The 520,976-nt window shown below is 38.2% G+C and overlaps 63 protein-coding genes and 9 long non-coding RNA genes across 112 annotated transcripts; 41 read left to right on the top strand and 31 right to left on the bottom strand.

Moving 5' to 3' along the window:
• Positions 1–1,839: 1,839 nt before the first annotated feature.
• Positions 1,840–4,253, bottom strand: LOC105833832 (odorant receptor 13a). Of its 2 annotated transcripts, XM_012675853.3 has the most exons (9): positions 4,094–4,253; positions 3,558–3,677; positions 3,300–3,417; positions 2,973–3,234; positions 2,784–2,900; positions 2,616–2,706; positions 2,342–2,478; positions 2,142–2,274; positions 1,840–2,073 (listed from the first exon to the last, which is right to left on the bottom strand). In XM_012675853.3, exons 1-9 carry the CDS (start codon positions 4,235–4,237, stop codon positions 2,023–2,025), a joined length of 1,173 nt encoding a protein of 390 aa, XP_012531307.2. In that variant the 5' UTR covers positions 4,238–4,253; the 3' UTR covers positions 1,840–2,022. The 2 variants fall into 2 exon arrangements, with proteins under 2 accessions (XP_012531307.2, XP_036149618.1); XM_036293725.1 differs by having other exon boundaries at positions 1,840–2,274.
• A 912-nt stretch (positions 4,254–5,165) lies between these two features.
• LOC105833834 (odorant receptor 13a) lies at positions 5,166–6,868 on the bottom strand. The gene is made up of 5 exons (XM_036293727.1): positions 6,704–6,868; positions 6,489–6,579; positions 6,259–6,395; positions 5,326–5,458; positions 5,166–5,250 (listed from the first exon to the last, which is right to left on the bottom strand). The coding sequence occupies exons 1-5, from the start codon at positions 6,844–6,846 to the stop codon at positions 5,197–5,199; spliced, it is 558 nt and encodes a 185-aa protein (XP_036149620.1). The 5' UTR covers positions 6,847–6,868; the 3' UTR covers positions 5,166–5,196.
• A 1,856-nt stretch (positions 6,869–8,724) lies between these two features.
• Positions 8,725–28,328, bottom strand: LOC105833835 (single-stranded DNA-binding protein 3). 4 transcript variants are annotated; one of them, XM_012675858.3, is made up of 14 exons: positions 28,108–28,328; positions 26,129–26,201; positions 25,969–26,030; positions 25,806–25,890; positions 25,606–25,647; positions 25,287–25,373; positions 22,947–23,054; positions 22,369–22,449; positions 22,116–22,164; positions 21,337–21,366; positions 19,975–20,186; positions 19,709–19,879; positions 19,233–19,433; positions 8,725–12,751 (listed from the first exon to the last, which is right to left on the bottom strand). In XM_012675858.3, exons 1-14 carry the CDS (start codon positions 28,161–28,163, stop codon positions 12,647–12,649), a joined length of 1,362 nt encoding a protein of 453 aa, XP_012531312.1. In that variant the 5' UTR covers positions 28,164–28,328; the 3' UTR covers positions 8,725–12,646. The 4 variants fall into 4 exon arrangements, with proteins under 4 accessions (XP_012531312.1, XP_012531313.1, XP_012531315.1 ...); XM_012675860.3 differs by lacking the exon at positions 8,725–12,751 and adding an exon at positions 17,522–17,757; XM_012675859.3 differs by lacking the exon at positions 21,337–21,366.
• Positions 28,329–29,518: 1,190 nt separating this feature from the next.
• On the top strand, positions 29,519–34,109 carry LOC105833836 (ubiquitin-like-conjugating enzyme ATG10). The gene is made up of 4 exons (XM_036293728.1): positions 29,519–29,605; positions 32,001–32,128; positions 32,907–33,162; positions 33,663–34,109. Exons 1-4 carry the CDS (start codon positions 29,593–29,595, stop codon positions 33,830–33,832), a joined length of 567 nt encoding a protein of 188 aa, XP_036149621.1. The 5' UTR covers positions 29,519–29,592; the 3' UTR covers positions 33,833–34,109.
• On the bottom strand, positions 32,681–32,970 carry LOC114255028. Its single transcript, XR_003626357.2, has 2 exons — positions 32,829–32,970; positions 32,681–32,754 (listed from the first exon to the last, which is right to left on the bottom strand). It is a non-coding gene; the product is annotated as an uncharacterized LOC114255028 (long non-coding RNA).
• On the bottom strand, positions 33,072–36,566 carry LOC114255027. 4 transcript variants are annotated; one of them, XR_004965006.1, is made up of 4 exons: positions 34,518–36,566; positions 34,265–34,456; positions 33,353–33,847; positions 33,072–33,212 (listed from the first exon to the last, which is right to left on the bottom strand). It is a non-coding gene; the product is annotated as an uncharacterized LOC114255027 (long non-coding RNA). The 4 variants fall into 4 exon arrangements; XR_003626356.2 differs by having other exon boundaries at positions 34,406–34,456; XR_004965005.1 differs by having other exon boundaries at positions 34,523–36,566.
• Positions 36,567–38,166: 1,600 nt separating this feature from the next.
• Positions 38,167–54,704, top strand: LOC105837468 (excitatory amino acid transporter 1). 3 transcript variants are annotated; one of them, XM_036293711.1, is made up of 8 exons: positions 38,167–38,381; positions 40,288–41,395; positions 49,469–49,866; positions 50,756–50,947; positions 51,059–51,242; positions 51,400–51,828; positions 51,925–52,059; positions 52,143–54,704. In XM_036293711.1, the coding sequence occupies exons 2-8, from the start codon at positions 41,376–41,378 to the stop codon at positions 52,291–52,293; spliced, it is 1,509 nt and encodes a 502-aa protein (XP_036149604.1). In that variant the 5' UTR covers positions 38,167–38,381; positions 40,288–41,375; the 3' UTR covers positions 52,294–54,704. The 3 variants fall into 3 exon arrangements, with proteins under 3 accessions (XP_036149604.1, XP_012537725.1, XP_012537727.1); XM_012682271.3 differs by lacking the exons at positions 38,167–38,381; positions 40,288–41,395 and adding an exon at positions 47,501–48,457; XM_012682273.3 differs by lacking the exons at positions 38,167–38,381; positions 40,288–41,395 and adding an exon at positions 49,323–49,341.
• Positions 54,705–55,587: 883 nt separating this feature from the next.
• On the top strand, positions 55,588–58,623 carry LOC105837462 (putative Dol-P-Glc:Glc(2)Man(9)GlcNAc(2)-PP-Dol alpha-1,2-glucosyltransferase). The gene is made up of 4 exons (XM_012682264.3): positions 55,588–56,702; positions 56,910–57,252; positions 57,330–57,469; positions 57,566–58,623. The coding sequence occupies exons 1-4, from the start codon at positions 56,511–56,513 to the stop codon at positions 58,301–58,303; spliced, it is 1,413 nt and encodes a 470-aa protein (XP_012537718.2). The 5' UTR covers positions 55,588–56,510; the 3' UTR covers positions 58,304–58,623.
• LOC105837463 (galactosylgalactosylxylosylprotein 3-beta-glucuronosyltransferase P) lies at positions 58,463–75,410 on the bottom strand. Its single transcript, XM_012682265.3, is given in 7 exon segments — positions 58,463–62,856; positions 62,936–63,093; positions 63,186–63,234; positions 63,236–63,589; positions 63,902–64,107; positions 64,835–64,904; positions 75,253–75,410. Coding segments are annotated over 5 exon segments (1,155 nt in total). The 5' UTR covers positions 64,097–64,107; positions 64,835–64,904; positions 75,253–75,410; the 3' UTR covers positions 58,463–62,457.
• A 2,807-nt stretch (positions 75,411–78,217) lies between these two features.
• Positions 78,218–87,687, top strand: LOC105837461 (histone-arginine methyltransferase CARMER). Of its 3 annotated transcripts, none has more exons than XM_012682261.3 (8): positions 78,218–78,536; positions 79,217–79,357; positions 79,445–79,939; positions 80,043–80,309; positions 80,393–80,615; positions 80,740–81,026; positions 82,448–82,584; positions 82,814–87,687. In XM_012682261.3, exons 1-8 carry the CDS (start codon positions 78,404–78,406, stop codon positions 82,922–82,924), a joined length of 1,794 nt encoding a protein of 597 aa, XP_012537715.1. In that variant the 5' UTR covers positions 78,218–78,403; the 3' UTR covers positions 82,925–87,687. The 3 variants fall into 3 exon arrangements, with proteins under 3 accessions (XP_012537715.1, XP_012537714.1, XP_012537717.1); XM_012682260.3 differs by having other exon boundaries at positions 82,796–87,687; XM_012682263.3 differs by lacking the exons at positions 82,448–82,584; positions 82,814–87,687 and adding an exon at positions 81,731–81,963.
• Positions 87,688–88,190: 503 nt separating this feature from the next.
• Positions 88,191–93,025, bottom strand: LOC105837465 (P protein). The gene is made up of 18 exons (XM_036293829.1): positions 92,929–93,025; positions 92,771–92,784; positions 92,395–92,660; positions 92,255–92,329; positions 92,010–92,130; positions 91,875–91,947; positions 91,550–91,737; positions 91,091–91,200; positions 90,807–90,966; positions 90,662–90,733; positions 90,439–90,570; positions 90,107–90,361; positions 89,894–90,028; positions 89,637–89,831; positions 89,316–89,549; positions 88,936–89,194; positions 88,577–88,670; positions 88,191–88,435 (listed from the first exon to the last, which is right to left on the bottom strand). Exons 1-18 carry the CDS (start codon positions 93,023–93,025, stop codon positions 88,345–88,347), a joined length of 2,571 nt encoding a protein of 856 aa, XP_036149722.1. The 3' UTR covers positions 88,191–88,344.
• A 519-nt stretch (positions 93,026–93,544) lies between these two features.
• On the bottom strand, positions 93,545–94,806 carry LOC105837466 (cytochrome c oxidase assembly protein COX20, mitochondrial). Its single transcript, XM_012682268.3, has 2 exons — positions 94,424–94,806; positions 93,545–94,302 (listed from the first exon to the last, which is right to left on the bottom strand). The coding sequence occupies exons 1-2, from the start codon at positions 94,448–94,450 to the stop codon at positions 93,946–93,948; spliced, it is 384 nt and encodes a 127-aa protein (XP_012537722.2). The 5' UTR covers positions 94,451–94,806; the 3' UTR covers positions 93,545–93,945.
• A 184-nt stretch (positions 94,807–94,990) lies between these two features.
• On the top strand, positions 94,991–122,622 carry LOC105837460. 3 transcript variants are annotated; one of them, XM_036293708.1, is made up of 14 exons: positions 94,991–95,348; positions 96,000–96,057; positions 99,382–99,513; positions 103,906–105,697; positions 105,890–106,052; positions 106,177–106,380; positions 117,018–117,135; positions 117,223–117,354; positions 117,977–118,009; positions 118,150–118,353; positions 118,504–118,623; positions 118,804–118,877; positions 119,874–119,882; positions 119,999–122,622. In XM_036293708.1, exons 3-14 carry the CDS (start codon positions 99,415–99,417, stop codon positions 120,303–120,305), a joined length of 3,255 nt encoding a protein of 1,084 aa, XP_036149601.1. In that variant the 5' UTR covers positions 94,991–95,348; positions 96,000–96,057; positions 99,382–99,414; the 3' UTR covers positions 120,306–122,622. The 3 variants fall into 3 exon arrangements, with proteins under 3 accessions (XP_036149601.1, XP_036149600.1, XP_036149602.1); XM_036293707.1 differs by lacking the exon at positions 96,000–96,057; XM_036293709.1 differs by lacking the exons at positions 94,991–95,348; positions 96,000–96,057; positions 99,382–99,513 and adding an exon at positions 102,215–102,527.
• Positions 96,584–99,481, bottom strand: LOC114255371. 2 transcript variants are annotated; one of them, XR_003626657.2, is made up of 2 exons: positions 99,351–99,481; positions 96,584–96,846 (listed from the first exon to the last, which is right to left on the bottom strand). It is a non-coding gene; the product is annotated as an uncharacterized LOC114255371 (long non-coding RNA). The 2 variants fall into 2 exon arrangements; XR_004965008.1 differs by having other exon boundaries at positions 97,014–99,375.
• A 103-nt stretch (positions 122,623–122,725) lies between the features above and the next one.
• LOC114255351 lies at positions 122,726–123,580 on the top strand. Its single transcript, XM_036293828.1, has 2 exons — positions 122,726–122,765; positions 123,049–123,580. The coding sequence occupies exons 1-2, from the start codon at positions 122,726–122,728 to the stop codon at positions 123,549–123,551; spliced, it is 543 nt and encodes a 180-aa protein (XP_036149721.1). The 3' UTR covers positions 123,552–123,580.
• A 37-nt stretch (positions 123,581–123,617) lies between these two features.
• Positions 123,618–127,558, top strand: LOC105837459 (unconventional myosin-XIX). The gene is made up of 11 exons (XM_028193887.2): positions 123,618–123,923; positions 124,023–124,287; positions 124,543–124,803; positions 124,910–125,145; positions 125,218–125,394; positions 125,594–125,790; positions 125,857–126,008; positions 126,082–126,279; positions 126,528–127,102; positions 127,230–127,313; positions 127,384–127,558. The coding sequence occupies exons 1-11, from the start codon at positions 123,705–123,707 to the stop codon at positions 127,477–127,479; spliced, it is 2,460 nt and encodes an 819-aa protein (XP_028049688.2). The 5' UTR covers positions 123,618–123,704; the 3' UTR covers positions 127,480–127,558.
• LOC105838498 lies at positions 127,349–131,720 on the bottom strand. 2 transcript variants are annotated; one of them, XM_028193883.2, is made up of 9 exons: positions 131,571–131,720; positions 131,185–131,448; positions 130,781–131,012; positions 130,548–130,645; positions 130,276–130,467; positions 128,827–128,954; positions 128,541–128,745; positions 128,197–128,465; positions 127,890–128,082 (listed from the first exon to the last, which is right to left on the bottom strand). In XM_028193883.2, exons 2-9 carry the CDS (start codon positions 131,422–131,424, stop codon positions 127,890–127,892), a joined length of 1,557 nt encoding a protein of 518 aa, XP_028049684.1. In that variant the 5' UTR covers positions 131,425–131,448; positions 131,571–131,720. The 2 variants fall into 2 exon arrangements, with proteins under 2 accessions (XP_028049685.1, XP_028049684.1); XM_028193884.2 differs by lacking the exon at positions 131,571–131,720 and having other exon boundaries at positions 127,349–128,082; positions 131,185–131,424.
• On the top strand, positions 131,644–135,836 carry LOC105838497 (ATP-dependent DNA helicase DDX11). The gene is made up of 10 exons (XM_012684094.3): positions 131,644–131,774; positions 131,854–132,067; positions 132,302–133,120; positions 133,192–133,668; positions 133,747–134,300; positions 134,417–134,640; positions 134,777–134,956; positions 135,053–135,137; positions 135,234–135,364; positions 135,454–135,836. Exons 3-10 carry the CDS (start codon positions 132,423–132,425, stop codon positions 135,697–135,699), a joined length of 2,595 nt encoding a protein of 864 aa, XP_012539548.1. The 5' UTR covers positions 131,644–131,774; positions 131,854–132,067; positions 132,302–132,422; the 3' UTR covers positions 135,700–135,836.
• On the bottom strand, positions 135,363–138,555 carry LOC105838491 (galactose mutarotase). The gene is made up of 10 exons (XM_036293722.1): positions 137,964–138,555; positions 137,665–137,889; positions 137,405–137,559; positions 137,094–137,321; positions 136,742–136,906; positions 136,540–136,640; positions 136,380–136,452; positions 136,088–136,300; positions 135,831–136,024; positions 135,363–135,673 (listed from the first exon to the last, which is right to left on the bottom strand). Exons 1-9 carry the CDS (start codon positions 138,028–138,030, stop codon positions 135,932–135,934), a joined length of 1,320 nt encoding a protein of 439 aa, XP_036149615.1. The 5' UTR covers positions 138,031–138,555; the 3' UTR covers positions 135,363–135,673; positions 135,831–135,931.
• LOC118647864 lies at positions 136,444–136,984 on the top strand. Its single transcript, XR_004965007.1, has 2 exons — positions 136,444–136,636; positions 136,755–136,984. It is a non-coding gene; the product is annotated as an uncharacterized LOC118647864 (long non-coding RNA).
• A 235-nt stretch (positions 138,556–138,790) lies between the features above and the next one.
• LOC105838493 (mitogen-activated protein kinase kinase kinase 11) lies at positions 138,791–155,327 on the bottom strand. 5 transcript variants are annotated; one of them, XM_012684085.3, is made up of 15 exons: positions 155,113–155,303; positions 154,782–155,016; positions 154,470–154,687; positions 153,986–154,326; positions 153,727–153,907; positions 153,422–153,570; positions 153,136–153,308; positions 152,884–152,904; positions 152,457–152,703; positions 152,179–152,298; positions 151,497–151,700; positions 149,752–149,781; positions 146,483–146,894; positions 145,070–145,411; positions 138,791–144,945 (listed from the first exon to the last, which is right to left on the bottom strand). In XM_012684085.3, the coding sequence occupies exons 1-15, from the start codon at positions 155,301–155,303 to the stop codon at positions 144,213–144,215; spliced, it is 3,597 nt and encodes a 1,198-aa protein (XP_012539539.1). In that variant the 3' UTR covers positions 138,791–144,212. The 5 variants fall into 5 exon arrangements, with proteins under 5 accessions (XP_012539539.1, XP_012539541.1, XP_036149599.1 ...); XM_012684087.3 differs by lacking the exon at positions 149,752–149,781; XM_036293706.1 differs by lacking the exon at positions 151,497–151,700 and having other exon boundaries at positions 138,794–144,945; positions 155,113–155,327.
• A 1,425-nt stretch (positions 155,328–156,752) lies between these two features.
• On the bottom strand, positions 156,753–159,059 carry LOC105838492 (alpha-ketoglutarate-dependent dioxygenase alkB homolog 7, mitochondrial). The gene is made up of 5 exons (XM_012684084.2): positions 158,733–159,059; positions 157,919–158,188; positions 157,656–157,829; positions 157,060–157,187; positions 156,753–156,981 (listed from the first exon to the last, which is right to left on the bottom strand). Exons 1-5 carry the CDS (start codon positions 158,733–158,735, stop codon positions 156,849–156,851), a joined length of 708 nt encoding a protein of 235 aa, XP_012539538.1. The 5' UTR covers positions 158,736–159,059; the 3' UTR covers positions 156,753–156,848.
• Positions 159,060–159,566: 507 nt separating this feature from the next.
• Positions 159,567–163,433, bottom strand: LOC105838496 (eukaryotic translation initiation factor 3 subunit J). The gene is made up of 6 exons (XM_012684093.3): positions 163,278–163,433; positions 163,049–163,131; positions 162,196–162,309; positions 161,973–162,111; positions 160,589–160,756; positions 159,567–160,491 (listed from the first exon to the last, which is right to left on the bottom strand). The coding sequence occupies exons 1-6, from the start codon at positions 163,291–163,293 to the stop codon at positions 160,307–160,309; spliced, it is 705 nt and encodes a 234-aa protein (XP_012539547.1). The 5' UTR covers positions 163,294–163,433; the 3' UTR covers positions 159,567–160,306.
• A 388-nt stretch (positions 163,434–163,821) lies between these two features.
• On the top strand, positions 163,822–167,224 carry LOC105838494 (microspherule protein 1). Its single transcript, XM_012684089.3, has 6 exons — positions 163,822–164,223; positions 164,986–165,355; positions 165,454–165,654; positions 165,796–166,215; positions 166,310–166,525; positions 166,632–167,224. Exons 1-6 carry the CDS (start codon positions 164,105–164,107, stop codon positions 166,719–166,721), a joined length of 1,416 nt encoding a protein of 471 aa, XP_012539543.1. The 5' UTR covers positions 163,822–164,104; the 3' UTR covers positions 166,722–167,224.
• Positions 167,225–167,943: 719 nt separating this feature from the next.
• LOC105830456 lies at positions 167,944–182,293 on the top strand. Of its 2 annotated transcripts, none has more exons than XM_036293697.1 (5): positions 167,944–168,189; positions 170,288–174,997; positions 175,145–181,398; positions 181,513–181,752; positions 182,037–182,293. In XM_036293697.1, the coding sequence occupies exons 2-5, from the start codon at positions 170,380–170,382 to the stop codon at positions 182,100–182,102; spliced, it is 11,178 nt and encodes a 3,725-aa protein (XP_036149590.1). In that variant the 5' UTR covers positions 167,944–168,189; positions 170,288–170,379; the 3' UTR covers positions 182,103–182,293. The 2 variants fall into 2 exon arrangements, with proteins under 2 accessions (XP_036149590.1, XP_036149591.1); XM_036293698.1 differs by having other exon boundaries at positions 167,944–168,853.
• A 5,485-nt stretch (positions 182,294–187,778) lies between these two features.
• Positions 187,779–192,215, top strand: LOC105829478. Of its 4 annotated transcripts, none has more exons than XM_012668341.3 (7): positions 187,779–187,970; positions 188,068–188,266; positions 189,080–189,265; positions 189,785–189,913; positions 189,986–190,177; positions 190,280–190,534; positions 190,671–192,215. In XM_012668341.3, the coding sequence occupies exons 3-7, from the start codon at positions 189,095–189,097 to the stop codon at positions 191,130–191,132; spliced, it is 1,209 nt and encodes a 402-aa protein (XP_012523795.1). In that variant the 5' UTR covers positions 187,779–187,970; positions 188,068–188,266; positions 189,080–189,094; the 3' UTR covers positions 191,133–192,215. The 4 variants fall into 4 exon arrangements, with proteins under 4 accessions (XP_012523795.1, XP_036149513.1, XP_012523796.1 ...); XM_012668342.3 differs by having other exon boundaries at positions 187,780–188,266; positions 190,671–190,974; positions 191,049–192,215; XM_036293620.1 differs by having other exon boundaries at positions 187,779–188,266.
• An 849-nt stretch (positions 192,216–193,064) lies between these two features.
• Positions 193,065–195,049, top strand: LOC105829480 (proteasome subunit alpha type-4). Its single transcript, XM_012668344.3, has 3 exons — positions 193,065–193,252; positions 193,712–194,339; positions 194,698–195,049. The coding sequence occupies exons 1-3, from the start codon at positions 193,250–193,252 to the stop codon at positions 194,838–194,840; spliced, it is 774 nt and encodes a 257-aa protein (XP_012523798.1). The 5' UTR covers positions 193,065–193,249; the 3' UTR covers positions 194,841–195,049.
• Positions 195,050–196,417: 1,368 nt separating this feature from the next.
• LOC105829481 (exocyst complex component 8) lies at positions 196,418–200,538 on the top strand. Its single transcript, XM_012668346.3, has 9 exons — positions 196,418–196,497; positions 196,557–196,716; positions 196,992–197,353; positions 197,906–198,208; positions 198,278–198,422; positions 198,538–199,050; positions 199,125–199,255; positions 199,374–199,787; positions 199,874–200,538. Exons 2-9 carry the CDS (start codon positions 196,659–196,661, stop codon positions 200,078–200,080), a joined length of 2,133 nt encoding a protein of 710 aa, XP_012523800.1. The 5' UTR covers positions 196,418–196,497; positions 196,557–196,658; the 3' UTR covers positions 200,081–200,538.
• On the bottom strand, positions 200,441–202,329 carry LOC105829482 (sperm-associated antigen 7 homolog). The gene is made up of 5 exons (XM_012668348.3): positions 202,082–202,329; positions 201,889–201,956; positions 201,729–201,817; positions 201,125–201,462; positions 200,441–200,643 (listed from the first exon to the last, which is right to left on the bottom strand). The coding sequence occupies exons 1-5, from the start codon at positions 202,158–202,160 to the stop codon at positions 200,516–200,518; spliced, it is 702 nt and encodes a 233-aa protein (XP_012523802.1). The 5' UTR covers positions 202,161–202,329; the 3' UTR covers positions 200,441–200,515.
• Positions 202,330–203,497: 1,168 nt separating this feature from the next.
• On the top strand, positions 203,498–209,214 carry LOC105836796 (eukaryotic peptide chain release factor GTP-binding subunit ERF3A). Its single transcript, XM_012681080.3, has 7 exons — positions 203,498–204,754; positions 205,821–206,005; positions 206,122–206,242; positions 206,369–206,831; positions 207,275–207,581; positions 207,941–208,373; positions 208,478–209,214. The coding sequence occupies exons 1-7, from the start codon at positions 204,352–204,354 to the stop codon at positions 208,519–208,521; spliced, it is 1,956 nt and encodes a 651-aa protein (XP_012536534.3). The 5' UTR covers positions 203,498–204,351; the 3' UTR covers positions 208,522–209,214.
• A 1,219-nt stretch (positions 209,215–210,433) lies between these two features.
• LOC105836797 (acyl-CoA synthetase short-chain family member 3, mitochondrial) lies at positions 210,434–226,629 on the bottom strand. Of its 3 annotated transcripts, none has more exons than XM_012681081.3 (13): positions 226,533–226,629; positions 225,457–225,684; positions 216,630–216,795; positions 215,908–216,197; positions 215,306–215,402; positions 214,882–215,090; positions 214,141–214,369; positions 213,507–213,617; positions 213,054–213,253; positions 212,745–212,890; positions 211,881–212,103; positions 211,068–211,243; positions 210,434–210,806 (listed from the first exon to the last, which is right to left on the bottom strand). In XM_012681081.3, exons 2-13 carry the CDS (start codon positions 225,563–225,565, stop codon positions 210,711–210,713), a joined length of 2,052 nt encoding a protein of 683 aa, XP_012536535.2. In that variant the 5' UTR covers positions 225,566–225,684; positions 226,533–226,629; the 3' UTR covers positions 210,434–210,710. The 3 variants fall into 3 exon arrangements, with proteins under 3 accessions (XP_012536535.2, XP_012536536.1, XP_012536537.1); XM_012681082.3 differs by lacking the exon at positions 226,533–226,629 and adding an exon at positions 217,670–217,872 and having other exon boundaries at positions 225,457–225,560; XM_012681083.3 differs by lacking the exons at positions 225,457–225,684; positions 226,533–226,629 and adding an exon at positions 216,893–217,047.
• LOC118647844 lies at positions 219,232–222,941 on the bottom strand. Its single transcript, XR_004964977.1, has 2 exons — positions 221,014–222,941; positions 219,232–220,547 (listed from the first exon to the last, which is right to left on the bottom strand). It is a non-coding gene; the product is annotated as an uncharacterized LOC118647844 (long non-coding RNA).
• A 6,281-nt stretch (positions 226,630–232,910) lies between the features above and the next one.
• On the top strand, positions 232,911–247,905 carry LOC105836520 (myosuppressin). Its single transcript, XM_012680598.3, has 3 exons — positions 232,911–233,310; positions 244,325–244,526; positions 245,328–247,905. Exons 2-3 carry the CDS (start codon positions 244,334–244,336, stop codon positions 245,414–245,416), a joined length of 282 nt encoding a protein of 93 aa, XP_012536052.1. The 5' UTR covers positions 232,911–233,310; positions 244,325–244,333; the 3' UTR covers positions 245,417–247,905.
• Positions 247,906–250,333: 2,428 nt separating this feature from the next.
• On the bottom strand, positions 250,334–260,296 carry LOC105836508 (C2 domain-containing protein 5). Its single transcript, XM_012680582.3, has 15 exons — positions 260,142–260,296; positions 259,350–259,744; positions 259,127–259,267; positions 258,710–258,926; positions 258,487–258,612; positions 255,490–257,714; positions 254,994–255,146; positions 254,622–254,790; positions 253,711–254,527; positions 253,304–253,624; positions 252,956–253,154; positions 252,626–252,801; positions 252,341–252,466; positions 252,103–252,249; positions 250,334–252,024 (listed from the first exon to the last, which is right to left on the bottom strand). The coding sequence occupies exons 2-15, from the start codon at positions 259,714–259,716 to the stop codon at positions 251,938–251,940; spliced, it is 5,271 nt and encodes a 1,756-aa protein (XP_012536036.2). The 5' UTR covers positions 259,717–259,744; positions 260,142–260,296; the 3' UTR covers positions 250,334–251,937.
• Positions 260,297–260,405: 109 nt separating this feature from the next.
• LOC105836509 (dnaJ homolog subfamily C member 11) lies at positions 260,406–264,954 on the top strand. Of its 2 annotated transcripts, none has more exons than XM_028193903.2 (8): positions 260,406–260,619; positions 261,017–261,146; positions 261,433–261,676; positions 261,831–262,141; positions 262,286–262,493; positions 262,862–263,417; positions 263,633–263,762; positions 263,841–264,954. In XM_028193903.2, exons 1-8 carry the CDS (start codon positions 260,548–260,550, stop codon positions 263,861–263,863), a joined length of 1,674 nt encoding a protein of 557 aa, XP_028049704.1. In that variant the 5' UTR covers positions 260,406–260,547; the 3' UTR covers positions 263,864–264,954. The 2 variants fall into 2 exon arrangements, with proteins under 2 accessions (XP_028049704.1, XP_012536037.1); XM_012680583.3 differs by having other exon boundaries at positions 261,828–262,141.
• LOC105836511 (uncharacterized protein C1orf50 homolog) lies at positions 264,865–266,190 on the bottom strand. Its single transcript, XM_012680585.3, has 4 exons — positions 265,855–266,190; positions 265,674–265,786; positions 265,352–265,570; positions 264,865–265,268 (listed from the first exon to the last, which is right to left on the bottom strand). The coding sequence occupies exons 1-4, from the start codon at positions 265,901–265,903 to the stop codon at positions 265,083–265,085; spliced, it is 567 nt and encodes a 188-aa protein (XP_012536039.1). The 5' UTR covers positions 265,904–266,190; the 3' UTR covers positions 264,865–265,082.
• Positions 266,191–266,256: 66 nt separating this feature from the next.
• LOC105836510 (40S ribosomal protein S7) lies at positions 266,257–267,805 on the top strand. Its single transcript, XM_012680584.3, has 5 exons — positions 266,257–266,341; positions 266,714–266,884; positions 266,957–267,138; positions 267,331–267,481; positions 267,695–267,805. The coding sequence occupies exons 2-5, from the start codon at positions 266,714–266,716 to the stop codon at positions 267,770–267,772; spliced, it is 582 nt and encodes a 193-aa protein (XP_012536038.2). The 5' UTR covers positions 266,257–266,341; the 3' UTR covers positions 267,773–267,805.
• Positions 267,806–272,662: 4,857 nt separating this feature from the next.
• Positions 272,663–282,786, top strand: LOC118647872. Its single transcript, XM_036293766.1, has 2 exons — positions 272,663–272,817; positions 280,768–282,786. Exons 1-2 carry the CDS (start codon positions 272,719–272,721, stop codon positions 280,969–280,971), a joined length of 303 nt encoding a protein of 100 aa, XP_036149659.1. The 5' UTR covers positions 272,663–272,718; the 3' UTR covers positions 280,972–282,786.
• Positions 282,787–288,548: 5,762 nt separating this feature from the next.
• LOC105836517 (cytochrome P450 6j1) lies at positions 288,549–291,492 on the bottom strand. Its single transcript, XM_012680593.3, has one exon. The coding sequence runs from the start codon at positions 291,346–291,348 to the stop codon at positions 289,846–289,848; it is 1,503 nt and encodes a 500-aa protein (XP_012536047.1). The 5' UTR covers positions 291,349–291,492; the 3' UTR covers positions 288,549–289,845.
• A 1,811-nt stretch (positions 291,493–293,303) lies between these two features.
• On the top strand, positions 293,304–294,933 carry LOC118647869 (probable cytochrome P450 6a13). Its single transcript, XM_036293763.1, has one exon. It carries the CDS (start codon positions 293,340–293,342, stop codon positions 294,846–294,848), a length of 1,509 nt encoding a protein of 502 aa, XP_036149656.1. The 5' UTR covers positions 293,304–293,339; the 3' UTR covers positions 294,849–294,933.
• Positions 294,934–295,399: 466 nt separating this feature from the next.
• Positions 295,400–297,609, top strand: LOC105836521 (probable cytochrome P450 6a13). The gene has a single exon (XM_012680599.3). It carries the CDS (start codon positions 295,943–295,945, stop codon positions 297,449–297,451), a length of 1,509 nt encoding a protein of 502 aa, XP_012536053.2. The 5' UTR covers positions 295,400–295,942; the 3' UTR covers positions 297,452–297,609.
• A 904-nt stretch (positions 297,610–298,513) lies between these two features.
• Positions 298,514–300,846, top strand: LOC105836512 (probable cytochrome P450 6a13). 2 transcript variants are annotated; one of them, XM_012680587.3, is made up of 2 exons: positions 298,514–300,094; positions 300,708–300,846. In XM_012680587.3, the coding sequence occupies exon 1, from the start codon at positions 298,520–298,522 to the stop codon at positions 300,092–300,094; it is 1,575 nt and encodes a 524-aa protein (XP_012536041.3). In that variant the 5' UTR covers positions 298,514–298,519; the 3' UTR covers positions 300,708–300,846. The 2 variants fall into 2 exon arrangements, with proteins under 2 accessions (XP_012536041.3, XP_012536040.3); XM_012680586.3 differs by lacking the exon at positions 300,708–300,846 and adding an exon at positions 300,498–300,616 and having other exon boundaries at positions 298,515–300,094.
• Positions 300,624–302,129, top strand: LOC118647896 (cytochrome P450 6a2-like). Its single transcript, XM_036293827.1, has one exon. It carries the CDS (start codon positions 300,624–300,626, stop codon positions 302,127–302,129), a length of 1,506 nt encoding a protein of 501 aa, XP_036149720.1.
• Positions 302,130–302,982: 853 nt separating this feature from the next.
• Positions 302,983–305,257, top strand: LOC118647870 (cytochrome P450 6a2-like). Its single transcript, XM_036293764.1, has one exon. The coding sequence runs from the start codon at positions 303,640–303,642 to the stop codon at positions 305,143–305,145; it is 1,506 nt and encodes a 501-aa protein (XP_036149657.1). The 5' UTR covers positions 302,983–303,639; the 3' UTR covers positions 305,146–305,257.
• Positions 305,258–305,674: 417 nt separating this feature from the next.
• LOC118647871 (cytochrome P450 6a2-like) lies at positions 305,675–307,650 on the top strand. Its single transcript, XM_036293765.1, has one exon. It carries the CDS (start codon positions 305,917–305,919, stop codon positions 307,420–307,422), a length of 1,506 nt encoding a protein of 501 aa, XP_036149658.1. The 5' UTR covers positions 305,675–305,916; the 3' UTR covers positions 307,423–307,650.
• A 1,354-nt stretch (positions 307,651–309,004) lies between these two features.
• Positions 309,005–315,138, bottom strand: LOC105836516 (cholesterol 7-desaturase). Of its 2 annotated transcripts, none has more exons than XM_028193905.2 (5): positions 313,143–315,138; positions 312,486–312,990; positions 312,194–312,360; positions 311,756–311,934; positions 309,005–311,455 (listed from the first exon to the last, which is right to left on the bottom strand). In XM_028193905.2, exons 2-5 carry the CDS (start codon positions 312,848–312,850, stop codon positions 310,757–310,759), a joined length of 1,410 nt encoding a protein of 469 aa, XP_028049706.1. In that variant the 5' UTR covers positions 312,851–312,990; positions 313,143–315,138; the 3' UTR covers positions 309,005–310,756. The 2 variants fall into 2 exon arrangements, with proteins under 2 accessions (XP_028049706.1, XP_012536044.1); XM_012680590.3 differs by having other exon boundaries at positions 312,486–312,676; positions 312,764–315,136.
• A 129-nt stretch (positions 315,139–315,267) lies between these two features.
• Positions 315,268–316,881, top strand: LOC114255377. Its single transcript, XM_028193908.2, has 2 exons — positions 315,268–316,106; positions 316,430–316,881. The coding sequence occupies exons 1-2, from the start codon at positions 315,984–315,986 to the stop codon at positions 316,646–316,648; spliced, it is 342 nt and encodes a 113-aa protein (XP_028049709.1). The 5' UTR covers positions 315,268–315,983; the 3' UTR covers positions 316,649–316,881.
• A 5,110-nt stretch (positions 316,882–321,991) lies between these two features.
• Positions 321,992–325,575, bottom strand: LOC118647851. Its single transcript, XR_004964987.1, has 2 exons — positions 322,719–325,575; positions 321,992–322,644 (listed from the first exon to the last, which is right to left on the bottom strand). It is a non-coding gene; the product is annotated as an uncharacterized LOC118647851 (long non-coding RNA).
• Positions 325,576–326,103: 528 nt separating this feature from the next.
• LOC105830537 (5'-3' exoribonuclease 1) lies at positions 326,104–334,663 on the top strand. Of its 2 annotated transcripts, none has more exons than XM_036293566.1 (18): positions 326,104–326,495; positions 326,760–327,197; positions 327,536–327,980; positions 328,051–328,304; positions 328,378–328,541; positions 328,625–329,007; positions 329,132–329,424; positions 329,497–329,783; positions 329,900–330,176; positions 330,302–330,571; positions 330,701–330,861; positions 331,191–331,573; positions 331,656–332,035; positions 332,112–332,201; positions 332,272–332,445; positions 332,529–332,765; positions 332,848–333,342; positions 333,434–334,663. In XM_036293566.1, the coding sequence occupies exons 2-18, from the start codon at positions 326,790–326,792 to the stop codon at positions 333,611–333,613; spliced, it is 4,881 nt and encodes a 1,626-aa protein (XP_036149459.1). In that variant the 5' UTR covers positions 326,104–326,495; positions 326,760–326,789; the 3' UTR covers positions 333,614–334,663. The 2 variants fall into 2 exon arrangements, with proteins under 2 accessions (XP_036149459.1, XP_012525367.1); XM_012669913.3 differs by having other exon boundaries at positions 326,105–326,463.
• A 527-nt stretch (positions 334,664–335,190) lies between these two features.
• On the bottom strand, positions 335,191–339,258 carry LOC105830538 (importin-13). Its single transcript, XM_012669914.3, has 8 exons — positions 338,863–339,258; positions 338,429–338,593; positions 338,174–338,320; positions 337,825–338,087; positions 336,947–337,706; positions 335,870–336,779; positions 335,639–335,785; positions 335,191–335,555 (listed from the first exon to the last, which is right to left on the bottom strand). Exons 1-8 carry the CDS (start codon positions 339,022–339,024, stop codon positions 335,314–335,316), a joined length of 2,796 nt encoding a protein of 931 aa, XP_012525368.1. The 5' UTR covers positions 339,025–339,258; the 3' UTR covers positions 335,191–335,313.
• Positions 339,259–339,867: 609 nt separating this feature from the next.
• LOC105830173 (N(4)-(Beta-N-acetylglucosaminyl)-L-asparaginase) lies at positions 339,868–342,501 on the bottom strand. The gene is made up of 6 exons (XM_012669346.3): positions 342,102–342,501; positions 341,694–341,895; positions 341,444–341,600; positions 341,054–341,279; positions 340,667–340,956; positions 339,868–340,240 (listed from the first exon to the last, which is right to left on the bottom strand). Exons 2-6 carry the CDS (start codon positions 341,857–341,859, stop codon positions 339,979–339,981), a joined length of 1,101 nt encoding a protein of 366 aa, XP_012524800.2. The 5' UTR covers positions 341,860–341,895; positions 342,102–342,501; the 3' UTR covers positions 339,868–339,978.
• Positions 342,502–342,641: 140 nt separating this feature from the next.
• On the top strand, positions 342,642–345,022 carry LOC105830174 (thioredoxin-related transmembrane protein 2 homolog). Its single transcript, XM_012669348.3, has 6 exons — positions 342,642–342,746; positions 342,858–343,265; positions 343,354–343,534; positions 343,901–344,087; positions 344,169–344,361; positions 344,451–345,022. Exons 2-6 carry the CDS (start codon positions 343,119–343,121, stop codon positions 344,526–344,528), a joined length of 786 nt encoding a protein of 261 aa, XP_012524802.1. The 5' UTR covers positions 342,642–342,746; positions 342,858–343,118; the 3' UTR covers positions 344,529–345,022.
• Positions 345,023–345,201: 179 nt separating this feature from the next.
• Positions 345,202–348,236, top strand: LOC105830172 (angio-associated migratory cell protein). The gene is made up of 8 exons (XM_012669344.3): positions 345,202–345,598; positions 345,662–345,872; positions 346,051–346,316; positions 346,804–346,951; positions 347,049–347,260; positions 347,428–347,592; positions 347,668–347,846; positions 348,071–348,236. The coding sequence occupies exons 1-8, from the start codon at positions 345,596–345,598 to the stop codon at positions 348,141–348,143; spliced, it is 1,257 nt and encodes a 418-aa protein (XP_012524798.2). The 5' UTR covers positions 345,202–345,595; the 3' UTR covers positions 348,144–348,236.
• On the bottom strand, positions 348,063–350,068 carry LOC105830175 (UPF0598 protein CG30010). The gene is made up of 5 exons (XM_012669349.3): positions 349,713–350,068; positions 349,401–349,615; positions 349,254–349,302; positions 348,955–349,175; positions 348,063–348,869 (listed from the first exon to the last, which is right to left on the bottom strand). The coding sequence occupies exons 2-5, from the start codon at positions 349,554–349,556 to the stop codon at positions 348,642–348,644; spliced, it is 654 nt and encodes a 217-aa protein (XP_012524803.1). The 5' UTR covers positions 349,557–349,615; positions 349,713–350,068; the 3' UTR covers positions 348,063–348,641.
• Positions 350,069–350,265: 197 nt separating this feature from the next.
• Positions 350,266–365,457, top strand: LOC105830170 (katanin p80 WD40 repeat-containing subunit B1). The gene is given in 16 exon segments (XM_012669342.3): positions 350,266–350,723; positions 351,771–351,901; positions 352,095–352,439; positions 352,613–352,672; positions 352,674–352,804; positions 352,887–353,037; positions 353,422–353,585; positions 353,669–353,790; positions 354,010–354,063; positions 354,401–354,950; positions 355,238–355,547; positions 355,667–355,846; positions 355,926–356,002; positions 356,093–356,167; positions 359,961–360,080; positions 360,490–365,457. Coding segments are annotated over 16 exon segments (2,637 nt in total). The 5' UTR covers positions 350,266–350,689; the 3' UTR covers positions 360,623–365,457.
• On the bottom strand, positions 359,074–389,414 carry LOC118647958. 2 transcript variants are annotated; one of them, XR_004965102.1, is made up of 2 exons: positions 367,495–389,414; positions 359,074–359,631 (listed from the first exon to the last, which is right to left on the bottom strand). It is a non-coding gene; the product is annotated as an uncharacterized LOC118647958 (long non-coding RNA). The 2 variants fall into 2 exon arrangements; XR_004965103.1 differs by lacking the exon at positions 367,495–389,414 and adding an exon at positions 359,912–359,998.
• Positions 389,415–389,613: 199 nt separating this feature from the next.
• Positions 389,614–399,451, top strand: LOC118647959. Its single transcript, XR_004965104.1, has 2 exons — positions 389,614–390,818; positions 392,028–399,451. It is a non-coding gene; the product is annotated as an uncharacterized LOC118647959 (long non-coding RNA).
• Positions 398,755–409,134, bottom strand: LOC105830167 (protein big brother). Its single transcript, XM_012669339.3, has 3 exons — positions 408,735–409,134; positions 407,019–407,210; positions 398,755–400,832 (listed from the first exon to the last, which is right to left on the bottom strand). The coding sequence occupies exons 1-3, from the start codon at positions 408,906–408,908 to the stop codon at positions 400,419–400,421; spliced, it is 780 nt and encodes a 259-aa protein (XP_012524793.2). The 5' UTR covers positions 408,909–409,134; the 3' UTR covers positions 398,755–400,418.
• A 115-nt stretch (positions 409,135–409,249) lies between these two features.
• On the top strand, positions 409,250–413,447 carry LOC105830177 (uncharacterized protein CFAP97D2). Its single transcript, XM_012669351.3, has 2 exons — positions 409,250–412,587; positions 413,001–413,447. Exons 1-2 carry the CDS (start codon positions 412,510–412,512, stop codon positions 413,226–413,228), a joined length of 306 nt encoding a protein of 101 aa, XP_012524805.1. The 5' UTR covers positions 409,250–412,509; the 3' UTR covers positions 413,229–413,447.
• Positions 413,448–413,632: 185 nt separating this feature from the next.
• Positions 413,633–415,938, top strand: LOC105830168 (leucine-rich repeat-containing protein 23). Its single transcript, XM_028194035.2, is given in 2 exon segments — positions 413,633–414,757; positions 415,160–415,938. Coding segments are annotated over 2 exon segments (1,104 nt in total). The 5' UTR covers positions 413,633–414,099; the 3' UTR covers positions 415,606–415,938.
• Positions 415,939–417,058: 1,120 nt separating this feature from the next.
• LOC105830176 (adenosylhomocysteinase) lies at positions 417,059–420,624 on the top strand. Its single transcript, XM_012669350.3, has 6 exons — positions 417,059–417,226; positions 417,981–418,171; positions 418,789–419,130; positions 419,542–419,757; positions 419,914–420,137; positions 420,229–420,624. The coding sequence occupies exons 1-6, from the start codon at positions 417,199–417,201 to the stop codon at positions 420,524–420,526; spliced, it is 1,299 nt and encodes a 432-aa protein (XP_012524804.1). The 5' UTR covers positions 417,059–417,198; the 3' UTR covers positions 420,527–420,624.
• A 163-nt stretch (positions 420,625–420,787) lies between these two features.
• Positions 420,788–427,422, bottom strand: LOC105830169 (GATOR complex protein WDR59). Of its 3 annotated transcripts, none has more exons than XM_036294089.1 (20): positions 426,698–427,422; positions 426,546–426,595; positions 426,156–426,291; positions 425,805–426,018; positions 425,595–425,728; positions 425,375–425,524; positions 425,123–425,282; positions 424,962–425,041; positions 424,809–424,875; positions 424,501–424,709; positions 424,167–424,430; positions 423,936–424,086; positions 423,684–423,877; positions 423,454–423,593; positions 423,160–423,378; positions 422,789–422,915; positions 422,229–422,258; positions 421,564–421,724; positions 421,162–421,415; positions 420,788–421,063 (listed from the first exon to the last, which is right to left on the bottom strand). In XM_036294089.1, the coding sequence occupies exons 1-20, from the start codon at positions 426,746–426,748 to the stop codon at positions 420,924–420,926; spliced, it is 2,931 nt and encodes a 976-aa protein (XP_036149982.1). In that variant the 5' UTR covers positions 426,749–427,422; the 3' UTR covers positions 420,788–420,923. The 3 variants fall into 3 exon arrangements, with proteins under 3 accessions (XP_036149982.1, XP_036149983.1, XP_036149984.1); XM_036294090.1 differs by having other exon boundaries at positions 423,454–423,590; positions 426,698–427,419; XM_036294091.1 differs by lacking the exon at positions 422,229–422,258.
• A 202-nt stretch (positions 427,423–427,624) lies between these two features.
• LOC105828419 (repressor of RNA polymerase III transcription MAF1 homolog) lies at positions 427,625–430,728 on the top strand. Its single transcript, XM_012666735.3, has 5 exons — positions 427,625–429,005; positions 429,080–429,229; positions 429,393–429,674; positions 429,819–429,938; positions 430,030–430,728. The coding sequence occupies exons 1-5, from the start codon at positions 428,923–428,925 to the stop codon at positions 430,100–430,102; spliced, it is 708 nt and encodes a 235-aa protein (XP_012522189.1). The 5' UTR covers positions 427,625–428,922; the 3' UTR covers positions 430,103–430,728.
• Positions 430,729–433,254: 2,526 nt separating this feature from the next.
• Positions 433,255–434,125, top strand: LOC105828984 (short transmembrane mitochondrial protein 1). Its single transcript, XM_012667591.3, has 3 exons — positions 433,255–433,464; positions 433,526–433,579; positions 433,821–434,125. The coding sequence occupies exons 1-3, from the start codon at positions 433,366–433,368 to the stop codon at positions 433,896–433,898; spliced, it is 231 nt and encodes a 76-aa protein (XP_012523045.1). The 5' UTR covers positions 433,255–433,365; the 3' UTR covers positions 433,899–434,125.
• Positions 434,079–435,284, bottom strand: LOC105828983 (ER membrane protein complex subunit 4). Its single transcript, XM_012667590.3, has 3 exons — positions 435,063–435,284; positions 434,526–434,797; positions 434,079–434,439 (listed from the first exon to the last, which is right to left on the bottom strand). The coding sequence occupies exons 1-3, from the start codon at positions 435,131–435,133 to the stop codon at positions 434,243–434,245; spliced, it is 540 nt and encodes a 179-aa protein (XP_012523044.1). The 5' UTR covers positions 435,134–435,284; the 3' UTR covers positions 434,079–434,242.
• A 147-nt stretch (positions 435,285–435,431) lies between these two features.
• On the bottom strand, positions 435,432–443,122 carry LOC105828982 (rapamycin-insensitive companion of mTOR). Its single transcript, XM_012667589.3, has 9 exons — positions 442,493–443,122; positions 442,348–442,392; positions 441,741–441,897; positions 438,371–441,628; positions 438,001–438,130; positions 437,544–437,911; positions 437,230–437,332; positions 437,044–437,151; positions 435,432–436,670 (listed from the first exon to the last, which is right to left on the bottom strand). The coding sequence occupies exons 1-9, from the start codon at positions 442,551–442,553 to the stop codon at positions 436,245–436,247; spliced, it is 4,656 nt and encodes a 1,551-aa protein (XP_012523043.2). The 5' UTR covers positions 442,554–443,122; the 3' UTR covers positions 435,432–436,244.
• A 498-nt stretch (positions 443,123–443,620) lies between these two features.
• On the top strand, positions 443,621–519,286 carry LOC105837843 (trissin receptor). Of its 3 annotated transcripts, none has more exons than XM_036293483.1 (5): positions 453,841–454,270; positions 480,452–480,455; positions 480,995–481,167; positions 512,677–513,328; positions 513,606–519,286. In XM_036293483.1, the coding sequence occupies exons 3-5, from the start codon at positions 481,014–481,016 to the stop codon at positions 513,976–513,978; spliced, it is 1,179 nt and encodes a 392-aa protein (XP_036149376.1). In that variant the 5' UTR covers positions 453,841–454,270; positions 480,452–480,455; positions 480,995–481,013; the 3' UTR covers positions 513,979–519,286. The 3 variants fall into 3 exon arrangements, with proteins under 3 accessions (XP_012538419.1, XP_036149376.1, XP_012538418.1); XM_012682964.3 differs by lacking the exons at positions 453,841–454,270; positions 480,452–480,455 and adding exons at positions 460,958–462,300; positions 463,003–464,269; XM_012682965.3 differs by lacking the exons at positions 453,841–454,270; positions 480,452–480,455 and adding an exon at positions 443,621–444,564.
• On the bottom strand, positions 444,887–452,902 carry LOC118647830 (sodium-independent sulfate anion transporter-like). Of its 7 annotated transcripts, none has more exons than XM_036293479.1 (12): positions 451,719–452,902; positions 451,518–451,585; positions 450,776–450,951; positions 450,144–450,339; positions 449,839–450,059; positions 449,613–449,757; positions 448,986–449,150; positions 448,450–448,611; positions 447,899–448,039; positions 447,162–447,307; positions 446,260–446,421; positions 444,887–445,580 (listed from the first exon to the last, which is right to left on the bottom strand). In XM_036293479.1, coding segments are annotated over exons 2-12 (1,650 nt in total). In that variant the 5' UTR covers positions 451,519–451,585; positions 451,719–452,902; the 3' UTR covers positions 444,887–445,445. The 7 variants fall into 7 exon arrangements, with proteins under 7 accessions (XP_036149372.1, XP_036149373.1, XP_036149369.1 ...); XM_036293480.1 differs by having other exon boundaries at positions 451,518–451,574; XM_036293476.1 differs by having other exon boundaries at positions 451,518–451,942; positions 452,144–452,902.
• LOC118647895 lies at positions 455,675–457,027 on the top strand. The gene has a single exon (XM_036293826.1). The coding sequence runs from the start codon at positions 455,675–455,677 to the stop codon at positions 457,025–457,027; it is 1,353 nt and encodes a 450-aa protein (XP_036149719.1).
• Positions 457,862–458,395, top strand: LOC118647894. The gene has a single exon (XM_036293825.1). It carries the CDS (start codon positions 457,862–457,864, stop codon positions 458,393–458,395), a length of 534 nt encoding a protein of 177 aa, XP_036149718.1.
• LOC118647893 lies at positions 458,426–460,918 on the top strand. Its single transcript, XM_036293824.1, has one exon. It carries the CDS (start codon positions 458,426–458,428, stop codon positions 460,916–460,918), a length of 2,493 nt encoding a protein of 830 aa, XP_036149717.1.
• Positions 488,423–505,255, top strand: LOC118647831. Its single transcript, XR_004964966.1, has 3 exons — positions 488,423–488,432; positions 498,282–498,286; positions 504,422–505,255. It is a non-coding gene; the product is annotated as an uncharacterized LOC118647831 (long non-coding RNA).
• Positions 519,287–520,976: the final 1,690 nt, after the last annotated feature.

The raw sequence follows: 520,976 nt of genomic DNA, 5'->3' as shown, positions 1-520,976 counted from the left end.
TAAGCCAGGAGTGAGCCAGGAGTGAGCGAGTGAGTGAGCGAGGAGTGAGCGAGGAGTGAGCCGGGAGTGAGCCGGGAGTGAGCCAGAAGTGAGCCAGGAGTGAGCCGGGAGTGAGCCAGGAGAGGGCCGGGAGTGAGCCGGGAGTAAGCCGGGAGTGAGCCGGGAGTGAGCGAGGAGTAAGCCAGGAGTGAGCCAGGAGTGAGCGAGTGAGTGAGCGAGGAGTGAGCGAGGAGTAAGCCAGGAGTGAGCCAGGAGTGAGCGAGTGAGTGAGCGAGGAGTGAGCCGGGAGTGAGCCGGGAGTGAGCCGGGAGTGAGCCGGGAGTGAGCCAGGAGTGAGCCAGGAGTGAGCCAGGAGTGAGCGAGTGAGTGAGCGAGAAGTGAGCGAGGAGTGAGCGAGGAGTGAGCCGGGAGTGAGCCGGGAGTGAGCCAGGAGTGAGCCGGGAGTGAGCCAGGAGAGGGCCGGGAGTGAGCCAGGAGTGAGCGAGTGAGTGAGCGAGGAGTGAGCGAGGAGTAAGCCAGGAGTGAGCCAGGAGTGAGCGAGTGAGTGAGCGAGGAGTGAGCGAGGAGTGAGCGAGGAGTGAGCCGGGAGTGAGCCGGGAGTGGGCCGGGAGTGAGCCGGGAGTGAGCCGGGAGTGAGCCAGGAGTAAGCCAGGAGTGAGCGAGTGAGTAAATGAGAGTGAGCGAGCGTAACTAGATGAATATGTAGCTAGGTAGCTCGGTAGCTAGATAGCAGTAAGTATGCAAGTAGGTATGTATGTTGGTTTGTATGTATGTATGTATGTATAATTAAACTTTACATTTTTTTATTCACAATTGCAGAAGACGTTTGATTAATGTAAACGAAAGATAGAGAAGATCAAATTGCAATTATTATTATTTTTAAAGTGAAAAGTCAAATAGCGCGCGCGCAGCGCGCGTCTGTAATGTTCTAGTATTTAATAAATAACAGTTATGATTGCGAATATTTAAATTGATGTAATTCCTTATAAAATCTTCTAAATTAGACATATTTTATAACTTTGTTTTTTTTTACTGTAAAACGTCATACCGGGATAGTTTTATATCCCAGCGCAAATTTAAATTTATTTTTAAATTTAGCAGATGATAGAATTGACTCAGGATACAGATTTAAAGTTCTTAGGAATGGCGAGGGACATTAGTTGACGTCGAAACGGCATCAGATTCTAAGCAGTACAGACGTAAAGTGGAAGTGTAAGTACGTTTATACACCAGTCTGCCGTTTGTGTATATATTTCGTTCGGATACCCTTATTTAAAACGCTATTTTTTCCATGGACATTAAGAATGAACTAATTAATCATCACGATAGACAGAGCATGCTTAGAAAGAGCAATACTAAACGGCTGCGTTTGCGCGAGCTGCAACATTCATATGTGTAAAGACCATAGGACCATACAGTGCCGCTTGGAGTAATGAAAAAATTTTAATAATTTTTATTCATTTTTTAATAATGTATTGTGTATTAAAAGATAAACATTTTTTATAATTTTATACCAAAATAAAAATGTTTGATTGTGTCTTTATTAGTTTTTTTTCCTTTTTCTTAAGCTATTCTAAACGAGGATCTGATACGTGACAATAGATAATTGAAACTTATTTCTTTTGCTATTAATTAATGTTCATGCATTATATATTCTAGATCTAAATAAATAAATTGTATTTCATTATTAAAACTTATTATTTTGCGTATTTTATTATTAAAATCTATTATTATAATATAATAAATTATATACATATAAGATTAAAATTTCTATTAACACAACAATTATCATACCTGTTTCTTCATTGTCCTCTCTTTCCATCTCTTATTTTTTGTAACGCGTAATTTTATCCATAAGAAACGATGATATTTAAAATTAAATGTAACAACGATATTTTTAATGTATAGATAATATGTTGCTAATTAATGAGTTAAGTGTAAATATTATTCACTTCAAAATTTTTATTGCTATAACATAATTGTAGTTGCACAAAGATTAAACTATTCGAATTACACCAATGATTACTGGAAGGACGAAAGTACGGTAAAGTATGACACCGAAGACTGTAAAACCTTTAAAATAAGAACACTCGTAAGAGGGATTTCGAAGAAATACATAACGTTTGTAAATAATTTTTTACCGTAGTGAAGCTCTTCAGAGAAAATACGAAAATCTTGCCGGCACTCAAAAAATTCGGTTGCATGCTCCTTTTCATCACGTACAGAAGTAATCTTTGAGATTTCGCAGGTATGTTATACCAGGAAGAGTTATATCTGCAATAATTTTGTGTCTAAGATCGTTAAGTTTTCAATTTTACAATGATTAAAATTGTCATCTTACATCTTCTCGCGAATTCGCACACTATGATCTATCAATCTCTGGCCTTGCAGACAATAGCAAAATAAGTGAGTAGTTTGAGTGCCGACAAATCCCGACATCCTCAATGCTTGCACAACTTCGTCCATTTGCAGGGCAACCTTGAAGACGATAAATACAATATCTTATTCTCCTGCCTTGACATTCATTAAGCAAACGCGAATGATAACGTGACACGGTCCATCTATCTCCAAATGTAAGTATCGTAAGTTGAATTGCAATAAAAATAGACACGTACATACAGCAGGGTAACAGTCAATGTTATGATAACTAGCATCATTTGTACAACGAAAGAAATGCAAAAGATGTCTTCAAGAAGTTCTGCAAATCTGCAGTAAACAAATTGTCTAACATATATCAACAATATTTTTTTTTTTAACGTTCTAACGCTATATTGTATATCTACCGTAAAGCTCGCCAGTGTGCGTACACGGAGACCGCAATTTTCGGGTTGTATACGCTGTGCGAACCATTATTCATCGAATTATTATGACTGTTACGTGATACAGCCTCTAAACGAAATCTGCGAATTTCGCTCCTCTAATTAGTTGTAATAAGAAGGAGTGCAAAAGAAATACGAATTTCTGTTTCTTACCCAGTCACAGCGAAGATGCTGCAGGCGTGCTCGATGTAAGTCAGAAGCAGGCAGTCGTGCGCGAGTACCGCTGGTACAAGTATCGCCAGGCTCACACCAATATGAAGAAAAATATGATAGAAATATTTTTCGCTATCCACGAAGTAGTAGGACTCATAGGGCATAATTATGGGTCGAGATTTGTTGAGGGGTAACACGACGTCCAATACTTTAGGTATAAGACTAATTGATACATAAAGAACGCTAACTGCGGAAACACATGCTGCAACAAATCGAAATAGTTGTCCGTTGTCCGTTTAAATAAAAATAATTTCGATTTATCCTTACTGGTATATGTCAAAGAAATCAGCCTTGCATTTGCGCCATGCTTTTTCATAATTTCATACTCTTCTGCATCTTCCAGATTTTTCCAATCGTTAAACAGATGTTCAGTGAGTCTTTTGATCTAGAAATATATACCAGGAAACAAAATGATAAAATTATCAGATAATCTACTAGATAGAGGATCGAAAAAAACCGCGCAAAAAATAATTGGAATAATTATTTTTTAATCAGTGTATAATATAAAATTTAATATTGATTTACTTTGTTATTGTTAATCTGGCACGTATATAACTTCACTAAAATTATAAATATTAACATTAACGCCGGTGTGACTAACATAATGCATCGCATGTCTCCATCGCATTGAATTATTTTGTTCACCTGGAAATATAATCATTAAAATTTCAGACAATTTTTAGACAAGTCCATAATTTGAGTTAAATTTTAAGTTAAAATATAATTATATTTTAATGTAATTAATATTATTATGAGTTATCATTACATTAATTATGATGATATACTTGTGTTTTTATATTTACGTGCATTTTAAATAAATTTTATGAAATTATAAATGGGATTCTATCCTAAATTTTTTTCATTATATATTGTAGGACAAATGTAAACTGTTTTGCTTTACACACACACATACACACACACACACACATACATACATACACACGCGGGCGCGGGAGACGCATATCGTATCTTGACAAAAATTTTTATATACATTATTAACCATTAAATTTAGAAACATCGCGAGAGCGTGATGAAAATGTTACGATAAACTTTTCTAGAACCTGTGGAATGATCACCGAAATAGCGGTCACAGTCAATAAGCTCAGTAGAAACAACCTCGTTCTTTCTTCTTGATAAGGCCATTGACCAATGATTGTTAACATGCCCTTTGTAAATCTGTAATAATAATTTTGCTCAGATTCCATAATTTTCAAAGCGATGTTTCGACCTCGACGGCACGAAGTAGACTAAATTTCTCGTCTCCTTTTTACTACAAGAGATGAATTAATATTTAAGCAGTTGTAATAGAGGGCAGAAAAATAATAAGTCGGGGAAACCTTTGATGTAATAATTTCGTGTGTTATACCACAAAAAAAGTGGATGCGAACGAAGGCCTGTCGATGAATGAGATGATTTTCTTTTATGTAAAGCATATCTGTCAGTATATTCCGAGAAAATAAGGAGAGTTCCTGAGTGATACCGTACATCTGTTTACTTAGCTGTAAGATAAACGCTATCCTGTCTGTCATGTTTCTTGTATATCGTTGCGCGTAGTTGTATCATTCAATTTATATTACGGCAATGTTCAATATCACTAACGATCGTCTCCGATGTGCAATACTCATACTCCAACCTCTTGTAAAAATAATCAACAGGATGGTTCTCTTTTGTAATTTTTTTCCTGTATTTCGTGTTTTTCTCTAGAAATAAAAATATAATAGAAATACAATAGAAATCTAGCAGTTAAATCTATGGAGCTGAATAATTCCGATCGGAATTCATTCCGAGCAGTTCTATAACACGTGTCCAGATTGCCGAAATAAAAACTGGCGATAATTAGACAATGTTCGTACAACAAAAGATATGATGAGTATACTCGAGAAGTTTCGCAAATCTGTGACAAACAAAATATAAAGTAAACAAAAATAGATTTTTAGTATGAATTATGAATTTTCAATATATATGCATCATTCCTGAGAGAAAGTAGAAGGAAAAGTTTCTTAGTTCCTTAACAGTTTCTTGGTTAATAAAATTTCATTGATTTTAATTAAATAATAGCAAATATATATATTTTTATTTGATACACAATTTGTAATATTATACTTATTCAAAACATTCTTTTTATAGATATTTTACTGCTGCCTTACTCGTCGATTATCGATCATTACACATCAAAGGATGATAATAATGTAAAGTATGACATCGAGCTTTGCACGACCTAAATGAAAACGGTTAAAAATTTTATGTATCTTTTCGATCTTTTAATATTATAATATCTGTAATATTGTTTTACCATTGTAAAATTTTCTAAAGAAAACACATATATTTTGCCAGCGGTCAATGCACTAGCTTCGATGCCTTTTCTCATCACAAAGAGAAGCAGCCTTTGTTCCTTCACGGGTATTTTATACCACAAACTATGATATCTATAATATTACCATTATACGTACAAAAAATATACATAATAACTCATACAGCAAAATATATCTGAGATATAATCAGATATCTCTATGCTTACAATTTTTATTCAATTTTAAGATATCTTATTGTCAAATAATCATAGAATTCTGTAGAACATTATTATTTTATATCACGTATTGTCTGTAAAAAATATCTCTGGAACTTTTCCATATAATATGATCGGTATCACAGTTAAACTTTTTTTTTATTTAAGTTTGCTTTATATTAACATATTTTAAAATATATTTTATAATCAATAAGATAATTTATATTACATATCTAAAGATAAACTTTAAACTATTTTGAATATGAGAAATAAAGATCTGATTAAAATCAAATATCACATTTGAGATAAAATTATCATGACTTTTTAGTATCTTGGAGATATCTCAGAAACATTCTTAAAATATTTCGACAGTGCTATGTAACAGATATTCTGACATATAGACATCTTCAAGATATCTCTGTAATATATTTTGATGTGTAGGAAATATGAGTTTACTCTGCCCTTATAAAAATGTAATACTAAGCAGTATTAAATTGGCCAGTAATTAATATTTATTTTAAGCATTAAAATCACTGCTGTTAGTACATTTAATATTCAAAATAAGTAATAATTATTGGCTAATTAAATACTGCTCAGTATTATATTTTTACAAGGATGGTTGTAAGAAATAATTAAATTCATATAACTTCATAGAAAACTTTTTAAATCAATATTTTCTTTCTTAATCTAATTTATTGCTAATTTAATACTGTTTCTTACATGTTATCGCAAGTTTCAAGACTATGATTTATCAATTTTTGTCCCTGGAAGCTAAAGCAGAACAGATGAAACAATTGAGCCATAAAGAAGACGAAGTATCGCATCGCTTCCGCTAAATCATGCAGATGCGTCGAAATCTTAAATGCAAGGAAGGTAAAATACTATTTTAGTTCTGCGTTATGTATGTACACAAAATTCTTATATTTATCGATTTTTTGTAAAGAACTCACTTGTACCAAAGTAATACTCAAGCAGCCTGTAACTAGAAGAAGTTGCACAGCAAACGATATTGAGAAGGTATCTTCGAGAAGTTTAACGTATCTATTAAATATAATACTGATGACGATTAAATGCATAAAGATCAGACAAAAGTATCACTTATCAAATCACTCTAATTAGCTTTGAGATTAGTGAAAAAAATGCTACGATATTATAACACACTCACTGCAAAGCCTTTCGGTGAGCGTGAATCGAAATCACAATTTTTTTGTGATAATTCGGACAATCGAGTGTACTTTTTTTCATATTACTATGTTCACATGACACATTCTCAAATCTATATCTGGAAGTTTTTATGCAACATAACATTGTTTTTAAAAATTAATTTCTGTCTCTTCCAAGTGAACGTAAGCGAGCTAAAACTATTATTACGTTATATTTATTCTTCTCGGTAGAATTTTAATTCTATAGCTATACTTATTTTCTTCTAACTATAAGAAATGTAATCTCGCTTTCGATGCAAAATAATTATTACCTAACAATGGCGAAAAGGCCGCAGATATGTTCAATATAAGTAAAAAACATGCAGTCGTGCGCGATTAACCCAGTTACACACGCAACGGCGCCAATTATCATATGGAGAAATATATAGTAGAAATATCGATTTTCGTCAACAAAATAGTACGCCGGATACGGTAGCATTACAGGACGAGAAATATTTAAAGGAAATATGACATCCAAAATGCGTGGCACGAGAGAAGTTGTTGTAAACGAAACAGTAGATATATAAACGTACGCTACAATGAGATTAGAATTCATCAAAAATGGTCAAAAATTCTGCAAGAAATGTCTCTTAGGCCGGTATTCATAGTCGGGTCTTATATTCAAGATCATCTTAAGTATTACTGTCTTAAGATGCCACCAACCAATCACAGAGTCGTATTAGCATCTTAAGACATTGCTTGAAACAATCTTAAATAAGATTTGACTATAAATACCGGCTTTAGTTTTTTAAATAAAAATTCTGCCATTAAAACCATTTCATAATTCCTTTTCTTCTTATAACTGTTTATTTTCTCCTCAAAACCTTTGCCTTCTAATTTATATTTCTTTCTCTGTGTAAAGAAAACAAATTTCTTTGATTTGCAGCTAAAGTTAAGAAATTACTTACAACTATATATCAACGCGTACCATCTGCCATTTTCGGCATACTTTCTCATAATATCGCGTTCCTTTTCAGTTTCAAGCATATCCCAGTCTACGAATAAACTATCTGTGAGTTGTTTAATCTAAAAACATTATCGATAAATTCAACAGTTTGGATGCAATAATTTTAAACGATTACAAGATTTCGCAAGAAAGTTATTCGTAAAGTTCAAAATTAGAGTGCCAATATCATTCGTATCTCAAGAACGTACTTTACGGCTGTTAAACCGATATGCAAAAATTTTCACTGGAACGATCGCTGCTAACAAGTGTGGAGGTAAAGTTTCGAAGATACACTGCATGTTATTGCATGTGAAAAAATTCGCCACCTGAAAAATGTGGCTGCATTTATATATAATATTAATTAAAAATAAATTGTTCACTCAGTGTCCTTTTTAAATAAACATTATTAATTCCATTTTTCCGTAAAAAAAAAACGTAAAGGGACTTTAACGATACCTGTGGAATGAGTACATTGGCGTCGAAAATCAGTATAAGAATGAAGAAAAACAAACTCTCTTTTGGTTTCTGGTAAGGCCACTGACCGACCAAGATCAGATACTTTTTACTGATATCGTAATAATGGTCCCTGCTAGACTCCATTTTTGATGAAAAACAGTCTTCTTGACATTAGAATGTCTGAATCCGAGGCTTCTCGCCGCGGAAGGTGTTTTTTTCCCGTAGTGTCGGTTATAAATAAATTAATATTTCAGATACTGCTTCTTCCACTACCCGAGGGTACGATCATTGCATGCGATCACATGGATGATCGTTTCTGTATGCGACAGGCCCTTACGATAAGTATAGGTTTCGTAATAATACAATGCGAGTATTAATAATAGCGCAAATGCAGCAGAACATAAAAAAGGATATATTTTTAATGAAAACTTGTACTTAAATATTTTCTCCACGTATATTGCTGCGTCACAGTTTCACTTACCTGCGAATCTTCAAGAGAAACATCGATCCCTGCTGCTGACTCGTCATTTGAATTAATTGTCCGTCGCGCGAGATTGGGAGCACGCAAAACACAAGGCTTGGTAGGATATACAGATGACATTTATTTAATTACTTTATTATTTATGCTACTGAATGCTATACTCGTAGTAGGTATTTCTATAATTATGTCAATAAATCATGCGTGAATCCGTAGAATGCGTGAGGTCTGCTGCGCAAGTTTTACAGCCCGTGTGTGTGAACGCATGTGTATAATGGTTACGCGTGTGTAAATTAATTACAAGGGGAGAAGGGAGGCCGGATGCGAGGGGTGGATGGGAGGGTGGACGCTACTCCAAATGAGGACGCGCTCCTCATCGAGTAAGTCGCCCCTCTCGACGAATCGTCGACCACGCGTCGATCAAGCTCCTGCCCGCTCCGATTTCTCCGGCTCCGGATTCGCGAAGAAACTGTGCGCGACTCGATTTATAATACCTAAGTTTCTTTCTTTTCATTATGCCCTTCGTGGTCGCAATCGATATCGGATCGGTCCCTCTCGATCGCGAATGCATAAACTAATAAACGCGGGCTCAATCACTATCTCGAATTCCGCTTTCAACTCTCTCACTGGTGGCTGGGCGCTTCTTAATTTTCAGTCACTCCCACGGGAGAAAATCGTCGCAAAAGACAAAGAAACCACGCCGCGTCTGTTTGTTGTGACCTAATAATTCACTCTTGCTTGAACTAGTGAAAGAGTTAAACGCGATTTTCCTCAAGGTAGATTTTTTTCTTTTTACACTCACCCACTCACACGCGTCGCTGTCGAAATATTCTTAAATAAGGAATACAAGAGGCACGAGATAATATGATCGAGTCCGAATACATACATTTAAGAACTTAGCAATATACATATACAAGGACGTATGTAACATAAGGCGCAACTCCCGTCTAGGGATTGCGATGAACCATTGCCACTATTTTATTCGACTTGGATCAAAAGTAACTCGACAATAAAATTATCAATATTCTCCTCCATCGCGATACATATCGATTGATTATTTAGATCTATTCTTATTAGCTGCCACTCTTATCACGCTTTTTGCACTTAAAACGAAGCAACTATATGTTTACGCTTTGGAAAGAGAAAAAAGGAAGAAGAAAAGCGCGACAAGGTGCATCTAGAAAGAACAGACTAAATAAATTAAGCGCGCAGAGAAAAGATTCGCAAAAAGAATTTCTTATGGAACTCACATATTCTATTCTTTATACAAAATATCGTGTAAGACATCCTGAATTTAACGCTAGAGAGAGAGCGATCGAGATTATTTCTTTTTCTTCTCTTATCTTTTCCGAAAATAAGAAAAAATATTAATCAGTTTTGTGTTAAATTAATCTATAATTTATCGAGGAACTACTCAGTGCGTTTTGATTTTAGAAAAGAAACGAATCTTAACAATCGTATATAATTGATTGTTGGTACAACAGTAAAATTCGACGATTTTCAGTGTTTCTGATATCTAAATCAATAGGACGTCATCAAAACAAAAACGAGTATTAAGTGAGAAACGCATCGTATATAAAATCTAATAGCAATGTCTCGCATACAATTTTAACTCGTACATATTCTCATGTACGAGTTAAAATTATATATAAAAGTGTCGCGCTCAACGTAGTAATTAAAATTGTTACAACGGAGGTTTCAATTATTTATGACCAGTCACAAAGCACAATGGCTCAGACGTGAAATCATTCTTCTAGCATATTTTCGTTAATTTAGTCATTAGATACGCGTGTTGCTCACTACATACTCGACGACTTAAGGGTCAGGCTGCCTCTATGCATCAATATTATTCAACATGAATTATTGCGCAATAATATCGTGCAAGAAGACTTTGCTTAAATAAATCGAAATTGCACTACTCGCGTGAAAGAATATCACAATAATATAATTAATAATTAGAAAATAATCTATGTCGATACATAAATCATCTTTCATCTTTTACTATCCATCAGAATAAAGATTAAACATAATAGACTGAAATTGAAATATACATTATATAAGTCACGATTAATCGCAGTGTATTAAACTTTTTTCAGGGGTATAAAGAAATTCGTGGAGAATGTCATGAAATATACATTATATAAGTCACAATTAATCGCAGTGTATTAATCTTTCTTCAGGGGTGTAAAGAAATTCGTAGAGAATGTCAATTTCCACGAATATCCAAGTACAATTTCATATTTAAAAAAAAAAAAAAAAAACGGAATTATATAAAAGTTAAACTACGCAATAGAATGAAACGGTACTGTGAAACGTCACCGACCGCCATTGATCATCGCGAAATGCAATCGTGGAAAAGTATAGATCCTAACAAAATACTCTACAACTGGCTATACAGGTAGATTGAGCACCCCTTCCTTCAACTTTAGTATAAGTTCTTACACGAATTGTTCCGGTGAGATAATCGCATACTTATTGTACAATAGAAATAAATTTGGTCCTCGATCGTGACAAAATACCAAGGATTTTCCACATTTGGGCGACGCAGCTTTCATCCTCGCGGTCGTAAATGTTCTATCGCGCAATTGTTAGCGCCTTTACGTATCCGTGACTATACAACATCCTTTTCTTTTTGTTTTTTTCTTTTTTTCCGGTCGATTAATTCCTCTTGTGATCCATGTTATGCGCAATTGCCGTTATCGAGTTTTTTGTCCTTGGGTTCTACGACTTGAACCACTTTGCACAATCTCCATCGATGTGGCGGGAATGATGTTAACTGTCGAAGATCGTTCTCTGTAGTACAGTGGAAGATAGAGGTAAATCCTCGAATTATCCAATTTCAATTACAATTTTTCGTAGTTTTATTGACTACCAGACTGATGTCTGACACTTTCCAGTAAATCATAATCGATTCCAATTATAGAGTTCATAGTTCACTTGGATGATCAAATCCAATGAATAAACCAATTCAGATGGATCGGCTGATTCAATGATTGTACGAATTTGGTTGTATAATAAGAATCTCAATTGAGATTTGTTGCACGAAACGCATGCGATGATTGCGATCAAAAACATCATTTAGAAAATTTCGCGAGCTTATCCTGGAAACAATCGTGATCCTGATCCGTAAAAATTTCAGAAGTTTAACCTTTACGCTAATATAATATTATCACACACACGCACACTTTCTTTCTCTCTTTCTCTCTCTCTCTCTCTTTTCGTCATGTACTAAGTAAGATACTGGAACAACGCTCACAGTCGCAGCCTAAGGGTAGACTTACGCTAAGCGAACGAATAACGAATGTAGAGTAAAAGCGAATTTCAGCTTTCAGTCAGTTTTCTGTTGAAGTTCAAGAAACATCTCGTAGAAAATGTAAAAAAAAAAGGAAAAATTCGTATTATTTCATTTGGTTCGACTGGTGAGAAACCAAATCATAAGAAGCAATCTTGAACGCGTTATTCGTTCGTTCAGATTGGCGTGTCCACCCCAAGGATAACAACACTATCAATGTTCGATACTGTACAACATCGCTCTGCGCGAAAATGTCGGCCGACGAGTCGCGCGAAATCGATGCTCTCTTTCTCTCTCTCTGTCTCGAAGGTTTATCTCTCTCTTTTTCTCCTCCCGTCCTGACGACATCGTGGTCCTCCTTGCAGCAGCGCGCGACAAAAAGGATGGGTCGCCAATGCGCACGGGAGAGGATCTCTCTCTCTCTCTCTTGCGCCCTTCCTCACGGAGATCGATCTACGTCGTTCGACGGCTCGGAAAGAAGAAAAGAGAGGAAGATCTTATATATGTAAGGTTGCAGGAAAGGTTTTATCTGAGAGAGAGGAATGAATAAAGGAGGGGAAACGTACTAAGGGATAGTGATCCTACGGCGGTGGATCGGGAAGAAGATGGAGAAAAGAAGAGGGTACAGGGAAAAAGAATGGAAAGTTCTCGGACTAAGGATAGAGAGGAAATCAAAATTGCGTTTATCTCTTATATTGTTAATTTGGTCTCGGGATCCAACGACTCGTGAAGAGTTATTGTATGAAATAATCGGGATGGTCTGAGTCCTTCTCAAACCTCTTCGCCTCCTCCTGCATGCTCTCCTTGATCTTCAGGATGGCCGCCGACTCGGTCTGATCCTGCGAATCAACCAACACCAGGCCGGTTACACGTAAACGATCAGGCAAGCCCATCAACCTTGCCCAAGTTTTGCCGCGCGCAGCGTCTTTCACCAGCGAGATTCGCGGGACTCTCGGTAATCGCGCGTCGGAATTTTTCGGTAAAGGAGATAAAGGTCCAGTTTTCGTAGCAGGAGCTGGAAATGTCCAGCTCCAGATATTTTCCCTCTCATTGTCGCGCGGACAAAGAAACGCGTATACCAAGAATTCGCCCACAATAATTTCTTCTCAGATAACGCGAATGCAAGAGCGGAAACGTATCCTCGCGGGTGCCCACGACGGCGGACGAAACCGAGGAGTCCCGCGAAACAAGAGTCCGTCTTCACCCCTCGTGTGCGAAAACGCTGGCCGGTGAATAAAAACGCTTTTAAAAGCGCAACGTGATGGCGGTGCGTCGTGAAGGGGCTGGGCTCGTGAAAACGAAAAACTCCGTAGAACAGGAGGACATTGAGGAAGGTGTGTCGGTCTCGTTGTCGGGAAAACCGGAAGAAAAGTTGAGGCTTGAGGTATTGCTTTGCTTAAGGGTGCTCTGACCCACAACACATGGACGTTATGTAAGATAGTGAAGCCCGTGTCGAGCCGAACATAAGATACAGCAATAAGAATAATAACAATAATAATATTAATGATGATGTGATGATGATAATAATAAAAATAATTAAACACAACGAAAAATTCATTATCGTCGCCTGCCCCCCCACGCACGCACACCTCACCGACTATAAACGACAGATAGTATAGTGAAAAAAAAAGATACTCTAGAGAAACTCGACGTGTCGTCCTTCACACACTTATATTTTTCCCCATCCCTTCTTTTTAGCGGAAGACTCTTCCGCCCCATCGGAATTTTTGTCTCCGCTTATTTTTCGTGTCTCGAAAATCTCGCAATCCATCGATACGCTTTGCGCTAACGCATCCATGTGCTACAGGTCAGTACAGGCTAGTACTATATACAGCTATCTGTTCTGCTCTAGTCCGGTTTTATGTATTTATCATATGCAGTGAATATGAGAAAAAAAGAACACTCTAGGAAACGTTCAAACGAGAGTGCAACATCGATCATGACAATGTGTTCCACAGCCGCCAGCGATAGTGGTGCACAACGTCCGACTTAGCAGTGATTAGTGTCAAAGGTTCAGCGATCTCGGCATGAAATCAGCGATTTACGTTAAAGATGGACACTGATCATGCTAATCGAACGGATGGTACAAACAAAGCGACAAGTGAAACACAAGTGATGTGTGTTGTGTGATTAGCACAAGTGCAAATACACGGAGACGGATAGTTATATATAAATACGATGATAGCCAGCACCCCTCGGATTGAAAAATCGTAAATAAAAAAGAAAAACGCAATAATCTCAGTGTAACAGGATTACATTTATTGTCTCGATCTCGCCTGGCTTATAGGCATTATATTAAGTATGTTATCATTCAGCGAATACGTTCGACTTACAACGAGGAGTAATATCAAGTAAGTTGGCATTAAGGGTACCAAACCGCGGCCCGTCCGTACCGCGAGTCTCTACCTATCGAGGATGAACGAGGAAACAACGTCACGCCAGAGCAGATCGACGTTGCTTCCGCTCGTGGAAATCAGTGTCAACAATACCGACAATTTTTACGATTTTCGACGAGTCGCGTTCGAGCTTCGTACCCTCAATGCATCGCTTTGCCGAGTTTATCCTTCACTTATTGACTCGTGTGTATTGTACGTCCTCGCATTAAAAAGAAAAGATTATGCGACTCCACGAGCGCGCGTTTACTTTCTTTTCTCCGTTTGACGTGTGGGCCATAACGGCAAGACGGCAAGTAGTGCGTTCTGCGAGACTATCCTGCAATATCTCCACGTGACAAGCGGCAAACAATTTTAATCGAAGTCACAACTGACTTTAATTACAAAACAAACCCTCCACCAATGTCGGTCCGCGGGTCACGATCAAATGATTAATATCTCGTGAATTCTATTTCCGCCATATTCGTCATGTCATTTAATACCATGTGCCGTGTACTCACGTACAATATAAATAAATATGGTGTAAGGCAAAACACCTTGTTTTCGTAATAATAAATCTGTTAAGCCACGATCCCAAACCGAAAAGCGTTAAGGAACGCTTAGGCGTTCGCAGCGAGATAGCTTTTGTAAAAAAAGCAGCTTTCACAACGAGACATTTAAAAAATCTTGCAACGTCTTGCCGTTTGGTCCCAGAGCATGCACTTGCGCATACGCACATTCACTCTTCTCTCTCTCTCTCTCTGCCTCACACACACACACACACACACACACACACACACACACACACACACACACACACACACACACACACACACACGCACGCACGCACGCACGCACGCACGCACGCACGCACGCACGCGCACGCACACACACACACACACACACACACACACACACCCTGTCATTTGCATTCTCTCCGTGTATTTTTTTTACATATAATTCCATCGATGTCTCGGCACTATAAGTTAAATTTAAACATAACTAATAGCAGCACAGTATAGTCCAGTACTGACCTATAATCAATGCGGACGGATGGATTCCGGGAAATCTCTCGCTTCTCACCCTCATCGCATTTTTATCTTCCGTTTTTCTCTATCTATACTCGCTCTCTAAGGTTCAGTACTCGCATGTCTACATATTTTATATTCGTACAAAAATATTAACGTTTGCATATAATATATACATATATATTATATATATATAGATTCTATATAATATGTATATATATAATATATATTTTCTTATATATTTCGTTCCTTCTCAAGTAGGTTTAAACTATCTGTAGTAAACCGTTCACCTCGCAATAACCGTAATCGTAATCTCGAACTGCTGAACTACCGTTCGCTAAGAGATCCATTTCTAACCGTTATACAATGTTAATCGGTTACCAGTGTCAAGGGTGAAAGCGATTAATTTACATGAATCGTTGTTACTCGAGTCGCATCGAACCTCAACGATTAGAAAGTACGTAGACTAAAAATTCTGCCTTCAAAAGAGATTCCACCTTTCGTCCTACAAGCAGTGACGCTAAAAATTGAGCAAGTGACGAGCTTTACATTTACTTTGCACGAGAGAATTGACGGCAAAACTAAGCACTAGCGAATCACGAAACGCGCGTTGACTGAGTCCGCATGAATTTAAATAGGAACGACTCTTAATTAGAGAATTTAAGTATGTTACCGCACGGGCAATATTCCTGAATCTTTAAGAGAGCTATTAGAATGCGTCACAACGCGACTCCGCTATGGATTTATTTGTTCAAAAAATTTAAACAAATAGATTTAGAACACCACGATTTAAAAAGTACGAATTGGCTATCGGAGATTCTACAACAACCTCCCTCGTAAAAATCACTGTTAATCCGTTGTAATCGTTTCTATATTTGTGTCGATTTCGCTTTGCGAGCAAGAAACGGTAATCCGCATGTATCTCGTGACTGAAACGTACGTACAATATATAATATCAATTTCCAATGCTAAAGACGGCTGTAAGAAGGACAGAACGTCTGCTCTCAGTATTGAGAACAGACTGTGAGCAAATAATTGGAGGAATCCGGTCCGAGTTTGCCTAAACTGAATTCACCTTGTTACAGAGTCTCATGATCGTTATTGCAAGATGTGCGAAAGTTGAGACTGCTAGAAATTCACGGGTGTAATAAGAGACCGCGCGGGATACCTCCCTCTCAGAAGAGGAATCCTCATCTGCTGTAAAATCGTTTATAGTTTGCACCGCTAACTTTATAATGTAATTAAAAACAGGTCAAACTTCAGTACAACTCAGAGTAGTGCATTCGAGAAAAACGAGATTAAAAAGAAATAAAGAGTATAAAATAATTATGCGATCAGTAATCACAGTAGCAAACAGTTATATACGTATATCCTATCGTGTTTGTGTGTATGAGTATGTATATATGTGTATATACGTGTTTTATGTAACAATCTTCACGTGATTTTTTCAGGCACCTTTACTTACGACTTATATATAATTGTCAAATAAATATAAATAATAGAAAATAATCTGACAAATCTTACGTAAATATCAACTAACTTTCGTAGTAAAATATAGGTATAATCCAGGGACTGAAATTTAAAATAATTTTACCAATAATTATTCCATGTATACACTTATTCTTTACAAATCTTATAAAATGATAAATATTTTTAAGTATATCATTTTATGTCAAAAATTTACAACCAAAACAGCGAATTTTTGCGTTATAAAAGACAAAAGTATCAATTTAATATTTAAATAATAACATTTTAAATAATAGTAATAATATCGTTATAATACCAAAAAAGTTATGTATAACAATATTATTTTTATACTAATTAATTCTTATATTTTATTATATAATGTATATTTTACATATTTCAATTTCAATCACATAATTCAAATATCAATCATAATTAAAATATATAATTAAAATAGCAAAATACGTGAAATTTTTAATATTGTTTTCAATCCCTGGTTTAATCATAATAAAATAAAAAAAATAATTATGAATATACCTAATCTTGCAACCTTTTGAGTATTTAGAGAAAGCATATACATAACTTATTCCGATACACGGTTAGGCGTACGCGTAAGAATAATCGTTGTTCAAGTATCTGCGCCATTTAGAGACAGTAGTTCAATTAATGAGCGCTTAAGTGCTAATTCTAATCGAGCAGAAGCAATCGATAATGACCGCATCTTACGCTACACGAGTATTATTACTTTTCTTTTTTTTTCGCTCTGGCTTGCTACGAGCTTGAACCATCTGGTGAAACTATATGTGCCGGACTATAGCGAAACTAGCCGGAACACACCATGGAACACGTGAATACGCAGCGAATCCGCGTACGATGTTTTTCCGCATTACATGTATATAACCGGCACACCACGTCTAGCGGAGTCTACGGCATCTACGAATCTCGGGGCTGGCTCCAAGGCGACTTGATTTTTTAAAAAAACTGTCGAGAATACAGAGAAGGTGCACGTACGTGATTACTGATAACTCTTTTCGCAAGACTCGCAAGGAACGTCTGCGATGCCGTCACTTTTAGGATTATGATAAAACTTTACGAATTATAACAAGATAATTGAAGATTAAAAATGTATCTTTATTACTTAGAGAAACCTTCGTTAAAAAAATAAAATCACATAATAAAAGTAATATAAAAAATTTTTTTTAATTAAAATATATATATATATAGAAAATCAAATTAAATTAAAATAGCACTAAAAATTACATGTATAAAATTTGATATATAATATATATACATACATACACATACATATATACATACATAAACACTATCTAAATAATTTATTTAAAAAATGTTTAAATAAATAACAAATATTATTTTAGACATAGACACCAAGCTTATTCCAGTTTTATGTAAATGTAAATTTAAAAAAAACCCTTGTCGATTATTTTCAATTATCAGTCAAATCGTCAAAGTTTCAATAAAATTAAAGACGAAAGCATCGTGACTGTTCCTTGTCATATCCTATTGATATTCTCATATATCATATATAAGATTAACATGTTCGCGTTTGAATCAAAAGTCGATTACTTTATCGTACAAAAGTAATTTGATATTTCACCTTATAAAGCACGCAGAAAGAATTTGGGATATATTTATATAAGTATAAATATAAATATGAATATATACATATTATTTTTCATAAAATCAATATAAGTAGCAAAATTCAAAAACAAAATTTTTCTGTGTAACTTATGTGTGTAATTAAAGATAATATTATGTTAAACGGGAATACGTATGTGTGTGCGTTTTACACAATAATATAATTTTTAAGGATAATTTGATGATTATTCGAATCTATAAATAAAATGTTGCAATTATTAAAATTATATTGATATTGATCAATATTAAACATCTCTCTTTCTGCCCGCTTTATAAATGTATCGTTAGACGTATTGTTAGTGTGATAGTAGTTAGACAATTTCAGCGAATACAGTTATGACAAATATTAGACCAATGACGCTGATTAAATTTACCAAAATACCATGTAACGCGTGATTAAACAAAACACCTTCCGAAAAACTTATAGGGACAAATGATACTCTGTAGAAAGCATTAACAAGCCTGTTGGAGCGAGGCTGAGGATAAATCCCTTTAACGAGACTGAACCCATATTATTTTAGCAAAATACGTGAATATCCGCCGTATTGATAGAAGCGCTTGTGGCTGTTAATTGAGATGATTAGAAGGGCTATAAGTTGTAACATGGATCCGTATGTCACAAAAGTGTAGTAATAATTAAAAAAGATAATAATTAAAATAAATTTTTAAAAGCTTAATTATTAATATATAAAGGCGATAAATAAGAGATTTCCCGGGTAAAACAATGACATACAAATCCACGACAACACGTCGAGTAACCATTAGAAAGAGTTGTTAAACAACCTGTGCATACTTACATTCTCTCCAGGAGCTCCGAATCCACCTAGATTATAATCACCCATTCCGCTGCCGCTATCTTCCCGTGGTGTTCCAGGACCACCATTCGCTGGACTGTTTTTCATTCCATCGAGACCGTCACCGTTTAGAACCGGACCCATTGTATTAGGACCCATAGGACCCATTGGACCGCCTTCAGGTCCACCGCTCATTGGAAAATCCTAAAATGTGTGTATGCATGATGCATTTGTGTGTGTGTGTGTGTGTGTGTGTGTGTTGTGTGTACACATACATGTCCAACATATTTACGTATAAAGAGATCGTGTGTGTGTGTGTGTGTGTGTGTGTGTGTGTGTGTGTGTGTGTGTGTGTGTGTGTGTGTGTGTGTGTGTGCGCGCGCGCGTGTGTGCGTGTGTGAGATCTCGTTTATACGTAAATATGTTGGACATTAATCATTTATCGATTTATCTAATCATTATTATATTTTATCACTTACACCCGGCATATTTCCGCCAGGTACAGGCTTCATCATGGTATACATGTTTTCTCCTCCGCTATTGCTACTATCCTGTGGGCTAGGCATAATAGGTGTCCCAGGTCCTGGTGGCCCTGTTGATCCAGGCGGTCCTCCGTAATTGCCCGGCGATGAAGACGAATAATTCATTGGCTGCACCATAAATAGACGTCAGGTATTTATATTCGTTAAAATAGAATTAAATATTAAAAATGAATCTAGAAATAAAAATTAATATCTGTTCATACCGTAGATGTGTTAGGTTGCCATTGTTGTCTACCACCCGGAGCAGCCATACTCATTGGTGGCATTCCAGGACCTCCTGGTCCTCCTGGACCCAAAGTACTATTGGGCGGTGGACCTCTCATGCCTGGACCATAACTTCCAGGGCCCATCGGTCCCATTCCTGGTCCTCGTGGAGGATTCATTCTCGGATTCATTGGATTCATTCCCGGTGGGCCTGTGATAGAAAGTAGAATTTGGTAAATTCAATCGTTAAATACAAAACTGTTAACTGCTAGTTTGTTCTAGTACTATGTTAATGCTAACTGCTAATTACGATTTTGTGAACTAAACGATAAAAATCGTGGATTTGTAAAACTCTAAGAATAAAATAATTTGTGTATAAAATTGCGCTCCGTGTGATGTAACATTAAGTGCGGGCTCAAAGTGCCAAAAATCGAGAGTCATGCTTTGCCAAAGTCGAGCTTAAGGTAAAGCCGGTGGATGACATGCTGGTCAAGCAACTGTCACCACACAAATTAACATAGTGAAAAGCTCATGCTAAAGATAGAAACAGCATGGTACTAAATTGCAAATATGTATTTAAATTATATAATCAAATGTGATTTTTATTAACTGTATTATTAAAAATTCTTAAATAAAAGATGTAATTCCAGATAAAAGCGACTTCCTGGTTTATGCGATAGCGTATATTGTGTAACATTCATAAATTGTAATTAAATTTTATTTCGCAAGGACATAATGTAACATGATAATTAATGTTCTAAAATGTCTTTGTTAAACACAAACATGATCAGCCTATCTTTTCCATCTGCATGTAGCATGATCTCAAAAGGCAAAAATTTTTTATGATTATTAGATATATAAGCTTGTTATGATACATTAATACAAATATCATTTTTTGTTAATTTTTGTTAATTTTAAAATATCCACTTTTACAAAAAAAATTGTGCATAAAAAATGATGTATTTACATGTACAATGAATTTAAGTACACATATGTGTATATGAATATTTTTAATTCCAATATTTTACACCATATATATTTGCAAAGATCTTTTTTAAATGTAAACCAAAAATTATAGTTATTCTATATTGTGCCAAACAAATTTCTTGTAAACTATATAAAAATATAAAAAAATTGTTATATATATATATATACACATAACTAAGTGTACACATCTAATATACTTAATTGCGATTGTCATGCTGGATGCTAGTTCGGATGAGCAAATCATTTTGCAAAAGAGCAAAGCCGGGGTGCAATTATCTTTATATGAAAATGAAAATAAAAAAATTAAAGGCAAGGAGGAGAAAAAAAGTTAGGCTTGACTAAGTCATGTGAGTGTGATTTGGGTTGCTTCCTACCTTGCCACCCTACAAATTCTCCAGCTTCGCCTGAGGAACACAAGAGCACACATTAGTACGGCAGGTAGGTAAGATCGGGTTCATGGTGGTAAAGTCTAGTTATTTTGCAGTGGTATAGTAAATAAAATTATTTTTGAATTTAATATACAGCTACTCAACATTTATTAAAAATTATTTAAAAATTATTCTTAAACATTATCATAAATATTGACAGCTATATGTTTAAACTGCATCATACAAATGTATATACAAGTGTATGAGAGCCAAGCCATTTGTCTGTTACATAAAAATTTATAATACTTTTATACTTGAGAATATTCAATGATTTGATTAATACTTTAAGAACAAAATATTTTTCCTGCATTTTTTTCGAATCTGAAAGACAATAGAACATCCTGAAAAAAATACGTATCATATGTATACATAAATTACTTGTAAAAAAAATTATATAAAAGCATATCAAATAAAATATTTAATTATATTTTATCAAATAAAATATATATAGAACCACTTAAATACATATTTACATACTAAGTACACAAGACTGAATATATCTAACAGTAACAATCGAACGCAAACTACACCACTGCTTGTAACTAGACAATTCAAAAACCAATCCACTTCACATCACAGCAATCCAATCCAATTTAAAATATTACTTATTCGTTTATTGCTGTGTGGTTTTTGGTACGCATGCGTCTATGCCATTCTTCTTTCGCAACTCTCGTCAATGCCAGAAAAAAGTAATGTAACACTGGCACATATAAATGATCTCTTACCTTGCCTGGTAGGATCCATACTATTTGGCATCATTGGCTGTCCTGGTGGCTGCGGAAAAAATAACAAAAGTTTATAATTTTGTATATAATTACTTATATGTAGATATTTAAATATATAAATATATAAATATTTAAGAATTGCAATAATGAATAAAGACATAAGCGTATGGAGCACATACATATTACTTGTTTAATTTTCAAATATTAATAGAAATCTATCAAAGAGAGAATTTAACTACATTTTCATACTTACTCCATTAAAGTCATTTCCCATTTGCGGCATACGTACTCCACCAGGTCGTGGACCTGCTGGATATCTAGGACCCATAGGAAACTGCAACAGAAAACATTCATCAAAATAATCATGTAACAAAATTTATTAATCTCAATCATTATTGGAATGTGTAAATCAAGTATCCATAAAGTGTCAATCATGATTACTATACACAGAATTGACTAGATATAGTATAAATATCAGGCAGCCACAATAAGCAATCCGTGAGATGATAAGGCCATAAAATATGCATTTCAAGTTCATCGCAGCACATTAGTTGGTTATATCATTACACAACATTCTTAAGCGCAAACTGCAGATGAGAGATTTATTTATCGTATAATGTAAATATATAATATTCTAAACTATCATATAACTTTTTTGCTTTGAAACCCTGTGTAATTTACTTTTATATAAAATCAAGCTTACATGAAAGAAATAATTATAGCCATTGTAACGATAGCTATGAATATCGGTTATACCATGATATGGTGCGATGACACAGCGGAACAAGTGATTCTTCATGAGTGAGAGTGTATGTGTTGAATGATGCTTACCTGAGTGGACATCATCTGCGAGTGTGGGGGCGGGGGTGGCTGGGGGTGCTGGGGGGATGGCTGTGATGAGGGGTGTGTGGGCGGAGATGGTCGCATTGTCGAGTTGTTCTGCAACAAGCAACGCAAACGACAGACATGTAGCAACACTGCGATCCAGGCAACAGCTAGACTAGAAGGCTTTGGGGATGATTGTGTTAATTCTATGATCGATCTCAGCATCTTAAGTTATCCGAAGAAAAGTTGTAATTAAGAAAATATCGTTCTAATGACATTTCATTGTCTGTCGTTGTGCACCCTCTTTTCATAATTACAACCTGTATTGCTTTTAACATTAAACTGTGGAGACATACAAGAGTATGAAAAAATGCCAATCAATAAAATGTACAGTGTTATAGAAACGTAAAACGACGTAAAACGTCTTTGTTAAAAAGATATGACTCTTAAGTATTAGAGGATACCTATATATAGAGATCTAGAAACAAACTATCGTTCACATATTGTGTAGCACATTATCTTTGTCTAATCTAGTAGGGGACGACTACTTTGACAAGCAATAAATGCATGATTTTTTAAAAATCGTTTTTCCACATATATTCTATTTTTATATTTTTTATATATGTATATAAGTGTATGTATATAAGAAGAAGATAAATAGTTAACACAAATATTATCACTAAGACAATGATTTCAACAAAGGATCGAAAAGTTCTATTTTCGTAATTGCAATCTTTGATAAATGTATGACTGTTAAATCATAAAATTATGGAATTTATATACATATTTACATAGCATGTCTCATTAATTTTAAGATTATAAATGTTTTAAACTTTTTCATAAATTAAATATAATTAATCACGTTATACATAATTAATATCTATAAAATTAACTTTTTAAATAATAAATTTTTTAAATAGTAAAAAAGTCGTAAATCACTTGTGAAAAAAAACTAGACTACATTCTAAGCAGGCTTCCATGTTAGTTGTCCCATACATTCTAAAGAGTATAACTTTGGCTGGCTATGTAATTCAAGAAAGTATTACAGTTTGTATTTTGCAAAAAAGTTTGCATAACGTGAAAGAATTACGTCTGTAGCATTCTCATATACTACTGTAACATCACCAGCACAAAGTAACATACTCCTCAAGATATGATTACTGTATTACAATATTGTGCTCTAAATGTTTTCTAACATCTATATAATCCTGTTCTTCATAGAGTTTCCAGATTTGCTTTATGCGCCAAGAAGATGAAACAGTGAAAATGATACAAGAACGCACATACAAGTATTAGATAGAGAGCAGAGAGAAAGTAAGTACATATATACAGTATAGACAAGCATGACATAAGAACGTCTTTTGAATGTACACTTGCTTCAAAACAAGTTGATCATGACTACAGGTAATAAACATGTGTGTGTATTTATTAATAATATAGGGATATATAAATATGCTTGATTAAGTAATTATATATATCATGAAAAATTGTATGACATATAGGCTGGGTTCGGGGAGACGCTATTAGCGCTAAAAGTATCATTCTATCCTTGTTGCTCAGTGAATGTCGAAAAAAGATAGAGCACGCTCATAGCGCCAAAAGCGTGCTCTCCGAACCCAACCATAATGTCTTGTTTCTCATGATAAACAAAAGAAAAACATTTGTAAAGATCGGTTGTCACTTATTCACACATAACTCATTTAAAAATTGTCTTATTTTTGTCTATTAAATGTACTTTTAAACAATAAGCTAAATATTAACCAAGTATTTATTTGGTATTATATTTCTTTTAAGTTATTTTTAAAATTATTACTAAATTTTGAAATCTATTGCTAAATTTAATTATCATTTTTATTTTAAAATAGTTTAATTGTATTATGCTTTGAATCAAGTGTAATTTTTTAATAAGGACTATACATAACAATAATACACACGACTATGTGTGTGTAACACACACACATACACATATATTTAGTGTAGAAATATACGGATTTTAGATTAATATAAAAAATTATCTTAAATTTAGTTTTAAACGTATCTCCTTTCTAAAATATCTAATAATTTTTTTACAAAACCTATTTGAGAGAAATTATTTTAGAAAAGATGCAAGCATTAAAATAAATTAAACTATGATAAACTATGATATTATAGTGAAATAAATCTTTTAATTCACCGAGTTTATCAAAGTATTATTTTAGCAAATGTATTTTAATAACTGCAATTAAAATATAATTATGTGACGACCGATTTAATTAAAGAATATTTTTCACTTTACGTATTCTGTAAGTAAAGATCAAAACAAATAATATTAAGACATTTTTATGTTACGTTTAAATAAAAACTCACTGAGAAGAAAGCAGGAGGCATGGGACCACCAGGCATTCCATCATTTGGTGGCATTTGACCAATTGGAGATGGGGCTGGTCCAGCATTCTGTAAAAATTGTTTGATTTTAGTCCTTGACAACTTTTGCTCGTTTCTTTGCAAAAGAATTTAAATTTAGTTCTAAGAAAATGTGAAAAGTTTAATTAAAAAAAAATAAATTTATAAAATTACAATAATTTTCTATAACTCTTAACACAAACATGTTAAAATAAAAAGTTTAAATATGTACTTTTAACGACATGGATATTAATATATTTGACCTAAAATTTTTCCAACTTACGTGTGCAATTCCGTTGACGTTGTAAGCACTATTCACAAATCCCTGGTAACAGAACACATGTCATATAAGTAATATACAAATATTACAAACATGGCATCTACTATATAATTTCAATATTAAGACAATTGCTTCGATATTAAGCAGTCAGTAATAATTATACGTAAACTATAAAAGAGTATTACAGCCATTGATATAATTACATAATCATGAAACGCTTTGGCCTCACTGCTGTGTTCACAAGAGTCTCTTCTCTCAGGCGCTGCACAATACAAATCCCAAAAGACGCTGAAAGAAAACATCACGAATTATTTTCACACATCCCAACAGCATTTTTCTTGAATAATGTAAACATGGAATACTTACCACCACCAAGAGTGCAAAAACCCGGGCGGCTCTCCTAGTGTAATATTTTTCTCCCATCGGATCTAGACAGGCGGAACAAATCGATTGTATCTTAAAACCGTAGTTCACGATAATAGAAAAGTGTAAAGGATTCATAAAAACCAGAAAAAAATCATCATACCTCGGACAGGAAAGTTTGTGCTGCTTTTTGTGCTCCTACATGTAACAAGTATTCATATACATAAAGCGCCAATCTGAAAATATAATTAGTCATTAGTTTTTAATAAATTAAAGAGACAATTTCGAACGGCAGAACAAAAAAAAAAACGAATTTGGAGATAGTGCCGCGGAGCGCAAAAGGCGAATTACGCAAACGAGGGAGATCGGTATCCGTCAATGGTTTCTCTCTTTTTTTTTTTTTTTTAGAAAGCCCGTACTTAAGTCGAAGCCGCCTCTCGACAATAACATTTCATCACAAGTCCGTTCGTTAAACGTGAAGTTAAACGCGGACTTTCCCCGCGCAAGGTAGTAAACCGCTAAAGTGCAACAACGCGCGCGCGCACCGAGCGCCGGTGATACAAACATGGCGCAGAAATCGTGGGAGGGAGAGGGGAGGGAGAGAGGGAGAACCGCCGATCGGCGAATCGGAACGGAGCAGCGCGCGTACGCGGCGTACTGACAGCACGCGCGGATCAATCGCCCCTCGCGCGAGAAAGCGGGTTACGCGCGCGAATCCCGGTCCGGACGACCAGGGTCGGGTCTATTTCGTTTTTTCCAGCTTTCACGATTTTTCGGCCACGGCGCTCGGTCATCCGTCTATCCGTCGTCCTCTTCCGCGCTCTTCCGCGGAGTTTCTCTCTCCGATCGATCGATCGAATCACGCAATTCGTGATCCGCGTTGCAATTAGGGCCAGGGATTCGAGGCACCTCTCTCGCAAGTCGGAGTTAATTGCCACTGTTACGGCAATCAGTCGTATCGGCGGTTTATGACCGGCTAATTCCAATTAACGACTTCACCCTCCCCCCTCCTCCGACCCCATTCCGCGTCTGGTCCTTTCATTCAAGTTTCGCGCTCCTCAAACGTAGAGACATTCGGTGCAGGAAGATGCGCGAGAAATCTTGCGAGTTTAAAAGGTCGAACTGCTCGCGCGACAACAACTCGAGATATCGGGATATTTTCGATCGACCGTAGAATTGAAAAAACTCGCCGGGAAATGAAAGAAATCGATACATCGACTTCGCGCGATTCGATTTGGAACAATTTCGAATTGACGCGAGCGACACCGATCGGAGTCGCTCGCCGGTTGTTAATTGTAACCTGACTTTCTCGTCCAGCGCGATTTAACCACCACCCCCCCCCTTCCTGCCGATTTCAATATCGCTCGGCGGCTGTTTCGCGCGATTGATATCCCAATATTCAATCGGGAATCCAAATGATTCTCGCTCGAGCGAGATGGAGACTATAAGGTTTGCAAATTCCCCGCGAATTTTCACCGCGCGAGATTTTCTCCTGGCGATGGCGCGTGTCGACGATCGAGCCTCTCGCACGTCGAGTCTGGGAATCGATCTCGCGGGGAGGAAGGGGAAACGAACAGCGGTGGCAGCGCACGGTGACGGACGGAAAGGGGGAGGGGGGAGGAGAGGAAAAGGGAAACATCATCGCTCGAACGTGCACGTTCGAATGAGAAACGTACAAAGAGGAAAGAAGCGAGAGAGAAGAGAGAAGAAGAGAAACGAACGACGGCTCATCGGCCGTCGGTAGATAAACTGGATTAACCCGACGAACCGGGTTCTCCGGTCGCGATATACGCTCGCGATGCACGCTCCGAGCAAAAAGAACCGGCGACGGCGGAGGGTTGGTGGGGGAGCGCAGAGGAAACGGGTGAAAGAGGGAGGGGAGAGGGAGAGCCCGCGCGGATGAGCGAAGAGCGGGGGGAAAGAGCTCTTTCTCTCTCTCTCTCCCTCTCTCTCTCGCTGGGTGTTCGCGGGGCGCGGGAGGGAGTCAGGAGGATGCCCGAGAAAAATGGAGTTATACCGAACGATCAATGGCCGGTCGGAATTTTCAGGACGGAACGCCAATCATCTTTATTTTTTTCTCCTCGCCTCCCCCCCTCGCTCTCTTTCTCTTTACATTTCTACCTGGCTAGCGGAGATACATACTTTTCTCTTGCCTGAGAATCCGAGGGCACCGACGACCCTTTTCCCTTCGCGTACATGGTCGCCGTGGTGGCCGGTCAATGCTTCAAGCGTAAACACACAAGTGCGCCGCCTGTTCCTTCGGTGCGAGGCCGCCGCGCTGGACGGCCTGGTGAAAAGAACGGGAGATCGGGGACTCTCTCGCGCGCGCGCGCGCGCGCACGCTTACGCGCGTTTTCCCGTGTACGGGAACGGCGGCGGCGGCGGCGGAGGCAACGGCGTCTGTCTCGCTCACCCGAGCGAACGGCGAACGGTAATCGCTCGGCGCGCTTACGTCGCCGACGTGCGACGTCGTGTCAAACGACTCGCGAGGAAGAGATGCACGAACACACACATACACAAACGCACACAGAACACACGCACACACTTGGGCACGCTACTAACGCACGCTCTTTCAGTCTACGTCCGTCTCTTTCTCGTTATCCCTCTGTCTCTGTCTCGCCGCACACAGAAAAGAATTGCCGGAGGTGTTTCCGTTTCTCTCTTTCTCTCTCTCTCTCTCTCTCTCTCTCTTCTTCACTTCACCGTCTTGCTCCGGCTCGCTCACTCGCGCGCCAACAAGAAGATCCTCTCTGTTCCGCTTTCGTCGCGTCACGTCACGAACACGTCGCGTCACAACTAGAGCGAAGTGCCTGCTGCTGCTGCGCGAAGGTGCTGGAGGGACACGGGGCGACGCATCACGTCGTCGTCGTCGTCGTAATCAGCGATTCAGGTGCGTCGCTGGGGGCGCCTCGTCGTCGTTGTCGTCGTTGTCGTCGTCGCCACCGCTGTCGCCGACCGAGTCCTCATCATCATTCTTCCGCAATCTTGCGCGCGTCCTATTGTCTTCGATCGCGATCACGACCTCGTCGCTCTCGCACCTCACTTCACCTCACTCCCGTACGTAGTAACGCCCGCTCGCTAGCCACTGCCGTCGGCCTCGACTCGCCGCTGGCGCATCGCAAACCCGGACGATCGTCGTGGTCGTGGTCGTGGTCGTCGTTGTCGTCGTTACTGCCGCCGAGCGCGGCCCTCGTCTTCCTCGGCGAATCTCTCGGCTTTGTCGCGCGCGCTCAGACCGAAAGCGTCTCGCGGCACGGGAACGGTGTATCACTGCGGACACACGATGTACATAACGCATACGTGCTACGTGCGCGCGCGCACACGCACATACACATGCACAGGCGCGCCGCGACACATAAACTTCACGCACCAGGCAAGTACGCGTACGCACGGCGACGACGTAGGCGCGCACACGCACGCGTAGACGCACACGAGCGTACAGAGCCCCACGCTCCCGACGGAGACACTGGGCCACGCGAGAGAGAGAGAGAGAGAGGCGCGACGATTCGGGAGCGAGGGACGGAGAGAGAGTGGGAGAGCGGGACTGAACTTACTCGTCGTGTAAACACGAGCAAGTTCAGAAGTGTGACTCGTTGGATTTCGCACGCGCTGTACGACTACACGTAGATGAGTCGGCGAGGTATACCGGAGTCTCCCCCCTCGCCTCTTTCCCTCATCCTCGCCCCGCACCGTCCCCTCGATCGCCGCTACCCGCCCTCGTTACGCTCCATCTCGCTCGCTCTCTCGGTCGCTCGCTCGCGTCTCTCCTCTCTCGCTTCATCTCCCGCCGTGTCGATGGCGCTGTCCTCGTCCGATGCAAAGGCGGCCGGGAACGGTGTGTATGCGCGCGCATCGCCGTTTGTTATGCCAATGCCGTACGAACGACGCGAGAAACACGGGGACGAACGCGAAGCCTCACCTCGGTGACGACGACGACGACGATGCTGATTTTCTTCGTGCTGTCGATACGGTCGATACGAACGAATATAGTCCGCGAATGTTACGTCGCGAAATTACGTCGGAAGGATTGTTTGGTTAAGATCGCTTTGACAGCCATGTCGATTCCCCTTCGTGCAGAGTATTTCCTCGATATGCGCGATCGTGCGCTGGTTCTTACCGCTGGTTGGTTTCGTCGCATGGAGAGATTTAGCGGAAATAACGCGCTCCGGAATCAATGCCAGAGCCTTGAGACGTCGACAAGAAAATACTAGCTGCGCTCTTAGGTCTATGTTGGTTAGGATTTTGAACCTAACGGAAGGTCAACTGCCTCGTCACAATTAGAAAACTGGCCTAAGGCCGGTATTCATAGTCAAATCTTATTTCAAGATCGTCTCAAGCAATGTCTTAAGATGCTAATACGGCTCTGTGATTGGTTGATGGCATCTTAAGACAGTACTTAAGATGATCTTAAATATAAGATCCGACTATGAATACCGGCCTAAGAAACCGGAAATTTTGTCTTCAATGGTTAGTCTAAGGTTTATTGGATGGCATGGATTCTTTGTCCAAAACCTGGAGAGAAAGTTTCCAGGAATTACATACGTATGTCTGCCTACGTAAACCGATTTGAGAATTGTTACCTGAACGGCAACGGAACAAAAAAAAAATGGACGTACATTGGTTAGTCGAACACTTTTTCAGTGATTTCAAATTTTTGGAAAGAGCAGACTTGTTGACTAGTTGCTCTATCCAACTTCATTTATATATTCCTTGACTCGTGATACACATGCTACTTTTGTATATATAACTTTTTACTATTATTTTTTATCGCGTCGCGGAATATAATATATGTACAATGCTTTTAACAAATTGCAGTATTTTATCTGTCGGGCTTACGGTATATTAATCTAAGCCTCGCGCGTTATTAATAACGGTAACGGATCGGCATGCCAAGGCAAAGCGTACTACGCGTAATCTCGCCGAGCGGAGCTGTCAAGCGGATTGGAGCGCGCGTTTTCCGCGCGCCGCGGATATCCTCGCGAAAGCATCTGTGCGAATCATCTCCGTCGCCGTCATCGTTGTCGATGAAGCGACCGCGGCGTATCGCCGCGCGGCTTGTGTCGTACGGAATAACGCTGTTGTTAAAAATGCGCTACGCGATATTGGGATAGGTCGATACTTCGAATTTGCGATAAAGGCGCAGGCGTAAAACAAGCGAGAAATTCTGCCGCGCGCGGCGACACGCCGCGACGGCACGTTGTCGAATAAAGGACGAGGCTGTCCCAAAAAGGACTCTCAGGCGAAGGGCGGCGAAGAGAGGGGGGAGATGGAAGAAGGGCGAAACCCGCGCCTTTGCGCCCGCTCGCAGTACAGCACTGGCTGCACCTCCTCGTCCGATTGGACCGCGACCAATGAACGCACACAGTGCCATAATACACCGGTGTACGCGCACCGTCGAGTACTATCGGCGTGCGTCGACAGCGCTCGAAGCAAGATGAAGGGCGAAGGGAGGAGAGAGTGCAACGCGGGTGCGCTACGAGGGTAGCGAGGTGCGGGGCCCCGATTACGCCCGAACGTTGGCGGACATGTCCGACGCGAAATAGTCGACAATTGACGCGATAGAGAGTTTGGCGAGAAGGTAGCGGCAAGCGGGATGGGGAGGGAACGAGAGGAGGCACGCTGTTCTCTCGGGTGAACCGCTTCCCCTTTTTCAATTTTATCATACGATCGTCGTCGCAACTCGGATTCGTCGCTACGCGAAATTAGACAAAATCTCTTGTAATTCTGTTATGCCCCCTCCCCCCCCTCTCTCTCTCTCTCTCTCTCTCTCTCTCTCTCTCTCTCTCTCTCTCTCTCTCTTTCTCTCTCTCTTCCTTCCTCCACTCTCCTTCGAGCTTCAGAAGAAAATAAATCGCGCGAGACGACGTAAACCGACGGGAATTGTAGAAAATTAATTATCAAGGTGCCGTCTCGAAGCTCGATGACCGAAAATGCGCGAAAATCGTTGAGCGCAATAATTGCGAAAGATTCTTTGCAGCCTTCGTGCGTTGCATACAAATGATAGATCTGATAAAGTAAAATTTCTCAATGTTTAGATCTCGTCTATCTGTTACCCATGGACGGCCCAGGCACGATTACATGGGAGGAATTCCTCGAGGATGCAGAAAAGTTCCTCGTTGTTTCAGACAAGATATCTGATAGATGGAAACTTCACGGGGATAAGGTATCGAGTCACTTGTTCGCGAATAACGCGAACCGGACGGAAGCATGAAATATAATAATTGAATCGTTCCACTGGCATTGTTAATAAAATTCACAATTACCCAAGTTTTGCGCTGTTTATCGTATAAGCGAAACATAAAGGTCGCAAAAATTTCTAAAATTTTAACAAATTGTAGTAGTGATTTAAATTTTGCATTTGAGTTGCAAAAATGTAGTAGCACATAGAAAATGTATTATTATTTACGGCCTCTTCAAGGACAAGTCAAAATTACGACTTTAACGCAGAACAACGATTGAGAAATACATTTCTACACTGAAAAAAAAGTAATATATTCAATAAAATATGTTATTGCGGGCTGCCAATTATAGATATACTCAATACAATAATATATGCTATTGCAGTATCAACATTGTACTTGCATTAATAGCAAATATTATTGTATTGAGTATTTTATGTAGTTGGCAGCCCGCAATCATATGTTATTGGCTATATTACTTTTTTTTTCTGTGTAGTAAGCAAGGAACATTGAAGAGAGAGATTAACATCTGCATGTACATTTTTTACATTTTTATTGTTTCAAAAACATCATCAAGTCATGATCAAAGTTCATTTACAATTGATGTTGCCTGCAACGTTTAAATACAAGTTTGAAAACGCTACATGTTCTTAAATATTGTTGTAATAATGATTTTACACTTACTGTGAGCTCATTGCATAGCGCATGATATATTCGACATCTTTTTCACGCTTTCACGTTAACAATGGTATGCACGCTTAGGATATCCCCGGACAAGCTTATCTAGCCAGGAGAACCAAGTACTTCATACCGAGCGAGTCGAGTATCGCGAGAAAGGACGGATCGACCAGCAAGGACGACGACGACGCCGACGCCGGGGAGTTCCATGTGAATTTTCGGGAAGACCCGCACGAGGCTGCCTCCTCCGCGAGCGAAACTCCTTTCATTATCGAGCATCACATTCTGTGGTCTATTAGCTACAGCGTCCCGGTTCTCTTCTTCAACGGTTGGAAATCAGGTAATCGACGGATCACTGGCATCGAGCACCTCAAGAAAAAGATCCGTAATCTGATGGGTTGGTCATAGGAAAAAGAAACAGGTTTTATCGTTGGAAAGAATGAAAGTGTAACAAAGGCAGCTTGTTACCCGGAAGATACGACATATGTGGCGCCTTTCCGAAATTTCGAAAACTGCTCTTGGATACTTACGAAATTTGCAATTGCCGGCGCCGTGCACTCGCGTTATCCCTGCCTCGCGTGCACATCGTTTTATTGATTATAAACGCAAACGTGTCCGACAATTTCAATATTCGCGCAGATACGCCGGCGGTATTAATTAATCCCGATAACACATTTCGATGAGGCGGAAATGCATCATATCGTTTACAAGATTATTAATTGATGACACTGATCTTCTTTTTCACGTATTTATTCAGCGGGAAGCAATTGTCAGTGAGACAGAGAGAGAGAGAAACCTGGTGTGCATTTATTCTTTCAGTTTATTTTTTTTTTTTTCTAGATTTCGTCGGTGTTAACCCGGTAACCGTAGATGAGGCTCAGACAATCGATGGTTCTACATTAAATTACAAGGAATTATCGCAAGCGATTCACCCTATCGTCGGCACACCATTCCTGCAATTACATCCGTGTCTGTCGCAGGAATTGTTGCGGACTATGCCGAAGAGGTGAGGTGCGATCTTGCATCTTAAGCGACGGAAAAATTTTTTTTAATTGTTACGTGGAAAGAGTAATTTTGCTATCTAAAAATTTACCTGAATATAGATCTGAAAATAATTTTAAAATAATTGTGACGAATGTTTGAACTGCTTGAGAATCTCCAAATTTTTTGCAGCATTTCTTGGCTGTCTGCATAATTATTTTGATGTCTAATAAAATTGTTTTCAGATCTGTACCCATATAGCTAAAATTTTAAACGATGAGCAACGCCGCAAAAAATTTTAATAATCTAGCGACCAGTTTGAGAGTCCAATATAATTATTTTAATGCTGTAACAAAATTGTTTTCAGCTCTGTTTCAGCTAAATTTTTTACTATTATATTTTAGCATATATTTTAGCAAAATCATTCTTGTCGTGCACGAAAAATTTCAAAGGAATCTTACGTCTATCTTTCTGAATAATTCTCGTTTACACTTAGATTTTATGAATGTTGCAGCAAGAATAAACTCGTCAGCTGGCTGAGCTGCATGGCGCCCGTGGCGCTAAATCTCAAAATACGTCCGGAATACTTCGAACTGACTTACTAAAAGCTCGTTTGTCTCGAGCATTCCGAGGAACGATGAACATTCTGGATCCTACGACATTTCTATGTGAGCATTGGTTCCAATTGTATTAAAAGAAAGAGAAGAGCCATACTTTACTTTCACGATTCTGAGAATTGTTGTGCGGTTTAGCCACCGGTTGATTCGTTAAATTCGCCTTCTGTACCTATACATATCTGCAAACACCGGTAAACACAGGACAAGAACGTTTTGTTGAAATACCTAAAAATTTGACTGCAGAACATCTGAAAATCATTTTTTGTTAAACCATTAAAATAATAATACAGGACGCTCAAGCTGGAATGTCGAAATTTTTTGTAGCATTCCTTATCATGCTGGAGCATCCTGCATAACTATTTTGATGATTCAATCAAATTATTTTCAGCTCTCTGTATCCAACCAGGAAATTTTTAGACGCCTCAGCAAAACTCGCTTTTTCCGCGTAATCATGCATGTTTCGAGTTATCATCTCCCGCGAAGTCAGAGAGCTCTGGTCTCATCTCATCTCCGCCGTTCTACATACGCGAATAATTCCAGTCACGAATATTCGATGGCGACGACGATTCGAGTGGAAACTGTTCGCGGACAGCGACGACAGCGGCATATGGCGCGCGGGCATCTAGCATTGACCCACGACGGGCCGAATAAATTGCTCGCAATTGGGCGACGTTTCCCCGCGCGCGCGCATAAGGGGGAAGAAGCGAGAGGGGCGGAGGGCAAAAGAGGTTGGAGCGTGGAAAAGAGAGCACGCAATTAATGCGAGCGCGGACGCAGCAATTAATCCGCACAAGGACGCATTTGCGTGCGGCCCCGGGAATATTCATTCTCGCGACAAGAACGCACGTACAGTCGGCTGCGTTAATGATATCCGGTACGCAGAGCAGCGGTTAATGCATTTCTCATAATCGAATCGAATACGATTAATCGCACAAACGAAATATGATACGAAGGATCGCGAAGAGAAGTGAGAGAGAGAGAGAGAGAGAGAGAGAGAGAGAGAGAGAGAGAGAGAGGAAGAGATAGAAATAAAATTAAAAACGAGAACAAGAGAGAACGAGAGGATGTCATCCTGACACCGTTAACGCAGCTCATTGTCAGTTGTATATGCGACGCTCCCATCCTCTTCGCGTAGCGCGGCGCGGCGCGACGCAGCGCGACGCGACGCGACTTGGCTCGCGCGCTCGTACTCGCGCATTCGCGTCGCACGCGCGCCAGCGATTCTCATCCGAGATCCGTGACGGACACTCGCCGATTAATATATAATCCCGTTAGCCCTGAGCCGCCGGGTTTGGCCCGTGCGTGCGACGACCGACCGCTTCGTGAAACACGTGCCATTCTAAATTACAATATAGTAAATTACGATGTTATTTATGTGCACGACCTCCATTCCGATGGTTCTCGCACAAATATGAAGTAAAAAATGTCGAGGTTGTTATTCATTTAATCATAATATAGTGGAAAAGAGGAGAGAGGGGAAAAAGGCTGAAAGAATGTTTCTCAGAATGTTGCGAGACAATTTAAATCACTTTTGCACTCGTCAATTTTCAATTTGTTTAAATTTAAATGACGTTTGTTAATATCAGCTACTCAATTTCCATTAAAAAAAAAAAAACGATGGATATTCCCTTCTCCCTTCTCTTTTCTCCTCTACTGAACAAATGCATTAATCGATGCATGTATATTTTAATTTATGTTATTATTGGTATAATTTCTGCATTTTTTTATATGCGCATGTATACATAAATGTATATATAATTTTATATAAATATAAGTAAGTAAATATTACCTTATTATATAATATGAAAAAGGATATTTTATAATTTACTCAATTATGTAAGATCTTGTGTTCAAACACCTTTTTATTTTTATTTTTTATTAAAAATAATTTAAAAAGTCTGTAAAAAACTACTTTTAAATTTCTAGAACAAATATTTATACTTTTTTGGGCTAAAAAATATAGTATAATCTAATTACTTTTAACATTTCAAGAAACTTGGAAAAATTTCTGCAAATTTTTAAGAAAACTTTAAAAGTATTTTTTTCAACACTATTAAATTCGAAATTGTTAAGGCTGTCGTGCTTTTGCAAAATCATTACGCTTTTACTAATTCTCTCTCTCTCTCTCTTTCTCATTTTCTTATCATATCGCTTCCAGATACAAATATAACTTGAAATAGTGAAGCGAGAGTGATCCATCGGTGCAAGAAAGCGGTTGCTGGCTCCACCTACGAAGACACGATGAGTCGAGGACAGCGAGAGAGAGACAGAGAAAGAGAGAGAGTGTGTGTGTGTGTGTGAGAGAGCCGTTTCCCCGTCGCCCGCGCGCTTTTCGAACTTGAAGCGCGCGTGCGGGCATCGGCTCGAATTACCCCCCGCGCCGTCGTCGACGTCGTCGTCGGTGAAACAGGTCGCGATATCCGTGCGCGCAACAGGAGCAACGTCGCGTGATGCCCTGGTAGCAAAGTAGTCTCGCAGCTCTGCCGGATATGGCAATTTTCCTCGTGCTATAGATATCGCGCGATATCGCACCGAGTTTACTTGTCCGAGACGAAACGGGGAGTTTCCTCTCGCCGTAAAGCGAAGGCGTGTCGGAAAAAAAGGCAAAATTCTCTACCACTTTTCCCTTTCCTCCTGTTGCGCGCGCGACGCTCCGTGTCCCGAAAATCGATAAAAAAAAGGATAGGGAATGAGAGAGAGAGAAAGAGAAAGAGGAAGGGTTTACTTGAAGGGAGAGGGATAGTGCGTTTCCTCTTCGCGCGCCAAAACGCGGATGTCACGCTAAATTTCATTCAACGACTATTCTTCTTCTCGAAGACACGGAACACGTGCGTATCTCTCTCTATTTCTATCTCTCTCTGTATCTTTCTCTCTCTCTCTCTCTCTCTCTCTCTCTCTCTCTCTCTCTCTCTCTCTCTCTTCCATCAAGCCAGCGCATCGCCGAAGACGATCGCGCCCTGATTCGTCTTTCTTTCTTTTTTCTCTTCGCCGCATGTAGACGTGGCACGAGATTTAAAACGTGACAGCTCGGAAAAACGCGCGGGGGGTGGCAGGTGATGACGGTTCATCCGAATTTCGAAGGAGGAGGCGCGTTTTATCGATCTCGCGTACGCACCGCGTGGGCAGTACCTCCTGACATCCGATTCGTTGCGCGCGTCAGACGGAAATAGAGACGCCCGGATGGAATCCGGGATGACAATGAATTTGCCATGGCGACCGCCGCCGGAGTCGCGAGGTAGTGACGGTGATGGTGGTGGTCGTGGTGGTGGTGGTGGTGGTGGTGGTGGTGGTGGCGATGGAGGAGAAAGGAGTAGAGCGCGAGCGCGGGAGATAGAGGGAAACTACCCCTTTCGCCGACCACACCAATTGCCATCCGAGAGACGCGACAGCGTACAACGTTCGGCGAAAGTCATTCACTCCTGTTCACCGGTTTTCGCGGGTCCTCGCCAGACTTCCCGCCGGTTTTTACCGGATGACACCGGACGAGACGAGAGAAAAGAGAAGTGACGTAACGACAAGCGCTCCCGCGGAAACCTTGCTCAGGGGCACCGTGAAAGAGAGAGGAGAGATCTCGGGCGATCATTCGCGCGTGCGTGCGTGCGTGCGAATTCGGCACGATTTTTTGCTTCGTCGATTTATCTCTCTCGTCCTCTCTCTCTCTCTCTCTCTCTCTCTCTCTCTCTCTCTCTCTCTTCTCTCTCTCTCTCTCTCTCTCTCTCCTTCGTCCGCCAGCGCTCCCGCCCCGTCAACTCCACCCTTCTCTCGCGCGCTTTTCGAACGCGCGCGGCGTGAGCGCGTTAACACACGCGCGCGCTTCTCCGGCTCTCCTAGCGACCGCTATAAAGAAGCAACTTTACGCCGCGCCGCCACAGTCTCGCGATCGTCGCCGCGTCGCGCGCAGAACGGGATTCTCTCGTTATTCAGGAGCACGCACCACGCACGCTGCACGGCCAATCGCGACGTACGTATTTTAACAGCGCACGCATGTTCGCACGCAGTCCGCGATGACTTAGAAACGCCACACCGGCCTGGGAAAGAGAGAGGATTTTCGCGGGGTTCTCTTCAACCCTCTCAAGGGAGGGCTGTGCGCGACGTGTTTACCGCGAGCGATAAGTGCACATGTCGTCTCGATTACTTGCGACGTGCCTTGATTGATCACTCTCTCTCTCTCTCTCTTTCTCTCTTATACGCGGGTCATTCGTGTCGTTTCGCGAGGAGATCTCGTGTATCAAGTAATCGCGTCGTAAAATCAAGTTTATAATCCAAGCGGCCTCGATTCACCTCGGGTTCGAGGTTACGCGCACAGGTGTTTTCGCAGAAAAAAAGTCTCCTTCTTCCATCTCTCTCGTTTAAAGTGTTCCACATTCTAAGCAGATGCGTGTGAATGTGTGTAAGAATGTCGCCTTGCCTTCTTTCGGTTTGATCTTCCGTCCAGTTTCCTTTTGCGCGATTAAACTTTTTTATACGCGAAAATAAAAAAAATATATGTATGATAAAAAAAAGTCTACGAAGGTCGTGCGAACGTTACGTACGGCTCGGTTGGCGGATGCTCGGTTAAGCCGGGGTCCGAAGGTTATCGGAATTAATGAGGAACGCGAGACGCGGAGGGCTTAAATTTAGGGCAAGGGCGCCCCGTAAGGGACACTTAGGACCTATCCCACACATCCCGCGCTCGAGCGCGCGCCGTGAGAAAGCGCGGCGTTTGTAGGTGCCTGCACTGTCAAAATCGACGTTTGGCCCCAGCTGCTGGCCGCCGAGGTGTGAAACGCTCGTGGGCCATTCCACGCGATTAGCTTAGCGAGGTCGAGTCGAGCGCTTTTCCGTTTGCCGCAATTACGCGTTTGCCTGTCAATCCGCCCTGACCCGCCTCGTAATCGTCGCGCGTTTCCCTTCCGTTTCCACCGTCGCCGCCGATGCTAATCGAGTCGGAAGCATGCGATACGCAAACCTGATCAATAACAACGATCGCGAATAAATTGCGCACCTGGAATGTATTTATGCGTTTCACGAGCTTCTAAAGCGACAAGTATGCTAACTGTCAGTTTATAATTATTGATAGTTCTGATGTATATCGCTAACAATTCTGAAGAGACAGATAGAGTGAGAAGAGGGAGGGGGGAAAAAGACGCGGGTAGCGGATGTAGTTTTTACTACGATTTATTTATAATCTTGTCTTATACATCAGCTGTGTCTATCCTTTTACGATAAATGTAACATGTTATGTAACAGCCGCGCACGTGTTGCTTCGGTTGCGTTGACTGGAATTCATCGATCGTCTCGTTCAGAGAGAGAGAGAGAAAGAAAGAGAAAGAGAGAAAGAGAGATTTTTTTTAAAGTTGATATTAATCTGTTAAAAACGTGAGAAGGGAAATTGAAGAGAAAAAGGAAGACATTAATTTGACAAATCTGTAACTTGTCGATTTGATAGGATGACAAGTGGCGAAGCTTAATGACCGACATCTGTTGCTGGGCGCGCATGCCGAAAAGAATAAACAGTAAAACGAGATAGGATTATGTATTCGAGCGGATTTGTTTGCACGCCTTGCCAAGAGACACTTGTATCACTTGTCCCGTACTTGGCGCGCGTTATTACGTAAAAAACACGACTCTCGCGACGATTATTGTTCATTAATAATATCGTGCGTCCGATCGCGAGTCGTGTGTGCCGTCGCGCGGCGGCGGCGTTAAAAATAAATGCTGAAAAAACGTCGATAGAGAGAGAGAGAGAGAGTGCATGGCGCGCAGCACCATGGCTCCGGTTTAAAAAAAGAGGGGTTTAGGGATTATCTCGCACAGGATTCAGCGCGTATGTGTTTGTACATTAATATGCACGGCGCGCGCATTTATCGTGTAATGTTCTGTTGCAGGTAACAACAACAACAACAATAACAACAACAGCACTAAGAGCCGAGAGACCCATCGTAGTCGGTCCATCGATCGATCGACGTGGCGGTATCGTCCTGGCGAATCTCCCAGCGCCTGGGAATTTCGTTCTCTCTCTCTTTCTCTCTCGTGCGCGGATGACGGGAGGCTTTTCCGTTCGAGCGTAGCCGAAACGGAGGAGAGGAAGACTCGCTGTACCGGCGGCGGCGGCGGCGGCGACGGCGACGGCGACGGCGGCGGCGGATCGTCGTCGTAATCGAGTGGACAAACCGACGAGCCGACGAACAATAGGGACCTGGGCCGCCGGCCGCTTCCGATGGGGTCGTAGCCACCGTTCAGCGTGTTCGCGCGTATTCGTATTACCGCATATCGCGATGATAGGCTAGCCGCGGCAGGAAGAGATCGCCGTTAGGGGGAGATCGCCATAGCTAATCGTACCACCCAAGGTGGCACAGATTGAGAGCCCCATCAGCACACATCCTCTCCTGGCTAACGAGATATAGCCCAGCGTGTGTTGGTCCGTCCAGTTGGTGCGCGCCGTCGACGACGTCGTGCGTCAGCTTCCGATTGGCCGTGCCGATACGAATCCAGCACAATTACGGAGGATTCTATAAATTTGTCAATCAGGAAGGAAGAAAAGAGGAAGAGAGAGATAGAGAGAGAGAGAGAGAAAGAAAGAAGAGATCGCTATTGGAGCATCTAATCCTTCATCCCCATCGTCCTCGACCTCTTTTTCCCTTTGCATCCTCCTCCGTCGCGCCTCATCCCTCTCGGCTTAAATCGCGCGGCTTAAATCGAGCGAGCGTTACCATCTCGACGCGCCGGTTTTGCTCACAAAGAAACGGCGAGAGAAGGCTGGAAAGAGGGAGAGAGAGAGAAAGAGAGAGAGGCAGGCAAATTCGCTCTTAGTGCCCCTCGACGGTCCAGCTCTTCAGCGGCGATTCTCTTCCCCATCGCGACGCTCGACCCGCTTCCGGTTAGGAACTGGAAGTGAACGCTCTATGTAAACCGACTGCTGAGCGCGGTTGTCATTGGAAGATTGGAACCCTCAGGAACCCGCAGGAAGCGCATCATGGAAGTGGCGAGTGAACTGTAAGTACTACCTCTCCCATCGCTATTTTTACTTTTTCAACGATTTGCAAATAATTGATTAACGAACAGCTAAATCTTGAGTCTGCGTGCGTCTGTATACGCGAATGTGTCCTTCGTGGAGCAGGTTTTTTTTCCTTATTCCGCAATCGCTTGGTCACTTGTTTAGATTGACTTGTTAGATTAGTATTACATTTTATGACGACCCGTCAAACTGCTGATAATGACACATGTGCGAAATAAACTTTGCCCTCTGCCATTTAGATGGCAGATCAGCTGACCCAATTTCCCCCGGAATTTAGTGTCTGAAACTTATAAAAAAGGGGCCGCGCAATTTTCGATAAAAATTATTCGATGAACCACCGTAAACAGCAGTTTTTTGTGCGCATAACATCGCTTTACATTCGAATGTATTTTTTTAATAATTAAAATATAAGCATATGTTTGCAAATGCGTTGATATTTTTTTTTCCTCAAGAGTGAGTAATCTTTACATCGCTTTTAATTCTATTAAGCTCTAAGAATTATCACCTTTTTGCGTGGATACATTTATCATGCGGCGAAATGTAAATCGTTTATATTAGCTTATTTATGTATATTGCGTGCTCACTTTTATACACTTAATTGATAAATTTTAATTTTACTAATAAATTATACATAAATTGTACATAAAATAGGAGAAACCACCTCGATTATTTGTTTTCGTAATGATATCGCGTCTTGCCTGTCTCTCTCATAATTTTATTTTTTTATTTCCGCATTTTTTTGCTGACGCAATCGTCATATGATAAAATATATCCGAGTTACGACAATTTAAATCGCATTCGAGCTAAATTTTAAATTAGTATACCATTAACTTCCACTATGAAGGTCGTAATCTTTATTTACAAATTAGTGATTAAATCGTAAATAAAAAATAATCTAGTCGCGGTAGAAGATAATGTCGTACTAATTACATCTTACATAATTTAGCGTTCAATGCATAAACGTTTAAAGATTTGTAGTGATTCAAGTTGTCGTAACTGGACGCATATTTCATCGCGATACGATACGTCTAAGCTTTTAATCGTTTGCTGCACGGATGTCATAGCAAAGAAAAAGAAGTATCGCGACGATTAGAAAATAAATGTTACACGATAAAGAAAAAGAGGCGTGCAAGTTGGCGTTTATCTCTCGTGTTACATCGCCAGTAATTTCCCCGATATAAATAGCACATATGATTTATTGTTTTGAATTTGAAGATTGGAACGCGATATTTTACGTAATTTAATCGTCGCGAATTTATCGCGATTAAAAATAGCAAATCACATTTCCGCGCCGTTGAATGGAGTAAGTCATCCTGCGCGAGTATATGCAGTTGATCTCCATTATACACCGCCGCATCGTGCATCGCATTCAGCGGCAGTGAGATTCATTGGCACAGAATTCCATAATGGCAACAGCGGGTACTCGGGGCGGCTGCTCATTAAATCATTGTTAGGCCCGTTCTTTGTGATAAGGAACAGAGGGAGAAGACGAGACGGCTGCGCGCCCGTCCATAAGAGATAAGAAATCATCGCCAATTGTAATGAGTATATACGTGCGCAGATGCAGCTTCCGCGCGACAGCGCGATTTATTGACGAAGCATCGTCTCGTCTCGGAAAAAGAGACGTGTCTCGCGATTCTCTTAGACCCAAACACACACACATAGACTAAAAGAGACTTATTAATAATTTAAAATAATTTTTCGATTTGATTGCAATTTCTTCAGTTCAAGTATTTATGTATTTTAATTAAATATATTTAATTAAAATTCAAATATCTTATGCGTCATGATTAAATGAATACTTTTATTTATAATTTCGTGTATTGGCACGAAAGAGAAAAGATTAGTTGCAGCAAGAATCTGGGTGTGATAGTTAAATTACAGTTGTACATGCAGCTAAAATTTAGCTATCACAAACAGAGTCTTGCTGCTGCAAATAACTGCAACTAATCCTTCCTTTCAATGTGTATTTTGATACGTATGATTTACATATGCATGCGTTTTGCTTTTTCAGCTGTTCTCTACGTTACAGAGATATGAAAGAAAAATTATAAAATTACAAAAGATTGCTTTGGGTGCGAATTAACGATAGAAACTTCTTGATTACAAAAAAATAAAAAATAAAAAATGGGAGAGAAGATCTAAGAATAGGTTTAGAAAGAGGTAGAGACAATATTTGATTAACAAAATTTACAACTAAATAAAATATGTGCATTTAAGGCACGTCTGGTGAGAATACGTCAATGTATTATCGCGAATGCGAAATACGAACATTCTATGCGCGAAAATAGAAGTTGCACACATTATATCCTTACTGCTGATAAGAAAACACGTAGCTCGCCTCTATCTATCGCACTAAGCTATAACTGGGAAGTCTATCGTGTATTTCACGTGCGATTGTTGCAGTCGATAGAATTTGATTTCGCAGACTAGGCATCTTTGTTTATTTATTTTTATATCGCGATGAGCAATCTTACGGATAATTATAATTAAAGACTTCTGTAACTATATCATATGAACATGTAGTGTGTGCTTTGATATAAAATTCTCAATGTTTATTTCCAATGTAAATTAACTTTGATCTTGGTTCAATTTATTCTTTACTTGTTTCTTTACTCAATTTAATTCTTAAAATTAAAAAAAGATAACAAGTTAGTTAAACCGTGGTTAAGGTTCATTGACGGAAATGGACAAAAGCGTCATTAATAATTTAATCGCCGCGAGATTAAACGAGAAGAAAAAGTTCTTCTCTTCTACTTTTTATTAAAACCTCGTGCTTTTCGATCGTATAAAGATGTCAGTTACGAAGTACGCGTAACAAGTGTAAAACCGGTTACCATAGCTCTCGCGTGCTAATTATTCAAATACAGTAGGACAGACGGTAAAGACAGACGAGTTAAAAGGTCGGACGTTTTTACGAAGACGTTTTTATCTGTCGGCCGTATAGCATGTGAAATCAGACGTTTATTTCGCACTTAAGTTCTCTTTGTACGGCAGTTAGCAACGTAGGCGAAAAAAAAATCTTAACCGTCAAAATTCACGGCAAATATTTGCGAAACAATAAACTCTGTCATTACATATCTTTCTCTATTTCTTTTCGTCTTTTCTCTTTCTCTCTTTCTGTGAATAAAATATTAAACATTGACGAGGATTACGAACAATACAGGGACTTTTTTTAGGCTTACGTCCAATGACGTGGGCTTTTCAAAATAAACAAGAGAGGGGAAGAGAGGGAGGAAGAGAAAGAGAGAGAGAGAGAGAGAGAGAGAGAGAGAGAGAGAGAGAGAGGAGGGTGGACAGAGAGATCTACCTGCATCGTAAATCAGAGTGCAACTTCTTACGTAAGCGTATTCAACAAGTTGTTTGCCGAAGATAATTTTGGAACTTTTACTCGAGCCAACGTCGTGGCATTGAGTATTTAGCACGATGCCGTGTCATTCTGCGAATGACAGCACGAATTCAAATTAAAGTTTACTTTATTGATTGATTCATCCATCCATTCATTCATTCATTCATTCATTCATTTATTCAAAGTGCCGTTTCATATTCGAAAGGATAATTAAAAACCGGAGCGTGGCCGATTGAGATTCGTCCGTTCATTCGCGCCGCTTTACATTCGAAATAATTAAAAAAAAATTGAAGCGTGAGAGAGACGGGGCTATATTAATCCCCGTTTACAACTGCTTCCAATTCTTCCGGCCACGCAGTCGCCTCTTCTAACAAATTACAGCTGCTTGTTATTTTTACTTATAACCACTTTGCTTAATCCTTCCGCGTTAATTCATTTTAACCCGTTGCGGCTGTTTTAACAGCATATAGTTCGCGTCTCCGTAATCACACATACACATTTGCCGCGCAAGTCGGCATTTTATGCTTTCGGCGAATACATGTGGTGCCATTCGGTGCTCAAGAGCCGTAAAATTTTTACTTCCGACGTCATCTCGTTAAACCGAAAAGGTCTCAATTGACCGTTACTCGAAACGGGCGGCGTTGAAACGCGCGGCAAGGTGATACCCTTTAACGCGGTGTTCAGTGCAATTTGCGAACGCCGCGCGTTCAATTAGCGGTAATATAAAACCGTGGAAAAAAAAAAGGCCGTACAATACAAAAGTATGTGCAGCGAGGCACACTCGACCGGAAAGCCGCGCGCGCGTGCAGGCTTCTCTTGTATCGTCGTTAGGCATTAATTCTCAGGGACGATGTTTTCCCATCTGTCCGTCCGGATTATTTTTCAGCGGTCGCGCGCGAGGCCAATCGTGCCATCCAGCATCATCTGCGAATGACGTTATCGTGCCGCGCTATCGACGGATTAACTGGCGCAATTAAAGTCATCTTGGGCGGACGTCATCGCCCGTTGTCGTCCGTTTACCTCGAAAATTCCTCATTCACGTATACTCGCGGATGTACTCGCGATCGATATCCCCGGGTTGCGAAAAATTTAATGGAAAAATTCCAGATCTGTCGGCGCGCCCGAGATGCGTGGCTGTTTGGAGGAGAATTCTTGATAAGATAAAAATACCGGCCAGTGTGTCAGCGTGCGCGAGGGCGCGGAAACTGGGTCACGATCCTCCCCCGTGACATTACGTCGTATCTCGGCGCGGATCTTATTCGAACTTCGGCACGATGGAGAATGGAAATAATGGAAAACGTCTGCGAAACGGACGGTCCATGACGAACGCCCACGTCGCGCGTGCTGTCGTCTCTATCTCTCTCTCTCTCTCTCGTTTTTCGTAAGTCTGGCGAGAGACTTCGCCGCCATTCCTCCTCCGTCATCTTGTATTATTAAATGCGAGCCACGAGAGACCACGGCGAGTTCGATTTGGGCGGGCACTCGTATCTACTATAACGCAACACCCGCGAAACCCGGAAGAATCTACGCGGTGCTCCTCGGGACCAGGAGAACTTGGCAGGCGTGCAAGACGCGCCGGGTAGCCGTACGCTTAAACGCGCTCCGAATTTTGTTCTCGTTAAGCGGCGGGTAATCCGATACTCGGCAAAATAAGCGAAATCGAGATTTATCGTCGACGTTATATTAATGCCGATGACATCATCGGCGACATCATTAGCATTAGGACGCAACGCCTTCTGGCATTACAAAGATACGGACCGGCGACCTTGATCGATGACGTAATACGGGAAAAAAAATTCACGGCGTCGAAGCGAACGTATCTCTGACCGGTTTTCTCCGAGCGCGGCACGTGCGAGCGAGATGTATTTGCCATCGTCGGGGGGGTCGGTGACATTATACAATGATCCTCGCTTCCAAATCCAAGGCAAAGGGGTTTGATTGAATCCACGGCGGATCGTGCGCTCAATCGTGCGATTCTCTAATAACTCTCTTTTCAGCCCACGCGCGAAATGGACTCGCAATTCACCTCTTTTGTCTCCGGCCTGCCTTTCATACAGTTTCCTTTATACGCCGTCGCGTATAATAGCGTGGGACGAATTTCGCGTTTAAACCGCATCGTCCGGATCATAAAAAAAATTGCTAGAAACTTGAAGTTACAACAAAAGTCGCGTTACATAAACGCGAGGCGTATAATATTTGCTTATACCACATGGAAAGAACGACCGATGAATACAGTAAGGCGTGATCATTTGTAAATATAAGCAAAAATCTCCTGTGCTCCAGTTGATCAAGGTTTGTTTTTCAAAAATCTAAAGTAAAAATTAATTAATTAATTAATTAATTAAGCTCTATATTTGCAAATTAAAAAAATAGTGGTCAATGATACGAGGTAATTAAAAAGTAAAAGAGGAAAAAAATTAAAAAGATATGTAAAAATATATTCATATTCTCAAATGAATAATAAATTAATACGTTTCGATTGAGTCCTTTCTCTCTCGGCATAAACAAGAATCTTTATCAAATTAATTAATTAGCGTATCATTGGCTGTTTTACCTTATCTTTCCTTAAAGAAGATAGAAATTAACTGTGTAAAGAAACATAGTATTTACCAAATACTTATAAATATATTATTTTAAGTTAAAGTAATAATTAAAAAAAAAATTAAGAAGCGAAAGCACGTACTTTAAGTGACAAATTAATTTACTTGCAATATAATATCACCACGTATTTGCAAAGCCACACTTACGACATTGTCGAATTGAAGCAATAAGCGTGACACTAAAGCCTATCATTCGCTTGATCCATTTAATTCCGTAACGACTCCATCTCGGCAAAAGCAGCGTAATAACTTAATAAATAAAAATACATTCTTAATTGGCACAAATACATAGCGGCGTCCTCCAATGGAAGATCGACAGATCGTTATCTCGCAGTGTTAAAGGAGTTCGTGCGATGACAATTGGCAGTGTAATTTCTCGCCTCTTACCAGTTGCAACGCAACTATAACGTGCGTTGGGTGCCGTCGATACTTCCGCGTCACATATTGCGATAAAGGTGATTCGCCTTAGCAGCGACGAATATTTTTCTGCTGTTCAAACCGTTATCGAATTTCAATCGATCGCCGTGATCGTATTCCCTTTCCGATTTCAAGCGCCGGATTTATCTTGCATTTTTTCCTGTGACGCACGCGCGATTTTTTATGCAGTTCGTAACATCCCACTTCCCCATGGACGATTGCGTTATGCGCGCTTCAGAGAATTGGAGGATTGGAACTTTGTCAGCTTGAAATAGTCGATGGTTTAAAACAGTACCCGGTTAAACTGCAAAAGAGGCCGGTAGATTCTGTCTGAAGGGTGCCAGGTTCGATAAATCTCATTTTAAGAATTGTTTGTGACAACATTGTGCAAAGTGTCGCTATAAACTATAAACATTCGGAAAACGTGCAAATCAAGTGTTAATCTTAGACTTACATACCATAAAAAAGTGCCAATTATTTAAATAAACCGTATGATTGTTCGGAAATTGACAAAAGTGACAATATATATTCCGAATGTAATTTGTTTCGCTAATATATTTAGCGATGTTGTAAAATATTGGATTAGATACTTTTTCAAAATAAACTATTGTAATTATTTTACAAGTAGTTGTACATACTTCGGGTGCAAACATGATGAAAGCCGACGAAACAGGGTAAGCGAAATTTATTTACGATTTTAAATTAAGAATAAAAATTATTTTATCAAGTGATTGCAGAGTAATCACGATGAAAATAACGATAAATAAATTTTGTAAAAACTGCGTTTGTTGATTGAAATTGTTCTCCATTAAACTGTATTTTACTTTAATTTTTGCAACGTTGTATGAGATAAAAGACAACAATAACGGCAATAAAAGTTATTAAGTTTATTTAATTTTTGTTTATCACAAACAAGCATACAGTTTAAAAATAAAAATCTTATATTGTCAAATATAGGAGTATAATCCTGAGATCAAAATTGATTATAATTAACCGTGAATATCTTGGGTGATTACAAATTTTCAACGGAATGCTATTCGACCTTGTTGGTGCAATTTGAAAGAAATATGATATATATATCAAAGATCTGTTCGATCTTCTTAACAAACGATCGTAAACGGCCGTGCGCGTTTCAGTATTTTTATAGAGGATGATTTATACACACAGTTATATACTTCTTCTACGTATTGATACTTGTCAACGTACAGAAGTTTTATGTTAATTGTTTTTCAAGGAACATTTTTATCTCTATGTAGAATGCGGAAAAATTCACGTTCACTGCGGAGAATACCTCGGAGCATCTGTTGCTGTACGTTACAGTGATCGTTTTGCAGTCGGCACGTCGACATGCACAGAGTGCTTCATAAATTAAATTAAATTCGTGCGCGTATATGATATATATAATGAACAGTCGTATCTTTTCGCGTGACACTTTAAGTTCGAAACTATAAAAAAATATGTATATACATGTAATAAAAAAAAAATTTGTGCGTACGTTTAAAAGGCTTTAAAGCTCGCATCTTTCAAGAGTGACGCTTTATCATATGAGTTATTCTTAGTAATTATCCTTCGAAGCAATGTCTTATAATAAAACGCTTTTAATGAAACTGAACTTTTAAAAGGAGAAAGAGTTGCTTAATAAAGGACAAGCAAATCTAAAAAGAAACGTTATCGATGCGTTTCAGGTCGCCGCTGTCGGGGGCGGAGAATCAGGGCAAGATCGTGGAGAGGAGCTCGTATTACCCCCAAGAACCCAGCAAGAGGCCGCAGACCGCCGGGCAGAAGATGCGATCGTGTCTGAAACATAATGCGCTGACTCTCCTGACAGTCGGCGGTGTTGTCGGTGGTGTGGTGCTCGGCATAATTTTGCGAAACTCGCGTGAGAAATGGACGCCCCGCGAGATCATGTACATCGGCTACTTCGGCGATCTGTTCCTGCGGATGCTCAAGAGCTTGATCCTGCCGTTGATCGTCTCGAGTCTGGTGTCGGCCATCGGCTCGCTCGATCTGTCGCTCAGCGGCAAGATCGGCGTTCGTGCGATCGGCTACTACATGATCACGACCATCCTTGCGGTCATCTTAGGTCAGTGAGAGCGTAATTAAACAATTTTAATGCACTATGATCGATACAATTATTTTTTAGCTGCCGCGATTCGCCGAGATTATTTTATACTTTTATGCAAACAAGAACAGAGTGATAAACTGAAGAAATCAAGAATGGGAAGCTTAATTACGTATTTTCATGCGCAGCTGGATACGTTTAGCGTTTCGAATAACGTGGTCGCGAGATTAAGTGAAACGACTGCTCGCATCAACGGCGCGAATCGCGATCAAGGCATCTTGGTCGCGACGGGAATGATACATTTCTCAGAAACAGCGAATGCGATGCGACAAGTGACAGATGCAGCACTACAGCATCTGCCGCCACATTTACATATCAGGGAATGCCGACAGTCCTGAATTCTCATGACTCATTTCTCGATTTAATGTGTACAACCGACCGAGCGGAAAGAGAGAGAGAGAGTCGAGCGTGAGCGATACGTAAGACGGCGTAAATTAGCGGCAGATTACTCGACGATATTATTATCATGAAGAGTTCGCGACATTTTGCAATATTTGGCAACAAATATGATGTTTTATTGTCGCGTTAGTCCGGAGATTAAACCGGTTATAATTCGAAACACTTGATTACTCGAGTATCGCATACTCTCCCGACTTTTCCTCGAGAAATCTTTTTCCTCCTTCTCCTTTTCTTCTTCTTCTTCTTCTTCTTCTTGCAACATTATCGCGCTAGCTGAACAATTTCTATTTCTCGTCATTGTGTCATCGCGCCTTATCTCGATTTTTTATTTCGTTAAACCGCTAATGTTCTCCGTCGCTTATTTGTTTCCGCGATTAATTAAGCGAACAGAACACAATGTTGAACATCTAACTGCTGATAACGCGCAACGGTTTAATTATTTTGATCTTAGGTATAATTCTGGTCAGCTCGATCCGACCTGGCGAGGGTCGCTCCGCCGCGCAGAGCACAAGGGCGTCGCAAAACGTTTCTACCGCTGACACGTTGATGGACCTAGTCAGAAATATGTTTCCGCCGAATCTCGTGGAGGCCTGTATCTTTCAACATCGAACCGAAATGAAGAGACCTAAAGACAATCCCAACGGTAATCTATTAGCCTGTTTAGCGACGAAAGAATTTTTTTCGACTTCGGTCATTTTCTCCCGTTTGTAATACAAGTTTCACGTCTTTAAAATAATCCACCGTCTATGCCTAGCTCCCTTCGATGAATGGAAGCCGGAGGAAGTGTTGTCGCAGGGCTCCAACATCCTCGGACTCGTCGTGTTCGCGACAGTGATGGGCATCACTCTCGGCAAGATGGGATCGCAGACGAAGCCGCTGTTGAATTTCTTCGAGGCGCTATCCGGTGCTATGATGGTCATAACAAAATGGGTCATATGGTAAGAACTCCAGCAAACTCCAGTATCCTCACAAATTTCGAAACGTAACCGTCGTGATCATTTTTATCGTGTCATCTTGACTCTAATCCGCTGACGCGTTCGCTTCTCTCTCTCGTCGAATTACGGAATTGTCTTCGAATTGAGAACGTGTGTGCAGGTTGTCGCCGCTCGGCGTGCTCTCCCTGGTTGCTGCAAAGATCACGGAAATTGAATCGCTCGATCGTATAGTCAGCCAGCTCGGGATGTACTTCCTGACCGTGCTGATCGCCCTGCTCATACACGGCTTGCTGATACTACCCGGAATATACTTCCTCTTCACGAAGAAGAATCCGTATTCCTACATATCGAACATGGCGGAGGCATTGGTCACCGCCTTCGGTACGTCCTCGAGTTCAGCGACGCTGCCGCTCGCCATCGACTGTCTCGAATCGAAAAACGGCATCGATCCACACATCACCAGATTCGTCATGCCAATAGGCGCTACCGTAAATATGGACGGTACCGCCCTGTACGAAGCTGTAGCTGCCATTTTTATTGCGCAAGTGCGCAACATCTCTGTTACCTTTGGACAGCTGATAGCGATAAGGTAAGCATTCCCGCAAATTTCAAGTTTGTCTCGCGAAGAGGAATACTTTGGTTACGAATCTAATTGTCTAAATGTTAATTGAAAAAATCCGTTTAGTATCACGGCAACTGCTGCCAGTATCGGCGCGGCTGGAATTCCGCAGGCCGGCCTAGTGACTATGGTGATGGTATTGGATACGGTGCGACTTCCGGCTAATGATGTCTACTTGATCCTCGCGGTCGACTGGTTGCTGTAAGTGCAAATCTCTTTTGCTTTGCAATCGAGATTATTATTCAAGAGAACGTTTTTCAATGTGTCCTTGCTTCGTTTCACAGGGATCGATGTAGAACGACCGTGAATGTCATCGGTGACTCGCTTGGGGCGGGAATCGTTCAACATCTCAGCAGGAACGAACTCACGTCGTTGTCGCATAACACGCAGCAAGCGCAAAACGGCGCCGATTGCCATGCGACCACGTCGATATGAGCTGATGTGTTCGTTAATCATTAAAACCGCGTCTTCTCGATTGACGATTATGAAACCGCGCTTCGCGATCGAGGGATCATGGCATGGCAAACATATCGGCACACGCTTATCGCGCGGCTTATCGTTAGAATGTTGCCATAACTTCTTGAACTTGCCCGAGAGAGCCCGAGAGAATTTAAGAAATATATATACGAGAAAATAAAATTAAAGATTAGGATTAAGGGAATATGAATAAATTTTATGGACGGCAACATGATATTACTTCCCAGACAACACATAACATTCAATGGACATCCAATTTTTGTTTTTATTTTGTTCAAATGTGCATGAATGTAATACAAATGATTTAAGAGCATACATTATTGGACGGTCAAAATATCTTTATATTTGGACATTTTAAAGATGCTCATTTTACTTACGTTTGAAAAAAAATTCTTGCGTTCACGAACTTGAGCTGTATCCACCTCTCCGTTGCCTCGATAGAACGAGATAAAGAGTAAACAAAAAGGATAGATTCTTAATTTTGAATAATATAAAAATTTTGTTAAAATTATCTGACAATTTTAAAATAGAATTTCTAATTTTTATTGCACATTTTTGTGGTGGACGTTGAAACAATGATAACATGAGTTTTTCAATTGTTTATTTTATTAACATACTCATTTAACAATGAGAAATTGAAAATATGTATTGTATATTTAAGAACTAAACAGACTAAAATTGGATCTATTTCGATAATTAAAAAAAATTTTTTTTATTATTGAAATAGGTCCAATTTTGATCCATTTAGTACTTAAAAGTTTTACAGATGTCCAGAAAAGTAATACGGAATGTTTTTAAAATGTTCTAAAGATGTTTTAAGATCTGATGTTTCAAATACGTATGGAACGTCCACTACGTATATTTTTAATACGTTTTTTAAACGCTTGTGTGCTGTTTGGGTGGTTGCAGTGTGTTATATCTGAGATTTCTAATTTTTTTTATAAGTTATAAAATTTCGAGAAATATATATATATATATATACAGCGCCGTTGACGGATATTTACATTTGCAACATAGCAACGGTCGCCAATCACGAGATGCGATTCTGACAAAGTGTTCTTGCGTACTCAATAAGTGTTCCGTTTTTATCTTAGTCAAATAATTGGTTTAGTTATCAACTACCTTATACGCCAGACTACGAACGAAGGGAGCAATCAATATTGTATCATCGTATCGTATAATATGTCATATCTGCGATAAACGCACGCGGAATGCACCAATACTCTCTGTTCAATTATTCGTATGCAGGTGTATTATAAAAAGAAAAGAAACAGATTACTTTGGCGAATCCTTAAATTGACATTCATTCCGCGATGCAAAATACAAATATATGTAACAGTAGGGCAGTTAAATATCATGAGTTATCGACGCGCAGTTCGCGGTGCGAGCGACGAGCGTTCTTCAGATGATTTTTTTTGAATATAAGATATGCTTGAAACTAAATACTTCTTAACTTTAGTAATCGTAGGGGCCCCACTAAGCAAACTTGCTTGTAAAATGTATAAGTATAGAGTATACATATATAAATATATTTGTCTTCCATTTTTGTGTTTGCCGAATATTACGCTTACATACTGTAACGTGTATAGTGTAGCATCGCGTTCGAGCCGCATAATTCGCAGTCCGGTTTTTCTCTTCGCGAGTTATCTACGTTTCTTCAGAAAATTGCATTTAAGATTGCGAAACTCGTAAAAGATTTGTGAAAAACGAAACGTATTCGGCGATCTGGAAAATCGACTTTATTGTTATCTGACACGACAAAGAGTCTCAAAGAGTTTATTATTTTTTTATATATTCTATGACAATAGAAGAGCTAAATTTACATGTGTAATTTAGCTCGCGCATATTATTCCGTGGCGGTACATATTAGAAAATATCGTCGCGCAGTTGGTGCCATAGGTTATTATCATTGTATTTCGAGAATAACTTTTACATCTACTCGAAACTCAGTGAATAAAAGCAGACTTAATAAGTTCGATGTCATTAACAACAATTAACTGTGAGACTTAACCCTTAAGTATGAAGCAACGTTGATCATCTTACATCTTACATTGACTTCCCGATTGAGAAAACGGATATGCAAGTTCCATGTTTTATTTTACTGCATTTTTTACATGTTTCCTCACGCGATAGAAAAAAAATTCGATAAATCGTAATAGTGTGTAAAGTTTGTGTAATGTTTCGCCATTGAGCATATTAAATGATGTAAAGAAAAATCCGTACTTAAGGGTTGAAACGCCTTTTCTTTTTTTTTTACAATCTCTTGTTTTTTCAGCACAACAAAAATGACCATTGCTAAATCATTATGTCTTCGCGTGACATGTAAAAGAATTATGTGGAAAGAAAATAACAAAATGATTAATAAACAATTATCTGTTTTTTTCTTATGGAAGTCCTTATCTCGAAAAGAATCTTTTGTTATAATTTTTTAGATTTTACTTTTTTCAGATTTATGGTGAAAGAAACGTAATTTTTATGAAAGTAATTAACATAAAAATTTTGCATGTCGATGTGTGAGGCTAAAATAGAAAACGTTATCGTTTTACTTTACACGTCAATAAATAAAACGTATTTTTATTTTGCATGCAATGTGAATTTGTTAAACGTTATATTTTTCTAATAGCAAATAATATTTTATTTTTTAAACGGTTATAATACGATGTAATTGAAATCTATAGAACAATCGATCGACTTACATGGGATTCATTAAATCGTAAAAGAATAAAAGGTTTAAGAAATTGTTATATAGAAATCTCTTGTTTATTATGCAAATGAACTGATACGAATTTTATTGCGCCAAATATGAGAAACGCGAAGTAATAAAATTAGAAGAGTATTTAAAAATTTCAAATAAATAATATTATTTTGAAAATTAAGAGTCTCTTAAGGCTATTGCACGTACATTTCTGTAACCGTTACCGTAAGAAAATGAGCAATACGATTAGTCAATTCAGTTGGTTACGGCTTATTTGAGCGATATGATTAGTCGAAATCTTACTATTACAATTACGAAAATGTACGTATAATGCCCTTTAGTTTTGCGTTATTTCAGAAAAATAATTTCGCTTTTTTAAGAATTTAGAAGGAGTATTGACATCAACAGTAAGTATAAATTAAAATCTCTCGAACGCGAGTTACTTTTGACATTCCCAATATCGGGAGTGGCAAGAGCGCGTTTGAACACTTTGAACGTGCGCGCCGCGCGTGCCGCCATATTTGCATGACGCAGCGTCAGCATCAGTCGTTCGGTCGAACGGGAGTGGGATGGAATAGCGCGAAGTTGTGTTGCATCGTCGCGTCGTACCGCGTTTATTCGCATCTTCTTCGTCGTCCCGTACGTATTTTCAACGCGAGCGAACGTCGGGAATGCCGAAAATGAAGTGTCGTGCGAATTCGTCAAGTGCGCGAACCAGTGTGACGAGTGAAAGACGTGCGAGGATTTCGGATCGAACGGGAGTTGCGGCCAACGAACGGCTAGACGAGACGACCAGCCGCGCAGTTATGGTGAGTCAAATTGTTTGTGGATTCGTATATTTTACTGTCTACTCGCTCCTCATGGAGGAGCGAGTGTTCGCGTCTCGTCCTGTTCGCGCCCGGACAGATCGTTGAGACGAGAAGTGAGTCGATCGCGCGAAAGCATTAGGGGACAGGAACGATTTTGAAGTTGTCCCGTATACGCGTATTACGCGCGTTAGGCGGCGCTCACAGTGAACGTCGTCAGGAGTACCAACTCTCGGGTGACGAATTCCACGGAGAGTAGAAGAGTGTACTTCACATTGTGCGAATAGCAAACTTTTGTCGTATCGCCTTCCTCTTCTCTTGCTCCGTGACGAACTCCGCGAATCTAATGGTTAGATTCTAACCTCAATTCCACCGAGCGGAATTGTAAACACAAATGCGCACGTTGCGTGAATCGCGGCGTACCGGCTCTCAAAACTGGTATTTAATTTTGATATATCTTACGATGTATCTTATCGTGAGGTTAAACGTCTGTTAAATGTGCGATCACAACGGCGATACATTCTTCCGCGATTCAACAGGGCATTGAAAACTGGTTAGGTTCAGTTAACCAAGACGCGTCGCGAAGATGCGTTTGACGTGGCATCAGTTTTGTTAAAATAACGTCGATTTTTTAATTAAAATTTACCGACTCTTGTGAAAACTTTACAAAAGTCATGGGCTTCGTGTCTCACTTCGGTCACACGAGACCGAGCTACAAGATATTCCTGGTTTCCACGTTGATTATATTCTTTTCGAGTACCGTATCGCTTTTTCTGTACCTGAATCGCATTCAGTCGGATTATTTCATCGACGAGGCTTTCCACATACCTCAGACGTTGCGATACTGTGCGGGAAACTTTACGCAGGTAAACATGTTGAAGAGATTAACTTGAGATACGCGCTTCTAAGGCCTAGTTTCTCAACTAAGTTTAATCACATTCAGTAGAAGAATTTATTTTAAAATAAATTGTTAATTAAATCCCGGTTAAACTAAATTGAGAAACTGGACCTAAGCGTGTCGCGCGTTTTTACGCGTAACTTTTACACAGAAGTGAGTCGCAAATTGTTTTCAGTGGGATCCTAAAATCACCACGTTGCCAGGCTTGTACATTATCACCACCGCGATATTATCGCCCTTTCGCCTGTGTGACGTCACGTACATGAGATGTATAAATTTACTTGGGACGTGCATAAACCTCTATCTCCTTTATAAGATTAGGAAGAATTTTTGCAAGTCTAATGAGACTGATCGGTGGGACGATTGGTCGATACTCGCGTCGACGTACAATCTCACCCTCTTCCCGCCACTGTACTTTTGGTGCTTTTTTTATTACACGGACGTCGTGTCCGTGAACGTGGTGCTCTTGATGTTTTACCTGCACCAACGTGAGCGCACGATGATGACGGCCCTCGCAGGTAATTATTCTGCAAAGCTGTAAATCTCATTGCGAGGAGAGAAATAAGATGCAAGTAAAAGGTAACGAATCACACAGGTTTGCTAGCCGTCCTCGTCCGTCAGACAAACATCATTTGGCTTGGTTTCCTTACTATAGAACGCACATTAGATATATTCGATCGCAGGATGGAACAACCCGTGCCACTCGGAGTGCTTGCTACTCCGTCGCACTTTCGCGTAAGTAACATCAACATCAAGTACAAATTGCGAACAAAGAGAGAGAGTGCGTTATAAAGAAAAATTAATCTGACAAATTTGTTGAATCACTTCCAGTTAATTTGGAAGCAGGTAACGTACGAGTTGCGCCTAGGTCCGCTGCCCTTCGTCAGGTTCGTCGCGCAGGTGTGCGGCGGTCTGCTCCCCTACCTGACGGTGTGCCTCGCGTTCGTCGGGTTCGTCGCGTGGAACGGCGGCATCGTGATCGGCGACCGTTCCGCCCACGTCGCCACGATTCACCTCTGCCAGATACTCTACTTCTCCGCTTTCGCCTCTCTGTTCTCGTGGCCGTACGTGGTGCCCCATCTGCGAGCGTGTACGCGGTTCCTTCGCCGGCATTGGGCACTCGCGGGCTGCGCCGTCGCCGCGATGCTCGCGACTATACGCTTCAACACGCTCGTACATCCGTATGTCCTGGCCGACAATCGGCACTACTGGTTCTACGTGTGGAACCGATTCATGGGTCGGCATGAGGTGTTCAGGTATCTGCCACTACCGGTATACGGCGCGAGCCTGTTCGCCATGTCGCGGAACTTCACTCACCTGAGGTTCCTCACGCAGATTAATTACGTTATCTGCGTATGCCTAGTGCTGATCCCTCAACTGCTGATGGAACCGCGTTATTTTATTTTGCCGTATGTATTTTACCGTTTACACATGAAAAGGCCAAAGAGGTGGCAGGTCTACTGCGAATCGCTCACGATCCTCGCGATCAATTGCCTGCAGTTTATCATTTTTGCCAGCAAAGTGTTCTACTGGGAGGATCAGCCCTACGCCCAGCGGATTTCATGGTGACGTTTACCACGAGTACAAATGTACGAAATAAAAAGGAAATTCCATCTCCACAAAGTATTCGACGTCTTCCTGCGCATTTCCTCTTCCACGCGTGGTGATGTCGTTGTTAAGAAAAACGAGACTTTAAAAAATAGGATATTAAAAGATAGAGATATAATTATTTCGAACAATAGTTTATTTATTGTTCACAACTGAAACTTGTGGCAAATTTGCTAGATGTTTTGTACAGCAATGGCTTGTCGATTTGTAATTTCATGGTGTATATCAACGTCAGCGCACAATATATTAAACGTGTTCGATCGCTGGTTTGACTTTGAAAACTTTTCATACTTCTTATTTTTATTACGCCCCTTCGTATCATCTTGCCGTGTTATCGTTTTCTTATTGAATATAAATGTTGCGCGTAACAGTATAGTAAAAGGTACCGAGATGCAATCTGCGAATCTTCCTCACGCTTATTCTAAACTTCTTTATTTATTTATAGCGAAGAACAGTATATTGAAAAAATCAGGCCTGATACAAAAATAGTCTCAAAAGTAAATTCCATTAAAAATAAAAAACAAGAGTATTACACGCATCGGAACGATTTTAAGTCTCCGGATTTGCAAATATACTAAATTGAAAGAATAAACCATTGAACAATTTTTATATTGTAATAGTAGAAAATGGCGGGCTGGGAGGGGGGATGTGTGTGCACTCTAATTCTTACTCCATGAAAAAATGCTCTGCAATCCTGTCGAATCCTTTCGGATCTGGGTGTGACATGAATATACATGTAACAAAAGATTAGTTTGTTTAGAAATAAAGATTTTGTATGTATGTACAACTTCCGGCTTACGCGTGTACACTCAGCCTCTGGATTGCCGGAAATTTGAGCATCACTCGCGGTGGGAGGGGGCGTCTTTATCACGCGCCTACATCACGTGAAACCGATTCTATAAAACAATATAATCGTATATCACAAACGGTCTCGAATCAACGCGCTAAGTACTCTCTAGGATTTTTCAGAATTAAAACTAAGGACGTCTTACTTCCTACATATTCCAATAAAACAAGGATAAAATCGTTCACCTACCTCTCTTTCTCTTTCTCTCTCGCACTTTCGTTCGCTCATGTTCTCTCTCTCTCTCTCTCTCTCTCTCTCTCTCTCTCTCTCTCTCTCTCTCTCTCTCTCTCTCTCTCTCTCTTTCTTTCTCTTCTTTCTCTCTACAATCTAACTGCGCGAGAATCGCACATATTGCTTGTCGTAAGTTTATTGCGGACCGTATCCGTATATAAATGAATCTGAAACGTAAATAGCGTATTTTCTGTACACAAATCTTCGCACATTCCGGCAGGATATGTAATGGGAAAAATCTAATGCCATCTCGCTTTCGACATTTGATCAATTTCTAAATAGTGCGATTATCCTATAGATACATTATGCATATATGTTATAGTTGTTTTGGTGTCATAGCGACTATACCTTATAAAACGTAATAGCGATAAATTATTATCACCCACACGCTGGAATTATATATCTATCGCTATAAAGCGTCACATGCTAGATAAAAGTAGATGAAGTAGAGCACTTTTGGAAATTAGAATATCGCAAGAAATTATTGGGAAATCCTTAAGAAAATATTTTAAGAAATTAGCACCCTGATCTCTAACTCATGACACGAAATTTTTCGATATATCGATTTTATAAAGACAGAGTGTTACTGTCGAGAGTACTTCTAGATATATAACTACAAAGATGTGAAGTTTGACAAACTTTTCGTGTTATTTTTTCCACAGTCTTTCAAGCGTTCGTACAGCAGAACTCATTAATGTTCGAACTAATTAAGCTAATTGATAATGATCTACGATTAAATATTACTTTATATAATTATTATTTAATTATTATTTAAATAATAACTTTTTTAAATATATAATTTAATTAAAAGTCATTACGCCATTTTCCACTTGAACAATTTTAACAATAATTTAACAAATTTTAATGATATGGAAAATATTTGTATAAGAATAAAGTTACAAGAGATTACGTAAAATGATATATTTTAATCTAACGATTTTTTAACGAATTAGCTCGAATTTTTGTAGCGATATGTTGTAGTAATGAAAATATTTGTAATTATTCAAAGTTCCGCTGTACAATCGTATTTCGATATCTCGACTGACGATGCCGTCGACAGACAATCGAAATCATATTCTTTGGATTCCGCACTCAGTGCACACCCCTTTCTTATTTCCTAGCTTCTTTTTTAATACTACTAATTCGCGCGAAGTATATTGTGCAAGAAGAATCAAACGTATAACTTTGAATATTATATTCCTTTCTAGGAAGTACATATCTCCTACGCACACGCACGCAAGTACATTGATAACGGAAACGCTTGTCTATTTGATTATAATTCGCTATTTTGTGTATGATCTTGCGATCGGTATTGCGATGAAAAAAATGGATTACACAATTAACGACAATAAGCGTCGTGATAAGTGAGTAAACTTTCTGTTTGATTATCAATGACTGTCAGTAAAAAATGTAGGACGTAATAGCTTGTTATTAACAATTTTAATTTAAATAACTTAGTACTATAAATAAAATATCAGCGATACTGCAAACTGATGGTGGCACAAACAGAAAAATATTAGCACGATCAACTCGGCGCTTAATGTGTTAAATCGAAATGAAGCGCAACTCAAGATCTAAAAGTATTTCAGTCAAATACAAGAGAGAATGCTTGTTTCGGCGAACGTTTTAGGCATTCCTCGATATATTCAGTCATAAAATCAATTTTATATTCTCTTAAAAAATCGAAAAATTTGTTTGGGCTAAGTTATAACGCTGCATATTTGGTGTTTTTAAAACGCTAATTTATGCTGATTCATGCAGAGAGCTAAATAAGTCAAAGATATCTCAATTGTGCACTTCAATTTAATATTTCTCGGTATATTTATCGAAATTTTCATATTTTAATCGCGGAAATTTCCGCGTAAACTAATAACTTTGCATAATTGGCGACAAAGCTTAAGACTAAACTTCGATTTTTTTCGGTGCTTCGACTTTTAAACATTTATCTTCTCTTTCTCGGAATCTTTCGGAGCTACGAGGAATTCTTATTAAAGACTCGCTCTAATTATTTATCCTCGTGATTGCCTATGCTTGCTAATCGCGTAAAGAGGCGGGGCAGGATTGAACGACGATCGTTGGACATACTTTGTAATTAGATTAACGTGCAACGAGTCGGGTTCACTATTCAGAAGATCAATCAGCGTGAAATCGCCCAGCGACATTTCTACTCTTTAATCGAATCATCTTTGATCTCGCGTCGTACTAGAGACAAGTTTAGGAATGAACCTCGCTATATGGAATAGAATGGAATAGAATTGGAATATAATAGAGTATCTACTTGTAGAATTTGAGACGTGTATCCCTCGGGTAGAATAAAGTAAGTGTAAGAGCTTATTAACATTATACAGCAGGTGACTCGTTTGCTTTCTTTGGTCGTTGGATCTACATGGTGCGCGTACTCTTCTTACATGCGTTTAGAGATATTTCGAAACCGCGTGATTTTTTCGGACTAACGGACGAACGACACTATCCCACTATGTGTCGATTAGTATCAAGAAAGGAATTTGTTCACCTTTCTTTTCGCGTTTCGTGCAGCACGCCAAATGCCAAAAAGTAAAGGTGCAAATAGACGGTTTCGAACTCTACGCGTAAAAATTTTGTCACCGAACTGTCGTCGAGTCGTTGCGGTCGACTAGCGTTGCCTCAGGGATCCTACTTTAAATCCTTTCTCTCCGTTGCGGTATCCTTTCTCAGAGGCAAGGGCGGACCGCCTTTGAGGCGAGCTACTTGTTGCGAATGTGTGTGTGTATGTGTGTGTGTATGTGGATATGTGTGTAAAAACTGATAAAAAAACGATTCGTTTTATCGGCTACGCTTAAAGGTAATTAACGGTTTTTTTTCCCCCGCTCTCTCTCATCATGGGAGAGAGGGTAGATATATACTTTTAGGCACTGAATCGCACAGTTTTCCGCACCTAGGAATTCCCCTGGAGTGACACCGATGAACTAGTGCGAAGGAGGGGGGAGGTGGCGGGATCAACACACAAGATTCAGGTTCGAGCAGTTCCACAGCATCTTCGTTGTCCTCCCGGCCGACATCATACTATCTGCTGCTTGAGCTTCACCAGATTCGTCGCGCCGTAAAGCTTCATGTCCAGCGGCGCGCTCGGCTCGTTCTTCTTCGTTTGCGTGTGCCAGGCGAGCACCTTGGTGCAATTGTCCGCCAACAGCTGGGCGTCCCGCGGCTCGAACGGCGCCAGGCTCTTCAGGAAGCCGTCCTCCTCGTAGCCCGCGCGGAACGGCATCGTCGCGTTCGGCCGCTGATGCAGGAATCTCACGCTCACGGCGAACCCGGCCATGTCCACCGGGAACTTCCGACCGGCTACCCAGCCGTCGTAGAACCCGGCGAACTTGCTGTTCTTCAGGATCGGCGAGCTCAGCCCGAATTTGGTGCACAGCCCCACCGGAAACATCGACACCGTCTTCGTCTTGCGAATCTGAAAGGCACGCGTCGAGATAAAATCCTTTAGAAAGGACTCTTTAGCGAAGAATCTTGAAATACGCTTTCATAAGTACCTCGTCGAAAAGTTCGATATCGTAGGTATTGTCATCGTCGGCGAAGTAGAACACGCCTCTCGTGGCGTTCGCTCGGATCCACTGCAAGCCGCGATTTCTGTTCGACACCCCTCGCGGCTTGGCGCCCTTCTTGAGCTTGTATTTCTCCGGCATCGGGGCTGCGTAAACGTAATAATTCGACGAATTATTCATATTACATTAGTAGTAGACGATTTTACGACACGGATTTATATTTCGGAAATTAACTCACCGATTAAATGATCGAACTTTAAGCCCGTTCTCTCCAGTAACGCGGTGACTTGCGCTGGTGGCGACGGTGGCGTCTTCGATGACGAGCCAGTGTACATTTCTCACCAGCATCAAGGTATGGGCCATCCTCGTGAGTTCGGGAATCTGTTCGGGTCTACGATATGTAGGCGTGATGATGTACAGGGGTTCCTCGGACGTTTCCTCGATCGGCGACGGACGAGTTGACGTCACCGGCTTGTACACCGCCGTCTCCGGGGGTTGCGATTGCGGCGAAGACTTGAGATTACTTCTGGAGGCCACCGAGACATTTTTGTTTAACTGATTGATAAGCTCCTGCACGAGCATCGAGCTTACTTCTGGACTCAGGCCGTTTGTGATTTGTACTCGATACACGGCGTATCGAATCTGCAAGGAGAAATGACGATTCATCTGACTCAATATAGATCCCAGTAATAATTGATATAAAAAAAATAATAATATAGTATATTGTGTAACAAGTGCGATGAATCGGCTATTGCGTTCACCCGCACGTGTGGGCAATAACCGATTCGCGTTGCACGCAATATTTTTTGTTACCCGTGCGTGTGAATTGACAGGTGAGAAAGGGATCGCTTTCGGCGCACAGGTAACGAAAAATGCTTTGCCAGACAAGAGATAAGTTTCACTCTAAGGAAATACCGAGCTCGCGGTACAGCGCAATAAATATCAATCTTTTACCATTTCCTCGGCGAGCCTTGGGGTTTTGCTGTCACCCTCCTCGCCGATCGGCAAATCCCCAGCATCGTCCGCGGAGGTATCGGCATTGAAGGCCGTTACTTGATCGAAGGTAACGCCGGTGGACAGGTGATATTGATAAAAGACTACGCAGATCCCTATCAAGGCGATCACTCCCATTTTCATGGACGGCTTCATTATACTGATGCCTGGTCACACAGAAGGAGGAACGTTTGAAAACAATAGCGAAGATAGGAATTAATATATTATCAATACAACGGTTTTAACGGTGTGACGCGATAAAAAAAGGTGAGATAGTAGAAAGGGAAAATGGATGGGGTCGATTAAATTTTTTGAAAAACTCCCCTTAAACTATATATTTAATGTTTTTAATCTCGCTCGGAGAATGGGAGTGGAAGATGAATCGGGCTATAGATTAAAAATTTACCGCACCTCAACTTACTCTCTACCGACTACTTTCCTGCACGACGCGGACGCGAGCTAGGCGGGTTACTCTCTCACGTCCTATTCTCGTATCTCCTCCGGACTGAGCGAGCTTCCAATTTTAATCTGATTCACACGGTTCAATCCCAATTCTGAAGGAAAGGTTGGCCGCCCCGTTCGCCGAGCATTAGTAGCGCATATAAATGGATATCATGCGGAATTTTGTACACGTATAAAATGTAAATTTTAACGGCGCGAGTGAAACGAGAATCGACCGTGGAAAATTCACTCGGTGAATTAAAACCCCGACGCACTGCATTGAAACGCGTTTCCCGCCGTTCCATATTAAAGCGCCCGACGCGCAGATGATCCCGTTTTCGCGTGATCTCGAGCGGAAAACGCCGAGCGTTGCTATAATAGCCCCCCGCCCGCCGCGGGGGGGGGGGGGGAAGGGCAGAACAGAAGGTTTGAAACAAAGATGTGCTCACTCACCCGAATGCTACATGTGTCGGCTGTTCCGTCGTTTCCTCTGCCTCTCCTGAATCGCGAGCTGCTTCTTGCCCTGTCGTAAAAGTAATTAGTTGTCGTGATATCTCACTTCCCGCGAGGCGAGACGTTTTTACATCTAGAGAGCGATATGATATATAGCCGCTGTAATTTATCGCGCCTCTTTGCGACAGAAATTCGCGCGGGGACAAAAATTCTCGAGACACCGCTGAACAAACCTTTCGATCCGCGTACCGGTAATTACGACTAATTGCGACCGTCCACGTGAACTTGATTATTACAATTATTACCTGACGCGTCTGCCTGGCGACGGCCGAGAGTCGATACTCGATCGAACGGACGGTCCTCCCGAGGTTTAATTATTTTCGCGGGTCATGTGGCATTTCCCAAAGGTCCGGATTCGCCCGGAGGAAGACGAGAGAAAGAGAGGAAGAGGAGGAGAAGGAGGAGGAGGAGGGCGCAGGCGTAACCGACTAAGCCGATAACGCGTTCACCGGAAGAACATCCGTCAGGACCTCGCGGACTTTGGCGATAAAGCGAGCGACGTTTTAAGCGAAGGGCCCCCGTCGCTAATGAGCGACGATAACGTTCGAGATTTATCTCGGGAACGAACGAAACGAGCGAGATACGCGCATTTCGCGGCCCTCCCGCGGGATGCGGCGAAGCGTGAAGCCGGGACTCCCATGGGCTGCGTCGTAATTTTAGCCCGTCCTTTTAAACTTGATCTCCGCGGGAAAAAGCAAAAGAGAGACGGACGCAGAAAGAGAGAGAGAGAGAGAGAGAGACGCATCAATTTCTCGCGCGCGATTTCTTCTCCCCGGTATCAGGCGGTTCCGTCCATCATTAATAACCGTCATCTTCCGTCCATCCGTATATCGCCCCCTCGCGATTTTATATCCTCTTTAGCGCGCGAAGACAATAGACGTTCAACACGGCGGTATTCACGACGTATGATAACGCGATGGAAGAGAGAGAGAGAGCTAGGACGCTTTTATTTCTTACCTCTGATGCTATTGCGCGGGGGACCCTTTTTGTTAACGCGATGTCGTGAATAAAAATTTTATCTCTCTCTAGCTCCGTTTCTCCGCGAGGAGTCTGAGCCTTTCTCTCCATTCATCACTTCATTAAGCGAAGAATGCGAGTGTGCAGGTAGGCTCTTTGAAAGCCGATAATGACATTCTTTTGAGCGAAGTAGCTCGCGAAAGTAGAATCCGTTGCTATCGTAACGCGGAATTCTTACGTAAGAAGCGCATGTCATGTGCAGGATGACGACGGGGTTCGCTCTAAATTACGTGACACCGGGAATTTAACGCCGTCTCTCCTGTGTGCGTCGCGCCATCACGAACGCACGCTCCCTTACGCCCCGCCTCATCTCGCCGCGTCTCGGCGACGTCAGCGGAAAAAAAAATAAAGCCGGCGCCGATAAGAATCTACCATCTTTATCTCTTGCGCGTCGGATAGCGCGCTGGCAGGCAGGAATCGCGGAAAATGGCGGAAATTCACCGATTAAAAATTTTAAGGCGTTACCGCCAATGATGTCACATTCATCGCGCGATGAATTATCGACGCGATATCAATTTCATCCTGATTCCGTTCCCAAAAATATCGAAACGTCGTGAATATTTATTTCGCTGAAAAAGAAGAAGGATGACGTTCTCTCTCTTCTCTCTCTCTCTCTCTCTCTCTCTCTCTCTCTCTCTCTCTTTTATTGACGATAACAATGGAATTAAAAACTCCATTTCAACTTAAATGTCACTCTTTTTCCTCTTTCTCTCTCTCTCTCTGTTTTTTACTCGGAGCGCTCTCGAAAGTTATATCTGTCAATTTCGTGATAAGGTTTCTGATTTTCCGAAAATTCCGAGCATGACGAAGGCGAAACGCGTTTTTCCATCAGCGCGATAACATCTCTGCCAATGGGGGAGCGCAGGGGAGAGAAAGTGATTGCCTCTCGCGACCGACCAAATACGGTAAATCGAATCGGTAAATACTCGGCTGGAAAGAGCCGAACGGCAACGAGCGAAACATTAAATTCACCTTGATAAATTTCGGTTTCACCAAATGGCGGGATAAGCGGTGGATCTGTCGCTCGATCGATCGTAATTAAGCGCCGTGGTAAATGCGTCTAATTCTCCGACGCGGCTTTGCCTGGACAAATCGCGTAGCACCGGCGAGGTTTCTTAAACGCGCCTATTTCAAGACACACACACACACACACACACGCACACAGCATGTGTGTATGCGTTCGATCGATGCAAATCACGCACGGACGATTCAACGTGAGTACGTAATTCGCGTAATACCGCTTTAACACGGCGCTCGTTGATGTAACAAGATTTTACAACCGCGTCGATCATTTGAATATATTTCACCTGTCCGACGAGGCTGCTTATTGGCTGCGCGATTCGCTCACAATGCCCATTCAAACACGCGTGTGAAGTTTTTATGAGAAGACCTTCTATTGTAAGGTGCAAACAAGGTCTTAAGGAACGTAACAAACGCGGCACCGTGAAAGCTTATCGATTGTGCCACCCACACAGAGCCGTTAGAGGAAGCGTCGTCGCGTATTTATCCTACAGCTCCTGAATGTTTTCTGAATTAAATCGCGCGTTACGTGTTGCGTCGCGAGATTCGCGTACTTCTTCTCTCCAAAAGCGTAGTGTCGCGTACGGTTTTGAAAATAATTCAACTTCAGTTCCATCATTGATTTTAAGTAAAAATAAATTGTCGCTGGAAAATTAATTGTCCTGTTCGCGATCTTTTGCGCTGAAATGATAACGAGATTTACGAGGAAAATAATTAAATATACATCCGCGGTTGAAAATAGAACAAATAACGTGTATTTTATTCAGCTTTAACGATCTCCCTTCGCGAACATTTCCAACGTATATACACGTACGAGATAATATACAACACGGTGATCACGTCACGCGAGAATTTTCGGGATCGAACGTGCGGTCCCGCTCGAAATTGTTTTCGATTGGCCGTCGGTCTCGTCGATTAATAATTACAATACAATGGCTGTCTTGTTTGCCAGAAATTTCGCGTTGTTACGCAAGCCTTTCAAACTGGAGAGGAGGACGAGAGGCGAGGGGGAATCTAAATCACCGCCGTGATAGACGCGGGGAAGGAGGGATTCGCATAAATTACTAATTAGATTGCGGAGTGGGGGTGCGGGGGAGAAACGAGTGACCCGGCTCGGGGATTCTTCTTGCTTCCGTGCCTTGGCTGCATGAGCATTTCATGGCTGATCAGCTCGCGCTAACTAACCGTGCGCCGTCGGATAATCTAGATAGGTAGGCAGGTAGGATCGCCGGTCTCTGATCTAAATCAGTTTGCAAATCGGCGCGGCATCGATCAGCGCGAGGCAATTTACCGTCCGATTTAATCAGAGGCGCATCCACGTTGTTACTGAACGTACGCGCGCGCGGGTATGGAAAAAAGAAACAGAAAGAAAGTCGTGTACGTTTGTAGGGCAAGCACGAGTCGCGTTTTTTTCCCCTCCGAATCAGCTCGGTAATCCTCCGACTTGCGTTTCGCGCGAAGGGCCGTCGTCCTGCTTTATTACCGGCGTTAATAAGAAACTGGCGTAATTGGCAAGCAAATCCCTCGTTCGAGTCCAAGTCCACCATTGTCCGCGCGACGTTTTTTTCTTCTCCCTTTTTTTTTTTCTTTGTTACGCCATTCAAGGTGCGGGCCGACGTTGCGACGGCGAGATTGCACCCGCGTATATATCCGAATAGAAACGCCGTGTGATATCGCCAACGGTTGAAACTTTTGTACCGAGGACTTCTTCGCCGGGGCGCGCACTCCGCCTTAACTCCGATTAATTAAATCTCCTCGCTTCGGAGGAACCGTCGAGAACTCGAACCGACCGAAATTTTAACGTCAATGTCGAACGTTCGTTATCGAGTTGGTGCTTCGCGTTGAGTTGGAGGCTAATCTCGTTTGCATTAAGTCAGAAAACCAACCTTATCATTTACCCCCTTCTTCGAGCGCATATTTTAGCGTGCGCTTATCGCGCGATGTGTTTATTTATTACGTCTTTATTTGCCCGATCTTTATTCGGTATCTCTTGGGCGCAACTTGGCCCCGCGTTCTCTTACGCGCGAAAGTGTATGAATTTCAAAGATGCGAATGCGAATCGAGACCGTGCGCGCCGTCGTTCGACTTTAGAACCAATATCTAAGAGCATTCCTTATTTGTTTTCTTGGAATATTTAGCATGTATAAAACGTCTACTGTATGCGCATAATTGTCCGCGTTAGCCTTTTCCGGGGGACTTTCAATTTTAATGTAAATACGCGGTTAGTCATCATTTTTTGTTCAATCGTTTATGCATACATACATACCAATCGGCTGGAGGTTTCCCGGACGGAAACCGGAGCGCGATAAACGCGCGCCGATTAATCGCAGCTTCCGTAACCAGTGGCACTTATCACCCGTCGCGGGCTTTCGCGGCGTAGAGAGCCAGAAGAAGACCAATTAACGCACTTGTCGCGCGTTTGCCCGGCGCGAATCAATTTTTCAACCGCCGGCGCGCGCGCTCGTTGCTCTAATCGCTCGCGGCCACCGAGAGAGATGACGAGGAGCAGCGGCACTCTCGGTTTCCGGGGCCGATCTGCTCGCGGCATCAATCGGGCCGCCACCGTTCCGCTTGGTCGGTCGCACTTGACCTAGTTGATCCACGGTAGATCTCGCGGAATCGGCCGAAATCACGCGCATCTCGGCGCGCGTGTCTCACTGCTGGTGATGCGGCGTCCCATCGGAGTCGACACAACGACGATGACGACGACGAGGCCGAGGCCGCGGACACGGTGAAACACGGCGACGCAATCACGGCTGATTCGACACTGAAACGTTTCCGCCGGTTTTCTCCTACTCGCGTGGCCGCTTCTATAACGCGTGTTACCCCACCACGCCGATCGAAGGACCGTCGTCGTCGCGATCGTACGTCGCGAGACGGAGAAGGAGAGTTTGGTGTGTGTGTCTGTGTGTATGTGTGTGTGTTCCACGTGTGCGTGCTGCGCACGGTCCACGGATCAGATCACGTGGCAGAATCTATTAGCAGATTGCTGGTAATTCGGCGTTCAGTGGCGGCGCGGTGACGACGCGCTTTCAGTGAACGGCGAACGTTTTAGCCCCGTGCCGATTTTTCATTTCGTTTTATCGCGATAAACGCGAGATAAGTGAACGTCGTTTCTAATTAGACAACGAGAGAACGGGAAGGAGATGGAGATGGAGAAGGGACGCACGGAGCGCAACGTCGCGATTTTTACAGAATTCTTCCCTGTTGGGGCGATATGTCGCGTACGATATTTATATCCAGTTGCCGCGCGAAAGCATGGATGACGTATATATGTTATTCCCTGTCGATTTTTCCCGCTCACGGTATACGAACGTAGGCAGGGATATTTCTGAAACACGCCGTATTTCACAATAGAATTCAGATCGAAGCACGGACAAGTTTGGAGAACCTTACGAATAATGTATATGCGACCCGCTCGTGCGACGCTTCCGATCTCCTTCTCGACGACGGATATGCATGTACGATTAAGCCTTCCGTCGAAAATACAGCCGCCCACGCGTACGACGCTCAATATTGGAAGTATGTCGAACCGCGCGGCGGCGACGGCGGCGGTTCAATTATTTTATTCAAGAGAATTTTATTCCAGGAATTACTTCTATCGGTGTGTGTGTGTCTCTGTAAAAGTTGGATCGAAGGATACATAGTTATCCTCTCTGGGGGCACATCTGTAAAAATAGAGCTCCAAAGTATTTCAGGATCGCTCGGCGAACTTTTTATCAATTCTGTCAAACGTACATGTCTCGCGCCCTCACGTGTCGTGCCTGCCGGCAAATAAAGCAAATCGGAATAGCTCCGCTGCGTCTTCATTTTATAAGAAGCGAGCTCTATTCCGCTTGATATTCTCTTTGCGCGAGAGGCACGAAATATATTACGCGAATTGTGCGTGCGTGCGTGGAATTCTCACCTCGCCGAGGCGCGTTAATAAAAAAAAAAACGCGCTGTCAGCGGTCTCGGGCGCGCAACAGTTCCGGCGGGGACAGTAATTTTGCGGCGCGAAATACGCGATTAATCTACTGGAATCGCGCGCGCGTGGGGAAAAAATTCATGGTTTCGAGCCCCCCCCCCCCCCTCGACATTATTAAGCCTCCAATTAGCCGTATAAATGCGCGACGTGCCGCGCGGGCGGCGAATGTGAAATTCCGCCCGCGTGTTTCGCGCGCGCGACTCGCCGACGTTATCGGATAACGTTGTAACTTGCATTCGCCGTGCCTCGGAAGTTTACGCCAGCGGCGAAAATGATACGATACCCGTGCATGGTGGCACGTGCTCGCGATTACCGCCGACACGCGCACACATACACACGCACACACACACGCACACACGCGCGCGCGAAAGGCAGAAAGAGTGCGAGTACGTGCGAGGGGGAAAGAGAGGCGCACACAACGTTATACCTAGTCGTATATAATGATCAATAACGCGAAGCAGAAATGAGGCAGTGGTCGATGACGAAGGACACGGCGAGAGAGAAAACCGTTCCCGAACAGATAAGGCATCGAGTTATCGTTCGACCGGCGATCGAGCGTTTCTTTACTCGGTGTGACCCGAATAAGTAATTAGCCGGGACGCCTAAGAATCGTCCCACCCTCCGTCACCGATTTGTCGCGATCGATTGATTAAATATTTAGCGGCCCCGGCCGCGAAGGGTAACCCGACGCGGCGGTTTAATTTCATTAAAATTTCCGGTATTACCGCAGGCGCTCGAGTGAATGGCAAATACCATCTTGCTGTCGTATCAACATGTGCACCCCGTGGTATATGAGTATAGCCGGCTTTACACAGCGATCGGGCGCTAAACAAACGGGGAGTGCAATTGCTCGACCACCGCGCTCGTTCGCGTTGTGCCTGCGTCTTCGGTACGTCGTTTCGATTATACGTGCTAATTAGATAACCGCCTGAAGGAAAGTTTTGATGCCAGTCGTTGACTTTAAGCGCCGAGTATCGTCGACGTTTCCAGGGCACGTAGTTAGTACATTCTATAGCAGGTGGCTGTAGAACGAGACGTCTTCAGCTATATAAAAATCATGCGAATGAAACACGACATTTCAATACTTGCCTAAAGCAATTCTTTTTTTTTTTTTTTCGAGGAGTGTAGGGGGAGGGTAATCCCCCACTATGTAAACGCAACGATCGCGACGACGACGGCGACAACGTGGGGAAAGATACAGCGCGGAAGTTTGATCGATTCGCATTCAAGCCGAGCGGAATTTCGGGGCAGGTATTTGCGCAAGCTAACCCTCACCCTCCCTCCCCCCCTCCCGATTCCGCATTTGCTTTCCGAGCACGTCGCTGGTCCAGACGAGATTCTCGAGCGCGCAATCTCGCGAGGTCGTCGTAATTTGTAAAGCAACTTTTGGTATCGGAGGGGGAGGGAGGGGAGGGTTTCGGCAACTAATAAGAAGTTCTTTCCCGCCGACCCCCGGCGTACACCCCACATAGCCTCCTATGGCGCCCTTTGATTTCGAGGGCACATGGGCCACCCTGCTACTGGTCGATAACCGTTCGGCAGACACTATGTGATTCTCTCTCTTACTCTCTTCCCTCCTCTCTCTTTCTCTCTCTCTCTCTCTCTCTCTCTCTCTCTCTCTCTCTCTCTCTCTCTCTCTCTTTCCATTTTGATACCCCTTTAGCTTCCCTCGATACCTCTTACCTACACGCCCATGGGCGTCGGCAGAATTTTTCATGCAAACGATAAGATAACAGTAACTGATACAAATTAATAGAATACATTAGTCATATTTAATAAAAGAAGAACACGCACACACAGGAAACAACGAAACAGTATAGTTTTGTATTAAAATATAGTTTTGTATCAAAAAGCGTTTTAAATGTCAAAATTTCAGCGAAATTGTAGCTACAGATTTCAATATAATTTTTCACCTTTTTTTAAGAGAAAGAGACAGGAATTTTCTTTTTTTCTTTCTTCAGATTTCTAATTTTATTTGATCAAGATATTTAATGTAAAAATAACAAATTTCTCTCCCATTTATAAATATAAGCACATGTAATTTCTCTCTTCAATTTATAAATGTAATCATATGTAAATTACATTATGTTCGTGATTCCATTCAATTAAATCGCGAATCGTATAATCGTAGAGATACTAACGTAATAATTAAGTAGAACGTGAAATAACATGGAGTATAAGACGGCAATTCACAGAAGAAAATGAGGGTAATAGGAGGAGCGAATGTTGGCGCGTTAGGACACTTGAATGGGAGAAACTTCGGCATCCCTGAATACCAGGAACTTTGTTTAAACACATTTATGCACGTTATCGATTGGAGGACCTGTAATGGTCTGTGCCTAACGAAATAGTGGCTTTTAATGAAACTTTTCTCCATTCCTCGTTTCGAACATTAAAAAAAAAAGTGTACAAGGTGCATCCTCTTAGATTCCGTTCACGGCGCCCATGTGTCTCCCTTCCCTCCTCTCCCCTCTCTCTATCTTTTTCACTCACTACCATTCTCCATCCATTTCCGTCCATGCCACCTTCGTCGTCATATTGATCGTGACTTATAATACCAACATATGATGTATAATGTTAAATCGGGTATCTCGCCTGCCATCTCTCTCGATAGAGGCCTTCCGTGACCGATCCCGTGACGGGACGCGATGAAGATTACGAGTGGGATTATCAATAAGGAACTGTTGGCATACTGCCCAGAAACGTGTGCTCTGAATAAGCCAACTCGCGATCGATGAAGGTCGCGGTCGATTGCATCCACGTTCGATCCACGCATCGAACGTTCAACGAATCGAATGTCATCGCATGTTGGGTTTTTTTTCCCTTTCACGTTGCTATCTTTCCTGGAAGGAAAGGGAGAAAAAAAAACACCGATAACCGCGTATTGAATTGCGTCGATCGATACTTATCGAGGTGCCTTTTTTTGCGAGACGAGAGTCTGCAGATTGATAATGATAGAATGGATTGTTTACTCCGCGTACTACGCGATAGATCAGGCGTAGCGTCACGCATACTTTCGTAATTCAGCTCGTTCGATCCAATCCAATTACCCTTCCAATACCCATCGCGCCAGAATACGTGAGACCTTTCTTATGTGCTCGTAATTTCCTTAGGGAATCGCTCCTCTCCACGATCACCATGACCTATCTACTCGTCGCAAGCGAGAAACGATCAATCTCTACTTTTCGCTAATTGCGAAAGCCTGCAGAAGGAGAGATCTCTCACCTAACTCTCGCCCGTCTGTCTCTCATAAATCTTGGGTTCAAGTGAACGCAAATCGCTCACATTCGCGACGGCGACTTTTCCGTCGATTCCCTCCTTCGGGATTCAGGTTTCTGGCCGATGTCCTTGCTCTTCAGGACTTCCCCGATAAGTTAAGCCGGCTAAATACATTTCCACTTCCTTTATTGACCTTCCGGTATCAACCCACCCTCTCGGTGGCAACCCCCGCTCTCAGTAATCGGTACCACGTAAAGATAGCGCCACGGTCGCGGTCGAAGACCATTCACCGCGAACGGTAGATTTAGATGGATTTTGAGGGTATACCGGGCGCGTTGGTACCGAACGCGATCAAACACCGTCGGCTGTTCTCTATCCGGTTCTCGTCCCGGGTTCGAGTGAGCATTTCTAACTGACAGCTATCTAAGGACAGCTCGTTTCTGGGAACTGGTGGTTGAGGTTAAGCCGTCGGGTCATTAATCCAGATTAATCCCGGCAATCTGTCAGAGTACTCAACCTTGGGGAATGTGAAACGTTAACGCGCGCTTCTATCTAATGACACTCTGGATCCTCTCACGAGGCTCTCACCCACGAAGATACGAGTCTCTACCTTGAATTAAACATTGAAATCCATGTTAAACGCGATCGCTTGGTCCACGATGTAATGCGTCTCCTAAATAATTGAATCTCAAGGGTGAAAGTACACGGAACCCATTGCGAACAATGGGACCCATTGCGAACAACACGCACAGTGTCCGCGAAATTCGGCGAGACGTGAATGCCGTGCACTGTCACCGCGAATCCGCATTAATCACCAGCAGATATTTTTCAACTTGATCCCACGTTCCACGTCAATCCGCCCGCAAATGCCAGATGGTACGCGCGTGTGAAGTAAAATTACGAAATCCCCGATCGTCCGGGCGGCTGCGAATCGCGGGGAATCGTGTTTCCCGGCGAGCGGGGGAGAAGAAAAAAAAATGGAGCGTCGCGAGGGTGAAAGAGAGACGGCAACGTTCGCCAAGGAGGGGATGCTCGTCTCGACGGGGTCGCGCGCGAGGAATTTTCGCGGGACGCAGGAAACTCCGATGCAGCTTTCCCGCTGCACCGTCCGGCAGCGGCATTGCGGCATACTCACCATAGTAACGGGGGTTACTCGTCCGCCGTCCGCCTCTCACTGTGTCCGGACAGCCGTCGATCGGCAACCGCGACAGCCACCACACTGCGGATGGAAGCGCGCTGCTAGGGATACGCTACTATCGCTGCTGCTGCTAGTGCTGCTACTGCTGCTGCTGCTGCTGCTGCTGCTGCCGTCGCGGTCGCCGCTGCCGCTGGTGTTGCTGGTGCGTCAGGAAAAAGCGGGAGGGGGCAAATCCACCGTCGTTCCATGCTGCGGCACGCGAAATTCGCGCATGTACCCTGAATAGCAAGGACGCCGCTCCGCGCCGCGCAGCCGGTCAGATATATGTATTAATCGCGTGTACACACATACACGCGCGAGCGCGCGCGCGCGCGCACACGCGACGCAAGGCGTGCGCGCACGCTCGACATTTCGGCCGGCCCGTTCCGTTCGCAGTGGCTGGCTGATCGAAAGAGCTGCTCCTGACCCTTCGTCCGCTTACGAACGCTCTCTCTGCCTTAGCCCTTTAGTCCCGTGTACACATGGGAGAAGGGGGAGAGGAAAGGAAGGGGTGTTCCATTTACAAACGGAGCTCCACGGTTAATCCTCCCCCTGCATTACTTCAAATCCCGAGGCGGCGCGCGGACGCAATTAGAAAACTGTATATCTCTGCGAAAGTCCCCGATCGAGAGAGAGAGAGAAAAAAAAAATTACAGGAATTAATCGCGTGATACAAGACTACGCTTTGGGAATAGACATTGGAATCAGAACCAAGCGCCAGGATCGGTTTATTCATTACTCGTACTTTCCGCAAAGATGCAGTGGCAGTCCTCCATGTACATGTATTTGTTGCCGCTGTGTTGGTCTTCCAATAGGCACATGACCCCCCCTAAATACAATTGAGTGTATTTTGCACGTAAATCAATACGTTAGTATTGCATCGCTGGTCCATTGGTGACCATCGCCAGCGGAAGTCAGCTTTAGGCAATCTGTAATTCGCTTTGGACTCAGAGTAGAATTCGGAATAGAATTTATAGTCTTATGTATCTTGAGCATATATATTTTAATATATTCCTTATATACATATTTAGTATACTACATTTTAATATATATTCTTTTGTACATTTTTTTATTGTAAGAAATTTTTGCATATATACATTTATAGCAAAAAAAATATACATATGTATTCGCGTTCATCGTTCCAACGATTTACTACCGTACGTAGCAAACTTGTACGGTGTCTCGTCAAAATCATGATTGTAAATGTATATTTTTTTTTGCTATGTGTCTTCTTGTATTTCTTAGTCTTCTCAGAAGTATGATTACCCCTAAGCGTATTTCTGTGGTGTGCGCCTTTTACAATTTACATAGATAACACGGGACGTACAATTTTAAACATCGCAGTTTCGAAAAGCCAGGCGATTCTCATGAGTAATACTCGGTGGCTTGCTATTGCGTTCCGAGAGGTAGCGATCGAATAAAAATCACATGTTTCTAATCGAGGTCGGGTCGATTCGGACCCGGGTCTCCGGCAGACTCATAACTCACTGAGCCACAATCGCTATATAAATGTATAGTATAGATACAAACAAATATATTACAATAAATGTAAGAATATGTTTCCTTATATTTTTATTTGTTATATATTTATATATGACTTATTATTGTTTTATTACAACCTATGTACAATACATACAGCTGAGGTGCTATTTGTTCGCCAATTTTATAGCGGGTCGTGCGATTTTTTTTCTCCGAGTGTGCGAATTGTTGGACCAGGCTGGATCGGGCTGAAGACATTCGGGGAGAATACGTGGAACGATGTGCAAGGATCGTTGACGTGATCTCCCGCGCTTGTCGTCCTGTGATCGAGATGCGAGTCGGCGATCAGATTTGAACGCCTCCGCTTTGACCGGAGCCGTCCAGTCCGGCGGAGCGAGGCGGCGCGAGAAAGTCGCTTTGATCGGTCGAGCGTGCCACGTGCTCCGGCACGATTTTTCGACGCTTATCAACAACGCGTTCAAATTCATCGCGTTTTATCGGGCCGGCGCGCACGAAGGTAAACAACCGTAGTGTCACCGCACCGAATTCATCTTTCTCATTCCGCGCGAGTTATACGTACGTATGTACATTCGCCGACTATCTTTCATTATTATTGAAATATTGCAACGCAGTATAGATAACGGCGACACTAATTGCTCTGGATAAAAGATAACTCTTGTCTATGATGGGTGATTGCACGTTTTTTTTTCTCCTTCTCTAGAGATTTCAGTTCGAAATAGAGAATTTAATTCTGCGAATATTGGTCTTTTAAATTTGCAGAAATGTAAAAGGAAGAGCCGAAATTTTTATTCAGTATAATCGAGAATGTAATTTCCAAAGGGGGTCGCATGCAAATCGTATACAAATCTTCTGAGATGAGTAGGTATCGTTGAAAACAACTGTTCAGAGTGAACGTGGCGGATTATCGTTCGAACAGTCGAAATATCGTTAATAATTAGTTCATTTCGTACACTCCTGACAATCACCCCCGAGCTCAAATACGCTCCTGACTGGTGCGAAATTGGCGGGAATCTCGGGCGTTCGAACGCCAATGACGGGCGAAAATGGTGGCGGGGCGGCAATACGGCGATGGATGGAATTTGCATGCTACGTAACCGGATGAGCCCAGGATGGAGGCGGCGGTGGCGACGGCGCCGTGAATTTTCGCGGCATCCGGGGCGCGTGCGGCCGAGAATTGGCGTGATTTCGCAGCGGCGGCGCAGCGACGGCCCTGGCCGGGGGTTGGTCTCTCTCTCTCTCTCTCTCTCTCTCTCTCTCTCTCTCTCTTTCTCTCTCTTTCTCTTTTCTCTGCATTCGAGGTGTACGGTACGTGCTCGCGGCGACGACGACGACGACGACGACGACGGCGGCGGCGGCAGCACAGCGGTGGCGGCTTTTGTTTCTCACGCGAGTGTGGTGCGGCGAGCGCGAAGAGAGGAGCGGTCAGCGGCGTCGTAACGTAGAGCGTTACGGGCTACCGGCAGAAGTAGACGGGGAGAAGGAGGTGGCGGAGGAGGAGGAGGAAGAGTAGGAGAAAAGAAGAGTGAGAGAGAGTGGGACGGACGGAAAAAGCGGGGAGAGAGAAACACGGCGTCTCGCGGGGAAGCGCTGACACGCGGTGTAGCGAAAAATGGCGAAGACGTTTCGCACGGTGACGGTCTCGGCTCTGTCAAACAATGGAGTGTCCACGCCGAAGTACAACAAACCGGTCACGCTCAATATCAATTACGATCCCCAGGGCCTCAGCGTCGAGCTCATCGCAGGTACGGACGAATATTCCGCCCGTGAATACTCCACTCCCTCGCCGCCCGACCACGGCGACGACGCGGCCGACGGCGACGCGGCTGATCGATCACGCGACCGACCGATCGCGACGACCCGGACTACAATACATAACCACACTTCCCGTCGCGTCGCGACGCCGATTTCCTTTCCGACTCCTCCCGACTCCTTCGGGGAAGAAGCTCCCCGAGGAAGCTCCCGGTCGATTGCCGGTCCATGTCGCGCGTCCTTCCCTTTCCCGATTTGTGTCTTTTCTTTTCCCCCCCCCCCCTTACTCTTTGTGTGCGTGTATATGTGCGTGTGCGAATCTGTATGTGTGCGCGCGCGCTTGGAGCGAGTTTGCTTGCCAACGCCGATTTTAGCCAAATTTTATTGTTTGTACCGATACTATGGTTTTATTTTATTTTACTTTAAAATGTTACTTTATTATTGTTCATTTACATGGGTAGAGGATGACATTTGAAACATAGGAAGTTATTGATCTTAAGCACTGTTGTTTTAACCTGAGTAGCATGTATTATTTTGCGAGTCCTCGTTACTACCTTTGTATCTACGATACTTGTGCAATTAGATTTTCTACTCTTCGTACACACTCTCTCTCTCTCTTTGATATGTGTAATGAGATACGAGGAAGAAACTTGACAATTTTTCAATGTTTTAGGAGATGTTCATGGTAGGGAAAAGGTCAGTTTGTTGGAATTTCCAGTGACTCCCAGTACAGAATGCTCTCGCGTATCATCTCGAAGTTACGTTTTTACACTCGATACAGATAGCTTACTGATTACATTTGCTAATGAAATAGGTGAGCAATTGATTACCTGTATTTCAATTTTCCACAGATCTTTGCTTATTAATTCGTAGAAAATACTTTAATTAATCTCATTTACAGATTTTCGCAATTTTCACTCACATGTAGTAAAACTCAAGATGGGAAAGGGTGTGTCGGCATTCAATGAAAGAACGGAAGAATCCTCGGCGATGCAGTATTTCCAGTTTTACGGTTATCTCTCGCAGCAGCAAAACATGATGCAGGATTATATTAGGACCAGCACGTACCAGCGAGCGATTCTCGGGAATTTGTCCGATTTCAAAGATAAAGTTGTACTCGACGTAGGCGCCGGTTCTGGCATATTATCATTCTTCGCCATACAAGCCGGCGCGAAAAAAGTGTACGCCGTGGAAGCGAGCAATATGGCAAATCATGCCGAGCTTCTAGTTGCAGCTAATAATTTATCAGATAAAATAATAGTCATAGCCGGAAAAATAGAAGAGATCGATTTACCCGAAAACGTGGACTGTATAGTGAGTGAGCCTATGGGATACATGTTGTACAATGAACGAATGCTCGAAACTTATTTACATGCGAAGAAATGGTTAAATCCAGGTAAATCGATCGTCGAATATAAGTATTTAAGAGCGACTCTTACACGCTTGTCTCTCACTGTTTCTTTCTTTCTATTTTCTTAATCAAACTTTCATACACACAGGTGGAAGAATGTTTCCCTCCAGAGGTGATCTGCATATCGCACCTTTTTCTGATGAGAATCTTTACATGGAACAATTCAATAAGGCCAACTTTTGGTATCAGACATGTTTTCATGGAGTAGATCTCTCTGCCATGAGAAATAACGCCATTAAAGAATATTTTAGACAACCCATTGTCGATACTTTTGATATTAGAATATGTATGGCAAAATCTGTGAGGCACATAGTAGACTTCCAAACAGCTGATGAGACTGATTTACATAAAATAGGTATGGGATGAGAAAGAAAAATTATACTATTACAAAATCATATTCTAACACTTTCAACATTCTACAAATTGTGTCTCTTTCAGAAATAAATGTCGATTTTCATATACTAGAGAGTGGTACATGCCATGGTTTAGCTTTTTGGTTCGATGTAGCGTTTATCGGATCAACGCAACAAGTTTGGTTAAGTACTGCTCCTACAGAACCTCTGACACACTGGTATCAAGTACGCTGCCTCTTAGAAAATCCATTATTTTGTAAAAGTGGACAACTACTCTCCGGAAAAGTCATTCTTATAGCAAATAAAAGGTGAGGAAATATATATGTACTATCTATTTTTTAGTTTTATTAATCCAATTCCAATAGCGCATAATCTTATTTCTTTATGTTCTTTGTCAATGTTTGGTGTTTATTCATAATGTATTCGTTTCAGACAATCCTACGATGTAACAATAGAACTGAAGCTTGAAGGAACGAATCTGGAAAGCAGTAACAACACCTTAGACTTGAAAAATCCTTACTTCCGATACACAGGCGCAGCGGCACAACCGCCTCCCGGTTTAAATAACACTTCACCGAGTGAAGCCTACTGGACAACTCTGGATGCGCAGGGTGCACGACAAGCGGTGAATATGGTCAACGGAATGTCGGTTAATGGTCTCGGGGAAGTCTCGATGGATACAAGCGCAACAGTAAATCCAAATAATTTGCTGGCAATAGGTAAGGTTTGGTTTGACTCTTCAGTGTATCATTACATGTATTAATTGTGTCGTATGGAGTATATAATATTTGTAATCAAACGTTCTTGCCACATGCATCACGTCCTGGTGGTTTTAATTCTTCGACATCTAATTTTCATGCAAAACGTATTTATGAAAATCCTGTATCGCAAAATGTACGAAGAGTGCCCAGATGGTCGGTGAATAATCTCGGCACACATCCTATGTGTATTCGCTATATGCAATATTTAAAACATAAAAATACCTAAATATAAAACATTTTTTTCAGTAATAAGTGACTGTCTTTATAATCTGAGACATCCTAAATTCCAGTTTTGCTTAAAACAAGTGTTTTTTTTTATCTATCATTTTCTGCAAAATTATTTATTATGCATTTTACGTAATGTATAAGTATATTGTAATTCATGTTTTTGTCACAATGTTTTTATTGCTCAACGCAGCTCCTTCCATTAAAAAATATATATATTAACATAAAATATAATACTTCAAAAATTGTTTATTTACGTAGTACTGTACAAGAATGATTTGAAATTATTACATGTTCTTAGTATAGAAAATTTTTCTTTATGTATACATGTTGAAAAATTATAAAGTAAAAAATTCTTGTGGATATTAATAATAATTACAGTTATTAAAACACATTTAAATGAAAAATATTGAATATAAATTACTTTTGATTATTAGGTGCTGAAGTTATAATTACAGATCAATTGTTTATTACATAAATATTACATAAATTATCAAATTGCCGAACCTTTTTGTCGTACTGGTACTTACGGAATGTGGACACATATTTTATTAATCTACATCATGGAAGACATTTGTACAGAGAAGAAAAAGTTCCTTGTGATTGTTCTAATTTATATATATATTTTGTAGAATCATCTCATGTAAATAAACTTGTTTTTAGTAGTACGGATTTATAAATATTTAACTATACTCTCTAATACCCCTTTTTTATTATATATTTTTTTCTTCCAACATTTAGATATAAGTTTCAATTATTCCATTAATTATTGTAACATATGATAAACCAATTAAATACTAAAATAATTCATTCTTATTGTTATCCATCTGATAGTAATGAATACAACAATGTGGTTTATGTAAATATCTTTTTATTAAATAATTTACTTATAAATACATTTCTTTAATTGTTTTGCATAATGTTACAATCTTTTTATTTATTACAATTTTTTAATATAATGAGATTTCAAGTACATAACAAAATTATTTTTACTTTTAAATAATAATAGCGAAAATTGAGTAGTTATTGAATATAGAGTATTCAATATGAATAGTTCAATATTATACGGGTATATTATTTTATTTTTTAAACTATATTTTCTATCCATTTTATTCGTACATAATAAACGAGATGTACGAATTTTTATGTAACAGGAGGACAACCAAACATTCATCCGGGTTCCATCTCGAGTACAGGACGAGGTCGCGTGGGAGGTACGGCTACAAGCACACAAGCGGCACAATTGATAGGAGGTGGAATAACGCCAAATATGTTTACGTCGCCTGCCACTGTAAGTACAATTTTACTTAATATATTTTATTAAAAATAATACTCTAAAAAGAAAAAAAAACAAAATTACACAAGCATGAAATAATTGTTACTATATGCGTGTATATATATATATAATATATATACATATATATAATACGTTGTATATTTAATTTTACGTGAGAGACGGAAACTAAAGCAATACGTCTGCTTGCGTGACTTTCGCGCTACAGCTTGGTGTTACTTTCCAGCAATCGCTGGTCCTCGGCAACACTTCTCATTATCCAGTGAATCCCAGCCTGATGATCGGTGACTATGTGACTCCTGGGAACGGTATAACGCCGCAGGCGTATCGGCAATGATCCATGGCGAAATCGTTTCTCGCCGAGTATTCCCGCAAAGTAAAACAATTACAGAACGATCGTAATAGTTGTAGCAGTATTGGAGACATCGGCAACAACAGTAAGCAAGGCCGCAAACTGGTATTTAGCTCCCCAACCAGTAAGCTTCGACTCTCGTCTGCCGTAAGAATCTTAGGTACCGTCGACCTGGCCAATCTCAATTCCGACTTTAGTTACAACAACGTTGTTTATTCAAACAAAAATATAATCAGTTCTGGGTTTGCGTTTGATTGGAATCCTGTCGGAAATAAGTCTCAATGGGAGGCGCGTTGGAAAAGACTGCGAGCCGTCCTCTCGTAGTTATCATTAGTTATTGATTGTCTCGTATAATTAATTTTTATTTGGTCATCACGTAGAAAAGAAAAGATCTTCCAGATCGACGTGCATGCTTGCCAAATATATCCACGAAAATATAATATTTTTAATGACAATATACAGTCTCGTCGCTATAGCATAGGTATCACTATTTTACGAAATCTTGACATAAATCCGTGAATACGATAACTTATAATAAAGAAGAATCGGAAATGATCGCGCGTTGCGATCCGTTTGTTTTAATTCGAATTGAGATACTCCAAGTACTCGAAGACAGGCATATTTTACTAAGCTGTGTCATTGGCTTGGTTGGGTTTCGATATCAAGCGACTTACACAAGTTTTTAGAATAGGAAAAACAGCGACGTTTCGAACATTTTGAGGAAGTGCAAAGAGCAATAATATATTAGGGGCGTATGTTGTAAAGCACTCTGTGGCATTACCTGTTATTCAGATGTCTCTTGCGCTTGTTTTTAATCGACGTGTCTTTATTTCGTTAGCATGACACAACAATACGCGAAAAAGTACAACTTTTTTAATGAGTATTAGCTATCATCGCGTATATATTTCAATCCCGTGTAATCCGTATCGAGACGTTTTAATTGTTTGATGGGTGTGAGGCAATTATTCGTCGATTACGTTTCGTAGGTATAAATTGTATATATATATATTTGAATGTGTGACGCATACATAGGTCGTGGGATACTTCATCTAGAAAAAAAGGAAACGACGACTATTCATTAAAATCATCCCAAATGAACGTGACAAGTTTCATTGCCATAGTACATAAACATAATTGCAGGTTTATCACAAATGCACTACACATAAACTGGACAAGGTTTGTTCGAATGGAATCTTATAGTTTTTTTACAATATGATCTGTAATTAGCTATGCGTTACAGTTACACTTATTTTTTTAAACACATGTTTTGTAGTCGCGAGAAATGTCTATTTTGAAAAATTCTTTATAAAAGATCTATTGCGCGTATACTGTGACATTAAATTTCAGGTTACATTATTTACAAATTAAAGTAGACGTATGCCATATATTCTTCCTTTACCACACCTATAAGCATACAATTAAAAGTCATGTTTACGTTTAATTTGCGTCACGTATATATAATTTTTTGTATATTATGATATTAGTAGAATAATTAATAATGAAAAATCTTTGAAAATGAACGTTTTTTGCACTGATGATCTGTATACATAAGTGATACTTGAAAATGTGCATATTTCTTGTACTCTCATAGTAATATTTTAAAGCAAAGCAGAATTACACAGCGATAATAACTTTTCGTCATTTTTAATCATTTTTACTCATTAATATAAAATTTAGTCAATGCAGACCTTACTAAATGTATTATATTTCTCTCTAATTTATAAAAAAAAACAGCGATAATTGTATTTAATTTAATGCATATTAAAATTATATTTGAAAATATTTTCTTTGATTAATTTGGAATATTTTATTATCAGGGATTATCAACAATTTTAATACAAAGGGTTAAATTATTGTGTAAAGAAAATTGTGTTGAACATACAATCTCTTGCAAACACAGCAAATATATGTGTTGAATGTTACATCTTATATTTGATGATAATTCAAGTAAAAAATTTTTAGTTTAGTAATTAAATATGAGAGTGAGATATCGCCAATATATAAAATTACTGTACATATATATATATATTCTCGAATAATTTTTACATATTTTTTAAGAATATATCAGTCGATTTACTAGAAATAATACAATGGGTAATGTTTTTAGATTTGAAGATGCATTACATCGTTTGTATAATGTTAAGAAACAAATATGCAAGAAATTTGTTCAAAATTTTCTATTTTATTTTATTTAGTAGGAAGATAGATTTTCACCTTTTACATATTGTATTTAATACTAAAATGTAAATTTGTTTGGTTTAATTTATACGAGATATCAAATAATTAGAAACATATCTAAATTATAAATGAGCAAGGTATAATTTAGTAATATATAACAATTGTTTGTCAGGTTGAAAAAATATGATACTCCTTCAAATATCACCCCATAGAGAATTTTGGAATGTTATTTTTTTCTAAATAGTAATAAAGCTAACAATAAATTGCAAAATTCTACATTTCTAAAAAAATAAAGAAGTAAAATTAAATTTAAAAGATACATATTTCTGTGTACACAAATACAGAATATATACTATAGACGTCTTCAAATCTAAAGGAGTTATTCAAAGTGTTCTGTTTCTAGTGAACTACCGCGTGTATCGTTATCCTAGATCTCTCATTTTTAAGTCTTATTAGGTTTTAAGGATGTTACACTTTATTTGTTATCTGCATACCCATACATATACTTGCCATCTAAATGCACCTCCTAGTTACCTTATCACCAGTGAATGAATGTGATGATAATTTTTCAGCACCAGCTTGTTACTTTCACGCAATCATTTTTCGAATCGAGAGACTCGATGTGGAAGGCGAATCATAAAACTCGCGTGATGCACCAAGCGCACTTCGAATCAAAGCTAGATAATGTATTTGTACTTACTCTTTACAGGATCTTTCGTACCTTGCGTGACACGCACACTTGCGAAGGATGTACATATGCACGTCGCGCCATTTCTCGATGAAGTATTTCTGGTGAACAAAAAGTATCATACGCTTGTTAATACGCGCCTCGGCACATATACAAATCAATTTCGTGACAGGCATTCCACAAGTGCTACTAATACTGCATGGTTTGTTGTAATAATTAATATAAGGATTTGCTTCTTCCATCGTTTGTTTGGGATAGTAACATCGTCAGCAACACCTAGAGAACGTAATTCTGTCTTGTTTGCCTTTCCTTCTTGTAGATCACCATTGAAAGATAAAAAGATTTAGTGATATTAAGGACAACGTTTAATATCAACTACGTTTCTAGATGCTGCTTTCGACGCTATCTTACATTGATGTGGATGCGTGCGTTTTTTCTTTTTGTACCGTTAGAATATCGAATATATAAGACTGCTACATCGCTCGGATAAACATATACGCGATACTACATATCTCATCCCAGTTGTATCTTTCGCGATTTTTGTCGTCACAATTTCGTATCGTTCGGAGTTTTTTTTCCCCCCTAAAATTCCACGCAACTGGTGCACATGTTCCGTTGAATGAATATGTGTCGACTTTTTCAAATCTGTTATTTGTTAATCGGATCTCGAACGTTTTATTCCTATAAACTGGGATACACTTTGTTAGCTAGCTTTCGCTCGTGTATGTTTTCTGGCGGTATTACCCGAGTATTAAGTAGTCCAGCAGTGTTATATAGGAATCCATGCGTTTCAACGACTGAAAACTATATAAGATATCTCAGGTAGTTACGCGAGCTCGAGGAATGCCTTTACTGCGCTAAGTATCTGCATCTCTTTTCGGTTCTTTAAGTTAAGTTTGTTCGCGATACGGTATGACGGTAGCAATGTAGACGCAGGTTTTTATTTACGAATCACATCCATGAGTAAAAGCGTAGGCATGACTTGACAAAAAAAACTTGTATAATCGCATAAAATCACATAAAACTCATACAAATATAATCTCTAGTATAATCGTGTAGTAAAATTGACCAGTTTACGTTTAAGATAAGTTTTTCTCGAACTGATAATTTTTCCTTCGTTATATCTGTGGAACTTCATTCGCGTGACAATTTTCTTAGGACTCTTCTATGATTTTAGATGACATCCTGAGTACACAGGATAAATTATTTTAATCAAAATGTCAAACAGTTAATTTATAGATTTTATTTTGCAGATTATCGAAGCATCAGAAATTCAAGACGTACAATTTATATAGAAATACGTCGCTTCTGTCATGCACGTATGAGAATAAAATTCTACGTAAATGGAAGAGAAACAATTTGATGCATCAGAAACTGTAGTACTTACAGATAACGGGATTATAGTAAAGCAGAGACATCGGTTTTAACATGACATTTTACTAGTATGTTTATATTCATTGTAAATACGACAATATTTTTGCAGCAAACGCAATCTTTTTTACCATTTGTAAGAAATTCTTTTTTTTAACGTTGTGCACACAACTCTAGACGTTGCTTGCTGAGCGTAAACAAGTTCAAGCGAATTCTAATGTTCACGCTTATATTTAAATAAATTTCGTTAACGGAATGCATCACACGATAATTTACTATCATTTGTAAAAATATTTTTATAAGGAATAGGTTTTTGACGTTCACTTTAATTTGAGTGCGACTGTATTACATTGAATTGTGGGACATGTATAATTAGGAAGAAATAAGTATAAGTTTGCGATAAATTATTTGATTTTTATCAAAATCCGCCAGGCGGCAGTCTTTGGAATTGAGATCTTTTTCTCTTCTCCCATATAAAGAAGCTCGTTTTTAATAAAAATATTTCAACGAATTGTCTAGCATGTATGTGTATTTTATGTGATCATTAAACCTTTTTACAATTATGATCTGCCAACTGTAATCTTTTATTAATGTTTAATGTCATTTATTTTATTGTTAAAGGTAAGAGCAATTGAAAGAACCTTGAAGAAACAATATTTATTGCAAGTGAGACTCACAATTGTAATACATATTATTACACTGATTTTAAAACGACTCTTCTATTCACAGAAACAGCCGTCCGTAAATTGAGATTCTTCTTTAGTGCTTTCTCCATTGCATATTTGCCACATGACCAAGTGACCACATGCAATTTCCCTTACAAAACAAGCGAATGAAAGAAAAAACGCGTTAAATCTTTTTATTTTACACGCGTGTGTCATTAGAATAATATTTGAGAGAAGAATAGAAAAGTTTGATCATAGTACAAGGAGTTATACAAATTTCTTTTCTTTTTGCAGTTTATAAAAATTATGTGTAAAAATATTGGCGAAATGTGTAAAACAAGTTTGTTCGTATCGTTCATTATGTTCTTTATTTACGTTCGGTAATGTTGCGTTAATGAATATTCCGCTCTTAAAAAATTATGTAACAAGTATATATTTATGAGTACAAGTACCATTGTGTTTCTTGTACATTAAACAGATCCTCATGCATATGTCCTTGTTATTTATTTTCCATTCCAGGCGAAGATGACGTGGGCAATCATCAGATAGACCATAATTGTCATAGTACTCGTTAACATGATAGGAAATCCTACCCTGCAATGCAATACGAAACAGTCACATGACTGCAGCTTTTAATTATGACTTCAATGACAAGATCTTTGAAACGCGCAATGACTCATTATCCATTAATTGTGAGAGGAACGTAACAGTCCGTGACGTCGCGGTCTCACTTACCTGAAGAATTGCATGAAACTGAATCTATAGCCGTGTTGTTCCGCGACACCCATGCAAACAACGTTGGCAGTAGCTCCAATCAAAGTTCCATTTCCTTTAAACATAACTGTTCAGCTAAGCGATTGCTATTCGACCATGTGAATATCGGAAAAGCTGGCGCTCTTGTTCGTCAGCTTTGAAAGCGCCAGCTTCCGCGGCATGGCCCTTGATTATCATTGATCCAACGCGATCGAGAGAACCGAATCACGGCGACCCTCATGACAAAGCTCGAGAGATAATGTTACATTCGAGGCGAACTTTATAGCTTCGCATTAATTCGACTTTCGAGGACGACCGTTTGGATCTAAAAAGTTTCTTACCTCCCATACAAGCTCCGAACGTCAGTGCCCATATTAGAGGCTGCATAGGCAAATCGAGCTCGCGATTTTGGGCGAGATTCGTTGCGATTCTCACCATCATGGTAGCGAGCGGCACGTTGTCGACGAAACAGCTAGCTAGAGCCGACACCCAAAGCAGCAGCAATATAGCAACCGCTAATCGGGACTCCTCGTTGACCGTTAGAATGAAAGCCTCGGTTTTTTTGCCAATCCACATGATGAGACCCAAACGCGAGAGAGCCTGTGGAACATTTTTTAAAAATGTTAAACTTTCTGATGAATTTCTTAATCCAAGAAGACTTCGTTTCGTGGAGTCCGTATTAAAATTGACAGAAATTTTTCAAGAGTTTCCCTGATGCTACCTCCATGAGGATGAACAAGGACGCGAAGAATATCAGGGTGCTCCATTCGACGCGCGCCATGAGACCGTCAAAGTCCTCACTATCGGCCAATATTAGAAGCAGTAACACGCCGATCAGAGCGATCCAGCCCAGAGACAGATTTAAATGAGGCAGACTGTGTAGGAAAAAAAGCGTGATCACGAAGGCTAGCGCGCATCCCGATTTCACTAGCAACCACTTGTCCCTAATAGGATACTGGAAAGAAACATGCTTATTAAAAAAAAGAAAAAAAAATACTGCAGTTGGTATTAAAGCACAACGAAGACAGAGGATTCAGCCTGCCTTTTCTTGTAGTTCCTCGAGCGTGGTTTTGTACTTTTCTAACGCCGCGCTCCCCGTAATCAGCTTCTTCTTCAGCTGCGACAACAGACGTTGCACCTTCTTCAGCAACGTCTCTCTCACTAAATTCTCGTCCTTGCTGTAATTGGACAGACTAGCCGCCGCTCGTTGCCAAATGGCGATTGTGTGCCTCAGTTCCTGCGGATGGACGATTATGCGCGAGATCATGGTTTATACTGTAGTTTATAAAATGTGTGTACCTGTACGTCTTGTGGCTCGTCGAATCTGAGGACCGTGACGTCTCGAAAAATGTAACGAATTTGCGCGCTGACTATGATCAACACCAGTATCACGCCGATGCTCATGTGCAACGAAAACGTACCGAAATTCACTCCCTGAACAAGTTTAGCGACAGATTAGCCATTAATTATCAGATCGACTTATGAAGATTTCGATTCTTGAATTGAACTCACAGCATCTTTAACGTCTCGATTGGAAGCGATGATGACATTCGGCGGATCGCCGACCGGTGTCATGGCACCTCCGATGTTGGAATAAACCACCATGGCGGTTAAGATTGGCACCGGGTTCAGCTCCATCACTTCACACAATCTAATGGTTACCGGAGTCATCAACAGCACGGTCGTCACGTTGTCCAGCAGCGACGAAAGAAACGCGGTGAAGAAGCAGAGAGCCATTATCAGGGGCCACAATCTTCCGCTGGTTATCTAAAAAACAAATGGCGAATTGGAGGCTCTTCAGACTTGCTTTGGCTACTTTAGTTTAGGCAGTTGCCTCTTCTCACTTTGTAAGCGTAGACCGCCAACCAGTCGAACACCCCAGTCTCAGCAATGATGGCTACCAGCACCATCATGGAGAACAATAACAGCAACGTGTCTATATCTATCCAAGAGATCAGTTCGTCCATACTCGGTCGCTAAAAAAAAAGTATAAAAACACTTGTTAAATTTGCCACTTAAAAAATTTCATCGCAAACGTGAAACTCAGGAAACAATGATTGTATCTACCTCGTTTAGAGCGGCCAGTGTCGCGATGGACATTGTAGATGCCAGCATGGCAGCCAGAGCTCTGTGCACAACCTGATTCGGTACATTCTAACATTTAGAAATCGATAGGAATATAAATACACTCTAAATAGCATACGTGATTTACCTCGAAAATAATCATGACGTATAGACCGATCAAGATACCAGCAGCGTATGGTATACCGGTATCGGTGTCTATCGGCGACAGATTGTAAGCTATCGAAAACGAAAGACTTGACTCCGAATTCGTCCATAGCTTGATGAACATCACGCCGTGCGATAGGGTCCTACAAACAAAACATATTTCGCTTGCAGACGCTGCTATATCTTCCTTCTGGCATTTGCCAATAAAATGTGTAGCAATAATTATTTTCGTTAGCTTTGAGTGATGATAAAATATGAATAACGTACCGTACGTCGACGTTTAATTGGAAGGTCTTCTGGTACCTCTGATCGGGGAAGATGTTCACCAGATTTTCGGGCAGTACCGGCAATATCCACACGTCGCTTACGTTCTGCAGCTAACAATCGCAAATATAGCACGGTGTATAGCTAGTTTATGTCGTGGCATAATTACTCAGTAAGCAATTTACTAGATAAATACACGCGGTATACTAAGCAATATAATTAAGGTTACATTATTTTTGAGATGTGTGTAAAAGAATGGTCGAAAAATGTTTCAAATAACGAAAAAAAAAAAACTGATTTATTAATATGACTTCTTGACTTAATTTAACAAAAAGGAATATGATTTCTTTTCTTTTTTCTCTGTTTCAGAATCGACTGACTTCGGCCTCGTGTACTTTCGGCACGAACATAAATGAACGCGGAATGATTTTGCACAAAGCGCGCGTTTAAAGATGTAGACACCTTCGAATTCTCCAGTTCGGTAGGGGAGAGCCATGAATTGGTTTTCCCGTCCACCAGAAGCTGCAGCCACACCATTAAATATTGCGTCGATAAATTTGCAGGTAAATTTCTAATGGTTAATGGCAACAATGGCCCTTCCATCGTCACGCTGATCAGCTTGCTTGTAACGTGCTCGTTGATTCGGTAATCTGTATGTTATTAAGGAGAAGAAAGCTACCCTGACTGATTGCTGTTATAAATTATAAATATACGAAAATTTCGTATCTCATCTTGCTCAAAATAGATGAAAATTCGCAATTTGAATCTTTCTGATCAAGAAGGATACTTTTGCTGTCTCCACTGGAGACAGAAAGCTGGTGCATCATCTCGGTCTTTTCGTTCTTGAACATCAGTATCACCTGCAATACGGAGCACACGTGAGATTTGTCAATTGACGTCTGATCCGTTGACGATTACTTACTGTGAACAGTAGCCAACAGCAGGAGAGCACGATTAACTTCACGTAACGGCAAAACGGTTTCTGCTTCTCCTGCGTCTGCACGTCCTGCCCATCCTCGTCGACGTTGCTCTGATTTTGCGTGCTGCGAAGACACCACAGAATTACATATTACGTCCGCTTATCTTCCGAGAATTCGCGTATAAGGAGGTCATTAAAATTCTCCGTTAGTCACTACGATACGTAAAGATGCGGCAAGTGATTTTTACCTGGTCGGTATCACGGGCTGTGTCCCGAGAGACATGTTCACGACCAGGCAGTCTCTCTTCGTGTAGTTTGGAGATCTGAAAGAACGCATTATTCACAAAAATCCAGTTCCAAATCCGCCGATCTTCAGACTTGCGTTTACCTCATTTCCGCTATTCGATCATATTCCCTTTGAAAGACCGCCAAGCTCGGATCCAGGCGAATCGCCTCCGGCAATTGGCCCCAGGCGCGGAGCACCTCATCGGGGATCTGTCCGAATATCACGGAGCTCGAAACAGAGGAGCAGGGACTGATTGGGCTGCGAATAACTTTGAGGACACTTGTTACGGAATTATATCGCAGATTGCAATAGACCCCCAGGACTACAAACGGAATCCGCTGAAGAGATTCAGCGAAAATTTCAACTCGCTATAGCGTTCTCAAGAGTTACAAAACTTTTACTTTGTTGCATTTTAATCGTTTGCATTTTGCGATTTAACGAGCGGGTTTGAATTTTAATCTTATAATAATTATTTTACAATCGCTTGTACCTCTGACCCGAAAAGAAATCTATTGGGAAATATGGATCTTTACTGGAGCTTGGTAGAAAAATATCCGAGAGATCCCGGGTGAATGAGAAGGTATAACTTGTAGTCCTGGGACTGATACAAACAGATTCTGTTATTGTTGTGTATACCTGAATTGTGACGGCCACCCTGAGAAGTCGTCGCGCTGAGGAACACTTGTGGCGTTTGCAGGCCGGTTTCATCATCACTTATATCGTTTTGCGACATTATAACTGTTAGCCTAAACCCGACTTATTCTCCTTATTGCGTGCAGTTTTCTATATTTCGAATTGAAATGTTAGTTCTATTAAATTCACACATTTTATTTGCACCGCGCCACGTGCCGTGTTGCAGTCGTGGCTCCGAAAGCACTGTACGAATGACTTGAATCGTACTCGCGAGATTCTCAGAGGTCACTTACAGATTATTTACGTCTTAGATGTAAACACAATCACGGAGTTTGTAGAAATTTGATTTACGCAAAGTATGTTATAGAAAACTATTCATCAGACGTATAATTATTTTTATGTTCTTGCGCGATAGGAAACATGTATTTTAAGATTTATGAAAAATTGCATATCATAAAATTTAGACTTTACGTTCTATTAATAACGCAGTAGCAGAGTGTGGGAAAACATTTTACATTTGAAAAATAATTTTATTATAACACTACATAATAAAATTTTGTATATCGATATTAATAATTATTGCATCAAGAACATTGCAAAAATATTTTTTTACGTTTCTTATCAGTTAAAATATAAAACATAGTTCAATTGTGTATAATTACAACGTTATTCCACATTATTACAATATCACAACTACATAATATTAAAATCTGCGAGTTCTTTCGATATTAAAAAAATTCTACATTTTTATATACACATATACAATCGGATTAATCTCATAGATATCAAATATCCAAATATTATATACAGTTGAAAAAATGATAAACAACCCAGACATTCTTTAGGCACTTTTATAAATATAACATACGCATTTTATAAATATAACATACAATAATCTTAATTATATTATATTACAGCATATTGTGCTACGATCGTGCAACATTGTTTGCACATAAATAATGTATCTACATTGTACGTTATGATGAAAGTTCTTAACGATCTCGCGAGGGAAGAATAGTGTTATGTGTCAATCAGTTTTTTCTGATGCTCGTGACCGACTTCCTTGAGCTCGTCCACGGTGCCGGTCTCCCGAAGGACGTTTTGCAGGTCCTGCAAGGCGTACTTCTGCATCACATAATTGTACCGGCAGTAGCACCAGTAGACCACGACGATGCCCATGTAGGAGCCCATGGCCACGTTTGTTGACAGCCTCGCGCGACTCGTGAACATGAAGGTGGCCAGACCGGTCGCGACACCGCCGTAGATGCCGTTCAACATGCTCTGCTTGAAGCAAGGAATCTTCCTGATGTCTCGGCCGAACAGCATCACCGCCTTGGACTGATCGTCCTCGTCCCCTTTACCGACCTCCATCGCTTCCTATCAGTTATTCAGTAGAACTTTTTCAAAATAATATAAACGCTCGTGGAGGTTACGCAGACTCGAGCGTGACATAAAGTAAGGTTAACTTAACGAGCTCGTAATTCCCTCCCAGTTGTACCTTTTGCACTTTGCCGAGCGACATCATCTCTCCCTTCTCTCTCGCACTCGTCGAGATACGCGTATCTATTTCACGGTAAGTGTAGAAAGTGCAGCGGAAAACACAGAGACGGAACAAAGGAACAAAATTCGCGGAAATTCACGGTATTGAAGGAACGTAATAAGCAAAAAGATTAATATCGTGCAAAATTCCAAGGATCTTTCACTGAGAGGTCCTAAGAGTCGAAGTTCCGAAAAGAATTCTCGATGCTCCGAATCGCGAAGAAGTCAGTCGCGGAGTAGCAGACGCTACAGAGAGGTGCGGCAGTGCAGTTACGGGGCGGGAGGTGCAGCAGCTGATGTCGTCGGCGCCGCCGATTGGCCGCTGCGCTCAAGCTTGGTTCGTCGACGGCCGCGGGGGTACGCGGGGGGAGGGGCGCCGGGCACGTCGTCGTCGCGGCGCGCACGACGCATGTTCCGTGCTATCGAATCCGAAGTGACAGGTGGTGCGGCGCGGCGCGGCTTAGTTGGCTCTCGCGGCTCGGCTTTCTCATTCTCAAATCCCGTGCGCGCACACACACGCTCGGTACGTGATCGCGCGAGGAACGAACCCGAGGAAGAACCGCAACGCGAGCGGCGAGGATCGTGATTCGTGATATCGTGAGGCTTGACATTACGGGGAGCCGAAGAAGCGTGGCGCGCACGCCTCGTACCCCGAGGGAAGCAGCTCGTAGGAGTCGCGTTTTACTCCGGGAAAAGAGGACGCCCGTCGTCATCGTCGCCGTCGCCGTCGTCGTCCGTCCGAATTGTGCAAATCGCGGTGACATGCACGCACGATCGCTTGTGCGTCGCTGCTCGTAGGTGCTCCTCTCCTCCCCCGCGTTCAGTTCCTACGATGTGTACCACGTATCCGCGCGACTCACCCGGGAGATTCAGCTGCGGAAGAGGTAAGAGTCCCCCTTCCTCCCCCTACCACCATCACCATCGCCTACCCCCTCGTGTCGTTCCACGTCTTTCGATTGACCCCGCATCGCGAAGTTCCTTAACCTTACCCACGAAAAAAACAACGAATCGGAGAGGTGTGTAACGGGGACCCTTACGTGCGTGCGTGCGTGGGGGATTCTCGCGTGCATCGTCCGCGAGCTTTCGGGATCGACCGGCCGTGTAAATTAATCCGCGCGTCTTCGCGTAAATAAATCGCGCGCGTTACACGTATGCTCAGCGGCGCGTTACGTCACGACGTGCTCCGCGAGATCACCTTTGAGACAGTTGCTCCGGAAGGCATACAGTTGACTGACAGCGAGAGATAAGACGCGGAAGTTCGCGCCTCGTTTGTCCTGTCACTTGGAAAATGAAACGCCTACGTGGTGCGTTTTTTGCGGAGTATACTGCACGCGCGAAATTACCCTTTGGGCGCGATATTCATTTATTTTTTTTCCCTTGTCGAAACCGCGCTTTCTTCCGACCGGGATCCAGCATCCAGCGCGAACGAACGCGCGTTAAAAAAAAAGAGAAAAAAATACGCGAGAGAAAAGTGAGAAAAGACGACGAGTTTTACGACCCTCGGCATGAAGGTGGACGACTTTATTTTTTTCCAGTGTATTCGAGATTACTCTACGGCAGACCAGGCATAGAACCGCAGGGATTTTCGTTTCTGTGAGTAAGGAATGACGCGGTGACACGGTGTGATTATCATTGCCGGGATTGTCGGTTTCTAACCCGCGGGAAGGGGAGAGGTGCATGCACTGTGTACTAACCATCTTTCTCTCTGGACAGAAAAAAAATAATATTGTTGTTTTGACGATAGTTGACTTTAGTTTCAAAACTTGAAATGAGATTATATTGCGTTATAAATCAAAAGGATTTACTTGAATGAAGATTTATTTTAACATTTTATATGGTTTCACCAAGAAAATGATTCAAATAATTTTTTTTGATGGAAAGGGAAAAATGTTGGATAGAAAGTACTACTTGTTCAAATCAAAAATTATAATTTTCATAGAACAAAATTATCAAAACAATTATATTCTTAAAATAACACTTATAGTATTGAAATAAGACTATAAGATTTTGAAATTTAAGATTGTCAAATTCTTCTAAGAAGATTATATATTGTTGCTTATATTATATACGAAACAATGATCGCGTTAATTTGAATACATAAGTTTCAATTTGAGAATAATTTTTTTTCTGTGTGTCTATCTACTTTTGTTTCCTTTTCTTCTCCTTTAGTCTTGATCTCGATGGGAAGTTAGATTTCATATTCTCGGGTTCTTTTCTCCCACTTTGTTTCACTCGGAACAAGTTGAAAAATTCGAAGATCCGAGGAGAAACGAAAGGCAGGATTCTTGGCCCCTGAGAGATTCGTATGTGATAGAGAGATTCCCAAATCCAGAGTCTCATTTTTTTTTAAGGCCATCACGAGCTAAAGATTCAGCAACTGCCCTGCGCACAATGGAGAATCAGATATTAGGAATAAAAATTTAGATTCAGTTTTCTCTAAGCGCTAGAGATAAATAATAAGTTTTATTGTATCTTGAACGACACGTTTATGCCTTACATTTTATTCGTATTCATTACGTTACGTTCAAATGTTCATTGAGGAGACTTACTCTTAAGGAAATTACAATTCCTAATTGTAATATCCTTATATTAGCGCAGGACCTGCAAAGTACAATGATCCGTCGATTGTCTCGTTTGAATATCGCCGCGACTCCTTTTTTTTCCCTAGGGGAGGAACAATGTAATGCTAATGTAATGAAAATCGCGTCGCTCAAGGAGGATTACCTACACCCGTGTGCGCCCCGCGATAGGCCCGCTAACGCTAACGGTAAGCGGAGATTTCGCGCGAGAGCTGAACGCGGCGCAAGAAAGGTCAGATTCCATGCATTCGCGGTGCAGGCATCGGTCGCCCGATGCAGAGGATGCAGGGGATTGCTCGCCCGTCACTCCGCACGATAAATCAAGAGTTCGTGATCGTCGCGAATCATCGCAGAGAATCTCGCAAATATTTTGCCGAATGAAGCTGAAAACAAAATCCTTGAGATCAAAACGATAGGCATTAAAAAAAATTCTCTAATTATACAGCTGAAATTTTGAACAAAATTGCTGGAAAATCCTAGAATTGTGAAGGCACTTGATTACATATTTTGAATGAATAATAGAACCGATATTAATAAACCAATATTATGAAGCAAACTGTAATTTACATTGTTGAATAACTATAAATATATGTTGGGACTAAAAATAATTACATTATAGTGATATTATGCAACTATTTTTTTCTCTCGATAGAAACGAAGTAGTCTTTATCATATTTTTCGCGCCAGTTTTGACGTCGTTGCATATCTATTTGACGATTTTTTAACCGTTAGATTTCTTGATATCTCTACAACTTAGAAACGTTTGAATTTCAAAATGATCCCTCTTTCTTCGGTGACGTCGCGGGGACGTTGGCGCGCGGAACGCGAGCTAATGTAATCCGCAATGCTCTCTACGATAAATCGGGCCAGTGCCATTTATCGTCCTACATTTGGAGATCGTAGCACACGCTTACCGGTCACCTTTCACCATCTATGCGATGCATTTCGAGTAAAATTCCCCGGGCGCTCCTTACGATATTTTTTGGAGTCGGTAATCTCGGTGCCTCTGTTACTTGAAGGAACCGTTCGCGCGCGAAGGAAACTAAACTCAACTTTTTAGAAATATATTTTAATATATTTAACACATCTCGAATACATAATAATGAATAAATTTTTATATAATATAGAAATGCGTAGGACAAATAAAAATTAAACAATATACATATTTATGTATAAGTATATGTGTTAATATATTTATTAATATTTACGTAACGGTATTCATGATATTCATTTGACGAGAAATCGACGAACATTTAGTGAGTCATCGTTATATCACGTTCCGAGCTCGTGGGTCAATATCCATCCGCGTTCGATCCATGCCGAATTTTCGAGGAGAGCGACATTCGAGAGAATGCCAGGGGATCTTTAAAACTCGCGTCCTATTTGCCGAATTTAGCATTCACGTCCCTTGTGAAACGTGGACGCTTATCTATTCTCGGTTTCCCATTAGAGGGATGGAATGCTTTATCAGACGTCTCTCCTTCATATCAAAAATACATATCTGTACTAATTTCCTTTTAAATATTTTTACGAGAAATACTTTTTTTTAGCGCCACAGAGAAATTCGTGCATTTTACACCTCTTGAAGAGTGTCTTCTTTTTCTCGTGCGCGTTTTCTAATGTCTCCTCTTCGGGGGCATCCCGTACGTCGCAACACTGGCGCATCTAATGGGGACGCGAGTGTTCGGTTCGTGACCTGCAAGATTGAAAAACCGGTGCCTGTCCGGTAACGCGAAAGGTAACGCGTTAGATGACGACAATTGTGCCTCGCGTACTCCGGTTAAATCGCGCATTTTCTCCTTTCGACCGAGAAATGGGCTTTACGTATCGATCAGCGCGGGACTTCTCCCGGACTTACACTATATACCTCCGGTGGCGGTGTGTTACGTCTTCTACTTCTCGGTACCCTAGCTGTACATATCCCTCCGCTACCTATGTACTTTCTTTTCGCTTGTGCTAATGATTTTTGCTTCGCTCGACTACGAATCGAAGCGACGAGGAGTCTTCGCGTCGTCATCGTCGCCGGCGAAGTCAAATATTAATAAAGGTGAATGGCAGGTGTGCAACTCGGGATGAGGACTGTTACACGCAGTTACAGTTCAACTCACTCCTTCCGCTGTGTTGTCGTCGGCGATATGCGGGCGTATAATAGCACGTTAACGTAAAAACTCTCACCTATACTAATTTACTTGATCTCTCTCTCTCTCTCTCTCTCTCTCTCTCTATAACTTTGCGTGCTCTCTTTTAAACGACTATAAGCAATTAGCGTAAGCTCACACGAACGTGTTACATTTACCAAGTACTTACTCCTATTGACTCATCTACTTTCCATCAACAGTGTTCGGTGTCGAGACAAGGTTGGCGGATCTATATGGGGCAATGCGTGTCTCGTAAGGCGGGCGCCGTCGTCGCAGCATCCGGTCATCACAATTCGCCCTCGTACCGTATCATGGACAAGGCCCCGAAACAGGTGAGCTGCAATCTTTTGATATAGACGTCTGCGCGCCTGATACCATCAAAGTCGTACCATTACAAAGTCTAAAAGCGTAATATCGACGGTATCGCCGATGGACGTTGAACTTCAAGGTTCCACGTTCATCGTTGTTCGTACGATGTTGTCCCTGTTAGCTACCTCTGCCGTTATTGCGTCGTTTTTACCGCGATCCACGGTGGGAATCGTACAAACGTGTGCATACATGTGTGAATGTGTACGTGTGCACTATGGCCGAGAGTATCGAGTGTACACTACTCGGATAGCGGAAAATCCAGCTGATCGCGCGCGGGCGGCTAGGCTGAAGGCCACGTCGAGGTTCAATGCCCTTCCTCAAACGCAACGACGACTGATTCTCCACCCGCAACGGTATCGCGCTTCGACCCGCGAATAAATCATTCGCGCACGTCGCGCACGCTGCCGAATGGTAAACTCTCCGTTCCTTTCCATAGAGGAGGAAGAAGAAAAAAAAAAAAGGAACGACCATGCCGCGGCGCGGTCGGCGACGCGTGACCGAATGCGTTTTGCGTTCGACGACGACGACGACGACGACGACGTTTCGTTCCGTCGTGGAACGCGGAATGTCGAAGGCAACGCGACGCGTTGAATAACGATAATCCTCGTTATCTTTACACGGCCGGGAGCGCGCCTCCGGCACGATTGAAACGCTCGAGCGCGCGGATATTACATTCAATTATTGTCGACCTTTCCTTCGCGATTGTAAAGCCCGCGCGCTTCTGATGGACGATTCGCGCAGATAAGCGCCGCGTAATCGCTCGCACGCTCGAATGCCTCCGCGTTAATAATAAGAGAGGCTTGAACTGTCGAACACGTGTATACCTCGGTACACCACGTATCCCGCAGACGTTACGCGCCGATCTCCACTTTCGCGGCTCTCGAGTTAACTTTCTCAATCGCACGAGTCGCGACGAATTAATTATCTTCGAACGGACGTGACGAAACGCCGGTTAATCACTCTAACAGCGATTACCGTGATTGCTCTGTGCACTACTTGCACTTGCATCCCGGCGTAAATGTAAAATCTCGTACATGGAAAACGGGATCCCTCGAATGTTCGAGTTAATTCATTAAAAATAATCGGCCCGCGACAATTTCGATTCACGTCTCTTCCCGTCCCAACCCGTTAACTCGCGTGAAATTCAGTTTTGCGGTAACGTACATGAATCAATGTTTATTCATTAACGGTTGATGGTTTTCGCGAGCTGCTGCGGTTCCGTTCGATGCACGTCCTCGTGTGTGAGATTCTTACGCTCGCGCGACCAATCTGGTTTCGGCCGACGGCGACGGCGATATGCTTTCCATTGTTCGTCGTCACGCGTGCCGGTTCCGGCGAGGAGGCTGGAGAACGCCCGGAGAGAGAAGCGGCGCGTGCATGGTTCAGGTGCGAAGAAGGAGAAATCGCCGCGAGGAGAGAACTCTCGTCTTTTCTCTCCCCATTGTTATTTCGTCTTCCCGCGCGCACGATCGTGCCGATTCGCACGGCGAAATCACACGCCGGATCGAATGCCATCTCTTTCCATTGTTCCTCTCTCGTCGTCGGAGGCTCTGCCGTCTTTTTTTTTCCCCCCGACCGGAGATCTACGTCCCGAGATGTCTACGTCTGAAGAGCGGAAGCGGAGCCTCCTTTCCTTCGAGTGAAACGGTTGCACGCGCGCGTGCACACGATATGAACGAGAGCCTCGATGAGCGACGTGGATAAGGAAGTTTTGCTCGATTCATTTCGACCGCTTCAGCTACCCTGCCTTTTGCTCCCCGCGAGGTTTCCTTCCTTTTGTTCGCGTTGACGTTATCGCGACGCGAGGCGCAACGACCGCCTTATCAGTGGGAAATCGATTTTATGAAGATCTAGTTTGGAAAAAAAGAGACAATGACGAGGTAAAATCCGAGCTTGCTGGAAAAGTTGTAGCGTTATCGATTCCCCGATTGGATCTTTATTTCTTTGTAAGGCTAACATTAGTTTCTATAGAGTTCCATGTATATCCATTAGCATTACGTCATCGTCTGGTTTGTACCAATGTTAGACCTTGATCCAGAGCGATTCGCGCTAAGCTCAGCGTGACGTTCTTTCTAATGGCACCGTTAAAGCCGTTCGCGTGAAGGAAATTTCGCTTCGTTGATCTCGCGTAATCGTCTCGCGCTGCGAATTCCGAGGAATCGCTCCTCTCGATGACGATGCGCCACGATCGACGCGCACTCGGACTCGTTGAGTCATCCAAGCCGTATACAGGGTGCACCCCGAGTGAGAGAGCGATCGGTCGCTCTTCCTCGCGGGAGGACGTGAAATCGATCCGTTCCTCAGCGAAACCCCGATGGGAAGGATCCGCGGGGGAGGGGGGTTCATTTCTAGACGTTCCTGGATTCAGCCTGGCTTGTCCAGGGTGCGCCTGATCAATGAAACTTGGACGACTCGTTCCTTCGTTGATTCGTCTATGAATGATGTCAAGATTAAGATCTCCAGTTGGACGCATCGGGCACACCTCGGGCGCTTCTCGGGGAACACCCTGTATACCGGATGGAAGCCGGGCGCATCCGCAAAATCAGCCCCTGGCTGCGTCGACGTCGCGACGCCGGCGCAGACCACCGGATCGATCCTCGCGTTCGCTTTCCTTCGCAGCCCGAGCCTCGCACGACGAAGTCGTGGCGGAGGGCGACGGATCGGTGCGCTCCCTCGCCGTCGCACGCCAACCTTACGATGTGACGGATCACGAAGAGAGAACTCTCTACCATCCTCCTCCTCTCGCACGCCTCTCTCGACAAGAACGCGTCGTCCCCCGCGCCGGTTAAAAATATATATTCGGGGCATGGCGACGTGAAGCCACCGCGGCCGACAATCCCCTCGTGAGAGATCGATCAGGCGACACCGGCTGTGTGACATTGGCACCGGAGGAGGCACCTCCATCATGGAGTACCGGTGCGGCAGCACGAGGTGCGAGGACGACTCGCTGGAGAACGAGAAAGGCACGGGCGCTGCGGTAAGGATCGCCCGAGGCGGCACTTCGTCCTTCATCCTTTCGTTCCTCCTCTTCGCGAGAAGAACCTGCTCGAAGGTGCGGCGCGTTACAGGATGAGACACCGTCGTCGATAACGTCATCGGAGTGTCATTTATCGGGCTCCCCTCGAGCGCGAGTTTTTAATATCGTTTATCGAAGACGCTGTAGACACGGTATAGATAAAAACTCATTTCATCTCGCTTCTGAAATTAAAAATAATCCCCGATGCCGATTTATCCGAAAAAAGTTTCGAATACACGTCCCTTAGGCTCGGCTCAATTCGAATTTTGCCTCTGTGCTGTTTTACAGACGCGGTTACGCACGACATTTTTTTGTTACATCCCAACTTGCAGGTGTATCACATGCGCAATCATCCCGGCTGACGTTCTAGTGCTCGGCTCGATTTGCGACTGTCGCGAGATAGTCCCCCGTTGAGTGCGGCGAGGTTCGTGAGGTTTCGAGCCTCTAGCTTCGTAAACGCGTCCGCAAATGCAATCCCAGATTTGTCGGCTCGCGGTTACGCTATTTCTGGAGTTCAAACGGGGTTGCAGCTGCCGCACTCGGAGTGGCTCTCGAAGTCAGTTTCCGCGAGTCGCAGAGACGACGTGTGCTCCGTCGTTCGTTTTCGGGCATGGACAATGCGGTGTACGCGTGTACATTGTTCTTGTACGCGGCGGGATGCGTTATCGGCAACGCGCTGTTATATAATCTGCAGACGAATATCGATTGATATTGTTGCAGTCGGAAATCAGACGGAAGGTTCGTCGAACAGACTCCGAAACCCTACGAACGTGCTGCATGCTTGATCTAATGCCGCTGGAATATTCGGAAGAAATGTGAACCAAGGAAAAGGATTAAAATCGTGCTCGGATTAAGTAACTAACAATAAGATGTGTTATATACAATTGGTTGAAAGCCAAATTCACAAGCCGTCGAAATTCAATTATGTCGGGATATCGATCTTCTTCCGCGGATATAATCAGCTAATGCGTGACTAGGAACAATGCTGCTGATAATCCTAGGTCTTATATCTTGATACAAAGTACTCTTTGTTCGTGACTACTTTAGAAACGCGATAGCGATCGAGAGACAGACTGATCGAAGACTCGTCAAGAACTTTATCGATAATAAAAAAAACAATTTCTTGAATTTTTAATAAATAAATCGCATGAAAGAAGATGAAAAAATCTTTAATAAGAACGACGCGAATGTGTGTGCGAATATGTGTAATTTGCTTCCTATCTTCTACGATACGTTGCGCTCTGTCTCTTTCTCGCGCCTGTCGCGCTTTGCGTCCCTTATCACTTTTTTTTACGTGAATCTGCTATCTCGCTTTTCTAACGAAGAATCATCGTTTCAGGGCTCCTCGAGGCGCGGTACGTCACACACGCGCGGCACCGCAATGTCCTTCGGGTTCCGGCGACGACCGGCCAGCGGGATCCCGATGCCGATAGCGAACTATGGCGTCGGCAACACGATCAGCGAAAAAAATCTGCTGCATCCACGATCCAAGTCGGCTGGTCCGGAACAGGATCGCAGGCGAATGATGGACGATGATAACAACGTGATCCACAATTCGTCGTCTGGCCGGTCGACGCCTCGACTGGCGCCACCGAAGAAAGACTCGAGCGGAATCGGGGTTAGGACGAACCGCTTCGGTTACCGGCAGCCGCAAGCGAGATTCACAAACAAGGTCGGCGACATCTGCAGCAGCCACAACATCAGTCACTACAATCAGGAGAAGCTACAGCAATATCCGCAACAGCAGCAGCAACAGCAACAGCAAATGGAGAACTATTTTGTCAAGCAGCAACAGCAATATCCGCAGCAACAGCCGAACAGGGTCGTTGCGCACGTGCCGCAACACTTGTGCGGCACGACACCGCCAGCGAAGCCTCGCCTGTTGCAATCGAATAACGCGGCTTACGGAGGCAATCCAACGGTCCAACACTCAGACGCGAACAGGCGAGTTTCAAGCATTCCAGAGCCCGTCACTAGGTACACGCTGCACACCAGTCATCTACCGTTGCCGCAATACGCCGTGCGGGTGAACGATTCTAACCCTAAGATCGCCAAGACTGCAGCGAATCAGAGCAGAAAGATATCTACGTCGACGTCGAAGGGCTCGTCCAGTTCCAAGGAAGGTTCGGTAACCGAGGATTCGGGTGTCAGTAGCCAGCCGACTGGACCGGAGGACAACGATAGGTTCAGATCGATGGATTACATGGATGACGGTTCTATGAGAAGACGTGGTATCGGTAGACCGAGAAATCTGCGCATGGTAGTGACCGGCAAGAGTTTCGACGTGAGAGACGTCCGTGACGACGACAGCACGGTGACGGAGATCTCAGTGATTCCGTTGCCAAAATCTTTCGCGACCGCTGCGACTAATTTGAACACCGGATTCGTGCGAGAACGGGCCACGCAATATCAGCGAATCGTCAACAAGGATAACAGGTACACCGACTCAACTGCGTCGATGTCCACCACGTCCTCGGAGGGCTACGACGAGGGTTGTCTTAGCGAGGAGAAGGTCTACAAGGATCGATCGCGCACGGAGAAAGTCCCGTCCATGAAATCAGATTTTAGTCCACTCAGCTCGGACGATGCCGAGTACGGTCACGGCGAAGCTATGGCGGACGAGTACTCGTTGAGCTCCAGCGACGAGTACCAGCGTTCCATCGTCGCTCAGCACGCGCAGGCGATCAATGCCGCTGTGAAAAACGGCACAACATCAAAGAATGCTCTGCGCTCAGTGTTGCTCACCATCGAGGATCCGGCATTCGCCGCCGCCGCCGCTACTACGACTACATTGATAGATGACGAGACTTCACCGGTCGATAGCCTATTCGACAGTCCCACCGCCAGCATCACTCAGTCGGATGGAAAGCCCTCTAAGAGGGACGAGGAACACGCGCACGAGCGTTCAGACAACACCCTCGAGGACGACGGTCCGGGCACGCCGACGAACGCCTCCAATTCGCTCAGCTTGTCCGAAGGTAGAGAGTTCTTCGACGATGAGATCGCGGATCAGCCCGGACTGATGTTTGATGACAATAATCCGAGGGCGAAAATCGAAACGCAGTCCGCTATGAGTGGTCAAATAATTACCGAGAATAGCCACACTCTGATTGAGACGAATTCTAAGACAAGTAAGTACGAATTTGCTATTCTTGAGGTTCTTATTTCCCTCAAATATTATACCTGCTCAAAGTTAATAAAATCTTATTAAAAGTTAATAATTCTTTACTAGATAAATTAAAAACTTTTTTTTTAAACAGTTAAATATTTTTTTATTGTGATATACATTTTGTTGCTGACAATATGTGTGATTTTTATTACAGACAGTGCACACATTAAAGGCGTAGTTAACAGTCCTCGTCATGGACAGCGTTTGCATCGAACGGGAAGCGTAGACACTCTATCGCCCTGCGAGTCCATCGCCTCGGATGATTTAATGTTAGATTACGACGGCAGCGATGCCAGCTCCTACGAGGAACAACAGCGGTTAGCATTAAACGATATTATTTCTGATAAGCAAGATATCTGCTTATAGATTAGCTCGAATATAGAAAACGTATTGCCTTTTTTTCGTCGAATTAAATTATCATCGTCTCTCTTTCTCTATCAGATTAAATTCTAATCCCGCATTGCACGAGCTGGATGACGCAACTATAATTTCCGAGCTGGAAGCTCAGGGCGAGGAGGTGATGAGGCAGTGGAGTTCGTTACTAAACACCGCGCATATGGAGGATGCAAATTCCAATTCCGCCAACAACAATTCCGTCAACAGCGCGACGGGTAACAATAACAATCAAGCCGCCACCGAAACTGGGTGTGTATTCGCAATTTTTCACTATTCTTCATGCTTGCGTTACCGTCAAAACGTAAAGCTTCATGATGCATGATACTTCTTCGGATATGATTAACGAAACGTTGCCGCGATTAGATTTACAACGCGTAACGTACTTGCAAATGATATGTAGATTATGCAAAAATGTTTCTCCCCTCCGAGCGGGGCGAGATAATACGTAATACTGCTTCCTCGTCGGTGTTGCTCATATAGATAAAATTCAGTAAAGAATTATTTATTATTTTATTTTCGTTTTTGTAATGGTTTTCAGTTTTTTGTATCGCTTCTTATTGTTAGATATTCTAATTGCATAATCGTTCTATCCTTTTTTGTGTTTTGAACGAATTTGTACATTAGTAAATGCTTGCATCAATCATTTTTGTTCTTCTATTCACGTAATATCGATTATAATGGAAATTTGATTAACACTTTTGGTTAATCTCGACGCGTTTATAGAAGAGATCTCAAATAAAGACTGTAATACAGTGCAAAAACTGTAGTAAGTCTTTAATTAGAGATAAACTGCGTGAGAAGATTAGAGGAGTATCTAGTCGTAATATAGTTAGTCGATAAAGAATGCAAAGGAGGGAGACAAAGAACGTGTCATCCAACCGTTAAATTAATGTATATCCGCTGTCTGTGTCCACCGTAGTTATAAGTCATTCTTGAACTTCAATTAGTATGATCTTTCAAACTTTTTGTATACCGTGCAAAAATATTTCGCAAAAGTTAAATGTTAAATATTAAAATGCTACATATTATGAGAAATTGATGTGTGTAGGTGAGAATATATATATATTTTTTTTTATCAAATGCCGACGTTTTATCTCAGGGAAAATTCGCATATTTTTGTACTTTTTATATCTTTTGTACTTTGTGAATTTCCAATACTTTTTGAAAAATTTGATGATATTTTTTGGGTAATTCTATATCCGTGATGTTTCAATTTTTTTGTATACACACTGTGTGCAATACATTTTGAATTTGTTTCTTTACAATGTGATTATTTTTGCGCACGTTAAGTTAAATAATAATTTAACAAGTCTTAGAGAGGAAGTGTCATATACGATAATCCTTTAGAATTTTATTTCTTATCCTATACGCACCATATTGTAGATACGATATATATGCGATTTTACAATTTTAGTCTGCATCCTGAAATAATTTTAAATTACAATGAAGAAATCACTAAGCACATCGCGCGGTGAAATTGCACACGTAAAGCTCCGTCTTCTCTATCTTTTAATTGAGAGGAGCAATCTGTATTTCTGAAACGGGAGCATGAAGTATTTTAGAAGCAGCATTTCGGATCACAACGCAATAACGATACCGCGCTACCGCAAGTTTCGCGTAAGTTTTGAGCACGTCATGGCCACACGCGCATAACAGCCTACTCTCTTTCACGTCGCTGGCTCTTTTTTACTCGATAGCTTTCTACGAAAAGAAGTGTACACATTGTGAAAGATGTTACATGTTAGAGTCGTTCTCCCTAAAATTCCCGTGTTGACGTCCCATCCTCGACCTCGTCTGCTCTTAATCGACACCCTAGAAGCTTTCGTCCAGACGCGGCATCACGTACTCGTCCGTTTCGTCAGACCGTTTTCGTTCTGCTCGTCATTAACGGTGACAACGATCACCAGGACTCAATGTGTGCGGTATGGACATTAAACTAAATATTTCCTTTTGTAAATTGTATTGAATATACGTAGATCCGTGGGGGAGAAACGATCGCTTACGAGAGTACAATGTTTCAGTTGCTGACAATGAATTATGTTTTCGTATGAGGAGATTAATCTGTCAATTAACTGATTTTTCTCTTTATGAAAATGTCACGAATTCTCAGCAATGTGTAACAGCTGGACTCTCGCGTGTACGACCGTGTTTTATTCTTCCTTACGAGGCTGTACGAGATACACGTACACGCCGCGTGGCCTTTCACCCTCTTGCTTGTACAAAATTAATAAAAATAAACGTGCCCGCACACATTCGCTACAGGAGACGCCACAATTCAGCGACAGTATTCTGTGTTCTAGCGCGCTAATAAAACGGGTGAAGCAATTGCAAATCCCCGATGAGGACTCCGCGGGTGGAGACTACTACCAGCTGACGTACCCCAACTAGCGGGCGGGGTCCGCCGGTTCTCCTCCCTTGAATGTCGACTAGGCAAAACTGATAACCGCACGCAGCCGATTACCGAGACACAGTAATAACATAACGCACGGACGCAGGCTTAACGCGTGAGTGGGCGGATCTTATTAAAAAGAAAGACGAATAGAAAAGAAACGCGTTAAAGTGAGCTCGTTGCAAGAAATTTCTCTCGAGATTATTTCATCAAGATAAAGATCTTTTATTTGCTACACGCAAACCACTCACGAGTTAAAGCATTGTCAAGAATGAGAGAGAGAGAGAGAGAGAGAGAGAGAGAGAGAGAGAGAGAGAGAGAGAGAGAGAAGTCGGTGATTGAAAGAATTCGAGCGATAATAATGTATACGATGTTGCAACTGGCAAATCCAGCTGGCGGTGGACTATGATTATGATCTGTGACTTTGCTTAGGATAAATGAAAGAAAAGGGATGGCATGTCGTGAAAAATTGCTTTTATTATGAAGAGCGTTTCTAAGTTTCCATAATTAGAATAGCTCGATGAGTTAATCTTTTTTTTTTTTTTTAATTTTCGACGAGTAATGAAAGAACATTGTCTCACGCGCGCAGTCCTCCAGCCTAATGAAATTTTTTTACAGTAGCGTTAACATTTGTATATGAATTTTTCTAATCTTTTAACAAACTATTATTGTTCATTACGAAACTTGTACTGTGTTACATATCTTTCTTATTTTCGAGAGAGAGGCATTTATTTATATATCCCGAAAAAATATTAATACATATATATGTATACAACTAATAATCAATCCGCAATCACCATCCCTTCACGCCTAATTTCTTAAACCGGATGTAGATAGGAAAGATGCTACCTCAGAGATCCCCCTTCCCCTCCCGCAGATTAATTGATTAATTCAACTCCTGTTCAATTTCCTGCTTTTTGACGGAAATATGAGGTGATATCACAATGCAAGGTAACTTCTCCGAGATTACACAATTACATACGTATTCTTATTATAATCGCAAAGATTGCCGATCCTTTCAAGTATAGTCGTGAAGTAGTTGAAGCGTAGTAGTGTGCCGAACAGAGAGAGTGACCCGCCGACACGTGTAAACCGTGTTCGCCGTTTACAAGTCGTCTCGCTGCGCCCTGGTTACAATGTCGCGAAGACTCGCTTGATTGAGCGAACTAAAGCGATCCTTCGTTCGCGCGAACTCTTAGCGGCGTATCCGGCGTACTGAGCGAGCGCGTCTGGTGGCGCTGGGTGATAGAGATTATTTTTCTAATTTCGTATTTTTCCAATAACGATGGCCGAGTCCTTCCAAAATTGTCGTCCTCTCGCGATTCAGCGAGCCAGTTCCAAGTAGTTGCATTCTAGTCCTCATCCTAGTCGCCCCAACGGTCCGCGTTTTTAAACGGTAATCATTAATACTACTTAATACGTATTACATATACGTGGCGCAAGGGGTAATCGCTTTAACACCCGCTAACAAATAATTAATTAATCGTATACACGTGGCATTATAGAGAGCTTGTTAGGTGTAAACGCATAGGCTCGTAGAAGAGAGTCGATGAACGAGTATAATCGATGTTACCCTTTCCCCCCTCCCCCTTCTACCTCTACCTACTTCGAACTTTATGAAGGAGAGAACAATGCAATTTTAATGCCGTTACCTACATGCTTAACCATACGTGTGATAACGTTGCATTCCGTTAGTTTAATCAGTCAAATAATTCGGAGCGATTAATTTTCACGCTCGCCTGCGACCTTAAACCGCTTCAATCTTTCGATTCTGGTGCGTGTTCTCTTCGCAGTTCATCCTCCAAAACCGCGTCCACGAAATCTTCCTTTCCTGTCGCGTACGCGGAGATACCGCCGTCTCACATCCCCGATTTCTAATGTGAGCGAAATACGATCATGTGATCGTGATCTTGATCCTTCTTTCTAAGCGGATTCCTTTCCAAAAGTGAGACAGGCCGACAGACGTGTATATGGACACTTGTCTCAACGTAGGCGCTCTATTTAAGTTGACTGAACTGCAGAACGGGGAAGAAAAATGACGTTTACTTAGCTTTTATTTTATTTCGACGAGAGTCCCGGGGGGAAACGCATCGGAAAAGCGACGTTACGCGTCTGCTTAAGATAGTGGTACACACACCGTATACGCGGAGAATCGCGATTGCCGACGCGCAATGATGACATGTATTAACATAACGTACATACACTTAAACTTAGCATGGTACTTAGGCGAAACATATATTGCCGCTATTCTGGAGTTTGAACGGCAGCTCGTCGAAGCCGCTTCCATTCCTCCCGCCTCTTCCTGCGTTCCTCTCTCGCGCGTTTGCCCTCTATCCTCCTTAGTTTCAGCCTTCTCTTACAACTCTTGTACTTCCCGATAGTTTCCCGTTGTGGCAAAAACAAAGATCAATAGCGTTGCCCGACGACGGCGCAATCCAGTATCTAATGTATCCAGAAAGCTACTCCCCTCGACAAACTCTTATCGGTCCTCCGTAGAATTGAATTAGCGAGATTGGCCGGTGTCGTGTCAAGCTACGTTTTCACGGTCCGAGTATTTATATCCGCACACAAGCGTATACTCAAGTGTATCCGTAATTTGTAAGAATGGGCGACGCAAGAGAGAGAGAGAGAGAGATAGAGAGTGAGAGAGAAAAGAACGTGCGCGGTGTATAAAATGCCGAGCAGTTCCAGGAGACGCTAATACGCATGACTGTGTATCGTATTTTTGTCTTCCCCGTATGCGAATATCATTGTAAGCATATATATCGATCTCCTGCATTGCATTAATTAAAGCACACTTCCTCTCGTGAACTACTTGTTTTCTCTTTTTTTTTTTTTTCTTTCTCTCATTTCACCTCCATCGCGATGTACGAGATTTAGCGAGGCTTCCAGGCGTGTCCGGAGATACTACTCCGTAACTACAGGTGATTGGGATTTGGGTCAGTCGGGGGTTGTTGATCGCCGATCAGCGAGAGGAGGCGGTTCGCCCGCGCGCGAGCTGCGACCTTGGCCGTTGTGTAAAAAAAAAGGAAAGAAAAAAAAAATAAAAGAAGCTGCGGTTTAATTTGCTCGACCATGTAAACCGGTTTTTCACGCGGCCGCGTGTGTGACGGACTTGTACCCGCATAGAACGATCGCGTGATGTAACACGAGACTCGTTGTCGCCGAATAACAGAGCTTGTTGGAGGGGGATGGATTGGTGGTGCCGTTTTTCGGTTTTGCTACGTTCGACGGCGAGGAATCGAAGGTGGCCGGAAGCCGATCGCGCGGCATCAGTTGGAGACGCATCGGTCGGTGCCAAACGATGCGATTTCATAGTTAATCAGAGCGTCACTAGTTAGCCGCGAGCCGCAGGTTATTTTTCTGCTCCTCCTTCCGTCACTCGCGCAGGTCTTTCCTCTGTGCCGTGACGCGGAATTTTAGATCCGCGACGACAGTATCGATCGGTTCGCGACCGCAAAAAGCGCGCAGGTAGATCGATCAGAGTTCGCACGACTCCGGGCGTTTACGCTCTACGGAAAGAAGTTAAGGAGAAGATAATTTTGATAGGCTTCTCCTCGCGATAGTCCGATTTACTTTCTCGATCTTCTTCCTTGAAACGTCGCGTACGATAACGATATAATTCTTTTTCGAGGAGAAACAGGCGACCGTTCGCGGCAATTTTCCTTTCCAAAGGTGTTGCCTTCTCGGATATAAGTCGCGCTCGCCGTAGCGGAAACAACTTGCGCGATGTAAAACTACGGAGCTTCCTCGCGCCGGTTTACTGTGTAACGGTGAACTCTTTCGGTCTATTTATCGAAGCTCCGCTACTACGATAACTAGCGGCGGTCGACGGCAGTGGCTAATGTCGCCAATGATCCCTGAGCGTGTCACCTGAGCGTATTTGCATACCGTAAAGCTGCCTCACGCAAATGAAAGCAAATGAAAGTGCGAGGAAACGTGTCCGTCGCTTTTAAAATGAATCAGTTAATTAACGGTTAGCAGTAGACGCGTGACAAAAAAAAAACACGGACAGTAGCACCGGAGCATTCCAAGATTGGTCCCTGCTTCAGTCCCGGGTCGTTTATCACGGGACGCGAGCGGACTGCGAAACACTCGGTGAGTGCTCGGCGAAAGGGAAAGAGGAATTCCCCGAGGGTGCGGGATTCCGGTAGACTGCACTCGCGAGAGGACGAGCAAGAAGTGTGCGCCGGCGACGGCGGTGGCTACCGCGTCGGGAGGAATGGAAAATCTTCCCGGCGGAGCCTCCATAAATCTCCGGATTTGCGCCGCGCTGGTAGCCAAGTTGGCGGAAAACTCTCTCGTCGAGAGGGGCGGCGAGCACGGGGGAGACGACGCGACGGCTGTAAGCCGTGGCTTTAAGGGCCAAGGGCCGGCCAGCTGAAGGGGGAGTATTGATCGTTTACCTTGCCAGAGATGCGAGCGAATCCTTATTGTCGGGCTGATCCATAAAATTGCTTTCTCGACAAAAAAAGAAAAATAAGAAGAGAGGACCTTCTGGAACATTGAAACGATACCGGGGTCTAAACCGGGCGGAAATATCATGACAATTTAGAAACAGATCCTCTCGTTGACTGTTTATGATTTCCTCGATATCGCGTTTAATCGATAACCAGGCACTTGGGTCACAAAATTGATTTGTCATAAGAAATTGGATAAGATTCGTATATAAAATATTGCTTGACCAAATCGTATCGCATCTTCTTATATATAAATCAGAAGATACGGATCGAGCTGTGCTGGTCAGGCAATATCGATTTAGAAATCAATTCTCTATGCATTTCGGGAAGCTATTTGCTACGTCAAGTGAACCTAGTCGTTGACCCAGCTAATACATTAACTTTAGCAGATCGCGCAGCTGCCCAATTAGGATTGACAGCTGATGAATAATTCATTGCGTTGCGCCTAATTCAAGTGGATGGGAATAGCGTGAATTCGATAATTACTTCACCCCATTATATCGCGTTACGTTTCTATGCTGGTTCTTGCAGCCGGTCTATTTGTAACGAGTAAAGATCATTAGCCTCGCGATCCCGATTGAGAAAACGAAAGAATAATATTAATAAAGTGCAAAAACGGTGCATCCAGGAATAAGCGAAAAGAGGTCAGATAACGCTCCCGATCAGGAGTTTGGAGATCGAGGTGATCTTCCCCGCTGTGGAAGATCGGTATCGTTGACTCCGGAGTATCGCATAATAGTTCCCGCAGCTTTTTGCATTATCACCCCCACCGTCCTTGCGTTCGCCTCCTCCTCCTCATTCTTCTCCTCCTCCCTGCTGTCTGCAGCTGTTCCCCCTACCGTTCTTCCCTACCTACCCACCTACCTCTCTCCGACTTCTCTTTCTCCTCTCTTCTCTCGTCGTCCACCGCGACGATATCGAACCGCGGCTCGTCGCCGTAGTGCGAGGTGCGCACGCGTTCCCGCGCAGTGTGTATCCCCCTCGCGGAGGGTATCCTTCTCGTGATCCTGATTCCGTGCCTACCTGCCGGTGCGCGACCACCGTGGGTCACTCCGGCGTGGCGTCGCGGCCCCGACGTCTTCCGGAACGGTGTCGAGACTGTCGAGTCCTTCCGGGGACTTTCCTTCTCCTCGAGGACGTCGAGGCTCCTAGATGCGACGCCCGGCGGCAAGCCTAGGGTCTCCTAGGTGATCGCGAAGTGATCGTTCCGGAAAAAAAAAAAGAATCTTCTCGACGCGCTGCGCGTGTGGGAGTGTACGTGAATCGTGGGATAATTGCTCGCGGTAGGCACCGACCAGCAGTTTCCGCACCGGGAAGCGCGAATCCTTGATCCCCGGCCTGCCGCTGGGGAAATTACGCGAGGGGACGTAGCGTGACGTTGAGTTCGGTCGAGTCCAGGTGGTAAAGGTGAAGCTCACGGGGACTCTGCTCCTCCTCCTCCTCCTCCTTCTTTGTTCACGACTCGCGTTCTTGGCCCTTATCTTGGTTCTCTTTCTCTCTCTCTCTCTCTCTCTCTCTCTCTCTCTCTCTCTCTCTCTCTCTCTCTTCCCCATTTGTCACTGTCGCGTGAATCTTCCCAGTCCAATCCTCCAAGATAGTGGCGGTGATACGGCACGTCGTCGTACGCGACGAGGCCGTGGTCGTATATTTAGCTGTGGCGTTAAGATTCGCCGTTTATTAATAGTCACGTAAAATATATAAACCGAGTACGCTCTCCGAGTCTCCCCCGTGGTGTAAATCGATTAATAATCGGAAACTCGCCCGCGCGACGCGGGGATGTCAAAATTGCGCCGCGGTCGGGAAGCTTCGACTGATTCGGAGCTCGCGACAGGACTGCCCGCTTTTCCTCCGCCGGATTTAAATAATCAATTGATCGGTGAATTCGTGATCGAAGGCGCGTACCTCGTTCCGATGTCTCTCTCGTAATAAAAGACTTTCTCGTTGAAATAAGACAGTGCACCCGGGCGATCGCTCGGTTCGTTGAAACGCGCGCGTTCCGGCAGGAAAAAATTGCGGGCGCGCTACGCCTTGGCGAGATTTCGGTAGGATAACTTTCACCCGACTGAGGATGACTCAACGCTCCTTCCGGGTCTGAGACTGTCATAAAAATGAAAAGAGAGAGAAACGGGGTAGGGGAGAAGAATGAGAAGACTCGCTGACGAGTCACGTTGATAAATCGGAATGGGAGGAAACGAGGCGGCGAACGCAAAATAATGCATAAGCGAATTATCCCCGTTTTCGAGAAACTAATTAAACGGCGGTGTAATTCGCCGGCGCGAATTATTAACGACCGCGCTCGATAATCTACGCGGCGCAAATAACTCGCCTTGTCGAGAGGAAGAAGAAAAAGGAAACGCGCTCGTTAGTCAACCCGCGAAATACTGCGTTACCGCTATCTGAGTGGCGATCTCGATCGATCCTGCGTCGATTGCGTTTCGGTCGGATTTCTATCTTTTTTCCCCGCTTTTCGTCCTCCCGCGCCATGTCCCAGTCCGTCCGTAGAGTCCGCGGGGGTTCCCGTTTTAACGTTTCGTCATCTCGTTTGCAACCTCGCTTGTAAACGGCAACGGCGTGTGTCCTCCACGCATTAGCGCTCAAATTCGCGTGTAACTAGGCGAAAGGATTGCGAAAACGCGAAACGCGCGCGTAATCCCCGGGGGGAAAGTGACGGCGTGTCTGCCGAATTACTCATACACTCCGCCGCGACCTCCGCCTTCGTCGTTAACGTTCCTCGCTTCTTCGCACCCTGCCGCGCGCGTCGTCCGCGACGCATTCCGTCTTGTCCGGCTAAATATGCCCGTGCACCGTCCTCTATTTACTTTGTCTCGTTCCTCACCGGCGGACTGTCACGTTTAGACGACACGACGGTGGACGACGCACGGTCAACCGCGGCGCGTAGTCGAGAGGAAACCACCGGACGGATCCTCCTCCCCCGCGTTCTTCTGCTCGAGCCAACGTCATCGAGAAGACGAGGGTTTTCGGCGTTGAACGTGCGGCCGATGACCCGCGCGCCAGGAGGCGAGGACAACCGACGACGATCCGGTTGAGGGAGCCGGAAAGCGAGAATGGCCTCTTCCTCGACCGAGAACGCAAAGGGCGCCCGGAGGCGCATCACCGGGCTGCCGACGCGCGTCCGCGTCCCCGCGAGAACCACCCTGGAGAATGGTACCGGCGGCGGCGAGGATGGACGCGACGACTCCGGCCTCTCGTCCGAGAGCTCGACGCCCACGAACGGATCGCCGCCGCCGCGGCAACCCAGGGCGACGTCGACCCAGGGCAATCACGGCAACCAACAACAGCAGATCACTTCCACCTCGGCAAGCATCGCTACCACCGCTTCCTCCACCGCCACCGTCGCCGCGGCCTCCTCGCGAGCCAAGAATAGTTCCGGAAGGTAGTGCCTCTCACACTCTGCCGCTCCCTTCGGGAAGAGCCACCGCGGCTCCTCCTCTCTCCTCAGATATTTCCTACTTCGGGTTATAGGAGAGATGTGTGATAATGAGGAAGCGGAGGAGAAGATTAGGTGCCCGCACGGCTAATTTTCCCTTTTTTTTCTCTCTCTTTCTCTCTTTTTTCTTTTATTATTGGGATAGCGTGACTGCGATGAGAATTGTGATAGCGCGCGAATACGCCGCTTCCTGCTGGCTTCCCCGCTGGCTTACATTCGCTCGCGGAAAGCTCCCGCTACTTATTATTTATGAACGGCACGTGTAATCGCCTCGTTTCTGCATATCACTTATTCCTCTCGATGTGACATGATTAATTGTCATCCGTCGTTCCGTCAGATTGTCGCGCCGCTTTGCAATTCTATTTTAGAGAATGACATGAAATTGGCGAATTACGAGCAAATTAATTAGACACGCACGTAGTAGTCTCCACAGTAAAAAGCAGCCAATTTTTAAGATTTCGATACAGTTGTTGAAACATTGGCCCCGAAAGTTCCAGAGCTCCCTGGAGCTGCGGTTCAAGAAGAGTTCCGGCGATTATGAACTTTCCGGCATGAAAGTATCACGGATTTCGTTTTGTTCTTGTTTCAGAATCGGAAGTGACAGGATGTCAAGGCTGCTACGTAGCAGATCGGGAACGGAATCGCCGCGTTCGTTAGACAACACGCGCAACCGTCAAGTTTCTAGTCCTATGAGAACGTCGGGAAGCGTAAGTCAAGTCACTCGGTTCAAACAATCTCGACTTGTCGGAAATGAGTGTTTTGCTGACCGTTATCGCTATGCGTGTGTTCCGCAGGTGTCATCCTCGTGCGTCGATTCCGGAGACGAGGCCAGCCTCAGGATAGACCGCGGCACGTACCAGTACATGTTCCAGGACATCGTCTCCATAAAGACGATGCTCCTGAAGCTCAAGCGGGTCCTTCAGGAGGTACGGATCGATTGCATTTCACCCCATCGGAAAGTTTGCACGTCTTGCATCGCCTCTCGCGATCGTCCCCGTAAATGTGTCTCATGCGTTTTATGTTACACGCACGGTTTGTTCGACCGCAAGCGTCATCCCATTACTTTTGTATACACGGTGCGCCTTTATGTTTTTATCCATTTTATTAACACGACCTTTTTTATTTTTCATTTTTGTCATCGTCCTTCCTGATTTTGCGTCTCAAGTCAGGAGAGAACGATTTGACGAGGGTATGTTGCATTGATTTTCTTTTTACACATTTATCATTAATTTACGTCTTATTTGCATGCATGTATATGTATTTATTTATGTATTATATATATATCACACTTACATATTTAATATATATTTTTACGTCGAATCGAGTAAAAATTACTATTAGATATACTATTAAAAATTAATACATTAATAGAGTAACTAGAGTTGCAACTGCGAAAGAAAGAAGTATTGAAAAGTGAAAGTTATAATTGCTAAAAAAAGTAGGTTTAATTATCAGTAATTTTACTCGGTTCTGGTGATGAATTATGAGAATTATCTCTAACGTGAAAGATAAATCTACTAGCTGTTAATATCTGATATTGATTTTTAGACGGAAACTCTCAACCCATTCGATAATCCGAAGGTGAGTATCTATACCTTCTATTTAAACAAAAAAAACAAAATTATCTACAAAACAGATCTAAAATAACTTAAACTTTCTTTTTTATCCTGCTCAATTGAGGCTGAGTTAAATTAGAAGTGACATTGTCGATATTATTGCAGAATGGCCTCTTCTGCAACCTGAACGAGGGTGGAGGTAACACAATCGACGTGAGCACATCACCGGGCAGTGGCGGTAGTAGTATCGCAGACGAATTGGCGGATCTGAGAAGACAGGTGGTGTTCCTTCAGGGCCAGGTGGAGGACCGAGATCGTACCATACAAGTGCGTGATCGCACCATCGAAGTACTTGAGGTAAATAACGAGGTAAATCTCACTCTCGCGATTAATCGTACTGCTCTGTACCGTGCAAAGCTTGTCCCTCGACGGAGATATCTGACCGGTAATTGTTCTTAGAGAACGCTCTTTTGTTCGAAGCAAATTATTCGAAAGTGACAATCGAATATTAATTTTCAGCTCCAGATATCGAAGCTCCAAGGTCCTAAGAACGGCGACGCTCAAAGCTGTACCTTGCCGACGCGCAACAACAACGTCTCCTCCTCGGACACCTGTAACGCCGCTACGCAAACGGAGAAGGTATCGCTTTCTCACTCGATCGAGTCTTTCAATCCTTTTATTATACTTTACAAGGTCTTGATTCTATCTTTATTCGTTACGATCATAGTAATAGCTTTTATTTTGCGATTGCGTCTTGTGATTCATTAACGTTATTTTATCGTCGCGCTCTCGATTAAAAAAAATGGTTTGTTTGCGCAGACACGTCCAGTGTCGGCGGGTCCCTCGCTTCTACAGTCACTCCCACAGGATGGTGTCATGGGGCCTCTCGTTAGGTGAGAATTTTTTATTAACTCTTGTTACATTCTTAATTTCTTCAATATTTATTAAAAAATCACTCCATATATAAACAATTCTTACAATTAATACTGTCATTGATCATAGAAAATTACACTTACGTGAATTACGCTTGTATCATTGACACAATCGCGTTTTATATATGATACTTTTTCTATCATGTGCACCATAAATAATAATATTCTTTATGCTGCTCTGGTCGCGTCCTTTACTCGGGTGATTCCGCGCGATGCAGCTTCAGGATCGGGAAGGTAGAGTGCGTCAGTCTGTGTGACTTGCTATTGGGATATGTACTCCTCTCTGCATTTAACGCCTTCATATTCATGCATCTCTTTTATTTTCGTTCCACTTGTATGACAATACGTTATTAACGATTGCGTTCACATTTTGCATGGAATCAATCTGACTCCTCATTTGTTTTGCGATTCCCAGCTGATCAATCGAAGCAAATCCTGTTAGAAAAATGAATAAATTTATTCTAAGCTGCTACATTTTATCATAACGGCTTAACAAATATGATTATTTTGTAAAATGTACTAGCTTTATATGTATATACATTATTGTGTATCTCTGTATTTTATATTTTGTAACGATTGACTGAGTAAACACCACGAAATTGTATCGTTGCGATTTCCATGTTTATATTACTTTTTACGTTCAGATTTGTGTCATACCTCTAATCAGTTTTTTCTTTATTTGCGAAAGAAATTAATCCAGTAATTGTATTTTTTGAAAATGCCTAATGATTGAAAAGAACCTAATTCTTTGTAGTAAGAGTAATTTAGAAAACTAACTCTAACTATTCCAGTGTAAATTGTAGATTCTTGCTTGTCATTCACAATATAAAAGTAACGTTCCCGGCATGTTGTAATAGTCCGTTTTCGTTAATGTGATAACTATATCATGACATTCCCAATTCATTGCGATAAAATACTCGATTTATAATCCGTAATGTTTCACGCTGCCATAAATAGCCGTGTGCGGTGAGTTTTTAATTCTCTCATTCAACTAATCGAATTAGAATTTTTACTCGAATAACTTTTCCTTACGTTCTCTATTTCTTCGCGACCTTTTCACAGTGACAACTTCTTGATTGCAGTTGGAGTGACTCGTCGGATCGTCAGCGACCATCACTACTCTCCGAACTTAACTCTACCGGGAACCATCGCAAGCCAATCGAACGTTTACCTCATACGCTAAGACTCCGTCAGGAACATACTCCGACACGTCGTGTCAACGCGCACACGAGGAGACACTCGTCGGAATGCGTATCCGGCTCGCTCGCCAAGCCGAAGGACTGTGCGAAATCACCGTGCGATTTGAAAGACGCGGAGCAACATGACGCCAAGATAGAAGGAAACACGATCAAGTCCCTCATTCCGACACCGAGAAAACTACGACTTTAACGACCGGTTATATTAATTTTTTTTGCATAGCAACATTAACGTTCTAGACGTCCGCATCTTTGAAGTACAGAAAACTTTTATAACAAATTATTTATTTCATAGGAAATGTTTACGATTTTTCACTCATTGTCAGTAAAACGCCTAAATTGGAAATGGGGCAAGTTGCAATAGTTATAATACGCCAGCTAAAAAGAATTTAATATATACAATTATTATCCAATCACGTTTTTACCAAACGATCTTCGATCGATACGGACGTCCAAGATATTATAAAACGATTTCTCGTTCTGCCTGTCCATACTCGTAATTAATTCTTATCGCGGCATGATATTTCACGCATTAACGGTGTAACGGCACCATTTATACGCTCGTCTGATATAAATCGTCATCGTATTTAACGTTGTGCAGCGAACGTACGAAATTATCTATTCCTGAGCGGATATTTTGAGCGGCATATAATTTGCGCCCGCGTGTGTAACGGGAACGGATTTAAACTTATTTGTTAATATTAATGATAAATTTTATTTCTTCACTTAAATGTGATCTCAAGTGCAAAATTATAGGAATTAGCGAATTATGTACATCACTTAATCGCGATCGCGCTCTATCTGTCTATCCGGCGATCGATTTGGGACCTGTCCTTCGTACATGCGTGTGGAATCTTCCTCCGCACGATTTTATTTTGAGAGCTAGAAACAAAAGTTCTACATATGTGTTTAATTCGACTGGAACCTTAATTGCAAATATTTATCAAGTGTGAGTAACTTTTGTAATATATATAATTTATTGTAAATATAAATCCACGAAATTATTTTTAAGCGTAATGTACAATTAGAATTGAGAAAAAAATTAATCTGATGTTTCAAAAAAATGAAATTCGGACTCCTTCGCAGGATATTTCTTTTGGACGCAAACGTACGTAACGTCCCAGAATTTATATTTCTTTATGTATATAAAATTTGTTTTCTCGATTAAAAAGAAGAAATTTTTTAAATATATATTACTGTGCATTTATCGAGCAAATTCTCACTTTACAGCTAGCTCGCTGTAATCTGACAAAAATTAGACATAATAATTATTGTTAATAATGTCACAAAAAGTTCATGTTGTGATTGGTTTGTTTTCAAAGATATTCACTTTCATCAAGTACGTTTGGATTATTTTGTGAGAATTACATGGACGAGCTTCAGTTCTCGTGAATATGTCTTGCGACAAAGGGAGATACGGATTACGTAAGTCGCAATTAAAGGCAGGGTACTATGTAAATTCCATACATCGTTTTAATTTATTGTGTGCTTAGTACGCGTGTTTGGTGCTAATAAGTTCGTATTTGATAAGTAATCTCGTATATGATATTTAGATTCTCCTGTCTTTCGTGTAATTATACCGTTTGACGATGCCATTGCTCAGATGTATTTGCGAATGCAAAATAACAATCTTTTACCCGTATTAGTGTACATACATAAAATAATCTAATATATTTCCTGTAAAAATATATGTGCGTATCAGTGCATATATCTTATATACGTTAAATATATATTTTACATACACTTACATGTATATATAATATACAAATATATAAAATTATCGTACACGACCTTTATTCATAATACATCTTGCCAATAGAGTCTTTCAAAAATATCAGAACAATGTGCAAAAATCCGATTTTAAATTTAATTGAATTTATTTCAAATGACACTTTAAAATTCTAACATCTGCATTTGTGTAAATTTATCTCTTTTTCTAAGATAAATGAAAATTAGTGTACAGTTTGAATAATATCCAGAGAATAATGTCGGATGTCAAGAGAAACTAAATATCATATAATCATTGTACATTTATTTGTTCATATTTTTAATTTATATAATAATTATTCGTGAAAATAGAAGAATGGAGGGAAAATGAGAGTGAGAGTGAAGAAAAAAAAGAGAAATATAAATATATATGAAATCTCATTAATTTTTTAAGAAGTATATAATAAAATAAAATGTGGAGATTAGGAAAATCTTAGCTTTTCTGCAGCATATCTCCGCAAATTGCGATAAAGTATTTGTAGAAATGTACTGAGTAGTTCAAATCCATTTACTATTAATAAAGGAATACAAATTAATAGAAATCTGATATGAAATAAGTTTAATGGCAATTTTATTGATATTATCGACGAACAATGACCGACATTGATGTTAATCATCCGTCACGGTACTACATCTACAGAAAGCGAGCCTGCAGCTAATGCGAACATTTTCAAAAGCTGCAAAGCCAAACGCTGTCGCATCATATAAAAGTTATGGCAAATAAAGAGCATATGCAATACAGTGATTACACGTTTATTCTTTATAAACATTTGACAATTGCTACTGTTGACTAATGCATTTTTTTATTTTCACAAAGAGTTGTAACGCAAGTCGACTTGGATACCGATGAACGACGTTCTCCACAAGTTCTATGGCGGCCTTAGGTGTAAGGTGTGACATACACATCCGGTATCTTCCGTCCTAAATCTGTCACGACAACACGAAAACCTTGAGTCCGATATTGTCGATCTGATGAATGTCAACAATGAATCTCGCTTATAGTTGCTTATAGTCGCTTATAATTCTATATAAACATAAGGACTAAGTGTACGTTCATAAAAGTATGTCAATACTCGATAACATAGACTTTTGTGACTGACAACGTGTGTCGTAGGAGCGCAGTAGTTGATCCTACATTTGATCAGGTCTTACGCGATGGCGGACCTGAGTGCCGTGCCGCAGGAGAAGAGTATGCGCATTTCTTTTTATACATATATTTCTAACGCAAAACGTGCCGTTAAGAACGTTCATTGTTCAATCAGAAACGATTCTAACAGTCGTAGACTATCTTCTGGAGCGTTTGGAGCGCGGCCAGATTTACACGTGGGTTGGTTCCCTCCTCCTGGCGATCAATCCTAGCGGCGAGATCGCCACCGGGAATATTTACGATCTTCCGCGAGCTCGCGAGTACGACAGTATATGCGATGAAACCTACAAGGAAGCGTCGCCTCACATATTCGCCGTGGCTGCTCGGGCGCACTACAGGATTGTTCAGGGTCTCGGGAAACCCCGCCAGGTAAATTTCAACGATCCGGAAGATTCTCTCCGCAATCTTTTTTTGACCGCCGAATCGTCTCTCCCTGTCTTCCTTCTTCATCGGGTACGAGCCCAAGTACCAAGACTCAACCAGGTTGATTTTCTTCATTTCTCCCTGCATTCGTTAAATATATAAATAAAAGACATTTGTGAACGATGTTCCCCCGCGTTCTTCGCTAAGGTGATAATCTTGAACGGAGAAACCGGAACGGGAAAGACCTTCAACGCACGGAGAGCACTGGAATTCCTGACCGGGAGCGTATCTCCTAATGCCGGTGAGCGGCGAAACATGGCTTGTTGTTTCGTGCAAAGGATCTCGGACGCTTGCCGTTTGATATCAGCCTTCACAATCGCGCCCACCGAGAACAACCAAGTCAGCTCGAGGCATGTGCAACTCGTGTGGCTCGAATACAAGACGGATAGTATATGCGGCGCAACGATATCCTCCTATCTCTTGGAAAGGGACAGAGTCACGAAGGGCTGCAACAATTTTCAAATTTTTAATCAGGTGAAGGAGGCCTTTAGCTAATCTAATCTGCCTGTTTTTTAATTATATAAGCAAAATACATCGTAGCCTTTTGCTAAGTTTCGCGATGATGGACTTCAGATGATGACCACGATAGATCACGTAGAGTTCGCGGATACCGGGCTGTCGAAAAACACGCGATACTCCTTATTGAGCGACTGGAACAATTTAAAAACATGGGAGTTCTGCGACGGCTTTCGCGAGACCAAAAGAGCGATGGACACGCTGGGACTTACAAAGAGTCAGAAAAGGGACATCTTCCTCGTTCTCTCCATGATTATACACATGGGAAACATACGATTCGTCCAGGACGACGATTATTGCAGGATCGATACTGACGATCAACGTACGTAATTGACGACACAAAGGTCCTATGCGGAAAGAAGGGTTGTTAAAAATTTAACTGAATATATACGTAAAGAACGATTTCGTAGAAGCATCTGAAAATTTAGCTGGATATAGATCTGAAAATATTTTTGCTCGGCCGTTATTTTCGTATATGTTTATTATTGCATATAATATCTATTGCGGCAGAAAGGGAACCCTTTCTTTGTTCTTGATAAGAGAAGTGATAGCTCGATAAATATTATGCGATTTTCAGAATCTAGAGAAGCCCTGGAGAATACGTGCCGACTGGCTTGCGTCAAGAAAGAGGACCTTGCCGAGTTGCTCACGTCCACCTTGATAAATCCTCACAGCCTTTGGCGCCGGCACTCCACTTATCGACGTAATCTCAACACGAGCGATGCCTGTCGCTACCGATTGCACAGCATCATCCGTCACTTGTACGATCTTCTCTTCCAATGGCTAATTAATTACATAAACGAGATCTTGACCGCCCGTCTATACAGCGAACAATTGGGTATTAAAGATCTTTTCCTAACGCGATTCCCTGAAAAAAAAAGAGATCTTTGTTGCAAAAAAGATATGATTTTTATCAATGCTGACCGATACTTTTTGCTCTTCAGGAATATTGGATAGCTTCGGTTTCGAGTGCTTTAATTCAAACGGCATCGAGCAACTTTGCATTAATTATGTCAACGAGAGATTACAACAATACTTCGTGGAAAAGCATTTGGTGTCCTATCGAAACGAGCTGGAAAAGGAGGGCCTGATCGATAATCAGGAACTGTCAGAAATCACACGGTCATACGGAGACCGCATAAACACGATCGAGAAATATCTGTTCACTACTCTAAACGACGTAAATATCTCTTAAAGATGTTTAATAAACGATATATATCTATGTTAACAAACGTTTTCTTTTCTGTCATAGATGTGTTTATCGGCAATTCCGAGCAATTTGTCCACGTTAGTACATCAGGTGCGTGCTAAGATTTGTCCCGCGACGAAGCGATTTTTGAACGTGTCGAATGAAAATTTCATCGTGCAGCATTACAGCGGTATCGTGAAATATACCACTTATGATCTACTTTCCAAAAATACCGACAAGGTAAGCGGATAATTTTTCGACGAAAGAAGAAAAAATATTAAAGCCGATAATTTTGCTTCGATTTTAATAAGATTTTATTTTCAATAATTTGACAAGTATGTCAAATTTTCTGTATCAATCAAATACTTTGTAAATGTCCTGTCTAAGACTTTTAAATAACATCTTTAAATACATCTCTAACGTGCTAACGCGTTTACAGATTCCGGACGAAATAATTATAACGTTCAGCGTAAGTGAGAACAATTTTCTGTACTCCTTAATTAATAAAAGTAAGCCGCGTGACGATAGAAAAGCGAAGAAGCCTACGATGCTTTCGAAACTGCAATGCAACGTGGACCTGCTGATAGAGGAGTTAAACAAATGCGACGTGCATTACGTTCGCTGCATTAAGCCACAGTATAGTATTTAATGATAATAATCGAGTTTACCTTTTTGTACAATAAAATGGTTCCTTTTTTTAAGGCGACTTAATAGCCACGAGTGGGACCGAGAAGAGCTTCGCAGGCAGCTAATTAATACGGGGATTTTTGAGGCTTTGCCGTTAGCCAGAGTTAAATATCCGATCCAGTTCGTTTACAAAGATTTCTTGAAACGCTACGGTAGAAGACATATAGGTAAAGAGATAGTAAAAAAATGTTTAATATTAAATCTATACATATTTACTAATTCGTTCCTCCGAACAAATAGAAACGTACAATTTACATATCGCTTGTAAAAAAATATTAGAGTCATTCCGCCGAACATTAGATGATGACAACTCATCAGTGTATTATGGGAAACGTTTGATTTTCATAAGAGAATCCATGTTCTTGCGATTAGAGTCTGCGAGGAAGCGATATCGTGCTGAATGTGTCAAGAAGATAGAATCTTTTTGGATAAAATACAGTAAGTATTTCTTTGTACATAATTTTTACGTCCCCCCTCCCCTTGATTAAGTTTTGGAGCGAAATCTCGATTTGTCGAGAAAGATATATAGGTAATGTAAGATAAAAATACAATGCATTTACTTAATTTTATTATACAATTTACGATTTCCGGTGAAGAGATTTCAATTCCATTTCGTAAGACAAATTATCGTTGTCACAGATTATAAGAGAAAATTCAAATTGATTTATTCAATTATTCTTGCACAGGAAGTCATACGCAATATTCGGATAAAAATGTATCCAATGAGATTCATGCAATCTTTAATACTAGTGAGTCGATTGAGAAATCCGAATCGGAAACAAAGAATGTCATGTTTGCAGAAAGAACCTTAGATGCAGGAAATCATCAATTGCAAGAAAATGTAAAAAAAAATACCGTCAATGATACTCAAACGATCGTTAAACGCGAGCAGTCTCAATTCGAAAAATCCTTGTTAGAATATGAAAGCATTATACCAGTACAAGATATTCCAAGATATTTACTATCTGGAAAACATGTAGTAACAACAATAGTGAGAAAAACTGCATACATATTGAATTGGCTGGACGGTGTGAAAAGAACGGAAAATTCAGGAAATTGTACACCCTCGATATTGAAACAGTTGCGAGAAGATTACAGTGACCAGTCAGACAATATTAATTACATCAATAATTGTGGCATTCAGTCATGTGATGCGTCACGCAAGTTTTTGGTTAAGAATAATAATACTAACGATAAATACTTAAATAATAAGTTTTGTATGCGAAATAGACGTGAGAATAACCCTGGACATTATAACGAAGTAAGCAGCATTAATAATATACTTGATTATAATATGTATATCTTATATTAACAAATATAAAGTAAATAGTATTATATTTTATTAATGTTACTTATTTTGTTCACATTCACAAAAAATTTTTATTTAGAAAGAAGATATGTATATTATACAATACGACACTGTTACACTATTTTACAAAAATGGAATTTTGAGCCGATGTCATCCACCAAAGGTAAATATTACATAAATTAGAATTGTGAAAAAAAATACAAATTAAAAAATGTTTTATTAACTTCCTTTAGCTACCAATTAGAATACACACTCGTCCCACGTCCCTAAACAACTCACATTATTCGGTACACACGGAGCTACCGCAGGGTCTACAGGATTGTCTTTAGAAAAAAATTGTAGAAATATAACTCATAATTTAGAAGAATCCTCCCTGCACTGAATACATATAATTTTTTACATAATTTACAAAAAAATATTAATTTAAGATAAAAGTAAAAGTTTACATAAAAACTTTTAGGAACTTCTTTTGTCTTAAGTGACGCGGACAGCAATCGCGTCATAGAAAATAATATAAGATTGACAAGATACTATAATAAAGATTGGTATCTAGAAATCATATACAATAAAAGTAAAAGAAGTTTCGTAAAAAAGAAATACAATGACAATCTCTAAGTTTTTTAATTAATAGAAACGATTTACAGCTATAATTAATATTTAATATAAAACAAATAATCACACTCGTGTTGTACATGCTAAAAACGTTTGAATAAAGCCTATATTGGTTTTCATATATCAATTACAAACAAACATTTGCCAGATTATAAAAATTGTAGGGACCTTTCTTTTTATCTTTAATCACAAGTAATCTGCGTGATGCGACTAGAGCGAGAGTGGCGTGAAAGTCGCTCTTTAAAACTTGATAATTAGCTCTTAATCGGATACGTCTTAAATTATTGTGTGGAACTGGACGACTACCAGCGAACGCAAATCTGTAATCATGTTTGGATTATATAATAAAAATTTTAATATAATAAAAAACATAATAAAAAATGCATTCATGTAGCTGTATTAATTTTAATTAGCTTCATTATAATTGTACGTACGTTATCTCCTTCCTTGATCCTCTTAGAGTCGAATCCGGAAACGCCGTTTGTCGATCCCATAGCATTCTGTTGTTAAGCCTAACTTTAATGTACTTCATCCTCCCTTTGATAATGATAGGAAGTGTACCAATTTTTCTATCTCTCCTCTCTTTCGCATTGTCATCGTGATTAGCAGGTAAATAAGGTAATAATGAATCTCCGTAATGCTCAATCAAGGGGGCGAGATCTAAAGAAGGACTCTGCGATTTTACGAGGGCACAAACGGCTAACTGTAACCATTACAAAAAAAATTAATAGGAGCAACATATAAGTTTAAAATAATGTAAAACAATGTCAATACTAACAGCCATTCGCTGCCAAATAATCGAGCCACATGAAGCATAATAATACAAAACATTTTGTATTGAAAGTGTATGTGAGGCTTCGTGTTGGAAAAATATAAGAGGCTGAATACTCGCTAACAATTCCACTGCCATTATCCTTTTTTTGTAGAGATCCATGCTTTCTGTTTCGCTTTTTAAAAGGACATTCTGCAATGTTGGTATATACCTGTTCATAAATATTCAAAGAATAAGTTTCTCAAAAATGTTTTATAAAATAAGTACATAATTTTTTAAAAATTTATATTACTTGTCGGCAATCGACGGCCAGCGAAGCATCAATTTAAGCGCGCACTCTTTGAAAAGCACCTCTAAATTTGGATGTATGAAACTCTGGCCCAGCAACAATTCCAGCAATAATTCCGTTAGTTTATCCACCTTTAACCAAATAAAACAATTAATGACATTAGAAATTTATTACAACTAGAACATTACAGGCGCGCGCTGCGCGCGCGCTATTTGACTTTTCACTTTAAAAATAATAATTGCAATTTGATTTTCTCTATCTTTCGTTTACATTAATCAAACGTCTTCTGCAATTTTAAATAAAAAAATGTAAAGTTTAATTATACATACATACATACATACATACATACATACATACATACATACATACATACATACATACATACATACATACATACATACATACATAAATACATACATACATACATACATACATACCTACATACCTACCTACATACATACAGACCAACATACATACCTACTTGCATACTTACTGCTACCTAGCTACATATTTATCTTGTTACGCTCGCTCGTTTGCTCCCTCCCTCCCACCCTTTTTCACTCACTCACTCGCTCACTCCTCGCTCACTCCTCGCTCACTCTTTGCTCACTCACTCGCTCACTCCTCGCTCACTCCTCGCTCACTCCTCGCTCTCTCCTCGCTCACTCCTTGCTCCCTCCTCGCTCCCTCCTCGCTCCCTCCTCGCTCACTCACTCGCTCCCTCCTCGCTCCCTCCTCGCTCACTCCTCGCTCACTCCTCGCTCACTCCTCGCTCACTCACTCGCTTTCTCCTCGCTTCCTTCTCGTTCACTCCTCGCTCCCTCTTCGCTCCCTCCTCGCTCACTCTTTGCTCACTCTTAGCTCACTCCTCGCTCACTCCTCGCTCCCTCTTCGCTCCCTCCTCGCTCACTCTTTGCTCACTCTTAGCTCACTCCTCGCTCACTCCTCGCTCACTCCTCGCTCACTCCTCGCTCACTCCTCGCTCACTCACTCGCTTTCTCCTCGCTTCCTTCTCGTTCACTCCTCGCTCCCTCTTCGCTCCCTCCTCGCTCACTCTTTGCTCACTCTTAGCTCACTCCTCGCTCACTCCTTGCTCCCTCCTCGCTCACTCACTCGCTTCCTCCTCGCTCCCTCCTCGCTCACTCTTCGCTCCCTCCTCGCTCCCTTCTCGCTTCGCGCGCGCTACTTAACTTTTTATTTTTTACTTTTTAAAAATAAATTACAACAATAAATGTATAAATAATATTTATAAAAATTTGACAGCTGTCAAAATTGCAATGACAGCTACTCTTGCAACACGAAATATGCGCAGCGAGAGAACCAATCGGCATCGCGGAAAAGCGACAACAATAAACTTCGAGAAATCGACTTTACATGCCTTTTTTTAGATAAGGAAGGAAGGAAGGATAAGGATAAGGATTTACAAAATGCAATTATTCTACACTTGATTACCGAGATTAGATGATATGGATAGACAGCTTCGCTGTTACTAGCAATGGCAATTATGAGTTGACACGTCCGCGTGGAAACACGCGTATATTGTGCGTTATTCGAGATTACCATAGACCTAGCAATAGACATCAACTTGTCGATAACACCCTCATCACCTAAGTGCACATTAGTGGCACAGTCATTAAGTAAAACCTGGCAAGTAAAACACATTGCATTTAATTGATGACAATAATACAAAAAAAGATTTTATACTTATACGTATTTCTGTATACCTGAAAAGTTTTCTGTGAACCATTGAATAAAGTTTTCAATGCACGTTTGGCATAATTATGACGTGCTTCTATAAGCTTCATATCACATATCTCCGATTCTACAAAAAAAAAAGAATTTCCGTACAAATTAAAAAACTGCATCAATATTAAACATTTTCAAATTAAGATATATCACAACCATAAAATTAAAAAATTGATAAAATAAATATGCATAAACTTTTTAAAAAACTTACCTTGTAGAAACGGCACATTAGTTTGCGTCAAATTCAATGGATCATTTAACTGATTGGTGAGATTAACGACAGATTCGCTAGGCACATATACCTTCGCCTCCGTATGATACTCCGGCATAGATTCTGATGCACCAAAAACTGGATCGCCATCGCATAAGCTGGTGATTACAGTGTTTACGTCCATAGACGTCAAGCGTTTTCTCTTACTGTGTCTCAGTCTTGTAACACATTTCTAAAATTAAATAGGCAATATTATAGGGACAAGAAACATTATAAATGTTAAATCATTAACTCTTTGAGTTTTTGAGTTGATCAGTTTTTAATATAAAATTCTTAGTTTTTATTCATTAAGAAAATTTAATTGCAAAGGATTAAATATCAAGTAAGAAATCTCATATGCTTACATGTATAACTTCTCTCAAACGATAGGAAGCATCTTCGGCTAATCTTTGTAAGAGAGGATCTGGCAATGGATGCATGCCCAGCTCCTCGCCGATGGCAGAGATCCATTCAGTGCTGAACATGGCGTATCTCCTTGAGTTGTTGTCACCTGTGATACTGCTGGTACCTGCATCTTTGTTGTTATTGGTGACAAATGAACTATTGTATCCCATAGTAGGTTGATTTGTCACCAACTCTTTCATGATTGCTGTTTTTTATGTTTACGCCTGTCAAATTTGTATGAAAATTTTTGTGAGACTTAGGTCAATTATAAATATAAATTAAATACAAGTTAATACAATGTTTGCAAATTATGCATGCCACATTTATAATTTTTGAACAAAATCACCTCACAAAATGTATTGCAGCGATTTACATGCAGCGTCAACAATAATATTAAAATGTAAAAAATTTCATGCACAATATATTTTAAGTCAGTAACAACATTCTCCTGTGATGCAAAGAGAACGTTAATCTCGTGCGAAAGTTTTTTGAGGTTTGGTTCACGAGATCAAGCAACTGTAGGGACGACATCTTCCGTCAGATCCAAAAGGTACAATCAAACTCTCTTTCCCTCTTTGCTGCACTGTGTTGTACTTTTCGTATTTAAAATAAGATAGATATATAATTAGATGTTGAAGAGAAAAGGAGAAATGATAAAACAGTTCAATAGAGTTCAGGTAGAGAAAAACTCTATCCTTTTAAAATCATCAAAACAGACGAAAAGGCGGAAACTCAACAGTACGGAGTACGTTGCTGGAAGCAGCTGGAAGCTGAGAAAACTAAAATAGAATTTGCATAGTTTAATACTTATAATTTACGATTCTGTACATTCAGTAACTAAAGGTGAGAGAAAAAGAATTGATTTCAAGAATATATTAAAATTATGATTAAAATGTTTCATGTTTTTCAAATATATAATATACCATGTACAAAATATAATAATTTTGTTTTATTTTAATACTGAAAACAATTGCAGATAATTCTATTAAATATTTAATATAATATTTAATATAATTTAATAAATATTTAATATAATGTAACTGTAAACTCTTATTTCTAAAAGAAAAGTGTTTCTAGGTAATTGTTGGAGGCTCTGAACAATTATCAATCATTCACATCAAAGGAATGTTTTTATGATCTCTTGGATACTGCGACTGCATTGGTAAGTGTAATAGATTTCAAAAAGAACGCATTAGAAATGGAACCTCCGGAGGAATTTTTATTTCCCTTCCCGGCGTACGAAATCCAGAAGCGATTTATGAAAGAACTTTTTGGTTGCTTGGAGAGTGGCAAACTGGGTCTCTTTGAGAGTCCCACTGGCACTGGAAAGTCTCTGTCCCTGATTTGTGGTGCACTCAGATGGTTGATCGATCACGAGGAACGGAGAAAGCAAGAGTTGACCTCTGCAATTGCAGAGATAGATAACAAACTCAAGAGCTGTGAGAAACCATCAGATAACTGGTTTACAGTACAAACGGAGCAGATAGAACTCAATGCTAAGAAACAGCCATTGCAAGCCAAGTTGAACGCACTCCTTGAGTATGAGAGAGAAAGAGAGAAGCTTAAGAAGATAGTTGAATCAAAGAAAGCTGCCCAAACAAAAGTGGTTGGAAAAATGAGACAGCAACTTCCCAAAAAAACTCCAGAGTCCAATAAGACGGAAGTGAATTCTAATGTCTGTGATGATATCTGTGACAATATTGAGAAAGATCTTATCTTAGAAGATGTATTATCAAACTCTGAAAGCTCTGAAGAGGAGGGTATGGACGAGCCATTGTTTAAAAACACCAAGATCTTTTTCTGCTCCAGAACACATTCGCAGTTAACACAATTTGTCCATGAATTGAAAAGATCTCCATACTCTCAAGATGTTTCTGTAGTGCCACTCTCGTCAAGGTATCTCTTATTTATTTTTAATACTTAATATTGCTTAGTTTTTTTATTAATATTTTCTTATCTTATTCCAGGCAAAATTATTGCATCAACAAAAATGTCAAGAGACTGAAGCACATCAATTTGATTAATGAAACCTGCCTTCAACTGCAAAGAAAAAAGACCACTGTTAAGAAAGAAAAGGATCTAAAGAGATCAAAAACTGCGAGCAGTTGCCCCTTTATACCAGGCGATCAGAAACTGTTGATGGCCGAGGTTTTAACAAACATTCAAGATATTGAGGAAATAACGCAGAAAGGACAAGAAAGTAACACCTGTCCATATTACGGCTCGAGAAAATCTGTGCAAAATGGACAATTAATATTGGTGCCGTACAACTCAATTCTTCATAAAAACACCAGAACCAGTTTAGGGATAGACTTGAAAGGGAATATATTAATAATAGACGAAGCTCATAATTTGCTGGAGGCCATTGAAGGGATGCACAGTTCTCTAATTACCGGAAGAAATTTGCTCCACTGTTACAGTCAGCTGTCGCAGTATCAGAAAAGGTGTTGCCGCAGTGATATATTTTCTCTTATTGTTATTAGACTGTTAAATTATTCTGACTGAAAGTAATATAATTGCAGATTTGAATCTTTGTTTTCTGCTAAAAGTGTGATGTACTTAGGCCAGCTAAGTTTCTGCTTGAAGAAGCTTCTAACTCTTTTCGGAGCGACAACAAAGTCTTATCCCAATGACGAGATCGATAAAACTGTAGCGCCCAGATTGTACAAAGTAGAAGAGTTTGAAGTGCTTACAGAGATCGACACAGTGAACATATTCAAATTACTAGAATTTATCAAAACTTCGAAACTTATTCATAAGTTACAAGGATTTGTCGAGCAGTATGGGAGTAACATAAACATTACTGAACAGAAAACAAAGAAATGCGGCATAACGGAATTTTTATATTCGATTAAAAACAGTGATATACCCTCTCAAGAAACTACTAGCGTTACAGACGCGCCAAGTAACAACGAGGAACAGATAAGAAATCCATTGATGGCGATCTTGAGTTTCTTGGAGTGCTTAAAGAGCAGCTGCGCAGACGGCAGGATATGTATTTTACCTGGCACTACTGTGGGACAAGGGATTATAAAATTTCTACTGTTAAACCCAGCAGCACATTTTCATGATATCGGTGAGTGAATTGAATACTTATTTGGAATTTAATATACGCTTTCTAATTTTTTGTTATCTTTATTTTATTAAATTTTATTGAATTTTACTTTGTGAATTTGTTTACTTAAAACATAGTGAGAGATGCCAGATCTGTGGTATTAGCTGGTGGCACAATGGAACCGATGTCCGAATTCATAGATCAGTTGTTCTTAATGGCAGGTGCTATGCCAGACAGAATTATGACATTTTCGTGCGACCATGTAATACCTAAAGAGAACATTATATCTAACGTTGTGATGCGTGGTCCGACTGGAGTTGAATTCGAATTTAATTTTCATAATCGCCAAGATACGAGATTGGTAATAGAATCATTTTATTCCTTTCATTATTGTATTTTTTATATAGAAAGATATATGTAGAAGAGATTTGTCTACAAAATCTTGATATTTAAATGTTAATTGTAGGATACTCACAGTGTTTAATGCTTTATTTTAGCTGGATGAATTAGGTAGAGCTCTATTAAATTTATGTAATGTTGTACCTGCTGGAATAGTAGTGTTTTTTCCATCTTATAACTATGAAGACACAGTATTTAAGCATTTAGATAAATCTGGTGTTATAGCCAAAATTTCAGCAAAGAAACGTATCTATCGTGAACCTAAATTAGCATCACAGGTATTTTTGTTACATTTACTAATAAATTTCCAATATTATCAATTCTTTATTTATTAATTCTAAATTATATTAAATATAATGTCTATGTGTGTGCAGGTTAATGCGATATTAGATCAATATGCACACTCTGTCAGAAATCCACAATCTCTATGTAATGGAGCATTACTATTCAGTGTAGTGGGTAAGTAAATTATAGAATTATATCGCTGTTATAAGAATCCTATCTTCATATTTTGCTAATTTTTTTCAAAAATAAATTTACTTACATATTTTTTAGGTGGCAAATTAAGCGAGGGTTTAAATTTCTCTGATGATTTGGGTCGATGTGTTATAGTCGTTGGCTTACCCTATCCCAACATCAAATCACCAGAATTACAGGAAAAAATGAAATACTTAAACGAACATATTGTATGTACACTTAAATGTAGAATTCTTTATTATGGAGTTCCGAGAATATAATTTAATTTTCAATTAAAAAAAATTTTTTGTTTTTCCAGAAACCGGATGCCGGAAGCAGCTTTTACGAAAATTCTTGCATGAAAGCAGTGAATCAATGTATTGGTCGATCCGTTCGTCACATCAATGATTACTCGACAGTAGTATTGTTAGATAAACGTTTTTGTCATAAAGTCAAAGTGCTGCCTCAATGGATTCAACGCTCGGTGACGATCAACGATTCATTTGGGTCTGTAGTTGGTAACATCGCGAAATTTTTCGCTGCGAAAAGAAATAAAAAATCTTAATCTGTGATAGTACAGTGTGATACGTCGATTGATGTTGATTATAAATATTACAAAATTATTAATGGTATTAATATGTGTAACAATTTTTCAAGTATTGGATTAATTTTTATCAATTAATAAAAATATTTTACTTGGAATATATTTGTTTTTAGTTAAGCTAATAATTGTAGTATCATGATTGAATATTTTTTGTGCCTATGCAGGCTCGATGATTTCCTAATGTAGAAACGCATCACATGAAATTGGCCAATTGGATGCCAAATTTATAAATTAAATCGTGAGAATAGATCTCCCCGGGTCGTAGAATAGAACAGGGAAAGTGCGACTAAAAGAAAAATTATGAATTAATGCAATTAAGTTACGTAATCCTATTCCTTCAATTACTCACGTAATTAATGGCATTTGGATAGTTTTGCGGTTGAATACTGAAAGCACAATGCTTCGAATAGCGAGCGCCTTGCTTCCCCAAAATAAATTCCGGCGATTCGCGCTCTGATATCGTATATTGTTCTGTTTTATCAGTCACCTTTTCTTTCTCATTTTCTTCAAACACCTCTTCACTATCCGGGTTGTTGTCGTGTGCAACAGTATCATTACCAGTCTATAATATAATGTTACTATTTTTATTCTTTCGAAATAGATTACTATATATTTCGATTATATCGTCATATATTCAGTACCTCGAAAGTACCGCGTAGACGACCACCCGTGTAAAACTGTACGCCAGGTTGGTTCGAATAAACTTCTAAGGCGCTGCATATATTTATTTGTAATTCCAGGATATTACTATATATTATTACTAGTACTCGTGCTGTGAATAATAAAAATTGCGTGCCTTACCGACCGCTTTTGAGATGAACCGCTCGAGCGACGTACACGTTACCTCCGTGCCAACTCGGCGTGATGCAGAAGTTGTGATCGTATCCCTCTCCCAGAGGTACCTGTAATTCACTCAAATTTACAATAGTTTTTTTTTTATACAAATTATTGAGACACAGATTATTCATCTGCTATAATTCGCATAAATTTCAATATTCAGTACCTTCTCGATACAGTTTTCCAGAAACTTTGGTACACGCAGATCCATGATGGTTCCTCCGACTCCTCGGATGGCGCCGGTTGGTACCGGATCCGTGTATTCTGCGAAGGTCCAGCGATCGCAGTTCAACGAGATCTTGTGCTTCAACAGTTCCTTCTTACCGGCGTCCTACATTACATTCGAACAGGTAGACGTACCGTGCGATTCTTATTAACACCTTAAACCCAGAACCATATCATTTTCTAAGTTTAAAAATAGGAAGAAAAAGAAAACATTGTATTAAATTATGATTCTCTTTGCGTTTTCAGAATGGTTCCAGCTTCAGCTCTGATGATGTTGCATATATGTTAATTACGTGTCCAGCGAGATTGAACAAAGAACCGTGCGAGATGTTTACTATAGTGGAACTGGTCGTTGTCGCCCGGATACCTATTTCCAGCTTATTGTCAGGCGTCAACCTAAATCTCACTGTGCTCAATACCGCACCAGGATATCCCTCTTCGCCATCTTCGCTCATATACGTCATAACGATTGAGCAGCCGTCGATATGCGATTCCCACAATCGCCGGCCGAAGCCCCTCGTCTAAATTAAAGGAAGATCTGATATGAGACATAATATATGTCATTAGTTCTTGAATAAAATTGCGAGATGGAGGGCAGACTTACACCTCCGTGCAAATGATGTTTGCCATGTTTGCCAAGATCGTTTTTCGTTAGCTGATAAGTTTGGCCTTGAATAACAATACTGCCGTCTCTTATGCGGTTCGCGCATCTGCCCAATATGCATCCTATAAACGGATTAATTTCGGGATTCGTATAACCTGAGAAACAAATCATTTCTGTTAGCTACGAACAGAAATAATTGAGATTGACGAGATTAAATGAACAGGAAGGATAAATATGTAAATACGTCAAGAAATTCGTACTCTTCAAATCATCGAAACCGAGCACAACATCCGCGATACGTCCAAACTTATCGGGATACTTTATAGAAACAATCGTGGCACCCCAGGAAATGACCACAATCTCCAAGCGATTCTTATTTATCATTGTGTATGACTTGACTGGTATCGGCTGAAGTCCTTTATTACTTTCAGCATCCTCATAGTATTCTTCACCGTCGTAGCGGCGTATTTTGTCCTTCGCAGATTCTGCAATTAAGAATAATTTTTACGTCATTATCACCGCGACGAAAATCGAGCTCTCTTGTAAAGTAACAAAACACCGGCATAATATTCTCCAAATATTCCCTCCGTAATTGCAACATTGCAATTGCAATCGTAGGTAACCATATTTCGGTTCTTGACTTCTTGACGTCTTCCAGTTATTGTTAAGTCATTTGTGACGTACAATGAAAACGATAAATTTTGCTATTAGTCTCGTGTCTATAAATTAATTCGTGACACTACTTTTGGCATATATTTCGATAATAATGATAATAGGTTACGAAGTATATATAATTATCCAGACGATTTAAACGATTTTCATTGTTTTAATTCACACGGTCGGGCTCGCGCTGCGCGTTCACTTGGCGCGAGCCACTACCGTGTCTCTTGATTGGATAATCACATTTTTATTTTTTGATAAAATGATAATCTTAACTGTGAAAATTACTTTGCAGGCTAGGCTGTATTATTCACGACTCTCTAAATTGTTTAAGAATTATTATATTTAGGAATATGGAAAACATAAAATAGTTGCTTAAATATATAGTTATAAGACTTATTATGATGCTGTTATTTGAAATTATTTATTAATACTAAAATAATAAGATTAAAAATAAAAATAAAAGTATATATTTATAGTTCATAAAATGTTATAATAACATAATATACTAAAATAATAAAATAATAAACCTATTTTATTATTATTCTTATTATTATATCATTTTTATATACTCCAGTTATTATTTATAATTTTTATATAATTAATATTTATAATGTAATGTACAGCACTTGGAAAAATACAAGAATTTTTAGTGCAGGTCAGACACACAGACACAATTCTTCTGAATCTTGAGTTCTTTGTTAGGAGTAGAGACAACACATTAAAAAATTCGAAGACAATATATTATTAAGATATATTTTTCTGCTTTTAAACAATCTCGAGTTCTCGGGGATCCATCGTGAAATGAATATTCATTCGTCTGTTATATAATAATTATTTCTCTCCCTGCTAGATAAAAACGGTCCTGCGTGGGACCTCGCTCGTCGTGCTTGGTGATTTACGCTCGAAGCCCGGGAGATCAGTAAAAAAAAATTGATTCCCGGATACCGAAGGTGAATATTCCCGAAATCGCACGAAAAATCGCCACGTGAAGGCTATTATAATACATTGAAGAATTTCCCGTCAAAAGCTTTGGATTTTCGCGATGTTTCTCGTTTACTTTAAGGCGCGCATCAAAGCGATTCATTATTCTCTTACTTAAATACACGTGGAACACATTGCACTTAGCTTAACATACTTTTATAAAGTTACTTCATGCTTAACTAAACTGCCTGCGATAAATTGCTGTTACATTGTCCTACATTTTTTACAGCTCATGTATTGCAACGGAATTCTGATGGAAAAAACCTAATTTTGCATATATATATAAATATATATATCTCAAACTGTGATAGCCCTGCGTCGTTAAGTCGTTTTTTTTTATATTTATGAAATACATTACGTTAAACTTTCTACACACGCCAGAAGCGTACAAGTATAAGGGCTATCACAGCGCAGAATGTGTATACATCGATTAAACAATTCGTTTACAATTAATCGTCTTGGTCGTGGTCGTTATTGTACAATTTGCTAATTCGCGCAAGCAGCATGCAATCGCGATATAATCTGTTACATGATAAAGTATATATATTTACAAGTTTTAAATGCGACATTATAAGAACAGCAGTTCAGAGAGCAACGGGATCTTATGTCGTATCATATGTTCCACAAGGTTGAGTATTTCTTTTTATTTCAGTAGCTTGACCGGCGATGTCCACTCGTTAGGTCTAACGAAACTAATGAGGACTACATTGTAAACGTGAATTACATATCTTATATATGTATTACGTAAAAACAGATATCAGAGAGAATCTCGCATTTTGTCTGTAATCTATATTTGTGTGCTCTTTTTCTCCTCGTATAAGTTTCATAAATTTACCTTGTATCAAAGTGCGCGTCCTGTACGTAACAAATGGCAGAGAAAAAGGAAATAAAAGAATGAAAAGATATTTAATATTGTATATTGAATATTTTTAATATTGAAAGCATCAATCATCTAAAAGAAGATATTTATTTCTCTTATATAAATTTTAAGTCTGAAATCTAAACTAGAATTATGCGTATCGAAAAGTTGTTTAAAAGAAATTATAAATTACTGTAATTGGTGAATGTTATTAATATATGTCATACGAACGATACATGATAAATTTATTGAGTTTTCTTTACAGTAAGATATATTTATAGACTTTATATATATATATATATATATATAGACTTTAGTTGCGTTTGATATGATACAACGTAATTTATCTTATATATATATAGAATTATTCTGAACACACGTTTCTTATACACGTTCTGCCCAACGAGTCAAACATATTTCGTAAATGCTCTCTAATAAAGTATAAAATCGGATTCTTATCTTTTTAATCTCTAGCTAAGGTGTGTTTGTTATATATATAAAAAATAAATATAGCTTAGACTAGCACTGTCGGCGACGAATACGCCATTACACAATAGCTGCCGCGAACATTTCATATTCTTGTATAATTAAAAATTATTATATCATATATTTATATATGAACAATTATTTTCGAATATCAGCATTCACTAGCACTTTATCAAATTTTTTCTTTCATTCTTTCTTTTCATTCTCTCTCTCTCTCTCTCTCTCTCTCTCTCTCTCTCTCTCTCTCTCTCTCTCTCCTCTCTCTCTCTCTCTCTCGATTATCTTGGAAGCATTTTGAATTTCTATGTGTCACTTATTTAACATATTTAAGTACGTGATATTAGCACCGCAGAAATACCTTCGCACAGCGTAAAAAGATATACTCATGAAACATGTTGCGAGAAAGAGAAAATTAATAGAAGTAATAGAAAAATCGGACTGTTGTCTATATAATTAAATAGATAAAGAGTTACTACAAATACGTAGAGAAAAGTCAATTAATATTACAAGTCTTGTTATTATGCAAACGTTAATTTTTTGCTTAAGAAAGATTTGGATGCATTGTAATTCTTTTATTTATTTTTAGGTGTCTAATTTTTTTCATTCTTCTTTTTCTTGCAGTCGAAATGAATCGTTCGCGACGAAACCATCGAAGAAATTTTCTTTCCTGCAACACATTTCACGTACATCGCACAGCATACATCTACAATACTGATGATCGTCATTCGAGAAAACAATGTAAACGAGAAGCAGTTCTTACGATGAAGAAGAGATAAAAGGACTCCATGACTCCATTAAACGCTATTTGAGATTGATACAGTACAAATAAGAAAAGTTTTGATTACTTTGAATTGCGGCGCAAAAACAGTGTAAGTAACTTTGATTAGTTCACAGATTCAAACTAAATTCGACAGGCGTTCGTCTCGTAATATCAATAAATTAAAATTACGTGTGTCGCGTTCTATTTTATTACTCAGCAATCCGTATGTATTCAGGGCACATAGAGCACACAGCACGGAGTAGCACAAACGTTTTTCTAATATCTCGTATATTATATCAATCGAAGGAAGGCAGCGGAAAGATTCACTCTTCTCTTCGACACGCTCGATTTGATACCCCGTACTGAAATGCTTATACTCGTATTATTGGTGCAATGCAGCGCAAAGATATCCACGAAGCAGATCCAGTCTTCATCGTCAATATCTTTCGAAGGAGTGTCGTGAATATTGTACAACATAGCGTTTTAGCTGCATAAGGAATGTATGAGTAGTCGTTCTATTTAAACAATAATAATGATTTAGCGCTTACTTTTTTTTCTTTTATATGTACAACGATCGTTAGGGGGATCTTTGTTCCACAATAATCCTACAGCAAATGCACTAGCCGCGTCTTATGCAGTTGCATATTGTGTAATTCACCTACGACTCACGCTTTGAATACTTTCTACAGACGCGCGCGCGAATCACTCATGAAGCGACGCACTGTTTTCATAAGGTACAAAAGAAGCGTGACAACTGCGCAAGACGCGGCTATTTAATCGTGTTTGTCGTGCTACGACACATACAATTCGCGTTTTAATGTCGAAAATGCTAAATTCTGTACATGCCCTCTCATGTATTTTCGTAAACGCGCCCGTCGATCGGACACGCTTTCGTCGATTGGCATAATCGAGAGGTGGAAGTATCTTAGATGGATGTATAAATCGTGTACATCTCCAATTGTGCATTACAACAGAACGACGCAATGAACGTATCATTGAGCAGAGGCACTATTTTAATAGCGGCACAGTAACGTTTTCCTTCTTTTCAATAATACGTGAATCTTCAAAGTTACAGAGAAAAGTTACGAAAAAAAAATATCTGGAAACAGAGATGCTGAAAAAGCGAGTACATTCGTGCGCTAGAGAGTTTTCTCTAATTTAGCGCATCACGAGACGAAGGAAAATGGAATCGTATCGCTATCACAATGGTACAACTTCAAATACAATTACAATGACTAGTTACACTGATTGCGATAAAGGAGAGAGATTATGTCGGAAATACTGTTCTAATATACGTAATCGCGGGAGTTGGGCTAAATATATAATATTACAACTAATACTTCGTAGCCGTCCGTATCTTGTAAAGTACATAAAATTACAGTTTATAAATAATGATTGTTCTTTAGCTCGAATTGATTAATTATCCGTTTAAAACTTTAAAACAACCGTACATTTCCTTATTAATATACAATATATCTTCAAGCTGCCGTTGCGTATTTATAATTAACGCAAATTGCTCTCGTTCAAGTTGCACAGAGCGCACAAAAGTTTATACAATTTTTCGCGAAACTGTTGTCGCGATATTTTCTAGTAGGAAAATTAAGATAAAACCACAAGTACACTCTATTTAAACATACAAATGCTAAAAAAATCTATTCTTGTCCCAACTGGACCAATTTAAACAATACGGAATTAACATTCGCTTCATTTGCGGAATTTATCACAAATCTCTGGGAAAAGTAACTTCTTAGAAATCCAGGGTTTCTCGAAAACATATAAGCTTGCACTAATTCGAAATCCGATGAAATGTTAATTTCGTATCGTGTAGAACAGTTCCTTACGTTCCAACAAATCTCCCTGGAATGTTTTATATTGCGCCGAGAACAAATATCACTAAAGTTGTTTGTTACGAGAAATGCATCACAACGTAACTTGGTACTAAATGCAAGAAAAATTTACAACTTTCGTCGCAGATATATCATCCGAATATTTGTCAATGCGTTAATTGCCGAAGAAAAGAACGCTCCTCTTCGCTCGCTTTTTAAATCTTACTTAGTGTAATGGAATTGCATATTACGTGTATACGTATTTTGATAAATCTTGTATCGTAAGCTCGACCGCGCCCCTCGTCGTGTTTTAAATACACGTATTGTTGAGATGCTGACTATATAAATGCGATAATGTTTCTGGAATGTTTTGATAAACATAAAGAATATCAAATTGCATAGTTTCGAATGACAGCGTGCTTGTTATTCAACGATGTCGTTATACAGATTGAGACAATTACTATCTTTAATAAAAGTCTTAAAAGTCTTAAAAGTCCTTTAAAAAAAGATAAAACTAAGATTGCTTATTTCTGCAGCGGATCCTGGTGCTGAATATAATTTTTTTATTAATTTTATATTCTTAGTTTACATAAACTGCACACCGACAATTTTGTCAATCTTAAAACACAGTTACTACTTAGTATAAGCGATGCAGTTTATATAAAACTAAGAATATTAAATTAATAGAAAAATTATATTCAGCACCAAAATCAAAGACTCTGTCATTAACGGTTGAAGTTGTAAGATATACTTTGTATTCTTCAAAAAAGTATTTATATTTATTCTCGGAGTAATATGCAATTTGAACGTATACCACATTGCATCGCATTCTTCGCTCGTGATATACATGTTAGTATTTCAACACGCGACGCGTATGTCAAATACCATTACGTTATCAAATTAAAAATTCGTTCAATCACGTATTACGCTACACGTTACGTAAATTTCACTGAATTCTATGTATGTTGTATGGAATGTTGATTCCCAGACTTGTGTTAGTGTACCGCTACTATTGAAAATCGTCCGCGAGAGGCAGTGCTTCGATAACGTACAATTCTTCCGATCAACAATCGTAAGATTTCATAATCACGACTGTATAATCGGAGGCGTAAAGAGATCGGTTCTAGGATTACCGTTCGCTAAAAATCCATAAATAGATAAAATATCGACGAACCCGCTCGGTCTAGCTGGTTCTACACGAAGGAGAGCCGTGTGACCTTAAATAAGCCAGTGCTATGACAAGAATTCCCTTTCAAGCTCCGAGATACTTGGCTTCCTACTCCGATTGACTCGTCGGTTGGCCTGTAGCGGCACCGTGGCGTCCTGGCTCTGACCATGAACCGGAATATCCAGCAACGTCTCTCTATGAACGTCGCGTGCCGGCACGCCTTCACGATCGAATGTCACAGGCGAAAAGCGTACTCGACTAATCTGACTATCCTTCGCGGAGACGTAGCTCGAGTCCTCGGACGTGAGTGAGTCTGGTGGTGTCGGATTCGTCGGTGTGCCCGAGCCGGAATTATTTTTGCTCACGCTCTTACTCGGCGAGTTATACGGATTGTAACTGGATCGTTTCAGACTCGAGCGCAGACGCGTGACCACCTCTAGATTGCTCGGCCGCTCGCCGGAGTTTGAGTTGGAGTCGTGCGAGTTCTGGCGGGTCAGCAACGGCGAGCCATACTCGTGATTGAGTATGTTCGCACCGTACGTCGTTGCCAAGTTGGAAATAACATTCGAGGATCGCTGGTAATACGATATTGGCATGTATACGCTGTAATCATCTTCATCCTCCAGCCGGAACGTCGGATTAACGTTGCTTTGGCTCGACGTACTGGCGTTCGAGACATTCGATGAGGTACGGTGATGTGTGTAGGGCAGAAGCCTGGACACCGGCCTGGCCGGGCTGTTCATACTGCTTGGATTGTCGTACGCGTGTGGGAACTCGGGGCATTCGAGCATCCGGTCGCTGAAAACAATGAGACTTATTGATCAAAAACCGTTTAGGCAAGATTAATTCGTACGCCACTGAAGTTTTACTTTAGTTTTATCTAAGCTTCGATTCACGATTATTCTAATGTACTAATAATTACTGATATTCCGTAGGTATGAAGTACGTTGGTTCGGGGGGCCGATAGTACTCCGGCGGTACGACGGTGTACATCGGCGGCGCGTAATCTGGGAACGGGGCGACGTTACCCATGTATACCGTCGGCATCCTCTCCATACGATCGACGCGGGCCGCGTCGTGCGAGTACGCGTCCTCGTTGCTGGTACTGCTACTACTCTTCCTCCTTGGGCTCGGCGTCGGGGCGTTTGAGCCCGTTGTGCTGTTTGTGTAATGCTGCGGGGAATCCGTAAAGCGTAATGGCTTGTCCGGTATCGCTGCGGATGAAAGGCCAGGCGCTATGCCACCCATGTTACTCAGGAACGGCCTGCAATTCGCGCGAATATGCGTTGAGTGGAGTAAATATCACATTCGACGTCTAAAGTAAAACCTATTACGTTCTAAATTCTAAAGTGCTATTCCTTTTTTTTTAACACTACTCGAGATAAAAATTTACACAAAAGGCGTTAAAATAATTGAATTAACATTATTTTGATGTTCAAAATCTTCATAAAAAATTTAATAACAAAAACTGCTAAACATGACTTAGCACTTGGGTGAAAATTCATCCACAGTGACAATCTAGGATTAATTATTATCTACAATATCAAAATTTTTGCAGGGTCGCCAGTAATGGTTTGCAATAATTCAGGTGAAATTAACAACGACGCAACTGGCACAATTCATTAAAATTCCAAATATTTACAACGTTTCGGCCCTCACTTTGGGCCCTTCTGAAGTAACATACAAACCACTATAAATTTGTGATTCGTGTCAGCGGATCATGATTTGAGCTGCAATTACAATCACTTACAAAAATCTCTGTGGTGAGCGGAATTTATTTTTTATTTTTTACGTGTACCATGAATAACGAATCTCGCAGAGACTCGTGTGTTGTAACAGGAAAACAAAGGAACAATTAGTATCATGCCGAGTAACAGAAAAAATTAAATTGAATATAACAAAGCACATAATGCGAAAAAACATTGCACGTCTTTGCTGAAATGCGGTAACTGTCAGATTAATCAAAGCAATAAATACAAATAAGAAGAAGAGGCAGGTTACGTGTAAAGGCAAACATTTATGTATACTTAATGACGATTGTAAATCGGATTTAAATTTTCCGTATCTTTTTGTAAGTTAAGGGCGTTGTCAATCTTTTTTATTAGAAACATTTCGGCAATTTCTCGCTTGCAAGTGTGCTTCTCGCTATGTAATATGCTCGGTGTTGACCAATTAAAGTTATGGTTGTTCGAGATTCGATATAAGCTGACAACCGATTGGCAACTTCCGTGTTTTTTTATGTTATTTGAATGTTCTTTAATGCGTTTTTCCAAATGACGTTAATTATTATCCCTTTTCTTAAAAACTATTCCTTTTTGCAGATTCCAAGTTGTACCTGTAATGGTGTGCCCGTCCGTGGTAAGTGTTGTGCGGATAGCCGCTGCTCGAGCTGAACTCGTAATCGCCGAGGTAGGAGTTGCGATTCGACCCGGTGTCCGCTTGAAACCACCACCTCGACTGGCCATCTTCATCGCACTCGTTCAGCCTTGGGTATAGGCGCGGATGTATCGGAGATATGTTCGACATTCTTACGTCGTAGCCAGTAGCCACGCCGGCCAACATCGCCGCGATGTTGTACAGGACCAGCTCGACTATGCTTAGCTTTGGTTTCTTCGCCTCGCCGTTGTAGAGGGTAGGCATAGGCACAGGCATCGGCATGATGTAGGGTCCAGTCAGTCCGGGCTTCAGCGGATATTCTGACGTTACCCAGTCAGCCGACGATAGATCAGGCGGTAATGCTGTATAATCTATAAAAGATATTCAGGTTTTCTCTTGGGTGATGGCAGGTCCGATCGCGAGAGCGTAATAAGATTGTTAAAGCATAATAAGATCATTAAAGCGAATCTGTACAAGAACAATTGATAAATTAACTGTCTCATTTAAGCACAAGGTACGCCACTTTTTCTCCTCTTCTTTTTGAAACTCGTAAATGCGATCGGGAAAATGTTTTGCTTACCTTATCTGTGCAATTAATTAATTCTTTAATTAATATATTGATGCATATTATGCTCAAAACTTCGACTTAATGTTTAGTAGTGCAACAACATAAGCTTGCAATTCGCATGTTTGTTTTATTAATTGTTTATTATTATTCGTGTGCATGCAAGCGATTAAAAATGTAAGAATTAAATATTATCTTCACGCATTAGCTGTTTCTACTTGTCTGGCACTAAGAACAAATTTCATTAAATAAATAGACGCTTAAATTGTACCTGTAAGGCATGTATTAAAAATCGGCTAAGCCAACGAAGTATATAATAATCAAATACGTGTAAAACTCTTTAAGCTTCATATTTTAATATCCTTAGATATCTTGACTGCTATAACATTGGACTTAGCCAATTTTTACAAATAAAAGCAAAGTTCAACGCTTGTACGCAAAATATATGTTTCTACTGATTCTTCTACTAATTCTTGTCGTAATATATAAACTTCGTGCAATACATACTACGTTTAAAGTCGTTCAGAGATAAAGATCCGAAAGACATTGTGCTCACATCTAAAATACGAAACATTCCAAGCGCTACTTAGGATAATCTGTAATTAAATCAAAATCGGTAAATTACTATTGACATGCTGTCTCGAACTACTTCTATTTACGAGAATTCTTTTCCCCATTTCACTCTTTCAACTCATCGAGACTCAATACTAAACCAAGACTAAGAACAAAGTCACATAATAAAGCCAGATTAATTGATAGCGGAAACACTTGCCCAGACAAGTAACGTTTTTGCGATTCTTATTTTTCTCAAATTGAATAACGTAACAAAATTAATACGCAATTAATATTTTACTTCTTAGCGAGCCTAGGACCTGAGGAAGAGAAAGGAACCAAACCCAATTGGAGTTAACAGTTAGGATCCTACTGGAAGCATGCAAGGATTGTTCTTTTTTTACGCTCGGCCGTTTCTCTCGGCACATTGTATAATCCTGTTTAATTCTTAGACACGACAGTCGTAAACAGTGACGAACATATAATTATATTTTATTACGAATAAAAATGTAATTGTCTGAAATTTCTACTATCCCAATAATCAAATAGAACAAAAATTAATAAATAGTAACTACAGACCGAGCGTAAAAATTCAGCAAAACGAAAAAACAAAATTCAACGTGTCCAACTGAAAAGGTTTTATTGAAAAAAATTTTTTCTATTTCTAAATACAAGTGTGTGCGTGTGTGGCTCCATGTGTCGAATGTGATGTGTGCAAAAAAATCTTTGCTTTCTCTCTCTCTCTCTCTCTCTCTCTCTCTCTCTCTCTCTCTCTCTCTCTCTCTTTCTCTTTCAGAAACGTTGGAAGTTTAGCATAACAAATACAGAAACGAACAGTTCTCGCTGAAAGTTTGTATTTAACAATTAAATAAATTTGCAAATCGATCTAAATGCACATAAAATAACGAAATAAGAAGGAGCTACGTTAACAAATATATACTTCTCTTTCCGTCCTTTTCTCTCTCTCTCTCTCTCTCTCTCTTTCTCTTTTCGTATAACTATACAATATATGTGATGTAATTTTGATTTCATTTGATAAAATTATGACTATATGCAGACATACAACCTTGACAACGCTCCAATAAAAAAAAACAGTACCGTTGAAGTTGAACTTTGCGGTAATGGGCGAAGCGTGTGACTCTCTTTCGCGTAGTAGTAGGCTGTTAGATCTGCTTGTTAGAAATGTTATGTCTTCCAGATAAATAATCAGAAAAGAACCAACACCAGAAAGACTATGTATACATATACATATATACTATATATTCTTTTTTAATTATTCTTATTAAATTTTAGCTTACTCGGACTACGAGTATCACATCGGTGTAAATTAGGATAAATAATTCGTAAATTATACAGCGCGTGGGGGAAGAGGGAATAAAAAAAGAACTAGTCCGTGCCCTCTGCATAAACATATTTCAAGGGTTTGGTGCTTAAATATATACTTTCGATAGTTTCGTTTTTTCGAGACAACTGTATCGAGGCAAGTGCATCAGAGCTTCTTCGCGTTTCTCGTAGAGCAGGGGTAAAGGGGGGGGGGTGGGCAAGGATTAAACTTAAATTTCTAAATATGGTCCCTTACCGAATCTAATCAAAATCACCTCGCAAGTCTGAACGAGTTCAACGCTGCACACAGAAGACCAAGTCCCATTCTGATAAAGTAATCTGGGAATATACTACTATATGTAATGGACGCGAGACACATAGCGGGAGCAATGAGAGTAGCGTTCAATCAGACGTCCACGAGAAGTCTGTACAATTCATCCAGAACAAATATAAACTGCATCGTTCACAAACGAATTGATAGAGACAATGCAGGAAGGAGACACTATCGATCGGTATGTGTACACATGCATTATCACTATGTGATCAACTACTAAGCAATAGCTAATAACTACGTGATAAGGCTTCATTGCAAAAACGTTCAGTTACGAAAGTAAAAAGACATTGTCTACTTGAGATCTTTGCCTTAGCTTTACAATACGCAATCCGACAAACCGTCGTTCGGTAAAAAAAAAGTTCGGTGTGTAAAAGTCTAGATAGAAAGAAGTGAGTGAAGAGGATGATCAATGAGATACGACATATAACAACTGTTGCGTGAAGAGAAAACTTACGGGTGTGGTAGATGCTTTCCTCAGAGAGGCCTGCGATAGAATAGAAACACACGATCAGTACAAAGTCATTCAAAATACCATAGTAAGGAGAAAAGTGTGTGCAGTGGAAAAGTGGCGTGCTATCCGAAATGCGTTTTCGAGCTGCAGGCTCTACTTGCGTTCTCGTTAGATACAGGGCATTCGTAACTCGTTTGCTGCGCTTTCTTCACAATGACGAATTTGTTTTGTCCGACGCGCGTATCTTAAAATTGGAAATTCGATCCGAATTTAGAATTAAGAGAAACGCAGTGCAGCGCGCACTGAATGCCCTGTATACAAAAAAAAGTCGCAGGGAGTACATCCGTTTCGTCAAAGCCGCGCGCTCGACTACTACTTGTCACTCTTTCTCGAAAATTGCTCGCTGGCAAAATTCTTAGACACGACGTCGGTATCTTCGGAGGTCGAACGACAGAAACTGGCAGCATGATCCGGGGGAGACGCGGGCAGACTTCTCTTTGGACTGTAATTGACACGCGGACTCTGATGATCATTTTCTTCTTGGAGGCAGCCAGGTGACGACGTTTGCGCGAAACCGCTGTCGCCGTCGCAGCTGCGCAAGTATTCGTTACTTCTGGATTTGTGATGCAAAAAGGAATTCATCTCGATGCCGTGATCTAAATGATACGTGGGGATCGGGTTCACGGGCGACGCGTCCAACTCAAAGGCGATCGGCGATCTTTTATGCCTGGAACCCACGATCGTTGTCTCATGGTACGGTCCTAACGAGCTCTTCGATCTCGAGCTGTCGTTCGAGTGCTCCGAGTCGAAGTTGCACAGTTCCGACTCGAGGCTCTCGAAGTCTATCCCCTCGCGCGAGTTTGCCGCGAGAAACCTGGGCACCAAGGAGACCCCGGCGGCATTACCCGCCTGCTGCTGCTCGCCGCCTGAATCACGACGGCTCAGCTGCGGTATGGATATAACGTTCTCCAAGACACTGTATTCCACTTTAACCGCGACGGTTTTATCGTCGAGCGCGTCCCGGCTGCCCCACGTCCTCACCTTGTTCAACACTCGCAGCGGGCTCTTGGAAATGCGCGATTTGTGCTGAGACGGCTGCTGGGTCTTGCCGCCAATTGAATTCTCGGGGCTCGACTCCAGACCGTCGTAATCGTTAATTTTGATTGTTACAGAGTTCTTTCTCTCGCCGATACGTGGTGAATTTAAGGAACTCTTACGCGAGCCGGACGGCGACCGGAAGAAATCGGCTAGAGACGCCAACCGCGATTCCGAACTGTCTCTGCGTTTCGACTCCTTCGACTTACTCCTGTCGCGCTTCTTACTCTTGACTCGCTTCGCGGTGCCTACCAGAGTGGACGCTACGTTCTGCACGAAATTCGTGGAGTACGAGGGCTCCCACTCGGGCGGCCTTTGGCACTTGGGTGACGTAGCTTTCGAGACTGTGCTCCCGGCGGCTGCGATGGCCGTGCGGTGACCTACTGCTTTTGGAGGGTAATCGTCGTTGATTATCGAGGGCTCCTCCGAGAAATGGGCCTTAAGATTGTTCGGGGAATTGTTTTTGTTATGCAGGACTACGGACTCGTATATGTCGTTGTCCATAATGACAAAGTCGTTGCCAAAGTCGCACTGCCCGCTCAGTACGATACTGTCGAGCGAGTTTTGCGGTATATCGTTATAGCTACTACATCCTGGCTGATTGTCTATCAAGTTATTGGCCGAGGAGTACAATTTTCTGGTGGTAGGGTTACCTATTTCCTGCAGAAGCGGGGAGCGGTGCGCGCTCGCCAACAGGGCTGTACGCAGAGGTGTCTTTTCGAGATCTGGCGCGGAACGGGACCAGCGTTTGCCGCCAGGGGAAGCGGGGTTCGGCGGTTGGGTGATAATAGCCCCGCGCTCACGTTGATGAAGCGTCGACGGTCCCCAAGTCTTACCCTTTACTCCGTCCGCTGGTACTAAACGGGGAAAGAAAAAGAAACAAAGTGCTACTCACTACGATACTAACTACTCTTCTCGCATATCCCTCGCTTATCGCTCGGCGCGGAGGTAAAGCTTCTTTTTACGGATATACTCTTCGGTAAGCGACTGTATCAAACTGTATAATTGTGCACGCTAATTTCAGCAATTGATAGATATATAATACTATAATAATACATTAGCTCAAAATAATCGTGATTTTTGCAAAAATACAAAACAAAATTGAAGAGTATTCACGTAATAAAAACAATGATTGTGCACACCATGCCGAACAAAAAAATATATATATCGACACGAATAAGAGTACAAAGTGTCTACCACGAACAAACAGTGTTACATTCAAATTATCCGATTACAATTTCAATATGTTTGATTCGTAAATTTACTCATATTGCATAATACATTGTCATGATTACTACTGAAAGCGATGTTTCAAAGTAGAAAAAACCTACTCACATGCGATCGCTCTAAGCCTTGGAATGCTGGGTGAACCTGGCGGACTGTTCGGTCTCGATGGATTTCTTACTTTGCTTGCAGCTAAAGCCGTATCCTGAACGGTGATAGTGTGACGAAAATCTAAAATATATTCCCCAATATTAAGCATTAATTCATCTAATTTCTAATGTATGTTTTAAGTACAAAATATAATAATTATAATCGGTAAAATTCGTAAAAATTTGAAACTTGTTGATTGTAATAAAAATATAAGAAAGATATTTATTAAAAGATCTTACCCGAAGGAGCACTAATGTTGCTTCCAGGTTCCTTTTTATTTAATTTTAATCGTGACTTCTTAAACTTGCCACGTCTTTTGTTAGGCGTAGGCGTGTTTTGCTGTTGAATGATCATCACGGTGAGTTCCCTCTCCAAGATAGCTATCTCGCGCGCGGCTAATTCCTGTTCCCGCTGTCTCAAATTTTCCTCGTGCTGTCTCTGTTGCACTTGTGCCTTCGTCAGTTCTTCTTCTCTACAGCGCAGCTCCTTATAAGAGTAAAAGAAAGTATGTTAAAAAATTTTAATTTCATTTAAAACAACCTAACTGTAATTTTCAACTTTTATTGTATTTAGAATAATCTATTTTTTTTTAATTAACTAATAGTAAAAAATATAAATATAAATATAATTCTTTCTCAAACAATTTTAATCAACTTTTTGTCTTACCTCTTCTAAAGAACGGCATGCCTTTGCAAAGCATTTAACATAACGATTTGAAATATTATTCATTATATTTACATACATTTATACCACACACACACACACACACACACACACACACACACACACACACACACACACACACACACACACACAAAATTCAAAGCATGAGTTAAAAATTATAATTTATATACAGAAATATCAAGTAAAAAATTTAATATACAAATGTAAATCAATATGTAACATTATTAGTGATACCTTTTCCTTCATGCGCAATCCATGTAGAACTTGTTCGATCTCCTGCCTCCAGTCTTCCTGCATCGTATGAAAAGATTCGTGTGGCGTTGCCGCGAATGCGCTGCGCACCTCATCCAAAGCTATTAGAATATCCGTGAATCCTGGTCGAGCGTGACTGTCAGATGCCCAGCATGCTGCATAATGACCTTTTTTGTACTATATTCTTCCAAAATTCGCGCATAAAAAGAACATCTCCAGAAAAGACTTGCGATCTTATTTAAACTAATAATATTTATGGATCTTTTACCTTCCATGAGAACTCTCCATGGTTGAGGACAGGTAGATGGGATAGGTAGAGTAAGCTTATTGACGGCAACACCGTACGCTACAGCCAGAGCATCAATACCTTTGTATGGTGTTTCTCCAGTCAATAGTTCCCACAGTAGCACACCGTAGCTATCGATAAATATTTCAAATATTTTATCAGAGAACAAAGATAATCAGATAAACAATCGATAAAAATAAATTTTCTAAGATTTAAATGCCAAGTGCAATTTATATACATATTAAAATATAATTTTTGTAATAATAAGTCTGACAATTGAAACTGACCTCCATACATCACTCGCTTTGCTGAAAGTACTCTTTTTAATAACTTCTGGTGCCATCCACGCATACGTGCCTGCCGCAGACATACGAGTCGTTTTGTAAACTTCTCTCGCCAAACCAAAATCCGTGATCTTCAGAGTTTTGTATTGAAAGTCGTCATTCTCAATCGGCTCGCTTAGCAATACTGTCAATGTAAAAAAAATGTTCAAAATAAAAGTAAAGCTTTTTAATACTAAATTATCATTAAAATCAAATATCTTACCGTTAGAACTTTTTAGATCCCTGTGGATAAGACTTATGGGAGCTTTGTTGTGAAGATAATCCATGCCTCTCGCGATTTGTATCGCCCAATCAACTAATACATCAGGCCTTATCTTCCTGCCGCTGAGAACTCTGTTAAGACTGCCACCACGAGCGTACTCCATCACGAGACACATGTTGGGCATTTTCAAACACACTCCCTCTAATTGTACAATATTTTCGTGTTTCAACAACCAGAAAAGTTTCGCTTCCTGTCGTACATTCTCTAACGTTACACTAGGTTCCTCGCCAGCGTCTTGACGCGCAGCCTTCACAGCTACCTCGCGTTTATTCCAAAAACCCCTAGAAAGAATAGATTTATTAAATAAAACTTTTAAATTATATAGAAAAAACTTTTGGCAATTTAAAATAAATGTATCAAAATTTTTTCTATAAAACATCTTTAAAATGTAAATAAGCTTTCATAAATTAGTTTGCATGTATACCTGTACACTTTTCCGAATCCTCCAACTCCTATAACTTCTTCCAATTGCAACTCGTCAAAGTCGATCTCAATCGGCTGCACTTTATCGATCACCGACGAAACTCGATCAATGCTCTCTGCTTCCGCAACAAAGTTTGCTGGAAAAATTCCCACTTTCCCACGAATTTTTCCGGTCCACCATCCCTCATCACCTGAGATTTTGGCATCCTTGGATAAAACCTATTGCAGAAAATAATTGTATCTCATAATAACTTTGTATTCTCTTATAGAGAAGATATTACACTATTATACAATAGTTGAAAATAAGAGTCACCTCAACAGTTTCTCCTCTTTGCAGGGATAACTCATCTTCACCCTGAGCTGTGTAATCAAAGAGAGCTGTGAAGATAGTGGTGCTGTTATCCTGCCGTGACTGAGAGGAGGAATGTGTGCCATGAGATGGACTAGTCTGCTGAGAGACAGTTCTCGCAGTTCCACCGCTATGCGTGTCAGAAACACTGCTATCAGACATATTGTTGCTAGATGTGCGTCCATATATGGACCCGTAACTGGAAATAGAAATTATCACAAATGTAACAGGATGTCGCTGCCTAGAGATAGATGCTCCATAAAGAAGTAATGTTCTGAAAACTTGTCCTACTTACCTAGTGGTATGACTATTGGTTCTGCTGTTGTACTGATACCGAGGCGATGAGTTGGCCGTGTTAGGACTGTGAGGATGTGAGGAGCCATTCTCTGAGTAGAGTAGGAAACGCTCGCTCCGATGACGAGCATCCGGTTGTCCGTGGTCCATCAAGGTAGACAAGCCTCTCGCCGATAGCCCGGCAGGCGGCATATGGCTTAACACTTTCCTCAGTCCTCTCTTCTGTAGCGTAAATCACACACCCTTCTCCTCTTTTTGCACGTGCACGATTTCGGCTCACTCGCAATGAGGAAGATGGAAGTGCCAGGATGGTACTATTCGCTATTTTTACCTACTATTCCGTCAAACGATTACCTCGCCGCTTGTCGACCGCGCGAATACATCAGGATCATATGTTACGCGTATTATCGTCGTCGTCCCGTCGTCGGACGACACATCCTCTCGACAACGACGCGCGTTCACGTCGGCGCTCGGGATCGGCGACCGCGAATTCGGACCACAATGCGCGACCACGTCGGTGCCGCCGCGTCGCTTTCCATCGGATGGCGAGCGACCACGGGGCGAGAAGAGACGGATCTCCCGTGCCACTACCACCCCGTACACAAAAACAATTTCATCACGGGGAGGACCGGCACATTATAAAAGCGTGTGTCGTGTATGCAGTAAAGGCGGCGATGGAGGCAGAGGCGGCGGCCCCGTTCGCCCTCTACCTGGAGGACGCACGCCGTGGGATCGGTGAACTCGGGCTGGGACGGCGAAGATCGCGACGCGCTCGGGCTGACGGAATTCGGGCACTCCAGGCTGGTCTCACACTGGCCAGGGTGTGTATACCCACAAGCGCCCACTCTGTGTTGACGGGGGCCTAGTGGCCTCCTCTTTTTCGTTCTCTCTCTCTCTTTCTCTCTCTCCCTCTCTTTCTCTCTCTTTCTTGCTCACTCTCTCGCTCGCTCGTCCGCGATCAACCGCGCCTATAAACGCGGCCCCCCGAGACCCGGGTGACAACGGGGATTCACGCAGACGCCCTCGCCGGCCACGAGGACACGACGCTCCGCGTCAGACCGGAGTCCGTGCGACGATGCCGCATTTAACAATAGAAAACGGAGGCAGCACTCACAGCAATAACCTCACGGACGCCATATTTCATACGACGGCCCCTGCCATCGACGTGCGACGGCCCCGTAGACAACCGCCACGCCGATTGAATCTCTGCGCCGAGCTCGGCAGCGCCGTCTATCGGTCCGTTCGAGGTCACGTGACAGACTGAATCCATCTTGATGGGAAATTTGAATAATCAAACCGAACGCGAATTTCAATACCGCAAGTGTAAAATAAAATTTTATAACGAGCTCAAAAAATATTTGATATAAACATAAATATATATCTTTGCTAACAATAATCAAATTAAATTAAGCAGTAGAAACGTAAGTATTAATGAAGTATTAATAGAGATCATATTTATATATGTACAAGACTGATGACTAAGTAAATTTCTTTTAAGCTTGTTCTATTTAATACATGCCCTCTTATTACATGCCTTGCAAAATTGAAACGCTTATATATTAATAAAATAAAATTAATACGAATACGAATAACACGTTCCAATGTCGATTTTCCATATTGGCGTAATAATTTAAAACAATATTTTTTATTAATAATTCTTTATTGCAATTAAATTTTTAATATTTTTACTGAGGTATTGTTACAATGCAATTTCTAATTTATATGTAATTTGATAAATCAAGTGACTTGGGGATCGGCTTCACTTCTGCATATTATAGAGATGCGCCTGCCCTTCGGTACGTGTCGTCCTTCAAAATACGATTCCTCAGATTTGAGGATCTCGTGATTATACTTGTATCTTGCGACGCCGCTAAAAAGAAAGTATTTATTGTATAATTGGGCAATAATAAAAGAGCCACGATAAAAAAATAAAGCGAGCAAATCGAACCTCATGATGTATAATGATCTCCTTGGCAGCAGGAAGCATGCAACGCGTTCTTTTTCATGCCCTTCCATTGCCAATTTCATCACGCTGTCGCTCAGCAAACTCAATCCAGCGATGATGCCCCCGCAAAACTGTGAAACATTTCAAAGAAATCGTATCAAGGCGTATGAAATCGTATTAGGAGACAACTTTAATCCAATTGACAATTAATTCAACCAGTATAAATTTCCAGTTATATAATTCATTAAGCTTCTGTTCTAATTTTTTTTACAGTAAACAACAAAAAATGAATTATTTTATCCATTGATGAATAAAAAAATATAGTATAAACGACAAAGAAAGTGATGCGAGTACAAGTATTACTTAATAAATTGAAGCGAATAAATTGATTGAAAAATTTTATCAAAAACTTTAATACTCATTTCTATCATTTTAGATCAATTTAAAATTTGATTAATTTGCCTTATCTTTTTCTACTTAGAAGAATTAGAAAAAAATAAAGAGTGAGTTAAAGCAAAATTAAAATTTATCTATATTAGACGTAAGTGAAGGACTTGCACTGTGCTCTGCTTTAGAAGGTGAAAATAACGTTTCGTTACCCTGACACTGTCAATATGCGGCTTTATCCAGCCCTCAGGAGCCAAGTCTAATATATGCACGAGCGAAAGATGTATTGTTTCCGGTGGAAACGCTTTCCTGCGGACTCTGTCGAGAACTTTCGAGCTTTTCTCGCTCCATTTTTTCCATTCGGTTTCTCTGTAGCCATGTATCGCCTAAAAGAAAATCCAATACACAATATATATAATAATTCAAGAAACAAAATTCAAATATAAAAGGACAAAAATTTCGACATTTTACCAACATTGTCCCAATGTGAGTATTCATAGCGCAGTCGCTTCATGTAAGGGTCAACTTCCTGCACCATGATATCTTCCTCTTCCTCACTGATAAAATTCGGTAGGACTCTCATGGTGTTATGCAGCTCCACTTTCCAATCTTTGCTCGCGTGGACACTTGACTCTCCCGTAGCCATGGAGTTAGAATTAATAATATGCTTAGAGTGACACAATGTCTTGTTTACATTGCGAAATAGTAAACGCGCAGTTACCACCATTTTCCAAATCGAAGAACCCTTTACGAAAGACACATAAAGTTAAGAACTTAAATGTTAATCTAGAAAATAATGTTTATCTTTTGCATAGTTTCAACATTTATATCACAAAGCTATTTATCTTTCAGGCAACACAGACTGTGGGTGTAAATAAATTAAGACTTTATTTCTTTTAGAATAGAATGTATTATAGTAAAATCCAGTAATTGTATACAGTTTGATAGTTTTGATACCTTTTTATTTAAAGGGGCAAAAATAGAAAAACAAAACCAAGCATCTCAGTAGCAAGTTTCTCTTACTTTGAATTAATTTTATTATAAAATTAATTATATATTAAGTACCATTTAAAAAGAAATAAAGCGTTATTTAATTAAAAAAATTATTTTTTTGCAATGTTAAAAGTCCGTGTTTTAATATCCATATTTTTATATTAAGATATTTGGCATTCTTCAAAGCCTTGTAAGGTTATGTAATTTGCACACACTCACTAAATTAGAATAGCGAGTGCATTAGTAGAATTATCTTTCAGCTTTTATTGATAAACTTAGTATACGTATAGACTCACCATTAATTATACACAATTGCTCATTTCATGCTTTTACCATAATAATTCTTGAGAAAGCAAGGAGAAATTCGTTATGAGGTTATCTCTAATCATTCTTCTTAAATTGAATGAAAAACGGGTATCCTCTTTTATCTCACAAGATGAGATCGTATGATTTAAAACATTTAAAATTAATCAAAACTGAATCAAAATTGAACAATATATCAGAGAACACTAAAGAAATTATCAGATATGTAAAGACAAATTTTAGATATGTTAAAATATTAAATTAATAAGTATTTTTTTAAAGCACTGTTAGTGCTTTTAATATTTAAAGTGAGCACTAAATGCTTTTAAATAAATACATTTATACAGTACTAAAGTAAATTTCCTATAAAGAAGCCCTACAGTGTTGGGATTCAGCCATCTAAACTTGCGATATATATATATATAAAAAACAAAGAATTAAATAAATGATGTTTATTAAATCAATCTCAATTCCTCCGCAGCAGTAAATACCTGAGAAAGATCTCAGGAATTGCTCGCGTTAGCTCCCACTCAGTCTATAAAATAATTTACCTGATATCGAGATATTTAATGCTGCGTCATTACAAAATTTATTTATAAACGTTATATATTCGCGCTATTCTCCGGATACATATCGCTCCCGTTCTCCTTCTTAATTTAATTAATTTTTCTAGACTGAGCGATGTAGACATTTTTTTTATCAACAGCCGAACAAGGTACGAATTACATATATGTAGAAACGCAGTCAGAACAAAATACAAAAAAAAGATTTCTCTCAGAGATAAATGTACAATCAATCAGTGTAAACTGAGTAAAAATAGAGGCAGATAATTTATAATCAACCTTTATTTAGGAATATACTCTCTTCAAAACCAACTTCTAATTGATCTTCAATAAAAGTATGTGTGTGTGTGTATGTATTATGAATATATAAGCTGTGTTATATAAAATTTCCACAATATAATTACACGATTTAGTCTGCAAGTGGCGCAGCTATATAAAGTCAGGGAGAGTAGTTTCTTCCTTTTTAACAGGGTGAGATATGGTTACAATTCAAAATGACATAAATGTATCCTTTGCTGCCCCTTTGCTGTGTTAATATATGCATAATCGAAAAGTTAGAATCATAGATCTCGCAATATATCCCGCAATGTTTTCAAAGCTAAAATAGTTATTGATATCAACATCAGAATTGAAAATCTGATAACGACACAGATGCCAGATAAAAATCCGACAAAACTCAACAGTAAGTCGTAGAACTCCTAATTGTTGTAACTGCATGAATGAATGTGTGACATCATCACAAAGTTATCGGAGTGTTCTTTTTTTTAAAGTATTTCGACCGATAATTATTATACTGCTAGCTTTCGTTTTTCTTTTCTGTGTTTCTCATCTTGTTAGGTGTATGAACAATATCATGCATTACAGCAGATTAAACTGTTGTACATTTTGGTTACAATTCAATACGCAGAAAATTACAAATATAAAGTTTCTGTATAAATTCTGCAAATTAATATTTGTTCTGCGTGTATTTAGGCGACTAGAATGTATGAATGTGTGAAAAGTCGCTACATAAAATCGTCATACTCGTCATATACATAATCACCGTATTCACTTAACAAGGTGTTGTCACCTTCAATTTTGAGCTTGGCCTTCCCTTTTCCCTTACTCTTCTTCGTCTTCTCCATCTTCTGTTTCTCAATAAGTAAATTGTCAACTACAACTTTCACTTTTTTCAAGTAACTTGACGATACTGAAATAGAAACATTTTTAAACATAAAAATCCTGGCTTACAAATAAGAAATCAACGTCACATTGTTCGTTAAGATATCGTTATCAAATATACTAACAATTAAGAGCAATGGATTTTATAAGTTCTTCTGCAAATACTGGAAATTCCGCATGTTTGTTAAATTGATTAATTTTTTCTGAGAGTGCTGTGCCAAATCGTTCGAATTCCTCCTTTGTATCGGGCACCATAGTATCAAGTGATTCGCTTGGCGATTCTGATGAAACACCTGCAATGATAAAATTATCATTCTGTAATAACATATACACGTACACAAACATTAAGATTTTTCCATGAGATATTATAAATATCTTTCGAGTAATATACGTTATATCTATTAACTATAATATTTTTATGAAAACTTTCACCAAGTTGCAACATTTAATAATAATAATAATAAAGTTTATAAAACTGCAGAGATGTGTTTGTTATTTTGCAAATGGAACACTACATTCTGGACTAAATAAAATTGATATAATAAAGTTTATCATGTTTAACATATGTCCTTTATATGTTACAATATACGCATCAAAAGAATCGATTAGGAACGGAATCATACAGGAGACAGATAACAGATGAGAGATAAGGTTACAAAAACTGATGCAAACACAACAAATATTGCATAGAATAGCAACTTTTATTAAAATACAACAACATCAGTAATAAATTTAAATGTAGAGCTTGTAATAAGTTTAAATGCTTGTATATATACATATTCTCTTTCTGTCTGTCTGTCCCTGTTATGATGCACTTTCTGTTATAAACTAATTGTATAAGTTTAATGTGGCTTTAAAGATTACAATTGTGTAAAGCTATTATGCCACAATCTTAAATTAATGTTAATAAAAAAATAATAAAAAAGATATAGGTACCATACATGTTCCATGCGTATGTGTCTGTGTGTGTTGCATTTTTTAAAGATATTTCTTTTTGTATAATACTGTACAATTTAATTCAATGCATATAACGATTTGTCTTGTGTACCATCACAATCCAAATAGTTAGTTAATATTATTTTTTTTAATTTATCAAACGTCACACTTATATAAAAGTAATAGTAATTAATATCTATTATTGTGTCATAAAGCAAAAATGTTTTGCACATTTTCTCATGCGTGTTTAGAAAGATCACAATCTTCAGCTGAGTAATATTACAATGTGCGAGTAATATTACGACATATTATGACAATGTACTTCTGCAATATACAAAGTAATAAAAAGATGTCATCAAAAAATTCTTTTTTATCAGATAAAGCGTTTGGCGCTCAATGTAATTTCAAAAAAAGAAATGTCTGCTTCAGATATCTCAGATAAAACTTCCCACGTTGAAGGTAAAGAGCTATCACGTGGCATAAAAGTCAGATCACTCGTTAAAATAAAAAAAGATCATTTCTTATCTCTTTTATGTGTTTTGCGATCGCTAAAGTCTACTAGAGTCGACAAACCAAAAGTTTCCATCGCCAGCCGTAGGTCTGCCTCTTCTTGCAACCTCTGACGCCTTAATAAATCAGCTCGCCTTTCTTCTGGTGTAAGCGCCTCCTCCTTTTCTTTCGCTTTCCTTTCAGCCTCCTCCCTTGCCTTTTTCTAAATTTTTATGTATACAAATATATAAGTCAAATTTATACAAGCTACAAGTAATATTAGAGTTATAAGGAGAGTGAAACATACCTCACGTTCCTCGATTCTTTCAGCTAAGGCTTTCTTAGGTTTGGGCTTTGCTTTTGGGACCTCTGCTGGTTTCTCTACATCTTTCTTCTCTTCTTCCACATCTTCCCAGCTGTCCTGTTAGATTATTTAACATATATATATATATATATAAATAAAACAGAATGCCATATGTATACAAAACATCCATTACCATATAAATAGAATTTTAATTTAAATCAATGTATAAATATAATAAAATTTTAGTATAGTATAAAGCTAAATAATATGATTAAAGTAAATACATAATTGTCAACAAAAAAGAGAAAAAGCTGTTCTTCATAAATTATTTAATAATTTAACATATAATTATGAAACATATATTACTTAATATTGAAATCGACATGCCAATAAAGATTAAGAAACAAAGGACTTATTAATATATAAATCACATTTTCCTTTACATTTCATTCATATATACAATTGATTCTACAATATATGGAGCAAAGAAAAATCTATTTTTATTCTATACATTGTAGCAAGTGTACAAATAAGAATTTGAATAAAAACTAAGAATGATTTCTTTCAGTTTTCATCCCCTTGTCCTCTTATGTGTATGTACAGTGACACACATTTTTCATTCGTCTCTTCTCTCATTAGAACTCTTGTACGTGATACAGCATACGCGCCAGTCCAATGGAAAACGCAAACGAGAACGCGAGAAACTTTGCAAAAGAAAAATCAACGATCGACAGGTGATGAGAGGCACGACGATGTCGACGATAGGGAAACACATGTGTTCGTTATAGGTTAGGTGCGCGGAACTCGCACGCGGACTTTCGCGTGGGGCGACTTGCGCGACAAGGAATCACGTTACCTTGACTTCCTCTTCCTCGTCCTCGCCCTCCCACTTATTCGATCTCATCGCGAGGTCGAATTTCCCCTCGACGTTGTCCACATCTGTAAGAGGCGTAGAAAAACGAATGGAGGTTAAAAAGTCAATCTCCCAGTCGCAACAAATCGTCCCTATTCTCTCACGGGAACGTTCTCACGCGGGGGTCGCGATTTTCGGAACCCCGCGTGTACGCTGCGCCATTCTTACGTACCCCATTCTTCGTCCATGGTCGCGGCTGTGATTATTAGCCGTATGTTATATCCACGGGCGAACGGAGAGCCTGCCGCACAAACGTGGTAACAACGAGCGCAACCGGAATCGAGCAAGCCATACTGCACGAAGGAAGCAGCGTGTCAGCGTGATCCGATCGCTCGCGCGAGCGGGACCTGCTACGCATGCGCGCCGCCGATCGAGAGATCCACGATCTCTTCTGTTCCCGTTCCTTTTTTCAACGTTCCCAAAGTTGATGGATGACAGCTTTTTGGGGTTCTTCTTAACACGACGTTAGACTTTTTTCTTGTTCCTCTTTTTTGTTAAAGATGAAAATGCTTCTAAAAAAATTCTGTTTAAAATGTATGCATGAAACTAGCTAGGTGTTCGATAGAAACCATCGGCAATTTCCCGTCGATCCTAAAATTGCTGACGGCATCTTGTAACGTTTCTCGTGTTATCCGTTTCGATTAATTAAACGGGCAATTGATTTATTCACGCGCGAGCATCAGAAAAAAATCCTGCGAGCGTCGTTGAGAGCTGCGATTAATCGAATCGACTGATGTTACGCCATGGTCGAGAATCGATTCGCGCCACCGTCGAGTATCGTCGCACACTCACGTCCATCCGTCCATCCTTCTACGACTCGCTTCGCGTCAAAGTCGAGTGTGTGTTGATATTTTTATTTTGATCACGATTAGCTGTGCAAATTTAACGCAACACGGGCGGAATAATCGCGATTCGTTCGCAAGGAGAAACGAGATCCGTTAGGAGTAAGCGACGTGGTGTTATGGTTTGATTGCCTCCGCGTTTGTTTTCCGTCAAACGATGGATATTCCTACTCCAACTAGCCTCAATCACAGCGGGCTCACGCACGGTACGGATGGATTCTTGAACATTCCCATCGGATCGTCCGCTTTGGACGCTCTGTCGACGAAACGGAGAAGGTAAGACGTCATGTGATTCGTCAGTTTCGGAGTTGAGGCCCGTTTGCACCAATGTATATAAGTTAATTTCAATCTCAGTTTTATTTAAGGTTACTTGACGGTCCATGTTTTTCAAGGACAGTTTTCGAATTGAATGTTATGTCCCCGGGCAAAGTTTGTCCCCGGAATGTCTTCAAACTCATGTTTCTGTTAAAATTTTTTTGTAATTTTTGGATTATTGGCTATTATTGTAACTGGACACAACTTCTTCAATGAACGTCATGATCTCATGACTGATCTCATGGTTTAAAATTTAAAACAGAAAATGTTCAAGCTATATCAACCATTTTAATAAACTTTTTTAGTTGTGAGCTAACACCTATTGATAAGTGAATTGAAGTCCAAGCAAGATAAACTTAAAAAAGATTTACAACTCAAAAATATAAATTAGATCTCTTAACAAAATAAGTGTTGCAAATTTTATGCCATTGCAAATAATTTAAAGAATGGAAAAATACATAGAAACATAAGAAACATAAAATTATACTAGTTTTATGTATTGATCACTTTCTCATACATTTATTTCATAAAAAAGTGCAAATTTGTTGAAACATTTCCTGAATTTAGTAAAAAAACTTGATAACTTTAGTTTAACTTATTTTCTTTTTTTTTTTAATTCTTAAGAATTAGAAAAAGAAAAAGTAAGATTAATTGGTGCAAACAGATCTACTTACATTAGCCCAACAGAGTACTTTTATTGCTCATGTTATTTTTTTCTTTAAGCTCTTCGCGCACGATAAAACGCAAGAAGTTCGACGATGAGGTGGTGGAGACGACGTTTAACCTGCAACCGCCCACCACAAGCGCCAAGTCAACGTCGAAATCACGAACAATCTCTGTAACCACCAGTCCTATGGATGTCTTACCAACACAGACGGTACCTACTCCAATACCAATTCCGACCACCCTAGTGCAGTCAGACAGATGTAATCGCAGACCCAGTCGGCCGAGCGGTTCAAATCTCGGACGGAAGAATAAAAAGAGTAAAAATCATTCCCATTCCATCAACGCTACCAAAGACTTAGGACGATGGAAACCTGCTGACGACTTGGCGTTGATTACTGGCGTACAACAAACAAATGATTTGAGGATGGTACTTGTATAATTAATTTTCATCTTTTTGCATTTAATTTTTTTCTTTAATATTAATAACAAAATAATACATTTCTAATATTTCATTATTTGTTCAAGGTTCATCGAGGTACAAAATTTTCCTGCCGCTTCACGCTACAGGAAATACAACAAAGATGGTACGCATTGTTGTATGATAGTGCTGTCTCACGCGTAGCTGTTCAAGCCATGCGTAATTTACATCCCGAACTAATAGCCAGTGTTCAAGCAAGAACATTATATAGCAAGGCTGAAGAGGATCTGTTGGGGACTATTAAATCAGTGGGTACTAATAATTCTGGACGACAAATGCTTTTATCATACGAATAATCTATTGTATATATTAGCTATTAAGTTAACCTTTAATGTTTTCTAAATGACTGCATTATTATGAATATGTGATCTTTTACTTTATCCCATCAGACATCCCAACCAACATTGGAAGTATTTCAAGAATTGCTCGAAGCAAATGCACATACATTTTATCCAGCTAGGACTGCAAAAGCGTTACACAGTCATTGGCAGTTGATGAAACAGTATCACCTACTACCAGATCAGACAGTGCAGAGTTTACCACGTGGTGAACATGTGTTGAGTTTTTCGGACGCCGAGGATATGATCAACGATGCCGAATTAATGGAACCGAAAGACGAATTGATAGACGCTGAATTGGCAACGGCAGACAGAAAGAATAAGAGAGAAATTAAAGTATTGGAAAATGAGCTTGGCAGATGGCAGGTGCTTGTCGACAGTGTAGTAGGCGTCAATCCTCCAGAATTTGATAATCAAACTTTAGCAATTCTAAGAGGAAGACTCGTCCGATACCTCATGAGGTCTAGAGAGGTAAGAAACAAGCATAAAATAATTATTAATAATTTATATTTTAAAAAATTTATATATTTATATATATCTGACATTCTTTGGTATCTTTGTTCAGATAAGTGTGGGACGTTCTACGAAAGATCATACTGTCGACGTGGATCTTAGCTTGGAAGGACCAGCATGGAAAGTTTCGCGTCGGCAAGGTACTATCCGTTTAAGGAACAATGGAGACTTTTTTCTGTCATCCGAAGGAAAGCGGCCAATTTTTGTAGACAGCAGACCAATTTTGGCTGGCAACAAGATGAAATTAAACAATAATAGTGTAATTGAGGTATTTATTGTATAAAGCACAAAGCTAATATGTAGAGTTTTCTCTCAAATAGTAGTTTGTTTTGTAAATTAAAATTTTTAATTGCAGTTTATATATTTCTTTACAGATTGCAGGATTGAGATTTATATTTTTAATAAACCAAGAACTCATCTCTGTGATACGACAAGAAGCTGTCAAGTTAAATTTAACCCCTTGAAGGTTGTAAAAAGAAATGTGAGACAATAATCGAGTGTCATAGTTAATAATAATCAGTAAAATGCTTTTCTTACACATAATCTATTTTTTATTTGAAAATAGAAAATATGTATTTTGCGATGTATAAAGGTTTATTCACATATTAATAACTATTATAATTAACTTATATATTTCTTAATTTTTAAAGGAATTTTTTAGTAAGAAAAACTAATTATTTTTAAAGCTCATCAATCAAATTCTACAACATTGTTTATTTCATTTTAAGGATATAGTAATTTAAGCATACCCATGTATATTCTTTCTGTATGATAGATTTCGCTATTTTTGTGCAAATAATGATCTGAAGCTAGCTAATAAATTAGGTTACAAATATCTTTGTCCGATTGTAAGTTTACAAACGAGCAATAATAATGCGTTAAGTTACTGTACATAAACTTTTAATATAATTTGTAAATTATTACATATAGCGTCTGTATTCCTATAATAAACAATTGTGAAAAATTAGATTTTCCATATATTAGTAGAAAACATTTAAACATTTTGTACACACTTTCTGTAAGTTGCAAAAAATTTGCAAAATGTCACGCCGTATCTTCTGTCTCACGAATGCAAGGTAAAGGTATATTTAAAAAAAAATCGTTCAAATTTCATAAAACACTCAGAAACTGAGGTAATCTCGCTACGTACAGGAGATACAGCCATGTTATTAGTCCATATGTTAAAATAAAGTTTTCAATGGAAACTCCATGCCATTGTCGCACCTCGTAATGAAAAGTTTTCGCGGCTGCGAGAGCAGTTATTCGTAACGAGTCAACGACACTCACAGCTATATTAAGCAGGGCTTAAGGCGATTAGCGTCGTACTTTTACGACCGTTCGTCGCACGTACGCGCCGCAGCAGAGTCGTGCTAAGAATTTTCGAGGGAAAAATATTTTATTAAATTTATATTATTAATTTATGAATTGTAAGTGAAATTTTAACAAAAATTTAAATTCTATAGAAGCAATAAAAAATGTTTGCAATTTGCTTTAGGCTCCCCAGTGTTAGGCGTTTACGCGTAAAATATAAAAATAATCCACATTACATGTATGCAATGTAAACTATGTAAACGATAATGATTGTCGACGATTCACCGTTTATATTATATAATTTATTATAATTTACTTTGCTTGTAATTGTGTAAACAATACGTAACTAATCCATAATGTAATCTTGAAACTTACATCGGATGCGGTTCAGTCGTGATGCACCCCGCGCACCCTCCTTTTGCACGGCTCTGGTCTCAGGTGCGACAGGTGTAACACGCGACATACACACGCGAACGGGACACACACACACCACACACAAGCTAGTGTCGAAGTGCGCGTCTTCCGCCGCAGAGGGCGTGCGCATGTTTTTCTTGCTCTTTTTTTTCCTCGAGCAGTCGTGTCCAATATGGCGTGCGTGTTGTGAGCAATGTTAATGTGCAGGTAAGTTTCGGAGCGTGAGTCTCATGTTCGCGCGCACCACACCCGTGACTAAACTCGACCACGGGAGCCGTCGTCGTCGTTGTCGTTATTGTGTCGTCGCGACCACGCGCGCCTGACGTGAGCAACGACACGACGAGTCGTCGCGACACCCTGCGTACATGTACGTGTGCGTGTGTGTACGTCGAGCGTTTGTCAGTCGTAGTATCTTCAAGGCCCCCTCCGTGTGCGGGCAAGGTGCGCGTCTCTTTCGTCACTCGCGCGTGTTAAAATCATTGTGAATCTCTCGCGACACGGCGGACGTCGTGTCGAACGTAAACATGGACAGACGGACCGACGGGGCGCATCGCGGGCCGTGGGGGTAGGGTGGCGAACAATGGCCACAACCACGGTGAATATGGTGTCACCTGTTAGTGATCGCTCCAGCGCCGAGGCCGACGCGTCGTCAGGCGCCGTGGCCAACCTCGGGCCACCCGCGGTCTGACAGCTCGCCGCTTCGATTTTCGTGTAACAATAATTTCCTGTAATAGTACATTATTCGATGTTTATTCGCATTCCGTCGTACGATTGTGTTCGGGGTGGAGGGCGGGGGGGGGGGGGCGCATGTTGAGTATGCTGCGTCTGTGCGTGTGCGCGTGGTTTTACGTACCGAAGATGTCAAAGAGAGGTATCTAGGTCATATTACCTGCATTATAACCCCCGTATAGCGATGTGGTTATAACACCTTGTTTCCTCAAACGGCGGAATTCTGCAAGAATGACGCGTATTTATAACTTTATATTGCTGACTGTAACTTTTTGATTCTTCGCTTTCTCTTAAGTATAATAAGAATAAAAATAAGAATAGAAATGAGAATATGTAACAGATTCATTCATTGTTAACACTCTATATGCATATCGGGTCACAATTTTTCTGAATTATATATTTTTTGTTATTTTTACAAGTATAAAAGAGTTTTTAATGACTCTTACAAATATTTTTATATTTCTAGGAAGTAGGGTTGTTGTAAAACAAATTATATGTGAATTAGAAAATGCATAAGTATTAGAATTAATTGCAGTGTTCTAAAATAAGATTATCTAAGGCCTGTTCTTTGTCGCTGCACTGCTGTACTGGTGCAATAAGTTAGAATTAGAAAAAATATATTTGTCTTATTTTAACTTATCACATCAGTGCAGCAGTGTGACAAAAACAGATCTCTAGTCACAAACTGGTGAATTGATTTTTTGAAATTGAAAATGAGATATTTGATCCTCACTTGTTTATGATCAATAATTTGGACTGTAAAGAGAAATAATGTGTGCCTCGATATATTATCTCTTTAGCTAAGAGAGTTCAAATTAAAATTTACCTTTGCGCCCTGAATTCATATTTTATTTATCATTAAGCATAATTATTCTTACAACATAGATACAGTCTAAGAATTAATTATATTAAAAGTACATATTTATCTTTTGAAATAATTTTACTCGATTATTTACATACATATGAGCCAAGTATATAGTCACTGTAACCAATTGTCTGAACACAGAATATTGGAAACTTATTATATATATATATATATATGTTACAATTTTGTCAAATATTATAATTTTTTTTTTTTTAGGAAAAAGTTGATTGACAACTCGCAAGCATATTGCCAACAAAAATCTATTAATTTTCAAACTGACACAATTCACTGACCCATTGTTAATGAAATTAGTATTGCATAAAAGTATATTTACATAAAAGCACTGATTTTACTTTTATCTCTTATCTTTATCTTTTGACTTAAGTCTGAAAATGTCTGTAAAAGACAGTAAAATTATGATGCAATAATATTAAACAAGATAACTAGGATTTTATAAAAAGAATTAATATTAGGGCACATTGATTTGAGAATTTATATTGTATGCTAAATCAAAAACATACTTTTGATGAAAATATTCAGCAAGGTGTTTTCACTTTTAATTTAGTTTTCTCTTGAAAGTTATATTATTTGATGAATTTATAGTATAAAGTACTCCAATATTCTATTTCTATGCTGTCAGAAATAATAATAATTATGTGTACAGTTCTCGCATAAGTCTGTAGCGAGTAACACCCAGTTTTTTCTTCTTAGGTAACTCCCTGCTTTTAGTACTTGGACGGATCTCTGCGAATAAGTAGCGAACGATGTAATCATAGAAAAATAATAGCAGAAAACAATGTACAATGAACTACAATGGAAATATGCCAGATTGGCATCAGTATAATCCCGCGCAGTCAGGAATAAATGACGTAACATCAACCGCTCAAAATGTCAATTCCGGACACTTATCGTTCATGTCCAGTATTAGTCCGACCTGCCCGACGCAGTTGAACGGCTTAAATCTCAGCTCGGATGGACTCGAGAAGCATCCCCAGAATGACCCCAATTTCAATCCAAGGCATCACTTTCAGCCACATCTACCACCGGGGAACATCCCGCATGGCCACAATGCCGCCGACAACAATCCCTTGGCGTCGATGGTACAGATGCAGAATTGCATTGGTCACTATGGGCCTTCGAACACGCGAAATCCCATGGTGGACAATCTGAACGGTGGTCCTATGGATCCGAGGAACGCTGCGTTAGGCGGCATGAATGAGGAGCTAGGCTACAGAAACAATCAGGTGCCTTTGAATGGGCCTATCTCGCACATGAATGGACCAAATCACGTGATGAATATGAATGCGTCACACGCGTCGATGGGACCGCGAAACGCTAACGTGAACCACTCGCACGTCGCTAACAGAACGGGACCACCATCCTTCGTTCCACAATGCAAGGCACCGTGCTGCAATCCGGATCCCAATGTGAGCTATCAGCAGTACTGTTATCAGAATAATGCGTATAGGGACAACGTTCGCTCATCCACTGGATACCAAACGGATGTTCGACGTTTTGGAAGCGAATACAATTTCAGAAAAGATAATTTTGATGGCAAGGAAGTCCTGCCATCTATGGTACCACCTAACGGACCACATAACACAAAGCATCGTAAGGATCGTCTGCTCTCCCGCAACTACCCGTCGTCCTCAGGCATGCTGCAAAACTACAACCCCATGCAAAACTACAATTACCCGGGCGAGTATCAAAAATATCCCTACAACATGAAAGAGTATTCCAAGATGAGCGGCATGAACGTGCTGAATCAGGCAATGGTAAAACATCCGGAGCAGAACGCCTTTGCAATGCCCCAGCAGAAGTACAATAACAACAAGCAAGTGCCGTATCAGACCGGTGGCAACGCCGGGATGCCGCTGATGCCTACTAACATGCCGTCCACGAGTGTTCCGAACCCGAATATAATGCCGCCATCTGCGCAGAATACCTACTTTAATTCGCAGTATCCGCGGAATCTGCCGATCGATACTTCGACGCACGACTGTCAGGAGGCTGCCGACAACGCGGCATCCATGAACAGAAACATGCAGTCGTCCGCGATTATGCATACTCCTTCCCATCCGCGATACCACCAGACGTATCAGCAGAAGTTAATGATGCAGCGATACTCGATGGAGAATCATCTGAGGGAGATGGCGAAGATACCCGGGTACCAGTCGCAACCCAAGTATAAGGAATGTGTTCATAAGTATAGAGAGATATTGAAGTTACAGCAGTCCGCTACATATCAGGGACAAATGCAGCAGCAGCAGGCACCGTGTGTCGCTGCGTCGACTATCAATACCTCTGTTCCCCCTATCCCACCGATAAACTTGCAGTTTGATCAGAATGGCGTTCTAATCAATTCTAACTACATGCCCGAGGTTTTCTCCCGAATGCAGCAAACGGTGAATTCTCAGGCGCCGATCAACAGTCCGATGGACAAGCAGAGCAAGCAGGACAACGGCATCCCTAACGAAATGATGGCTCACAATGTTCAAAAACCGGAACAATTGGTCTCGCAGCATCACGACGGTCACACGGCCGCTCTGTGCGCGTCCGACGGCATGCAGAAGCAGAGCCAGTATCCCGTGCAAAAGAGTCTTGCTCAGAATCAATTGGAGATGCAGAAAGCAGGGAGCTTCGATAATTTAGCCGGAACGAATGTGACCGATGCAACCGCTATGCAGCAGAAAATGTCCAAGGAATTTGCTGACAAGCCGGAGCTTGACGTACGACAGTTTCTTGCCAACTGGGATGAGTCGGAGGAGGAGGACGGCGCGGGCGTCACTAACCTGCCGAACGGCGCCGTTCTGAGCAACTCGACGCCGGTAGTGGTCGTGGGTTACGAGAACGTAGACCTCTCATCGGCGAAGACGCTGGAGAATCTGGAGATCTCTAAGCCAGGTGAGATCACCTCAACGAGCGTAATTACGTTCGAGGCCGCGGAGAACGTCGCGGAGATTGCGAAGAACCCTGTGACGTGCAAGGATATCGCAAAAGAGGCCATCGTGCAGCCAGGCGGCCACATCATACAATGCATAAGCAATGGGCCCGACGAGGTGCCCACGATACACATAGTCGACAATCTAGAGATAGGCAGCATCTTGCAAGTCACCAACGGCCAGGTCACCACCGAGACTCTGGAGAGACAGAACGCGGTGCCGTTCTTCCAGGAGGGAACGGCGGTCGAGGCAGCCGCAATTACTCTCGAGGTCGAGAAGAAAACCAACGACAAACCGGATACAGCGACCGAGTACAACACCGAAACGCTCGAGAACCTTGGAAGTAAGAAGGAATACGTTGTCGAGTGTCCCGCTCCGCCTAAAACAGTGGAAAGTACATTGCAAACATCGCGAGTAGATAACCAAGGGACGACCGCTGTCCTGCCTGCATCCTCCACGAAGGACTCAGTCCGAGACATGAACCTGAAGAAACAGAATAGTTTCGCGAGCGAGGAGTCTCACAATCCGGACGACATAAGTTTGCCGGATCTGCCCACGTCCGAGTGCACGCCGATTTCCACTACGCTAAACACGCCAATTCATTCCGATAACGAAGAGTCGTCGGAGCGTGTCGAGGATCTTACGATTTCGACAAATCCAATCGAGGTCATGCAAAACAGCCCTGTGATTAGTTTTACGCAGACGTCACCGACGAAGGACGAGTCCTATGATCATCATATGAACAGTGAGGGAGGAACCGTCAGGAATAAACCGACCGACTCGCTGAGAGGCGATTACCGGGCGAGGAATCGCTTCAAAAACAACAGCGATGATAATAACATGCTTGGTCACGACACCATTCTCGATACATTTGAATTTTCCGATAAGAGTGAAACTACAACAAGCAGTAAGGAACGTGTAAACGGTATTTCCGTTTCGACAAACAACGGTGAAAAAGTATTTGCACTCGGCGACATGGATGATACAGAAACTGTGGAGGCCACCAGCATGCGCATGACACTGACCTCCGGCGAGTATGAATTAAAGATTGTGTCAACGGGAGCGCAGAATAAATCTATATATAATAAAAATTTAATGAACGAGCGTCGTGCTAATGAGTCCCAAACGGCAAATCCGGATGCTCATAAGAAATTAACAGAAACAAGTGCGTTACGTGTATCGTACTGCGACTCAACGAAAATCGAAAACGTGTCGCAATGTAATAATTCTGACACCGTTGACTTCGATGTCAGTCGGGATGACGTCAATCGTTCCGGAAGACGCGTCTCGACTGAAATAATTTGTCAAACGAATAGAGTAAATGTATCATCATCGACGAAGGATACTCCAAGGAATTCCAAGGTTGAAGATGTCACTAAAAATAATTCACCTACATCACACGCGAAACATTTGAGTAGCGATAAGTTAAGGAAATCCGAAGTGACGTTCGCGAAAGAGGACTTTGCCTCGGAGAACAGCGCCAACGGTAACAGATCAGCGAGGATTGATGCGAAGGACCCGAAAAGTTCTCAGCATACGAGGCTTGCGGATCGTAGTAAGTTGATCTCAAACGACCAGACGCTTTCTTACAAAAAGGAATATCTGTCAGATAAGGAGACGACGGAGAGATGCGACGAAACCATCGAACGTCACAATAAACATAGTCGAGAGGCGGCGATGAATAAGGATAAGTCTTGTACAGTTGAAAATCCTGAAGAATCCGACGGTAATTCGCATAATAAACCAAAAGTGATCGAAAATATTAGCGTCGATGGCGCAGAGAGGATGCGGCTTCTGAAGGAGTACAGAAGGATAAAATACAAATCTCTTAGCGTAGGAGAAGCCCACGATAAGAGTAAAGATACGCAGGAAGCTTTTGATTATGCAGCGAGCAAGAAACATCGTCGTTTGTCAAATCCTGACGAACGATCCGCATCGCCGTGCAGTAATCAGTTGTATCCGAGGGACGTGGCAAGGTCTAAGTCCGAGGAGCAAGAGGGAAAACACGCATCGAGCATGCTGAAGACATTTGTAACCAAGAATGTGAATAATCCTGACTTTGCCATTCAGGTCACGAACGTCAATCGAAAGCGTAAGGATGACGAGAAAGGATTGCAGCATTTAAGGGAGGAGACGAAGAGCGGCGGTGGTTCCCTCGACGGGATCAAGATCGAGATAAACGTGTCTTGTACGGAACGGAACACAACGGAGAAATTGCTACACGAGAACATTAAAAACGCTGTTGCCGAAACCATCGGCCACTTGACCAGCTCGATCTCGAACGGTGCACGGGGATCGAATTCGACGAGCATAACGGAAATTCAGTGCGACAAAACAGATCGCCGAAATTACGAGAGACGTAGTCGGTCGCCGTCCATTGTAAAGGAAGCATCCGCGTATAACGAAGCTCACGACGATCATGACGACACGGAAATGAGACTCAAATCATTGATCGCGGCTAAGGAGGATACGAACGAAGGTAAGATTCTTGTTTCGAAGAAAAGGCGGAATTTATTAGAGCAAAAAATAAACAATGATACATACGAGAATAACGATACATTTTTGAATGTTTATGGTATGGAATTATCTAGGTGCGGTATGATCTTACAAAACTATATTCTTTCAGGTAATGTTAATACGGACTCTGAACTAGCATCGAACGCCTTGAAGATTTTAAGATCGGAGCAGGCGGTAGTTAGAAGGAGAAGCATACATCAAGACACAGAAAGGAAAATTGCCGCTACTAGTTTCTGCGACGAGGAATTGAAAGCCTCTTCGGATAACTCGCCGTACGGATCGAGGAATGTGAACGTGCAGAAGAAAGATTATCAGGAAACGGCCGTTTCCGCTTCTTCTTGCAGGGGTGTAAAAAATTGCCAAGACGGCGTCACGTCCAGATTAAGCGCGGTTCCGTCGACTTCCTTGGGTACAGCGGATGAACCCTGCACGGAAGATGTTGGTTACGATAATCCCGTGCATTTCGATTATAATCACTTTGACGTTGCCCCGAACGAAACCGCAGACGCCGGCGACTGCAAGCGTATTGACAGATGGAAAAGATCAAAGAGAGACGACGATAGATTTGGTAACTTTGATCTTTATGAAAGCACCAGCGGTTACGTGAATCCGACCTTTTTTAGCGCGGATGAGTCGAAGAATCTGAATACAGTTCCTGTGTACACCACCAAAGACGGAAAGATAACTTATAGTCCTAATCCTCGGTATCACGAGCTAATTATGGAGGCTCGCGTGAAAGACAGTTACGGTAACTCCCATGAACCATATTTTCCGAAATCTCCGTCGTACGATTACTATAATTGTTCCAAGTTGCGGAAAGTATTTAAGAGAAAAGACATTAAAAAGAAGGAAGAAGAGACCGGAAAGAGAAGAGAATTCGATCTTGTCGATGCCAAGTGTGCGGCGAAATCACATGAGTACTTGTCAAGTAAGAATACTGCTTATAAAAGTGTTAACTGCGCGAAGATCCGAGGGACATCACATTTGGAGTTCTTCAACGATGACGCGGACAAGCTTTACACAAACAAGAGCGTCCAGGAAGATAACAAAGAAAGCAACAAGAAAAATATTGTCGATTTGGATGTTCTTGAAAAACAATACAAAAGTGTGCACCTGGACAGTGAACCTGCGACCAGCGTTAATCATTGTAAGTCGAAAGGGTTTGCAGCGAACAATCTTGAGTACGACAAAGAATACAACGAAAGCTCCGTGTTTGAATTTCGTGAATCGAACTTATTTTTGGAACCAAGGCCCGCGTATTGGGAGGAGACGATGGAATCGATCAAGTCGTATTCCTCTCATATCGGCAGGCGAAGCAGCGATAATGTTAAAGAGTTGAATTTCAGCGAAATCTTTACAGTGCAGAAACGACTGGATTCCTTCCCGTTTCTGCCTGCGGAGCAAGACTCTTCTGACAACGTCAATCTTAAATCAAATTGTGACGTAACGAATGATCCAACGCTGCTTCATACAACGTGTAATTATATTAATGATCTACGTCCAGTTCGAGATGACGATTTGCAATGTGGACATGAAGCTGTTTCACATAATGAACAAAAAAATGAATGCAATAATCAAAATGAAACAGATGTTAATGATAAACCAGTAAACATACTTAATGCATCATTAAATGTGCAAGATAATGATGAACATGCAAAACATGCAAAAGAATCTCAGTTTAATGGAGACAAAGAGCAAGATTGTGTGATTGAACTCGTTGAAAAGACACGATCGTGTCCCAAAATAACAAATGAAAAAATTCCCGATCCAGAAGGAGACCAATATTCTACGAATTACGTTAAAGACAAGGAGGTCTCGATGGAACATCAAGTGAAAGATGAATCACACTTTCATTGCACAGGCTCTCCAAAAGAAGATAAATTCGATGCTAAGATTGCGCACATGAAAGAAGTCTCTGAAGATTCTGCCAAAGTCGCGAGTCCATTTAAATTAAACGTCGAATCTAAGGACTCGCTCGATGAATCAAAAAATACGGAAACTGTACAAGAATTGGCGCTTACCTCAAATGAACGAGATGAAATCAATGATTCAGTGAGAGATGATGAAATCGATGATTCGACGAGAAATGACAAAATCAACGATTCGGCGAGAGATGACAAAATCAACGACTCGGCGAGAGATGACAAAATCAATGATTCGGCGAGAGATGACAAAATCAACAATTCGGCGAGAGATGATGAAATCAATGATTTGAGAAAACATAAGTCAGATTCTATGGAACAAGCATTATTAGATCAAGAAACTGTACATGAACAAGTTTTATCAACCTCGATCAATCACAAAGATAAAGAGAAAACTGCACCCGCGACGGAATCGAATGTCCTGACCGAAATTAACAACGATCAAACGAATGAACCGAACGCGTATAATAAAGATTTTGCGATATCTGAAAACGACGAACCGATTATCTCGCATAATCCGTCTAACGTCGTATTCGTGAATGAACAAACGTTTGATGAAGAAGGCAATGAGGAGCAGCAATCGGAAAAACCAGAAAACTATGAGCAGACAACTGAAGTTTCATTGAAAGATCAAGGAAATGACGAGGTTGACACTTGTTCCGCGTTAATATCTACGCCGGCCCTCACCTTGGACCTACGAAAGAAAGAGAGCGTATGCGATCTGTTTGCATGCGAGAGGCGCGAGCAAAATATATCGGAATTTACCGTTATCAAGAGCATTATTAAAGGCGATAAGCCACGAGATCAGCAACAACAACCGGAAATAAACGAGAATACCAAAGATTGCGGTAACATAATCGATTCCAAGTTACTGTGCATAGATTCTTCCGATTGCGGGATTTACACGGAGGACAGATGCGTGTTAACGCAGATGTCCGAGCACGATTTCACGGAGGAGGACAGCATGGTGCCGATGATGTGGGAGACGAGCCAAATCCAGGAGGACGCTGTTAATCGTTTGTGCAACATCGACGAGGCGACGATTGATTTCACAGGCGCGGTTAATTCGTTTCAAGATAATTCACTCTTAGGCCACCTGTCTCTCTCGAGGATGTCGACTACTAACAAGGAGCTACCTCAAATCAACGCGGAAGAATCAACCGCGATTGAGATTAAAAACAAGGCGATCGACGTGCCCATGCCAATACTCGAGTCGACGACGGCAACGGTCGAGGAAAAAGAAAAGGAGGAAAAACAAGAAGAGGAATCTAACGCGACACCGAGCAACGACAAAAACAAGGAGGAGCAGAATCAAATTTCTTCCAGTAATAACTACGAGAAGATAGCATATTTGCGTGCGACGGATTGTAACGCCAACACAAAGATGGTCCCTAAACTCGTCATTAAGAAAAGTGAATCTAGCTCGAAGTTTATTACAAAGATGGGTTCCTCTTCTATTGCACAGGATAGCGTAAATAGCAAGTCGATTTGCCATCCGAAGATACCAAAGATGATTATCAGAAATGCGAGATCTCGTCCAGGTACTCCGTCTATCGAGTCAGTTCATGAAGAGACTCCTGCTCAAGCAAATTTGATCTCTGATCGGACCTTGCTTATGAACGAGGATTTGTACGAGAGCAATTCCGAAAGTTCTATGTACGAGTCAAGTAGTTTTAGGAATAAGATTCCCAAGATGAAGATCAAACTAGATGAAAAACATTCCAATAAAATATTGAGGGCTGATGATGAAGCGGAGCTTTGCCTTAAACGCAAAAGCATCAAGAAAACCATACCAAAGGTGAAAATAAAGAGTACCTCGAGGTCTGATCTCGCGGACGATTGCAACAGTATAACTTCTCAGGATTCGAGAGATTCAGGAAAGTATGAAGAAAAGATACCTATACTAAAATTGAAAAAACAAGAAAGAAATAGGTCGTCATCTCCAGAGGTAACGCGGAAAAGACAAAGCTCTAACTATTCAGAAGCAGTACCGGTTAAGAAGTCCAAGAGACTTTCTGGTTCATTGGGACGCGACGAGATGAAACATTCCACGAAACGCAGCAGCTCCTCCGATTCAACACGAACGAATGTGTCGGAATGTGAAACGAAGAAAAATCCTTTGGCACGCATCTCCGAGAAGATTCCTAAGGTGATCATTAAGAGAGCATCGGCTAGCGCGGAGTTTAAATGTGAACTGAGCAAGAGTTGCAAGAATGTTATCGCGAAAAGCGCGAAGTGGCAGCCAGAAGTCAAGCTGGAAAGATATCACATCTTGGACAACATGGTGAAGGATTTAAAATTAACTTTGTTGCCCGATACGCTACGAGCTATTGATAAAATGTTTGCAAGTCGGAGGGATAGTCATCGCCAAGAGAAGCAGGGTGACTGCAAACTGTCCAGGTCGAACTCTACATCCGATCTGCAACCGGCCAAGTATAAGCAGAGGAGAATGTCAGATTACGACTGTAGAAAGGTCAGCGATGTGCCAGACATATATTTCAGAGATACCAAAACGCCGTGCACTACTCCGAAGAAGAATTTGCCCAGAGGTTATAAGTCAACAAACGACGAATATCCAAAGGATAATAAAAGACATAGATCAAGATCTCGCGACAATAATCCGCGATCGGAAGCGGATGTTACCTCGTTCGATAAGAAAATCAATCAGTCATCTGAAAAAGCTAATTCACAGAAAGCTACCTCTCATTACAATAAGCACAAGACTGATAGTTTTGATATCGATCGCGAACAAGCGGACGAAGATACAATCTCAAACAAGCTTAGCCAGAGAAATACTCCTACTAAGCATCCAAGCGACTCAAACTTCAAACTCGCGTTAAAGGAGCTAAAGGCAACATCGAATTTGGAAACCTGTTTCGTAAAATTGTCCGGCACGAACGAAACAACCGAAAAAATCAATTTACGAATTGACAAAGAGCAACGGAAGGACGACGACAAAGTTACGATAAACAAAGAACGACGTCTGAGTTCCAGTGACATGGACGATTGCACTCTACAGGATGATACTTATCTGCTCAAAGATGACTCCGCGAGTATGCTAGATAATTTTGAGGTGAACAACAGTGCCGTTATTAAAGTCGAGTCTTCAGATGAGAGCCAGTCGACTATAGAGATCCTGCCTGCTTCGCCGGATGATAGTAGCGAACTGGAAAGGCATATCGAAGTTGAGGATGGCGATAGAGAGCAATTGTACTCGGCGGACGCAATTCCGACTCAATTCGAGTTGGAATTAGAGATCACGGACAACAGCAACCCAGGTATACCGGATATATCCATGCCGAAACTCGATCCTATCTGTCCACGTATTACGTCCGAAGAGTCGAGTCACGTTCAAACCGCGAAATTGGAGCGTTACGATAAATTTGATTCTTCTCCTCATGGCAAGAATTCACTCGGAAAAAATAAACGCATTGCGGAGTTCGATATTAACAACGATGATGACTCTGTGTTGGAGAACAGTTCGGCTGACTCTGTCAAAAAAGTCTTATCGAAAGTTTCGTGTTGCAAGGCGGCAGGTTTCACTACAACGAGGGAAAGTTTCTGTTGCAACGACTCCTTGATTAAGGAAGTTTTAGCGGCCAAGGAGACCTTGAAGAAGTGCCTTTCAAAATCTAAATACGATATGCAGAGCAGCGCGACAGATAGTATGAGACTAAAGACAACCACGGAGAAAAAGCAGGGTTCGAGTTTCGCTATCGACCGCTCCGCAAAGGTGTCCTCGAATGACATTCCTCAAGGCGACGTCGTGCCTCCGATAAATTCCACACCTATGGCAAATAAACACAAGACTGAAAATATATCAAACATCGAGAAGTCTGATAAGAAACATTCCAAGCACAGCAAAAGTTCCTTCATGAAGAAGAAACCGAAATCACATAAGAAAAGCGAAATGGATTCCAAAAAAGCGACAAAAAATACCCCCGAATGCAATACGATATCCCTAAAGACGTTTAAACAGTCTGATCAGTCTGCATTGAACAAGAACTTGTCTTGTACTGTACACTTAAACGAGAAAAGAAAGAGTCTGAATGGCCACAGCGACGATGTTCTCCATCGAGATCCGCAGCGGAAAGAGAAAAATCGACTATCGTCCTACAAAATTCCCAAGATATCGAGATCCACCGATCAGCAAAATAACACGAGCGTCGCGAAAGAAGTCAAGCCAAAGGAGGATAACATGCCCGTACTACAGCCTGAGGTAAACGTGAATTTCGATGCAAATTCAGACAGAGAGAACTCTAGATCGCCACCAGTCATTACGATTCAGGACAACGAAGATCTCGGTATAGTGGAATCCAAATTGATGGACGATGAAATTGTAATGTCGAGTATTAAAATCGAGAGCGATACGAAGGATGTTCATAAGAAGAGCGAGATGTCCATTGTCGATTTCATAACTCAACTAGCTTATCACGAAAAGGTCAGAAAAAAAATTATCTGAATTATTAAATAAGAGGATATCTTCTTTGAGATGTTCTCTTTTTTTCTCCCATGGATTCGAGATACTCTTTACTGATACTATTTTCTTTTGCAGGCGACGATAAAGCACAGACGGTACTGCAACCTGTGCGAAAGATGGTTCCCTACGACATCGCGGCATCGACGGCACTTGGCTGGATACCAACACCGTCACATAGAATTGACACAACGTAGAAGCATTCACGCATTATTTACGCTCTTCACGGGTAAACCCTGCCCTAGGCTAGTACCGGCGAATATTGTGCGAAGTGATTGCTCCGTAGGTGAATTAACGCCTTTACAAATTGCGGTACAGGTACGTTGTGCATTCTCTTCGTTGAATCTATAAGTAATTCTTACACAAGTTCTTACATGTACTCTGTATATTACATTGTGTGTGCTTCTGTTATTATTCAATATTGATATTATTAATTATTGTACCATTATTAACAGTACAATAATTAGCCCTTAATAATAAATTAACATTTATTTAATAGATATAAATTTAATAAATATTAATTTATTAAATTTATTAATTTATTATTAATATATATTTAATACGTAAATATGATAAATGTTACATGTTACTTTCTTTCTCAGGATGTCACAAAGGGTTTCGACCACATACAGGAAAGTCCTAGAAAAGAAAACAACGTTGATAAATAATCGCGAGTAAGTTATTTGGATTATAAGCCTAGATATACCGTTACTGTGATTATAATAACGGCTTACAGTGCAATCTTTTACAAACATTATCCGCGAGATAATGAAAGATGATGCAAATATATTATATCGCAGCTGGTTCGCAAAACTAGTCCAGCTGCCACTGTTAATGGCGTCGGCATCGAAATTTTAATTGCTAGATAATGAACGGCTTTAAAAAGTTTGCTGATTTCAGCTAAGTCAACTGACGCGGGTGATCATTAACACAAATAGAGTTACCCGAAGAACACTTCTAGCTCGCAATCAGATGTTTTAGCCAAAGATTTTAACAGAACTAAATAATACCCGTTCGATTATTTACACTTTTCAAAAGAGACTCCGGTCTTTTATTTGTACAAAGTTTTACGAGTGATGTTCAACCGCTGAATATGCTCACACTGCGAATTTTTATTTATATTATGAAGAGACATTATATATATATATATATATATATATATATATATATATATACATATATATACACATATATATATATATCACGTAGATAGATATATACATACACGCGTACATATGGATATATAATTCGTCATTCTAGTTTGCAAAAGTATGTATACTGGCAACATTGTGTTAATGAGAGATGTATACGGTTAAAATTACGTTTTATGGTACAATCATGTCTTTGATTATAGGGACAATGTGCAAGGAAAAAATGAACATTCCAATATTACATGTAGATATATATAATATATGAAAAAACTTGAGCTATGGGATATTAAAATAATTTATCTTGCGTAATGAAAAATTTACTTAACAGCCGATTGTGATTTTTATATAAATTTATCGATTTGTCGATATATTCTCACTGTTGGTGTTAAATGTACTGGAAACGGCTAATCCTTTTACTTCGTTGTTTGTTTAAAAGTTATTGTTATTAAAACAATTTTATTTGTAATATTTTATCTGAATGTTATTTTATTTTATATATTTTATCGATGTGTATTTTTATCGATATGAAATCATGTATAATACGAAGACAAAAAATATGTCTTTGTAAAAAGAAAACTGTTACGACAGTGTCACCATTACTATATTTATTAAAATATGCTATGTGACAGGCCACGCAAAATAAACAATGTCTCATAGCTCATATTGTAATTAATAATGCAAAAGCTGTGGTAAGCGTTGAAGAAGATTGTAAAGAGGATCTGCATACAGCGTTACTAGATATTGATGAGAGTACCTATATTGCCATAACACAGATCTATTAAAGTAAAACTCGTGATATTAATATTAGGAGCAATTTAAAGTGAGCGAGAGTTTAAAGCCAATCTCAATATACGATATATAATTTCTCCGTAAAAACGGGCTAAATTAAACATACACGTTATATCTCATTATGTGCGCAGTGTTCACGCACTGGATAGTGATGCTCCTATACATATATATTAGCCCCAAAGTCTCTGTTAACACACAGGTTTTACATATTATACAGTGATAGTTTCATTCTCCCTTTTCACCTGTTTCGCACTGGATTTTTAAGCTTGATTTAAAATGTATTTACTACAGAAATATTGATCGATAATGAACAATGCAGAAGTGGAAAAGCGCTTCGCGTTGTATATTTTAGCTAAAAGTGTGAAAACGTGTGTCAAGGGTGAAACAATTCCTTAAAGCACTAGTTCCTGGCTTTAGACGGAGTTTTAACAATATATTAATTGTTAAGAGGCTACAATGAGAAGTTATATTAATACAGGGTTGATCGATTATATTCGGCGATCGTTTAACGCTATTTCCTAATTTATCTTATGGGAATTTAACAACACGAAGTGAAAGCGTTTTCATCGAATCTAGTTCTGGACCAATATTTAAATTAAAAATATACAATAGTTAGGTGTGTACGTTTATGAATTGTTATTAAAGTTAGAGATTTTGTTTTTCTTTATTTGTTTCAAATGTTTTTAGATTTTATTCGCACGAGTGCCTTAAGATACACCTAACAGTATTCGTTGTATCGTGTTATATATATTATATTAAAAAATTATATATGAAGATCTATACATATATATATTGTGTGTGTGTGTGTGTGTGTGTGTGTGTGTGTGTGTGTGTGTGTGTGTGTGCGTGCGTGCGTGCGTGTGCGTATGTGTGTGTGTGCGTGTGTGTATACACACACACACACACACATATACACATATAATAAGTAAATCTATAGATTTATAGATTCTTAAATCTATGGAGCATGTTTATACACGTGTACATAATTTTGCCTTAGTTATCGGAGCATACGTATTGTCGACTATATAATTTTTAAATATATATTGAGAGAGATGAGAAATATTTTTCAATTACGCCTCATCTGATTGAAAAATCAGACTTTTACAGGGACCGTATGTAATGTTCTAATGTTTATTGTTGCTGAAAAACAAGATACATATTATTGCCGCAAACACATTGTGTAATGCATGTCCAAACCAAAATTTTTGACGTTATACTGCCTCATATTATACTTGATATAAAAGCTAACAATTCTTTGCATAATCAGTACGATAACTTAATGCCACATTGGTTGTTTTATTGCACTGATGAAAATGCCTAATCACTATAGATATCAATAGATAAATCAATGATTATACGATTACAATAATATATGGGAAACTAATGATATAAACTATAATAGTGACAGAGATTGTTAATTTTTGGCAAAATCCGCAAACAATAACGAAGATTTGTTTTTAAAAGATTCATAAATAAAATGCATGTACACGTGCGAATGCATTTCAAATGATATATCAAATGAACTTAAAAACGTTGATAGAGTAATATAACGAGAGTAAATATAGAAGAGCGTCCTATATAAAGCCCTTATAAACATAATACTGAATAGTATTAAATTGATCAGTAATTAATACTTATTTTAAGTATTAGAAACACTGCTGTTAACTTTTAATACTCAAAATAAGTAATAATTACTGGTCAATTTAATACTGCCTAGTATTACATATAAGGAAGATACAATAATTATTAAAATATAAAATTTAATATAATGAATCGTTGCGAAATAACTTTGATTTTTTATATATAAGATAAGATAGTTACACGAATATATCTTTCATAATTAATTCTAAAGATGAATATTGTTACTATTTGTTATACAAAACTTATTGTCAGCTTTTAAAATAATCAGTTTTTGAATATTTCCCTAGTACAAACGTCAGATACGACAAAAAAACGTATATTAATGTTACATTTACTACATTGCAGTAAATCAAATCTATGAATATTTTTAGACTTAAAGAAATAGAATAAATATTTTATAAAGTGTTAATTACTCACAATGATATATATATATATATATATAGATATATAGATATTACGTGAATATATATATATATATATACAATAATATATACAAGTTCTGCTGCGTTATGATTTAATGGAAATCATAAAATCGCTGCTGTGTTTAGTTTGTATATTATTAATTATATTGGAAAATATATATGTACAAAAGTTATGTATATATATATAATTGTGCTCCCGTAACTAAGACTTGTTGTGTACGTATATCATTGTTGTGTGCTCAATGTGCCTAAAAAAAGTTTAAAATGTTATATGCATCACATCCACTAAACATATACATATATACATATACATGTATATATGTGTGTATATATTGGACTTTATGTACATGGGATATTTTATGAATCTATACATCACTTGTATATTGCGTAAGAAAGTTCCTTGAACTATGTACAGATATCAACATTGTACATTAAATCCGTACGTTGATACGATGAAGCATCATGTATTCCGCTTAAGGGGAAATTGACAAACCGAAGAACTCTTTTTTAAATGCCTCATTCATTAAGTTACTCATAATTGTTTTATGTCCCAACCGTTTACGAAGAAAGAGGTGTATAACGCGTCGTACCTGGGCATTACCGATTGTCTACGGGATTTCCGATTTTTGCGCATAATTATTACACGGCGAATGCGAGAATAAATTCCTGTATGAACTTACCAAATGAGAAATGTTAATCGTTTAATCGAAGATCCTAAATTTGTGCCGCGCGTTAAGAAACCGAATTTTATTACATTTACCGAATTTTAATACATTTGAAGATTCGAATGATGATAGCAGTAGATCGGATTTCTGACTTCCACTAATGTAATGTAAATCTGTATAAGCTCATGCAGGAGTGTTTCCGAATATTAATAAATCTTCGTTAGCTAATTTGTGTGATATATTTTAATTATATTGACGCAGTACAGATTGCGAATTATTTGTACTGGATTATTTCCCGAAACATGTGTATCTGTTTATTTCAGATCTATTTATTACCTTGTATTATTTATAAATGTGTGCATAACGCTTGAATGAATTAGCTTTCTGAGACACATGTTTGCTCTTTTGAAATTTATGTACATATATAATATATATCATTAAGTTATACACTCAAAGTCCAAAAATACAATGTAAATATTAAATGATTTCTTTCGTCTCGAGTTTTAAATATAAATGTTTTACTCGTTACGTACGGTTTCTTAATTTACTCTGATAGCAATTTTTTAAAGTAAACTGCATTTGTTTTTGCTATAGAAATTGATTGAGATTGATGTATGATGTATTCTTTAAAAAACAAACATGTGTGCGCATTAACACTAATCCTTAAATCTCGTGTGCAAAATGAAGACCTTTATATATCTGAAGAAATCTTATTAAATAAAATTATAGTTGTATGTGTTATATTTCTCGTTATGACATGACTTTTAATGTTATCCGATATCAAAAGCTAATTCACACTTTGGGAAAGGATTTTTATCTCACGCAGCATATCTTATTATAATTCGAGGTTCTGGGTTCATAATTATTAATTACTATTAAGTGACACGTTTTTTTATTAATCTCGACTTTCGGTGTACGAAATTGTTCTTACGATTAATTTACAAATTTATGCGTGCAATATATTGCTTTGCGCATCGTGTGAAAACTCTTACCCTTTATGATTTTAATTGGAAGGTACGCGCATATATAAACATACTCGGACAAACAGATAGATTGTTGTTCCTGTCCGAGGATGTCGACGGAACTGCATTGCGAGAATTAACAAATGCGCAATCATTCCATAAATTTATAATAGCGAAAAATCTCTGAGAATAGGGATATGAGTTTTATGATATGTTAATTTCTGTTATATTTACACGTACTTAGGCTATGAGAGATGTATAAAAAGTTCAAGTTATTATAGTCAAAGAAAAATAAAGAGTGAAATGTATGAAGAAAAATTAGCGTTGTGTTCTTTATTACATGGATTAATATAATCGATCAAGTCAGTGAATCTAAAATTGAAAGAACAGAAAAATATCAACATCTTAATATTGATAATCAATACATTATTGGTAATAAGCATCAATGTTATTTTACATGAAATTTTTATTTACTTTTTTCCTTGGTAATATATTAAATAAGAAGTGAATCGCGCGTGGGAAATTATTCTTTGATATCATTGAAAAATCAAATTGAAGTTATTATGAGGATTATTCAAGACGTTGAAATCTCGTTCAAATTTTGTGCCGTCTTTGCGTCCTGAAAATTGAAATTCGCGGGTTGCGACTTTCGTATTGTAATTCCCTAGAGTATACGAGGCCACCTAGGAACTTTTTGAAATATCATATTTCGATTTTTGCCCTAGCTTAACGAAGTTGGTGATCTGTTTTTCCATTTTCTGTTCTTCGTTTTGCAAAGAGGTTCACGCGGATTCACGAAGAAAAATAAATTGAGAATTTCTCTTGAAGAATGTTTTTCAATTTATAACTCGAAAGTTAAAGTTCAAGCGACTCGATTTTCTCCTGACCACTGAAATACAATACCATGTAATACGAGGCAATAGTGCAATATCAACAATAACGCCCTCCCCCCTCCCTCGCTATAACATTAGCCTTCATCGTGCTTCATCGCTTTTTACTTTAGCCCACGTTGTCACGTTGCCACATTTTCTTCGAATAAGATTGGGCGAAATTTGAAACCGAAAGAAAAAGAAGTGGAAGAAGAAGGAGAAGTAGAAGACTAGAAGACGAAGACAAGAAAGCCGATCGCCTTTGATCATTAAAAGATCTCTACGTTGAACGCGTGGCCGGGCGGAATTTCTTTTGTTTTGCGTAGATAGAGAGTAAGTACGATTATAATCGCAATAACGCATTTCAGGAATTTGCTTGACTAATAAACTCATGAATTAAACCTATTTAGTATATTTTTATTTGACAAAAAATGTACGATCAGTATATGTTCAACAATTTATCGACTAAAGGACAAAATTGGGCATTTGAATATCTAATTTATTCAATTATTCAGGAAATTTTATTTATTGTATGTATTGTATTTGTCCTATTGCTCAATATAGCCATTATGATTTTATTTATCAACAAAAAACTTGACCTTATTAGTACTGTAATAAAAACAAGGATATGCTTTCTTATTGTGAAATGTTTGGTCCAAGATGAATCTGTTTAGTTTTTGATCTATATTTAATGTTTCATTTGATATACATGAAATATTTTATATAAAACTCATACCATTTGAATTATAGATTTTGTAAATTTTATGATCAATATATTATATCCAACCAAGATTGGAATACTAAAGAGTTTATCTTTCTTTTTATCTATAATTTGTCAATTGTACAAGAAAGTAATGTTTTAAAAATATTTTTTAACTTATTTCTGGAATTTTTTATAATAATTTTATATTAGATATCATAACATTAAAAAATGGAAAATAGATTTTTATATAATAACTGGCATTATAATTATCAACAGGAAAGGCTTCTGGATCCCACGTACTTAAACAACATTGTGCCAACATTTCTCAAACATTACAGTTTGCATTTTAAATGTCAGCATAATGCTGTTTCATTCGGAAGTTTTTCCTGTTTTGATAATATCAATAATCATGAAAGCTTCAAAACTGATATTACAATGTACAGAATTGAATTCTAAAGATGGCAGAAGCGGACATACTAGTTTCTTGTCCCTACAATCCTGCGCATCGCATTCGCAGATACAAACTTATGACACACATGGTGAAATGTAAAAAATCTAGTAACAATGTCCAAAATAAAGTAGAGTGTCCATTGGACAAGAGTCATGTGGTGGATCGTGACTATCTTAAGGTAGGTATAAAAGCCTTGTTTGTTTTGTCTGTTCAGGGTCTACTCGGAGCAAACCCAAGCAGATCAACGCACTCTAATAGGTTGATTCCGATGACGCCAACCTGTTAGAGTGTGTTGGTCTGCTTGGGTTTGCTCTGAGTAGACCCAGAACAGACAAAACAAACAACACTAAAGATGTGTATAAACACTACATGCATATGTTTATACACGCATATATCTTTATACACATGCAAGATGTCTCAGAATTCACATTTATGGAATACACACAATATGATTCTTTGTATCAGAAGAAGGCCTTCCTTCTCGTCTGACAAAATTGCACTGATAGGTATATTCAAATTTTTATAATTGTTTCAAACTGTTTTGTTATTGTTTATTAATGTAATTGTTTTATTATTATGTGTTGAATTGTTTAAAGTTACTTACCTTAAAAGATCTTTCTGTTCTTTGTTATACTAACATCAAATTTTAGTTAATTAATTTTTGTAACAATTTTTAATCAATTTTATAATGTTATAGGAGCACATTAAATTATGTCCCAGTAAAGGAAAATTAATAGAAATAGATACTGGACTTGATGTACCAAAAATGGAAGCTGTGCCTCCTATAATGGGAAATCCATACAATTCAACTGAAAACTGGGACGAAGTATAAACTACATAATAACCGTTGACCTCTCTGTTGATCTTCTATTCTAAATCTTCCCAATTTGATTGACAGGAACCTGAAGTCCCAGCTTATAATCCGATGGACGTTTCAGCCAAAAAGCCAGTGATTCGTATGCTATCTGGATTAACAAAATCGGAGAGAAGGAAATTTAAGGAGAGCGAACGAATGCGTATAGCAAATCTCAAAGGATATCATTCTGCGAGCGCAGCTTCATCTTCTACGAGAGACACTTCTATGAGAGAAGTAAGATATATTTCACTTTTGAATTTAAACAAATAACGCTGTGATTATGCTACTTAATATAATTGTATTAATATATATTATATATTTCTTCTGTAATTGCAGACTCATGAAATACCATTACGTCCTCCTCGTGATATTTTGCCCATAACAATCTTATCCGATAACTTAAATAATGTGCAAATACATGATCATGATCGCGACGATCGTGATACAAATATGCAAGCTAGTTTTGTTCCTGAATTGCACAATAATTCATTTCACACTAATAATTCATTTCATTCAACTCTATATGATGAATTAGCTCCTGAAGACGACAACATTAACCAATCGGAACATTCTTTACGTGTCACTGAAATGGTAACATATGCTTCTTGTAAAATATATATGCTTATATAAAAACATTCATGAATTTTATTAAGCTTGCCCGTAAAGTGAGTAGTATTAAAAGTATATTGGTCTCTTTTAATCTATTGATTGATAAATTATTTTCCAGGATGCTCCGAAAATTCCCTTAAGGGAGTATTTCCAAAACACAGGTAAGGGAGAAGCGAATTATTCAATGTCTGATCAAAATCAAAAGACAAATGTTAATAAAACTGAAATAGATGCAACCTCAGAACCATTTAATGTCGCTAATACAAAGAAAGAAAAAAATGAAAATATTGCAAACACTTCGAACGTGTCTGGTGAACGAGTTACCGATAGACTTCTAGCTTTATTGAAGAATGAGTCAGGTATTAAAGAGGTACAATTTATAAAGGAGACTGTAAAGGTTGATCAAATTAATAAAGATTCAGGTGAGATGGGACAAACATGGGATGAGATCTTTGATACATTCAATAAACGATTAACTTGTCTAACAAATATTCAGAATGCAGCTGCCGAGGAGCGCGCACGCTTACTGGAACAATTAAGAGAACTTAAATTGCGTGAGGAGATTGCTTCAAAAAAATAATTCTCACCAATCATCATGTTGCATTTTCGAGAACATTATTTCTTACTGCCAACAATTGTGCTTTGACAATTCTTATGATACTAAACATTAAACAATAAAAAAAAACGCTATGGACGGTACTAAGTCGGTATTTGTAGTCTGATTTTACATTCAAGATCATGTTTAGTATGACGCTATCATTTCTTTAAGTGTGGAGGAATCTTGCTCATAATCAGGCTTAAGACAATTTTGAATTTAAGATCGGATCATGAATACCTTGAGACATTTTTGAACGTAAGATCAAACTTAATATCTTATAATCGTTTATTGATAAATAAAATCTCATGTATGCGTTATACGTACAGAAAGTATAAAGAAAAAAAAGCTTATATTAAAAAACTAATACGTAAAATAGAAAGGCGATATAAAAACGTATATGAATGTCTAAATGTGTACATCTGTATCTATACAAGATGTGTTTAACAACGGATAGGAGAAACTTTAAGATGTTATCTTAGATGATAAATTAAGACAATAAGATGAAAATCAAAAATAATTTTAGTGGAGGCTTTGTTTTTTAAATTATAGTGTTTGATAGTCATGTGCTTTAAGCACTTCATGTGAATATTTAAATTTTTGTAATTTAAAAAACAGCACTCTAAAATCAATATTCATACTCTTCTTAAAATCAGTTTCCGACTGATTTTAAGACTAATATGACTAATGCGACTGAGTAATTGATTTATGATATTTTAAGTTTTACAATAGTAAGTTAAAAACATAAGTTAAAATATAACGTAAGATTATATAAGTTAAAATAATTTCAAGTATAAGAATTAATTTTATCATTAAAGATCACTCCTTGAATTTTCTCTTATCTGTTACTGAATATGTATAGCTAGATGTGTCCTTATATACCTCAAGAATGAGAGAAAGTTGTCATCAGTTTGATTATAATGTTACAAATATATCTACGAATACACAAATACAAAACATTAAATATAAATACATATGATTTTATGTTTGATTTTGAATAATTGTCAATTTTTGTAAGCGGATATTCTGTTGATATTAAGCTCAATAAAGAAAATTCTAATAAATGAATATTTACTGTATATGGAAAATATTTAAACACATCTTTCCTTATACTATATAGAGTAGGTGAATTTTCGTTTTAAGTAAAAATTACAAGATGCAAGAAAACTAGCAAGAAAGGAAATGTAAGTAAAAAATTTGTACGTTATAAGAAAAAATTAACGCCAATGACTTCCAGCTAGATACACAGACGACACGGTGTAACACTGTGTCCACTAGTGTGAGTGAGACACACTGATACGTTCTTTCTCACACTAATGGACACAGCGTTACACTGTGTCGCTGTGTACTTACAAAAATGAACCTGAGCGCGGTCATCGCGTCATTTTAGGTGTTTTCATCTATCAGCGCCTCAAAATGTGCACATTGAGCTATGTAGTCAAATATCTATGAATCCCGTAGATAATGTGCATGACTTTTTGGGTCTCTTCTATGCTGTGTCCACGTTTATTTGGTTCTGTTTTATGCAAATATGCATAATCGTGTTCTATAAATGTGCAATATTTGATACATGATATAAATTCAAATAATTGATTTAATAAAAATTCACCGATTGCTGTCGCTGCTCCTGCTGCTGATGCTGCTGCTACTGCTACATTCCTTTTCCGGAATACCGAGTCGCTCCATTAATAAACCGCATATTAATAACGATCGCCCGATACTTTATTCGGCACTCCCGATATTATGGATAATATATCACACACGAGTAAAACGTAAATCGCGCGCGAGAATTTCACTTGGCGCGACCGTTACATTTGAAAAAATACGTGAAAGGACGGGTCGTCTGATTGGCGGCGAAAATCAACATCTAGCTGGAAAATAGCCAATGCTTTGTATCTTGTATTTTCGCGATATTTACATCGAGTTAGCAGTTCATCGATATCTCTATCGATTTTGCGACTTTTGAGTAATCGAGAATTCCATATCCAATTCTAAATCAACTTGCCAATCATTCTTCGAGCCGAATTGTCACAGTCGGACTCCTGAGCGGTATTTTCTCGAGACAACTGAAGACACTTTAATTATATAAAACTTATTGCAAAATGGTAAGTTGATGAGACTCGTTGCAATTCGATATTATGTTCACTCAGCTTTGAAGTCATTATTTTTTAAAGTATAATTCTCTTTATACTTTTGTTGATTATAGGTTATGTGGGAACTGCACTGTCATCAAGCCTAACATTTATTTTAAATTTAAAATATTAATAGATTAATAATTGCAATTATTACTATTAAGCGAATATTTAATGTGCAAGATGTTAAAATTGAGTTTATATTTATAATTTAAAATTATATGCGTTTTTGACAAAATATAAAGGAGTGCATACATTAGATACTTTTTAAAGCTTTATTCGAATGTGCTTTTAAACAGCAATATTATTTTATTCATATTCATTTGCTCGTATCTATAGTGGAATAAAAAAAATCGAAATTCTGATAAGCTGAGTGCAATTAACTTGATACCTTTTAATTAAAGCAGAACTATAACTTGTTACATTTTGCAGGCACGTAGATATGATACACGTACAACAATTTTCTCGCCAGAAGGGAGACTCTATCAGGTCGAGTATGCTATGGAGGCCATAAGTCATGCTGGCACTTGCCTTGGCATATTGGCAAACGACGGTATTCTGTTGGCAGCTGAGAAACGTAACACGAATAAGCTGTTAGATGAGGTGTTTTTCTCTGAGAAGATCTACAAGCTGAACGACGACATAGTGTGTTCTGTAGCTGGCATAACATCGGATGCGAACGTCCTGACAAACGAGTTGCGTCTAATCGCACAGAGATATCTTCTGCAATATGGTGAGGCCATACCCTGTGAGCAGCTCGTCTCCTGGCTGTGCGACGTTAAGCAGGCGTACACTCAGTATGGTGGAAAACGACCTTTTGGCGTGTCTATTTTGTACATGGGATGGGACAAGTACTATGGCTATCAGCTGTACCAGTCTGATCCCAGTGGGAACTATGGTGGTTGGAAGGCAACGTGTATTGGGAATAATTCGGCGGCAGCGGTGTCATCCTTGAAGCAGGAGTACAAAGAGGGCGAGACCACTCTGAAGGACGCAATGGCACTCGCCATCAAAGTACTCTCTAAAACATTAGACATGAATAAACTATCTGCTGAGAAAGGTAAATTTTTATTTACATCTAATTTATCGATAAAAATGGAAGGTCTTTCACTTAAAAACTAAACAAAAATTATGAAATACATATGAAATTTTGTTCTATTTTGGGGTGGAGGATTGATTAATATATAAAACAAAAACAAAAAATTAATTTTTAGTGGTTGCTTTTACCTTTTTGGGGGTAAATTTCGGGCGGCAAAAAATTGTATTTCTAAAGTTTCATAATATTTTAATTTTTGAGTTAATGTCTCTCCACCTTGTATAAGTTCAGAAATTTACGTAAACATAGTTTTCGATATCATACCATAATTTCGTTTCGCAATACAGAGTTATTGACGTACATCTATTTATTTTACTTACAGTGGAAATGGCAATATTGACACGTGAAAATGGTAAAACAAAGACGAAAATACTGCCGGCGAATGAAGTAGATGCCTTAATTGCGGAACACGACCGGTTAGAAGCACTGGCAGAGCAAGCAAAGAAGGAAAAGCAAAAATCGTAGAATTTTATATTACATAAGAGGAAGAATATAATTCGCTGTGATGATAAAGTTCATTGTATCAAGAAGAAATTAATTTACATCCAATTCAAGTGTTTGTATTACTTTAAATTATTTCCTTGCCGCAGGAGTCAATCCTTATCAATGATAGCATTATCATCTTTATTACGAAACGACGGTTATAATAAGATTAAATGTTTTTTCATAAATTATGTGTTACATGTTACGCTTTTCTTCCTCGCAATTTCCTTTGTCTTCGTCCCAACAGTATAATTGAAATGACTTTAAATAACTAATTGCTAAGGCTCTCCCATATTACGTTAATCATTTGTCTTAAAATTATAATACTTAGATTACAATTCTATTCAATTTTATATACTGTATAATAAAAAAGCCTCGTAGACATATTTTACAAAAAAAAAAAAATTATTTTAAAAAACTATAAATAGAATATATAAAGTATAATTTTATGTTTCTTTTAAAAATGTATATAAAAATATAAGTATAACATTTTATTTTAAAATACCCGACGAATTATAAATAATTTAAAATGGATTTAATTTCAATGATATAATCCATTATTTTAAGTACAAATATAATAAACATCTCTAATACTTAATTAGTTAATTCTTAATTAAGATACATTAATTTAGTATAAACACAAAACTTCATATTACTCTACAGTATTAAATTTCAATGTTATCTTTTTTAATCTCTAATTTTAATATAAATTTTTAATTTTTTAATAGAAAATGTTAATATATCGATGTACTCTTCAAAGATTAATAATAAATGATACTCGTATTTGATTCAGAAAAACGAATACGAATTCGAAATTGTATAAAACTCAAGATGTTGCCTAGCCAAGTATTTAAAAAATACATCAAAAAGTGACTTGAAAAAATCATATTCTTTACAAACGAGTACGAGGAGGCTCTGGGAATTACTGGAAAATTAAAAAAAAAAAGCAAAAAGTTATGTGTCGGATCATATCAACCAGGCTGCCAATGCGGTCCCACTCCCGGGCGCGATCCCACTACTGCCCGCCACGGAGACTTTTGGCTGCTGGGTTTCCCCTCTGGCCCGGTTCGCCTCTCCTTAGCTAACCTGGTCACCCCGGACTCCTCCAGGGTGCCCATATTGATGGCGAGCTTAGTGCGGACGCCCAGTCAACGTGAATCCCGCACCAGCAGGTGCCCCCGACCTCAGACCCTCCAACACAACTAGCCTCCGAGTAGCCGGATTACAGGAGCCGCCACACTCCCAGCTGAGAGAGTAGATGCGAATCGTCGTTATAAGGTACCGGAGATCAATCGACTTGACCTTAAAACTTGTCTTGTAATTGTCATCCTCGCGTCGACAAAAAAAAAATAAAAATGAGATGTTTCGAGTGTAAAATAAATAACGGTTTTATGTTACGAGAGAGAATTTTATTGATATAAAATTTTTTTAATGTGTTTGTCAAATAGAGACGGTGATCGCACCATCTGGCGCGATTTATTCACAATTTGAAATCGATCGCTAACAGCTCTTTGTTCATCGTGCGTCGGTAAATCCGCACGGTCGCTAAGTGGAATTTGAAAAACTCCGATGTTACCGCCTGTCTTGCTCTCGCCAGTCTCGCCCTCGGCGGCGCAGCATTGGATATGTCGTGAGCGAGGTTAGATCCGGGGCGGAGGTGTAAACGAACGACACGAAATCATGATTTATTTGTGACAGGTGACAGGCGAAGGGATTCGACGGAAGCGCGTAACATGACAGACGCACGGTATTGTTGACGACAGTGAAAATACTCCCCCCGCGGGCAACGATCCCCTCGCGATGGCCGACAATAACCTAGCGAAGGTTTTCGCAGCCGAGGACTTTAACCCGGAGAAATGTGAGTCGCTGCACGGCACGCAAAATACCACGTCGAGTAACGTAAAACGTGGACGATTTAAAAAGAAAATTATTGTCGGGATCGATCGCACTTTGTTTTCTGTCATGTGATGCTTGTGAAATTCATAACTTGTACTGTACTGTCGCTCTTTTTTTTATCTGTACAATCAGTTTATTTACTATTTAGTTATGTGTGAAATTGCAGACAAATTTAAAAATATACAATAAGAACGAGAAAGAGGAGTTGCATCTGTTATAATAGATTCTCTTTTACAGTTGTGAAGGAATTGAGTGCACAATGTGTGGGTGCAGACGAGCTGAGGCAGCAGCGCGCGAAGATCCAGGAGCTGGCGAACAACACGTCCGCTCAGTTGAAGCGAAACGTTTACCAGAACTACATGCAGTTCATTGAGACTGCCAAGGAGATCTCGCATCTGGAGAGCGAAATGTATCAGTTGTCTCAGCTGCTGAGCGAACAGCGCACCTTGCTGAGCACACTGGGCTCTACCAGGACGACGGGCGTGGTTTTCGAGGATCTGCCCGAGTCGCAGCAGGAGAACTCGGGTGACTCAATATCGAAGGAAGAGGAACAAAAGCAGAAGCTCATTCAGCTGATTGAGAATGTGGAAGGTGCAATGGTTGGTATTTAACAAGTGAAATTTGTTCAGGGTTGGGTAATCAAGTAACTACTTAAAAAGTTATAAAAGTATACTGAAGTTGAAAAACCAATAACTGTTAACTTGGATAGCTCAATTAATTTTGAATAAGTCAATTTTTAACTTCAATTTTCAAAACATACAAAATAACATTTTTTATTATTTCATGTAAACTTAATTTATAAATAAAATTTATAAATGTTAAATTTATTTGATGATTCAGATTGTAATTATTTTGTTATTCAATTTAATTTTATAACATTCTAATTTTTTAATATAAATATTTTTGTAATAAATTAATTAAAATTAATTTCTAATTTAATCTTAACGATTAACTGAATGGCTAACTTTTAACTACATTAGTTTTTTTATTATTCAACTTTTAATATAATTAACATTATTAAGACATTAACTTTAACTTAATTTAGTTTTAAAAAATATTGACTTTTTAACATGGATATATTATATGAACATCAATTTATTCATATAAAAGATTTATAAATACTTTATCTTTTTCTCTCTTTTCTTTGCCAGAGCTTAGCCGAAACTCCAGGACGCGCGTGTTTACACGAAGGTTCTTTGCTTGAGTTAGATCCACTCGATGGTACGCCACTAAAAAGAATTCATGCATACTTATTTAACGACGTCCTGATGATTGCATCTTGGCTGGCCAATGGTGGTAGACGCGGCCCACCTAGGTACAAAATGCAAGCGGTTTATAATCTAGAAAGCTTAGCGATCGTCAACGTGAGGGATCATGGTACTGTGAAGCTAGCGTTCAAACTGTTGGCGTTCTCCGACACGAGAGTGTTCCAGTGTACTACAGCGACAAGTAAAGTTAGTGTGTTCGAAAACAATAACTGCATATCACGAAGAGAGGGGTGTTATTTGAATCTTATTTTGTAGAAAGAGTGGTTGGATAAGTGCGAGCAAGCGAAGAGGGCAAAACTAGTGGAAGAGAATTCAGTCGACACGCCGGATAACGATAAGAATCCGAAGGAAGATAAAGCGGCACCATCCCGTTCGATGTCTTTGGAATCGAATACATTAGGTAATATAGAGTTCTCTCTCCTGCATTTTTTAAAGATCCTTTGATGTTTCGTACGTTTCTTATTTTCATCCTTTTTCTTGAGTTTTTATTCATCAAGTATTTTTATATTTGATAGGGATGGAGGACGATGATGACTCGGAGTACTATGAACCGCCGCCGGAGTGGGTGCTAGAAGTGGCTGAGGATCTGGACTCCTGCATAGCGCAACGTCACTTCGAGGAAGCTTACGGCCTGTTGGAGAAGGCAAAAGCCTATTTAAAGGATGCTCAATCAACACCATTACTGACGGAGATCCAGACGAAAGTGAACGAGAGAGGCCGCTCGCTGGTGAACGTGTTGACCAAGGAACTGGAATCAAGCGCGGAAGCGAAATCGTTGCAAGGTGGTGGTCTGAGGAGCGCCCGACGTGCGGTCAAACTCCTGATACAGCTGAACAGAAGCGCACAAGCGTGTCATTTGTATCTGCGATTGTGCAGCGCGGTACTAAAGGCGCGTCTGAAGAGAATCAAACAGGAAGGCACAACTGTGGCTTACGTGAAGCAGGTCAGCGCAATCGCCTTCAGCAATATAGTGGAAATAGCGAGAGAATTCCTGAAAACCTTCCCCAAGTCTACAAATTGCACTTCTGGTAATTTAGCGTTGAGAATAAGAACCAAAAGGTTTATGATTGACTGAGGGAATTAATTTAATTTGTCATTTAAGGCTTAGTTGTATGGTGCAGCCAGGAGGTGAAGCACTTAACGTCGCACTTAGCTCAACAGTTGTTTGTGCCACAAGTTACGCTAAGCATATTGGTAGAGTGCATTGTCGCTGTCCGAAGTCACTGCGATCAAGTGTGTACATATTCTAAATCTTAAAAATAGTCTTCTATTTTAAAAAGTAATAAATATATTTAAACCTTTTTATATCTGCATATTATATGCGCAAATTTTATAGTAATTCGATTTTCAGTTAACCCAGCTTGGCATGGATTTGCGTTATCAGTTAGATGGGCAGCTTAGATCTCCGTTAGCCAAAGCTATCCAAGACGCGGGTGAAAATTGTCTCGACACGGTGAAGCGTCACGTAGCGGAGGACAATTGGCGACCGACCAATCTGGAAACTAGTCAGAATCTTCAGAAATTATTGACCGAGCTCGATGATCTCGGTATTGGTATACCATCATTACAGACGAACGACTGTTGGATACCCTTGACGTACAATACACTGACTTTTTCCAAGCTTTACGTTAGTCTGTTGGAAGACTGCCTTAGTGTAGCCACACCTGAACTTTTATCCACGATAGACGGTGTGCTTGTATCCGTAATGCGCGTTGAAGTTCAACATTTGATCGTTTCGCTCACGGATCCGAAATTGAAACAAGAGGTAAAAGCGAAAGTTATTATTAAATCAAGCTACTATGTTATGAATAATTCTAATCTTATGAAATTTTATTTTCTTTTTTCTTTTAGCGAAAGTTAGTACAAAACAATGCAGCCTACGTGCGAGACGTCATTATCGTCCGGGGTCTGGAACTATACAAATCCGCGACGAACCTGAAATTCACGAAGCTGCTCACTCTGAAAGAACAGATCGTATTCGAGTCTCCGTCGCCTACGAAACCGAGACCAGCCCCGAGAACTTCGGTTCCTAAATACTCCACCACAGAATATCTATAGACTGGAATAGAGGCGCTGAGCTGCTTTTTAATTTATAGGCAAGAGAAAATATCAGAGAAATAAGAATGCTTATGCATCCGTGCATGCACGTGCACGCACGAGACGTTGTATTATATTGTAAATAGGGGACTCTAATTCTCTTTAGTAATAAATACACGGTATCAATAGCGAGATGATACGGAAGTGAGTTATTGCACTTCCAATGCAGGTAGACATTAATCGTAATGCCATCGTAGAACTTATATAGTACCTCATAGAATACTACGCGAAACTAAGGGAAACTTGACAAATCACATTATCGCGCGGCTTCCCTTAACGAGTGTGTATGCACTAATTTGTAAGAACTTGTAACATATCTAATATGTTGAATTATTTACATGTTTAATTGAATATATATATAATTTATGTATGCCTATGATTATTTATATAATAGCACTATTTTGTACTGTTGTCGCTGCAATTACTAGTCTCGTTATTCATTTCTTCCAACTTCCTCTTCTTAGCACGTATGTCGGCTAGAGTTTGTTCTATACTTCTTTGATCTTTTTTGTTTTCGCTAGGAACTGCAAGAATTTAAGGAAATTTCATTATACATGTACACATCCAAGATGAGAATGATCAAATAATTTTATGACAATAAGACTCGTTTGTACCAATATAGATTAACTTCAATTTTGATTTAACTTATAGAGTATTTGATTTGTTGACTCGATCAGACATCAAGTCAATAGTTCTTTTCAGTTGCAAGATAAACTGCAAGAAATGCAGCTCGAATACATTATTACTTTCTACTTTCTCCTAGTCCTAAGAATTAGAGAGACAGAAAGTAAGTTAAACCAAGATTAACTACATTAGCGTAAACGTGTCTAAGTTTTACAATCTTTACTACAAGTATTAATATTGCTTATTCTTATTTTTGCTTATTTTTTTAAACAGTCTCAATAATAATGTATATCATAGTTTAAAATCACATGAATAATTTTTTGTTTGCAGTAAAAATTAGTTAACTTATATGTCTATATCTTTATTTATGCTTTTACTTACCACATCCATAACTGCTGTTGGCCTCTGTTTTCCTAGCTGCTTCTAAAGCAGCTTCTTTGCCGATTAGGTGCTGATACTTATCCTTGTAAAAGCTATTAGGCACGAAATTCTCTTTTCGTTTCCTAGACTGTGCGTACTCTGTTTCTTCTTTGGCTTTCCTCTCTCTCTCCTCTTTCAGCCTTTTTGCAACCTCCTCATTCCATTCCTCACCTCTGCGCAGTGTGTTTAGCTGATCCTCTGAAGGTGGGTGTTCCCTCTTAAAGATCATAATGTACCGGTCGACGCCATCCTCGCCGAAGGAGTATGCCAAGACATTTGCCACTTCTGCCACGTCATGACTGAGACCCAGAATGGAAATTGTTATTTTAGAGAACAAGGATCTTCCATGATCAAGATAAATGTCTCTAACATAAATTCACATATTTACAGAAAAATTTATTAATCTCCAACAGTTTTTTTTATTATAACAGCAGTTAATTCTAATCTTATAGATATATCTAAAAATTACAATCAAATTTTAATATAATATAAAATTACTTAAAATTAATAATCAATTTTTGTATGAAACATTTATCTCACAATGTTTTTAAAGCAACACACTTACACGATGCTCCTGTGTATCTGATCCATGGCAGGAAATTTAAACTCCTTCGCGTTATCATTCTGTAGAAACTTGCTAATCTTCTCTTCGACCTATGTACGAAGGTAACTGCGTTATAACAAACTGATTTAAAAGGTACAAAGGATGTAGTAAGCTGTTTCACCTTTTGTCGAAAGTTCTTGAGCTTTTCTGCCTCGGCCCTTTGACGCTTCTGAAATTCCTCCTGCTGTTCTGCATAATCGGAAATAAGTTTGCATGAGCCAATGTAATTTCTTAAATCGCTCCGTGTTCGTAATTTTTTATTTTTTAAATTTATTTTTCCAAAGTGAGCAGTCTTAGGTTGGGAGTGAACTAACTTTTCATGAGGGCCTTCTGTTTCTCGTTCACCGACGGCGGCTTGTCCATGGATTTTAGGATGGATCCCAGTAAATCCATGATTTCAGTGTTTTTTTTAATCCAAGTTTCAACGTCACTAGCTACTAAGCTACAAGAAAATCGCGAAAAATTGTCTCACGACGCTGGCGAAGATTGAAGATTCGTCAAAAGCAACGCTCAGCCAGTGATGGGAACTCGCGAGATATTCCGCGCGGCAGGCGCGTTCGTGCGCATGCGTGAGGTGACGTATCAGTACTTTTTCAGTGACGGTTGTAGGTACTATATCGAGTGTCTACAAGGGTCCAAACATGCGTATAAGTGGCTATATTTTATTTTTATTATATGTTGTTTTAATGCGCCATATTTATTATGTTCAATTTTAGTGCAAAAATGCTAATAAGATTTTTACAAGTTTCTTATAATAAATGTTGATATTTATGTAATAAATCGGCTATAATTGTTACAAAAATATATATTAAATAAATAAAATTTATTATTGCTCATAAGTAGGATTTTGTTTTAATATAAAATATTAATAAAAACTTTTCTCTTTACAATATTCTTCACATTCTTTTATCGATGAATATTAGGACCTTTACAGTACCACTAAATATATACGTTAATGCGCTGCGCCGCTGTTGCTTAGATGCGCGTGCGCGAGAAATATCTCGCGAGTTCTCATCACTGCGCTCAGCTGAACACAGAAGCTATTAAAGTACTTAAAGCCCCTGTCACACTACGCATTTAAGATTGAAGACTGTGAATTGGAGATTAGAATTTAGCCAACTAGATAAATTTTATTTTATTTTATTTTATTTTGATTGGTTGAATATTAATTTCCCATTTCAGTGTTGTCAAGTTAAGGACCCCCCGCACAGACTTCTGCATAATACGAAATGCATAATGCATAAAAAAATTAATCAATCAGAGGTTTTTATTTTTATTCTGGGGAGGAAAATAGACGACTCTGATTGATTAATTCTCTTATGTGTCATGCACTATGTGTTATGCAAAAGTCTGTGCGGGGGCCCTAAATATTTCTAATTTAAATCAGAATTAGGTGTAGTCTACAATGAAGATTTAAGCTTTAAGCCCTAAAAAATTGACCAATCGCAGTTGATTTTTATAAAAATACTCAATTGTGATTAGTCAATTTCTTACAACTTAAAGCTTAAGTCTTCATTGTAGACTACACCTTAGGTAAGTTAATATTGTTAAAAAATTAAGTAAAGTTAAAGTTAATGGTTTATAAAATTAATTTAATAATGTTAAAAATTACATGAACACAAAACTAACTTTATTAAAAGTTATAAAACTAACAAAGTTAAGTTAAAAGTTATTAACTTTTTAAACTACTTTATCTTATAAAAAATGTGCCGATATAATTTAAAAAATTCTTACTTTTTATTTTCTCAATAAATGATAATAATAAAACCTAATTTATTTGGAAAAGTCTCTCTTAACTCTGCTCCAACTTGCAATTCAATTATTAGATCGATCGACTCTGATTGACTGTGTTCAGCAGAAAAAGCAGCTTTGTAATTGTGTAAAATTCTTTTATATGACTGGTTTATACGTTTAGATATAACAGAAACTAAGAGCAAGAACCAATCGTATTGAAGAATTTTACACAGAGTTGCAAAGCTGATTTTTCTGCTGAACGCAGCCAATGGCTTCGCGCTACTAATAAAATGATGACCAATCTTATCTGGCGTTTTTTCGCGTGATTGGCTAGCGTCGCTTGCACGTCTGCCATGTGGGATACCGCGAACTACATCGCGATATCTCGATTCCGGTACTTCCGGTCGAAGTGCGGCGGTAGCAGAGCAGCAGCAGCAGCAGCGCCAACAGCACTACCAGTACCAGCAGGAGCAGTAGCAGCAGCAACGAAGCAGACCACGGGGGACGCACGTACGCACGCACGCGGAGTAGCGATCGTACGCGCGTGTACGCGGTGTGTGGTGTATGCGAAAAGTGCGCTGGAAAAATAACTATTTTTTTAAGACTCGTCCCGAGCCCGATAATCCCCGGTGGTTCGTCGTGAATCGGATCGAAACGCGCGGCGGCTCGTAGCGGCGTGTACGACTCCTCGTGTCCTGATCTCCCTGTCTCTCTCTCTCTCTCTCTTTCTCTCTTTCTCTTTTTTCTCTCTCTATTTCTCCTTCTCCCACCACCCTCGCGAGAGAATCCGTATTATCCATTTAGCCTAGCGGGCCGGTCGTGTGTGTGTGTGCGCCGAAACAATATTAACATGGCGAACAGCATAGCACCAGACTCGTGGGAGCAGCAGGCGGACACGAACGGCGACATCGTCGGCCCGCCGCCTACGTCGCAGGACAAGTCCATCGAGAGCAAGTTCTCCACCCTGAATGTCAACGCTGCGGAATTCGTGCCTTCCTTCTGCATCAGCAGCTCGTCGCCGCAGAGCAACGTCGCCGCGGTCGCGACCGCGACTGCGACCACGACCGCGACCACGACGGCCGACGGCAGCCCTTGCAATGTCACCGCTGCCGCCGCCGCCGCCGCCGCCGCTGCCGCCGCTGCTGCTGTCTCTGCGGCCGCGGCCGCTGCCGCCTCCGTCTCCGCCACCGCCACCTCCGCCGTGATGAACACCGTAACCACCAACACCTCCGTGCCCGTCGAGATACATCATGGTCAGTTTTCGCCACCCTCCCTTCGGCTGATTTTTGTTCCGCTCGTCGTGTTGTGACGTACGCATGCGATCCCTCGGTCGCGACTAACCCCCCTCGACGTCCTGCCCCCTCGAGGTTCACATCTCCGCGAGGTGACGGTGAAACGCGTGGCGGAGAGTCACGCGGAACTTCCTCGCCGTATCAAGGCGTCACGTTCATAGATACCATATGGTTTCATTTATGTGCGAGAAACCCTCCGGTCTGGTTCCGCGTCAACTGCTTTTTTGCATTAACGTTACCTGCCGCGTGTACGATTCGTTTGTTACGCAATTGTTGAAATCAAATACGGACCATGTGCGATAGGAACTGTAACGTAAGAAACGAGATTCGATGGGACAGAGATTGTTGTTGTGCTTGTCGTGGTTGGGTGTACAATTGCGATAGTCTCCACTTACCTCGACGTTCCACAGTTTTGAATCTGAGCGAATATCATATGACATTCGATACACCTTGTTGACTCAAGGTCGAAGCCTTTTCATTGATCTAACCATCTTCGACAGCAATAACGTAGAAAGTTTTTTTATCTGTGAAAGTTTGGTATTGAATTTTCTTGAAGATTAATTGTAAAAATTTAAAAAGATATTTTAGGAATGTGCTGTACAACATTTATGCTAAATTGATATCTGTATTTGTGAAAAATTGCAATTTGACACTTTGATATCACACATATCATTTATATTACAATTTCTTATAATTATTTTGAAATGACTTTTGAAACAACAAAAAATGTAAATTTAGCTTTCTACATATTATGCAGGAAATTATCATAAAAATTTGATATAAAGCAAAAGATAAATATTATCTTTTCAGAATGTATAAACCAAGATTTAATGTAGACACTTACTGTAAGATAAAACATTTTCTTCTATGTTTGTATGGTGACAAGTTGATTGACACACATGTATTCATTATCTAATCAAATTCCTTCCTAATCTGTTATTTTTTTATTGAGAAACCTGTGGCCCTCTGTATTATTTTGGGTATACTATTCTGAAGATTCTGAAGTAATGTGTGTTTTTTAAAATAGGAAATTCTACTCCCGTTCTGGCAGATCCAATTGGCAGTCGAGTTGAGGAACCTCCTGCTGGGGGAGGGGCTCCACCGCCGAATGTCAATGACCAATTAAATACCAGCCCGGAGCATCAACCTGCAGATTCTTGGGAAGAAGCGGCGGTTGATGGGGATCCTTTACTTACTCCAGAAAACGAGGAAGTAAGTATAAGTTTGATTAGAAAATTTGAAACATGCTTTAATGTTCTTAAGTTATATTACATTGACTTCTATGAATTTTTTAAAACATTTATTATTATATTTTATATTATTTCTAGGCTGATAATGACGAGGACGAGGAACTGGTTGTTAAAGTACCCAAAAAGAAACCTGTTAAAGTAGCGGAAGACACTAAAAGCAAAAAGGAACACGTTAACGTTGTTTTTATAGGACATGTCGGTAAGTAATAGATTAGTAAAGAATCTAAATAAAATGTAAATGCAGTAGAAAAGCTCATAGAAAATTTATTTGATACGTCCTTGATGAAGTTATCAATTGTTAGACGTTATATCCGGTGCTTTGCAGACGCTGGAAAATCAACTATTGGAGGCCAGATCATGGCGCTCACGGGGATGGTCGACAAACGTACCTTAGAGAAATACGAACGGGAGGCGAAGGAGAGAAGTCGAGAAACATGGTACTTAAGTTGGGCGCTGGACACAAACCAGGAGGAGAGGGAAAAGGGAAAGACCGTGGAAGTGGGTAGAGCCTACTTCGAAACGGAGCGAAAGCACTTTACGATATTAGACGCACCCGGCCATAAAAGCTTCGTACCGAACATGATTGGCGGTGCGGCGCAAGCCGATTTGGCGGTCCTCGTTATCTCCGCGAGAAAAGGCGAATTCGAGACGGGCTTCGACAGAGGGGGTCAGACGAGAGAGCATGCTATGCTCGCTAAAACCGCAGGTGTCAAGCATTTGGTTGTACTAGTAAATAAGATGGACGATCCCACTGTTGAGTGGGACGAGGGCCGATACAATGAATGCAGGTACGAATTGAATAGAAGCGAGATTTAGGGCCCCTGCACAGACTTTTGCATAACGCACAACATAAATGCATAAGAAATTTGATTGGTTGAATTTCTTATGCACTTTGCTAATGGACCAATCAATTTACTTATGTATATACGTTATGCGTTATGCAAAAGTGTGTGCGGAGCCATTAGAAAATAGAATACATACATATATATATATACATATACATATATACATACATACATACGTTATATTTTATATATATATATATATATATATAGAGAGAGAGAGAGAGAGAGATTTTCTGTGAGACGTGTAGAAAGATTTCATCTGAAACATTACTTGAAAGTACAATTTAAAAATTATTAGAAGAAAACTACTAAAATTATTAAGATTATTTTACTATTCCATTAAGTAAAATATCTCTTTAATAATAAAACATTAATATATCTTTCAGGGATAAGATACTGCCATATCTTCGTAAATTAGGATTCAATCCTGCGAAAGATCTTACGTTTATGCCAGTTTCCGGTCAGCTTGGTATAGGCTTAAAGGATCCGATACCTGAACATCTCTGTAATTGGTACAGCGGCCCACCATTTATACCTTTTATCGATTCGCTACCCTCACTTAATCGTAAGAGCAATGGACCCTTTATCATGCCGATCGTCGACAAATATAAGGATATGGGGACAGTAGTCATGGGCAAGGTTGAAGCGGGAGAGGCCAAAAAAGGACAGTCATTGCTTGTTATGCCAAATAGGGTATGTATAAGGAATTAATTTATATTATTCTTTATTCAAATTATATTTTACATTGGCGCAAAATGGATGTTGTTTTTTTTTATTGAATTTTACTTTAAACAGAATTTGTAGAAACTAAAATTCCTTAAAAAAGAATGAAAATTTGTTCTAGATAAAAAGATTGTTGAAAAGTTAATACAATTGTTTTAGGACTGTAATTTATAATTTTATTTAAGAGGTACAATGTTTCTTGCGCTAACCTAATTCAGAAAAATTGTAACATTTTGTTTATCGTATAATATTTTTAATGCTTCAGATTTTGTAATATAAGTAAGATGACATGTACGCCTATGAGAATATTTCGTTGTAAATTCACATAGACGGCAGTGACGGTGGATCAGCTGTGGTCGGATGACGAGGAAGTGACGTCTGTCGGGCCTGGAGAAAACGTCAAGATCAAGCTGAAAGGCATCGAGGAGGAAGACGTCAGTCCTGGATTTGTTTTATGCGACAGCAACAATCCTATTAAGACCGGCAAGGTCTTTGACGCACAGGTGGTGATTCTGGAACACAAGAGCATCATTTGCGCGGGATACAGCGCGGTCATGCACATTCATTGCGCCGCAGAAGAGGTCACGGTGAAGGCGCTGATCTGTCTAGTGGATAAGAAAACCGGCGATAAGAGTAAGACGAGGCCGAGGTTCGTCAAACAGGATCAAGTGGCTATAATGAGAATCGAGTGCGCGGGGGTCATATGTCTTGAAAGATTCAAGTTATTCCAACAAATGGGCCGCTTCACTCTTAGGGATGAAAGTGAGTAAACGATAACATGGCGATTTTTTTTCTCTATCGCCGTCATTTTTTCTTCTGATTTGCTCTGCGCGACTGCGATAATATTCATATAAATATTATTTCAGATAAAACTATCGCAATTGGCAAGGTGCTGAAAGTTGTCGAATAAAGGAAACAAAAACTTGTTTAAGTGTTACGACAGATTAATAATAAAAAAAATGATCATTATTTCAATGTGACAAATATGTGACGATGCAAAGCGAGCACACGAGATACTAAGCAAACCAAACGGGCATGATGAAAATTCTGGTGAATTAGTAATAATGTAACATATACAACACAACTCACACACATACCTATGTACCGCAGAGCTATACAAAATAATACGTGCGTCCACATGCTACGACGCAACGGGTATAACGCGGGATAGGGGCGGGCGGGGAGGGGGGAGTTTTGGGGAGAAAGGAAAAAATATTTATAGCCTGATACAAGAGCAAATAGATTCGATTATATAGATAAGGAGACATACACAATCGAAAAAGAAGAAACTCAAGAGCGTGTGTTCCTTTTATTAGATAAGCTGAATGACGGCAATTTGCATTGGAATAATTATAAAACGGATGATGATCAAATAATTAAACCGCGTCTCCTTGATAATAAAACAAGAAAAAACACGATATTTTTATTCTTCTGAGGTGCGAACACGTGGGAAGTTGGGAGTAAGTGATTGATATCGATTGCGGAATTAACATTAAGGAAATATATGATTAATATTATAATTATTATTGAATAATTATTATTAAAGTGGTGGTAAGAGAGTTGGAAAAAGAAATTTATTGAATAAATCAACAAAATAGTGTTACACAACAATTTATAATTATAAAATTAATATTACAATTATTATTATACTGTTTCTTATTATATTGTCATTAAAAACAAATTTGCAAAAACGTGTGCCCTGATAATTTTAATAGGGACGTGGATGTATGTGTCATGTACATCCCTACGATATAATGGACATTTCCTCTAAATATATATTCTCGAGCCAAAAGCAAATGAAATAAGCTAAATATAATACACATAACATTTACAAATATTCAAGGCGCACAAATGCGTCCAGCGCCCCGCGCATCTTCATCTCGTTTACGATATTTTTCTAGTTGCAATGGTACCTAACTCCCTCTAACTTACATTTTTTTTTTTAATTCTAAGAAGTAAAGAAAGATAGGAAGCAAATAAAAAACCGAAGTTGATTATTTTAAATTACATTAATCTAATTTACTAATATAAGCTTGCAAAAGCTCGCTACAATCCTTCGCACGACACGAATAGATAGAGGAAGGAAGAAGAAATGCGCGCGATCTTTGCCCGAATCACATTTGCGTCTACGATTGTCTCTTGACAAATAGAAGGACGGCTAAATAAGAATCGCTAATCGTAATGTCCAGCAGCTGCCCTCTGATTGGTCAGGAGACAATTGTAGATTGCAAACGCAAACGCGATCGCCAAACGCTAGTGTGATTCGGCCTTTTTTTTCCTTATATAACAAAAAACATTTCTCTACATGTAACATTAAGGAATTATTTGATGCTCGTTCCTCGTTTTTTGGTACGTAGGAGACTCCTGCGAATTTAATTGCGAAGAGAGAAAGGGTTTCGTTTGCTCTCAATTTGATTCCAAGTTCACCGTTACTTCTGTACACAATGTACACAACTCTTGCTTTCTTATCGACTGCGTTCAACAGAAAAATCAGCTTTACACAGCTGTTGTAAAATTATTTTATGCGATTAGTTTATACATTTAGATCCATCAGGAACTAAGGCCAGGAACTAATCATGTTGAAGAATTTTTTACAACAGTTGCAAAGTTGCTTTTTCTGCTGAACGCAGCCATATCGTCAGAGCAATCGATTTGATCGACAGTCGAGTACGGACGACTTCAGAGCGTCGGGCGTCCGATCGCGCGACGACGTGCTGCTCCCTCTCGTGTGTAAATTTTGTTTTGATCAATCGTGCTTTGGTCCATTCGCACCTTCCGCGCGCAGATCATTCTCCTGTGGAGTGTACGCGTTTGTTTTCGTGTGTTTTTTTTTCTTAACGATAACGATGAAGGGATGTAAGTGAGGGGGAGAGAGAAAACGAATGTCCCTTTTCTCGATCGCGAGTAGGTTGGACAACCTGTACGGAGATAGATTTGGATCTCCATGTTCTGCCGCGCTCCCGCGGAATCACGACTTGCTTGCTCTCCCCCGGAAGTTGTCCGTTCTCGTGCTTTCTTTATTTCTTCTTTTCTTTTCCCTACTTTTTATCTTCTCACGTCGCGTGCGCGGAGGAGTCGCCTGTTGCTCGAATCGCGCGGTCACTGCGGATCCGGAGCCAGCTTCGCGTAGCCCAGCTTCTGGAGCACTTCCTTGATCTCGCGGAATACTGTCGGATCCTCGATCGTGCTTGGAATCTGTGGAAAGACCACGAGGGTAAAGTTGACGATGACGACGTGGAGGAGCGGCGGCGGGAGGGGTAAGTCTCTTTCGAATTTACTCGATCAAGCAATTAGCGTGATATTGACGCTACCTCGTTTCTTCGTACGCGGGCGAAGAGGGGGGGGGGGAGATATGTTAAACGGAGATTTGAGGAAACGTTTGATTTCCTTGATTTTGTTCTCGTCTCGATCGATAATCGCCGCTTCGGACGTTCGACGAGGATTTCTCGTCCCTACCTTGACTGGCTTCGACCGCGCCAGGGTGGCGATCGATTTACGAATTATCTTCCCCGAGCGCGTTTTGGGTAGCGCGGTGATGGCGGCGGCGACGCGAAAAGACGCGATCGGCCCGATCATATTGCGCACCCGCGTAACCAGCTCCTGATTAATCTCCTCCTCGTTGCTTATCGCGTCTGAAAGAAGAACATTATTTTTATTCTAAATTATTATCAGTTTCTATTAATATGGATTAAACTTAGTTTAATCGGCCAGATAATACACGATATTTAGTAAAATATTAATAATTATTTATATATTTCTTATAATATTTATTAAAGTATTTTATAAATATTTCGGACCTTAGAAAGATAAGATATTTATATAAATATTATAAATATTAGAAAAATATTTGTGAAATATGTATTATTAAAAAAAATGTATATATTACATATTCAAAGAAATAAATATTAATGATTATTCACGAATATTTATTAGAAATATCTATCAGCGTGCTGTCAGAGATTTTTTCTAGGTTTTCCGATGATATTTCTCATAAATATTCCTACATAGTTATTAATATTTATTTTTTAAATATATATATTTTTTTTCTTCAATAAACTTTTAATAAATCTGTTTCTAATTTTAAGATTATACGACACGTCTAACGTAGCAAAATTTAATATTTTTTAATAAATAAGTAATTAATATTTATCAATTTAAAGAAATTAGCACAGATATTACTCGAAAAATTAATTAAAGTTTCGTTGAAATCATCCTTTTACTGAGCGTTTAACATTTAGGGATTTGCACGATAGAAAATTTAGGACGTACCTTCTCGTCTAACATAAAGGCATAGCGGCACTTCGCCCTTCGTGTGATCGGGCACACCGACTACCGCGGCGTCCACCACGTCACTATGAGCCAAAATAATATCCTCCAATGCAGCCGTGGATATTCGGTGGCCGGCCACATTTATGATGTCATCGTCCCTCGCCGTGACGTAAACGTAGCCGAACTCATCGATGTACCCCGCGTCCATTGTATCGTAATAACCCTGCAAAAGCATCAAGATTTCTTAAGATATAGGCTGGATTTTTAATGTAGTTGTTTTTAAGTGACAGATCCTTTCGAATGCCTGGAGTTGATCTTCTTTTTTTTAGTAAGAAGATCTTTTGCCTAGTTTTAGATGATAGTTTTAGAGTTTCAAGAAAGATTTTTGTGAGTTGAGTTTCAAGAAAGATAAATGATGACTAAAAGAACACATAGATTTACGCGATATGCATATGTGGCTTGGTGAAAAATTTTCTTAAAATTCTTTGTATAATTTCTCAGAATTTCTATGTATATTTTTAATTTCTGTATGAATCTATAACTGTTTGAAAATTTCTCTGATTTTTTAATACGACGTTGAATACTTTTCAGAAATACTAAGAAAGTTTACGTCGTATTTTAGTAATTCTTTCTATCTGAAAAATTTTAAGATTTTTTTTTCTAATAATCTCTGAAGAAATGTTATAAAAATCTAAAGAATATGAAGAAATAAATTTATTTATTTTAGAAATCTTCCTAAATATAAAGTATAAAAAATTCTTAAAAATATGAGATAAGTTTTCATCCGCCAGGTTGTAAGATATGCTTGCTCCGCGTAGTTATTAGCTAGTAGCTACGATAACGTATCGCGCGTTGTTTACTTACCGGAAATGTCGAGAAGTATACTTGCTTAAACCTCTCGGATGCGCGATAAAGGGTCGACATGCATCCAGGTGGCAACGGCAATTTTATCGCGATACGTCCGAGCTCGTGCTGCTGCGCTTTGCTTCCGTCGTCGCGCAGGATGTGTACTGTCGACGATAAATTTATAAGCGATTAGAGACGAACAAAGAGATTTCATTGCGAAAGCGGAATTGTTTCAGAGGCTCGGAGAACAAACGCGGGCGCGCGTAACGTCAAAATAAACAGAACAGTCTGCGAAGCATAATCGTGAAAACGACCGAAAGGACTCACTCTCGTATCCGGGTATAGGAAGTCCCGTACTGAACTTGGGCAAATTGGCGCAGTGACCGTATCCTAGGCACAGCGCCGTGATGGGATGTCCGGTCTCCGACTGCCACCAATTGTTCAGGATGGGCACTTTGAACGCTTTCTCGGCCCAGGCTTTCGTTTCGTAATCGCAAAACTCGCCCGCCACGAATATCGTTTTTAAACTGAAAGAAGAGACATTTACGAGGAGACCGTTTGTTTTCCCGAGTATTTTTCTTGCGGGAATTTGTATAATTATCGGAAAAGAAGGTTGTATCCACGCACATTATACATATGCTATTTTGTAAATTTCGTTGAGAAAAAAGGATGTTTTTTTTTTTAGTCATTGCATGCAAATTGTATTGTATTGCAATTCAAAGTAATCGGATATTATTTGCTAGAGGGAGAATTAGTGGATTAGTGATTTGAAAAACTTACGATTTTAACATGTACTTTTTTCCCAAGAGCGTTTCCGGATCCGCTCGTTTTATAACTCGTAGAGCAGTCGGGACGCAGAATAACGCGTTTACGCTATGTTGCTCAATGATTCTGGGAAAAGGCAGAAGATTTCCCTTAAGTTAATTATCGATACTAATTATCAATATTAGAACTAATGTGACATATGAAAATGGGATAATTTATGGAAGTAGTAAAAAATAAGTTAGAAATAAGTTAGACACGTGTATTTTGTATATCTTATTTAACTTTTAGAAAATAAGTTAATAAATATTTGTATTTTTAAACTTTGTAAATATGCTGAAGTACCTAAGAATTTAATTGAATATAGATCTGAAAATAATTCTGTTGGAATTAAAATAATTACAAAGAACGTTTAAGCAACGTTACGAAAAGTTTTGACATCTTAGCAGCAAGCTCGAAGCGTTCTACATAATTATTTTGATGATCTAATTAATATAAAATTATTTTTAGATCTATATTAAATTTTTAGAAGCTTCGGCAAATGTGTGATAAAAAATTTCGGTTAAGAGAAATTTTCCATTTCTATCAGAATATTTTTTAAATACATTTCCCAAGCAATATTGCGTTAATTAGAAAAGAAGAATTTAAATACCTAAAATATTGACTAGCATTCGGTGTTCTGTCTGGCTTTCCTTCGTACATGACGCTAGTCGCGCCGTAGACGAGAGGACCATAGCAAATATAGGAATGCCCGACAACCCATCCCATGTCGGAGGCCACCCACCATACGGAGTTTTTGTTCATTCCATAAACCGTTTTCATGCTCCAGCAGAGTGTCGCCAAGTGACCGCCGATTGGCCTTATAATCCCCTTCGGTTGTCCTAATATCAAATAATCTCGTAATCGTGTAATACGATTTTGATCAAAGAGACACATAAATTATAAATTATAAATTATAAAAATAAAAAGTATTGATGACGGAGAGAGAAACTTCCGAGAATGAAAGAAGGCAGAAGGAAAGATGTTTAAAGTACAAGAAATCAAAAGAAGAGAATTATAAAAGCTAAAATCTCTTTGATCGTTTAATTTCCAGTGATTTTTTTATCAATTAGCTTTTTCTTATGTACACGCGAAGGAATGGTTTTGTCGAAGTAAAAATTTAGCTAAATACAAATTTGCGAATAATTTTGTTGGAACCCATCGATATGATTACAAGGGAAGTTCAGGCGTGACGAACAACGCTGTAAAAAATTTGGACAATTTAGTAACTATCTTGGAACATCTTATATACTTATTTTGATAGTCCAATAAAATTGTTTTTAGATCTAGCTAATTTTTAGATACTTTATTTAACAAAATAGTGCGTGTTATTCCCGTGTACTTTAAGAATTACCTGTGGTCCCCGATGTGTACAATATGTACAACGGATCGTTAGCTTCGACCATCACGCACGGATGAGGCTTCGATTGCTTCATGAGATCATCCCAGTCGATCTGCGACTCGAGTAACGGAGCTTCCCACACATTTCTTCTTTGAAATACAACGCACTTCGGCTTCGGTACAACGATCATATCCATGGCGCCGTTTAGCATAGTAGTATACCTGCATTTCGAGTTAAAGAAAGAATGCAAAAAAAAAAAAAACTGAATGCGTCAAATATCTAAAAGTTTTAAATTGGGGCGAAAGACATTCAAAGTACTAATATTTCTCTTATTACAGAGTTTTCTAGGAAATCTATTGTAAATCGCGATGTTTTTGCGAAGAATGCAAATTTGGCAAATGTATATGATTAAACTATATCGAATAAAGAAACATACTTAACAACTTTGGACGGTTCAAGGCCGCAAGTCGCGGCGATAACCACCTTCGGCTCGGCGTGGTCTATTCGAGACGCTAATTCGTTCGCTGCGAAGCCTGAAACATATATTTACAAGTATAATTGCACTGCATTGGTAATGTGATTGATAAATGTTTAATAATCAAAATCATTTTTATTATTGCGACTCAAGTTGCTGTATCGTCATTGAAACAAAAACTTGATAGTTCAAAAGAAATATATTTTTTTAAAGGCAATATGAGTCATTCCACGTCAAGCGGGACACTTTTAGACAACGTGTTCTTCAAAATTGTCATTATTATTTTTATAAATTCTATGGAACAAATAAATACATAAATAATTTTTTTAATTTTTTAACTTTAATATTTCGGAAGTTACAAGGAGTTGAAGTTTTGCAAAAACGGTTTCGCAAATCGGAAATACGTTCTCATTTAAACGTTCATATCTTCAATGTCCGTCGTCTTACAGGCTGTTTCGACTGCTCATTTTAAAGCTCTTGAAACGCACTTTATCGTGATGAAAGCAGCGAAATGAAACTTAATTCATATAACGGTCATGCGATTATCATCATCTTGTTATTACCTCCAAAGACCACCGAGTGAATCGCCCCGAGCCTGGCGGTGGCGAGAATTGCGATTATAGTCTCAGGGATCAGCGGCATGTATATAATCACCCTGTCCCCTTTGCGCACACCCAGGTCTGCCAATCCGCCCGCCAACACTGACGTCTTTTCCAGGAGCTCATTGTACGTCACTTTGCGTATTAACGATGTTTGGGGACTGTCGTGGATGAGGGCCGTCTTCTCCCCGTATCCGGCGCGCACGTGTCGATCTACCGCGTTGTAACAGGCGTTCAGTTCACCGCCGACGAACCTGCGTGAGAGAAAATCAAGCTTTCTGTACGTAGTCCTTTACGTAGCACACGCGAGCACTCCCGCGAGGCCAATTAGAGAGATTTCAGAGTCTATTAATTGTTTCCTCAAGTGAAGTTCTCTGTAGCACCTCGCGCCTAATGTTTACATCTAAACGTTTACATATAAAGTTCAATAATACGCGATCGCGGTCAAAATTCTCCAACCTAGAAGAGTCGAGAGAACTGATGTTTCTCTGAGAAAATCTCCGAGATTTTCGATGGTTGCCTAAAGCGTTTAGCGGTTGAACACAAAACAAAATAAGCTTCAGGAATGGAAAACTTATTCGTAAGCTCCTTTGTTTCTCATGAAAGCTTTATGGGATAATGGGAATGAAAAAAAGAAGAATAATGTCGAATTACGATTATGTGCATAACGATTTTATTCGTGATACCATTTCGTGAACGGTTCGTTGGAATTGTCGAGGACCTTATGCCAAGGCTTGCTCCAGTTGAGACAACCACCGATCTCGCCCCAAAATTCTTCCGGATGCTCCAATGATTTCTTATACGCTTCTTCGTACATAGGACACTCGTTCCAATGGGGGGTCATAATGTAATCTGCAACGGAGACGGAATAATTAAGACGGTAACCTTTCTCACAGGCGCGAGAACTGTTTTGACGAAAAGTTGTCTCGAAAATTATCTCGTTAATTACATTGCAGAGAAATGTGTAGGGAAACTATATTGAAAATTGTATCTTGATAAACTTCACGTGAAACATTGTTGCGAGTTGATATCGCTTCGCATTTAATACCACGTTGCACTACGCTTATCTTTGAATATTATGTTTAAAACATTAAAGTTTATCGCTGGTAAAGAAAAGAAAATTAGTTAGCTAAATTTAATAATAATTAGCCTATACATTTTTACATAATAATAATTTTTGCAACTAATATATATTGCAACTAATAATAATAATTAAGTAACATTTAGCTAGTAAATATTGCACAATATTGTTGTAGAATACTATATCATAGCATTTTTATTCTAGGATATTTTAATCATGAAGAAAAGGAGATTTTATATTAAAATATTACATGTTTTCTATCCTGTGAAAAAAAACTATTGTAATTATTCGATTTATTTTAACATTTGAATTAAGAAAATGAGAAAGAAATCTTACAAGTGTAGTTTTGATTGTATAAGTTATATATGTTATTATGTTTGAATTATGAATTATACAATAAAATTTAATCATTTGTAGATAAAATTATTGATTAGTTATTATAAATGTAGTTGATTAGATATTGTAAAAAACGTGGTTGCATATTCTTATAAAAATGTAATACTGAGCAGTATTAAATTAACCAGTAATTAATACTTATATTATAAAAAGTTAATACTTTTAATATTCAAAATAAGTAATAATTACTGGCCAATTTAATATTGACCTGCATTACATTTTTAAAAGAACATATTTTGAAATACTTACATAAAAAATTATTTTATGTATATAAACATTGAATAAGTCAATAAATACATTTAACAATTATCTCTCTTTAAAAATTGTAATTGTTAACGTTATTCAAGGGATGCTGGAGTGACGGTCACATTTGATTGGTGTCACATTGGTGTCAATAAAGTAGAATAATTCTAGCACTTTTCTTGCAAATAGCCAGCTCACGATTTACGCCTCTGAAAGCAAAATAAAAATTAGATAGTTCACACACACATGACAATCGCTTCTATATATATATATATTGAAGGCGTAAATCGTGAGCTGGCTAGTTTTTAAAAAATATCAGTGACGTAAATCGTGAGCTGGCTATTTGCAAAGAAAGTGCTAGAAGCGATTGTCATGAGTTAGCTAATTTTTATCTTGCTGTCAGAGGCGTAAATCGTGAACTGGCTAATTTTTAAAAAATGCCTAAGACGTTCATTGTGAGCTGGTTATTTGACATTTTTTAAAAATTAGCCAGCTTACGATTTACGTCTCTGGCATTTTTTAAAAACTAGCCAGCTCACGATTTACGCCTCTATATATAACACTACTACTACTACTACTACTACCACCATTACTTCAAAAAAGAAAGTAAAGAATAACAAATTTTACATTTGATGTATAATCACGTTGCAATAATCTTATATACTTATCTCTTTTTACGAATACATTTTTTAATACATTAGGATTAGGAATACCACGTGCAACTACGAAATTTACAATTAAAACAAAGTTACAGTTGCAAACAGGTCTGTCTTAACTTAGCGAGAGTCGCGAGTCGCTAGTCGCGAGCCGAATGCACTTGGCTTTTATCTCTCCACCCACCACTGCTGTTTTGATAGAGTGACGGAGAATAAACAAAAAGTATAGGCATTTCGACTATTTTTTTTGTTTTTTCTGTCTTTATTGAAACAGCGCGCGGTAGAGAGCGTAAAATTGCGTGGCTCGACGGCCGAGTCGTCGATCGCCTACATGACGCGATGTCATAGTCTAGCGGAACTAAGATTCAAAAAGGGCCGTTTTGTAGAAAAATTGATAACTTACATTAGACTTTGCGTAAAGCACAATTAATGTGCGTAGATTAAAATAGGTACGTTTACCGCTCGCAAAAAGTTGGGGGTTATCCAATTTTATATTAGACAACAATTACGCGCATTTTATGTACCTTACTTTTTGTTGTTATATATAAATTTTAATATAATTTTTATAAAAATTTAAGAGTACAAAATTTTTATTTTTTTTAATAACTTTATAAATTTAAGGTTAAGTAAATTAAAATATTATTTAAATTAACTTTAAAAAGTTAACGTTAATAGCTTCTCAAATTAAATTTTGTCAAATTAAAAATTATATGAACAAAAAATTAACCCAGTAAAAGTTAGATTAAATTAACACATATTACGAGTTAAGTTTAAAACTATTATTTATATTTGTGTTAAGTTACAAAAGTCATATTGTATGTGTTTAAAAAATTATCACCCGGGAAAAATTGTTTTATATAAAAACGTATATAATAAATATATATAAAATATGTTTATATATGTTCATACTAGTTTTTTTTCTTTTGTAAAATTTCTGTTTAGATATAAAAAATAATATAAAACAGACGACCCCAGCATTCCCTTAATGTTACTTATGTTACATTTTCAAAGACAGATAATTGTTAAAAGACTATCATTCTCGCCACATTGCGTAATATAAGTTTACAATCGAAATTGTTATTGGCTATCAAAAATGACCGACGGTCACAATTATAATTGTAAATAATATAATATCATATTCCATCTTTATAACACAATTAAAAGTATTGATTAATTACTATAATATTGATATGTTAAAATGTAAAAAGGTATATATTTTACATTAATTATACTGAGTATTCTTCATTGGATTTAATAAAATCCATATTAATTAGTTTCATGCGCGTTTGACAGCGTAATATATTGATGTAAATTTTCAACACACACTGATATTCGCCCTTATTGTTCTCTTATCATTGAGATTTCGTATCACGAGGAATTTTGCATTATTAATTTTGCCCTTTACGTATAATTTGTCTTTTTTCAATCTCTCCCCTATTAATTGCTTAGTCGACACGATCCCTTCTTTCCTCCACCGCCTCGTTTAGTCGTCGCGAGATAACAACATAACGTGGAATGTGTTTCAGAATTTCAACTTTCACGCGATGATACCGATTCGCCGACACTTTTCACTCGGCATGAATAATTCATTTCCGACGTCGTCGCGCGTATACATCGCGCTTTACACAAGAAGTTCGTAGCAATTTTCTATCCGGGACCACTTCGGTCGCGACCTCGTGGCACACGTGTTTGTTTCCGCCTATCGTGAATTACGGAGTATATGCTAGTTGCGCGACACGCCGTCTTAATACACCCCGGTGTCGGCGAGGTCGTGAATATCAGAGAGAAAACCACCAACGTACGACGACGACCACCTTTCCATCTCCTGTCTCGTCTCACTCCGATTCTTCCCACGCGTAACCACGCATCGCCGCGCATCCCATGGGGGATGCCATCACAGCTGCGATATTTATCCTTTACGAAGAAATGTAACGCGACTGGGGAACGGTGACTGGAAATGAAAACGTTCGGGGCGACAGCTTGAACCTCTACGACGCATAGATTACATTTCTTCTTCTTTTATTTATTTATTTATTTATTTAGTTTAAGTGACGATTCGGAAAAAAAACTTGTGCGGGAAAAGATCCTTCGTGTGGATGTACCAAAAAACAAAATGGTCATGTGGTGCCTCAGAGGAGAGCGCGCGTATTCTTTCATACGATACGGAATAAATGTATACTTTTATCGTCGACGTAGTGTGAAACCTCGATGTGTTCTTGAGTAGACAGCTAGAACCAATGATAAAAAATAGGTAAGGTCCATGAAATTTGTTAGTGAGCTTTAAATTAAAACGCTGTTTTGATTTAACTGAAGATATATGTATAAGAACGTTTCTAACTTATATATTTAAATTAACGTAGGGAGAAATCTCTGTGATGACAGATACAGTTTAGGTAAGCTTAAAATATTCGCCAAATTTTAAGTAGAGCATGTCATTCTCTCCGATTCGTTTACAACTCATATTTTATGCATTTCGAGACATACAAGTCGAATCTATTTAAAAAAAGAAGAATTGGCTGTCTTTCATTCAGTTTATTGAGTAATTGTGCATAAAATCTCTGCTTGTATAAATACAATTCTACAAGATTGTGAAAACCAGAATAATAATACTGTTTTATTAAGATTATTTTCTGTATGTGACCATATTTTAGAGAAAATGAATGACAAATGAAAAATTTAGAGCTTTGTACTTACATGTTTCCAAATCAGTTTTTAACTGTCAAGTTTTTAACTCTACGTATTATCGAAGTTTCTTGCGCAGTATATTCAAATAAAATACTACTCTTGCGCAGTTCTTTGATAGTTTAAGATTGATTCATCTGCATTAAATTCTTGATTTAAATTTAATAGAGATAATGCTTGAGAACTGCCTAGTTTTTGCTTCATTATCCACTAAGCTTACCATAAATTATCATAAACATTAAAATTAACACACAATCGCTGCCGCACACGAACAGGCTACATTTATGAGTTAGGTTCGACAAATTTGTCGACTGTTTCCGTAAAAATTTATTTATTAGTACATTTGATATTGAAGCAATAGTTAGAAAAGAACTTTTCTGTAGTATTGTTAAAATAAAGGGCAGAATTTAATTTTGGAAAACTAAATTTAAATAACAGCTATCTAAAATAAAGGAATTATACATACCTCAAGATAAACTCAAATTTCAAGACACAATTAAATCAGAAGAGATATTTTTATATTTGAGACTTGCATACAAAATTTACTTTTAAAATTTTATCAAGAATACGGTTTATAAAAAGAAAAAAGTTTTATGACGACAATGTATAGTATATATGAATGTATAGATGACTTTTTCCACTAGTGATTGTTATAAAATTTAATATTTATTAATTTTTTTGCAAAAAACATTACATATAGATACGTAATGGTTATAAATTCAAATAAGTACACTTTTTAATTTATGCGCATTTTTTATTTACATAATCCTATATGTATATACGCAATGATATTAAAATGGTTAATAAACAGTAAAATTTGCTATAGATTTCCTTAATTTGTGAATAAATCTTTTTTTAAATTATGTTTCTTCTACGAAAAAGCATTGATTTGCGGTCTATATTTAGTTCAATCCCTTGAGAAATTTCTTCTGCAGTTACACTCTGCTTCTATCTATTTTCTGTCTCCATTATGTAGAATAATATTTTCGTACTATATGCCACTAGATATATAGATTAATTTGCAGAAAATTTATAATTATATAATATTTATATAATAAGATTTACACAAATGGACGAAAATTATTCATATATTGGGAGAGATAAGTAGGAATTATAAATTAACAGATAGATAGAGAGAAAGAGAATTATTTTAAAATATTACATGTAAAGTTCTGGCAAGAACAAGCAACAGCGTGAATTTGCTAGTGATGAATATTTCAGCTTTATGCCTTTCTCTACAAACACATTTTCCATGGAAGTTCTTTGGGGGGTTGTAGACCGAGAAGTTCTTAGGTTGTGAAGCACCTTATTTCAGAGAAATGGAAAGTCACACTACCCGGAAGCAACTTTATTAAAGAACTCGTGAATCCTAACAATAGTGAACCGGATGGCTGTCAGCGTTCTTTCAATTCCCATTTCGTGCTATCAAATTTAGATTGCGATAATTTAATATTTGATACGCGGGAAAAATAACTGAGAACTTCCTGCGGGAATAGGAAACATATTGACAAATCCCTGTTTTATTGTTAATTACATTTACTAATTGTGCTCTTAATTCGTATCTGACCTGCGTAATTTGTGAAGAAGAAATTGCGAAGAAAACGATTTGATCCAGCAATAATGAGAAAACGGCAGATGCGCCCGATAATTTAATTTAAACAGTAGGTAGCGTCAACAGATCTCCGTTGCTGATGAAATCCGCCATGATCGGCGCTAATCGAGCAAATATCGAATAAAATCTGAATACGTGGTAAAATCATTCGTTGAGTGCACGGTGTGTTTTCAAGACTGTTAAAATAAATAACACAGTGCTGCGGAAATATAAAAAGCTTTCGCTACACTTTCATTAATTCTTAAACGAGAGTTATAGCGGTCAAATATGTTCTCTCTGTTCACATACCCTCACAGAGAGAGAGAGAGACAGAGAGAGAGAGAGAGAGAGAGAGAGAGAGAGAGAGAGAGAGAGAGAGAGAGAGAGAGAGAGAGAGAGAGAGAGAGAGAGAGAGAGAGAGAGAGAGAGAGAGGGAGAGAGAGAGAGAGAGAGAGAGAGAGAGAGTTACATGTAATATTTCCGATATTGTAAAATATTGATAAATGTTTTTACTTCGACTATTTAATTACTTTCTGAAAATAAAACGTCAGAATTGAGAAATGGTTATTGAGATATCACGAATATTTGTTATATTAGTAAATGACAAATTAAAAAGGCTTTTATATTTCGGAAATAAATGATTAAAAGTTAAAAGTAATACAGCTTATACACTAGTCACAAATCATAATTTAATATTTGCAATAAAATCGAATTTGTATTAAAATTTAATATTTGCAATTTTACAGTGAAGAAAATCACTTAACTAATCGAAAGTCAGTCTTATTTGGCTATAGCTCTTCGCTCATATTTCATGTGTAATTTTTTACATATTTTTTCCAATTTATCAAAATTACTTAATTACTAAACTCGTGAAAGGCATAAAAATTGGAAGATTGTATGATCGCTTGTCTTTTACCGTCGATAGATTTCTATCGCAGTTTATTATTTTATTATCAAGGGTTTGTGTCGAAAAATTATTATATTTCTTCATAAAAAAATTACATTTTACCTTTTCTGTTTGACACCATAACTGATAAAGAGCAGGATTATGATACAAACTACTATGTCCGATGAAGAGTTGAAATTGAATCATAACTGAACTATTAACCAATCTAGTAAGAAAGTATCATAGTAATTACATCTCGTGCTTATTTATTAGTTTTCTCTCCCGTTTCGCGAATTTAATACTATATTTAAAAAGTGTCAGAGGGGGGGGGGAGGGGGTATAGTTATAAAGTACTCTCTAAATTTGAATCAGTAAAGTCTTGCTGATGTATAGTGTACTGTAATGATTATTTATTAAAAAAAAACAGTGAATAGTTCGATTTCCGTGATATAATTATTTAAAAACAGTTTTAACAATTTGTTTAAACAAGTTATCAAAATATTTTAATACGTTAAAAATAATAACAGCAATAGATTCCACGGAAAAAGTTAACTAAAGAAATATTTATAATATTATATTTTATAACTCTGCACAAATTTCTTGTAAAATTGTTATATAGAGTTTTCTCTGCAAGATATTAGCTTTTGCCATTCATGCCAATTACGGTTCGTAATTCGGATGAAAAAAGGAAAGGGCACAATTAAAGGGCTTTAACTTTGGACATTTTTACTGAATATTATATTTATTGAATATTATATTTTACTTAGGATTCATTATTCTTAAATAGATTCAGTGATCATTGATATATCATGGATCACCTTTTGATCTCATGCAAACAAATCTACTAGTTACGAATCCACAATTTCTATTAGTATGGCCATGGATAGAAGTCGATATTTTTCTTGAGAAATATTATTTATAACATTTTTACAACAAACGCTGTAGTTAAAAAAATAATATTATATATATTTTTAGTAATTTTTTCATAGAATCTATTCGTGTTATTATTTTTAAGATATTATGACATTTTCGTAATTTGTTTAAACAATGATTATTGAAACAAATTCTTAACATTTTTTCTATACATTTAATCATTTTTTAAACGTATGCAATGAATGATCCGAAGCCTAGTTTTTCTCAGTTACTTATGGGTTAATTAGTATACATTGGCGCTTGGCAAAATTTTTTAATTTAAGACGTGAATGCACAAATTAATTTGATAGATATGTAGAGAGAGTAAACTTTTGCACACATATAGTCAATCGTAAAAAAAAATTTCTTTTGGATCAAATAATTATAGGCGGTGGGAAATAAAAATTGTTAACTACAACATTGTATGTCACCATTGCGTCAATAAGAATTGATATCTCGAAGGATTTGTTTTATCTTTATTATTCATGCTTAGATTTATTTTAAATTAATACAAAATTAAACCATTACTAATGACAGTTCAACGAGCGCGTTTACGATCTCTTCTATATTTTTATTATAATTACGTATTTATGCGAGATTATTAGTAAATTAGATCAGAATTAAGAATTTATTTATATATAAATTAGAAATGGGACTTATTTGTAAATTTCCTTTGCTTTCTTAGTACTACGTAAAGAAAAATATTTAAAGCAGGAAATAAATTACTGAATAATATAATTTCTTTCTTAATTGCTGCATGAATATAGTAGAAAACATTAACGTGCAGTCTTTGCAAATAAAATTCTAAATAAAAATATATGCGTTTGATCTACTTATCTCTGAAGCACATTGTTTTACAAACGGCTATTATGTATAATTATTTTCGATTATAATCTTTCGAAAATAATCTAAAATAATTTGTACTGGAAGTGTTATACGATACAGATATTGACACGCAGTTTAATGTATCTTTCACTTCGCGTCGTCGAGTTCATATTTCATTAATTTATGCGTGCAATTTATTTTCTTCAATGAAGTATAAGATCATATATGTATGTATTGTTACCGTCGCTTTTTCGGGATATCCTTGGACGCACGATGCACGACTCCAGGCACGTTTTTCCTGAGTTGTCGGACTTGGCGTCCAAGAAATCAGGATTCATCTGATGTAGCATTATGTGGCTGTGTCAATCCGAGCAATAATGTCCAAACACAATAAGTGCTTATTACAGTCTGTAATAACAGTAACGTCTCTGTGTCCACAGAGTGGGGTCCATCCACGGTGTGACAGGAACTGTATTAACGTTTGATATATTTACATATCATATATTCATATATAGAATTAAAGAAAAAACTAATTCAAAGAATTATTAACATTTTACGATTTGCCGATGGCGTTAATATTAATTTTATTAATTTAGAGTGTGCTAAAACCGAATGGTTAATTTTTTCGGATGTTTCAAAACATATAAATGTTATTTTATTACTTTATTGAAATTTTAAAAAGTGACATTTATTATCTCAAAGATTTAATATACTTATGTTTGATTTTTTTACAGTTAATTTTTTATTATTAATTGTCATCTTTAACTGTCTAAAAAAATAAAACCAAGTGCAAAGATTGTATATTATAAGAGGTTATTAACAAAAGAGAAAGTGTAAACTTTATATTAAGAACGAAATATTTTTATATATAATTTTAATGTAAAATAACATGCTTTCAACATAAGTTTATAATTAAAAAAAAAACGGTTTTTGTATTATAGCCATAACTTTTTTGTTGACTAATGCAATATAAACGCAAATCGCAAAATGTTAATGTGCACATACATTTATAAATACCAATGCTCTAAGGACAATAAAAAATAAAATGTAGTATAGAGACATAAAAATGATTCAGTCATAATTTGTGTTCCAAAGCATTAAATTCAGGAAATCAAATGATTATACGACAATTCAGAATGTTAATTAATAATTGACTTGCCAAATGCAACTTTTTCCATAATCTTTGATTTCTTAAATAAACTCAAAATAGAACTCAGACACACACACACATACACACACTGACACAAACACATACATATTATATATATCATTTATATTATAATATATACCATGATAATAAATATGCATAATACATACTTTAATTTTACTAGAGATGCACTTGTGGGAAGATGTGTTAGGACACGTGTTTTGCAGAAAACTAAACCCGTTCCTTCAAAGTTGAAAGCCAAATATGTAAAATTGCACATCACGTGATGCTTACGTTTCCTGAGTTGATCCATAGGTCATCGCATTAATTTTAACCTTTTTGCAGTGATGACGTATATATGCGCATCTTAAAAAACTAATTTAGTTTTTATAAAAATGGGTTTTCCGAGGTTTTTGAGGTCGCTAAATCTAAATATGATATTAGAACATCAAAATTAAAAGTGGCAGATTAAAACTTGAAAAAAATAGTTTTTATAAAAATTGTTATTGTAAAGTTTTTACGATTGTGTGTGTGTGTGTGTGTGTAAAAATCTAAGAAATCTCTTTCACATGCAGTGTTACAGGACATCTCATTTTTCGTTACACCCGCAAAGGGATTAAATTATTATGATAACAATTTAATGATTGTTGTGGACTGTTGTGGTAACTCGAGCTTTTATTTTAGTATCATATTTTGAAAAAAAATTAAAGTTGATCTCTTATTTATAGGATTTTGTTAAATTAAAACATAAATTTATGATTGACTGATTGGTAATTTAGTTAGCTACTTACTTCTGTTTCAATTTTTTAAAACTTAATTCTATGAAAATTATGTGTGATAAATTATCATAATCAGTTTTGTAGATAAGTAATGTCAAAATTCTTAAAATATAAAATTATACGAATAATAATTTTATGAAGTATTTAACAAATGTTTAGTAAATACCGCTGGTTGATTGCATATATTTCTGAAAGTCGTCGGTAAAAATATACGCATTAATATGATCAAAGGGTGCATTCAACGGACAAAAAACAGATCAGTAAGTGATTAAGCATAATTGATTCTTGTCTTTAGTTCTTAGCTGGATTTAAAAGTAGAAATCATAAAGAATTACTAAACGCTTACTGGGGTCCAGTTCTCGAACTCATACGAAAAATGTTCGTATATGAATGTGATATTGCGCATTTTTCAATTGTGTGTTATGTCTTTTAGGTCTCAAATTATATACTAATTAGTAAACGCGCAGCATCACTTTTGTATGAGAAATTTTTATGAATTCGAGAATCGAACTCTTTGCTTTATCTGTTGAATGTGCCCAATGGCACGTTCGGACGAAGCACATGCGTATTAGATGCATGTGCCGTTTTGATTATTCTTATGCTTGCTATTTTAGTTTCTAAATAGCAAATTAACATCAAATACAATTTTAATGTATTTTAATGACGCTTATAATGTCAATAAAATGCTATAAAAACTTTTGACGTTACTTTGCTGCTTGGGTTGTTTTCTATTTATATTAAAGTGAAACTGAGTTATTAAATAATGTAAATATTTTATATTTAGATAATAGTATCATTCATTGGTCAGTGATTTAAAAAATGCGCAAGTGATGATGCTCGTTTTAACAACACAGTTATCCTCACTTTTAATATGAATTAACAAGATTCAGTAAAGCGGTCTTCACGGTCTCCAGATTGTAATTAAAACTCATTTGAATCTCTTATGAAAATGAAAAAAGAAGGTGCATTCAACTGAATTAAATAACGTTGCAAATGAAAATTATTTCAATGCAGCTATATTTATGCGCGTACATTAACTTTTGTAACTTATTACATTATTAATTGTCTATATTTCCGGCAGTTTTCAGCATCTTTCTTCAGCTGACATTTTTGCTCAGATAGCAAAAGAGCTTTTGTTCAAAAGAGCACGAGCGTTACATTTCTGTGCAGGGCCTAATCGGGGTTGCCTCAAAAGAGCCTAAATAAAAATGGCGAAAGGCTATCCAGGGCCTTTACAGAACCCTTTTTAAAGTTCTGTCCTGGACGGATAATTATCTGTTCAAGTCGCGAATATCACTCTGTGACAAATGTCTTAAAACTCGAAACAAACTTTTTTGTTTTCTGATGGTGATAATAATATTACGTACGTTCTAACGAATTATATTATTCAAATAGCTATTAACCTTTAACATAGAATCATCCAAATATACCACAATGTCAGCTACTTAAGTGGCAAACAGAAATCGTGAAATGTGTGCTACAATTTTTTTTATTTTTTGAATACATTTATATATATATATATATATATATATATATATATATATTATATATATATACACTAATGATATAACATGTTAAATGGTCCACGGACACAATCTTTAAGATCTATTCGATCGAGTTATACGAAGTCTGAGATTCTCAATTTAGTTCGTGATCGTGAACGAAGAGAAACAACGAAGAGAACAAACAAAGAGTCAAAATTTGTATTTAAATTAAAAACGGTTTTGTAACTTAGCATTTTGTTATAAACACGGATGAGCGATAGCTGTTCACGAAATAAATCAATTATAAGGAGGCTGCAGCAATGAAAATATCAGGTTTCTATTCCATTTGTTTTTTTCTTTTAATGTTGCTTTTAACGGTTTGATGAGAAAAAGAGCTCAACGAAAAGAATAATTGTTTTCTCTTTTCTTTTCTTTTCTTTTCTAATGTTTTTGATGCGGCACCGAGAAATTTAAAATCATAGCACGGTGAGGCGCGTTGAAACATCCTCCTTTCTCCAGTTTTAATCTCGAATTTCATAAAGTCGGAATATTCTTACTTGTGGAAAAATACTATTGGACTCGCAATGATGTTGAAACTAATATACTAAATTCGAATTGTTTTGCAGCAAAGGTTTTTGAACCGTATTTTACAGGGTACTTAACGGTACTTTACTGCTTTTGCAGATCGAAACGATATTCCGCATATTCGTTTGCGAAGGTTTTGCAGCGTAAATGCAGATTACGGGGATTTTTATCACTCCCCGCTTTTGCTTCGGTTTTGGAAAGGGAAGGAAAAGTTACTATTTCTGCGAGGCTGTGTTATTCACAGGCGTTATAATTCCGCGCTTGCGAGTTGGCTCTGGTAACGGGGAACGTCCGCGGTCTTCTACACGTATGCACATATGAACTAGACATTGCATATTGTGTGTAAATGATATACAAATGACGGCGTAGTCTGCAGAGTTTGGCGTTTCGACGCAATATTCTCGCGCGTCGACGCTCCGTGCCACAGTTTTTCGGGGCCCAGAAGCAGCACGAATGAAACGTTCGCGAAACTCCGGCGCCGTTCCAATTCTTCCCTTTGATTCCTTCGCGTTTCGCCATGCGCGAGGTATTTCTCCTTGGATTCGCAAAAAGCACGCCGCGGCTGGTACACACGCAATTCCGCGAGCATAGGAAATGTCGCGTGTGAATTTATTTTATTTATATCCGCGGGACAACGCGACCAAAGAAAGAAGGTGGTTGTGACTATAATTGCACGGTGAAACAGTTACAATTAAGAACTCCATTTTAACACTATTAGTAAATTATGATAATTTCAAATATTTAAAAAATCTCAGGATAAAATGGTAAAAATAAAATTAACGTTTCTATACACTAAATGCATTTATAGTGAATATAACATATATTTTTTAACATATGCATTTGCTGCTATTTGTATGGTTGAAACAATTATATAGTTGGCGCTAAAAATGACTATGAATTTTGCTAAAATACCTAAAATCTTAGCTATAAATCTGAAAATAATTTTATTGGACTAAGTAATTGGTTATATATTATTAAGACATTTATTATTATTAGGACGTTCAAGCTAGTCGTCAGTAAAATTACACTTCGAAATTTGTATTCAGTAAAATCTTTTAGATATTTTAGCAAAACCGTACTCTCCGTGTGTATACATCATGACTACCTACGGCTATGAAAGTTTGCCTTCGTTCTTACGTCATTTCGCCGAAGTGGCGGGCTAGTTTCTTTCTCGTTCCGGTTAACGAAAAAGGCGGGCGGAAAAAGAAGGACATTACAAATTTCGTTATACGTAGACGTGATCGTACGTAAGTGTCACACGTAAGTGACGCAAATGTAAATCGCATAAAGTGTGCACTGTAAAATGAGTTCTCTCGCGGCGACAGAGGTGTCACGGGCGTCCTGCGCGGGATAACCGATGGAACTCGATCTTCCGTGAAATCGAATTGCAACACACGGTTTTCTCTACGTGGCCGACATGGGACGAATGTCAATGCACACGTCGCGCAGCTATTGTATTCCCGGAGCCCGCAACTTGCTTTTCGCCGCACCGAGAGAACACCCTTGTCCACCCGGGTGGAATGCGAACGAATCGCAGGCACAAAAGCCCTGTGAGACACATTTCAGATAGAGTATAAAAGATTCGGTGTGATCGGGACTCTTTCTAGGTAACCAGATTGAACGTGTCCACAGATTTGTCCTGCGGAAAGTAGCAAGATGATATCACGTGGCACAAATTTTCATCGGTTTAATCGACAACTTATTCTTATCTATGTCTGATTCACATCTTGTAATTTTTTTCAACTATTTTTATACTATTTTTCCGACGTTGTTTTGCGATCTTTTCCCATCTCGCAATTTGTTTATGTAACAGCTCAGCTGATGTCTTATCTTTTTCATGTATCACAGTTCTTCGTTTATGTTTCGTAACTCTGACTTTTTATAAACCAATCTTTGTATAATATCTGTGTATTAAAATCGTTATTCAGAGTTAGGAAGTAATGCGCGTTTCTTGTAATCTTTTTCTTATAACGATTATTAGTTTTCTTTTGTAACAGTAATAAATTCTTTATTATTAATTCACGGAAACGTACAATAAGACGCGTTATTTATACGTTCATTAACGTGACTATCTTAAATCGGTAAATTTAAAATGAAAGCTTTACGATTATATATGAAAGTGCAAGGTTCTTATTAGTGCGTTTAAGTGATACATAGCAGATGCGGTAGCGACGCGAGAAATTCCAAGTTTACGTGGGAAAATCTATCGTCTACAGTTTCGCGTAAAATTGCTAATCGCGTTGCTCAGTATCGCACCTGACGCCTCACGACGCTCCATCGAATTTCACTAAAGCGCAAATTTGAATTAGAACCGTATTAATGCAATTTCTATCACGCTTCTATTAACAGTTACTTACGTTCAACATTTATTATACTAAGCTAATGTAAATCGCGCGAAATTTATTTGCTTAGACAGATTGTCTATAAAGTCTGTTTTCATGTTTCCCCTATGTTTCGGAAACGGTTTAAAATTCTGAAAACCCGCGAAATACGTGTTTCTTTTGAGAAACTACTTTATTCTTAATCTCCTTAAAAAAGTAGTGTACACTTTTCAAGCTTGATAGGTTATTCGGGAGATATATGTAGGATATATTGTGTTTTATAACTAAATATTAATTTTCTTAAAATAAACATGCATATTATATTGTAAAAATGTTTTAACATTTATGGAATTAAAAAAAAATTATACAAAAGCACAAAAACACGTACATAATCTTTCTGCTAAGTTTAATAAAATACGAGCAGACACGTGAAAAATTATCTTAAGGAAGATTTCCGACGTCTGCGGAATGCATGAGTAGTCCCACATATGTTATGTCGCATAAATTGCATACTATTTACTACACATTTGATGCACGCATAAATCGCACACTGTTTACTTTACCATATATTCTATCAAAATTTATAGACGAGTAAATTGACATATATTGGCACGAGAGCTTGTTAATGGTGTTACTTATATGGCGAACTTTCATGTACTTTCAGCTTTCATACTTTCTATATATACGATAATTAAATAATTTTTATTTAATTTTCTGATTTTGCTAATTGTCACACATACATACAAAAAATATTGACAGAATATGTTAAAACTGTGAATATGACATAAATTATAAAAGATTGTCTTTCATATGGCCCCAATTGATAAATGCATTACAATTAATTCAATATATGATAATTAATATACGGCAACTGTATTCCGTCATTGTATATAAATTATTATTATTATTTTTGTATGGTGTATTTATCGGACTTCAGTAATAGATTATCATCTACTCCTATCATTATTTACAACATTGTCACATCGCGGAAAGTTCGGAATCGTCTCGCGATCAGTCTGTCAGGGTAGCTCATACACAATTTACACGGTTTACAATATTCCGGGAAAATCTCTCCCGCGAAAGCAACAAGTTCGGCCTCGCGTTACGTAAGTTTGTCCACTAGGATGATGAAATTTTTATTCCATGCGTATCGAATGAGAATGTGCGTCGCATCGCGATTCCGTGCTCGGGGGATGCGGCAAGGACGGCAGTGAGGAGTAGGTGGCGAGAGAGGGTAAGTTGCGCGTTCAATGTTCAGAACCGGCTTCGGGAGAGTTGTGATCCATGAAACGCGCATGGCAGTTGGAAACGGCGCGTATTTAAGGGCTGATCTCCGGCTGTTCTCGCCACTGTCACACGGTTCTCTCGCACGGGCCCTCTCGGTGGTCACCCCGCGCGACGCTCGTCCTCGTCGCAATCCTTTGTCCTCCATCGCCGAGCCATTGTCGTCTACGTCCACGTCTACGTCTACGACATCTTCTCGACGACGATCTTCCTCCACTTGGTCTATTCCCGCGCAACAACATCGCGAAACTTCCCGCGGCGTTTCGTTCTGCAAGGACATCAGAGCTTCGGAAGTCACCTCGCGGATCACCTCGGGGGTACTTCACTCCCCGTGCGAACTCGCGAACCCGTTTGGGGCAACACACCGGCTTACAGCCTATCGGCGCGATAAGGTGCGATAAAAAGGGTGAACGAGGGGCGACGAAGCCGTAGAGGTCCTCCTCCGCTTTCGCGACGCTGACCATCTCTTCTCAACGACCATCTTCTTTGCGCTAGGTTGGTACCGTCCCGTCAAACGTTTGACTCTAATTTATTTTTTAAATTTATTTATAAAGGAAGCTATTTCTAAAAAGGAAGAATTATACGATATGATCCGCGCGCGTTTATCTCGTGAAAGTCAGATTCATGTTTCTTTAAGCATCAATGCGAAATACCTTGCGGAATCTTTTCTGAAATTTGAGAATTTGATAAAATATGTCGAATATTAGATATATAAATATAATTGTATATAAATATATATAATTGCAAAGTAATCTTTAAATTTGAATCAGTAAAATCTTACTAATTTGCATTATATATAATTATGAGTATAAATGACTTTTCACCTGAGTTAAGTAAGTTAATATATTTTTAAATTAAATTAAAGTTAATGATTTATAAAATTAATTAAGTTAAAAGTTGCATGAACAAAACATTAACTCTATTAAAGTTACGTTAAGATTAAATTAACTCAAAGTAAAAATTAATTTTGAGAAGTATTATATTATTTACATTAAATCAAAAAGCTATATAATTTCTTTAAGTGTTACATTACCAACACAATGATAATGTCGATCATCAAATATATTTAATATTTTATTTATAAATTAGTTTATACAAAATAACACAAAAATATTGTTTTTATGCAGAAAGTAATTTTTCTCTTATAATTTTTTTCTGCATAAATAAAATTTTTTATTTAGGAAAAACTTTAATAAATTAAAGTTTATATGCTTCAAAAATAACTAGTTAAAGTGAAAAAATCATTTAAAATTAATTAAATTAAGTTTTAACTTAATTTAATAAACTTTTAAGTATAAGTATAACTTTTTAACTAGAATTATTATTATCTAACTCTGCTTTTTACTGTTACAATATTCACTAATCGTAAAACATAAAATTAATAAATAAAGTATCTTTGTGTGGGCTTTGACATTTGATATAATAATTAAGAATATTGGAGTTTGCGCAAAAGTACGCATCGGTGCTTAAAGATTCGAACTATCACGTCTATTCGAAAAACGTCACAAAGCAGTTTATACAAATATGTAAAGTGTACCCTACAAAACTCTTCGACAATTCCATTTTACTTTTCAGCATTCTAAACTAAAAGATGAGAAGTTTATTTAGACTTTGTATCTTGTTACCTGACGCACAGGAAGGTTCTTGTGTTTACCTAATTTAGGGATCAGGTGTATCGCTACCTACTTTTTTTCCAGGAATAACTCTCTTATACACCCACGCGCGAAGAATATAATTTCATTAGGGATTGAAACGTTAAAGCGATTTGAGCCAATCGAACCAACGTAATTCGTTTCAATGTACGTTTTTCCTATTCAACAATTGCGTTCAATCGTTCGATTTACATACTAACGTGTCTCGTTTATATTTCTCACTGGCCTATGTGCATTGGGAAGCAAATCTTCTTGTATTACAGTAGTATAAAAATAAACATAAATATACTTATTGAACTCCGAAATTGAACGTATAGAAAATTATTATTTGCGATCTGTGGAAAAATTTTCATGTTACAGTATCAATTGATTTTGCTGCTTATCTACTAGGATGGCGTTTTCCTTTGACATTCTTCTTGGAATTTCTTGTCGATTGGCAATGAATTTATTTCACGAGCAGAAGAACACGCGGGCCCGTTTGTATTTCGGGTCAAACATTTGATGTCATTATATATATATATCACGACATCTGCATATAAATCGGATTCTCCGTTTACATTATTTATTAAACGTCTATATTTTACATTAGACGAAATAATACTCTGGTCTCTGGAATTCCCAGACTTTTCAGAGGAAATTATTTCGCCAAAAAATTCCGCTCTCATTGGGTTTTGAGGTTCTCAATAATTCTTGAATCACGCGGAAACGAGGAACTATTCCGCGAATTAAATTCAAGAGGTATAAGTGTAACACTTTAACGGAACTTTTAATTACAAACTTAATTACCGTCGTACGAGATGTCGAAGTTCTGGAAGTTGTGATAGATCGCGTTCCATCGTCTGTTCTCGTTGAACAGAAAAAAAAGTTTAACCTCGAATTTCACGTGAAACGTTGTACGCACGATTTTACGATAATTTCGAGAATCTATACTTACTTATACTCGTATAACGATGACGCGGAAAGCTGGCACACAGATGCGGGGCCACACCTAATCTTTCAAAGTATCAATTCCGAAGTTTGACATCTTAAGTTCGTATTCGAATGAGGCGTTGCGATGAAATTGATGAGCGAGCGTTTTAATTTTATTTTGACTATTCACGTGATGTGAAAGAGTCTGTCTGCTGTTAAAATATCGTACTTGGAAGCTGATACCTTGAGAAATGGGATAAACCTTGGGCGCCAGTCTTTCGATATTGTTATGATAAATACGTTCAAAATGGCCTTGCAGCTCCTCTCGCGTAAATAATTAATGCTCTAATGAAGATTCAAAATGTCCATGAATTAAAGGTGAACTCATATCTCATCTGTAAATACAGTAATCGCCGTTACTCAGGAGTACACGTTAGGGTAATGAAATATTTACGCATTGATTATTACGAGAGACTTTTTCCGTCTTAATTCTATTATCGCTCGAATATCTATGAATGTATTTCACAATTCACACGTATCCGACAAAACAGTCGGGATTACGAATCGTTATGTCGGGATTGATTTAATCAATTTTTTCTCTGTATTATAATATTATTTTACATAACGAACTCGCGAACAATAATTTAGCAGCTTAGCGAAATATAAACGAGACACGTAGCGGTTACAAATATCGTTCATTAGCATTAAATTAATGCGGACCTTTAATTAATCGTATACGCGATTCCATGCACTTATCTTTTCTTTTCACTCCTTAGTCTTCAGATTTCTTTTTCCGGCGCGTTAATTGGAAAATCGCCGCAAGGACGCAATGTAATAAAAAAATATAAAAAGGAAATATCGTAAATTAGCTGTCGTTTTAACGGCGTAGAGCTTTGTAACGCTTTGTGTTGCGCATCCATAATATATATATATTTTTTTCGCGTAAGACGCGAGAATTAATTTCCTCAGAACTTCCATTATTTGCGCATCGTAAAGCGGATAAACGGATCTCGCAAATATTGCAGATATGATCTCCCTTAAATGTACATGCCCTTTTCACTTTTTTCCTTTCACAAGACGATATTGAATCGTTTCATCGTCGCTCCTTAATCGCTCGTCTGCGCGAGATGAACCTTGACCGTACATTTCGAGGGATATCTCATAAAGAGCGCGCGCGGTCCCCAGGCTTGAATTCTCATTCTCTTATTGAGGTAAATATTAAGAATCACGCTCTGTGTGAATCCTCTCCTAACGAGCTACTTAAAAGTAACGCGCAACCGGGAGATAAATCCTCCCGGAGCGACCTTATTATACCGAAATTGCTACGATATTTCGAAACCGCGAGAAGTTCGCGGCCGTAATATCGCGCATGTGAGCGGTCGAAGAGCGAAGGGAGAAAGGGCGAAGGGACAGGCAGGGCAGAGGAGTCTTGTTTAACGTGAAGTTACGAAATTTGTAACGCTAACTTTCCCCGTAGGCGAGGCGAGCGCGACGCTGAGTACACTAATCTCCTTCGGGGGTTGCGGGGGATTCATCGACGCGCACAGCGGGGCTCTAATACCGTACGGTGTCATCTCTAATACATAAACTCTCGCAAGTTTAATCGCGACAGTAATACGGAGGCGCACGAACTCGTGATTTCGCGTGCGGACATCAACACTCGTATCATCCGCGGACGATCTTCCCGTGCGTTTGGAAATGACGCAAACTCCCTCGTGCGCGCTGCATTAAATCGCGAAACTCTCTAACGAGACACGACTCTGTTCCGCCACGATCCCGTCCCCCGGAATGACGCGAGAGGGGAGTTTCAGAGAGGCTGGATGCTCGAATCGCAACCGTGAAATGATAAGATCGATGGTGACATTTCCACACTTGATTTTATCTGACATGAGGAACATTGTGCAGCTCGACGTTCGCGCTGATTGTGAGATAATAATTTCCGTTGCGCGTTGATAACTGTAAAATTCTCCTAGTCACTCATGGGGAAGCTTAGGAATTGTTGATTCCTCTCATTAAGAAAAAAGTATGTTAGAGGAGAAGTTGGATAGAATCATGGTTATTGTTGATTTACAATAAATTTGTTAATAATCAATATTTTAAATTAAAAACTTAACATTTCCATTTGCCAATGTGTTGTTTCATCGATTTTAGATTAAAAATTATAAAATGTGTAATACGTAGGATGTTATTTGTAAAGATGTGACGACGCTGCATAAAGATCAAAGAGAAACAGGGACGATAATGTGACTTCTCCATTAAAATAGATTTAAAAAATAGATTTTGTGTGAAAAATAGTGTTTTGTTATAGGATTATATATTTAGTTAAAAGAAAGAGAAACTATGCAGAAAATACATAATATGTATGTACATACACATAATTTCTTTAATATACTGACTGCCATATTAGAATCTTAAATATGTGTAATGCAAAAGCTACATTAGCAGTAAAACTATTATATATTTTATTATATATTAAGTAAAGTTTTTTTGAACTTTGTATATTTTAAGGTAATGTCAAAGAAATACTTTTTATTAAAAATAACTTACCAGAAGGAAAAGGTAAATTCATTAATTTCTTTTTTATTAGCAGAATTGACATTTCCGCATGTAATGGTTAAGCTTTTAATAGCATTTAAATTGATATTTTATTAAAAAGCTTTATTAAAATCTTAGTGAAATGAGACGTAGTGGCTCGTTAATGCTACATTTCTTCAAATTAGATTAATTAAAAGCTTTCTGCAACACCCGTTAATATATTAAATTTGCTTAAAAAGTATGCTTGAAAAGATGAAGATAGTGCTTCAGTTACAAAGAGCATTGTATGGAGTCTCCATCCTAATGGACCCAATGTGCGCAGTACTAAGAGCCCGAACTTATTTAAGTCGTATTCCTTGAAGTACAACAAACGTAATGCAAATGGAAACTCGAAATTTTATTAGATGAAAAGTGTATTAGATGAAAAGTTTTTAGAAGCGCATATTAGTGTCAGCTATCTCGGAATGCGAAATGAGGAGAAACGGCGAGTTTTTTTTCCTTGTACGTACGCCCACGCAAGTGACTTGTTGCCTACGAGGTGAATCTCCCGTCTTTTCGACGTTTTCTCTTTCTTTTTTAAAATACTTTTTCTCTCTTTCTTCTTGTCGAAATTGCTGAACTTATTGGAATTGCAACAGGATGGATAATATCTGACGTAATAGAAAAAGATGACATTTAAGCTGGCGAATGTGACGTAATGCAATTATTGTGCTTGTTGGATATAGGATACCCTATGAAGCAGGATCGACGAAGTGATAAGGATTCATGGGACAAACTGACTGTGATGTGGAAAACGTTAATAACGTCTTGACGTCGACGATCCTTTTTAATAGTTTGTCTCCTGTTGCTTCACAGCAAAAAGAAAATTATTTTCGATATCTTTCGAATAAGTAGAAGTATCGGAAATATAATTTTCTATACACTTTACACACTAGAATTTATGAATAATAAGAATATATAAATAGCGATACAAAACGATAGATGGATAAATTAAATAAAAAGAAAGTCAAAGAAAGAGATAGAGAGATTAGAAGGAAGGACTTACACTTTTGCAAGCATAAAATTAGCAATTGAGGCAGAAAAATTGGAGCAGCGATACGTGAATCCGATACATCGAACGTGGCTGTTCAGCAATTTAGACGAAAGTTTCGAGAATTTGCTCATTATTTTTTTGTGATTCAAACTTATTAAAGCCTGAATGCTTTCAAGATTATATCATAAAGGTGAATATCAATTGAAGGAAGAAATAGAATAAATAATAGAATAAAGGAAGAAAGTTAAGAATCATGAATGAATTTCAATTGCCCCTTGAAGATCTATTAATAGTCTCACTTCAGGCTTGAGCTTAATAAATTATCTGTCAAATTAAATTTGTCTCTTTCTTGTCTCCTTTTTTTTGTTTAGAAAAGCCATCAGTTTTTTTTATAAAGGAGAAAGTATGGGGAATATCTCGTTTTTTTTTTTCGATTGCACATCTGTACATTTGCTCGCGGTAACGAACGAAGGTCTCATCATCTCACCACGGATATTAATATTTCATTGCGGCTTTTCAAAGATAGGTACGCAGAGTCACTTCACGTAGTGATATGTACGCTTTGCGTGATATGTATTATTCCGCTGATATCAGAGAGAATCGAACACAGTCGTCGGTACTTTCAAGGTACGCGTATGCTCGTACACGTACGTATGCATAACATCACTCGCGTATTAATGATTCACGGGGATTTCAGGATACAATATGTGCCGATGTATTCCGTCCACAGCCCCATATCTTTCGTATACGTATATTTATTTCTTCATATTCGCAACCTTTGATTTTTGCGGCCCTTGACCTCTTTGAGAATTCTTAAATTCACGTTTATGTTATTTTTATTATCAAGTGTTTCACGTTCCTTGCGTGCTTTTATTTTACATATTTTCTAGATCTGAAAATATACAATTTTCACCCGTACATGTCAATTTTGAAGACATTCTTCGCTTATAATTTTGAGTTTATATAATAATAATAACACAATTTTGCTACAAAAAAAGAAAGAACGATCAGGATTATTTATCGCGCTATTATCTTGATACTGAAGCTTCATCCTTCTTTAATCTTTCTTACGAAAAGTTTTCAAAGTTTCATAATTACCCTTGTGTATTATTTTTTCTATTTTTTGATACAAAATCTCTCTCTCTCTCTCTCTCTCTCTCTCCCGTAAGTTTCGATCTATCCTCATCCGCGTAGCGTTATTTTTTTATCGTTGTCATGCCTGATATTTTTTTTCGTAACTGCAACTGCGTTAAGCTTAAAACGCACAAAGTACGTACAATACAGGCAATAATTACGCATCATCGGGACACACACACACACACACACACACACACACACATACACACACGTCATGTGAAACGGCATATGAAAACGCACGTTTTTAGTATTGAGTCGTATTACCTAGTCGTTGCATCGCCAATATTTACACTACGTGCACTCGCAGCTAGTGATAAGTGAATGCAAACAATAACACAATCACCTTCCTAAGCCTTTGTGTTATAATTTCGAAGTATCGCCAAAATGACTGAGCTGTTGAAAATTAATTGAATCGAATTCTCATTTACATACTGAGGCAACGTGTGATACCTAGGTTGACGACCTAAGGCTTCTTTGCTTAAGTTTATTTTTTCTCCATTGTCTATCTATTTCTAAAAAGATATTGTTCTTGTAAAAATTATTTTTGTATAACATCTTGTACAACTAGAATTCTTGTAGAACCATTTTTCACGTGACTGTAGAACTATTTTTTACGTGACGACTCTATTTTTTAGAATTATTTTTTATGTGGTCGTACAATGTTAATCTTGTTGACTCCTTTACTCTTTTTTTCTTTAGCATAGGCTTTCGTAGATGTCAAGTGATTTACGCAATTGCAATTATATAGACTGATACACACGAAGCCTTACATGATTGACTTTTTTTTAAGACATGACTAGACTAGGGTCTTTTTCAATCATCGTAAGAGTCTCTAAATATGTCAAGAAAATTTATAAAAGTTAAACAGAAATGAAAATAAGCAAAAAGTAAGGTTCGAAGTAACAAATATTTTAAAAATTATATAAAATATTATTTTTTTATTTTATTAAAAACGCCGTATTATCATTGCAATATGACATCACTTCTAAACAATAAAAATGCTGGATACAATTTTAAAATTTTATTTTTTTCTTCTGAATATCATGTTAATTGTATATCCTACCTATTTTTTCTATTCTTTATATTTTAATTATTTGGTTATTTTATTAGAATATTTCTAAATTTAGAATTGAATTTTATTTATAATTTTGATATTTAGTTTTAGATTTTAGGTAATTGAAAAAAGTAATTAAAAAACGCTGGCCTAGAAACATATACTGCAAGTCATAGCTTAAAATATACGTAAGAGAATCTACTTAGGAAATAAAGGAAATGAATTTGATATTTCAAATACATCGCCTCTCTCCGCGCAATCGCGGTCATCATTTTGGAGAATTTGTTTTGAAAAAAAGGAAACGGATCCTTGTAAAAAAATCTCAAAGTTCCTCCTGAAAGTTCGCGTGCATCTGAACCCCAAGTAACAAACTGAAATTAAAGTCTGAATCAAATATAATATATCTTAAAGACATTTTAATGGCATTTGTAATTAAACAACATTTGTAATTAAAGAACATTTGTAATTAAAGAACATTTGACGTCACCTTGCTACTTGGGATGCTTTTCTTATACGCATGTTTTTTTTTGTTGCCTCGAGACTTTGAGCCGCGTTTCTTTATTCAAACGAATTTGTTAACCTCTACAATACGCGTCTACGTGTTTTCTTATGCTCGTGGCTCGGCATACATGAAACACGATTACGGAGTTCATCAACTATGAACGAGTCAGCGGACGAATCAGCAACAGGTTGCCTGTTTGCCTTCGATCCGTGCGCTACAATCGTATGTCCGCGCTCGTCGTATGTACAACTGTACACGGTAAAATATTCCTGGCATATTCACACGGAATTTACATATATCATAAGGAACCTCGGTCCGTAGCCTCGGGATGTAGAAATGACCTGCGGTGAGCAGTTAATTTAGAGAGATTAATCTCCTCATTAGGCGGATCGCAAGGAGATATCCGCACGAGAGGCTGCCATTCGACGACATACATAAATAATATTCTCGGAATATACACCTTCTGAGACCACGCATTTCATGTTTCTTATTAATTAACTGGTAATTAAACGTTTCTCATTATTTCCTTGGCGCTGAAGCGAAGAACATTAATTCTCGCTCGTATTTATTCACGAGTAAAATTTTTTTTTCTTTTACGCGATGAATCGACAGGACGAGAAACTTCGTTCGCGTTACTTCGGGTAAGAATTTCGCGTAAAGACTTTTAATACATGCCTGCGAAATAACGCAGAAGCGCGAATGCAACATGGCTCCTTTGCACTTCTTCTACAAAGACGAGAGAATATCGAGTTTATTCGCTCTTTGTTCGCTATGGAAATTTCTCCATTTGTTCAACGCTATCTATGCGAACGAAAATAAAGGATTGTCCGAGCATGCAGGCATGTGCGTAACGCGATTCCTTATCTTTTCTCTTCGAATTCGCCCGTGAACTTTTTTCTTGTTCTTATCGATAAGTTCCATTCATCTGACGCTTTTAGATCGCCTTCTCTGTAACGCGACCTCCCCACACCTTTCTTTCTCTCGGACGGCTCTTATCACGCCTTTAACATTTCTCTCGTATACACAAACTATTCATCTTACGCGTGTTCCTCGACGGAGTACATTTACGGTATGATACATGGTCTGGGTGCAGCATGATATTGGAAATTGCGCATGTTAAAGTCACGCTTGGCACGATGTCCATGGAGTAGAGAAATATTGCTGCACCTCTTACAAAACATGTGTATGGAAATTTTTTATTCTCTAGCATTTTAAAACATGCTAGAGAGGATGTCACTTTAAAACAAAAGAAAATATGTTAAATAAACTAAAAAAGCTGAAGATTAACAATATTATATTGATTTGAACAAATGGCATCGCTGCGTAAATTGAAGTAATTCAGAGGAAATAAAAATAAAAATTTTTGCGGCTGCTGTACGTCATAGGATAGTGGATTGCTGTTGCTTTTTACAATTATAACATTAACAATGAGAACGCGTTATGTATTAAAGATATTGTAATGTACGAACGTAAGAAACACGTGGCAGTATTCAGCATACGAAATAGACATTAAGTAGGGAGGTAACGTTAAGTATGCGTGACAGTAATCGGAGGGGCGAGGCGCTTGATTAGATTTCACACGGACCAACTAATTATACCGTTACGTTATCAGTTACCGTGACTGTGCTCACTGGCACTATGTCACGACGGCTGCAGCTGAAGTTTAAGGCTAATCGTGACCGCTATGTTGTAAGAGACACGTATGTTAGGTATCGGCCGGCATTCCCCTTCCGTTTGGATTGCACAAACCTCGGCATATGTACGTGACACGTAATGCTCAATAAGCATCCGCCTATCGTTATCATATATTGAGGAAATCGTATTGCCTAGGAAGTTGCGCGGGTCAATATATGCAGACTAGCTCGCTTCTGTAATACGGCGCGCAACGTAAGCGTAAAGCGGAAAGTCGAACTGGACATCTTAAGAAATTCTTGGCTCGTGATTCACATTGTCAACGCGTTTCTCGTCAGTCGCATGGACCTCTTGCGACTTCGAATTTTTACAATTTCTGAAAGAACCTTTAATTTTTTTTATACATGTTATATATATAGAGTTCTTTTCTGTCACATTTCAGCGTGATCGAAAGGAATCGATTGATAACGATCGGAATGGATTGATAATTCGCAAACGATTCGAAAAACAATTATACAGCAAAATTACATATATTTGTTTTATATGTACAATATATTATACTGTATGCAGGAGTAAACAAGTTTTGTTGCGATAGCTAATCGTTCGATGTTGTAATAAAATCCGTTTTGCAAAAACGGAAACGAAAATGGAAAAATTTTGCTAAGTAAATTTGTCCACAGAAACGTGTTAGCTTGTGTTATTAAAACAAATAGCCGAGAAAATGCAATTTTATTTTTATAACATAATTATCGTTGATAGAATATCGGCATAAAAATAAACAAGATTGATAGATGGAAAGAGAAGGGAATGGAATAAATTTATTTGCTGGGGCAAAGCAATCTGCAGATCTATTACGATTGCAACGAATAGGATTAGTCTTCTGGTCAACAAATATCCTTTTTTCCGTATAGTATAATTAATCAAAATTGCAGTAATTAAATAATTGTCGTTTCGACTTAAGTCTTCCTGAGCGATGCGTTCCCTACGTCGTTGTTTGCAAAGCTGATCGGAAAGCCGGCGATCGGCGTTGAACGACATTCTACTCTTCCTTACAGCCCGAAAAAATGATGAGCTCGACGCTGATCGTGTCCATCCTGGTGTCCATGACGACCATGGCGGTCCTGTCCGGTGAGACTTTCGCCGCGTTGCCCCCTCAGTGCAACTCGGGTTTCCTCGAAGAGCTCCCGCCCAGACTGCGTAAAATCTGCATCGCCATCGCCAGAATATCGGATCTGAATGACTTCATCGACGACAGAGGTAAATCGTCCGTCAGTCGAATCGAACGACTCTTCAATTCCTTTGACTGTACTGTGACGCCTTTTTCCGGCGTGCCTTTCCAGTGTATGTACACACGTGGACCTGTCACGTCTGATTTATTCTCCTCGCCTTACAGTATTTAGAAAAATCTGATAAAACTTATGAAACAAAGATTTTGCAGTTACTTTGATAAACCATGTTTATTAAATATTTTGTTTTTAAATTACAATTTTTAAAACAAGTAGCGAAACTTGTCCGTCATTCTTATATTTAATTTTTTTGTACTAATAACTAAATGGGAAACGACGATTTGTTAAAATCTTGTATGGAGATGTTTTGACAAAAACAATATTGCTCATAAATAATTAGCAAAATTGTTGCTTGTAGAAATAAGTCACATACGGATTTCGTCTGACACGTCAGCATTTGATCCTTTGTAACGGCTCGGAGGCGAGTCTCTTCTGCCATTTACTTTTTTTTAGAGAGGGTCCCCCAGAAAGGCAATTTTGCCGTTCTTATAGTTACGAGCAGACGTTACTCTGTGTCAGACGTCGTAGATCCACGTATCCAAGAGGGTTAATTTATTTAATGAGAGAAAAAACACATATCCCTCCCCTTTCGCAACTGCTCTCTATGCCGCTTATGTGAATTAATTTATGTTATCGTCGCTCATGAAATCTCCAATGTGTCAATGTATGCGAATGCCTCCTGAATGTGCCACCCCCTAGTTCCCTCGGACTTGAAGAGATTGATTACGACGATGAGGGATAATTATGCGGCACGCATTTGGATTGCTTTCAGAATACCAGGAGAACCTACCGCGGTACGACAGAAACGTCAAGAGGCAAGACGTCGATCATGTTTTCTTGCGCTTCGGGAAACGACGTTAGAAACCAGGCACACATCATACATTTTTCCCGCACTTCATTCGCAAGCGATAAACGATTCGAGTTTACCCTTAAGTTCCCCTTCATTCCCCTCATTCGGTCGTCTCGTCGTCGAAAGAACTTGTAGTGCGAAAATGTAAAAAAAAAGGAGGAAAATAAGAGGCAGAAGGAGCAAGAATAAACCCACGATTACCCGCTGAAAGATGATCGACTCTAATCTCATTAACGTGATTAATGATCTATTAATTTTCGTTCTCGCTGTATCTAAACAGGGAGAATCGAATTGGTCCTTTCGAGCGCCCTGAATCGTCCCCACGTGAAAGTAAGTAAATATATCTTGTTAAATATGGTTTTTAAGCGTGTTAGCGCAATTAGTTTGCCCCCTTTGTCCGACAAAAGCGAGAAGTTTAAAGGGATTTTAATTAGCAATTAACTAAGTTATGTTATATTGCAGCATCTACTACGAACGTTCCATTCGTGTAACAAAAATTTCATGTTACGAGATAATTTTATTACAAGATAATTTTAATAATATAAATAATCTTTCTCCGAACACTTTAGCACTAATATCCCGACGTACTAAAGCACTAGCAACATAATCGTGTAACTCTCATAAAAAAAGTAATTAGATATATAGTTAAGAAAATTAAAAAAAAAAACAAATTCCGCGACATTTTCCATCCTTTTCGTTTTTGGTCTTAAACGACAAGTGTCAACTATCAAATATTAAATGCTCCTTGAAAGTTGAATCTTGTATCACTTAATTCTATGTATTGTCCTCACCACTAAATGAAGAAAAGTGTCTCGCAATGATGTACAACGTTCCGATTCTACTCCGCATCACACCGTGAATGTGCACCGAATTTACTCGTCTATTAATTGATCAATTAATTAATTATTAATATATTACTTTAACTAGATTATAGGACAGATTTACATCGCCATTTTACGAATGTAAGAACGTAGGAACGTTGCACCGTATCGATTTTCACGCCGACTACTATTTCCAATTAATAACTCTCATCTTCGTGTCGCTTGCGAAATAATGATCCTCCATGTGAAAGTATAAAAGAGTGCTGTGCAAGACATTTATTTTATAAACCTACGCGCGCCATTTGTTTTGTAAACCAAAACATTCTGCGTCTCGTAACGCGATTAAGGACACGGGCAATTAGTCTGAGCTAACAAGATTCAATTTAATTAAATGTAAATTTTATTTTATTTAAATTAATTTCTATAATATGTATTAGAAATATCTCAAGTTTAGATACTATACATTAATTCCATTCATCCAAGTAAGGTTTTTGATTATATTTCGATCTATCTTAGAATTGAAGAGGGGAGGATTCGTTACTTTGCAAAGATTCAAATAAATTTTTTCTTAACACAAAATTATCATCGACGTAAACAAAAAGGAAGTCTAACTTGAAAGCTCTGAGAGGGGTCCCGTAGTGTGGAGGATGATGCTGGATAATACTGACATACTCGCAACTTATCGAATTTCGTGGAATGTATTATCCCTGTCAACGTTAAGTATAAAAATTCTGTTAAAATAAGTTATTCTTGAACCACTAACAATTAATTCTTCCTCAACAGAAAAACATCAAGATGAACTTTTTGAATTTTGTCCCACTTAGATCTCGTTGAATATATTATCAGCGTCAGGAGATCAAAAGTTTTTATCAAAATAAATTATTCTTGAGTGATTGAGTTCTGTAAGTGACGGGAATGGATTCTTATTGGTAACTTGATATAAATCAATTCTGGGTTTGATAGAGAGACATTGTTTTCCTGTCGGTACCCCCTGGGATAGCTTATACATTCATTAAAGAGAAGGAAAGTGAAAAATTAATGAACAGCTGTTTGAATAAATAAAAATCTCTGAAATTAATACTAGAAAAACGACCGGTGCCATTTTGGCTGCACCAATAACTTCATTCTTTTTAATTTCTTTTCGTATTACACAGAACAGACTAGTTTAAAAATGAGTATAATGTAAATAACTCTAATATGATACAAATAATATTATAAATATAATATTATAAATATAATATATAATAATAATATAAAAAATAATTTAAAAATTTTTAATTAAAATTATTAGGGAAGCCAAAATGGCACGGTAGTGTTTCAGTGTTAAATACTACTACTACTAAATAAAAATTAACGAATGCTTTTCATCGTCTGTCCTGGAATATTCAAATTCAGCTTTCGTAGCCAATTGATCGCGATTGGTCGCAAGTCTGTTTGAATTATTTCCCAATTGTCTCATCACGTAGATACGCGCCAGACTATAGTCCCTGTCCTAGGAGATCGCATTACCTCCAACGTCTTTACGTCTTATGTTGTTGAAATACCTTCACAACTCGTTATTGATGTGTTATCATTCACGAACGGTCCTGTAAGATACGGCGCGTGTTAAAACGCGCGTACATTGCGAGGTAATAATATATTTATTATATATAACAAATAAATACATATATACGCATATACATATATAAAGTGATTCTCTCAGAATGCTCTGTCATTCTTATACTACGTGATTACACCATCCTCTTTCTCTTTCTCTCTCTCTCTCTCTCTCTCTTTCTTTCTTTTTCTTTGTTTAATTACGAATCCATTGTGCGTGCTAGATAAGATTCCCAGCTCCTTAATTACAGTATCAAAGCAGGCGAGATTGCAAGTGTCTCCCTCAGAAGACTGTTTGTTTGCGCGACACACCATCTTGCTTCGACCTGGATATTAGGTAGGTATATCGTGTGAATCTGCGATTTCGCTCTTGGAAGAATTTCGGCATTTCCGCGTGCAACTCGAGCGTATTTTTTTTTTATCGATGTAGCTTCGGGACGAGAAACGAAAAAATTAAGACGGGAAACCAGGAGCGGCACTCGAGAGTCTACAACGTTGCTGCTCGCGTTGAAATCGATCGCGAAGAATTTCTTTCGTCCCCTGTCTCTCTTCTTCTCTTTTTCCTTCCTTTCTTTCACCTTAATCGCCTAATATGTTTAACACGCACGCGACATGTAAGTGGTGGTCTCGACCCGTAAAGCGCGAGAAAATATTGCCGTGTTACTCTGTTCGCGCGCATTCTCCAAGGAGATACGCCGCCGTACGTAACGCTTTACTTTCCGGGTCGTATATTGTCCTGCCGCATTTTTATTTGCGGATATTTTAAATTTCCGTGGCCCGGTTCCCGTCGCGCTCTTATTTTCTCCACGGTCCGCAATTGCGCCTTGCAATTGCTTTCAGCAATTTGGCAAATGGCATTGCGCGCGACGAAGAAATTCGCTTTTCCGTCGAAGGAACATAACCCGACAATTTATTCAGTTCATTTTCTTGGACTGGCGCAATAAAAACATAATTTTGGCGTGTTACGAGAGAACAAGCGACCATAATACCTCTCTTCTTTCTCTTTCGAATGTATATTGTACTCACAAAGCGGGAATTCGAGTTTACGATAGTAAACTCGAAGACCAACTGTGTGGACCAACTGTGTATGTGGGATGAAATTTACGCGAGAATCTCGACGGAGAAAAATCGACACGAAAAATATATATTGACCGAAGAATCCGAGAAGAGGAAGGAATATGGGCGTTTATCTTAATCCACACGGGGATTAAGATAAAATATATTAAGAGAGAGAAAGCGCGAAGGAATCAAATAGAGATGGAACGGGAAGGCTGCGCCCTAATTCTGAGTGCGAATATCCGTCAAATAAATAGGAGTAGGACCGTCATATAAACACACGTGCAGCCGTCGTAACCGAAAGAATCTGCGAATTTGAGAGCCGGCTAAGCAAGCGAGCCAGCGTGGACAGAGATTGATGTCCAATCGTCCAAGCGCCGCTGTCGTCTCAGCAATTACTTGCGTGACGATATTTGTTTTCTCGTTCTCGCCACCCTCGCTTCGTTGCCACCAAAGTGGTCCTCCTGCATCCAAAGTGGTCTTTGGATCGCGAATCGATACGGTCGACGATTGTGGAATCCTGGTATCATTCCCTAATTTCGCGTACATCACCGCGGTCCGGAATTCATTCCGGTGGCGCTTAATCTACCCCGTCCACTCCGTGAAGCGCGCGTGCAAGAAACAGTCGCGATGAATTGGGGCGGACGAGCAAAGCGACACTTTACATTTAAATTTAAATGTCAAATAGACATTTAATTTTAAGTTTTCAAAAATAATATGAAATAACTTTTTTTCTAGTTTTCCTAAATCATATTTTAAGAACGACATTAATTACGACCACTGCTGTTCCCACAGAACTTATCAGAAAGCAAAGTGACACAAGCTTTATAAAGTTGAAATATAAATCTTCTCTAATTTGATATGTGGAGACACGTAGAAAGTTACAAGGCACAAAAAGTCATGAAATAATGACATAATTCAAAAAATTTAAATAAAAATTGTAATTAATTAAAATTAACAATAACGTGCGACGTGAATTTTGCCTTAGAAATACACTAATAAACTCATAATTGACACATTTCCCACTTTTTTTTTCAAGAAAAGATAAGAGAATAAAATTATTAAAAATTAATATTATTTAATCTTATATACTTAAATAATTAAAATACTTGGTTCCACTAAAGAAAACGAACTTGCAGGATACATATCCATTATGTCAATGTTTATGCCTTTCCAAGTGAGTATGTCGACCATAGATCTTTATATCAGTAAATGAATCCCAAGAGCTTGACATTGTTCTTTGTTCCTTCTTTCTTACTACCTACTATCAGTGTTTATATTTTCTTCTATTAGTTCGTTTACCAAATAAACAACGAATACTTATAACAAATATTCATTAATTATTTTAGTAAACATTATAACATAAATCCCAAATTTAATTATTAAATAACAGATTAAAAATTATTATTTTACTTAATAAGTTTTTACAGTTTGAAAAAAGATAATACAAAGACATTTATTATTTTTTATAAATAATTTAATATTAATATAACAGAGAAATAAACAATGACATTTTGACTAGAGTTTTTATCATCGGACATTTTGCTTCGCAGTTAGATGTATTATATAGTTATCGATCAAGTAAATAAGTACAACATATAAATTATGTATTTGAACAATGTTAAATATTAATAATTTTTACCTTGATACTAATTTTAAAATGACACCAGATTAGAACGCGACATTTTTTAAGTTTAATTGTATGCTATTTGAGCAAAAATGTATGATTCATTCGACTACAATTACAATAAATAATATTCATATTATTGCTTATTCGTTTACTATCAAAATTAGTAATGTTTGTCTTTAAATAATTTTTTAAACCACAAATCATTCATCTTTTGCACTAGTACTTTTTTCCCCAAGTACTAACACAACTAAAGACATTAAGGTAAACTAAATGGATTATTTTATATTAATTTTTCAAGACAATATTGTTTTTTTAAATCAATATTTTAGACTCGCAAAACTTAAATTTGAGAACCGTTGTTACACTAGATCTTTAGCTATATTCTATACAGGGAATTCTTTTTGCAGTTTTAAAGGCACCTAGTTACCAAACTATGTTGATTTGCAAAAGGATAAATTCCAATACTTTATCCTGTAACTTTTATGCCTTTGATAGAATTATATCGTTTTTAAAAAACTTAAATTTAATCTTATATTTTACTCTGAATAATTTTTAGAGAAACTTTCAAAAGAGAATTTTACATTCCATAGATTAGTATCCTATTTATGAAGTAGTCTGTCATTGTATTGTAATCAAAACAAAGAAAAATAAATTCGTATATGTTCTACATAGTTAAAATCATTAGATTGATTAAGATTTTTATGTGTAGAACCATTATCTTTCCAATTATACTATCAATAACAGAGTACTTTGAAAGTATAATTGAGTATTTAGTTAATCATTAACAAAAAATTGAAAATGTGTAACTGAGGAAATAGATGATGACATCATTGTATATAATAGACTATTTCAGGTGAGATATCCCAGGACTGCTAATCCCTAACCACTTACTGACATCGATGTCGTTAAGTGTCTTTGCGCCACGTATTTTGATATATGGAAAAATATGCGTAACCACACTTAACGACATTGATAGTTGTCGCTAAGTGATTACGTAATAACACCCTTGGATGAGATAATATATACATAATTGTGTTTAATCACTAGAAACTTCATAAATACTAAGCCATTTAAATATTTAGTCACACAGTAGATATTAAATATACAAGATATTTTAAATTTATAACAACAGGTTAACATACCTTTGTCATATTTCATTATTCTAGTGTATTAACACTTAAAGAAAATAATATTTTAAATTAAGTATTGAATCTTTCTGTACCTCCATAAAATAAATTAATAAATAACAATATTGATTGCTACGAAAAAACATTCTGAGATTGGGCATTGTGCAATGCAATAAAAGTCTCACAGAATCGATAACATATGATCTATCTATAATAGCATTGATATTGGCAAATATTTCGTCACATTAATTGCCATTGTATTAAATGGTCGTTTATGGTGGCGCCGAATGTGGAGGTTGGGGTCAGCAATTTGAAACGGCGCCATGTTTCTCATCCGCGTAATAAGATACTGTCACAACATCGCCACCCACATTAATAAGACATTGACCCTGGAAACATAACTTTTATAAAATATGCAACGATAACGTAGGTGTAGGTATTATATATAAAATAATGTTTTTACTAACTTGATTTTTGTGAGGACTGTGGAGAAGCACGCACTGCGTCATAAAGAACGCTACCATAGCGTTACCGCCTAATGCCGTAATGTGCGCGCGAACGATCGCCAAAACTTCCATCACGAAGCTGTGAGTGAAACCGCTCAATCCACCATTCTACAACAAATCATCGTCAGGATTGTTAATTGTTAAATGTCGTAACACTCCGTCGTGTGATTGTCATCGCATCAACTGTAAAAAAACTTACCTCCCGTATCGATGTACTTTCGCGAATAAAAAAGAAGTTCAAATTGCCTTGATATCTCTCTATCCTTCCACCTGGTAGATAAGATAAAGGTGTTATATCTACGCCGTATCTTCCTTTCAAAGGCACCTATAATGAGTTAAGAAAGATCCTTATATCATTAATATTTAGTATTTATATAAATTTTAAAGTATTAGAAGTATCAGGAAACGATAATGTGATTTACGACAATAAATGCAAATAATTAAATAAATAAATTACATGTAACATTTAAAGGAAAATCCTTACATGTTTACGTCTATGAGTAGTAAATGATTTTAAACGCAAAGGTGAGCGTGGTCTTGGTTTTTGTACAGGAGTACTGCTTAAAGTTGCAGGATTTCCTATGCAAGTGCGTGTCGCACTGTCGGATATATTGTTCTCTAAATGATCCTCATCTAGGCTGAATATCATATCACTGTCATCTAAGAAAATAAAAAAATTAACGTCTTTCCTTTAAAATATATATCATAAAGATGACATTAGAAATGCTTAGCTGATAAAAATATAGTATAACTATTAACGGTAATAATAATTTTCGATAAAAATATACTTTATAAGAAGAATTGCAAAAAGTACCTGGTTTTCTTACTTGATCCTTGCTCAAGGAACGGCACACAATTTTTCTTTTATATTTATTCGTATTCAAAGGTTCTCCTAAGCCCAGTGCCATACCAACGACGGTTAGTTGTATCTCATCTTGTTCGGATAATGCTACTTTAAACTGCATATCGCATAGCGCGCAAGGAACCATTCTTCTTAATTTAAAGTACAAGGACTAAAAATAAATCAAGAATTGTTTTAATGAAACGAAAAATTTATCTTTTTTTAAAATAAATTTTTAATTGCAAATCGATATACGTAAATGAATGTGTTGCAAAGTAAAGAATATTTCACGTAAAATATTTTAAAGATAAAAAATCATACCTGAAGTAATCTGGCGAAATATTTCGATGGCATCGAGGCAAATTGTACCATAGGGATTTTAGCTCTTGAGATCTGCGTGAACATTTGTAGATTCCTGACGATTTCTAAATCCTCAAGACCAGGTATCGTTTGCGTGTTAACAACATGGAAATCGTCGGGTGGCCTGTTGTCCATTAACGATGATATCCGGTCCATGTCCTCGATGTCGTCCACTTCCAAAATACACGCGTCGCGAGTACCCAATCCAAGATCAAGTTCTGGCAGATCTTCGTCCGATTCGTCCGTATCGGAAGTGCTCTGAATGCGTCCATTTTCGACTTCCTGCAATCGTGTCACGATTATAATTAACGAACAAATCCTAGAACACAATATTCTCTAAAAAGAAAACGATGTTAAGTCCCACATACGTTGACTCCGATAGGTTTCAGACGATAAAATTCTCTATTCTTCTTCACCGTTTCTACGATAGACTTTTGCATTTCCCCCAATTGCTCCTCCTTATGCCACGAATTGCCAGACGCTATTTGCGGGATGGTGGGCGGCGGTAGCGCTGTCAAGTAGATCGCGGTACCTACCGCCATACCAATTATGAACCGTTCCCCAACGGAAACCTGCAACTTGAGGCCGAAGACCGCGTTCATTCCTTTAATCTTGAGCTTATTCAACAATAAACTATGCAGCTCGTATTCTAAGAATGGCAGGCAATCTGATATTTCCTTCGCGTTCAATTCGCCCCGCAGATCCTTCTTGCTCTTACACACGGTCGCCTGAATAAAACAACCCCTTCCGGTTGTCGGTATATTCGCGGGCACCTCTATAGTGGTGAACATCACGTCCGGGACTTTGGCACGCTTGCATATGGCACACTTGGACACATTGACTCTAAATGGCACACTGCTCTCGCTGTAAGGAAGATGGCACAGGTTGCATCGCAGCTGCGACTGGCCGCAGGATGAGCTCTCGTGATCGTTACCATCGGAAGAGTGCTTGCACACCTTTCCGTTCTGTCGTTCCGAGTGAGTCACGACGGACGAAGCATCGCCGTCAACTTTCTCCGCCTTCACCGCTACGGACTTTTGCTGCTGACCTTTCTCTAAATCTACGGCAGCCGTGGGCACGCTCTGCTGAAGCTTATTCAGAATGACGCCGTCCGGATCTTGGCCGGAATTGTGAAGATTTATGACTGCCGCGGTACCGGAACCACTCAGCACGCACACGTCGTCGCTGTGGGGAAATAATTGCATGTAGATTGTCGAATACACTGGGATACCAAGGAATTAAAGAAAGAACTTAGATTAGAGAATAATGAAACTCTTACCATATACTAGTTTCTTCCTTGTAGCCTATAACAACGTTGCAACCTAACGCTCTCGCATGCGATCTAACTTCCATTCTAATTTCAGTCCACCACGAATCACGGCCCTCCGGCTCCTCCAAGTTACTTATCCTCTCGAGTAATTTCACCGACTTCGAGCTCACTAGACCACCTGTTCCCATCATGCATGAAATTCAGTTGTTGTTACATTACTTTTTTTATAAATCAAATTTATTTATTTATCTATTTATCATTAAATTTAGTATTAAAAAACTAATGTTTTTATATTTATGACAAATAAGATAAAATAACGACAAATAAATAAATCCTCATGTTGAAGATGTGATCTTGAAGATGCGTAGTAAACTCAATTACCTATATGTAGTATGAAGCCAGGTGGATAATGTTGCATAGTGATGAATGGGTACTCTAACATTTCCAACGTGTCTTGATTCATAGGTCTGACCACTGCGGTCGGTGTTCTTAAAGGACCTGTTATCGATTTTTCACTACTGCCAAGAGAGTTACCTAAAACACAATGTAACTTTTCCAATTCTTTCCCTTTAAACAAATCGTTAGAAAAACTAAATCCTAAGGGTCAATAATAGCATGTACAATCATAATTTTACATATAAATTATATATATATATAATTTATGTCTTTTATATTAAATGTATGTATTAATTAAATATATGTATTTATATTAAACTATATATATATATATATATATATATATATATATATATATATATATATTTCTCTCATGAAATAAAAATAAAAATTTAAGATTTGAAGAAACAATTATCTCTAATTATTTTAATCTCACTCACTTTAATTATTTTAATTAATAAATAATTGAGGGACATCTCACCTTTGGGAGTGACGCTCAAATCGGAGTCGCTCGATCGCCGGTGAAGCGGCACGCTAGCGAGCGTTTTGGTCGCCGGAGACTGGGACATTTTCGCAGCCATCGTAGGAACGGTCGGTAGCGGGCAGGACGGACTGATCGAGGCCTCGTCTTGCTGCCTAAGATCGGGAGAAGGACGGGACACACGCGAATTGTAAGTCATATTAGCATTGTTAGTGGGCACAGTACAATCAATATGATAATGTGATGTTTCTCCTAGATTACAAACGCCGCTGACGGATATCGCGGGTGCCGCGTCGTCGAGTTCGCCGCCACGGGTGCCCCTCGGCGAGGCCTTACCCGCGGTGTTGGACGGACCGTCGTGCGGACGACGCTGAAACGTGGCAGACGGGGAGGACGCGTTTGTCTGACCGGTTAAGCTGACGAGAGAGGAGCCACAGGAACGGGAAGTGGTGCAGAGGATCGGATGCAGCCGACCCGAGGAGAGGCACTCGGAAGTCGACCGATCGCGAGAAACGCGAAGAAGGATGTCCTTGTGCGACGCGTGTCTCCTCGTAGACGACGCGCCGTGACGGGAAGGAAATCTGTCGAACGGCGAATTCTTAGACTCTCTCGAGTCCCTGTGGGACGTCTTTTTTTCGCGCTTCCTCCTTTTGCTCCTTCGCGACGACTTAGTCCTCTTGCTGCGACGCATCGCGCGCGTAGACACCATCATCTTCGTGTCGATCAGCTTGATCAGATCGCGCATGCATCTCCGTCTCTCGGCTGTCGCTAACGCGCGGGCTTCCTCGTTCGATAGACTAGACCTAGTCGTCGCATGCGAGAAACTTGTAGGATCGTTTTTCTCCTTATCTGTATTCGTGCGATCTTCTGATCTTTCACCGGCAGACGGTGACCCGAGTCGCGTTAATTCCCCGTTTTGTCGATGAGCGGATTGTCGACTGCGCTCCCGACATAAATCTCGTTCATGTCTCGTCAGATGAATGTGATGCGCATCGGCGGAAGTCGACGATCCGGACGTAGCACTGCTGTGTCGTTTATCTTCCTTCACTTCCAAGTTCAATTTCTGACGTTGCTCGCTGTCAGAAGTGTCGGACGCCTGATGAGACGAAAGTATTGATTTTGGAGCAAGGAGATTTGTGACTCCGGGTAGACTTTCGTTATTCGATAGTCCAGGCGTGTCGATCGATGTGTCCGAGTCCGTGCTCTCTCGAGCGTCCACAGTGATTATGGGGATCGCGAGATCATTTCGTATAGTGTTTTCCGTCGTTACATCCGATTCTATTTGCAGCGTGGAATCCGTGCTGGATCCATGCGCGATGGGAATCCTTTCCTGCAGACTCGAAGAGGTCGACTCTGCTTTGTCGGAATCTCTGTCTATCTCGTATCTCGAATCGTCCAGGATGTTGTAACTGGTGGTATCCTCCGACGACTCGTCACCCGTGGAGTTATCGTCACCGAAGGAAGACGCTTCCGTTTCGTCGATCGAGGATGCGACATCAACCTGCTTCTGCCCTCCATCCTGGACATTGATCTCCACGCTCTCAGGAGGGTTTTCCTTACAGCGTGTCTCTTCCTTTACCTCCTCCTCGTCGGGTTGATCGTCGCTGCGAAAAATCGAAACAGGATCGGTACTCTCAACATTCTCCAAAGGCATATTCTGTATAGATCCGATCAATAATGCAGCCATTACCGTACCGCTGATCTTGCTTTCTCTGAGATTTCTCTCCTTCTTAGGATTCACGGCGGCAAAGTGGCTCTCTTCGCCGACAGGATCAAATTTGCCGCGTAGGTGTTTGATCTGCTTGGAAAGACGACTTCCCCTCGACTCCTTCTTCGCGTCCTCGGGCGTCAGCACGGTGCGTACGGATCTCACAGTCTCGTCGATCAAACTTCGAGCAGTTTCCGGAGACGGGGTGAGATCCGAGCCGCTAGACGCGGTTGTTATCTTCAGGTTTAACATGCTCGACGTGTCGGTTCGAAAAAACGGAATACGCCTGCCGCGTTTTCTTCGCGCGCCAGCATATCGGCCGGGAGACACGGACACGTTAGTGACGCGTTCCAGGCGCGTTAGCGATGACGAGGAGTGCGCGTGAAAGGACGCGAGATTCCTGTCTATGCGAATGGGATACGAAGCGGGAATAGATATTGGGATGAACGGCATACTATCATCGACGTAACGACGTTCCGTTCGCGCTATCGTGCGTGAGGAAAGCGTGAATGCGATCCTACGCAAACGCATGGGGGAAAAAGTAGGGGAGAAGAAGAAAAGTATCCATTAATCTTGGTATAAACTTCCTAAAAAAGTACGATATAATTAAAAAAAACAATCGTCAAACGGATGATCTGATTAAACAGTTATAAAAGATCATAATTTAGAGATTACTTGCTGAGGAGATATAGAAATAACTTTATTTTTAAAAAGGTAATATAAAATCAGATGATTGAAGAAAACCGCAAAACGTAAAGTTGATTCTGTTACGTGAAAAGGATTAAGTCAAATTCGTAGATATGAAATCAAACAAAATATCTTAGTTTCGATAATTGAGCGTCAATTCAGATATCGACGTTTTATTAACGATACTAAGCAATTTGATTCGATCTACTCGTGATATCAAAATAATAAGAATCGAAATAAAAGCTAATCGATAATCATTACCTAATTGTTCTTTGCAGATTAGATTAATTCGTCCAATAAATTCGAATCGCCTGTATCTATCAAATTATTTTCAGCACGTAGAATGAAGTACCTTACTGCCGTAAAATAGATATAGCTATAAATTCCTTGTATGAAATTCTCGAAATAACTCGTCCGGCGAGCGCCAATTTTATCCTAGATTATGTGAGTTGGCGACACGTACTTAATTGACTCGTACGATGCCAGACGCAATTGCGTGATAATTTACGTTTGTCATTTACGATCGAATTACGTGTGCAATTACGTTTGTACAACGACTGCTCGATAATCCACAACTGGATGCGTAATAAAAAGACACTTACTCTTCGATATTGACGCTGTCGCAAGGGAAACCGAGAACGTCGTGCAGTTTTACGAGCGTCACCGCCGTACCTATACCTCTGGCAACGATACCGGACTCGCCTTCCAGATCAAAGTTTTGCAAATATCTAATGAACAAAATGTATATCAAATTAAAAAAGAACAAGATTTAAATACTGAAACGTTTTAAATCAAAATTTTATACTGTAGAAGTATAAAATTTACCCAATCACAGCATTTCCACCAAGATCCAGCGCTTTTAATCCAATCTTTCTCTGGACCTCTCCGCTCAATTTAAAAAACAGCGTCTGCCGTGCCTCGTTTGAAGCTCTGGGTGTTCTTATTTTATCAATCCACTTGTATTCCGGATCATCACTGACCACAAGTTCTTCAACAAATCCATGTATCATTTGCGCGTGATATCCATATGGTATATTAGGTGCTAAAATGTACCCCGAGTTACTTATTGCAAATCTCAACATTTCTTTTATTAAATTTTGAAAGATAATATAACAGGGAAAAATAAATTATGAAGTCAGTCGCAATTACAAATAAAATGCAAAATAAAAATGTTCTATGTAAGAATTATTTCATTTTTCTCTAAAAATTTTTAGTACACCCGCAAGAATTAAATATGCTTACAGTAAAAAAATTGCACTCCACAGGACGACTGTCTGAACTTGTTAAAGTCAGAGAACAACTCCACCTTAATGATAATATTAACTTCGCCACGTATACCATGCATTGTGTCATATACAGGTATCCATCCAGTCATAACTGATCCTGCCAATAAAAAGGAAACGTTTGAAAAATATGCAACAAAATGTACAACAAATATTTTTCATACATATCATAGGTATATCACCTTGTGAACCAGCACTGGTGTTCATAGCTGCCTCTAGGGTCCAAATGTTCTTCACTGGAGGCAGCATACCAGGTAACAGCAGTGGATTTAGATTAACGTAAACTTTGCCTATCGCATCGTTGGCAGAGTACGTATCATGGTCCATTAATCTGATTTGCAATGGCTCGTCTTGCAGCTCAGCATCATCAACTTCAAACTTATACCATTCCGAGTTCCATTGCGGGTTCAAGGATTTTCGACACACGTCCGTCTTGTAAGTTATATTGCCGAACTTCAGTTCCACGTAAGCGTCCGTTGTGTCGCCGGAACGGTCCATCACTGGCAGATTGCGGCCTGCCAGTATCTTCACTTTTATCTTCCCAGGCATTGTGTCGATGTAGCGCTCACTAAGCAGTCTGCACATGAAAACAGATTGACATTTACTTATCACATTAATATAAAAAAATATATTTATAACATTTAGATAATATAATAGATTATAATTTACAGATATATAACATATATAGTATAGAAATAGATTTATAAATCAAATGTGTCTGTGTATATCTATATTAAATTAATTAAATTTTTATAAACGTTTTTATAAATGTATGTCTTTCGTGTTACTTTACGGTACGTTATATTTACATTTATTTAACGGACAACTTTTATTTTATTTTCGTTAATTTTGTTACGATTTACGTGACACCTTATAAGGCTCACAATAAATATTCGGAAAACTCTCAAAAATTGAACTAGTTAGTCAGACATCGTGGCGCTACCACGAAAGTCTCGCTGGCGACGTTTGCTTACCACGTCCCGCATTTAGCTCGGGAATGACATTTGGCGAGCGACTCGGCTTAATGAGCGGTCTGTCAACGAGTTAATCACATCTTCTCAATTTTCTCCGTTCCGACGATTTAACCTCCCGTTTTGCTCCGGAGTATCTCACATCTCACTCCGACCGACCGACCGACACCGACCGATTTCGGAACATCGCGCGTCATCTAGCGACGTCCGGACGAACTTTCTGTCCTGCCGGCCCGCTGTTTGCTCTCTTCTCTTCAGTACGTAACCTATAAACGACATCGGAGCGGAGTCGGAGGAGAGCGGAGGAGACGAACGTGCCCGAGAGGAAAGGGTTGCTCGCGCGAGAAGCCCAGCGAGACCGAGAAGACCAACCGGACGGTGCGCGTGCGAAGTCAGCGGCCTTTTAAAAATGGACGATGAGAGTGACCAAGAGACCACGATTGAGGACGACTACTACACGTTCCTGAACATCCCGAGAAACGTGAGAGCGCACACCGTCCGTTTCGCCGATGGTTCGCGCGCGCGATTTCACCCGGTTCCCCAGTAGGGGGTAGAGTTCAGGTCGCCTCCACGTGACACCCTCGTTTCGCGCACGCTGACGTAACCACGGATCTCCAGGAGATCCTCGTTTCTCCGTGATCGACTGGGGAACGTGACATCGACGCTGTCGCGCCAATCGTTCACCGCTAGCATGTTATTTATTCTGCGATAGAATCTTCCGTTGTAAAATCCGCGAATCCGTCCGCACTCCGCGTTAAATATGAATAAATGTCATTTTAAATTCATTTCTCTCGAGCGTTTCTTTCATAATAATTACTTTTTTTATTTATGATGCAATCGTGCATCCTCTGCTAATAAGTCTCTTTGATCTATTACAGGCCAGTCCCGAAGATATCAGTAATGCATACCGCAGACTCAGTAGGCTTTACCATCCAGACAAGCATGTGGAACCGACGCTTAAAAAGGAAGCGGAGATTCTTTTCAATCGCACGAAGAAGGCTTACGAAGGTATTATGATTGGTCTTATGATAATTTATATGTATTTGCATCAGAAGAATATTGATAATTGTTTTATCAACTGATATCTTTTTAATAATTATTTTCATCATTTCTTTATCACATATTTTATAATAATTTCTTTATACATATTGTTACAAATTATAAAACATTTAGTTAGCTCTGTATAATTTACTTCCACTGTGAATTTTTCCTTTCAAAGCACTTTAAAATTATATGCACGTTGTACATTGATTTATTTGTGTATGAATCTAGAAAGAAATACTTTATATCACAGTGTTGAACGATCCACACCAGAGGGCAATTTATGACTCGCTGGGAATTCGCGGATTAGAGACAGAGGGATGGGAGATTGTGCAGCGTACCAAAACGCCTCAGGAGATACGCGAAGAGTACGAGAGGCTGGCGCGGGAACGAGAGGAGAGACGACTGCAGCAGCATACCAATCCCAAGGGCACTGTAACGGTAAACATCAATGCCACCGATCTTTTCAATAAGTACGATGAGGATTACAACGACGGGTAAGATCGATCAATCTAAGTTATTATGATAAGACAATTACGTGATAAGACACCGTTATGGAAACTGCTTAACAATTAAATTGTTAAGTAGTATTGTTAAACAAATAAATCATTAATTGCGATCTCTTGATTAAGAAAATTGTGGTTTTAGCAGCGGGCTGTTCTCGTGGATCGAGGTCAGCGGGATGTCGTTCGCACAGTCGATTGAAGCGCCTCTCACCCTGAGGGACACCGTGACCATGTCCGGCCAACTCGGCACTCAAAACGGCACAGGTTCCGGGTCCATTAATATCTCAGCGAAACGGCTGATATCCTCGAAAGGTTGGGTCGAGGTCGAGGTCGGTGCTGGCAACGGCCCAACGTTCTCCTTTAAGGCATTTCGCACGCTGACAAAAAGATTATTTTGCGACGGAGCGGCGATATTGCAATTCACGCCGCATGGTGTAAAGGCTGGCTACGTTGGCAGTACGTTTACCTTTGGATTTTTGTAGTATAATTATAACTATAATTCTTAGTCCTCTTATATTATTTGGATGTTTACTTCATAGATAATAATAATAATATATATCTTGAATATGTCATGAACAAGATTGTTTTATTTATTTGCAGCTCTTGCAATGCAATTGGATAAACATACAGTGGGATACCTCACATATAGAGCTGGTATTCAGGACGCTATGAGCACAATGATCGTAAGAGACACGTCCCGGTCGTACACGGCATTTTCTTTACATTTTGGACTTATACATTCGTTCGTCAGCCTTAACTATACTTATAAGATGGAAGAGAAGCAACTCAAGCTTCGTGGTAGTGTCAAGTTAGTATCATTAACGTTTATTTTGTCTTATCGACAGATTTAATGTAGTAAATGAAATATAAATAACCTGTTTAATCGATCTCTTAAAATTTCGAGAAAGTTAAAACTTAATTATATAGGGTGTGTTCGAGGAGACGCTATTAGCGCTATCAGCGCTATTAGCGCCATCAGTTTATCCTTGTTCTACTTCTAATGAGTAATGAAAATGAACTGATGCTGGTAGCGCTAATAGCGTCTCCCCGAACGACCCATGGGATGAGAATCAGGAATCTATCAATTACAAGGCAATCATCTTCACACGGTATCATGCGTCATCTCACCGATTCAATAATTGACTTTGTATATATCTGTTGTGTATATATTTGTAGAGCCGGGACATTTGGCGCATTTCTTGAGTACGGCGCGGAAAAAAAAGTCTCCAAGCATAGCTCAGTTTCGGCGGCCGTGCGCATCGGCGTCCCAACTGGTGTCACATTGAAGCTCAGATTGAGTCGCGCCTCGCAGGCGTACACGTTCCCCATCCATCTGTGCGACGAAGTTCTTCCAGCTCCAGTCTTTTATGCCACCGTAGCACCCATAATTACTTGGACGGTCATCAAGAAGCTGGTGATCGATCCCATTGTAAAAGAACGGACGGAACGCGAGAAAGAGAAGCAGAGAGAACTTAATAAATCCAGAATGATGGAAAAGCAAAGGGAAGCAAAAGCGGCTACCGAACTCATGAAAGAAACTGTCAGCAGGATAAGAGCCGAGGAAGAATCCAAAAAAGGATTAATCATTACTAAAGCTTTGTATGGCCGATTTGTTTATCCTCAACAGGATCGATTGGAAGAAATCGGGCACAGAGACGAAATGATAGACGTAACGATTCCTCTGCAATGTTTAGTCAAAGATTCTAAACTGATTCTTCATAAAGCATCAAAGGTACACTCTTACAATCTTGTAATTCACATTTATTTTGCTTAAATTATTTATTTTTTTATATTTTTGTCTCTTCTTTGGCAATCTTACATTTTTTATACAAGTGAAATTTAATATATAATCTTTGTTAGCCTTTGTAGATTTTATGTATATATAAGGTAAAAAATAAAAATTGAAATGTTGGTTGTCAATTACATGAAATCTTATACTTATTGCAGAGTCAACTACCTGGATTTTATGATCCATGTGTAGGAGAAGATAAGCAGCTTTTGGTACAGTATCTCTTCCATAGTCAAACACATGAATGTGTTATACAAGATGATGCAGCTCTCAGGATACCAGTCTCATGTAAGAATTTGCTTGCTTATTACAAATATACTTAATGTATTTAATGATGATTTTTTAAATATTATTTATGTATTTCAGCACATAAAGTGAATCCTACTTGACATACAGATTCAACTTTGAAACCAAAAACCAGTCGTCGCAATTTTCGTCAATGATCGGCGTTATTTCGGTGTAGATTTGTTCATTTTTAGAGATTTAATTTTACATAAAGGGCAAAATAATATTGAGTGTTCGTTGATCCTTCAGCTTTGTATATTAATGCTATTTTTTATTTCTTAAATTGATATTTAATTATTTAAAAATATTTTTATCTTCCGCAGATCGATCTGGATTGTATATTTTATAGACTGGATTATTTAGCTGATTCTACTTTTCATTCGGACATGTATAACAAAAATTAACGTTTTAAGTCATATAATTATATAATTATATTTCTAAATGTTGAAAGAGTATACCAAAATTTTTACAAACTTTTTAAATCTGTAAAAATCTTTTGAAAAACAATATCAGTTTGACTAAGCAGTCAAAAACAGATTGATCCGTGGAGGATTAAATATATAAAGTTTATCGTAAAAGTTTTTCGAGAGAAGGGAATTGATCCTTTATACCTATAGATGTTCAATTGTGCTCAACTTTTCATGAGTTGCACCGAGATGTATTCATTTTGCTCATTGAAGTCCTATTCCAAGTACTTTAGAGAAAGTAAGTCAACCCGAGTGCAAATCCTATTTACTGCCTGTAGAAACTTAATAATGTTATATCACATGAAATAGATGATATGTTATAATTCCAAGGATCATATTGATCTCTTAGCAGTCATCCAAAGATCTAAGGATCATTATGAATACATAAAAGAATAACAATCAGCTTTAGATACGCAAATATGCATATTATTGCATATAGAGAAAGACATTTGTTAATTATACAACCGATTACTGGACTTGCACACCAGAGTTAAAGTATTAGTGTACAATTTATTCTTGTACAAAATAGATATGGTTTCAGACAGAAAAAAATGTAATTTATATACATAACTTTGACACATATAAATTATGTATATAATTTATAAGAACTTAAAAGATAACAATACAGTACAGTCATCTATTCTACATAAAGTATATTTATATGTACATTTACAAATAGCAATTATAAATAGTTTGATATTACAATCACAAAATAAATTTGTTGAGTTACACAACAATGCTTTATCTACTAGACAGAGAGAAAGAAGTTAGTAGCGCTGCCAAATTTTTCTCGATTAATATACCTTATTCCTAATTTGTTAAGTTTCCCTTGATTATAATAAATTTACTAATAACGTTACGTGTTGGTTAACATGACGGAGTTTAGAAAGGCGTTTGTAGTCGTGTTGGAAGGTAAGAATTTTTGGAGTAGGTTTAATTCGTCATTCTTCGCCTGTAATTGAGACAGTGGGGTCCACGAGCGATCTTGTTCCAACCTGAAGGAGCCTTTGTAGTTCTGCAATGGAGCTGAACTGCCCCATTCCTACATTGACATTGATACAACAAAAAGAGTTAATGGATAAAATTTTGTTTTAAAAAGGAAAAAAATGATATGGAGATATTTACCTCTGGGCTAAGCATGGAAAAATAAAGTTGTCCTGATTCTCGTTGATACAAGTGATAAATGTGGTTGGGATGCTTTACAAAGTTACAAGGCACATGATGCAGCTTGGCGTTCCGTTCAGCTTCCAGTAAAATTCCTTCAGCCTGCCTCTGCAGAAATTTGATCTGTTCGGCGATCACTTGTAACTTGTTACATGCATTGGCTTTTATACAATCGTCCGCCTGTATGAGAGAAAGTTTTATATATATATATCGGTATATATAAAATAAGATCGTAGATTACAATTGTAAATTATAAACATTATAAAAAGCTATCTTCTATTACTTTTTCAATTTCTGCAACCAATGCCATTAAATCCTGTTGGCTTGATTTTGTTACAGCTGCGGGATCGACCAATGGTAGACCAAGTGGCATTGTGTTTCTCTCCACTAGTGTTACTTTAATAGAACAAAATAGTTTCTTAAGTATTATAGTATCATAGTATGAAATACATCACAAATTATACCTTTATTTGACGAATAATCTGCTGCATCCATTGTGTTGCTATTATTCATTATACATATAATTTACGAGTAATTACACAATAGTGATTAAACGTACACTGAACAAAAAGTATTTAATCAATCGAATAAATGTTTAAATTGCACAAAAAACATTATACATTGCAACACTTCTCCATTCGTGTGTCTTAAAGCAACTTAGAAAAGTGTAACACGTTGAAAAACTTCACGAAATTATGTAACATTAACTTGAACGTACGAGAAAATTAAAAACATCAAAACGTCCGAGAATTGCCGAAAAAAATCATTCACGGAAAGCAACAATCGCGCGTGACACCCACACATTAATTCAGCATCAGCTGGAAACTACTGGAAACCTCTTGTTCACTGGCGCCTCCACATGTGCAAAATGTGCACTCGATCGACGCCAGCGACTCAGTTAATCTTTTTTTCCCCCCGGTCTCTTTTCCATGTGGCGATCAGGTGGACAAGGTGGGCATTTTCGAGCGTTTGGCGTTTGGCTTCGCGGCCTTTTTTTCAATTGTCACAACGATGTATGAAATTCCGCGTCGCGCGACTTCAGAGGATTTGCGATACGCGAAGCGATCGGTATCTCCCCCGGATCGCGTGTTCACGGGGTGATTATGACGGATTTCGTTAGCCCTTGCGGTCCCATGCGCCTAACCACGATGTCACGCGTCCACGTTGTCGACGATCGTTCTCGCGCCTCGGAAACGATCCCCCAAGGTTCCCGTGGAATCTACATTGGAGTTTAGCGTTGCTACGCGACATCCTGACGAACGTCTCGAGCGGACGTGCAGATGACACCCGTAAACAATGTCTTAACTTTAAAACCTCTTTCAGATGTTCACGGCTAACGCAAAGATAATTAAAAGCGGTGGCGCGGAGCCCGACCAGTTCGAGATGAACATCTCGAATGCTCTCCTGGAACTGGAGATGAACAGTGATCTTAAATCGCACTTGAGGGAACTTTATATCACCAAGGCGAAGGAAGTGGAAACAAGCAATAAGAAGGTAAACCTTCGTTTTTCACGTTTAATTTCTTGTTTAACATCATGATGAAGAACCACTTGTTTTTTTTTGCAGTCGATCATTATATACGTGCCTATGCCGAAACTTAAGGCTTTCCAAAAAATTCAAACGAGATTGGTACGTGAGCTTGAGAAGAAGTTTTCAGGCAAGCACGTAATGTTCGTCGGCGAACGTAAAATCTTACCAAAGCCAACGAGGAAAACACGTACGAAGAATAAGCAGAAACGTCCTAGAAGGTAAAAAATATTAAAATATTCGTTTTTATATAATGAACAAAATGTGATTTAATTATGTCAATATTTATTGCATTAAGTAATTTATTTACATACAACTATTGTGATATATTCTATAGAAAATATATTCAATATGTGCTTAATGCTTGTTTTGAATTCTACTGTAAGTTTTGCAATAATCAATTTTTATTTTAGCCGAACGTTAACTGCGGTATATGACGCTCTGCTGGAGGACATTGTTTACCCTGTAGAAATTGTGGGCAAACGAGTTCGTGTAAAGCTTGATGGTTCGCAAGTTATCAAAGTTCATTTGGACAAAAATGAACAAACAAATATTGAGCACAAGGTACGTTTATTATATTTTTGATTTCCTTTGCACACAAAACTTTATTTGACATTATACCTGTTCGCGTTGTTTGTACTTTTTGTGTTTTTGCTTTCTCTCTTTCTAACACTCATATATATTTATTTGAAGTTTTAAGTGCAAAATTTTTAGGGGATTTTAAGCAACGTGAACAAACATACAGTATGATATTCATTTTAATTTTCCTTTTGACAGGTCGACACCTTCGCTTCAGTATACAAACAACTGACTGGGCGGGATGTAATGTTCGAGTTTCCCGAATCTTTTGTATGATTTATTAAATATTAAAACATTTGAACCAATGTATTATTTGTTACACTAATTTTTGTATCTCATTTCTCCCTTCTCCCTATTTCTCGCTTGAAATAATTATTTGTGACTTATGAAAATTCACTGAAATAATAATAGTTTTTCGGTTTAAAAACGAATCAACATAACGGTAGTGTAATCTTAATTTTTTTATCCTGCAGTAATATTCAAAGTGTGAGCGAAAATCATGAATCTTATATTAGCCAATTGTCATCGAGATACAACGCGTCTTAAAACTATTTGTAGTTGTGTTCGTTAAATATTTTAATATAATTATCTTATTAATAGCAAAAACTAATCTCGACGGTTTATGTAAGTTGTAATTATTTAATTTATAATAAAGAATCTTTCATATTTTTTAATTATTGTACTATCAAACAAAACCAGCAATATACAAAAAAACTAATTCTTTTCACGTTGGACTGTTTTTATCATTCAATTGTCGCAAAAACAGACAACCGAAGTAAAATCCTAAAGAAAAAAAAATTGCAGATCTTTATCACTTGCATTTTTTTACAGCTGCAATTGCTAGTTTTTTTATTCATAATAGCGATTGGGCAATTAATATCTTTTATCTATTTTTATTTTTAGAAATCTTGAATTGATTTTCTTTTTCAAAAAATAAATTATTTAATTGCCGCACGTAAGTAAAAATAAATAAAAAATAATTCGTAAGATTTTATAATTCAAATAAAACATTAAAGAAAAACTGCAAATAAAAAAAGGCTGCGCTAAATATTGAATTTTTTGTCCAATAATATCTAGTAGTAGTTTTGGTTCTTGACAGTTTTTTCTTTAACAATTTATTTTAAATAAAAATAGCTTAACACTATATCTTTCTTATTTCTGAACTGCAATTTAACAATTTTTTAAATTTATCGAAATATAAGGTACTTTTGTAGGCTGTGTATGATAAAAAAACAAATTTAAAGGCTAAAAAAATTAAAATATTCGATTAAATTGATAAGTAAGTAAACGTTTACACATGTTTCCAAAATTTTCTTCAATATTCGAAATATTTATTGAAAAATTAATTGAAAAATATTCAACAAAAGAAACAACTAAAAATGTAGATTTCTTTTTCATGCGATAAAAGAAATCGATTTTTTATTTTCTGGACACCGGCTTTAACCCCTTGTATCTCGATAACAAAGCTCATCGCCGTTACTCGCCGGAGACTCTAAGCTGGAAGGAAAATAGCGTGAGAACATAAGGCAGATGTGTGTATAGAAATGTACGAAACCAAGCGACTGTGCAATAGCACCCGTAGTCGAGATCAGGGTCAGGAAGGCCCAGAGGGTCGTGAGGTCGAAGGGTTCAAGGAATAGCGAGCTCTCCCTTCGAATTTGCTATACGACAAGCAAAATAAGCTATGAATTCTTAAAAAACTCACGAATTTTTAATCTGTCTGCATTGTCATAAAGAAACCGAGAAGAGACTGATATAATTTCAAATGATTAACCCGAATAAAATAAACATTTGCAAGGAATTTTATTTAAAAGAGATTATTAGAATTTGTAAAAAAAATACCTTACAATTAAAAAATATTTTTATAATTAAAATGGAATAGAGAAATGTAAACATTACGTTATTTGATTATATATCTCTATTTTATTAAAATTATATAATCGCGTTGATTTATTTCAAATACAAAAAATGATTAAAATTTAATCTAATAATTAATTCAATCGATCAACGTTTATAGACTGTAAATATTTCTTTGCATATTAGTTCGAAAAAACTTCGAACAACGGAATTGAGATACAACTTATACTGTTAGTGCTTAAATTAATTTATAATAATACGTTATATAAACAGTTTGCTGTTACGCACTTTATTCGAAATTTTTTTTAGATAATTGCAATGAATTATTAATATATCTGCATGAGATAAATTTATACGCTCATTCGACAAGAGACAATTACCAAAGCCGTTATATCGTACTATACCCCGTGCTCATTAATAACGTTACGATCAAATCAATGAAAATGTATGAGTCGTACACGTGCGTACCTGTTTGTAAAATGATACTCTTGCACAGGTAGCCTTTCATTCGTATCGGCGCTCGCGTGAGAATGTGCAGGGGGATGCAAAAATGCCGAAGCACCATTTTCCCACCCCAGATTGGGCGGCCGCCCCTCTGGTCGCGCGCTAAGTGTTGCATAAATAACTACCCGTGCCGCATCGAGAAACTGGACTGTACTTCCGGCCATCTGCCTTATCGGAAATGACGAGTAATCGGCATTGCAGTAATCATGGATCGCAACAACCACAGAAATCAAGTAAATTACAGAAAACATAAAGAAAAAAGAAGAAAGGGCGCTAAGAGAGTTTTAAAAAATCGTTGAACTTGAAGTCACGAAAATTGTAGTCTTGAAAAAAAATTCTTATCGCAGACTCTACTGCTGTTTTAAATTCAAGTAACTTTCGTCTTAAATATATTTTTCATATTAAATTAAAAATGAGAATGTTTAGGGAAACACTTGTGTGCGTAAGATTTTTTAAATACTATGCAGGCAATACTTTGCCTTTAAATAGCAGCCCTTTAAATAGCAGATCGGATCAAGCGGAAGAAGAGATAAAGAAATATGAATATGAAATAAAAACGTAATTAAAGTAGAAAATAAAGAGGAAGGAAAGACCGAAAATCTTCTAAGCTAATATTTTAAATCTTTATATATGTATAATTTTTTGCCATTGTCTCCATTATCAATATTTTCATTTGAAATATACTTTTTAATTATCAATTAATATCATCAACTAATATCATAAACGAAAGTTACTTCGATGACAGAATTGTACCTTTCTAAATAGCATTTGTTTCTGTTGTTCATGTTCAAGGATAATTTAAAATCTCATCTCTACGCAATTTTACTGTATACCAATGTACATATGACTTCCATGATAGAACAAGCCCTGTCGCAAGGTAACTCCGGCGCGAACAGAACGTAAAAACAAATTGGTCGTCATGCTTATATCACCGTGGCGAATATGCTGAAAAAGATCAGAGTAGCGGGAGTCATTAACCAATTATCTACCCCGGTAATCTCCCCCAGTGGTTATATAGTTGTGGTACCCGCATAGTTAACGCTGCGCGCCGGCGAGAATTTATTTAACTGTTCTTGGCGAATGATTCACGTCGATTCTGCCTGAATCATCGACGAATCAATTCCCATCAGCAGCATATCCCGTGCTGCGGGTGGCGCGTGTCGATATTCTTAAAAATCAGCACCCTGATCAACAGGGTGGTCGCGCTTCAGCTTGTTGATACTTTCCCAAGGCAGCGAGATTTTTACAACTTATATATCGTTGCAGTTGGCGTACGAGAAATTAAATTACGTATATTATGTATAATTTAATTTATTATTTACATAATTAAGTTAACTTTTATTTCTTAATCAAAAATTAATTTACAACAGAGGAAAAAATTAGATATAACAATAAATGAGGAAAAAAGTGACATAAAATTAGTTTAAAAAATGTGTGATTAAATAAATAAAATAAAAATATATGACAAAAGTAAAAAAATTATTTAGGAGACAGTTAAATTATAGCAATATTTATTATATACTTACTTTCTTAACCCTATAACCTGTTTGATCAGAAAACTTTAATAACATTTGTGTTGTGAGAAAGTTTACCAAAATTATCTCACAAGCTGTGTCATCTCAAAAAGATTTTTCTCTCTTTTTGTGTACATTGTACAAGACATATGCATGTACGTACGCCTGCCGTTAGTGAAAAATTCGAGAAGGGTTGAGAGAAAGGAACATCTATGAGAAACGGTCAACGGATGAGACTCGTATAACTGGATCCGCGGCTGTTATTAAAGGGTTAAAGAAAACGTTGAGATATGTAAAAGAGAAAATCGATTTAGCTGCCGTGACACACGAACGATAAACCGGTAATGTCATCATGCAAAGGGGATGCACACGACGGTTAAAGCCTAACAGTCGCATCGAAATTGCGTCATTTTAAATAACAAAATTATATTTATCTTTCGCTTTGTATCTGTACATTTATCGGCAATTATTTAAAGGTCTGCAAATCAAGTTGGTAGAACAAAAATATGAGAACGCCTGAAACGAGATTTAACTTAGAAATTAAAAATTATTGAGTCATAATATTATGAATAAATATAGATTTGATATTTCAAGTAATGCCTCATTATTTAATTGTAGAGAATATTATTTCCTTTGTATTACTGATTCTTTACCTCTTTTTATACAAATATAGGCGATAATTTAAAGGCCAAAGATTCTGATAGTCGTTCCGTTAGAAAATTCTATTCGAGTCATAATTTTAACGAGACAAGCGAACCAAATAAATCTCACTTTCGGATAACTCCACCTGGAGAGATCTTCCACGCGCGATATTTAACGCCGCGAAGAAATGTCATTTGGCAGAAATTTCCAAAAGTTCTCGGAGTTTATCTTTCTACCGGCACCTGGACTCGTTCTTCGCCCCCTTCGGGATTTTCAAAGGGGGGCGAGATCAGCACCCCTCGGTGGAGAGGAAACCGACACGCTGAACACGTTACGTGCAGAAACAGGTAAGGAGCCAACGTATTCAGGAGCGAGGATCTTCCCGTCTCGTCCCGTGATCTCTTTTTCCCTCGACGACGGGGAAAAGATGACGAGGAAGGGGAGCGGAAGGATCTGAAAAGGAACGTTGCGCCGAGCCGTTTTCCCAGGGGCCTCCCCTGAAGGGGCCCCCATCAACCACCACGTGCAAGGAAGGAAGGAAGGAAGGGCCTACGGCGTATATAAGGGTCCGCTCGGCCTGCAATGACCTCAGAGCGTAACGGTCAACAGTGAGCAGAGGAGGCTTCTTCGGCCTCGGCTTCTTCGGCCGATCCGGCCATCCCCGGTCACGGTCGAGGAAGACCCGGAGGATTGAAGAAGAAGGGAATGGAGAGGAAGGAAGTAAACTGCAGTCAGTCTAATCGGCGATCGCCATCACTTTTCTGTCGCAGAACCGATCAGAGCGTCTACCCTCAACCCACGATGGTGAGTATAGTTTCGGGTTTTTGTCCTGGCTAGCACGTGATCTTGGTGCTTCGATAGACTACACTAAAAGTCGTCTAAAACTCTGGTTTTCGGCCCCGCGGATCTTCGACGTTCTGCCTCGCGAAGCCGGAAATTTACACTTCTCCGAATCAGCGATCGGCTGTCACACGCGCGGAAAACTGAACTTGTCGCATCTTGCTCAAAAATCAAATACGTTCGCAACTATATATCTTCAACATTTGCCCTCGAAAAGTTTAATGCGTTTGCAGGCGATTATTACAGAAAATATGTTTGCAATTACCGTCGTGTATTTTCGAAGTAGACGAACGTATCGATGTATCGAAAGTAGAATTCTAAAATTTCGAATTTTTCGACTCGCTCAGTTTCCCGCGAATGAGATTGTCGATTGTGCAGTACGATCCATCATGAAATGAGAACACCAGAAGCGATTCGATTCGCTAGCACGCTACGAAAATTTGTACCGAGAAATTTGAGTTGAATTACGAGATTCAAATTAAATTCTCCAAAACCATGACACACGTCGTAGTCGACCGCGCGATTAATTACTGCGTGTTCATTACACTTAAATGTTATTCCATTAATTTTTCATGGTGTTCTGATTTTATCAGATAGTACTTTGTACCGGTGAAAATTTTCGGGCAGGTGGAAAACGGTCAAATTGCTGAAAACGAGAAAAATTAACCGCCACGACAGAGACTCAACGTGAATTTTAATCGCGACCGACGGAGGTGTCTTGAGATAAATTTCGCGAGACAGAATAGCGTGAATCTACGATCGAAATTCCGTGTTACGCGTATTGATCATTCGGACCTACTCTATCCAGGCACTAATATCCCTCCCCAAAATGTGACTTGAAATTTGCTCGTCTTATCCATCCCCGTTTCGCCATTGTTTTTCAAAAGATCTGTCTGCTTTTGTGCCTCTCTCTCTCTTTCTCTCTTTTCATGTCTGATCAAAATTGCTCTGTGTGTAATAGTTTGATCCTTCAAAATTTGTACTCGTCTAAAAAAAAAAAAAATTTGGCGCTTCCCTCAAACTGCTTCTGTTATCACTACTCACACACGCGTCTTTACCGGTTACGTTGTGTTGCCGGTTACATAGCTGCTTGCAAGAAAACGTTTCGCGAAATCTTCACGCGGACAATTAATAAGTCGACAGTACGGCGGATTGATCCAAATTTTTTATGTATCGCTCGAGTATAATTTGCAACTCGCCGAGATACTAGTAAAATCTATTTGGATAATCTTCGTTTTGAGATTGCGAGTAGTGATATTACAGCTCTCAGCTTCTTTCTCACCTGTACCTGTAGATTTTCAAAACGTTTTCATTCAGTTGCTGTTAATCGTGCGCGTTTACGAATGGCCGAAGCGCGATCGTAAACGCGCAACCTTCATGGTCCGATCATAGTAGATCAACAGTTAGATGTACAGATCCATCAGTGTAATTAGTTTGTGTAAACTAGCAAAAAAAAAAATGCATGCGACCAACTAACACATCGTGTATGTGTGTGCGCATTAAAACTCTCGATTTCAAGCTGCTGTTTCTGTACCGACACGATCTCTGATCTACTCTTCTGTTTCACTAGCTGCTTAACAAACCTGCAATAAACCTGCATGCGTAGACACTTCTGCATCCTGTCATCAAATACATCATGTCCCGCTAGATAGTTAGAAATTCAGAACAAATTCGTATTTTGCGCAAAGTAACTACGTGTAAGCATTTACATAAAATAAAAAAATGTCGAATTTGTCGAAATTTGTGTGAGATAACCACGTAACGTAATAGCGGGAATTGAATTTCAACCAAAAAAATGTGCAGATCTAAGCAGGTGAAATTTTTTCTTTAGTCTTAGTTCCGAACGCGATACAATCGAAAATGACATTGACATTGAACATTGACACGAACATTCCAAAGCAATCCACGTAAAAATTTTTCTCATTGAAATTGTCGATTGATCGTCCAGTACAATTAACGGTTATAATTGCAGTTCAATCTGAAGCTAAGAACATTGTCGTATGCTTTGAAATTTGAAAATAGTTATAAAAATATTGCATTCGCAACAGATTTAATAAATTGATAAATTCCAATTGCTAAAATTTTAAATTGTTGTATTCAGATTTTTTGCTACCCAGGAGTTTGTAATGAATCAATGCAGTGGTATTTTAATGAAATAGAATGCAGTTCATAGATGAGAATGTATAAATATATAAATATATGACAAAAAGATAATAGTTCGCTTGATATGGTTTGGTTAACAATGATATATATCAATCTAATAAAACAGATGCGTTTGACATACAAAAATTATCTAACAATTATTAAATTTGTTCTAACAGAAAAATTTTTATATTCTCACAATATTGCTAATCGGTTGTTTATTTCGATTTTTAGAAATTATTTAAGCGGTTATGCACTTTTGATTGTCAGTGCCTCAACAGAAATGTCAAACTTCATTGATAACAATGTGATATGATATATTCATTGAGTAAACATTATTTACATGATTATATGATGACATATGACTTCTGCTGTTATCGACGTCATGCTTATTGCATAATCAATCTCAAGTATATTCAGATAATCGATATTGCATATTAAAACAAATTCAACTATTCTTATCACATTTAAAATAGACATTTTTAAATAGATAAAATATAAACAACAAAAAATAAAATTCAGAAGATGTTTAAAACGTAATGAAATAAGATTTTTCCAAAAACGACAAAATCATATTATCTGGACAAAAAAAAATTATAAAATAATAGATCACGAAAAAGCAATAATCATATTAGAATCTTCAAATTTACTTATGTATTTTGAAGAAACAGTTAATTTAGCAAAAGTTATTTGAGTTTCGAACGTTATATGTTTCGGCACAATAAACGTGTATTATAGACTTCTTGCATGAAATAGAAAATTTTTAATACAATGTAAAACTTAGACAAATACAACTCGATTTAATTAATAAATGCATCTGAATTATCAAAGTATGATAGATATTTAAATAGTTCTATATTGGGGAGAGGGGAAGGAATTCAATACATAATATAAATCTATCATATGAGCAAAATTTATAGACCAAAGCTAAAGTTTCATTTCTGACAAGCTACATAAATTTTATTACTATATTTGGCAAGTATTCTGACCAATCATTTACAATAAACCAGTAGCAAAAATCTGTTCATTTTCTGAAAGTAATAAAGTAAAACTCTTAGAATTTCTTTTTTGCAAACAGTAAGACTGACTGAAAAAATTTGTAATAAGTTATAAAAAAAACAAGACAAAATTTTTAATATTCCAAAAAACTTCTGTATTCCAAACAAAATATCTAAATCAGAGTCATTAAAAAATTATTGAAGAAAGAGATTTTACAGCATATAAAATTTACAACCATAAACACTTTATTAAATAAGCTTATATAATCTTTTAAAACAAAATTAAAAACACTACTAACAATATTTGAAATACAGAAAATTATCTTGCAAACTGAAATAAGCAAAAAATATTTTACGTTATCGATACATCGCGAAGGAAATTATGCTATTCGGGCAACTTTTCCACCTGTTCGCATATTCAATCCATGTGAAAGGAAAGAGTTTTTTGTTCTCCACGTATGCAAAACCGAAAGCAAAGAGCATGTCGATCGTATCAGCACACAAGTAACCCATATAAACACTGCATTGATTCGGTCACCGAATCCAATTGGAACCCGAGAATTGATTAAATATGTTTTCATCCAAAAGAATATATTACTAAAAATATGAATCGCACAGGGGTGTTGCGATATATAGTATCACATCTCATATTTAATCTATTTAATCTTCGCATCTATCTGGATATGCTTACAACCGATGAGAATCGAATACGACAAAAACATAGATTCATCTACATGTAATAATAAAAAATTCTGTTTTGGCTTTGAAAACATTCAGTATTTTAATAATAACACTCCCGATTGCTACACGAAAGTAACATATATGTTACTTCTTAAATTTTCGTGTTACTTTTCTGAAATCGGTTACATTATGGGAAAACGCGTATATAAAATTGGTTTCTTCAAATAGAATTGAAACATTTTTATAAAGTTATTGAATAAATCATTCAAATTTAGTTAATGTTGTCGAATCACAGCATAACAGATTTTTGGTACGTGCTATCCTGTCAAATTCTTATTGCATTATATTAACTTATATTAATAATATTCCGCTAAATATAAAATTAAGATCGCATAATAAAATAGTATACTTGAAATATGGGCTTACAAATAGAACAATGATAGCAATTTAATAAGTAAAATAATGGCTATTTGGCTCATGAATGGATTTTCTGGGTTTTTTAAATTGACTACTAATATTATATCATTTTAAAAATAAATCAAGAGGAAAAAAAAATTCATTGGCTCTTATCTTATAGCAATATAGTTTTAAAAGAAAAGATCTTTTTAAAGTTTTGAATATGACAGTATATTTTGGGATTAACTTGATTTATTCAAAGTGTACGAAGAAACTAAAAAAAAATCAACAAGACAATATAATGAAGATATAAAGATTCAAAAACATTTTCAAATTATAGTAAAGCTTAAATTAAAAATCATGTTTGTAAAAAAGAATTTTTCAAAATATCAAGAAATTATAACAATAGCTACAACAATAGAAACAAATGATTGATTTAATATTGTGCTACAACAAGAAAAAGATTCTCTCCGTTTTTCTAAATTATTTCAATAATCCAAATTCCGAAATCCAATATTACGGTACAGTAATAGTTCAAAAATAATTCTGATTGCTTCAGACGAGTACAAAGTATCTCTGGATTTTGTAAAACTTTTCCAAAAATCATAAAACGACCGGGCAAATCAGTTTCATTTCGGAAAGAAGATATATAGAGACATTAAAATTAACAATTTAATATATTCCAAATCAAAATCGAAGAAATAATCTTACGAGGCCAATCGTTGGCCGGTTCTCTCAATTGCAAAATTGCAAAATCTCGGAAGCAAATTATGAGAAAGACGTGTCAGAATTATAGAAATCGCAGTCTATCAAGAAGACATCAATTTTAAGTGAAAATAATCCTACAGAATATTCGATCATTGTTTCATTAACAGTTTCACGCGAGCCCGAATAATCCGTGAACTTGACTGTCGCAGTTGTAGTATAACACATACCGAATTATGTATATATATATATCTATATATAATTCAAAACAATTTAAGACAAACCCGCGAATCAGCGTAACAGATCGACAAAGATCAGTCGTCGAAAGCCACCCGTCAAGACCACTCTAACGATCTGAACGAACGAACCAAGCGCCAACGAACGAACACCAAAACACCACACGTTGCGATCGTTAGCGGAAGAAAAGACTCCGGACATCAAAACGCGAAGCAGGCCGGACTCGCGCAACAAAGAGCCACGGCTTCTGGGCATTGTCGCGCGGCCTTCAAGAACTTAACGAGCTACACACACACAAAAAAAAAGAGTTCCGCTCTAAGAGTCCTCCCCCTGTCCCTGTCGTATACGAATGTATGTACCCGGCCGTTCTGCATCCGTACAAAGGTATTTCGTCACATCGCTCCCCCTCGCGTTTCGTGATTCACGCGCGTTCCCAGGGAAGAGAGAGAAACAACCCTCTAAAAGAGAGGCTAACTAACTCATAATGCCTACAAGTCCCACGGTCCAGCATCTTGCGTCTCTCACAACAGGCAGTACAACAGCACGACTTCTTCTTTGTCTTCCTTCTCTTGTGGCCACGCTTCTCCTCCACGATTCACGCTTCGCCCTCTTTTTTGTGCACTCCGGTCTTTCCGGGGCCGGTTGTTCCGGTTGTACACTCACACGGGGAACCATCGAGGCCTTTGATTTCTCGCTTCTCGCTGCTCTGTTCCTCTCGGCTACACTTTCCACGCTCACGTGTCCTTTTTCCTCCTCCCCCACCCCCGCATCTTTTTTCCCTCCATCCGTCCCTCCGAAGCGCGAGTGTAATTGACATATATTGTCGACGGATCACTAACGCGAATAAACCACGCGTCTTTATATTCAAAACTATTACCGCAGGCTACTACTACCAGCTGCTCGCAATAGTGCGTACATTGTCATAAGTTTGATCGTTAATAGGCGGTGCGAGTGCCGCGATTATGGGAAACTTTGAGATTTCTACACGGGAACCGTAGCATGGCATGAGCGTCCGAAAGTCCATCCCTTCTTGCAAAATATACGTTACAATCGTAGGAAGTAAACGACTTGTGCTTTACAATGTCTCTGGAAGAAAGAAGTAGAGGAAGGAACGTGAATCTCCGGCACTTAGATAGAATTTTTCAAGATCGCTCCTCAAAATCACCTCGCTCTCTCGATTCATCGACGCGATCCGATTGATTCATTTGGGGCCACGTTACCGCAAGATATTTACCGGCAACTTCCAAATCTTCGCAGCGAGGTATCAAATCAAAGCCCCTTCCGCGACAATCGCTCGTCTCCACAATGCAGGAAGAGTGTAAAGAAGTGTAGCTGATAAGAACGGACACGTGTCGACGAGACTTTCGGTTTTCCAGATTTTTTTTTCCTCCAACTCATCAATAACATCGCGTACATATCGTGATCTTTAAATCAGCGTTCTTCGTGGCTATCTATGCAATACAAACTCTTTTTTTTTAAGAAAAGATCAGAATAAATTGCGCAAATAACGGACAGAACATCAAAACAGATCTGTTATGCCGGGATAAAAGTAACTTATTAAAAAACACTAGATTCAAAGAAGTGAAAGTGCTCGTACAATATCGTTCTTTGAGATAATCGAATTGCTTTAAAAAAAAAATCGCGTATACACGGAGATCCACGGTAAACAGACTTCCCAGGCCCCTTTCGTAGGCACGAGCAGTGCAGAAATTCAATTCGACGAGCTCAAAATCCAGAAAAGTTGTCCACGGTCTCGATACAGAATTTAAAGTTTTACGTCTAAAAGCTATTTCATCAAAGAGAAAAACGGCTTTCCTTTTCCGAAACTTGGATAACTTTATCATCATTACCAGTGACAACGAGAAAAGAAATGAACAAAATCTAAATAAAATATATAGTCAAAATATACAGTTAAATATATAGTTAAAATATATAGTCAAAATTGATTCACCGCTGATTGTTCACGAGGAAATTGAAGTTATAACTAGGACATTGCGTTACGACAGAGAGACTGAATGAAAAACTGAATCATCTAATAACGGACTGAAGTTATATCAAAAATGTATTGATATTTGCCAGATATCCGTCAAATGTTGATTCTCTTCGAGATTTCAAAGAGAAAAGCAAACTTTCCGACATACCACACGGCCGCAAAAATTTTCCACAGCAATAATCTTTTTCTTCGGCACAGCTAAATTTTCCGATATAAATTCACCGTGAAGTTAAGCGTCGCGAGGTATCTTCCGATCAAAATGCAAATCGCCTACGTGGAACCAAAAGGAAACGGATACCAGTTTAAAGTATATCATTGCGATCCATCCATCGATCCATTACGTCACTGCAATCCTCATCAGAAATACGCCCTGTACTGGTGGAAATTGAACGAAATTCCTCGTCCGAACTCTGGAAACTCTTCGGGAGACGCACGTCAGAGACGTACAAGGCGTTCGCGAGTTTTTACCAAAGCAAAAAACTTTGAGCGAAGAGAGAACGGAAGGCGCCTTCGGTGCTTCCGTTCTCGCAAAACGACGACGCTTGGCGACCACTGCACACGCACACTTCTCGAACCACCACTACTAGTACTATCCGAAATCTCAAAGGGATCTAACTTTTTTTTTTCTTAGTTTAACGTCACTAGAGAGCATTTGGTAGAAATTCGGTTGAGATTAGATTAGTCTTAACGCACGGAAAACGTGAACAACCGGCCCTTGTGTGTTGTTGTTTTTTTTCGTAGCTAACGCTCACACCCTTCCAGGTCTCACCACTCGGACAGCCCGGGAAAACGAGGCAGCAGCAGCAGCAGCAGCAATCAAGGGCAATCAGGGCATCAGTCATGGCATCAACCAGTCGACGGAACGGCGCGGGAGGATCCAAATCAGCGGGTGCAGCCGGAATCCGACGTCGGGCGGAAGCGAGCTGTCCGACGAGGAGCGTAAACGGGGAGGACCGAAACGGATAAGGAATAAGTATCCGGCGCGATCTCGTTTCCCGTACCCTCCCGATGATCGGGGGAGGTCATCGGAGATCAGGAGCGACGATCTCGCCACGATTCTTCAATCCACAACCACCACCGTCATACGGCTGTTATATTTTTGTATTTCATTGCATCCATTCGTTGGATTTTATCGCAATTATCGCGCATCATTTGTTGAAGTTTATCGGCATTTATCACGCATTTCGCACGCGCAAGAGAGGAAAAAGCAGGCTTCCACGTGTCTACCCGGGCGAGCCTGAGGATAATTATTGATCTTGAATGATTTGTCTTGCACACTCGAAACGCGCCTTCGAACGAGACGTCCTCGAGGCGCGACACACACAAAGCTCCGCGAGTTTTAAGTATCTGTATAATAACGTACACCTTCCGACCTCAAGATTCAAAGCAGCAATTTCTTTCGTTGGACCGACCACCTTCCGTCTCGACGAGACTCACTCGGCTCCAGACGGCACAATCGTCTGATCGTTCCGTCTCCGACGCGACCCTTTTCGGAAACTCGGAAATCCCTCCCGACTGGCGGAGGCTGCACCTGTCGATTCTCGCCGGACCGAAGAGCAAAAGCAAACTTCTCAAAAGCAAAACCGAAATCAAATCACTCACTTTCTCTAACACTTGGAGCATCAAAAACAGCAACACCTGGAAAAACGCACTTACTATCACTATTATTATTATTACTTCAAAAAACATAAAGCAAAGAAGAAAAAACGCCGACGTTACTCTCACCCTCGCAGCCAACTATACTAATACTAATGATAGTAACACTATCGACGAAAATTCCTCTGGAAAAATTATGGAAATATCAGCGCGTGCACCACGCGGCGCACTTCAGGCACACACAGGCCACTTTGGAACGCAGCAAAAAGCACACACATACACGCATACGTTATACACGCATGTACACGCACGCGCACGTAAGTACTCGCGTTGTTTCCGCAGCGCGAGAAATTCGCGAGAGTTTCCCCGGATCCACTGCCTCGCTCGAAAAATTGGATCGGAAAGGACGAAACGCGTCTCTCTCCTCGGAAAAAAGGCCCACGGCATGGACGGAATTTCGTTCCTCCGACCTCCAACCAGGCTCACCCCTTCGGTCTACACGCACAAGTGCAAGTCTCGCAAACCTTCAGGATTATTATAATTTCGCAGAGCACCAACAAACGCGGCCGCGGCAGGACGCGCGACCCTTTTCTTCCGTTTTACAGGATGGCATCACCGCGGGTCATCGCACCGCGAGATGAAAAAACAAGAATAACAAAAAAAGTTTTCTCGTTACACTTCCCTACGTTTTAATTTACTGCGCTGCGACATCACCAAAGAGATAAAAACGTGATTCCAAGTTCACGTACGACTTATTCGGTCATTATTTGAGCTTGTTGCCGGCAATTTTGCGTGAACCAGTTTCCGCAAGACTACTTATTCTTTTGATTATTTCAAATCGGTTCAAAACAGGAGACGATCGACGTTTCAATGACGCGCATCGCCAATCAACGGCATGCGGCGAATCAAGGCTTCGGAGCAGATCAAAAGCGCCAAATCGCAAAAAGAAAAAATCGGAAATCACGACGTAAATTACGCAAATCACGTGCAGCCAAAACAGTCCTGCACGGTATCAGAACAAAAAAGAAAATAAAGCACTTTTCCAGAGTTCAATCTGGCGAAGAATAATAACCAAAAGGCTCTCGATCGAAATTCGTCATGTTATTTCGGATCGACGAGTTAGTGCATCGTCAAACGCCTGACCCGTAATTTCTCGAACAATTAATGATCAGCAAACAAAAAAAAGAAGAGAGCGAACAGCAGCGCTCAAAACGGACGATCAATCGAACGCGCAAATTCACACAGACAAAATCCACAAACAGGGAAGTGGGCGGAAAGATCGACATTCAAAGCGGATGTCAGATCATCCCGAAATCAATCGAAATCGAATTAGTCGAACCAAATTTACATCGAGTCCCCCCCCAAAAGATCAATTGGATTATCATAGTCGAGCTAATTCATGACACGTTCGTTTGCGAATGACGCTACGCAAAACAGTACACGCGGAGTCCTTTTTGGTCCAATCTCAAGGAAACCCCTTGAAAACAGTCAGAAATTCTCAGCAAGCCTTGCTGAATGAACTTTCGCCAATCGTCAAAAGATAACGAACAAAAGTAACTTTCGCACACGCAGCCTCTGTAGCGGCGCGCAAATCAACTGTCCCATCTAAAAGTTACGTCCAACGACCTCAAAAATCGCTTGAGGAACAGGAAACCGTCACAAAATAAGACCGCCAGGGGAACAAGAATGGCGGGAAACATTTACTCGGAACAAATCCTCGAACACTAACGAACTCTACACTCGGGCACAAATTCGACACGAATCGCACGAAGATTCGAATCTGGATGTAGAATAGAATTTTCATCGAAAAGCACCGACTCGATGCAACTCTCTCAGGAACACAAAAAACAATCCGCCATCGCGGACCTTTCCGACTGTGCAAGAATCTTCGACCAAGTTAATCAGCTAGGAGCTTCTAATCGACGATTCTTTTATTATATATATTTTTTTCCTGTCAAGCATCACAAGAGCTCTCTATCAAGAAATCAAGAAGGAGCAAAGGCCTAATTATGTTTCACGGAAATTGAATTCGGAGGACAACCCTCGGAAGACAACACTTGGACACACACTTGGAAAAATCGCGAGCACCAAATCACAACGGACCAACATGGCCACTTGAGTCACAAACGCGTACGTCGTGGGACGTCGTGGGATCATCAGCAAAGGTACTATTTCTTGTTCTAATGTACAATTTAAGTTCTAGATTATACTTAAGTCACTGTCGAACATAAGTACTGTTAACTGAAAGCGAAAGCTGCTCGAAGAAATCGATCGTAACATTCTGCACTTCAATTCTTATATTTAATTATAAAATTCTCGTAGATTTAGCTTATTTATTTTGTATTTTGTATTTTTTTTATTTGTCCGTTACTTTTATTTCGTTCATTCGTTTTATTTTGGCTATTTTGTGAAATCATCATCAATACCAAAGCGCTTTTCTTACCACAGATCTCTGAAATACATTTACACACACAAATAATATATATTTCGTCTTTTTTCATCGTATATCTTACGTTAGCACAAAAGTTCGCATATTTCAACAGATACCGATTAAATTATAACACAAATTGTAACTTGAATTATAACAGAAATGGAGCAGAAAGTTTTTGTCATTTTTACGGCTAGAAAAATATCGATCAAAAAATATTTAAAATCATACAAAACTGTAAAAGCTATTTATGCCAATAATTATAAATAATAATGCTCCTGGCATAAAGTTTCTGATTGTTATATAGAATTTCAATATCAAAAACTTTCATCAAATGTTATGTTCAAGATTTATCCGAAAAATCTGATATGTAATTTTAAATTTTTATCTAACTGCGCTTTGTGCATTTTTATATCATGTTTTATCATCATATGTTACGTATTTTGTTTAACTTTTGTTGAATTCGACGCATCCTTTACTGACTGTATGAATTTACTAAATTGATTTATGTTTAGATGATTTCACAAATTAATTAGTTATTTATTGTTTTAATTTTTTTTCGTTTCTTTCATTTTTTATTTATTTTTTTACCCATAACAAAGAAATAAAAATAAAAAAAAAAGAAAAGAGAAACAAGTATGTAAATATTATAAAACATATGTTCTATGCGAAATAATATGATACATTCTACAACCGACACGCCAAAAGTGATTCAGTATGAGTATTCAAAACTAAATGCAGCATAATTCCAAAATAAAATTGAAATAACTCGTGTTTTAATGTTGCAAAAAAAATCAAGAGAGATTCAATTGTTTTGACAGCTATGCGGAGGTGTTGAAAGGATATGAAGAAGTGTTGATTTCGCAAAATCGTCTGTTAAACATTGTCGTTTTGCGAGACCAACAGGTTCCTTTCAGGATCTCCGTATTTCAATGCCGTTTCAAATTATTACACTATTCAGTTTCAATTATTCAGATAATCACGTGTATATCAAAAACAGAAAACTTGTTTATAAAATTCATCTTTTGACAATTTCAACGAAAAATGCGATATAGGACGTGGGTTACTTCGCACATATATTTAAAATGTAATGGCTGCACAATTACACAATCGTATTGTAGATACTTTGCGTTTAGATGTAATTTTTTATTTCCTTGCCGGCACACGCTCGGTTAAGACAGAGACGTGCCAGACGTATAAGTGAATAATACCCCTGTGACTAGTGATAAAGACAAGTTTCGTGAACGCTATAATGTAGGGTTGTAAGATGCCGTCTGTTAACTGTAAATTAATAATGCTAATTAAATCCTGTAAGTTAACAATAATTGCTTTGAATTATAGAGAATGCTTCCTTCCATTTCTATGAAACATTACAATTATTACATGAATTTTCTCGTGAATATATTCATCATTAAACTTTACATTATACCTGAAATTACAAGTCAAATATTATCAATTTACAGTTGATAGCTTCAGCTCGTAGATTACTTAAGAGCATTAATTTTCGTGAAAGGACTAATTAATTAGTTTAGACCTATATATTATATTAATCCGTAAGTACTTCTTCAAATATAGTAAGCAGATTAATTACGATCTTAGGAATATTATTATACATTCGAGAAATTAAGCTTAACTTAAATAGTTTAACGCTAACATTTTTGTTTATAAAATTAATATCTTTTACGATATAGTTTTAAGGTCTAGGGTAAACACATATACATGCTTTTGCAGAAACAAAATCATTTATGTTAATTACCCAGACAAAAGAAAACTCATTGAGAATTGGACTCAGTATCGATTTTCTATTAAAAATGCACAACATAGATGATTTGTACTTTGCCTGTAGTAACGATTGAATTTAAATTTTCTCCGGAATAATACAATCCGAACGAAGGCGTTCAAGGTACATATCGTGGAAAAAACGAGACGCTTTACCATCCCACGAAAGAGGAATGTTCAGATACAACGCACAAACGTATTATGCTGCTTTTGAATGCTTCTCGTATGTTGCTTATCTGAATGTTATTATTGTTTCTGTTTCTGTTTACGTTTGTATCGAATTTTACGCTTTTGGCCACCTGACATAACACTCGTCCCAGATTTTCCCGTTGTTTACTGTTGAATTTCTGTTTGGCACGTTGTTTCTGTTAATAAGTTATCGGATGTTACATTCCTATTTCCCCTGTTCAACCCTGTTACTTTATCGCATGTTCTCCGTTACCAAGTCTTCGAACAGTCTCAATTTTAGATCCAAAAGTTGTGTGTTTAACCCTGTTAATCCTTTGTTGATTGTACTGTTGATACTTTGTTCGTGTTGTAAATCATCGTCATCATGCATCCGCAAAATTGTTGTCAAGTACTCGTACCTGGCAATCTATTTCATACCTGCGAAACACCATTTGACATCCCTCTCCCTTTATTTATTATATTTTCGACAGATTTGATAAATTCTGTTATAACATTATAAAATGTATCCGCTGCATTTCAGTATTATACCAATAATTTGCATACAGTGTAAATTTATTTCAAATTTAAAATTAAAAACATATGAATACTCTTATATCAAACAAAAATTGCAGCAAAACAAATATTTCTAATCAACATGTTTCAATTTAAAAAAAAAAAAAAAGAAAATTTATATGTCATAATATATTATATCCAATTTGACAGAATTTTTTTTAATACTTTTTAAATTCATTTGAAAGAACCTTACATTCTGATTCATACGTTGCATTCTAAATCCATATAAATTCAGATGATATACATTTCGCCGTTATCATTGTTGTTGAAAATTCAAGTTAAACATGTTCTGTATTTTGTGTTAAATTTTGGTCAGTTAAGTTGAAGTTATTAGTTTTGCTTGCCTCAAACATATTATTGTATAATCGTTACTTGCACACATTTATCTCGCTCGTTATTAATGCCATTTTTGTTTACCCTATCCTAATTGTTCGATCCCTAATATGATTATTTTTTATTAATATTTGCTCTTTAGATTTTATTACAAAAACATTACATTTCCAGTTTGCTTTATTATTGTTGACAATGCGACGGCAGGGCGATTAATCAAATCGATTCCAATTGGGCAATTAATAATATTTACGCTTATATTTCCTTCCCGGCATATATGAAAATTTATATTTGTACGACTTGCTCGATCAATCGATTGTAAATACGATTCTCGCAAGCACGGTAAAAAGTATGTTCCAAAAATAGGTGTAAATTTGAACTAAAAGTGAAAAGTTTAAATATGTGAAACTTATATAACTCATCAAACTTATTTTTCTTGAAAATAATTCTTGTGTGTAAAAAAAAAGAAAAAATATATATGTTTAAAGTTTCATATCATCATCAATAGAAACAAATGACAATTATCTGAAATATTACAGCCATAGATGGAAATACCATTTTTACTTCTTTTGCATTTGTCTTAAATTGTGTAACGAGATCACAAAATTCAATTAATCAGCTAAATTCTATGACAAATATTTAATCGTCGGAAACACTTGGCCAGCCATAAATCACGACGCACGTGTAATCGTTATTGTTATCTAATCCTTGTTATATATCCTTGATTATTGTTATACATAGGCACGTTTTACTTCACGCTCGTAACACACGAGCGTCATTTGTCCTTGTTTAACATTCGATAGACAAGGATAAAATGATTCCGCGAGCGTTAAGTGAGCCGCGCCCATATGCAAAATTACGTTGTTGTTGAGTTACCGTTGTTACCTCTGAAAACCCGCATCGAAAAATTGCCTGCTATTAATACCCGTGTTCCCAGTTTTTGTTCTTAAAGGATTTGTCGTAGAGAAGCTGTTTTGTTACTGTTATATGCACCAAAAGCAAGCATAATTCGCTCTTTCTCTCCTTCTCCTCCTCTTCCCTCGCTCTTTTTCTTTCCATCATCGAATTAAGATTGAAGAATTTTGATTATAATCGGCGAAATACAAATCGATCGTCAGTTTGATGAGAATGATAGAGATTCAAGGTGTCACAGGCTGCCACGGTACGCACGTTAAGCTCTGGCATTACATCGATAGAAAAATTGTATTTCGGATTATTGATTTAATTTTAACTTGCACACTGCCTAAGAATTATCGTCTGCAAGATTATATTTTGGTTTCACCGTATAGTGCCTTATTTAATAGATTGTAATGTACGAATATGATAATGTACTCTATCAGCGTAACATAAAGTAAGAAGAACTAGTTTAATGCGGTTATATAAGAATATTTACATTCTCGTGAAAAAAGTACACAAAGTGCTGAAATACAACATATGTATATAATATATTTAATAAATAAACTCCGTATTAATATATGCATCTTTTATTATTTACAAATAGATAATTATTTACCTCCCTTCCTGACAAATTTACAAATAGACATTATAGTTTAATTATACTTAATTATTATATAATTTTTATCAAGAATTAAGAAAATATTATAATTAATAAAATTATAAAGTTATAACTAAAAACTTATTTTACAATAATATTTCCAATGCAATTATATTTTACAAAATATTTTCTAAATTACATTCTCTTATTTATGTTCTTATTCTATTATGTTATTTAAATTTAAAGATAAACATCTTTTTAAGTTAGCTGACACGACTTCTCCGAAACTACTGACATTAATGACTCCAACTTTTGTTGTATGTGAGTAAAATACATGTCCGTTTGTCGCCTAAACTAGGATTAATATTGCAAATTATTAAAATGTTACAAAGTTATAAAAATTATAAAAAACAAGTGTAGATTTTTTTACAAAATCAATTAAATTTAAAAACGTGTGTGTGATAAAAATAGTTAATTTATAAATATTGCAACAATCCTAGTTCCAGCAATCAGATCTAAAGATTAGATATGTGAATTACAAATATGCAAAAGTTGAAGTTGATAGTTTCAATAGTTTCTAAGAAATCATGTCAGCCAATCTGAAAAAAGAAGTTTGTTTTTAAATTTACATAATATAACAACTAATATAGCCGTATTGTCAAAACTTGTAGATATTTACTAAATATATATTAATAGATATGTAAAAGTATAAAAAAATATATGCAGCATTTTCTTTAAAGAAATTATCAAAAAAAATAGCAAATTTTTTTGCGTTTTAGACTAATATCATCTCAATGCACATGTATTATGCAGTGTCACATCATTTATTTCATTTCCGCAAATAAGAAAAACACTTTATTATTAAATATGCGTCATTATCTATTTATAGCCGGTTTATTACCGCAACATAGCTAAGGCCACACACAATTGATAACTTGTTGATCGCGAGATTATGTGATACGCAATAAGTATTAAATATGTTAACACGATAGTACATAACTTCAGTAACGTAGTAATAAAGAGGACAGTCCCCGACACAGCTGTCGTCTTAGCAAAGGTGCCAATTTAGCAGTACGTTACTTTTCGTTACAGGCAACTTTGGAATCGAAAATTTGTTTATAACAGAAGACAAAAAAATTATTTCGACTGTTGAAACAAAAGACAAAAAATCAATTAAAGCTAATTTCTTTTTGCCTAAAAATTAGAGATCTAATTTATACATAATTAAAAAATAAGAGCCCTATATTTCTTCGAATAAATAAATTTTTTTCAAATGTTCTAATAAATTTAACATTTTTTTTACATTTGTTATCCCTTAAAATACGATTCGTATTAAAATATCATTTAGAACCAACCCAAAAATATTATTTTAAAAGTATTAATTCTATAAAAATTAAAAGTTCAAAAATCCATAAAAATTGAGACAAAAAAATTGCTGAAGAGAGAGATTAAAAACACACGTTTTGTTAAATTAAAGTGGCCGAATTATACCCCAAAGGCCGCCCTCCACATAGGACAGGAAAGATGAACTCAATAAACGTAATGGTAAACGCGTCTTTGGAGAAAGCTCTATACTGTATTTTCTCAGGAACATAGCCAAACACGCTTTTATCTGCAACTCAGCCATTCTCATTCCTACACACATTCTCGGTCCCTCGCCAAAAGCAAGATAAGCAAATTTCTCGATGTTGTGCTTTCTGTCTCGGCTGAATCTTTCGGGATCAAACTGTTTGGGATTCTCCCAGTATCGTGGATCTTCGTGTAATCCCATAATAGATATTAAGACGGGCGTTCCAGGTTCCACGCGACAGATAAGTCCATCGGACCCTCTCAACATGATCTCCTTTGTGCAAATCTTATTCTGAGAGCCCACCGTAGGTATAATCCTCATTGATTCCTTGAAAACTTGATCCATGTACGTCATCTCTCCCAAGGCTTCGTAAGTAACACCATTGTGTTTGTTAATCACAGATACTATCTCCTCGCGTAATTTTTTCTGCACTTCTGGATGAGTGGCCAACTGATAGGCGACAAAGCTTAAAGTAGAGCTGGAGGTCTCGTAGCCGTCGAGGAAGAACGACACTGCGTGGGACGTAAGAACATCCAGGTTAATTTTATTATTATTCATGTTTTCCAGATCGACCATCACTTGGAGAAAGTCGTTTCCACGTATCCCTTCTTTCTGTCTTTTCTCTATAACATTCGCAACCATCGTTCTGAACAAACGATCAGCCTTCTTCGGTAAAATACTTGCCTTAAAGATTTTGTTAAGCCATGGCATAAAAAATGTGATGTTGAAAACAATGCTGTTCCATAAGCTCGGCTTAAGAAACTCATTGCCCACCTCGTAGAACGATTCCTTATCTTTCTCGTCGAAACACAAGCCATCCACACCGAAAGCAGCGCTAGATACCACCTGTGACGTAAATCTAGCGAATAAAGTCTTTAACTCGAGCTCCGCTTTTCCGGTTTTGCTTAGCTTTTTGTCCAAGTAGCTCTCGAACTTCTCGCACACCTGTTTGATGGTCTCGAGCAAGATTTTTAGTCGCATGGAAGAGAACGCGTAGGTCAAGCGCTTTCTCCCGGTCAACCACTCGTCACCGGTAGTAAAGAATGGATTATTAGCCAGAAGAGGATCCAATTCGGGATCGACTTCAATGCCATTCTCGGAAAAGTTCACAAAACTCGTCTGCAGCACCTTCTTCACCAACTCCGACTCGAGAATCAGTAACGACGGCGTCATCATATTATAAAATCCAATCATACTGCGATTCCGATTTTCATTGTAAAACTTGTGACAAATCTGGGAGAGACTGCTCTTCAGCATGACAACATCCCAGAAGTGGCCAAAGCCGGGCACGATTCCATCCGGACAGGGTATTCGACGTTTCTGCCAGTATTTATAATTTTTCGTTAAGTAGAAATAGAGAGCCACTAGAACTACGAAGATCAAGAGCACGAGCACAATGGCCATTTCTGCTTGTGAGGAAAACAAAACGATATTAAATGCACTAACGTCTCAGAAGCATTGGTCAAACGACTACTAGTATCGTCCAGTGTTGCGACTGCTTCGCTCAAGCGTAACAAACAGACTCAGACTCTGATACGTACTCTGATACATACATACGACTACTAGTAGCGTCAATTAATGAGCATATTAATGACGTTATGTAATGTTTGTTATGTAATCTTTGTTATGTGATATTGCATAAAAATTGTCGTGTATAAAAAACATCATTTATTTAGTGCTTATTCATCTTTAAACTGTAATCATAAAGATTAAAAATAATTTCCGTTAAACATAACTTGATATTTTTATATTACTGTTGGATATTTTATTGGCAGTTACGAGTATTTTAATTATTGAGTACGAAATTTATTAATCCAATAAACAAAAATATCATTTGAATAATCTAATGTTCGTATATATCTGTCAAAATAAAGTTTTTGAAAATTCTATGTACACGGTCTCTCCCAAAAGTCCCCGAACTGATCGCATAAAAGTGCAACCAGTAGCGCCACTTTCATGAAATTTCTGATAGTAATAGTTCTAATCTTCATTTACATATGTACGAAGCTTCATTTGACTTGTTGAATGGTCTTGACGTAGTGATCGTTCGCGTACGTCATGTTTTTGTGCGCAGTTGCAAAATGGATTTACAAACAATTAAAGAACAACGAATCGTAAGAAATTTTTTGTTAATTTTTTGTTACGTTTCTGTTGCGGTAGAATCGCAATTAACAAAAAATTTTATTACGATTCGTCGTTCTTCCGTTGTTCTTACACGTGTAAATGAAGATTAGAACTATTGCTATCAGAAATTTCATGAAAGTGGCGCCACTGGTTGCACTTTTATGCGATCAGTTTGGAGACTTTTGAGACAGACCGTGTATAAGATAAATCTGACAAATCTATTGATGCTTTCGCTAATTGTAAAATTGCTCGTACACAAGTGTGAAATAATCAAATTATTCTATTATACATTTTTACATGTTTGTATGCATTTAAAGCAACATACAATCAAAGGTAATATACTTAACGTACAAATTAAAATTACTTTAGCTAATAATTACTAATAAAACTATTTTAACATCAATATTATTAAGACTAGTATTTGACATTGAGACAATTCTACGTCGCTCTACATTAAAAGTTAGAACGAGCAATTGAGCAGCGCAATTGCTGGCTATTATTCAATAAGAAAATAGTAATACACTCACATGTTACGTTACATCAAAAGATATACGTTTATTTTCAGCTACACAATGTTTGATAAATCTAGATAAGCTATCTTTTAACGCATATATTCACAGCTATATATGTTACTTTATCTTGTAATATATACTGCAATAAAAAAATGATAATAGAGTATAACAACTTATTTTGATCGTATGAAGTCAATGTAAGGTCAATCTACTCGATAAGAAGCTGTGACGTTTCTTGGCACCACGATTATTATTGTGATAACAAAGTTACAAGTTGCAATAAAATACATGGCACTTGAACAAGCGATAATTTATACATAGCATCTTTTCCAAAAGATTCCTCTGTTATTATGTATCTTAACTTCATCATTAGAATTTTATTTCGTTTTTATGATTTAAAAATATAATGTCAAAATTTCTTAATACTATATATATTAAATTCTTAATAATATATATATTAAATACAAACTGTATTTAATATATATCTTCCTACATTTTTTATCAAATGTGAAAATTAATTAAGTCTGCACAAAAATGTAAAAAAATATTAAATAATATTATGTGATAAAATCCTTTATCGATACTGAGAATCAAAAAGTCAAAATAAATTATTACTGTTATGCAGTCTAGTTTGCTCGTATGAATAGATGCCATCATTCGACCGTTTAAATGATATTATGATTTATTGCAAATAATACATGGTCAAGGTTACATTGATTTGACTGGTCAAACCGTCAGTTATCGTCCGAGAGAAGCAACATGACCGTCATGCTCGTATCGTTGATTCTCGGGGCGCTTATAGCCCTTTACTTTTATCTGACGCGAAATTACAAGTACTGGCAAAAACGTGGAATTCCGTGCGTGGATGGAGCCTTACCGGGATTCGGTCACATGTTCTCAGTTATCTGTATGAAGACGAACCTTGCCGACTTCAGTTCTAAGATCTACAAAAATAACAAGGGACACAGCATGGTCGGAATCTACGATTTCATGTCGCCATTGTTGATGATTCGAGAGCCGGAGTTAATAAAAACGGTACTGCAAACCAATTTCTCGAATTTCTCTGAGAATACTATCTCTGTCGATCCTAAAGTGGACCCGCTCGCGGCAACTAATCCCTTCCTCCTTACCGGTGAGAAGTGGCTAAACAGCAGAAAACGCTTGAGTTACGCATTCTCCAGCATGCGACTAAAGATTCTGCTGGAAAGCGTTAAACAAGTGTGTACGACATTCGAGAATTATATCAATAAAAAGTTAAGCAATGTCGAACAGGCGGAGTTCGAATTGAAGAACCTGTTCTCTAGGTATACAGCACAAGTGGTAGCCGGCGCTGCTTTCGGGGTAGACGGATACTGCTTCGATGACAAGGAAAAAGATATATCATTCACAAAAATCGGAAAAGACATTTTCGAACCATCCTTACGAAATAAACTGATATTCGCCCTTATATTCCTCATTCCGTCGTTGAACAAAATTTTCAAGGTGGGTTTCATTCCGAAACACGTCGATCATTTCTTCAGGACATTAGTTGCGGATGTAATGGAACAAAGAAGACGGGATAAAATACCCAGGAACGATTTTCTCCATCTGATGGCTGAGTTAGAACGAACAGAGGGCGATAAATTCGACACTGAATTGATTGCAGGAAATGCATTATCGTTTTTTCTTGACGGCAATGAATCCTCAGGCAGCGTGATGAGCTTTATCGGTTTTCATTTAGCTAATCACCCGGAAGTACAGGAGAAATTACGCGAGGAGGTGATGTCTGTGCTCAGCAGATATGACGGTGAGATTACTTACGAAGGATTAAAAGAAATGACATATATGGACCAGGTCTTCAACGAGACGCTAAGGCATATTCCCGCAGCAGTTGCCATGAAAAAACGATGTACGGAAGAATTCGAACTGAAAGGATCCGATGGAATTGTCTGCCGCGTTAAACCTGGAATGGAGATTCTGATACCGGTTCAAGCTTTGCACAAAGATCCTCAATATTGGAATCATCCCGAAAAATATGATCCTGAAAGATTCAGTCCGGACAGGAAACAAAAGATCGAAAAATTCGCCTTTCTACCATTCGGCGAAGGCCCGCGAATCTGCGTAGGTATGAGAATGGCTCAGCTACAGATAAAAGCAGGTCTCACTATAATTCTGAGAAAATACAAGATTGAACTATCCTCAAGAACACAAGTACCTTTAAAGATGATTCCTGGTGCTATTTTACCAACACCGAAAGGCGGATTATGGGTCTATCTTCGGCGGCTATAAGTACAAATATCTTTCTTCAAACTCCCAGTATTGTGAATGTTTTATGTCCAAAAAAATTGCAATAAATCTTTACATAAAAATGGAACTTTCTTCGAATATTAATCATAATTACTATACCTTATACAAAAATTTTAAAAACTTGAAATGTTATAATTTGTAATTTATTTCCTTACGGAAATATTGTTATAAGTTTTTGACTTTGTGAAAAATAAGATAGAATTTTTCAATTACGTATAATTTATATCGTTTATGCAATCATAAAAATAAAAAAAAATTAAATTTTTTTAATTAAATAATTTTTGTTATGCTCTCATCTTTTACATAATTATTATGACAATTTCATATTAAGTAATAAATTTGAAATAAATTATTATTCATCATACATAACGCAATCTTATCCAGAAAATTTTCTTCTATTTTATACCTTAATTCCATTATCAGAATATTTTTAATGTTTCTTTTTTCGTTTTAATCCAAAGAAAAAATAATCCCAAACTTTCTTAATATTTTAAACATATATCTTCTTTTAATAATAAATTAATTCTTCGACCGATAAATGCTTTAAACGTGTAGATAAAATTAAAATCGCTTATTTGGTCTGTGAATCTTGGTGTTGATTATAATTTTTCTATTAATATATTATTCTCAACTTATATGAATTGCGCGCCGACAATTCAGTCTTGAAATACAGTTATTCAGCTACGCACTAATGCTCAAAAGCATCTAAAATTTCCCCTTTAATCCGCAAAAAACTATAAATAATTCATTGTGGAAAATAATACCTCAGCCAGAATATATCTTCTTTATATTCTTTTTTTGATGACTAAGGAGATCAATTTAGTCAATGTAATTGTGAGAAAATATCACTTAATATTACAGAGTAATAAGATTCACTTATCGACACTAAAAGTTGCCAGTGCGAATTTTATTAGTGTTTTGCAGTCTCACCCATTCACCCGTTAATTGGCACTATCAATGTAGGTACAGTCCTCTCAACAATTCTGCTGTATCATGACTACTATAGTAGGTGATACGATGTCAAGGCAACCTCGATTAATTCGTTCAAGCGTCAGTTATCGTCCGAGAGAAGCAACATGACCGTCGTGCTCGTATCTCTGATTCTCGGAGCGCTTATAGCCCTTTACTTTTATCTGACGCGAAATTACAAGTACTGGCAAAAACGTAGAATTCCGTGCGCAAATGGAGTCCTACCGGGATTCGGTCACATGTTCTCGGTTTTCTGTATGAAGACAGACTTTGTCAACTTTATTTGCAAAATTTATAAAGATAACAAGGGACACAGCATGGTCGGAATCTACGATTTCATGTCGCCGTTGTTGATGATTCGAGAGCCGGAGTTAGTAAAAACGGTGCTGCAAACCGATTTCTCGAGTTTTTCTGAGAACGCCATCCCTATTGATCCTGAATTGGATCCGCTCACAGCAACCAATCCCTTCGTCCTTTCCGGTGAGAAGTGGCTAAACAGCAGAAAAAGATTGAGTTACGCATTCTCCAGCATGCGACTAAAGATTCTGCTCAAAAGCGTTAATCAAGTGTGTATGGCGTTCGAGAATTATATCGATAAAAAGCTAAGCAATGTCGAAAAGGTGGAATTCGAATTAAAGAACCTGTTCTCTAAGTATACAGCACAAGTGGTAGCAGGCGCTGGTTTTGGCATAGATGGATATTGTTTCGATGACGAGAAAAAGGATATATCGTTCACAAAAATTGGAAAAGACATTTTCGAACCGACCTTGCGAAATAAACTAGCATTTACCCTTATGTTCTTCATTCCATCATTGAACAAAATCTTTAAGATTAGCATAGTTCCGAAACATATCGATCATTTCTTCAGAACGTTAGTTGCAGATTTAATGGAACAAAGAAGACGGGAAAAAATACCTAGGAACGATTTTCTCCATTTGATGGTCGAATTAGAACGAGCAGAGGGCGATAAATTTGACACTGAAACAATCGCAGGACATGCATTGTCGTTCTACGTTGACGGCACGGAATCTTCCGGCAGTACAATGAGCTTCATCTGTTTCTATTTGGCCAGCAACCGAGAAGTACAGGAGAAATTACGCGAAGAGGTGCTGTCTGTGCTTAGAAGATACAACGGTGAGATTACTTACGAAGGATTGAAGGAAATGACATATATGGATCAGGTCTTTAACGAGTCGCTAAGGCTGCTACCCACAGCAACTTTCTTAAAGAAACGATGTACAGAAGAATTCGAACTTAAAGGATCTGATGGAATTGTCTGCCGCGTTCAACCTGGAACGGAAATTCTGATACCGGTTCAAGCTTTGCACAAAGATCCTCAATACTGGGATCATCCCGAGGAATACGACCCTGAAAGATTTAACCCGGAAAGAAAACACAGCAACGAAAGATTTGCCTATCTGCCCTTCGGCGAAGGCCCGCGAATCTGCGTGGGTATGAGAATGGCACAGCTGCAGATAAAAGCAGGTCTGGCTATAATTTTGAGAAAATACAGGATGGACCTATCCCCAAGAACACAAGTACCTTTAAAGATGATTCCTAGTACTTTTTTACCAACGCCGAAAGGCGGATTATGGGTTTATTTTCGACAACTATAAGTACAAATATCTTTCTTGAAACTTCTTTAAAACTCTCGGCATTGCGAATAATGTCTTATATCAAAAAAATTGTAACACATTTTTACATAAAAATATAACTTTCTTCGAATTTAATCAATCTTAATTAATATACAAAAGTTGTAGTAATTGAAATGTAATTATTTGTTATTTATTTTCTTACTCCCCTTATCTAAAAAACTGTAAATAATGTACTGCGAAAAATAGTAGCCAAGATATATCTTCTTTATATTCTTTCTTCGATGACTAAGAGGATCAATTTAGTCAATTGTAAGAAAATATCACTTAACATTACAAGGTAAGGAAATTCAATTATCGACATTAAAAATGCCAATGCAAATTTTAGAAGATATTTAATTTTTATTTTGCAATCTTATCCGTTCACCCGTTAATCGGCGCTATCAATGTATGTACCGTCCTCACAATGATTCTGCTGTATCATGACTAGCGCCAAAAAAACAATATAAAAACACTATGTACTGATTACTTATTGATCGGTAATATAATTAAATTTTATGACAATATCATCAAAACATTATTAGATCTGAATAAAAAGAGCAAAAACGTCTCGTCATAGAACATGTTGATATATATCTTAAACAGAAACAAAATTTCACTATTCTTAGAATATTTGATATCGTATAATTTTTATTCTTAATTTTTTGTAATTGTTATAAGTATAATAGTTCTTAATTTTGTAAAAAATGTTTTTCAAATAAGCAATAATTAATACTTAACACATCATCTTTCACTTTGTCTCAACTTCATGATTAAACTATTTGAAATATTTTTCATTTTTAATGCTGCACAAATAAGCCAAAACTTCATAATATATTAAAAAAATTTTTTCGATAATTAAGCAGATTAATTTAGTCCATACAATTATAAAAAATATTACTTAATATTACAGAGTCATAAAGCTCATCGACACTACAAGTCGCCTATGCAAATTTTGATTATTTTATAGTCTCAATCATTAACCCGTTAATAAACGCTATCAACGTACACACTTCTCTCAGTGATTCCGTTGCATCACTTGACTAATCGCGAATGATACATGGTCAAGGCTACCTTGATCAATCCGCTCAAACGTCAGTTATCGTCCGAAAGAGCAAGATGACCGTCATGCTAGTGTCTCTGATTCTCGGGGCGCTTATAGCCCTTTACTATTATTTAACGCGAAATTACAAATATTGGCAAAAACGTGGAATTCCGTGTGCGGATGGAGTTCTACCAGGATTCGGTCACGTGTTGTCGATATCTATTATGAAAACACATTTTGCTGATTTCTGTGACAAAATCTACAAAAATAACAAGGGTCGGAGCATGGTCGGGATATACGACTTCACGTCGCCGTCGTTGATGATTCTTGAGCCGCAACTGGTAAAAACGGTGATGCAAACTAATTTCTCGAGTTTCTCTGAGAACACCATCACTGTCGATTTCAAATTGGATACGCTTTTAGCGCATAATCCCTTCTTTATTTCGGGTGAAAAGTGGCTAAACAACAGAAAACGCTTGATTAACGCGTTCTCCACCATGCGATTAAAGATCCTGCTCGAAAACGTTAAAAAGGTATGCGAGACATTCGATAATTATATCGATAAAAAGTTGTGCAACGTTGAGAAGGTGGAGTACGAATTGAAGTTCTTGTTCTCCAAATATACCGCACAAGTGGTAGCCAGTGCTGGTTTTGGCGTGGATGGATACTGCTTCGATGACGAGAAAAAGGATATATCTTTCCAAAAAGTCGGACAAGCCATTTTTGAACCGTCCGTGCGAAGCGCAATCGCGTTCGCTCTCATGTTCTTCGTTCCGTCGTTGAATAAAATCTTTAAAATGAGCTTTATTCCCAAACACATCGATCATTTTATCAGAACATTGATTGCAGATCTCATGGAACAAAGAAGAAAAGATAAAATACCTAGGAACGATTTTCTACACTTGATGGCTGAATTAGAGCGTTCAGAAAACGAAAAATTCGAAAATGAAATGCTCGCAGGACATGCACTGTCGTTCCTCATTGATGGTTATGAGACTTCTAGCAGCGTACTAAGCTACATCGGTTTCTATTTAGCCAGTTATCCGGAAGTACAAGAGAAATTACGTAAGGAGGTGATGTCCGTGCTCAATAAATACGACGGTGAAATAACATACGATGGTTTGAGAGAGATGACATACATGGACCAGGTCTTCAACGAATCAATGAGGATGATACCCGTATTAGGGGTCTTGAAAAAACGATGTACGGAAGAGTTCGAATTGAAAGGATCCGATGGAATTGTCTGTCGCGTTCAACCCGGAACGGAGATCCTGATACCGGTTCAATCTTTGCACAAAGATCCTCAGTATTGGGAACATCCCGAGGAGTATGATCCTGAAAGATTCAACCCGGACAGAAAACAGAACAACGAGAGATTCGCCTTTTTACCCTTTGGTGAGGGCCCGCGAATCTGCGTAGGTATGAGAATGGCTCATCTGCTGGTAAAGGGAAGTCTGGCTATGATTATGAAGAGATACAAGATGGAACCATCACCAAAAACACAAATTCCTTTAAAAATGATTCCTGGAGCTATTATACAAACACCGAAAGGCGGTCTATGGGTCTATTTTCGGAAGTTATAAGTACGCATATTTTCTTTCAAGCATTCAGCATTATGAATGATATTTATGTTCAAAAAAAATAATTGTAACAAATCTTTTCGAAACTGAAAGATCGAAATCGAAACTAGAAGTTATATTCATAAAAATATAATTCTCTTAAAGTACAATCTAATTTTGTTATTGTATTTTTACATAAAAATAAAAAGATACTTGAAATTTTATAATTGTTTACAATATATTTATTCTCATGTACGTATTATAGTAAATTCTCTTTGCATTAAAGAAGCTGATAAACATAATTAAAAAAATAATCAGTATGTTGATATAGAGAACCTTCATAAGATTATAAAACATGTTACAAAATAATAAGATTTACTTATCAGAAACAGAACTCGTCAATATAAATTTTATTACTATTTTGCAGTTTCACCCGTTAAATGGCGCTATCAGTATACGTTACGTAAATTAATCTCAACGGTTTTGCTGTATCACGATTAATCATATCAGTTATACTGATTTATTCGCTTAAGTGACAGTTCGAAAGAGTAACATGACCATCATGCTGGTCTCTTTGATTCTCGGGGCGCTTATAGCCTTTTACTTTTATTTAACGCAAAATTACAAATATTGGCAGAAACGTGGAGTTCCTTGCGTGGATGGAGCCCTGCCAGGATTCGGTCACATGCTGTCGGTGACGTCCACGAAAACGAACCTCGTCGATTTTTGTGAGAAGATCTACAAGGATTACAAAGGTCGCAGTATGGTAGGATTTTACGACTTCACGTCGCCGTCGTTGATGATTCTCGAGCCGCAGCTAGTAAAAACGGTGATGCAAACCAACTTCTCGAGTTTCTCTGAAAATGCCATCTTTTTCGATCCCAAATTAGACTCACTTATAGCACATAATCCTTTTTTTATTTCGGGTGAAAAATGGCAAAACAATAGAAAACGTTTGACTAACGCATTCTCCAGCATGCGACTAAAGATCCTGCTCGAAAGCGTTAAAAAGGTATGTGTGGAGTTCGAAAACTATATTGATAAAAAGCTAAGTAATGTCGAAAAGACAGAATTCGAATTGAAGACTTTGTTCGCTAAGTACACCGCACAGGTAGTAGCCGCCGCTGGTTTCGGCGTAAATGGATACTGCTTTGATGACGAGCAAAAGGGTATGTCTTTCACAAAAATCGGAAAAACTCTGTTTGAGCCATCCACAAAAAACACAATCATGTTCGCTCTCTTTTTCCTTATGCCATCATTGAATAAAATCTTTAAAATAAGATTTGTTCCTGAGCAAATCGATCGTTTCATCAAGACATTGGTTGCAGATCTCATTGAACAAGGAAAAAAGGATAAAATACGTAGAAACGATTTTCTCCATTTAATGTTAGAATTAGAACAATCAGCAAACAATAAATTTGATATTGACGTGCTCGCAGGACATGCATTTTCATTTCTCGTCGATGGTTATGAGACTTCTAGCAGTACTATGAGCTACATCGGTTTTCATTTAGCCAGCCACCCGGAAGTACAGGAGAAATTGCGCGAGGAGGTGATGACGGTGCTCAACAGACACGGCGGTGAAATCACTTACGACGGTTTGAGAGAGATGACATACATGGACCAGGTCTTCAACGAGTCGATGAGGATGATATCTGCAATAGTGATCATGAAGAAACGATGTACAGAAGAGTTCGAACTGAAAGGATCCGATGGAATTGTCTGCCGCGTCCAACCCGGAACGGAAATCGTGATACCGATTCAATCTCTGCATAAAGATTCTCAATATTGGGAACATCCCGAGGAGTACGATCCTGAAAGATTCAACCCAGAAAAAAAACATAGCAACGAGAAATTTACCTATCTGCCCTTCGGCGAAGGCCCACGAATGTGCGTGGGCATGAGAATGGCCCAGCTACAAATGAAGGCAGGTCTGGCTACGGTTCTAAAAAAATACAGAATGGAACTATCCCCGAAAACGCAAATTCCTTTAAAAATGATTCCTTCTTTTCTACAAATACCGAAAGGCGGCCTGTGGGTCTACCTTAGTCATATATAAATATAAATATTTTCTTTCCAACTTTTGTCGAAGTCACAACGTCGCAAATGTTTTCTATGTTCAAAGAAAGAATTTGTAATTATTATGTACATAAAAAGGAATTCTCTTCAAATCAATCTCAATTATTACATCTTTATATGTAACATAATTATAAAAATAACAAGATACTACCGCAAAAAAAACAATATAAAAACACTATGTATTAATTACTTATCAATCGATAATATAATGAAATTTTATGATAATATCATCAAAACATTATATAATCTAAATAAAAAGAGTAAAAACATCATAGAACGTGTTAATATATATCTTAAATAGAAACAAAAGATTAAAATATTTGGTATCGTACAATTTTTATTATTTTCAATTTTTTGTAATTGTTATAAGTATAATAGGTCTTAATGTTGTAAAAAATGTTTTTTAAATAAGCAATAATTAATACTTAACACATCGTCTTTCACTTTGTCTCAACTTCATGATTAAACTATTTTAACTGTTTTTCATTTTTAATGCTATACAAATAAGCCAAAACTTTCATAATATATTGAACATATATTTTTAAAAATTTTTTCGATAATTAAGAATAATTTAGAATAATTTAGTCCATACAATTGTAAAAAATATCACTTAATGTCACAGAGTAATAAAGTTCATCGATACTACAAGTCGCCAATGCAAATTGTATGACTACTTTATAATCTCACTCGTTAAGGGAGTTCCGTTGCTAAATCAAAATGAACAGATTTTCATGAAACTTTGTAAAGAAGTTCAAATTAGTGATATAAATTAACTGTCAAAATTTCAGAAACCTAAACTAGCTAGTTATTTAGATATTAAATATTTTATTAACATGGGCTCTTACGGGAATCGATAAATTTTCGGGATTTTTCAGTTTTTATGGTCGTATTAAACATAGAAGTAATGAACAGATGTTAGTGAAACTTTACAATAATACATCTTAGCTGTCCAGAAAAGTACTGTTAAATTTTTGAAATTATAATGCACTTGCTCGTTTGAGTGAAATAATTAATAAGATAAAAAAAGGTTACAATAATCGAAGTAATACAGCACGTAAGGGTGATAAATGTGTGCTAGTGATATAACATGAATTTCAAATGTTGTATTTAGTTATCTAAGAGTGGTATAATAGTGAAAAATGTTTATTCTCAATTTAAAAAAAGTTATTTCAGTAATGGAGGTAGTGCTTTATAGCCGAATTCTTTCTTATATTCACCATTATTAATTTTAGACCATGTACAGCAAAAAAAAGAAGGCAACAAAAGTCATTTGAATATTTTACTTTACTTGAACCCCTGTGCTACTTGTTGTGCCGGGCCTGAGCAGAGGAACTCCCTTAACCCGTTGATAGACGTTATCAACGTACACACTTCTCTCAATGATCCGGTTGCATCACTTGATGAGTTGCAATTGTCGCGAATGATACAATGGTCAAAGCTATATTGATGTTCGCTTGCTTAAGCGTTAGTTATCATCTGAAAGAGGCAACATGACTATCGCGTTGGTGTCTCTAATTGTCGGGGCGTTTGTAGCTCTTTACTATTATTTGACGCGAAATTACAAGTATTGGCAGAAACGTGGAGTTCCTTGCGTGGATGGAGCCCTGCCAGGATTCGGTCATATGCTGTCGGTGACGTCCACGAAAACGCACATCGCCGATTTTTGTGACAAGATCTACAAAAATTACAAAGGTCGCAGTATGATAGGATTTTACGACTTCACGTCGCCGTCGTTGATGATTCTTGAACCACAATTGGTAAAAACGGTGATGCAAACCAACTTCTCGAGTTTCTCTGAAAATGCCATTTATCTCGATCCCAAACTGGACTCACTTATAGCACATAATCCTTTCTTTCTTTCGGGTGAAAAATGGCAAAACAGTAGAAAACGTTTGACTAACGTATTCTCCAGCATGCGACTAAAGATCCTGCTCGAAAGCGTTAAAAAGGTATGTGTGGAGTTCGAAAACTATATTGATAAAAAGTTAAGCAATATCGAAAAGACAGAATTTGAATTGAAGACTTTGTTTGCTAAGTATACCGCACAGGTAGTAGCCGCTGCTGGTTTCGGCATAAATGGATACTGCTTTGATGTTGAGAAAAAGAACATGTCTTTCACAAAAATCGGAAAAACTCTGTTTAAGCCATCCACGAAAAACACAATCATGTTCGCTCTCCTTATCTTTATGCCATTATTGAATAAAATCTTTAAGATAAGATTTATTCCTGAGCACATCGATCGTTTCATCAAGACATTGGTTACAGATCTCATTGAACAAGGGAAAAAGGATAAAATACCTAAAAACAATTTTCTCCATTTAATGTTAGAATTAGAACACTCAGAAAACAATAAATTTGATATCGAAGTGCTCGCAGGACATGCATTTTCGTTTTTTCTCGATGGCTATGAGACTTCTAGCAGTACTATGAGCTACATCGGTTTTCATTTAGCCAGCCACCCGGAAGTACAGGAGAAATTGCGCGAGGAGGTGATGACGGTGCTCAACAGACACGACGGTGAAATCACTTACGACGGTTTGAGAGAGATGACATACATGGACCAGGTCTTCAACGAGTCGATGAGAATGATATCTCCATTAGTAATTATAAAGAAACGATGTACAGAAGAGTTCGAACTAAAAGGATCCGATGGAATTGTCTGCCGCGTTCAATCCGGAACGAAGATCGTGATACCGATTCAATCTCTGCACAAAGATCCTCAATATTGGAAACATCCCGAGGAGTACGATCCTGAAAGATTCAACCCGGAAAAAAAACATAGCAACGAGAGATTTACCTATCTGCCCTTCGGCGAAGGCCCACGAATGTGCGTGGGTATGAGAATGGCCCAGCTACAAATAAAGGCAGGTCTGGCTACGATTCTAAAAAAATACAGAATGGAACTATCCCCGAAAACGCAAATTCCTTTAAAAATGATTCCTTCTTTTGTACAAGTACCGAAAGGCGGCCTGTGGGTCTACCTCCGTCAGATATAAATATGAATATTTTATTTCCAACTTTTGTCAAACTCACAACGTCGTAAATGTTTTCTATGTTCAAAGAAAGAATTTGTAATTATTATGTACATAAAAAAGCATTCTCTTCAAATCAATCTCAATTATTACATCTTTATAACATAATTATAAAAATAAGATATTTAGTAGTGTCCCCCAAAAACAATATAAAAACACTACGTATTAATTACTTATTGATCGAAAATATAATAAAATTTTATATGCTCAAAATATTATATCTGAATAAAAAGAGCAAAAACGTCTCGTCATAGAACGTGTTAATATATATCTTAAACAGAAACAAAGGATTAGAATATCTGGTATCGTAAAAAATGTTTTTTAAATAAGCAATAATTAATACTTAACACATCATCTTTCACTTTGTCTTAACTTCCTGATTAAACTATTTTAACTATTTTTCATTTTTAATGTTGTACAAATAAGCCAAAATTTTCATAATATAATGAACATATATTTAAAAAAAAATTTTCAATAATTAAACAGAATAATTTAATCCATACAATTGTAAAAAATATTACTTAATATCACAGAGTAATAAAGCTCATTGATACTACAAGTAACCAATGCAAATTTTATGACTACTTTATAGTTTCACTCGTTAACCCGTTAATAGACGCTATCAATGTACACACTTCTCTCAGTGATTCCGTTGCATCACTAGTCGCGAATGATATATGGTCAAGGCTGCATTGATATCCGCTCAAGCATCAGTTACCATCCAAAAGAGGCAGCATGACTATCGCGTTGGTATCTCTGATTCTTGGGGCGCTTGTAGCTCTTTACTATTATTTGACGCGAAATTACAAATATTGGCAGAAACATGGTGTTCCGTGCGTGGATGGAGCCTTGCCAGGACTCGGTCACATGCTGCCGTTGATGTCCATGAGAACGCACCTTGCCGATTTCTATGACAAGATCTACAAGGATAACAAAGGTCGCAGCATGGTCGGAATCTACGACTTTACGTCGCCGTTGTTAATGATTCTCGAGCCGGAGCTGGTAAAAACGGTGCTACAAACCAATTTCTCGAGTTTCTCTGAAAACACCATCTCCTTCGACCCCAAAGTGGATCCGCTTGTATCACACAATCCCTTTGCCCTTTCCGGTGAGAAGTGGACAAACAGCAGAAAACGCATGACTTACGCATTTTCTAGCATGCGGCTAAAGATCTTGCTCGAAAGCGTTAAAAAAGTGTGCGTCGAGTTCGAGAATTATATCGAAGAAAAGCTGAGCGATGGGAAGACGGAATTCGAATTGAAGACCTTGTTCTCTAAGTATACCGCACAGGTAGTAGCCGCCGCTGGTTTCGGCGTGGATGGATACTGTTTCGATGACGAGAAAAAGAATACGTCTTTCATAAAAATTGGAAAAGCTGTTGTTGAGCCATCTATGCGAAGCATAATCGCGTTTACGCTTACGTTCTTGATTCCATCATTAAACAAAATCTTTAAGATGAGATTTATTCCCGAGCACATCGATCATTTCGTCAGAACATTGGTAGCGGACGTCTTGGAACAAAGACGAAAGGACAAAATACCTAGGAATGATTTTCTCCAATTGATGGTCGAATTAGAACGAGCAGAGGGCGAAAAATTCGGCACTGAAATGGTCGCAGGACATGCGTTGTCATTCATCCTCGACGGCTATGAGACTTCTAGCAGCACTATGAGCTACAGCGGCTTCTATTTGGCGAGCTACCCGAAAATACAGGAGAAATTACGCGAAGAGGTCATATCCGTACTCAGCAAATACAATGGTAAAATTACTTATGAAGGATTGAAGGAAATGAAGTACATGGACCAGGTTATTAACGAGTCAATGAGACTGATACATGCAGCAGTAGTCATGAAGAAACGGTGTACGGAAGAGTTCGAACTGAAGGGATCTGACGGAGTTGTCTGCCGCGTACAACCCGGAATGGAAATTTTGATACCAGTTCAATCTCTGCAAAAAGATCCTCAATACTGGGAAAATCCCGAGGAGTACGATCCTGAAAGATTCAGTCTAGAGAAAAAACGAAACATCGAGAAATTTGCCTTTTTACCTTTCGGAGAAGGCCCGCGTATTTGCGTGGGTATGAGAATGGCTCAGTTGCAGATGAAAGCAGGTCTAGCTACGATTCTGAAGAAATACAAGATAGAATTATCCTCGAAGACCCAAATTCCTTTAAAGATGATTCCTGGGGCTCTTTTACCATCACCGAAAGGTGGTGTGTGGACCTATTTTTGGAAGCTATAAATACAAATATTATATTTCCATCTTCTTTAGAGTTTTCAACGTCGTAATGTTTAAAGAAAAGAAGAATTTTTACATAAAAAATCTCTTCAAATTTGATCAGCTTTAATGTACTTTATACAAAAATAGAAAAGATTGAAATATTATAATTATATTATAATATCGTATTCAAATAGATATTAATATAAAACCTTGTATTATATAAATCAATAAAAAAAATTTAATTGCTTTATATCTGTATAAAAATAAGAGATTAAAATATTAAAAATTATAATACAATTCTTTTTTATATATAGCATCTTTTTCTATATAATTATTGTAACTATAATAAAAATTATAAAATATATAAAAAATTCTTATTATAACAGAATTTAACCATTAAAAAAAAATTACTGTGTGTCTTTATATAAAAATAAAAATAAAAATATTTGAAATATTGCAATTTTTAAAAAAAAATTTTTATACAAATTTGGTTATAATTCGGTTTAATTAAATTTTAATATTAATTTTCTTTAGTGTCAAAAATATATTTAACATGCAAAGAGTATATATCACTCAGGATGTATACTCAAATTTTGTAGAATTCTCTGGGAAAATTCCTAGTTTTATCAGGATTTTTTTCAAAATTTCAAGAAATATTAAAAAAGACATTATAGAATTAAATAACATATAACAATTTGTCCGCAATATTTTTCATTAAAAGTTAAATAAATAATAAAATGCGATTAAGCACATAACACTAATTTAAAGCAATATATGGCAATTGTCACTGATTTAATTGCTGATTTAATAAAAACGAGTCAGACATGAATGTGAACCCGTCAGACACGGATGCGTGCTATATTTATCAATTGTCAACATTTCTTATTATCAAAAAATTAAAAAAAAAACAAAAAATCATTTTGTCATAAAAACACAAGTAAAATTTCTAAAATTTTTCGGAATTAAAAAAATTCTTGATCAACCAGGATGCTAAATATCTGCATATTTATTTTTTAATTATACTAATTAATTAATTATATTGTGTATATCCTCCACACATCATTTCCACTCCATGTGCAACTGTTTCAGGATCAATTTTACAAGTAGAAAACAAAAAACAACTACTCACTCTTTTGCTATTCCGTCCTTGTCCAATAGCTGTCAACTTCGTCCTTCTCTTTTATCTTTTCATCTCTCGTATTCCTATCCCTGCTTTTCCTTCATGGTACTCACAAAAGAGAGATTTAAATTTACTGCTAAAAAAAAGTTACAGAATTATTCCAACGACAAATGTTGTACATGAAATAAGGCAAGAAGCAACTCTGCAAAAGTGACGCTCCGATTCATCTTGTTTTGGCAGCACGTAAAATCGTACCTTAATCACATCTCTTGCACGGAGCGCTACAAATGACGCTCATTTACGTCCCAGATGCGACTGTTCCAGAAACGATCAATTACGCGGGTAGAAAATAGCAAACAAATAAATTACTCACTCCCTGGCTATTCTGCCATCGCCCGAACAAGCCTCTCAGACTTTTTCCGTTTCTCGCTATCGCACGTTTCCTGCTGTTCCTTCTCCTTCTTGGCCATTGTTGACACTCGCTTTTTTTTTTTTTTTTTTTGAGAGCTTAATGTGCCAGATCTTCTGCAGATATACGGCACGTGTAACACTGGGCTTTCTCTCGTACTCTTTTACTGATTTTACTGCATTGAATGTTGTGTAGGTGTGTGTATGTGTATGTGTCGTATTTATGTAGATGGGTCAGTTATGGATGAGTGTATGTGTATATGTTTATGTATACGTGTTTGTCCGCATTGAATGAGCTCGGGTCCGCGTGTTGACACTCGCAATCGCGGAAAGGTTAGCATACGCTCTCGCGCCTATTAATCGCCAAAATATGATGATCGTGTGACACTTTACACGTCCGCGATTGCGATGTATCTTTTATTACGGCTAGAAGGTAACGTAAGAGAAATACAATCGCACGAAACAACGATCTATTCAAGAAATCGTACACAGGTTAACGTTCATAACAACAACTATGTAACTCGCGGCCAACTTCATGTTGATCTCGCGTGAGAAACTACGTGAGTCGATGTAATGGTTGACTAACCAAAAATATAAATGACGATTTGATATTATTGATACAATACGTTTCAAGTAACTTGCATAAATTTTTTGAAACGCGCGTGTTATCAATAAATTATCAACAAACTGTTTATTGATATGTATAAAACTATTAATCATGATCTTCCGATTTTTTTATTCATTTACAGATTCCGGAAATGGCGGGCAAATTAAATTTAAATTAGCGGAAAATTTAAAACATGAAAATGATTTGACATAAAGATATGTTAAATTTTCAGTCTTTTAATTTGCATTTTAAATACATAAATTGCTTGCATAACAATTGTCTTGATATCGTTTATGAATCAAGTAGAAATTGTTAATTAATTGAAAGATATGCGATATTTATCTCAATAAGTCATATTTTTCGACATTTATCATTATTAAAAAATATAACGGAATAAATTTGTACACGCGTCAGACAAATAAAATGTTATTTGTAATTTTAAATGTTATCTAATGTTCCATCAATGATAATGCAATAACGTAAATTATTTAACTTTATTGCGTTATATTTTTAAAATATTAAATAACATATTGTTATAACTTATATGCAGTGATTGTGATTTTAATTTTAAGTGTTGCTCGTATAGGGGCCACTTGCACCAAACTCCGATTGACCTAATAGTTGATTATTCCATTAGAATTGAGCAATCGCATTTGTTAATTTTGCTTAACGACAAATACGATTGGTCAATTCCAATGAAATAATCAACGATTAGGTTAATCAGAGTTTGGTACAAGTGACCCTAATAGTTCACTTTTCGAGTTGATAAAAACGCATAAAAATTAACATCATTGAATAATTAGGCTTTGTATACTATATATACGAGTTATCACATAAATTTATATTTTTAATTACATTTATAAAATTTATAATTTTTTTTCTAAATTTTGTATTAAGAACTAAACTCTTAATCTATCGGTACTTTATCTAAAAACAAAAAAATATGAAATAACATTTAGGTAAAAAATACTTATCGTTTATCTATTTATCGTTATCGTCTGTCATAAAAGTTTATATGTACATCGCAAAAAAGTCAAACATATAAAGCGACAGTAAAGATGCATCGTCTAATGAAGATTTAATCTTCTTTTAAAGGTCAACAATTACTTACTATATAATTAATACATATCAAACGCATTTTTTAAAACAAATGTTATACGCATCTACTTCAACACTGGAAATATAATAAAAAGTATACATTTTCGAAAAGGAATATTAGGCTACCATTGCAGATCCTTCATGGCTATCTGATAGGTGGGACTATTGTCAGAGTAAAATTGCGAGTACCAACGGCGGTACGCGAGAATAGCACGGTCTTCGCGCACCAGGATTGGTTGCCGCTCGTATTTCTTGTAATTCCAGATTTTGATGTCGCGTTCAAACATTACACACTCGGCTAAAAAGATCAGATTGGCGTACGGTGTAAGCAGAGGTGGCGAGAAGATCTGATGAGTCACTCGCTGCAACAGTGGCTCGATCGGTGTTACCGTCTGCAAAATGCAGAAAGACCCAAAAGATGTGTTGATCACCAGCTCGACGTAGCTAGGTCCAATCTGCTCGGCGTGCACCTCAATCTCCATCAAGTTCAAGCTATTCAGCAGGACCAACTTGTGACACATGCGCAGGCCAGCCTTGTGCTTTTCCCTTTTGTCGAAACCATTTTCCACGATTGCAAGTTGACGATTCTCGTTGCTATTTTTGATTGGGTCGATTAATACACTGTTTAATTTGGCACGTATCTTTACAGCTTCCGCGTCTGCGTTTGTTGCATCTTCGTCCGTTTTCGAGCAGTGCGGCCGCCATCCACTATTGACAATCCACACGTGCTGTGCTAGCCAGGACAAATTGCCAGGGAGAAACATGGCCGGACCGTGTACAGCGTTGAGATGTGCGGGATCGGCCCCATTTTCAGCTATTTCCTAATGTACAGCAACATTTATAATAAGTTTACCGTCCAGATAAAAGTAACTCTTAAGAATTAAACAAATTAAAAAAATGAAATAAACGAATCTGTTTCTTTTTTTTTCTTTCATCTGTAACTCTGGAGAATGATTCTCGATTCAATTCTCGATTCTCGAATAAACACTAATTTATTTGTTTTGTTACAATACATTCTGCAAACTGTAATAACTCTTTTCTTTCTTTTCCTGTCTTCCCCAAGTAGTTTTGTATTGTGGAATACATATTTCGCATTGCAAAGAATCGAATATTCAACAAACCTGTATGTGGCAATTAATGAGGTACTCATTACGACCTTGAAAGCGCCATGTCCCATTGGTGATTTGTGTGTGCGGCTGAGGTTGCCAGTCCGGCTCAGCTGATTCAGAGTGGTACCAGACAAAGATAAGGTGATTCACTTCGCAGCACTTCCAAACTTTCGCTCGAGCAATGTGCGGAACTGTAAGAAAAAATAAATATTTAAATATAATTAGGATTAGGACAATTCCTGATAAATAAAGTTAATAATTGTGGGTAATTAGGCCAGCACGCGATGTATGTTGTCGCAATCCGCTATGGGCAGTCAAATATTTGCGTTATATGTTAAAATGTACAAACAAGCATCTCAATGCAAGAATGTCCAGAATGCAGAAAAAAATAAAATACTAGACTATTGTCTGAAATATACGAAACTGAAATTACGTAGAACTTATCAATACCCTTTTCAGTATAAGGTATATTCGCACAGTAGCCGTCCTCTCCGCGAAATGTCCAGCTGTGGAAAGGGCATTCCAGGCAGTCTCCCTTGACACGACCACCCTCGGCCATATTTGCCCCTAAATGCGGGCAGTACGCGTCTAAAATGTTGACAACGCCTCTTTCGGTTCTTTAAGAAATGGATTACATAATGAATATATACAGAACATTTTATTCCAAGTTTCAGATATATCTTAAAAGATGTATGAGATAAGGAAAATTAGTCGGTAAGAAAATTTTGCATTCATGACGTACCTGAATACCGCGAAATTTTCACTAAGCGCCGATACGTGTTTTACCTGACCCTTTTTTATTTGCGTACTTTCGAGTAGAGCAAACCATCCATTTGGATAAACCGGCGGTAGATTACCCACTTTCCTCCTCTTTTTGACACCCGCGTACCAAATGCCACCAGTTGGCCGCGTGGTACTCTCATTTCTCAGATCCTTCGAGAAGTTACAAATTATCAAAACATTTTGCAGCAAAAACGTAGAAAATATTTCACGTAAAGATTTCTCGGTCATATCACTTACTTTCACCCAATTGAATTTGAAGAAATACGCAAAATAGACGAGGAGAGCCAGCAGGGTGGTTGCAATCGCGACGCACCATTCCAACATTGTCAATTCTTATTTCGGTGTTCCGTGCTTTTCCTTCAGCTTTCTTATCTTGACGTACAAATAGACGCAAGTTTCCTCGCGAGTTCTCTTCTTCTGTTTTATGGCATCCGTCTCCCATAGAGTTTACTGGGACGATACAACTATTTCACACGCAAAAAATGTAAAAGTACAAAGAAAAATGTTGAAACACAACAAAAATATTAAAATACAAAAGATGAAGTATTAAATTGAATATTAAGGCGATCGATCGCAACATTCAAAAATTTTAATCAATACAAAACACCATACACACTTGCACCCAACTTTGCGAGACACAACGTGTTGTTCTCCGCGCTTCGTCGAAAGTCTTTCCAGATCTAACTCACTGCCTCCATAGTGATCGGATGGTGGGGACGATACACATGAATTGAACGGTTCAATTACAAAGCAAAAATACAATATACACAAAAGTAATCGCGCACCTTTGCTGTGGGAGAAATAAACAAGCGTGCAAAAGCAAAACGGTAGGAAATGCCAGAAAAGGCTGACGAGAATAAAAGTTAGAAAAAAGAAAGAAAAAGAGAAAGAGTTAGACTTGATAGAGGATGAAGAGAAGAAGAGAGGAAGAAAGCTACTGGCGAAGAAGACGGTGATGCGCGCGTTTGCCAGTAGCCGGGACAAAAAAGGGCAAGGAGACCTCCTGAAGGGACAGGACAAGGACAAGGACAAGGACAGTGCGTGACGCACGAGAAAACGGGATAAAGAGAGAGATAGAAAGAAGAGCGATAATGAATGCGCGATACAATTTAGTTAGTATGTAAGTGCACGTGTGCATCAGCGACGTGCATATGAGAGACCTATAACTGGAAGGCTGTAAGGGACGGACGAGCGACGTAGAAGATTGGAGAACGGGGCAAACCCGGGAGACATGAAAGAGGAATGCGCGAAGCAAGTAGGGCAGGCGAAAGAAAAAGAAATTAAGGGCTCGCTAATGGAAAAGGACGCGCTAGTATAGAAAAGAAGAGACCGTTCAGGACTTATAAGGGTTTTCAGGCAACTGAAACGCACGAGGGATCCATCTATGGCTTATATACACCGGTCGTATCTTGCCGACCGACCGACCGGCCGCTTCTCTATCGAAATGCCGTGTTTTTTCCCTTGAGGCGCCGCGTTGCTGCTCGTCACCGATCGACTCAGCGCGGTGTCGTGTCACGTAAACGGTTAACCGATTATGTATGCCCGACCATGGACGGAGACGCGGACGAGCGAACGAGCGGCTTATATATCGTGCCACCTATATCACTGGATCTAAAACCGCCACACGGCTCCTCTTCCTCTTCTTCCCTCCTCCTCTTCCTTCCTCTCTTTCCTTGCTTCTTTAGCATCCTCTTCGTCTCGAGCGACCGGTCACAGTGCCTTCCTTTATCAAGACTGTATATCGATCGCGATGCTACCAACTCACTGATGTATCCGTCCGTCCATCCGCTTAGCATATCGATTCCAATGGAAAAAACATCGGCAAAGATTCACATTTATATTCTGACGTTCCAGGCCTCATGCACCAACATGAACGTGTACTTCTTTTTCTTGGCAGAATATGATCGTATCCCTCTCTTTCCAGTTCATCTCGGTATCTTGTAATTGACGCTGCCGCCGACAGCAATCGTCTATGTAAACTTTTTCTAGAAACTTCCAAAATCTTTACGTCGAAAAATTTAGTTTCGTTTTTCAAACATTCGAAAGATATCGTGTGAACGCAACGGAAGATTGTTCGTCCAAGCGAAATATGAGTCAAGACATCAGGTCATATGAAGAAAGGCTTTAATCGAAAAACTTGAAACAAGAGAAGCACACACGTAACATATAATAAAGTTATAACACTCTGTAGATATTATTAAATGTTTAGGGCATTTTTATTTTTATTTTTTTTAATATTACGAACATCTGGCAAAAGAGCATTTTCTATGCTTTTTCTAAAAAAAAATTTGACATCTCTAGGAAATCTAGGAAATCTAATCCTGTTGCAGGCCTCTGTTTGCATATCAAAGATTAAAGATCTAGAATGTTTTAAAAAACTGCCTTGACTCACAAATGACACCCTCGTCATGTGTAGAATGATTATTTTATACTCGTAAATTTTTATTTCTCTTTTATCTTGAACTAATCTTCGTTTATATTAAAAACATTTTATAAACTATGTATATTAAAATTTATAAGTGATTATTTTGAGCTGAAATGTGAGAAATATCACTATTATTTTTACATTCAATTATTGTTATTCAATAGTATTATTCAAAAAATGTTTCTTTGTAATTAGTTAAAGATTTTTTAACGCTACAATGCATAATAATAAAAAATGCATTATTTAAAATATAAATGCTATATATCTAATTCATTCATATATATTAAAATACATCATTTTCAGATTGTTGAATAATTCAATTTATATAAAACAATATAAACACTTACATCTCATGCTTTTATTTTGAAACAAAATTAACTGCTATCATTAAGTTATTTTCTATAATCCTATTTCCATAATTCTGAATAATGGATTGTTAGTTTTATCTCTCTCATCAAACTGAAACATTCTTCTTTTTATCGGATGAAAATGTAATGGAGAAGAGAAAGAATTACACAGGTGACCTGCAAGAATTTTCTAATTGAGAATAAAATCTATTCTGATCGCAGCTCGGTCACAGTTTTTGTAATTTAAAAATCTGTGTCAGGTCACTAGCCATTCACTGTCTTAAACATTCTGAGTAAGCGTAAGCAAGCCGCGCGACCACCTGAGATGGTGTAACGTGTCACATCCCTGATGCACGCGGAGAACAAATTAATTATTCAAACGCGTAGCGAAAAAAAGACGAAGAAACGAGAGATCTACGCCGAGAGATCAGCGATGTCGATAGCCGCCCTTGTAAATGGCACGTTTTCCTATTTATATCAAGATACCTGTCTTTCTCTCCTCTTCCTCTCATCTCTCTTCTTTTCTGTCTACCTTTCTGCCGGGTCCTAACGCTAGCCGTCCGCCACGATGTATAATATTATTCGGTGAGACGCCAATAATGAGATCGTTTACGTTCGCTCTTATGCTCGCTCGCTCGTTCGCTCATGGCTCGTGTTGGTCAAAACAACGTGCAGGACAGGACGGATGGCTAACACGTACTATACTGCGTGGCAACAACCAAAATGTTTAAACAATGCGTCAGCTCAAAAGTGCTTAACCACCGTTTTACGCGACGGAGAACACAGGGCGATCGTCTTTCAGCTCTCAGTTGGTACTCGAAACATACTCCTAAGTAAAACGGTCCTCCCTGGAGTGACTTAAAAATCTATAAAATAAAAAATTGAAGAGTAATAAGACTGAAATATGAAAAATTATTTCCGTTAGTCTGGTTTAACATTTATTTATTAAAAAATATTAAGAAATTATTTGTACATTGGTAGCAATCATTTCTTTATTGAAGTTAACACATTCAAAAGTATGTATAATCAAACTTAATGTAATTTAAAAAAGACGTAATTCTTTTATTTACATTAACTTGAAATTTACTATTCTTTAAGATGCTGTTTAGTTTTTGTATTTCATTTAAACAGGGAAGGAGAAATTTTTGTGATCGCGGAATCATGCACAACTGTCTACATGACGGTAAAGGAGGGGGAAAGATTTTGCAACAAAATCATTGTAGTAACATTTGTATGAAAACTACAAAAGGCGTACTTCATTGTACAAGAAGTCCCATTTTTGCAGTTTGTCTCTTGGTTCTAAAAAAATTCATGAATAATGAAATTCATGAAAAGTATGTACTCCCTTAAAGTTAAATAATTGTATAAGTAATGCTATAAAAAAAAGTCATGTAATATTTTTAATAAGAAATAATATGTAGAAACTTACTACTATTGCGTAACCATATAAAATATGTCTGTAATTCAATTTTAGTGAAAATTAGAGTAAATGCTTTCCATTGAAAATTCTTCCATTTAAAGAATCTTTATAAACACACATGTTGAAAAATCTATCAATTTTACCGCACTAATTAGATATTTTAATAAATATATAATATATACAATAATAAATAAATAACAATAATAAATAAATAAATAATATATACAATAAATAAATATATATATACAATAAATATATACAAAATATATATACAGGGTGTAATGTAATCGGAAGCCATCCCGTAATGGGAAGATAGACGGGATCGAGATGAACATAAAAGTCCAACATTGTCTTGGGTTAGGTCTATCAACAATCGAGATATAAATTTTTCAAATTGTACGAATGAGAGCGCGCCGTGTGAAGAGCCGAGACGCTCGAGCTGTAGCGCGGCCCACTGTGTCGAGCATTGGCTGCCGGCGGCGGGGGGAAAGGAGCAGAAGCGGCGCCGCTGCCTGTGCTTCGCCGCCCTCGCGTCTCGCCGCACCGCGCCTACACTCGCGGCGATGGTCGCTACGCACATTCGCGATTACTTGACAAATTAGGAGTTAGCAGAGATATGACAAATTAAAACCGTAATAAACTGCTGTGATTAAGAAAGTCGAAAGAGCAAAAGCGATAAAAACTTATGGAATCTACAAATAATCTAATTTCTATCGTAATTGTGAATAAGTAAATTAATAAAAGTTTTTCGTACATTCACGAAAGAATCTTTCTTTTTCTTAAATATCTTATTTACAGTATCATACAATTCTAACTTTGTTTCTCATCGAATTGTGTCGTACTGTTAAATCCTTGATGAAAACATTAATAAAAAATTACCATAAATTCACGATTGATTCTCAAAGTAATAATTTTCTTTTATAAGTGTATTATAATATTTGCCGCATCAAATTCTCTCATCATTTCTTATCGTTTTTCTTTTCATGAAATGTTAAATTAACGAAGGTTTATCACAATTAACATCTATGATTCTTCATACATTCTCTTTTCGTAAATATTTAATTAGAAAATTACAAAATGCGCAATATATCCATATAATATGTTACACTCTTTGTTCATAACACGATAGAAAAATATCTCTTGATGTAACGATTTCATAATAGATTATGCCTTCTACGATAATTATGCTTAGAGATCGATGTTCAATATCAAGTATTGTTAATACAAGAAGAGTTTTTCTTTCATAACGATAGGGAACTTGAAATTTCTTTTATCTTTAATTACATTATTAATTACGACAGTAATTTTTACTGATTGATTCAGAACAGATATAAAAAAAAATACAAGAATTTAATTGATTACTCTTTTGTAATCCATTACTTGTCTGAATAAAAAAAAAGAATTTCAAGAAGTGATATCATTGATATCAATGATATGTCTCCGTAGATATTTTGTCATATTCCAACGAGAAAATATACTTTCCTAACAGGAAACGAGAGAACGATAGACAATGATATCACTTCTTGAAATTCTTTTTTTTTATTCAGACAAGTAATGGATTACAAAAGAGTAATCAATTAAATTCTTGTATTTTTTTTTATATCTGTTCTGAATCAATCAGTAAAAATTACTGTCGTAATTAATAATGTAATTAAAGATAAAAGAAATTTCAAGTTCCCTATCGTTATGAAAGAAAAACTCTTCTTGTATTAACAATACTTGATATTGAACATCGATCTCTAAGCATAATTATCGTAGAAGGCATAATCTATTATGAAATCGTTACATCAAGAGATATTTTTCTATCGTGTTATGAACAAAGAGTGTAACATATTATATGGATATATTGCGCATTTTGTAATTTTCTAATTAAATATTTACGAAAAGAGAATGTATGAAGAATCATAGATGTTAATTGTGATAAACCTTCGTTAATTTAACATTTCATGAAAAGAAAAACGATAAGAAACGATGAGAGAATTTGATGCGGCAAATATTATAATACACTTATAAAAGAAAATTATTACTTTGAGAATCAATCGTGAATTTATGGTAATTTTTTATTAATGTTTTCATCAAGGATTTAACAGTACGACACAATTCGATGAGAAACAAAGTTAGAATTGTATGATACTGTAAATAAGATATTTAAGAAAAAGAAAGATTCTTTCGTGAATGTACGAAAAACTTTTATTAATTTACTTATTCACAATTACGATAGAAATTAGATTATTTGTAGATTCCATAAGTTTTTATCGCTTTTGCTCTTTCGACTTTCTTAATCACAGCAGTTTATTACGGTTTTAATTTGTCATATCTCTGCTAACTCCTAATTTGTCAAGTAATCGCGAATGTGCGTAGCGGCCATCGCCGCGAGTGTAGGCGCGGTGCGGCGAGACGCGAGGGCGGCGAAGCACAGGCAGCGGCGCCGCTTCTGCTCCTTTCCCCCCGCCGCCGGCAGCCAATGCTCGACACAGTGGGCCGCGCTACAGCTCGAGCGTCTCGGCTCTTCACACGGCGCGCTCTCATTCGTACAATTTGAAAAATTTATATCTCGATTGTTGATAGACCTAACCCAAGACAATGTTGGACTTTTATGTTCATCTCGATCCCGTCTATCTTCCCATTACGGGATGGCTTCCGATTACATTACACCCTGTATATATATATACAATAATAAATAAATAACAATAATAAATAAATAAATAATAATAGCAATAATAAATAATAAATAATAACAATAACAATAATAATAACAACAAGTAGTAATCATAACAATATTAATAACAATAGCAATAATAAATAATATAAATAATAATAACATCAATAATAAATAATAATAACGATAGTAACAACATTAATAATAATACGATAGTAACAATAATAATAACATTAATAATAATATAAATAATAATATAAATAATAATTGCATTTTTTTTAAGTCAAAAGGCGTTGAATTGGGGAGACAAATTTAATATGGTTCTACTTTGGTCACTGGCCTTTCGTTTAATAATAACTTGTGTTTAGTAATACTTGCATCTTTGATGCTGCACACTTTATGTTTTTCTATATATTTTCTAATAATTGCACAGGCTTCTGAATCTTCTGAATTCGAACCGGCCTGGGATGGACCCGCCTCTATCCGGGAAGGACCGGCCTGGTTTGTTTGGGGCGTATTGTACTCTCTTATCATTTCGTTTATTTCTTCTTTATTAGAATATAGAGCGCGAACGATTTTTTTTAATTTGTGTGCTCTTCCGCTCTTTCGGCCCATAGCTAGAAGATTTGTTTGGAAACGATTAGAATGATCAAATTTTACTTCAAAATGGATTGTAGTAAAGAAAAGTACACTTTATTGCACTATAGTGCAGACTTAAGGGGATGCTAAAATTGTTCTGTTTTACCGATAATTTTATTTCTCACTAAACTTTTGCATTTACAAATTGCATTTACAGAATTAAAAATCCTTCTCCAGAATTAACATATCATGTTTGTATAATGTACATCGATTATATTTTCATTGTGATAAAAGATTGCACTAATAATTTTATATTTATTTGCATTGAGAGATAAAGTTAAGTTGAAATTATAAAATTATTTGCTTTGTCCCTTTTTTATTTCTTTCATTTTCTCGCATTCTTTTTACCTCTTTCTTTTTCTCGTTTCTCTTTCACCATCTTTTTATTCTCTCTTCTATACATATATTATATATCTATAATTGTAATTATAGCTTGAATATTCACAAGCTTAAAATTTTATTATTAATATTTTTGACATTTTCATATATATCATGTATTTGTTTGTTATATATTTATTTCATTTTTATTAACTTATTAGATTTTTTCACGTACCATTTACCATTTACATTACAAAATAATTTTTTTAATATTTTGGTTTTATAAAATTGTATGTAGGCATATTGTGAAGTCCCTTAAAGGACAAACCGGCTTTGCGTGTATGTGTGCATGTATATGTAAATCTGTTGAAAATAACTCATGTAAACTTTTTCGCGCAAGGAATCTCGAGATTTTAAAATTATCAAGTTTATTATATTTTTTTTGCGTACCATATTCACGTACAATATTCACCACTTACATTACGAAATAATTATATTTTAGTTTTATAAGATTGTATGTGGGCGCATTGTGAAGCCCCTTTATGAACAAACTGGCTTTGGCGTGTGTGTACATGTAAATTTGTGGAAAATAATCCAAGTGAGCTTTTTCGCGCAAGAGATTATGAGATCTCAGAAATGAGTATACCAATTTTAATCGGAGTAATCGCAATCAAAAGCTCACATCAATATTGTATAACAAAATTGCCATTAGATTTTTGATTATGATTTTAGTTTCTGAGATATTTTAACTGAAAGTGAATTTGACAGCTAAATTCCAGATAAAGCTTAGTAGCGGCGTGATATTTGCGCAGTAAACTTTGCATCATTTGTGTCATGCAGCAGATTCTTTATGTACTTGGCGTCGCGCCGCTATCGCGTCACTTGAAATTTATTAAAATTCATTAAAACTCATTTATAAAATTCATTAAAATTCATTAAAACTCATTTAATTTATTAAAATTTTATAAAATTCATTAAATTTACTTTATAGTTATTTAACAAAAAAATAAATTATATGAATTTTAATAAATCTTAAAAAAACCTTAATAAATTTTAATTAATTTTAATTAAATTTAACGAATCTTACTGAATCTTAATAAAAAGGGGTCAATTGAGAGATTTTCAGTAAAAATTTTAGTAATATATTTTCATCAGGGTAATGATACTATTTTGAAAAAGAATACAGATTAATTTGAAACTGTTATTTAATTGTTATACAAATATAAATCTAGTAACATTGTTGAGTGCTATTGAATTATGAAATTATTTACTTTATTCTTTACTTTATCAAATATTTATCAAATATATTATAAACAAATGTTCAATTAGTGTTATATACATGCTATAACGTAAAATAAAATACAAATTATAAAAGCTAGTCGAATTACTATACAATATTTAATATTTTAAAATTTAAAATTAAATATTTAAATATTTAAATATAAAATTTAAATATTTATTATTGTCTATATAAATACAAAACGTTAAATAATTAAAATATTATTAATAATTAAATATTATTAAATAAATTATGTTATTAAATAAAGTAAAATATTGTACAATATAATTGTATAAATTGTAAATTGTATATGTACAAATATGTTTATATAATTATTATACAAACTTATAGATATTTATTTTTTTTTATTTTTTATAATAGCTAAACTAAACTTAATAGTAATGTACACTAAGTACCTCATAAAATTAAATTAAGTCATTTAACAACATTTATCAAACATGTTGTTATTAAATGTTTATATATGTAGTAACAAATACTAAATTAGCAATATTAATGAAACATATTAATACGTTATTTTGTATAGTGGGAGAGCAATGCGCGCCGTGTTTATGTTATGATTGTCAAACTGAAATTTCATGACAATAGGGAAAGTAATAAGCGTTGGGTTCGGAATTTGATCGAAATGTGCAGATCATGTCTTACATTGATCTAATAGATTATATAGCTTTTTAATTTAACATAAATGCAACTTCTGAAAATTAACTTTTACTCTAATTTAAGTTAAATTAGAAGCGCCCCGATTGATCACGTTACAATTGACCACATTATTTTTAACAATGAATGCTATGAGTTTTTCTGTTGAACCACCAATTAGAAAAGTTGTGGTCAATTGGGACGTGGTCAATCGGGGCGCTCCCGTTAAATTAATCTTATGCGTGCAAAACTAAATAAATTTTATTACGGATTTCTTTATTAAAAAACTCTTATCTTCTTTGTACCAAATAAAAGAGAACGTACAAGGAATGCCAAAACCAAAGTGTAGTCAGCAACAAGGATCGCAGATTCTGCTACTATATAACATATAATCAATATTTCTTAATTTTTCTTTAATTTACTATTTTCTATAATTTACTTTTTTACTTACTATCAATACAAAATTATCAATTATTAATCCCGGTAGCCAGTGTTTCTAGATCGTGGGATTTCTCTTTTAAGTATATATACTCTATTATATACGGAAGAGGAATGCCAGCAGTGCCAGCACTGAAAGTGAGCCAAGGCCGGTATTCATATTTAGGTTCCTGAAAAAGTTCACGTGAAATGAGACTGAGCGGAAAATGAAAAGTGGAAAGTTTCACGTGAAATTACATGATCGATGCCGTGATCTAACAGGAACCAAGAGCAAGAATCAATCGTGTTGAAGAATTTTACAACAGTTGCAAAGCTGCTTTGAACGCAGACGATCATCACCGCGTGTATTTGTCCTTGAGGCTTGCTAATCGCCCACGCAATCGGTAAGTTTCTGATGACGAGCGCGGCAAATTCCTGTTTCTTCTTTTCACAACGCGTAAAGTTGTAAGAAGGGAAAAAACCGCATGTCGCGGCTTGTTTTGCATAATACCAGTTGGTGATTATCGTCAATTGTTTAGGTTTAGGTTTAGGTTCTAGATATGCGTGATGTTGTTTTCTTTATTTTTTTGTTTTGAGCTCTAAATTCTAATGCAGATTAAAATAAAATTTAATCCGAGATGAGATTCACCTCGGTTTAACTTTTAATTATCTCAGAACTAGACCTGTAGATCTCAACTGCAATGTTTAGAGCTTAGAACAAAGATCGAAAAAAGCACAATTAGATGTGTGGAGTTTATTAAACCTTGGACAATTTAAAAATTTGTGTAATAATACAAAATTTTTAGACTACTCTAAATTAAGGTCTTTAGATAATTGTACAGACAAAATTTTGGCATAACTCACAGAATCGTATCTCATAACTTTTTTTAATTACAATGATAGAGCGCATAAAAAAATATATATACAGAGATTGCAGTTTAAAAAAATATCTAGAGCTTTTGTACTTCACATTAATAGTGATACATTAATATTCTATTTTAATAGAAAGTTTTTTACTGTTTAATTATTAAGATTAAAAACTTAAAAGTAGCCAGGCAAAATTTGTAGTTTATTCCATGTACATTTATAAGAAAAAGAGATAAATACCTGTAGACAAAAAGAGAAGAAAAGCATGTATTAACATATATAATTTCGTTTTTGCGAGTACTTCAAAATTAAACGAGATGTCGAGTCGATGCAATATCTTATATATACGTTATATCTTATATGAACATTGCAAGTTTGCAGAGAAGTGAATTAGCTAGAAGCTAGCTACCAACAGAAATGCATCGCTGAGACAGTTTGAAAAACAGATTATCGTTCGGATCAGAGTGTGTGTGACAATCTTCAATACATAATCTAAAGAACAAAATGTCTCAACTAAACATCAATACGGACAAGCGAGGACAAGGAGTCGCAAGCACTTCCGCGTCGACCGTGTCCGCCCTGAGCAGTTCCACCGACTTAGCAAGCCTCTTCGAATGTCCCGTTTGCCACGATTATGCGCTTCCACCTATTCTGCAGTGTCAGAGTGGACATCTAGTCTGCACAAATTGTATACCGAAGCTCTCCTGCTGCCCCACATGCAGGGGTCCACTGGGTACGTTCAGATTTTCTCAAGAAATTTATTTTTCTTTGCTGTTGAGATTGCATTTAACCAGATAACATTTGGTCAACGTAGGTAACATCCGTAATTTGGCTATGGAAAAGATGATAAGTAATGTCATGTTTCCATGCAAATATTCCACCAGTGGTTGCACAGTTGTCCTGGTGCACACGGAAAAGGAAGATCATGAAAATGCGTGTGAGTTCTGTCCATACAGCTGTCCCTGTCCAGGCGTGTCCTGCAAATGGCAAGGATCGCTGGAACAAGTGATGCCACACCTTGTTACAAGTCACAAAAGAATTACATTACGAGGTATTGAATTTTTGCTGTTTAATCGCAGTTGTAGTTTATTTCTTTATACTTATATTGTCCTCTGTGTAATTTTCTCTAGGCGATGAAATTATTTTTTTGGCAAGTAACATTAATTTTCCTGGAACCAGGGACTGGGTCATGATACAATCTTGTTTTGGCCATCATTTTATGCTGGTACTAGAGAAACAGGAGAAATCTGATGGGTCTGAACAGTTCTTTGCGATGGTACAATTGATTGGCTCTAGGAAGCGAGCAAAACACTTTGCTTACAGGTTAATTTAAATATGTAGTTGTGTTATTTGCCTAAAAGTATTTTTTTTTAATTTAAGCAAATTATTAGCCTTTCGTCTGCATATTTTTACTTTCTTTATCTGTAAAGCTGGGTCTTTTCTGTAGTTATATTTTTTTCACTGTTTTTGGTTTTTGAATAATTTAGAAAAGCTCAAGATTTCTTTTCAATCTCTTTATTACCAAGTTTTAATTCAAATGTTAAAACTTTTATATAAAAGTTGACATTTTGCTTTGCTAAAGAAAGATCTAGATTGCAGACAGAGGGTTAATAATTTTTCACTCTTTCCTCTTGTGTATAAATATCTTTTATTTTAATTCAACTGTTGCGTCCAACAGATTAGAGCTAATTGGGCTTACAACATGCCACACATATGAAGGTATATCACGTTCTATTCATGAGGGTGTATCGTCCACGATTTTGAATTCTGATTGCTTTGTATTTGACAATTCCATCGCACAGCAGTATGTTTACAATGGAGACCTAGGGATGTGCGTTACGATTTATCTGGTCTGTAGCGATTCCGTAACTGATCCTTAAGAGGTATCAGTATCGTTATTCTGTATTGATAGAAATATTAATGTTTATTTTTTCTCGAGATATTATTGTATAACATTTATTATATAAAATCTCTACGTTATTTGTAATAAATTAGCATTAAAAAAAATTTTTTTGTATTATAATTTAAGCTCCCCCTAACACTTTAATTAATACTTAACAAAAATCCGTTAAATTGTAAATTATTCCATTAATTAATCCATGATATATTGACGAAATAGTGTGCACGTTGCTCGGCAAGTTAATTACCGACACGATTATTCACGGCTATTTGGGTAGAAAAAAAGCCCGGATCAATCAAAAGGTGCGATTCACTCGCTGCTACTGATATGAACGCTTCGGAACGTTTGATTGATCAATCGAAACACGGCAAACTTCACGAACTAACGAATCGAAGAATGGCTTCGAGGCGCTTGTAGCGTCTGTGGTCACGTATCGCACAATAAACAAAGCTTTCCCCTCCTCTCTTCGACGCCTCATGAAAATGGCGCTTTAGAGCCGAGATCGAGCCGCCCATGATGTAAAAATGCAGTTGCATGCCTCTGGAGGGGATGAAGAAATAAGGGCAAGGACCAATCATATTAAAGAATCAGCGAGTGCTTAGTGTATGATTGGTTCTTGCCGTTAATTCTTTATCCCCCTCCAGGCGTGGCTATGTGACAGAAGTATGAAATCTACGCTGCTGATTGAGCCTTGGTCGCAGGGGTTCCCGAATTTCCCGGGTGCGTGATTCTCACGCGCGTCTTCTCGTCTACACGAGACGGACAATCCGCGACGGACGTTACCGTCGAGGAAGCGAAGTTGATAAAGCGTAACTCACGAGCGAAAAAGTTTTATTTTGATAAGAACGACTTTACGCGAGGAACGCGCCAGGCGCTCAGTGAGCACAGAGTCCAGCCGGGGAAACATTATTTTCGACGTCGAAGCCGGAGCTTCAAGATGGGCGTCCCAAAATTCTTCAGATACATAAGCGAGAGATACCCTTGCCTCAGCGAGGTCGTGAAGGAACATCAGGTATTCTATCAGAAGGGAGAGAGCAATAGAATGTATGTATATACGTGTATGTGTATGTGTGTGTGAGTGTTGGGAGTGAGGAGAGATGAAAAAAAAAAACAATAAAAATCCTTGAACGACGAGATGTCTTCTTCTTCTTCATCCTATTATACTGTTTTTCATCTTTGTTTTTTATTACATCCAGGCAAGATTTGTCTTCCCTTGCAAACAGCAATTTTTTAAAATAAAAAAATGACTTTTACAACCTCATAACTATGAGTCTAACTCCATTTGTTTGCTTTCTTTCTCTTTTGCAGATACCAGAGTTTGATTATTTATACTTGGACATGAATGGTATCATACATACTTGTTCCCATCCAAACGACGACGTCTGCTTTCGTATCTCCGAGGAGATGATGTTCAAAAATATATTTCATTACATAGAAGTACTGTTCAACATGATCCACCCACAAAAACTATTCTTCATGGCGATTGACGGTGTTGCGCCTAGAGCCAAAATTAATCAGCAGAGGGGTCGGCGTTTCAGATCTGCCAAGGATGCTGAATTGCAGGAGGCAAAAGCTAAGGCCAAGGGTATCCCGATACCAAGCGAAAAGAGATTTGATTCCAATTGCATTACCCCAGGAACACTTTTTATGGCCAAGCTGGGTGAGCAGATCAAGCGTTTCATCGAACACAAGATTTCCACTGATGAGGCATGGATGAAATGTAAAGTGCTATTCAGTGGTTCTGAGGTATTCTTTCGCTGATGTAATATGAAAGAGACAAATATAGGCCCACTGCACCTACCAAGGAACAAATAAGAAATTAAACCAATGAAAAAACCAATATAATATATATATTTACAAGTAAAAAGATTATTTCCATAGATCCAGGTCTGTGGAAATTAAATCTAGAAAATGTTGCTTAACTTACAATTTATTATTTTAATGTCTTTTTTTGTTTTTTTCAAATAGTTATTTGCTGGAGATTGGTAAATAAATGATACAGTGATTATAATTTGTCCCTCTTTTTTTATAACAATAAAACTTGTTATTATTTGATAACTCGTAATGGATTGTATTTGTTTTAGGTCCCTGGTGAGGGAGAACATAAGATTATGGATTACATAAGGTACATGAAAGCAAGCGAGGGTTACGACAGCAACTCTAGACACTGTTTATATGGTCTGGATGCTGATTTAATAATGTTAGGTCTCTGTTCGCATGAACCAAATTTCTCTCTTTTGAGAGAAGAAGTCAAGTTCGGTAAACAGCAAGTGAAGACCACCCCTGAGGAGACAAAGTTCTGTCTTCTTCACTTGTCACTTTTACGAGAGTATATAGAGCATGAGTTCTCGCCAATCAAAGATAAGCTGTCCTTTTCATTTGATATTGAGAAAATAATCGACGACTGGGTTTTGATGGGATTTCTGGTAGGAAACGATTTTATTCCCCATCTGCCATATTTACATATTGCTAACGGTGCACTGCCAATTCTGTACCGTGCATATATGGAAGTATTACCGACGCTAGAAGGTAACGTTATCAATTATTATCTTGATGAAAATTTTATTTGTACAGTTAAATAAACATTATTTTGCTTCAGGTTACATAAATGAATCGGGAACATTAAAGCTCGATCGTTTTGAAAAGTTTATGGAGAAACTTAGTCGTTTAGATGTAGAACAGTTTAATGAGCATTATGCTGATATAAAATTTTTTGAAAGTAAGACCGGTAGAAAACCTAATGAAACTGAACGTCACGTATATAAAAAATTAGAAGATGGTTTGGAGACTTCGTCTCCAAAGAAAACGCAAAACAAAGATTTAGATGCTCTTATTAAAAGTACTACAGAAATGGTATTTATTTAAAATAATTTTAATACTATGGGCAGAGATAAAAATAAGTGATAATTAATACTTTGCAACACAGTCTTTAGGTAATTTTGACGATGACGATGATGTCTTTATAGAATATAGGGATAACATGGATGTAATAATAGATGATGAATCTGATAGTGATATATATAACATGGAATTTGTACAACATAAGAAAGATTACTATATGAACAAGTTAGAATATGAAAATGTTGACGAGTGAGTATTTTATACACGTATAATTTTACACAAAATATGTTATAAGATTGATATTCCATTTATTTTCATAATTACATTTTTAGGGTGGTTTTACGCTCACAGGCTGAAGGCTATGTGAGAGCAATACAGTGGAATTTGCATTATTATTATCATGGCTGTTGCAGCTGGTCATGGTATTATCCACATCACTACGCACCATACATTTCAGATATAAAAGATTTCAAAGATTTAAAGTTAGAGTTCGAGTTAGGAGAGCCATTTCTACCTTTTCAACAATTGCTAGCTGTCTTACCAGCATATAGCAAAGATCTGTTACCAGAGGCATTTCAATCGCTATTGACAGAGGAATCTTCTCCTATTATTGAATATTATCCGCATGATTTTAAAACTGATCTAAATGGAAAACGACAAGAATGGGAAGCGGTCGTACTTATCCCATTCATTGATGAAAAACTGTTATTGTCTGGTATGTAATACTCTTTTTTTTTTTTAATAGTTCGAAAATATCCATATTGAGTGTAAAATAATTAAATTTAATTAATAAATTAATAAAATGTTTCTGTTTGGTTTCTCTATTTGTCTACTTGTAGCTATGCAGCCACACTTACCAAGATTAACAATGGAAGAGCAAGCAAGAAACAAATATGGACCGATGTGTCTGTATTCGTATACCGACGAAGTCGGAAGTGTTCACAAGGCAACATTATACTTTCCAGAATTTACCAGCCATGCTCAAGTAAAATTAATGAATCGCGATGACATTTTCGTTCCAAGGGAACGATTAGTCAGAGGATTGTCTCTTGGTTTTGATCTCAAACTTTATTATCCAGGATTTCCTATACTGCGACACTTGGATCATAAGGCACATTTGGAAAAAGCAAAGGTATATATATTAATTAAAATTGGATATTTATCTCGAATCTTATACAAATTGTTGCATAATTAACCTTTTTAGGTCAAGGTATTTCAACAACCTTCGGTTGGAGATAATATGATTCTAAGTCTAATATTGAAGCCGACACCAAATGTGGCAAGTTTAGCGTCGGAACTATTAGGAAGGAGTGTGTATGTGGAATGGCCTCATTTGAAGGAAGCCCTTGTGATTGGCGTGGCTAGCTGTAATGTGAAGCTCAGTTTAATTAATCCGTTAGATGGTTACAGTCAGGATAATTTGAAATCGGAAGATGTAAAGGGCGCGTTATCTGCGGAATGGAATGCACACAGCAGACAAATCAAAGAAATGTAAGATGACATTAGTGTTCAATAATCTAGAATGATACATTGAGAATGTGATATGTTTAAATTTTTTCATTTTTAATATTTAATTATATTTAATATTGTAAAATATTTGTTTTTAGACATATGTCACGTCTTGGGATAGATATTGGTGATACAGAGATATTGCTTTACACTCGCTCATTCTTGGGTAACAAATATGTTTTTGATGCTCAGGGAAAGGTATCGGTAGAAAAACAGTGGAATGTTTACTCTGCGGTTTACGCTTATCAAACTGTAGTCAGAGATATCTCTGTCTACAGTAAGGAATTGCCAGTTTTTGAAACTATGCATGATATTTTTATACCGACGACCTTTTGTTTTATGTTGGGACATCCTTATTATGGTGCGATGGGAGAGGTAAAATTTTATTAGATTTTTTTTACATTAATTATCAGAATTAATGATTATCGGAATTCTAATTGAATTACTTCGAAAATTATTAAAATTTAAATGTACAGTTTAAAAGAATTTTATGAATCTAGGTTATGCAAAATAAGGATAGTTCAAAGTCACGTAGAATCAAAATTTCTATAAAAAACGTAAAAGGGCCAACGTTCGAGATCGTCAAGCAAGCCTACACACATCAAAAAACGCGATATATGCACGGTAGTATCGCCGCACAACGTCTTGGAATAAGTAGTCATCTATTGAGTAGGATCACTGGAACAATTTATGTTATACAACCATCAAAGGATGAATTTTCGAAATATAATCTCGGATTGAACTTAAAATTTAATAAAAAGAACGAAGAGGTAAAGAAAAGAAATATACACATAAGAATAAATTTAATTTATTATTAAATATGATTTTACAAATATAACTAATATTACTATAATATTTTAAATCATTTCCCAGTTTTTAATCTGTCGAAAATTTTAAAGGTTCCTGGTTATACCAGAAAGGACAATAGTCAATGGTTATATAGTCAAAAAGCGGTCGAACTGATTCGAAATTACATGATAAAATGTCCTAACTTGTTTGAACGCTTAGCTCAGAATGTAACGAATGACATTTTCCAAGAGGAAGAGCTGTTTGACAAGGGGTACATTTCAAATTATTCAACAAAAATTCATATTCAACAAAAGTTTTGATGGGTTTTCAAGGTATAATTTTTTTTTTTGCCGACAGATAATCACTTTCAATTTATCAACAATTTTTATCGAAATTCATGAGTTTGTATCTATTAAATTGGCATATTATTATCAACTTTATAAAAACCGTTAGTTTTTGAGATTAAGATCACTATTTAATATATTAATCTGCCAATAATATAATAAAAAGACTTTATTTACATTTATTGAAAGCCCATCAAAACTTGAAATCACTCAATACATTATATACAGATATAATAATACTAGGAACATTATACAGATCGGACGAGCTGAAGGAAACAGTTGCTTGGTTGAAGACAGAATTACATGATTTAGAGAGTCGTCCTTGCGGGATGGACGTCGTTGAGGCGGATTTGATAAAACAGATCGAAGAGGAAGTAGAAACGTATCTGAAGACCGAAGAGACTAAGGCGAAAACGGTCTTTATGCAAGTGAAACCGCAGCTACTTTACAAGCCAGGTTTACACTTACGTAACGTGCCGCCCGATCCGAATTCTCAGAATCGTTTGTTCGATAGAATTTGCAGTGTCAGAAGCGGATTTACCGTACCGCTCGGAGCCAAAGGCACTATCATTGGAATACGAAAAGCGAATAATCCACTTGATATGATGTATGACGTTTTGTTCGATAAGCCTTTCATGGGTGAGAAATTTGTTGAGAAACTTTTGATATTAAGTGGATGTAAATTATAAAATAATATTCATTGTTCGTACGTATGTTGCAGGCGGACTTACATTAAACGGATGCTCTCCGTTCCGCGGTTATCGTTTGGCACCTACGGATTTTATTAATATCAGCTTCGGCGAGAGAACGGAACAGGGAAATCCCGCGAACGAGTCAATGGAATGTCGGAAGCAAACTGTGAACTCTGCTTCCCCCATCAAGCGAAATGATCAATCATCGAAGGCATATCCGCAGATGCAGCTCGCCAAGAAAGGTCTCGAAAAATTGAATCGTGATATTTGTTTGAGTATGGCGCAACACGGTATGGAATTGAGTCCAAAAACAATACCATACAAAATGTTGCCCCAGAATCCCCAAAATGCGCCGCCTAATCAAGCGTCCGAGTTTCAAGCGCTATGGAACGAATTACATAAGATACAGGTGAGTGTAAACGTATATAGAGTCAAAAGATAGATTTGTTTTACGAATTTTATAGCTAACCCTTGCTACACGATAGAAGCCAAGCGGACCGCCGGAGAAAGCGTCTAATCCAGCGCAGGTGGCGAAAGTAAAACCAGTTAACAGTCACAGTAATAATATGCAATCGGTAAGTACTGTTGAATACTTTTAAAATTATATTCGTCGATGTATTTCAAAAAAAAATTGTTATGTCATAGCCACAGGATCCTAGTGCGTTTCTGAAAGCTATGTTGAAGATTCCCGACTTAAATACGCAAACGAGTAAAGAAGAAAATAAACCATCTGCATCACAACCCATGGCAATGCCTCAAAAAGCGACAGTCCCTCAGAAAGATCAAAATACTCCACCTTTGGTACAACAATTATTCGATGTATGCATTTATATCTTTTTAATACACATGCGTGTATCTGCATATTTTAAAATAATTTTACATAACATATATGCATTGTTTAGCGTGCCCGACAAACTGAACAGAAAAAGGAGAAAGCAAATCCCGTCTGGTATAGCTCACAATTGTTGAGACATTTTTCGTATAATGGAGCCGGCGTACCGAAATATAATTACACTGTCGACGAAAAAACGGGTTTAATTAGTGCCCATGTTATGCTGGACAACACGAAGGTCTTTAAGGGCGATCCCAGCACTACTCACGAGCAAGCTGCGGAAAGCGCCGCGAAAAAAGCATATAAGGTATAACGATAAAGATAAAAGTTTCATTCTTATTTAGTTTCAATCTTGTTTTTTACTTTATTAATGTAGTTCTTATTATCAGGCGTTAAATTTGAATAAGGTGCCAATGCACGATACAAAAATAGTGACGGCACCGCCGTGGTTTAACACTCAAAATAATTGGATCCAAAATATTCGGCCTCCTATGATGCCTCCTATGGCCCCTATGAAAATACCGCCGATTCCGCAGACTCTGCCTATGCAACCGCCTAACTTATTTTATCCAAAATGGAACCCAAAATTGCCACCGTCAAACCCAGTGTTCGGGCAAGTTGCATCGTATAGTCAAGGTAGGCAGCAGCAAGTGAAACATCAAGGGCCACAGAAAGGACCTTATAATGGACCGAAGGTAGAGATTAAGAATAGCACTGCGTTTGTTCCGTTACAAGCTCAGAAAAAAAATAGAAACGCTACTGTGCAACAAGCCTCAAAAGAAAATTTGAATGCTAAAAAAAGTTCCAGCCCTAAAGCACAGCAACAGCATCAACAGCAGCAGCAAAAACAGCAGCAGCAGAAACAAGAGGAAACATTGCCTAAGGTTCGTAAATAAGATTTAAGTCGTTTTTTTTTATTATTTAGTTCTTTTTCTTTTAATGTTTATAATTAAATCATCAATTCCTCGCATACAGAAACAGAAGTCAGAAGTTGTAAATAAGCCCAGGGAGAAGATGACGTCGAATGAACCGCAGCAACAGTCCTCGTCGCAACAATCGCAGCAGAATGCGGGGAGATCATCCAAGCCCAGAAAATCGCGCGTCGCCGCGAAATTCGGTGCACCACCCTTATCGAATGGTGGTGAACCTCAGTGAAAATTCTGCTTTGTCTTTGGTGGGGTAGATCTTTGCAAATTATTTGTAAATACAAGATATAATTATACCGATCCATCCTTCCCCTCCGTTACACACATCATTCGTTTTCTACATTTTATAATAAAAAATAAGCAGATTTTTCTGTCCGAAGGTTTTCAACAGGCTAATGCAGTTTTTTATTTCAAGGATTATATTGACGTACCTAAATAGTTTTTCGTACTTACATATAATTGCATATCCGTGCACCAAATAATATATAGATCCTCTTAAGACAGATGTATATACACGCACTGAAATTATATATGTAATGTACAATGTAAAGAATAAATGATCTGTTTTTCATAGCTGCACTGAATTACATTACTGAACTGATGCAATAAGTTGAGGTAAGATAAGTATGTTTTTTCTCATTCTAACTTATTACGCTAATTCAGTGGTGCAGTTTAATGCAGCTATAAAGAATGGACCATGTGTGAGTGATTATTTTATGTCAAATGAATATGTTTATTTTGTATTTTTTACATTTCATAATGCGCTGGTGTCAATTTATATTATAATAACTTCTTATCTTCTGATTCACGATTTATCAGGATAATTAGTTATTTATTCAGATATATCTTGAGACATATATTTATATTGCACAAAAATGAAGTTGACTAAATCATGGAGATTATGGTAGCTATATTATTGACGTTCCTTTTTTAGTTTAGTTTTTATTGTAAAAAGATATATCTTGTATGTATGTGTGTGTCTGTGCACGACGATCAATTTATACTGTTTTTTATATTACTGATTGATTGAAACGAATATGCTTTATTTTTTTAAGTTTCAATTTAGAATGTATTATGTTATAACATTTTACTACAGAAGTAGATTGGTTTTAAATTAATAATACATTAGATGATTTTTATGAGATAGTAATGTACCGATTTTTACTACATATTCGTCGATTTGCAAATAGGCATCTTAATAAGAAGTAACATTATATGTAAGATATTGAGAAAGTGAGATTAAGTCCGTAAATAGAAACTTATATCTTCAGTGAACAAATTATATCTTTTTTTTTACAAAACTGCAAAAAACAAAACGAAAATCAAAATTTAACAAAGAAATAAAATCCATGAGATATTTTAATCTTACTGTACAGTGAAAAAACTATAATTGGTAAATTTTGCAATTTTTTGTGTTACTTGTAATTGGTTTCATTTTCTCAAACTATTGAACAATTCTTTATTAAGTGAATTTAGTTATAATAATATTTTAGCTATTTTATGAAAATTAGTATTCAATTTTGAATTGTTTCGATAAAATTTCATGCATTAAAAGAATTCAACATAATTCATACTTTGATATTTTCGTATTCTTCGAAATGCAAAAAAGGATTGGATAGCTATATCATTTTTTGTTTCTGTAATTTATTTTACTAGCTTTACTATAAATATCTTTTTTATTATCGCTTTTATTTATTTTGCATCACACGGACATTTCCGTATTTGAAACATTAAGCGTTTGTATCACACGATATGAATATCTTACAATTTAAATAAATCCATAAGCTGATATAAAAAACAATTATATACATTATGCAGCGTTTATTATGAAGAGATAAATTATATCAACTTTTGTGTGTTACATATATATCTTAAATCGGTCATTTCATACAGTAAAATTTGTCAATCGACATCACGGGAGTTCTATTGTCAAATACTCGTCTTTTGACGGCACTGAATACTAAATTCCTTTAATACGTCGCAAAGTCGCCCCCTGTTCGTCCTTTCACGCAAAATGCGCGTAATGTCCTCTTTCTGCAATATCAGGGCAAGGTTCTTTTGATTCTCAAGTCCTGCTCGTAACCATTGCGCGGTCCATTCCGGACACGTTTTGTTCAACGCTAACATAACTTCGGCGTGAGGGTCCAAATTATTGTGAGGCACTGCTCCACCTAACAGAGAAAGAAATAAATAAACGGATAAACAATTTCGTGCAGTTTTTATGGATATGTGCCGCATTCGGAGATCTGCTTACCGACACAATGCAAAATTGCAGCGACAAGTTCTTGTCCGATCGGTTGAATAAACGTCTGCAGGTGTGGGCTTTGCACAATCGCGTGACTAAGAAAATGTCCGGCCGCTTTGGCCGTAGCTGTCTCCGGAAGCGTTAAACAAGCGATCCCTATAAAAAATGCAATATAATTACGTTGAATATTATGTTGTGATTTTTGCATCTCTAAGAATACGTCGATGACGTTGCGCTTACCGCATTGCAGCATGTCTGGTATTTGATCTGGGATTTGCAGCAACAACCGAGCATTCTTTTTACAGATTTGTGCGAGCACGCTCATGTAGGCTTCCATCAGGTCTGACCATTCGGACAAGTCGCCCTGCACCGACCTACATGCCTTTACGCCATTCAACGTTAGCAAGCTCATTTCCGCGAGCACCGGACTCACAATGTTGTCTGGGTCCCTGCCAAACAGCAGCACGAGCTGCTTCAGCAAATTCAATGCGGCCGGATGCGGCCAGGTTTTGTAGGAAGTCGACAGGATCGGCAGCAACGGCCGCGCTTCGATCTCTGGTTGCCGCAATGCCGACAGGGATTTCTGTGCGCACATGTGCATCGCCTCCAGCGTAGCGTTGTCCTGGCTCCACTCGGGATGCGTGATAATTTGATTAAACACTGGCAGCACACCGTCCAGCACAGCCTTGCCGACCGCGCCCTCAATCGTGCTGAAGAACATTGTGACCATTTTCAAATAATTCGTCATACCGAGTCGCGCCGTGAACAATGGTTGTTCCAAGAGCTCCTTTATCCTCGTCACGCATAGTCCCATTGTCGCTTCTAGATGCACCAATTGCTCCTCCATGGAAGGCAGCACGTTAAGCAGCTTCCCGGCCGCGTACATGAGCCGTAAACCTTCCCCGCCGCCAGGCTCAACATTTGGCAATGTCTGACTGATGGTTTGAAGAATAGATGGTGCGTAAGGGGCGAGATACGTTCCGCATTCCCTCGTCAGATCCTTCAGTGCCATACTTGCAAATGGCGTCGTCGTGGAATTTCTGGTCAGTCCCTGAGTGACAAGCTGCAACACCTTCTCTAGCCAGGGTTCGGGATGCTCACCCAGCCATTCGGCGTATGCGCCCAGCGTTGAACAGGCGGACGTTAATACCTGGCGATAAAACGATATCTATAAGATATTACTATAATACAAACATATCTCTTTAGAAAAAAGAAATAAACGTCAAGAGAAGAGCTAGCTAGAAATAAATTATATTCATTACAACGATGTTAAGAGGAAGAAAAGAAGTATAATTTGCAATTAACGGTCATACGTACCTCCTCAGGATAATGATGATAAGGTATGTGATCAATGATCAGATTTATTAGCGCAGGGATGTAACAGTACTCCTGAGTGCCGACGCTCTCGGCTAGAGCTTTGAAAGCGTGTAATGTCGATTCTATATGAGTCCACGGCGAGTCTTCCATGCTCAATCTTTGTCCGAGAAGGGCCAGCAGATCGCTGCCGAGAACGTTGTAACAATAGTCCAATGTGTCCGCCACATCCTGCCTATAACATCTAAAGAGCTCACGCTCATCCGCGTCCCCCCTTTCGCTCGGGGACGTGGGCAGCGTTGATTTTCGCAGTAACGCCTGAGCCAATCGATAATAGATCGGTTTCAATGCCTCCAAGGCCCGGGTCTCTAACGGTTGATCCAGCGTGGCGCAGTCGTCCTGTAACGCATACCAGAATCCAAACGGGATGCAGCTGCGCGTCTCGTCGGTCGGATAACGTCCTTCCAATTCCGAACACTCTAACAGCAATTCAATCAACCCCATGGCCGTCCACGTGTGCCCCTCATCGGAGTTCTCGGCCAGGGCGATCAGGAACGCCCGGCTGTGAGCCTCCCCGATGGCAGTCAATATCTCGCAAAAGTATTTACCATTAAACTGTTTCGCCATCATTACCAAGCTCTTTGCCCATTCCCAAAATGTCTGCGGCCATTTGTGAAGCTCGTAGTGCGTTACGATCATGATTAAACAGTCTTGTACTATTTCCCAGGTCTTAATGTTCTCGTCATCGCCATGATTCTCATTTCTTTAACAAAAAGAACCAATATTTTATTTAACTCTTTATCTAACTCTCAGTTATTATATTATTTTTCCTATTATTGTATAATAAAATTTTATTTAATGCTCTTTTAATTACAACTTACTTGTTAGGCGCGTAATGAGCCGCAGCTATCAGTAAGTAGGGATAAATCTGACCGGTAGTTTCTAAAGGTAGCTGGCCAATTTTGAGCCACGATTGAGCGCATTCCAGCCCTAAAGTATACAATGTACTGTCGTTGCCCTCGGAACGTGGATTGCACATTGAAAAGACCTGTTGCAAGAACCATGCTGTTTGGCACCAGCTGTTGATCAATTTAACAAGAGCCTCCCGTAATTTGGCACTCTTTGCTTCATGTCTCTTCTCGTACTGAGAACAATCACAAGTCAATTTCAACTTGTCGAAAAACAAGATAATTAAGTAACCTTAAAGCTATATATATTTTTATGTCTTACCTCAGCAGGAAGCGTTGAGAGTACTCGAAGCAGTAATTCTAATGCAGAGGGGGAGTCATAAGGTAAAATGTCAAGCAGTTCGTCAACTATACTCCTATCCTGTTCTCTGTTCTCTGCACTGTAAACATTGGCTACAAACGCGGCCAACTAAAATCAATATATGTCAGATAATTAACCGTTTGCATAAAGATGCATTTAATTATTTATAATATAGCCCTTTTCTTTTCAAATAACACACAAAGAAGAATGTATTACCGCTTGACAAAGCTTCTTAAGGATACACAGGGGGATGTTGGGTCTTCTCACGCTATTGAGCAAACGTTCCTTCAATACCGGATACTCGGCTTCAGGCACTTCGTTCCACTGCTTGGAGATCTTTGCATGTAAAGTTATCGCCGCATAGAATTGCACTTCGTACGACTGCAAAGATAAAAAAAACAGCCCTGACTTACATGTCAAAAGAAAAAAAGCTACTAAAATCATTCAAAGTACGAAATATGTCTGATTGCCTTCTTACAGTAACCACTTTGAAATTCAAAAGCAATGAGAATCGTTTAACTTCAAGTTGCAGTCCGATATTATTCGGTTAGGAAACATCGTAGGGAATTGTAAAAAACAAACACATATTAAGAAGATAAATCAGGAAACAAGAGGAAAAGAAGATCAAACAATTCTGACATTGAAGGTACCTTGGAAGGTTCCAGGAGTTGCCACACAAAGTGCCAGGCCTCCGGGGAGGCTTGTACCCGCAGGAGCCAGAGATGCGCATCGTTGCTGCCCCCGGAGTAAAACTGTCTGACCGCGTTGTCGACGATCGTTGCATAATCCATACCAGGTGTTTCGCACGACATGTTATTCTGACAGCGTGTCCGTTATCAGGACAGGTCGCATACGAGGGGAACCAATACAACGATCGTGAAACTTTGGAACGCGCGTTTATGCATCTAACTCGTTCCACCATTAGGGTCTTCGCGATCCCTGGTCATCTTACTCCATGGGAGAGTCAATCAAGCGCGAATATCCTCCATCCGTACGTCCGTACGGCGACACAAAATTTAACCTAACCTAACCTAACCTATATATCTCGCTGAGCGTCGACGAGTTCTGTGAATTTGCGAGCAGATTTAGTGCCATCTCTTATACTCTCCGACTACTTCGTTAATATTTTGTGAATTTTACCGATAATTAAGACGATCCAAAAGTCGTTTGTTTTACCGACATTCAATCATTTAGTTTAATTAAAAAAGCAGTTAAGATAAGATTGCAAGATTTTTATCAAGCTCGATTGAACAATGCATTTTATACATGTTTAATTAGTAATTTATAATTTATAATAATTTATTTTTGAAATAAGAATTTATTTTAATTTTATATAAAATAGGAAATTGATGTATATTTTTATGTATATATATATATATATATATATATATATATACACACATAAAATATATATATATATGTATATGTATATAAATATATATATATATGTATATATATATATATATATATATATATATATATATATATATATGTATGTATGTATATATGTATATAAATTGTATAAATTTCTATAAAATGGATATTTATATTTTGTTGTTATTTAAATTGCAAGAAAAATTTTATTATATTTATTATATTTTTTTTTCTATACAGTTTTTTTATTTAATAGCTTGGATTCTTTTAGTAAATTTTAGTAAATTTTAGTAAATTTTATTTATAACAATTTTATTTATATCATTACATTAGGAATGTTTAATGTCATTTATTCCTTTTATCGCATATTAAAGTTTGAACAAATATACAAATCAACAAAAGTCACTGTCCCTGGCGCATTGTGGATTATAGTTGCTGCATTCAACTGAAAGTAGCTTAGGGCCAAAGGTAGGATTTGCAACATAATAAGGGAATGCGGCCATTCCATTACACGCTGCTCCGTATTCTCCCTTTTTGTTCAATGCAATCACTGCACAGAGAGATTGAGGATAATGTTGGGCGATTCTGCTGATCGCCTTCTTAGCAGCCGCACTCGGCGAAGCTCCATAACGCATTTCTTCCACCGCCAGAAAACTAGAAAATATATCTTAATTAAGAATCTTAATTTAAACAACTTTATTATTAAAATACTATTATATCTTTGCACAAGTCACGATAGTTTTGAGTTAGTTTTCCTTATTTTTACAAGTATTAAAAAATTCTGCTGCATAACCCTTAACATCTCTAAAAAATACAATACTCTAAAAAATTTACAGTTTGTTAAAAAAATATAAATACTAATTACAATGCTCTTAGCTTTTCAACGAAAACAAATGCGCGGAATATGAATTGTCTCACCGTGTGTACAGAGAATTAAATTTGTTTTAATGTTACAACAAATTTACAATTGAAATAAGTTTTAATAGAGTGTATAAATTTATATTTTATTTCATTAAAATGTAAAGTAAAATTTATGTAGAACGTATTTATATTAATTAATATAGAAAGTAAATAAGATACCTCGGTAAAAATCGCATCATAATATCTCCGTCCCCGGTACCGGCTGCCGCACCAGCCTCCTGGTCAGCGTACGCGCCAGCTCCTGCAATAGGGGAGTCCCCGATACGGCCAGGTATCTTGTTTCTGGCGCCGTTCGTGGATGTTCCGGCTGCCGTACAGCCCTGTGAATCTATAGCAAGTATACCAATTGTGTCGTGATTTTCCTCACTTCCCACTGGCATGCTATTGTCGTCTTTCACTTCACTCGGAATATACGGTCCGCAGCTGGTTGTTGGATCAGGTACAACGTTCTAGAAATAGCAAGAGTATCAATAATGCATCGAAGTGATAAGATTACAAGATAAAATGCGGAAAAAAGAGGTAGAAGTGGTCTTTCTTTCAGAATACCTTCCAGAAATTGGGCTGACAGTTGTTCGCCTTCCACTTCATCCACATTTCCTTGGACTCGTCCGTTTGCAGAGACTCCTTCTTGAATCCCATATTCACAGCAAAATCCGTAGCTAAGTCGCCACCCAACAGGGAATGTTTTGTGTGTTCCAGCACCTTGCGAGCGACTGACATTGCATTCTTTATGTTCCGCAAACCTCCTACTCCACCCACATCCATCGCCACCCTGTCAAAAAGAATATATTTGATCATTATGATCATGATATAATTTATCCTAATATGATTTAAATTTTGATCATGATCTTCAGCACAGAAAAGAAACACACAACTCGAGTTGAGTGATAAAGAAATATATAATCATTAATCACCGCCAAGCACATTTATATTTACCCGTCCATAATGACAGCATCCAATGTAGTTTCTCCATGTTCGTCCGGACTGCCGCCAAAGCCCACAGTCTTTCTGCACTGCTGCTCCTCGCATAAAGAAGATCCTTCCTCTATTGCGTCTAAAGCACTTCTCTTCTGATTATATATCACGTCCCATGCTTAAATAATAATCAACAGCGCCATTAAATTGCCAAAATTTATCTTGCATTCTTACTCTTGGCGAGTTGACATGATTAGATATGTTAATATACCTTTCTCCGATGCAGATTTGTAATCCCAAGTGATTACTATTACAGGAAAACTAGCATTGTTGTTCAGAGATGCAAAATTTGCACTGACAAACAAACAGACCTCAAACAGCAATAAAATTTCTATAAAGCTGGCGAGCCTCATCCTGCCTGCAACTTCTGGTGACATAAAATACCTACGAAGGTATTAAACAGCATGGACTTTCTAGAACAAGAAGCATGGAGGGAGAAAATATCTCTGATAAGCAAGAATACCTCTTGATTACTATTGTATCTTGTTATTGTGCTACAAGCGGATATAAATACTCAGTGCTAATATAATTTACTATCACTTATTGGCAAGTACCTATTGTATAGCAAAAGTATTACAAATTCTCTTTGTATGGCAAATATATATCTATATTAGATTACCTATTCACAATCTACTGAACCGTTACGTTGCCCTGAGACATTCAAACTGGGTTATCACATTGCTAATATTTTTTTTTAAGAGGTACATTGAACCATGTAAACATTGCATGAAGCTGATGAAGCATCACGTGTTTAGTCACAGACTAAGAGAGCGTTAAAAAAAACGTGTTGTTAACGCATTGAGATACTATCAAAAACCGTCGATTTTACAGAATTAAAATTTGAACAACTCATGATATAATTGTAGTTTACGTATTATAAAAATATAATACATATATCTCGACAAATAATTGATTTTGAAACTGCACTGCCATTGTTATCATCCGCGTTCGATCACTTCTGCATGAACAAATAATTATGAACAAAAGCAATTTCGTAATTCGTAATAATGTAAGCATATGATTTTCAATTGTGTTAATTATATATTATTTTACTTGTTATGCTCAATTATTCTGTTTTTATTGACAACAAAATGAATTTAAATGCCAATAATAATCAATAATGTCAATGCTCTGCTATTATTGACAGTAGAGAAATTTAGTTATCGATAATGTCGACGCTCTACTATTATCTCTCAGCATACCAGAGCTGAGGTAATGACGAAATTTTCTGCGGGACTGATTGCCTTCGTAATCGACGATAAAGGTTTTTCGAATATCAATCTAATGCATCGCGATGAACATTCCGTGTCGCATTGTGTAAATCGGGCGCATCTAGCATGGCAATGTTATTAACTCTCATTCACGGTTATTGCAGAATCCACTGGAATCCATGTCACTCTTCTCGCATTCGCATGAATGAATCTCACGGAACAGCTGACGGTTCCTCCTCACTCACTATGTACTACATGAGATAATAATCGCCTTCAAGAAGAGTTCAAGTCAACGGGAAAATAAATGACCTCCTGCGCGTGACAGACATCGTATAATAATCATCGTTTGATGATAATTAGTTTAATCATTGAGTGTATAGTATTTACGATCTACGGTTGTAAAAGTTATATCTTTTCATATCGAAATGTCGTTCAAAAAGGACCTAAGGCTGCTTGTGAAGCCGTACTATTTGATAAATATCCTCCTCAGCATCTCCTATATTGCCTCCAAACGCCTTCTGCCTGGAGTCTGTAATTATCTGTTTGCTCAAGACTATTGTGAGCTCGATACGGCGAGTATACTGATCTCAATTGGCGATACGTAATTTTTTTCAATAGTATTTGAGTACTTTTGTAGCTAACAAGCGCTTCTGTTTTTAGAGGGAGACAGAAATTCTCTTTTTCCTCATGACTGTTATCATGATAAGGACAAGGAAGACTGGCAGTGTGACCATGATAAATTACTTGACCTCCAGTTTTGTCTACACAAAGGTGGCAAATTTGGCGCTGTGGTTCTACGCAGATGTACGAATGGGCATCCTCTTTGCATTTATTTTTACATGTATGAAAAGATAATTATCTCGTGAGTTATAGTCCTAAGCAAATTATTTCAATGTACGTGAACGTTTGAAAAACGTTTAGTCAATATGTTTTTTGTAATGCATAAAAAAGTCTTATTTTTAATGTCTAACTTTTATTACAAACAATATTACAAACGACATATTTAACTATTTAAAAAATGTTAAAATAGATGTTATAAGATCTTGTATAACATTTTTATGACATATTAAGAATGGATCAAATTTTAAACGTTAATTTTTTTAGTTTAAACGGTTAAATTTGATTTTTGATGTATCTTATTATATTGCTTGGGATCTGTTGTGACACAAACGTTCTAACAATAATCTAATGCTCTACTTTTGCACAGTGTGCGCATTAGTGTTGCCAGAGCCAACGTACCAAGGGCCCGAAAAAGTGATCTATCTGCGCGGTGCCAATGGACTGCAGGAAGAACTACAACGCGACACCACAGTGATCTGGCTGGTGGCTTTCTACACGGCGTGGAATCCGGCCTGCGTAACATTTGCGCCAATATTCTCTGAACTCTCCGCGGAGTAAGCAATCGAATCAAATCCTATTTTTCTTCCTTGCCGAGAACAATACAGTGGCTAACCCTGAAAATAATTGAAATTTAGATACGCGTTGGAGAAGTTTAAATTTGGTAAAGTGGACGTTGGGAGGTATCCAGATGCCGCGGCAAAGTATCGTGTCAGCGACGCTAGCACGAGCAAGCAGCTCCCAACGTTGATACTCTTTGAAAACGGCAAGGAGGTCATGCGGCGTCCGGACGCGCAAAAAGGAAAAATCGTCAAGTTTCTTTTCTCCTTGGTACACGTCGTCACTCAGATCTAATTTGTTAAAATCCTAACTTATATAACATTTTGAACTGCCTCATTTGTTTCGTTTCAAATTTTCAGGACAATGTGAAAGCTACATTCAGTCTCAACAATATTTACAGCGACTGCAAAAAAGTGAAGAAGTTGAAGGCAGAATAATGAAGTGAAATACTAGAAGGCAGTTAATGAGAAGACATAGTTCGCAGTTGAACGAATTTTAGTTATAGATGAACTTAAACTGTTAGAAAATCCCGCTAGCGCGTTATTTCCACCAAATCGTAATTCCGGGTTAACAGATGTAAGAATTCATGTAAATGTTTTGTTTGCATAATCTGTGCAGTATTCTTCTATTGTCCAGTTTTATTTATGTTTTATCATCTGTACATAACATTGTTATAGCGTGTGGTGTCTGAATGTGTAATATATATATATACACACACACACACACACACACACACACACACATATAATATATTAACATAAAGTTTAAATGTATACAGAAAGCTAGTTATATGCAATTAATAACGTTGCGTCGTTTCCCTTTAAAATAAGCTTGATATAGTTGATGAATAGACCGATCGTTGGCACATATTTTTTTGTTTTACTCATATGTATTATAAAATATTTAAATTCATTAAGAAAATTATTCTGGATTTCATTGAATATTTTGATTCTTTGCATTTGCATTTGACGTATTACAATTTTTGTAATAAGAAAAACATTAGAATAACAAGGACTAGGGCCGGTATTCATAGTCGGATCTTATATTTAAGATCATCTTAAGTACTGTCTTAAGATGTCATCAACCAATCACAGAGTCGTATTAGCATCTTAAGACATTGCTTGAGACGATCTTGAAATAAGATTTGACTATGAATACCGGCCTAGATGATCACCTCACCATCGAAATTAAATCCTGTTTGATCGAGATTTTAAACTAATTTAAATTCCTGCAGCTTTTGTTAAAGGACAACAACTTCTGTGTTGTGGCTGCACTTTTTGCACTCGAAATGACATGGATATGTAATTCAGGTATTAGAGAGAAAGAGAGGAAAGATTATAGGTGCAGAAGTTTCAGCGACCTTAAGCCACTTTATTGTGACGTAGAGGTTGGAGTCTATCCTAACCTTAAGGACCACGTGCCGCAATACACGTGCATCAACATTTTCCAGCATCTAGAAGATCGGAGATCGTTCTTTCTCAGTAACTAACGTATTTCTTTCGTAATGGTGAGTATAGCAGCCTTGCGAATCAAGTCGTACGGCGCGGCCTGATCGTGATCCTTCCGATAGATGCAAGACAGACACACCCCGACTGACGTAAGGGAGATCGAATCAGACGAGGAGATTCTGGAGAACGACGTCGAGGAGGTCCTCGATTTGGATGACACGATTTTCGAGAACGCAAACTCCTCCGAGAATGAGAACGACAATGAGAACTCGATAGAGGATCTCGCATCACAGAAAGACGACGCTGTGTGCGTTTTTCGCGACCACTCGCCCGGTAAGAATGCAATTTTTTGGTCATTGAAACACTGGCCTCTATTCTCAACTTATTTTTGTTGATATGTGCATATAATTTATATTATATATATATTACAGAATTTCAGAAACAAATGTATACATTTATCTACAAAAGTGAGTTAAGAATATTGGGCATTAACTTTACAAACTGATCTTAGGTCACACGGTGTTTTGCTGCTCGTTAAGCAAAAACGGTGAGCTGGCGGCAACGGGGGACGAAAATGACAAGGCATACCTCTGGAACACCAACACTGGTGAATGTGTTCTCAATACAGGCGTGAATCATGATGACAGTGTTATATTCGCCGAGTTCAATTACAATGACAAATACTTGGCTACTGCTGACATGCGCGGCACGATAAAATTGTGGAGGATAAGTGACAAGACTTGTGTCTGGGAAAATACCTTAGCAAATGACATTAGCGTAAGTGTTTTTAATTAACACATATTAAATCTTCCATACACATGTTGTTTCTTCACATCTTTATACAGAATGGGTTATTTCTATTTCATTTTTCATTACTACTATAATTTTTCATTACTACTATAATTTTTCACTACTACTATATAAATATAAAAAAATTCTTTAATGATTTTTATATATAGAATATATTAAATCATTTATATTCTATAAAATACTTATATGTAAATGTTAACTAATTATATCAGTGCTTTTAGTTTTTTGAAAGAAGAGATATTTGGAGATCAAAATTGTCAAATTATGTGTAAAATTGTTCTTTACAAGTGTATGTTACATTCTACATTAAAATAGATATTTAATTAGATGTTATAGGAAAAAAAGGAGAAAGATGACAAAGCATGAAATACAAAAAATTAAGCTGTAAAGAACAAATCTATTTTTTTAAGCATTATCACTTATAGCAGTTCATCAATGATCTTTTTTTATCTAGTGGATAAAGTGGCATCATTTCAGCGACATCTTGGTAGCAGGTGTTGTAACAGGGGAAGTTTATATGTTGAGAACACGAAAGGATGAATGCAAGATCTTTGCACAGGGTACAGGTGATAGATCGGAGAGCGGTGTAATGTTTCCAGATGGTATGCAATAAGAACTTCGATTTTTAGATTTACTCTTAATTTAACTTAGATTTACTCAAGAGAACACATTAATAAAAAAAAAAAAAAAACTTTGCAGGGAAACGCGCAGCAATAGGATATCAAAGTGGCACAATTCACGTAATAGATTTAAAGTCGAACGCCGTATTGTCGACCACTCCTCGTGATCAGACACGATCGCAAGGACATTCCAGCGCTGTCATCGCCCTCGACTGTCACATAGATAATAATCTGTTGATTTCAGTGTCCATCGGGAGTCAGACAATTTTAAGCACAGCACATAATGGCAAGGTAAAGGAAACTGCTATAAATTTTCGTTAATTCATAAAGAAAGAGTATTATTGTATCAACATTTTTTCTTTATGTTTTCTATACTTGAAAAAAAGTGATTTCTGTACCTTTTCGATATTGTTGATATAAAAATAAAAGTAATAATGTAATATTGAAATATTTTTCAGGTAATTTGTATACTTCAAGATTTAAATAAAAGTGGAACTGAAGATAACACCAATAACGTAGAGACCGCGGCTTTTTGTAAAGATCCTACGTTCCCCGTCGCTGCAACTGGAACAGTCGTGAGCGATGACTATGGAAAAATTTACATATGGGATATTATGAAACAAGTATTATACTTCACAAATCTAGAATTTTTCTTTCCCAATATATACATAACAACTAAAAATTGCGATTCTCTTTAGACTCTTAGGCACGAGATGAGTCAGGAAGGAGGTATCACCAAATTGGTTTGGACTAGATCAGTGTTATTGTTTACAGCAGGATTAGATGGTAACTTAAGATGTTTCGATGCGAGAGCGGGTAACTGTCTTCAAATATTCTCAGGGCACAAAGCAGCTTTATATGACTTATGTATATCCAGGTACCATTAACAAGAAAATATGTACGTTAATTAATCATGAAAAGAAATAGAATTATTACTATTAGAAATATCCTGAACAGGTTAATTTCAATCTTAAATAATTTGGATTATTTTAATTAAAACTATTCCGATCTTTAGCATCGACATTTCGTGATTCTAGAAAATTCAGTTTAAAGAATTTGTGATCTTCTTTATGATACTAAGCAATGTGTTCAATTTTTCAGTGACGAGAAGAAAGCATTGACGGTTTCTGACGATAGCACCGCTAGGATCTTTGATATTTCATCTCTATGTTAATATAACGCAGGGTATAGAGAATATTAAATATTAATATTAAAGAAATGTATATAGACATACATATAAACAATATAAATTTACATATTTACAAAAGTGTGATTTATAAAATATATTTGCCTTATAAAACTATGGAAAAGGCAACTTTGAATATGTTGTTTAAGACTTTAAGTTATTAAATATAAAATAACGATTTTAAAATGAGATTTTTAAGTAGACTTTGTGTGTGAATTAAGATAACCAATTTCTGATAGAAATGCAAATAGGAGTTCCATATCCTTTTGACATTTATAAGAAACGTACAGATAATATAAAATTCATAGTCTTAGGTATTGTATTCAACGCTCTTATTGCCCATTCTTTATGGTAATTTTATATATACGAAAGGGACTGAAACTTTTCGAAATTTACTCAGATCAACATATGTTCAAGTAACTAGAGAATCCCTTTTCTATAGTTGTACAATTTGTTGACAAATTACAAAGATTTGTCATTTTTGCTTTATAACAATTTGTCCCTGTACCATTCCGTATCGAGCTGGTATCGCTTGTCTTTCCACAGGAAATGCGTCGGCGCATTTCCTTCACCGTTTTTAAAGTCGAACAAAGCGCTGAATTCGATAGCCAGATTGGATCTCACTAGGCCAACTCCACCCGCTTTCTTTGGTGCGGGATGATACACTCTTCCTGTTTTAACGTTCATAAACAATCTTTGTGGCTCGAATGGCACCTATGGTAAGTTTGATGATTCCAATGCCATTAAGACTGTTAAAATTGTAATTTTTATCACATATAACTGGATTCTATCGAATTACCATTAATAAATCATCTGCATGTGCGTAACTGAACCAGTCCTCTTCCAAATCACTTTCCACATTACGTTTCTGAATCACTTTTGTAAAAACTATCGGCAAGTCGTCGCATCTTACATAGTTTCTCTCCACTCCACAGACTGACAGGAATGGAAAGTCATCCATGTAACGTCCAATGTTATTCTTCTTCAGGCGCTTGAAGAAGAACGCCAAGAATTTCTTATCTGCAACAGAGAGTTCACGATGTGCATGAATATAAGAGATGTTTTTCTTTCAGTTAGTATTATGTAAATACTGCAAACCTTTAAAGCAGGAAGTAAAATTCCTTATACGAACGTCATCCAGGAACAACTGTGATAACAGATGTTATAAAATTATTTATATGTAAGACATTCATTTATTAATGGTAAAAGCTACTAGGTTTAACCAGCCGATAAAACGAAAAATACCATGCCTTGATGATCGATGTAATAGAAATATTCTCGCACACGGGGTTGAGGCGACTGACCTTGAACGTATGTCACGAAACGTCGCTCGAAAGTCTTGAGCAAAGAAAATTTTCGGCTTACTGCAATGCCAGCGCGCATACAAAGTATCGACGTCATTCTGCTAAATTTGTATTCAATGATAATCACGATGTAATCTGGGATTCCTTAAAGTAGACCTATTAAAGTGGAAAAAAGATACTGTAGATATAACGATTATAATTGATTAGTAAATTGTTTTCTTTACTGTTTAAGTTGATTCATCAAAATTATTACCTAAAGTTGCGTTCAATCTATATCAGTTGGATATCACGCTGCGGCACGTTTATTACATCAATTGTATTTCTTTATATATAATCGATCTATGTTGATGTAAACATACGTATAAGAATCTGCGACTCATCAAGCATTAAATCTCCGCGCCGTAATTCTAATTTATAATTTAGTTTAATCGTACAAGTTTCTTTCTTATCCGTAAATTCGTTCATCTTTCAATGGCATATTTTACATTTTTATCTTATGAAAAATGCTACGCAAATCAGCTGAAACGACAGCTTTGGTTTTATAAATTAAATGAATTAGATTAGATATTTTTCTGTAACAAAAAGATGCACAAAGAGGTTAGAAATCCTAACTAGGTTTCTGTAATATCGACGGCAACAGAGACATCCGTTTTATCGACGATAATACGATTGCGTGCCATCTAACGAGGAGACGTAACGTCATCTCGCGATTCGTGCGTGCACGGACGGACCGTCGGACAGACGGACGGATTGTGCGAAAGGGAGTGAGAGAGAGAGATGAACAGATAGTGACAGGTTCACAAGATGAGATACGGGCCGACGGTGCGGAGGAGGTGGCATTGGCAGTTTCTCGTCGAGTGAGAGAGAGGCGATCATTCTCCGCGATCGCTCTCGCGACAGCAGTGTCGTCGCGTTCCTTTTTCCACGTTCTCCCCCGGCGAGCGGGAGAACGGCGACGCGACACGACACGACACGACGCGACGCGACGCGAGGTGACGTGACGCGAGGACACGCGCCGCGGTGTCCCGGTGCTCGCGGAAGGAAAGAAGAGGAGACCCGCGCGCGCGAAAGAAGAGAGGAGGCTGCCTGCTACTTCTGCTGTTGCTGCTGCCGTGGTAAACATGTTACGTTCGCGCGGCGGCGACGGCAACGGCAGCGAGAGGAGAACGTTTGTCAACGTGGGACCATGGGCCATCGCCGTCGCTGCCAAATAAGTCCGCGCGCACGAACATGGCCTCGTCTACGAGGAGATCCTGGAAGCTCCGTAAGATTCTCCGTTGTTCATCGGTTGAAAAAAAAAAACGAGTATCCTGGCGCGCGCGCGCGTGCACGAGCGAGCGGGAGAGCGACGTTCTCTCACGCTCTCACGTACTCTCCTCCCCCTGTGTATCTTTTATCTCCCTTTCCGTTCCCACCTCCGCGGCGCGAGAATTCTGCTTTCATGCCTGCTTTTCCGCGACGAGGTCCCCGCGGGTAAACAGTCTCTCTGTTTACCTGCCCACTTTAGGCCGCTACCTCGCGGTTTCTTCCAATTATGGTTACATCTGGCTCGACCGGGATTTCGTCCCGCGGCGAGAATTCGTTTCTCCCACGATGGCGGGAGCTCGATTATAACGGATATTCCCGCCTGTATTCACGAGTGAACAGTTCGTACTCATTGGAAAAAGAAATGACAATTCTATTTTTTTTAAATAATTGATGCTTATCGATGAAAATGAGTCGCTGCAAATCTGCATCTTTTTAATTCTCCGATTGGAATATTTTTTCATTTATATATTTTCCAAAATTAACAATTTCTTCCAATGGTAATCGTAATTCATTGACACTTTATGCCATTTAGTCTAAAAATGCAAACTTGTCTGAGGAGTAAAGGTCGGCATTGATTTACGGAGTCCTTGAGGACATACATTTTTCATGCTTCTTTTACGTGGATTAAATAACCCAGCAGCTAAACTGAACTTCTATGAGATCAGAAGTAAAGAAAATTAATAAGAAGTTTATATGTTATTTGAATGATAAAATTGAGAAAATTTGTAAAAAAATAAAGGAATTTGTTAGTTTGACTTCAGAGAGGCTTATTTTTATTTGTTGTATAAGTAAATAGGTCAATTTTTCTGTCCAATAAAAAGACAATCCCTATATTCATGAATGAACAAAAACAAATTGACAAAAATGATTCATTATTCATGTTAATGTGATGCAAAAGATCTCTTTAATCTTTTATATCATGTTTCTTGTATGTTAACATGAATATATCAGCATACATGTGTTAAGTGGATGTGAAATATACGCTCTTCTTTTTCTGTCGCAGAGGAATTTGTCGCCCATACGCCAAACGTCAATTGCTTGGCGTTAGGCCACAAGTCAGGTCGTGTCCTGGTTACTGGTGGTGATGATAAAAAGGTGAACCTATGGGCGGTTGGCAAGCAGAATTGTATTATGGTAATTGTTATACAATAGTCTATCGTTGTCAAGTTTAATTCATTAAATACAGATGATATGTAGCAGATATTCATTTCTATGAATATTCTCTTAATTTAAACATTAATTTAAACATTATTATCATCAAATATTGTGAAATTTAAATTTGTTGAAATATTACAATAAGATTTGTTTCTTTGTTTTTAATTTTTAGAGCCTGAGTGGCCACACCACTCCCATAGAATGCGTGCGCTTTGGTCAAACGGAGGACCTTGTATGTGCGGGGTCGCAGACAGGCGCGCTCAAGATTTGGGACCTGGAGCACGCCAAGCTGGCGCGCACGCTGACAGGACACAAATCCGGGATACGTTGCATGGACTTCCATCCTTATGGGGAGCTGCTGGCGTCTGGGAGTCTCGACACCGCGATCAAATTGTGGGATATTCGCAGGAAAGGTTGCATCTTTACGTACAAGGGACACAACAGGATCGTGAATAGCTTGAAGTTCAGTCCTGACGGGCAGTGGATTGCTAGCGCTGGGGAGGAAGGAATGGTCAAGGTGAGTCAATCTTCTCAGAAGTACATATTTTTTTTATCACATCTTATCATTGACTTCTCTTATCAGCATGTTTTTCTTGTGTATTGCACAACTTTTATTCTTTTTTTCTATATGCTATTATTATATATGTGATAAGACAGAAGACATTGACCTTCATGTTACTTTTAAATTAGCTGTGGGACCTAAAGGCCGGTAGACAACTAAGGGAATTTTCAGAACACCGTGGGCCGGCCTACGACCGTCGAGTTTCATCCGCACGAATTCCTATTAGCCAGCGGTAGTGCGGACCGAACGGTCCACTTCTGGGACTTGGAGTCGTTTCAGCTCGTATCTTCCACGGAGCAGAGCCATTCTTCGGCTATTCGGTGAGTGACAACACCAATAATTCTATAACACATATCGCTCGATTATTGATATACTAATTATTTCGTTGTTACGCCATTTCAGGTGCCTGTACTTTAGTCAAGGAGGGGAATGCCTATTCGCCGGTAGTCAAGACGTTTTAAAGGTTTATGGCTGGGAGCCTGGCAGGACCCTCGATACGATACCTACCGGTTGGGGAAAAGTCCAAGATATAGCCGTAGCTCAAAATCAATTGGTAAGACAAGACAGGTTTCAAACATTTAATGTCGCTTTTGTTAAAAACTAGTTTTTATCCCCCAAAAATTCTTTGAAATTTTAGGAATGTTTTCCTTTGCTATATTTTTCTAAATTTCTTTTGTAAGATAATACTTTTAACGTTTTCTTCATCAATAGTTTTAATATTTCTTTCAAATTTAAGAGCTTTAAGTAATTGATTAATCAGCTAAGTTTGTTATTATAGTCCACTTTTTTTTGGAAAAAATGAAGTTTTTTTTCTTAATTTTGTTTTTCTGAAAAATTAGAAAAAATTTGTTATTATCACCAGCTTTTTCTTGTTTTTTCTTGATTTTATTTTTCTGAAAAATTAAGGACACATTTAGTTAAAATAAAATTGTTTCAGATCGGCGCAAGTCTTCATACTGCTAATGTCGTTCTGTACGTGTGCGATTTAAAAAAGATTGCTCCGCTGGGAGGAATATCCGCCGTGAGTTCGCCATTCAGTCATGGAAATTCCCTGAGGAAGAGCTTTTCCAAGGAACGACCGATCGGATTGAAGAAACATACGTGAGTTTTTTTTTACAAAATTAAATTTTAATACCAGATTTTTTATTACTATTGTTGTAATATTTATTTGTACGCGCTTATAGGTTGAACGTGCGAACGATAGAAGAGGCAGACAAATCTGGTACTGATCCGGAGGATGAGGCCACCTACGCGGATATACCCAATGTAACCGACTACAGGGACATATTTCAACCGAGCAAGGCGTGTAAGTGATCCGCCACATCCGCCTTATAATGTCTTATTGTTTATCGAGTGTATGCGTATGCGTGTATATGCGTGACAAAAATTCTTGTCTAACATCTAATCCAATCCCTCGCGATCACCAACGAATCACACACACGACAAACGTCGAACACTGTCTAAATGTGAATGCAAATACACTGTATAGTTTGTGAATGAGCATGCCGCGCATGATATGTTGCAGTGTCTCGCACACCACCTCCTGAACCCGAGGCTTTCCAGGAGCCTCAGGACATAGGTGAGTATCTCGATAACCGTTGCACGAATTGCATCTTACTAAACTTATGACATAAGTTTCAGAACGAGATTTTTGCTACTTCAGAATGAGACATTTGAATCTTGATTTAATGCATACTGAAATGCGAACTTGGAGAAAATTGAATAATATGGATAAATGTTTTTTATTTATATATTTAATTTGTATATAAATCTAATATTTTTAATTAGACGGGGCAAAATTTGTTTTAGGTTTGTTTTTTGAGAGATGATTAATATTTTGCCTTTAAGAGAGCTTTGAATAATTTTTCGTAGAAAAAATGGACGAATCATTAAAACACATTGTTAATTTATTTTAGATCCGGCGCAGCCGCAGATACTGCAAAATCTCTCTACCTCAATGTCGAACTTGAACACGATGGAGCGCGAGGAGGTGTCGTCGGTGCCATCCCCCTCTTCGTCGTCCCCGCCGTCGGCACCCGCGTTGTCCCTGGCGAAACCGATGCCGGTGCGCGTTCAGCCGATCAAATCATCGCCACCGGTGCAGCGAAACTCGATCACGCCGACGAGCCAGATTAGAGCGAATTTGCAGGCGAACAATAGCCTGAATCAACGAGCTTCGTCTAAGAACTTTGCGTCGATACCGCCGTTGCGGCAAAATATCACGCCGTTACCGGGAAAAAGGGTGGTAGCTACCAACGAGCAAGCGGTGCCGCCTCAACCCTTGGGACCGCAAAGGTCGAACTCGACCCTGACGCCGCGCGTGGCGCCGATGGCCGCGGTGATCCCCGTGATGGACAACGGCAAGTTGAAGAACCGAGTACCCAGCCCGGATTCCCCGAAACATTACCTGAAGAGGCAGAGCAGCAGGGATGGGGAGCAAGGATACGAAAGCGACTACCCTGTACAGTGAGTGCCTCGACTGCGTGACAATAATGAAAATAAAAACATATTCTCAAATATATAAATAATTATCGCGTAAACATCAAGAAGTACAAATGAAAATTAAAAAAAATTTTTAACCAAACGTAATGTTTTTTAAATGATTTTTAAGAGAAAATTTTTTTACTACAAATATATTATAATGCTTATGTATAAAATATAAAATTAATTGGTTTGAGATTGATTAATTGTATTAGATAAATATTTGTATTTTGTAATGATTATGTGACTTTAGAATGGTTTTTCTATTGCAGAATTAATAATATAAGACACAGTCCCTCGGATCCTGCGCTGAATAGGCCGAACACGGCGCAGTTGAGGTCGACATCGCTCAACCGAAATTTCGCTACCTCAACCGCTATGTTAACGCGCAACGCTTCCACAACCACGTCATCATCGTCCGCAAGAAAGCTACCTAATAAGGCCCAGATCCCACCGAATCCTAAGATCGACATACGCGTCTCACAGATAAGGAGCAATGTTGAGACTGAAACGGAGAAGGAGGAATTGATACCGATGAGCGCTGACAAGCCTTACGGTTTAGACGTGGATAATTTCTTACCGGTGAGCAATCCTTAAAAATTTGTGCGAGAATAGAATTAATAATAAATTCACTATTTTATATCTTCGTATAACGAGTTGGAAAGTTCTTAAATTTTAGCTTCTCTGTTTATGTTTTACAGCATAGTTACACCGGTCCCACGGCACTAGGCTATCCCCAGATGGGCGTGCTGACAGAAATGTCGGAGGCTGAGGTGTTGAACAACTTGATGCGCAGTCACGACTCAATGATGGCGGTACTTAAGAGTCGGCATCGCTCATTACAGATAATATATTCGCTCTGGCACAACAAGGATCTCAAGGTAAACATCTATTTGCTCCCGCATAGAGTCACACGAGACGTATATGGGGAATGATGTAACATAATAATATTGATTTCAGGCCGCGGTGGAATCTGCAGTCGCGATGAACGACCTGGCGGTCATTGTGGATCTTCTGGGTATTCTTACATTAAAACCGTACGTAGTTTTATAGTTGTATATAATTTTAATAAGTTAGCAAAACGTATATTTAATTTTACAATTGTTTTTCCATTCCTTTGTTCGCAGGTCGATGTGGAACTTGGACTTGTGCAATTCCTTATTGGGTCCTATCAGTGATCTCTTTCAGAGTAAATACGAGATGTAAGTAATGAAATATATTTCTCTTTTTAATTCTTTCTACTTTACGTTAAATTCTTTTTACTAATACTTTCTAAGAAATATCAATAAAAAAAAACTACACTTACATTGTCCTAAAAATAATTCTTCACATAAGCTGTAGATAAGCAATGAATAATGATTTTGCGAATGACATGTATCGCTATATTTTAAACATAGTCTGACTCGTTTCCTTTGTCGGAATATTTTGCTCAAACTCACTGTGTTTTCAAATCGATTCGCTTCACAATTAGGGTCGCATTTGCATTCTCGTTCGGATTGCGCATCCATGCGTCTCATTGTCGCATCACGCGTATATTTAGCGATGACACGGTGAATATTCATCGCTCCTCGCGGCACGCTTTGCATCTATTATCATCTAAGATTACTTCACCTTCAATGGCGGAACGCTGCGCGCGGCATTTGTATTGGAAAATGGAGACACCCCTTTCGAGAGGAATATCTCGCGTTTCCCTTCCCCCTTCCTCTTCCAGTGTTTCGAACAGGGGTAATGCGAGGTCCATTGGGTCGCACTATGGGAATGGCTAATTTGCCGAAGCGGGGAAACTCGAGGCGAGCGTTAGGGCAGCGCGCGAAATTAGCCGAGACAATGGAGAGATAGCGGCAGATGCAAATGCGACGAGACGTACGATCCTTTCTGTCGCTCGCTCTGAGTCGTATTGTTCGCGGGGCGAATTGAAATCTGAAGTGCCACCGCTCGCATATGCCAGCGCGATGCGGTGACAGTGGATGGACAGGGCTGAGTGTCATCTTCAACGCCAAACAGTCGTTACGAGAGATGCATGTTTTGCATTGTCGAAAAATAACGGAGGACAAAATTCAGATATAGAAAAAAAATTTGTATAATCCAAAATTTAAAAATTACAAATTTCAGGGGGAAAAAAGACTTCGAAATTTCGAAAAGTCTGAATTGTAAAGTAGATTTAAGAAAGTTACTTGGACAAGAAAGATTGAAGCAGCTAACTCTTGCGGTAGCATATACCTGGCGATTGTTATTAGAAGGGAAAAATTGAATTTTATTATAATTACGTTTAATAAAGGCAAACATTTCATTTGAGAGGTAAAGTTTTAAATTACCGTTACATTCCATAACTGCAAATTTAAACGGTTTCTCGTCAGATACGCGCCACTTCCTGACCGTTCGGCTATAAATCCGAGTGGAGGGAGGGACGGAGCTTGTCTTTTATGTCCGTTTGACGTACGAAAGTGGGCGATTAACCGACTGCCCTCAGTTCCAAGCTGTTGCTCTGTCGTGACGAGAAATGACTGTTTCCTTCCGCGTTTTATTGTAGACTGCCATTACTCACCCTCGCGTCCTTTTTTCTACGCACACGTGTTGCCTCGCAAGAATCTGCTCTCTCATTATCAAGATATAACTCGATAACGATGCGTGATCACTCACGTGAATTTTAGAAGCCCTAATTATAACTCGGTCTTGCGTTTAATTTTGTCAAAATATTTTATATAGAAAGAAGAATTAAATTTTCATTTATCTGTAAAAATATCAGAATTATTTTTGATTAATTTTACATATGCATTAATCATATTTTTTAATTTATAGTGCGATATATTTATCGTTAAATTTTTATTATATTAATGTGCAATAATATTACAAATTTTTATTTTTTAATGAAAAAACTTGACAGTATTTTATTCAGCTGTAATCATTTTTCGGTAGCTGTAATCTTGATCTGATCGGACCGGAAATCATTCTGATATTGATTTAACGATTAATTAGTCGTATCGAACACCTGATATCTTAACGAGCTTTTCGTTTTTTTTTATTTCTAGATTATCTTTAAAAAGTAAGCCTTCTTTGATAGTTTTGTTTTGGAAAATATAATGTTGTTTTAATTGAACCATTTATGCCGATTGTCTGGGGTAATTTCAGTGAACCGGTTAATAACAGTCGTGTATATATAATACCGTGAAAAGTGAATTCAAACTAATTATTCGCCGCTGAGCAGCTGTCGTTTGCAATCACTCGTAATAGCAAGGCCTTCGAGCTATTTGTTGGTCCTGTCATTCTATGCTCGAAAATTATATAATTATATAATTATAATTATTTTTATATACATAAAATTATAATAATTTATATATAATATATAAATATATAAAAACTAAACCTGGGCATTTACGGTCTTCTTAACTTAGTTTTTATCTGACATTTTTTTACTATTATTTAATTTAATATTTAACTTGAAACAATTATTTTTAAGTATCTAACTAGCTTTCATCTAATTATTGTATAGAAATAATCAAATTAAGAGTTCTTATTTTTAATTAAAAATATTTCTGAGATATATAATAGTATATGATATTTCTCTTGTTATTTTCTGATTTCGCAATCGGACGCGTCACAAAATCGACCATGTAGACAAATATACACATCTCGAAATCTCGAACGACTTATTATGTAGTGGCGGTTTGCATACAGTTCGCTCGTCATTTTCACGGCTCGTTCGTCGCGGCCTTTCGTCCTGGACCCGGTGGCTCGTGAGAAAAAAATGAGATCGTCGGCTAAAATGTCTAGACGCGTGTCACGTGTCAGGGGAGGGTTCGCGCCCCGCCCGATCGTTTTCCAATTTTGCGATCGCTTCTTGCACTCCACTCTGTTTTCCCTTTTACCGCCTATCTCTATCCCCATAGATCTCCGTTGATTCTGGAAAGAAGAGTACGCTTTTTACCGTGAAACGTTATTTTTTATCAAAGAAGAGAAAGAGAGAGGGGGGGGGGGAGAGAATATAGAAAATAATTAAATAATAATAAAAAATTAATTTAAAAAATAAGTAAAGTTAGAAAAGGTTTTAATGGTTTTATATGTACTAAAAATAACACGATTAAATAGAAATAAATTGAATATCTATTAATTAACTTCTGAAATTTAAAGCAATCAGGCTGCTCTACAGCTTGATACTCATTTCTCTATTTTATTCTAAAGAAAAAAGAACAGCATTAATTTTATTTTTAATGATACTTAAATTACATCTAAATCAATTATCCAAAACAATTAAATTTATTATCTCATTATTTTAGTTGATATCTGCTTTTTTCAAAACTTACACCTATTCTCATATCGATTTTACATTTTGGTACAAGTCACATAAAATTCGAATCACCGTGACCTGGTGCATTACACGGGGTGTTGTCGATCAGCGTCGCGCGCGTTGCATTCATGAGGCCGTTTGCGATTCGTCTCGCCGATTCGAACGGGAGCTCGAACCCTTTATCACCCGTCCATCCGAAAGCGAGAGCGTGCTGAATCGCGTGTAGGCAAGCCTTCCGTGCCTTTCGTTATTTATTGGCGTCGTTAACGGGCCTAATAACGCCCGTTTTACCGAACGGACCAGGCGTGACCGGGCCAGCGTTGCGAGACGGCTTCCATCCTCATTCCACGATTGTTTTTATTCTGGACGTTTGAGCCATTCCTAGATAAACGAGTCATAAATTACACAACGTGAAATCCCGCTATATTTATTTCTTAATTAAAGTGACTAAAGTGTATGCGCAGTGTTAATTTATTGTTTAATTTATGTCTCGATTTATTTATTACTTTTTTTAATTAGGCATTTTACATTTTTAACATATAAATTTTAATGATAATTATTCGATTAAATTTAATATCGGACTACTTAGAATACGAAAAGATTGTTATCTTTAATCTACTTCGCGTATGTGTATTTTTTTAAATTATAATCTGTGACATACATAATTTATTATTCTATTAATTTTTGCCAAAAAATTGAATCTGTTTCAGGTATATAACAGTAGCTTGCTCGGCATTGAGACTTATTCTTCGCAATTTCGCCCCGGTGATAAAATCCAACGTGGAGGCACCTCTTCACACGATCGGCGTTGACGTGTCACGAGAGGAACGGTGAGTCCTGTTTATTATATTGTATTTAAATATTTTTGTTTAAACTTTCTGACATTAATTTTATTTGCGACTCTCGATTGATAAAATATCAATTTATCTTATTGATATATTTAGTATATTACAACAAACTTTATGAACTTAATTCAGATCTGCTGAATATCTTTTTAGATCAAAAAGGAATGAGTTAAATATTGTCTGATTTTATATGAATCTTGAATTAAAAAGTTGTTCTTTCAAGTATGTAAACGTTGGTGTCGAGAATGTTATTAGCAATAAAAGAAAATTAAGCATTGTATTGTGCTTAATATTGCTAGAGGAAAGCAAGATAATATTTCTTGGTGTGATGCAACATTGTCTTGTTGCTTCGCAGCGGAAACCTTATGAGCCGTTTCTCTCCTTCTCCTTCCAGGTATCACAAGTGCCTTTCCTGCTATGAGAAGCTTACGGCAATACGGGCAGTCTTGCTGAAGAAGCAGTCGACGCCCGGCAAACTCGGCGCTTCATTCCGCGAACTGGCGGTGCTCATCAGGAGCCTCGAGTGACCTCGAGAATGGCGTCATCTGAGACCTTCGTGAATTCAACCGCCAGTATCGTCCTCGGTTGGACGACCTTCCTTTAGTTTCCTCTCGATGATCGGCCTAGCAGTGGCGAAATGAGGTTCGCGTTGTGGCTATCAAACGGAAGCGAAACAAAACTTCGTCGAGGAGCAGCAATGGGACCACGGTCCGCCATCGAGAAAGCGTCCGTACGAAAACGCATTTCTGCTCTTGCTGTCACTTTGTTCCATCGTCCTCGGTTGATCCGTTTGCTGACTGTTTCCTCCTCGTCGTTATCCCCTCCCCTCCCCAGTCGCGTATCGATTCTTGGAGAAAGCGAATAAAATTGCAACACGTTCGTTATTTAGTCGGACTAGTCATCATGCGATTTGTCATCATTGATAGAGAAAAAAAAAGAAAAGAGAAAGAGGAACGTCGACGTGAAGGCATGGAAAGAAAGAATCCTATGTGAAGAAAACTTCTGAAGTTAAACGAGAGACGAGTGAAAGCGAGGAAAGACGTTGTCGCCACACATATCTAATATGATACTGAAACATCAGGATTAAACATTGATCAGTTTTAAAAACCGCGTAGATTCTTAAAAATATTTTTAGAACATTTCTTTTTGATTTTTCTTGAAATTCAAATTGATGAAGTTAAATTGTTTAGGAAGTCTGGAAATATAATCCTGTTGTCAATGTGATGTTTTAAAAACTTATAAAAGCACATATCGAAGTTTTCAAATAGCTATTTAAATCAAACGAAATTAATTCATGAAAATAAAAGTATGAATTAACCATTTGACATGTTCGTATATCTTTACGCTCAATTAACAAAATCTTTAATTCTATGAATAAAGTAACAAGTAACACGAAATAAGAATACGAAATGGATTTAGCAAATCCCGATGCATCAGTATATCGATTTTTGATTCACGTGGAAATTAACCGGGAGAGATATTTCGAGCGAGCGTCAAATCGCGCAGAACAAAATAAAGTCTCGCCGAACAATGTTTTGTGCCCTTCTTGCCACAAATCACACAAATATCAAACAATGTTTCAGCTGAAATCAGCCTCAATGATGAAACGATGAGCGCGACAATTAATACGATTCAATGAAATAAAACGGAGCGTAACGTAGCGTGTAACACACCTTTCATAGCATACGAGAGAAACTGTATTTTTGCAAGAGGTATTTGCGCCTGTTTACTAATAAAACAAGCCTAACGTAGGCGTAGATACCTTGATCCTATTAAGACAAAGTCATAAGATGTAATAGGTGATGAGATGAGAGAGGGAGCTTAAACGGGAGCTTGTACGCGTTTGAAAAAATAGAAAGAGGATAAAAAAACAATTAAAAGAAACGGGGAAAGCGTCTGTCGATGAACGATTGGTTTTTTATATTCATGTTTAAATTATTTTTTATGATAGCGCTCGTGGATCGTGAACTGCATGCATTTTGTTCCGATGTTTGCGATTACCTAATAATTTCACAGAGCTAAATATAATAGAAATATTGTTAATAAAGCGTTGATGCGGTGACGCTATTATATACGCGCCATAACGGTGCACTTTTAAAGATTTCCGAACAATTTTTTATACACTATTTTTGTCGCCAAATGAACATTTTAATTAGGATACGGAAGGTACGGAAAAGCAAAGTGAATACATCCTGAAGACACATTTTGTAAGACATTTTTGTGTCATTTTGTGATCTCTTTGCGTTTTGTCGTTTTGCAATTTCGTGTCGTTGAACGTAATTAAAAGGCGGTGACTGCGTGCGACGGTGAGATCAAGCAGTATTAGTTTATAAGCGTCGCACTTATTAACTCGTGTTGTAACGTAAAAAGGAAGAGCAGTCTATATTTTGATATTTCACGCGCATGAAAGTCGGATCAGTATTCAGTCCGAAACAGTATTTATCGTGGAAGTATTTTTTTATATAGAATTCACTATATTTATATACTATATTCTACACATTTAATGTCAAACTGTGGCTCTTGTAATTCCGAGGTTTAACTGCCTAATGTAATGAGATAATTCGCTTCGCGAAATATTTTTGGAATTCAATTTGCACCGAGGGAAATAACGTCGCTGCCTTTTAATCTCGTGACAATATTTTTCGCATATTGCGACTTTTAATATTCCGCTTTTGGAAGTTTTAATGTTCCGCTTTTTGTTATGGTGATCGCGTCATGCGACTCGCTATTTGATGTAGAATTGGAAGAGATCGAAGCAAGATAACTGCGGTTCAGAACACTCTTCGTATTCATGTTCTTCATTTTTAGTTCATTTTTACTGCTAATTTTATGTATTATTTAAATCGTTAATTAAGTCAATCACGTCTTCTGTTAATCGAATCGATTGTTCAGCTTTCCCTTCCAATGTAGCGGGAGGCGATCCTGAAATCGCTGCCATTACATACAAATGCAATACTCGAGCGTGCGATCGTCTCCCACGCAGCGAGACTTACATTTGCGTTTTCTCGAGGAAAAGAGAACACATGTACGTTATTGCACGTGAATGAGAGGAAAGAAGCGCCCCAGGAGAGATATTACAAGTTTCGACATTGCCTCGAAGTGTTATGTAATAAAGCGTACAACTCTTTCGTTAATTTTACGTCTCACGTATTTCTTTTTTTTTTCTTTTTTGTACAGCGCGTCACTACCATATGCCTCCGCAACAATATTCTACCTTTTCGCGTTAGAAAAGGATTTCCATTATAGATCCACGAGAAGATAAACAATCGTATTAAAGGGAATAAAATCGGTTCGATTTATTTATGACGCTAGAGTACGTTAGAGAGGATACTTCTAAGCTAACAGCAAAAATCAAAGGGAACGAACAGAATTTCGAGATAAAGACATTCAAGATATAATGAGAATTGTAAGATTTGGTAGGAAATTCACCATTTTCCACGGAAGCGGAAAAATTCGATCACGGCAAGAGCTGTGAAAGGTGATTTGTTTTCTATTTTTATATATATACGGGTAATTCTTATTATATTCATCGATACTATCGCGTTGTCCTTTTGGGTCGCGAGAATCACTTTGCACACGCTTAAAGCCATCTAATAGCACCCTTAGCACGGATAGACTTCTTTCGCGAATTGCAGTCTGCCAAGCGTTTTCGCGAAATGGCGAAGGGAAGAAGAGCTCAAGCCTCCAACCGGATGGCCTAATTCGCCTTCGAAACGGGGGTAAGAAAATTACGAGGATACTCGTTGTCTGTTCCGTCCAACTTATTTTTATAAGGGAGAGTGTGAAAGAAAATACGAGAGAGAAAGAGAGAATGCATCTCGCATGCGTGTGTTTCTTCGAATGCTCTTTTAAACTTATTGTCCTTTAATTTATCGCTCCGATTGGTAGAAACTGCCGATGTTAGCTTACGCTCATACGTCACGTGATATCGATCATGATCCACGGTCTCGAGCGAGAATCGCGTCCCGAGCGTCTTAACTTTGCTCCAACAGTCGTTTATCCATTCGACGTGTAATCCCAAACATGGAACTTGCGCCTCGCAAGTTTCCACGGCCTGTCATTGAACCATTCTTATATGTTACTTTTAAATAACAAATTTTATTACTGTTTTACCCGATTACACTTAGTCTACTGCGCGTTATCGCTGTTTTATTTTAACATTCTCGACTTTTATTTTGCGTCGATTGTGTTATTTAAACGGAAATATAATAAATCGTGTTATTTATTCTACCCTCTGTTTTTTTCCTTTACATTTCCTCCATTGTTTTAAACACGACGAGTGTTCGTCATCACGTTATAGAATTTGGTGAGAATATTAGCGAGTGCGAATTGGCAAATAACATTTGGCCTGTTCTTTTTCGCTGCACTGATGCAATAAATTGGAGTAAGAAAAACTATTTTTATCTTATTTTTTAATCTGTTGCACCGAAAAAGTGCAGCGAAAAAGAACAAGCCAATTGATTGGTGGGCGAGGTATGAGCGTTGGCTGTTACAGCATTTTAAAGATATACCTCCGTGTATTTCACGACAAAAGCTAGCACCAATTAGTGGCAATACATAATGGCTACATATATGTATATGTACATACAGATTGCTTACTATATTAAGAATTGTAAATGTATGTAATATATATACATAAATATAAATATGTCAATAGAATTATTTATATTATATATATTATATACAGTTCTTAATATAAATATAACTTTGGAAAGCGACTTTAAGCAATGGACGATCATGCGTTTTATATCGATATTGTGAATACGCTCCATTCTGTCGGGATTCTATTTTGTATTCGCGCAAGACTGCAATACTTGTAATCATGCCTATCATTTATCTAAAAGAAATATATGAGGGAGTGTTCGTTTTCATATCGCAGAAACGAATTCAACGACTTGTTCTTTGCTGTTCGAATTAGTATTATTAAATATATCTTCACTCGACCTGGGATGAACACATCGCGACTGTACATATTCCGTAAATTTCATGCGAGGAAAAGGAAAGGGAGGTCCTTCGGTTCGCTTCGCTGTATATTTTTCGTTCGTTCTAATTTCACCCAGCGAGATCCAACGCTTCAATGTTCAACGGGATATTTATATTGTATATAACAAAACTCCATTTTGTAACTACGATTTAATTAGCCTGGACGGGCTCGCCATTAATTATCTCGTGATCGACAAAGGGAGATTGTCCCAGGACAGAATTCATCGAACCTCGCACACAACTGCCTTATTAACAATTATCTTGGAGACTCATTTTCACACGCCGATTTGCGTGTTAATCAACTTTAGCTGTTAAGTCCATTTATCCTGTTCGCAATCGTGTACGCGTTAATTGCAATAATAATACTCTTTAACAAAAAGTTGTATCATCTATTTTGCCTGCTCTTCCTCGATTAATTTTTAGAACTTTTTTACGAAATGGCTTTCTCTTTGAATTTTACGAGCGACAATTCTGCTAGTATCGTTCTTTATCATGGTTATATATCAGTGAGATTTTTTTATGAACCGAACAAGTCGATAATCCGATCTCATCCATCAACGCCAGATCAGATTTTTTTATCGCGTTCGCTTATCCTGTAAAAAAAAAGCCGCGAGGTCGGACTATCTGTATTTGCATCGTTGCTCTGCGTCGCCCTTTAAAGCCCGATTTTCAATTAATCTTGTCGTTCCATGGAATCGCAAACGTGACAATTGCGAGGCACAAAAATGCACTTTGCACACGACTCTCTTGTTCGAAAACGAACTGCAAAATTTATGTCGGGAAAAACTAAATTGATGCTAGATTAAAGTAAAACTATTTCTCGATAGAATTAATTTTTACGAACACATCTATCCATTTCTATTTATACGATTCTCTCGAAATCTATTGAGATATAATAATAATTTAATGTATATAATAAATCAAGCAGCTTAAAAAATAATTTTAAGGAAAAATAAAAAATAAAATCAATACAATTATTGGTTGCCAAGTAGATGGCACCGTTAAAATAATATTTTATGTGTTGTTTTTTTTTTACGTTCAGGAATAATGTGGGAACAAAAGGATTGAGATCTCAGAACTGGAACACGAACGGCACTCGGGATCACGGGTGACACCGTGAAAAATAGTGCAAATATTCACGTTATAATCCGTGAAATATCGCGACCGTTTAAATCGAGGCACGCGTGGCGGCTGTTTACATCTGGATTATGTATTCATGGGATCATACGAGCCCTACCCCCGTCGGGGGGTGTCCACGCCGCGATCGGCAACCCTTCATCGAGATATCTGGCACTGTGATATCGTGAGGTCTGATCCTTGAGAATTGATTCATAAAAACAATCAGGTTACGAGGGTTTTGTAATGTTATAAAAATTGTAAAATGTGTAATCGTAAAGTGTAAATTTTTTAGAGAATATTTAGAAATAAGTCCGAGTTTTCTTGAACGAAAATTGTGTCAACAAAATTCAGTATCAAAATTATTTTAAAATCTTTTTTATATTATTGCAATGACGGACGCATAAATAACGCTGCATTTGCGATATGCGGGATTTGTGTGACATCTCGCGTTAGCGTAATGTCAGATTAAGATGCTTTCGTGGTTCCAGCGGTCTCTCCAAAATTATCATCATCATTCCTGCGGGAAGTTGCGTAGGAGACCACCACCACCACCACCACCACCACCACCACCACCACAACCACCATCACCACCATCACCACTGAGGGGGGTGCACGCACACGCAACCCGCGTCAGGTGTATTGGCCGGTGTCCTCCCACGCCGAGCGGCGGTTGCCGATTGTTGTGACGGTGATGAGTTTAAGTCCTCTTCTTGTCGCCACCTCGAGCGTCGAAAATGCTGTTTTCTCACAATACATCGGCAACAATGCGCCGTTACGGGACGGAGGAGGTGATGGAGGAGGAGGCTGGACCGGCGTAAGCGGATTATTCCGGCCCCGGCGGAAAGCGATACCGATACATCGGCAGCAGATCCACATGCATGCGCAGGGATCGCGCGGCTTCCGCGTCCAAGGCATTGTTGGCCGTCTCCCGTTGAAAGCGGCCTTCTGCCGGCCTTTGATTCCCTTTCTTCGTCGACGAGAAGAAACGCGGCGGGTTCTCCAGTTCACCCTACTCCCCCTCGCAGTCAGCCCACGCTCTTCATCGCGTTCCCGGTGCGTAATGGCTATCTTGTCGAGATCTTCTTCTTGCCCTGCGAGGAAACCCGCCCCTTCTTGTTCGCCGACAGGAATGCGAATGTGTTGATATATATATATATAAAACATATCCTCATTTTGAGTATAAATATAATTTCACACTTTCCCACAGGCGGACGCTGTTTCAGATGTTGTCTCAGGTTTAAAATGTGAAAATGATTGAGATGTTAACTCTTAAAAAAAAAATCTCGTGCAATCTTACACATTCTGGCTCTCTCTCTTTCTCTCTTTATATTTTTCTCGTGCTTCTGCAATCCTCAAACTTCGCCGTGAATGCTCCGCGGTTCAACGCGCCGTAATTACTTTGCTGATTGAAACCGTCGCAATTTAATAATTAATGCAATTCTGCAGTTCTCAGTCTTTTCGAGAGGGGCTTCATCGGAGGCTTCGTCCTCGCAAGTGGAATGTCCAGCACCGTCGAAATTTCGGCATCGGTATCCTTCGGCGTGCACGCGATATGCGCGCGATGCACGCGATCCGCGTTTGTCATGTAAATAATGTCTGTAGCGCGCGAGACGCCAGAGGAGCGACAAGAGATCCTGAAACAGGGACGGCAGGGGTGAGAGGGAGGGGGAAAGGGGGGCAGAGTCGAGGGAACTGTGTTCCAGGGCACCAAAGTAAAAAAGCAGGAACGGGCGTAAATAGGGACGGGAACGCGAGGGACAAAGAATCTCGCGTAGCACGAAGAAAGAACTGAGGAAAAGGGTGGAGGGAGCGCGAAGGGTGGCACACCCATTGTGCCCGTCTTGTCTCTCCGTCTGCAATCTGGACACTCGCACGCACTCATGCACGCACGCACGCACGCACGCACGTACGTACGCACGAACACGCAAATCGCGCTGCAAAAATCATTGGCTCGCAAACGTAATCCGGCCAAGGGGTGACTCGACTCACCCCTGCGATCGGATTGGCTAATTACGTAGGGCACAAGGAAGGGCGCACGAGAATGACGTCATTAGGCGTGCTCGCGGCGCGATTGGTCGGCGCGGCCGAAGGGTGGCCAGCCACCCCGTCGTCTCTATTTTTGTGACACCCGGTGCCTCCGTCTCTTTTCGGCGCGGCGAGAAGGGGTGGCCGGAGGGGTGGAACGGCTCCGCGGGGAGATGCGAACAGGGCGGAAGGGCGGGACTACCCGCCTAGGGCATGGTTAATCGATAGGGTCCCGTTTCCCGAAGAGAGAGGGCTGGCTCTCGGTCGCGAGAAGATTCAATCTGGGAGAGGCTGCGAATATTTTTTTATTTCTATACGCGAACAAAGGCTCTTATTCATGTAAAATATTTATTTAACGTAAAATATCTTAAATTTTATCGAGACTAAAGATTTTCTTTCTTTTTTCTTTTCTTTCTTGGTTAAATAAATTATGAAAATTGCACGTAGCAATATTAAGCGGCTAACCGAGCAAAACAAACGATCATTCCGCTGTACCAGAATGAATCTTTCTTTAATTCAAAGAAGAGAACCAATATAGCGATCAGCTCTCAATTCGAGAGCTCCGATCGTTAGTCCTTCGTTCTAACGTCCGGAGCGAAAATACCATGCAAGGATGCGGAGGCTGGACGCAGCGAAAGTCGTCAGGATAATTCAAGGAGGTCACGCACGCGCCAGATGGGCCGCGTGTTTCTTCTTCCCCGTGCGTGCACTTCTCCAGGATATTTGCAGCTGGCGAGCGCGCACGTAGAACGACGACTAGCACGTGCTCCTCCCAAACGGACCTCCCGACTCCTGTCAAACTCCTGTTTCGCCAGCACGTCGGGCAGTCCGCCGTTAAAAAGAGCAAGAACTTCCTTCGTCGATGGGATAATTCGTGAAACGTTAATTACGAGAGGGGATAACTTAATTATTACATAAGAAATGTCTTTTCAGGATTCTTGACGATGGATTCGTACACGGAAAGAACGGTTTTATTAAAGTAACGGTTATCTAAAGTATTAAAGTACTTTAGCTAGATGTACAGATCTGAAAATAACTTTATTGAATAATCATCAGAATAATCATGTAAGACTTAATCGATTGTTAAAATGTCAAGTATTTGCAGCATTGCTCATCATGCTTGAATATCTTTCATAATTATTTTAATAATTTAATAAAATTCTTTTGAGATCCAGTTCAACTTTTAGATACTTTAATAAAACCGTTTTTTTTGTGTGGAGTACTATTATTCTAAAATAGAAAGATTAATTCTTAATAGATGTTTCCTTTGCAACAATGTTTTCAGCTTTCAAAATCCAATATAATTGAGACATACATTTTGTGCCAGAACTAAATACGTTACGAAAAGAATACGGGACGATACCTGGGGAGAGAGGGAGAGCTAAGGATCAGCTATATGTACTAATTCATGTCGTTGTAACCGGCTCTGACGGAGTCCGTTACACCTAGACAAGCGTGGAAACGTTATATAGGGAACCGACGACGCGCGTGGTCGGCGAGCAACTCGACTGCTGGATATCGGGTTGCGATATCGATATCGAATTATACGCCGTCTTGAATCGACACCAGTGAAAAAGAAGCAGGAGGAAAGGTGGAAAAAAAATTCGAACTCGTTTGCGATGAGTTCCCAAGTCGGTATATGTTAAATGGACGCGTTTCAAGCTTTGATTGAATTAATTACTGACATCGGATTACGAGCCTCTTCTTAAGAGATTACGTATTAATAACTATGTATTAAGTTAAGTACAATTTAATAATTCTGCTAAAACTTTTAATGCAAGTGTTTATTTATAATAAATTTATAATAAATTTATGAAAACAAAATGGAAACGCTTTAAAAAGCACGCATAAGGTATAACTTGCTTCCTTCTTTCTTATGGTCTGGCCGTTGGAAAAATTCACGTTTTCACGCGTCACGTCGGTCGTGCGAAATCGGGCGTGCTGGGAACGTGAATTTCACGACGGCAGGAAGCGCTGGCGAAAAAAAAAAAAAGAAGAAGAAGACAGAAGAGAAAAGGCCCAGAAACTGCGCCATGGCCGGTCTCGATTACACGGTTACTTTGGCTTCGTCAATGGAGAAACGTTCTTTCTCGCTGGAAGACGTTCCCTTCGCTTTTCTCTCTCCTTCCTCTCGGCTCCTCTTTCTCTCGCTCGCGTCGATCCGCGACGGCGAGCGAAACCGCACAAAGGGAACATCGCCGATCGCGCCTCAACGGCTTCCTCACCTCCCCACGTCCATCCTCCTCCTCCTCCCCCTCCGACCCCGTCTCCTCTTCCACGGCTCTCCAGCCTCCCTCTTTTTTACTCGTTCTCCTCCGTGCTCTCCTCTGGTCGTATCTCCCGCCCCTCCGCTCCTCCCGACGCGCAAATTTACTCGGCCGTTACGTTCAGATCTACTCGGGACGAGCCCGTGGACCGTGTGCTTCGAGAGCGCTTTGTTATTTTAATTTTGCCTCGGTTTCAAAACGTTATCTGCGTATCCTGCAACCAAGCAGACCTTCTGTCGCCTCTAATTAAATCGAACGTATCTTTGCGAATGAGCTTTCACACTTTTCGTGCTAATTAACCATCTTATATCATCTCTCTATTATATTAATATATATAAATATATATATATAAGATATGAATTAATATTATAAATTTTACTTCTAGCATTTCAATATAATTCTTTACTTTATCTTGTTTCCTTTTCGGCTAATGCATGTTTTTCCTTTACATCTCTTCTTCTTACCTTTGTTATTAAAATTGTTATTAATTAAATATTAATATTTAACATAAAACTATATATGTGGCATTTATTAATATTATAATATTCTTTTAACAATTTCCGCAGCTCTTGACACTCGAGCGTGTGCCTCGCCGTCGTCGGGCCCGTTTACGCACTCGAGAAGTCGCGAGGCCGACGCGTCAAAATAAACATCTGCGTCCTCGATTATTCTCGAGGAGCTCCTCCAGGACCTTTCGAGGACCTCTACCGCCAGAGAGGTCTACGAGGGTCAGCTTGTACAAACACGATCGAGACCGAAACCGAGACTCGAAACGGGCTTTCTATTTCCGGCTGCGGCACACGCCCGAGAAGACGCATCGGATGATCGATCGACCGATTCATCGATCCTCCGGGGAACCTTCCCGGTCGCTGGTACAGGGGAGACACTGTAGAACGCACAAATTATCGAAGTCAGGGGAAAACAAAGTTTTACGGCGCTTGAAGCTGACTCGAACCGAAGGAGACAGTTGTTGGGCCTTCGCTGCAGTTCAGAGATTCATGATCGAGGCTGACAGCTTAAGCGACACGTGCTGCCATAAGGACGATAAGGCGCGATTAGGGTGCCAGGGGCACCGCGTTAATTTCCTAATTCCCGTTTTAATCACTGTCGGCTTTGTCGCTAGGCCATTGTCTTGGCCCGTACCTTTGTGCCGCTTTGTACGGCATAACCCCTTTCGCGTCATCCATAATCAGCCCCCTTACGCGTTTCTCAATTACGCGTGCATTAAAACGTCCAAATGGCAGCGCGTTTCGTCACCCTTTCCTTATTAGTAGAGGCACGAAACGTGATGATTGTAATGGGCAAATAGGCAAATTATGTTGCCCACTAGCTCTGAAAAAATTCTAATAAAGTGATGCTAGCTTCTATTAGAATTGCTTCTAGAAACTAGTAGGCATCACATGCTTGAAAAAAAGATAAAGCTAATTATTTGCAGATTCTCAGATAGCAATGGTAAAATAAAAATGACCTTGGTCCAGGTAATTAACATACAGTATGCATCAAATAAAGATCATAATCTTCAAATCTTCATAAAGAATCGACTTCAGAAAAGCAAAAAAAAAGAGAGAAAAATTTTTAATAAATTTTTTTATTAACTCAATTTAATAGATGTTGCGATCGAGTACCACACATCATTTATAGTGTCAAAGTTTCTTTTACAATATTAATATAAATTAAGAAACTTCCAAGCCAATCTAAATCGATAAATTAAAATTTATTTTATTCATTTAAAAGTTAAATATAAATTTCTCTATTCAGATTTCAGCTTTAATAGCTCTCTGTAAACTGAATTAAATCACATTAAAATGAAATTGCCGTAATCATGTTAAGATTGATTTCTACAATTTTAGGATTAATTTTCTTTTCTCCCTAAAAGAGAGTTGCTCAAACTGTTGCGCCATTTGAACCCTTCGTTCGACGATGCAAGGGTCAAAGGAGGCTCGCATAACGGAAAGAATCCACGTGGGCGGCTTGTACTACACCGGGTGTGCTTTACGAGTTCAACCGGGATCGTATCTTCCCCCTCCCCTCCTGTCCTCCCTTCCGCCCTGAGCGATATACAAAACGTTAATATCCTACGACGAGGAGTTAATGGACAGGCGCGCGTTGCCTCGCATAGTCGAGGAGATAGTCGATGGTAATATATAGTTTCGGTGTATAACAAGGTTTAGGAGCTGCAACCCCCGCTGCAACCCCTTTCAGCTCTCAGAGAGCGTCAGCGCAAAACGTGACGAGTACAAATTGCGGATGCATCCCTTTCGCTCAGACTCCCTCGCCCTCGCCGGTGTATGTATGTATGTGTGTGTGTGTATGCCCTCCTTCCTTTTTCTCGACTCGTGATGGATGATCTCACCAGGTGATGCACCCCCTCGCGTTAGGTGCCACCCCTCGTGCGCTCAGAAGCTTACAGTACTTAGAATTTAGAATTTATTTACTTCAAGTATATACAATGCCAAGAAAGGACTTGGTTTACAATCAAGAACGGAGCTTACAGTACTTTTTTATGGTATTTTTTATTTTATAAAATACACACATCTGTAAGCTTTGTGGAATAATATTGAGAAAATCTGAAACTACCGAGAGATAAAATTTGCTTTACAAATTATGAGCATAATACGAATAAATCATTACGAACACACATGTCAATGTTATAATGAATGGTCCCGTTGATTTTCAATTATTTTATGATATTCTTTGAACAAGTAGCTAGTTCATTTTTGATGATTTCACGGCGGTTATGGGGATTCGTTGTCGAAAAGTATTTCGCCGCCCCGTTTTGTATCAGGTCCCGTTCCGATCTCTTTTGTACGAAGTCGAAGGGTGAAGCCGAGTCCGACGACGGAAAAACGGCGAGCGGGTTTTTGTACGCGAGATGACTCGTGCCGGCGGATTTAATCGTCTCGCATTCGTCTCGCTGCATAGGCGGGTTCATGAAAAAGAACGGCGTCATCGTCCGCGCATCTCCGCGTAACCTTTCATCCGCGAGGGCGGCGATTCATCCGTTTCAGATTAACGGTAAAATTGCAAAAATATTCTCATCTGAGGAAAAAAAGTTGTTGATTTGCTAAGTTGTTCTTTAAGTATTTCACTTATACACGAAATACTCGAACTAAAAATACATTTGAAAAATTCAGTCAAATTAGCAAATTTATTTCTTAGCCTATGTGGCAGAGAATATTCAAAAGCGTTTCTTGAATACCTACTTTCCAAATATTTTCCGCGTGAGTCAACGTTGTCCATGGCATTACGCAACGTCTAGAAAGCCTCTGCGTTCAAATTTAATAATTGACCATCAGATTCGCAGTCAATAACAACATCACACTTATCTGATTTGAAAATAAAAAAATTTTACAAATAAAACTATACCAGATATTACTAATAATGACTGAATTACCTGACGCTTGTTTATCTCAGCACCGTAACTTTTCGAATAGGAAAACAGAGCATAGCTAATAAGTAGCAAATAACTAGGAGCCTATCCAGTTACTCGGCAGTTATTTGCCACGTTCTGGTTTATTTCCGCTCGCTTCTTCTAAGTTTGTAAAACCGCTGGACACGCATTGGAATCACAGGTTCGTAAAAAAGACATAAAGGAAGTCCTAACATTTCAGAATTGCGAAACGTTAGCTTCACTCGCTCTTCTCTTCGATCTACAAAATGGTTATATTCTACACGAAACTGTCTACGAGCTAAGTGGCGATACGACAAGCTTCTGTACTTTTTACAATTCCTGAACTTGACTGCACTCCGGGATTCGTTAATTTCAGGGCGCCTTCAGGCCACGTTTATGGAGCGAAACGGTGGCTCGGTCCATCAGCGGGCGGTCTCCGAAACACGAGGGCCCATAGAAGGGTTGTTCTAGCGAGAAAAAGGTCCTCATCTCTCCTTCTCTTTCCTCCTCTCTCATCCTGTCTGCCTGTCTCGCTATTTCTCGTTGAATCAACGACGTCTCGCAGCGTGACGTCAAAATAACCAAATGTCAACAGTGTCGGGGCGCGTCAACGGGGCGCTTGATCGAATTATATATTATATATAAGAAGAGGAGGGAGGAGGGAGGGGCGAGAACACACTCGAGAAGGGTGGTAGCGCGGAAGGTGGATACAAGGTTGCCCCGTGGCGAGGCCCCCGTCTGTCAATTAAATCCTACGGCGTACAGAGAAAACTACAGTGCAGCTGCGTCTTTCGCTTTCGAGAACAGAAAGGACGCGGATTCGACGTAATACCAGGTAAAAGCCGAGAAGAACGGCGAGGCGCGCCGAGGGAGGGGGAGAAAAGGGGGGTGAAAAATCTCTGGGCGAGACCGACCACCGCCCATCCGGACACGGACGCACCGCCAATTTTCGTTATCGTGGCAATTGTGAGAAGTGGACATCGTCCAGTTCGACGGTCCAGTTTCTACCCGCCGTGGGAGGTCAGGGTGTGACCTCGCACCCCTGTATCGACCTCTTTCTCTTTCGCTTAGACGCCTAATTTTGACGTTACCTTAGGCCCACGACGATTGACGCACTCTCTAAATTTCGCTGCACGAGCTCAATCATCACTTTTTTTCAAAGTGCAGTTTCACCCTACGAGGCTTAGAAAGCACGACGTGTGTGCTTGTACGTTTATTGTAAAATAAAATAATTGTAAAATAATGATTTGCCGTAGAATATTTCACGTCGTTTGCCGCGCTCGGTACGCCAACTCTGGCAGATCAAAGACGGCTTTACTCGCTGACCGAGGAATCAACGTACGATTCACCAGACACCCGAGATTTGAGTGTCTCTCCGGCCTTTGTTGGCGGTTGTCAGGCGTTGTCGGCACTCGTCAAAGCGCTTTACTTTACGTACGCGGCGCGCAAGCAAGCCCGCCCGCCCGGGTTGCTCCAAACAGTCCTCGTCGCCGTCGTCAATAAAATTATCGTTTTCGTCGATAATAAAAGCGCGTATGGCGCGCTGTTTATTTGGACGACGGCGTCCGGAGTCTGCTCGTTAAACTGACGGCGGCGACGATCCATCGCGATGGGTGTGGGACTTGCCCCGGGACTTCCTTCCGCCTCGCGAGAAAGCACGGGTCTTTTCCGCGACATCGGCCACGTGTCCCGGGAATTCGTGCGACCCAGAATCGGAAGTGACGCGATCGCGGAGTACTATTCTTCGAAACGTCGGGAGAGACCCTCTCGAGAGAATTCTTCTATTTCTGACGTGGAGCACCCGACACGTCGCGATTCGTTTTCTCGCTCTCGCGTAGCATTAAGCGAGGATTAAGAATTTGCCGTTATTTATAATTGTGCTGACAAAACTTTTATATGTTAGCCTATAATTTCATTGGAAATATCAAGGATGATGAAGATAAACCACTCTTCGTTGGCCCTCTATGCAGGTACATCTTTTGATATATTTTTGCACTTGAAAGATATGAGAAGACTTTGACGAGTCGTCGTTTTATCCAAATACGTATTTAAAAATAGACGCAACGTTTATTACGCAGTATTATGTAAAGGGTTGCGAAGCTCTATCGTTTCGACGATGAGACGCTCGTAAAATCGAGGCGGAGAAGCCGCGGCCGGTTTCGGCTTTAATGGAATATGATGTCAAGCTCCGGTTCCCGCAGGCCCTAACACGTGCTGGAAATCCTCCGGCCCGTCGTGCTGTAAATCTCGTTGAGTTATCGCCATTTAAACGACTGTGAAATTAGCGTTCTTCGCTCGGCCGCGGTCCGAGATGCGCCTCGTAACTGTCTTCTAGGTGCTAAACTTCGCGCGAAGTCCGCTCTTCCCCGGGCACGTCCTCGGGCAATCCCCGAAATCGGCTTCCCCGCGGAAGCGTCCCTTTCCTCCTTCTTCTACATTGTAAGCGATTCGGGATACCCCTGTTGCTCCGAGGTCGTAAATTAAAGATACGGCCGGTAAAATGAGGATAAAATGCGCGCGCATTTAATTAGTTGCAACTTGAATGATGAGTATTAACGCGCTTGGAGAATAAAACAAATGTATCTTTAAAATAATGTGTCTTTAAGCTATCCGCGAATCTCTTAATTTCGTCTATCTCTCGCGTATAAAAAAAAAATTATAATTCAAAGACAACTTTGGGAATCCAGATTTCTCACAATTTCAAAAGGTTTTCTTATCCGCGGTATAACTTTAGTAAAATGAACGTATATCTCTATCCCAAACGTCACGTTTCCCAAATAAATTCTCACAAAGTTATTTCTTTACAAATACACCCTCTTTCATCGCGTCCTCTTTCATCATTCGGTATATAGGTCGGCCAGAAGTCCCACGCGGAGCTGCACGATCGTGTTTTACACACACGCGACGGTGCGACAGATCGAACGAGCTCGGAAGGAGGAACGACGCGGATGCTGATAGAGAGAAAGAGAGCGGGCAGTTGGCGTGACGGGAAGTCGCTTCGTCAATGGCTACTGGGCCTGACAATGAGTCCGAGGGCGACGCTGCAACCCCCTGTCGTCGATGATGCTTTCGCGGAGGTGTAAATGGCACCTCCGAAACGCCGTTAGGGCCGTTAAAGGCGGACTTCTACCTGCCGGACTCACTTTCTGCCACCTTTATCTCCCCCTTTTCCTTCTCCTCCTACTCTCTTTGCTCCGAATTGAAATGTAACGTCGCCATTCAATCCGCGATGAACGACGCGCGTCGTTGCATCTACGCGCTGCACCTTAGCTGCATTTCGAGACTCGCCTCTCTCTTTTCTTCGTCTCTCTCTCTTTTTTTCTTTCTTTCCTTGCAGTTTTTCCGTACTGTTCCTTCTCGCGTCAACAGGCTTCTTTTCTCTGTGAATTTTGCTCTCGATTATCGCGCCGAGCTTAATGTGCATCCGAGAGATTGAAGCACTTTAGAACGAAACGTTCCTCCTCCTTTAGTCTTCTTTAAAAAAGAAGGAGATATGTGTAACAAACTCTTGAGGAACGTAACAAAATTAATTTGATTTGTTTTAGTAAGTATTTAGGAAAAACACTTTTTTCAAAAGATTAAGTTAAATCAATCAAATCAATTTAATTAAGAAGTATTCGCGCGCACGTGAATATGTATGTAAGATAAAAAACTTCTAATGACTTCTACGTTTTGTGTCAAAATGTACAAATATCAAGACAATCCGGAAAATCAACGACAGAAAAAATATTAATTTTTGAATAGAGGTCCAAAGTTACTCCATTTAATTCAAAATAGTCGTGCGCACTTAAATGTGTAAGGTAAAAAGTTTCTAACGGTTGTTTCTGCGTTTTATGGCAAAATATACAAAGTATGAGAGCAATGTCTAAAACATATAGTGTTAGAAAAAGATATTTATAAATTTTTTTATGAAAAAATTAATTACATTCTGGTAAAATACATAAAAGAGTATCTGACGTGTGTGAGCAATTTCTTTTTTTTCCCCGGATTAATTTTACGCGTCCTCCAAACGCGCGTAAGTAAACTCGAAAATGTTGCCTTATTCTTGCGGGAACAGAATGGAATCTTTTCCTTTTTCTTCGGTAACCATCCCCGGCCGCTCGCGTAAAATCGCGATTCGGCGCGATCGTTTTCGTGCCCGAGAACGCGCGTGACGGAAGCCGGAAGACCGAAAGGAGCGCCGCCTGCACCCTCCGTCAGAGTCGGCAGGGACCCGCAGGTAGGTCTTCAACGTTGTAGCATTTTTCCCCCCTCGTTTTTCGGGGCTTCCAGAAATGCGCAAGCGGGGAGATCCGCAAACGGAGGAGCCGACAGCCGGACAATACCGTCCGCCCGGTATCCTCTTATGCGCGCGAATTACACGGATCAGAGGCGGCGAATGCCTATCGATCACTGGCTGCCGCCGCCACGTATCAATATCGATACGTCCACGTCACGCTGCCTTATACCTCGGTATGCTCGAGTGCCCGTCCGTCAAACGAGTGGACGTCAATTGATATATCCTCGATATATCGTCGGGGAAAGAAATCCAATGCTGAGGAGAGTCGCGAAAGAACGACGCGACGTCGCTTTCCGTGCGGATCTCGAATGGCGACAGATCTGTCTTTCGCTCCCTCTTGGAAATTCCGCGTGACTTCCACGTCACGTGAAATGTCATTCAACCGTGAGACATGCAAGTGCAAATAACGTCGCGCTTTCGGAGAGAAACGTGTACTTTCTTTTGTGAAAGTCCTTTTTTTTCACGAGAGTACAATCTGTGTGAGGGTAAAATCGAGAGAGGGTAAAAACGAGAGTAAAATCTGTGTACGGGGGATAAACAAAATAATGTCAACACTCGGGAAATATACTACTTATTTTATCAATAAAGAATTTAAAGTTTATAGTACACTTTATTTCATGAGTAATCAAGCATTGTATGTTCTTATTACAAATAAAATCTATATCGAAGAGGCAAATAATAAATTAATTTCTTAATAATAAAAAAATAATATCCTAGATATGTTTCTTATATAGAAATATTGTTATTAATTTAGATATTTAGATAATCATTATGCGATATTCTAACGGTTTAAAAATGTGAGATTTTTTAAGTAATCCATGTTGAAAATCTTTTAGAGTATTCAGTGCCATGACAAATATATTCAATAAAGTTTAAAACTATTTAAACTTTCTCTTCAGAAACAAGGTTTTACTCAGAACCAATCTCACCGTAAAAAATAATAACTTGACGTAGATTAAACAGTATGCCATATCGCCTAATATTTCGCGGATCATCATCAATCAAGTTTGTATAATACAATTTTCTAATGCAGCAGAAAAGACTCAAGTTTCAAGTTCTCCACCCTATAAATCTCTAGCCGCGACACACATCCGCGCGGCGGGGGCGCAATTTTCTTCAACACATCAAGAAGTTAATCGGCAATTACGTGCACAGAGATGTGTGGGTACCTTTCGGGTGCCGTGAGCGTCCCGCGGGCGAGCGAAAGAAACGGACGGACAGGCAGACCGTACTGAACGCCAGGTCCAGGGCGGGTCCTGTCGGCAAACAGGGATAGCGTTACAAATTCCCTGAAAGGGATTCGAATTGAATGGCCCGTAACGTCGTGGAAGGACGGACGGCGCAGAAAAGGAGAATGGCATCGAATCCGGGAGCCGGGGACGCGTATAGCGTCGTCATGCGCCGAGAGCGGAATCAGCGGATTAAAGGGCGAGATGAATACGGCGCGGAGTCCCGCGCGCCCTCCGGCCGCACCCCCGCGGCCCCTGCCCCCCTCCTCCGCGGAGGCTCAAACGAGCACGTTGAAAGCCGAGCGATCGAGAGAGAGCTAATCCGCTCCTCGTGAAGCGCGTTTAAAAAACAGTTTTTTTTTTGCGCACGCCTCTCTCCCTCTCTCGTGTGTACGCAGCAGATATGACGAGATTTCGATCGATCAGGGGAGGGTGGTGCTCGAGATCCTCGGGGGAACGTTTTGTGAAATCGGGACTCCTGGTATCGATGAAGATATTAATACACGATAACTTTATAGAAAAGAATTTAATATTTGCGCGCAGTTTCTTTCTACTTTCCGAAGGCTGAATGAGATGAAGACGTCGCGATAATTAGTAATAAGATTAATGACGGTAACTTATTATATATTGTGATTGCACCGAAGATGCGAGGGTCACTCATTTTCCTCACAGATTCGATGAATCGTACTGATTTATCGTAAACGCATCTCTGGGAAATTAGATGCGCGTTTCGAGATGCGCCCTTTGAAGAATGGCTAGGGTTCACCCTTTCTCGCAAAGTTGGCCGATAAACGTCAAAACGTCAGCGGTCGAAAATGGGACACTTAAGCGGATTCCCGTAGGTTTCCCGCCCGGTTTTATTTACCCGTTCCGCGACAATGCGAAGGCGCGAAAACGCCGGGAGAAAATCGGCAGATTATACGTATGTCTGGGAAAGGCAAACAGAAGGCGGTGATCGAACCAAGCCAATAATGGCCGTGAAGCCACGGTCGGAAAAACATGTTTGTGATTTACAAATGATACCTTATACATTGATATATAATATTATGTATGTAATATCTCTTCAAACTACTTGTTTGATATTTTAAACCTTGCTTTTCTGGGTCATTAAAATCACATTAATTATTTCCGTATTAATATTTCTACACGGAAAAAGAACGCTAAAAGTAAAAAAATTTAATTATATAGATATTGATTTAAGAATAATTTTGTTAGACTATTAAAATAATTATGAAAGACACTCAAACTTGTTGAAGTATCTAAACTCTTGCTTTTTTTTTATTGCTCGTCGTACTTAAGCGTTCTACATAATTATCTTGGTGGTCCAATTTCAGCAAACCGTTTTCTCCATATATTTTTATTTTGTTCCCGTTCTTATTAAAGCTCTTATTATTGCCTTATGTATTCCGTTAAGTGTTTTATTTGCTACCTTCCTATTCGCTCCTCTTAAAGATATCCCAGCAGCGTCCTTTGTGTCTCGAAATAGCTCGGCGAGTCCTGCACGCGCAGGACAGCGAGAAGACTCGTGTTTTACGGCGCGAGAAATCGGCAGGATCCGCGATCGCTGCTGCCGTCGTTGCACGCCTCGCTTTCCCTTTTCTTTTCCCTCTCGCCGGAAGAACGCGTCACCCGAGGACGAGCCTCTCGAGAAAGAAAGAAGAGAATAAGGGTATCTATTGCACTTCGAGATCGATAAGATCGTCGATCGACGAGGAGATGAGACGGCGGACGATCCTCCGAGAGCTCTTATTTCGGTGTCCTTTGAAGGAGAACGCATTCTGATCTATCTCCTTGGATGTGTCGATACACGAGATCGACGTGGATGTAATTTCGTTTCTTTTATTATGTTATTCTATCTTTTATACATAAATTTTTATGTATACAATATGTGTTGCCCGTTTTTTACTTATATAACAATTATTATTATTAAATACAGAATTAGTTATTAAAAAATCATAAATGACACACATAATCATCACGTTAAGATTTCGTGCCAAAGTAACGTGATAATTTCTCATTAATGAGACATTTTCTGTATTTATGAAAAATGCGCGGGAGTTGAACGTGCACATCGCGACGACATCTGGACGATTGCAAAAAAAGAAAAGAAAGAGAAAAAAAACGTACAAAAAAACTACGAGGCGACAGGTTCGCCGGGGTGAAAATTTTCCCCGACGATTGTACAAGGCGATAAGTAGTAATTGATTTTACGCCGTTTGATTTACGACCCCGGGACCGGCGCGACGCTAAACTCCGCTTTTGGGGTAAAAAGCGTACGAATCTAACCCCATCGTCTCTATCTCCCCGCCCGTATTCACCGACATGTGTTACCCGTTCGTCCCCGGTAAATGTGATGGGGTAACGCCGCGAATTTCCATCTTTATCGAGAAAAACTACGACGGGCCCTTTTAACGGGGAATAGGTTGTCGATGCGACGCACCACGAATCATTTTATTTCAGTATCGACGTCTTCATGCCGCCGATAAATGTTCCTCTACAAGTGCAAGAAGTGATCTTTTAGTATCAACAAGCACTTTATGCTGTTAGCTGTTCCAGCTATTGATAAAGCTTCGCAATCTAAAGTTAAAACAATAAAATAAATTGTTACATCCATTTGGCCGTCTCCGTCCTATTACAATGTATCAACGCCGAGGAAGGGCTAACGCGCGCTAGACAAAAGAGAGAAAGGCCCTTCCTCGCCGGTGAAGTCCCGCTGACGTAAGTCACAATCCGTTCACCGGGGGCACCGGGATACGGCACGGGGGGCGCGAGCCCGGCGTAGGGCGTTGAGGCGAGTCAACGTCGAATAAATCAAAATAAAAGGGGGGAGGCACACGTAAAGAGAGCCCCGCTGGGCGACGGCCCGGAAAAAGGAGAGAGTGAGTCCAAATAAGGGGGAGACGGGACTTCGTTGGTACGCGTCGAAAGAGTTACCTGTGCCGGAAGACCGTGCCTGTCAACGGCTCCGTCTTCCCGTCGTCCGTACAGCACGCATTCGCCCTGAGCACGCACACGCGGCGAGATCTCCGCGGACGCATCCACCGGTGAAATTTTTATTAATGTGCACGAGCACGCACCGACCCCCTTCAGAAGCCCGCTAGGTTCCTCGAGACAGCAAAGTGCCTTCACTCGAGGATCCTAGCTTGGAGGTAATGGAGAAAACGCTTTTGCATTTGTACCTAATTTTTTCATGATATCAAGAAAATAATTTTTAGATGTATTTCTTTCTCTCTCCTTCTCTTTCTCTCTCTCGAAGATCTCTTTACGCAGATATGGTAATAGCAGCGAGATCGACAGGATAAGATTCGCGAAAGTTATTCCAAAAAGAGAAATTATTTCTCAATTTTCATGCAATAAATTTTATTATTATACAATTATAATAACTTCGCTTGTCATACTTATAATTCGCGCGTATAGTCTAAGAAACCTACGACCGCAGGTTTAGCACTCTATTTACACCTCATTTTTTCCTGGAAAATTCTTAAGCTTCTATAAAATTCAACATATTTAACTTCCAGGTATTCTTGAAATACACCAGAACATAATTAGATAGAATTAATTTAATTCGATAGATAATGCGTGTCCCAAAATTCTGAATTATGCGTCGCCAGTACGATTTTAACGAAAATAATCTCGCGAGGAGGACGACGAGGAAGAGACAACGGCGGGCGTCGGTATTGATCGCTAACCGACGGCGACGGCGACGTCTCCTCCTCGTCTCCTCCCTGGTAACCATGGCGATGTTGCGATGGCTGCCGAGAAGCGTCGCGGCGCCTGCGTCCGGAGTAATTGGATTCCTCGTCGTGATAAAAGCGTTGTCCCGTGGAATTTCGCCACGTCTCACCCCCGCGCGACCCTAAAGGGGGACGCCTACCACGAGAGGCTCGAGCACGATCGAAGATTCCTCATGTCCTGCAGCCGCTCTACTGTGAGCGATCTCGTATCGCGATCAAAATATCCGTATAAACGTATCCCGAGAGGAACGAAAGTCGTCGTCGTGACATCGAGATGACGTTCGGTTCCAGAATGAATTATTGAACTTTATATATTACATAAATAAAATTATTAATGGTCATTTTTTTTATCATTTTGACTTATTGTTCCAGTTGAGTGTTTTACATCTTATAATCTTTACATCTCTTCGAGTAACGTCAGTAGCAACTCTATCTGTACCTTTTTTGTGTATCGACTTCTTATTCCTGTTCTAATTACTGATTTATAATAAACTAGTCTTTCATGTAAGCAATATTTTTATTATTATTACCGTAAAGGATTTCTCATGTGTGCAAGTTTCTCATTAAACAAGAATGATAAAGTGATGTCGATGTTTAGCTGGGAAATACATATAATTGCAGACGCAAGTCCTTTGTATTTAACGCTTCTCCTTTCTCGGTGGAGGTAAAGGCGTGTTCCAGTTGGCCGGGTAAGGACCGGTTAAGGTGTCAACGATCTCCATGACGGGCCGACAAAAGGGCATCCGGGGGCACTCTCTTTCCGTTTTTCCCCGTTTTATAATCCGCGAGAGAAAGGGGTTCGGCCGGCATTGTGCGACATAATTTACTGTCTGCAAACAGACGGGGCGCCGATGTAAAACATGCGCAAACACGCGTCCCCGGATTTAGTGCCGGCGCCGCGCCGCTCGCTCGGTGTCGTTTTTGAATTGAAACGCGGCTCCCGGACGCGAGCGAGCATTATATCGGGATTATATCGGGCTCGAGGAAAGCGACTCGAGTTCAATTGAGTCGTATACCCGTCACGTCGGGGCCCGCCTGTTCCTCGAAGACGATGCGAAGGACCGATCCGAGTCGATTCCCACCGTCACGTTCGTCCTGTTACGGGAAAGGTCGTGGATCGCATTTTCCTTCCTAACAGACACCGCGTAAATAAAAGGAATTGTATTCAGGAGTGATAGAGAAGAGACATATAAAAGCGTACATTTTCATGCCGTAGGTGGAAACTGTACAGAAACAATGAGGCAGGATCGAAATTAATTATCGTTAATTTTAAAAAATTTCTTACACACAATCTACTCCTTCTCTTCTGATTTTTCATTTTAATTTTACTTTTAATTTCAATTTAATTTCTATTTTTTATCCTCGCACTTATAATGTGAATTCACTATGTAAATGTGAATTTCACTAACGCGAAACTACCCTCATCCTCAGCCGAGACTTCGGTCTTTCGTTTCGTATCCAGGGGGATATGAATATTTGCAGGCACGTGACACGTCTCTCTCTCTCTCTCTCTGTCTTTCTCATCACGACAGAGCCAGGGGGTGGCCAGGGGTGGTCCGACCTTTGAGCACCGGCGCGGCGTTATTCCGGGGCCCGGTGCCCTAAGCTCCCGGTAATTGCCAGCATCACGGGGGAACACAATCACAAATACCCGATCGCGCACAGAATCGGCGCGACTGTAAGCTTTAATTACACGTCACGTACGCGGGCGTCTCTATTATGGCCACACGTCGGATGTCTTTTCAATCTCCGAAAATCGAGCCGCGAGAAACGATTTATGCATAGTCACGAAGCTACTGATGAATATTAAAAGAGACCAAAAAGCTTTCGCGCGTTTGACGTAACGTCTGATCGATTTGGCGTAATTTCACTTGTAATTGATGACAAACGAAATATAAAGTTCCGTATCGCGAAATGCATTTCGCTCCTCGCGTCCTTTTTCTTCTTTCATTTCAGATAAATGGGGTGGGATAATGCGAGTGGATGGTGCGTAATTACGGCGTATCGGACGTCTCTCTTCGCCAGATGCGACGGGGTCCGCCAATCGAGTCGGATAAAAACGCGCGCGCGGCAGCGATTGAACCGATTCGAACGTCAATCAAAGTCGGAAAGTCGAAAAGCCGAAACGCGGGCTGCTCTCTCGATGACAGACGGATGGACGGACGGACAGCCAGGCGGGGAGACAGTTCAGGTAAATCAACGTATCGTGTTACGAGGGTTTTCCACGAGTGACGGCGAACGATGAGAAGTCGGTGAAGCGTCACAAACAGAAAATGTATATATTTCTCTCTTTCGAAATTTACGAATCGCTCTCTTTCAACAGTCAAGTAGACGTGATTGATGGGCTACAGTTTCGATATTGCATCTGAAACTTTGAACAATAGAGAAGATACGGATGTGAGAATCGCCCATGAACTTATCTTAAGAATGTGACTAAGTTTGATTAGATAATTTCCAAAATTAAATTTTGCATCTTTGCCTCTTTTCATTCGATAAATGATAATCTTGATAATTTTCCCGAAGAAATCAGGCAACTTATTTGTGCGTAATAACGTAAAATACATAAATATGTATAATTTAAGTACTTTATCATTTTTACCTTCCTTATCTTTTTTTATCTTTCAACGCGCACTCAAAATTTTGCCAGCTTTTGGGCTTTCAGAGTATTGTTCTTAATTAACATGGAGACGAGTTCTCTGTAATCCGAAGGACTCTCACCGGTCTCACATCGTCGTGGCCGAAGAGACACGTAGAGACGCAGCGGACTTCGCGCTCGCTCGTCGCGGAGGCGCGTTATTTCGTAAAACGTTGCGCGGGACGAACGTCGGCGAGTCATCTCGTGCGATTGTCTCTGCGGTTTTTCGCCGGCCGCAAAATAAGGCACCGGCCGCAAGGTATTCCGACCACATCCCGCCGATTTTATTCCGCCTGCATCGCGCGCGGAGCCGTAAAACGTGATCGCCGTCGTAACGCAAGCGCGACGCTCGAGCCTTACGGAACAAAATTATTACTCTCTCTCTCTCTCTCTCTTTTTCTTTTTTCATCTCCATCTTCCGGTCTCTCGCAAGCTCCGAGAGAAGTGTGGAGTCACGCTTATAAATACAGCAAATGCGAGATTGACTCTCGACCTAGGAATTTGAAGAGCGTCACACGTCGTGATAGAATTGCGATAGGATTGAGCTTGGAGCTAAAAAGCGAAGCGTAGAGCTGACGTATAGGAAGTAGGAGGCGAACGCGAGAGAGAATCCGGCGATTTGCATATCGCTCCGTCACGACCCTTTATTTCACCGACGAAAGGAACATCTGCATCAGAAAGCGCGCCGCGCAAAGTGGATTACGGTAATGGATCGCCTGCGATTGATCGGATTAGATTACGGCGGCGATCCGTCGCGGCGATACGCGATGATCGGTGAACGGGCGCAGTCGGTGCGAAACGACATACGTTTTCATCGACGCGAACACTGATCCTCTCGATCTCCCGCCGCCTCGCGCGAGATCTCAGGTTTTTCCAAATGCAAAACTCTCAAATTGTTTGAGAATTTGAGGAAAATTATCTCAGTCAATCCATTCAATTCGAATGTAAAAACAACTGTTTAAACTATAATTATATAAATGTTGAAGTTTTAATAGATAGTTCAATTTTTTATAATTAAAACGCTGGCAAAATATACGTTTCTCAAATTTGAATAAGAAATGAGACTCGAAATTTCGAAGAAGCAATTTACGAAGAAGGTAAATAACTATTTTAAAATGCCGGGGAAAAATAAAATCAGAGTTTAAGTTTCCGGTCCGATTGTGGGATGTTTGCTCTTCCAGTTCAAACAGTTTCGTTTCGTTTGGCGATTTTCGAGAAGGTAATAGAGGGTAACGTGTGTATCGTTCGCCAAAAGGTGCCCCCCGCACCTTGCGAGGGACGGCACGCGGTGCCATACGAATCTAATTGGCGCTAATTTCGCGGACCTGCCCTCTCTCATTCTCTCCGTTCTTCTGTACTACACAAGCGCACGAATGCAAACAGAAAGACACGGGGATACGCTCCGTCGCTCGTACAATATTGACCCTACCGGGTGGAACGGCACGAACGAACGAGCGCGGGCATCACAATGGCATCGTGCAAGCTACCACCCCCGCCTGCAAACGAACTGCCCGAAAGCGTCCCATTCATCCCCGTTGCGCCCGTGGAAAGGAAATTGACAGCCGGTCATTAGGACGTGAACGAGAACGAGAAACGTACGCGCCACGCGCACGTTTCGTATGCGAGCGTTCATTTCAATAGCTCGAGAGACTCGATGTCATCTCCGCCGGCCCGATATAAATCGCTGCGTCAATCACGAGAAACGTTTTATTTTAACGGAGAACGTATTGTTAAAAAATCGCGGAGTTGATGCCCTTTTCGTATAAAGTTTATTACTTTTGCGTACGCGTATTCAAATTACTTTGGCGGAAATGATTTGTCACAGATGAGAGGAAGATCAAACGTCTCGTCTCCAATTTTTTAATCCGTTCTACAAATTCTTTGATATGAATCAAAGATATATTTTTAAAAACATATTTTACTACTCAACACACATAATTCCTCCAAATAATAAAATTTTCCAATCATACGAATCTTGCCTAAAAAAACAAGTTAAAATAATAATTCCTCGCATAAAAAATAAATGTACCGAAATCAATCGGTATCCTTTCTCGCAATGATCGCGACTCGAGGATCTCGATCGGAGGCTCGACCTAACAGGGCACTCGGCCCTTTAATCCCGGGGTCAGGGCAGGAAATTAAAAACTGAATAGCCCAGGAAGGTCCCTCCAGTACGCGCCGCCTCGTGTCCCGATATTGCGTACCCGCGCGCGATATCCTCGACGTGCGTGCACACACGCACGCATGTGCCATTGTATCGTGACGTTGATTTGACGTAATTGGCACCAGGAAGGAGCCGAGCGGGGCAGAAATGATTGGGATAAGCCGGAATAAGCCGGGATAAGCCGTGCGTGGATTTCCTAGGAGGGGCGCCGAAATTTCGACGTGTTCTCCTTTTTTTTTTTCCTAAACGCGTCGCCGTTACCTTACGCAAGCTCGCTCCCCCCTGATCCCCGACGAATCACTTAATTCTCGATACGCAGCGCGTCGAGCAGTAAATTAACACGCGATTGAAAAAAATTATACAAAGTGCTTTGTTTTGACGCGTCGAATTTTTACGATTTTAGATTCGGTATCGGTTCGCGGATATTTTTTATTTTTTCACTGCGGTAATCATCGCGTGGAAAAATGAGTGCGTATCATAAAAACAATTTTAAGTGTCAAAAGCATCGTGAAAAACCTCGCTCTCTTTCCTTCTTCGAATGATTTATTTATTTCTGAAAGTAATATCTCAAATATAGCAATCGCAATAAATCAGTAAGAAAGAAACAGCGATTAAATTTAGCTGGTTTTCCCGTGCAATTGTATTTACAGGGATACGATTTTTTTTGCGCGACATTTGTTTGAGTTTCCCTCGGACGAAATCGGACAGTTACCATCGCGCTTTCCTCGACGCGAATTCCGTTCTCTCTCGTGCGGCCGCGTTGATACAAAGCGGCTCGGTGAACCATTATTTCCCCGGTTTCTTCCCATATTTGCATTTCATCGCATTTCATTGGAAGGGATGCTGGGCAAACCTGCCCGGACTCCGGAGAATGCCCATTCGTCACGCGTTTGAAGCGCGCGGACTCCGCTTTGTACATTCGTATACGTACACGCGTGCACTCACGCACGCTACGTATGCTAAGGGCAACGAGTGGGTTTCGCTGTAATGCGAACGTCAAACACTCAAACGTCCCGAGCCTATGAGAGCGAACACCTGAGTATGCGAGCGAGAGCCCGCCTAAGCCTCCCGGATACGGTCGGGGTCGTCCTATGGGCTGGGATATCAAGGACTGGTCACGAACGCCCTTATCTCTCACCCTCCTTATCAAGTACGTACGATATTTTTCGCGTTTGAAAGTATAGCCTTCGGCATACGATACGATTTTTCATGTTAGCACGCATACGAGGCGTTTTACGATTGGTTTATAATTGGTAATATAATCATCCGAGCCAATCAGGACGTCTCGTATGCAATTTAGCATGAAAAATCGTATCGTGTGCCGAAGGCTTAACTTATTTACGGTTTGTAAGAATTGCAATTTTCATCTCGCGTGAAAAAAGTACCTGGAGCACTTTGACTTGCATTCCAAGTGGAAACCGAGAAACGTAACTTTTCTGTATTTATCTTTTCATTGTACACTATATAACTTATAAATAAATATTACATTATTAATTAATATATGTGTGAAATTTTTGATTACAAAAATATATAGAAAATTAAAACGTTTTGATTAAAGTTCTTCTTTTATTTATTTAAAGGATCGATAAAGATTTAATTAAAATATCACTTTTTTAATTGAAAATGTTATTGTATTAATTCACTTTTATTTTTTTTTTAACACATTGACTGATGCGTTGACCTTACATTTTATTAATAATAATAATTAAAATGTAATTGTCATTTCACTTGTTGCATTTTACATAATTTATATACTTTATGTTTTATTAAAAGAATTATAAATTGCACCAGCTAAAACAACGACGCTGCTGAATGATTAACAAGGACAGAATTTTTTGTACTAAAACGCGGATAATATCTCAGGACCAATTAGCGAACACGTTGTCCTTTTGTGTCGTCAGAAGGGTGCACGTGATTTCACGGGTCTTCGTCGTAGCGAAAGGCGACCGCGCATCTGCAGGACGGAGGGAAGAGCGTAAAATTTAAATAAATGTCCGCCGGATACGGCGAATTAAGTGACATGCTAATCACGTCACTGGCAATACACGCGCGAATGAATAATCGGTTACTTTCTTTCTGCATGCCGTCTCGCCGGGAAAAACCTGTTTTCGAAACGCACCTTGCGCGATCGATAAACAGCATCGATTGCGGCGAATTATTGTACAAACATTTAATTCATTATAAAAATGATGCAAGATAAATCATACGCCTCTTATTGTACAATCATTTAAAATAACTTGGAAATAATTTAAAATTACGCCGGAGCATTATTTAATTATTAAATATTAATAATATAGAGATAAATATTATAATCCCAACAATAATACTTAATAATAATTAATAATTAATTAACATAAGTGTACTATGTAAGAGCATATATTTATTTTACTATCTGTTCAAATATAAATATTTAAAAAAGTAATATTATCTATCTTACATTTTATTATTAGCCTCAATTTCAATCTTTTGTACGCGTACAAAGTCATCGTTATTTTTATATGTAGTTCCTAAAAATTATATAACTTTTTCACAGATCATTCAGACGAATCCATCTGTACTGATTCTGTCGCAAGAGTGAACGCAATTGCGTGTCACGCACTCGGGGCGCAATCGCGCGGAAACTTCGGACGCTCTCGCCGAGTTTGCCGAGGTGGTCGAATTCTTTCCCGCGATGACACGCCCGTAATGTGTCACCTGGTCGTGTTCGACAACGAAAAAGGGTTGAGCAGTCGATCGGAAGAATTTGCCCCTACTGCGAACGCTCGCCCTCCCAATCGAGTTCATCGAGACGAAGAATCGGCCGGTTTTCGCGCGGGGCGTGACCGATCACGATTTTCGAACGGGAACGAAAGTTTCGTTCCGCGGACCGAATCGCGGACTCTCTCTCTCAAACTCAGGTATAGTCTTGAGCACAGTTTTTATATTGCCTTTCATCTCACGACATAATTCAGCAGGTTTAGTTGAATTCTTTTGCGTTGCAAATTCGTGCAGAAATATATTTACTTTTATTTCCAGTAAAAATTATACTATTTGTAATTTTCTACGAACACTCATTGCTTATAAATACGCGTTACTTACAATTTTAAAAACAAAAAAAATACGTTTTTTAATTTACGTAATGCTAATGAATCCTCGGTAATAACGGACGTCGGCGCATTTGCGTTTCGTTCCGTTCTCGTTGCCCGTATTGTTCCCGTTAATGGGGCCGGTTTTTACTCGCATCGTTCTGTAAAAAAAAAAAGAGAGAAAGAACTGCTCATCGTTCGTCTTACCTGGCTCGTCCCTGGGAAACGACAAATCCGCCGCGATTTCCCATGCCGCGATGACAGAATGGTTTACGTAAGCAATAACGCGCGCTGTAGTTATGGTGTTTTTTTGAAAACACATAAAACGTTCAAATTAAAAAATTTCAATCGAGACGCGGAAGGTATTTCGGTGTTGCATTTTACATGTCGTTGTATCACGTTTATTTAACGTTCGTAAAAATTGTTGAACATAATATACTTCGCTGATACGTGTCGCGCGATATCGTTTGGAGCGCGCTCGATTTCGTCCAGATAATCTCATTCCGTTCACCTGCTTTACTCTTTTTTTTTTTCTTTTTAATAGCGTCACGTGTTACACTCGTCGAGCAATTTTCGCTCGTATTCAAATTCCACGGGCGATCCCGCCCCCGTTAAATGCAAAACAAAACGCACGGGTTGCATCGGGGCTCGTTCCGCGAGAAACCATAAATCACGATAAAGGGGCCGCACGTGCACCCTCTCCCGCACGAGAAAACCGACTAGGAAAACTATTAACACCCTGTAACGCGCGTAGAGACAAGGGATTAAAGAGACGGGATGCGCGATTCAAATAAGGCCTGCATGTGTTACTGAAGAATCAAGCACAAGTCCGACAGATATTTAGAAACGGTTAATAATTAATTAACAATGGATATTATGTAAAAGCATATATTTAGTTTACTGTCTATTTTGATAAAAATTTTAAAAAAATAATATTATTTATCTTATATTTTATTATTAGCCTCAATTTCAATTATGTGTACGCGCGCGAAGTCGTCATTATTTTTATATGCAGTTTTACAAATTTTGTAATTTTCACAGATCATTCAGACGAAAACATATCGAAGTCAGAACGAGAAAAACAATTTACAACAAGAAGAATAATAATTTGCGTAGCAGCGAGCAAATAAGTTTAGAAAATTTGTGGTAGAAGTTTATCGCAAAAAATAAATAAAATTTCCTAAGACAACTTAGTTTGTACTATAACTCGGTGTGTGCCTGATTGATCATATTTAAAAAGAAGTCAAATGTATCAGTAACTTAGTGCTAATTAGGGCCACCATATGGCGCATCGAAAAAGAAGAAATGCTAAGCGTACGCCCTGGTCCTGAGCGAAGCACCTGCGAGCCGGACGGAATAATTCATGGAAATAGAGGCTCGACAATTAGGTAATAAATAGTCGGAACACCCAGAGCCAGCCACCCCGTGCGCCTAACCCTCCCTCCCTTCCTCCCTCGCGTTTCGCTACGTCGTGCTCGTTGAAATCGACAGAGGAGTGAATTAATAAAACGACCCCCCCCGGGGTTGCGTACGTGCAACGTCCGCGTAAATGTGCGCGCGCGCCTCGCCGCGCAGATGTGCCCCGCCGTACGCGCGCGCACGCCGTAAGGGCGCGTTTCTTTTATTTTATTGCCGGGGGTTAATGGAATAGTTTGCATGCCCTGAACAATCAGCGGGCAGGGATATATTGCATTCCTTCTCGACGAGGACCACCGTCGATGGAAGGCTTGGTGATGATGTTGGAGATAATGTTGATAAAATGTACCGTTTTCTTATTGTTAGTCCCTTAAGTATTTATAGTTAATTTGCGTTTCCTAGAAAGTCAGAACGCTTTTATACCGTATTGTTCATTAATATGTATATCTTAAGTTTGTTAATAATAAAAGCGTGCAATTTTTTATCCTCGTGATAAGATTTAAAAAATAGCTTTTTTATTTTTGTATATAAGTTTTAGATTTTCTATTGTTGATTAATAAATTTTTCAGATTTTATTACCAGTACATGTTGTTAATTAAATTTCGTTTTTCTATCCTTTGTCACGCAATAGATTTTATTAAATATCATTAAGTTTGTCTTTTATTATAAAGCAACCGAGTAATAATTGTTTTTCCTATTACGTTCAAATTTTCCGTCAAATAGGAGCAAATGGGAAGTGTCCGCGGGGAAAAAAATCGGATTTGCTCGACGCGACCGTGTTCATTAAACATAATGCAGTGTCGGCACAATGCGCGACGACAGCTTTTTCTCTACAATCCGAGGCCTACGTCGGGGAGTAGTACAGAAACGACACAATGCACCGGGTAAAAAAAAAAGAGGTCTCGTCACCTACCAGCACGCCGCGTGAGATCGCAGATTCGAAAAATCTGGGCTGCCATTAATCGTTCCTTCGTCCTAGCGACGCGACGCCCTTCGTTGTTGCGCGATGACACGCGTAAATCTGTCGCTTAAACGACTTCTTTAACCCGAGTATGCGTTCGTGCGATCTCACACTAAATCGACATCGATGCACCCTCGTGCATAATGATATCGATGCATCAGTGTCGTTTAATTTGCTTCTTCAAAAAAGTTTTAATAAAACAAAAAAAAAGGGAATACATAAATTCTTTATAGAAAACTACAGCTGTACACAAAGAAAACTTTATAATAAAAGTTGCTTTGGGAAGCATAGATTAAGGAAGAATTATAAAAATTTTTACTATGTTTTTTTATTAAATTGTGCCGTACTATATGTATTTGTATTATTATGTATTTATATTATTATATATTTATATTAATGTTATTAGTAACAGACAAGTACAATTATTACTATGCTGAAACTGCCATTTTATTAACTTCGCTTTTTAATTCGTTCAAATCTTGCGGATCAAGTCGTGCTACACTTGAGGACGTGACCCCTCGATATCCTTATTAGAAGGATACGCGTCGACCTGAGACCCGGATTCTCCCGCCGCGGGCTCCGCGCCGTGGGGTTCGCATAAGTGCGTGCGCTCGGCAAATCGCACCATCAAGCGGAGACGACGCATTGAGCGGAGGCGGTCGTCTGTGAAACGCATTTAGCTTGTTGGTACACAGAACACGGACGGGAAGAGAGTGCCAGGGTATCCCCGCGCGATACACGTATTGTACGGGCGCACCGACGATGCGACGTGTGCAAGTGCGTGTCACGATTCGTTGAGAATCCGTCCGTCATTTTTGGAAATCGCTCTCCCGAGAGAAACCGAGAGTCAACGAGAAGCCAGCGTAAATTTATGTTGCAACGAATGGAATGCGAGATGCGAGAGATAAATGAGAGTAGCTGTAAAATAGCCACAAAAAATGTAGACGTTATGACGTGACGATTAAATAATGAATTAAATAACGAATCAAATTGAAAGACAGATGACATTTGTACAAAGTGAGAGGCAAATATCAGATAATATCGATTAAAAAATTTACCCTCTTGATAAGTTTGTTTCACAAATAAAGAAAGAAAAGTTGAAAGTCTATTCTTTAATGTTTCCCTGTCCGTGTCCCTTTCTATTCCAATGGAAAGAAAGGATCGTACGCGTAATCTGGCACCTGCGTTTTGTGTCATTAGACGATTACGGATGTATGTTTCATACGCGCCCTCCACGTGGAGGGTACAATCCCCCGCCCCCCCTGACCTTTCTTCCTCTTTTTCTGTCTGTCGGTCTCTCTGCTTCTCTCTCTCTCGCTCTTTTTCTATCTGCTCTATTGCCGGCAAAGAGATCAAATTCCACTTGAAGTCCCCCATGAGCTCTTCTCGAAGGCGATCCTTCAGGATCCGACAATGAGACTGGAGTCGTAGAGTGGAGAGAAAACAGAATCGACAGCAGATGCGAGCCTCTATTCTCGACTTGTTCTGTCAAAACACGGACGACGTTTATAGGTAGCGTAGCGTGGCAAACGGTGCGCGCGAGAGCACGAAGAATAAAAAGAAAGGCAGAAGTGCGTTTTCCTCTTCGTGCTCGGAAACTTAATTTATCGAGCAACGCGTGCCTCTCATCGCTGCGCGAGAAATTAGAGTCTTCCGTGTGGTAAACGGAACAATGGTAAATCGTTTTTGCATTGTGTCAAAGTTTGACTTTATAATTCCCACATTTTGTCACATCCAATATTCTCACAAATAAAAATTTTAAGTTATTTGAATCTTTCAATTCGCGACTTTTTTTAACCTTTTTTTAATTTTCCAAATTTAGTCTCAACATTTTAAGTTATATTATTTTTAATCTACAAGTTTACTTAAAAAGTTGCTTCACATATTTAGTTGGACTATTTTTTTGGTCTTAATATTTTTTTTACGTACACAAATTGCGCAAAAAGGAAGATGGTCTTTAATTGCGATTCCTTTCCTGGGTCATGTGTGATGTTAGGAGACGTGTCTTTCAAAGCGACGATGACACATACGATTATCACAGTTCGATGAACGGGCCGATCGGTATCGCCATAAATTATCGGATCGAAAAACGCGTCTCCGTGCCCTCCCCATTATGCAAAATCACAACAACGACGGGGTCGCTTCGTCCACTTGAAAGTTCGGTCGGGCTCCTCTCGTCGTCAGGCCCTGAAGAGGTCCCGACGAAGGGCGAGAGAGAGTCATCAATTACGATTGGGAATAAATCGAAGGCAGATGCGGCGATCGCCCGTAGGGCCCGTCGCGGCGGGTGACCAGTTTCTCAACCCCCCCCCGCGGACAATACGTCTGTTTTCGGCAAGTATAAAGCGATACACGAGCCCAAATACCGAGTGTCACCCTCCGACGCGCGAATTTCGGAATTCGTTCCCGTTTCATTGCGACTGCCTTCAACACGATGACTTCTTTCGAAGTGACAATAATTCCTCTTTCTCTCTTTCTTTCTCAAGGCGATGCGACATGGTAATTTCTCTCAGAGCGTTTGAAGAGAAGTAATATTATTATAAATAATTTCAAATTATTTTAAAAGCTTATAAAACATAATTTAAAAAAACATATAAATAAGAAAAATAAGTCTTATTTATTTTAAAACAATTACGTCAATATTACTTGAAAACTTAATTCCGAGTTAATTTTCGTCACAAAATCGATTCTTTTATGTAAATCGCAAAGATCGACTCTCATTTCGGCTGAAAGTTTATACTAAAATTAATTGCAAGGAGAGACGGTTGAATTATCAGGCAGGGGTCTTATCTGGTTCCTGTGTCGTTACTTTGACAACTTAATAAAAAATAATCGACTGCTCGTGTTAGTACATCGTAACGAGGTATGCGATAGCTCTTTTATCTGCAGACCACAGGAAGCCGGTAGCGGGTCCAACCGATAAAAATCCTTCGCGAAGCCCTGCGAGACGTGAGAACGTTGTCGGTTTAACTCGTTAAGCTACGCTCGGCGAGATATTTTTATCTGTTATCGGTTATAAAACCTCTTTTGTCACGTAACACAAAAAGATATGATATCGGAGAGATTACTCTCATTATACAGGATTTAAATCCTTGAAAGACTTCAAAAAAAAAAAGGCCAAACCTTTTCGAAAAAAGAAATACACAATAGAAGAACTAATAAGTATTAAAATTAATGATTTGGATTTCCTTGTTTCTCAAAATTACAGTCGCCCTAAATTCATTGAGAATCTCGATTCTTTCGTTATTTCCTTAATTCAAATCGACGCAAATATAAACTTCGTTATCAACTTTCCGCGCTGCGCTACTCGAATAAAGTCACCGGCCGTATCGAATAATCGCGAAAGGTTACACCCCTCGCAGGGTCACACGATACTGTCAACGAACGAGTCGAAGATCCTGCAGACGGGAGGGAGAACGGGGGCTACCCTTCGTAGGGCTTCTTATAAGAATTCCTTCGCGCCGGAATGCATCGTCGTCATCGTGTTACACTTGCACCGAGTTTCGCGCAACTGCAAAAGAAAGAGAGAGAGCCCGTCTCGTTTCTCTCCCTTCTCCGTCGAACCGGTTTTTATTCGTCCTTAAATCGCACGAATCGATGCGTTCCGCCCTACGACTCCTCCGTTTATTTCTTCCTTCTTTTTTTTTTTAATCGAACGATCCCATGTCATTTGAAACAATAAAGCCGATTCGACGGGGAGATTCGCAGATCCGATTTGGCGGGGTCAGGATAATGATCCCGGATTGAGCCACGCTTCGACGCCCACGGCGTTACTCCTGCAAGGACGACGGAAGGGATCCCCTTCTCGCCCTCGCGTAAGGCAAATACGCGCGGGATTAAGGTGCATTAACGTAATCGACGATCGCGTCGTATGTTTCAATCGCGTCGCGACTTAATCGTCGTGCACGACCGACAGTCACGAATCACTCGAACGATATCCACGCTTCAAACTCCTGAAATCAATTCCAGAGGATTATTAGTCGGGACAATTTTCATTATACAGTTTTGAACACTTTCGAATATTTCGGAACAAGATTTCGGCATGATTCTCTCTTTTTCAGAACTTCGGAAATTTTCACTTTACTTTGAGACTGATAAATAATATGATTATAAAAAAATAACTAGAAGATCGTTTTATTTCAGAAAAAAATTGTATTCATAAATAATTCACATTAGTAGACTCTAATTTCGTCTTTGGGAAAGTTTTTTTTACCTTTTACTTTTAGTTTTTTTTACTTTTCTATTTGAATAAGCTAAAATTTATATATAATACAAGAACATTTAAATTTCTCGGTCATATCTTCACTTAAACTGTGACATCCAAGGACCTTTCAGGGAAAGTACATAGAGGAATGGATTGTTTCATTCTTTTACAAATGTTTTCTTTCTTCTGAATCTTTGATGTATCTCTTTGTATGTCTACTTTTGGAAACTATCAAAACTAATCTTGAAATAATTTTTCAAATTATAAGTTACGGCGGGTTCATTCTAAAGATACAGAAATATTATGTCAAAAGATATTGGGATTTTATTTGTTGTATTCGTAAATAGCTCATTTCACGCTTTGAGAAAACACTTGGCAGAAGGAGCAACGGGCTCAACAATGACTCTGCTTTTTCAAATTTAAGGAGATCCTTTTACCGTACCTTTTTCCAACTTTCCATTTTTTCGGTCATACTTCCAGTAGCAACCAAGGACACTTAAAGAAATGAATACGAGAAGATGATTAACGGAAAACCTAAAATCTTTTCACTCTCTTACATAATGCTTTCCTGCGGGACATTCCTTTCCACTTATCTATTTCCGGAAAAAGAATGTATAAAGGCGTGCCCTTTTCACGTCAAGGTAAGTTACTTTCAACGATACAAGGACGAACGAAATGGATACTCGAAAATGTTTCGTCATGCTTTAATGGGTCATCGGCTGACTGACCGACTCAGAGAAACGTTTCATTCCTTGTAGCGAAAATTCGATGAAGCTATGATGTGAAGAATTTCTCGGAAATGAATTTACATGAATTAAACGCTACACCACGGGCGAGTTTTCCCTAAAAAAATATTCATTTTTGCACGTAAAAACAAAATTAATATTAAATTAAAAAGAAAAGAGGAATAGATCAAATCGTGCTGGTCTTAGAAATCTTCTTGATATTATTTGTATTAATTATAATACATAATAAGAATCCCTAGAATAACGAAGCTATTAGAATTATGGCGATTACTCCGAATCGCTTCTATGAAAATCCGACGGGTGAATTAACATCTACTGGTGTGACCGAAGAGAATGTGAAACTACACGTGTCATTCGGCAATCTTAATATATTCTAAATTAGATTATACACAGAGTATTTCGGTGCAAGCGAAGGGAGACAGGTCGAAACAGAGCGGAGACTGCGACGCAAATGATATCTTTAATATATAAACTCTTTACAAATATGTACAATGTAACAAAAAGTTTCCTCTTTGCGATATTCAACTTAAACGTGAAATGCAAGCAGACGCAACATTCGATTCGACAGTGATTCATCGTACTCGTTAGCCGAACGCGCGGGAATCATCGTGATTCATATATTTCGTCACTGGCGAGCCGTTCGCACATTCCTCATTCGATGATATAATATAAATCATCGCGGCTATTGTTGTCTCCGCGACATTATCACGCGAAGTTCACGATGATCGTTATCGCACGAGCAAAAGCGGATCTCGCATACTCGCAGTGTAGATACGGTTGAAGATACGATACCTTTAAGGGTCGATCTACAATAGGTGTAGGAAGCCTTAAGCCATGAGAAATCGATTAGTCGATTATTCTACTCGTGTTCGACTGTGATTAATTCATTTCTTACTTAAGTCTTACATCCATTGACAGACAGACTATTAGAGATTCTCAAAAGTAAGATTGGGAGTCGTTTAGACAATTTTTAATTAGTTTGCCATGTTTAGGACGCGGTGTCCAATCTTTATATTTGAGGATCTTTACTACTACGTACGATACCGTTGACTTTTTCTTTTTACAAAATACTATTTATATATTTCTTCGACGCAGAATCATTGCAGATCAAAACTTCAATAACGTCAATCAAATCAAGTGCTAAATTTAAAAAAATATGTCTACATGAGAAGAGAAATTTGTAATTTGTCTATTTTTCCCCCAAAAACATCAGTCATTAAAAAAAGCGAGTACTGGGGTTTCAAAAATGCGTCAAATAATTGAAATTTCTGACGCAAAGATGCCTGTTCTGCGACAAAACTAATCAGCGCCATTATTGTTCCGTGAGTATTAAATCAAATCTGAAGATAACGTTGTCGTTTCCGAACGATGCTCCTTTAACGACGTCACACGGTCCGAAAATTTGCAAGATTAAAGTGTAAAATGTACGTGTGTTACGAACGCTATACACATTAAATACGTTAAAAAATAGTTATACACAAAGTATATAAGGTAAAATATAATTACAGTTTTATATAAAAATGTATTATATAAATCCATAATTATATATATATATGTATAATATATAATTTTTTGTATAACTACAAGTCAATTTTGCCGATACGTCTTTAGAGTAGAGCTAACGGATATTCAAGCTATAAGCTGCGCGACGAAACGAAACGCAGAGCACTCCGCCGGGCAAATAAATAAGTTGTGAAAACGCGATTTTCGCAACTTTCAAATTTGTTGCCACGGGCGGGATCGTAACGTAGATTAATAGCGAGAATTAGCGTGTAACGAGAATTATTTTCAACGATTGTATTACCTAAAATCTGATAATCTAAATCTGACTAGCAAATCTATTCCTTGCGGATCGCGACGGGCATTCCGCTCGCTCGCTCGCTCGCTCGCTCGTGTCGCAGAACAGGCGAGGAAGCCTGTGGCATCGCCGGTATCGCCGTGGGTATCGTTCCCGCAGCCCTTAGCCGCGATCTCGCCTTTCGCGCTAACGACGTCACCTCGAGAGACCAAAAGAGATCAACTTGTATCGTCAAGGGAGAGAGATACTTCGTCGTCGTTTACCATCATCGGAGGCAGTCGGAGGGTCTGGGGCGCGAGGAGCTGCCTCAGTAGGCTCGCAGTCGCACCTCCATCTCGGGATCCTGGCGGTGCGGCAGGTGAGGCTCAATGCCGGTCGCGGTAGCACCGGTCGCGCCCGCGCCGCCCACGTGGCGGCTGTGGTGGCCGTGATGGTGATGATGATGGCTGGCCGCGTGATGCGTGTCGTGATGGTAGTGATGGTTGAGATGCGGCGGCTGCGCGGCCGACGCCGGCCCGCCGCGGTAGGTCCGCTGTTTCTCCTCGAAGTCGCGCAGCCGCTGGTTGTAGCGCTCGAGCTGGTCGCGTAGCAGCGCGTCCTCCTCGGCAGCGTGTTCCTCGTCGTACTCGAGGCAGCCGACGCCGTCAAGCCGCTCCAGGTCGATCCAGCCCCGCCACCTCACGCACACGCCGTTCATGATCAAGTGCGAGCGCAGGTGCACCTGGAAACATCGCCGTCGAGACGGAACGCAGTTGTTAGACTCGTCGTTGCTCATCGATATCGTACGCGGATTTGCTGGATGGATGATCGGGACGCTGTTGGATGTTCTTGAATGCTCTTGGGATAGGATCGGTAGAGATTGATGAGGTTTCGACGTTGAAGAGGCTTGTGTGTCTTGATGAGGCAAAGTCGTTTCGCGTTGAACTTTTGTTGGATGTAGGATTGGAAATGGGAATGAGATACGCCATTAGAGAAAATAGTTAGTTCTTTTCCGACGTCGCAGTTGATTCATTTCAGCACTTTTCGAGTGCAGTTTCAATGTCTTATATATAAATGTAATATCCTTATCGTAACGGAACAGCGTTGCTGATCCCTGAGCGCGTCGCTCTTTCCCGAATGTCTGCGGATGGAAACGTTCAAGGTTCTGCCAATCTGCTTTCAAAACCGTCATCGACCGCTCGTTTCGCTCGCGGCGCAACCTCTCGATCTTCCTTTTTGCAAAATAATATCCACGCCGGTTTAGGTCTTAGGCACCATTACGTGCCACGACCCGCAAGTTTCAATCACGCGCGAGCCTCCCCCTCCTCCTCATCGTGTCCGACAACGGCGAGCGTTCCTTATTTCCGGAGAGCGATTACGCAGATTGGAAGGTACAAGGAGGCCCGTCCGAGAGAGATGAGGAGAGAAATGAGATTGAGAGAGGCCGGACTACGTTCCTCCGTAGAAGAAGTCAATTACGAGCAGAAGTAACTCTCGTGTCGATGGGCGCTTGCACAATCCTCGCCGTAAAAGCCGCCGTGTCTACTATTATCTCGCATATTTCGACTCCTCGCAATCTTTATGGGAGATTGAAAAATTCCGCTCGCCGGTCGGTCGTACGTAATGCATCTTCAGATATCTATGATGCCGAGAAAACTATAGAAATCCCGTCTAACCCGCGTCGTCGTATTAAATCATTCTTTTCTTACTTGTTTTCACTATACTTATGTTGCAACGGAGATACATAAAAAAAAAAAAAATGGAATAATACAACAAATTCCCGACAGTTAAAGAAAACATGCATATAATTTTATAACAGTGTAATTTAATATTATGTAAAAAATGTTCGATCAATTTATTTAGAAATGAAAAGAAAAAGCAAAGGAGAGAGAGAAATTATGAAGATTGTAAAGATGTTAAAATTATACGATCTCGAACTTCCGAAAGGCGTGTCTACCTGCGTTATTTTCCTGGGTACTTTATTTATATCCACTAATTAATCCGGGGAATATTGCTTAGGCGGTATTTTTCCGAGTAAAGCCTAATGGAGGGGACTCTCGAAAAGCTGACGATTACCGGGTTCTGCGCCGACGGTGCAACACGGTGTTATTTTATTTTCTGGCAAACGACCCGACTTCCGGTCCCGCCGTGGAGCCCAGATATTATTACGAGGTCAAGAACGCTCGGGGAAAACCAGTCGGGACCAGTGCGATCCCGAACGTAACGAACGGCGACACGCAATCAACGAGATGAGTCAAAGATCTAAACGATCTAGACGCGTGTACGATATCTCACTCCCACATTTGTTACATAATCACGTATTTTGATACGTAATTCGATATTTATAATATCGTTGATAAATGACGTTACAGAGACGTATAGAAGTTCACGTTACACAGATATATAAAATTATATATATTACATCATATTTCTATTATACTTTTTCCAAATAAATATATTTTTATTTTTGTATGAAATAAGATCTGCGAATGAGAGGGAGTTTTATATCTAGTTACACTATGTTCTTTTTTATCAAGTCACTAAAGTGTTGAATTTTTATTAGTGTAATGACAGCATACTCTATTTATAACGCAATTAATTCCCATGCGCGCGCGCGAGAGCAAACGAATGAATGTCCCGGCGGTGGTAAATCGACGTTACATCTCGTTACATTCTTCAGCACGGCGCTTACAGCTGCGCCGCCGACAATGCTCCGCGGGGCGTATTTTTTATGCAGCAATAATCGAGCCGCGGGGTGCGAGCACGCGGGGTGACGCGCGGGGAGCTTAAACGTTTTCCTTAATAATCGAATCGGTCGTGTTCTGTCCCCCAAAGGCTCGAATCCCAGGTTTTCGCGTCTCTTGAAGAACCAGCGCGTATCGCGAGCGGAATAATAATTTTTTTTTTTTTTAAAGTCCCCGTCTCTCAAGGCGCTCTTATCACGCGGCAGGCGAGATAAGAGCAGTTCCTGCTCGTGGCAGAAAGTAGTTCCTCTTTCGCGCAAACCTATGCTAACGGGCGTTAATGCGCGACCAGATAAGACGGACTCATTATGCGTTAAATCTTATATATAGTGCCGCGCATATTAGCATATTAAGTACGAAACAACAAGCAAGAAAACACGTCAGGGTCTCACGACGCAGGAATATTCATAACGCGCCCGCTCCCCTCGTGCCGTTTCCTCGTAAGAGCGTCTACCGCGAGCTCCGTTCTTCGCGTTGTATATTATTTTTCAGACCGCAGTTTTACATTTATTCTTTTCTTCTGTTTCAAACAGCGAAATTCATTTACGACAAGCGTCCTTTCTCGCGACGAAACTTTAAAGAGACGATTTACCTCGTGCAAAATTCACGCGGGTATTCATGCAAAAATCGCACGTTCGCGCGCTTTCGTGATCGCGGTGATGATATCTTCGCTTTACATCTCTGACGTCGCGAAACGAATCGTCGGGACATGTATATTCCGAGCGGCAACGAGCCGCGCAAAAAGTCGTCACGACGTGAGGAGAACGGCGAGGAGAGGAGGAGAGAGGTGGACGACCATGCCGCGACGTCGTCATTAGTCATCGCCGTCGCCGTTCCTTCCTCGTTCTCACGACGAGGAAAGAACAGTCGGAAACATTTGTTCTTCTTCGCCTTCTGCGCACGGGCGTGACGATCATTATCGTCGCATAATGCTCGTAATAGGCGATATTTAAACTGTAACGCGCGCCGTCGACGGTTCCCGGCAACCCTTTCTGATTTGCATTAGCGAGCGGAAAAAAAAAGCAAGAGTACGGGGGAAAAAAAGAGAAAAGAGAGAGACGAGCGGCGCCACCCCGGGGAAAGGGTTGAAAAATCGGCGGCAAGGGCGACGGGCGAGGAACACCTAAATGCCCCGAGACAAACGACCGGCTATTTCGCCGGTCCTTTTGTTTCTCTCGAATGGGCGTCGCTAACGGCGACGCCTTTTTGCGTCACGTCCACTACGCTACCCGAACGCGAAAGCCCCGAAACATTCGTCAATGCGCACTGCCGGCAAAAAGGACGACGTGCGAGGGGCATGAGAGGTCAACACGCCGCACGTCCTTTGTCTCATCCCGGTCCAGGTCCAGTTCCGTAACGTCTAATCCTTACAGGCAGATCGTGCACACACCAGATCGCACATCACTTCCGAGCTATAAATCCTATGATCCTTAAGACAATGCCCGAACAAAAAAAAAGGGATCGCTGCGAGCTAAAGGGTTAAACGCACGAACGACTGTTGCGCTGTCCTGGGGTGTGCAACTAGATATTCTCGAAGGATCTCATTCGAGCTCTTGAAATCTGTTTTTTCCTCGTGGCATCCCTTGTAATTGCATTTCCTTGCTTTTTCTAATCTAATGTTTCCGCTTGAATTTCATAAAGTTACTTTTCTACCTTGGAAAAACAATTTTGAAGTTCGATACTAGATCAAAGCTAATAACATCGCAATATAATATAAATTTTTTTCTCTTTAATGCTAAGATTCGTATCTTCATGGTTTTTTATTATTACGCGAATCAACTCTCTTCCTCCCTCTCTTTCTCTCTCTCTTTCTTTCTTTTTACTTGTGTGCAATGGGCAAAGGGTTAAAAAGCCTCGTCATTATCGGGCACCGCACGCGTTCTCTTTATCGCGCGTTTATCTCGAACGCGAATAAAATCTCTCCCTTAATTATTACGTCGCCCGTCGCGAGGCACGTCGGTGGGCACAATGCCCGCGGGCACGTGTGGTCGCGCGCCGGGCTCTTTATATCCCTCCGCTCATTGTCGATTAAAACAAAAAGGAGGCCGCGGGTCGTCCCGTAAACAATCCCGAAGCTGCGCCAGGATCTGATGAATCGCTTCCGCTCCGGCATTTCGCCCATTTTTCTCTCTCGCAAAGAGACTCGGCACGCGAGAGAGACCGTAGAGCAAAATGCTAAAGAAATTCTGAGATCGTAAGTAACTTAATGATAGAGACAATAAACAAAGATTGCGTTTCAACGATAATCAACATAAAATACTTTCAATGCTATGATAAAGAATTCTGTAGAAATAAAAATTGCGAGGACGATATAACTTATTTCAATTTGAAAAAAATTAAATTCTCTCAATAGAGAATTTGATGTACAAACTGTGGAAAAAGAGATATTTGTATCGGAGAATCTGGGAAAACCTGAGAAAAAAACAAGGCAGCTACAACTAGGAGATTCAGCAGGTTACTAGGACTTTTCGACCGACCTTTGCAAGAAACAGGAAGATTTACGAGCCATTATGTTACCGCGCGACTGGCGGAGCGGCTGGCATCTGGCGTTTAACGGATTTCTAGAGCGCTAATTGCCGCTGGTGCCCACTAATAGTAACGCCGCTTTTACTTTCCTATCGTTTACGAGTAACAAAGTGACGCGAAAGGACGACTCATCAATTTCGAAGGATATTCGAACCGGAAGCGCGAGATTTGTATCGTATTTCCTCGATCCGTGATATGATGATAGATAATTAAGTTTTAAGAATGTAAATAATAAGACCTCTTTTGTTTCTCATTTAATGGCGAATTTAATAAGTCACTTTAATAGAATTTTAATTTAGTATTTAATATATTAAATAGTATATTAAATACTAAATTAAAATTCTATTAAAGTAACTTATTAGTTTCTATTAAATTTGCTTAAATGAGAAACAGAAGAGGTTTTATTACATTCTTACAAACTTTTATTTAAAAATTAATTTTAAATTCATCTCTGGATTTTTGTATAATCTCTAAATGGATTTCCCTTAAATCGGAATACGGATTATATATGAAATATACAAACTTGTAATATATGTATATGACAACAATAAAACTCATCGTTTCTTTCAAAACAGAGAGAGTAGCCTTCCAAAAATTATGAAAACAGACACGAGATTGAATAAATCTGAAATGTTTCCAGACATCCGTGAAAAGATGAGCGCGCGCATTTTGCAAAATGGCGTCGCGACGCCGCCGCGCTATCGATCGCGATGGCGACGCCGAGAGGCGTCGGCCGCGACGGCGCCGGCGTACGAGATTGCCATGCCAGTCGACGATCCGAGGGGAAAGCTCGTCGAGTTTTTGCGGTCTCAACGTAAGGACGATTGAAAAGTCTCGGATCCATTGTATCTCGGAGCAGCCTTTCTCGAATTAAACTGCTCTCCGAACGGCCTTATCCGTTCGTTACGTTTAAATCGCCCTTCGACTTTTGATTTTCAGCGGGGCTCGCCTCATATGGCGAACAAATTCGTTCGTTCGACGCAACAAGATAAATTGGGGCCCCGTTTGACTCGCTTTAACGAGACCGGACCCCCGCCGCGGAGCGGCCCCGGAATTCCTGGAGGCCGGATGCGGGGGTGACACGTCGGCGCCATTGTTGGAGAAGTGGCGACCGGATACTGGGTCGGAGACGCTAAATTACGCAAAAGGTTGCGCGGCATCTATACCTAACGGCTCCTAATTTGCCCGTAGGAAGAACCAATTACGACCGCACAATCGCAATTCGGAAACCACCGTTTCGAGATCCGAGCTGTCGGGGTCTGGCCCCACAATGCGAAACTCTTCAACACAGGTAGTCCGTCTCTTTGTCCAGGTTGCGCGTTTCGGCAGTATTTATGAATTTTTCGCGAAAATTCAATTCCCGAAGCAAAAAGACAAGCAAAAAAGTGCCGTTCTAAGATCTCCTCGGAGATTTTAAGTTCGAACCCGACGCTTTTAAGGAAACTCTCTTTCCCTTTACGCGCGACATAAATTTGTTTTTGTTTCAAATTGTATTTCTTTAATTCCATTAATTTTGTATAATGTTGCATTAAGGGATGGAGTTTTAGGTTCTAATGGCAAGAGGGGAATGATTGAAAATCGATTGTGGTCCATTGGAAGATATGGATGAGGGCCACGACAATCGAAGATGATTTTAAAAGAGCAGCTCATCTACTTACCTTGCCGTGTTCCTTGTCGAAGTCACAGTCGTTGGGATCGACGGGGTAGTTTCCAGATGCGTTGCCGAAAACAAGCTGGAGGTTGGTGCCCGTCGCCGCGAACGCGATCTCCGTGTGGCCTTCTCGACAGCCATTTTGGAAACGTACTTGACGCTCTTCGAGCGGCCGGTCTCTGTAGCCGGTGTATCTCACCTGCAAAAAAGCAGAAGAATGCTCGTTAGCAACGTACACGCTGATGCATACAGTTTTCTTTTATCCGAGGAATAACGAGTGCAAAACCGTTATCATCGAGATTAATTTGAATTTCAAAAGATATATATACATAAGAGATTCATTTGCATAGTGTTGTGTTCTCTCGAACGAATAATTACGTAAACAGAAAAGCAATTGCGAAACGTCGTAAACGTCGCGAGCGCAAATGATATAATTTATCGACAAGAAATCGTTTGATTAATATTTCTAATTATTTCCTAATGACTAAAAGAATTCAATCATTTTGAGATTGCCGGGGAAAAAAATCTCGGCGTCAATTATTGACCAATCAATTGATTCTTGGCGAGTATTCGTGGAGACGACGTATCGGATCCTCACTTCGAAAGCTTCTCCATGATTCACAGAGATTATTAAAACACGAAATGAACGTGGAATACTAATTCGGTGCCTGGGTGATCCGCAGGTTGGACAGATTCGTGGAAAGGACGACATTCCTACGGCATCGCGCATTTGTCGGCGAGCGACGGGAAAACCTTTGCCGTCCGGAGGTCTCGCTCTTTCTCTCTCTTTCTCTCACTGCGCATTGCGCCACGTAATTCGAAAGAAATCCCACCGAGGTGTATTCGATCGAGATTAATCAGCGGATAATAATAATAAACGAATTTAACCTCGATTTCACGACGAAGCGACTGATCGGTTCGTGGAATTAATCGCGGCGTGATTACACGATGTAATTGCAGATTTCAAGCGTCGATTTAGCTCCTTTATTCGCATTATTATTTATTCGTCTTCTCACGGTTCTCCGAAGTAACGACTTTGAGGATTTAAGTTTAGAGATCCGTTACACAAACTGTACCCGGCGTATTTACAAACAGCTATGAATACAATTCGCGTAATACGTCAAGGATGAGGAAAACGTGGTTATTTAAGGATATGCTCGTGACATACACCTGCGCGTGCGTTATTTCCTTACGCGTTTATGCACTCTCAGGAGTTGCGTTCGACGTTGCCCGCATGCAGCTCGTCTCGCAATGCGAGCGTTTCCTCTTGAAGGCGTTAATGATTCTCCGCGTGGCACGTGCGCTCTCGCGAGCGTTTTCCATAAAAAAAATATTATCGCAATAATTCGATTTCATTTCCAGTCGTTCGCGCGCTTGGATTCTACAGTTTTATTTCCGAATCGTTGCGATTTAATCAACGTGTATTTCATTAACTGACGAATTGTAGATCTTTCGTGCTAACACGACGATCCAAAAATGCCAAAATAAATTTTGATGTATTGTCTTATTTTTAACATTACGTTTACAGCTCGCTTGACTCACATTTGTTCCATTCTCATACTTGATAAATTAATTTCCTACAGATAAATGCAACGTTCATATAAATTTTCTATAGATTTAAATTCCGTAATTTTCTTCCAAACCACGACTCATCCTCGATTCGTATCCGAGCTGCGGTCTTATCAATGTGCGTCCGTATATTTTTCGCGCGGCGAAAACTCACCTCGCTCTCGCGGCTCAGTCTTCTAAACAGTTCGTCGCCCTCGAATTTCGTTTTCTGATCGGGCACGACGCGCGGCATCTTGAAAACAAGCCGGGGCGGCCGGGGTTGCTCGTACAGACCCATTCCGTCGAACGGCAGCACCCCCACGCCCCCGTGATCGCCCATGTGCATCATCCTCGTCGCCGCGGGTTAACCGGGCCTCCTGGACACGACACTCTCCTCCTCCTCCTCGCGGATGTCAACGAGATCAAGCGGACGAGATCGCGACTACACGTCACCACCGATACTACTACCTCCCGCGTGTACACGAGAGATCGTGAGATTCTCGGAGCAAATGATGATGACACGCACGAGATGTAACTCCCGAGGGGGGGACACTCTCGCCAGCGACGACACGCACGATGTGGCGCCCCGGTGCAGACTGGAGCACCGAAAAGCGCGCGGAGTTTCCCCCACGCTCCCTTGATCGCTCGCTCGCTCCCGGGTATCCGACACGCCTCTGGACCGCCCTCCGATTCTCCCTCTCTCGGTCGCCGTGAATCACGGGGGCCTCTCTAGCCAGCCCGATTTCAACCCTCCGGAGCTTGCACCCTCGAACGTAACGAGGGTGCGAAAAAGGAGGCAACACGCGCGCCCGGCAATCTGATGGTTTCATGATTTTATAAATGGACGGAAGAACGTTGTTATCCTCCCCTCCCTCCGGAACTCGACAGCTCTCGCGAGCCGTGTTGTTTTCAAAGTGCTCCGAGATACGTGATGATTTTCTTTTAAACGGAGGAAATTGGAAATCCGAAATATGTGAGAAGAGCTATTAACGGAAAAGCTCGGATGGTACGAAGAGTTTGAGCTCCGCACGAGGATATCTCTTTGAAATTTGAATGCCACATTCTTTCAAACATTTCTATCATCTGCGTTTGATAATTACACTATCAGAGAAAGGTTCGAGAAATCTTAATCTATGTAAATGCAGTTCTCGTCCGAGTCGTTGTGTACGATTAAGTTTAAAAAATAATTCTTTTACAAAAACGACAAAATTTAACCAAAATTCGATTGTTTTGTCTTGTTGCAAGACTTCTTTTTATTATAAAAACAAAATCTAAAATGTAGGACTGTAATTCGTACGAGAGAGGAAGGTGTGTTGTGATCCAATTGAAACTAGATGAGTTTTCGTTGCAACCATTTTGAAAACACTTCTACTTTCTCTGTCAAGGTTTAAAGCATTCACAAATATCTAAAGGATTATGATCCTTTTGAAATCCGAAAACGAGATTCGACCTTCTTAGGCCGAGTAAGCCTAAAAACTGTTATCTATTCGCATTCCTATAGTTTGTACCACCAGGCAATAAAATTTCATTCATTTCCGAAAGTCATTCATTTTTTAAAACTATTGGAGTTTCTGGCAAAAGAGAAATCGAACGTTTTCGATTTCTAGACTCTAACGGAGAAGAATAGGGACGTGATCTCTCGCTGTTTCCCTCAGAAAGACGGCCATAAAAATGTTTTTTGCGCTCTTAACGAAATGATGAAAGGATACACCGCTGGTTTACAGAGCGATATACTGCAGCGGGATCGGCGAGAGAGTATCCGGATTGGTTGACTGACAGTGTCCCTCGCAAGGATACGAAGGAAGTACGGACGTGTTGGACGTAAGGGGAGAGGGGAATGCCCATTTCGGTCTCGGATGCCTACTTAGATAGCATAACACCGCTCGTTGTATCCTCTCGAGGGAAGAGATCTTCATCGTCTCTCTCTCTCTCTCTCTCTCTTTCTCTCTGGAGTGGCGGGGCTCATCCATTTGAGAGGCTCATTGTCGAGGATCCGCGTGCGATTAAGATCAACGACCCTCCGCGGTGAGCGCGCGATCCATGGCGTTACACCGGTCATGGATACCCATTTATCCTTTTTTCCTCCCTTTCTGTCCCCCTCCCTGTTCTCTTTTTGAACGTCGGCGATATTACAGCATCAATTCGCCGGTTAATCCCACCGTTCGTCTCCCATATGTTTTGTACATTCAAACGAATAGACGTGTAGATATTTTAATCGTAATCTTGGTAAAGCATGTCTGTTTAGTAAAATGTTTTTATATTGTAAAAAAATTGTAAGATATACAGCAGGACTAATCTATTGGTCATAATAACTCTTGTTATGGTCCGCCATTTTTTGTGCATTTCAAAAAAATTCTTTTCATTTTACGGAATTTGAAGCGATAAAAGAAGACCGAGTAAACCGCAAGGATATCAACCAAAAAATTAATGTCTTCTCGTTCTGTTCTTTTTGTATTGGTTTCTCTAAAATTATTTTTTTCACTTTGCACAGATACATTTCCAATATGGAAATAATAAGTTGCAATCTTGATGTTATACAAGAATACAATAAATTTCTATTATATATAAGAAAGATCACAGAAATTCATTACATGCTTATACGGGAAAGAAATTCAATGAGAGAAAATTTTCGACACGGAGTAAAAAAATGTCAAGATCCAAGGACCACATAAAAGCATTCAGGATAATAAAATAAAAGTGAAAGCCTGGTGATTAATAAAGAGAAAGTAAAAATCAAGATCAGAAGACTAAAAGTATTGCGTAATTAATTTTAGATATAGAGTATGAATCAAGAAAATGTAAAATTACTTTTGTAACTAATTTTCAAAGTCTTTTTTTCTTTTATAGTACATTTAGAAAATTACACATTGTTTTATACAATGCAGTTCCATGAATGCTTTAAAATCCTTATTTTCTTTAATATTTTTGTGTAAATATACATTTAAATAATATTCATAATTAAAATAAGTTGAGCATATCATATAAAATAAGAAATGTGTAATTAATATACAAAAGCGAAAAATGTAAAAATTATCATTAACATTACAAAATTAACGTCGTGTTTGCAAGTCGTGCCTCGTTTTCTTTCCCATATAAATCGCTCGCATGAATATATAAGCGTGGCGAAAGAGAAATTTCACGCGCATCTCCGGATCGAGATGAGCGAATCTCCGCCTCCTGCCGCGCATCATTGGTCCAGAAGCTTCCGCCAATCGCAGCAGCATCCTCCTGTGAAGGGAGGAAATGCACGCACGTTGCACACGAGCGCACACGCACGCACGTGCGTATGACATATTGTTAGCTGCGTATAAGGTCGGGTAAGAGGAGCAGAGAAACATGGCTCAGCACGGGTTCGTTTTCCTACGTCGTCTCGAGAGATTAGCTCTTCATGCATTTTGTAACGAGAGACGTACATGTCCAACTAACATTCAAATCTTGCAATTTTACTCCAGAGGTTTTAAGGAATTTAAAATAGAATGTAAATGTGTTCATTTTATTCAGAAACTTATATAAATTTTTGAGAACTTGTAATTAATTTGTGGTTTGCCGCATTTTGTATGTCTCAATTGCAAAATTTTGATTTAGCACGTTTAAATTTTATAATCTATAATATAGACAAAGAAATTTTAATCCAGTACTCGTTTCACACTTATAAATCGTTGACATCTATTAATATCTATCTATACTTTATATTGTAGACCCAATTTATTATATGAAATAATACACTACGTGTGTACTAGTTATCAATTTAAATTTATTCAAACTGAAATCTATTAAAAGTAAAAAAAACAATATTAATAAAGGCAAACACACTCGCAAACTAAAATCCGCACGCTCCTCTCGCGTCGAAAGCTACCGTAGATCAATATCGCGGACGTTTCCGTTGCCAGAGAAACTCGGATACTCGCGCTATGTATTGCAAACAACACCCGCGCCGTTAAGCATGCAAGATGTCGAACCGAGGTAGAACGCGAAGCGAGGACGAGCCTTCCTGGCAACGAAGGGCGTACGAGCGTCACCGTTCTAGGGTGAGCACTCATGAATTATAAACGTTACACTCATGATTCGACCCTGTTTAATATTTTACCGGGCATTCCTTTCATCGAGCCGCGTTCTCTTGATGAAAGCTCCACAGATTTTGCGAATAAAATCTGCCAATTAAAGACAGAAACAATAAAATAATTAAGCGAGATTATAATTGTCTATAAAACCGTTTATATATCAAACCATATAATTATATGCGTTACTCTCGGGTGGTTTGTACGTTAGATTTAAGAGATTTCAAATAATTATGTCGTTTTAAAAATAGTCACATCATAGAGAATCCTGACACTTCAAGGTCTCCTCTGCGGGTTAAGTAATTTTTTCATCTTCAGGCTCTCTAGGTTTCACGCTGTGACGTCGTTAAAGAATTTATGAGCATGCTTATTCGTGTTTGCAGGTAAAGACAGCGAAACCGACGGTAGATGTGAACCCTCCGGAGGGCAGGCCTCACGTCTCGTACAACGCGAAGAGACAGCAGCTGGAGCGCGAACGGCAGGCGCGGATTCTCAGGGACAATTTTATTCTGCTGAAGAAACTCCGTGAGATCATGCATCGGAAACGACCGGTCGCGGAGAGCAACCAACGGGTCCAATGGCAGGAGTCTAGATGCGTCAGGGTTCGTTAAAAAAAAAAAAACGGATACCTCTTATCGTATCACGACGTATTATTATTCGCAACTTATACGTATGCACGTGTATTTTGTATTTTTATCTGCGGTGAAAGAGTAGCGTGTATACAACTCTAACTGATTTTTAATCTCTGATAAACTTTCTTCTATCGTGACAATCGTACGTTTATCTGCCGCATGAATTTCTAATAAATTTTTTCATTGATATTTCCAAAACTGCATTTTTGTCTCTCCCTGCTGTCTCGAATGCGCAAAATAGATTTATTCCACGTGAATTAATAACGCAATTCTCATTACGATCATTTAATATTTATACACTTTTACTCTTCTAAAAATAAATTAAGCAATATTATTTGTTATTAGAGTATAATATTTAACTTAAATCTTATGTTGACATTTTGTTTTTCAATTTTTTTCATTCATATTTTAATTGCCCATAAATTTAATTTACTAAACTCAATTAAGTTATAAAATGGTCGTTGGAAAATTAACGTCGATTTGTCTCTCTTTTGTTTGGAACTCTAATCGATACGTATATCATTCGATATATCGTAATTAATTAATTAATGCGTTAAGAAAAGAGGCTAGATTTTCACAAACATCGCATTCTCTTGACGATAACGGTAAGTACTTCATACATTAACAATGTAATACACGTTTATAAATATGTTTCTAATTATTTTATTGATAGTCATAATGTATTGCGAATTAAGCTGTATACGCTTTATAATCAGCATAAATGCTGATTAATCCCTTGCCTCTTTATCAATCTTCATTAATAATACTAATGTTAATATTCAAATTATAATGTTATAAACGTGGTCGCAATAAATTCAATATTCTCACCCCACAATTCGATTAAGAACAAATGGAGGAGAAGACTCACGACGATAAGGAGCTCGCTCAGGAGGATGAGAAAGACTACGGCGAGGAGGATCGACCTGTATACTACGAATCGGAAATTTCGTTGGTGGAAACCGAGTATGATACACGTGCGCTGACACGCGCCGAGGTCGGCGAGTGTCTTCACAACTTGGGGAAATGTGTCGCGCAGCACGAGTACGCGTATCTCAGCCTGGACGTCTCGGACAGAGGTCTCACCGATGTCGGCGCGATAGTCTTCTTCAGGCACGTTCGTTACGTGAACGTGTCGGGGAACAGATTGACGTCGGAAGCGCTGCGTGCGCTCGAAGCGATGCCTTACTTGCAAACGCTGCGGGCGGACCGAAATCGTCTGACCAGCGCGGAATTAAGACCGATGCCCTACTTGCAGGTGACCCTGTCGTTCCGCCCTTGTGCAACGGGGTTTAACGGAGAGCGTCTCCGCGCTAGTAAGACGTTTTCGAAAGTGTAGGAGCTCGCTCTGAACCGGAACCAGCTGACGGACACGCGCGGCATCGGTCACAGATCGCTCGAGCGCCTGGAGTTGAACCACAACGACATTCGCGCTGTGAATCTGGATTATCAGAGCCTGGTGAACCTGAGGACCTTGGAGCTACGCGGCAACACGCTGGTCAGCACCACAGGTGAGACGCGCGCGAAAGAGTACGAGGGATCATTATTCGTCTCCCGAGATTAACCGTACATTGAGAAAAGAATGTTGTTAATTTGATTAAATTTCTCCAGTTCAAGTATTTATGCATTTAACTTACAATTAAATACATAAAATACTTGAACTTCAATTTAATTATTTATATATTTGATTGAAATACATAAATAGTTGAATTGAAGAAGTTTAATCAAGTTAAAAAATTCAGTTAAATTAACAATTTTTTTCTCGGTGTAAAGCAATCATAAACATTCGGGAAAAAAACGCCCAAGCAAACGGTTAAGAGCAATTCAGCAAGAAGAATCCCAGAGGGATTCAGAAGAGTGAACTTTGCGAAATGGATTTCTCCTGAATAACGTTTCGAATTTGCTTCTCGCAGGAATCTGTTGCCCTAGCCTGACGCGGCTCTTTCTGTCCGAAAACCAAATCGAGAAGGTCGAAGGTATCGAAACCCTAGTGAATCTGAAGACGTTACACCTGCGACATAACAAACTCGTGAATCTCGACGGTTTCACCGAGCGTTGTCGCAGCTTGAGCTACGTGAATCTACGCGAAAACAAAATTCCGAAGATCTCTGAGCTGAGAAAGTTAAATTGCCTGCCGAGTCTGGAAACGCTTATCGTACTGGGAAATCCTCTTCTGAGAGAAGAGATGGAAGAGGAAGAGGAGAAAGAATATAGAAAAATCGTTTTGGCAATGCTTCCAAAATTAAAAAGAATCGATAAGGATCTTGTGCTAGAACAAGAGAAAATTGAGGCAAAGACGTTGCTCAGAAAAATCCAGAAGGGCGAAGCCAATTTTGAAGACTTCGATTTGAAGGATTGAAGATTTATGCCTTGATAATTAAACTCAAAGAAACACTTGAATTTCTCTCTCTCTCTCTTATTGCGAATATTTTCATTACAGTCTCTTGATTCTAGAAAAATCAGTGTCAACTCTTTAGTTAATTATCGCGTTTTTGTTGTATGTATTTAAAATTTTTAATCAATTATTATTTATTTAAGAAAAATGTTCATTGACATCTCTCCATATTTTTGTATTATTAATTCAGATATATTAAACATCGCTTGCTACAAGGTTTAATTTGATTTACATAATTAATATAAATAATTTTTTAAATTTAACTATCGAAAATTCATTAATTAAATATACAATGTAATTCGTCAATAAATTTCAATTTAACAAATAATAAATATTATTTTAAAAACATTAGAACTTTCTTGGATATATAAAATTACGAAAAATTGCAATAATTTACAATTTGAGGAATATTTTAATTTTTTGAATTTGAATTTTTTAGGATACTCTTTACAATCTATAATACCATCAGCTCGCGCCATCTCGCGGTGACAATATGTAGCACCGATGCATTTTTAAGTCAGTATTTCAGTCGGTTAATTTTTCATATATGATTATAATTATAATTATTTTTATGCAACTGTTATAATTGTAATACTATATTATACCAATTAATAACCATGTTCAATTAACTAATAATAAATATTAATTATAATCATGATAAATCACTTGTTGCATTCGGTATTGCAAATCTGAGAAATATATATGCCAATTAGCAGAATATAATACGATTTCGTGATCTTTCCAATCGATCTGAATACCGAGATTAATCGCAAAACATGGATTGTCGAACAATTTTCACGGATGCCTCGGATTTGCACAGCCGAACGCAGCCGTTACAACTAACGCGTATCGACGATTTCTTGGACTCGCCCTCTCCCTTGTCCCCCAACCTTTCATCCTAATTTATTCCGTGAAATTTATTCCAATAAATTATCGGAGCAGACCCAAAAGCGGCTGCGTTTTAAAAAATCCTACAATCGCTATTTCTCATCCGTTCTACGTACGTAATGACAGAATAAAATCAAAATAATATGACAAATCGTTTTCTCATCGACTATTTCGCGAATGAGACATAGCCGCTCGATTCGACGACGATTTCGTCCAACATAATCGCGATGAAATCCCGCGTACGCCGGACGGAAAGAACGGCGGATCGTATCTTAGGTCGACACTAATGTCAATGTCGTACGTCGAAGATCAATAATAAATGCATAAATGTACCTGCGAACAGCAGTTTCCTCCCTTTGTTTGAAACGATCGAATTTCAGCGTTTTCACAGGCGAGGCGATGCGCGAATGGCGACGACTCGACGAGTTCGAACGCGGTCACGTGATTACGCCAGCGAATCTCGAAGAATCATTCGCGCGCTCCGCGACAATCGCGCCATCCTGCAGTTCCTGCACTGCAGCGCCTCCATTCTCGAATCTCGCGTGGTGATCAGTGGCGGTGCCGGCGCAAGGTACAAGGTTATCTGAGATTATCACACGTTCGTTCCCGCATTCGGCAATCGACATTCGCCTTCCGCGCACCGGCTCGAGCATAACGCACCTTCGCATCATGTCTGGCAAGCCTCCGTACAAAATCGGTAAGTGCCGCATATGTCAAACGTCACGAACGAACGGGCGACAACCCGAAATAAGTGAAAGTGAAACAGAGCACGTGCTTTCGCGCGACCGCAACGTTCTGAAGCAACGTGAAGTGCTCGCCGCTCCGTAATGGCACGAGCTAGCGCGCGCAAAACGATATTCGATATCTATTCCTTGAGGATATAATCAGATGTAAATTATGCATATGGTAAAAACATGCAAATTTAAAGTTTTAATTCTAATTAACATTCTCGGTAACTTCTACTAAGAATTATACTCGATCGGTGTTCTGGAAATTTTTATAATGCAATGAAATTATTACTTTAAATAATTATTTCATAGAATAATTTTGTTGATTATATATTAATTATATATATATAATAACATCTGCGGCCGTTTCTGCATATTTCGCAACATTACATAATTGTATCTTTTTTTGCATAACAATACATTTTTTCTCTGTGATAATACTGATGATAGTTTATCTTCATTTCTCTGATTAAGATACCGAAGAAAAAAATAATTCTATCTATATATATAATAAATATATATTAAAATCTTACATATCTGTATTAATATTATATATATATTTGAGACTATATATAGAGAGAATATAAAACATATTCAATCAAATTTATATATTATATAAATTTTTATGTTTTAACATTTATTTTTAATCATATGAGGCTATTGCTTCTAAATAGTTTCAACAATGATTTTTCTGTGACTTAATTGGACTAAATTTTTTGATAGCTGACCTCTCCTTGGCGGAATGGGGTCGTAAAGAAATTACTCTGGCAGAAAACGAGATGCCAGGGCTTATGGCAATTAGGAAGAAATATGGACCATCGAAGGTATTGAAGGGTGCAAAGATTGCCGGTTGTCTTCATATGACTGTACAAACTGCAGTGCTGATCGAAACCCTGGTGGAGCTCGGTGCAGAGGTGAGCACTAGGAGAAGCATAATACTTCTAATGAACTTAATTCACGCATGTATAATTTAATACTTTGGTGACAAGTAACAACCGTAACGCCGGTAGAATTTTACACGACTGTTTATTTACTGACAAAGAATTACGCGAAAATACTGTCGATGATTTTCAACAACAAAAATAATCTACACATATGTAATCCTGGATTTTTTTAATAAATTTTCACAATGCGAGAGAAAGAGATTGGATAATAATTTGAGGAAACTTGAGATATAAATAAAGATATAAACTTATAACTTCAGATATAAATAATCGAAATCTGTAATTTACACATCAATATTATCACTGTTGACCTCTCCTGTAAACCTGAATATGTTGCATTCAAAAACAGTTTTTTGACGCACACTATTTTAGTAGACTACTATTGTGAAATTTGTCGACGAAACGAATGCGAATAAATATTGCGAGAAATTTGTATTTCAAAGATTTCACGTTTAACTGGAAATATTCACAAGAATCTTGATAAGAATCCACACGTGTCTCGAATTCTTTATATCTCAAATTTTTTTGTACCCAGTCATTTACAAATTTAATATCTGAATTTTAATGAAGTTATTCTTGTATTGTAGGTGCAATGGTCATCTTGTAACATATTCAGCACGCAAGATCACGCGGCGGCGGCGATAGCAAAGACTGGAGTGCCAGTGTACGCGTGGAAGGGCGAAACCGACGAGGAATACATTTGGTGCATCGAGCAGACCCTTGTGTTCCGAGATGGTAAACCGTTTAATTTGATCCTCGATGATGGCGGCGACCTCACCAACCTCGTGCATACCAAATATCCTCAATATCTCAAGGAATGTCGCGGCATATCCGAGGAGACCACCACTGGAGTACATAATCTCTACCGTATGATGAAAGAGGGTACACTCAAAGTGCCAGCGATAAACGTCAACGATTCCGTCACGAAGGTTCGTGCACGCTCGCGAGAGCAAAATCATGAATAAACAAGTTTATGAAATCATAAGATTCATAACAAGGATAAGCTATCGGTGCGAAATTGAGTATATTAGCAAATTAAAAAATATCATTAACAGCTCGAGTAGAGTCTAATAGTCATTATTTACGCGAGTTAAGATAACTCGGATTACGAGAGTGATGATAGTCACAAAAATAAACTAATAACAGATGACTTAGTACATTGACTTTTGCAGAAATCTTGATGCAATACATGACACTGCAGTTTTTAAACAATTATGTCTAATGTAACTAATCTTTGCAACATGTTTCTCGCAATTAAAATAAGATATGAAATTAACAAAAAATTATTTTTAACATCCAAATAATGTGTAATAATAAAGTTAACTTGCTTTTTTTGACAGAGTAAATTCGACAATTTATATGGATGCAGGGAATCCCTGATAGATGGTATCAAGAGAGCGACCGATATCATGATCGCTGGTAAAGTATGCGTAGTAGCCGGATATGGAGACGTGGGTAAAGGATGCGCGCAAAGTCTCAGAGCCCTCGGGGGTCGCGTTATCATCACAGAGATCGATCCCATCAATGCGCTTCAAGCAGCTATGGAAGGATACGAGGTTCGATTAGAAAAAAAATTCGATCAATTGTAAAATCGCGTCAAATTATCATCTCGATTACTGATTGCACATCATCAAATCGTAAATTAGAATTAACAAAGTATCATTGCCGTGGATGATTTTACGAATGTAAATGAATATCTGTAATCCCCGCAGGTAACGACGATGGAAGAGGCGAGCACGAAGGGTCAGATATATGTAACTACTACGGGATGCAAGGACATCATCGTAGACCGGCACTTTATGAATATGCCGAATGACGCTATCGTCAGTAACATAGGACACTTTGATTGTGAAATAGACGTCGCGTGGCTGGAGAAAAACGCTGAGAAGACCAATATAAAACCTCAAGTGGACAGATACCTATTGAAGAACGGCAGGTGTGTTTTGCATGCTGCGTGTAATTGATGAATCCAATGAATTATACCTCATTACATTGACAATGAATTAAATCACTCATACATTTTACAGGCACATTATTCTTCTCGCGGAGGGTCGTTTGGTAAATTTGGGTTGCGCAAGGGGCCACCCGAGCTTTGTCATGAGCAACTCATTTACGAATCAAGTACTCGCGCAAATCGAACTCTGGACACAATCAGACAAGTATAAGATTGGTGTATATATGTTGCCTAAGAAACTGGACGAAGAAGTCGCGGCGTTACATCTAAATCACTTGGGTGTAAAATTAACGACTCTCACGTCAGAACAAGCCAAGTATTTGGATTTGCCTGTGGAAGGACCTTACAAGGCCGATTATTATCGATACTAATTTGAGGTGTAAAAATTTGCAATAAGTCAGTTAAATTGTTCTTATTGTAATTATGCAATTGTTTTATAGCATTTAATTAAAAAAAGTTTTTTAATTTTCTCTTTTCTATATCAATGTTATATCACATCCTCAAACAATGATAATAATTTATAAATATTTACTTCGGCTCATGTATTTATGTCTTAATACCGTAAAATCATTTAACCGTTTAATTTTTCATTTCAAATCATCATCACATTCATTCTTTAACTTATTCATTTTTGAGCAATTATTTTTTCACGCAGTCGGATAAAACTATTGATAGTACATAGAATAGAAAGAAATTTATTCTTTTTTTGTAACAATAACTATCACAGACCATTATTTTAAGATTAAATATAAATTTCGTCTACATTACCTATATTTTAAATAGCACTGAATTTTCCTGCAAGCAATGACAGCCGCAGCCTGTAGGACATACTACCTCTTTGGCGAACCATGCCGCTAAATGTTCAATGTGTCCCCCATGACCGCAAAACATGCAAGAGTTACTCGCACCTAGATTTTTAATCAAAATAATTTTTTAGCTTTATTTTAACTCGTAATTAAAATACTTATAGAATCCAACTAGATTTATACAAAAAAAGACCACAAACCTCTAACTGTAACGTGGCAGACAATACATTGGAAGCTCAACCCTTTGCAGTTAGCGCACTGCGGACCTGGACTGATCTTGCCACAGATCCGGCACTCGTTCTGCAATTCGACGTCTTTTTGCACATCGAACGAGGACGCGCTCAGATGTTTCAATACCTGCGCGCGAGCTTCCAACAGCTCCCACCTATGTAACACCTCGGCATACGCCTTCTTATAACCGTCATACAACGCCGTGTACTTTTCGTCAAACAACCTGCGTATGATATTCAATATTTATATACAATCTGAAACATACTCGCGCAATTCAACACATCATATCAAAAGGCATTTAAAATATCTTTTATCTTTTTTTACTGTGTTTTTCAGATTTTGGTATTCTATTTGTACTCTCCAGAACATACTTAATGTTTTTTGCCGAGTCTCCAAAAGTGTCTTGAATGATTTTTAAATCATCCAATGACTCTGACCACGAATTTGATCTGTGTTGTTTCAGATTCTGAAAATTCCAACCTTCTAACGTGGTATCTGCCAGATGTATAGTGTGATAAGGCGAACCGCCAGGCTGTAAGGAAATATTGAATAGAACACGGATTCACAATTGAGATAAACAACTACATATTTACATAATACACACGCACACGATCTACACACACGCACAATAATAAACGTTAGTATTTATACAAATCGACTGTAATGAGTTATTATTAATGAAAAATTAGTATTTATAAATTCTATACACAAATAGACGATGATTATTTGCTTGTTCGAAATTTTATAATTGATTATGACAAACAGCACATGTCGTTTAACCACTAACTGCGATTTGCTACTTAAAAAAAATAACACGTTACATGTACCCTTTTTTTTTTTTATTTTACTAATTGCAGCCACGAATGCAAAATTTGTATCTACATTCTAATTAGTTGCAATGAACAAATCCACTCGGTGGTAACACTTTCAATCCGATGCTGAGAGAGACGAATACAAGATATTGATCGTACAACAGACAATATTAAAAATCAAATCCAATATTTCATCTTGCTTTAACAAAACTCGGAAATCTTACCTTTAACCACCATTTTCCTATGGAAAGCCTCTATAACAAACGTAACATTATATCGTTAGCTGTGATATAAATATAATATATAATTAGAAAACATAAGAAAAATATACACCGGTACAGTATATTACATCTAACATAATACACAAAAGATTAAAATTTCAATTATTATAGTTTATCAAATTCTCTCTTAAGATTCGCTGAATAATTATTCCTCAATTAATATATAACGTATTTACTAATATTATTTATGATCGAATATGCATACTGTACCACTGTATTTGCATCAAATATTAAACAAACTACACATCACAAAAAAAAAACGTATGTTCCCTCATGCATCGGAAGAAAGAGACACTGTGCTGTGCATAAGTCTCCATTCTTGTTAAATACTGAGGAACGCAATGCAGAATAAAAAGCGAAAATGTGATCGATGAACATGTGATGTACATATAATTTCTCTCGTTTATGGGACAATGATCGTTTCAATGCTGTGTCATGAGGAGAAATTTTAAAGTGACACACAACTTGCATTTCTTGCTCTTTCATACAAATTGCATACTTACACTGTCATTTACGGATTTGCTAGTTAGCCTGGTTTGCGAAGTATCCGTGTTCTCGGATCGATAACTAAGTGCACAGCTCAGCATACCAGCCATCTGAACGTCAGACTGCTTAGCATAATGCTGTATTCTAAATAAACAGAACAATTATGGAGCAAATACCACAATCGATAATCTAAAGAATCGCATTTTTTTCAAATAAATCTTACAGTCGTCATGTTTAAAAAATCAACATATAATCTTCAATAATAAAAAGTATTATTAAAAAATTATTGTTATTCAATTTAATATTATTTTGATTCAATATGTGTGCTTTTTCCGAATATTATTTTAATTAATATTTATATATATATAAAATCAATAACAATACTTACAAAAAATGAATTAAATTTTGGCCCCAGGGATGTAAAGGCCATGGAGGATTGATGTCGGGAGAATGGCCCGTCTGGCACGAGTTCTGCTCAGTATTAGACGGTGGCTGCGAAATTATTAAACCAGCTAAACACCAAGTCTGAATTAAGTCAGGCCTTTCTAGTGCAGCAGTCACATTTGCATTGTGCTTATACATGGCCTGAATGTCAGCGGTGTTGATTCTAAGGAGAAAAAAAATTTTATAAATGTTTAAAACATCGCGACGTTTGAATAATATATATAGTTGTCGTACTCACGTATACTTCTCGGCGAGCTCCTTATTGACGAAAAATAATAATGAAACGTCGTATATCATAACCATCGGGTGACAATTCTTAAAATATGATCGATCGTGCATTCTACCCGTACTGTGCAATCCACGTCGGAGATCCTTCTGCTGATAAAATTGCGATTATATATAGATAATACATATAAGCAAGCAAATACATGTACTATTATCATTTTTATCGATTCAAATATTCCTTACACGATCTTGAAAATAGTATGAGCTGATAGACATGTTATCATTAGTTGGCACGTAGGAACTTCGATACATATGCATAAAAGGTTCGCCATTACCGATGCTATTGTCCAAGGCAGACAATGCTCTGGGCGTCGCATCTCCCGGTTTCATCGATGATCTTCTCGTGTAAGAAGGTCGTCCGAAACAAACAAGAATACCTATTCCAGGAAATACATTAGAAAAACGTAAAGTTAGAAAACGACCGCATACACGCACCTACGCAACAAAATTTGGCGCCAGACGTTCTAGGAAACGGTATATAGGAGTCCTGATAGTTCGCACAGATATTGGGAGAGCTTAAAAAGTTGCTATTATCCTGCATGTGATACACTAAATGATTGTTTTCATCCTCGTCCTTCTTGCACATCTATCAGCAGACACAAATTAGACATTTTTATTCAAGTTTAATTCAAAGATTACATTAAATTGAAGAAAAGATTCGCTTACTTGCTCTAAAGTTATATTTAGCTGCCGGAGACATGGCTCTAAGCACGATCTGTTCTTTTTGACGCGATGCTGAGCGGTTTGCACAAGAACCTTCAGTAGCTTAGTCATCATCACGTTGTCGATCGTCGTACCGGAACAAAACTGGAACGTTGGTTGAGCGCTGCACGGATAATTCACAGGAAAATTTACTTTTAATATCACATTATAATTTTTTGTACACGCAGTTATCATACAGCTTCTCTCCACGACGTCCATCGCGTTCACCTAAATAAAAAAAAAAAAAAAAAACATTAACATTATTTTCAAATCATCTGATGTCTTGCGTGTCTATTACCTCTATATTTGGTATGTTCATATTTATCAGGGAAAACTCTTGCTGCAAACTCTTTGGCTGCGTAGGGGATGAGATTTTTTTGGAATTGTCTGGAATATTAGTCGTTTCAGACTGTAGCACAGGCTCGTCCACTTTGGTCGTAATGTAATTAATCTCAGGTTCGCTCTGAGAAGGGTTCAGCTGCAGTTCTTGAACAGATTGCAGAGTTCCTATAATTATATATATATATATATATATTATATAAGAATATTTCTCGTATATAAAAAAAATTTATTTCACAGAGATATCTCCACACATGTTTTACGTACTTAGATTACTCTCTTCAGAATACTGACTGTAGACTGACAGGCCGTCATCCATACCATTGCTACATAACTGAAAACAATAACAAATATACTTATTTTGTTCACAATTTTTATCATTTATATATAGAACTGTGAAAAAAATAAATCATTTCTTACTTTCTTTATAAAAGGACTGATTTTAAATATTCTCAAACACTGATCCTTAGACCACGTCACAAGTTCAAATTCGCTATTTTCTACAAGCAGATAAAAGTAAAATTATAACAATATACTTTCCACATAATTCCTTTTTCTATAATTTCTATCAATATAACAACCTAGTTTCTGATGCCGCCATTGAAATTCTAGCACAACATCTGTATGGCCCACGAACGTATATATCGGCGTACTGAGATTCGATGTGTTCCATAGTAGAAGACTGTTTTCTCCACGTCGTAATTGCGGCACCACTATTGTCACTAAACCCTCTCCAAAGGGCTGTGAAAAAGATTTAAAGATAACATTTTATAGTATGGTCAAATGATTATAATATGCAATTTGTAATAAAAACTCTATATCTACGTTCTTACCGTGTATCTCGCTCTCCACACAGGAGAATTCGTCGTCAAGATATTCTCAGCTCTGCGTGGATTGACAATGTCAAAGATTTTGACAGTGCAGTCTTGACTCGATGTTGCTAATTGATTTTGTTGAAAGGGACACCAATCTAAACCATGTATCTAAAATTTGACTTTAACTTAATTATATTCTAACAAAATTACTCTAATTAGTGCAACAAAGCTGTTATACTTTTGTCAAATGAGCTGTTATATATTGCACAGGACTTGTTGCCTTCCGCTGATCCCATATCTTGACATCTCCATCGTGTGCTGTGGCCAAAGTATGTGACGACAGAGGGTTCCAACGTACTTGGGATGAACCCGCTACAAGAAAAACATAAAAACACTTATTTTTTAAGAGAGCATCGAGTATATCTTCTTTTATTGTCTTTTATCTTACCAACTGCAGACAAAGACATGCATGGTTTTCTTGAATCTCGTATGTCCCAAATATGTATAAATGTATCGATGCTGCAAGAGGCAATAATATCTGGCTCTTTGGGATGCCAGTTTAGATCGCTGACCACTCGCGTGTGTGCTTTCAGGCTCTGCATAGTTTGCAATTCGTACCCTCCCATTTCATTGAAACTCAATATTTCGATTCGTGTGTTGCTCTAAAAGAGAAAACAAGATATAATAGAACACACATATTTTTTGATAGATTTTTTTCTTTCTACAGTTTATCTAATAACAAATTTAATTGTCAATACATGTACAAATATTTTTGCATAAAAGATGCACATGTTCTTACCGAAATCGCACACAAGTGGCAATTCAAATCGCATGGATTCCATTCGGCAGAGCCAACCTCATATTTGCTTTGTCGTGGAAACTTCTTCACCGTATTTACATCCTCATCCAGATGCTTCACTGCTAAGTATCTGCGTCTACAAAGGAGAGTACAAAAATATAGATAATTTTTACATTTACATAAAATCAGTAATAACAAGTTTTTTAAAGTGAACATTGAGTCATTGAGTTTTTTTCCATATAAAACGCGTAAATTTTAAAATTATCTTTGAGAATCTTCTGTCTCTCTCTATCAAAGACTTAGGCTGATGATTATGAATTAATAAGTCTTTAGTAAATATTATTTATATCCAATAGCCACAAGTAATCGTTGATTTTAAGGATCACTTACCCGGCCAGGAGAACATAATTACCAGTCGCGTCCACTGCCATGGTGTTAGCCTATGATAAACGAAAAGGAGGATAAAATATTTCATTTTCCTCCGGAGTAACAAGAGCTGTTGTTTCTGACAAGAGAAATCACGTGGAGTTCTTTTTACCAACCTGTAAATCGCGGTGCTCCGTAACCACATAATCGCTGTTTCTTTTCGACATTTTGATTAAATAAATTTTTAAACATTCAACGACAAGCTATCTCTCGTCTCATATCATTTTTCGTCATGCTATCCTGCGCTGATCCTGCGAGGTTAGAATCGCACCAAATAAATACAGGCCGATCCGCCGATGCGCGCGCCATGGCTATTTAACTCACACAAATACATACACCCATACAGAATGTTTATATACACAACAGTGCAGATTTTTAAATAGCACATCAAAAAGAAATATTAAATAATAATAATACGGTGTTTAGTAATCTCTCTTCGTTCATTATTTATCAATTAATATTTAATAATTCTACATCCATTGCGATTTTTTTTATCTCTGGCGTATCATTTATATACAGATCTCCTCTATAATGTTGAATAATTTAAAAAATTTAATTAAGTAATTCGAAACCGAGGTATCAAATAAAAAAGCAAGGCGCTGGAGTCCAAATGGATTTCCAAGTGGTGTACCAAATCGTCAGTGGCCTGTGAACTTCATGTCATCTCCTTGCCTTTCCCTCCCGATATTCCGTGCTATATTGTCTCGCTTTCAAACGCGAGAGAAGCGCGAGAGAGCCGATATTCCGTTTCGGAACGAAAAGAGACAAGCTCCCGGTCACGGTCTCGCACGCGCGCGCGCGCGCGTACGTACGGCTTCCCACACGCATCACGCACATGCGCGCGTCACTGACGCGATTGGCTGTTCGTACGCGTGCCTCCCCGCGATCTCTCTCACCCTCCCGCAACGGGAGGCGCACGCGAACGAGACGGAGGTAGACCGAGCATGCGCGAGCGAGCGAGAGAGCCGTTACGACAACGACGCCGTCGCCGCGAGTCACCCGACTGTTGCTATTTCTGTCACGTATACACGCGATACTCGCACACGCGCGGCCTTTATACGTATGTATGTATGTACGTACGTGTGCTTCACATACAGGCGCGCGCGCACACACCCATCTCGCACACATACACACGCCGCGGGCCGTTGCGTCTTTACGTGCGCGGTGAGAACGCGGGCTTGACACCAAGTCGCAATTAGAGTTGGTAAACTGGTCGGGCTCGTCGCGCGCGTCGTCGAGTGGAAGGTCGAGTGCGTCGTCGGGTGTTGTGGGACAGATTCCTGCGAGATATATCGACGACGAGTGTCATCCGGAGAGCGGAGAGGTGATCGCGATCGGGATCTCGACAGTGACCGTGATACTGCGTATCAGCGAAAAAGAAACGACAATGTCCGTGATTATGGATTGTTATCGTCAGTAGCGGGCGCTACGCGTGAGGCTGTGTGTATTTTGTGTGCTCTTCACGGCATACGCATATAATATCGCCCTCTTTCTCGCTCTTGGAAGGACAGGCCTGACGTGTACTGTCAATTCGGGGACAAACAACGCTAAAGTTGCCCTCCTCCCGCCGCCACTGCTGGCTGTGTTGCATTGCGTTCGTGCGTGTGTGCGTCGTTCGCTCGCTCCACTCTTTTTTTCGCGCCTTTGGCCTTCGCCGGGAAGACGATAACTCTTTCCCCGAACTTCGTCTCGCCAGCAAAGGCGAACGCACCTTTGTTTATCGGTGGGATTCGTCGCGTCGCGTCATCGCGTCGTCGCTCAGTATCTCTCGCTGTCTCTTTCGCGTCGGTCTCTCTTTCTCTTTCACTCTTTCGGTGCTATAAGTAGCGAGCCAGCGCGCACGTAGGACGGTATATACTCGCCCGCGACACCTCGACGAGCGGAGGACCTTGACTCTCGCGCTTCACCAAGCCTGTACTGGAACTCGATCACCTTCCCCCCAAATCCCTTAACCAGCTATCTGTAATGTGCAAGTACAGCAAGGAGGCCGGGAAGACCACTACGTCGACAATTAATCTCGTGCACTCGAAGAGGAAAGGAATTTTCATACACCCGAGAGAAATGCTCAGCAACTATCCAACGAGTTCGCGAGGTCAAAGAAAAAGCTGCTTCCTGACGTTTCGCCTGTACTGAACGGCGTCTGGGAACTCGGAGTAAACGTATTATCTAGATTCGCCTGGACGGCGAGGCCCCTAACGGGATGTTGACGTTGTAAGTCGGGTAGGCCGCAACCTACACGGTGTGAGAACCACCGACCCAACGTAAAGCTTTCAAAGCTCTTCAAAATAGAAGCTACAGGAGTTTCCTCGCGTAATCAGAAAGAGAGATCGCAGCAACCAGGATGAAGTTGTTGGAGAACACACATTTGGAAGCTATAAACAGTGCCTTGTCCATCAAGACCGGAGATAGCAGGATAATCGGGAGGTAATGCGAGGCAGGCTTTTATCTTGTAAATCGCGATTTCACATTCTTTTTTTTACATTTTTATATTGTTCCAGGATTGAGAGTTACTCTTGCAAGATGACAGCCAACGACAAGCAGATGTATAAACGGTACAATGCAGAGCAGGGAGGCACGCCACATGATCTCCAAGCTCTATCTCCACCACAGACGTCTCTGGGAACATCTCCGGCTCAGGGTTGCTTGAGGTAGAGCAAAAGATTACCTGTTATTAATCTATATTTGTAGGTATTTATGACGGTCGGTTTTTCTCGACTGCCTTGCACTGATTACACCTTTATTTTTTAAGATAATATTTTATTTGTGTGCTTTTAAGTTGATAACATTGTCATCAATATTTTTCTCGTGCAGCCGTAGCGTTTCTGGCGACGAAGAAGGTCCACTGTGCGACACGATCAGCAGGAAAACATTGTTTTATCTAATCGCCACGTTGAATTCAACTTTTAATCCGGACTACGATTTCTCGGATGCCAAGAGTCACGAGTTCAGCAAAGAGCCCAGCCTGCAATGGGTGATGAACGCAGTGGACGGTAATCTCAACGCCACCGCGGGCGAACACTACCGTTCGTTACGTTCTGCTCTTTGGGCGGCTGTTGATAAAGAGATCTCGTTGCAGGGGTGTGATATTTACAGGTAAACACCCAACTGTTTACGTTATCATCTCTTGCTGTAACACGCACAAGAAATATATGTACGAGGTATACACGGTTCTAAATATAGAGTTAAATTTCATCCTATAATATTAACCGTAGTTATTAATAAAAGAACGTTTTACAGTTACAATCCGGACTTCGCATCAGATCCTTTCGGAGAAGACGGATGCCTGTGGTCTTTCAATTATTTCTTCTATAACAAAAAGCTGAAGCGTATCGTTTTTTTCACGTGCAGAGCGATAAAGTAAGTTCTAAAAGAAGAAAGAAATGTGTTATCTTCTTTCCCTTCTCTTCCACCTTTGTAAAAGGTGGTTTATCCATTGTTTACTTTGCAGCCCTCTTTACGTGCTGGATTCCGGAGTTGGTAGCGACTTCGCCATGGATGAAGATGACGAAGATATCTATTAAATTATCTTCACAAGGGTGTGCACATAACAATACACGTACATGAATTCATGTTTGCAATTCTTAGTCTTCAAACTTTGAATCTTCGTACTACTCTGATTTTGCATTACAAATTAGTTAGGAATTATTTTGAATACCGTTTTAGAATTTCTGTGTTTGACAATCATCGCTAATAGTAACACTATGCGACAAAAATCTTATAAGCCCGTTCTACATTAATCGCAAGTAGCCAGTTGCGACTTGCGACAGCCAATGAACGCCTAGTTTCTAGTTAAAGCTCGACAGTCATTGGCTGTCGCAAGTCGCAACTGGCTGCTTGCGATTAATGTAGAACGGGCTTTAGATGGTAAAAGTCTTACTTTCATAGTTTATTAAGTGACATTGATCTTGAATAACTTTTAACGAAACTCTCGCGAGGATTAATAATTTTTGTAGGAGTAGATTACCTATATATATGTATACTATATTCTATATTATCTCTATGAAAAAATTTATTAGAGCAAGCTATAAGGATTCTTCTCTGTCTCTTCGTGATGTGATTACGTTCTTACTCTTGATATAATATTAAACATATATTTTGAAGGCAAATTGTACGTAATAAAGTCCAATAATAACTGTTATATGCAATATTTTCTATCGGTAATATTAATCATTACCTCGAACGTTACGGCAATCCATGTTACTCTTATGTAATATTAATGAAAGTGCATATAATTTGGTTTATTTAATTACAAAATATAATAAGGAAAAAAATGAAAAATTATGTAAAGTCTCACATATATAAGATCAAAATATCAAAAACTGCGTGCTCTCTGGTTGAACGAGGAAATAACTAGATGTACAAAGTTAACCAGACTGGCTGCAGAGAGGAACCTGAGAGCAGTCATCGCGTTTTAGGTGTTTTCAGGTGTAGTCAAATATCTATGAATCCCGTAGATAATATGTATGACTTTTTGGGTCTCTTCTACGATATGTCCACGTTTATTTGGTTCTGTTTCATGCTATACTCGTAAATTTTACAATTATATGCATTCATATTTTAAATCTGTTTTATGCAAATGTGCATAATCGTGTTCTATAAATGTGCAATACCACATATACATAATATAAATTAAAATAATTGATTTGATAAAAATTTACTCACCGATTGCTGTCGCTGCTCCTGTTGCTGATGCTGCTGCTGCTACTGCTACATTCCTTTTCTGGAATACCGAGTCGTTCCATGGATGCTGCTTTCTGCTGACATCATCCTGCTATTCTCGAACCGCACATTAATAACGATACTTTATTCGGCAATCCCGATATTACGAATAATATATCACACATATCACACACGAAACATAAACCGCGCGCGAGATTTTCACTTGGCGCGACCGTTACATTTGGAAAAATAAAAGTACAGCACGTCAAGACACACTGAACAGAAATAAATCAATTCGCTCCCAGAGTTTGATTGCGCGACGACTAGTAAATGTTTCATTATTGGCACGATCGACATTCTACCAAAGGTATTGCGTACACTCCTCGAGCGAATACGCGCACACAAAAACTTTGTCCGGAACGAAAATCAACGTGGTGTGACGTTACGTAACTTTGTGGAAACGCAGGCTGAGCAAACCGTTTAAATGAAAATCACACGCCGAGATACGACGAACGGAGACAAATTTGTTTCTAGAATTTCGTATGCTCGCACAATGACTATAGTAGCACTTCAATTAGCACTCGCGATATACTACCGAACGTATTCCCTTCGAGAAACACTTTGCTCGAACACGGACTCACGACAGTCTCAACATCGTAGTTGGGCACAATTCGAATTCTGAATACGCGAGACACGCGCGAAACACGCACGGAGTCAACGGAACGTTCGACTACGTATGACCAGCGCTGGAGCACGAAGAAACATGGCTGCCGGCACGGCAGCGGCGGACGTGACTGTTGGTAGGTACACTCGGCGGTACTCGGCGCTAGCCGGCGCGACTCGGCAAGTCGGCCGCCGAGTCGCGCCGGCTAACGCCGAGTACCGCCGAGTGTACCTACCAACAGTCACGTCCGCCGCTGCCGTGCCGGCAGCCATGTTTCTTCGTGCTCCAGCGCTGGTCATACGTAGTCGAACGTTCCGTTGACTCCGTGCGTGTTTCGCGTGTGTCTCGCGTATTCAGAATTCGAATTGTGCCCAACTACGATGTTGAGACTGTCGAGAGTGCCGTCACGAGACGTGAGATCGTACGTATTCATGTGTAAAGCGCGGTATCGTGCCTTCGGTTTCGAGTGAAGTGTTCGTGTGCGCGTTCGAGCAAAGTGTGTTTGCTCGAAGGGGATGATACGTTCGGTAGAATATCGCGAGTGAAGTGCTACTAGTCGTCGTGCGAGCATACGAAATTCTCGAAACAAATTTGTCGTATCTCGGCGTGTGATTTTCATTCAAACGATTTTCTCAGCCTGCGTTTCCACGAAGTTACGTGACGTCAGGCCACGTTGATTTTCGTTCCGGACAAAGTTTTCGTGTGCGCGTATTCGCTTGAGAGTGTACGCAATACCTTCGGTAGAATGTCGATCGTGCCGATAATGAAACATTTACTAGTCGTCGCGCAATCAAACTCTGGGAGCGAATTGATTTATTTAACTGTTCAGTGTGTCTTGACGTGCCGACTTTTCACGTAATTTTTTCAAATGTAACGGTCGCGCCAAGTGAAATTCTCGCGCGCGGTTTACGTTTTGCTCGTATGTGTGATATATTATCCGTCCAAAACTGGAAAAGAAATGTAGCAGTAGCAGCAGCAACATCAGCAGCAGTAGCAGCGACAGCAATCGGTGAGTGAATTTTTATCAAATCAATTAATTGAATTTTTATATCATGTATATGTGGTATTGCACATTTATAGAACACGATTATGCACATTTACATAAAACAGTTTTAAAATATGAATGCATATATTTGTAAAATTTACGGGTATAGCTTGAAACAAAACTAAATAAACGTGAACATAGCATAGAAGAGACCCAAAAAGTCATACACATTATCTACAGAATTCATAGATATTTGACTACATAGTTCAATGTGCACATTTTGTTCACATAGAGGCGCTGATGGATAAAAACACGCGATGATCGCTCTCAGGTCTCGTTCCTCGCTGCTGGCTGTATTTTCTGTTGCGAAAATAACTAACGGGTAGCTGACTAGATGCGTCTCGCATCAAGGTCGCGTGTGTTCTATGCCCGACGTCCGTGCTTGCGTTAGCATGCGCGTTTATACTTTTACGTGAATGTTTAGCAGTGATTTCGCGAGTGTTAGCATCAGCAGGCGGGATTATCGGACTAGGTACAAATCTGCTTTGAGAACCATCAACATGCTCCGGTTTCTGGTACGTAACACACGGAACTCGCCAAATTTCGAATCGTTTATAACATTTCAATGACTTGTAGGTCACTCTGGGAATTGGAGTATACGCCGGTATATACATAGCCCAAAATTATGAGGTATGTGTTCGTATAAGATAAGCGAGAGTTACTTTTGCAATTTTATTTATATGTATATGTCGAAATTAATGTGCAGCGCGCAGCAATTTCCTTCTTCAAGTAAACAATAATTATTTAAATTTTATCCTGTTATGATGTCCATCGTATTTTTTGTTTTTCCCCTTTTGAATTACTCTGAACTGAAAAGCATCTAAATATTCTGTGATATTTCGAAAATTGATTTCTTCTACTTTTGCGACAGGTGCCACGAGTGGACGAACCGGCGAAGTTGTATCAACGAGTAGTCGATTTTCTAGAAGAGAACAAAAAGAAACCGTAGCATCGTCGCGACTTGCGCATCTCTTCTACATCGCTTCCAGCGCTAGAAGATGGAAATGTACACACTGTATTGCCGAAATGCGTCGTAACATTTAGCTGTATATTTCGAGGAAGCCGACGATATGCCTTTATATATGTATATATACCTGTATTCGATGCGATGTACAAAGACAAGCCACACTTATTTTTCCATACTTTTATTTTAATAATAAACAATATTTAAATGCATGACACGCATGTCCATGGTGTAGTTACAATAATTTAGCTATGTAATTCACGGTCCAGGTGGCCGCGCACGATGCCGAATACTTACAGTACCGACCACCAGCCGCCAACCCCTTCGCATCAAATGTACATGAAACCTCCGCCGGAGTATTCCACCCTCATCTGGGGCTCGACGAACGCCAGCCAGTCGGACGCGTGCGTCGGCAGTAGGCCCATCGACTGGCACTTATACAGCGCTAACGCGATATTCACTAACTGTCCTAGGAAATACACGAACTTCTGCCCACACGCATGTGTACCCTCGATCACTTTGAACGCTGGGAAACGCAACAGAGGAGGAAGAGCATTATGATTATATGGAACGGTTGTCAAGACACACACAATTCTTAACAGATCAACTCACTTTGCTGGAGGGTGAACAGCGCCTTAACCGGCTTGATGATGAGCATTCCAACCATCATGATGGGAAATATCGAGACAGAACTGCCTGCCATATACAAGATGAACAGGTTCATGGGCACTTGCTTGAGAGGTCCGAGCGCCAGGTCCCAGGACTTCTTTATTATTAGGTGATTTGAGTCGGACTCCCTCATGTACTCCACGTTGTGAAAGAGGGAACCGGTAGGTGTGTACCCCGGCGGAGACGGTATTTCTACATTTTTGTCCTGTTTCGTTCTGCGAAGAAGGAAATTGCGTTTACAAGCAAATAATCGCGCCGAGGAAGGCGCACCTCCAGCAACGCCTCAACGTAAGCGAGACACTTGCGAGTTCGATCGCGAGGGAATTACAACTGAGAAGACGCGTTTAGTATTTAATTTTATTATTTAATTTGTACGAGTCGCGACTTGTCCAGCTAACTTCGGTGCGTCGTGCGGACTGTCGTGTTCAAATCAACACGTGTGTACTGCGGAACGGCTCGGGCGGAGATTAGGTTACGCACCTGTGAGCAAAGTCCAGGGCCCACTTGGACCGCTTAGGGCCTTGCTTCGAACTCGTCGCCGTTATCGTCATCGGAATGATTATCACGCGCTGGTCAACTACTCCGAGTGGTTCTTGTCTTCTCGACAGACAGATAATTATTATGGACGACGCAGACGACGCGCGATGACGCGTACGATCGACGACATCCGGAGCGAAGGGGGATTCGTGGTGAAGATCGCTGCGCCGACTGGCGGCGGATTCTTTCAGGTAAATAGCGTCGATAGCACGATGCCTCGATGAGCAACGGCGATGTCGAGGGTATTATCAGGAACGTAATTAATTGGAGGGAAGAGGGAGAGGAAAAGTTCCCTGTACATGCGAGACATTTAGACGTAGACGTTTGTTTGATATTTCACACATTCTGCTCCTTTTTTTTCCCCATTTCTTTTTCTTTTCATCTCGTATACATGATACATAAATTAATGCGTATAAATAGAAATGAAATTGTAATATTAAGTATAAAACTAACAACATTGTTACACGGTCTCATACGTCGCGTTTTCGTAAAGAAAAAAAAAAAAGAGTCGACCGCGACGTGTTAAAAAGTAAGGCGACGATTACAATTGGAGGGAGAACGTACAATATAGATATAAAATACGAATTAATCGGTCGTCAACCCGCGGACTACACACGTAAGCCTGCGAGGCAAAAGTTTCCGAGTCACTATTACTCGAATATTATTTTTCTCGTTTGTCTTTTAGCAAGCAGACTTGAATTTTGATTTTGTGATCCGTACTCTACAATGTCTGACATCGTTTTGGCAAAATGATTCATTCAGAAGTCTGCAGTTTCACCAGTCTTATATGGCAGAAGTATTCGAATGTCTTTACGAAACTCTAGTATACTCGAAAACGTGTGTTAATGAATCCTGGGGTTAACGAATAATTATGTGTAGAGATAGACGCGAGGCGCACAATAGGAAACATTGAAATATGCGTAAAGATACGTCTGATCGCCGGCAGTGTGTATGTGAATGTATGTGTAATACATGTATGTGTAATGTGAATACGCATTTTAAATATATGTCGCGTGTAATTTTTATTCTTATATATTTTTATATCATTATATATATATATCATTTTAATACAAAATATATACACATAACGTGACGCGCGCGCAGTCGTAATCGAGAATTCGAAAGCTACGAATCAAGGCTGATGGCAGTGTTTGTACCTGATACTTTTAACGATCTATCGGAATTCTTTGACAAACGTATTCGCTCTTCCGGTTTCAGAATCTCGGCTATGATCTTCTCGTCAGTGCGTCGCTCCTGCGATGGACGCACGACCTCCGGCAGGGACTTCTTTTTACCCCGTTGATGCCCCGCGTTGCACGATTCGCTGCCGCCGTCGCCGCCACTACCACCGGCCGAGGAGCCCTCCTCGGCGACTGACGCCAATTGCGCTGTTTGTATCTCAGTCAGAGTAAGTCTTCCGTTAATCTTGCCCTCCGCAGGACTTACAGACTGCTGCCGAGGGCTAGCCTCGGAGCTAGGAACAGATGATTGCAGGGGATTCTCCTCCGTGCCGATCGGTATCTTTAGGATGTTGATTGGTTCGACGTAGAGCTGCAAAGTCGCAAATTGTTTTATAATAAAGAAAAGAGGGCGAGCTCTTGTGCTACTTATGCTATACGAAAGGCATAATTCAATTTTTTTTTAGTAATAATGTTTATGTAAATAATAAATTTAGAAAGCGAAAAGAAGAGCCGATAATAAACAGTTTCACTATAGTTATTATTATAGCTCATAAATATCACAATCACATTGACGACAAATTTAAAAACAAGTTCTTTGCATAACTGTACTTCAATGAGCTTTTATTTTTAACGGTTTCTTCGACCTATTACGTGTTGCGCCGACTATAAAATAACGCTGACGTGACAATCACGAGAGAGAGTCATGCGATTACGCGAGAGAGTTGGCGCACAAAAAAACTTACCGCATCGAATGGAGAATCCAAAAACAGTTCTTGCAGAAATCGTCGCGCCGGCATTCTGTACGTACCGCTGCCAAGTCGGGCGGCTACGTCCGAAAACAAACAGGTATCCTGCGAAAAAAAACGAACATATGTAAAGGACACTTTCTCACGCTGAGACCGTCGCTGAAACAAAACATATGACAATACCTGAAACTTCTCGGGATACCGCTGCCTCAGTCTTAGTAACGATTGACGACTATGACGGTACCACACTGGGTTTGCAAGCCGTTGAGTATGTCTAAGTATTTCTCTGTACAAACACGATAAAAAATTAGACATATCTTGTAAAACTGTCATTCACCTTTAAAAATCATTCACAAAAAAAAATTTTATTCCAGCTTAAATTTTTTTAAAAACTACAATTTCAAATCTCAAAAGGTCAATAAATAATTTTATATTTTACTGCATTTTATTTAGCTTTTTTAAAATGTATGTCTATTAAAAGATCATGTTTTCGATACCTTCGCAATTTCATATCTTGCTCCGTACCAGCGTCCTTCCCACTCTTGCCGTGATAGCAAATGAGACACGTGCGACAATGTTCGGTATCGGCGTCACACTCCGAGCTAGATTCCTCATCGATCTCCGTGGTTTCTAACTCGGACCTAATGCTATCTTCGAGAATAGTGGGCTGAGATGGTGGAGGAGGCTCGGGAAAGATCGTAAGCAGCCTCCTCGGCAGACAAACACCCATATAAAATGTGTTCTCATTGTCGTCTTCCGGAGGAGGCGGCGTCGGTGTGAGAACCGCATTTTCTGCAATCCAACTGCGGGATGAATCGTATTCCGATAGACTCTGCAGCGAGAGACGACCGTCTAAGCTATACATCTGCAAAGAAAAAAAATTAGTTGATACCCATCATGATGTAAAGACATCGTTGAGGTGTTCTAAAAGTATATATATAATTTTTCACGTACTTCTAAACTACTTTGAGAATAACTCGGTCTGCGATGGCGTTGTAAACTACGTAGTCGCGCGTATCCTTCAGCATCTTGTTGGCTTAGTCTTTGAATACTTGAAACAGGACTTGGAGTTTCGCCCCTTTCTCTGACAAACGAAAAAAATTAATATTAATAAACCACTAAATAATTCAAATGCAGAATGATACATAGATCAAAATAGATTCAAATCGATCTCCTTTTTAAATTTAAATTGTAAAATAAAGTTAAAGAATTCTTAAGCTATGATATTTTAATAATTAAGCTTCTATTTAGGAAATTCATTTTGAATCACAATTATTTTAATCTTCTCTCGATATGTATTTTCATTTTTAATCGCTTTACTTACAAAAGAAAGTATCGCCGCGCCTCGAGATCTGTAGCCGCGCTTTCGGATCGATTTCTGGTGCGACGTACGATCGGCTCGATCAGTTCCGGTTTACCGTCGCTGAGGCTACGGTGATGCCGCTGTACCGGGATCGGGCTTGGCATGGGGTATCTGGTCGAGGGCGGTACCACGGGCCAGTTGTCACCGCGTCGATGCCTGACGCATGGCCAGTTAAAAGTAACCAACGTGTCGGCTCCGGCCCGCGTGGTGCCGATCAGGCTGAGAGCGTACATCGCGGTTGCGCGTACCGAGTAATACGGACACGTTTCTGCCATAGACGTAATCATCTCAATGATACCCAGGTGACTCAGATGTTCGACGCCCGCGACAGATGTGCCCGCGTGGCCGAGGGCCCAGAGAGCTGATTTGACCTTCAGAATTCCACCGTTCGGGCCGACAAAGTGATCATCACGCGATGACTCGGTCTCCAGTCGCCAGCTTCGTTCCGGAGTTGTGTGCCTAGAATCGTCCATGCTGGTCTTACGACGAATCTCCATCAGCGAGTCCGTCCGCGGTTGATTCGCCGTCTCACGAGTCGTCTCATTCTCCACTGTTTCGTAATCGGGGATGGTCTCGAGGCGACCACTGCACTGCTCGACAGCCTCGTCCGTGCCGGACTCCTCCGACATAACGCAGCCGTCGTCGGCAATAGCGGAGGCAGCCGTTGCCGCTGCTATGGCGGCGAGACGATTCGTTCTGGTACACCGCGAGTTAGACTCCGAGTCGCGACCACCAAATTCTAGCTTGAAGCGTTGCAATACTCGGGCGAAACGTTGGATCACGTTACGTCGTAATAACAATTGCATCCCGAGGTCATGTTGCGCCAGTTGACCGATTAGATGTGGCAGCACGTAGATGTCTCGCGGCATTATCACCGCGTCGCTTGAGGGCCTCCTCTGGTAGCTTCCAGTCTCGTCGCGCTGACGACACGTCAACGCGTCGTGTATCTCTTCTTCTATCAGACCTACATATCGCTCGGCGAAACCACCGGGGCCGATCCACTTCTCCAATTCCTCGGAGGGCGCGGTGAGACTCGCGAAACCCTGTTGAAGGGAGTACAGTCGGATCTTCAACAGATAACCCTTGTCGCCTAGGTGCTGAAGCCACTTGTCCCAGTCGCGTGACTGTCCTCCCTGCTGCAGCAACGTCTCTAGATACTCGATTTCGTCGCAGGTCTCGTGTAATGCCTCCAAAGCGGCCAGCGCCACGGCCGTGTGACTGTCCGACAATCGATCGACCAGCAATACCATTGCCCAGCGCACGGCGTCCGTCATTCTGGCGCGTAAAATCAATCGTAGGAATTGCGTGGCATAGAGACGCGTGCTCCACAACGTTGCCTCGGAAATGATCTTGCTTAATACCTTTCTGTTGGGCCCGTCCCGGGAATAATCCAAGCTGGAGATGATCAGTTTGACGTAACAGTCGTGATTGGTAGCCAGCGCGAGATCCTGCAGTTTCTCCAGCAGATTGAAGCTCTTAAGAACCACGGTACCCTTAGCTGAGTGACTCAGCTGACCGAGAAATAGGAAGTATTTTTGACAACACGTGGTAGACATGTGGCGCGGCGAGAACAGACAATCGTGCGCGGATTCCGCAGTACGGATGTTCCCGATCTGCTCGGCGATATCTCCAATCAGTTCGTTGAGTAGTCGCGCGCTTTCTGGCTCGTGCAACTCTAACAAACAATTCAACAGATCGCAGCCGGCGAGAGTCGCCTCTCGCGCCAGTGTCGCGCTCGTGCCCAACTCGACTCTGCTGTAGCAGTTCCATGATGGCTTGAAGTAACGCACGAGTCGCTTCATGAACAGCCGGTGATCGGAGTCGTGCAGAATTCGCGTTGCATCCTCGCGCGATCGCAGAATCGCCCGCACCACTGGCCAATTCCAGGCTAGAGCGTCCTTCGAGCTGAGCACCTGCGCGTCTTTCAGCAGCGGCGTGATCGGTGACTCCCTGCCGATTCGCAGCCAGTGTCTACCCGACGGCCGCTGACGTCGCGGCAGAATCGGGCGTAACCAGGTGCCCGCTTGAAGAATACGATCGAGGAAGAGGCTTGCCGGAGTCGGTCTACGTCGCATCATGGTATGCATTCGCTCGAGAATAGTGACCGCCGCTAGTGCCTGATGCTTGCCGGCACTCGCGTGTTCCAGTAGATTAGGCAGTGGCGGTGTAAGGTCGCAGAGCTCAGATGGCAGGAGAGAGTGCGCGAGGTGCAGCAACGCGCCCAGAAGCACCGCCGCGCGCACCGAGATGAACGTGTCGCTGGTGACGATCGTTTCCGCGAGGGCTCGATGCAGGCCGCACTCTAGAAGAACATAGACCAACAGCGCCGAGTGTATCTCCGTGATGTTGGGACAGTGCGACGACAGGGACGGCAGTATGGATTTTCCCTCGGCGGCGACGAAGCCCTCCGACAATTTCCATGAATCCCGTGATCTACTAGGATCCACTGCGGCCAGCGCGACGTCCGGTTCATCGGTCCATGTAGGCAGTGGCAAGTCCAGGAGCTCGTAGAGCAATTCCAAAACGGCACCGCGCACTTCCAATTGGTCCACGTATAAAATATCTGCGATAGCCTTAAGACCCGAATTATTATCCGGTCGGCAAAAATGAAGGATACCCGGATAGGAGCGCAGGATGCTCAGCAGAGCGAGTTTACTCGCGGCGAATCTCTGCTCGCGCTCCTCCTTAGTTCTCTCCATGCTCAAGGAGTGGAGCTCGCAGTAGGGCGCGGCAAAGCACAGAAGAGAGACGCTCCCGCGCGTCTCCGGATTGTTCAGCAGTCGCAGCAACACCCCGACAACAGGCTCCACAGCGGCGGCGCTTTGGCCGGTCATTGCAGCCCTGGCGAGCGCGCCGACGCCGCCGCAGCTTATCAGCAGATTCGAGTTCAGGACCCCCAGCTCGCAAAGGACCGCGAGAAACGCTTTAAATGCACGATCCCTCTCCTCGATGCCACCGTTCGTCAAACTGACCAGGGATCTCGCCAGCACGGAACTGAAATGCTTGGGAGCTAACACCAGAATCCTCCTGACGAGTCGAAGAGCCTGTATCCTCTCCATCTCGTTGCGCAGATTGACGTCCATGCTGCGCGCCAGAAAGTACGGGTACTGCAGCCTGTTGATCGCCACGACATCTTGCTCCTTTTTGAGCATGTAACGCACCGCCCGTAACGCGGAGGCGCGCACCTGCGTCGCTTCATGGATCAAACCCACGCGTAAACTATAGGGAAAAAATATATTTTGTGATAAGTGATGACTGACAATTGGTTTTTTCTCCAAGAGGTTTTGTAATCGAGCAAAGGTTTGTAATCTAGCTGTGGATGGATTCTCACCAACAGAACAGATCTTCCGCAGAGTAGCCATAATCTTGGGACTCGGTTTCGCTAATCAACTTAACAATAGCATTGAGATAAGCTAGCTTCTTTACGATTGGAACATTGTGCCGCTGGCAAAGATTAGTTAAGACCTCCTTGACATTCTCCTTTAATCCTACAAAATACATATCAATCAATTCTACTTGTAACTCGTGAACAGTTTGCAATAAATAAGAAATAATAATCGTGCCTTGCATGTTTTTGGGCCAAAAAGGACATAGACTAGACAGATCTCTCTCTCTTTTTCCATTTCTAAATCAATGCAGATATACAAATACATTTTAACAAACTTTCAAAGAGTAAGAGATCTATATCATTCGATTAGAAAAAGTATTTTCTGCCGTGAAAAACACGCGGCGAATAACCGGTCGCCGATCACGGCGGCCCGAGACGCAACGATGTTGCGCAACATTGTGCTCGCCAGGCGAAAGGTAAATAAACACAGGGGAGCGCGAGCGATCGTCGTCGACGAGGACGCCGAGAGTAGAGGGAGGAGGGAACGCGAATCCGCACGACCGCGAGGACGGACAGGCAGGCAGGCAGGCAGGCAGGTTACGTTACTAACCTCTTGACAGATCGAGCTGCACGCAGTTGTCCTCGTCTTGGCGGCCTGCAATCAGAAAAATAAAGAGACGAGGGGAGACACGTGAACCGCCGGGCGCTTCGTCGCGCGATCGAGATTAAAATTGCAACTTTACGTGGCCACGCACTTCGACGGGTTCGGCCGGTGCGTAGGCTCCTACCCCAGATCATCCAGCTCGAGATTGCCATTGTCCGATTGTCGTCCGGGTGGTCGCCTAGATGGACGATCCGTTCCGAGAGATTCTCACTTCCCCTCGCTCAACCGTCACGGTCGCGCTGCTCGACGACGACGCTCCTCCAAGAGCTACGTGCGTGGTCGTCGCGCGTCACCCGCGCGTCGCGATATGTCATTCTCGGGCGAGAGCGCCGATCAAGCGAGCGAACGAGCGAACGAACGGACGATAAAACGAACGATCACGAAGCACGAAGCACTACGAGTGCGTGCGTGCGTGCGTGATTTCGAACGCACGTTCGGTGTGCGTGCGTGCGCACACGAGAGCACTTATCGACGGAATGTCCGGCGCGCTGGATCTCCCCGTAGCGTCGAGCGCGCGCGTCGAAAGTCGAAATCGGCGAGAGCGTCACGATCGACTCCGCGCTCCACTTGCTGCCGTAAAACCGACGTCCGCGGCGCGCGGACGAGACTCTCACACCGAGAGGAAGGAACGTAAAGGCGAGGGCGAAGACGACGAAGAGGGAGTGAGAGAGACCACGACGGGCAGGCACGACGGTGGCGGAAACGGGGGCGAAATCACTCGCGGCGCCGCGCGCGCTTTCGCCGCTCCGCTTTCGCGCTCCTCCGCATGCCCGGCTGACGAAGGCGCCGCGCCGCACCGCCGCGAAGCGCTCACTCGCTCGGCGCCGTGGTGCGCCGGAGCCCGACGAGAGGAGAGGAAAACCTGCAGGATACCAGCCAACCGCATGCGGCTTTATTTTCGAGCGCCTCTATGCCCATAAAATGTGGACGTTGAACCACGAAGCTAGTGTCTAGGAATTCCGTAGATAATGCGTATGATTTTGTAAGATTGAAATGATGGATGAAGGCGATTTAGTTTGTCTTGTCAGACGCTTCTCGTCCGTCTATAACGTATATTCATTTCCTGTTCAGGTTCAGGTTGAACATTGTGTGTGTAAAATATCGTAAAATAAATAAAAAATAATGAGTCTTAGAAGATTCAAATTTTATTAGAAATAGTGATTGAGGTTATGTTCCATTTTTTAAATTTTTAGTATATTTTTATTTTATTTTATTTTTATAATATTTACGTTGTTTGCATTGGCTTATTATACATGAAAAAGATTGCCGTGCATCAAAAATTCTATAATATAAATAATCCTTATAGATATAATCTTGAAATTTACGGCATCTTTTTTTGTTCTTGATAGCATGGAAGAGAACCACAATCGCGAACATTACCTACAGAATTACATTACCTGTAGATATTGGCCGTGTAATTCGCATTTTCTGAACATAGAGGCGCTTTCAAAATGAAGTCGACCAGCTGGCTGCGATCGTTTTACTCGTTCTCAGATTTTTTGTCTGCGTGCATCATTCGCAGAATTGGCAGAATGAGGTGGGAAACATGAATGACCTGTGTGTACCAAAAGGCAGGTAAAAATAGACAAAACGGGACCGTCAAGTACTCCGTGTTCCAAGCCGACCGACAAAATGCGCGCGCGCGATAGAGAAAGAATGAAAGAGAGAGTTCGCAACTTTTTTCTTGTAGGATATATATTATTTTCGCATTTTTTCCTTCTATTTCTGTCTCTCTCGCTCTTCTTTGCTTCTCTGATACAGTTATGAATCAATGAGTTATGAATCAAATATACGTAATAGTCATTAATAGACATGTCTTCTTATTACAGGTATCGTAGTCGTCGCGTAGCGGTGTGAAATTGGCTGCGCGTCCTTTGTATCGAGAAGATCGAGCAACTTCATTCAGTCGACGTATCGAGAAGACCGTGCACGGAGTGATCGCGTATCGCGTATGCGTCTCGTGCGTTTTTTCCTCGTTTCGCGTGCGTGTGCAACGAAAGTTGAAAGTACCACGTGAAATGTCGAGACTGCCGGAAGTGCCGGAAATGTCGGGAGTGCCGTAATTACCGCGTTACGTTAATTGACGCGATCGTTTTCGCGCGAGTGTGTGTCCGGAACAGCGGAGCAGTCGGCGGATGAAAAATGACGGCGTATCACATCCCAGTAAGTACTTACTCGTTTATTATTATATCTACATGGATACGCATTGTCGTTTAAAGTAGAATTTCAATTATATGCGAATGTCACGTTTAATCGAACAGTGATGTACGAACGTGCGACAATCTCGTCAAGTGAGCTCCGTGCGATCGTAGCACGATTGCACGGAGCTCACTTGAGTGGTTATGTCGAAAGAAATATCAAAGAAACACACTGTTAACGATTGACGAATGTGTAGCAAGACTGCGTGATAAAGATAAGAATAAGATGTATAATCTCTCAAACCTCATATTTTGCTATAGTTTTAGATAAATAACTTAAACGTAAATTGAAATGAATTATTGCACGAATATTTATTAGATTTTTCTTAATATGCGTACAAAATTTGACTAAATTTGTAATTCTTTTTAATCAAATTTACAATTAAGTATAACAATTAAGAGTATACAATTAAGTATTACAATTAAGAGTAAACAAAAAATTAAATAACTTTTAAAATGACATGAGAATTATGCTGACATTTTAGGCCCGTTCTACATTAATCGCAAGTCGCAAGTTGCCACCTGCGACACCCAATGAGCGACTAGTTTCTAGTTAAAACTCGACAGTCATTGGATGTTGTAAGTTGCAACTTGCGATTTGCGATTAATGTAGAACGACCTTTACAGAAATGTTGAAACGTGATAATGGAACGTTTGTTTTTTAAACTTTCTATAGGATTTCGAAATGTGACACGTACATCTTCAATATTCGATCGCACTCTTTCTCTCTCTCTCTAAATTAAATATATTTATTAAAAAGTGTCACTTGATGTATCTACATAAAAAAAAAAACCTAGGCGGTCGCGTTCAGATTTGTGCGCGTGCGAGGAAAACGCTCCTCCTCTTTTAGAACTTGTCTTCCTTGAGGTCCAATAATTCCGGCGCCACAACCTTCAGAGTGGCGTTCACGTTCTCGCAGCAATTACTGCAGACAATTGTTTGTCCACGTACTGAAAGGTCCCTTCCCAGGAGCTTGACGTTCTGCAAGGCGATCGATCTCACGTTAATTACAACAATTACATGCGCGACGCACAGCGAGGGGACAAGTACAAATGAAGTACGCGACCGCGATAATAAGCGCACACGAAAATCGAATATCGCAGAAATATCGACGCGTTAAAAAAAAAAAATTAACACAGCATACCGTTCTCGAACGCACTCCCTTCGAACGTACACGTGCCTCTCCGGGGGCAAAAATTTCACTTGTAATGTTCGACACGCGTGCCGAACGATACAATACACCCATGTGTGGTTATACGAATTTGGAGAACAACGATAATAGCATAGGTTAACATGTGCACACGCTGTTTGCTGAACAAACCTCGCGGTTCTGTATCGAATCGATCCGCGTGTCCTACAGCTTTACACCCGCACGCATAAACGAATTCCGCGAACGGATAGATTATACTTTTCGCCAGCAAAATTGTCTTCATTAATTTAATCTCCGATTGATTTTAGATTAATTAGGGAAGGGGGGGGAGCTGGTGAGATCATCGGCTCAAAGAAACGCGGGAGAATCGATAACCGTCCGGCTATCATCATTGATTTCGCTTGTATTTTTTTTTCTCCAACTCTATCTGAAGAGAAGTACATTTTTTCTTTCTATAAATCCGTTCGAAGTAGAGTCGACGTTGACAACTTTCACGATCTCATCGCCTACCTTAGCGACCGTAACGTCGAGCCTCTTGAGATTCGTACAGTCGAGTATCACGTTGCATTCACTCTCTCCGGAAAGCTTCATTATGTTAGCACGTAGGCGCTCCGCCGCTGGAAAGGCTACTGATTCTTCGGGTATAACGATTATAACAGTCTCCCCCTCGATCTGCGTTCGAGACATAGAAAACTAGATTATGCCCGCTTACAATCGCCAACAACCAGTAGAAAAATATTCCAGACATTGAGAAAACATCGTACATTCAGTAGCGATATTTTCAAACCGGCTCTCTTTTCAGTGTAAAAAGATCTGTTATTTATAAAGCACCTATCCATAAGAATTTATTTCGTTTTTGGAATACTAAAGTAAAAAAAATATATAAAATAAAATATCTTACAGCAGAATTTTTAAGAGATTTATAAAATCTAAGAATAATTCGTTATCTGAGGGAGGCCGAAAAGGGAAAAAATATCGGGGGATGAAGGTATCGATTTCACGTAATATAGTAAATCAAGCTAAGGGATGATAGTTCTCAATTAAAAGTTCTCATTTAAACGATAACGGTATGTATTAAATTGGATTAAGCAGAAAATATAGCGCCAGCGATTTAAAAGAATAGCGCCATTTACACGTCGCAATAATATCAACCGGTTGAGTACATTTCTTTTGTTTCATATTATATCGGGAAAATAATTTTTAACGATTTTTATTTGGTTTTAGACACTGAAATTATTACAAATAGAGTATTGTATATATAATCCTCTAAATACCTTAGAATATAAAAAAATATTTGTTTTAATAAAGCAATATTTAATTTATTAGAATAGAATTAATTTAATACTGATTTTATACTAAAATACTTTTTTTTAATACTGAAAGATTTATTAATTAATCTCTTGTCACTGTACCTGTTCGATTTTCGTCTGAATGTTAGGCCGCGCTGAGAAGTATAGCAACGCTATAAGATTCACAACAATGCCAATTAAGATACCGTACTCCAGACCAAGAAAGACGCATGGGAGCAAAGTCAACATCATCACAAAGAAATCGATCTCTAAAAAAATTTACAGACACCTTTATATTACAATCTTTTAAAGTAAAAATAGTTACTGTGACACCTTTGTGTTCACTAACAATATCTACCGTATTTATTTTTATTGTTTTTCTCTTGTGTGAAAAAAAATTTTTGATGGTAACGAGTTAGATAATAATAAGATTTCAATTTTAATTTCTTTTAATATCTCAATTCGCGAAGTTATTCGCCCGAACGCAGAGTGGGCACATCGATCGCGTTCGCAAACAACCGGGTGCCAATATCGTCGAATCTACTGCGAAGCTACAGACGGTTTTAGATGAGCCCGAGATGAAACTCACGGCAAAGGTTACCTAACGGAAACTGCGATCGCGTCTTAACAACAAATGCCATCAAGAACGCGCTCGAGCTTATTGTTTCGCGTGGTTTTTTCGAGAACAAATGCACCCCTCCGCGAAATGCATCCCGAGCGTGGGTGGCGCGCTTGCTGACGCCTTTTGTGCACCATTGACGCCACCGGTGCTAGATAAATCGCGTGTAGGTGAACCGGAGCAAGAGGAGAAAAGGAAAAAAAGGGGGATAAAGAGAAAAGGAGAGATCTGTGAAACTTACTTCTGGCGCGCCATAGCAAGACGTACGTTTCGAAATCGAGCATGTAGTACATGGCGCAGATGATGAGACCGGCGAGCGTAGCCTTCGGTATAAAGTAGAAGGTAGAGGTCAAGAGACCGAGCGCGAGCAACACCAGAACGCCTGGAACCGTTTCCATCGGGTTTTGGTAGCGCACATAAAAAAAAAAAAAGAAAAATTAATTAATTAGTTGATTGATAAAATTTTTATCAAAGTGCGAAGATATTTCTCTTTTTAATTAATTAATTAATTATTGCTGCAATCTTTCGCAATATCGAACATATTGGACTTTTTATTTAATGGTAAATTTATATAATATGATATATATAAAAACCCATAAATTTAATATACATATAATTGGAGAATGCTATATAATAAAATAAATTCATTTTTATCAATAAATTTAATTATTTTGTTAAATAGTGTACAACAATTTTAAAATGTACGTTCTGAGATATGTTAAATGATCGAATTACATTTATATTTAAGTTGAATTTAAAAATGATATAATTGTTTTCTTACCACTCGCCTACCTGTAAATATTCCACCCATGGGGGTTTTAACTCCCGACGCGTGATTGACGGCCGTTCGCGTGAAAGATCCGGTGACTGGCATGGAACGGACGAACGACCCAAAGATGTTACAGACTCCTAGAGCGATCATCTCCTGCGTGGCGTCCAAAGATTTACCCTTTGCTGAAATAACAATTCCATTACCCTCTCTCCCCGAGCAACCGGATTCAACTTTTATTTATTAGTCGGGGAACAACAACATGTAAAGAATCAGCTCCAGACGAGCGGGGAAAAACGTGAATGATCCACTCGCTTCAGCGAATGCGAACGATCCCATTTCGTGTTTGTCCGCGCTTTTGTTTGCAGGTCTGTATTCAGTTTCATACGAACAAAAATAGCAATGCTCTTACATATCGATAAAACCACTACGTTTTTTAAAGGCGCGTAGAAACGCAACACTTCATACGAAAAATTCTCCCTCGGTGTAGAGCTTTTATTCCCCGATATTGTATGGGAGCGATAGCGACAGTGTAATTAAATGGTGGAAACTTAATTACCGAAGGCTTTCGCTATGGCTATGTGCTCGATGGTCGATACGATCGGTATCGTGAATAACGTCGTTCCCATTGCGCTGGTCATATCCAAAAAATTGTACGTTTGATTCCGAAAGGTCGTGGAGAACGGCGGTGGCGCGATAGGTGGCAAACCTTGCCCCATTGTGCCTGAAACGCTTTATGTTATATATTATTCTCGTTTCACGCAAATTGAAAACTGTATTTTCTTACGTTATCTGTCCACATAAAGTACATAAGACTATTTTTTACAGTACATCAAAATTAGGAACAAGAAGAAGTTACTATCTCAAACGTAAAAATCAAATTATTCTTTATCTTTTATCCTTTACGTATAGCTACAAAATTTATTATCACGAATATTTTTTTAAAAATAGGCGATATCATCGGGAATTTATTTCGCAACGCATATAGATAATAGAAGGAATCTTCTCAGCTTAATTTCACAAGTTTGGAATCCATAAAGAAATTTAAATAAAAGACAATGGATTGTCTGGTAATTGTTTGCATGCTACGTTTAATTGTCATAGTTTATTTTGATTAAAGTTGATAATATTAGTCACGATAAAAAGAAACGTTAATATTAAGTAAATGATTCTGCTATCTACTAACCCGTTAATTTGAAAGGATTTTGACCATTAATGTAAAAAATGTACGCCATGATAGTGCCTGAAATTACGACTAACGCATTGCGAGACAGACCGAGAAGCCATCCTATTTTTTGCAAGATTGTTCCCGTACGTTGCCCTGGTAATTTCTATAATTAGAAAAAATAGAAGTAAATTTTTCAAAAGAACGCACGTTATATGTATATGTTTAATGTCGATGGAGTTTATACCTTGAACAACACTAACACAATGATAGTACCAATTCCTAACAACGTGTCTTGGTACCGGATCTGTTCGATATTCTTAAAGATCGCTATTATAGAATCCAGAAAGCTCTCGGTTCTACCGGGAATTCCCAGGAGTGACTTAAACTGGGAAGACGCAATGTTGATCGCCGCGGCTGATGTAAAGCCAGTAATTACAGGAAGCGATATGAAGTCCAGTAAAAATCCTTAAAATGATTACTTATTACTTTCAAATTGTGACATATGTCTGTGACACGTATCTCTTACTTTAAATATATAAATGAATCTACCTAAATGAAGAATTCCTAAAAGCGCAATGATGCATCCTTTTAAAAAGGCAATTAGTACAGCCATGTCAGCACCGTAGTCTGTAACTAACGGTTGAACCATGGTGGCCATAATGGCTGTTGGACCAATAGTGATGTTTTCACATGAACCAAAAATAATATATACAAATGATGCCATAAATGCCGAGTACAGTCCATACTATAAGATCATAATACATTATAAAGAAATTAAGTACAATTATTTAAAAAAATATTATTTAAATTAAAATAAGAATCATGCATATGTTAGTCACATAAATCAATAGTTCAAACGGTATTAGATATTAGAAAGCATTGTACTTAAAAAAAATATTCTTATTTTATTATACAGACATAGAAAGAACTTCTGTTATTTTTTTAAGAAGTGCTGTTTTAAATAATACTTTGAGATAACACGTAAATTAACGTATTCTTAAGCTGTGCTGAAAACAGACTTATTTTCCGTCATCACTTCTCGATTTACTTTCACAATCAGAGCTATTATCAGAAGTTTCATTTTATCCCTCTGAAATTTATTGACAGAGTTTATCTATATGCTACTGGATAGTGCGACACAAGATTTATGCCGCGGCCGCTCTCTTTTTCGTGATCTTTACCTCGGCATTTAAACCGGCGACAATACCGTAAGCGATTCCTTGCGGTACTGCAGTGAGACCGACCGTGATGCCGGCCAATGCATCTTGTAAAAGCCACGCGGGTCTGTATCGTGGCAACCAGTTAAGGATCGGCAACCTTCGCACAATGTACTTGTCGCATTTATCTTTCTTGGCCACTAAAAGTAGATACAACTTTATTTTTCGTGGTGCAAGCGATTTTATCTTGGCTACTCGTGACATCGAGTGAGACAAGATGTAATCGTAAAATATTTTTTTCTTCTTTCGACATGTTCGGGTTTCTTACGCGAACAAATCCTCTAGGGAATAAAATTACTCTATAAAAAAGTATTAATCTTTTATAAATATTAAATCAATTTTAATGAGAGTTATTATTACAAGGCAACTATTGCTTTTATTAATATTTTATTTTCATTAATATTAATATTTTTTTTCTTACATAAAATGAATTATTTAACTAATAACTAATCAATTAATCTTTTAGTCTAATAATCTCTAAAAATAATCGTAATATTTTTATTTAAGATTATATTATTTTAATTATATACTTTGCGAGAGAGAATTCTATAAACTTAGAATAGAAACGATTTAAAATAGAACAAACTACAATTTTAAATTATGCATACAGTTTTATTTATTAGATTGTATTCTCTATTGCTAGTGTTTTACAGATATATCTTAAATCATTAATTGATCAATTTTTACGACACACAATATTACTTACTTATCCAGTTAGTTTTTCAATTCTTGAATGGCGAGGATACAGGTCTCTTGAAGCTCACTATTGAAATACTTTTTAAATCGATATAATTTAAAACGGTGTAATTCACTTTTGAGGAGAAAAATGCGAGCGATAAAGAAAAGAAAAATAAATTGTTGTATTCACGATCTTGGTTGAGACGATCCAAATTTTTTGCTCACTCACCTTTGCACTATATATGCTATCTTGGTTTGATAATCTATTTGCTTTTGGTCGCGTACGGAAAAATTACACTTGTTTACCTGTTTACAATTTTGCCATTTTGCAGGTCTGATAAATAAACGGATGATAAGCAAATTCTCTCTAGATTGTTTTGATATCGATTAGCAATGAACTGCTGTGAACATCGGTGGCGGCATGCAATAAATACGTGTATTCGTTTAAGTTTGCTATGAAAGGATACAACAATAATCCGAATAAATAAATTGCTGATCACAATTGTTACAATTAAGTTATACCTACATTATGAGACTTTGAAATAATAAATTGATTTTTTAAAATTTAATTCAATAAATTAAAAAATTACGAATTGTTTTACTATTTGAAATCGTTGTCTTAGAAGTTTTAATTTTTACACGTATTTCAGAAACCATAAAGTGTTCCAAAATATCCGAGGCGATAAATAAAAAAATTATTTTTCTCTCTATATGAATTACGATTTCGGAGAAGTTAGGCGCGCTGATTTGACAGAGCAGTGTTGCCTGAACCGGTTCTTCATTCTACACAGAGCACGCTCAGTATTAATATGTGATTCCGTTGATAGATGTTTCATGCCGACTCACTGCATCGGATTGAGTGCCGAAGTAACATCTTTATATTGTCCGATTGGCATTATATAAACGACTCATATCACGCTATCAACGGATATCTCTTATTAGATAAAATCACATCTCTTATTAGATATAAATAACTCATTGCCAATTAGAATTAATGACTACCGGATGCACAGAAAGTCACCGGAACTTGTCGCATCTTTAGGTCTCTTTTTGAAGAAAGAAATTCAGTTTTCACATCTTAGAAATAAAGAGGAGAATCACACATTAAGTTCGTGACTTGGAAACTGCGATCGAAATATAAATATATGAGCTAGGATATGTAAACACGTTGGCATCGAGTACACTTTCCTGAATGAAAATTCTCACTCACTCACGATCTAATACTCCGATCGAGTCGTTCTTGCGAAAAGGAAACCGGTTCGACCGCGATGCACAATTGACGTGGGGAATTGTCGTGCCACGTCGGAGCGAGGGATACAACAGCCGATTATGGAAACTTGCGATATCGCTTCGAGCTAACGAGAACGACGGCTCCGTTTCTCCTTCCTTCCGCCTTCGGCCGCGAACGGGAGGGAATTGCAGTCTCGGGGAGGGGAGATCCGTTAAACGAAATTCATGCAAGACTTTATCACTATGCTACCGCAAGATTACCATGAATTTTGATTATTTGGTTATGCAATAGCCACGCTGACGAACACAATTCGTTTATGATAGAACTCCATTACAATCTACACTGAGAAAAAAAAAGTAATTGATTCAACAAAATTTTTTTATTGCGGGCTGCCAACAAAAGGTATATTCAATTCAACAAAATATGCGGTATTGCAATACAAATAGCTCAATCAACATCATTGCACTTACATTAACAGCAAATATTGTTATATTAAGTATATCTTTTGTTGGCAGCCCACAACTAAACGTTTTGTTGAATCAATTATTTTCTTTCTCAGTGTACAATTTGTATTAACGTTGAGATGGCCAAAAACATGCAGGGCGATTTAGTAGGGCAGTTAGAAACAGATAATGTTTGTTATCGAAACTTCTTTCCTCTTTACATGAAGATAAGGGAAATGATGTGCAAATTTATTTCAGGAAAATTACACTTACAAATTTTTTTTTTAAATTCTTACTCTCATTCCTGACAACGAGGACAACTGTATAACGTCAAGTGCTTTCATCATGTGTAAAAGTCAAGTGTAAATATCACATCGGTTTTTATTTCCGCTTCAAACTTCCGCTCGCGCGGAAGAGGACTTTTCCCATCGTTTTTGTTATCACTTCGTTCCCGGTCCTCTACTACATTTACCCGAAACAAAACATGACGTTTCGCGCCGAGTAGCTAGCGCGGAGAAATCCCGTTCGGATTCCATAAATCGTGGCCGCGAATACCGCGTTTCTGGCCTTTTTTTCCGCGCGAGGGGCGCGATAAATCATCGCGGTGCTTGCCACCTCGATCGCGCGTTCGTTTCGCCCTCCACTCCATAGAAAACGCTCCGGAGGGCTCTCTCCCTCTCTTTTGATTTCTTTCTCTTGTTCCTCTTCCCTGCAACGAGACGACGCGACGTGTCGGCGATGCCACCGGGGATCGAAGGACGAGCAGCAACGCGACCGACGCGGTTGCAATGACGAGGGTGCAACGAGCCTGCGCCAACTCTGCCGTGTTGTACACGGGGGTGCCGACGATGAATGAGCCACCGGCGCTTCTCAGTGCCGCGCGAAACAGCGAAACTCGTCGTCGTCGTCGTCGTCGTCGCGACGCTATTCCGCGTTAAGAATAAACGGATGAAAACTTCGCGAGAAAACGTTTTTCGTGCGATTGCGATCCCGTTTCGATTCTATTCATACCCGATACTTTGGCCGATAAGCATCAAAGTTTGAGATTATTGTGCCGCAGATGAGATTGTCTCTAAGATCGATAAAAAAATTATGCCGTGATACGATGTTCAGAAAATTAAAGGACGCATATGCATGAGAAGGTTTCTATGTAGTTGTGTACATTCGTACATGATTGATACCGAGGACGTTGACCGACTCCTCGACGCGACTCACGTCTGATCTTGCTTTGTTTGACCCAATTTCTCTTGACGACGCTACAAACAGACAGTCAGATTTTCATTCATTCTTTCTGAGACGAGGGTCAGAGTAAGACGTTCATTCAGATTACAATACACACGTATTGTAAAGGTTTTCGTTACGTGCCACGTATCTCGTGCAAATTGGTTGCACATTCAAAGTAGAGACTTACCACGGCCAAGTACACTGCATAATCAGTTTCTGCAGACCCTACGGGTTGCTGAAAGATAGAGTTCGAGTTCAATTCCTGCAGTCACCACGACGAGCAGAAAGAGTGAGAGAGAGGGACATTCGACCCTAAATTCTACGGCCTATCGAGAGAGTGAGAGAGAGGGACATTCGACTCTAAATTCTACGGCCTGCTGAGAGAGAGAGACCAGGAGATCGAGCTCCAGGTACACGGAACCTCTGTAGAGAGTTTTCAATTGAGTTCTTGAGAAAGTTTTCATCCTGTTTCGGATTAGCACGACGGCGAACCGACAGGACAGAACTCAATTCAGAGGTTCCCATTCAGCTGTACTATTCAGCAATTATTCAGAGACATTTTCATACCGTCGTACTTTCGAACGTAATCTATTTAGATGCGTTCACATGTTGGCGTCACTATCAGACGTATTCAATCAACTGTTTAGAGACATTTTTTGATAAATGTTAAACATGTATGAATCAAAAGTTTTAGTGTAACCTTCTTCTGCATATGCGTTAATTACTTGAAATATTGTAAATTCATTTGAAATACTATTGATGTAAAAATCTAGAATCACTGTAATGTTCCGTAATTCTCATTACGCTTATCATTCTCAACTAATTTTATGATTCATTTGTAAATATTACGATTATAATATGATTGCATAAAGCTTATGGTATGGAATGCATGATTATTAATTTGAATAACCGTTTGACGTTATTGTATGAATAATTTTATAATTTATTAACCCTAGTAATTTCTGATTGTTGTGTATTCTTATATGTATTCTATTCTATATGTGTGTAATTCCATATGTGTTATTTACTATATTTGTTGTGAACGTCCGTCATTAACCGAATTGTCATAAATTAATCAGAATATTCATAGATTATTCAGACTTGTCATAGATTAAATTTTATATTCTGCCAAAATTATTTTAAAGTTATTAAATTTTTCTGCCACCTTTATTTGACTCTGTAATCATTTTCAACCGGCGTGCTTGTTTATTAAACATTTTTTGGTCCTTCGAGCCGGATATATATAAAACAAAAAAAAAAAGAGAAGAGAACGGAGAATTATTGAAGATGAGGCTCAGCCACGTGCAAGCTCACATTGAGCAACAGTTTATTTTATCTAAATTCATAACGAAGGCATATGATAGTTTTGTTGGTGACGGATTGTCAGATGTTACTACGAATAGAGTAAAGTCTCGCTTGTCGACCTTGAAAGATGACTGGGAGCGTTTCTGCTTGGAACACAAGGCAATATTAGTAGCAATGCACGAATTAAATGACGATGATCGTCTTGTTATTCAAAGTCACGTATATTTTACTACAAATCTTTATTCTCAAACTCATGAATATTACGTTAATGTAGTTGACAAAATAAATTCTTTACTCGAGTCTGAGCAGGAAGGCGTTCCTAGTACACCGTCTACTCAGGTCGCATCATTCTCCTCTCCTGAAATTCCGGCATTCTTTCATCATGCGCGTCTCCCACGACTTGATCTCCCAAAATTTAACGGAACTCCGTCGGATTGGCTTTCATTTAAAGATTTATTTCAATCGCTTGTTATTTCAAATCCGACATTGTCATCCGTAGAAAAGCTTCAGTATTTGATAATCAGTCTCACTGGCTCCGCCGCCTCAATATTAAAAAATACAACGTTATCAGCTGAAAATTTTCAGAGATCATGGGATGCACTAAATTCATTTTATGAAAATAAACGTCTTCTCGTTCACGCAGCAATGAATTCATTGTTTTCAATCAAGCGCATGACGAAAGAATCTGCCGTGGAACTAAAGAAATTATATACACAAGTTATGCAAATTTACCGAAATTTCGAAAGTTTAGAACGCCCTGTCTCGACATGGGATGATTTTCTTATTTTTGTCGTGGTGCAACGTCTCGATTCCGAATCTGTTAAGGCTTGGGAGAAACAATTAGGATCATCCAAGGAGCCGCCTACTTGGCAACAATTTAGTGAATTTCTCATTTCTCAATTGTTAACTCTTCAAGCATTTGAAAATTCTCGATCTGGTTTACTCCCACTACAGCCAAATTCAAAAGCAGTCAAATCTCATTATCAAGGAAAGTCAACCGAAAATAAAGTAAATAGTTCATTCATCTGCCCTATCTGCTCATCAAATCATTATGTATCTAAATGTTCACAGTACACTTCAAAATCTGTTCCGCAAAAAGTCGCGCTTATCAACAAGCACAAATTATGCTTCAATTGCTTAGGAACGCATCGAGTCTCGGCCTGTCAAATAACAAAGCGCTGTCAGAAATGCGGACGGCGTCATCATACATCAATTCATAAAGAATATAATAAGTTTAATTCATCTAAACACGACACTACTAAAAAATCCGTCGAATCATCGGATAGTTCGACACCTTCAATTTCCTCTGAAGCTCAGACTCTTCATTCCAGTTGACTAAATAATAACATTCCGTGTGTTCTTCTTGCTACGGCGAGGGTGCTGGTTATATCACCTACCAAAGAAACCTTCGAAATCCGAGCCTTACTTGATCAAGGATCGGAAATCTCTTTGATTTCAGAACGTATCGTTCAGCAACTTCGACTTCCTCGAAATCACTCATCAATTTCTTTGGTAGGAATCGGTGCACAACATTCCAATAAAACTAAGGGTGTCACAACTATTAAATTAAGAGATCGTTTTAATAAGTTTGATTTTTCAATTCAAGCACACATTTTACGTAAACTTACTACATCAATTCCTTCTACTCAAATTAACAAACCAATATGGCCGCACCTAAAAGGACTGCAATTGGCAGATCCGAATTTTCTTTCCCCTCGGTCCATCGATTTAATTTTAGGCGCCGATATATATGGACATATTATTGAAAATAAAGTTATCAAGGGACCCCCACATTCACCCACTGCTCAATTCACAAAACTTGGATGGATTGTGTCCGGTCCAACAGACACTAACGTTTCTAGTAATACCTCGCACAGCTACCATGTATCTGTCGATGATGAACTTTACAGATTATTACATCGTTTTTGGGAAATAGATGAGATTCCTTCCGTAAACACTTCATCTTTATCTTCCGCTGATCAAGAGTGCGAAAATCATTTCGTATCTACACACAGTCGAGACGCTCATGGTCGATACATCGTTAAACTACCGTTCAAACGGTCTCCTGATCAGTTAGGCAACTCACGAAATAATGCCGTTCGATTAAGTACAAACTTATCCAACAAGTTTTCAACTAATTCTGTTTACGCCCAGTTATATTCAAAATTCATGTCCGAATATGAAAGCTTAGAACACATGCAAATAGTCCCTGAATCTCAACCTGAACCTCAACCTGTGTATTACCTTCCCCATCATGGAGTTATGAGAGAGCACAGTCTCACCACCAAACTCCGGGTTGTTTTCAATGGTTCCAGTCGAACTACCTCCGGCGTATCGTTAAATGATCTTCTTCACACAGGAGCAAAACTCCAAACAAATCTATTTGATGTTCTCGTGTGGTTCAGTAAATTTCATTGTGTCTTTGTCTCTGATATGGAGAAGATGTACAGGCAAATCAAGGTTCATCCAGAAGATTGGAAATTCCAACGTATTCTGTGGTTCAATCAGAGCAACTGTCTTCGTACATATGAACTAACTACCGTCACATATGGACTAGCTTGTGCTCCTTTTTTGGCACTTCGTACTTTACTTCAACTTATTGAAGACGAAGGTCAAAACTTTCCTCGTGCCATTCCATCGTTGACAAAAGGGCGATATGTCGATGATGTATTTGGAGGCGCAGATTCCATCGACGAAGTTTAACCGATCATTACTCAATTAAATCAACTCTGCATGGCGGGCGGTTTCACTCTCCGAAAGTGGATAAGTAATTATCCTTCCATTCTTAAAGACATTCCAACTGAACATCAAACGAACCTCACATCGCTAGAATTCAAAGATAGTACAGTTTTTAACGCATTAGGATTATGCTGGCAACCAGCAATTGATGCCTTTCAATTTACCTTAAAACTTCCTTCTACAAAACACATTACGAAACGATCTATCTTGTCCACCATTTCAACATTGTTCGATCCCCTAGGTTTGCTATCTCCAATCACTATTAAAGCAAAAATACTCATTCAAGAATTGTGGGCCATTAAACTCGATTGGGATGACCATCTTCCTATGATGGTAACCAACAAGTGGACCACGTTTCTCAATACTCTTCAAGAAATGACTCATCTCACGTTTCCTCGTTGGCTTGGATGCAAGTCAACGGATAAAATCGAAATTCATGGTTTCTGTGATGCTTCCCAACAAGCAGCTGCTGCCGCTGTATATCTTAGATCTACAGATTCAAATGGCATCATTTCAATAAATCTTGTGGCTTCAAAGACAAAAGTCGCTCCATTAAAGAAACTTACGATACCCAGACTCGAACTTTCCGGAGCTGTTCTGTTAGTAAAGTTAAGTTCACACATATTGAAGGTACTTGAAATTGGAAATATTCCTATTTATCTGTGGACGGATTCTGCCATTACATACACGTGGATTAATAATCATCCATCTCGATGGAAAGAATTCGTTCACAACCGAGTGTGTTACATTCAGGAAACCTTACCTTCCGCACGTTGGAAATTTGTTCCGGGTAATGAGAATCCGGCTGATCTTGCTACCCGAGGATTGACTCCCATTCAATTATCGGAACACCCAACATGGTGGACCGGACCCCCATGGCTGTCACAAAATTCCTCAAAGTGGCCACAGCCACCCAAGGCACTTTCTGTTAACGAAAACCTTGTAGAACGTCCAGTTAAGATTTTCACAACTAATCTCACGCCTCCACCACTTTGGGATCTTGTTCATAAATATTCCACAGTAATGAAATTGTTCCGCATTACTGCCATTTGTCAGCGTGTACTTGCTCGAATGCGCAAGCATCCACAATCATCATTAACAATCCCACTAACCACACAAGAAATAGACAATGCACGATTTTTCTGGATAAAACATATTCAAAATTCTTCATTTGGTCAAGAAAAAAGACTCCTTTCGAGCGGACAATCATTGCCTAAATCTCATTCACTTGCTAGACTAACTCCCTTTCTTGACGCTACCGGATTACTACGAATAGGAGGTCGCCTTCAGGCCTCATTATTACCTCCGAACGCAAAACATCCTCTGATTCTTCCGAGAAAGTCACCGTTAACCTCGTTGATTATTTTAGACTCCCATTTACGAACAATGCATGGAGGAACACAACTCACGCTTAATTATATCAGAAACAACTATTGGATCGTTGGAGGGCGGGCTCCTATACGCTCTTTTATTTTGAAGTGTGTAAAATGCACTCGATATCGACAAAGTCGAGCTCAACAACTAATGGGACAACTTCCATCTGAACGAATCACACCTTCGCGTCCTTTCTTGCACTCAGGCGTTGACTATGCTGGCCCTTTCACTATAAAAACCTGGAAAGGAAAAAATGCCAAAACGTATAAGGCATATATGGTTTTGTTCGTTTGTTTTTCGACTTCGGCAATTCATCTAGAATTGGTCACTGATTATACCACCGAGGCATTTATTGGAGCATATAAACGTTTCACCTCTCGAAGAGGAATATGTGCGACGTTGACTAGCGATTGCGGAACAAATTTCACAGGAGCAGATTGCGAATTGAAAAGATTATTTTCTTCCTCAACAAAGGAACTAGGCGAGTTGGCATCCGTCCTAGCGAACGACGGCACTCAATGGAAGTTTCATCCTCCGGCTGCTCCTCACTTTGGAGGAAAATGGGAGGCTGGAGTTAAGTCCGTCAAATATCATTTAAAACGCGTAGTGGGAGATACATTGCTCACGTTTGAGGAGATGAATACGTTGCTAACTCAAATTGAGGCAGTACTCAATTCACGGCCCTTGAGTCCTCTTACGGATGATCCTGATGACCTTCAGGCCTTGACTCCTGGGCACTTTCTCGTGGGAAATGCACCTTCAGTCATTCCCGAACCATCGTTGGAGACAGTAAAGTCTTCACGACTTTCTCGATGGCAATTGACCCGTCAAATGTTGGATAGTTTCTGGTCGCGATGGTCCAGGGAATGTCTGCAGCGCTACTATTCTATTCATAAGTGGAATCAACCATCTCCATCTCTGTCAAATGGCTCCCTTGTGCTAGTCATTGACGAGCGCTACCCTCCGTCTAAATGGCCTCTAGGGCGCATAATTCAAACTCACCCGGGCCCTGATGGTCTTGTACGAGTCGTGTCCATTCGGACACAAAAATCAATTCTAAAACGACCAATTGCAAAACTCTGCCCATTACCTATCAACAATGATAATCTCTAATTTGTTCATTAACGGAGGTTAATGAAGGCGGGCGGTAATGTTCAGAAAATTAAAGGACGCATATGCATGAGAAGGTTTCTATGTAGTTGTGTACATTCGTACATGATTGATACCGAGGACGTTGACCGACTCCTCGACGCGACTCACGTCTGATCTTGCTTTGTTTGACCCAATTTCTCTTGACGACGCTACAAACAGACAGTCAGATTTTCATTCATTCTTTCTGAGACGAGGGTCAGAGTAAGACGTTCATTCAGATTACAATACACACGTATTGTAAAGGTTTTCGTTACGTGCCACGTATCTCGTGCAAATTGGTTGCACATTCAAAGTAGAGACTTACCACGGCCAAGTACACTGCATAATCAGTTTCTGCAGACCCTACGGGTTGCTGAAAGATAGAGTTCGAGTTCAATTCCTGCAGTCACCACGACGAGCAGAAAGAGTGAGAGAGAGGGACATTCGACCCTAAATTCTACGGCCTATCGAGAGAGTGAGAGAGAGGGACATTCGACTCTAAATTCTACGGCCTGCTGAGAGAGAGAGACCAGGAGATCGAGCTCCAGGTACACGGAACCTCTGTAGAGAGTTTTCAATTGAGTTCTTGAGAAAGTTTTCATCCTGTTTCGGATTAGCACGACGGCGAACCGACAGGACAGAACTCAATTCAGAGGTTCCCATTCAGCTGTACTATTCAGCAATTATTCAGAGACATTTTCATACCGTCGTACTTTCGAACGTAATCTATTTAGATGCGTTCACATGTTGGCGTCACTATCAGACGTATTCAATCAACTGTTTAGAGACATTTTTTGATAAATGTTAAACATGTATGAATCAAAAGTTTTAGTGTAACCTTCTTCTGCATATGCGTTAATTACTTGAAATATTGTAAATTCATTTGAAATACTATTGATGTAAAAATCTAGAATCACTGTAATGTTCCGTAATTCTCATTACGCTTATCATTCTCAACTAATTTTATGATTCATTTGTAAATATTACGATTATAATATGATTGCATAAAGCTTATGGTATGGAATGCATGATTATTAATTTGAATAACCGTTTGACGTTATTGTATGAATAATTTTATAATTTATTAACCCTAGTAATTTCTGATTGTTGTGTATTCTTATATGTATTCTATTCTATATGTGTGTAATTCCATATGTGTTATTTACTATATTTGTTGTGAACGTCCGTCATTAACCGAATTGTCATAAATTAATCAGAATATTCATAGATTATTCAGACTTGTCATAGATTAAATTTTATATTCTGCCAAAATTATTTTAAAGTTATTAAATTTTTCTGCCACCTTTATTTGACTCTGTAATCATTTTCAACCGGCGTGCTTGTTTATTAAACATACGACAAAGGTACAAATCGCAATTCGTTATTCGTTAGTTTTTTTATAACCGCAGTCGAAATTTTTATTTTACAATCATGACTTCCGCCATGAAAAATTTAGCTAGGTTGATACATCAGGAAAATATCCTTGCCTTCGTCACATGATTGCGTTAAATTGTTAATTCAATTAACACAATTTGATTAACACAAAATCTAAGATATATCTTATTTGAAATCTGATCGATTATTTTATCAAAAATTTGATTCACAAATTTAATTAATAAATGATTTATTAATTTTTGAAAACAATCCTTTTTCTTGTTAATTACTGCTTGAGGTTATATTGTAATTTTGTATTATGTTATGTTTATATAAAAAATGTATATACATATTTATAGCATTTATCAATTAGATATATACGTTTTTTATAATCACGTATTAATCAATAATTGTTACGTTTATCTTGTCACGTCTTTTAATTGATACGTGAATAATTTGATAATCATGCAATCGTTAATTCATATCATAATTGATATACTATTTAACAAGATTGTAACAAAAATCACGTTTTTTTAACATCATACAGAAATTTCTAATCGATATGAACCATAAGGTCTTTTTTCCATCTTTACTAGGAATATGTAAAACATTTACAAGATTTAATTTTTTGCGCGTATAATAATAATAATAATTATTATTATTATCTATTATTATATTCGATATTTATTCAGACATTTTATGACTGGGCTTTTACTAAAACAATACATCTTTTCTACGTCGCTAAATATTAACGTGAAAGTTTTGACAGTTTAATACGCAATAAAATTCGATAATAAAAACTCCAGACAAGAAATATAGTTGATATTAACTTTAATATTAACAATGTTCTTCGATCTCGCGCACACACACACATATACACACAGAGTGTAAATTTAATATCAAGAAAATGATGGAAAATGATGAAGAAAGAATGCCTCAGCGTTTTCAAGAGATTTAACTCACGAAAATGTTACGTCAAATGCCACGTCGTTGAATTGATAAACTACATGCAATATAGTGGATAGAAGACGTTACTTAAGACTCCGCCGTCCCGAATTGTACGTATTGCGGTAAACGAAAAGAATTATTTTCTACGAATTTACTGCAAAGTCAACTGCGTCGGATGCAAAGTGCGCAAGAGAGAGACGATTAAGAAACGCTTACGTCCGAGAAAATAATCACGTTCGAAGGACAATGCGCGGAACGTAATAATGGACGTATGCGTAATTTTGTATTAAATTGTTGATTATTCTTGCGGGTCGCCTTCGACAGGAAAAACTTTGTGTGTGTGTGTGTATGTGTGTGTGTGTGTGTGTGGTGAATCGAGACGTCTCTTTCACGTGCAATTACGAAGTAAGAAAAATGAGAAGGGAAGAAGAGGACACCATGAAATAGCCAACGGATTAATGTGGAGTTTCCGTCGCAACGGTGATACACAATCGGTGTCTGACAACTAAAGGACGACAACGACATTCGCTTTATCGTAATTGCGTGAACGAATCTGCACGCGACGGACAATTAAACAATTGGTCGTTATACCGCATTAACGGCAATATTTGCGCCAGAACCTTCTATGCATTCGTGGGGCTCTCGACGCGCTAATAAGACAGCCGAGGAGAAACGAGGAAATTTTAATCTTGGCAAACACACCCGTCTTATTTCACCATGTCGTGCTATTTGTCGGTGGAAAAAATTCATTAGGGCGACTTCGTTCATCATTATTCCGCGCGTGGTGCACCGGTGACAAATTAGCGGGGACAGCGGTGGCAAAACGCGCAAAACAAAGGTGGCGGGCTGTCGTGTTGTGCCGCGTCTCTCATCTGTATCCGCGATCCCGAAATTCCTCGTCGTCATGAGCATTCTAATGTACGTTGTCCGAAGCGAGGGATCGCCGGGAGAGAAGCAAAACGCTGTAATGGCACGAACGCAAATCGATTTTGTTGGCCAGGACGCGACGAGGTGAGTCAGATTTCGGTACAACTCGTAATTGGAATTAACATTGCAGCTTGATTTATTTTCTATTATCGAGCTGCTATACAGAGAGATCGATTCGATTTTTTATAATTACATCTATCGTGATATATTAATCGATATTTGCACTAATTAAGCTGGTTAATTGTGTTAAATTTGACTTGTCTTGCAGGAAAGTGATAAAATGAGATTTCTGCTCTTTTTTTTAATCTGAGAAATATTTTCTTAGGGCTGATTGTTTCATCTCCGGATAAACTGTGTGGTAAATTATCTAATGTCTATACCTCTACACACTCGATCTTTATATGACTGTGTATACTGTGTATAGACATAGACACTAATTCATTAAATGTATTACCATTATAGTTTATTCAAAGATAGAATAACTGATTTTTAGAGAGTAATATATTATGTGTTTGACTTTTATTAATCTCTTTGTATGGAAATTTACTGTAGTATATATCTTAATTTTTTTTTACATTAAACATTACAAAGGCAATCTCTGTTTTCCATTTTATTGTGTATTATTCCCAGACAAAAGTGTGTGACATATTTAAGTAACATTAAAATTGCCACGGCATATTAAATTGTGATTACAGACAAGAGAGATAATAGACATCTTAAACTAGCGTTTAATATTCGCATGATGAAAGATGAGAAGTTTATTCACCTTTATTATGAGCTTTAGAAAAGGAAATGTTAATTTTGCTTTTGTTCTTTACGGATTTAATTCGTAAAATAAATAAATTAATCCATAAAATATAATATATTGAAAAATCTATATAAACCATACGAGATGTAATAAAAAGATACAATTTATCGATACAGTCTTTTACGAAGATAACTTTCTGTTTTTCTTTTTGCCTGGGCTTTTCATCTGAGAATATAAAGTTACAAAAATATTGTTACACGCCTACCTGTCGAAAGCAAAATTATTTTATATGAAACTATCGGAGCATTTGCCATTTCGATATTGTGCGACGCAGTATCGTAACTTTTCAATCAACTTTTTTACATCGAATTTTTATTGTTTTGATTAAAATTTATACGTCAAAATATTCGTCAAATTAAATATTAAAAATTTAGGACATCTTATCATTTATATTGTGAAGTTTTACGTATATTTAACTTTTTAATTAATTGTGTATACCTCTTGTCAATGATTATCTTATCAATAATTAAAAATCGACAATTTAAAAAATTTTTATAAAATTGTCCGATTGTGTTAATTTGTTTTCAATATTTATTCATCCGTTTTGTCATTTTTTCTGCTAAACTTTAAATTTAAATTCCAACAAACCGCGAAGAATGGTTATCCATTAGTATTCTAACTTTTACCTCTTCATTACTTTTTATACCAGTTTAAAACTTTTCTGCGGAATAATTTTGCATGCAGTTGAAACTGCTTCACAAATCGGGTTTTTATTTATAAACGATATATTCTTTAATCCTTCAATCTTCCAAAATCAAACATGAAAATATATAAACATATATTTATCTATTTTTACATTTTATGTTTATCTATTTTTACATTTGCTTTAGTGTTTGTTTAAGTTTTTCATAATTAATTAAAAACGTATTTTCATGATGTATTTTTATGATCAGAAATTATCTAGTAACAATACTGTTATTGTAGTAAAATTTACTAAATGTGTTCTACGTAAGCTGTAGATAACTTTTGACGTTATGAATGGATAGATTTATTCGTTAAAGCAGCGTGATACGACTATTTTTTTCCAAGGGAATATTACAGTGATTTATTTTTTGGGGAGAGAGATGTGTATAAAGATCGAGTTTCACACATTATTGAGAGAAGAAGTGCAACTATCTCGGTTAAATTTCAATCTTTAGCCTTAAATAGAATTAAATTAAGGGTGAACTTGTCATCAAACTTTTACATCATTAACTAGTGTTTTATTATAATTCAGTAATTACACAGTTGTTATTAATTACTTGCGTTATTAAACTGGAACGAGTAGATTTATTTAATACATAATTAGCGATACAAATATAGTTTCGTGTTTCCTAACATTAATAATGATATAATGTGAAATTTATAATTGCATAATTAAATGAAATGCAAAATTGGCCGATTAATTCAAAGTCGAAAAATCATCTGGGTTATCTCTGAACAAGATTAATTAATCTGATTTGTAATATAATGCTGCCTAAAACAGTGATAAATTAATATAAAATTTATTCCGTGTACAAAAATGCTTTAATAACCGTTATTTTATAATTATTTATAAGAAACGATTATTATTCTCTGTCAAACAAAGATTTTTTAATTTTGTATTTGTCTTTAAAGATCTATTTACTCATTATTTTTATTATAACTTAACATTAATTTAATTATTTCAAATTATATTTTGAACAAATTTTAATTTCAGATATTTATTTACCTACTAAATTATAATTGAGAATAAACTGCAAATTGTTTCTGTTGTCACTATATGTCAAACTGTATAATTTTCTGTATAATTCAAACTGTATAATTCTATAATAAGCATAATGAGAAAATATTTTATTAATCTCTGACATATAGGAACATCGTATACAACATGTCAGAACATTCATTTTCCATGTAACATGAAAGCTATTAAACTTAAATGTAAAAGGTATGCGCATAAAGAGAATAAATATAAAAGAATAAATATAAACCATACGTTTTACGCTACAAAGTACTCGCCAAAGTTCTCTTTATGTATTTTATACATATTGTTTTTCGGCTTTGACTGCCATTATGTTCCTTGTCGAATCGCTTGAGTTTATGAAATTAATTACTACGGCTAATATACTTCTACCGCGGCTTTGCTTTTTTAACTTCGCTTACATTCGGTTTTCCGCTAGATGAATTTAATTACTGCTTTTGGTGGAACAATTAGAATTCAAAGAGCCGGGCGTTTCTACGCTGATTATCTCGACGCAGCCCGCAATTAATTCCACGTATCACTTCAATCACTTTTTGCATTAGTCATACGGGGTTTCGTGTGTGTCATCCATGCAACGGCACGTTCTCGATCTGCACTATTCGTGTTCGAAAGATCTTGAAAGTATACGCCGAGTCTCTCCGATCAGTATGTAAATTGGTAACAATTAATTTGCGCTCGTTTCGACATACGTCCGCCACGCAGACATATGATTTATGATACTATGAATATCTGCATTAACTGCACGTGATATTCAACACAAGTGTGTAATCATCTCAAGAGAAATGAAAATATAATTATTTTGCTATCGATTATCTAAAAAATATTTGATCTTTAAAATATTGATTTGATCAAACTTATTTAAATACTAGTACATACTATTTTATCATACAAGATAAGAGGAATTTGTTAACAGTGATTAAAATATTTAAAATGAAAAAATAAGTAAAATTAACAAAGGTATAATTATTTTTATACAAATATTTAATATAATTTTATATTTAATATTAAATCTTGGCAAATAATCAAGATCAAAATCATAGGCGTAATCTCTGGCTTAATTTGTAACCAGTGAAGATCTATTATGCCATAAATTCTCCGTTTTGTAGCCTGCAGTCATGAAATTAGGTTTATTGGTATATATCGATCACGAAGTACTGGTATCCGTAATGTCAGCGAATAATTGTAATCGATAATGTTGATCAATTTGTTTGCCTGAAATATTTGCTTGTTTGGATGAGATATAATTACAATTAAAGAAGCAATCATGAAAAACTAATCGTGTTTTCTTAATTGTAATTAAAGTGTAATCAGCTTTCACTATAATTGCAACACTTTTTATTCAGTCATAATTATAATTGTTAATTACAAATATTATAAATATCTGCAATATGATGTATTGTCAAAATCAAATGTTTCTGTACTTCTCTTTTCAGGTTTTATTTATTACCTCACGATAATACGTTCATAGAATTAACTGATAGCAATTGATTCTAAATATATTTTTTTGCAAATCTATTTTCAATTTTTCGACTTCTTGAATTTGTTATCTGAAATCCGCGATACCCGGATAAAATACATAAATCTTTACTCGAGGGATAATCTCAACTTCAAAATCTCGATAAATGAGTTAGCGACACAATAAGCTCAGTAGATAGCTGAATGTGATGGGACATCTTTTTTATAAATGAGAAATGATTTACTGTTAGATATCATCTCTCTCTATCTTTAGTAAGAATGCTGCATTCATGCGAAAAAATCAACACGATTGACGATGGCCAATTATCGGTATTGTTATCGAAGCATACTGCCTTTGTCAGACCGACTATTAATATAAGTCGATCCCAAACTCGATTTCTCCATCGTTGCACCCGTTTGAATCAGTTTCCTCCTGCATCACTTTTTTCATTTCTCTTAAAAATTTAGAAGTAGAGAATCTTTATCCGTAAGAAAGTTACGAAGTTAACAGCTCAATCCCGCGAGAGGACAGAGAGTACAAAAAAGGTACACCAAGGACTTTCGGCGGATGTTTGATAGCTTCTGGAATTAACCAGAATTTTAAATTGCTTATAACGAGCCTAATTTTTTTCTATGAATGTCAACTCGAGATTTAAGAAAAATTTAGTTTCAAGTTCAAGTTTTCACTTAATGTTAGGGAATAATTAAAAGCAACTACAATTATACCAGCAGATAATGGGATTGTTTCTGAACATTCTTTAAGATAAGATAAAGGCTTTAAAAAGTCATTAATCGTTAACTTATTATCAATGTATCTGTTTATACAAAATGACTGTTGTTAAAGAAGATATATGAGATATCAAGTGTTACCCCACGCACTAACTTATTCAAATCAGAAATGCTCACACTCCGATTGCGATAGTAAATCGAATTCGACGTTAACCGGACGTCCTTCCGGTTTGTCGCAGCGATGTCATATACTCACTAATTATCTGTAAATTCATTTAGAAATTACATTGACGAGCGGATTGCATAATGAGATCGGCTTGCACAACTTGACCAAGCGAAACGCTAGAATATCAATGACTCTAGAATAGCAATGAATGATCGTAGGAAATTCTGTGTGTATGTGTGTGTACACATACATATTTATTTGAATAAAATACTACTAAGCATTTTTTACACTCTTAAAATTTTTATTTATCTTTTTGACTTGTATTTTGAAAACAAAGCACTCTAGAATATATTGTGTTCCTTTTTGCACAAATGAAAGAATTTTTCCTTAAATTTTTTGTTAGAATTTTCAAAATGCACAAGATATCAAAGCTGATAAAGATAAAAATTTTTTTTAATAAAGTGTGTGTACATTTGGTATTTCTATATATATTTATAAAACCTTTTTTTATAAAATAAATTAAGAAATACCCCTTAAATTTGTTCTACCTACTTAGGAATCGTCCTGTATAATAATCACGTATGTCGGTCATGCAAATACTTACTTGCGCTGCATTAGTGGATCAATTTTTCATTGATATTGTGCCCCTGCTTCAAATCATATTATACAGGTTCATTATCGCTATTGAAGTGGCAATTTCATTTTTACCGAGATAACGAAAAATCTCCTCTTCCAATATTTTATATCCTTTTGATTTTGTGTTATGGCAAATTAATCCCGTATAAACTCTGACATCTAAATACGTTATATTTATACGATATATCTAAATACGGTATTTTCCATCTTGCACATTTGATTTACCCAACTGCTCGTGTGGGACACGTGATATGAACTTTTTACAACGTATTAATTATTCCTATGATATGCGTAGGTAGCCATGTGGGAAGCTTGGGTGTTACACGTAACACTGAGGTATATAACCGGAAACAAGATGAATCAGTCTCTGCAGGATTTTAATTGTGTTTCTAAAAGCTTAATTCGTCTTTTGGGAAAGCAAGTTTGCTAATATTTCTGTTTTTGAGAAAATACGTTATCAAATATAGAGTTTTTTTTACAAAGATGTTAACTCATTAGATTTATGTATTTTTTAAGAGATAGATTTTAAATATACAAAATTGTAGGATAATATATATATTCTTTACAAATGTAAATTTTGTATTAATATTGAAAAAGCGAAAATTTTCTTTTTTGTTATATGTTATTTATTTAGCGAATACAGAGAAAAAATTAATAGAAAGAAAAATAGTTTTTTAATTTGTTTATCGTATTTTTTAATAAACTTTTTAAATAGATTCTACATTCTATTATTTTGCAAAATTGTTTAATTTTATCATATGAAGTTGTTTTCTGCAAACGTAATTGTTGCAGTTATATATTTTTAAAAATTTAATATAATAAATTAATTTTTTTAAGAAATTATATATTTAATAAAACAATTTTTTTGAAAACAGAAACATCAGGTATTATCTTTACACGTTTTAAAAGAAAAAAAAAACAGTTATGTCTCCAATTGCTTACTACAGAAACTCAAGGAGAGGAAAATTGTGCTAAAAACGGGCATCGGAAGATTGTCACGATGTTGAGGTCCGGTGGTCCATTTTAAAACGATACGATCGCTTGAAGCGATCAAGCACCATGACGAACCTTTAAGATAACGCAACATCCAATCTGTCACCGAGAAAATAACTCCTGACCTCAATTCCGATAGAAACACTTCGTAAGATTTAGTAACATAGACACACAAGCACCCTCGCCCACGGGAAAAGAAAAAAAAACTCACATCGCCTCATTCTATAGAGAGTAGTCCGACCGCGAATCGAATAAGAACTGTTTCTTTACTTGCCTATGATAATACATTCGATTAAGGAACAATATTTTCATAACAATACTATTTCTTCTCCATGACAATGCCGTTTCTTTCGTGGCGAGGGAAGCGATCAAGCACCATGACGAACCTTTAAGATAACGCAACATCCAATCTGTCACCGAGAAAATAACTCCTGACCCCAATTCCGATAGAAACACTTCGTAAGATTTAGTGACATAGACACACAAGCACCCTCGCCCACGGGAAAAGAAAAAAAAACTCACATTGCCTCATTCTATAGAGAGTAGTCCGACCGCGAATCGAATAAGAACTGTTTCTCTACTTGCCTATGATAATACATTCGATTAAGGAACAATATTTTCATAACAATACTATTTCTTCTCCATGACAATGCCGTTTCTTTCGTGGCGAGAGGGAAGGAGAAGGTAAATCGATACACATTTCCGAACGATAGGGGATGTTGGAACTACAAGTCGGTCATAAGAAGGTTGATGCGATTGAGGGATAATAATATGCAAAGACTGTATAAAACGATTCAAAAGTATTGTGCTCATTTACTTGAAATTGAAAAGAGTCGATACCAAATTGAAATAAAGCAACAATCGTTTCGTTATAAACACGAATAATTTTTTTTCAGCTATAAATTCGCATGGTGAATAAAAATATCAATTCTGTCGGAAATGTTAATTACACGTTTTTTTTTAAATAGCGACATATAAAACGCGTAAATCGATGCAAGCGAGCAAATCCAATCTTCCAAGTATTCAAACAGATTGATCAAGGAGTGCATCGAACTCGGTGCGACAAAGTCACGTTAATTGGCGAAACGTCAGGTGACACGTAGAACACCGATTGGGTTACGAAACAAAAGCCTTTGCTGCAAAGAGAAAAAGTTAATGCCGTGTCACTAACGGCGGACGGGTTATCATTCTTAACCTACACAGCTCTGATACAGAAAGACCAACGATGTATGAAACGTGTCAAGCTAGGCAAAACTCGTGTGAAAAACATCACCGCTCTAATAGTGATAAAATATTACGAACTTAGGACGAAACGTGCGTCAGTAGGTACAATGGAAGTAATCTGTTTATGTAGATTTTATCTACTTAGGTTCAAGAATAACGCAATCTACTCGCGAGGGTACTTTTTTTTTTCATCTGGTCATTTTATCAAATAGTTCTTACGCTTTTCGATTTAATCCACGATTCTTTTCGGGAAAAAGTTCTTCGTTTTTCGCTATTTTATAAGAAATTTTATGAAATGCTAAAAATTGTAATTATTATAATAATTAATATATCTTACATATTTCTCAATCGAAAGATCTCATTATTTTGCGTGTAAAAGATTTTCGGTTATCCAGCAAACGAATTAATTTTTATTAATAAATGTCAAATTTTATTATTAAAAATTGGCAATAACTTTCTTTATTTATCAAGTTGTATTTCATATAAACGCACGATCGAATAAAAAATATATATATTATTAAAGATAAATGCATCCAAAATTTATTAATAATTTACTTTTACGTTAATGTTTAATATATCGTATTTTTCAATTTTACATTGGTAAATACTAATTCTGTTTGATTACGGGATAAAGTAGGGAAAATTAATATTTGAAATTAAAAAGCGCATACATTTTACAAAAATAAAATTTGCTTATTTACCAGTGATAGAAGGCAAAAATCAACATATATGTATTTTGGGGATATTTGTTTACGTCGCAGTTGGGAAATACATGTCCTGCATTTTGTTCTTTTTTTTTAACTATTATGTATATGCATTAAAATAAAGTACAGAGAAATATAATTCCCATAAAAACAAAGTATAAACTGTATTATTAGAAATTAATATTTAAATACACTATTAATTAAAACACATTTTTTTAAATAAAAAATTACAATGAAATAATTCTTTACGTACTGTATCTTTTATAATTTAAAATCTCTTCAAAAAGAATAAAACATTAAGCTTTTAATCATAAACACGAGAAAATAAAGATTTTACGCTAATTAAATTTTCGAGATGAAAATAAATAGCTTATTCAATTATTACTTAATTTAATTAATTTTAAGTAGGTTTCAGCAAAATTATTTTACTCGTTAATTTCCATATAAAATTATCAAAAATTGAAGAGTTACGAGAAATAATGATGTTTTCCAATCTTTTTATTAATTAAAAATTTGGTTTCAAATTTAGAAAAAATTATATTATTAAATAATTTAATTTTTTTAAACTAAGACATTGTTTTGTACGAAAACACAAAATTTAATATATTCAAAATATATGAAGCAACAAATTTATTCGGAAAGTGGTTTAGTTGAAATTGTATGGCAGATTCAACAGACTCACATTGTTTAGATGCGTCAGGTTGAAGCAATCACTAGAAGTGGAGAAAGCAAATCTCTCTCGAGTATCTCTCTTGCATTCTATAATGGATATCGTGAGCGTCTGATAAAAAGTTCAATTTGATGAGAAACAATTAATAAAATAATGCCTTGTAATAGCGATGATGGAAAGATTATGAATATTTTTTTTCAATAAAATATAATCGTGACGTGCGCTATTACAGCTGTGATTATAAAAATAATAAAATAAATAAAATGCAATATTACGCGATATATTGCAATGAAAATAATGAAACACGAAACAATTTTTCGAAGTATGTAATAAAGCTAAATTGAGTTACTCGAGATTACTGTAGATATGTGTCAAACATTTTTAGTGGGAATCAGCGGCGATATGAGTGAAATATGGAATTAAAGTTGTGCAAGTAATTGAACTGAATTATCCGAATAACAATATATATTTAAGTTTCTAATAATGTTGGAGTTTACTTCAGAGATGAATTATTAGAGAGAATTTAAAGACTTTAGTACGTGTCGATATGCAAAAGTATATGTCGAAAAGTCAATAACTTTGGGTTATAAGCGATTGAAGAAATTTACGGCTTTTCACAAATTAAATTTCAAGGGTAGATAATGTTATCGTTTTAATGCCTCACTTTTCGACATAAGAAACTCCGAATCGCTCGCGGCGGGATATCGAATAGCTCGCAGGAGTCACGAATTTAATCCAGAGAGCACTCAATGCTGCAAGTTACCAACTTGCGCAAGTTCCCGCCGCGTTTTCTCAGAGGTGAATCCTTTGCGAGGGAAAAGGAAATAGGTATCTTCGTCGCACTAACGCATATATTTCGCGGAGAAACACGTGCAGCATGCACCGGCCACAAATCTCATCAGTTTTCCGATCGCAGCTACGAATATTGAGTAACATTCCGTTCTCGTCGAAGACACGGTAGATTTATCGCGTAATTTCTCTTTTTACCCTTTTGGCCTCTTGAAATTTCGTTTGCGGTACAGATTTTATCTGAAAGGTCTGGAGTACTTAAGACCGTAGAATCAACACATGCGTACACAGCTGCACATTATGGTGAACGTGTGCAAAATGGAGCGCAAGTTTCCGCGGTAACGATCGCTATCAACGTTAGAAGCCACACTGATAACAATGCACATAGTTTTCATGCTTAATAAAAGATTTTATGTATACATGAAATTGCGCTGCAAACGACTCTGCTAAAGAATTCGTAACATTAATGTTATAAAGCGGATAAATACCTTTGGAATAAGCAAAAAAAAAAGAATAAAGAGCCAACTTTCGGGTGATAATTTGAAATTCGTGCGCGAATAAAAAGAATACGACATCGCCTATACTCGTTAAGGTAAACGCTGTAATCTTTTTATTGCATTCTCGTGTGCTGGAAATTAGAATAATTCAATTCCCGAGTAAATGAACATTTCCCTAACTAAACAAAGGTAAAAGACTTTTTTTATCGTCGAAATATCCGTTATATCTTTCGGATGCTTCGCAGCCGACTTTGTAACGGTCGCGAGTGAAACGGGAAGATAATTGCTTTTATGATTGAAGATTTACATTTTTATCCAGCATACAAACAGAAATATTCCGCGCATTCGCAAAAAAATTGTTAAACGGAAAACATTCTCTCTCACTGAAGAAAGAGATTTTTATCTTAATTTATTTATTTTTTAATGTCTAGAACACACCAGTTGTGAATCATTATTCGATGGAGATTACAATGGTATAAAATGTCTTTTGTATCGTTAATTAAAATCTCATATTTTTAATCGTAATATCAGTCGCGCAAAATAATATTCCGGTTTTGCATTTAATCTTGTTATATTCTTGTAGCTTGTATTATGTTTATCTCGCACAGAATAAAACAGTCATAATATCTGTCACTACTGGTTTTCCCAACAGTTTTTAAACATGTATGATTAGCATTTTTTTCGATTAAGATTAGTGCTAGAAAACGATTAAATATTTTGAAAGAATGAAAAATCGTAAAAAATTGATTCTTTGTTTCCAATGCCTGCTGCGTTTCTAAGTAAGTTTCCAATCATTACTATCCAAACTGTCCAAAATAGTCAAACTGGATACTCTTGTTTTTTAGAGAGGGGTCCTAAATTTAATTGTGTTTAAGTCATAAAATGTGTTTAGCGTTACGTTTGTTTAACATTCACGTCGCTATTACGTATTTCTCGATAACATGTAATCTTTGGACGAAAAAAGTGAAAAGAACCTTATATTATCGTCACATTACGGATGCTGAACGAACAGCTTTATTATAAGCACGATCTTTTATAATGATATGCATTCAGGCGCAATGATGGGCGTTTGAAGATTTATCGTGGCTCTAAAATTCTTTTTTCTAGCTTCAATTAAAAAATGTTGATGCTAAATGAAATTCCGAGAATTCGATCGAGTAATATTAGCTGCAATGCGATCGTTTTGCGATATATTACTTGTGAAGTAAGGGCGAACCTTTCCGAGACTTTTCCTTGCTATAAAACGCTGGAATGTTTTGGATGTTTTGCTGCACATCATATTTCTGAAGCAGATATTCAATAGAGAAGCATGGAAAAGCTTTTTTTCAAATCTCAATAAAAAACTTGTAAAGAGTATATGATACGCAATAATGCTGATACAAAATATATAAAATTTTTTCGACATATAAGATTTTATATAAAATTTATAAAATTTATTTATATAAAAAGAATTAGATTTGTATTTTAAAAAAGTTTGTTTAATTTATAGATTAATTATGCTGGACGTTTTTATCAGAATAAAGTTTTCCCGACATCAACTGATAAACTACATTTTATTGTGCATATATATTCTTGAGCGTTAATTTTTCAACTGAATTATACATGACGATAAATGAACGAATTAGCTCTGGAATCCTTTTTGGAGTAATTGGTACTATTAATGGCGACGGTGCACGCTTTTCTTTTCGAAAAATATTTTTTTTCCTTTTGCATTGTTAATGGGGCAAAGATGTAATAATAGCCTTAGGAAATAAATTGTCGAACATAGAATGGATTACGGTAAAATTTATTAATCACACATATTCTTTTAATCTTTTTATTTGCATACATAACACAAATTGCGTTTGTTAATCCTCTATTGATTTTTCTTTTTTTATTGTCATACACCTTGTTATACAAAAATTATTTATTTATTATATTCATACTTCATGTTTGAAAATACCGAAATTTTTCGATTGCTTATATTTCCGGGATTTATCTAATAATAGTATCTCAAAAATGTCAATTTTGTTTGAGAAATTTATCATGCATAAAAAAAGTTCAATTCAATGAATTTAATAGACAACGACACAAAATATTATTTATAAATGCTTGTCTGGTAGTAGCGTAAAATGTATTTAGATCTCTCTCTTTCTCTCTCTCTCTCTCTCTCTCTCTCTCTCTCTTTCTCTCTCTTGCAATTAACAAACACGCACTTACAAGATATATAATAAACTAGTAAAACAAGTCACTAATTTAGTATGTTACTGTTTACGACTCCAACTGTCGTTTTTTGAAAGCTGTGTAGCAAGTTTGCGATATGTACTATATAACTAATTAATTATTATCCAAGTGTATCTTTATAATGATTTGTATATTCTATTTCCTGAAGAAATAGAAAGAACTCGAGGTTTTTATAATTTAATGCACGTGTATCTTAAAATTGTCTGTTACGGAGCTGTGAGAAAAAGTTGCATTCAAAAAAGTAAATAGGAAAAGAATAGATATGTAGTTTTTTGCGCTTGTTTCTGTAATCAGTAAAAAGAATTCCGTGTCTGAAAAACAAAAAATGCTAAAATCTAAGATTGTCGCAAAAATAAAATTCACAAATTAGAGAGTTCGATACACTTTATTTACAATGATTTGATTTCAAATATATATATTTAATAATATATGTTACGATTAAAAAATGCTTTAATTTTACATGGAGAGAATTTTCTCTTAAAATTTATCCTCAAAATTTAGTAATTGTGGGATAATGTGTGAGGAATTTTATTATAACTTTTAGTAAAATGTACTAAAAGTATAGTAAAATTTCTCGAGGTTATACATTATCCCACAATTACCAGATTTTGAGGGTAAATTTTGACAAAAAATTTTTTCGATGTAGTTATGTGCAATTTTTTAATATTTCATTAAGTGAGAAAGTATGTGAAAATGTCGACGTTACGTCTGTAATTCGATTATCATGCGGTAACATCAATATGGCACGATGAACACGCATGTCCCGCTATCGCCGCAATCGATTTCAGCCCTTTATCGACTTGCCCACTTTAACCAATGACATCCTATCATACATTCTAAACATTCGGAAGAGATAATCCTATTTCCGGTCGATCCACGTTGTGAGCCTCGCTTATAGGAGTGAACGATTGCATTTGCCTTGTAACCGTAGCTTGTTAGCCCGTATCTCTCTGTTACGCTTACCACGTAGCGTTATGCGAGCTCGTAATAAACACGAAACAAGTACAATTACGCTAACGTTGGCTCTACGTCCTTTTACATGGCATACGTGCGTCGAGCTGCGTATTACATAAAAGGAAAGAATGAGTTTGATGAGCATGCGTTTCGTGTGCATGTGCGTTGTACCATATGGTTCTTTCGCAAATTCTGTCACAAAGTCGAAGTCGAAGTCGAAGTCGTTACATTTTAAAAATTTTCACGGATACAGGAAGCACCATTATTTCTGACGTTGCTCAATTTTTATTCTGAATAAAAAAGTGTTTAAAGTTGATAATTATATTGGGTCTCGCGAAGTAGAGAAAGAAAGCGAGTGCGAGAGAAAAAGAGAGAGAGAGATTGTGTAGTTTATTGTATATTTTCTTACATAAACGGTATATTTTCAAAGATAAAACAATAGCAATAAATAAGGGAATAAAGTTTTATCTTATGTATACATCCTCTGAAAAAAATTTTATTTTTTTTATTTTTTTAAAACTTTCTTATATACTAAAAATTCTTATGTACTCTAAAACTTTAATTATGTGTAATCGACGAAATTTAAAAATGATAAAATCCTACATATATTATATGTCTTCACTATTTAATTGGTTATAGAATCTGTAAAATTATCTCGATAGAACAGTAACTCTTTACATGTTTATCTATAGCTTGATTTGATTTACTGATATTGATTGTAAACGAATAAAATATTTGTAGCGTTTGATCTTGTTTATCTTGTATTGGACTACAAAAAATTCGGATTTTTAGCGACACGTGGCATATATCAAATTTCACATTAGAAATCATTAATCGTATATGTTCACCACGTGCGAATCCTGCGATTCTGTAAAATTCATCACGAAACGCAGATTCACGCAGATATGCGTCTACGTATATCACAAATACATCAAGGTATTATCGGTTTACTATAAAACATTTTATCTACCGATTCGTTTCGGAACGTTTTCCTATAAATCCATAAAACTTTTGTCTCTTTCGGCACCTGGACGAATTTATTTGTGTATACGTACGCAATTATTTGATCGAATATCATAATCAATATTTATTTGCCGCGTAATTATAAAGATTTAATATAAAAGAAAAAACTGTTCGTTGTACTTTAATTTATTTTTACGTTACATAAAAATTGTACAGCAAGGATGAAAATAATTGACGTTGTAACGATATCGTTATAACGATGATTGAATATACGTTATAATGGCATTTCTTTAAAGAACGTTTATATGGAACGTAATACATATATAAACTTATAAAACGTTTAATGCATATCAGTATTTTTTTGTAGTGTAATTACAAATTTTTAAAATTTATTTTTTGAATAGAAAATTTGAAATTTAACTTTCTATAAGATACAAAAAGTAAATTGCCTTAAATTTTATTTTTTAAATATACTTCTCAAACTTTTAATTTGCAATATTTCCGGTATCCGTCATAGCAACTTGTTAAATAACGTAAAGAAAGTTTTAATTTAATAACTTGATACTACTCATCTTGCCATGTAATTATAAATAATAAACTACAAATTTTATGACACTTTACCCTGATATTTATCTCGAGCAGGAACGAAGGATAAGATGATTGATTAGATAGATAGATAGATAAATAGATAGATAGATAGATAGAGAGAGAGAGAGAGAGAGAGAGAGAGAGAGAGAGAGAGAGAGAGAGAGAGAGAGAGAGAGAGAGAGAGAGAGAAGTCTTTATTAAATGTTCTAAAGCAAGCCTTCTAAGAACTAACAGGGAGCAGATAAATACATTGTATAAGAGGAGAAGAAAGGGGAAGGAAGATTAGAAAACAAGGAGGAGCCTGAGGAGACTGAGGTAAAAAAGACGTTGAGTTCGTTGAGAGAAATGTCAGAAGCGGAAGACAACTTGGATTTAGCAAGGCCGAGAGATCTGAGCTCACTCCACAGACGAGCAGGATTTGTGATCGAATCCAGCCAATCTTACCCAGCCAAATACCCAGCTCGTGTCGTCAATCAGATATTGAACCTCGTTACGAAGAGAACGAAAAGCACTGAGAAGAGCAGGAGAAGGATGAAGGTGGCACGCTCTGCGCAGAGCGTTATGCCTCAGCATGAGCAATCGCGTGTGGTTGGACAAAGGTGCAGGAGGTCTCCTGGCCCTAACCGTGTAAAGAGGGGCGAGTAAATTCCGAGCGGTTATGAAAAGACGCGAAAAAGTTTTTTCGTCCAGTGTAACAGGATGCCCGACGAAGGACCAATCGAAAGAGAGAGGAGAACCACAAAATAGCTTAGGGTTGAAACTAGAGTAATCTCGCGTGATAAAGGTGCGAGGAGATACATGATGAACAAAGAGGTCGAGGGTGACCTCGATCAAGTTGTGCATCGAGAGGAAGGAGAGAGGAAATTGACGCTGGGACAGGAGTAGAGATTGATCACTGAGGAAACAGTGATCAATGCGGGTGTGAGAAGAGGACGTATGATGAGTATTATCGTAGGGAACGATGAATAGATGGTTGCTAGAGCAGAATTCAAGCAGGTGGTCAGAGTCATAAGTGAGACGGTTAAGGTCGGTGTTAAAGTCACCAATGATAACAGCTGCGGAAAAGGAGGGATGTAGCCTTTCGTAACCGGTCTGAAACAATGAGAAGTGCCCCAATTTCGGAGGGTGATAGATTATCGCTAGCAAGAAAGGTCGATCTTTAGGCGTCTTTAGGTAGAGAGATCCACAAAAACATATACTCAGGTTGAGCAGAAAATTGCGCAGACGTGGAGGCAAGGATAGTCATCCCAATGTCGCGAGCAAACAAGCTAACGCTCCCTTCCCTTTCCCCCTGTTAAATCTCACAAGTCGATAGCCCGGATAAGTGAACAAATCTATCGGGGGTACAAGGCTTTAGCCAAGTCTCAGAAAGAGCGATTAGGTCGAAGTGATTACGCGAAAAATAATCATGAAACTCAAGAAAATGGGAGAGGAGAGATTGACAATTTACATGAAACAGGAAGAGAGAGAGAGAGAGAGAGAGAGAGAGAGAGAGAGAGAGAGAGAAATAATTTTTCTTCTATTTAATCTTTTTAAATATATTTTTAATTTAATTAAAATAAAGAATGTTGCACGAGTAATTCACTACATGCTTTCGTATTATAGATTACTTTAATTGATTTGTTTTTTAAAACATTTATAATAACGGGGTTTAATGTCATTAAAGATAACTTTACTTTTTTTGTTCCAGAGCATTCAGCGATCGGGATATGATCCCTTACGAGATTAGCAACGAAAGTTACATAAACAACGAAACTCTGCTCTATAATGTGTCGTTGAATGAGGATTACATCTTCGACAGAACCGATATGAAAGTAATCTTCATCACTTTATATACCATCGTATTCGTCTGCTGCTTCTTCGGTAAGTTTATTCAATGTTTTTGCATCTAATAATTAATTAGCCTTTGATATTTTCAATGACATATAAAATGTATAAGTATACTGTTACAAAAAGATATAATATCCAGTTGATACTTGAAAAGAGAGAGATTAAATACTTAAATGTTTCTTGAATGTAAATTTTTCTTATTCAACAACTTGTCATGAACATAAATGATTGAATTATTAGTATTTTTACAAATATAAATAAATATTAAATAATTCTTATCGTTTTTTTTTTCGCGCGATACATATTAGATGCAAAGAATATAAGAAATTTAGTTACAGAATCGCGAGATGAAAGTGTCTCAGCAATTCGCGCGTTGAAGTGTTAATTTCGCTTTTAATTCACGAAGGGTTTAATCAACGTCTATCCTGAAATGAAATAAAGGACGCGGCATTTTATGCGAAGCGGAGCAGCAATTAATTCGCGATGCCTTTTCGCTTAACGAGACATAGAACTCATACGTTCGTTGTTGAAACGATTTCATATTCTTGGAGACGCGAACAATCATCGCTGCGGATTATCACGAGACCACACCATTAGATTAGTTTTCACTCCGCGGTAATCAACGCGAGATATTAGTTGAGCGCTTTTAAGAGAGGAGATTCCGTAATTTGCCGGTTTGTCCCAACCAGAGTCTTCGATGCATTTACGAGCGCTCGTGTGCTAAGTGTAGATGAGAATGGCGTTCAATTATCCAAACAATGCCGGTTACCAGAGCTTTCTCTAAGAATTTCATCTGACATCGTGATATAGCGCTGAGAATTCAGAGACTCAACAGAAATTTCATTAGAGACTTGATTGCTAAATAATATTTAATTTACATTTGATATTGATTTATAGAATCACTTGCTGAACATAATGTATCGCTTTAATTTTTTGTTAAGAAAACACAAAACATTTTCTAATAATTTATCATTTGTGAATTCATAACGAAGAACATCCAGTAGAACATCCGATAACTCTATTTCACGAAAAACTTGATGCATAGCGAGCAAACGGGTGAAATACGGAACGCAAAATACTGAAAATAATGCAAAATCTATTTAAAAATACGAGGACTTATAATTATCGAATTTTGGATAGATTTGTAGTACACCAATCGGAAAAAGCAGGTTCTAACACTAATAATAGTGAAGTACAACACGTGTGATGATTTTTGACGCGATCTGTAGCGGGGACCAGCGTGATGCGGCCGTACTTCTTCTTGCAGATAACGTAGCTGTAGTTTGCTAGATAGGACAATAGCGAAGTTGAGTGAAATGTCGATGCGTTTCTTTAAACGGAGATTTCTTTCGCTGCCGGTTGGAATTTATGCTCTCAATAAACGTTAGCATGTACGATATATGACCGCGATTTCGAATAGTTCAGGTCAAAAGATAAATCTTAACAAGTTTCTTTTTTCAAATTAAAGAATGGAAATTAAAGGGGAGCTTTGGTTTCCGATATTACGGTTCTTATCAAACACGTGTATAAATCTTTATTCTTAATTTTTTAAAAATTACTTTTAAATTCTCCTTAGCGCTAAATATACGAATCACGGTAATGATTTCGCCTGCACGCAATTTTGCACTATCAAAAATTGCAGACACGTGTCACAGTGTCTGTTCACCAGGTGCATTCACCATTAAATAATTAAATATCGTTCATCGAATTACGAGTATGCCGATACGACTGTTTACTTTTCTCATATAGCTGTTGCATTCCTAAAATTGGATAAAGCCGCTATCGCGATAAGCGATAATTGAATTACTCGTTACGATTATGTTACATTGAAGATGTGTCGCAACAATCATTTAAATTGATATTACTTATTAATATTTTTATTTTCAACACAAGCCTACTGTCATTGATTTATACAATACAATTTTTCAACAAAATTACATTTTTTAATGTATAAAAAAAATTTTAATTATTATTTTAGAATCTAAAATCGATGATTTGATCCTTCCAATAGATACATCGAGATATTAATAACGCTTAAATTGTAAATAATAGATAACGAACATGAAGGATAATTTGAACATCAGGTAAACATTATTTTTGGGTCTTGATGGCTATCCGATAATTAATACGAATCTTCGCACTGTGTGATCGGCAATTATTCTTGAGTCCAATTATTCCCGGCTTAGTGACTGGATGTACCATCTTGTGTGCACTCTACTACAGCCGGAAATGCAAAAACCGGTCGTTGATGCGATAAATCCCGGACGGTGCGCGTGCGTGATCGTTACACGCTGAAATTTCAATTTGTTTTTCCCTTCTCTTCAACTCGTTTTATCCCGGTAGTACAAACTCGCTGAGCGCCGACTTCTCGTGCTTCTTTTTGTTTCGTAAATCGCATGACGACGAAACGAACAAATCGACTTGTTCCGACCGAAACGAATTTTTCTAGACTAATAGTTCCAATATCATTGAAAAAGTCTTGTCAAGCGACATGTTATCCCAATCGCGATACTATTACTCGTTCGATGAAAATAATATATTTGATAAATACTGGAGATATAGCTGAAAAATTTACAATCGAGGCACATTAGATAAATGAAAGAAAGTATACAACAAAATTACCAATAGTACAATACATGATCTAATATCTCTTACGAATACAATTAATGGACAAATTTTTTATAAATATTAAAATATTACACAGGGTAATATAAATTTATGTGTATTTTGTAAAAGCTTTAATTAAATTATAATATATTGTAAACTGTTAATAATTGGTTTGTTATTACGTTTGCCATTATTAGTTCTCTCATTCACAAATGAGTAGAAATTTATACGGATTACCGATTATTTCTGCGCATTTATTATATGACCTTATGATTTACAATTTCCTTTATATGCAATCTGCTATCAATAGAGAAAATCGAAATGCGATACGAGCATTAACCTAATTGGCATCTCATAAATTCAAGTGGCCTATAATTGTGTAGTGGCTAATAATGATACTGTATGGTTTATTCTGCTACACATGAAATAACATTTTACAATAAATAATATAATTAAAACGGAGGAGACGTAAAAATAACATGTAGCAAGTTTGATGCAGTTAATTCTTAAAATAAATATGCTACATTCATTGTAAATTTATATTTATATATCTGTCGACACTTTCATTTATTTATTGTTTAACTTACGTATTTAATTCTTACGTTTTATTACATATATTAGTAAAAGTATTCTTTTTAAATTTCTCAAAGAATTTTAAATTTAATTTAGATAGGCGTAAATATTTAATTTTACGTAAAGACATTTAATAGGAAGAATTAGCTCCACAGAAATTAATTTTTATTAACGCATTTTATTTATTTATAATTACTTTTAGAATTACATGTAATATTTAATACATGTGTATAAGTGAAATATGAATAATATTTAATGATACGTATTACAATTTTAATATAATATTATAATTATTAACTCATTTGTCCCAATTGACATCAATAATGCCGAAATATGTCTTTATTATTAAATTCCTTCAAAATTGCTATGTAATAATATTACAATTTGTAACCGTATTGATTTTATTTTTTTATCTAATTATTTATAAATATGATTAAAAATATAATTACAAGTTGGTGAAATGCAAAAATATTTTAATGTGTAGAAATGGCATATATTTTTTTAAATAATCGCATTGTTTATGTAGTAATGAAGCACGAATTAATTATGTAAACTTTTTTATTGCTCTTTTAAGATAATAATTAATTAACGAGAAAAGAATAAACATGGTCACGATCAAGTGTATAAAGAAAGTTGAAAAACCCGTTTAAATTTTATTTGCTTTTTACATTTGTCGAAAGTATCTACTCGAAGCTACTTTCTACTAACTACTTCGATTTATTTCACACGCCTCTCAGCTATTGTTTAAAAAGGTATTTATTTTGGACTTACAATTAGATTAACTTTCCCTGAGCCAGAATAGGTAAAGCTTTTTGTTAACTTTTAACAGAATGGAAAAGAGACATTTTTTTAACAAACCTATTAAAAAGTTATAATTACTTCTAAAATACTGTAATTATAACTCAGGTTTGTTAAAAAAATGTCTCTTTTCCCTTCTGTTAAAAGTTACTTATTAGATTTTACAGTATTTTAGAAGTAATTATTAAGATTGCTTTAAAATTTTTTTTAATTAAAAAAAAATGTTTGAGCGATCTTAATAATTACTTCTAAAATACTGTAAATTCTCATAAGTACATATTAACTCTTGGCTAACGATAGCTGAGCCACTCGAGATCCAATGGATAATCGTTACGTATAATTTTCGAAAACTACACGTCACCTTTACATCAAAATATTAAAAAATTTAAGCTCAAAAACTAATATTTTTTATTAATTTGCATACTATTTATGCACAAAGCTATTTTTTTATTAATGAAATACGAAATAACAAAAATGACTCGGTAAAAGTCTTCCGAAGGAACATCTTCTGAGGGTTAATCAGAAAACTTACAGTACAAAATGTGCCATGTATAATAACTCTCGTGGTCGCGACTTGATTAAAATAATAACCACATTTGAAATGTGCGAAACGCGTCCGAATATCTCTACTTCATTCGATTGCAATCTCCTATATAATAGCCGTCGCAGGAAATAGAAACGGAGAGAGATTTGCTGTGCGGCCGAATCGAAAATAAATCATTTCCCACCGGTCGGGTTCGGTTTCACGCTCATCCGTGATTCTGGACACGATTACTGGTATCCGTGTGGCTCGTGATACCCTGCGGACGAACTCCTCCTCGTTTACGGGTCCTTACTGCTTTATCCCCGCAAGACTCGATTGTAGTCTCGATTCAACAGAAAGGTTTGAGTGAAATACCCACGTCAGACAACGGACAATACGCTTGTCGAAGTGTCTCACGTCTGAGAATTTGTGCGAAACTTGCGTAATTTGTGTCGGTGGCGAGAGAAGGTGCGATTGAAAGATAAATCGGGTTAGAGTTTGGAACTTCTAGGGAATTCATAGAAGTGGAGGATACAAATAATTGACTTCCTAAGACTTGATAAAATAAGTGGATTGAAGCAAACGGAGCAAGTTTTCAATTCAATAAAATCTTGAAGAAATTAAACTTATGAATGTTTAATTTTGAAGCTGAATCATAACGATGTACAGACTATGATAAAAATTAATATATATCATTAGAATGCCGTTTCAAGGCAGTTTTGATTACACATTAAACATCTCCTTGATGCTCTTTTTCTCAGTCTCAACTTCTTGGAAATTTTTTTTTCCAAGTTACTTTTATCTCAAGCACACTTTTTTTCTTTGTTGTCTGTTACCATGAAAAACTTCCTTTAGAAGAAAATACTTTACAATTATCTTATATTTTTCACAAAAATTGTTCAGCAAGAAACAAAGTAAAATTGGAACAGGTTGCACAAATTTAAATATAGAAGCATATATAATTTTTTAGATAGCATATATCAAATTAATGTTTTGCTGCAAAATGCAAAAGATGCACGTAATAACACAATTTTAAAGAAAATCAACGAGGTAAAATAAAGTTTAACCGAGTTTAATGTAGGTCGTCGAAACTTTGATAAGAATTTAAGTTTAATGTTATTTTAGCAGAAAATATGAAGGAAATGAACAACAAAAATCCGAAAGAAAATAAACGGCAAGCAAATTATGAACGATGTACTTGAAATATTTACCGCAGCTTTTTTTTGCTGCAATTCTATTGATTCGAGGTTTCAACGTGTTTCTCTGATGAAAAAAACACGGTGTTTTCGACTTTTACTCCTCTCTTATTACGTTGATATCACATCTGATAAACTTTATGATAATGCATGTTTTCTTTCATTCTACTTAATAATATTTCATGAACATTATTTTGGCTCTCTATTTTAAACTCATTCAATCAGTGCTGAAAAGTAATCTTTAAAGTATGCTGAGTGTATTTTTAATCCACTTTGCGACTCTCGTATTTCTTCCTTTTGCCGATGTCGTATTTCACGAAAATTTAAAACCAACGCGTAATCGGATATTGCGAACATTTCTCGAAGTGCTTCTGCATGAGGAACTTACATAATTACATTTAATTAGAGGAAATTAATTCACTCTTTAAAGTATTTTCTATCAAAAACTGTATGAAAATATAAAACTGTTTGAAAAATCCGCGATTTAATTATTTGTGCCTTTGAAGAACTCACCGATTTGTTTTTTTTCCTCATTTTTTTCATCAGCAGTATAATTATCAAATACATAAAATACAAAGTAGTATTTATGTATTATACTCGCGCAAATAAATAACGCAAACGTCTCTGGTTATCACGCAACGGGGTAATCAGATTCACGTTAAGTTCGGAGGAGACAACATACCAATGCCACTTTATTCATACCGAACGAGATCTCTTTGAGATGCGAATTTAATTTGTCCCACTATTCTCTATTACTATAAAACATTCCCGGGATACGCAGTTGCGAAATAAATCGCGAAATATAAGTCGTTTCTCATAGTGTGTTATGAGATCGAAAAGTTCTTTCTAACTGGATAAGAGGAAGAAATGCGGTGAACTCGGAAAATATCCTGCGAGCGACTGTTCTTCACCTGTCACTACCACGTTCTGCTGACCACGCGGATTCCCGTCAGAAAAATCTGTCAGGGACGCCGCACGACTTGAGATATTCAACCTTCGCAGCTGTTGACAACTTTTTGTATTTTCTTCCTTTCTCCTTTCCTGCGAAGAGTATCTTGGTTAGACATATATTTCAAATTAAAATCGATTAAAAGTCGGAATATAATGAACTTTGTTCTTCTGTGACAGAAATATAAAGTTTTTCACAAAGATTATAAAAATGATTCGATAGGGAGATTGTTTATTATACCACATACTAAATGCAATAATTTGTAACTTATAATATTGCGATTTGAAAATTAAAAGTATAGTACAATTGCAAATATAAAAATCAGTAAAATGTATGTTTTTATTTAATTTTATTAATATTTAAAATGTTAAATATATGGTATTTTGTATTTTTTCATATTTCTCTTGCGGATTGTTCTTTATATGTACGATTCGTATTGTGTTTCCAAGAGGGAAGATAGAAATACGAGAAACGAACAGGATTTGCAAATCTCAACTAAATCCGCTTTTGCTGAAATCGCGTCAATAACACGTCGTATTCAATGAAAATTTAAATCGACATATCGGTAAAATAGAGAAGAGCGAATCGATGATGGATATTTCCTCGATAACTGATATTGATACGAGGATACTTTTCTTAGGAAAGCAGTGATGTAAATATATTGCATGCGAATCCCATGCTACTATGAGGACACACGAAAAGCTGAGTATTCCAAGCTTTTATACGGATATTTTCAATTCTTGGAATCGTGTATCTAATAATCCGAGAATTCTAAACTTACGACAGAAACACATGTAGATCAAGAGCATTGTTAAAATTCAAATATCGAGCTGTATATTTTATTAAGGATACAGTTTCTTGTAAAAATGTAATACTGAGTAATATTAAATTGGCCAATTTATAATACTTATTTTAAGTATTAAAAGCACTGCGTAGTACTTTCAGTATTTAAAATGAATAATAATTACTGGCCAGTTTAATACTGTCTAGTATTATATTTTTATAATGGATATACCTATCTGAATTTTATTTTTAATCAACATAAGAGTGAATATCTAGGCATGATGTGACTGACCCAGAAACGCTCAATCCGGAAATAGGAGTGTGATAACACTCATTGTCGGTGTATAATTCCGTGGTGTTTATCGATCGTAAAATATGCACGTTACACGATATACGTTGCGTGATTATACACGTAACGATATTTCGTCGGTAAATTTTATCGCGGAAACATACGTGACGCGCAGTTCGGTATGAAGGATATAAGGGTGTTTGGGATCAAGAAAAATCAATTTCCCGAAAGAATCTAGATACCGATACGTAGTATCGTGTTTCTAAAGAAGGCTCTTGTAATACCAGAGACGAGAATGGGTGATCTACTGAACAGGAGACACTTATTGGACAAGTACCACATAGACGCTCAACGCACGCGCATGCTTCAGTTCTTTTCCTTACGGACACATGGAAAATTAACCGAGAATCTTCCGTGAAACGTTGAAATTTCTACTCATTGATTTTTAAATAACAATATTTAATATCGCGAAAAAAATATGAATTATTTGTAGCTTTATTCCATTTAGTTAATAATTACTAATTCGATTACTCATTTATTTTTAAAGAAATTGATTTTCCTTGAGCATTTGTTAATTTGATTAATGAATTCCACTTAACTCAGTTTATTGATTGTTCTGACATTAATTTAAACTGTAGTTAAAATATTTCAATATTAAATTAGAGGCGAATAAATGTTGCGTAAATTGATGAACAGAAAATGTAAATTTGCTAACAAGATACACATCATTTGCATACGAAATACTGATGGAAATGTTGGAATTTAGCAGAACCAGATAATAGAGTTTATAAGTTCTTTATAAAGTCTGTAAATTATCCTATGGAACATAAAAGAAATATTATTTTATTTTAATTCAAACCATGTTTAATTTATGAAATCAAGAAATTCTCTTTCCATGATTTCGATCTTTTTACTATAGCGTTATTATTGATTTTTAAATATTTTTGGATGTGTCTATATTAATTAACATCTGGTTTAACTGAAGTTGAAAAGTAACCACTAACTCGAGCAAACTTAGCTGTGCTAACTCAGAATAAGAAATAAAGCAATTTAAATACGTATAAGGAATTTGCAAACTCTAGTACAGTTTTAATAGTAAATGTTCTTAAACTGAAACGTTTTCTATTGACACATTTTACCCCGACGCTGAAAAAAACTTTTTTCTCATTTACTTTGCTTTCGTGAGATTGAAACTATATTGAAATTTTAATGTCAATATTATTTTTACCATGGCAGTTATATAGATGACGCACAATTATTTTAATACATAGCGTGTAATGCAACTATACTACGGATAATACGTAAAAATGCAACTACAGGGTGGAGATTTCCATGAAAAGACAACGTAATTTAAACTGCGGGAAAAAATAGGGAAAAAAATTAAAGAAAATAATTAAAGGAAAAATTAAGGAAAAAAGTTTTTCCTTAAGGAAAAATTTAATTAAATTATCTCTAAAATTTGTTTTATTGCAGTTTTCTTGTATATTCTGGGGACTCCGCTTGAGGACGAAAATAAAATATCATTAAAATATAAAACTGTATGAGTAATTAGAATAAGCTTTTGATTTACATTAAAAATGTAATTGTTATGTAATACATCTTTGTTGTTTTTGTGGTTTTTATAAATACAACAGAAGCTCTTATAACTTGATAAGAAATTGATACAAGTTATCTACCTGTTTATCTATCGATTTACAATAAACAATTATGCGTTTCTGCTGTCCCGAAAATTTGTACTTCTGTTATCTGGCGGTTCTCACGACCTGATTATCTTCGATTTTCCAAGCGAAAACAGATTGGATCTCGGCTGAGAATAATGGGAAGAGGGAATGTTACAGATTAAATAATTGCAGCGCGCCCAGGTGCACACATCTCTGAAAGAGATCGAATAGCAGTGGGATTTAAATTATCCTCTGTTTATGTAAATGTTTTCGGCTGATTTTACGATGCCCCTTGTGTAAATTCACTCGATTGCTCCGGCGAAATTTCGCTCGAAGTACCATCCGGCGCAGATGTAAAACACTAACAATTTCCGATTAAAGTCACGTACGCGATTATGCGGTGAAGTTACTATACTAATCGAAAAGTTTACACAATTGGCAAGTCTCAAGATTAATTCAATAGGAATTATAAGAAAAGTGTAAAACGACGATGTTCTTACTAATAAAAGAGGAATGTATTAGTTTTTATAATTTTTAAAATAATAAATGCCGCATTAAAAAGTTTGTATTTAAAGATGCGAATATCTATGAATATATGTGGAAAGAACGATACTAATATAATAAAATACACAATTTCTCGTAAATAATTAAACGTGTTTGCCCAGAAGAGCCGTTTTTTTAATCCTTCAAACATCTAACATAAAAAATGAAATGCAAATGTTACGTCCGGCGGGGGTTAGGCGCGTGGTAATATGTTTTACTGTTTACCTTGTCGAGCGGTAAGCAAGATTAGTATCTCATAATGTGGGCGATTCTCTTGCTAGGAGGGAGGAGGAGGAGGAGGAAAAAAGAGTGAAGAATAGAGTGTGTAGTTATTACCACAGTTTATTTTCAAACGATTAACGTCATCATAGAGGGGCTGCAAGTCCCCGGGGGCAATGGTTGCACCGCGATGATTATTGTTTATTGTAGTTTCGTTTCGGATGGTTCTCAGGAGTCGCCGACGAGTCCGGGGGATTGTCCAGGGGCACTGCGGGAACGGGCGGCTCAAGCGGAAGCAGTCGCTGCTCTGGGGCTGGGAGAGGCGGAGGATTCAACAGCGCAGCAAAGGGTCTGAACACACGGGGGTCGAACTTCGCGTGTGCAATGTATTTTTTCTGCAACCTTTTTAATTGCACCGCGCCTCGACCTCCCACGCAACCGAATGCCATTTCTTTTATTAGCTGTATGAATTTCGGCGCGATTATTAAGTGATAAGAAGTTATTACTGAACAGATAATTTATAACTGAATTAACACGTTAGAAGGGAGAGGCTAGCACTTTGTACGTCTATGATTTTACAACTAAATAAAATAATATTTATATATATATATATATATATATATATATATATACATACATAAGTAATGTTTATATTACTTATAATGTATGTTATATATGTAATGCGCTCGTTGTCACGCGTTACAGTGAAGATCGGCGAAAAATTCGTAACACAAAGGTGAAAAGACGCATTATTGGATAACCATAATTTATTATCTTCGAATATCGCTTTTGTCGATTTCCTTAATGTCGCTTGTTTCATATTTCATCTTTAATACTCGCGACTTTTCCATTTCGCAAATTAAATTTGTGGGGTGACTTTCTTTGTCGTTACAAATCTTTATCCTTTTAACTTTCCCGTCAATTTGCCGTAAAACTTTTCTATATATTGGTTTATCGATTTGTGAATAAATTTGCAACTCACCAATTGCAATGCAAATAGATAGTAATTTCCATGAGGCATCGAGAAAATATTTTTATTAATTTGCATTCGGATATGTCGCAAAATTTGACTGAAATAAAGAAATATAAAGGGGAATAAAAATGCAATAAAAAAATAACAATCTATAAAGTAAATTTATTATAAGAAGTTTATTGAATCAAAAATTATTTTTAAAAATTGATTTTTATGGCACTTAATTTTCATAAATAATTTTGATAAATCCTTTAACAATTTCAAACTTGATTTTGTTTTGGCAACAATCAATTCTTTATAGAAAATATTGTTATACATAAAATATTGTATACATATTTAAAATTATAAAATTTTTACTATATCAATGACACAAATTATCAATTTTACTTGAATAAAACATTTGAAATTTACAGTAAGTAGATATAAGTAAGTATTAAAAATTGATGATGAAATATTAAATTCTTGAAGAGTAGACGGACTAAATCTAACAGAATGAAGAAAAATGCAGAAAGAATAGAGAAAGTGACAAAAAGAGAAACGATAACCAAAATTAGAGAGTTCGTATAAAATATAGACATGCAATTTTGCGCAAACAACTAACTATTGGAAAACGCGAATGGTGCATTCTGCAAGCGAAACTTCGCTTTTCCTCCATATACATATATTATTTGCCCGTGTTCATATGGGAGCATGTGCAAAAAGCACTCAACAATTACGAACTTCGTATGACCAGCTGGTGAAATTATTTATAATGCTGATTGTTTAGAAGTAAAGAGTTTAGAGCAAATTGATAATAACTTCACGCATGCATCAATCGTTATCTTTCTGTTATTTCGTGTCCCTTTATCTCTCTCTATCTTGTTTCTATTTTTTTTCTCTTTTCTCTATTTTTTTCTTTTTTCTTATTCTTTGCAGAGAAAGTAAACGAGGTGAGAAAGTGATCGATCGAAGGGTCACAATGGCGGTGTGCGATATGAGAAATAAAAAATTATACAACGAAAAAAGAAAAGAAATTCTATTTAGAAAGAATCGTTGGATTGTGCGAGTGAAGTAAAAATATATATAATGATAGATCTTCTGATTTGTTATTTTTGCACGAGACATTAAATCACGAATCATTGTTATCTTTTTTTCTTTATGGAGGAAACGACTTTTATATCTCAGATTACATTAATATCGTTTGACAGCAAGATTGCGAGTAATACCAGTGTCAATTCGATCTTTAGAAATAGGGGATTTAGCTTTAATAAATTAATCTTTAATCTTTTGCCCAACATTATAAAAAGGATATAAAAAATGTAATTCGAAAACCTTATATAAATATTTTAGAAATAAATATTGATGTACAAATGTTATAATATGATTTTTAATAATTTATATAATATTTATTTATTTTCCGCGCAGTTTTTTAAAATGTGAAAATTCTGAGGAAGTATATTGAATCTCAACTGAATATATTTCATTGAAATAAATTCTACAATAAATCAAAGAATAAATTCAGTTTTAACTGTGGTCGATTGGGATCAGAAGACAATTTTAGATTAAAAACTTTTAAGTTTAACTTTTACTTAACATTAATATGTCGTGTAAATTATGTCACTCGAGATTGTCATTTTGCGTTTTCACTTTGCAGGTTTTCTATTTGTTAGGTCAAAATTTTCGAAGCATTTATGAATATAAATTTGTTAATATCGTGCAAAATCACGATAGTAGATATGAATGTATGGTACAGCGGTGAAGAGCATGAAAGCAATTGATTAGCTGTCAACGTGAGAGTTTACTAAAGGAGATATGCTTAATTTACATGAATTCTGATATTTGATTCAACCTATAAGCTAAACACAAATCTGACTGACAAATCAATAGAGAGGAATAATCCCCGACCATCGTTCTGCTCATATTTCAATATACGAAAAAAGTCCTTTATCCGAATTTTCATACAATATTTTCTATAAATTTATTTCACTAAATTTTTTAAAGATATTTTTAACTTAGTAAAATTATTCTGTTAAAAAATGATGAATTTATCATCTATAAACACCAAAATACATCTTGCAATAAAAATTAAAGATATGAAATCACTTCATGTCGAAAAAGCTGTACAACAGATGGCCTGTACAATTGATGTGAATGACAGCGTGCGGACCAATATCGCGCAACGCAATATCTCCGTGGACAGCATGGTAATAAACACAATTGCAAAGATGCCAAAAAAAAACGATAAAAATTTTTCGGTCAATTTGTCATCCGACGCAAATATTCCATTCTCTCTCTTTTTCTCTCTCTCTTTCTCGGCGTACATTTTCGATCAAATTTGGGAAATGGTGCTATTATTTCACCTTTTCCACAAAATTAATGAAGCATTAACGCTTCGATTATGGATAGTTCATTAAGCTAAACGTTGCTTGCCCTACTTGATGTCTATTCGTTTGTTTTGCGTAAATTTGCCATTAATAGGATAAAGTGAAGAATAGAGACTCTTAGCAAGAATTTCAGACAGGATAATCGCTAATATTACGTTAATGTAAAAGCAGAATATTACTCAGAATATTAGTAATGTGAAACTTTCATTATAAAAATTAAGAGTAGGCAGAAGGCCATCTGAATAAAAACAGTTCTAAATGACAAAACAATTGTTTATCTTTCTATTAAATTTGATTTACGTTAAAAAAGATGTTGTATAAAGATCGACAGGAAAACATTTTTTAATAATTTAATTGTGAAATCCATTTTTAAGTTTTTTTAATTTCGACGAGCACTGCAGTTCAACTGTCTCGTAACAGTTGTCAGTGTCTACGAAAGTATGCAAATTTGCCGATTACACATCACTTCTTTTTGTTATCGGCATCTGATTGAAACTAGCCAAGTTAACGAGATGCAATCATTGTCGGGAGGGAGGTGTTAAAGCATCCGGCAGCTGCCAGGAATGTTCAATTTGACGGAAAGGGCTTACTCGTATTCTCCAGTGTCTGTTTGGGATTGCATTAGCGATATTCCGTGAAATGGGGCACCGACCCGTAATTTCCGATGGAGAATATCTAGAACATTACGGTATTTCTCGTCTGGACATAACTGACAGATATTGTGTTTAAATAAAAGAAGAAAAGCGATTGAAAGAATATCTTAAATCGAGATAACACGAAAAACAATAGCCAATGAATTTCATTATTTAATTTTATTTATAACTTATAAACATGGTAAATTAATTTTTATGTTTTCATAATATCTTGTTTATATAAAATTTTATTAAAATTTGTGTAACGTCATTCTTTGTAATATTGTTTCAACTATTACAAAAATTGTAAATATTGTAAACGTAATAATGCGAAATTTTACCACTGTCACACACTCCTCTCTTTATCTCGAGATGCGTGAGGTGTTTCTGAAATAAAGCATTATTAAAAATATAATTATTGCTTGTGTTTATTATGGAAGAATTATTATTATTTTGTACTGTTTTGCGAATGTAAAACAGTAACAATTACGAATTTTTAATTGCGCAAAATATAATAATCTTGAGATATTTCAAACGCATGAAATATAACGAGTTTGCAAAACTGAAAATACGTGATAAAAAACTAAAAAACTTTAATAATAATAATTAAAAAAATAAAAAAATTTTGAATGATACCTTTATGCTAAATTAATTTTAAATTTTTTAATGAAGATCAAATTTTAATTTGCAAATTTAGATTTAATATTTTAACATTTAACAATTCTATTTACATGAAGCAATTTTTAGAGAGTCTAAATTTTAATATAAGTAAGAATTCAACTATTTAAATATAACAGTTAAAATATACTATTTTATATTAACATGAACATATTAATGATTCTACAGAATCTGCATATGGAAATGAAACAACTAGAACACATTATTGTCGAACAAAAATGACACAACAATAATCACAATAAAAAATATAAATTACTCCCTTTACATAACAGTCTATTCATAAGAATTTCTATGTTAATCTCGAACAATGCGTGCAGTTATATCGATACATATATGCGACCTATTTACGGGATTTCTGTATCACGATATTTCGCACAACATTGTTGAATGAGATTGTAAAATGTTTTTCACGCGAGTGAAGAATACTTTGCACGGATAAATTATTGCTGCGCCCTTCGACATGAAGCCGCCAAGAGAGAGTCGGAAAATTGAAGTTTCCACGCCGGAAGTTCTCAATGGAAGAACCGCGTGCAGGTGTTTACTCACTTCGCAGCACTGTCGTATTTTTAAAGTTGTTATGTTATCGCATTTTTGCGTGAAGACAACGGCAGCGTTTTACACGGTCCTAAAGTAAAATTATTCGGAAATCTTTCTTCACGAAACACCTAAATGTCTCTGTCGCACGATCTAATTTCTATAACGCACGTTCTCTCGTTATGACATATTTTATGATTTTTTTCCTCTTTTGTTTAACATGTTCGCATTTTCTCTAAAAGTTGTGTTCACTGGCGAATGAATTCACAGAGATTTCACTTTGAAATTGATAACCGACAACGTGATGCATACACTCGAATACTTTCAAACCATATGTTGCAGTCTCGTATTCCGACTTTGCGACTCGGCAAATACGTCGTTTCCGACGAAATGCAATGAGAGCACCAAGTAACTCCCTTCTATCCCTTCCTCCCTCTATCTATCTGTCACTATTTCTATCTCTCTCGTCAAATTTATTTGGACATCTATAGAGCTTTCTCTGTGAAATTCAAATAAAAGTGAAATGCAAATATCTTGAATAATAAAATATATATTAATTTTAGTATAATAAGGTATATCGAGGATTTTGCAATCCATTTACATATTTATATTAAACACATATCTTTCCATCGTGTTTTACGTGTTTTAATGTGTATCGGCATGCACTAACGCGTTGAAATAAATTCGCTAAAAGATTTAAAGCTTGCAACCTCTTTTGACATCTTTACACAAAAAAAACCGACTCTGAATTAAAAGATCGCGATACATAAGAAATTAAATGTTATGTAAAAGATAATTATGCCACTTGCATTTATTTTACTAACATTGTGATATCGCAGCTGTCAAACGCAATGCAAATTTGCATGGCAATGAAAGCACAACCAGTACAAAACAATTAAGATTGTATGATGATACCGGGATACGCTTTTATGCAAACATTAGTGCAATTAAATAGGTCTTATTCAGTTTGAATATGTGAATTTGAATGCACTTTTGCATAATTCATTACAACGTGTTGCAAATAATTTCACATCCTTGGTACAGGAGTATTATTTTTTCAGTGATATTTTTTTTTTACGGATAAATAACGCGACGGTATCTACATATTTGTTCGTTCTCTACTGAGATTTTACAAGGAACATAATAAGCAGGATAAAAAGTGCGGAATTAAATTAACGCTTGTCAGTATTTTATCCTCCATAAATTGAGTGGGCGTAACGTTGAGAGTTATAATCTTACTTGCCCAATATAGTAAGAAGTATTAAGTTTATATTTATCCACGGAGTTCTCCTATAGAGATTAAAGTCGGAGGATCTTATTTTGTGATCAAGAACAAGCGAGATGGAAAAATAAAAATCGGTCATTATTTTTGCTCTATAATCTATCTTCTCTATCGTTTCATGAATTATTGATGTTCTTCGCTAAATGTGAGCTTCGTTCTTTTATATTGCGCCTTTTATATAACAATTTTTTTTTTTTTCGAAACGTGACGGTTAACCGCAACCCCGATTTGCTCGCTTTAACAGCTTCGTGTGTTCGTGGAGATACGCGAATAAATAAATTTCTTGCGACGGTGCCAGAGGTACGTGAGGAAGAAGGCCGCGTTATCGAACGGAAGGATACTCAAAGCTTTCTCCAGGATCTAAATTGCATACGTACAAGCCGACATGATGGAAAGGATTATTAGAAAGTAAAAGTCCTGGCATGGAATACGATAAGGGAATGCTTTTCGCCAAGCTTCCCGAGTGTTGAAATATCATCTACGTGATAACAATAATGGTTTTCTTATCGCGCGTCTCTTCTTTAGAAAAGCCGAAATACGTGAGATCAAGTAAAAATAAATTACATTACTTGTTAATATTATATATAGTATATAAATTATTATGATTGTCTTTTCTGTTTGTTACTTCTTCGAAATTAATTAAAGCTTCCCCTGTTAACGAATAAATTGAGGTAAACTTTGTTTGACGTAAGTGGATCGTGGCTCACGGAGTACGGACCTTGTTGCGAATGGAATCCACTCAAAAGATCGGTTTAAACAATGCAGAACGTCGGGGCTGCTTTGCAAAATCCAACTGAACGTGAATTTGAATCGACGTCGGACACTGTTTGCGTTATACGGAAACGTGAAGGTGAAATGCGCGTAAGTCAAATATTTGTCGCTGATAGTACGCATTGAAAAACTCGTTAAAAAATGAACAATAAAGTAAAGGCACGTGCAATTCGTGTGCATCTAGAAACTAAAGCGTAAAATAAAGCGGAAACTAACAGCGAACTACAGACATTCATTTCGAACAGAAAAGCATACATCTGAGATAAATCTGAGAGCAAGAAGATAAATCACAATTTAATAATTAAACGCGTGCTCTGTCAGAAATAATCAACGATTTAATAACTGTGAATTTCAAACTGAAACAATTTTGAATCTAATATTTCACTGAATTATGTTTATCGTGTTTTAACCCGCATACGTGTAGAATGCAACGTTATTTATTTATGAAAATTAGATTGTTAATCTTTTCAACTTTCCTCGATATTTCACTATTTTATATTAGAATTGGAAATCGACTTGATAATATTGCGATTGTTATCTTCTTTCGGCGTGTAAAATAGACGTTAAAACAACGCATCATGTAAAATCGAGCGTGGACAAAGCTTGTTTCGAAATTTTTTCGAAAAAGAAAGTATATTATACGATAACAAGAGATCGAGCATCTGAAGCGTAATATGCAACGCATGTCCTAGTTGCAATAAATATTCAAATTATCGGTAGGCCGATAACCAATTAATTGTATTTCGCGCCTCTTCCTCAAGATATAACACGTAGTACTCTCCGCTCTATGCCGAGGTCGCCACAATTTTTATAGTTAGAAACCAAAAATTCTCCCCTCCTCCTAGGGGATTCCCGCCAGCGCTCGTGTCATTCTTTATCTTTGTGCCGAGATAGTCACATCGCCAGTGCATTTTCAAGGAAAAAATAAGGAAAAAATGGGAAAAAGGAAGCACAAGAGCTCACGTTCAGACGATGAATCCAAGGAAAATAAAGTAAACAAAAAAATGAGGCGTTTATCGAAGGAATTAAGGAAATTAAAAAACATAATACAGAAAGGTACAAGTAAGTATCACATCAAGAGGATCTTTTCCTCTTTCTCATCAACACATATCGCTTGATACACCTCTGTAGCGTCATAGGCTCTAACCTACGACGAACCACAGGCTCTAACCTGGTGGTGAGCTTGAGCTCAAGATGAGAGGTACAACATAACCTAACTTGTTGGCGTAAATAGCCCATCAGACAAGCGAACTATCGCTTATGAAATGACATCCTTGAGACACATTTTACGCGTATATATATATATATATATATATATATATATACATAGGGTACACGGTCGTCACGTCATAGGCTCTAACCTATTGACGAGCCACAGGCTCTAACCTGTTGGCGAGCTTGAGCTCAAAGACGAAAAGGCAAAACGAGGCCTTCAGTGTATACCGCAAAACCAGTCAGTTTTACTGATTCCGGCGTGAATGTGATTTCCTGTCCTTAATCGTAGATTAAGAAATAAAGTTTTTTCAGGAAACAATGAGTCAAAGGCAGAGAACCGGGGTCAACAAGAATCAACTAAAAAAGCAGACTTGAGGAGTTTATCGAGAAGCCCCTCATGTACTCCTCCAAATTCTCTGTTAGAATTTTCGGAGGATTATCAACACTCGCCTTTGACAAATAACGAGATCATGGTTAACCCAACGAAAGTTAATTCAGCGGTTGTAATGCAAAACCATGATCCCAACGGTGTTGCTACAACGCAATCAAACATCTTTAATGAAGGTCAACTGACACCTAAGGCCGGAGAAAATTCAGCTCCTCCAAATAACCAGGAAGCTGACGTTTCCACACAGGGAAACGAGGTCGTCATCAAAGACCTGGACATAGAAATTCTAGAAGCTATCGGCAAACGAGTAGCGGAAGATAGAGTGCTAGCTCCTTCAATTCCAAAAAGCATCGCCGTTCGATTGGAGGACATTTTAAAAAAAGGTCTTCCAAAAGAAGAAAAGGAAAAATTAATAAAGGAACACGCACCACCAAAAAATTGCACATTGATAGATCCTCCCAAATTAAATGACGAAATTAAAGTTTCTGTAATGGAAACAACCACGAAAAGGGATGATCGCATAATAGAAAAGCAAAAAAAAATTACAGCTTGTCTTGCCCTAATGGGAAGTGCCATAGTGGATATCATTAACAGTAATAAAACAGAGAGAGAAAATCCAAAATTACCCCCCACTCAAATTGAATTAATTAAGAAGATCAGCGAGGCTACTCGATTATTAGCAGATCTGCAGAGAGATGAGACCCTGACTCGCAGGAGCCTAATCCTTGCTGTCATTAATAGCTCTCAGAAGGAAGTCTTACAATCATCAACGGCGGATGAATGGCTCTTTGGCCAGAAGTTGGGCGATCGTTTAAAGGCGGCAAAATCAATTGAACGATCGAGTAAGGATCTGAAGGCGAACCCTAAAAACACTAAGAAAACAAAAAAACTTCAAGGCCCCGCCTCGACGTCAACCCTTCAAACCCAAGACGTCAGGCGGGTATCGAAACAAAAGTTACAATCGAAACCATCCCAACAAGAAAAATTGGGGAGGTCAGAACGAGGAAAATCGCAGCAGTCCCAAATCACAAACTCCAGCACAACAGAAGAAATCACAAAATTAAGTGACGTAAGTAGACCGGCGGGTAGATTAAAATTTTACCTAGAAGAATGGAAAGCTTTAACTACCGATTCCAGAATTCTGGAGTGGATAGAGGGATATAAAATTCCTTTTGCTCGTTCAGTATTTCAAAATACAAATCCAAAAGAGCCCATGTGGTCCTTAACAGAGAAAAACACAATTAGAGAACACATTGAGCAATTAATTTCAAAAGAAGTAGTAAGTAAAAGCCATTCACAAAAAAATCAATTCCTATCTAGTATTTTTTTGATTCCAAAACCGGATGGCTCAAGTAGATTAATTCTTAACTTGAAAAAATTAAATAAATTTATTGACACGGATCACTTTAAAATGGAGGGTTATAAGATAGCGAGTAAATTAGTAAGTCACAACTGTTATATGTGTAGATTAGATCTCAAAGAGGCTTATTACACGATCCCCATTGACAAAGGTTATAGAAAATACTTGAGATTTTTATTTGAAGACAAACTTTATGAATTTAATTGCTTACCGTTTGGCCTTAATACGGCTCCATATGTGTTCACAAAAATCATGAAACCGGTGATAAGCTATCTAAGAAGTTTGGGAATTTTATCGGTAATTTATCTTGATGATTTACTTCTATTAGGAAACACATACGCAGAATGCTTAAAGAACGTAAACACATCTGTGGAACTGTTAGAAAGGTTAGGTTTTATCATTAATGAGGAAAAAAGCTGTAAGATTCCCTCTCAGAGCTGTAAATTCCTTGGCTTTGTATTAAATTCACAAAAAATGACATTAGAATTGCCACCAGAAAAAAGATATAAGATTCGAGATCGAATTAGAGAATTCAAAATAATGAAAAAATGTAAAATTAGAGATTTAGCACAGTTAATAGGGTTATTAGTATCAGCTTGTCCAGCCATTAAATATAGTTGGACACATATCAAAAACTTTGAAAGGGAAGAATATTTAGCCCTGCTAAAGACCGATGGCAATTATGATACAGTTATACAATTAAATCAGGAATTACAAGAAGATTTTTCGTGGTGGGAATCAAATGTCTTACATAGAGTTTCAAATATTGCTACTCAAAAATTTAATCTGGTCATTTTTTCAGATGCTTCCCTGACAGGTTGGGGAATTTCATGTGAGAATATTAAAACACATGGACATTGGAATGAAGCCGAAAAGCTGCATCATATAAACTATTTAGAACTTTTATCAGCTTTCTTCGGACTTAAATGTTTTGCCAAAGAACTTAAAAATTGCAGTATCTTATTAAGAATTGATAACACCACTGCGATTTCATATATAAATCGAATGGGCGGTATTAGATTCAAAAAACTTAGTGATCTCGCAAAAGCTATATGGAAGTGGTGTGAAGAACGCGAAATATTTGTCTTCGCATCCTACATTTCTTCGAAAGAAAATGTGGAAGCTGATTTAGAATCTAGAAGATTGAATAACGAAACGGAGTTTGAGTTATCAAATGCAGTTTTTCGGAAAATTACTAATACATTTGGTTATCCCGATATAGACTTGTTTGCAACAAGAATTAACGCGAAATGCAAAAATTATGTCTCATGAACAAGAGATCCGGATGCTATGGCAGTCGACGCTTTTACTATAAGCTGGAACAAATTTTTTTTTTACGCATTTCCACCATTTGTGTTAATTATTAAAGTTTTACAAAAGATAAAATCTGAAAGAGCAAGAGGGATAATTGTAGTGCCAGATTGGCCAACACAACCATGGTACCCCTTGTTCGCCTCAATGCTAAAAACGGAACCGTTAATAATTAAACTCAATAATAAAACTTTACTTTCACCTGACAGGAAGCCACATCCTCTGTGGAAATCTCTTACCCTGGTGGCCGGGAAATTATCAGGAGAGCTTTCATGGCAAAGGGCATTCCGGAGAAATCCATAACGATTTCTATAGCTTCCTTAAGCGACTCTTCCTTAAAACAGTATGATTACGCATTAAAAAAATGGTGGTTATATTGTAAGGAAAAAAATTTGCCCATTTATGACGCAAAAATAGTAGATGTAGTAAAATACTTAACCGAAGAATATGATAAGGGAGCGTCTTACGGTTCTCTAAATAGCATGCGATCGGCCATTTCACTGATTATAGACCCGGAGGTAGGACAGAATGAAATTATTAAAAGATTCTTTAAAGGAATATCAAAGTTAAGACCCCCGGAACCAAAATATGAATCCACATGGGATCCAGGAATAGTCCTTGATTATTTTGGAGACTTACGAAATGAGGACTTAACCCTAGATTTGTTAAGTAAAAAATTAATAACATTGCTAGCACTAGTAACAGGTCATAGAATCCAGACCTTATCTTTAATAGATATAAGAAACATAATTGTTAAAGTTAGCTTAATAGAAATTAAAATTCCGGAGAGAATTAAAACTTCTAAACCCGGGAGAAGTCAGCCTGTACTAATTTTACCGTTTTTTAAGAAAAATCCGAACATTTGTCCAGCAAAAACTCTTCAATGTTATCTTAAAAGGACCGAAAATCTTAGAAAAAACATAACAGTCCTATTTATTTCGTTCAAAAAGCCTTTCAAAAAAGCATCGACGCAAACACTTAGTAGATGGGTAAAAGATGTTTTACGTGAAAGCGGTATAGATACAGATATTTTTTCAGCGCATAGTACAAGACACGCTTCTACCTCTGCCGCGAAGCGCAAAGGTATTAATATCGATGTAATAAGGAAATCAGCAGGTTGGACCGAAAACTCATCTACGTTTACTAAATTTTACGATAGACCCTTAGTTCAAGACGTAAGAATGTTTGGTCGTGCGATATTAGACAGATAAAGGAAAACGGAGTCATTACTTTATACTGTCAACATTTGAGTTACAAAAACGATTAGAGTAATTAGATCGTTAAAGCGTTGTTTTTTCCTTTATATTCATTCAAAGAAAAATAAAAATTATAGTATTATAGCCGTAGTCACACCTTTAAACATCTACGTGTTATATCTTGAGGAAGAGGCGCGAAATACAATTAAGTGATTAAACGAACTTACCTGTAAGTGAAGTTCTATCATAATTGTATGTAGCGCCTCTTCCGAAAGATAAGTCCCACCCTGTACCCACATCCGATAGCATCTCGGATTCCACATATCATACTAGACTACGGCGGAACTTTCAAAGAATGACACGAGCGCTGGCGGGAATCCCCTAGGAGGAGGGGAGAATTTTTGGTTTCTAACTATAAAAATTGTGGCGACCTCGGCATAGAGCGGAGAGTACTACGTGTTATATCTTTCGGAAGAGGCGCTACATACAATTATGATAGAACTTCACTTACAGGTAAGTTCGTTTAATCACTTAATTGGTATAACATATCCTATATATCATAATCGAGAAGAAAAACACGCGAGTATTCTTTGTGTTTATTTAGGCACTCTTTTATCAATAAAAATATATCAATAATATGAACATCGTTATATTGGATGTTCTGAATACATCTAATATCGACTTTGATGATTTTTATTAAACCCGTTGAATAAAAATAAGGTTAAGGACATATTCTATGAAGATATATTTTAAAATATTTTCCAAACTTTACAAGCGACGAATAAATCACACTTTAGAAACACTTCGTCATTCTTTTTTTTATTTGTTTGAAATTTGGGAAAGACTTCGACGAAAGTAAACTGAATAAAACAAGTTGACCACCAAAAGAAAAAAACTCTGAGATCCTTTGTTACGTAGTGCCAATAATAAATTATAACGTCCAAAGTTGCGAAGCCAATATACGCGCGTTATTAATTTGTTACATAGCGGCAATAACATTGCGTAATCACAATAGGAAGAAAATATTTTAATAAGACTATGTGTGACATATAGTTTTCGCTTAAAGTCTCATAAGGAAAGTGACGTAGAGTTTTTAATATTGATCTAGTGCACTTGTTGCAACAGCCTCTATTTTTAGACATACAGAATGAAATTTACAAAATGATGTTTATTTATTCCATATTAAATTCCATATTAGATTTTTAAAGAAATAGAATTATTTATAAGATTTCTTCTTAATAAATATATCGAGAAATAATTTTTTAAATTATAAGCCATTAAAAAAAAAAACTTGAATTTTTTTCAATAATTCAGTTATTAAAATAAACAATAAAACCTTAAAATAAACAATAAAACAATAATTGTAATCTAATATTTCAGAAAAAAAAGAAAAAAGAAAAAGAGAGATATTAATATGAAATTTGGTTGTTTTAGTATATAATATTGAACATAAACAGAGTTCTGGCGATTAAACATTTGCAAATAATTCTTCGTACACGAAATCAGTATGACACTCGAATAAACGTGTCGTTCTGGGTAGTTATGACAATTCTGGCGACAATTCTCGATAGTTGTCGTATATTTCTGTGCTTTATTATCATTTTTAAACAGAGTTCTGGCGTTTAAACGTGTGCACATAATTCTATATGCCCGAAATCAGCACGACATTCGAATAAAGATGTCGTGCTAGGTCGTTCTGACAATTCTGGCGACAATTCTCGATAGTTGTCGTACATTTCTGTGCTCTAATATCATTTTTAAACAGAGTTCTGGCGTTTAAACGTGTGCACATAATTTTAAATGGCTGAAATCACCACGACACACGAATTAAACTGTCGTGCTGGATAGTTTTGACATATCTGGCGACAATTCTCGACAGTTCTCGTATAGTTCTGTGTTTTTCTATATTTTTTTAACAGAGTTCTATCGTTTAAACGTGTGCACATAATAATAAATGGCCGAAATCAGCACGACACACGAATTAAACTGTCGTGCTGGATAGTTTTGACATATCTGGCAACAATTTACGGCGGGTCTAGTATATTTCTGTACTTTTTTGTTTTTTTTTAAACAGAGTTCTAGCGTTTAAAACTGTGCACATAATTTTAAATGCGCGAAATCAGCACGACACACGAATTAATCTGTCTTCCCGTGTGGAAATTCATCTAGGCATGCCCTATTTAATATTGGCCCCATACGGGCGTTACTTAGGCATCCAAAATAAAGGCTTTTCGGACTGAAACCTATTTAGGGCCTATTCAGGGCCTATTTAGGATATTTGAACTTGGGCTTTCCTGAATTGCGCCTGGTTTAAATTTACAACTTTTTCCCCCAGACTCACAGTTAGATTTGCTCGGTTACAGCCCGTATAGGACCTAGTTTGAAATAGATGTTTGCTCCAAAACAGTTAGGTTTGCCTAGTTATAGCTTTTTTTCTTAATTCTTATATTCTAATTATTTTAATATATTAATTGTATTAGACTTAAATATTTTAAAGTAACATACCGTTTTTCATGTCTGATAGACTGAAATAATTAGCTAATACATTATTTTATTGAGTTTGTTGTCTTCTATGTTTGGCTTTTAAATAGATCGTAAAGAAAAACAAAAGTTTTAAATAGAATATTAATTGCAAATAACCGATATCAGACTCGTAATATGTTTTTGTAAGATTTTAAAAAAATACCATTTCTGTATTACAAATACTGATATCTATTTCGATTGATTAAACGATACGATTATATGTATAATACATAATGCATAAAATCTAATAAATAATTGATATATTTTAAAATTGTTGTTTTTATTTATTTATTAAACATAATAAATTGGGCAATGATATATCCTGTAGTTTTGGCTCAATTTATTTTACATATACATATAAGCCCAACTTAAACATAATTAACCATCTAATTAACCATTTGAACGCTTCAAAGTATTAATGCTAAATAGATTGCAATTTCCATCAAATTATTAAGGTTATGGAAAAAGACAAATTTAACAATGAAATTAATAGATAAATAAATTAATGCTATTTATTTTTAATATATTTTGCAAAATTTAACTGCTTTTATAAATAATATAATTGCGTCAGTTTATAACATATACAGTACAGGAAAATTAGACTTAGAAACCACTGTTTCGAGAAAAAATTGTAAGAGGCACTTTTATTGCAGATTCTTATTCGAAAAAATCATACAAACATATTAAACGAAAATTCAACTCGGAAAAAGTTGGGAATTATTGTGTAAACAATGAAAGAACGTGAAAATTTTCGTTTTTTGGCAATAAAAAAAATTTATTACTGTTAGCAAAAAACAAAAAATATAAGCTTATAGGTATTAAAAATATCTATTAAATGAGCCGTCGAACGTTCCAATTGGTTTATTTTTTAAGGAGAAAAAAATTAAAAACTGCCAAAATTTACCTTTTTTTTAAATTGTTAATAACAAATGGACAAGTGATGGCAAATTTTTGTAATAGGGCTTAAATAGTAACGGTTACTATTCTCTAAAAGTCTTGAAAATTTTAGCCCAAAACATTCATAACTTTTGACACAAAGCTATTTTTTATTTAATTATTTTTTAATTTTTAATTAACATTGTTTACACAATAATTATCAACTTTTCTGAGTTGAATTTTGGTTAATATGTTTGGATGATTTTTCCGAATAAGAATCTGCAATAAAAGTGCCTCTTGCAATTTTTTCTCGAAAGTCTAATTTTAATTTTAATGTACTAATAAGTATATATAGACAATAACAAGTACCCAATATCAATAAGTCAATTGGCTCAGGTAGATAGAGTACAAGTGTTGTAATCCTAATGGGCCCGGGGGCAAAACGAGCAGGGGCAGGGTGAAGGAGGGAAGAGGGAGAAAGAAGGGAGAATAACGAGAAAAGGAGGGAAGAAAGAAAGAATAAAATGAAAGAGGAAACGAAAAGAACATGAAAAGAAAAGAAAAAAGAAAAGAAAAGAAATTGAAAAGAAAAAAAATAAAAGGAAAATAAAAGAATAAAAGGAAAAGAAAATACAAAAGGAAAAGGAAAATATAAAGGAAAATTAAAATAAAATAAACTTCAAATTAAAATTAAACTTAAAAATGAAAAGAAAAGAATTAAAAAAAAAAATTAAAATAAAAGTAACATAAAAGTGGAAATTAAAATAAAAAAATTCAATAAATGATTAAAAATTAAAATAAAAGAACTAAAATTAAATTAAAATAAAGTAAATTCAATTAAATTAAAATTAAGAAGAAATTAAAATTAAAATTAAATAAAAAATTAATTAAATTAAAATAAATAAAATTAAATTAAAGAAAATTAAAATTAAAATTAAAATTAAAATTAATTAAAATTAAAATTAAATTAAATTAAATTATTAAATAAATTAAATTAAATTAAATTAAATTAAATAATATAATTTAAATTTAATTAATTAATAAAAATTTGTCCTAAATTTAGTATGTACTGTTAATAAAAATAATAGAAATAAAATTTTTATTTTATTATAATACTAAACAATCATCACGACACTTGAATAAATATGTCGTGCTGGATATTTGTGATAATTCTACCTAAAATTTTCGGTAGTTTTACACTTGGAATTGTTTTTAAACGTTTAAAAAAGAATAGCACGTTAAAAATTTAGTTCATTATTGATAGTGTTATTTTGAATCGAATTCAATTTTTGATATATTTGTATATAATATTACATAAGCAGTCGCTTATGTAAAGAGCCTAAATTTACGCCTGTATCGCGAGCATATTTGGGGATTGATTAATTTTTCTTGCGACGTCAACTTCTGTCTTTATTTCTGATAGTCAACCAGTCGGTCCTTTTCGACGCGCAAATATATTCCCGACAAGAACATATTGCGAGAGGACGTGCTACTGTAAAATGTTCTTTATTGAGTTTGTAATCTCGCTGTTTTCTGTTATCCCTATATCATCTTTATATTCGATCCATTGTGCCCATTGTGTCAGTGTATCTATCATGCTCTTTCTTTCTTCGTCAAGAAATTAATGTTGGAGATTGATACTTCTCTTAAAAAATAGACATTTTCTATGATCAAAGCTGACATAAAAAATAGAATATTATTATGCATAATTTTTCAGCTTTTTTGTCTTCAAGCAAATTTTCATGTTTTAAATAACTGTGAAAAATAATGTGATTAAAATAAAGTAATTAACTTGAATGCGAAATTTGTGCAGGCCTATTATCTTCAATAATACTCGTATATTTTTAATAAGTTTTGCATTACAAATTAATTTTTTATACATTTTACAAGTATTTTTACACATTTCAATGTTAGTTTTATGACTCCGCAGTTTATTTCTTGACGTGTACAAATAATGTAAATTATTGAGATAATTTTTTAATGAAAGGGTCTCCTTTTCAGTTTTAGATATTTGCATTTTAATATTCGAAGAATGCTGCACAAAGACATCACGTACTTATCAAAAATTAATTTTTAAATGTGCCACTTTAGTCTCTTTGTAATGAGCTTTATGAAAAACAAATTTCTCGCTTCTTTTCCTTCACGTAATTAATTTCGCTGACTTGCGCTATTGATCTGTAGATTTTCAGAGACGTGACAACGCACTGATGTGACTCTGGCCAGACGAAACAAATATAAAGTCCATCCACGCGGAGTGAACTTTATTTTTCAAATCGATTTAAACAATAAAAAATCGAAAAGTCGAAGACGAAAAAGCAGAAAAATATTATGCGTGTTAATATATAAAAAGAAATTAGCTTTGATCAAACTAGTGGAAAAAATTTATCATGATATATTTTCGCTAAGAGTATCAGTAAATACCAGTTCCGTGTAAATCAAAGAATTTGTTTATATAAAAGACTACTCAGTGAATCGAGGACATTCCAGACGAGAGAAGCGCTTCTTGAATCGCTAAGAATTTTTATAATTGTTTTCTGATCCGGATCCATGCGTCTTTGCCGAATGCAATAATAAAAGGAATCTAGCGAAGAAAAAAGGTGTTTTTCAACAGAAGCCGTTTTGCGTCGCAGTAAAACTGCAGTTCTTATGTAATGAAAATATAAAATTGACAGCGAGGACCAAGACGCCGGGTCCATTTTTAGGATCGTCGCAAAGTGAAATCAGATGTTTGTTAAACTTACTTACAAGGGAACATTTTTTTATATTTTGTTTAATTTACGAGATATATCGAAAAACCGCAAAAATCGTCTCAACTTTGAAGGGTGGTTTTACCTTTTCAAACCGTTTCTGGGCACCAACTAAAAATTTCTAAATTCATGTATTTACCCCCTCTACATTTATGCCAAGTTTTATTAAAATTTGAATTTTCGAGTCCGCGAGGTTTCCTTGTTAGAAGGGAAATAATCGGCCATAATTTTTCAGCGTCAGACGCGGTTTATGAGCGTCATTTGTAAACTTTCGCGAGCGAAATGCGATCGTAAAGCTGACTGTCATTCACGATGTGAATCATCTGTTTATTGACCTGTATTGAACATTTTTTAAGCTTATATAAGCGGCAGATTTTTCTTATGCAGAGCGAGCTTTCTTGTAACACAATTTATGTCCCCTCTCGATCTCTTTTCACGTAATATTAAATTTGGACGAGAAGAAAAACATTTGTATTTTTCGAGCAACTCTTGGGTAATATTGATCGTCGTATTCCCGTAGTACCGATATATAAATTCGAACAACCATGGTCAAATGATGATAAATTCGACGTGGATTTGAAATCAAAATATTTGGATACAAAACAGCTCGTTATGAGTGAGATCGACCGTGAACGTAGGACGGGAATTCCATCGATTTGTATTCCGGAGAATTTTAAGTTCTCCGAGATCATTCGTCGGAGATTTTTCATTATCTCATGCCGCCTTATTTTATGAATGAAATCTTACGAGCGAATCTTTGGGGAGGAAAAATAGGGAGGATTAAAGTGGGGAAAGGAAGAGCAGAAGGAGAAATATGGAAGTTGAAAGTCCTTTTCCGGTGTATATATATTATTTTCAAATGATATCGCAGAAACTTTTCACTCAGGTCGCTTACGTTCCTTCGTCTCTCCATAATCGAGCTATTTGTTTGTGACCTCTTAGTTTTCTCAAACTCCGCAGCTGGTAGATCACCAGCATTATCGTTCCTCTGCGATATTACGACTTAAAGGACGGAGTTTGAAACGTCCATTATTTGCCCGAATACTATTATCAACGTGCGAATTATTTTGCGGACTGACGGGGATTCGGACAACCAAAGAAAATATGAAGAATCTTTTTATTTTAACAACGCGGTAAATTTTATTATCAGTGTTTCGCTTTCGCTTCTTCTTCTTTATGTACCAACAAGGGTGCGTGCAGGATGTTCGTGCTAAGCATATAAAAACAGGGGTGACAGACAATCCTCCTCTCATCTATCGTGTCGTTTCATTTTATGCATTTCATGCAGCCCTCGTGGGGTGCGCTTCTTTAACCGGAGCAACGCTTGCGTAGAATACAGGGAACAAGGAACAAAGGGTGACATTTCGTAAAGAAATTTGCGAGGAGATGAGACGCGATGCGCCACTGCCGTTTTTTCACAATAAAATGCGAAAATGACATAAAAGTAATTGACCCGTATACTAAAATTGTACGTGCTAAAAAGTAAAATTAGAAAAAAGAACACCGAATAATTGGTAAATATTACAATTGGTGCATTCCTTCTCAAGATTTAAAAATAAAAATAGTCAGCATAAGTATTTTTGAACTGTAGTCAATTAAAGAAAAGGATCGAGATTAAAAAATTGTTAATGAGTAAAGTAAAATTTTAGTTTTTTTAATTAACGAAACTTTATTAACAAATTTAATCTCTTTTCAAATTTTAAATAACCATTTAAAATTTGAGATCAATAAATCTGAAATTGAAAGTCAAGAGATGTTTAATATAAAATTTTTTTTTGTAATTTATTTCTATTTAACGACTACACCAAGCTTTTTGAATATTCTTAAAAAGTAGTACAACCTTTTCATTTTTGTTTTGCACGTTTTCAATTGAGAAATACAATATTTATTTATTGATTAAAAGTTTATATAAAAAAAAATACCAATTCGATGCAGCAGCTGGAAAATTATAACTATAATGAAAAATTATAATTATAATGGTATAATGTAGAATTATTTAGATTCAGTTTCTCAATATAATCTGTTTTCTAAATATAAAAGCCATTTCTGGCATATTGCCAAAGAAGTCGTTGTTTGCGGATTAGTGATAGTATCTTCTATTTACGAAAGCATATTTGTTCCCGCATAAACCAGATTTATTGCGATAAAATAACAAAGCTGGTCTATTGAATCTAGATCATCCGTATTGTTAGATGAAGTGGCGCTTTAACTAACAAAATGAGCACACAAAGAGCTTTGAATGGACAAAGCTTGACAAGATTATTCGAGATAATGTCGCGTGCTTATAAAATCTCTCTTCTGCTTGAGAACTTTACAGAAAGATTATAAACGTTAAGTTACCGGATGAGAATTTACTAATTTTTTACTTTTTCATTTTATAAACATTATTAATAATGCATTCAGGAATACTTTATTAAAATACATTTTTATCATAATTTTAACATACATGAAAGTGATTACATATTATTTATAATGTCTAATATTTTTTGTATTTAATTTATCGGCGATGAATCTATATTTTAATAACGTATTTCGCTGTCTTTATGTTTCAGGCAATCTGATGGTGATTTTCGTGGTAACGTTCTCCCGTCGGCTGCGCAGCATCACAAATTTCTTCCTGGCGAATCTGGCAGTGGCGGATTTTTGCGTAGGCATATTCTGCGTCTACCAGACGCTCACCAACTATTTGATGAACAGCTGGCAATTCGGCGACTTCCTTTGTAAGGTGTACATGTTCGTGCACGCGCTCTCGTACACCGCCAGCATACTGATCCTCGTGGTGGTGTGCACCGAACGTTATCTGGCCATTGTCCATCCTATCAAGTGCCGGTCCATGCTGACCAGACGGCGCCTCAGGATGGTGATAGGTGTGGTGTGGGTTGTGGCAGCCGTATACGCCTCGCCCAGATTTTTCTACGTCGAGACCATCAGCAATCGTCTTAACAATGGCGACGTCGACATCATCTGCATTGCCAATATTAAGAAACACAACAAAAATGTCCTGGACATAGTGAATCTCGTCTTCCTCTATCTCCTACCGCTCTTTCTCATGTCCTGCCTCTACACCAGAATCGCCGTTGGTCTTTGGAGAAGCAGCGCGACCCTCACAGGACCCGGTCTAATCGCCAAAACCAAAAACGGTCGGATACACCACGTGCACACGTCCAGCAGAAATGTACTGAAGGCACGGCGCGGCGTTATCAGGTAAGCCTATATGTTTCCAGGATGCACAATAACATCTTCAATTTCCGTCTCGCTGAAACTAATATCCGTTGGAGCAATTGCGTCCGAGAATTCAGCGAGAATTCAACATATTGATCAAAGTCAAATTCCTATCCAATATGTTAATGAGGTTGAGTAGATAAAAGAAAGTTCAAATTTCGGCCAATCTCTTAGGCTAAATTTGGAGATGCAAAACGTGTTCAAATTGATAGCTAGGATCGTTCGACTACGCTGTCAACGTCTCGCCGCTGTTTTCCAGAATGTTGATCGCGGTGGTGATGATGTTCGCCGTGTGCAACCTGCCCCAGCAGGCGCGCATTGTCTGGCGACACTGGGGTCCAAACTACGATAACACGTCGGACTTCAGCACTCTGCTGACCGTGTCCACCTTCCTCATCTCGTACATGAACTCTTGCATGAACCCGCTGCTGTACGCCTTCCTGTCGCGCAACTTTCGCAAGGGTATGCGTGAGCTGCTGCACTGCAGGGGGGCGAGGAACGACGGCGGCACCCTGGCGATGGTGTGTGCCAGCGGCGACCACAATCGCCACGTCAGCTTCCATCTGCCTGGGAACTCGGTCGTCCGACAGAACAGCCTGTCCACCACCGTTCACCAGACCATCGTTCGGTAGATGCACCTGCGCCGGGAAAACTCAACGGACTATCACTGTCCGTGCGACGGGACTAGCGATCGCGAAGTGATTCTTTACAGGGTATTCCAGGACGGGAGCCGGCGGAAACCTTCTCAGGGAAGTGTTCGAACGCTTGCAACATTTTTTTTTTAATTTATAGGAGGTCCATTTTTACTCGCAGCTTATTTTCACAAATACGAACGAAATTTGCCGCGTTGCTGTAAACGGAAACCGCGCTTCGAGACTGTAAATTCGAATTAGTCGAAGTTTACAGGTATTAGGGGTAGAAAGTTTAGCGTGGCCCGTGTAACTCGGACAAGATGAACGTTCCGTGGCAATGAACTATCCCGTCTTCAACGTTTGAAAGGCTCTCGTAGTGTCCGGCATTAAGGAGCTTATTTTCAAAGTAGTATCTCGTATTTCCAGTACAATTTTTAAAAACCTCGATTACAATAAAATAGACAAAATTTAAATTTGACTTATTTTAAAAATCGGCTCTTCGATCTTCGAATCATAAACCTTATCGTGTCAAAGGAATTCACAGAAGCTCAATTTGTTACGCATGACGCTATAATCTTACGATCTTGAACTACGCTGGCCACTCATATTATGCAATCGTATGAATTGCCACGTTTCGGGAACAACATACCTTGTTAGTGATAGTTTTCATTGCACGAGAGAGTGAGAGAGAGAGAGAGAGGAGAGCAAGTTTTGGCTGTGGTTAAATGGTGTCAGTGGCATGCAACTTCCTCGGGGTGTATGCAACGCGTGTGGGAATGACAAAGTACGACGAACTTAATCGGAGCTTATTCGGAGCATTACGTACTCCTCTTCCCACTCCCATTCTTTGTCCCTAGGTATATAAACAATACAGACTGAAACTATTGTGGGTCTCGCCCGTGTTCGCTCGATTTAACGCGAGGTGGCAAGAAGAAACTACGTTATACGAGGCACGGTCGATATCGGTTTTTATGATTAGAACGTCACGTTGATTTGGATTTTCCAAATTTGAATATAGTAGAATTTTTTTTATAAAATACAGATTTTCTTCCCCTAATTTTGAACCTTTTTTTATTGCGAATGAGTGATTAGACTAACAATTCTCTTTTGCAAAATTATACCACTTGGAAGTGTCTCTCAATTTTCAAGTGAGAAATTGCTAAAATTATCGCAAGATTACTTCTCCGAGAAGAAGCTTGCTCGAATTACGCGCGTCATTAAACAAATTGGCAACCGTACTTACTGAGAAGTTCGTACCTTTCAAAAGTGCGTGGAAAGGGAGAATCGAATGGCACGTGTGAATGAATAATGTAAATCATTGGGTACTTATTACCAAATATATCAATGTCAAGTAACTAAAACAAATAAAAAGAAAATCATAAGAAGATTGTACAATGTAATTTTTTACATTGCATTTTTTTATTGTGAGCATTTTATTTTTAACTTTTGGAGTGAACACGGTGTTGAACATCATACATTTATTAGGAATTTAGTATTTTATTTGGAATTTGTTCATCACGCTGAATAAATTAAGTACTCATTAAAATCTAAATGTGTTCAAGATATCATTATCATTGAAACTCTCAAATTTTCTTTTGAAAATCAAAATGCTCATACTATTATAACATTAGAAGATAACTTACGCTTTGATTTTGTGTGCTCGACAACTGCTGACAGAAAATTAATTGGTTCGATCCGCAAACAGAGACGCAATCTCAACGGAGACCAGATTCCATTGAAAAAGATAATTTATCCGACCATATTGGAATGACCGTTTGGCATTATCGTTTACGGTTTTTGGCATTTCCTAATGCTTTCTTTACATCTCATTAAGCGCACGCTATATTAAAGATTTAAAACAAATATAAATATTGTTCTTAATTTCCGCACAATATAGAGAATAATAAAAACTCATTTAAAAAAAATTAATTGCACATTTTGGTAATAATTGATTTCTTGTTTAAAAATATTACATTTAAAAAATGGCAATAATATCGTTTTAATATCGTTTTTATTATCAATTTTATTTTTTTAAGATTGGCAAATATTAATTGCAATAATCAATTTTAATATGTGAACAATGACAAAGTCTAAACTTTACATCAAGAGTAATCAATGTAAATTGTTGAATGTAATCATAAAAGTAACTAACAATATTTTTAATGAATTTATAGTGAACTTTGTCTGTAATGAGAAGACGTCTGTTGATTCTGAAACATTTTACGTAGGGTTCAATCTCGCTTCCTTGAAAGGAAGCGAGGCAAATCATGAAACGCGAAGTGCTGAGTAAGTGGCAAAAGTCTGGAACAGTTTCTAAAGTAAAATACTTTTAGTAGTATAACCGTCGTTTCAGCGCGACGCCACGTAATTTGCCCAGGAAGCAAAGTTTCTTCGCGATCGGGTGTATGTACCTACTCTTTCTCGACGCGCGCTTTCAACCGTACGTCCTCAAAGGCAAATTTCAAATCTACATTCCCGAGCGGGCGTTCTCATTGCCTTCTCGCAATCATTCCTCACAATTGTCGCATTCCTGAAGCACATTGCCAACGCGTACTTTTCGTGATACTATGAATAAAATTCACGGGAAATTTTTATTGTCCATATATATCTTCCCTTTATTCGCAATAAGTTAAAATTCTGGCTTCAGATAGAATATCATTGATTTCAATGAATGACTCGTGCAATTTTATGGTAGGATCTCTTGAAACCACTGAATATTATTTTAATTACAATTTTTAAGAGGTTCATTTAAAGAGAAATTTTATTCTTATAGCAAGAATATATATACATTGAACGAAATCATATTGCAATTGTTAAAGGCATTTTTTAATATTTATATTATATTCTATATTTCGAAGAATTTTTTTTTCCTCTAAAGTTGATGGTACTCGTATACTCGTATTGCTCGAAGAACTTTAGTTACGATGGGCACGAAGCGGTTTGATGGAAAATGGAAACACATTAGGTCTAGCGAGAGAACGATAAAAAAACTGCGATGCCTTGGAACGTTCCATTGGGAAGGGTTGGACAGGTGCTTTACAGTTAACACGGATTTCGCATTAATGTGGAGTCGCCATGGGTGTTTGGCAGTGGTGCAAGAAATTTTGCGGATCGGCCTGAAAATAACGGCGCGAGATAACGAAGCGAGGTGCAAGGTATTTCAGAGTCACCGCGTTTTCCATTTTAACTTGATAGACAACAAGTTCGACAGCTACACAATTAATCTACATTAAATTTTTTGAAACGCAAAAAAATTTGTGCGCAATATGATAAGAATAATAACTAAAGATAATAAGATAGTAATTTTTACTGTGCTATAAATAAACAACTTGCAGCATATGTAATTTGTTTGTTAATGTTATTAATTAATAATTATTGATTTTTGAGATTTAATAAATAAAATTTTAATATTAGATATAAAACACAAGATTAGTTTTTATAAAAGCGTTAGAAAAATTTTATTTATTTATTAAGATATACTTACTTAAGAAAAAGGACAATTGCGCAAGCAAAATTAGCTATATATTTTATTATGTGCTAATTGAAATATTTGCCGCATTGTTTGCGTTGTACTGTTGAGATTTACAGAAATTACGAGAACAATTTATCTCAACTGCAGTCTTAAGACTAACTTAGCATTTGATCATTTCTAGCACACGTTCTATCCATTATATAAATTTTGCCATTATCGCTGCGTGCTATTAACCACAACGTATCATTAATCATACTCCTTTCCACCGTTCCTGTCACGCCGTGAACCTTGAAAGTATTTGTAATTTACAACTTTCTCGCGTAACAGTTTATACCCCCGTGAGCAACATCTCCATTTGAAAACATTGTGTCACATAAATGTGAAACTGGTACAAGGAAATGCCATAAACGACATATTTAGAGAAAATCATTTTTTTATTTTTTGCCGGAAAAATGATTGTCTCGAAATGTCTTGGAATTATAAACGAACGTCATTTACCTTTTCCGCGAGTAAACAATATTTTTGGATGCAACTTTTTATGAAATATATTTCTCTTCGATATTTATGTTATGTAAAGTATTTTAAGAAAAGAAAGTATAAATACAATAAGATTATTATTTCGATCTTATTTGTAATTTTTTTATTTTTAAGAGTTGAAATTTAAGGAAGGATAATTACGGAGTTATTGTCGATATCAAATATTAAAGGATTATGAGCTTTATAAGCGTAATAGGTAATAAAGTTTAATTTTTCAGATACCTGTTTGTGTCATTAACGTGACACCCTTAATCACCTAGATGTTTAATGATTAAACTTGTGAAAATCGATAGAGACATGATAGCGTCGCGTCTCATTAAAAAAAAAAAAAAATGTAATTGCATTACCTCATAACGATTTAAATTAAGCCACTAAAAACTTTACAGTCATATTATTTAACCAATTCGAATTTTTAAGAATAACAATTTAAATGAGTATTGTAATTTGTCACAATTATATATTATTACATTAGATATTACATTTTATTATTATTTTTATTTGTGTTTGAATCCTTAATTTTTTATATTTAAATGATTTGAAAATCATCCAACTAGAAAATTTGGTTAAAGTATATATTGCTTATTTGCTGCAATAACGTAATTCAAAAAATAAGATTTTCCAGTATATAAATAAATGTTTAACGTTTAATATTTTATCCTAAAGATGACACTTTTTAAATTATGTCTTTGTAATAAATGAACAAACTAGTGCATGTTGTCCCGTACAAGAGAAGTACATTTATTCATGCGGACGGTAAAGCAGTCTGAGCACTGTGAACGTAAAAGGAAGTCAGGAGCTGGGCGATTTCATCTGTCACGGCGAGTGCGTGAGAGTTTGCTCGGTGGAGAATTGCAAAAGATAAAACGGTGGAAAGCTCCGTTTTACTGATAGTGCGGTTTTGCGTCCAACTTGCTTACTTTCGTTCCTCGTCGTCGTCCCTTTCTCGAAGGCATCGACTTGAATAAGATGCAATCGCGAGGAGACAGACGTTGCGCGAGCAACAAGGCATTCTGTGATGTTGAAGAGAGCGCAAAAGAGTCTCCCCGAATTGTCCTCTCTCGATATTGATCGATCACCTGGTACTCGGGAAGACGTTCGCCAAGTGTATCAGTTATCTTGATAAATCGAGATGTAGGTCTCACCTAAAAGAAAGATTTTGTCGGTAATTAAAGTTTCATCGATAATTAAAACGTTAGCTCTTAAACCGTTTGATGTACGTCATTCAATCTGAAATGTTTGTGAAATTTAGACATTTCATTATCGCTTCTCTTTTTAAGAATATAAATTTTTTAAATGGCATGGGAGAAAGAAAACAGTAAACTACTCGATCATTTTATAATTATCCAATCCTGACGTGGAAAAATCAACGGAACGTGCGGTAATTTAAAAGTGATTCGTGCTCCCGGCACGCCATGAGAGATCCGGAGAAAATTCTAATTTATTATGTAAATTAAATTTGTTACGGGTCTACGGACGTATTTACGTTACTTAAACTGGAAAACTCGTACGAAACGCGGGAAATGGAATACATGAAGAAGACGATCCTTTAATGATGAACAGGCACATCTGAACGCGTCTAGCACCGGGTGTTGCCAGAGCTCGCTTTAAATTATGTACGTTGGTTAAACAGGCTGGAATCTCACTTGAAACCTGAGAGATTTAATGAATCGCCAGCATATCGCAATCCAACTAAGTTGGATCCATTTACTAAATTGCTTTCGTTTATATCTCTCTATCGATAGGTGATTAGGGCAAAAATTAAGGAGAAAACGTTTTCTACACGAAAAAAACGTCTTTTTGCGAGGTACTTAAAAATTTAGTTAAATACAGATCTGAAAATAATTTTGTTGCAACTATCAAAACGTAACTAGTAAAGGAAGTTCGAGCGCGACGAGCAACGGTGCAAAAAATTCTTACATCCCAGTAGCCAGCTTGAGCAGCCGACTGATTATTTTCACATCTGTATCCAGCTAAACTTTTATTTTTATATTCTTTAGCAGAAAACCTGTTCTTTCCACTCTTTCATCTCGTTTTTAAGGATTAATCTAATTAAACGTTTCTCTCGTACGGTAAAGCGAAACTTTGCCTGCTCGTCAGACTTCTTATTATGGTCTGCTCGAATTACACGGCAACTGACTAATACAGACGTTTTCAGACATTGGAAGATATCAAGTACAATACGCGTAGCGGTTATATATAACCGAGCCCGATGTACAGTTCTTAGATGAAGTTACAACGTCGCGTGACATTAACAGCGGAACTTATCGGGACCTATCGAATCGGGCAGCGCTCTCTCTCTCTCTCTCTCTCTCTCTCTCTCTCTCTCTCTCTCTGTCTCTTTCAAATTGCCAAGAACAATGTGTCAAACTAATTAGATACGCTCGCAGCCTCCGGAAAATTGAATTGAACGAAATACGTATAACGCGGATTATTAAAATATACTCTAGAGATCAGAACCGAAAGTTCCAAGAGACAGTATCTTTTTTTTAATGGCGTTTATTTACTTGTGCGTTACGTTTATCTCAAACGTAAATAACCTCATTAACAAATTAACCATTGGCAGTCTCAGTGAGATTTTTTTTTTTTTTTTTTTTTTAAATCTTTACTGGCGCAATTACGAAAAGTGCAAAAACGTCGGCGATAACGCTTGAATGATGTTAACCGGCGGCATCCACCGGTGCGGTGCATCCCGATGCAGATCCGCAACCGCAGAGGCAGAAGTTATAAACACCCACGCGAAGCCAAGATAGCAAAATCGTCAAGGAAGGTTTCATTTTAAAAGTGCATCCCGCAAAAATACTTGTGATACCGCGTCGTCTATTTACCATCGCTCTCTGCGCAAGAAATAAGTCTCGACTTGTTTTGACACAGAAACACTCTGGAAAAAGCAAATACATAACGCTAAATATTATTTAGATTCAGAATTTGACTGTTCGCAGTCGGGATGATAATCAGAAAGAAACTCGTAATGCGAATTGATATGTACAAT

This window comes from Monomorium pharaonis, chromosome 11 (genome assembly GCF_013373865.1).
Source record: "Monomorium pharaonis isolate MP-MQ-018 chromosome 11, ASM1337386v2, whole genome shotgun sequence".
Lineage (NCBI taxonomy): Eukaryota > Metazoa > Arthropoda > Insecta > Hymenoptera > Formicidae > Monomorium > Monomorium pharaonis.
This window is presented reverse-complemented; position numbering and strand designations above follow the sequence as displayed.

Excerpts from the sequence above, each read along its gene's own strand:
- LOC105833832 (XM_036293725.1), bottom strand. The coding sequence starts at position 4,237 with ATGGAATCTGAGCAAAATTATTATTACAGATTTACAAAGGGCATGTTA. Across the intron at positions 3,678-4,093 it reads TTTCGGTGATCATTCCACAG|GTGAACAAAATAATTCAATG; the intron begins GTTCTAGAAAAG and ends TTATATTTCCAG. Across the intron at positions 3,418-3,557 it reads GCCAGATTAACAATAACAAA|ATCAAAAGACTCACTGAACA; the intron begins GTAAATCAATAT and ends ATATATTTCTAG.
- LOC105833834 (XM_036293727.1), bottom strand. The coding sequence starts at position 6,846 with ATGTTATGTTGCATAAAAACTTCCAGATATAGATTTGAGAATGTGTCA. Across the intron at positions 6,396-6,488 it reads TGAGTATTACTTTGGTACAA|ATTTCGACGCATCTGCATGA; the intron begins GTGAGTTCTTTA and ends CTTGCATTTAAG. Across the intron at positions 5,251-5,325 it reads CTTTAGAAAATTTTACAATG|GTCGTGCAAAGCTCGATGTC; the intron begins GTAAAACAATAT and ends GTTTTCATTTAG.
- LOC105833835 (XM_012675858.3), bottom strand. The coding sequence starts at position 28,163 with ATGTACGCGAAGGGAAAAGGGTCGTCGGTGCCCTCGGATTCTCAGGCA. Across the intron at positions 25,891-25,968 it reads TTTTTGCACTCTTGGTGGTG|CGTCTTTTGGGATTTGTATT; the intron begins GTAAGTATTCCA and ends GTTTTCTTTCAG. Across the intron at positions 25,648-25,805 it reads CCAAAGCGTTTCATGATTAT|GGATTTGTGAATAGTGCTTA; the intron begins GTAATTATATCA and ends TTCTGTTACCAG.
- LOC105833836 (XM_036293728.1), top strand. Across the intron at positions 32,129-32,906 it reads GGAAACTTCACGGGGATAAG|GATATCCCCGGACAAGCTTA; the intron begins GTATCGAGTCAC and ends ATGCACGCTTAG. Across the intron at positions 33,163-33,662 it reads CTTCAACGGTTGGAAATCAG|ATTTCGTCGGTGTTAACCCG; the intron begins GTAATCGACGGA and ends TTTTTTTTCTAG.
- LOC105837468 (XM_012682271.3), top strand. The coding sequence starts at position 48,435 with ATGATGAAAGCCGACGAAACAGG. Across the intron at positions 50,948-51,058 it reads ACCTAAAGACAATCCCAACG|CTCCCTTCGATGAATGGAAG; the intron begins GTAATCTATTAG and ends GTCTATGCCTAG. Across the intron at positions 51,243-51,399 it reads ATAACAAAATGGGTCATATG|GTTGTCGCCGCTCGGCGTGC; the intron begins GTAAGAACTCCA and ends ACGTGTGTGCAG.
- LOC105837462 (XM_012682264.3), top strand. The coding sequence starts at position 56,511 with ATGGGCTTCGTGTCTCACTTCGGTCACACGAGACCGAGCTACAAGATA. Across the intron at positions 57,253-57,329 it reads GATGATGACGGCCCTCGCAG|GTTTGCTAGCCGTCCTCGTC; the intron begins GTAATTATTCTG and ends CGAATCACACAG. Across the intron at positions 57,470-57,565 it reads CTACTCCGTCGCACTTTCGC|TTAATTTGGAAGCAGGTAAC; the intron begins GTAAGTAACATC and ends AATCACTTCCAG.
- LOC105837461 (XM_012682260.3), top strand. The coding sequence starts at position 78,404 with ATGGCGAAGACGTTTCGCACGGTGACGGTCTCGGCTCTGTCAAACAAT. Across the intron at positions 80,616-80,739 it reads ATTCTTATAGCAAATAAAAG|ACAATCCTACGATGTAACAA; the intron begins GTGAGGAAATAT and ends TATTCGTTTCAG. Across the intron at positions 81,027-82,447 it reads AAATAATTTGCTGGCAATAG|GAGGACAACCAAACATTCAT; the intron begins GTAAGGTTTGGT and ends TTTATGTAACAG.
- LOC105837465 (XM_036293829.1), bottom strand. The coding sequence starts at position 93,025 with ATGTCGCAAAACGATATAAGTGATGATGAAACCGGCCTGCAAACGCCA. Across the intron at positions 91,948-92,009 it reads GCTGTTGGCTACTGTTCACA|GTGATACTGATGTTCAAGAA; the intron begins GTAAGTAATCGT and ends TCCGTATTGCAG. Across the intron at positions 89,195-89,315 it reads CCTTGTTCATCCTCATGGAG|GCTCTCTCGCGTTTGGGTCT; the intron begins GTAGCATCAGGG and ends AATGTTCCACAG.
- LOC105837466 (XM_012682268.3), bottom strand. The coding sequence starts at position 94,450 with ATGATGTCGCTCGGCAAAGTGCAAAAG. Across the intron at positions 94,303-94,423 it reads CGCTCGGCAAAGTGCAAAAG|GAAGCGATGGAGGTCGGTAA; the intron begins GTACAACTGGGA and ends AATAACTGATAG.
- LOC105837460 (XM_036293707.1), top strand. The coding sequence starts at position 99,415 with ATGGGGCAATGCGTGTCTCGTAAGGCGGGCGCCGTCGTCGCAGCATCC. Across the intron at positions 105,698-105,889 it reads TGAGACGAATTCTAAGACAA|ACAGTGCACACATTAAAGGC; the intron begins GTAAGTACGAAT and ends TTTTTATTACAG. Across the intron at positions 118,624-118,803 it reads CCGCTACGCAAACGGAGAAG|ACACGTCCAGTGTCGGCGGG; the intron begins GTATCGCTTTCT and ends TTGTTTGCGCAG.
- LOC114255351 (XM_036293828.1), top strand. The coding sequence starts at position 122,726 with ATGAACGACGTTCTCCACAAGTTCTATGGCGGCCTTAGGT. Across the intron at positions 122,766-123,048 it reads GTTCTATGGCGGCCTTAGGT|TGCCGTGCCGCAGGAGAAGA; the intron begins GTAAGGTGTGAC and ends GGCGGACCTGAG.
- LOC105837459 (XM_028193887.2), top strand. The coding sequence starts at position 123,705 with ATGGCTTGTTGTTTCGTGCAAAGGATCTCGGACGCTTGCCGTTTGATA. Across the intron at positions 125,146-125,217 it reads TGTTCACTACTCTAAACGAC|ATGTGTTTATCGGCAATTCC; the intron begins GTAAATATCTCT and ends TTTCTGTCATAG. Across the intron at positions 125,791-125,856 it reads GTTCGCTGCATTAAGCCACA|GCGACTTAATAGCCACGAGT; the intron begins GTATAGTATTTA and ends CCTTTTTTTAAG.
- LOC105838498 (XM_028193883.2), bottom strand. The coding sequence starts at position 131,424 with ATGAAAGAGTTGGTGACAAATCAACCTACTATGGGATACAATAGTTCA. Across the intron at positions 130,468-130,547 it reads GTTCACAGAAAACTTTTCAG|GTTTTACTTAATGACTGTGC; the intron begins GTATACAGAAAT and ends TTTACTTGCCAG. Across the intron at positions 128,083-128,196 it reads GGATCAAGGAAGGAGATAAC|ATTTGCGTTCGCTGGTAGTC; the intron begins GTACGTACAATT and ends ACATGATTACAG.
- LOC105838497 (XM_012684094.3), top strand. The coding sequence starts at position 132,423 with ATGGAACCTCCGGAGGAATTTTTATTTCCCTTCCCGGCGTACGAAATC. Across the intron at positions 134,301-134,416 it reads AGCACATTTTCATGATATCG|TGAGAGATGCCAGATCTGTG; the intron begins GTGAGTGAATTG and ends CTTAAAACATAG. Across the intron at positions 134,641-134,776 it reads ATCGCCAAGATACGAGATTG|CTGGATGAATTAGGTAGAGC; the intron begins GTAATAGAATCA and ends GCTTTATTTTAG.
- LOC105838491 (XM_036293722.1), bottom strand. The coding sequence starts at position 138,030 with ATGGTTACCTACGATTGCAATTGCAATGTTGCAATTACGGAGGGAATA. Across the intron at positions 137,890-137,963 it reads ATTTGGAGAATATTATGCCG|AATCTGCGAAGGACAAAATA; the intron begins GTGTTTTGTTAC and ends TCTTAATTGCAG. Across the intron at positions 136,025-136,087 it reads ATCCAAATGCCATTAATTAC|TCGCACTTTCCCTGTTCTAT; the intron begins GTGAGTAATTGA and ends TTTTTCTTTTAG.
- LOC105838493 (XM_012684085.3), bottom strand. The coding sequence starts at position 155,303 with ATGCCGCCTGCCGGGCTATCGGCGAGAGGCTTGTCTACCTTGATGGAC. Across the intron at positions 155,017-155,112 it reads ACCAATAGTCATACCACTAG|TTACGGGTCCATATATGGAC; the intron begins GTAAGTAGGACA and ends TTCTATTTCCAG. Across the intron at positions 152,299-152,456 it reads CAACATTAGTGCTCCTTCGG|ATTTTCGTCACACTATCACC; the intron begins GTAAGATCTTTT and ends AATATATTTTAG.
- LOC105838492 (XM_012684084.2), bottom strand. Across the intron at positions 157,830-157,918 it reads AATACTCACATTGGGACAAT|GCGATACATGGCTACAGAGA; the intron begins GTTGGTAAAATG and ends ATTTTCTTTTAG. Across the intron at positions 156,982-157,059 it reads AGATCATTATACATCATGAG|CGGCGTCGCAAGATACAAGT; the intron begins GTTCGATTTGCT and ends CTTTCTTTTTAG.
- LOC105838496 (XM_012684093.3), bottom strand. Across the intron at positions 162,112-162,195 it reads AAAGAATCGAGGAACGTGAG|AAAAAGGCAAGGGAGGAGGC; the intron begins GTATGTTTCACT and ends ATAAAAATTTAG. Across the intron at positions 160,492-160,588 it reads AAAATCCATTGCTCTTAATT|TATCGTCAAGTTACTTGAAA; the intron begins GTTAGTATATTT and ends TTTCTATTTCAG.
- LOC105838494 (XM_012684089.3), top strand. The coding sequence starts at position 164,105 with ATGGATATTCCTACTCCAACTAGCCTCAATCACAGCGGGCTCACGCAC. Across the intron at positions 164,224-164,985 it reads CTGTCGACGAAACGGAGAAG|CTCTTCGCGCACGATAAAAC; the intron begins GTAAGACGTCAT and ends TTTTTCTTTAAG. Across the intron at positions 166,526-166,631 it reads ACAATAATAGTGTAATTGAG|ATTGCAGGATTGAGATTTAT; the intron begins GTATTTATTGTA and ends ATTTCTTTACAG.
- LOC105830456 (XM_036293697.1), top strand. The coding sequence starts at position 170,380 with ATGAACTACAATGGAAATATGCCAGATTGGCATCAGTATAATCCCGCG. Across the intron at positions 174,998-175,144 it reads TAAGGAGGATACGAACGAAG|GTAATGTTAATACGGACTCT; the intron begins GTAAGATTCTTG and ends ATATTCTTTCAG. Across the intron at positions 181,753-182,036 it reads CTTTACAAATTGCGGTACAG|GATGTCACAAAGGGTTTCGA; the intron begins GTACGTTGTGCA and ends TTTCTTTCTCAG.
- LOC105829478 (XM_012668341.3), top strand. The coding sequence starts at position 189,095 with ATGGCAGAAGCGGACATACTAGTTTCTTGTCCCTACAATCCTGCGCAT. Across the intron at positions 189,266-189,784 it reads TGGATCGTGACTATCTTAAG|GAGCACATTAAATTATGTCC; the intron begins GTAGGTATAAAA and ends ATAATGTTATAG. Across the intron at positions 190,535-190,670 it reads CTTTACGTGTCACTGAAATG|GATGCTCCGAAAATTCCCTT; the intron begins GTAACATATGCT and ends ATTATTTTCCAG.
- LOC105829480 (XM_012668344.3), top strand. Across the intron at positions 194,340-194,697 it reads TAAACTATCTGCTGAGAAAG|TGGAAATGGCAATATTGACA; the intron begins GTAAATTTTTAT and ends TTTTACTTACAG.
- LOC105829481 (XM_012668346.3), top strand. The coding sequence starts at position 196,659 with ATGGCCGACAATAACCTAGCGAAGGTTTTCGCAGCCGAGGACTTTAAC. Across the intron at positions 196,717-196,991 it reads GGACTTTAACCCGGAGAAAT|TTGTGAAGGAATTGAGTGCA; the intron begins GTGAGTCGCTGC and ends TCTCTTTTACAG. Across the intron at positions 197,354-197,905 it reads AGAATGTGGAAGGTGCAATG|AGCTTAGCCGAAACTCCAGG; the intron begins GTTGGTATTTAA and ends TTTCTTTGCCAG.
- LOC105829482 (XM_012668348.3), bottom strand. The coding sequence starts at position 202,160 with ATGGATTTACTGGGATCCATCCTAAAATCCATGGACAAGCCGCCGTCG. Across the intron at positions 201,818-201,888 it reads TCAAGAACTTTCGACAAAAG|GTCGAAGAGAAGATTAGCAA; the intron begins GTGAAACAGCTT and ends CTTCGTACATAG. Across the intron at positions 200,644-201,124 it reads CAACAGCAGTTATGGATGTG|TTCCTAGCGAAAACAAAAAA; the intron begins GTAAGTAAAAGC and ends AAATTCTTGCAG.
- LOC105836796 (XM_012681080.3), top strand. The coding sequence starts at position 204,352 with ATGGCGAACAGCATAGCACCAGACTCGTGGGAGCAGCAGGCGGACACG. Across the intron at positions 207,582-207,940 it reads TGCTTGTTATGCCAAATAGG|ACGGCAGTGACGGTGGATCA; the intron begins GTATGTATAAGG and ends AAATTCACATAG. Across the intron at positions 208,374-208,477 it reads CTTCACTCTTAGGGATGAAA|ATAAAACTATCGCAATTGGC; the intron begins GTGAGTAAACGA and ends ATATTATTTCAG.
- LOC105836797 (XM_012681081.3), bottom strand. The coding sequence starts at position 225,565 with ATGCTACATCAGATGAATCCTGATTTCTTGGACGCCAAGTCCGACAAC. Across the intron at positions 215,091-215,305 it reads GAACCGTCCAAAGTTGTTAA|GTATACTACTATGCTAAACG; the intron begins GTATGTTTCTTT and ends CTCGAAATGCAG. Across the intron at positions 213,618-214,140 it reads AATGCTAGTCAATATTTTAG|AATCATTGAGCAACATAGCG; the intron begins GTATTTAAATTC and ends GCCTTTTCCCAG.
- LOC105836520 (XM_012680598.3), top strand. The coding sequence starts at position 244,334 with ATGATGAGCTCGACGCTGATCGTGTCCATCCTGGTGTCCATGACGACC. Across the intron at positions 244,527-245,327 it reads TGACTTCATCGACGACAGAG|AATACCAGGAGAACCTACCG; the intron begins GTAAATCGTCCG and ends GATTGCTTTCAG.
- LOC105836508 (XM_012680582.3), bottom strand. The coding sequence starts at position 259,716 with ATGCCTGGGAAGATAAAAGTGAAGATACTGGCAGGCCGCAATCTGCCA. Across the intron at positions 254,528-254,621 it reads AAGGAAGAAACTAGTATATG|CGACGACGTGTGCGTGCTGA; the intron begins GTAAGAGTTTCA and ends ATTTCCCCACAG. Across the intron at positions 252,025-252,102 it reads ACAGTCCTCACAAAAATCAA|GGTCAATGTCTTATTAATGT; the intron begins GTTAGTAAAAAC and ends TTATGTTTCCAG.
- LOC105836509 (XM_012680583.3), top strand. The coding sequence starts at position 260,548 with ATGGACGATGAGAGTGACCAAGAGACCACGATTGAGGACGACTACTAC. Across the intron at positions 260,620-261,016 it reads TCCTGAACATCCCGAGAAAC|GCCAGTCCCGAAGATATCAG; the intron begins GTGAGAGCGCAC and ends GATCTATTACAG. Across the intron at positions 263,418-263,632 it reads TTCTTCATAAAGCATCAAAG|AGTCAACTACCTGGATTTTA; the intron begins GTACACTCTTAC and ends TACTTATTGCAG.
- LOC105836511 (XM_012680585.3), bottom strand. The coding sequence starts at position 265,903 with ATGAATAATAGCAACACAATGGATGCAGCAGATTATTCGTCAAATAAA. Across the intron at positions 265,571-265,673 it reads TGGTTGCAGAAATTGAAAAA|GCGGACGATTGTATAAAAGC; the intron begins GTAATAGAAGAT and ends TCTCTCATACAG. Across the intron at positions 265,269-265,351 it reads TTTCCATGCTTAGCCCAGAG|GAATGGGGCAGTTCAGCTCC; the intron begins GTAAATATCTCC and ends ATGTCAATGTAG.
- LOC105836510 (XM_012680584.3), top strand. The coding sequence starts at position 266,714 with ATGTTCACGGCTAACGCAAAGATAATTAAAAGCGGTGGCGCGGAGCCC. Across the intron at positions 266,885-266,956 it reads TGGAAACAAGCAATAAGAAG|TCGATCATTATATACGTGCC; the intron begins GTAAACCTTCGT and ends TTTTTTTTGCAG. Across the intron at positions 267,482-267,694 it reads AAACAAATATTGAGCACAAG|GTCGACACCTTCGCTTCAGT; the intron begins GTACGTTTATTA and ends TCCTTTTGACAG.
- LOC118647872 (XM_036293766.1), top strand. The coding sequence starts at position 272,719 with ATGGAGAGGAAGGAAGTAAACTGCAGTCAGTCTAATCGGCGATCGCCA. Across the intron at positions 272,818-280,767 it reads TCTACCCTCAACCCACGATG|GTCTCACCACTCGGACAGCC; the intron begins GTGAGTATAGTT and ends ACACCCTTCCAG.
- LOC105836517 (XM_012680593.3), bottom strand. The coding sequence starts at position 291,348 with ATGGCCATTGTGCTCGTGCTCTTGATCTTCGTAGTTCTAGTGGCTCTC.
- LOC118647869 (XM_036293763.1), top strand. The coding sequence starts at position 293,340 with ATGACCGTCATGCTCGTATCGTTGATTCTCGGGGCGCTTATAGCCCTT.
- LOC105836521 (XM_012680599.3), top strand. The coding sequence starts at position 295,943 with ATGACCGTCGTGCTCGTATCTCTGATTCTCGGAGCGCTTATAGCCCTT.
- LOC105836512 (XM_012680587.3), top strand. The coding sequence starts at position 298,520 with ATGATACATGGTCAAGGCTACCTTGATCAATCCGCTCAAACGTCAGTT.
- LOC118647896 (XM_036293827.1), top strand. The coding sequence starts at position 300,624 with ATGACCATCATGCTGGTCTCTTTGATTCTCGGGGCGCTTATAGCCTTT.
- LOC118647870 (XM_036293764.1), top strand. The coding sequence starts at position 303,640 with ATGACTATCGCGTTGGTGTCTCTAATTGTCGGGGCGTTTGTAGCTCTT.
- LOC118647871 (XM_036293765.1), top strand. The coding sequence starts at position 305,917 with ATGACTATCGCGTTGGTATCTCTGATTCTTGGGGCGCTTGTAGCTCTT.
- LOC105836516 (XM_028193905.2), bottom strand. The coding sequence starts at position 312,850 with ATGTTGGAATGGTGCGTCGCGATTGCAACCACCCTGCTGGCTCTCCTC. Across the intron at positions 311,935-312,193 it reads TATACCTTATACTGAAAAGG|TTCCGCACATTGCTCGAGCG; the intron begins GTATTGATAAGT and ends TTTTTCTTACAG. Across the intron at positions 311,456-311,755 it reads TCATTAATTGCCACATACAG|GAAATAGCTGAAAATGGGGC; the intron begins GTTTGTTGAATA and ends GCTGTACATTAG.
- LOC114255377 (XM_028193908.2), top strand. The coding sequence starts at position 315,984 with ATGGCTAACACGTACTATACTGCGTGGCAACAACCAAAATGTTTAAAC. Across the intron at positions 316,107-316,429 it reads CGATCGTCTTTCAGCTCTCA|GGAAGGAGAAATTTTTGTGA; the intron begins GTTGGTACTCGA and ends TCATTTAAACAG.
- LOC105830537 (XM_012669913.3), top strand. The coding sequence starts at position 326,389 with ATGGGCGTCCCAAAATTCTTCAGATACATAAGCGAGAGATACCCTTGC. Across the intron at positions 329,008-329,131 it reads TGAAAAACTGTTATTGTCTG|CTATGCAGCCACACTTACCA; the intron begins GTATGTAATACT and ends GTCTACTTGTAG. Across the intron at positions 332,766-332,847 it reads CCGCGAAAAAAGCATATAAG|GCGTTAAATTTGAATAAGGT; the intron begins GTATAACGATAA and ends TCTTATTATCAG.
- LOC105830538 (XM_012669914.3), bottom strand. The coding sequence starts at position 339,024 with ATGTCGTGCGAAACACCTGGTATGGATTATGCAACGATCGTCGACAAC. Across the intron at positions 336,780-336,946 it reads ATCATCATTATCCTGAGGAG|GTATTAACGTCCGCCTGTTC; the intron begins GTACGTATGACC and ends TTTTATCGCCAG. Across the intron at positions 335,556-335,638 it reads TGCAATTTTGCATTGTGTCG|GTGGAGCAGTGCCTCACAAT; the intron begins GTAAGCAGATCT and ends TTTCTCTGTTAG.
- LOC105830173 (XM_012669346.3), bottom strand. The coding sequence starts at position 341,859 with ATGTCACCAGAAGTTGCAGGCAGGATGAGGCTCGCCAGCTTTATAGAA. Across the intron at positions 341,601-341,693 it reads CAAATCTGCATCGGAGAAAG|CATGGGACGTGATATATAAT; the intron begins GTATATTAACAT and ends TTATTATTTAAG. Across the intron at positions 341,280-341,443 it reads GATGCTGTCATTATGGACGG|GGTGGCGATGGATGTGGGTG; the intron begins GTAAATATAAAT and ends TCTTTTTGACAG.
- LOC105830174 (XM_012669348.3), top strand. The coding sequence starts at position 343,119 with ATGTCGTTCAAAAAGGACCTAAGGCTGCTTGTGAAGCCGTACTATTTG. Across the intron at positions 344,088-344,168 it reads TTCTCTGAACTCTCCGCGGA|ATACGCGTTGGAGAAGTTTA; the intron begins GTAAGCAATCGA and ends ATTGAAATTTAG. Across the intron at positions 344,362-344,450 it reads TCAAGTTTCTTTTCTCCTTG|GACAATGTGAAAGCTACATT; the intron begins GTACACGTCGTC and ends TCAAATTTTCAG.
- LOC105830172 (XM_012669344.3), top strand. Across the intron at positions 347,593-347,667 it reads TATGGGATATTATGAAACAA|ACTCTTAGGCACGAGATGAG; the intron begins GTATTATACTTC and ends GATTCTCTTTAG. Across the intron at positions 347,847-348,070 it reads TATGACTTATGTATATCCAG|TGACGAGAAGAAAGCATTGA; the intron begins GTACCATTAACA and ends TCAATTTTTCAG.
- LOC105830175 (XM_012669349.3), bottom strand. The coding sequence starts at position 349,556 with ATGACGTCGATACTTTGTATGCGCGCTGGCATTGCAGTAAGCCGAAAA. Across the intron at positions 349,176-349,253 it reads TTTTACTTCCTGCTTTAAAG|ATAAGAAATTCTTGGCGTTC; the intron begins GTTTGCAGTATT and ends TCTCTGTTGCAG. Across the intron at positions 348,870-348,954 it reads ATGCAGATGATTTATTAATG|GTGCCATTCGAGCCACAAAG; the intron begins GTAATTCGATAG and ends AACTTACCATAG.
- LOC105830167 (XM_012669339.3), bottom strand. The coding sequence starts at position 408,908 with ATGATGCACATGGGCGATCACGGGGGCGTGGGGGTGCTGCCGTTCGAC. Across the intron at positions 407,211-408,734 it reads GACTGAGCCGCGAGAGCGAG|GTGAGATACACCGGCTACAG; the intron begins GTGAGTTTTCGC and ends GCTTTTTTGCAG. Across the intron at positions 400,833-407,018 it reads TCGACAAGGAACACGGCAAG|GTGCACCTGCGCTCGCACTT; the intron begins GTAAGTAGATGA and ends CGATGTTTCCAG.
- LOC105830177 (XM_012669351.3), top strand. The coding sequence starts at position 412,510 with ATGTCGAACCGAGGTAGAACGCGAAGCGAGGACGAGCCTTCCTGGCAA. Across the intron at positions 412,588-413,000 it reads ACGAGCGTCACCGTTCTAGG|GTAAAGACAGCGAAACCGAC; the intron begins GTGAGCACTCAT and ends TCGTGTTTGCAG.
- LOC105830176 (XM_012669350.3), top strand. The coding sequence starts at position 417,199 with ATGTCTGGCAAGCCTCCGTACAAAATCG. Across the intron at positions 419,131-419,541 it reads TCAACGATTCCGTCACGAAG|AGTAAATTCGACAATTTATA; the intron begins GTTCGTGCACGC and ends TTTTTTTGACAG. Across the intron at positions 419,758-419,913 it reads CAGCTATGGAAGGATACGAG|GTAACGACGATGGAAGAGGC; the intron begins GTTCGATTAGAA and ends TAATCCCCGCAG.
- LOC105830169 (XM_036294089.1), bottom strand. The coding sequence starts at position 426,748 with ATGTCGAAAAGAAACAGCGATTATGTGGTTACGGAGCACCGCGATTTA. Across the intron at positions 426,596-426,697 it reads CGGAGCACCGCGATTTACAG|GCTAACACCATGGCAGTGGA; the intron begins GTTGGTAAAAAG and ends CGTTTATCATAG. Across the intron at positions 422,916-423,159 it reads CAAAATTTAATTCATTTTTT|AATACAGCATTATGCTAAGC; the intron begins GTAAGTATTGTT and ends CTGTTTATTTAG.
- LOC105828419 (XM_012666735.3), top strand. The coding sequence starts at position 428,923 with ATGAAGTTGTTGGAGAACACACATTTGGAAGCTATAAACAGTGCCTTG. Across the intron at positions 429,006-429,079 it reads GATAGCAGGATAATCGGGAG|GATTGAGAGTTACTCTTGCA; the intron begins GTAATGCGAGGC and ends ATATTGTTCCAG. Across the intron at positions 429,675-429,818 it reads CAGGGGTGTGATATTTACAG|TTACAATCCGGACTTCGCAT; the intron begins GTAAACACCCAA and ends AACGTTTTACAG.
- LOC105828984 (XM_012667591.3), top strand. The coding sequence starts at position 433,366 with ATGTTTAGCAGTGATTTCGCGAGTGTTAGCATCAGCAGGCGGGATTAT. Across the intron at positions 433,465-433,525 it reads TCAACATGCTCCGGTTTCTG|GTCACTCTGGGAATTGGAGT; the intron begins GTACGTAACACA and ends AATGACTTGTAG. Across the intron at positions 433,580-433,820 it reads ACATAGCCCAAAATTATGAG|GTGCCACGAGTGGACGAACC; the intron begins GTATGTGTTCGT and ends CTTTTGCGACAG.
- LOC105828983 (XM_012667590.3), bottom strand. The coding sequence starts at position 435,133 with ATGACGATAACGGCGACGAGTTCGAAGCAAGGCCCTAAGCGGTCCAAG. Across the intron at positions 434,798-435,062 it reads GCCCTGGACTTTGCTCACAG|AACGAAACAGGACAAAAATG; the intron begins GTGCGTAACCTA and ends CCTTCTTCGCAG. Across the intron at positions 434,440-434,525 it reads GCTGTTCACCCTCCAGCAAA|CGTTCAAAGTGATCGAGGGT; the intron begins GTGAGTTGATCT and ends TGCGTTTCCCAG.
- LOC105828982 (XM_012667589.3), bottom strand. The coding sequence starts at position 442,553 with ATGGCAATCTCGAGCTGGATGATCTGGGGTAGGAGCCTACGCACCGGC. Across the intron at positions 438,131-438,370 it reads GCGCGGCGATACTTTCTTTT|AGAAAGGGGCGAAACTCCAA; the intron begins GTAAGTAAAGCG and ends TTCGTTTGTCAG. Across the intron at positions 437,333-437,543 it reads CAAGATATGAAATTGCGAAG|AGAAATACTTAGACATACTC; the intron begins GTATCGAAAACA and ends GTGTTTGTACAG.
- LOC118647830 (XM_036293479.1), bottom strand. Across the intron at positions 449,758-449,838 it reads TTGTGTTAGTGTTGTTCAAG|AAATTACCAGGGCAACGTAC; the intron begins GTATAAACTCCA and ends TTCTAATTATAG. Across the intron at positions 447,308-447,898 it reads CTTGCTATGGCGCGCCAGAA|AGATCGATTTCTTTGTGATG; the intron begins GTAAGTTTCACA and ends AAATTTTTTTAG.
- LOC118647895 (XM_036293826.1), top strand. The coding sequence starts at position 455,675 with ATGAGGCTCAGCCACGTGCAAGCTCACATTGAGCAACAGTTTATTTTA.
- LOC118647894 (XM_036293825.1), top strand. The coding sequence starts at position 457,862 with ATGTCCGAATATGAAAGCTTAGAACACATGCAAATAGTCCCTGAATCT.
- LOC118647893 (XM_036293824.1), top strand. The coding sequence starts at position 458,426 with ATGGCGGGCGGTTTCACTCTCCGAAAGTGGATAAGTAATTATCCTTCC.
- LOC105837843 (XM_012682964.3), top strand. The coding sequence starts at position 464,163 with ATGAGCATTCTAATGTACGTTGTCCGAAGCGAGGGATCGCCGGGAGAG. Across the intron at positions 481,168-512,676 it reads ATTCGTCTGCTGCTTCTTCG|GCAATCTGATGGTGATTTTC; the intron begins GTAAGTTTATTC and ends TTTATGTTTCAG. Across the intron at positions 513,329-513,605 it reads GCACGGCGCGGCGTTATCAG|AATGTTGATCGCGGTGGTGA; the intron begins GTAAGCCTATAT and ends GCTGTTTTCCAG.